We start from the raw sequence: 456382 nt of genomic DNA, 5'->3' as shown, positions 1-456382 counted from the left end.
TAGGACTTGCTGATCGTATGGTTGGCAGTTCGAATCCCCGCGGCGGGGTGAGCTCCCGTCTTTCAGTCCCAGCTCCTGCCCACCTAGCAGTTCGAAAGCACCCTTAAGTGCAAGTAGATAAATAGGTACCACTTTATAGCGGGAAGGTAAATGGCGTTTCCGTGTGCTGCGCTGGTGCTGGCTCGCCAGAGCAGCTTCGTCACGCTGGCCACGTGACCCGGAAGTGTCTTCGGACGGCGCCGGCTCACGGCCTCTTAAGTGAGATGGGCGCACAACCCTAGAGATGGGCGCACATGACTGGCCCGTACGGGCAGGGGTACCTTTACCTTTACCTAAAGAACACAGACGCAAGCTTGATTCCAGAGCGCAAGCAGGTATCCTTGTGGGGTACGCTTCTGGAGGCAAGGGATACAGAATTATGGACTTACACACTGGTAAGATAAATGTATACCATGCAGTGTACCGTATTTTTCGCCCCATAGGGCGCACCGGCCCATAGGACGCACCTAGTTTTTTGGGGGGGAAATAAAGAAAAAAAATTATCCCCCCCCCAGGTGCGGGGCTGGGGCGGGGGAAGCCCGAGCTTCCCCCGACCCCAGCCCCCAGAACAGGCTGCTAACCAACAGGGTAAAAAACAGCTTCTATCCGTGGGCTGTTAGGCTGCTGAATGAAAAGATAAGAACAGGGCAACTGACTTTCGGGTTTGGTGGGTGTGCGTCAGCAAACGAGGGGAATTAAGGCTAAGAGAGCTGAGTTGGGGGTGCTTGTGTAATCTCACTGTATACAAGTTGTACAAGTGGCAATAAAGTATTTCAATTTCAATTTCAAGGGGTTGGACTAGATGACCCTCAGGATCACTTCCAACGCCACAATTTTCTCTCACTCTCTCTGATAAAATATGTCAAGTGTTAGAAGACTATTTCAGCTCTGTCCCTTTCACAGAAACCCCTTTGAATAGAATCAGGGAGCAACTGCAGAAGTAATGCAGCCAAGGCCATAAACAAACCTAGCAGCAGAGTTCAGTATATCAATGCTCACAGGTCCTGACCGTAAGTAGTTACCCTCCCATGTGCTGCTTTTGGAAAAGATAAAATTGGCTTCATCAGCAGTTGGAGCAATGCCCGCTTTCCCAGAGGATGAATTATAAGAAAACTTTGATTGCATCTGTCTGATCTCAAGCTAATGAAAATTTGGTACCAGGAGGAACCGCTCGTTCCATTTGCATCAAGCGTTTTACGAATGGATGCCTAATATATCTAGAGGTTTTTATTTTGTTTTTTGTTTTAAATGCATCTATCTTTGCTCCATTCTGTGGTGTTGCTTCCCAAGATGCTCAAGCAGCCAAGCATTCAAAATTTTGTAGCCAAAGCAGACTCTCTCTCCCCCCACCAGGCCTATGGAATAATGACATTGGCTTCCTTGGTTCAACAGCCCCTGCCTCTGCAAGGCCAGGACCACCTTTAATTCAAACATGCATTTCTTAATATGATTACCATATATTTATATAGTGGGAAATACTATTATTGAGACACATCTCACACCAGGCCATTATCCAGCAGGGGAGCCCAACCCTCCAACAGAAGACTAACAAATGTGGTTAAGTGGTTAGAGTGTCAGACAGGACCTGGAACTCCAGGGTTCAAATCCTCACTCAGCAAGGAAGCTCACTGGGTGACCTTGTAGTCAGTCGCTGCCTTTCAGCCTAACCTACCTCACAGGGTGGTTGTGAAGATTCAGTGTGTGGGGGGGAGCTATGAACACCAATTTGAGCTCCTGGGAAAAAAGGTGGGATATAAAATATGGAAAATAAATAAATAAATTTACTTGGTTTTTCTTCTCCATATCTGGCCAAACTGGCAAGTCCCATAAAAATGGCAATAAAACAATTAAACAACAATGAAAGCAAAACAGCAAGGACAAAAGAGCCAGGATAAGCCAGGTAGCAAGGACAGAATAATAATAATAATAATAATAATAATAATAATAATAATAATAACAACGTATTAACAGTGATAATTATGGAAAAGATTTAGCCAACTTCCTTGCACTCCCTTTGATGTCAAAGTCTTTTAGCTGCCATTAAAAGAGCACTAAAGTGTGCTTCCTTTACCCTTTAAATTTTTTCCTTTGCAGTTCAGAAATATGACGGCGGGATCACTCCATCAGCTCTCTTATCGGTCATCAGACTTCATTTGAGCGCCTGAAGAACAGGAGGCTTCAAAGGCAGACCTTCAGCTGCTGTTGATCCTGCCTCGCTTGGTATAATGCTGCACTGCGTGCCCTGCAGAATCCCATTCAAAGCCCAGGGCTTGCTCTCCCTGCTTTGAAAGGAAGCCATGGTGCCTAAAGTCAATAACAGAATCTATCCGAATGTTGCCATTCTAGGACCTCTGTTCTCTAACATGATAGCAGGACATGCCTGCAATTGTCAGATGCCCCGATTATACAGTACTGTACATGCTTCTCATTGCTAATAATTTGCACCAGGAAGGGCTTGGAGCAGTTTCTTAATGCACAGACAGTGCCTTCTTTCACAGGTTTGGTGAGTGCATGGAGAGGTGCCTGAGCTGGATTTGGGGGCAGCAACTAGGTGGATTAGCTAGGCTTGGAGGGACTCTTGGCTCAAGGGGCAATTGCCAGAGGCTATCTGCTCCATCATTGGAGGAAACAAGCAATAAAAGCTCCCAGCTTGACTTGTAAGTCTGGCAACAGTGATTGGCATGTGGCCATTGATGTTTGTTTGATTTTCATCTGTGGGGAAATGTACTGCATCAGCACCTGATCAACAAACAATGTGCAAATATTGCCCCTTGTAGGACAATAAATCACATGGAGAACTTGAAGAGGAGCACACAGAGTCTGCCATCTGCAAGGGGACCCAAAGCTCCAGGGAGCTTGCTTCCCCACTCGCTGACAGAAAGAGCACTTGTAAAGACTTTGTAACTAAGCCTTAGTGCCTGAGTCGTCTATTTTTCATCCCCCTCCAAGTCCTTTTTCCTTTTGTGCCATGACTTTTAGCTTGTAAAACCTGAGGGCAGAGACCATTTAATGAGCATTGTAAACCACTCCAGAAGCCTTTTTCTCAGTTAATGAGAGGGGTTTATAAACACATCCAATAAATAAGTAAAATGATAATGTGTCAAATTCATGAAACTATGAAACTGAAAGAAGCTGTGTCACACTTGGTGTGCCTTTTGGTCCAGGCCTAGAACAAGGGAAGAGAACAGGGGTTGGGTCTGCTTTCACCATTCCCAGGAGCCAGTGTGGTGTAGTGGTTAAGAGCGGTAGATTCGTAATCTGGGGAACCGGGTTCGCGACTCCGCTCCTCCAACTGCAGCTGCTGGGTGACCTTGGGCCAGTCACACTTCTCTGAAGTCTCTCAGCCCCACTCACCTCACAGAGTGTTTGTTGTGGGGGAGGAAGGGAAAGGAGAATGTTAGCCACTTTGAGACTCCTTCGGGTAGTGATAAAGCGGGATATCAAATCCAAACTCTTCTTCTCTTCTTCCCACAGTCAACTGACTAGAGCCTCAGCCTCGGTGTATATAGGTTAGAGACGATCCTTCCTGGGTCTTAGCCTAATCCTGTGCCCATCACATCCGGGTGGGGATCCTTTTTTAATCTGAGAGCCACATCCCATCATGGGCACCACATCTCTATGGTGGGTGCAGGTCAGAGGCAAAGAGGGTGGAAATGCAAGTAGATTGTATGTCAGCAACTGACATGACTCATATCTTTGCACAGTAGGCAACATCCCATCCACAAAGAAACCAGAGGCTTACACACACCTCTGCATCGTCCATTGAGAGACATTCAGTTTAAGAATACATTTTTAAGGGACTCCTGGCTGAGTGGCTCCCTGAAGCGGCTGATCCTTCCAGCAGTCAGAGGCCCCCCTAAGGGGGCTTTCTAGCCTCTACTTGCTCTACCTGGTCAACTGTTCCAAGTCTCACATGTGCTCCTCTGTCCTGGGTTTCTTGCTGGTGTGGGGGGAGGGCCTTAGCTCAGTGGGTAGAGCACCTGTGTTGCATGCAGAGGTCTCATTCAATCCCCAGCATCTCCAGGTATCTAGCAACAACCATTTATTATTTATACCCCATCCTTCTGGCTGAGTTTCCCCGGCCACTCTGGGCAGCTTCCAACAAAAGATTAAAAATACATTAAAACATCAGTCATTAAAAACTTCCCTAAACAGGTAGATCTGGGAATGTCCTGTGTCTGAAGCCAATCTGTGTACATAATAGAAGGAAGTGTCCAATGTTGCACACAGAATCAGAAGGATCGGGGGGGGGGGGGTTGGCCCGGCTCTGCCAGTGCCACCCCAGTGCTGGAAAGGGCAGGTGCATATGCTCCACCTGTTGAGGGCTTACCCCCTGTGGCTCCACTCTGCAGAGTCAGTGAAAGGCAGGAGCAATGGGGAGGAGTCTTAGGGATTTATTTCTTCAGATTGTCTCCCTCAATTTCAAGGACAGGAAAGGGGGGGGGGACAGAGATGCTTCCCATCAGTTCCTTTCCCAAGACTATTAGTGAAATGAAGGGAACTGTCAGTAAGGTGGGCAAGAACCAGGGTTTTCAAGGGGATGATAAACTGGAACCACTGACATTGTCTCCTCCAAGCCTCAACTATTTCTCACAAAGGGAACTGTCCTTGGACCATCAAAAATGGAATTTTAACAGTTGCAGGAGAGGCAACTTCACTCACTCTGTTGGAGGCACAGGATACAATTCTTGTTTGGTAGCAGATGAAAAGCATATAATCCCAGAGATGACCTCTGCTTCACAGAGTCTCAGACAGGTTTCCTAAAAATAGAAAAGTGAGTTTGCTGAAATTTGGCAGTGTAGAATCAACGTCTACAGGTACCTTTCAGTCTGAGCAATGAAGAGAGCAGGTTTCCATTACTCATATGAGTGTCACAGAATTCTCTCTCTCTCTCTCTCTCTCTCTCTCTCTCTCTCTCTCTCTCTCTCGGGGGAGGACGACCCACAATCAACCTCAAACAGCCATGCAAAGTAGTGCTGATGGCAATATGGAAAAACACTGCAGCATTCATATGTGACTCCTCCAGGTGCCGATTATTGAGCATTCAACATGATTTGCTGGTGAAAAAGCTTATGCATAGTTAGACTATGTCTGCACTTCATTAAACCTCCAGTCTAACTTCATGGGCAAGTCCTATGTCAATGCACATTCATCATAATGTTCTTGCAAGGTGTTTATATATCTTGTCATTCATCATTCATCCATTCTGAACTTTCTAATGCATTTCCCCATCACTTTCCTAACAGCAAAAAGGCCAACAGAGCAATATAATGTGCTTTAATTATGCCAACCTATACTTTGGGTATGTCCTTGAATCCCTCCCACAAAACAAAAGGCAACCCAAGAGGCAGCCCTGACCTTCACTGGATAACATTGAAGCAATGGAGAGAAGAAGCCTCTCTCAGAGCCCAAGGGTGACACAAGGTGCTTAAAGCCCTCTGGGAACAGCCTCACAACACAAATTTGCATAGAATATAATTTACGTGTATAGATATGTGTGTTAAACGTAACAGAAAAGATAAATGTATTTACAGTACTAGGAGATTTTTAAAAATAAAGTAGTTCTTGGGGAAAAGGATGATGCTGGGCCATCCTGGACCATGCAATATATTTGACCCCAAACTTCAGACTGCCCAGGAGTTGGGAAGTCTCAGAATTATTTGTATCTGCAGCTGGTGCCCTCCAGACACTTTGGCTGGGGCTGATGGGACTTCTGGAAAGCAACAGGTTGCCAAAGGCTACACTGATTGCCTGTCCTCCTCTTCCCAGTCAGGCTTCTCACCCTTTTTCTGCTGGTCCTATAACTCCTGGGCCATCTTGCAGCCCATTAAACTGCATGGAACTCCCAGAAGTTCATTTCTAGCCCCCCACAAATTCTTTTGCAGAAGGAGCTCAAAGGATAACCTGGTTTGCTCCCTGGGCTCATGTGGCTTTTAAGGATACAGATCCTTCTGTAACTCTGCAGGTGGCGAGATTCCTGACTGCGGTTATCTCACACTCAAAAACCACCAAAAAGCAACAACAACATCAAAACTAATCGGACTGTTACGATGAGAGTGCATGTCGGATTTCGTCTTCAGTTTTCCTTTTTCTGTGAACCTTCCCTTGGAGCTCTCCTGGCCCCAAGCTGTCATTTGGCTCTGCTCAAGGACCCACCCTTGCATCGTGGTGTTCACCTTCTGTTGTCGGATATATCGGTTTTTATGTCTCTGTGTTTTTATGTTTGTACATACTTTATGGGCTAATAGCCGTAAATAAATAAATAAATAAATGGCTTGCTTTCTGCAGATGTGATGTTCCCTCGATGTTTATTCTAGAACATCACTTTGGCATCCAGGATTTTTTGCTGCACTTTCCAACCTGGAGATTAACTAGGAAGCAAAACCAGTCCTTAAAATGGGTGGGGTATGCAAGGAAGCAAGGCTTATATATATAGCAAAGAGCAAAGCAGGGAGGTAATGCACAATATGCCTGAGGGCTCCCTGAAGGAGAGAAATATTGTGTACTTCCCTACAAGACTGTTGTTGGTGATGCATGCTGGGGGTGCTGGTTATTGTGAGCGGGGGGGGGGCATTCCTTGCAACCTGGTGTTCCTAATGCAACATTGACCATCTCCATATATGAGTAAATAACACCATTCACTTACATGGGAGAAAATAAGGGTCTTTGGTTGGGATGCTAGCCTGGCTCCCTGCCTCATGGTTACTAACTTAACAACAACACACATGTAATTTTATTTCCTGAAGCAGGGTGGTGGAAGGGAGAACAGCACCACACAATACAATACAAATTAAGTGATAAAGAGAAATGAAGAAATAAGTATAGGAACAATAAGGGAATCCTCCCTGAAAACAGTCTTCAGTGTATCGGGAAAGGGCTTGTGGGATAGATAAAGCATCAGGAGGAGAGAGGATCACTAACTATTGGAAGAGTTTGGCTATGTATACCATGGAGGCTGCTCCACTAAGACTACATACATTTATATATTGATTTATATTTACATACATACACACACACACACACACACACACACACACTTTCAAGGGTTTCTGCCTGTCTCCCCCCCCCCCCAAGGACTGTCTCCTTCGGATGGACAGAAGTGCTGTCATCATCTTAAAAGGCTGAAATAATTTACAGTCCAAGGAGTCACTGGGTCTTACTTTTTGCATCCTGGGGATAAAAGGGCTCTTTGTCTTATTGAAATGAGATATTTTGGGGCTCTCAGTACAGCAATGATCCCTGTGGATGCTATTAGCCCGAATCAGCACTGTACTCTCTGCTCCTTAACCATAATAGATGAGAGGAAAGGCTGGCTTCCCAGGGTACCAAGTGGGTGATAACCATCCAAGAGCAGGTCTACTAATGAGCTGGCCAATCAGACATCAGCAAGAGCATCACTCTGAAACAAGAACGATAACCTCTGTAAGCCCAGAGAAGAGAGATTGGAGCCCACTAAAATGGCAGAGAGCAAATTGTTCCTCGTGTAGGAAAGAGCAGTTCTCTCTCTCTCTCTCCTTTCTGAGAGGGACTAGTCCAGGCACAATATTCTTTTTTTTTTTTTAATAATATTTATTGAGTTTTTTTCATAATATCTCCAATCATACAATTTTAAACATCACTTATTTTAACTTATCCGACCTCCCTCAACTCCTCTGACAATCATCCATACTTAATTTCTTATCTACACATTCCTTAATTATAATATTACTATTTTGATACATTTTCCATCCTCTTTTACATTTTTGCAATATTCCTTGTTTTTTTCACAAAGCTTCTTTGAAACACACTAGCGTTATATTTTCCTCACATACAATTTTCAAATAATCTCTAAATTTCCCCCAGTCCTCTAAAAACTCATGGTCTCTCTGAAATCTGATTTTCCCAGTTAGTTTATCAAGTTCTGCGAAATTTGTCAGTTTTTCTCTCCATTCTTCAATACTTGGAAGTTCTTTCTGCTTCCACCTTTGGGCCAGTAATGTTCTCGCAGCTGTTATTGCATATTGGAAGATTTTGCGATCCCTCCTCTTTATATCATTTCTAGTTATTCCCAACAAGAAGGTCTCTGGTTTCTTCACAAAGCTATATTTCAGCATTTTCTTTAACTCATTATAAACCAGTTCCCAGAATCCCTTCACTTTTTTGCACTCCCACCACATATGTATAAATGTACCCTCCTTCTCCCCGCATTTCCAACATTTATTACAGATTTTGTACATTTTTGCTAATTTAGCAGGGGTCATATACCATCTGTATACCATCTTCATGGTGTTTTCCTTCAACGTAGTGCATGCTGTAAACTTCAAGTTTTCATTCCATATTTTTTGCCAATCTTCCAAATCTATACTGTACCCTAAATCCCTGGCCCAATGGATCATTACTGCTTTAACTTCCTCATCCAACGTATACCATTCCAATAGAATTTTATACATTTTTGAAATTATCTTACAATCATTATTAACAATTTCTATTTGGAATTTCGAATCTTTTTCCTTATACCCTCTTTCTTTCATATCCTTTTTAAACATATTACTTATCTGATAGTAGTGCAGCCAGTCGGACACATGTTCTTTTACTTGTTCGTATGATTTTAATCTCCATTTCCCATCTTCTTTTACCACTAAATCTCCATAAGTAATCCAGTTACTTCTCATATTGATTTTCTTAACTCCCATAATCTCTAGTGGGGATAACCAGTGTGGGACTCCCATTTCCAATATGTTCTTATATCTGTCCCACACTTCCATTAATGATTTCCGGAAGATGTGGTTTTCAAACGATTTATAGCCCAATTTCTTCCCTTGCCATAGATGCGCGTGCCACCCAAATCTGGCATCAAAGCCTTCTAAATCCAATAGTTTGGTATTTTTAAGTTTTATCCATTCTTTTACCCAGCAAAGACATGACGCCTCATAATATAATTTTAGATCTGGCAGGGCAAAGCCTCCTCTTTCTTTTGCATCTGTTAACAATTTATATTTAATTCTCGGCTTTTTGCCCTGCCAGACATATCTTGAAATCATTCTTTGCCATTCCTCAAATATCTTTACTCCTTTTAATATTGGGATCATTTGAAATAAGAATAGCATCCTTGGGAGCACGTTCATCTTTACCATTGAGATTCTGCCCCAAAAAGATAATTTTAACCTCCCCCATCCCTCCAAATCTTTCTTAATTCGATTCCACACCGGAACATAATTATTTTGATACAAATCGATGTTCTTTGGTGTTATCCATATTCCCAGATATTTAACCTTTTTTACAGCTTCAATACCCACTTGTTGCTGCAGCACTTCAGTCATTGTTTGGTCCATATTTTTGATTATAATTTTAGTTTTTTTCCTATTTAACTTAAAGCCTGCCACCTCACCAAACTTTTCAATCTCCTCCAACACTTCAAGGGCACTATTCATCGGATCTTCCACCATTATTACCAAGTCGTCGGCAAAGGCCTTGACTTTATATTCATTTTGGCCTACTGCCACCCCCTTTATCCTTTCATTTTTCCTAATTGAATTCAGCAAAACCTCCAAGACCATTATGAACAGCAGGGGTGAAAGCGGACAGCCCTGTCTGGTACCTTTTGATATTTTAATTTCTTCTGTTATCACATTATTCACTATCAATTTCGCCTTTTGATCAGTATATATTGCCTTAATTCCATTCAAGAAATCATTCCCCAATTCCATATATTCCATGTTTTTCAACATAAAATCCCATGATACGTTGTCAAATGCCTTTTCGGCATCAACGAATATTAACATTGCCTGTCTTTCGTTCCTAGCTGTCAGATATTCTAAAGTATTTATTATATTCCTCACATTGTCTCTCATCTGTCTGCCAGGAAGAAAACCCGTTTGGTCCTCATGGATGATTTCTTGTAACACCTTTTTTAATCTCTTCGCCATTATTCCTGCAAAGATTTTATAATCCGTATTTAATAGGGAAATCGGTCTATAATTCTTTACTTGTGTTTGGTCCGCATCCTCTTTTGGAATAAAGGTTATAAATGCATCTTTCCAAGTCCCCGGAATCTCTCTCTCTTTTAGAATATTGTTCATTACTTCTTTTAATGGTGTTGTTAGGACTGTTCTCAACTCTTTATAGTACCTTGCTGTAAACCCATCTGGTCCTGGGGATTTCCCATTTTTCAATTCTGTTATTACCTCCTTAATTTCCTCATTATTAATCGGGGTATTCAGCCTTTCTGTTACCTCTGTTGGAATCTTTTGCACCTCTTTTCCTTTTAAATATCTTTCTATTTTCCTCATACTGTTCTTTTCTTTGTTCTTATACAACTGTCTATAAAAGTCCAAAAATCCTTTTCTAATACCCTTAGGGCTAGTTATCTCTTCTCCATCCACATTAATGTTATTTATTGTACTTTGTTCTTTCCTTTTCTTAATCTGCCAAGCAAGCCATTTTCCTGATTTATTTGCAAATTCAAAATTTTTTTGTCTAAATCTTTTGATGTTCCATTCCACTTCTTTGTTTATTATCATTGCAAACTGAGTTTGCAGAGCTTTAATGCTTTGTTTAATTCTTATATTATTTGGTTTTTTAATTAGTTTTTTCTCATTTTCCGTAATTTGTTTTAAGATCTCTGTCTTTGCTTTCTCTCTGTTCTTCTTTTTGAATGAATTTTTCTGTATAAAAAACCCCCTCATCACTGCCTTGCTTGCGTCCCATACTATACTCATCTTCGTTCCTTTATTACAGTTATCCACAAAGTAATCACTCACTTTCTTCTGTGCCTCTTGGATAAAATTTTGATCATCAAATAGGCCTTCATTTATTCTCCACCTAAATGATCTTTCTTCAAAGCCTTTAAGTTCTAATTTGATTGGGCTATGATCTGAGATTACTCTTGGTTCAATTTCCACTTGAGTAATTCTTGGAGTTAGTTCACTCGAAATCCAGACTTGATCAATTCTGGACATCGACTGATTTGGTTCTGAATAAAAGGTAAATTGTTTTTCCAGCGGGTGTTTCAGTCTCCAAATATCAATTAGGTTACAATCTTTAACCATTTCGAAAAATGTTTTAGGTAATTTACCTTCTTTTGTCCCACTGTCTCTCAGTCTGTCCATTTCTATTGACACTACCCCGTTCATATCACCCATCAAAATTATCTTTTGGTCTACATATTCCAACAGTTTTTCTTCCAAATTTTTATAAAAGTCCGTTTTGTTTCCATTAGGTGCATAGATCCCAACAATTATTAGTTTTTCACCTTGCCAGTTGATTTGGACAGCTATAATTCTTCCCTCCTCATCCTTAAATACTTGCTGAGCCTCAATTTTACTTTTTATATACAATATCACTCCTCTTTTCTTTTTTTTATCTGATGATATAAATTCATTTCCAAGTCTTTTATTAACCAAAATTCTCCTATGCCTTTTCGCCACGTGTGTCTCCTGCAAACAGATTATATCTAAATTTTTTTTCTTTAGAAATTGTTCCACCTTATTCCGTTTTTTTTTATCATTCAGTCCATTAATATTCCAGTTCCACAATTTTAACGCCATTTTATTTCCGAATAATCAAAAAAAAAATTTTTTTTTTCCTATAAAGTAGTTCTTTATAATCTTTCTTCTTCTTCCTCCTCTTCCTCTTCCTCTCCCTCCTCTTCCTCCTCTCCCTCTAGCCTTTCTCCCAATTTCTTCCTCTCCCCCAAATCCTTCACACCTTTAACCTCCACTCCTCCTACTGCTCCTTTAAGTTCTTCTTCTTCCTCTATTAACAATTCCTTATATTTCCTCTGAAATTTACCTATCTCTTCCGGGCTGGTCAATCTGTGTCTCTTGTTTTTGTAAGTGAAGGAGATCCCCTCCGGGAACTCCCATTTGAATTCTATATTATTCTTTTTAAGAATTTGCACCTGTGGCTTATAAGGGTCTCTTCGTTTTAGCAGTCTAATTGGAATGTCTTTAAAAATAATTATATAACTCCCATCTATCATTAGTCTTTTTTCTCTATTTTTTTGGAGTACCAAATTCCTCATATCTCTATCCTTAAAGGTTATCAGACAATCCCCAGGCAGTCTTCTTGCCTTAGTCGTTCTCACTTTCATTCTAAAAGCATTCTGTACCATGCCTGCTATCTCTTCTATTTGGTACTCCAACCATTGTGCCAATTCTGTTACTAATTTTTGTCTAATATTTTCACCTTGATTTTCTGGGACCCCTCTCATCCTTAAATTAATTTCCCGTTGTCTAAGTTCGTTCATAGAGATCGCATCCCACATTTCTTCTTGTGATTTATTAGTTTCTAAGAGGCCTACTCTAATTTTATCATCTTCACGTTTTAGTTCTTTCATTTCCAATTTTGTCTTTTTCATTCCCTCCTCTAATACATGAGTTCTTTTGGATACCTCTTTAATTTGGCCTTTCAATTCATTTACAGTTTCATCTATTTTCTTATCCATTTTCCCTATCTTTAAGTCTACTTGTTCTATTTTTGTTTCTAGATTCTTCTCACTTTGTCTAATTTCTGCAAACATTTTTAAGATTTCCGATCTGAAGTCTGATTCTTGCTTGGACCCCTTTCTTTCTACTGGAGTCCCCCCATTCCCACCTTTCTTTGGTGGGTAGGACATTTTCAATTAAATGTAAAAAGGTAATGATAATTATGATAATTCAATTCTATAAATCTTTACAAAACTCACAACCAATTCCACTAAATGATTTAAGGTAATACTCCAATAATTCCCTCTTGGTGTCACCAATTAGGTTAACCCACTATAAAGTAGTCCAACGTCCCACCAAGAAAAAAAAAGAAGAAAAAAAAAAAATAAAAGTCCCAAAATCAAAGTTCAGGACTTAGATCAGAGTTCAAATTATATTCCAGTCATAATATCCGAGGTTTGAAGCTGGGCCAGATCCGTCGGTAGTTAAGTCAATTCTTCCTACCTCAAAATAGTCTATTCCTTATGATATCTTTTGCAAAGAAGAAAAAAGATAAGAAAAGAGAGAAATATCTTTTTAATAGAACCACTCTTTTTCTTCTTTATCTTCTTGCCCTCAATTGGGCTAAATTCCACTGCGAATGAGATCAACAAGAGGGTCCCGAAGAAGTTCAAACATACCAACTTTCTTCCCTCATGTATTTAAGTCCAACTTTCAGAGACGTTAAGCCAGCCCAGAGAGATTAGCAAGTACTATCAAAATGAGTTGTAGTTTCTCTCCCGTCCACCAGGGGTCTACCAACCACAGAGTAATAAAGGACAGCACACAGAAAAGAGAAAAAAAAGAGGGGGAGAGGAGGGGATTTTCCAATTCCTTTCCTCAAAGAGGGAAATGCAGTATCCGCTGCAGTCCGTCTATTTAAATTGCTTAGTTCCACCTATTAATATTTCGGAGTTTCAAAGCTTCAGGGGGAGGGGGAGAGAGCACCGACGCCGTACCCTCCCTTCCCTCCCTCCTCTGAGACATGCAAAAACAGTAAGTAATGGCGTCCACGCCGTAACACAATGGAGTCTTCCGTTCCTCAGAGCTTTCAGGAGAGAGGCTGAATTCCTCCTCTTTTCCACTATCTCAATAGAGGGCTGGGTCGTATCAAATAGTATCCAAATGTTGCCTCTTTGCTCCCCCTCTACTTTCCTCTCTTGCCAGTTATTTTGTATCCTCTAAAGTAGTCTTAAAGAACGTAGAGCGGGGAGAAGAACTTTGACCGCTAGCGTCACTTACACTTTCCTCCGCTTTGTTTAGGTCTCTGCGTCCACGCTGATTTCAGATAAAAGTCGAGCTCTTTTTGACTTCCTCTTCTTCGAGTCTTTCCTTAAATGACATCCACTTTAATTTTATCCTTTTTAAGCTCGAATTTCTTTCTTTTGAGAATCCAGCGCTTCTCCTGCAGGCTCGGGGCTTCGCTTTTTCGGAGACAGCTATGGCTTCCCTCAGCCCGCTTCTCCCCCCGCTGTACTCTTCGCTCCGAAACGGAGTTACCTGACGGCCGGGAGGTCCGCTTTTTAGCTCCGCGGGAACCAGTGTATCTGAACGCCCACCAGATACTTTTCAGGGGACCACGGCGCCCTGTGGAACCCCTATTTTCTCCGAAAAGCTCGGGATTCTTCCCTAAGGAAAAAACCCCCGCCTAGCTCAGAGTCATGCTGAACCGGAAGCCCAGTCCAGGCACAATATTCATTTGTCTCCAGCTTTTGTTTTTGTTCTTAAACAGCTGCTTTTCTCAAACTCAATCCACCTTGGAACTAGCAAGGAAGCTTGATGCAAACAAGCTATTTCAGGTGCAAGCTCTGTGTAGGGCTCTGGGGCCACATTCACACCATGTGTTTAAAGTGCTAGGATGCCACTTGCAATAGTCACAGCTTCCCCAGTGCAGTCTGGGAGCTGTGGCTTACTAAGGGAGGTGAGACAAGCCCCTCCCCTTCCCCCTCACAGAACTACAGTTCTCAAAATTCCCTGTGAAAAGGGATTCACTGTTACCCCTCTGGGAACTGTAGCTCTGAAGTACTGCAGTTCTTAGCTACAAGTTCTCCTTATGGCCATCTGGGGTGGAAAGGTTCCAGGAGAGGAGAAGGATCTCTCAGCCGCATAGACAAGAGGGACCCTGCACACTCTGCCTTCCCTCTTCTGATGCAAGGCACTCCTCTCAGCACCACCAGATTACCATTGCATATGGGGGACAGCAGGGACAGCCGGGTGGCCCCTCCCACAGACCCCCGACCCTGGAGAGCCTGTTCAACTCAAAAGGTCTCACACATGATCTAGAACTCTACTCTTCCAGGGCTCTTCAGCACACAGAAAGAGTATTCCAGTGTCAGGCTACAGAGATGGGGGCATGTGGTGGGGGGAGCAGGAGACAGTGGGCAATATTTGCATGAGGAGAATAAGAGAGCCCTAGGCCACTGCATTAACACTAGGACATCTAACGAAGCTGAATGTTGGAAGATTCAGGGCAAACAAGAGAAAGTCCATCTTCATGCCGCACAGAGTTACTCTATGGAACTCACTCCGGCAGGATGGCTTTAAAAGAGGATTAGATACGTTCACAGAGGATAAAGCTACCAATGGCTACTAGCCGTGATGACTCTGCTCTGCATCCATGGCTGGAAGCAGTTGCACTTCTGAAGACCGGTTGCTGAAGCCTCAGGATGGGAGAGGGCTCTGGGGCCCAGGTCAGCTTGCAGCTTTCCCTCTGGGCATCTGCTTGGTCTTCCTGTAAGAGCAGGAAGCTGGATTAGATGGGTCTTTGGCCTGATCCAGCAGACTCTGCTTAGGTTCTTAGCAGGACTTAGTTTTGTTTGCATTCATCTTAGTTTGTTTCTGTTTACTTATGATTTTTTAAATTGTTACTCAAATCTCTGTTGTTAACCCTGAGTAACTGTCAAGGAAACCCACACTTAAAACAGCTTTATACCACCCTCAAGTTCCTAAACCTACACACAGTGCTGTAAGCACAGCAAATATGCTATTGACACAAGATACACGACCTAACTATCATCAGTTGCTTCACATCTGCCGCACCAGGAATATATTCATATTGTCTATGAGATCATACTTGGGCAAGATCCCAGCATGATTTATTCTAATGAAGTAAACATGGCATACTAAATTCACCAGCGTTTGGAGGTGAAACCTCCCCAAATACTACCAGTTTTGAGGACATCCATCCTGAAAACTAGACAGCACTTTTAGAAAAGGCCAATAATAATAATGGTTATTATGGGACAATGAATAAATTGTTCACTGTTCCCCAATGAAATAATTATTCTAATGTATTTGATGACAAATGCACATTGTTAACAAGCAACTCATTAACCACAACAATCTATCCAGTTCGGCTGAAATTACAGCCTAAGTTAATGGTTGAGAGCATGCATTTCACATAAAGAATCCTCCACAATATCTTTGCATCCTAACAAAAGCTGTAGTCCTCTCATTAATTGCACACCGATTAGCTATGGGGGGAGGGGGAAGAGAAAATATTTTAATTATAGACCAGGAGAGAAAAGTAGGAGAAGGCAGAAAACGAGACCCTTTTCCTAATAAAATCCATGTCGCTTACCATAATAGCTTCACTTCATACATGAATAAATGCTGAAGAATAGGCATCTTGCTTATAAATTGGTGCTGTGCTGAATCACCATAGAAAAATCCTGGTACAAAGCTTGCAAGGGCTAAACCAGGAGTAGAGAAATTCAATCCTGGAGTGCATGGGTGTAGCTGGGGGGGCAGGGGAGCAGCTGCCCCCCATAATCAATAAAAATTAATACAAAGCAATACAAATCTGAGGTTCTGCCCCACCCCCTAACCAAAGCTAGTTAACTTCACTGATGCTGTGTGGATTTTTCCTTACCTGCTCCTGACATCCACTTGTGGAATGCCCTCTCTAGTGCTGTTTCATTTTGGGACTTTCCTGTGGCTGTTACTGCAATCACCTTGAGACCCCCAAGGGAACCCCCAGAGGAGGAAGGCTCAGAGCCAGGGGATTGTGGTGAGACACTGAGGAGAGGTCAGAGGGAGATGACTGGGAGGATGTGTTGGATGCTGAAGGGGCAACACGATTTAGTGAGCAGGAAGAGCCGGTGACAGGGAGCAGGTCAGACTCCAAGGCTGAAGCAGAGGGGGCTGAAGAATCCTGGGAGTCTCCCTCTCCTGCTGTGACAAGCTCCCTCCCCAGCTCCAAGAACGCACAGAGAAATGAGGAGGGCAGAACAGAGACCAGAGGTGCACAGACACAACTTGAGACTGCTTGGGAAACATCCAGGAGAGGAGGAGCCCTAGAGAAGGTGGAGGCAGAGACCTTCAGTCCTGACAACTGCTCCTTAGGGGCAAGACCTGCAGGGAAGGGTTGCTGAGTTGTATGCTGTTTCCTTGAATAAAGAGTTAACTTTACTGACAATGGAGCCCTGCGCCTTTTGTCCTGACCTGCGTCTAATTCCAACCCTGACACAATGGTCAGCACCTTCCACTCATTCCAGTTTTCCCGCCTTTCATTGTATGGGCCTTTCCCTTCCCTTTTCTCTCTCCTGATGTCCATAAACACCCAGAGGGCACCAAAAGGCTGCTGTAACCATTGGACAACATTCTCTCTGGTATTGTCATTATCACTGGAAGACAAGAATTTTGAGGTCACTAATTGTTCCTTGTGGCCAGAGACATATGTCTAAGTGATGGACCAGAGCCTGTTGTTCAACCTCAGTTTCTCATCTGAGAAACAGCCAATTAATAACCTACCTAATAAGGTTGTCACAAGGATGAGAATGAAAAGCTACCTGTATTGAAATGCGAAGATGAAAGGGTTCTGTGGCTTGGAAATCTGAATGAAAATTAATATTCTGCTATTGAATTGTGAAATGTGCTGTAACACACACACACACACACACACACACACACACACACGTGAATGATCCAGTCCACTTAATTTTAATTAATCAGATTGGGGTTTTTACTCTATTTAGAGCATTACCCAATCCAGGCCTCTGTTAATTTGATGGCAAAACTGGGAAGGTGCCAAGAACATGTCTTGGAAAGTGTCTGTCTTGCAAAAAATAGACCTCCAGCCATGACCTCGCAAGCAATTGCATCATCCACATGTCCAAAAGCTACTTCTGTTCATCAAGATGTAGAATCGCCCGGGCGGCAGCAACCAGCACTATGCCACTGCCTTCATTGTATAGTACGGCTTTTGGCACTTAATGAATTCTTTTTCTTTAGGCCAGTTTACCCAGATATGCAAAATTGGCATTTTTTGTTTGTTGATTTATTTTATAATGTGCATTTTTAACAGCTAATGTTATTTATTTTTTAATTATTTTACTTTAACGTGTTTTTCACTCAGGCTTTCATCAATACTTTAAATATGTGGCTAATTTTCTCTACACTGCATAGAGCTTCTTATGATCAGGGCTTTTTTCCAGCCAGAACTCACTGAAACTGAGTTCCGACACCTATTTGGTGTGTTTTGTCACCTCTTTGCAGTGTACCACCAGTGTAGTGGAGGTTTTGGGCTTCATGCTGCTCATGGCCTCGTGTTGGAGGCTGTGGGGTGTGTTGTAATGCAGAGAAGTGTCCCACCCCAAAAGCGCCCCCCCCAAAGTTCAACAATTTATGATTAAGTGGAAAACAAGCACCTCACGCTGAATGTGAGTGACTGGTTCAAGGTCACTCCGTGAGCACCATGCCTGAGCAGGAGAACTGATCCCTCATCTCCCAGGCCCTCCAGCCACTACACCACACTGCCTCTCTATCCCAGCTCAGAAGGTGTCTCTCCCCTGCCCCCCGCCACCCTGGGGTTTCTCCAGAAGAACCACCAAGAGGATTAGCAGGAGAAGCCAATGGTGGACTGGTTGTCTGTTTCCAGAACGACAATTTATGGGTAAAAACATTTAACTTTAATGAATGCCTTAGAAGTAAATTTTAGGCTTCTCTGTCCTGAGACCGCAGAGATAAACTGAGTGATTCTTTCCAAACAGCATGTTCCAAGCTAAGCAGCCCTCTTCTGGAAGTTAAGGGCAGATAAAGGCTACACAAAGTCTCTGTGTATCTCAAGCTCAAGAGAGGGCACAAGGAGAGCTTGTGGCAAAGCCCCAAAGCAGCTTGAGGTGGAAAGTCCAGATTGTACCTCAGAAATGTGCAAATTATTCTAATATAATTACTTTTTATATGTTATTTTCAATTATATTTATAAATTTTATGCATATTTCTCTCTCACATTTTTTTTACAACATTGGTTGGATGGAGAATTCTTCCATACTGAATTTTGGATAAGTGCAAATTTTGAAGGATGACTGTGTTTTAGTTCTCACTTTGTTTCAGAAAGCGCAGATTTAGTAAATTTAGATTTATATACAAACTGAATCAGTTTTCTCCTCTATCCTTACTCATAGTGGGGTCTATTGTGCAGGAGCCTTTCCAAGATTAAAAACACGAAAAGAGCCCTGCTGGATCAGGCCCAAACGCCACCTAGTCCAGCATCCTCTTCTCGCAGAAGCCAACAAGAAGCCCCCCAAGCCTCACTGCTCACCACAACCTCCCAGAGCACCCAAGACGAGTCTTGGCCTACATCTCCTTGAAAATCCACAACACATGAGAGGTGGTTTGCAAGCACACCGTCAAACAGGCCCCCATTTCATTGGATGCAGGATCTGAAGAAAGGATACAAAGAGCATGTCTCTGTGAGGAAGGCTTGTCACGGCTGATATAGCTGCCTTTCCCCCTATTGATGGGGGCCTGCCTGCACCATGTTGTGGTTGTGTGTCATTTTGTGCTCTTTTAGATGGGGCTGCCATTGTGCCAGACACCCCCACCCCAGCAACCCCTGCTCCTTCATCTGAAATGCTGCCTTGAGTTTATTTTAATTCTCCTCCAGTGAATTAAAACTGCATCTATGTTTATCTTAACATAGTTGCAGTTTTAATTCACTGGAGGAGCTTCTTTTTCCAGAAAACTTTGCCCACTTCTAATGCTTCAATTAGTTCATGCTAGTTTTTTGCCAAGCTAAGAGCAGACTTTCCCTGTCAGAAGACAGCAGAAGGTGGAACATCCTGTGCCTACTGAGAAACTGCTAAAGCGGAAAACGAGGAAGAACAGCAGGCACATTTCAGGGAACACCACCCATCCCCTCAACCTTGAACCAACACCAAGAAGAACAGCTGGATTTCCACCTGATTCATGTTGTGTCATCTGGGGCTTTTCTGTCTGAAGAAAGCATGGATCTCTGCCTTTGCTTCCTTTTGCTCCAGGCAGGGAAATGTAGCAATCTGGAGGTGACGGAAGATGGCACAGAGTTTCCAGCATCACACAGCAAACTGAGAAGCATCTTCAACAAGGAGAAGAAAATAGGGGGAGCCAAGAGCAAAGGTTGCATGGAAACTCACAGCACATGATGCTAAATGCGTTACTGGCAAGCAAACCACAAGGATTTGTTTGATTAATAGTTGCGGGGGTGGGGGGTGGGTAGTGGATTCATTGAAAAAAATCTGGTAACCTTATTATAACCACCCTGCTGATCTCCCTCAGTGACAGAGCAGCGCCTCATGGCGAAAACAGAAGTAGAATTCGCTACTCTATGTGGAATGGGTGTATGCTGGGCCATTTTGTCCTTTGCCTCAGGCAGCACAATGCCTGGGGTTGGTCTTGCAGCTTCTGAAGGGTTAAACTTTCCTCCCCACTACAGTCCTGGTGGAAAGGGAGTTAAGAATAGGAGACACTCAATATCCTTTTCTCAAAGTGGTCAGCCACATGTCTCTGCAAAGCCCACAAGCACAACATGAGTGCAGCGGGACTCTATGGAATAATAAAATATTGTTATAAATTTGGGATGGGGGCCTCCCTAAACCCTAGAATTCAATAAATGGTAGGATTTTGATTATTTGGGATGTGAAGGGAGAAATACAAGCTGCAGAGGAATCCCTGGGCTAGCTTAAGGCCATTTACCTGGCCAAGCGAGGGCCATTCAGAAACAGCACAAGGCCACTGAGAGCCACTGGCAATGCAAGAGAACTGTCCTTCCCCTTTGCCCTGAGGTGGGACAGAGACTGGGGGTTTGGCAGGAACAGGGAGTTTTTAGCAGGGTGTTCTGGGAAGAAGGAAGAAGAAAGAATGGGACAACAACAACAACAACAACAACAACAACAACAACATATTTATACCCAACAACAACAACAACAACATATTTATACCCAACAACAACAACAACAACAACATATTTATACCCAACAACAACAACAACAACATATTTATACCCAGCCCAGCTGGCTGGGTTTCCCCAGACACTCTGGATGGCTCCCAACAGAATATTAATAATAAAAAAGCAACATCAAACATTAAAAACTTCCCTAAACAGGGCTGCCTTCAGATGTCTTCTTAAAGATAGTTGTTTATTTCCTTGACATCCGGTGGGAGGGCATCCCACAGGGTGGGCGCCACTACCGAGAAGGCCCTCTGCCTGGTTCCCTGTAACCTCACTTCTTGCAGTGAGGGAACCGCCAGAAGGCCCTCGGAGCTGGACCTCAGTGTCCGGGCTGAGCGATGGGGGTGGAGACGCTCCTTCAGGGATACTGGGCCGAGGCCGTTTAGGGCTTTACAGGTCAGCACCAACACTTTGAATTGTGCTTGGAAATGTACTGGGAGCCAAGGTAGGCCTTTCAGGACCGGTGTGATGTGGTCTCAGCGGCCATTCCCAATCACCAGTCTAGCTGCCACATTCTGGATTAGTTGTAGTTTCTGGGTCACCTTCAAAGGTAGCCCCACATAGAGCGCATTGCAGTAATCCAAGTGAGAGATAACTAGAGCATGCACCACTCTGGCGAGACAGTCTGCTGGCAGGTAGGGTCTCATCCTGCGTACCAGATGGAGCTGGTAGACAGCTGGCCTGGACACACAATTGACCTGCACCTCCATGGACAGCTGAGAGTTCAAAATGACTCCCAGGCTGCACACCTGGTCCTTCATAGATGCCCCATTCAGGACCAGGGAATCCTCCAAACCTGCCCATCCCCTGTCCCCCAAAACAGTACTCCTGTCTTGTCAGGATTCAACCTCAATCTGTTAGCCGCGATCCATCCTCCAACCGCCTCCAGGCACCCACACAGGACCTTCACCGCCTTCACTGGTTCTGATTTGAAAGAGAGGTAGAGCTGGGTATCATCTGCAAACCCCCTGATGATCTCTCCCAGCGGCTTCATATAGATGTTTAAAAGTTTGGGGGAGAGGACGGAACCCTGAGGGATCCATCTGTCATGGATTCTACTCAATACTGATCCAGAGCAGAACTCCAATGTATAGTTAGCAGAGTAAAAACTTAAACACGTTGCGGGATTCTCAAACAATAGACCAGAGGCAATTGTATTTCATCTAGCAGAGCTTTACTGCTACTGAAGGCAAATGAGCATAATGGTCACAAATGCAATACATTCAGGATTGGCCCTGTCTGTAAGAAGTCCAGTTGCAACAGACTTAAACTTACAAGAACTTATAACAAGACTAAAACTTAACGATATATACAGAACACCACGCCAGAAGGAAAGAGAGACCGAAAGAGAGTGTGAAACCCAGGCTCCTTCTGGCCTCACTATTATAGTCAGCATGACCTTGACAGAAAGAGATAATGGCACCAGTTTTGTCGTGCAGCGGTAAATTAATCAACGCAGAGTCTTCATAAACAGAATAAAACTTTTACATGGGAAAATAAAGTTGTTCATAAACAGCATAGTTAAAGAGCATACACAGAGTGCTCATAGTAGCTATCTGACTCTTCACAGAGGCACAGTCTTAGTGATTTACTAGAGTCCTGGAGCTACTCTGTCTGCAACAACACAACACACACACTGGCTGACACGCTAACACACACAGGCTCAGAGTCACTGAGGCCCACAGAGAGGCTGGCTATTTTTATAGGGAGAATGAAACTGGTATTGTCATAATGAGGCTATTATTGGATTGTAATTGAAAACTAAGAAAATTGTGATCATGGTATCTCCCCTGCCAGGTAAGTAGAGGAGGCATAAGGTTCACCCGCATGTTATAATTTGAGAGAAAATGTAATGAAAATGGTGTACTAATAGTATCTGACCCCGGCCAAACTGGCCAAGATGTACAAGAAAAGCTCTGACATTTGCTGGAGATGCAAAAAAGGGGTTGGTACCTTTATGCACATGTGGTAGGACTTTGTGACAATAAGAGAATTTTGGGATATAATATACAATGAACTCAAAAAGATCTTTAAATTCTCGTTTCAAAAAAACCCTGAAGCTTCTTTGTTAGGCCAGGGGTCAGCAAACCTTTTCAGCAGAGGGCTGGTCCACTGTCCCTCAGACCTTGTGGGGGACTGGACTATATTCACCACCAGCACAGGTGCCTTCTTGCAAAAAGGGAGCCAGACTCCCAAGTCCCCCAGAGACCCCTTTGACCATATTCACCCCTGACCTTTACACACTCAGAAAAAGGAAGGAAAAACTAGGGCCGTGGGAGGGGAAAGAAGTGCACGTGTCATCTCACAGACAAGGACTTCTTTAAAGCTGCTGCAACATGGGACTGCACAGCTCCTTCTGCAAAAAGTAGATGAGGGCGAGAGAGGGGCCAGGTGAAGATTGAGGGACACGTGGGTAGGTGCTTTTAAAAAAGCCCCAGGAGAGAGATCCCCCCCCTTCTGCTTGCACGCAAGTAGGAGTTGGGATCGGGGCTGCTCCGACAGGCAGCGTGAAGCCTCCCTTCCCAGCTGAGGGATCCCAAGCTGAGAAGCAACGTGCGGATCCCCACCTCCTGCTCCTTCCCCTTTCGGAGGAGAGAGAGAGACAGCAACGGCTAGCGTGGCGCTAGGGAGGTGCTGCCTGCCATGTCTCCTGCAACGGAAAGGGTCTTGGGCTCCTTTGGCGCCCGCCTGCCGAAGGCCCTCCCCGCCCCGAGAGGCTGCATCGCCACATGGAGCCGCCTGAGCCGAAACCATCGTGCCCCCCGCTGCTCGTTCCCTCTGCAGCAGTGGCGTAGCGTGGGTTGTCAGCACCCGGGGCAAGGCAAGTAATTTGCGCCCCCTAACCCGTAGATTTTAGCACTCGAGTGCGAGCGCGCCCCCCAGATGTTGCGGCCGGTGCGGCCGACCCCCCCCTGCACCCCCACGCTACGCCACTGGGGCTGGGGGCGAGCGAAGGAGCCAAGGACCCCCCCAAAGGCTCAGCAGGAATTTATTAAATTTATTATTTGCGGAGCCCCCGTGGGCCGAGGCAGCCGAAGCCCCCTCCCCTCGGGCGCCTCCCCGCCCCCTCCTCTCCTTGGGCTGTAGGTGGAGCCCGCGCTCTGAGGCGCTCCAGATCCGGGCTTGGCGAGTGCCTCTCCTCCTCCCGGCCGGGTCCGGGGGCTTCCAGCCGCGCTCCGTCCTCGGCCCCCCCCCGCGGCTGAGACTTGCGCTGAGAGCTGGAGCCAGCGGTGCCCCCTTCCGCCGGGAGACCCTCGCCCGCCTGCCGGCTTCCTCTCGGAGGGTTTTGGGGAGGGCAGGGCGCGTCGAGGCCCCTCAGAGCTCTCCTCCCTTCCAGTCGGCAGAAGCAGCCGCTGCCTGTGGCTGGGCCGAGGGGATGGCGGCGGCGGCGGGGTGCGGAGGCTGCCCGTGCCCGGCCAGGCGTCAGTGGCGGCGTCGGCGCTGCTGCAGCGGCTGCTCCTCCTGCGAGCAGTGAGTGGAGCGCAGCCGCAGTGGCGGCTGGGGGCGCGCGCGCGCTAGGGCGCAAGGCTGGCGGTGGCGGCAGGGAGCCTGGCGGAGGAAGGAACTTGTCCCTTCCCTCTGGACTCGCGCCCCCCCAGATGTTGCGCCCGGTGCGGCCGGCACCCCTGGCACCCCCCACGCTACGCCACTGCTCTGCAGTGCCTGTCAATGGCCGGGAGCCAGCGGGAGCCTGGTGGGCCTGATCCCGCCCTGGGGCTGTAGTTTGCCGACCCGTGTTAGGCATTATGTCCACTGATACACAAAAAAATCACAGAACCCTCTTTATGTACGCAACCACAGCAGCGAGGATTTTAATAGCAAAAAACTGGAAAGGTGATGTAATCCCCACAAAAACTGATTGATAAGCAAAGATGATAGAATATTCAGAACCTGCAAGGATGACTGGGAGAATAAGAGGAAATTCTAACTAGAAATTTAGTAAAGATTGGACAATGTTTAAAAAATATCTTAAGAAGTACTGTAATAACACAAATCTCCTGACAGATTTGGATTGAATATTGAGGTTTAAGGAAACTATAAAGTAAATCCCCCCTGATAATTAACTGAAAAGAATTATAAAAATGAAGTGCGTATAGACTAGTAAGGTATAAAAAGCACAATGAGGTGAATTGGAAGTTAAAGGGTATGTATTGTCAAATGAGGTGGTGTTAGTCAGTGACTGTGGTCTGTTTATGTTGTTTTTTGTTGTGTTTATGTTCTATGTAAATTGTTTTGTAATAAAAAATGTATAAAAAAGAAAACTAATGAAAATTATTTGTTTTTTAAAACACACCCTTAATATGTCAGTCAAAAGCCACAGTTCCACAACGCAACAGGTACTGCTGTATGAAAGGAACATCAGACAACAGGACAGGGACAGAGGTCCTGGTATTACAATCAGGAAAACCACGGCAATATTCCCCACAGCCAAAGGCCCCCTAGCTTGGGCGGCTGGTCCTCTCACCTGCGGAAGGCCTGCTCCGATTGCCAGTGGCTCTCCATCACCTGCAGCCTGGTCTCAGCAGCTGCTTCTGGAAACTGAACCAGGGACCTTCTGAGTGCAGGGCAGGTACTGCACCACCTAAAGGAGGACGCTGCCCTGTGCTCTGTGGTTCCTCCCTGCAACCCCCCCCCCCGACTGTTTTCTGACCCCTTTTGATTTACAAGTTGTGGAAATTTCTCACCCAGAGCTGCCAAGAAGCATTTCTTCTCCCCTAGGACAGCTCTTGGGGCAGCCACCACATCTCTGCAAGCTCTTTCAGATGAGCTGCAGCAAATCGAGACCTTCCCAGCCAGGGAGACCGCACAGATGGTAACAGGAGTGGGACATTAGTCAGCTCCAAAAAAATGGGGTGGGAGACAGAAGCAATGTTTTCTCCAACTCAAAATGTACACAGTATTCTTTGTATTATTCTTTTAACTAAAATTAATCACAAATAACACATGCAAAATTCTTGGAGGGGTTTGTGTGCAGGGAGAGGATTTTTTTTTATTAACCTGCCTCATCTGGAGCAGTAAGTGGTGTGGAGAAGCGCACGGCTCCAGTGTCCCCTTGTGGATCTAGCTTGTTAAATGCACACAGTGATCTCTGTGCTAAATGCAGACACATCTGTGTGGCAGGCTGGTCCATCATGGGGAAAGGTCTGCCCTCTACCTGGTTCAAATTAACCACTCAAACTACTAATTTTCTCACTCCTTGTACAAGCTCATGCTCCCTTGCTGATGGGGAAGCTGTTTTCTGGGAAAGCAAGTGGCTGTGCTGGGGCTCCAGTGTCAGACTTGGACCTGGGAGAAATCAGGTTTCAAATCCCCACTCCGTCTTGGACAGTCACTCCAGTCACTGTCTCTGTGTCAGCCTAATCTACGGCACAGGGTTGTAAGGGAGATATGGGGAAGAAGAGGATAATTGTGAGCCACTTGGAGGAAAAGAAAGATACAAATGTAACCATGAAAAAGGAATATTTATTTATTTTATATCGTGCCCTTCCTTGCAAAGGAGCTAGGTCAGCAAACAATGTGATAAAACATTTTTTAATTTTATTTTTTTAAACAAACAATTCCAGTCCAGGTGCAGACTGGGAAAGACCCCAACTTAAAACATTTAGAAGGAGAGGAAGTTTTTCAGCAGGTGCCAAAAAGACAACAGAGGTGGCACCTGCCTAATTGAAGGGGAGATTTCTTAGACTAGGCGCCACAACACTAAATATCAGGAAATCCACTCAGCACAATCCAGATAAGGCGGTGTCTGCAAGAGGCCTCACCTGCACAGCGCAGGCGAAGATGATTTTTTAGGCATCCTGGTCCCCTGGCTCTACAGGGCTTTATTCCTCAAAGGTAAAAAAGGTAAAGGTAAAGGACCCCTGGATGGTTAAGTCCAGTCAAAGGCGACTATGGGGTGCAGCGCTCATCTTGCTTTCAGGCCGAGGGAGCTGACATTTGTCCGCAGACAGCTTCCCAGGTCACGTGGCCAGCAGGACTAAACGGCTTCTTGTGCAACGAAACACTGTGATGAGTGCCAGAGCGCATGGAAATGCCATTTACCTTCCCGGCACAACAGTATCTATTTATCTACTTGCACTGGCATAAAAAGTGCATCGTATGCATGGATCAGAACACAACACAGCTAACGAAACATGGTAGGAGATACTTTAGGATAAACTGTCAAGACATAATGAGGTATGAAAATGGCTCTTAGGACCTATGGTGACGTAATTTCATGGCGTCACTCAAAAACCTCCACAACATCATTCCTACAATTGTTCAGCAGATAAGAAACACTGGAAGAGTCAGTGTGATAAATCCCCACCTTCAACAAGGGGGTCAAATACTTATATATTTTTGCATAAAATGGGCAATAAAACAGTGGGAACATCTTCATCTTGGCCTGGTAGCTAATTGGTCGTGCCCTGTGAGGGGATGCCGCAGCAGTCACTTCTGGGGCTGAGCCGCTTGGCGTTACTCTGTTGTCCGGAGCAGCGGCCGTAGGCGACACCCGGTACTGGAGGAGGGGGTGGCTGATGCTGCAGTGACGGTGGCGGCAGAGGGACCCAGCGGTGCGGTGCGGCAGCGACATCGCTTGCCTGCTTGGCATGACTCAGTTAGGGATTCCGCAGCAGCAAAATCCAGAAGCCGAGAAGGGGGTTATTGATGCGGTGGCCCCCTTCTCGCTGGATCCCTCTGCGCCACTGCTGCAGCATCAGCCACCCCCTCCTCCGGTACTGGGTGTCGCCAGTGGTCGGCGCAGCTGGCGCTGAGTAAAAGAAGCCCAGGTCCGGTGGCAAGCGAGCAGCCAATGGAAGTGTGGCACTCAAAACGGAAGTGCACCCCCCAAATGGAATATATTCGGGTTCCCAAAAACGTTCGAAAACCAGAACACTCATTTCCGGTTTTGAAGCGTTTGGGTTCCAAATAGTTTGTGAACTAAGCTGTTCAAAAACCGAGGTACCACTGTATAGGGTGTGCCAAACTCCCCGGAGGAAAGGCGGGGTCATCTTCATCTGCTTTTCCTTCGCTCATGATCACTGCCTCTCACCCATCTTGCCACCATCTCTCCCCTCCCCTCTCGGTCCCTTGTGGTTGCCTAGAGACCACAATAGCTGAGAGATGTTCGAAAAGGTCAGACACACACTGCATTAAGGGGGGCAAAGCCCACACAGCAGGAGAACAAATACATACAAAAGGCAGCTATAACCTTTTGACACAAATAAGCACAGATCAGGTAAAGGCTGGAAGGAGTTTGTTTTGTTAGCAATGTTGAAGGGGGTGGAAATAAAAAAAGGCACAAGAATTATACCAACTTCCGTAGGCTCTTCAGCATATAAATCTTGACCTTTTCCATTAGAGGCAGAGATGTGTGCTCTGATATATGATCACAGTCCCTCCCCTAGTGGCTGTAAGGCTGGATAACTGCAGATGACGATCACTGCAAATGCACGGTAGCAACCTTCAGAAGCGGGCTGAATCAGCTAGCAGCTTATCATGCACCAGGAGGCAAAAATAACTTGTGCACCTTGTTTAGCTTCTCTCCCTGCTTAGAAGCCCTAGATGGCCAAGGAAGGTTGCAAGAGTCTTGCTTTGTCTCTGTGCAGGATGAAAGAAGTTAAAATATTCAGCCACTCAGCATGCTCCCTTCTAACAGAATGGTACCAGATGCACCGCCAGTTGTGAGGATGAGTAGAGCCACGTCTGCCCCTCAAGCTCCTTGGAGGGAAGGTGGAATATAAATGTAATAAATAAAGACTAAGAGTTGTCAGCCAATTAAATTCTACTCAGCAGGGGTGCTAACTTGAATGAAATATTGTGGGGGCCAGGTGAGCCCCACCCCACATAATCACACACACCATTTGAATGACAATGCCCATCAAGTTTGCAGGCGCACAGCCCCCTCAAATATTTTATTGCAGGGGCTGAAGCCCTCACGGCCCCTAGAAGTTGGCACCTATGCTACTCATTGTAGACCCCTTGAAATTAACAGGCCTAAGTTACTCATGTCTATTCCTTCCAGAGGCTCAACTTTTGATAGACCTAATACAGGCTTAGGAAAACTTGGCCCTCCAGATGTGTTTGGACTGCAACTCCCATGATCCCTAGCTAACAGGACCAGTGGTCAGGGATGATGGGAGTTGTAGTCCTAAAACATATGGAGAGCCGAGTTTGCCTATGTCTGGCCTAATGCTTAACCAAACCTTTACAGATTGGTGATAGCTGCGGGTTTCATGGGTTGGAGTCTTCTGCCATCAATTTTAAGGTGCTACAGGAGACTCTTTTTTTTGATATAACGTATTTCGTTGTAACTTATAACTGGGGTTTATATGCAACTTATAACTAAAGAGGATGATGTGTGGAAAGCCTAACTTATTTTTTTCTTTTACATGCAAACAGGTTTTGGAGTCGATATGTGAGGCACAGTCTGCCAGACTCTCCCAATAACATCTTTTCTGGTGTCCATGTACAGGACACCATGCTCCACAGAACACGATCCATGAGAGAGAGATTTCCAGTCAACCACAGGCGCATGCAGCTTGACTAAACAAGCAGCATATGCCCTGGAATTTGACAAATTAGTGCATAATTAACATTAAATTATGAAGAAACGGAGGAAATGAGGAAGTAAGCTGCTTGCTACACGTTGCAGTCTTGCACACTTGGTCTCCTTGAAATGCCTTTGGCTTTAGTCCCACAAAAGCATCTGCCATAGCTCACTGACCGCTGCCAGTCAGTGCAATGACATCGATCTAAATGGACCAAGAAACTGACTCTGCAGAATTTCACTGGTCCATTTCACTGGTCCATTAGATCACTGGTCCATTTAACTCAATATTCTCTAAACTGACTGGCAGCACCTCTCCAAATTCTACAAGCGCCTGTTCTTCAGGTTCCCTACTTGAAATATCAGGTATCTTAGGTAGCCAGTCTAGCACAGAAAGTTGCCTTATACCTAGCTTAGTGAGGAAAAGGGACAATAATGGAGGGGGGGCATACAAAAGGCTGATAGAATTATTAATGGTATGGGAACAGTTCTTACTTCCTGTCATTGCAGGACTTATGCTCACTACATAAACCAGAGGGATCCTGCATGCAGCCTTTTTTGTCGGATCGTGGCAACTTTTGACACCCACCTGCAGCCTTCCCAAAGCCATGTCAGGAGGCGCTGGGCTTTGGGAAGAAGAAGAAGAAGAAGAAGAAGAAGAAGAAGAAGAAGAAGAAGAAGAAGAAGAAGAAGAAGAAGAAGAGTAGTAGTAGTAGTAGTAGTAGTAGTAGTTTGGATTTGATATCCGCTTTATCACTACCCGAAGGAGTCTCAAAGCGGCTAACATTCTCCTTTCCCTTCCTCCCCCACAACAAACACTCTGTGAGGTGAGTGAGGCTGAGAGACTTCAGAGAAGTGTGACTGGCCCAAGGTCACCCAGCAGCTGCAGGTGGAGCAGCGGAGATGCGAACCTGGTTCACCAGATTACGAGTCCACCACTCTTAACCATTACACCACACTGGCTCTCAGTGTGGGAAGGAACATGATGGCTCTGACAGGGTCTGAGAGTTATTTTGCCACCTTCCCAAAGCCCAGTTAGTGCTTTCCCAGCTTTGGAAAAGAGGCGGGAGGGCTCTAGGACCATGCCACAGTCTGACACCTCCTTCTCAAAGCCCAGTGCCTCGCTTGGGCTGCTTTGGGAAAGCAGCGCAAGAGTGTGTGTCAAATTTTGGCCTTGCTCCCCCCACCCCATGTGACAAGGCACTGGGCGGTCCACAAGTTCCATGTCAAAGCACTCTTGCAGCCCAATAGGCATGGGAAGTTGGACTCTATGTTGCCTACTTCACACTTCACATGCAGATCACAAGGTGCGGCAATGATTTGTTTACAGTAGCACTAAAAGGGAAACATGGACTAGATTTCCCAAACACCTGAAGGGCACCAGGGGGCACTAGGCACCACACCATGGGGGGTGGCACTTACCGTGAGGCCTGCAGCGCGCCCAAGCCACGCATCTCTCCTGGGAGTGATTAGGTGCCTGCAGACGCTGCAGGCAACGTGGGGCTGGCATCTGCCCGCTGCCTCACCCTCAGTTGCCCTACAGCTGAGGAGGTGCTGGTGGGCGGATTCTGTGGAGGCTTTGTGCTGCTAAAAACGCAACGTGGGCCTGCAGGGTGCTGGAGCAGAACAGGGCTTGGGCACGGGGATTCTGGTGTGCCCTGCCCTATCCCACCCCATGGGCGCCGCGTGCTGCCCTGGGCACCCAAGTGGCTGGCTATGCCGCTGGCTCCAACTCCCACCCCCCCGACCAATGACAGTGTTTTCTGGGGCTGATAGCAGCTAGAGTCTAGCAACATCTGGAGGTGACCAGGTTAGAGAAGGCAGATTTTGACAAATTTAAAGATAAGCAGGGCTCCATTGTTCACGGTCACCTCAATGTCTTCTGTTGAGAGCTGTTGATGCCACATTCCCAGACCAGCAGGAACATCTGGGAGAACTGTGAACTGAAGATCTGGCCCTGGAATTTTTCCTGTCAAGACCTGCAGCATTGGATAACAGCCCAGGCTGGCTTGACATTGTCAACACCACGTGGTAAAGCCCCGGCAGATCATTTAGAGTCAGGTCACTCCTCTTGCTTCAGGGTTTTTGCCAAGATCAGCCAAATATACAGTTTTCTCCAATGCCTGAACCTCCAGGACTCTCTAGCAGCTCTCTGGCCCTGCTCTGTGCTCTCCCTCTAGGGAGTTTGCCTGCCTGGAACATGTCCTTGACTGTGACACCACCTCCAGCTTGCCTGGACGGAGGATGCAGTGTGGCCCCCAGCAGGTCAACCAGGATAGAACGTGGCCCTCTGCCAGAAAAAGACTTCTCTCTTCTGAATGAGATACATTTCATGACATCTGCCACTGAGAAGCAGTCATTTACCCTTCATAATCTGATTTTGTTATTAACCGTCCCAGACTGGGAAAAAGAAGGTAGATGGGTCTTCCATCATCACATTTCTGTACTTTTTATTATTCTAATAGTTTGCATTGATGGTTTCATTGTATATATTTGTTATATTTGTGCAAGGGAGGGCCTTAATTTGCTTAGAGAAGTAATGCAGAAATTCTCAGGTAAATATATTTCAAATATTTAAAATAAACACAAAAATTAAGTTTATCGTGTGAATTAATACACATCCATTTCCATGTACAAGTTGCCTTTTAACCACTGCTGATATCCATCTTCAAAGGGATGAATGGGAAACCTTGTTCACTCACCAAACTCTCTTTTAGCTCTTTGCTAGTCTTAACTGCTTAGGAATGCAAACAAACTAGCTTGTTTTTTCCACCCTTGTTAAAAAGGTATTTCTGGAAAAGAAAAAATATATAGCACCATACACACAAGATTTCAGCAGCCTGCACAATTTTTGTGGTGCAGCTCTTATCCCATACTGCTGTGCGGTAGATGCACTGTAAACACCCATCTTCTAGGTCTGTTACATCATAATGTTCAATCTTTGGGAAGGAGTACATTTTCTTTTAAGATGTATACTGCTACACGTTTCTTTAGGACACAACCAGGTGGTTTATTTAAATGTAGGATCAATCCTACTGATATCCTGCGGATCCAGAATGCACTCACTTTTCAGACACACCATTGCTCCTTATGTGAAGATTTCAAGTATCACAATAAATGTCTGAACAAACCAGGCTTGGTCTAATCACCACTAAATGGTTGAAAATTTGGGCAAAGTGGAAAAGTCCAAACTATTTGGTAGTCAGACAGCAATGTTATTTAAATCAAATCCTCTCACTTTGGTTTAATTAACACCATGGTTTCCAGGATCATGAACACCCTAAAGACTTATGTACATTCTGAGTTTTCCCTTAACCTTACCTTTGCTGGCATGCCCAAATAAATATGGTTAATTACCAAAATCATGGTCTGCAAAGTTCTTCAAACTCACAGTGTGAAGGTTAGCTCCAAGAATAGATTGCCCAATTTGAAACTGAATGACAAATTCTGGTTAGGGGAACCCAGAAATGGAGGAAGGAAATTGGAACGCAAGTGCGCTGATTGGGAGTGAGACTCTGCAAACCTACAACACATTCCTGATCCACCAAACATCTCAAACTAGCTGTTCATTTATTTTTAAAAAAGTTAAGTGGGGTAACTTAGCAGCTTTTCATAGAAGTTTCATGGTATGTTTTCTTTTTTAAAAAAATACAGCAAGTCAATTTTGACTGCCTTACAGCAGAAAATATTTGTAAGAAATGTTGCTATGTCCTCAAAGCCTCCTGCTCACACCCAGTCCCTGAAAACACAGACGTCTATGTAGTAAAGACACACACACATAGGTTGCTGCTGTTCTGAGGATCACTGTTGCAAAGATCACGATATCCGATACACTGTGATATTGGCACCCTGAGATATAGTGTCACTAGGATCTCTTGATGTCACAGTACAGTGGTACCTCTGGTTACATACGCTTCAGGTTACAGATTCCGCTAACCCAAAAATAGTACCTCAGGTTAAGAACTTTGCTTCAGGATGAGAACAGAAATCATGCTTTGGTGGCGCAGCAGCAGCAGGAGACCCCATTAGCTAAAGTGGTGCTTCAGGTTAAGAACAGTTTCAGGTTAAGAACGGACCTCTGGAACGAATTAAGTACTTAACCTGAGGTACCACTGTATTTTCCAGGCTCGAGTTTTCAACATTAGAAGTCTCATTTCATGTTTTCATGAGAGAACGTAAGCTTACCTTGTGGTGAATTTTCCTGCACTCCTTTCCTATTGACTAAGGGAAAGTCTGACATCACACATCTCCATGCTTCCAGTAGCTCCCCTTCCGTAGTTACAACCAACATGGGCACTTTTAGCATCGCGTTCCTCTCTATCAAAATTCTCAGCAGAGGAGACCCTTTCTCCTGTTGGCCTTGGTTTCCTCCGCTGCTGCTCCATCGCAGTGATCAAACCAAATCCTGATTTACAACATCTTGGAAATCCATTATGCCTACATTTGCAATGCAATACCAATTTTTAGCTCTTTTTAAAATGCTTTGGAGCAAAAGCTGGCACCCGAAGAAAGACTAGTCAAATGGCAACGAGGGTTCACCCCTTTTGGAACACTGACTTCTCATGGTGATCATCTGTCATTGACTACAATATACACATATATTCACTTTTTATTCATTTTCCTTTACACAATCAGATGATACCTGGAGTCCCAATAACCACAGCAATACAAAAACCAACTGAGATGGACAGCAATGAATGGTCATTTTTTTCAGCTTTACACCCCTGAGGGTAGGTTTACCACAGTCTGATTGTGCGTATAAGTCTTTATGTCAGCCACATGTTCTAAAGGCACTAGGTACAGGTTTCTCCTTTGTAGATTTATTAGTAAATGTTTTAATCAGTGATGAGTCTGCAGCCAAAGTATCTTTCTTCTTTTAATGTTTGGTAAGCTCTGTCCCTCAGTTACATATTTTGGTAGTGGGTTGCTGAAAGTATGGCACTTAAAATGTATTTCATATTTACACGACTTCACCTTCTTGAAGAATGAACTGCCTTGTTCATGCATCCATTTACTAAACACCAGTGCAATCCCAAGGGAGACAGTATTGTGTCTGCTATCCTTTGCACTTTTACATGCTGGGTAGAAGTCAGTATTTGCCCTATTATTGCAGAGCGGTCCACTGCAGAAATAACTCATAGTCCTGCTCAAGAGTTCTGACATAGCTGTTGGTGGGCCTATTCTGAACCCTGAAATGGACCAGTCACTCCAACAGCCCAACAAGACAAAATCCCTGGTATGATCCATGAACTCTTGTCCCCGTAAGTTATATCACTTAGATATGGCACTTATGTTCTAGCATTTTGTCCAATACCCCAAAGGCAAACTACGTGATCAGCAGAATCAGATCATGCAGTTCTTTCATTAGACTTCGCATTAAGGACTGCATGTTTGGACTTGCTTTCATAAAAAAACTTCCCCCTCATAGAAAAAAAGTGCAATGTCATGAAGAAGTTTCATTAAAAATGGCAGCAGTCAAATATGAAATAACCCCCAATGTTCTGAAGGTACGTCTAGCCAGAGTGTACCACTTGATTCTACTGATCATATAAACTTGGCTTGCCCCAGAAAGGGGACGGATACTAACCTGTACTGCAACACCACATTAAAAAGGAAAGGCAGCTGGCTGCTGCAAAGGAAACCAGTGTGTGCGCGCACCAAGTACTGCTTAGGATGCAGAATCCCGACAAAAGTAATTGACTGGTAAATGTTGTGAACTCCCAGAAAAGTAAGTGCTTCTCTAGGCATGGCAGCCGGCATTACCTTTGGAGTTTCCTGTCATCCTCTTATATCAGAGTTCTGTATATATTTGCCCACAGCTGACAAATCAGAAACACATGCACAAAGACCAGCTTCTCCTTGTGATATTTCCTCTTTAAACAAACAAACAAACAAACAAACAAACAAACAAACAAATGATATAGATAGATGATAGATAGATAGATGATATAGTGCAATGTCTGGATAGAGCAGGGAGGGAAACTGCAAAAGGACTACCTATTGGGTAGAGCAAGTTATCTCTTACTTGGAAAACATGTTTCACTTACCTAATTGCTTCTGTTTCTTCACTTAAAAAAAACACTTTTCACTTCTTAGTAGAAGAATAAAATTTGTAATTTTAGATAGACATGACAGTGTGCAAACATGCTTGGATTAAGGGGATTTTTAATGTGATAAATATAAGAAGTCTCATTGCTAGATACATCTTTTTTTAAAAAACCAACAACAAAAAAACACTATTTTTTAGGAGAGCCTTAACAACTCAGTCAGGTTCATTCCAACTGTGCATGAAGCCTTGTACTCTAATATGTCTTGAACTGAATAAAACTGTATCCATGACGCAAGGCAAAAGTTTAGTGAATCAGGACCTCCAAATCTTCAGGTGTGCACATGCATGCATTTCAGACAGAAACAAGAAGATTCTAGAATTCTATTATTTTAAAAACAGTTTTTATTCTGTATACTTAAGAAATGTGTAATTTTTAATAACGGCAAAGAAAGAAAAAATCAGCCACACCTGAATAGCTAAATAACTGATTAACAGAATGCAGTGGAATATTATCTAAACAGAGATAGTGCTGATGTGCCATAATAAATTGTCTATTAGTAAAAAAATACATTTCAGGGCACATAGTACAGCATCCTTATCACAAATTACAGTAGGGATACTTTTATTCTCCAAGAATGTAATCAAACTATAGACTTCTGAGTTAGTCTTTAAATGCAGCACTTAAAAAGGTAAGAACTTTGTGCATTTTCTTTTTTTAAAAAGTCCTTGTTTTCACGTACTGTAGAAATGCTGCTTTATTGCTGCAAGATGTCAAAGTTCAAGGCTCAAAAGGTATGAGAATACAAAGATATTAAGAAACGTTTGTTTTGTATTTTTATATATATTTATATATATAAAAAAGGTAAAGCTTATAAAAGTTAATTTACAAACCAAGAACAAAAGTGGTCTGCACGAGTTATATACAAGCAATCTATAACATCTATAAATTTTCAAAATGCATAGCAGAAAACATACCATCATGTTCTTCAGGTTTCCCCTCTGGTTGATCCACACAAAAACAAGTGTGCCTAGTTCTCTCCCTCTCTCTTTCTCTAAACCAGCAAGTTCACAAAATGAATTAATTTTTCAACCCCTCTCAATATGTATTAATCTAAGTAAGCACAGAAGCCATACAAACTTAGTAGTACGGAGAACTACGATGACAGCTAAGACTAGTAAAAACATGAGGGTAAGGCTGCTGGTTAACGTGTCTGTCGTAGATGTGGTTAATTTACAGATCCACAGAGGCAAATGAACCATAGTCATACCACATGCGCTCTTTCCCCATAACAAAAGGAAAAAAAAGTGTGTTTCATGTACAATCAAAGTAGACGTGCATGTAACTCTCCCTTCTCAACAGAGGGGGGATTTTCTATATTGTGCTGGCCAATTTTTTAATTTCCACTTTGTGGGCAAAATGCATCAAAAAAGTTGCTTGTTTTTTAAAAAAGAAAAAGAGTCTTTGCATATTCTGAACACACATATTAAAGTGTTTTGTTTATATGAAAAAGAGAGAGAGGGGAAAAAAAGCTTTAGAAAGAAAAAAGACCTAATTCAGTAGTGGAACGCTAACTAAATGCCATCTGAAAGTAATAATGATTTGCATTGCTTCAGTGGTAGTTCAGTGAGTTTTAGCTATGATGCCTTAGAAGTGTCCAGTTAAGGAAAGCCAGAGGGAACCCATAAGAACCTTGCCTTGGTCCCTGGCTGATCTGCCCTGCTGCTTAATAGCATAAACCCTGACCATGGTTCAGGAACATACTCATTATCCATTGTTAGTCAAAGCAAAGATTGCTTAACACTAAGATAACTCTTAATACTTGAAAAAAGATTGGTTCAGTTTCTAGGCAAGGTGTTTTTGTTTTGCTTTGCTTTTAAAATCTTGGTTTGGTCTGCTAACGTAAGGGTTAGAAGTGATCTATCAGAACCGAAACACAATTTGCTCCAACAAGATAGTTTGGATCCCCAGGAAGAGACTTGTTCTGCCAGGTTTTGGGGTCACCTGTGGGAGGAAAACAATGTAGTAGTTTAGTATCCATCATCAAAAGGTGGAACATCTTGGATAACAATACCTCTAAAGCTAACCAGAATATGTTTTGATGTATAGATCGCCTCGTGTTTTATACAGGAACCCACACTTTTAATTTAGCTGCTATAAAGGTTTTCTTAATTAGGAACATCTCCAAGGAATTATGCCCACGGTAGATGGCCATTAATGTAAGTTCCTGTTCTGAACTCACCCTGCAGACCCACATAGTATGATTTTTTTCTCTCCTGGTAGCCAGAAAGAGCTTTGTTAAGGCATAGAGGCTGAGAATCTAATAATAAGATTGATTCATAAACAGAATGGTGAAAGGAGGATTTTGGATGACTATCAAACCCTGAGACTTCCATGTCACAAACTATGGGATTCAAGGGCAACCAGGCTACATGAACCAAGTCCACCATGTGAATACTCTTGAAGCATACCCAAAGCACTGGTTTTGGACTTCAGCACCTGCAGGGGAAGCTTTTGGACAACCTAGCTACACCTTAAATTTCATCATAGGGCAAACACAAAAAATTCCAACAACTGTCATGGGGGGCAGGGAGAAACTGTCTCAAGTCCACTGTGAAGCAGGCTAGCTATAGGCAAACTGCTCTGCCATGGTGCAATAGCTCAGCCTTCCCCAAACAGTTGCCTTCATATAGGCTTTAGGCCACAACTCCCATCACCTCTGGCCACTGGGCCATGCTGGCTGGGGAGGATGGGAGCTGGAGGGTCACAGGTTCCTCCTCCTGGCTTCCTGTCCCTTTAAGGCTGCCTGTGCAGTCTTCAACATAGGTGACCTCATTTAGGGGTTGCAAGTACAGCACTAATTTAAAAAGCGAACTTCTCTTGCCGGGGGGGGGGCAGAGGAGGTAAGGTTTATTGCAAATCTGAGGTCGGTAAAGGAGGCATCTTATGGTGCAGTGGCCCATGGGCCACGTTGAACTGTACACTCCAAGTCTACGCCTGCAGTCCTTGTGTGTGTTTACATGAAAGTAGACCCCACTGAACAAAGCAGGAACTACTTCTGGGCAAAGAGGAACAGGGTACATGAAGTTATCATTCCACTTTAATAAACTAGAATCCTGAGAAAATTAATTCAACTTTTCCTTAATTACCACATCATTCCATGTGGAGGTATTATTGATCACCTGTAGTTCAATACAATCGCTGTGTGAAATTTTGTGGGTGGAGACTGCTTTTTTAATCAATATATGCGCATCAAGACACACTCTCACAGTGAAGCTCTTGCGATCTTTTGGTATTAAACAAGGCTAGATATTAATACTCCAGATCACATATATAAGTTATGCAGACCTACAGAAGACAAATAAGTCCCACAGTTCTGTTGAGTAACCCATGGAAACGAACATGATGCACACAATGACCAATGTGCTGGAAGGGAGACAACACCTGATGTGGAGCCTAGAGAAGTATGATTCGCTGAGAATTTGTTGGCATACTCAATGACCTGGTTTGCATTTTAAGTTATGCCAGCCAGTGGAGTTGTCCCAGTTACCACAATGGCATTTCATTAATACAAAAATAAAAATTCAGTCCTTTTAAATATAAACAACACACTTCAAGTGGAATGTCTTTGGGAGAAACTGTTATGTGTAAGCTAGATTTAAAACTGTCAGTAAAGAAGACCTTTTCTTTGTTGTAATACAGAAATATGGTCCAACCTTCCCACCTGCCCTTCAGATGATGCAGAGCTCTGCTGGCTGGCTTGGGCTGATGGGAGTTGTAGACTGGATCACCTGGAGGGCACCAGGTTGGGGAAGGCTGGTATAGCCTGACAGGTGATAAACTATATTCACATAATTTGTTTACTACATACAGTGAAACCATAGTCTGAAAATGCAAAAGCCAAAATTTTGTGCCGGCGACTTGGAAAAATGTGAGGCTAGTTTGTGGCAGTGTTACAGTAAGGCTCAACCTAAAACAGCTTAATATACTAAGTACTCAGGAATTAATTTTTTGTGCTCTGGCCCATTTAAATTGGGAGTTAGCTGCCCCCTCTACTCCATGAAATGAGATGAAACAAGGTCACATATTTTAGCATAATGTGCCAGTACGTTTGATTTTTTTTTTTGTAAAAAATGTGTTGCAGAAGAGGTTAGTATGTATAATCAAATGTTCTTTTCAAAGGACAGAAAATGGAAAACATGTTAGGAAAAGCTTAAGAGAAAGAAAGAGCGAGAAAGAGATCCCATAACCAATTAAGTTTTTTTGTTTTGTTTTTAGAAAAAGAGAGAAAACAAGTATTTATTTAAGACACAGTATGGCTTACACATCAGAAGACAGAGTTGGCCAATTGTGAAGTTTGTCTCAAGGAGCAAGATTACTGATATAACACCACATTTAACTATGTTAGCTGCAAGGGATGTATAGCTCCGATACAGACAGAAAGAGGTGACCCCCTTAACACACACACACCTACTGAATGAGCACACACAAATAAGACTCTAACTTGGAAAGGAAGAAGATCTTTAGCACAATAACAGAGGTTACTTGGAAGAACCAACATATTCCCCTCTTTCTTTTCATTTCAAGTAAATTCATGATAAGGTTCATCTGTTACAAAATAATGACTGAAAAGCACGGTTTGAAGGAATTATATGGATTATAAATGGCAAAACTTTGGATCCTTATTACTTGAAACTGTCCATTTTTAGCACTTTCTGCTTTTGCTTACACAGTTAAACAGCTGCATGCAACACATGCATAGCATACCAGCAATAGTCAACCGGCCAAGATTTCTCTAGGTAACTGGATCCCCCCCCCCCATCAGAGAAGCGTCTGATGTCCTAACTTTTTTTTTTGGCGCATTGACACAGTGGCATTGAAAAGGATAGATACATCAGTGACAAATATGAATACATTTTTAAATACTGTACACATAAGTACATTGCTTTTATATACCATATACAGATATGTATACATTTAAGGGTGTCAAAGAGGTTATTTGTTATGTGGCTGAGAACGCCCCCCCTTAAGACATTTTTTTGTCTAATATGCAGAAGACACTCATTTTTCACTCACGGCTGTGACTTTGCAGCCACTTCACGAAATTTTATCTTTGTCACTAGGCTTTAAAACCAGCAATGCTTCCCCCGCCCTTCAGTGAAGGGGGCAGCTGTCATAGCTATGGGGAAAGGGGCAGTGCAGGGATATATCCATGTGTCTCAACCATAGGGTGGGGTGGGGGGAAATAGAGGACCACCTCTCCATAACATTTCAGAATTTAGAAGAGAGCACAAATTTGTGTGGAGAGCCCAAATGTGTTGGAACTGAGCTTGCATGGGCTTCTTCTGCAAAGAGAGGCTCCCGTCCCTTGGAAAGGTCAAATTTATACATAAGCAGCTGTTGCATTAGGAAGCTTATTCAAAATATTAATGCTTCAAGTTCAGTATACTGGGACGGCTACAGCATTCTATGGTCAATAAAGGAAAAAAGATGTGAATATGTGGTTACAAAGCCCAATCAGAATTCCTTAGGCAATTTACCCAATAAATAAAGGAAAGTGTGACTTTCTCATCTTAAGAGTGTTTTGCAGCAGTATTAGTCCTTGAGAGAGAGAGAAAGGAGGACAGGAAGAGATAGAAAGACAGGAAGAGTGTGAGAGATAGGAAACAAGGTAGATAATTGTACTACTGAATGGACCAATGACAATAGTATAGTATTATATTATCTACCTTGCCATTCTGGTTTATCAATCATGATTTTCTGCAATGATTTTGCATCATGAGTTAAGTGTGAGAAAGACACTTGTAATGAAAATGAAATGGAGAGCTGACACAAATACAGTGATTTAGTAATATCTTTATATTACACAGTGTCACCTTCAGTCAGGCGAGTTTTAAATTATACGATAGCACCCAAAAGCCCCAAAAGGACAGAGGGAGGACAGCATACCCGACGAGGAGTCGGAGGATTTTAGAGCAAAAGACCAACCATCAGGGGTCATAGACGCACAATGTGGCAAGCGCAGCTCCACAGGCTTCAGGAATTTTAGTCCATGGGGCCCACACATGACCAAAGGGCTGAGCAGCGTTTCACCTGTGGTAAACAGACAAAGAGGACAAGTTTTGCAAGAGATAACACTTCTTGTACTTAATGCTATCTGCACCAGAGGTGTGAACTGTGGCCCTCCAGATACTCTTGGGATCACCTCCTGGCCTCCCTGAGTGGCCATGACAGGTGGAGCTGGTGAGAGTCACCCAACAGCACCTGAAGCTTTAAGGGAAGACTGCTTGAGAATATAGCATAACGGCAGACTGCAAAGGATGGCAACCTTTCTCGAGGGGAATTCTTTGCTGAAGTAAGCTCAAAGAGGTGATGAGGGAAGCTCCAGGCAGAGTGCCCACTTGCACACTTCTAAGTCACGCAGTAACCCCACAACTTGCACGCACTGAACTTGTGCACATTTAGCTTTATGCACTTGGCAAACAAACAGACAAACAAAGGGGGCAGAAAGGGGGCGGGCAGCTGGGAAAAAATACTTTGTCAATCCTACCCGCCATTCAACCCAATGTATTTTGACTAGACACAATTTGGGCTGTAGGCATAATCCCTGGAAAGTAACCTCTGCATAAGTTGCAGGGTTATGGCACTGCAGCATATCTAGGAGGCAAGTTCCCCCGTCACATTCCGCCTTGACATTAGAGACAAACACGTTGAACACACACAGTATGTTGGTTTGGACATAGCTTGGACATTACAAGGATGAGTTTATGTGAGACTTGAGCTTGCATGCTCCCCACCCCTCAAGTGCAGCTGCAAGGATGAATTCAGAAACTCAAATATATGACCAAGTGACTTTAATTCAGTGCTACATTGGATACAACCCAAAACATACGTATGTCAGGTGCATTTTACCCAAAATGCACATTTTGGAACTTGTGAATCCATACCTATATCACCAAAGTCAGAGAAGTATGAAAAATGAAAAATGGTCGCACTCTGATCTGCCTGTTAGTTTAGGAAGTTTGAACCAATTTGTTTAAAATCGGACGCTTGTGATTCCCCCTCCCTTGACCTTCCCTTCACTCTTCTGCTAGCATCATAGAGTTGGAAAGGAGCGCCAAGGGTCCCTCGCCCAGCCCCCTGCAGTGCAGGAATCACAGCTAAAGCATCCCCAGGAAACCTCTGTGTAAAAACCCCAAATGAAGGAGAGCCCATCATCTTCCAAGTTAGTTGTTTTGCCTGCTAAGTTGGAAGTCAAGTTGTTTGACATTTTCTGAGTTTTCTGAGAGGATCTTCACTACTAGCAAAAAAGGAAAGGGCAAAGCCCTGTCTCCACTCCGAAATGTTCCTTCTGAGTCCTCACTCCCACCACCAGAGAAAGCGGAAGGGGGGGTGTCTTCCCATGGGGTTTCCAGCTGTCCTCCTGGATCCTGAGAAAGAACTACTTTCCATTTTCCCTTCCTCCTCTTAAAAAACCAACAGATTGGCAGAATCTTTTTTTGCATGGGTAACGTGGAACTGAAAAAGGCACTGAAGAAAATGTGAATATTATGAAGGCGCTCACCTTTCTCTTTGTCTAAAGGAGGGAGGATACTGTTATCTCGGCAGACCTTGAAATAGATCTCTTGCTCTATCCCCTCTGGAATGGCTCCTTGTGGTATAATAATGCTAACGCCAGTCTCTATGGAGCTGAGCACGCCACCATTGCTGTTAAAAACTCCTCTTGCTGTGGCTACTACAGTGTGTCCATCCTCTTCATCGTCATCTTCCAAAGCAGAAGGACTAAAATCAGAGATAGAGAATTATTTCTGCTGTCACGAAGGAGAGAGGTGACATTGCATTTGTAACTTCAGGGCTAGAGGAAACAATGGTGCTTCTTTTGAGCCTGCCCTGCCAGCCTCCCCTTCTTCCAACCAGCTCATTCTAAGAGCAGCCATTATTAGGACGCATGAACCAGCTCCACCATTCCTCCTCCTCCATGAGGAAATGACTTTATTGATCAGCTGGTTAGAGCAAGCACAGGAACAAGCAGAAGAGTTTAGAATCATACTATGCAATATACTACAGAAGCTGGGGATTTTTTTATTATTTAAATTTGTAAACTATAACGGGGGGGGGGGGAGAAGGGCAGAATTTGCATGCAAAAACAAAAAAGCACTAAAATAATATGTAACATTAAATCCAGCTGGAGAAGACAAAAGAATTGCAATATTTTCCATGTAAGTAGGCTAAGGAGTTCTCGTAGAAACTTGCCAAATGAAAGAAGGAAGAGTTAACATCCTTGTTTCCCTTGCTTGCCAATCACTAGTAATCCAAGAAAATATAAATAGCCTATGTCTGCCTAAATGTACTTTCAGACAATCCACACCTTGAATAAACAGGAGGGCCCATATGGCCATAGGATTCTTCCTTTTTAAATAAAATTAAATCATGCCACACTGCAAAAAATGGTATGTATGTCATCTAGCTACTTCCTCCAGGATCTCAAGTAGTGCATCTTTTGCAGGTCTACTGCTTGAAAAGATTTCAAATACAGATGCTGGGTGTGGGTGTGTCTTATTTATTTATATGTTTGTTTAATAAAATGTATATACCACTTGATTGTAAGGAGGGGAAAAACACCTCAAAGCAGTTTTCAAAAAGAATGAAACAATAAGATAATCAAAACCCAGCTGCTTAAAAGATTAAAAAATGAAATCAACCATAAGCTAAAAAGAGATTGAAACACATGTCAGCACCCTACATATCTGGGCAGGCTTGCCTAGAGAAAAATGGTTTCAGCAGGTGCCAAAAAGAATACAATGCAGTCGCCCGCCTGAGGTCAGCAGGCAGGGAGTTCCGCAGTGTGGGTGCTGCCACACTCCAAGATTGACTTCTAGAAATGTGGAACAAGTATTATGTGGCAACTGCAGCAGTGACAGTTCTGCAGGTCGAATAGAACTGTAGAGATGGAAGGGACACCAAGAGTCATCTTGTCCCGCCCCTTGCAATGCAGGAATCTCAGCTGAAGCTTCCCTGACAGAGGGCCATCCAAACATATTGTGTAAGGAGATCTCACAGGTAAACTGGATTAAACAGGACTCAATGTGTGTGGTCTACAAAGGGGCTATACTCCCTCCCCAAGGGTTGTGAAGTTTTACGAAAGCTTAATTTACAACTGGCAAAGTGCAGCGATTCTCTCAGCTGTCAAATTTACCCAAGCTTCACTGTTTTAAGTGGAGGCATTGAGGCAAACCCTTTTGCAAAGCACACACAGTCCCATGGAGAATACTATGACTTACCTGACGGGAATGGCTTTAGGCACAGCGTTGATGTTATTTGGTTGATATTTGAGTTTGTCGGCCTGGACAGAGAACGTCTCCATTGTGTTGTCAAACTCGGACTGGGGTTGAGCCGAGCTGTGTGCTTTTAAAACTGGCTGGGGAGAATTTTGAGATTTGGATGGCAACTCCAGCTTATGCAGATTCTCGTCTGGCAGGAGGTTATGGTTAAACTTTGGGCTTTCAAACTTGCGTTCAAACGGCCGGGCAGCACTTGTGTAAGGTTTTGTTGTGAAGCGATTATAAGCAGGGGTGACCGTCTTTGGGATCTGCTCTGTCCCATTCACTGGGCCTTTGTCAGGGAAACTTTTCTGAGGGTAGTAAGTGGACTGCACGGTGTCTTCTCGGCTGGCAGACCGGAAAGCAGCTGGCTTGCTCTGAGGCGGAGGCGGCTCGGGCTTGGACAGGGTGGAATTCTGAAAGTCTGATACAGAGTTGACTGCAACAAAACATGTTAAAAGAATTAAACACATGGCATGCCAAGGTAACATTTTTAGGTTTGCAAAATATTTCACAGACACGGCTGCATTCTGTGAGTGTACAAAGAAGAAAAAGCAGCTGTTACTGGGTGGTTGCAATTCATTTAAGAATCTCAGCTTTCATCTAAAAAGAGGTCTTTAGTCCTTATGCACTCAAAAGCATATGAATAGTTCCTGCTCAGTTCTCTGAAATTAGAAGCATGGTTGACTGCAGATGTCTAGTAGTCAGGAGCAAGGCTTCAGTTCTTCACCTATGCCTGACAGCAATCCCCGCCCCAATCACTGACTGCCCCAAATAAACCATGAGTAGTAAAAATTGTAGAATTATTCCACAAGAGGCATTATGTCAGTCGGCATAGTTTTCATTGCCCAGGGAAAGAATTTAATATACTTATGAGAGGAATTCTTCTTACTATCCACAAGTTTGGAGTGCTGTGCATTTATTCAGCCTTTGTTTAGTCTTATATATTTGAAAAGGGAAACTATTAAACATTTTCTTTTTTAAGTGTCTAGTAGTCAGTAAAAGATTCATTAACACAACTTCCATACAGTAATGCAACCCCTCCCCAAAAGAAACAGCAAACATGAGAAATGCACTGGCAACATCCAACATCTTGCAATGGACACCCACTCCAAATCTGCTTGGGGCAGGATCCCTTGATTGTCTACAGTTGATCTGGAGGATACGTGGGGAGCTGCAGAAGACATGCTGTTCTTCTGAAGAGAAGCCACCGTTGGATGTCACCCCATAAAACCAGCCGTGAGAATAGGAAACTCAGATCAAATCAGATCAAGGCCATTCGTAGCCAGCTAAATCTCAAAGGCCATGTAGCCAGTTTAAATCACACATGGCCACATCATATTTTACCAGAGAGCCCCCCACCCCACCCCTGTCGACTCAGAACACATTAGTGGTGCTTTTCCTAGTTGTGCTTTGTTTATTGGGGTTTTCTTAAACTACGGCTGTTTAGTAGCATTCGTATGACCTGAATTATTGTTCCCTTCGTAAACTAAGTTTCCCCAAACATTTCAATAAATCAAGCCTTGAGGCTCCTCTCCTACCTTCCGCAAGTGTGGACCTGGGCTGCAGAGACACAATGGGGTTATTCACAGGCTGCGGCTGGGTGTACTGCCCGGGGGGTGCAGGGGGAGGGGCTGTCACTTGAGGAACTGGCTCATAGCGCTTTTCGCCAACAGCCCTGTCCAGAGGCTCCACGTCTACTGGCTTCCCCCTGTTGGGATGAAAAGAGAAATAAGTCAGCTACAGGGTTCTCTGTTGCTGCTTTGCCTTCCAAATGATGTTTGTGGCTATTCCTTACAGAGACTTTTGAGAACAGTTTTTCTGGGTGAATTTCTATGGGAAGGCTGGGGTGCTGACCTTGTGCCCCTCCACGTGATGCTGGACTACAATTCCTATCAACCCCAGTTAGCACAGCCAATTGTGAAATTGGGTGGGTGGGCGTTCTAGTCCAGCAACATCTGGAGGACCACAGGCTCCCCATTGCTGCCTTAAAGCAAAGCAATCAGTCGACCATAATCCTGAATTCCTTCTGTTCTTCCAAGATAGAGATAAAACCACTAGGAAGAGGTTACTCTTCTCTTCTTTGTCCATCTGTTCAGGTACAGGTCTGCTGAATGTCTAAGTGATGACAGAAGAAAAGATTTGCTCTTTCCTCCAAAGGTGACAGAGAGAAGCAACACAAGTCATGTAAGATGAAAAATAGGTCATGTCAGATGAATCTCTCTTTTTCTTATGGAAGCTTGGATGATCAGGGGAATGTTGTGGACAGTGTATTTTGATTTCAGTAAGACTTTTGACAAGTCCTCCATAATATTCTTGCAGGTTAAACGAGGTGATTGTTAGGTGGATTTGCAGCTAGTTGGTGGACCAAACCCAAAGAAGTTCCTCGTCATCTTGGGGGGGAAATGACAAGTGGAGTGCTGCAGGGCTCTGTCCTGGGCCCACAGTTGTTTGAGGTCTGTATAAACTTGTGGACCACAAACTAAACATGAGTCAACATTGTGATGCAGCATCCAAAAAAGCGAATGCTACTCTAGGCTGCATCCACAGAAGCCTAGTGTCCAGATCAAGGGAAGTAATAGAACCATTCTATTCTGCCCTGGTCAGACCACACCTGGAGCACGGTGTCCAGTTCAGGGAACCACAAGTTACAAGAAAGTTTCTGGGTTTCAAGAAAGGAGATTCCAACTAAGCATAGGAAGAACTTTCTGACAGTAGAAGCAGTTTGATGGTGGAACCCTAATCCTTGGGAGGTGGTGCACTCTCCTTCACTGGATGCTTTAGTTGAGAATCCTGCATTGCAGGAGGGTGGACTAGATGACCCTTGGGATCCCTTCCAACTGTACAATTCAATGATATTCTGTTGCACCTCTTGCTACAGCTGACAAGTGCATGAAGCATCATCTAGAAGCATCATTGCCACTGCAGAGAAGACCCAGCCACTGTACTCAGTTCCCAATAACTTCCAGACTGAATTATTGCAATGTCTTCCGTTGCAACGCTGCCCCTGAAGACAACGCAGAAACTTTAGCTGGCCCAAAATGCAGGGGTTCCATTTAGAGCTCATATAACCCATTTTAAAACAGCTGCACTGGGCCCAAATCAAGACGCTTGCATTAGTGTTTAAAGCCCTAAATGACTCAGGCCTCAAATATCTGAAAGACCTCCTCCTCCTCTACAGAACTTCCTGGGTTCAGGGATCAGCAAAGTGGCTCTCTTGGTCATTCCTCTGTTCTCAGAGGTGTGCAGTGGGGATGGGGTGGCCTGGGAGAGAGCATGTGGCCCCTAACTTGTGGAATTCCCTCCCCACAGAGGCTTGTCAGGCACTTCATTTTATTTCTGATGGGTGCTGTGAAGACATACCTCTTTATTCTGCCTTTTAACACTTGAGGTGTATATTTTTTGGAGTATATTTTTAGAACCAACCTTATTTCTGTGCCTGAGAGTTGTTTTAATTCTTTTTTTAAAAAAAATATTGTTTTTTAATATTGTGACTTGCCCTGGGACCTTAGGGTGAAGGGTTGGCAATCAATCAATCAATCAATCAATCAATCAATGCCCAGGAAAATAGTTCTCAGGCTGGGACCAGACTAACTGGGGGGCAAACTGCACAAATCTCGGAGGCTGTGTTAAGTAAGCTATCCTGCAACTGTGGAAGGACATGCCTGCCTGCTCTTCTGTTAGTGGTTAACAAAAATGCACCTATGTATCTTTGAGTGTAAGACTGAAGTTTGCCTTCAGCTTCAACCAAGACCAGCCCCATCACTCCAAAACAGCTCTATCCCAGCTACAAGCAGACCAGCATTAGAGGGATGCAATCTCTTCTCCTGAAGCTTTCTTTCTACAAGAAGAGGATCAAGTACATGGTTATCTCTAGTTAACAAGGCATGCTTTTAATATGGTGGAACATTTAAAGGCTGGCCTCCCCCCACCTGCGTCCTGCAGTGGCATCATGTATTCTATCACCATGTGCCATTGTACTTGCAGCTCTCCAGTCAGTGAAATAGCAGGAAATGAAGCAGGGGAAGATGGGCAACTCTTCAAAGCCAGCAGGAGTGGGGAATGGCAGCTGTGTCCCCGTCCCCGTGACCCACAACCATCCCTCTTTACCACCATAGCGGCTTTGAGCTTGTCTGCAGTACTGTGCACAATGAGCATGATATTGCTTGTGGTTCTGCTCCCAGTGCAGCAGATGGCGCCATGACAGAAAAAGTGAAGCATGGAAGGTGAACTAGGAAGCAAGCAGCAGTGAGATCTGGGGGGGTGAGGGCAGGGGAAGGCATACAAGCAAAGTGCAACCTGGACTCCAGGTTAAAACTGCAAAGTCACTTTCACCAACACTCTAAAGCCTTATGCAAATGCTAACTGATGATTTAGATCCAGTCTTTATTTGAACCTAGAAGCCCCAAGAAAGGGGTGAACCCATGCTTCAGGATGCAATGAACCTGGCCCATTTTTGCATGATAGATGGAAAGACTTGGCCCACTTCATGTTGCCATCTTCCATTTCTGAAAGAACCTCGTTTGAAAAGCAAAAAATGGCTGCCTTGTCATTTTGGCTTCTGACTTAGCTCTGTGGTTTATTTTTAATAGTGCACACACCCACACCCGTACACAGTGTTCACTTGAAAAGAAATGCCCATATAAGCATATTTATATATGTCTATATCCCACATTTGCCCCCCCCCCAGCCCTGCCAAGAGAGCAACTCCCCATCCCCTGGAAACCCTCCTCTCTGATGGGTTAACAAAGCTATACAGTATTTCTATTAGAATCTGCAGATATCAGAGGGGGAACCTTTGAAATGATAACAGAAGTGCAAAAGGCTTACTTTGAAGGGTAGTTTGTGTAATTCAGCTGATTATGGAGATGACCTGGTTTAGCAGGCTCAGCCAGGTGGCCAGCAGGGACCTGTGCAGCAGCCGGCTTGTTTTCGTAACTCCGACGGTCGAAATAGGAGAGCTGCTTGCGGTAGTACTCCTCCTCCTCTTCCTCCTCCTCCTCCTCCTCAGGGTGGTAGTGGTTTGCCCGAACGATGTCCTCAGGGGGCTTTGCTTGAGGTCTTTGTGGTTCTGGTGCCCTAAACAGAAATATTTTAAAAAGTAAATGCTTAAGAAATTTTTGTCACTCATTAAAAAGGAAGAAGGTTCTAGAACAGTGATTCCCTAAGCAGGCAGTGGGATTATCTAAGGGGTGGCAAGAGGCAATGGTGGGGCCACTGGGAGGTGTAAATCATATTCAGACTTTGAGAAGAAGCTGGTACCACTGGTTAAAGTTCATTAATGTTGTTGAATTAATTAAACTAGTTTTTAATTGGATTTTGAACAAATGTGCAATTACTGTTTTGAATTTTATTGTGTTATTTTATCCTTAGTGGATCAAGGCACAGGAGAGCAAAAGGGGGAATAATGCTGAAAAGAGAGTTTGGGCAAGAAGACCACAGCCCTGTTTCACGCTGCTTTTTATAGAGAAGGCATTTGAGGATGAACTGTGGACGGTGGAAGGTGCCACTCAGGTTCTTGTGAAAGGACACAATCATCTTGTGGAGCAGTGTGAAGAGTTCTTTACAGCTGATGAGGTCAAAGGCCTTTGTCAGGTCTATGAAGTCGAATGATGTCGATTGTTGACCCTGGAGCTCTAAAAATAAGCCTTGTCAGCGAGTGACTGTAATCTGCTGAGAATGACACGGGTGAAGGCTTTCCCTACAGTACTCAACAGGGAAATTCCACAGTAGTAGTTAAAGTCATGGCGGTCATCTTTGCTCTTGTAGAAGGTCACAATGCCGGAGTCGTGCATGCCTTGTGCCATGGCTCCTGCTTCCCAGCACTGCAAGAGGAGGCCATGGAGGTGTGTCATGAGGGAGGAATCGAGGCCAATTTTCAGAGCTTCTGTTGAGATTCCATCCTGTCCTGGGGATTTACCACACAGCTTGGAGCTGATGGTGTTCTTCAGCTCGTCATGGCAGGGAGGGACATCCAACTCTTGCAAGGCAGGCACTTTGGGCACTGTCAACTGCTGGGTCAGCAACCAAGTTTTCCCACGTGTACAGTTCTTGACAGTGCTCAGCACAAGCGGACGCCTTCATCTACCCCACCTGCAGTATGTATGTCTCTCCCAGATCAGTCTCTCCATCCAGCCACAGCAGGCGCTGTAACTCTCCAATGGCTTGACTTCCTACCTGAAGATGCACTCCACCATGGTCTCCCAAGACAGAAGGATGCCATCCAAGTGGTTTATGCAAACCACTATTCTGAACGATACTTTTTATGGGGGGGGGGTGCACTGGGGATGAGTTCATGGCACCAAGGTGACAGTGGCCTGAAAGGGTTTGGGAAACACTGGTGTAAACTGAGCTGCTACTAACAGATGTGGATTCTATACAAAGTTAAAAATTGGGCCGTCACCTAATTGAAGAAGCCTCAGTTGAAGTGTACTTAAGCCAATGAACAGACTGATTAAATCTGCACACATCTTCATGAGAGGGGGCACAATGGCTCTAAAGAGGGGAGGGGCATTTGCACTGAGCCCAGGAGAGACAATGATACAGTTTGGCTCCCTGGCAATGCCCAGGTGGACTGGAGGAGAGTGGGGAAGGAAAACAGGGGTGTGTGTGTGCAAGCAGGGAAGGTCTGCTTCCACTTTATAAGCACTAGAAAACGCTAGAGGATGTAGTGTGTGTGAGAGAGACTGGGGGGGGGAGAGAGGGAGGGAGGGAGGGAGGGAGGGAGAGAGAGAGAGAGAGAGAGAGAGAGAGAGAGAGAGAGAGAGAGATAGATGGGATGACTTACAGGACAGCAGAAGATTGAAGTTATGTAGCAGCTGGAGAAGAAAGAAGACTCCAGGAACAGCTAGCTGGTTTGCAGGGCTGGGCAGTCCCCAACCCTCCCTTATGATGAACTGGAGCTCTGAGGTCCAAGGGCAGAGAGACCAGAAGCAGCCCCAAGCCCCACCCTCTGACCTGAGGGGGAGCTCAGAAAACCCAGAATAGTCATGGTCTTGTGCAGAATCCCACAGCATATTTTCTTCTTTTTTAGATGACACACACATCATTTATTAATTTATTTTATATCATTTTCTACATCACTCAATGCCCAGAAAGGCTTCTAAGCCGTTTGTGGGCTTGTGAGAACAGCCCTCCATTTTAAGCTGCATCTCTGTGCTTACCTGTAAGCTGGCTTGTCATGCTCATATTGATTTTGAGAGACTGGTTTCGGACCACTCATTGGGGCGATATTAGGTTTAGGTGCAAGCTCTGGAGGTTGCTGAAAAGCACACACACATAAAGACCAAATTAGAACAACTGAAAAAAAAGATAAAATGCTAACACTCTAGTACTATCATATACAAAAGGCATCCTCAGGATAGATTCATATAAAAAGGAGCTTGACACAGCTAAAGTTTAACCATTTTAAGGTACTGATGCTTAGTTCAGTCCATTTCCATTCCATGCTTGTTTCATACACTTGAGTCTGCTCCTGCATTCTGTGGCAATTTTTCAACACACACACACACACACACACACACACACACACACACACACACATTTAAATTGTACACATTTTGTACTTTTCTCAGAAAACACACATTTTCATGCATTTCCTCATTTTTTAATTCAGAGATGTGTGCAGTCTGATTATTAACTGTGTTCTGATTCGCATAGAAGCCTGGAAACTGATAGTTGGGTCAGTTTGCTTTAAAATGCAAATTCTGGATTCAGGGGGAATGATTTTAGCACTGAAGGTCCAGCATCCTCTTCTCACAATGGCCAGCCAGATGCAGACAGGACCCAAGTGCAAAAGCACTCCCTGCGGGCCCCTGCCGTTTCCAACAACCGGCATTCAGAAGCATTGCTGCCTCCAGCTGTGGCCGCAGGGCATAGACATCATGGTGGCTAGCAGCTTCTGATAGCCCTCTGCTCCATGAATTTCTCTAATCCTCTAGGTTGGTCACTATCACTGCCTACTGTGGGAGCAAGTTCCATAGCTTAACTATGCGCTTTGTGAAAAAGTGTTTTCCTTTATCAGTCCTGAATCTTCCAACATTTGTGGACGAGTTCTAATGTTATGGGGGGGGGGAATCTGTCCACTTTCTCCATGCCATCCACAATTTTACAAACTTCTATGCTGTCATATTTTACTTGCTACTTGACATTATGCTACTGACAGTTTTATTTTCAGTTCCTTTCCTAATGATCTCCAGCATGGAAATTGCCTTTGTCATCACTGCCACACATTAGACCTCTGTAATTCTCACAAGAATTCTGTAAATTAGACCAGAGTTATTGCTCTGGGAACTTTTGTGGTAGCAGCACAGTGTTGACATTCTTCAAATAGGTTAAAAAAAGTCATTAAAGCTGAAAACAGATTATTGATCCCATTTCTAGATCACCCACTACAGTGGCCTTGTTTGTTTATCACAGAAAACTATCGCTGATGATCTACCGTGAACACACCTAAGAAGGCAGCTTCTGATACACGGCTGCTGGTCCAGCACGAAAGGAATGTGTGCCAGCAGGTGGAATTGCCAGTGGGCCCCTTGCTGGGTTGTGGGCCCTCAGCAGATTCCCAACCACACCAGCTGCTGATGCCAGCCTATACTCCTGCTAAAAGCATCAGGTAGCAGGTGACAGCAAAGACTTCTGTCTGAGAACCTAGACAGTCAACGCCACCCACAATAGACAAGTGATAGGCTAGAATGATGGACCATTCTCACTTCGTAAAAGCATCATGGCAGCAACACCATTCATTTCCTGGTATCCATCAGTTCCTAAAGGTTAGGTGTGGCTAAAATGCTTCAAAGTGAGTGTGCAGTCTATTAAAGTAACCCCACAATGTCCTAACTGTGGACAACAACCATTCAGTGTCCCAGGAAAAGGGTAACACTAGGTCCCAGAAGGCCCCAAGACTGTGAAATTGACAGATCTGGAGAAGGAGGAATCCTTCATCCATGAGGTAAGTGTCCCATCTCCATTAAAGATTCAGCTCATGCCAACTAAGTCTTGTGCAAGGACCACAGACGATTGACAACAGTTGCTAAAACAAGCCCACTGAGCATTTACCTTGACTACTGGAACATCATTGGAGTCCTTAATTTTTTCCAGTGATGACGATCTTTTGTTTTCAAACATTTTAACCCTTGTCAGCACTGATTGCGGCTTCATGGCTGGGTCATCTTCTTCCTCAGCTGGTTCGGTAGGCAGTGGTTTACTGTTGGCAGGCAGAACTTCCGATTTACTTTGCAATGGGAGGGGAGGGTGTGCACCCGCAGTGCTGTGAGGAGGCTCGTACTGTCCCACTTTTGCGCTGAAGCCTTGCGGGGGGCCTTGCTCAAAGCCTCTGGGCTGGGGCTCAAAGTAATGCTTGGGCTCAGGGGATCTGGGCACTGCTGGGGGGAAGGCTTGAGTCTCTGTTTTGTATCTTCCGTGAACCTCATACGCAGCAGTGGGTTGCTCTTCATACCTCAGCTGAGTGGCGTTGAAGTTTTTGGCTGCGTGCTCGTAGCGGGGCCTGCTGTCGTAAGCCAGGGGAGGCGGCTCTTCAAAGCGAGGTTGTGCTGGAAAGTAGCAGCTGTGTTCTGTGCTCTCTTCTATGTTCTGCCGGGGATCAAACTCTCTGGGAGGTTGGTTGCTGTAAGGTGGTCGGGGCTGATAGGGCTGGTTCTCATCGTAATAGGTCCAATGGTCATCATAGGGAGGGACACGCTCCTCGTAATGAAGACGAGGGTCGTAGCCTCGGGGAAACTGGTCCACGTAGTTTGAGGAGTCATACCTGTAGGCCAGTGACTCATAATCTCTGCTAGCTTGCTTCTCTGTGTACTGGGCCTGAGGGTCATAGGTCAGATTGGAGTCCTTCTCCTGCCTCTGGGCTGGCTGCTTCAAGACATAGTTCGGCCGAGGGGCTTCCTCATTGCTGAACGGGTCCTTCCGGTACATCTGTAGAAAGAGAGTGGTTTGCTTCAGGTGCACGAGCAACTGAGACCATGAAGACTAACAAGTCGAAGGAAACCTACAATCACAGCTTACCCATTTTAACTAGTACCCTAATCATAACTGATTAACTGCATGAGCTTTAATTAATGGATTAAGTAAAAAAAAAAGAAAAAAGCACACTTCATTTTTAGATGCAGCACACATCTGGGCTGCAACATGCATAACCTTGGAAGAGGCAATTCCCCTTCTCTTTTTCCATACAGAGGAGGAATTGAATTTTAAGAAGCCACTTGCAAGTTTTGGCTTTGGTAAAAATCTGCCTAAGTATTCGCAAAAATAAGTAAAAGGAAGTTGCCTGATTTAATCAGCAGCATTAGCTTAGCTGCCCAAAGACTATTTGATTAATCTAGCCCAGGGGTGGGGAACCTCAGTTGCTCTATCTGGCCCTTGGGAGTCTGCCCAGGTCACACACCTCGCCATCCCTGCTCTGTGCCCTTTTGCCTGGCTGCAATGTAGCCTTTGACTGTGAGAAGGCCTCTGGCTTGCCTGGACGGAGGTGGACAGGTGTAAACTTGACATTCAGGTGTGGCTCAAAAGTGTCATCTGTTGCCCTGCCCACTTTTACCTCTGGCTCTGCCCCCCCCCCGGGATGCTGCCCCTGGAGGGATAATGGTTCTCCTCCCCTCTCAGCTGGACAGGGTCAGGAGTCCAAATGCTATCCAGCCCAAACCTTGGCACCAGCACCCCAATTTAATGCACTCATTAACGCTGCTGGTGTCTGCAAAGCTTCCCCCAACTTTGTGTTTCAATTCATTTGACTTTGGGCCTTGGTTCAACTTCCTGCCCAACATCTGGGTGCCACAGTTCACCATTCCCATCTCAGGGTCCACACTTATGACGAGACTTTATTCTTGAATTACTCATTTTGGGAACTGTTTGAGGATCTTTGGCTTATCCTGACATATCCAGCCAATAAAAATGCAAAAACCCGAACAGTTTCCATTTAGTATACAGGAAGGCCATAAAGAACAAAACACAGGTAGATTTGGAAGACAGAATCATGTTTCTCTGAAACTAATGCAATGAACAAGAGAAGGTTTAAGCCACACACAAATGAAGTAAAAGTAAGCTTTGGAATGAAGTGGGCTTGCGACATCTTCTGATTTATGCATTCATTTTCCAGCAGAAATGAGAAAGGCAACTTGAACTCATGCAACAAAGCAAAACCAAGAGTTAGATTTTTATTTTTATTAAAAAGAAGCAGCAGAGAAGCTCTTTTTCAGGCTGCACAAACGCTCAGTGGGAGGGAAATCACAAAGGGGCACCTTTAGTAAGGGTGGGGACGGGGACAAAGCAAGAATGATCATGTGCAGAGTGAATCCGTGCAACATGACAGCACAGGCAGGAGGTACCTTTGTTGGATCTATATGCGGCGATAAGGACGGCGGCTCTTGTTCTCTGAGCATTATGTGAGGTGCCTCAGTGCCAGGTGTTCTGAGGGGGCCAGCTTGTGGTTGGTAAGAGTTGTAAGAAGCCATGCCAGGCTCCTCCAGCCTGACATTAGTGAGACTTATACTGGGGTTAACAGCAGAAGTTGATGAGGCTGAAGGGTTTGTTTCTGGCGACGGGGAAAGGTAAGGGGCTGCAGGTGAGGCTTCTGCTTTCTGTGAAGTGTTTAAAATACAGTTTTTGGTAAAGTGGACATATTTTCCATTCAAAAATCATATTAGCCACAACCACCCAACATATTTAATTGCAAAAAATCAAGTTGTACACCAGGACTGAACTGTTCTTCAGTACGACCTTAGGGTCCTCAATGTTGCTGAACTCCAGCTCCCATCAGCCCAAGCCAGCATGGTCAATGGCTAGGGGATGTGCTGGGTGTAATCCAACTACATCTGGAAAAACATTTTGGGGACAGCTGCTTCCATAAAGCTAAACCTCCTCTTTGGAGTACACGACTATACCAAAGTTTATATAACCCACATCCTATTTAGCTAGCCAGAGAGAAAAACAGGGCATCTTGTAAAATTAACAGCAGATTGACAAAAGATGACAGCATTGGCTCAAAATTTTAGGGGTCCCTTGGGTAAGATGTTATCAGTGGCACCTCTCTCCAAGTGTGCTCACCTCCTTGTTGCCACCATCACAATGGGAACCACTGTCCCACTTGCCATTGTTACATTTGCTTACTTCCTCTGGACCCAATCCATGCCACACCCCAGAAGGTGAAAGCAAGGCAAGGAGAAGAAGCTGCTGTTCCTTGTTACTCTCATCACTGTTCAAGTCAAGGCTGGGGAATTTGTGCTACAACCAGATCTGTAGTTCCACAACTCCTATCAGTCCCCAGCACTTGCCAAGCTGACTGGAGCTGATGGGAGGTTCAGTCAAACCATGTCCAAAGGGCCCATTTCTTATTCCTTAATTGAGCCACTTCAGTGGCCTCCACCTGCAAGTGCATGGCATCTGCGTCCCAGCACCTCTCTGGAGTCCGACCACATTGGGAGGGCGCCATGTTGTCTACTCCTTTGAATCATTCTAGAGGCCTCTAGCTAAGAGATAAAATTCATTTGGAATTCATATAAGGCTAAAGTGGATTCATTTTTAGATTGCTCATGCCCAACTCTTGAACAGGCACCATGGTTATTTTTAAACTGAATTTCCATCTTTTTCCAAATAATTTCCTTTTTGATGGGGAGAGGTGGGAAACAATCTCATGTTCTTCTAAAAGTGCTGATCATTTTATTACTATTCTTTATCTTTTCTTTTAAAAATTATTCTCCAATAAACCAACCAACCAACCAACCAACCAACCTGAAACAACAGGAACCCACTCTCAGAGACATGAACCTTGCAATATCATACTTCCCATCCTGTGGTGAAATTGTGTGCACTATACAGTCATACCAGCCAAATAATTCTATAATGTTTCCCTGCAGTACCAGTTACTGAAAAGGTGTATCATTTTCATTTCCTTTGCTATTTTTATTTTTGGGGTTAGCGTCTCTGCTAATACTAGTTGCCAGACTTTCTTGTACCATGAAGCCAGCATGGGAGTCATGTTCTTTAAAAGTGCTGATCCTTTTATTTATTTATTTTTAAAAGGCAACTGAAGAGCATGTGCCCCCCTCAACAACAGAAATGCCAACTAGGTGAATCCAGTGTTCAAATGGTAGAGACCCACAGGGCTTGCAAAACGAAATGATAGCTATTCAATGCACCATTTAGAAGGCAATGCTCCTAAACACTCAATGCACACAAACAAACAAATGGACTGAGAAGGAGAAGTAAGTGGCTAAGGTAGAGTAAAAACCAAAAAGCTATGAAGACCAACTGGGACCACATTTTACGCATCCAAGGTAGACAATTGCTGGGCTTTGTATGTAATCTTATTGCTTAAAACCTGCAGGCAAGTATTTCTTCCTTACCGGTTGAGCAGCACTTGTTTTAAACCCAGGAGACTCTATCCGGTGGTTTGGTTGTGGTTGAGCTTGAGCGGCAGCATAAGGAACGTATGCCTGACTATCATGATGCACCCCTGATGTATCTTCTCTTACGGGTTCAGAGGACCGCGTAATGGCTGATTCAGGAGGAGTCCCGACATCATCGTTGAGTGTCTCGTCCAGCTCCTGGTCCGTGTAGGCCCCGCCTTCTGTGTCTGTGTCCTCGTAGTCAGAGGTGTGTCTGCTGTCTGTGCTGTACATGGAGTACTCACTGCCTGGAGCCGACAGGTAGGACAGGCGATCGTCGTGGAGGTCGAGGTCGTCGCTAGTAGCACCATCTGCCTGTGTCAAACACATGAGGGTTGGGTGTTTACATGGCCGGGGGGGAGGGGGGAGGAAGAGTTGCTGTTCTAAATTCTAACACCATGTCTTTCTGTGCAGAATGAAGATTAACTCGCCTGCACCTGAATCTTAGAGAAAGAGATTTCAAAGGTTACAGACCACTAGGAGGGACCTCAGCTCAGCGGTGCAGTGCACAGGCTTCACATGCAAAAGGCCTTGGGCTCGATCCCTGGTGCCTCCAAGAAGGGCTGGGGGAAACCTGCCTGAATCCCTGGAGAGCTGCCGCTGTCAGTCAGAGATGACAATGCTGAGCAAGGAGGAGGAGTGGCTTGACCTTAGCACAAGGCAGTCCCTACGATCCTACCAGGATGTGTTGCCTTATGGTTTGTTTTTTTATGAAGATATTTCCATGATCTAAAATATCAGCTGACAGGATTTGGGCCACAGATAAGGACAGGTAATGGGGGGGGGGGCTAATGACACCTCACACCTCCTCCTCCATCCTGTACACTGGTGCAGTGAAGGCAGAGCAAGGAGGTAAGTTTCCCCTAACCCAGATTCCTAGAATCCCCTCAGCCAGTTGCCAAGTATCAGCTGCCACCATGGAAAGCAACTGAGAACCCACATTCGCTGTCCTGGTGGTTACAGTCACTGACTCTTAAGTCTCATCTTGGCTTTCCTGTGTCCCACCCTCCACCTCACCTCTCCTGCTCAAGGTGTCACGTGCCGGGGATGGGATCTTGGCCAGTTGTAATTAATGAGCCATTGTTCTGGGCAAGACTTAAGCATGCGTAATCTAATTAAAGCTTATTCTTCTCTTTTCTTCCTTTCCTTTGCTCTGAACAACAAAAGATGCAAGCGTCATCCATCACCCTGGACACAACAAGGCTGGTTCTCAATGCTAGTTCTCAGCACCTTTCCTTGTAAAGCTCAGAGTTCAAAAAAACTTAGAATGTTAAGGATTATGTGTTGCTCAAGTTTACTTTGTTTGTGTCCCTTATTTTGCAGGGTCAACACACTGTCTGAACTCAAAACCCCCAAAGTAGTCCTAACACAGGGAATGAAATTAAAAGTAAACCAATACTGGAATGACAAATCACCCCAGCTATACTCGAAGCAATTGGATTGCAAATTAGCTATTACTTCTCATGACAGATCTTTGAATTGCAATGAATTGCTGCCCTGAAAATGTCAGTTCAATATATATTAACAGTCACCCAAAAAAAGAAAAAAAGAAAAGAAAAGAAGAAAACCTTACATAATACACAGAAACTAGTGAAATGCCTGTCAGCACTAGAAAGGCACTGGGTAAGCATGTAGGCAGTTTAGGGATTCTATGCTGCAGTGGATGCTACGCCATACTAGGACAAACATTTGGGGTAGAAAAGGGTTTGTACAGAGTAAGGAGCTGCAAGGGGATCAATGGAGATGAGCACAGACACATTCTGCACTCTCCCAGGGGTCCCCTTCACAGAGGCGATCCCTTGTCCCTCAATTATTTACTCTTGCCTCTCTGAGAAGGCATAATTCAACCACTTGCAAGAGCTGAATTGTAGGAATCTGCAAACATCATTTGCTTCTTTTTCTAAGGTTCAGAGGAAGTGCCAGTCCTTAGGTAGCCAAAATGGCGCCATCCACACACAAGAGAAGCACCAACAGGCGTGAATAATTTCCTCTTTCAACAAGCCTTCTAAGTGGATAATGTTATTCAGGTTTGTATATGCATTGGATTTGAAACTGATTTTATGCATGAAATTATTGTTGGGTTAAAAAAATTGTTTTATATGAAGTTTTTTGTATTTAGATTGCTTCTGTATCTGCAATTGCTTTAATACATGTTTTATTACACTATAAATTGCTTTGAGATGCCTCACTAGAAGAAATTGATGAATCCATGCCAAAGACGTAGCTGAGAATAAGATACTGCCCATATTATTCCAATACAAACCTTCCCATAACTTATTCAAAATTATCAACCCCAAATGAAAAGGCAGACAGGTCCATTTAAATGTCACCACTACACCGCAACAGCTTAGAAAACAAAAATAAAAATAGATTCCATACCTTTCCTTCTGAAACCCACACCAGCTGATTCTGCTGCTGCTGAATCGCTTCCTTAAGAGCTCCATACCAGCCATCGTTCATCGAATTCAAGTTAATAGTAGCTAAAAATAAGAATACAGAGTTTGAATGAGGTTTTGTCAAAACAACACCAAAACTATGGAAAATGGCACTGTGTCTGAGGCAGTAATGTCTTTGAATACCAGCTGCTGGGAATTGCAGGTGGGCAGAGTGCTTTTGTGCTGTCTGGCTTCCTAAGGGCATCTAGTTGGCCACTGTAAGATGGTGCTGGACTAGACAGGCCATTGGCACACAGAACCTGAAGACAAGAGCACTTCCCTCTCCTGTGGCTTCCAACAACTTGTACAGTGGAACTTTGGGTTGCAGATGTAATCCGTGACGGAGGCACGTCCACAACCCGCAGTGTTCGTAACCTGCAGCGCTGCGTCTGCGCACGCGTGTGATGCGATTTAGCGCTTCTGCGCATGCGGCGAAACCTGGCGAAACCTTTCCGGTACTTCCGGATTTCCCGTGGTCTGCAACCTAAAAACATGTAACCCGAAGCATTTGTAACCCGAGGTACCACTGTACACAGAAGCATTACAGCCTCTGGCTGTCGGGACAGAATACAGCCATCATGGCTAGTAACCATTATCCTCCATGAATTTGTCCAATCCTCTATTAAATTCTGTTGTAAGCACATAGTGAAACAAAAAACAATGCATTGTTTCATTCATTCCCTCCCCAGCCTTCTTCTCCGGCCTGGTGCACTCACCTGTGAAGAGGTGGTGGTTGTTTTTCCGTAGCTTGTGGGCCCTCTCATATAACTTTCTGGCACTTTTCCGGGATTCTGGGCAGAGCCTCATCCTCATAGTTTTTACGCCCTGCTTTGAATCAGGGTTCAAGAACACCACAATGGGATACCACTGTGCATAATTCAGGCGGTCCACTGCATTTGGAGTGACATCTAATAAGGCGTGCTTGTCCTGAGAAACAGAAAAGATTGAACAAAGCCATCAGACAACCCAGGAAAACAAGGGCTCTTGATCTGTTCTCTAAAGCCTGCTAAAAGTGTGCATCATTAGGTTTCAAACTTGCCACCTTTAATCTAACTGATTCCACAAAAATCAATTATTTTAAATTATTTTCACATCTGCAGCTGTATTCAAGAGCAGGAAAATCAGAGGCAGGTAGAAGAGTCAATTACCAGGAAAGGGGAGGCAGGGGGAAGAGTGAAGCTGGACACCTTGAAGATTAATTCTGCAGTCAACAGAGAATACAAAGGCAGATATGGGAGGTCTGAAAATGTAAGGATTGTTGAGAAAGGTTGAACAGAACAATAAAACAGCAGAATGATTTTAAGCTTTGTGTCCATCTTCTTGTTTGAGCCTAACCATCATTATAGATCTTTAAAATTTAGAGCTCTCTAAGACAAACACTAAGATGCGGGTTACTTTTTTCCAAATTGCTGTGTGAAATTCAATTCTATCTGAAGCATAATTTATTAAGCAGGTCAAGATTTAGTGTTGTAGGTCCTCAAAAATCTATACCACGCTTATCCTGCATATATAGCAAGTGGACAGAAGAGGGGTTTTCTTTAACATTTAGCACAAGTGGCAGTTTAGTTCTTTCTGCAGAGAGGATTAGCTAGTCAATGAACATGCAAGCACACATGAGTAAAAAGCACTTTGGAAGTAGACCATTTGCTGAACCTGGAATGTTACATACCACTGGCATTTTTCTTTTTTGAAATTTACAAAGAACTACATTTGAACCTCATATGAAGGTCAGAGAACACCAAAAAGGAAGCAAGCAAGCGGGAAGCTGAGGTGCCAAATCCAAAGCTCAGCCAGGGGTTGCTGTAGCAAACTGGGAGGTCCAGGGTGCGGAAAGAGGAGGCTGATGGGAACTGTGGTCCAACGCACCGGGAGAGCACCAGGCTGGGGAAGGGGGCAGGACAATTGCACAGGACCTGGCCATGCAATTCTTGCCAGGATCTGGGGAGATGGGCACGTGGCAAGGATCTGTACAACGATCCCCACCACACGGTTGTGTGTGGCATTTCATCCTAGCATCATCATGGGTGAAACCACAGAAACACAGCTTTCACACTGCAGCAGCAATGTCTAAATTACACCTTGCCATGCCATGTCTTGCATTTCCCATACTTTCAGTAATTTGTGGCTAATGTGTTCCTTAAAACGGTTTTATCATCTTCTGCGTTCCTGCATGAAAGGCACTACAATACCTGTTGACCCAACAAGAAACATACAAATGAGCATTTACTCACTTACTCTGTCAATTATCTGTTTGATTGTGTGCAGACGAATAATGCCCGAACTACGCTGGTCTGTACCAGCATCCCTTGGTTCACTTTCTGTTAAAGAGAAAACAGTTAATCAACAGCTGTGGGTCAGTTACATGTAACATTTTTACTGCCTGTAACAAGATTATGAAATTTCTTCTTTGAAAATCTTCTATAAGCTTTCAAACATCATTTTCCAAAGTCACTTCTTTCATGGTAAGGGCAGAACAGTATTGCTTATGCATTCTGGGGTGCTGAGCGTAGGGCTGGGCAATATCAGCTTTTCAACATCAGGGTGTATTGCCAGCCAAACTTCATGGTTTGGCGATATACCACAATGTTGAAAAAACAAGATTCAGTGGCCTCTGCCCGCGGGACACTGGGTAAAACTGCCCCAGCTCTCACCTCAAGAGCTGAGGCAGTTTCACTGAGGCTTATGGACTGGGACAATGCAGCTTGTTTGTGTCGCTCAGCTGGGAGGAGGGAATGCCCCCCCCAGCTGAGACAGTCCTGGTACTCTTGCTGCTCAGCAGGAGCACTGGGGCTGCTTTGGGCTGCTCAGCTGGGGGAGGGAACCCATGAATGGGTGCAGCACCGGGGCTCCTTTACCTGCTCACTGCAGGGAGCCGCAACCACACTCCCCTCAGCTGAGCAGTTTCACGGAGCCCCCACCACACCGCCGGCTTTAACCGCTTGACTGAGGCAAGGGCAGCTGCACACTCCTCAATCGAGCAGTTTGAAGATGCAGAGGGAGGAACAAGCTGTATCGGCACCTCACCAATACAGCTTTTTTCTCCCTCTGCGCAGTATGAGGGCAAAGTGGGATGTCAGCTTCTCTCAGTGATATATCGCTGGTGAAACCACCACTGCTCGAGTCCCTCTATTGACTCCCTCCAGCAGACTCTGCTAGTAGAGGGACTCAGGAGTGGTGGCGGATTAACCAGCAATATAGCACTGAGAGAAGCCGACATCACGGTCTGTTCCTCATACTGGTCCTGGGCAATATGATGATATATCTCCCAGGCCTAGCTGAATGTGCAAGAAAACTATGGGAAACACACCAGCTTTACTTTGAACCACACAAATACACCACTCATCTTCTTGCGGAGACAGCTTGGGCTGCTGATTAACAGCTTGGTGGTGGAACACATGCTTTGTGTGCAGAAGGCCCTGTGTTCTTTCCCCAGCACCAGTACTTAAAAAGGAACAGGTATGGGGAAACACCTCTGTCAGAGAACCTAGTGCTGTTGGCTAGAGTAGACCAGGTGTGGGGAGCTATGCCTCTCCTGACACTTTTGGACTCTAACTCCCATCCACCCCAGTCCACATGACAAATGGCCTGGGATGATGGGAGTTGAAGTCCAGCAACATCTGCAGAGCTGTTAGTTCTCTGGTAGTCAGCAGCAGGCAAGACTGTGAATGGTCTGACACAATAAAGCAGCATTGTTTTCCAATGTCAGAGCATTTACAACAACTAGATATTCATGTGTGTTATATTTTAAAATTATTTTCTGCCACATAAATGAGGAAGCCACTGATAATACAGACACCTCATTTAACCTGCTTGGGTGTTTCATCACCATTTAAATATTGGCATAAGAGAGTGCAAACTTCTCATCTATGCTCTCAAGTCATTGTCTCCTCATATAGTGTGTGCCACAAGGGTTGCATAATGCACTCCATGCTGAAATATGAGGGGCTCCATCAGCAGGGGCCTCCCACCTGTTTAAGCAAGCACTGTCCTGAACTGACCTTGTGATTTTATTTTAAAAGGTTTTTTAACTGTTCCAATAGTTATGCTTTTAAATGGCTTTATTGTATATTTTAATTAAGAATGCTTAATCCCCCATGGATTTGCTACTGCTTATTTTAATTATGTATTGATTTTAAAGTAATTAATGGCTTAGAAGCCATTTTGGCATATAAGTGGTAAACAGGTAAACAAATCAATCCTCTCTAATCCCAGGAATTGTTTTAAAACTTTGGTCTGCACCTGTAAGCAGGAGGGGGTTTAGCTGGGAAAGCAGGACATAGAAGACAGGCAAGGTGCTTACTTGCAATCTGATAAATATCTGGTTCTTCTCTTGCCAGTTTCTCCCGCGCAACATCGGCAATTGGTCCAAAGATTGTTACAGGCCTGAGAAATCCAGCTGGAATTAAAGGGAAATCATAGTAAGTCTTCTTTAAACAAACAAACAAACAAAAAACTACCAAGACATTCTTTGATGGCTTTGAGTGGGGATGGCTGTTTTTCATGCCAAGGGCTGCACTGACCCATGGCTAAACCTGTGCAAGACATGGCAAAGTGGGTGTGGCGGAAACACAAAAGTGGGTCTGGACAATTTTTTTTTCTTTCAAAAGGCACATACTGGGGAGATCGGGGGAGGGGCAATAACAGATTCACGGCAGGGGAGTATTGGGAGCAGTCAGTCATCTTTTAAATAATAATAACTGCCAGTAATGTCAATCTTAGTGTGCTATGAGTTCTGACATTTTAAGATGAAAGTGTTTACTTTTACAAAAAACACTAGTTGGCAGAAGAAGTGCTAGAAGTCAGCTGCTGTTTAATAACCAAAGTTATTTAATGTTAAGTGCCAATTAATGATGAAACAAGCTCTAGTTGATTACTGTAATCTTATGTGACCAAGTCCACCCAACCAAGCAGCCTTTTGTTTGGAAAGTGTCCCCTCTACCTGGGTCAGCCAATTATCCTGTTTCTTGCAAGGGCGTTAAGAGGCTGTTTCCCCACTTTTCAACCTAAAGCCCTCTCTTGGCCTCAGCAGAGTTTGCTCAGGGCATGCATGTGCTTGAATTCCTGCCATGGCTGCTACTGGGGCAGGTGAAACCAATCAACCATTCCCAGCAAGGGCAATATAACAAGGCACCCAGGTGTTACACTGTCAGCACACATATGCCAACGTTATGAGCTGAAGAGAATTAGGTAGTGGGCAAAACAGGCAAGCTTTTCTCTCAAAGCTTACCAAAGAAAGGTCACACATTCAGAGCTGGTCCCATTCAGAGCCAAGGGGAATTTGTCCATTACTGAGGTATGAACCACCAAACCTTCACAGTACACTTTTATAGGGAAAAGATGCAAGGCAGTGTCACAGAACAGGAGAAAAAAGGTTTGCCCTTCTGGGTTAGGAGTTTGAAACAATGGGTTGAAACAAAAACACCAGAAGGGCAAGCCATTTCTTTGGAAGATTGGAAAGGAAACATCACAGGCATTTGTTAGGTTGGGGACTGGCCTAGGGAATAAAAGTGTTTACTTGAGCAAGCTGAGGTCTGGGATGAATGCAATCAGTCAGTGGAAATACTCTAAACCCACTCCTACACAACTAATCCCTTCTATTGTCCACATCTTCCAACTTTTCACTTCTGTCTGGCAAACAACCCCAGCTGTTGGCTAAGGAGGGAACAGCAGCTCTAATGCTTGCTTTCATATTCCCTCCAAACTTTTGTATCATGTCCATTAGATTAAGAGTCCTGTAGGTAGAAACTTATCTTTTAATGTGTGTACATTGCTTAGAAACTTTCAGGATCTTTAGAACTGCAGTTGTAATCATCATCATCTCTTCATGCTCTCTCCAACTGCTCCTTCACCCTTATGTTAATGTTCCATATGCCAAGCCATTTCCTTTCCTTTCCCCTCCTTCCAAACACAAACCCTGAACAATGTTAATCACAGTAACATTTCCATTTCCTTTGAACCCCCACCTTCTCGAAGAACAACTCTCTCGTATGCAGGGAACTTGGTCTGAACTGGCTGGGCAGAAAGGTCCTCTCTGCTTTTCCTGAGGTTTCTTTTCGAGCTACGTAGACCCCGAAACCTCCAGAAATCTGCACGGTCCCCACCAGCTGTCTTTGGAAGGGTGTACTGCACGCTAGCCAGTTGCTCAGCTCTGTGTGGAAGAAACAAGGACAATGAACAATGACACTGGGGGGAAACAGCAGCCTCACTTAGCTCCTAGACCTGAGTTTCCAAGGCTTTTCTGTGCATGTGCCAATTCACATACCAACTTTGGTTCCAGGCAAAGCAAAATGGTTAAATCCAAAAAGGATTCTGCTGTTTGCCCTATAGGTTGAAAGAGCTGCATACATCTCCAGCATCTCCAATGCTTCATTTTCACACATTCAAAATACGGTTATGATTATCAAGGGCAAATCTGTACCTTGCATATGTACTCTGAATTGCAGCTCTGGGAGCTTGAAGTTTGCAAATTGATGTTCTAAAGCAAAACTCTTAAATTAACTAGTCTGAAGTTTCAGCAATTCCATCCAAGAAGTTCAGCACAATGCAGGTTTACAAAAGCTTAGCTGTTTAGCCAAATAAACGCTTCTCCAAGAGCTAATCTGAAATACCTGTTTTTGTTGGGTATAATGCCTCTTTCCACCTCTTTGTGATTCTTGCCAATCCGAATAGCCAGCCAGGATCCAAGCTTGCCATTGTATAATGTATCCACCACTCGAAACACCTCTCCTTTGTTGAAGCTAAGCCCGTAGGGAGACTCCTTCTCGTATTCAAAATGAGTTCTTATATAAAATGAATCTCCTACATCTGACTCCACAATGCGCCGATAAACTGCAAGAATGGAATAAAAGCACAAACTTAATGCTTTATAGCACTTACAGAAAACTATTATTGAATTGAAACAATAGATTTGAGAATAAGCTGAATTCTGTAGGTCAGAGTGGTGAACCTGTGGTTCCCCAAGTTGTTGCTAGCCTACATTTCCCATAATCCTTGACCACTGGTCATGCTGTCCAAGGCTGACGGGAGCCACAGGATCCCCATCCCTACTGCAGATGGTTAAAAAACCTGAAAATGGCAAAAGGCATGATGGTTTTCAGCACTATCAGAATGTACTCGAGAACTAATTTGTATTGCAGTACCAGCATGTACCCATGGTCAGGGATGAACAAAGATCCCAAGTAAACATGCTTGGAACTCTTGAGACACTTCAATGCCAGGCGCACTGAATTGGGAGCACAACAAAGCTAATTTCTCGGGTGTGTTGCAATGTACCAATTCATTAAGCTACAGGAATAAGCTGACAGGACTGAATTTTATTTATTTGCAAAAATGTCTATACCATTAGCATTAAGAAAAAATAATGTGTTGAACAGCATAAAATTAATAATGAAGTTATAAAACAAAATACACCACAAATCAGGATCAGAAATACTCCAGTGCAAAATCAGAAAGCTAGACTCCCCATTTTGAAGGAACTCAGGTGTAGATTATACTTAAACGTTCAGGTCTGCCAAGTGCATTATGGGGTTTATTAAGTAATGGGCTCGACCTCTACCATTTCCCATTCACACAAAGCAGATCCCACAAGCCTGAAGTGTGCACACACCTGGTATAGGCAAGGAATGTTGTAGCTTGGTTCTGTTTTGCTGCTGCCTACTACCTTGGACTAATTAATGCCAATGACTCAGACAACAGTATTAGATTGCAGATACTGTAGCCTTTAAAAGAAGTGACCTGGATAAGGAAGCCCCACGGCTGCCAATCCAAGGCGTTGGGGACAGCTCTCTTTTGATTATTATCCAAGAGAGTCTATCAAAATAGTTTTTGTCCTTTCATTAAAAGGCAGTTACTTACCATCCTTTTTCTTCTGTGCCAAAATTGTTACCTCTTCCCCTTTAGGGAGGTCAAGCAGAAACAGTACTGCTTCCTCTCTGATGATATTTGTGAAGTCTACGTTATTTACCTGGTGCAAAGCAACAGTTCAAAAAGTTACTACGCAGTTGACAGAACCCAAGTGTGCATCTAGACATTCTCTCTAGTTGCATTACTATGTTTGTATCTCGTAGCAGATGTGCCATGAACTTTATAGTCTCTTTCTCCTAAGCAAATCGTGTTGAGAACTCTCCACAACCAAACCTTAAGACCATCTTTGGATGCCCTGCTCTGGGTACCTTTTTGGTAGTGGCATATTCCCTAGAAAGGCCTGCCTGGTACCTGCTTTGGGGTATTTTGGCACTAGGTGAAGAACTTTTGATGAATCCAGGCCTTTAAACTACTATGCCAGAAGCGGTTTAGTCATGCTGACCGCATATCCTGGAAAACTGTCTGTGGACAAACGCCGGCTCCCTCAGCCTGAAGCACCGCATCCCATAGCTGCCTTTGATTGGACTTAACTGTCCAGGGGTCCTTTACCTTTACATTTCAGAAACCTAGTTTTATAAATTGTTTGCTACCTCCATGCAAGGATTATTTATTTTTTATTGTTTTTTTATTCTGTTTATAATTCATTACTATTTTCCTGCAAGCCACCCAGGGAATGTTTATTGATGGGATGCTATATAAATCTATATCATCATCACCTTAATATTCAAGATTGCCACCTACCCTGAGAATCTGATCTCCTTCTTCCAAGCCTTCTTTGGCAGCAGGGCTATCCTCTAGAACACCAGCTACGAATATCCCGACATCATTGCCACCAGCCAGCCGCAAGCCCACACTGTCTCCTTTTTTGAATTTCACAAGCTTCATGCTTGGCCTGCACGGATTAGGAAATATTGTTTAATAACTGTCTCTTGCCAGCCCATCCCTCACCACAAAACCTTTACATTTCCAGTTTCTTTATGTACTCTGAAATGCTGTCAAAAGCCCTTCTATCCTAGCACCACCCATTTTCAGGCATCCTTTATGTTTGCTCCTGTTTCAGGCAGTTATAAAATTAGGCCATGTAACTTTCCAGGTGCAAAATGGAAACAGGCCACAGATTATGCTATTTTAAAAGACAGCTCATGATTACTTACTAGGAAAGTGGGAGCTGTTTTGTTCTAGAGTACCTGGGAATCTGGTCTTGCCCAACCCTCTCCACTGAATGCCAGCTGCCTCCTTAAATCAGGATCCTGGGCCAACAATGGGTGCTTAAAATGTGGTGTGGAAAAAGAACGGCCATTTTACTTCCATTTCTCCCAAGAGGAACATAGGAAGCTGTCTTAAACAGAGTGAGACTCTTGGTCCTTCCAGCTTCCTACGGTGCACTGCCTGCGAATGCTTCTCTCGGGTTTCAGACAGAGGACGTTCCTAGGCCTATCTGACGATGCTGGGGACTGAACGTGGGACTTTCTGCATGCAAAGCTGGTGCTCTGCCACAGAGCTGTGATCCTTCTCCATCTTAGGTTTGCTTCACTTGCATGTTAACAGCTTGCTCACTGACCTGGCTTTGACACCATCATTGAGTGATGGTTTAGTGAGCAAGGGAGGGCTTGTCAGAAGTGCATAGGTCCTCTGTACACATTTATGTTTTGGATACCTACACCTAAGCATGCAATGTGAACAAGATAAAACACTTGCATCATACAGGTATGCTCAATAAAGCCAGGATGGATTTCAGCTTCCTACAGAGTGTGATTTAGTGGAAGAACCAGCCTTGCTTCTACATAATGCGTGGAGTGACCATTAAAGGAAATCATGGCAACTGTAGCTAAGGGGGGAAGGGGGTCCTCCAGTATTGGAAGCACAAAAACTTCCTGATGAAACTGTAGGTTGAACACACTGGCTCAGCAAACTGCAGCCACTAGGCCAGGTGCTGTTGGACTACAGCTCCCATCACCCCTGATCCCCGGGTCCTGCTAGCTAGGGATGATGGGAGTTGTAGTCCAAAAACAGCTGGGAACCCAAGTTTGAGAAACACTGTGCTAGGTGAGCCTGTGGCCCTCCATATTTTGCTGGACCACAACTTCTATCACTCCTCACCACTGGCCAAGCTGTTTGGAACTAACAGGAGCTGGAATCCAAGGCTACCTGCAGAACCACAGATCCCCCCACCAGGCTGATCCGTCAGGGGGCAGATACACTGCCCATGCTGATCTGGTGAAAGACAAGGAAAAGCAAGAGTTCCATTACCGAAGCATTCCATCTTCATGGGTTGAGTTTGGAAGAGGGCCATCGGATGGACTAACGGGTAAATCCACATCTGGCTGACCCGCCTGTGCATAGACTGGTTTTGGTTCTGTTTAGAAAGCACAAAAGAAGATTGAACAAAATGCATTTTAAAAGCACACACAAATACAGGTATGACTTAGCTTGCTCCTTTGCAAAATTCATTCAGATCCAATCTCAGGAAGAACAGGGGACAATACAGTGCTTTTAAGTCCTCAGTTTGATCCTTTATAATTTTACCAAGATTTAACACATCTTTATTTCTGCCTCTAAGCTGTGCCTAAGGCAACGGTGGGGAGCCTCCAGACTGTCAGCCAAATAAGGCCTGCCAAACTTCTACACCCATCTGCCTTGTACCTGACATCAGAGATGTATCATTAGATGTGAGGCCGGCAAAGATACAGCTCCTTGCCAAAAGCAGGGGTCCAAAACATCTGGAGAGCATCAAACTGGCAAATGCTGTTCTACACAATTATGTATTTAAGAGGACAGACTGGGAAGTAATACATTTATTTTTATAATGTACTAGAATTTTTAATTTATAATGTACAGTATTTAATGTGGTTGCATAAAAAGCTCCGCAGATAGTATATGCTTCAAAATACAAGAGCTAAACTTCTACTTGGAGAGCATTCAATAAATTGGAGGGTACAATATGACTTGCAGCCTTTTGCTTTATTAAAATAATTTAACATGACTATAGAAATTAATATTATGGTAATCATTTTAAAAAATGATAGAAAAATGTAATTACATAGATGCCCGTGTTTAATTTTCATTAGTTGTTCGTGTTTAATTTACTGTTCAAAACTGATCTTCTACATTTAAAAAACAAACTTATACAAATTCAGATATTTTACATCCCTTTCATGGAGTGAGCTTAACTTGAAAGCCTAGGACAGATATTCTGTTGAGATTCAATGTGAAGCTCGGCATTCAAACAGCGCTAGAATGTTTCTCTATCATGGTGTAGGAGCAGCTGCAGAGGACGAACGTCTGCCCAGGACCAACACCCACGATTTGCTAGCCATAGGGAAATGTCACCACCTAAGATTAGTTAACTCATAAGCAGAATTATACTTGTGTTAAAGGATGCCTTAAACCCAAGATAGCAGGGAACCAGGTAAATATATTTCAGGAGTGCACAGAGCCATGCGACAAGGTATAGCAAAAAGCGATCCACTTCAAGCGGCATCATGCAGGAGAGAGATGAGTTAAGAATTGTCTGAACTGTACAATGAGATGTTTTTAAGTGCTGGGGGCAGGGAAGCAGTGGCACTGGAACTATAGGTTTTAAACATGAGGAATTAATATTTTTTTTCAAATGGGGTAAGCCCAACTTGAGTTGCAGCTAATTAGACTAGAAGAAATAAAATCCGACTTTATATTTGAAGTCATGAGCACTTTTTAGAGGGCAGGCAGCAGCCTAGGAGGGCCTTCTCAGCGGTGAAACTCCCTCCTCGCAGTGGTGTGCCTGGCCTCTTCATTACGCAGCTTCTGGAGAATGAGGAAGACACACTTCTTTACCTGGCCTATGGACACTTGAGGTGTATGTTTTTAGGACCCACTTTTTATTGTTTTAAATTGTTTTAAACTGTTTTGTAATGTTGTGTTTTAATCTTGTGACCTGTCCTGGGGACCTTAGGAAAAGGATGGGAAGTAAATAAATAAATAAATAAAATCCTCAACTGCTGCAGTACGGTAGTATAGCTATACATACCAGGGGTTGCAACACTTAATAAATCAAACTGATCTATTTTTACAACTGTTGATCAACTAAAAGCATGACCTGATTGATCAAGCAGATTTTTTTTTAAAGTGTGTATACTTAAAAACCTGTACATGATAAAGACCATCTTAGAAGAGGCATAGGATGCTACTGCCTTATAGCAATCCAGACAGTTGGTCCATCAGACTGAACATTCCCAGCCCTAACCTGGAGACTGAAGCTGGGATGTTCTGCATGCAAAGCAGATGTTCTACCATGAGGTGCAGCCCTTCACCCTTTCTCTACCCCATGAAGGAATGCCTCAAAGATGCAGGTCATCTAAAAATGCTCAGTATGTTTTTGCTTCAGAATGATTGCTTAACCTCACATGCAGACTGAATTGGTTTAAAACACAGGGGACTGAAGAAATCCTAGTCAATTTAACCAGACAGTAGCCTTAATACTTGCCAGGAAGTGGCGGAGTCTGCTTATCATTTCTCTCCGTTACAGATTCTTCCAGTGATTTGGAAATTGTGGGTTCCTCTACATTTTTCACAGGTGTGGAGACTGCTCCTGGCTTTGCTATTCTTTCATCCTCTCTACTTCGGAGACTAAATCAAGAAAAAACAAAACTTCATTTAAAAATCTTCAACAGTAATTCCACCAAGGAAATCTTCAACAGTAATTCCACCAAGGAAATCTAGGAAATCTAGAGAATCAAGTAGTTGTAGATAAAAATAGTATGCAGGTGACATTGCTCTGAGGATTTTCTGTGGAAATGTCTAGCACAGATTAGGCAAGATCCTCAGAGATGTAGGCACTAATTGCTACAGACCTCCTCACTTTTTATGTGGCAAACCTGTTTCACTCCAAATGTTTCTGGGATCTAATTCCCAACAGCCCCAGACAGCATGGTCAGTGGGTCAGGGATGGTGGAAATTGTTGTTCGGCGGCATCTGGAGCTCCCCCTCCCCCCACCCCCCACCCAGGTTCCCCCCTGCTGGGTTAAGGAGACAGTGTCAAGGGGCTGGGAAATGGCTCCTGTGAGAGAAGCTGGAGTTCTGCAGGCTCAAATTCCCACTCAGCCACAAAGCTCACTGGGTGACCCTGGAGCAGGCTTGTCTCTCAAGTCCAGCTTACCTCACAGGATTGGGTTAGGGAAAATGGGAGAAACCCTGTTCTCCTTCGGAGGATATACAGAACAAACCATTTTTAGAAAGTCACACAGATTTACCTCCCACCCCCGCCAAACCTAACTTAGATATAATGAATAACTAAATAAGAGAAAACAATACTTGTTTTGATTTGCTAATACAATTGTCCCCCACCATAAATGACTAGCAAATTTCCTGAAAGGAGAGACGAAGTGCTTTCTTTGCCACCATACAATCAATCTGCTACAGCTAGATGGCACCGCTGCCTCAATATCCACACTGCAAACAGCAATGGCTGGATGGCCATGCCTGAAGTCAAGCACAGCTTCTGTAAACACAGCAGTTTTTTAGAAGAGGAACAGAGCTGCCACCAAGTTATGCCAGATGGGTGGGGTATAAATAATAAACTGTACTATTATTATTATTATTATTATTATTATTATTATTATTATTATCCTCATCCACGGTGGGGAGGCATTCAAATACTAAGCACCAATTATTTGATTTGACGTTTAAAGAACCCAAAGACTATGCGACAATGTTATTAATACTGTATACACATCGAAGAAAAGGCACTTCATGCAGGAACGCCTTGCAATTTTGAAAACAAATGCTAAATGCTTAACAGCTAGAAGAAGTGACGTTTATAGGCAAAATCCATTATAATAAACACAAGGAAATACAAAAACCACAGCACAATGTTGTGGTCACTTCCTCTTCCACAGTTTGCTGTTAAACATACTGGGGTCCCAGCATGGTTCTTTGCTCAAACCCTACATTGCTACTGCTCTTGAAGCAGGGACACACATAGCATAACAACATCATTACAAAAGTAAGCTTACTTTTGTAATGATGTTGTCATGCTATGTGTGTCCCTGCTTCAACAGCAGGGGTGACACACACGTCATCTACCCCAGGGCTGCATTTCTGAACGGTCCTCATTCTTTTTGCTGCATGTGGTTCCACTGGAGAAACTGCACAAAGAATTATTGAAGCTACTGAAATCTGAAAGGAGGACCCAGCATCTGATGCCTCTTTTGACTCCCAACTCCCTCTCCAACCCAACCATCTAATTTTTGGACTTCAGCTTGCTTTACTCAAAACACACAAAGCTGCCTTACAGATGAATCCCACAACTAGTCTACCAAGCTCAGCATTTATTCACTTTTTTTTTTGTTTCTTAAGCATATACCACAATGGAACCCGAGGTTCCCAGGAGGTCTCCTATCCAAGCATTGAGCAGACTCAGACCTGTTTAGCTTCAGCAAAGTGGTAGTCTCTAGTTCCTTCAGATAAATCTTCTGATTTGTGGTGGATCTAAAAGAAAGGAGGTTGGGTGTCTTTCCAGCCCTGCTTAAAATACTATCTTGGCTGTTGGAAGTAGGGAGGTGAACCTGGCTGCTTGAAAATGGGGGAAGCTACAGCCCTCTCCCATGGGCAAGCCAATCCTTTAATCTAGAACATTTGTCTTCAGTTTGTGTGCTAGAACCCACACAAACCTAAAAAGTGAGTCATGCCAATGGGTTCACTGAATTTGCTTGCTTGTTTCAGCTGATGCAATGGAGGCCTGGGCTCCCTTATCTTTAATGCAGAAGAATGGTTGAAGACCACTAACTGAAAAGGGACCCAGAGCATCTCTCAGGTGGTGAGATTTGGTCTACTGACTGTAGGCTGCCAAACCTTACTCTGCAACCATGCACTCTTCCAGGTTTGGCTGGGTTGCTTGCTTCCCAGGTGAAAGTGTGATGGCTGCTGTCCTTAAGCTGTGCAACTAAGTGACTTCTTAAAATATTGAAGCATGAAGTACTGCTTTGTCTAACAGTACTTTATCGACCTCAGCCTCTTCTCTTCCACCCACCTCTTCACAGCCTCGTAATTATTTGATGTTATTTATGTGAATGACATTTGGGAAGTCATGACTTCACAGTCCATTTGCTTTCATACCTTCAATCTGACAATGTCACAGAGAGGAAGTGCATGGCAGGACTGCCGGAAAGCAGGCGCCCAGACACCAACAGTAAGAATCTTCCACAAAGGAATGAATGGGAAGCAGCTGACAGTTCCTGTACATCACTGGCAGCTCCATGCATCCAACTGCAAACCATGGTTTGGCTATTTGTGCCTGAACTTGGGGCTCACTCTTTCCCCCTCAGCCACTGCACACTTCCAGTTCTCTCCCTCATTTCCTTGCTCTCACGTAAACCATAATTTTGTTGTGACAGGAAAGCAAAGCAAAATATAGTCTGTACCCCAGTTCAGATGTTAATGACTAACTGTGATGTGCACAAACAAAGGAAGTGAAGGAGGGAAATGAGATGTTTGGCTGCACCCATTCGTGAACACTGTGCCTCTTAGAAACATACGTTGGGGCTGGAAAGTTCATTTTTTAATACCCCACCATGCATATGCTTTGAAAATTTCTTTTTTCCTTTAATGTCATGGTTTTTATGGCCTTTGGCTACAACAGTAAGAATGACTGAGGTAAATTAAGGAACAAGATGGTAGACTCTTGCAGGTAAGCAGTACTAGAATAGTGGTTCAATTCCTTCCCAAATGCACTGGACAAGGAAGCCCCAAATCAGAAAGGCAAGGTATAGCTTTCAACAAGGAAAATAAAGATGCAGTCAAAGTCCCCCCCCCCAACGTAAGAATGGCAGCTCATCCCAATTTTTTGAACTTTCTAGTAAGCATTCAGCTTCCCCAGTTTTTAAGATACATGAAGTGTCTTGACACTCTTATTGTTCCTAGGTGACAGAATGCTGTTAAAAATTACAGCTGCATTTCCCATGAGTCATCAAAGGTGTTATTTCGCTGTGTATGTGTTCTGCCAGTATTGCTTTTACTTCTAACATCTGTGCTGTGTCAGGAAGGGTTTTTTATATATAAAAAGGATGCTTAATGCTGCAGCATTTTAAAATAACCTTCAGTCACAAAAAGTGAAGTCAGCTTCATGTTTGTTTCATCAGTGGCAGCTCATTTCTTAACAAATTTCCGTCCTGCCAATCAAATGTACACAATTCAGACACACAACACTCCCCCTTTAATCCTTGTATGCTCCCAGTGTCACAAGAATGTGAATGGCATCTGAGCCCTGTCCACAGGAACACTTTCTGCCTCTTTCATAAGTCTGTGTGAAACCTCACAGGTGCCTTTTGGGACTGGTGGGCAAAAGCTCTTTTACTGCAGGAGATGGTTTCCAAAAAATGGTTCTGGCACAGATGATAATTCTGAACACCCACAAGAACTGCCTTTCCCAAGACAAGCCATCTAGCCCAGCTTCGTGTCTCCAGCAGTGGAGAGCTAGATGCCAATTTCTAATAAAGCACCTAAATAGAGCAAAAAGCTGAAAGGAATCAAGACAGATGAAGAGACTTAAAAATATTTCAGTTTTATAGCTCACCTTCTGAAATGGATAGCAACTCAAATATCAAATAAAAAAATACTGAACAATCCTGAACACAGAATTTTTACAGCACAAAAACACAGCTCTGCAATAGCAGCAATTACCAATAAACCATGGTTATCAGTATCTCTACAAATGAGTCTCAGATCAAGTCTAAAAAGCTATCTCTAGATGCCTGTCTCAGGCCTTTGAAGGTAAGAGTCCATTAAAGCCAGAAGACAGGAAGAGGACAAGGCTGAGGCTTACAAACAGCACCCAGGGACTTCCCCCACTGCCCGCTCATTTATTAGAATATTTGTAAAGTTGTATCATTAAAAATGTCAGTGCTGTTTGAAGCAATAAAAAATAAAACCATAGAAATTTAAAAAGAGACATCAATTAACCATTGTGGAATGATGTATTCTTAATTGCTGGCACAGGCCTGGCAGAATAGAAATCTTTTCAGCAGGCACTTAAAAAGGGCGGCATTAGAATACAACAGCCGCTTGTTAAACACATAATAAATGTCACAGCAAAGTGATGTTGTAACACCACCAACCAAGTGTGAGCTAAGCAGACTGCCTCGGATAGGGAGTTTCATAACCTTGGCATTGCTACCCTCTTGTGCTTTAAAACCAGGTGATTCTCTCCTGATGGTGGAGCAAGGAGATGGCAGTGACCATTTTAAGAGCATCCAATTGATGTGCAATCGTGGATGCAGGGGTCCTTTGGGACCCAGAAGAAGGTGCAACAGGGGCAGGGCATAACAGGGTGGGGCACGCTTACAGGCGCTCCGCCGACGCATGTGGGAGCCAGGAAAGGGGAGTTGGCCCTTAACTGTAGAGCCTGTGGCCCTCCAGATGCTATCAGACTTCAACTCCCACAATTCCTACTTGCCATGTTGGCGGGGGTGACATCTGGAGGCCACAGGCTCCCCATCCCTGCCACAGAAGACTTTAAAAGTATCGCCTAGCACCTAGAACTGGGTCCAGATACGAATCGCAAAAGAAATGGGTGGGAAATGAATCTGCAATATTATAATATGAAATACTCGCCAAATGGCCATTTCCACCTTTAATCTGGGGAATGGTTTGTATTAGGCCCCCCCAAGCAAGCACATGTGTTTGAGTGTACAAGTCAAAACAGAAATTGTATACAAGCACAAACCTGAAATCTCCTCCCTCTCAGGCTACATACAGAAGCGTCATTACTCACTCCTGTCTCGCTTGGGCAAACCAGAGCAAGTCAGACACAAACAAACAATGCAAAATTCAGGCAGTTTAACATTTTGTAGGTAGGTTATGCCTGCGGCGTCAAGCCTTTGGATTCCATTAATTGCTGCACCATGCAACTACATAGCTGGCCTGCCATGCACCTAAATACTGCACACATATTCCCAAGCGTCTAGTCTACTATTTTGTTTAACAAGTCGATTTAAAATAGTACAAGGCTACCATCACCTGCCATTGCTGGGCTGCTGTGGAGAATGTCTGGAATGGTCTGAAGGCTCTGACCTCTGGTCAGGAGATCGTGAACGACTGCGGCGGGGCCTGTCATGTGATCGGTTGGAATGATCGGATGCCAGCGACTGAATTTCTGAAATGTCTGTTAAATAAAAGTTGTTTTTTCCATGAAATGATTTATAAAAAATGATGACATGACCTGCCCAAAATGGATATAAGGTTTTGCAGAACTTATTATATGAAGTGTATTGGACCATCTACACCCCCCCCCAATCACTTGTACTGGCTAAATTTGCATATAATGCTAAGCCATGGTGTGGGCGTGTTTAACCATGGTTTCAACAAACCACAAGTTGCCTCACAGGCTTCCTTCTTCAAAGCTTTGTCTGCTTGCCAGCTGCTCTTGCCTGGTGCTTCTGTAGCTTGGCAAGCATCTGGTGTGGGATGGCCAGGGATACTATAGTTAAGCGAGACTGTTGCGTTAGAACGTAAATGCTAAACTGTAGTTAAAGTAAGTGACCACTCATAAGCCAACAACAAACCATGGCTTCACATTGTGGTTTGTTTGGCAGAAATCAGGCAATGGTTCGTCTGCTGGGCTGTGTTCAGATGTTCAAACAAGCCACTTGTTGGTGAAACAAACCATGGCTTTGCATTATGTGTGAACTATAATTCTACTTGTGCAATATTGAGAAACCACTGATATATATATTTTAAAGGCATGCAATTCTAATGACCAATGTTTGTACCAGCTCAAAAATCCACCCCATCTCCCTTGTCTAAATACACACTCCGAGTCTTACTACATTTAACATTTTACATCTTTGTGGAACTGGAATATAACAACAACCCTGTTTCTACCTTTAAAGACAAGCAGATCCATACTCACCATCTCTTTCTGAAGCATTGACTGAGTGAATACTATCAGAAAGATCTGGGACATTCAGCAAAGTTGCTCGTTCATCCCTTTGAACCACCATCTTCAACTTGCCCTTTGACCTTTCTATTAGGGTCTTGGCATCTGTCAATGACATATTTTCTGTGACTGTTCCGTTTATCTGCAACAGAGCAAAAGGACTACTGATAGGAACCGAACAGAAAGTCAGCAGTTTCGCCTTGATGGCAACTTTGAAGACTAGAGGGAAAGGAAGGAAGAGACAAGACAGACAGACAAAAGCCTGATTGCTCACTCTGGCTGTGGTGGCATTTGACCAAATCATACTCAGAACAGACCCTTAGAAATAAATGAACTTAAGTTCACTGATGGGTATGCACTGATGGGGCACCAGCCAAAGGGTAGAAAACTACACACCTGGTTTATGGAAATCACAATCACGCTTTGAAGCTTAACATAATCATTGCATTTGAGCACCTTAAAACACCTATAGAAGGAATTACTGTAATTGCGTGACTCGACACCAAAGGAATGGGAGCACCCACCCCAGTGCCATAATTATGTCAATGGGATTGAGAGATTTGTCAATGATTTACACTGAATAGTCAGCAAGGGACTAATATCCTCTGGCCAAGATGATTTAGCTCCTCAAGCTCTTGTCCAAAGCAAGGTTGCCTACAGGCAGTTCAGTCTTCCACATGTGGAACATCCCTACAAGGGCTTGGCAAATGGTACCCAACACTAGCCTTTTGCTGCCATGACTTGGCAGACAATGACATTTTGCTATATACCAGCTTTTGCCAAATGGGAAACCTCCAGGTGTTTTGGACTACAACTCCCATTGACCCCAGCCAGCACAGCTGTGCTAGTTGCAGGTTGATATACAGGAGCTTACATTCACCCTCTTTTTAATCTTCTGCTCCAGTGAATCAGGATTGGTCCCTTTAAAACCATCAAGTCACCAGGAAACCAGTTGTGTAAAAGTGTTCTCTCCTTCATCAAACAAAAAGAAAACGAAAGGGGGGGGGCACATTTACTGTACCTTCAGTACGACGTCACCTTCCTGAATATTGCCATCTCTTGCTGCCAGACTGTCTTGGGATATTTCTTTCACAAATATGTGGCTGGCTAAGCGCAATCCATATTCTGTTTCGAATAAAAAGAAAATAAATGCATACCTGTTGTTAACAAGCATTTTCAGGGTCCACCACCACTGCTCCCATAAATTCAATCTTTCTTGGCCCCAAGAATTCCCAAACGGTTTGCTGGGACACACAGAGAGCGTTGCCAGGAAATAAGAAACAGTAAGTATGGCCTAATGTTTTCAAGTCAGCAGGCTGGAAGTGGTGACTCCTCTGTGCTGGAAGCGGGGTGGGGAAAGTCCTTCACAACACTGATTCCCTTCTCCTGCCCTGTGCCAACATACGGGAAGAGTCAAGGATGCACTGGGGTTTCCTGATGCAGCCCACACTACAGCTAAACGGTGGGGACCCCATAAGCATTGCTATGGCTCAAAAAGCATAAGCCCATCCCTGACCTTAACTAAAAGCATGACTACCTGAGCTTTTCTGCAGGTGGCTTGTTTAGCCCATTAATGTTTTCTCAGACTGGCAGAGGTTCTCCAGGGTTTCAGGCACAGAAGCAGTGGCATGCAGTGACATTTTTCAATGCAAAAGGGGGTTGGACTAGATGACCCTTGTGGTCCTTTCCAACTGTATGTTTCTAAGAATCTCCATGCATACCTTGCAATTGGTACTGTGGGGATAGCAAAACTGGCCTGCCTTACAAGGCTGCTGCACCTGAGGCCCTTCATACACGCAGTGTTGTGCTCTTTTTCATTCAGAAAGGCTCTCCCCATAAATGTGAACTCTCTAGTGGGCTTTCAGCTCCTTAAAATCCATTCAGGCTTTTCCAGCCGTTGATAAAAGGCCTTCCCCCCCTCAGCTTTCACCCCTCAATGTGTGTGTTTGCGCGTGCACAACCGCGCCACTGCTTTTCTTCAAGTATTTATTTGACTGCCATTAGAATGTAATGTTTGTATTCAAAGAATGTCTTCCTTTGTTAAAAAGTGGGGGAGGATTTAAGCAACCTTTACATTCCCAGTGGCTACAGACACAAAGAGCTCCTTGGGGACACCAAAGAGCAATTGCCTGTCAACCTTCTCAATAAATGTAAAAACCTGGATGCTGGAGCCTTGCTGCCTCCTTTTGGGAAGGGGGCAGGAAGGCTCTTGGACCCCGAAGGAGCATTTCGCCTCCCCCCAAGGTGCTCGGCCTGAGATGGGCTGGGAGCACTAACCCTAACCTGCCTGCCTCACCTGCAGAGCACACAAGCTGGTGAGTACCCCATGCCCCCACCAGGTTACCTCGTCTTTGGGGAGGAATAAGGAGGAAGGGGGGAGGATAAAGCGCCTCCGCAGCTGACAGACATGCACACTTTGCCATCCTTTTCACAGCGCCCATTGCTAAACAGGTCTCCTATGCTCCACCTGCCCTCTTGGATCCACCAAGTTGTGCCACACCTCAGCAGCGCATGTAGACAGAAGCATTTCCTCAACCAACTCTCTCCAACCAACTTTCTAACTTAAGTATACCATGCACAGTCTGGGAGTCATTTTGGATCCACAGCTGTCCATGGAGGCACAGGTCAATTCTGTGTCCAGGGCAGCTGTCTACCAGCTCCATCTGGTACGCAGGCTGAGACCCAACCTGCCTGCGCACTGTCTTGCCAGAATGGTGCATGCTCTGGTGATCTCCCAACTGGGACTACTGCCATGCGCTCTGTGTGGGGCTACCTTTGAAGGTGATTCGGAAACTACAACTAATCCGTAATGTATCTGCCAGACTGGTGACTGGGAGTGGCCGCTGGGACCATGTAACACCGGTCCTGAAAGGCCTACATTGGCTCCCAGTACATTTCCAAGCACAATTCAAAGTGTTGATGCTGACTTTTAAAGCCCTAAATGGCCTCGGCCCAGTACAGTGGTACCTTCGGTTAAGTACTTAATTTGTTCCGGAGGTCCGTTCTTAACCTGAAACGGTTCTTAACCTGAAGCACCACTTTAGCTAATGGGGCCTCCTGCTGCCGCCGCGCCGCAGAAGCACAATTTCTGTTCTCATGCTGAAGCAAAGTTCTTAACCCGAGGTACTATTTCTGGGTTAGCGGAGTCTGTAACCTGAAGCGTATGTAACCTGAAGCGTATGTAACCCGAGGTACCACTGTATACTTGAAGGAGTATCTCCACCCCCATCATTCAGCCCAGACACTGAGGTCCAGCTCCCAGGGCCTTTTGGTGGTTCCCTCCCTGCGAGAAGTGAAGCTACAGGGAACCAGGCAGAGGGCCTTCTTGGTAGTGGCGCCTGCCCTGTGGAATGCCCTCCTATCAGATGTCAAGGAAATAAACAACTACCTGACTTTTAGAAGACAACTGAAGGCAGCCCTGTTTAGGGAAGTTTTTAATGTTTGATGTTTTAGCGTGTTTTTAATGTTCTGTTGGGAGCCGCCCAGAGTGGCTGGGGAAACCCAGCCAGATGGGCAGGCTATGAATAATAAATTTATTATTATTATTATTTAGAAAGGAGGGAGAGGGACTTGGTTGAAGAAACACTTCGCTCTATGCGTCTGCACATTGAGCTGTGAGGCTAGGCTACCAAATCTGCCCCTTTCCTCCCTGTGAGTCAGAAATCATTTCAGAGAAGACAGGCCCATCTCTCTAGGGCAGGGAACCTCCATGCTTTTTGGCTGCCTGTCTTCTCCACCCACCAGCACTCTTTGGGAAAAATGAATTGACCAGCCACCCAATTACCTCACCTGAACCAAGGGGGTTAGGTGTGTAAAAAAGGTACACACTTTAATACTCTAATTCCCCGCCAGGAACATTGGGGACTAGGCTAGTCCCACTAGTCCAATGAGCACGGAAAGGTCTTTCCTGTCACTTCTTCGCTGCTCCTTTTAACAGAGAGGTGATGGGGCTTGAACTGGGAGTTTCTGCGTGCTAAACAGGTGTTCCACCATTGAGCTATGATTCTTCTGTTCTGATAGTTCATGTAGGAAATATCTAACTCTTTGGTCATGTTTGCATGTAACAGTAAGCCAAACCATGGCTGACCATGAATGAGCAAGTGTGCTGGCACACAGAAGCAAAACAGCAGCCCCTTTGCCCCTTTCTCTGTCCTGCTGCCGCCGCCATGCCACCAAAAATGAAGCCATGGTTTGGCTTAGTGTCATGCATGAATCTGAGCTTGTGATTTGTCTCCCCCCATGCTCCACACACAGCAAACAATAAGCAGTAAGACAAGCAAAAGCCTGGTTGTTTGCGCTGAGACAAACAATGGGTCCAACTTCACACATAATGCTAAGTCAAAGCATGGCTTAGTTCTTGCAATCATAGCAGCAGCTCAGCTGGGAGAGAAACAAAGCATGTCACATGATTTTTTGCTTCATGAACCAGCATGCTTGCTTCTTCATGTTAATTCACTGTTATGTTCAAACGAGGCCTTTAAGTAGCACAAGTACCTCCAGTTTTAGCCAAGGAAACTATCGTTTGGGAGATACCATTATTACTATCATTGGTACATCCTTATCATGGCTTGTTCTCTCCCTGCTATGTTAGACCTAAGCTTACAGAGTTGTACATCATTTGGGAAGGGTTCACATGACTTGATGTCTGTGACACTACATTCATTTTTTAAAAGAGAAAAGGTTTAGAAAAATCTGAATGTTGCCAATACAGTGTTGTACGGAAGTTGTTACTGGAATGGTAGCATCCAGCTAGAAGGCAGGGAATATTGTTACCTAACTATGAAATACTTAAGTTTTGAATGGCTCTGGATCTCAAATTTGCATAATTAGTGCAGCACGCTCTGTAACTGGTATGCAAAACACTGCTGTGAGATTGACTCCCGGGTCATTAACAGGCAGTCTGCAGTTTTCTGTATAATTGAGGAATGGCTGTATAGCGAGATTGTGCAAATTCATTCTTGGGAGAAGCAGCAATCAGAATAACCAAATTGTTTGCCAGCAATTTAGCAAGCTAAATTAGCCTCACACTTTGTTCAGGTAAGCAAAACTCCCCAAACTTGCATTAAAAAGTTTAGATGGTAAATGGGGAAATGTGAAATAGAGGACAAATCTGTTCCTTCTTTCCTAGAAAGTTGTACATAGCAAGAACGATTGCTGTGTCAATCCCCAAGGAAAAGATGCTTCAAATTTTTGATGGGTACTTTTCATTGGGCCAGGTTAAGTAGCTTTCAGTTTGAAATTCTTCCTGCGGAAAGAGTACTGTGCAATCGGAAAGCTTGCTATCTTAACCCTAACCAAGACAAGATCCAAAAAGAACAGAACAGAGATGGCTTAATGTTATGGAGGTGTAAGATCCATAGAAACTTCCAAAACACTATACAGGAGATTAATCCCATAAAGCAAAAATAAACCTCCTTCTGTGGAAGCAGGCTCCCATGCCAACTTAAAACTCCCCAAGCCTTAGGAAGAAGGGAAGCCTGGAGAAGAGAAGACCAAGGGGTGATATGACAGCCACATGGAAGATGGGGCAAGATCGTTGGCAAGAATTGTTGTACAGTGGAAAGAATGACCTTGGAAGATGTGGACTCTCCTTCACTGGAGACTTTTAAAAAGAAAAGTTGGATGGCCATCTTTCAGGGATTCTTTAGCTGTGAGTCCTGCATTGCAGAGGGCTGGATTAGATGACCAGGGGAGGGGGGCAGTTCTCTTCCAACTCTACAATTCTATTGATTCTATGAAATGAAGCCCCAACCTCAAGTTGGAAGGTATGTGCATACATCAAACCAAAGAAAAATGGTTTCTGTTTCCAAACATCTTCCTGCAGATACTATGTGTACCCTTCTTTGCAGTGTAAACAGGTGGCTGCACCTCTGTTGATATAAAGGGGCTTCCATGGCCCATGAGCACAGTTCAGATTTCTACCAGCTCAACAATTGTGGGGAGACTTTCTCATCTTGCCTTGTAGCAGGACTAAACTCTGCCCTCATTTAGGACGGTCATCCTCCCCAATCTGCCTTCCTCAACCGTACCCAGATGTAGAAACTAAACTCTCCTATATATATGCCAGACTTGAACCATTTCTCTCCAGAATGGCTCTTTCAAGCTAGTGGTAAGTGGCACACAAGAGAGGAGGAAAGACAACTCCCTCTTACTTCCTCTCCCAGGAAGCCAAATGACTCTCAAAGTACAACATACACATTATGGCTGATTGGCCAGTTAAAAAAAAGTCTTTGGGGCAAATGGATAAATGGAAACATCCTATTTCCTTCTGATGCAGCCTTCCCTGACCTGCTGCCCTCCAGATGTTTTGGACCACAACTCCCATCAAGCACCAAAAGGATATGGCCATGCTGATGAGAGTTGTAGTTAAAAGACCTGGAGGGCACCAGGTTGGAGAAGACTAATCCAAACTATTAAAGAGCATACAAAGTTTAAAAACTTGTTTGGTTAAAACATGGCATGAGGTGCAAAGTCAGGGAACACTTTCTCTTTTGAGTCCTACTGCTGAGTCACAACATACCTTCATTCTTCCTGGATTTCACCAGTGTGACTTTTGTAGGTTTCGCGGGCTGGCTGGAAGCCACTGACCTCCTATCCGACCTCGGCGATAAACTTCTTTCCCTGCTTGCACTTCGGTCCCTCACCCAGCTCTTCTCGTGCCGCCGGCTCACACTTGAAGCTCCGCGGGAACTTCTGGGGTCGTGCGTATCCTCTTCATAGCTGTCCTCATCGTTTTCAGAGACTGGGTCTGGATCTGTCCGAGTTACCGGAATCTGAACTTTTTTCATTCTTCGGATGGTCTGTAACATACAACAGTAATCTTTCACTTTCTGATAAAATGCAAACTACCTACAACATAAATCTAGAAATTATAATGTTTTGGACATACACATTTTGCATGCACCCTTCAGAATTTATAGTTGTGCTCATGCTAGTAATTTTCCTTCTGGCTTACCACCATAGTAGATTTCATTCTTATCTAGTGGTGGCAAACTGTTAACTCTTTTTGTTTCTGGGGGGAATATTCAAGAAGAAAATATGTAGTAATTGTTGATTTCATTCCATTTTCTTACCCCACCTTTCTGCTCCCAAAATACACTCAAGGTGGCTTAGAAAAACATTAAAACTTAAACAGTGGGTCATATTCAAAGTAGACTCAGTGTAATAAATGAATTTACGTAACTTATGTCTATTGGTTTCAGTAGGTCTACTCAGAGCATGATTTAGATGGATATCACCCAGGAAAAATGGGAACCATGGTCAAGTAAACTTTATTATCAAAAAAGGCAATAAAACAGCAGACTACATTACAAAAGACTGGCAGACAAAAGGGTCACTTGCTTCCCAAAGGCCAACCCAGACTGCTTTGTCCCATCCATTCTGGGGAAGGAGCAGTAAGAGGCCAGAAGGTTATGTCCAGCAGAGTGATATCCCATCAAGTCAGAGTCGTGACTTTGCTGGGAAAACCCAGAATAGAGGTTTCCTGAATTCTGAGTAATACATGAGACCTCCCACACAGATATCTTTTAGTACACAAAGATTCCTGAAATCACAACAATAATAAACAACAACAATAATAGACTCTTTCCGAAGCCCTTACTTAATGCAAAGCATGAGTGCCTGTACAGAATAAGGAAATAGGATTCTCGGCCGAGAATTAAATTTAAGATATTAACAGATGCAAAAGAAAGAGGAGGCTTTGCCCTGCCAGACTTGAAGTTATACTATGAGGCTTCGTGTCTTTGCTGGTTGAAAGAATGGATAAAATTAGAGAACACAGAATTGTTGGATTTAGAGGGATATGACAACAGATTTGGGTGGCACGCTTATCTATGGTGTGATAAAATCAGAATGCATAAAGGTTTTGAAAGTCATATTTTTAGAGGAACGTTAATTGAAGTATGGAATAGGTATAAAAACCTATTAGAGCCTAAAACGCCAATGTGGTTATCCCCGCTGGAGATAATGAGTACGAAAAAAGTCAATATGACAGGAGATTGGATTACATATGAAAATTTAATAATTAAAGAAGGTGATAAATGGAATTTGAAACCATATGAAGAGGTTAAAGAAAAGGTGTATGATTGGCTGCATTATTTTCAAGTGAATGCAATGTTTAAAAAAGAGATGCGGGAGAAAGGTTTTTCAGGAAAAAAATCAAGGTTTTATCAAGAAATTTTGAATAGTGATGTAAAAACATTGTCAAAAATGTATAAACTATTACTTGAATGGCACACAAAGGATGAGGAAGTTAAAACGGTAATGATTCAATAGGCTAAAGATTTTGGTTATAATATACAATTTGAGGATTGGATAAGGTTATGGAAAGAGGGAATGAAATTCACCGCATGTACTACGATAAAAGAAAATGTGATGAAAATGTTATATAGATGGTATATAACTCCAGTGAAACTTGGAAAGATGTTTAAAGTTAGTAATAAATGTTGGAAATGTCAAGAGAAAGAAGGAACATTTTATCACATGTGGTGGGAATGTAAGAAAGTGAAAAGCTTTTGGGAAATGATTTATAACGAGATGAAAAAAATGCTGAGATATACTTTTGTAAAGAAACCAGAAGCATTGTTACTAGGCATATTAGGTAATGATGTTGAAAAGAAAGATGTGAAGTTATTTAGATATGCAGTTGCAGCTGCCAGAATTTTGATGGCCCAAAAATGGAAACAGGAAGAAATGCCAACGAGGGAGGAATGGAGAATGAAATTGATGGAATACGCAGAAATGGACAAACTAACATGTAAAATTCGAAACCAACGCGATCAGAGATTCACCGAGGACTGGAACAAATTTACAGAGTATATCAAAACTGTGTGTGATCAGGAAATAACGCTTGTTGGATTTCAGGAAGCTTTGTGAAGAGAATAGTAAGGAATGTCGCTTAAATGTAAAGATAAAATAAGGATTGTTAAAGTGCAACATAAATTTAAGGAATGTGAAAAGTTGTGAAAATTATGGAAATTGTCAGATAGGCTGACGGAAGTCTACAAGATGTATAAGTTAAATTGGATGTTAAATTGTAATTGGATTGGTTATTGGAAATTTGAATAAAAATTAATTATAAAAAAAAAAGAATAAGGAAATAGGATAGCCAACATTTTCATCAATATTTAGATGCCACATGGGAGCCAAAAGGTAACTCTCCAGATCCCTGCAATGTTACAGAGCACCGGAAGAAGAGGCAAAAGAAAACAGGGTGAGCTGGCATCCTGGGGAGGTGGGAGGCAGTGAAGAGCTGAAGTGCTCCTCTCCCACACACCAACCTCACTCTTCAAGTGTGTGACAAAAAAACACCGCAGTGTGGACTTCAGTCGTAAAGAAAAACATAGTTTCGTGGAAATACCCTCCTGATATTATTCCAAGGAAGCTGGTAAATGTGGGTTGAACAAGGTAACTGTTAGGTGGATTTGTAGCTGGCTGACTGACTGAACCCAAAGAGTACTCATTAAGAGTTCCTTGTCATCCTGGAAAAAGTGACAAGTGGGGTGCCACAAGGTTGTGTCCTGGGTCTGTTGTTGTTCAGTGTCTTTATAAACGACTTGGATGAAGGAATTGAGGGGATGCTCATCCAATTTGCAGATGACACCAAACTGGGAGGGGTAGCTAATGCTGCAGAAACAGAAACAGAATTCAAAATGTCCTTAACTGATTGGAGTACTGGGCACAAACTAACAAAATGAATTTCAATAGGGACAAATGTAAGGTCCTGCACTTAGGCAGGAAGAACCAGCTGCAAAAATATAGTATGAAGGACACCTGGCTTACTAGCAGTACATGTGAAAAGCATCTAAGGGGTCTTGGTGGACCACAAGTTGATGCAGTGTGATGCAGCGGGGGGGGGGGGCTAATGCTATTCTAGGCTGCATCAAGAGAAGTCTAGTGTCCAGATCAAGGGAAGTCACAGTCCCACTCTCTTCTGCCTTAGTCAGACCACACCTGGAATACTGTGTCCAATTCTGGGCACAGAATTCGAGGAGGGAGACCAAGGTGATCAAGGGTCTGCAAACTAAGCCTTATGAGGACAGCTTGAAGGAGCTGGGTGTGTTTAGCCTGGAAAAGAAGAGACTGTGAGGAGATATGATAGCCACCTGCAAATATCTCAAGGGCTGTCACAGGGAAGAGGGAACAAGCTTGTTTTCTCCTGCTCTGGAGGGTAGGACTGGAACCAATAGCTTCAAATCACAAGAAAGGAGAATCTGACTAAAGATCAGAAAAAAACTTTCTGACAGTAAGAGCGATTCAGCAGTGGAATGGTCTTCCTCGTGTGGTCATAGACTCTCCTTCCCTGGAGGTTTTTAAGCGGAGGATGGCCATCTGTCATAGGTGCTTTAGCAGTGATTCTTGCATTGCAGGGGGTGGACTAGATGACCCTTGGTGTCACTTCCAACTCTATGATTCTATAATTTTAATTACCCCTAAAAGGGAGGGAAGAGAATGCAGAGATAAACATGAATGAATATGTGGGTCGGTTAGTTACATATGCTTAAGCTTCGAATCAGCAGGGCATGGGAACCGTGAGACTGTGCTAAAGGCTTCATGGGCAAGATTGGTCTTGAGGAAGGTTTTGAAAGTAGTAAGAATGATGGTGTCACACAGGTGTTCTGGGAAGAATTAGGGCAGCTTCTCTCCCCCGCCCCGCAGCACCACACTGAACACTTAAGCCTGACAACTTTCAGTGCCTTACTCACCTTAGCCAGTGTGGCCAAGCATCAGGGATGAGGGGAATTGCAGTCTGGCACCAAAATCACTACCCATGGTCTAACGAAAAGCTTCACTTGCACCATTGTTTTTGAGAGACAATGGCATCTCTATAGAAGCCAGTTTCACAATGCTTTATGATTTGAAGATAGGTTCTTGAATGCTTCTTTTAAAAAAAGCATTCTAAATTCTGCAGCAGAACAGGGAGACCATCTAGGGGCTTGTAGAATCCTGCCCTGCTATAAAAGAATACTTTTAAAAATCAGAACTACTGTCTTATCCATATGCAAAAACATGCCAACTTAGTTTACTAGAAGATTGATCAGCTAAGGTTGCAATCCAATGCATATTTTAATGGGTCTTACTTCCAAGTAACTTAGCGTAGGTCTGTACTGCAAAATTTCTTTGACAGCCCCCTCTCCCTCTCTGATGGAGCTGTGGTAGGGCGATGCACTGTACTGTGCTGTGTGATTGTTTTTGTCTGGCTATAACCTGCATTTGATCTCCTAATAAACTTGATTGATGACTGATTGATATACCTTATCACAGTCGAACAAGGTGGCTGATAAGCTGTTTAAAAAACAGCACAAAGTTGTCTATGATCCCTAGATACATCCACGCACACCATCCTTACCACTGTCCTCAGTGAAGTTTTTCTCCACCCACCCAAAAAGGAAAGGGGGCATTCTCAGGTTCTGAGAAAGGGCAAAACATATAAAAGAATCCCATAATCTACAGACACTGCAACTTCATCAATATTTCAATGCTTGACAAGACTGCTGGAGTGGAAAGTGGCTTAGTCTCTCATAATGTGCTGTGTCAATAGGCATGCGATACAGACCTTTGTAGTATCGTTGGCAAGCCATCAAAACAAAACAAAAACCTGCTGCAGAGCAACACATTTGTCCTCAAAACTGAGGAATTCAACTTTCTTTCAGACTGAGAAAAGCACAAAGCTGTTTTTATGATCAAACGTAATTCTGAGGGTTAACAATATTCTTTGTGTACTCCAAAGTATAGTGTAGGAATGTGCATGGTGTTCTCTAAGTAACAACCAAGGATTTTTCAACTTCCATGAGGTTAAGCAGGGGAGGAAGGGGTAGCTTAGCCTACAGTTTATGATCATCTGCCTCAGACACTGCTTACATGAAAATTGTCAAGTGACCTAGTAAGCTAGATAAATATTCTGCATCATGCAGGTAAGACTTACAAGCAAAACAGGAGAGAGGGGAAATGATCCAAACATTGCCCAGAGCTACAGGTGACATTTGCAGAGATACATGCACAACCCCCTTTTACCCTCAGGCAACCCCACTCCTGTCTGCAAATATATAATCTGCCACATACTACCCAACACCTCTTACTAGCAGTAAGATTGTTTGGGTTTCAAGCTCAGGATATCTTTCAGGCTTATACTTAAACAAGTCACAAGAAGCAGCAAAGATACTATCAAGCTCAACCTACTGACTCAAGTCAGCCATCAGACTGCCAAATCACAAGTTGCTGTGAAAATTTGAATTGGGCAGACTTATAGCTAGTACTAACCTACCAACTACAGTCTGAAAACCCACTTCATCATGAAAAACCAAAAGGGGAGAGAAGGAAACCAGCGTGTGAGAAAATAAGAAGCAGCACACAAGCCCAAAGCATACTTTTGACCCTCCAAACCACTGTTTAGTGTAGGCCTTTTGACCCTTTGCTGCCTCTACCCCAGCAGAACACTTTAAGGTGGTCCATAGGCTACTGGCACCTGTATAGGTGGTTGGAGTCTACGACTAAGTCTGAAGGCCAAGAGACTTTCTGTTCTTTGCTTCCCAGGCACGTTGAGGATAATAGGTCTGTCCCTGTAGTGAGCTAGACACCATGACAGATGCAGCTCGAAATGAGGTTTTCAATGTCATGCTTTGTAGGATCAGTTTCAGTTTTTGCAGCCTGGTTACTCTGACAAAATGTTTGCTAGTCATGGGGAATGACTGGGTGGGTCCCAGGGGCAGTGACTGTGTCTTTGCATGAGGGGATGGTGCCTCTTGCCTTGAAGGAGGTGGGGGCAAGGTACCTGACAGGGTCACGGTGGCACAGTTGCAGGCCCTCTCAGAGGAAACAGATTATCCAGACCCATTGCAATCTGGGTTCAGCCCAGGCTCAGGATGGAATTGGCCTTGGTCGCCCTGATGGAGGATCTTACTGGAAGAGAGACCTTGCTGCTTCTACTTCTCATTAGCTTTTGAGATCACTGATGATTGTTATCCTCCAGGACAGCCTCTTGGAGATGCCTATCAGCTGCACCGTTCTGCAGAAGGTCCAGTCTGATCTCATGGGACGGGTGCAGAATTCAACGTAGCCTGAGGGTTTTCTCAGCCCCCTGGTTCTTGAGGTATGAGGTGAAACGGGTAACTATTCTGTCCCCAATGCTATTTAACTTCTGTCTGACACTGTTGGGAGTAGGCATAAGGAGGTTTGGAGTGAGGTAACGTCTGAACTGGGAATTGGGAGTTCAGGAATTGGAGTGAGGTAACGTCTGAACTGGGAATGGCTGTGTAGGCCCTTGACCAGTGCTTGGATCCAGTGGTGTTCTAACAAACTGAGTCTGAATCTGGGCTCTCTGACAGAGGCTCTGTGGATCTATGAAGTTGGTAAGTTGTCTGCCCTGAAGGAGCAGGTGCAAAGTCTATGGATGCTACGACATCCCACTGTGCCACTGGAGGCACAAGTGTTCTTCGTTACTAAAAGTGCTTTTCACCAGCTTTGACTAGCAGAGCAGCTATGGCCATTCCAGGATCGGGATGGCTTGACCACAGCAATCCATGCACCGGTAACCTCATTATTTGATTACTACAATGCGCTCTATGTGAGGAACAATGAGTGTGTTACGATTTTTCACACAATACAGCGTTGCAATTGTTTACCACAAGACAGACTGATCTATTGCTGATGACGGGTTGTTTTGCAGATTTAAGAAAAAGCTATCTATGCACTCTGTCTGAAAGAATAGCAGGAATCAATATAATTGCACCATGCAGTGGCAAATAGTATGCGCTGAGAATGAAGGAAAAAGCTGCTTGTTGAGGCATGAGAGGAAAGTAAAGCCATTCAATACCTAGGGCATGTGAAAAGCTAGGCACAATTCTGCCTTGCTACGAAGACAGACTAGGGAGAAGCAATGAATACTGGGAACCTGAGACTTTGGGGATGGGTACTGAGGCCTTGTCCTCAGTGCTTACAGTTCCTTCGGTGATCTATAGAAAAGGGGGACACTGAGGACAGGATACTGCAGCCTCGGTCAATCTAGTGTCCTCCACTAGATTGATATTTTGGACTACAGCTCATATCAGCCCCAGCATGCCAAGTTTCATCATGATCTAACAGTCTCTCTACATTTGAGTTTCTTCTCCTATAGCATCTCATATCCATCTTTGGATATATCCCTCTTCATGTTCTCTCCAAGGCTCTCTGTTGTTTGCTCACTGCATCCACACAAGCCCTGCTGTTCATTTTAGATTGCTCACCCATTGCACAGGTGGACATCCCCTTGGTCTTTTGAAATGGTATACTCTCCACAGTGCTTTACTCTATCAACTTGAATAGTGGTGGGGTTTTTTTGCCACATGCCCTGCTTATGTGTATTTTAACATTTTAGTTAAGAGTACAAAATGAATGAAACGCACAAATGAATGAAAATCTTAAACCTGATCAGGTTTCATCTGGGAACGGAGAAAGCTCTGCAGAGGAATTCTATGTGAACTCTGCATGTTCAGAATTCTGCAGAATACCTAGACATCCAAGATGGAGTTTGCTTGATTTGCACAACAACTCTAGCCCAGTGCTAGCTGTAGAGTACCCGGAGCACATCCCAATGGACTGCTTAGTTAAGCCTTAAGACATTTTTGCACATGTGCTATCCTGCTTGTCAATGCTGCCAAGGAGCAGGGTCACAGAGAGCCTTGTGTGGGCACAATTTAGACCTAGGCCTACTTTGCTCAGCAACATTGCCTGCAGACAATATTTCCTGGAATGCTAGCTCTGCAAAGCAAACACATTCCTTTCCTGTTTCCAGCTCCCCTGCCTGAATCATCAAAGCTCCACCTCCCTGCTTCAACTTTGAACCCGCAAGTGCTGATAAGCAGAGCAAACATGCAAACCTGTGCCAAAAGTTTTAGAAGGCACAGTGAGGTTTCTGCACTGCTGAACATTTTGTGCCTCTGTTCCCAATAATCATAAGTCATATAGGTAAAAGTAAGGGAAAGGACCCCTGGATGGTTAAGTCCAGTCGAATTAGACTATGGGGTGTGGCGCTCATCTCTGCTCTCAGGCCGAGGGAGCCAGTGTTTGTCCGTAGACAGCTTTTCCGAGTCATGTGGCCAGCATGACTAAATTGTTACTGGCACACAGAGGATGTGATGAGTGCCAGAGCACATGGAAACACTGTTTACCTTCCCACCACAACGGTATCTGCTTATCTACTCACAATGGTACGCTTTCAAACAGAGAGGTTGGCAGGAGCCGGGACAGAGAAGGGCTCACCCCCTCATGCTGATTCGAACTGCTGACCATATGATTGGCAAGCCCAAGAGGCTCAATGGTTTAGATCACAGTGCCACCCACGTCCCTTGAGAGCTATATTCTGTCTTTCCTGCAAGTAATGAATTAAAGGCAGCTTATAAAGCATGCTTGAACAATGCTGTTTTCAGTCTCAGCTGGGGTAGGTTCTTCCACCTGAGTAACAGCCAACAGACTGACTTAAGCCCACACCTGATATGGAGCAAGAAAATGAAAATCCCAACCCTCTGTTTCACACTATGTTCCCCAACTCATCCATTATGGAGACAGGCTGAGGAATGGGCCCAGACTGCCTCTTCCAAAGATTGGCCTTTCTCCCTCTTCCTTCACGGCATGAGAAGGAACAAGGAAAGCTTCCCAATTATCTCAACACAGAAGCTGTGTTTGGTGTAGGTAAAAGAGCAAGGCTAAATAGTATTAGCCCAGGGTTGCAGAGGAAGGGCAGGTCCCCACTTCCTACCATTACTCCCAAGCGTTTCCGTGCGCTCTGGCTTCCGTCACGGTGTTCTGTTGCACCAGAAGCGAGTTAGTTATGCTGGCCACATGACCCAGAAAACTGTCTGTGGACAAACACCGGCTCCCTCGCCCTGAATCGAGTTGAGCACCTTTGACTGGACTTAACTGTCCAGGGGTTATTTACCTTTACCATTTTACTCCCAAGTGTATTATTTAGCTGCTGTTCATTACTAGGCAGTAAATGCAGGAAGAAGTTCAGGGCTGCAATCAGTGGATACCATGGGAAGGCTCAGCATATCCCCTGTGGCCCCAGCTAGTAAGTAATCAAGTCTGCTTTAGGGTTTCATTTCCCCCCCCCCGCTAAAATGTCTAGAGCAGTTCAAGCACACATAACTGTTTGCTAAAAGACGTTAGCTATTTTACAAGTTTTGTGCTATTGTATGACAGATGTCACTGAACCCACCATCAAGGCTGCAATCATTTTGTTTGAGCAATTCTGGTATATGAATACTTTGCGCACACATCTAGGAGTATAGGATAAAGCAACAACTTACTATTTTGGCATTTTTACCACTTTTCCTCAGCTGCTGAACAGCAAAAGCATGCTCCACATTATCCATAGAAACACCATTGACCATTGCAACACGGTCATTCTCCCTGGAAAAAAAATAAAATAAGTAAGAAGCATGTTGGTAAAAGAGTAAAGAAATTGAGAAAGGGACACGACAAGGCTGCCCAATTTCCCCACTGCTCTTTATTTCGGTCCTGGAGGTTTTGCTAAATATGATAAGAAGGGACCAGCTGATTCATGGTATTCAGGTCGGAGCAAAACAATATAAACTTAAAGCCTTTGCAGATGATCTTGTATTGACATTACAAGAGCCAGTACCTAGTACCAAGAGGGCTTTAGAATTAATCCAGGAGTTTGGTCATGTGGCAGGCTTTAAGTTAAACAAGTTAAAAACTAAAGTTTTGGAGAAAAACTTGACACCGATGGAGAGAGAGAGAGGTTTCAGAAAGAGACAGATCTGACATCAGTAAAGAAGGTAAAATACTTGGGGGTGAATATGACTGCTAAGAATGCAAATTTATTTAAAGATAATTATGAGAAATGTTGGTCAGAAGTGAAGAAAGAGATTTGGTCGAATTTGAAGCTTTCCTTGCTGGGTCGGATTGCTGTCATTAAGATGAATGTATTGCCGAGAATGTTGTTTTTGTTTCAATCATTACAAATCATTGACAAGATGAACTGTTTCAAGAGGTGGCAAAGAGATATCTCTAGATTTGTCTGGCAGGGCAAAAAGCCCAGAATAAAATTTAAGATACTTACTGATGCTAAAGACAGAGGGGGGTTTGCCCTGCCGGACTTTAAACTTTATTATGAATCAGCAGCTTTTTGCTGGTTGAAGGAATGGCTACTTCTTGAGAACACTGACATCCTAGATCTTGAAGGTTATGATAATGTATTTGGGTGGCATGCATATTTGTGGTATGGCAAGGTTAAAGCGCATAAAGCATTCAAAAACCATATTGTCAGGAAAGCATTATTTAATGTCTGGACAAGATATAAAGATTTTTTGGAGAATAAAACCCCAAGGTGGTTATCACCTATGGAAGCGAAAGCTATGAAAAAACTTAATATGGAGGAAAAATGGCCAAAGTATTGTGAACTTTTGGAACAGGAAGGTGACAAGCTGAAATTGCAGAGTTATGAGAAGCTCAAAGGGAAGGTGCGAGACTGGTTACATTATTTTCAAATAAGAGAGGTTTATAATCAAGATAAAAAAATTGGTTTTCAGGTGGAAAAATCAAAGTTGGAAACAGAATTGTTAGAACCCAATGCTAAGATATTATCAAGAATGTATAATTTGCTGTTGAAATGGAGTACTGAGGAAGAAATGGTAAAATCTGCTATGATTAAATGGGGACAAGATATAGGACACAATATCATGTTTGCTGACTGGGAGCAGTTGTGGACCACTGGGATTAAATTTACGGCATGTAATGCCCTAAGAGAGAATATTATGAAAATGATGTATAGGTGGTACATGACCCCAGTCAAGCTTGCAAAAATATACCACTTGCCCGATAATAAATGTTGGAAATGTAAAGAAATTGAAGGTACATTCTTTCACCTTTGGTGGACGTGCCCGAGGATTAAGGCTTTCTGGGAGACGATTTATAATGAAATAAAAAAGGTACTTAAATATACTTTTGTGAAGAAACCAGAGGCCTTTCTCCTGGGCATAGTTGGCCAATTGGTGCCAAAGAAGGATAGAACTTTCTTTATGTATGCTACAGCAGCAGCAAGAATACTCATCGCAAAGCATTGGAAGACATAAGAATTACCCACCTTGGAAGAATGGCAGATGCAAGTAATTGACTATATGGAAATGGCTGAGATGACTGGCAGAATCCGAGATCAGGGAGAAGAGTTGGTGGAAGAAGATTGGAGGAAATTTAAAATTTATTTACAGAAGTACTGTAAAATGTATGAATGCTGATGACATTGAAATAAAATGAAGGGGTTCCAGTAACAAGAGATAAAAATTTGAAATTATAAATTTGGGAGGTAAAATATATAAGGACAAAGTAGTAGGATACGAATTTGCTGAACTGTTAAAAAGGGATATAAAAAAGGGAGGCGTGAGGAAGTCAGGAAAATAAGTTAATCAAAGATGAACAATTAGAAAAGAGTGATTTGTGTTTTTCCTATTCCATGTTTTGTGTGTTGATTGATTTTTCCTCCCTTGTTAGTTTAAATGTTTGTATTTTATGTATTGTGAAAGCTTGTATTGTTGTGTTTTATATTTTCCCTGTGTTTTTACTGTTCTATGTTTGGTTGTATCTCTTTATTGTTAAACTTAATAAAATATTATTATTTTAAAAAAAAGAGTAAAGAAAAAGCCTTGAAGAAAACAAGCAAAGCTTACTATTACTATGCTATATAGCCACTCCAACAGAGGTGCTTTGTGGATGCAGATCTTCTCTTCCACAAAGTTATCAGAATGTTTTGTTCGTAATATTCATCATGTGCGTCTACATTTCTGAAGTTCCTCTGCTGTATTTTTAAAAGTTGATGCCACCAGCTCTGAGACTACAGACACACTTCTCCATCCCATAAACACTGTTAAGAGGGAGGAAATGGGCCAGCTGCAAGAGGACTGCACACTGCCTCCTCCAACACTTGAACTTCTTTTGGGCCAATCACGACCCCTTTAAGCTCACACCAACATTAGCCACAGTCAATGGCAAACAGGGTTTCCTCAAACCTGTATTTGAGACTGGATGCAAAAACCAAGCTTAGGAGCAAATTGTGTTTGACGGGCACACCCATGCAGGCAATGGCAAACCATGGTGAAGTGAAGCAGGGGGAGGGATCGAGGATGCACAGAGAAGAGGGACAGGAAAAAGGTCACAATCCTGCCATACATTTAAATCACATTTGTACCACTTTATTTCAGTCATGCTCTCCCCCAAAGAATCTTGGGAACTGTAGTTTACCCACCACACAGCTAAAATTTGTTGGGAATCTGTGTACATGCAGCTACTCACACAGAGTCAATTAAGTTACAGATAGGTAGCCGTGTTGGTCTGCCATAGTCAAAACAAAAAAATTTTTTCCTTCCAGTAGCACCTTAAAGACCAACTAAGTTAGTTCTTGGTATGAGCTTTCGTGTGCATGCACACTTCTTCAGTCAATTAAGGTTTGGCAGACAGCCAGAAGGCAATCTGAAGGAGTAAGTCTGCCTGGTGATAACAGAGGCATGGAGACAGCTCCCTGATTGGTCAAGCTCTCTCAAGGGAGTGATAATTAATGGCCTACTAACTGTTAGTTCAGTGTTTGAGTTCAGAGTTCTGTGTCAGTGTAGGAGTTGTGAGTCGTGTCAGAGAGAGCTAGCAAGAGATCCATGTTCTGTTCCTGTAAATAGTCCACTGTATATAATAAACACCTAACTACAAGTTCCTGGTTCCTGCTTCGTCTATCCTGTCTGAAGCCAAGTCGCCAATTGCTTCCGTGGATTCTGTGTTTACTCTGCTAGGTCTGGCTAAGTTCTTGTAAATAGTTAGAAAGTTGCGAAACACCAAGTAGGTTTTACCAATAAAATTCCCAGCACCATTAAGCTACAACTCACTGGATTCTTTGTGGGAAGTCATAGGATTTAAGATTGCCGAAGAATTGATGCTTTTGAATTATGGTGCTGGAGAAGACTCTTGAGAGTCCCATGGACTGCAAGAAGATCAAACGCATCCATTCTTAATGAAATCAGCCCTGAGTGCTCCCTGGAAGGACAGATCGTGAAGCTGAGGCTCCAGTACTTTGGCCACCTCATGAGAAGAGAAGACTCCCTGGAGAAGACACTGATGCTGGGAAAGATGGAGGGCACAAGGAGAAGGGGGCGACAGAGGACGAGATGGTTGGACAGTGTTCTCGAAGCTACAAACATGAGTCTGTCCAAACTGCGGGAGGCAGTGAAAGACAGAGGTGCCTGGCGTGCTCTGGTCCATGGGGTCACGAAGAGTCGGACACGACTAAACGACTAAACAACAACAACAAATAGGATTTAAATTTATGGTGTATAACCTGATTGAAGGAAATACGATCCTCGAGTCAAGCCTATTTCTTCAACAATGGTTAAGGAGAGGAAGAATTAATTTTACAGCAACACTTACAGGAACAGAGGATAAGACGATAAGCAGGAATAAACCATCCCCATACAGCTCCACTCCCCAAAATTAACTTACTGTAGTAGTCCTTCTGCTGGGCCTCCTTTGAGCACATCGGATATAACGATAGATGTTTCTCCACTCTGGAAGTGAGGATTATCTCTTCCACCAGATATTGCAATACCAAACCCAAATCCAGGAGCCTATGACAAACCAGAAAGAAGCTTGGATTAGAGGTATCAACAAGTTCATGTAACAGATAACGTTTATACAATCTACAGTGGTACCTCGGGTTAAGTACTTAATTCATTCTGAAGGTCCGTTCTTAACCTGAAACTGTTCTTAACCTGAAGCACCACTTTAGCTAATAGGGCCTCCCGCTGCTGCAGCACCACCGGAGCATGATTTCTGTTCTCATCCCGAAGCAAAGTTCTTAACCCGAGGTACTATTTCTGGGTTAGCGGAGTCTGTAACCTGAAGCGTTTGTAACCCGAGGTGCCACTGTATTTCAAAATGCACGTATCAGGATTTTGAACAAAGCAACAACTTTATACCAAGCAAAACATCCTGAGGCTCTCAATTTTTTCAGTTCACAACCTGTTGCTCTCAGCCTTTCATTCTCTTCCTTCCTCTCAGAGACAGAAACCAGCCTATAATACATTCAATGTCACAGCATCCCCAAGACATGGATGCAAGACAGTGATAATCACAAATAGTTCCGTTCAGTTTGTAGAGGCTGTATTGTTTCTCTCTTTGACCTACCAGTTTCCTTTAACAATAAAGAGTCTCAAATCAACTTGACAAGAATAAAGTATGGCACATAAAAACAGTTTGAAATCAGAAAAGAATGAAAACACTTAACAGCACATAATGGATAACATGATCATCCAGTGATGTACTAATAAGGATCAAGTCCTACCCACCCCACTAAAAAGATGACCACCAGCATAGGAAGCTAGACTGGTAAACAGAAAGGTCTGGCACCTAAACACTGTTCAGCCCTCTTTAGGGAAGCTTTTAATGTTTAACAGACTATTGTATTTTAATATTTTGTTGGAAGCCGCCCAGAGTGGCTGGGGAAACCCAGCCAGATGGGCGGGGTATAAATAATAAATTATTATTATTATTATTATTATTATTATTATTATTATTATTATTATTATTATGTACCAAGTGAGTGAGTCTCCCTGAGGACGGCATTCCCCAGATGGGTGGGGTGGCACTACTGACAAGGCCCATTTTCATAAAGTCCCTTCCACAAGTCCCTTGGGGGAGGCACACAGAGAAGCCAGAACATTTAACTTGAAAACTAAGTGTATTTGATCTGGATTTGTCAAAGCAAAAGGTGTGGATGCTACTTTTTTCTATCAAAGAGAAGACCATTTGAAGGTCATAATACAGGGGTCTACTCTAATTCTCCCTGATCTTAAAAGCTTTAGTACTTCCCCTTGAATTCCAATTAATGAGATCTGACTACAGACCTGCTGGACACATGGTTTGGACCAAACAGGCAACAGGAATCTTCTGTAGGGAAGGTGTGGCCAATGAGGCTCCCTCCTTATGTTGTGTACTACAACTCCCATAATCTCTGGCCACTGGCTATGGTGAAGAGGCTGACTGGAGTTGGAGCCAGCAATATCACGAAAGGAGTTGCCATTTTAAACAAAGGGGCATGCAGGAAGAAGGTGCTCAACCCTCGCTTGTTTTCAAGTTGGATGTGAAAACACTTGATCTCATCCACCAGTATACGAAGGAGAGGCGGTTTAGAGCATCTTGCTGTAATAGCTAGAAGCAATCCTTCCCAACACTTCTGAACTAAGCCAATGCTTGCTATGATCCATGCATGCATAATCTAAAATGGATGGAAATGTGGGCTTTGGTTCCAAACTATTATTTACATCCACATGTAATTGATGGATTAGCTGAAATGCAATAGTTTCTTTTATAAGGTATCTTTAATTGGACATGCAACTCTTTAATTCTAACATGGTATACAAATATTAAGAATTGGTTTTAGTCCAAATGACTGTCCCAATTTAAAAATTAATTGCTCCCTGTGATGAGACCATCAGAACAGAAGCAGCTTCTCCAAGTGTTCCTTCCCTGAAAGCTTTTACAAGGCCACCTCATGTGCTTTATATTCCACCATAATTTAGAATGAACTCTAAACCCAGAGGAGCATGAAGACACAGCATTCCATCTTGCATGAATGCCTCTCTGTATGTTGCATAGTACTTCCTTTTCATGTTTCACAAGTGTAAGCTGCACCCTAGGAAAACAATATCAGGAATGAAAAGGAAGGTTGTCATCTGGTGGTTTTGCTAGGGGATGTCATAGAGCAAGCTTAACAATGACTTTAGTATTAGGATCCCAGAGGTTTTAAAAAATAAACCCCAAAAACCTCACAGAGGGAAACCTTTTTTTTTAAAAAAATGAGCATTTAGTCTACAATCCTAAGAATGCTGGAAGGGTTGTTCCAATAGACTGAAGAATACATATGGGACCCCCCTCTCAGACATCATGGAAGTCTCTGGCCCCGACCCCATCAAATGGAGGAAGCTTGGGGGGCTGCAGAGGAGGATGGGAAATAGCTCAGATCCAAAGCCATCTCAGCTGCCTGACCCATTCCCAAACTAGGCAGAGATTTACTCCAGATCAGGCAGTGGAGTAAAACTCTCCTCCTGATTTCTCACCCAGTATTCCCTAATTTTTCCAACCATTTTTTTCTCTTTGTAGAAAGGGGAGCTACAAAACAACCACCACCACCAGAGAACCTCATTTTCTCTGTCCTCACTTCTGCCCTGACAGCAAGACCCCAACAAGAGCTTAGGAGATAGCGCTTGAACCACCTTTAATAGAAATATTGTTTATACACACATAATCATTAAAGGTAATGCAAAGCATTCTTTAACCACCCACCCAAAGGCAAGAATCTTTCATGCAAGAGTCTCAGTGAAATATTTGGTTTTAATTTACTGGTGTTCCTATATTAAGACTATAAACTCAGTGTTCACATCAGACACAATATAGCTCTGAACACGAGGGACTGAAGATTGAGCTGAGTGGGTGGTCCTGGGGGGTACAACTGGAGGACTGCTTTCAGGGCCTGCTTGCCAGCCTTTTTGAAACATCTGGCTAGCAAACAGAAAACTAGACTCAATGAGCTCTATGGCATCATACCCAAGGGGCCTTCTTATGTTCCATATGCGACACAGTGTGCCTTATCTCCAAGTATTATAGTTTTCTCCAAATTTTCAAAGGAATATTTGATCAGGACTTGCCACAATTTCAGTCCAACTCACAGCCGGGCAAAAATCTCCACCAGCCAAGAAATATTACTCCTCCCATTCCTGGTAAAAATCTTAAAAATGATGTCTGTTGCAACTTCTCCTGGGTTTTGCTAATCCAATTAGCAAAACAGATGCTTCTTCACACAAAACAAAATCCAGCCTTTAAGAAGTCCAGCCAACTTGAGACAAGAAGGAGATGAAGGAATACCTCTTATTATTTCAATTTCTGTTGGTGAAAGAAGGCTAACTTTCAAACTCTGGAAAGCTCTCTTTCAGTCAGGAATTAAGAGCATATGGTGCAGTCTTGCTCTCTGTGTGACTTTGGAAGGCCTCTCATTTAAAGCTTTATTCCCTAGATTGCAGTATACGTCTCACTGCACCAGCGCACTGGCGCAACAAATCAACCTGAGATTGTTAGGCAATCATACTGTGGTGACTGAATGAAAAAGTCATAAGAACATATAGAGTCAGTGCTCTTCTCACAGCGGCCGACCAGATGCCTGTGGGAAACCTACAAGTGGGCAACCTCCTGCAGTTTCCAGCAACTGGGATTTAGAAGCATCACTGCAACCATCCAGGCCATCCCTGCCTCCTGTGGAAGTGAGTTCAATAGTTTAAGTATGCACTTTCCTTTCTTTTATCTGTCCAAGATAAGGTAAGCTGGATACCTTCATCTGCTCCAGCTGCAATAAAACGCACGTCTCCCATTTTGGTCTCTACAGCCACAGCAGACACTGCTAACTCTCCGACGGTAGTATTCAATGGTCTCTCAAGACAGATGGATGCCAACACACACACAGTTTCTTTTTGTGTGTTCAATGACGGGACACACAAAATTGGCTTGAATTGTTTTATCTAATCCTATTATATTTCAATCCACAATCTATGGAAGTCAATGATTGTCAAGATAGGACCATGCATTTTTAATGCACAGCAAGACAGGAAGCTGTTGGAGCACTCAGTCATCAAGGATAGGATAAGGAATGCTGAGACCTGTATCATAACTGAGTCAATATACTAGAATTTCCAGTGTTATGACAGCATTAAACTGTGGTTTGTGGTGCCATGATGTAATCCAACTAGACTGGTGTTTAAACTGCTCTTAAATATGTGTTGTGTGTCATACATTTTGAAAGTGGCCAATCGTGCACCAACTTGTGCAGCTACAATTCATCTCTGAACAACATACACATAACTAGTCCACGGCTACTGCCCCCCCCCATAATACAAACACACACACTCCTTCTTCTCTTTAGTGGGAAATTTAAAAAGAAGCATAATAAAGCTTCAAGAGGAATGTGGCTTTTTCATATTCTCCAAGAGATTCCAAACTGAAAAGAGTCCACAGCAGCTTATCTAATTTTACATTCCTGGGCCAGAGTTGGAGGGTGCTTAACTTAAAGGGACTTTTTTTTGTCCTGTTCATCCTATGCTACAGGCTTTACCCCTCCTGCAACCTGGGAAAAGCAGGGTGGGGGGGCTACTTTGGAGGGATGTATTTTTTTATATGTTGTCAGGAACAGCCAAGGTGGAAAAATATGTGGCACATGTGGATGAGGTGGGAGAAAAGGGGGCTGGGAAGGGTGCTCTTTTCTAGCTGCTGAATTCCTTGAAACCCGTTTCTTGTTCACGGAACTTCCTGTTTTTAGACCTGTGCACACAATGTCACTATAGCAGCATCTTTTGCTATCCTTTGCCAAACCAAATGATTTTGAGACACAATGGCATTCTTCAATCTGCATAAAATTAGGCAAGTGTGCATGAGCTGTTTTTATATTCTGTCAGTCATGAAGAGATTCAGCGGAGATGAATGTTCTTCCAACCTCTGGATATCTTGCTCAGCCACCCTTTGGACTTGCGTCAGCACTGACCATGCACAAGTCCACACCCTCCCATTAGAAACGCAACTGTCCCCCTCTTAACCAGCCTTTCATCACCTGGCAAGGCTATTTCGTTCCGTCAGGCATTTGAGGAGGAGTGAGCCAAGAATTATTTTTGTGAGTCATGATTTTGAATTGTAAGATATATTAGTTTTATGGTGGGTCTTTTTTAATTTATATGCTGCGCTATTGCATTTATTTCTTGCTAATCACCACCTTTGGGATGGAGAGTGGTTTAGAAATAAAATGAATGGATGTATCTTTTCGATCTTAGGACTAGAAACTTATTTTGTCTCGTCAGCCATACAGAAAAGCTGGGGCATAAATTTATTCCTATACACCTAAAAATCTAAGGCTTTAGTCACACGCTGCTTTAGATAGTCCTATCCGTAGAAACACCAACTGCAGAGTGAGGAAGCAGCCCTGGTAGCACGGTCCCCCGGGGGAGCTCTGTAATTGGGGGGGGGAGATGCTTCACTTTGTGAAATGCCTCCTCCCAGCTAAACACAGTTGCAGGAAGGTTTAACGGGGGCGGGCGGGTTGGGGGGGTGGAGCAGTTTAGCAAGCAGCTCCGTGAAGCGCTTCCTGACCTCCTTTCCAAGGGGGTGGCCTTGGAGTGTTGTGAAGGAATGGGCGAGGTGGTGGGTTAGAGCACTTGGCCAAGGGGCTAGTGGACAGGGAGGGTTGGCAAGCAGGGCCAGCAGCCCCCAGTTATTAAATAAAATGCTACAATGCTATTGTCCTTCCTGGGATCCCAAGCCGCAAAACTGGCTGCAGGAAAAGGGCCTACAACAGGGATGCATACATCTACACTCCCTTCTGATTTGTGTCCCTTTACCAGCACTGCTTGGTCCAGCAGTTGAAGCAAAGTTGGCTGGCTGTTGACACCTCCTATTGCCTTCTCATTCTATGAGGAAAGCATGGAGCTTTGTTCTGTCCTACTACTTAACTGTCTTCCCCCAGTCATCTAGACTTCTTGGCCACTTGTACTTCCTTCGGAAGCTAATACCATTTCTATTTAAATATTTGGCCCCCTGGCCCCTTTATCTGTGCTCAGAACCTCTGTAACCAGATCCAGCTTCCTCCCAGGAAAACCTCAGTCTTGCTCTCTTTCTGTACAATGTTGGGGGTTTGTATTGGGTCCCGAGCCATCAAATTCTACTTAGCACTGAGAACAACAGTAAATGAATAAAAAAGTTCAATAAGAACTGAAGCCTTTAAGAAGTCCAGTGTTCTTTCTGAAGCTCAATATTATGTCCAATGATGCTTTCTGGGCATTTCTGCAGAACCTGGACATGAGAAAGCCTTTTACTGCGGCAGATGACTGGTCCACCTAGGTCAGTATCGCTTACACTGACTGAGAAAAACTGCTGTTTTAGGCAGGGCCTTTCTCAGCTCCCCTGGAGATGCTGGACCTTCTGCTTTCAAAGGATATGCTCTACTTCTGGAAATGCGAAGGATCTGCTCACTGTTGGATAGCTGAAGTTAAAGTAGGGAAGGGGATCCAGCCCCCTCTTGTCCAAACAAGAGGCAAGCTAGCAGCCCCTAACCCTGGAGTGCTGCTACAGAAAGGTGGTCAAGAGACTATAAATAAACTATTATAAGTAGTTGACAATCACACTAATTTCAAACAACGGAATATGACACAACTAGTTTCCTTTCTTTTTCCTTCCGGACATCTGGATTTTTGCTATTGTTTTCAAGAGCTGACAGTATCCTGAGTTATGAACACAGATCTATAATTGCAGAAACTTACCCTGTGAAGCGTCACTGTGTGTTGTTCCCATATAGCTGTTTCTTCCATTGTTGTGCTCTGATTAAAAGGGAAGGAAAAAGTAATCAAGATTACTTTCTTGCCGTTGCTAACAATCCAAGTACAAGTGTAGTCTTACAAGATGCAGACAGAGATGACTTTACAGCCAGCCAAATATTTCCTCTCTCCGTTCTTGTTTTCTTTACTAACTAACCTGAGGAAGATTTCTGGAGAACTTGAAAGTTTGCACACTATTTTGTGATACCTTGGTTGCACTAATAAAGACAGTGTACTAATAAGGACTTTAAAATGTCCATGTGTTTTCAAAATGGCTTTGGGTCTTTGTAACAGTGAATAAAATGAAGGCAGACAGATAACATTTTTGTTTTGTTTTTGAATTAAATTCACATAGTTGATCAGTGGAACATCCTGTGTTTAACTGGAATACATGGACAGTTGTCAACTCTTCCTATCAAACTCTTCCTATCAATTCCTCTATTTTCAGCATGAATAACTACAAAATTAACGTGTCGTGCTTTGTCTAGCTCAGCCACTCTTAATTTTTAATGTTTTACAAAGAAGTCTTACAATACAGAAAACCCAGATAGTCAATCCTCTTTTAAAAAAATACTTATTGATATAATTGAGAACCCATATTCAGGGAACACAAAGTGATAAATTTCTTCTAGTCCCCATTATCACATGCCTTCAGTTTTTCTTTAACATTATTTCCTTATGCACTGATATAATGCATCCCCTATAGTGGCAAATACTAGTGGGTTCCATTTCTCTGCCCACCATTTAACTGTGCTTAAAACACACTTTCAAAACACTTCACAGAAATATGGCTATCACAAGCCACATAAATGAAAACTGTGTCAAGCAAGTGCTTCTAATGAAATCTCTGGCATCTTACACTAACCATCCAAAGAGATAAACATGCAACATCCACATTCTCCCGGATTATTTCAGTAAGAATTTAAGACTGATGGTATTAGGGCTCCTGTTTTAAGAAAGCCCCTTGAGCTCTTCTCCCACCCTACCCACCAGAGCAGCAGAAAAAAGAATGAAGAGATAAATAATTTGCAATCAAATAAACAAGCTGAACCAATCTAGCTTCCCCTCCTCCGTAAACCATAATTAAAATTCTGAAAAGGGTGAAAATGTACAAATTATCGGAGAACAGCTCAAACTACTTTCAACACAATATGCAGAATGCACAAGACTTTTAAGAGTCAATAAACATATGAAATGTTTGTTATAGTATCAGCACTCTCTCCATTTCACTGAACATTGCAAATGAATAAAACTGGTTTGTGCCAGACACCCAGATACAGCTACCTATCATTTAAGCATCTCCCCGCTTCCCGGCCACAAAAATACCGTGGTGCTTTGTTGAGAGAAATATTATTTGGCACACATTTTACACTAGGCATGGATTATGACATGCTGAGCTACTGTACTATATAGGAAGGTCACGTTTAACTGACTCTGCAGTTCTGTGCATGCTAATCTTCTCTCACGTGAATTCCAGCATAGCGGAACAAAATAGGTTTCTATGTCAGACAGCCAGACTAAAGAGTATTGATAGGAGCAAATTTTAAAAACTGGATTACCAAAAAAGAAAGAGCACAGCTTTTGGTTTTGCTTTAAATGTAAGTGGTGTTGTCTTTAGAAAGCACAGTCTTCAAGATGAAACATTAATGGTCATAATGGGCCAAAAAAGAGGGACAGGCAGAACTCACACCAAGCTGTGTTGCTGCAAGACCTATCATTCATGAGAAGTGGCTTGGGCTTTCAGTCTAGACCTTTTACAAGGAAACCCCCCAAACAGGACACTTTGTGACATGAAGAGTCCAGCGGCCATTGACAGGTCAGCTACAAAGCCTTTGTTAAACCCAAAGTAAAATCCTAGATGGAATGACTGAATTGAATGAAGACACATTTATTATTTTTATACTAATGCTACAGTTCTTTTCTACATCCAACCTGCACTAAGACAGGTTTCATATAAAGATCAAATTCTGTTCAAAAATGCCCCTTCCCAAGGGCAGAGGTCTTTCCCAAGAGGAAAAAGGAGCTGTTTTCACAGGGATGGCGGCAGGGTTGGCACACCTCGGCACCTGCCAAGCGCCACACTCTGGTGGAGCCCACTGCCACTCTCTGGAACTTGTCTCCTTCCTCCTCTGGGGTCTTCCTGTCTGTTCACCTGTTCTCCCAACCCTAAAAACAACTGCAAGAGCGAGGAGATGGAAAACCATCACCTGCTTGCCCTATGATTTCCCTCTGGACACAGAAAAGGAGTGGGGCAGTAAGGCCTTGCCCAAGGGCCCTCCAAGAACTGAAGCCAGTGTTGCTATTTTGCCAGAATTGTTATTTTGCTTAAATAGAAAGATCCAAATGCTTGCAGTTAAACAGATTTCCCTTGTAAGAGTATATAAATACTCAAAGGGGGTATCAGAATACTTCTTCTGAAAATCAAATATTCTACCTGGTGTGAAACCAGTAGATTTCAGAATAAATTTTTATTTTTTATTCCTTGACCCACAACCAATGAAACTACTACCACCCACCCACACCCAAGTACACTTTAGTACATGCACAGGATAGAATCCTAAGCCTGTTCCCAGCCTTTCCACTGGAATTAGTTATTTGTTCCCTCTGCTTCTTTGGGTGTCCTCATTCTGCCAGTTTAAAAAGTTTAGCCCTGGCAAAAACAAGCCACAGACTAAATACTACCCCCTTCAACATTTGCATTTTTAAAAAAGGAATTCAAGCTTGAGTTATCCCAATTCTGTCCGGGCATCGTCACTAACTGATGCAGTTGTTTTGTTAAATAGATTTCTCCAATATTATCAGGTTAAAAGTGACTCCTGCCTGCAGAAACCATAATCTTGGAAGACATAAATCCATTGGAAAGTTAGTTGAAAAGTTTGTAAACAAACCACATTCCATTCTTATCAGATTGTGGGAACATAGCCAAAGATATATAATGATATTTAAGCGAAGTACTGCTTTTCTGGAACTCTGTTTAAATATTTACTGGAGGTAGGGGGCAAAAATCCAACTTTGCTCCAGTTTTTACACCTGATTTTTATTTGAATAGTGAAGAAGTGCCAATTCAATACTCTGTACAATTTTGCTTTGTTGCTACTACTGGCAACTACTGATTAAAAAAACCCCTGTACATTTTGAGAACTGTTTAAGATATTGCCTGTTAACAGAGAGACAACAGCATCAAGAGAAGCGTTTCCTCCCAATCGTGTTTCTGTATCTGAGTTAGCAAAATGGTCCTTTCAGGGAACATGCACAGCTGTGGACTCAGGAAAGTAATCCTGGGAATGACTGGCTGGTTTACGGGGCCCTTATTATGTTATGTGGGAGAAAAACAATTAATTTCTTTTTTCCTGTCCAGTATTATCTACTCCTGCCTCCAAACCAAAGGCAGGCTGGAATTTTAAATGCCTTGCTTCTTGTAAGTCACAACATATGTCAGACTCAAAAGAGCACATATTTAAAACAAAACAGAAAATGCAAGCCGGAACAGAAATTAGTGACTAAACTGCTTTATTATTCACAAAGAAGTCCAGAACCCAATATCTGGCTGGTTATTACAAAATTGTAAAATCCAGCCTTCTTATCTGCACGTACCCATTCCCTTGGGCAAGATCTGAGCAAAGGAGTCAAAGGCGAGCACAGACCCATCTGATGGCCCAAGCTCACTTCGCAGGACAGGGAAGAAGCATGACCAACCCAGGACCACACCCAGGACCCAGGACAAAGGCAGGGAAAGAGGTGAACATCAGCCCCTGATGATGCAACTTTTTCTTCAGCAACTCTTGAATATTTGAAAGCATCTAATATCTAATATACTGCATCTAAGCATCTAAGCATCTAATATGCTGCACAAAGCATTCTAATCATTTCAACAAAGGAATTGATGGCAGGTCGTCAGGTGTATATTACGTGAGTTTCATTTTGAATGACATAATATGCAAACTTAATTTATACAAGCTATGCAATGCCTAATTTGCATTCTCCTTAATATGCATATTACTCTGTCTTTGACTTTATTGAGTACCGTATTTTTTGCCCTATAGGACGCACTTTTTCCCCTCCAAAAATGAAGGGGAAATGTGTGTGCGTCCTATGGGGCGAATGCAGCGCGCCATCCCGCTGTCCCCCAACCTGGTTTGGAGGCTGGCAGCGGGGAGAAGCCTGCTTCTCCCCGCCGCCAGCCCCGCAAACTCGGGGGACAGCTGGGAGGCGCAGCACGCCTTCCCGCTATCCCCCGACCTGGTTTGAAGGCTGGCAGCGGGGAGAAGCGTGCTTGTCCCTGCCGCCAGCCCCACAAGCTCGGGGGACAGCAAGCAGGCGCAGCGCGCCCAGGCTTAGCTTCGTGCAGCTCTCCGCAAGCCGTGGGAGCCCGGCGCTGGGCTCCCACGCCTTGCGGAGAGCTGCCTGTTCTGGGGGCTGGGGAAGCTCGGGCTTCCCCCGCCCCAGCCCCGCGCCTGGGGGGGGGATAATTTTTTCCCCTTTATTTCCCCCCCCCAAAAAAATTAGGTGCGTCCTATGGGCCGGTGCGTCCTATAGGGCGAAAAATACGGTATATGTCAAGCTCAGAACAGCCCAGTGCTTAATAATTATCCTTAATAATCTCTAGCTATGATGCGTTAGGAAAAGTGGAAACGAGAGCCTCCTGTTCAAGCCTGCCCCCTACAAGAGGCAATTTCTTCTCTGTTAGTTACTTAAGTTTTGGAACTTTTATATCACCAGGGAGGGGGGAAACATTCCCCTCATGCAACTGGTGATGAAGAGGAGAAAATCTGAACACAAAATAGATGCTCTCAAGAGTCCTACTGGGTTTTCTGATCTCACAACATGAGGAAGCAAATATTTCACATTTATACAACTTCACAATTTGTATCTAGGGTGTCTGAACATCAACAGAAATTTTGAAGACTGTGACATGTACTTTATTCAGGGCAACCTTTGAGAGTTCTTCCAAAGCTGGATCAATATATGACTGCTTTCCTTTGGACCACACCAGCAAGGCTGACAGAGGGGTCTTGTTGTCTGGGCAGCCCAGGACCTCCATAACAACTGCCCAGGCTTGCACTCTGGAGAGGTCACTTCTGTGCTGCTAATGCAACAAAAATAATGCAGGAGGCAGCAGTTATGAGTTACAGGTCTCTGCAGCCAAAGCAGGTGCTGTGATTCTCCAGCAGTTTGACTTCACCTCTGGAGTTATACTCCATTGTCTCTCAGACAGATGGATGCCAACAACCAAGACACTGAAGTAGCATTTCAGCACCAGCCTAAGAGTCATGGGTGACAAGGCCACATGCAGGCAAGGGGGGAGGCTGCAGTGAGAAAGCGGAACACTCCCACCTATCATTACTTCTTCTGGGTCGAGCAGTGAAACCCGGTGGGCTGCCACAAGCCCATCCCCGCAACCAGCATGGAAGTGTGGCAGGCTTTTGCAACAGGGTTGGAGCCCTCTTATCATTCCTCAGCAGGCTAGTAAATTCTGTGGGCTTACTGACCCACCAAATTTCTCCACAGCGACTTGTTTTTAAATGTGATGTATAAAGAATACTTATCAAGATGATCCAGTAATCCCTGATTCTTCCTAAGAAAAAAAAAAAAGATCTTGCCTACTTTATATTTAACCATGTTTGTTCACAGTTATGAATAGTAGCGTTGTTAGTAAGCTGAGGATGGGGTCGGAATATGTTATCCAAAAATGCAGCTGCTTTGTGTTGCCCAAGGAAAATAGAATCAGTATTTTTGTAATGTAGCACGTAGCTCAGCCACCTGCTGGTATACTCAGAAGAAGAACTAATGAACCCATTTTATGGGCAACATACACATTGGCCAAATGAAAAGTCCTTGACTCCCACACCCCAATACACCTCTGGATCAGGGCCAACAAGCCTTAACACCTAGAGCTCTGATTTCCATGCACTTACAGTTATGGGAAAAAGAAAGTGCACCCTCTTTGAATTCTGTGGTTTTACATATGAAGACATAATAACAACCATCTGTTCCTTAGGTAAAATTAGGTAAATACAACCTCAGATGAACAACAACACATGATATGTTACACCATGTCAATATTTATTTAACAGAAATAAAGCCAAAATGGAAAAACCATGTGTGAAAAACTAAGCACACCTTATGATTCTATTGCTTGTATAACCAGCTTTTGCAGCAATAACATGAAAAAAATATTTCTGTAGGACTTTATGCATCTCTCACATCGTTGTGGAAGAATTTTGGCTCATTCTTTAAGTTTTGCTTCACTTCATTGAGGTTTGCTGGCATTTGTTTATGCACAACTCTATTAAGATCCCGTACAGTATTTAAATTGGGTTGAGGTCTGGACTTTGACTGGGCCATGACAACACCTTGATTCTGTTCTTTTTCTGTTGTAGATTTGCTGGAGTGCTTGGGGTCCTTGTCCTGTTGTTGTTAAAAAAAACTGGGGTTTTGGCCAAACTTCAGCTGTTGGGCAGATGGCCACACATTTGACTGTAGAATAGTTTGGTATACACAGGAGTTCACGGGCGATTCAATGATTGCAAGGTTCCCAGGTCCTGTGGCTCCACTACCATGCTTGACACTTGGTATGAAATGCTTGTTCTGATGTGCTGTGTTTCGTTTTCACCAAATATGGCACTGTGCATTATGGCCAAATATCTCCACTTTGCTATCATCTGCCCAAAGACGTCGTTCCAGAAATCTTGTGGTTTGTTCAGATGCAACTTTGCAAACCTAAGCCATGCTGCCATATTCTTTTTAGAGAGAAGAGGCTTTCTCCTGAAAACCCTTCCAAACAAGCCATACTTCTTCAGTCTTTTTCTAATTGTACTGTCATTAACTTTAACATTTAACATGCTAACTGAGGCCTGAGGAGTCTGAGATGTAACTCTTGGGTTTTTGTTTTGGGGTTTTTTGCAGTTTCTCTGAGTATTGCACAGTCTGACCTTGGGGTGAATTTGCTGGGGTGTCCACTCCTGAGAAGATTGGCAACTGTCTTGAATGTTTTCCACTTTTGAATAATATTTCTCACTGTAGAATGATGGGCATAAAATTGGTTGGAGATGACCTTAGAACCCTTCCCAGTTTCATGGGCAGCAGCACTTCCTTCTCTAAGAGCACTGTGTCATCTTTCCTCTTTGGCACTGAGTTAAAACACATCTGAATGATACAGACCAGCATACTGCTAAAACCTTTGACTTTTATAGAGGTGGGCACACTTGCTGCTGATGATCATCATCAAACCTTTTATTGGCATCACATACAAACATCCACAGCAAATCAGTACAAAATTACTGCCTTCCCAGTGACACAAAACATTTGTCAAATGAAAGAGGCAAGGCAGTCTAACATTACATCTCTAGGTCTCCAGGGAGATCAGACGTCTGCAATGTGTTTCGACGACAAAAAACCAGATAAAGATATTTAGACACTACCTTGGTGATCTCCTGATTATTCCCCAATAATAGAAAATGTATGACCTCTAACTCTAGTTTCCATTTGGAACTGTGGGCAGAGATAGAATCATAGAATCATAGAATCATAGAGTTGGAAGAGACCACAAGGGCCATCGAGTCCAACCCCCTGCCAAGCAGGAAACACCATCAGAGCACTCCTGACATATGGTTGTCAAGCCTCTGCTTAAAGACCTCCAAAGAAGGAGACTCCACCACACTCCTTGGCAGCAAATTCCACTGTCAAACAGCTCTTACTGTCAGGAAGTTCTTCCTAATGTTTAGGTGGAATCTTCTTTCTTGTAGTTTGGATCCATTGCTCCGTGTCCGCTTCTCTGGAGCAGCAGAAAACAACCTTTCTCCCTCCTCTATGTGACATCCTTTTATATATTTGAACATGGCTATCATATCACCCCTTAACCTCCTCTTCTCCAGGCTAAACATGCCCAGCTCCCTTAGCCGTTCCTCATAAGGCATCGTTTCCAGGCCTTTGACCATTTTGGTTGCCCTCCTCTGGACACGTTCCAGTTTGTCAATGTCCTTCTTGAACTGTGGTGCCCAGAACTGGACACAGTACTCCAGGTGAGGTCTGACCAGAGCAGAATACAGTGGCACTATTACTTCCCTTGATCTAGATGCTATACTCCTATTGATGCAGCCCAGAATTGCATTGGCTTTTTTAGCTGCCGCATCACACTGTTGGCTCATGTCAAGTTTGTGGTCAACCAAGACTCCTAGATCCTTTTCACATGTAGTGCTCTCAAGCCAGGTGTCACCCATCTTGTATTTGTGCCTCTCATTTTTTTTGCCCAAGTGCAATACTTTACATTTCTCCCTGTTAAAATTCATCTTGTTTGTTTTGGCCCAGTTCTCTAATCTGTCAAGGTCGTTTTGAAGTGTGATCCTGTCCTCTGGGGTGTTAGCCACCCCTCCCAGTTTGGTGTCATCTGCAAATTTGATCAGGATGCCCTTGAGTCCATCATCCAAGTCCTTGATAAAGATGTTGAATAAGACCGGGCCCAAGACAGAACCCTGTGGCACCCCACTAGTCACTCTTCTCCAGGATGAAGAGGAACCATTGATGAGCACCCTTTGGGTTCGGTCAGTCAGCCAGTTACAAATCCACTGAGTGGTAGCATAGTCAAGACCGCATTTTACCAGCTTCTTTACAAGAATATCATGGGGCACCTTGTCAAATGCCTTGCTGAAATCAAGGTAGGCTACATCCACTGCGTTCCCTTCATCTACCAGGCTTGTAATTCTGTCAAAAAACGAGATCAGGTTAGTCTGACATGACTTATTTTTCAGAAATCCATGCTGACTATTGGTGATCACAGCATTCCTTTCTAGGTGCTCACAGACTGTTTGCTTAATGATCTGCTCCAGAATCTTCCCTGGTATCGATGTCAGACTGACTGGGCGGTAATTATTTGGGTCCTCTCTTTTCCCCTTTTTGAAAATAGGGACAACATTTGCCCTCCTCCAGTCTGCCGGGACTTCGCCTGTTCTCCAGGAATTCTCAAAGATGACTGCCAGTGGTTCTGAAATCAAATCTGCCAGTTCTTTTAATACTCTTGGATGCAGTTCATCTGGCCCTGGAGACTTGAATACATCTAGACTAGCCAAGTATTCTTGTACTATCTCCTTAGTTATTCTGGGCTGTGTTTCCTCTGCTGAATCATTTGCTCCAAATTCTTCAGGTCGGGCATTGTTTTCTTTATCGGAGAAGACTGAGGCAAAGAAGGCATTGAGGAGTTCAGCCCTTTCTGTGTCCCCTGTTTGCATTTCACCATCTTCTCCTCTGAGTGACCCCACTGTTTCTTTGTTCTTCCTTTTGCTACGAACATACCCATAAAAGCCTTTTTTGTTGCTTTTAACCTCTCTAGCAAGCCTGAGTTCATTCTGTGCTTTAGCTTTTCTGACTTTGTGTCTACACGTGCTGGCTATTTGTTTGAATTCCTCTTTGGTGGTTTCCCCCCTTTTCCATTTTTTGTACACATCCTTTTTTAATCTTAACTCAGTTAAAAGTTCTTTAGATAGCCACCCTGGCTTCTTTAGGCACCTTCCATGTTTCCGTCTCATTGGTATTGCCTGAAGTTGTGCTTTTACTATCTCCCTCTTAACAAACTCCCAGCCATCATGAACTCCCTTTCCTTTTAGTATTACTGTCCATGGGATCTCACCAAGCACTTCCCTAAGTTTTATGAAGTCGGCTTTCTTAAAGTCGAGAAATTGAGTCCTAGTATGCTTGGCTGCTCCTTTCCGCTGTATAGTAAACTTCAGAAGAGCATGATCACTCGCGCCTAATGATCCTTCCACTTTTACCCCACTAACCAGGTCATCAACATTGGTTAGGACCAGATCTAAAATGGCTGTTCCTCTTGTTGCTTCTCCCACTTTCTGGACAATGAAGTTGTCTGCAAGGCCAGTGAGGAATCTGTTTGACCTTATGCTCTTGGCTGAGTTTGACATCCAACAAATATCCGGGTAATTGAAGTCCCCCATTACTACTATCTCCCTTCCTTTTGCATGCTTGGCCATCTGTTCCAGGAAGGCATCATCTATGTCCTCCGTTTGGCTTGGGGATCTATAGTAAACTCCCACAATGAGGTCACTGTTATTCTTCTCTCCCTTAATTTTGACCCAAATGCTCTCACTTTGGCTTTGAGGTTCTAAATCTTGGATCTCTTCACAGGTATACACATCCCTGACATATAACGCCACTCCTCCTCCTTTCTTGTCTGGTCTGTTTCTCTGAAATAGATTGTATCCCTCCATTATTACATTCCAATCGTGGGACTTATCCCACCAGGTTTCAGTGATTCCTATTATGTCATATTTAGTTTGCTGTACCAAGAGCTCAAGCTCATCTTGTTTATTTCCCATGCTTTGCGCATTAGTGTACAGACATTGAAGTCCATTAATCATTCCCCCGTGTCTCTTATTTAAGGATTTTTTCCTCCCACCACTAGGTCTGCGTGCTGTTTGCTCCATTCGGTCTATGACATTTGGATGATCATCTTCATCAATTGATAGACTCCTACCTTCAGGAGCACTGTCTCCCTCCCCCACATTAGTCAGTTTAAAGCCCTCCTGATGAGGTTTCTGAGATTTTTTGCAAAAACATTCCTCCCAACCGTTGTGAGGTGCAGCCCATCGCTTGCCAGAAGTCCATCTTCAAGAAACTGCATTCCGTGATCTAAGAATCCAAACCGTTCCTGTTTACACCATTTGCGAAGCCAGTTGTTCACTTCCACTATTTTTCCCTCTCTCCCTGGGCCACGTCGTTCAACTGGGAGGACAGATGAGATGACAATTTGTGCATTTAATTGCTTCAATTTCCTGCCCAGAGCCTCGTAATCTCTTTTGATCTTCTGGAGGCTATTGCTTGCAGTGTCATTGGTTCCCACATGAACCAAGAGGAAGGGGTATTTGTCAGTGGGTTTTATGATTCCTTGCAGTCGTTCAGTTACATCTTGGATCTTAGCCCCGGGGAGACAGCACACTTCCCAAGACATCTTGTCAGGCCCACAGATCACTGCTTCTGTTCCCCTCAGTAGGGAATCCCCTATCACCACTACACGCCTCCTCTTAGGTCTGGTCGGGGTTCTTCCGTGAGCTGTCCGTTCCAAGGTCGCCTGCACATTCCCTGAGGACTGACTTTGCTGCTCGTCTTCTTATACCTGATCGACTGTAATGAGGGAGAGATCCTCAAATGGAGTCTGCTCTTCGTCTTCCATGCTAGGGGAAAGGACCTCAAAGCGATTGCGTATTTCTAAACAATCAGAGCGAACCCTGGGCCTCCTACTTCTTTGAGTCACGTTTCTCCATATATCTGGCTCCTGTGTTGGTGAACTAGCCTCCTCAGGGGAGTCCCCTGTCTCCTCCTTGGTGGAGACGGTGTGCTCTGTTGCTTCCAAGAAGAGCTCCAGCTCTCTAATTCTTTGGAGCGTAGCTACACGTTCCTCCAGTTGCTGGACTTTGTCTTTTAAGAGGGCAATCAACATGCAATTGCTGCAGGTAAAGCTGCCTGCAACCTTTGGCAAGATGGCAAACATTGTGCAGGAACCACAGGCGACTGCAGCTGTTCCCTCACCCTCCATCTTGAGAAGGTGTCGTTGGGGGTGACTACAGCGGTCCTCCATCATAAAAAGTGTGAAGACAGGACAAATAAATCCCCCCAAATAAACCTATATCTCCCCCAACAAACGTTTGAGACTAGCTCCCCTAAATCTAAAAGATGGATCAAACTGTGCGTGCCGCTAGGCTCCTCCCACAGCTAATCACCTACCTCAACAGAAGCCCTGCCCCCTCTGACCTTTGCACAGAGAAAGCAGCTAATCAGCCACAAGAAACTCACACAAGAAAACCCTTTTTGTTCCTTCTTCAGCCGCTGCCCTACAAGCTCTGACAAGCTCCTCCCACAGCTAATCCCCTACCTCAACAGAAGCCCTGCCCCCTCTGACCTTTGCACAGAGAAAGCAGCTAATCAGCCACAAGAAACTCACACAAGAAAACCCTTTTTGTTCCTTCTTCAGCTGCTGCCCTACAAGCTCTGACAAGCTCCTCCCACAGCTAATCACCTACCTCAACAGAAGATCAACATATAGTTTACATTTAAGAACCATATGTGTAAGAGTTTCCACCTGATGGTCTTCACATGGGCAAATTCTTCTCCTTCTACCATTCCCGAGAACCTTCTCCATAGGAGGTTTGAAGGATCTGAATTAAAATGCCCTTCTTTCTTGAGGATTAAGCAAAAATTCAAGATAATTGTGGTTAATTTCATGTGCCCAAGAAAGTTGAAAGTTAAGAGGGGAACATGTTTTCTCTGCTGCTGCTGTTAGTTCCTGGCGTTCAATGTCCCACAACCTAAGTTTTTATTGTAGCCTTGGCAGATGGTGGGGACATTGATCGCAAAGATTCCACTGACAGCCCAAGTTGCTGTACCTTTATGTTAAACCGTTGTAGCCCTGGGGAAAGAAAGGGATCTAGCAAAACTTCACTAGGGAGAGGATCTCTATCTGTTGTGAGGCAGATGTTTAACCAGCATGTGAGAAATCTCGCCCAGGCTATGGTCTCTACCTTGTGTTGACCTCCCTCTAGACACAAGGCTGCATAGGGTACACAACGTGGGACAGCAAAAATCTTAAAATGGAAAGCTGCCTGCACTTGTTCTACCAGCTGGGTAAACCCTGGCAGCCAGACTGGAATTCCGTAGAGCAACTGAGCTATAACTTTGGTGTAGAAGACCTTGAGGGCAGAGGGGATATATGAATTACCTCTTGTTATAAAGAAACTCATTGTGGCCTGCATAGACATCTTACAGGCATTCACCACTCTTGCACGGTGCAAGGACCATAGAAGCCTATGATGGAATGTGATTCCCAGGTAGCTGAATTTGAATACCTGCTGGATGGGTTTCCCACCAAATACCCAGCTATAGCTTTTGCGTGAATTTTGCTTTTATCAAAGTTCATGCACAATTTCGTTCTGGACAGATAGTCAATACAGGAATTTAACAAACGTTTTAGGCGAATTCTTGTCTGTGAAAGCAAAATCATATCTGCGTATAGAAGGATGGGAATGCTTGATGCATTGAGTTTTGGGCTGTGGGCATCCACCTGTTTTAGTAAAGAAGTGAGGTCGTTAAGAAAAAGATTAAAAAGAGAGGGAGTGAGTAAACAGCCCTGCTTTACACCTCTGTTTATAATGACAGGATCTGTCATTATATTCCCTGGTGTTGTTCTTATGCGACAGGTGTTCTTTGCGTAAAGCTTTTTGATCAAGTAAAGTAATCTAGGTTCTAGGCCCATTGTCTCCAATTTGGACCATAACAGCCCCCTGTTGACAGTGTCAAAAGCAGCCTTGATATCAAGGAAGGCACATAAAGACATTCTTTATGAAGTCACGTGTACTTAATGGTTAAATGAGATAACACCAAACAGTTGCATAAAGCAGATTTCCCTGGCCTGAACCCTGCCTGCTCTGGACCTATGGTAAAATTCCCAGAGCCTTCCCAATCAGTTAGCCCATTGAGCCACGTCAGGGCCCTGGTGGTGGTCAGCTTGGCAAGTCACAGAGCAGCCAGATTAATTACTGGATCCTGGGATCTACATTCCCAAAAACAGAAGTCTGGAAGAACAGAGGTATCCAAGATCTCCCATGCTTTTGCATACACCTCCCACCCTTGGCCCAGGCGGGCATTAAAGTCTCCAGTGAAGATAATAGGTAGGTCAGGGCAGATGAAGTCCAGATTCTCGAGCACATGTGCAATAAATTCCCATTGTAGGTTCTTGGCTGTAACAGTAGGAGTGGGAGGAATATACACATTGATCAGTAACAGTTCCTGGCACACTAGCTCTATCTTTGTTACCAGTACAGTGGTACCTCGGGTTAAATACTTAATTCGTTCTGAAGGTCCGTTCTTAACCTGAAACTGTTCTTAACCTGAAGACCACTTTAGCTAATGGGGCCTCCCGCTGCTGCTGCTGCGCCGCCGGAGCACAATTTCTGTCCTCATCCTGAAGCAAAGTTCTTAACCTGAGGTACAATTTCTGGGTTAGTGGAGTCTGTAACCTGAAGCGTATGTAACACGAGGTACCACTGTAATTTACAGCTAGCATTTGTTGACAGGATGTGTTTACTTTTTATATGGGGAGCCACCAGGGTTAACAGTCCACCCGAAGGCCTACCTTTCTTGTGGCTTTTGGTTGCTGGAATTGAAAAGGCATTAAAACCTGCAAGTTCAATGTGACGTAATGAACAGGTTTCTTGTAAACAAACTATATCATATGCCCTTATCAACTTTGTAAAGTCAGGGAGACACAGCTTAGAAGACCACCTTGCCACATTCCACAATAACAACTTCAAAGAGGAATGTTGCACCAGGTTCCCAGCCATGGCATAAGGTCAATCTAGGTGCATGTCAGAAGGCTGGCTATCACTTGGAGCCCCAGACGGTTCCTGGTGTATTTCCTCCACTACCTCTGGGGCGCCAGTTGTTAGTCCGTTGACCCTGGTGTCATCACTTCTTGAACTTGCAACTGTCATCTCCTTGATCGTACTCGAGTTAGCGATTTGATGGGTGAGTTCATTCGAACTTGGAACGCTGTTAGAATTATAGTCCCCTGTAGTTTCTCCTAGAGACAGTGTTATCTGAATTGCTGAGATCATTGGGGGGGGGGGGCTTCGTCGAAGACAATTAGATCTATCTCTGACTTTCTGTGTGTCACGTTACCCTTGGGAGGAGCGTCATTTGTCGTTGGCTGAACAGATTCCAGCCGGGGTAAAGAGTGGTGAAATTCAGGATCTGCCAGAGATCTAATGGAGTGTCCTATCTTTGACTTATCTAGATTGGGCTGGCGTTCTTTATGTGTTTGGCCTATTTGCTCTGAGGTTTTCCTCTCCAAGGGAGTATTACGGCTGGGTTCACCATGCGTATCCATCTTTGACAGCCCTTCCGAATGAATTGTGGCCCTATGAAAAAAGCCCTTCGGCAGAGAGAGCGTTGGTTTCTTGGGGTCGGTCCGGCTATGCGGCAAGTTTGGCAGTAGTTGTTTTCGTTCTGTGTCTTTAAAAACGCACCTCAAATCAATATTATAGTCCTGTAAGAGGGCCCTATATTTCAGGAGCTTTTCAGGAGTAGCTGAGTCGGAAAATGTCAGCATGAGTCTAGTGTGCTGGGGGCCCGTTATTATGTCCTGATATGTAAAACCACAGAATTCAAAGAGGGTGCACTTTCTTTTCCCCATCACTGCATGTTGTCCTTCACTTTCACATGACTGTAAGGCAGCCACGTGGAATCGTTTCCAGCCTGAGGGCTGCATTCTCTTCTGGGCAGCCTTCCAGGGGTCACATGCCAGCAGTGGGCCAAACAAGGGGAGAACGTAGGTGGAGCAAGGAAACACAAATTTTACCTTTTGCACAGTAGGCTGGTTAGCAGGCAGGCAAGCAGCACTATCAAGAGTTCAAGGAATATTCCATCCAGGCAAAAACACTCAAGGAGAGTTGGTGGGGCCTGGGGAAAGATCTGAGGAGAGCCAGATACAGATGCCTGGAGGGCCACATTTGGCCCACACACCCAAGGTTCCCACTGTTGCCCTTGGTGAATCCAGAAGCCGAAATGACCGAAATGACTCCCAAGCAGATGCCCAGGGGCCCTTGCAACATATTGGCATCAAGCAATCAACAAGTTGTCTAGAAAACAGAACTTCTGAATCCCAGTCAAGACTAGTGCTGACGTGCACAGACTCCCAACATGCTTACAGAGACTCCCCTGGCTTGCAAAGGGTCCCCTTCCTCATCTGAAATTAGGCTTGAAACAGCATTCAGTTGTAGCCACTATAATAGTTGGTAGTGTGTGCTTGGTTGTGGCTTGTGTGTGGTGCTCACAACTGTTTCTCTGGTTTGCAAATGTGCCCACAGACCAGAAAAGGTCCCTGCTGAAGCAGATAGTGCTGGGTTAGATGGACAAATAAGATGGTCTAAGGCAGCTTCCAAGATAAAAACCAACCGGGACCAGCAAACTGCATTTCATCAAAATATTTCTACCACTGCTGTCTTCTTACTTGGAACTGCTCTCAGGAAACTGAAGTGTTCCAAGAAACACTATTCAAAAGGCATCACCACTCTCTAGTGTGAAATGTTTGAGATGCAACCCCAAGTTGCACACCGAATCCCACTGCTTAAGAGTTGGTTTTGGACTCTCCCAACCATTTTCAAGATGTGCACATTTGAGAGGTATCCCAGGCACAACGTTTCTTCCCTGTCTTTGCTTACAGCCACTGATGTTTATGTTCTTTTTCTCATGATGATTTGTATTTATGTTACTTGATTGTCAATTCCACAGTCAAGTTATATATTTTTAGGGTAGCTGTATATAAACTTCACAAGGATTTCATGAAGTACAGACGTTTCAGATTTCTAACCCTTAACCTGTAAGCCATGTCATACCCTCAATCTTCCTTTGTTCTGTAGACTTCATACATTTTTAGATGTGACAAGCATTCCGCAAAGGCTCCAGGATGTTTCCTGCATGATAAGCAGCCAAGTCTAAATCTCCCCCCCTTTTTTTAAAAGATCAGAATGAGAGGGGCTTATCCTCTGGGATATTCTGAAGCAGTCATCCAAAAGGGGTACAACATTTGTTGCCAGATGACTTATGTAATTTGAGTATGAAGCAGAGCATTAAAGCAGCAAGCAATTTGTGTGACATCACACAAAATGAAAAAGCAAAATTTACCCAGCCAGTAAGATATTTAACTTTCACCGCTACAAACAATTCCTTTGACAAGAAAATGTACGTGGGCAATTGTCTGCTCCCTCTCCTTTAAAAAAAAAAAAAAAGGAGAGAGAAACTAACATGAATAGCTATTTACAATATTTTTACCACAGGGGTTCCACATCTGAAAATTTTAAAAAAACTGTCATGAGCATTACAAAATACCCTTTTCGTAAGAGATACTCAGAATCCCATTGCCAAAAAAGCAGACAAAAAACCCACAACTTTCTTAAAACAAATAAAATACACCCCCCCAAAAAAAACCAGGAAGCCCACGCCCAAAAAAAGGAATCCCACCCAAACAGATTAAAAAAACAACTGAGTGGGCAGTGGGCCTTGGCAGGAGGATGTCTGAGGCCACTGCAGTGCCCAAGGGACCATGTGGGAAGCCACAGGCTGCCACCTTAAACACATTTATTATGGAGCAAGCTCAGCAGAGCACATGTTACTTCTGTGCAAACTTATATGACATTGCACTGTGAAACACCCTATATAACTTAAAATAACAGCACCCACATAGAAGACTATTGTTCAGTAGTTGAGCACATATCTGGAAATGCCAGGGACTGAACCTGAGATGTCCTGCATCTATACGCTTCTGTCTGAGACCCTGGAGAGAAGGACTAGGGCACAGGACCAAACTAGGTGGACCAACAGTGTAACTCTGTAACTTTGTGCCAGTGTAATTTTGTATGTTAATATGTATACATTTATGTTATAATGAAAGTTGCCAGTCTCCGAATCTCTGCGAATCCAACACCACCCTTACCACTTAACACCTTTTAGGAAGGATACTTGAGGGTTTGTGTTGAGATTGATTGGTGCAGATAAGGGTTTCTGTAGTTCTTCACCCCTCAGGTGTGCCTGACTGTCACACCTAGAGACAAACTGTTTTGCCTGGGATGACCCAACATAGAACTCTATTTTAATTCCAGAAAGAACCCCACTGCCCTGGAAACACAGGCTACTTACTCTAAACTGAGAAGCACCTGATTCTACTCCCTGTGGATTCTACTCGCTGTGGATTCTACTCTACTTGGCCTGTGAATACCAAGAGATCCACGTATTCAAGTTTTATCCTATGTCCTTAAGTTTTGCCTGGTGTCCCTTGCTCTCTCCTGCTTGCCCACTATGGCATGTTATCTAATCTGGATGGGATGGGCTATTCTAGCTTTCCCCAACCTGGAGCCTCCCAAATACAGATGGACTACAATTCCTACCAGCCCCAGCTAGCATGGTTGGGGATGACAGCAGTTAAATTCCAAAACAGTGGGGAACATCAGGCTGGGGAAGACTGAGCTAGTCTATGGGAAACTGTCCTTGTGGGATACCATCAGCAGGTTGGGACCACAAGACCTTCTGATGCCTCAAGATACACAATCTCAACTTCTGTAAGGTGCTCAGTTCCTTTAGCTGCTGCTACACCAAGGTGACGGGGGGGGGGGAGAGCTCCTTGCAAAATTGTTCTTCACCTTTCCTCCACCTTAGCTGGCAACCAGTCAAAAAGCATTTCCAGAACTGGAAATGTGACTAAAACATGAGAGAAAGGACACCTTGCCTACGCAAGCTGCGTTCATATGAATCACAGAGGTTCATATGAACCAATGAAGGAAGAGGTGGGGAACAGAGAAACCTTGGGAGGGGCAGAGAGGGCCCCACCCAATAGGCTAACATTCCCATTAACAGTTGAAAATTGGAACGGCAGGACTTCACTTAAAGAGGAATCGATACTGCTGTGCTCTCACTTGACAACTTATTTCCCAAATCAGTAAGATCATGGGTAGGTAGACCTTAGGCTTGGAGGCAGAGGCAGATCCAAAATGATGGTTTATCTACTCCACTCTGTAAACCATATGACAGCATAACTAGCACATACAGCCAAGTTATTGCATGCCAGAAATGATCTCTCATTCCTTCCACAAAAATATCCTCCTAGTCGCTCACCCTGCAACCCCACTTCTTTCATTTTAGCCGTCTTATTTGGGAGGGGCTGCTATTGTTATACAGTGGTACCTTGGTTCTCAAACTTAATCTGTTCCAGAAGTCCGTTCCAAAACCAAGGCACGCTTTCCCATAGAAAATAATGCAAAATAGATTAATCTTTTCCAGACTTTAAAAACAACCCCTAAAACAGCAATTTAACATGAATCTTACTATCTAACGAGACCATTGATCCATAAAATGAAAGCAATAAACAATCTACTGCAGTCACAACCAATCAATCAGTAGCTGAACTGGGTTCCACACAGTCACAAACAAAAAAGAGCCGCATAAACAAAAACTCAAAATAAATAGCAAAAACAGACAGACCTCTGCATAACACGCAAAACGGAAGTGTGACACTCAAATCGAAAGCATAACATTCAAAACAGAGCACGTTCGGCTTCTGAAAATTTTTTGCAAACTGGAATACTTACTTCAAGGTTTGCAGTGTTTGGGTTCCAAGTTGTTTGAGTACCAAGGCGTTTGAGAACCAAGGTACCACTGCAGTTAAAAACTGGGAGTCAAAAACGCCTTGCTTTTTGCTAGCAGACTACTAGACCAGTTAAAATCAATTTGTAGAGAAGCTACAAACTGAGACCATTTTTAAAAAACAATAAAAATAATAACATTTTGAAATGTTTTGAAAACTACTTCAAGGTTTTGATGCCCTACAAAACTGGAAGCGCCCCTATCCTCATGAAACCCACAAGCATTCCAAAACATTAACCCACCCCTGCTTACAGCTGATAGAATTTTGCCACTATCAGAGGATCATAAAACCTAGCAAACAGAGCAGAAGTCATGAAAGTCTTGTAAGTTTCTTCCGCACTCTTGACATTTTAAATCCCAGAAACAAGAGGCTTTACAGCAGGTGGTTCCCTTTTCTTTTCTGGATGAAACTAACACATTTGTAATACCTTACTAATATTTTTAAAGTAACACCACCCCGGCATCAAGCTTAGTCACCTGGCAGCACCAGCCACAAGGTTCTGTACACATCCCGGGTGGAAAATAATTCATCACTTTAAGATGGGCAAATATTACCTTAGGCATCCAGGGGCACATTCTGGATTAAGATTTCAGCAAGTTGCTCATCACCCCTTTGGAATGCACATCCCGCTAAGCTGGAAGGTTATCAGACCATAAATAATACAGGCTGCTACACTGCTCTTGACTGAAATGCATACGTTGCTTTTTGATAGTACACATTTTACGAAGTTAAGCAGGATGTTTTCAAATTCAGTTCACTAATAAAGGGTTTTAAAAGCTTTAAAGAAAACTGTGTAGGCTAACAATTAGAAATCTAAGTTTTCTACACTCAGAAAGAAACGTACACCAAGACCCACTGCTTGCTGCGACTGTGCGTGCGCGGGTCGCTATTCACCACTTCTGCGCATGCGTGAGCAGCGAAACCCGGGAGTAAAGCGTTCCGTTACTTCCGGGTCACCGCAGAGTGCAACCCAAAAGCGCTCAACCTGAAGCAACTTCAACCCGAGGTATGACTGTATATCCAATTGAAACATATGTTGGAAAAGCAGTTTGGCTCTGACGCTATAGAAGCATTAGAAACACCCATGCTGTTACAAGATTTAATCTCTGCAACAAAAACAAAAAATCATACACTTGCACTATATAAAACTTTACTTAACAGGAAGAAATACGATTTAGAATATGAAAGACAAAAATGGAGTAAAGAGGTAGGAGTACAGATAACAAATGATATATGGGAGACAAGTATCAAATCAATAGAAAAAGCCTGTATGGATTTAAGACTTATTCAACAGAAAATAGTATTTAGAATCCACTGGACTCCAGCAAGATTATATCAGAAGGAAATAACAAGTGTAGATAATTGTTGGAGATGTGGGAGTAAAAATGCGAACTTAATACATATGTTGATTAACTGACCGACGATCAGACCATTGTGGAGCGAGGTGAGGATATTTATAGTAAAAGTAATAAAAAGAAATTGTTATTTAAGGGAACTGAATTTAATTCTAAATTATATTCCGGAAACTTGGAAGATCTCAAGGGGTCAAAAAAAGTAGTTGTATTGCACTATATTAGAAGCAACAAAACTTGTTTTGATGAATTGAAAGTGTCTCAAAAAGATTCCACTGAGCATATGGAGTGATAATATGTACAGATTAGCTACATATGAAAGAATTGCTTGTTGATGCAAAATAAGAATGGATAAATACAAAGAAATTTGGAACGAATATCTAAGTGACAAGGCAGATAACAGTGGGAAATTGGGGGGGGGGGAGTGGTGATAAACAAGGAGTAGGCATAGGGATATTACTGTATCTAAATTTGTGTTGTCAATTTGTGTTATTATTGTTGTTATGGTTGTTTGTTGTACATGTCTTTTTAGTTTGATGTTTGTACTGATAGGAAAAAGTGAATAAAAAAAATAATGAATGGACTAAAATTAGATTCCATGTTATATTGGGAATTGTATCAATAAAAAACCTCCATAAACACCTGTTGGGGTTGAAAGTAGTTCAGAATTTGATGAAAATTCACCACCACAGGCTTTAGCATTTAATTCATTGGAGGAAAGTGGTGACATGAAAGCCCTCCTCACTTTTGCGCATCTACTCCCGTGATCTGCACATAAAATTAATCATTTTGTTCATATGTGCAGTGAATCAGGGGCCAGGGAGGAAATGGTTCCACTCCTCCAGCCTCACATCAAGTTTTGACAGAGGAGCAAAGTGTGCAATGGAGGCAAGAAAGTTCTGAGTAGAGGGGAGGTGGAGGAGGGGGTGTGATACAAGCCCCTTTTTCCTCATGCATGAGGGGACATGGCAGCACCTTTCTGCCCTTAGATGTGACAACCATTATGGAATGTTCTGACAGCATCCATTTTGTGTTATGCCATGCCCCCATGGCATCCATTTTGTGACACTCAACACACTGAATCTGTCTACTGACCCAAAAATGTTGGCAATCCTGCATTAAAAGAAACCAAAGCAACATGCCACAGTAACTTATAACATATCAATTTTCCACAGTGAGACAGACCACTCTGCCCCCAAAGCATCTATTCCAGCTGAAAGTGAGTCTCCGGGGTCTCATGCAGGAATATTGTCCAGCCTTCCAGGGTGGATAAAAATCAATGTTTTTTAAAAGGATTTTTAAAAATTGATTTTTTTGATTTAAATTGGATTTTTTTATTTGAACAGATTTTTAAAAATAAAATGCTTTTGGAGGAAAAATCTTTCTAAAGATAGTTTTCTATTTAAGTTACATTATAGTCCAAGGGCTATTCATCAGGAAATAAGGATTTGTTTTTAATTATGTAGCATAAGGCATTATATGCAATGTTTAAATTTTTTGATAAATGAATTCCATTAATCCATGCTCTTCCAGAGGTTTCTGTAAGATTATTTGGGGCAGTTTTTCTAATGAGAATATATTATCACAGGTTTTTGTTTTCAAAAAGTTTTCAAAAGTGTGAATTTGTGTCTGAAGAGATAACATGCCTTTTCTTCACAGGAAAAATGTTATAAAATAAACATACAGGGCTGAGGAAAAAACCTTAATCCCATTGTTCCTTTGCAAATTTATATACACAGAATCAACCCCATACCTCTTAAACAATAAGTTCCAAGAGGTTCAATGAACAGATTGTTTGGAGTGGAATAGATCTGCACAAGTAGTTAAGTGTGAAGCAGTAAAAATGAAAGTGCAACCTTGTGAGCAGAATACTCCACAAGTCATAGAATCATAGAATCATAGAGTTGGAAGAGACCACAAGGGCCATCGAGTCCAACCCCCTGCCAAGCAGGAAACACCATCAGAGCACTCCTGACATATGGTTGTCAAGCCTCTGCTTAAAGACCTCCAAAGAAGGAGACTCCACCACGCTCCTTGGCAGCAAATTCCACTGTCAAACAGCTCTTACTGTCAGGAAGTTCTTCCTAATGTTGAGGTGGAATCTTCTTTCTTGTAGTTTGGATCCATTGCTCCGTGTCCGCTTCTCTGGAGCAGCAGAAAACAACCTTTCTCCCTCCTCTATGTGACATCCTTTTATATATTTGAACATGGCTATCATATCACCCCTTAACCTCCTCTTCTCCAGGCTAAACATGCCCAGCTCCCTTAGCCGTTCCTCATAAGGCATCGTTTCCAGGCCTTTGACCATTTTGGTTGCCCTCCTCTGGACACGTTCCAGTTTGTCAGTGTCCTAGTCTTGGGATCTTTGTGGAGTAATTGTGCAACTCAGACTTGAGGCAAGTGCTGAAGGCTCTTCAGGACTAGCAACCTCTTCCCAATCCCACTAGGTTCCAACAACTGCACTAACACTTAACTGTGCAGAATAGGCACCTGAATGTAGACGCAAATCCATTGGGGTGGTGGAAGAAATAGTAACAGTGATCTGTAAGTCCTTGGCAAGGCCTTGAAGTGCTTGCCAGTCAACTAATAAGAGTTCACTGGTTCCAGGCTCTTCTTCCCAGGGCTCGCCTGACATTGTCCAAGCAATAAAGTCTCTAACCAAATCAGTTAACAAACATGGATATATATGCTAGAATGTTTTTGGTTTAGTTGAATAAATTGTCTAAATTGTTATTAAGGAAACATTTATTTATTTTTCTCCTTCCAATAAAGTACAGCAGAAATGTTGTCCAAATATAAACAGGTAACTTATTAAACCTCACAATAATTTCATAATTATCTGTCTATGTACAGTATTTCTAATAATATAACCAAATCAGTAATCTTTGATATAACTGTAAAAACTACTCTGATAATTTATTATTCCAGAAATGAAACCTTCATCTGGTTGTAAATATTAAGATTATACCAGCAAGAATGAGTCTTTCTGTAAAAAAATGATTTAAATCATTAAATCGATTTGATTTAAATCAAATCCACCCTGCAGTCTTCCTACAAAGGTACCTCTGGTTACAACCTTAATTTGTTCCGGAGGTCCGTTCTTAACCTGAAACTGTTCTTAACCTGAAGCACCACTTTAGCTAATGGGGCCTCCCACCCCCTCCCCGCCACCGCTGCACGATTTCTGTTCTCATCCTGGGTCAAAGTTCTTAACCCAAGGTACTACTTCCGGGTTAGCGGAGTCTGTAACCCGAGGTGTTTGTAACCCGAGGTACCACTGTATTAGAAATTTAATATTTCCAGAAATTTTAAAGCCATGGGGAAAGCCTGTTTTCTCCTAGTGAAAAGTGGAAATTTATGGGGAAACTGAAACATACAACTCCCTCATCAAACCTAAAATTATGTTATTGCTCTCAACACCACAACGCCTTGCTTATAACTTAGTACAATTTATATTCTATCAATTAATGAAATTTGCAGAAGAATAATCCCCTAACTCAGATAGGCCAATCTGCTTAAAGGCCTTTTCTTCATGTGCTTCCTCCACAAGAGGCTTGGAGTGTGGCAACAAGAGAATGGGCCTTTTCTGCAGTGGCTCCCCACTTCTGCAAGGTTTTCTCCAGGGAGAATCACCTGGCGCTTTCATTACGTATCTAGCTGCCAGGCAACAACATTCCTCTTCTCCCAGCTCTTTGTTGAATTAGCCAATCTAAGGCCTTTTAAACTGGGGAGGGGGCGTTGTTTTTGTTTGTTACTATGCCGTGCATTTTTCTGTTATTGTAAATTACCCTGTGCTCCTCAGATGAAGAGCAGTATATAAAATAAAATAAATTAATTAAAATCTCTCACTGGCGACCAAGTGACGATGCGTGTTTGCCAGGATGGTGCCTGACATCTCCACCATCTAGAGGTGCATGCTTGGGGATCCTGGATATTAACTGTTTTCACACACTAACAACACATCCTGTAGAATTCTATCCATCTGCACAATCAGAACGAATTTCAAGAACCAAAAAATCATATTGAAAAATACAACTTTCGAGTTGTCTGGCCCCAAAATGGCAACTAGGCCTTCCATTTTGCAACTATAACCCTGGTTTAAGGAGCCATTTGGCACCTAGTTTATATATCTGAGATTCTAACACTGGACTGGAGCCTGAAAAGAATAAATGCCTTAAGTTCTGTAGCAAAGTGTCTGAGAACACTTGAGGGCAGAAACAAAGGAGGTTAACCACATGGGAGGGGCCAGGCCAAAAAGACAACAGAGGCAGGATACTTGCTTATAGTAGTGTCAAACTAGATCAAATGCCATGGGAAGGAATAAAGCAGCAGCAGCAGCAGCAACAACAACAACAACAACAATTTATTTATACCCCACCCATCTGGCTGGGTTTCCCCAGCTACTCTGGGCGGCTTCCAACAGAACACTAAAATACAATAACCTATTAAACATTAAAAGCTTCCCTAAACAGGGCTGCCTTCAGATGTCTTCAAATAGTTTGGTAGTTATTTTTCTCTTTGACATCTGGTTGGAGGGCGTTCCACAGGGCGGGTGCCACTACCAAAAGGCCCTCTGCCTGGTTTTTCTGTAACTTGGCTTCTCGTAGCAAGGGAACCGCCAGAAGGCCCTTGGCGCTGGACCTCAGTGTCCAGGCAGAACAATGGAGGTGGAGACGCTCCTTCAGGTATACTGGACCGAGGCCGTTTAGGGCTTTAAAGGTCAACATCAACACTTTGAATTGTGCTTGGAAATGTACTGGGATCCAGTGTAGGTCTTTCAAGATGGCCACTCCCAGTCACCAGTCTAGCTGCCGCATTCTGCATTAGTTGTAGTTTCCGGGTCATCTTCAAAGGTAGCCCCACATAGAGCACATTGCAATAGTCCAAGCGAGAGATAACTAGAGCATGCACCACTCTGGCGAGACAGTCCGTGGGCAGTAGGGTCTCAACCTGCGTACCAGATGGAGCTGGTAGACAGCTGCCCTGGTCACAGAATTGACCTGCACCTCCATGGACAGCTGTGAGTCCAAAATGACTCCCAGGCTACGCACCTGGTCCTTCAGGGGCCCAGTTACCCCATTCAGGACCAGGGAGTCCTCCACACCCGCCTGCCTCCTGTCTCCCCAGAACAGTACTTCTGTCTTGTCAGGATTCAATCTCAATCTGTTAGCCACCATCTATCCTCCAACCGCCTCCAGACACTCACACAGGACCTTCACCACCTTCACTGGTTCTGATTTGAAAGAGAGGTAGAGCTTGGTATCATCCACATACTGAAGAATACCCAGCCCAAACCCCCTGATGATCTCTCCCAGCGGCTGCATGTAGATGTTGAAAAGCACGGGGGAGAGGACAGAACCCTGAGGCACCCCACAAGTGAGAGCCCAGGGGTCTGAACACTCATCCCCCACCACCACTTTCTGAACACGGCCCAGGAGGAAGGAGCAGAACCACTGTATAACAGTGCCCCCAGCTCCCAGCCCCTCTAGATGGTCCAGAAGGATGTTATGGTTGATGGTGTCAAAAGCTGCTGAGAGATCCAGCAGAACTAGGAAACAGCTCTCACCTTTGTCCCTAGCCCGCCGGAGATCATTGACCAGTGCGACCAAGGCAGTTTCAGTCCCATGAAGAGGCCTAAATCCTGACTGGAAGGGATCCAAATGGTCCGCTTCTTCCAGGCGTGGCTGGAGTTGTTCAGCAACCACTCGCTCAATCACCTTGCCCAAGAATGGAAGATTTGAGATTGGGCGATAGTTGGCCATATTGGCAGCATCTAAAGATGTTTTTTTAAGAAGCAGTTTGATAACCACGTCTTTCAGCAGGTCTGGGAAGGCTCCCTCACAGAGAGAAGCATATAATTCACAATGAAACAAAAGACCTGCATGCTCTTCTCATGAAAAAGGAATCACACTATGTGCAGAAATGCAGCATGCAACTAGGTATTGCAAATGTCTACAGTACACAAGGGAATTAATACAGGAGATCTGTCTAGTTTTCATAGCACAGATTGAGTAAAACCTTGCCTTAAAAAGCATTCACTCATTCCAAAGAGGGGTTTATTTCAGTGTTTCCCAAAGTTTAAAATTATTCCACTGGAAATGGTGGAGGGGAAATCCTCATTAGCCACCTCCACCTCGCCAGGCGTTCACATCTCTGTTATGCAGTATCTTTTTTCAACTGAAGATGAAATGGCTTGAACTTGGGACTGAACGCATGTGAAGTTGATGCACCATTTTGTTTTTCAGTACAGTACATAGGCACCTGTCACTCACATGACATCATGTGATGTCAGGTGTGGACCTGGTAAAGATGCAAAGGAATTAAGAGGAGCCTCAGAGTGCCCTGCTGATTGTTCCTTTGTTACAACAGCATGCATTCGTTGCTGTTTAAATTTGCCACATAATGCAAACCACTCTCTGCTTCAGCAGACATCACAGGACAGCAAGTAACCGACTGATAGGTGGTCCCACACATCTGCCCAATGTAGCCTGCAAAGAGTTGGCCAAAACTGGATCAAGCCCTCGGCCAAAACAGAGAATTTCAACACACACAGAGAGAGATCGGAAGGCTGCACTGGCCTGTGTGGTGTTGGGAGATGCTGCAGGGACCCATGTGCCTAGTGCATGGTCACACCAGCCTAGCAGAAGGCTGTGCCAGCCTGTGCAGCATTTGGAGCATGTGTGATGTCACATGTATACACCGGGCCCCTTCAATCTTGGGGGCAACCTGGCATCTGTGGCACCAAATGAAGTGAAATGCAAAATAACCGTCATGTGCATTTGAAGTGCCAGGGCAAGACTGTAGATCAGGGGTCGGCAACCTAAGGCCTGTGGGCTGGATGTGGCCCAATTGCCTTCTAAATCTGGCCCACGGACGGTCCCGGAATCAGCGTGTTTTTACATGAGTAGAATGTGTCCTTTTATTTAAAATGAATCTCTGGGTTATTTGTGGGGCATAGGAATTCGCTCATTTCCCCCCCTCCAATATAGTCTGGCCCACCACATGGTCTGAGGGACGGTGCACCAGCCCACGGCTGAAAAAGGTTGCTGACCCCTGCTGTAGATGGCCATTCTTAATGTTAAAAAAAAACTACATTGGACAAGAAGCCCAGATTTTACAATGTGGGCCAATTTAAATATTTTCCAAGTTGGTCTGCATGATACTGAATGGGAGTCCGCAGTAACCTTTCAATTTTGAAACACAGAGTACAGTGGTACCTCGGAACTCGAACGGCTGCATTCTTGAAGCTTTCAGTTCCTGAACGCCAAAAGTGCATGCTCCGGTTTTTGAATGTTTTTTGGAACACGAATGCTTCCACTGTGCTAAAACCTAGCTGTTGGCCAATCAGAAGCCATGCCTCAGAAGTCAAATGTTTTGGAAGTCGAACAGTCTTCCGGAAAGGACTACATTCAAGTTCTGAGGTACCACTGTATTTGTTTTGTTGACTGAAGGCCAAGAAATGTACACCTAATGCAGTCTGACTAATATCTGACTGGGATTTCACAGCCATGGTAACAGATGCTTTGAGACAGTTATTACTCAAAATTGACCCAGAAAACAAAGTTACTTGCAGTAAGAAGGAGGAATCTTGGGTTTCTTGCCTCTAGTAAGTCTGTAATGTGATGATCCCATTATACATCTTTTTAAAATGATTGTGCATTTATAGCAAAGCCAGTGACAAAATATTTTCTCCAAAGATGCATCCACCAAAGGCATTTAGTGTTACAGAGATGCATTTTACTTGTGTGCAAGAGGCAGATGAATTGATAGAGCTCACCACTGAAAAATCAGTTGTGTGAAAGGCACAACCAACTAGATGCAGTTACTTAAATTTAGCCCCAAATCTGTTTTAGTTTGCTACCATTTACCTCCACTGAATTGCAACTTATCCACTTTTGTCTCATGTTTTCTGAGAGAAGCTTATGGCTCCAGCAAGGGAGTCAGCAGTAATTTGTGCTTCACAAAATACTGCATAAAAGCTACAGAATAGGGGTATGAAAGACAGCTAGAGAGATAAAGAGAAGGAAAATATCTGGGTTTTTTGTGGGTGGGAGAGAGAGAGAGAGAGAGAGAGAGAGAGAGAGAAGAAAATGAGCCACAAAATTAGTTTATTGAAAGTCACTTTTTAACTACCACATACTGTAAAACTTTGCAGAGATTAGAAGTTCTTCCATCATTGGGTAGTTTGTCAAAACCCATCTTGCTTCAAAATTCTTGTTTTTCAAACTGTGTGACTGTATCACCTACCGCATTGGTCTTCAGCTGGTGGGCCATGGCCGGGGGCAGGAGCAGGAGCACCATGCAAATACATGGCTAAATGTTAAGAAATGAGTCCACAAAGGTATGTTGGGTTAAAAGTGGGTCCTGGGTCTGAAAAGCTTGGTGACACCTGACCTACAGGACATTTGCCCAACGTACAAGTCCTAGGTTCTTGAATCATAAATTCCTGTGGTTTACCTAATGTGACTTGCAAATAAATCTCTAGCTTTGTCTTACAAGCTTTTTATGAAATCTGAACAAAATTAAAAACATGAGTGTCATATAGCAAGGGGGGGGGTTGTTTCCCAAATTGCTTCAGATAAGCCCCATCTTTCTATGCAAAGCAAAAACTGTAATCCAGTTATAAAACTCTGACCAGAGTGTCCTCACAAGAAACAGAGAAAGCTCCTTACACCAGATGGGACCATTGGGTCCACTTAGCTCACTGCAGCCTATACCAGAAGTGGAGACCTTTCACTGGATGGCGGGCTGGCCTCTTATCTCCCCAACCCTGGGGGGCAAAATATGACATGTGAGCAGGGCCATCCACATGTCAGTCATCTGATGTCATAGTGATGCCAGGTGATACCAAGCTTAGGAGTCTAAGCTGTCGGGACTTTGAAGTGCAGCACTGGATTGTTTGCAAAAGGGCTTTCAAGCAGCCTCACATTGCACTCTAGGCTGTATATGCATGTTCCCAGCAAGGGAAAAGGTGTAAGTAGCAAGACTGAGCAGGACTGAACCACTCACCAGAATTTTTCTCTACAACCATTAAAGAGGAATGGCAGAACAGTTCCAAACCAAACGTGCTTTCTTTATTTCTTGATTCAGAAAATGCAACTGTATTTCTTTTTGTGAAATGCATAAATAAGAATTAAAAAATGTCCTCTTACTGGTGCAGCAATAAAACTGCTAGCACATTTGCAAAAGCTACGCAGGGTGTGGTATGGTTTCAAATTGGATGGAGGACCGTGTGTTGAGATTCCAGCATTGCAGGTGGTTGGGCTAGATTATGTCAGGAGTGCTCTGATGGTGTTTCCTGCTTGGCAGGGGGTTGGACTCGATGGCCCTTGTGGTCTCTTCCAACTCTTCTATGATTCTATGATTCTATCCTCAGGGTCCCTTCCAATTCTATGAAATATATATATATACGAATTAGTTCCACCTGTGACTTCAAGCCTTGCATTACTGATATGTCACTGCGTTTTCTAAAACGGCTATGTTGACAGAAATTTTATGTGCTATTTTCAAATTCTTTGTTATTATCACAAGCCACTGGGGGCTGAGATTTGTTACTGGAAAAGTAGAATACAAATTTCAAACCAACCAGCTCCACCTTTACACCCATGTGTAGGTAATTTAGAAATCTAATAGAATATTATTCAGTATCATGGTCAGTACATGCCCAGAACATGTTTGTTCCTGGATGCAGCATCCTGGGATGAGGACTCCACCACCAGACCCAGTACATGATGCAGGTTTAAAGAAGAGTAAAAGCATTGCATATGAAACAATACAACATGGGTTCACACATAATGCCAAGCTACTGTTTGGTGCTGCACAAGTCAACCTTCAGTCCATACTTTGCCTCCATCTCCTAAACCAGGTAGGGGGAACCTATGGCCCTTTGAGTGCTATTGGACTCTATCTTCCATCAATCCCAGCCAATATGGCCAATGGTCAGGTGTGCTAAGTATTAGGAATCCAGAAATATTGCAAGGGTCTTAAGTTCCCTACATATTCCAAAATTTCCTTCCTAGCTTCCTGTTCAGTGGAGACCATAGTTTGTCATTGCAGCAGAAACATGATTTGTGCTTGTCTTGATATTCAGAATTGGATACTATGGTCTGACATCAACTTGGAAACTTGGTTGGCTTTGGTACTGTTACAACGAAAGCCTCAATAGTCATTTCACAACCTTCTGCACACAATATTACTGAAACAAATGATTTTTTTCTTTAAGTACAATTCTAAATAACTTGTGTAATAACAGAAGCCAAAACTATAATCCGTACTCTCATATATGATAATTAGGATAATCAACCAACTAAAGCTTTGTATTACTCAATTCTCAATCCTTTCAGAGAGTTTTAGGCACGACAAATTCCTGGTGGATTGTAATTTCACAATAAAATGGGATTCTCTCTTTGGAAAAACTCCAGGGCTTTTTTCCCTTAACTGCTTAATTAATTAGCTAGCAGGCTGGAATGGGTTCATTTTAACTTTCTGAAGCCATCTTAATCAAGTTAAGTAAGTAAAAACTGTAATTCATTATGTTAGCATTAAAATACTAAAGACTGTAGCCAAGAGCTTCCAAGTTACCACTGATTCTGCCTAATCAGCCTCTTCTCCTTTTCTCTGGTGGGCTGGGGACAAAAATATGCCATTTTTGCAAAAGCTACATTAAGCAACATCTGTGTGCCAAACACCTCCATTTTAACAATGCTGAATCCTTTCCAATACCCATCTACTAAACATGGAGAAACTGGGTTTCTCCTCTCTGGTTTGAGCCTGTGTCTCAGTGTGCACAGCACTCATACTCTCTCACCGCCCCCCAAAAACCACCTGTTCTAATGTGCAGGCCCTTCCAGCTGTCATCATGATGGGCATTTTGTCCTAACATTACATCAGAAAAATGCATACAGTAGTGTGGATGAGGGCAGTAAATATGACACACAGGGGCTGTATCCTATGGTGCATAGGATACATGTGCATGCACTATGATAGTCAAACTCACAGATAGACTCACTGAAATTAAAAGACAAAGATCTATAATATCTAGAAACCAGCCCATCCGGTCCTGGAGATTTGCCCAATTGGATATTTTGAATGGCACCTTCTACTTCCTGTTCAGATATTTTATAGTTCAACATTAATTTACTTTCTTGGGAGATTTTCTGTAATCCATTTATTTTCAAAAATCGGTCTATGTCCATTTCTTTCTGTGGCCCTTGTGAATATAATTGTTTAAAGTACTTCTGGAAACAATTTCTAATCTCGATTGGGTTATGTATGTTCTTTCCTTCCACTTCTAAATTTGTAATAGTATTTAGTTTTTGTCTTTTTTTCATTTGCCAAGCCAACAGTTTCCCACATTTATTGGCTGATTCAAATGTCTTTTGTCTCATTTGTTTAATTTTCCATTCTATTTCCTGATTCATCATTTCCATATATTGTACTTGATATAATTTTATTTCTCTCAAAATCTCCTGCGACTTTGGTTTTGCCCTCAATTTCTATTTTCTCCAAAATTTTATCTTTCTTCTCATTTTGACTTCTCTTCTTTATTGCATTCTGTTGTATCAGAAACCCTCTCATGACAGCTTTGCTTGCGTCCCAGATTACTCTTTTTTCTACATTAGTGTTCATATTTATTTCATTATAGTCTCTCAAAGTTTTTTGGGCCTTTTTATACACTTCTTCATCTCCAAATAAGGTGTCATTCATCCTCCATCTGAAGGAGCCAGTTGATATTTGCTTCATCTCCATCCTTAGAGCGTTATGGTCGGAGCAAGTTTTTGGGCAGATTTCCACTTTCTTTATCTTTGGTGCCATTCCTCTAGTTACCCATATTTGGTCAATTCTAGTCCATGTCATCTTGGCTTCAGAAAAGAAGGTTCCCTCTCTTCCCAAGGGGTTCTTTGTTCTCCAAATGTCCACTAAGTCCATATTGTCTGTCATCTCAAAAAAGGTTTTTGGTAGTCTACCATCCTTGGTAACTACCTGCCTTTGTGCCTTGTCCATGTTTGTAGATACTACTCCATTCATGTCCCCCATCAAAATCAGATTATAATCCAAATAGTCCAATAAGATCTCATGCAACTTTTTAAAGAATTCAGATTTCCCCTCATTCGGTGCATAAATTCCTACAATCAGAAATTTCTCTCCTTGAACTTGAATTTCAATTGCCAGGATTGTTCATCTTTAAAGATTAATTTCGGTAATAGTCTCTCCTTTGCATATATCACAACTCCTCTTTTTTTGACTTTATCAGATGAAATGAACTCCTGTCCCAATCTCTTGTTAATAAGTAGTTTCCTGTGTAACCTTGTTACATGCGTTTCTTGTAGACAAATCAAGTCCAATTGTTCCTTTTTTAGTAGGTGAAAAACACTTTTTCTCTTCTGAGGAGAGTTAAGGCCGTTACAATTCCAACTTAAAAGTTGCAGAGCCATGGTGGGGTTACTTCGCTTTACCTCCAACTGCACCGAGTGTCTGTTCTTGTTCTGTCAGTGGTGCCTCTTTCTCTGGGCCGTGTAATCCAAAGGATAGGTTTGCTATATCTAGTATTCCTTTTTCCAGTGCTCTTGGCTCTTCTCCGGATTCCGCTTCTTTCTGTAGATCTTCTTCGTGGTCTTTCAAAAAGCTGTCTTTGTCGTTAACTGATCTTATTTTTATCTTTCTTCCTTTATATTTAAAGGATAGGCCTTGGGGAAATTCCCACCTAAAGAGAATTCTATTTCTTCTCAACAGGGCAACTAGGTCACCGTAGTTAAGCCTTAAGTCCAAAAGATGTTTTGGAATATCCTTAAATATCTCCACTCTTGAGTCATCAATTTCCAAATCCTTTGATAGTGCAGATTCAAAATTTTATCTCTCTCCTCTTTTGTTCGAAAAGTAATCAAGCAGTCCCTCACCTTGTTCCTCCTTTGTCCTCTTCCAAGTCTAAATGCACTCACTATCTGTGCCATTGGGCCAAATGGTGGGCCAATTGGTGCCAAAGAAAGATAGAAATTTCTTTATGTACGCAACAACAGCGGCAAGAATTCTCATCGCAAAGTATTGGAAGACACAAGAGCTACCCACCCTGGAAGAGTGGCAGATGAAGTTGATAGAGTATATGGAACTGGCGGAAATGACTGGCAGAATCCGAGACCTGGGAGAAGAGTTGGTGGAAGAAGACTGGAAGAAATTCAAAGACTATCTTCAGAAATATTATAAAATTAATGAATGCTAAAATTGTGCTTGGATTGGCAATAAGTGGTAATTAGTGATAAAAGTTAATAAGATTATGCAAAAAAAAAAATAGGTATTGATATGCTTGAAAATATGGATATAGTATATGTTATGGTATAAAGTTTAACATTTGAAAAAGGGTAAGAATTTGCTGAACTAAATATTTGAATGGGAATACAAAAGGGGGGAGGCGTGAGGAGGTCAAGAACATAAGCATATGAAATTGAGGTTATTTGAAAAATGGATTGGTTTTAACTTTTCTATGTTTAAATTTAATTTTTCTTAATTAGTTGTGCTTTCTTTTTGTATTTTTGGTGTTTCTTTCTTTTTTTTTGTAATCTAGGGTTTTTTATTCTGTGAATTTTTATCTTTCTTTTCTGTAAAACTCCAATAAAAATCTTTATAAAAAAAAAAAAATAAATGCACTCACTATCTTAAATTCTTCCTTCCCCAAGTCCTGTTGCCAAAAATCTGTAAATTCCTGTGTAAGAAAGTCCGCCAGATTATCTTTCTCACGTTCTGGTACAGCCCTGATTCTTAAATTCTTTTGTTTCTCTTTCAATTCGATCATGGACAGTGTCAAACCGTGGTCCTCCAATTGCTTGTATACTGGTGGTATCTTCTCTTGAGTAGCAGTTGCAATATCTTTTGCTTCTTCAGCTATCTTTCTGGTTGAAGCAGATTCCTGTAATAATTTTTCAATAGACTGTGTATTGGTAGTCACCTTCTGTCCCAAATTGTTAATGCTTGTAGTATTCAGGTCAATTTTAACTCATGCTTCAGCTACTTGTTTATTTGTCTCAGCTACCTGCTTGGCTAAATTTTCCAAGGATTCATTAATTTTTCCAAGTGCATGTGCCAAAACGTCTTTGGACGACATAACTTTTGGTTTGACCTGTGGAGGAGCAGCCCCTGATATTCCAGATGCTCCAGATGTTGTAGCCCTTCGCTGCTGCACAGTGTCTGTCCGATAGTGTCTGCCAGACCTAGTAGTTTTTTCCTGCGCCAGCTCTAACTTTCCTCTTCCATCTGCCATAACACTCTCATGGAAATCCAAGGTCAATCCCACGGTTTGAGAGTTTGTTTTGGAAAGGAATTTTCCTATAACCCAGTTGTTATTGTAGCAATGTCAAGCCTCCTCTAGGGGGACACAGTAACAGCCAGAACTTGCAACTTTTAAAAAACACATATAGTCCTTATAAGTCCCCCAATTCACTTAAAAACAACAGTTTCAGTCCACTTAAAAAGTTACTTTAAAACCAGGAGAAGTCCAGAAACACTGTATCTCTTTTTGCAGAGCTAGGTCAAAAATCCTCTGCTTACCGATAAGCTTTCCACTGAGCGGCCTTCCTTGTCTAGGGGCAGTCCGTTCCCAGGTTTTAGGCAGCGGATTTTAGCTTCCTTTTCCTCTTGTTTTTGCAGGTAAATAAACCTCAAACTTTCCCCCCTCCTCTCCTGCAATCTGGAGGGGAGACCACTTTCCTGATGTTAGGATTTAAATCTCTTTCAAAGACGTCTTTCTGAGTTTCCGCTTTACAGTCTCTTTGCTTTGATCTATTTACAAGAAGGGAAGGCAGACTTCCTGTTTATCCCTTCCCGGTTCGGTGTCGAATTAGCTTATTCTTACTCCTTTTAAGTCCAATTTAATCCTACTCACGGGTAGTTGCTTTAAAATCCAATTGTCCCAGGAAAAAGTCAGCGCTCTCCGATCACGGCTGTGCGGCTTCACTCCGCGGAAGAAGCAGTCGACTCTCAGCACCGCGCCGCTCGCCCCGTCCCGCTCTGGAGCCCTTAAAAGGGTCCCTTCGCCGATTGGGGGGCGCAAATGGTGCCCGCCAAGTCCCCACGTTCACAGGCTTCCCCCGCCTGTGATTTTTAAAGGCCCCCCGCTTTGCCGCAGCGGTAAGACCCGATCCCGCGGAGCTGGTCCCTCCGAAACTCAGAGGGAGTCCGCCATTAATCGATGGCGCTGACCCGGAAGTCCTATTTCCTAGAAGAGGAAGGTACATACCTCCTCCAAATTCTGCTCCCCACCCTGTTTTTTTAGTCACACTAATGTAGGAGTGGGGAACCTCAGGTCCAAGGGTCAAATGTGGCTCTCCACATCTCTCTACCTGGCTCCCATGTCCCCTCCCCAATCCCCCCCCCAGGCCCTGCTCCATGGCACCCTCAAGTGCTTTCCCCTAGCTGGAATGTGCCTTTGAATTGCAGAAACGCCTCTTGCTTGCCAGGATGGATATATCCATCTGTGTTCATGCCTGTGTCTGCACACAAACGGAATATAGTTGACACATCTGCTGCTCCGCCCCACTCTTGCCTCTGGCTGCACCCTCCACTGGCATGTGGCTCTCTAGATGAAAAAGCATCTCCCACCCCAATGGTAATGAACTTTTTATGTAGTTAAGGAAAACAAGATGACTGTTAGCAAGAAGGAAGTAGAGGAATGCTGCTTGTACACTCTAGGTATCCAAAAGGTAACTTCTGTTGAGCCCAGAGCTTATGAAGAGACAATAAATTCTGACAGCTTCACAGAGGTGCTTATAAGGGAGAAGAGAGGAGCATCAAGCACTCCATTGACCCTGTGATAACTCTTGTTCATTAATACGGATCTTGGTTTTTTGTTTTGCTTTCTCTTGGATGTACATCTTTGAGAAGAGAAAAGTGAGCTTGGAGGGTGGGGGTTATAATCATTTCCAAGCTCTTGTTTATAAACAAAACACTTCTACAGAAAAAGATGGACGTACAGGTGAAACTCAAAAAATCAGAATATCATGGAAAAGTTCATTTATTTCAGTGAAACTAATATATGAGATAAAAGGTGAAACTAATATATGAGATAGACTCATGACGTGCAAAGCGAGATATGTCAAGCCTTTATTTGTTGTAATTGTGATGATCATGGTGTACAGCTGATGAAAACCCCAAATTAACAATCTCAGAAAATTAGAATATTAAATGAAATCAGCAAAACAAGAATTGCAAATAGAGCAATATTGGACCTCCGAGAAGTAGAAGCATGCATATATACTCAGTACTTGGTTTGGGCCCCTTTTGCATCAATTACTGCCTCAATGCGGCGTGGCATGGATGCTATCAGCCTGTGGCACTGCTGAGGTGTTATGGAAGACCAGGATGCTTCAATGGCAACCTTCAGCTCTTCTGCATTGCTCGGCCTCATGTCTCTCATCTTTCTCTTGGCGATGCCCCATAGATTCTCCATAGGGTTCAGGTCAGGCGAGTTTGCTGGCCAATCAAGCACAGTAATCCCATGGGCATTGAACCAGGTTTTGGTACTTTTGGCAGTGTGGGCAGGTGCCAAGTCCTGCTGGAAAATGAAGTCAGCATCCCCATAAAGCTCGTCTGTGAAAGAAAGCATGAAGTGCTCCAAATTCTCCTGGTAGACGGCTGCGTTGACCCTGGATGAAGCACAGTGGACCAACACCAGCTGATGACATGGCTCCCCAAATCAACACAGACTGTGGAAACTTCACACTGGACTTCAAGCATCTGGCATTGTGTGCCTCCCCATTCTTCCTCCAGACTCTGGGTCCTTGGTTTCCAAATGAGATGCAAAAGTTGATCTCATCAGAAAAGAGGACTTGGGATCACTGAGCAACAGGCGAGTTCTTTTTTTCTTTAGCCCAGGTAAGACGCTTCTGACGTTGTTTCTTGTTCAGAAGCGGCTTGACAAGAGGAATGCGACATTTGAAGGCCATCTCCAGGATCCGTCTGTGTGTGGTAGCTCTTGATGCCCTAACTCCAGCCTCAGTACACTCCTTGTGAAAGTCCCCAACATGTTTGAATGGCCTTTTCCTGACAATTCTCTCCAGGCTGTGGTCATCCCTGCTGCTTGTGCACCTTTTTCTTCACCCTTTCCCCTTCCGCATAACTTTCCATTAATGTGCTTCGATACAGCACTTTGGGAACATCCAACTTCTTCTGCGATTACCTTTTGAGGCTTTCTCTCCTTATGGAGGGTCTCAATGATGGCTTTCGGCACAACTGTCAGGTCTGCAGCCTTCCCCATGATTGTGCTTCTTACTGAACCAGAGAGACCATTTAAAGGCTCAGGAACCCATTGCAGGTGTTATGGATTGAATAGCTACTGCACCTTTTCACAATATTCTAATTTTCTGAGATTGTTAATTTGGGGTTTTCATCAGCTGTACGCCATAATCATCACAATTATAACAAATAAAGGCTTGACAGATCTCGCTTTGCATGTCATGAGTCTATCTCATATATTAGTTTCACCTTTTAAGTTGAATTACTGAAATAAATGAACTTTTCCACGATATTCTAATTTTTTGAGTTTCACTTGTATGTTTTTAGTTCAGTGGAAAAGAAGTCCAAAGAGACATAAGAGCAATTAGGATCCAGCCAAAACTGTTCCCTGGAATAAATGTTCTCAAAGCAGGTACTGGGTATCAACCTCTCTGCGAATCCAAGACGCAGCTGCTTTTATATATAATACGTAACTCAGCCACCAGAACATACATACTTGATACTTACTCTTCTGGAGATTTTCGCAATATTGTTTTAAGGACTTTAAAAAAATTATATGTCTATATAAATTTACCCCACCTTTCAACATTTTATAAATACAAGGTTATAGCTTCAGAAGGCAGCTAAAACATAGAAAATTGCAAATGATCAAAACATTAACATAAACCGATTGCTAAAAAAGAGCTCTATAAAATGGTGGATGGAATAAAAACATCTTTAAGGCTATCCAAAGACCTAACAGAGACCATCTGCATCTCAGTGAGGTCAGTCCAGAAATGCAGAGCCATCACAGAACAGGGCCTGTCCTTAATATAACCCGTCTTGTTTTTATATTTTGCTGGAAGCCGCTCGGAGTGGCTAGGGAAACCCAGCCAGGTGGGCGAGGTATAAATATTATTATTATTATTATTATTATTATTATTATTATTATTATTATTATTAAACCTGCTGTTCTCACTGTTCCCCAAATCTTAAGGCCTGGGCAGATCCATATGGGTGCAGGCAGTCCTTCAGATAGTCCAGTCGCAAAGCATGAAAAGCTTCAAAGGACAGTATCAGCACCTTAAATTAGTTCCAGAAATGAATAGGCAGCAAGTATAACTGGGATGGAGCAGAGGCAATGTGATCCAAACGCCTAGCTTTCACAAGCATTCTACCTGCTGCAATTAAAGTTTCCAAATAATCTTTAAGGGCACACTCACATAGAGTGCATTCAAGTAATCTAGCCAGGATATAACGCTTCACCAAGACAGACAGTTATGTAAAGGACTGCACAGTATACATCTATTCTGCTTCTTTTTTCACAGATCAGCAGGGTTAGATTCCAAATAAAGCTGGCTGGAAAAGATGAGGAACATAATTTGGGCAACACGGGGAAAACCAAGTGGTGGTGTTTTTAAAAAAGCAAGGAATGAGTGTATAGAGCTAATTTATTAATAATGAGATGTACACATGTCGAAGGTTGAGTATTTACTTTCTTCTCAGTGCATCCACACAACTGGAATGTAACCAGTGATGTCTGAAGTTTCTGTTTCAAAAGTTTGTTAGAAATGATGGATTGATGCCAGTTGCAAATAAATATTAGGTAATCTTGGCAATTTCAACATTTTAGCTTTGTTTACTATATACAAGTAAAACTAAATTATATCACTCTATAGGGCACCAGAAAATATTCCAATGCAAGGTGAAAATTTTCTGATGCAAATTACTCTAATTTACTGGACACCCACACCATTGAATGTAACCCCTTACAGTAGTACCTCGGGCTAAGAACTTAATTCGTTCCGGAGGTCCGTTCTTAACCTGAAACTGTTCTTAACCTGAAGCACCACTTTAGCTAATGGGGCCTCCCGCTGCCGCCACACCGCCAGCACACGCTTTCTGTTCTCATCCTGGGGCAATAACTTGAAGCGTCTGTAACCCAAGGTACCACCCAAGGTCACATTGACTGCCCCACCCACCTTTGCCTCTGGTATAACTTGCCCCCAGCATGCCTGCCTCCCCAAAGTCTGCCCACAAGGGAATACGGCCCTCAAGCTAAACTAAAGTTCCCCGCCTCTGCTATATACTTTTCAAAAGAACTGCACAACTCTTTGGGCCAGTATTGTGGATATATGGGGCAACTAAGGATGTTATGAGTATTGTGGCTATCCTTCCACTTTTAACTACTGACTTGAACTTGGGAAAGGGTAGAGAAAAAATTACTATAGATTTGCAACTCATCCGAAGCTTAGAAAGAGTGTTATCTAATAGCATTAATGGGGATCCCATAAAATTCTGTGATGTAACTGCTCTAGAGCCTCTACCTCTGCAACCAGCAGAACATAGCAGCTATTTTCACTCAACTTGCCTTGCAAGTTCCTCCTTGCTCTAAATTTTAATCCTCTAAACCCTGGACTCAGAAAAAGCAATTTGTGTTCAATGCTACAGTACCCGTTTTTAACTTTAGTATACTACAATCATTTTTTAAAAATAGCCCCAAAGAATATATCCCTACAGAAGGTGGTATTTTCACAACTAAATTGATCCTTCAAGGCTATGGTGATTATACCGCGAGACAAATTCACACTCCTGCACACAGTAAGAATCTTAATATATTTCACGTTGCTATACACAAATTATTTGCTCTCCTTGTTGCCATGGAAGCATCAGCAGCTGTCATTAATCCCTTCTTCCAAAATTAACTAAAGAATCTGCCCCCCCCCCCGCCAATTTGAGAAGCAGATTCCTCAGTGGACAATCTGGATGTGCGTTTTAGCTGCATTCTCTCAGCCTTTTTATTGCACCTGCTGCAGCAAGTAGCTCTGGCCCCACATTCCTTCCCTCAGAAGATTAAATCTGCATGGCAGCACATTGCCATTACATGGGGCTGAGCCAAGCAGCAAAACCCATTTTAAATACATCAGCCTCTTAGCCCAGGAAGCTCATTACTAGCTGCAGACACAAAGACAGGAGCACGTGATGGGGGGCAGCAAGGAACCCCAGCGTTTCCTCTGGTGCTGGCTCTGTTTCTTCCACCAAGGATGGTAAATACAACCAAGCACACCACATTTAATAAAACAATTAGAAAGACCTAATATTTGAAAAAATAAAGCTCATGCCCACCACATTTCACCCGACTACTCCCAGGGAAGAAGCTTATACAAGAATGTAGAGATCCAGTGGAGACCGAACTCTGGCTCCATGCAAAGCATTGCTAACAAATCTGGAGTCAACCAATCTGAGAACACACACTCCTTCTCTTTTCCCTACATGCATCTCCAGCACAAACTGGCCCTTCCCTCCCCTTGCTCATCTTAAACAATGTTTACTGTGCAATCTGTAATAAGCCTGCTCAGAAGTAATTCATAAGCACACAAGAGCAGTTCTGTTGGATCAGGCCAACATACAGAGTCAACATCCAGAGACTCTGGACTCCCCAAGTCCAACATCCAGAGACACTCCTTCAGGTATACTGGGCCAAGGCCGTTTAGGGCTTTAAAGGTCAGCACCAACATTTTGAATTGTGCTCAGAAATGTACTGGGAGCCAGCAAATATCCTTTAGACTCCCTCACAGAGGAAGCATTCACTACCCTGTGGAACCCATTGCCCAGCCTGGCTCAGCTCACGTTTATGAGCTAGGATGGGCAAGGAGCCAGGTGGTCGGTTTCACTTCTCCCGGCAGCCTGTCCAGATCCTCAGAGGTAACAGATTGGAATGGATCCTATATAACTTGACTAGAAAGAACTCTAGTGCTCTCCCGCCCCGATTGCTACCACAGTGGAGTCTACCTCTTTCCAAATCTGAGCAACTTTATCTACAAAAAAGTTTGCAAAATCATTGCAGGAGATCTTGGGGTCTTCACCATGTCCCAGTGGTGAAGGTGGTTCTGTTAAAGAGTTTCCTGGTGCTGTTTTCTGCAGATGTAACCTTTGCCATCACTATCACCACTTGGTAGGCTCAACATTGACCTGTGTTTGGTCTGATTCAGAATGTGTTTTCCGCCACCAGCACTCTAGCCGTCTCAGCGACTGTTTCATTGCCCTCAGCTCCAGGGAAAACCATGGGGCTGTCCGGAATCCAAGCAACCAGAGGGCGCTTCGGAGCCAGACAGTCAACAGCCCTGCATTCCAGAAGGCCAACAGGGAATCAACTGAGAGGCCATCAACATGGGATAAACCATTCCCTACCATTCTCTAGAGACCATTTGGATCCAGTAAGTGGCAGGGGTGGACCATCCAACTCAGTCCCACCTTCCTGCGGAGGAAAAGGGTTGAGGAGAAGTCTAGTTGCACCAGAAAGTTAACCGCTCATGGCACTTCTTTTATTTCACTGGAACTTAGTGTCAGATCACCCACGTCCATAGAGGTGAACACCAAGTCTAAGGCATGTCCATGGTTATAGGTCAGGCCAAACTTATTCAGGCTATTTTTTCCATGAAGTCCCAAACGGCCCCTTGTAAGGTTGTGTTGGTATGGACAACCAGACTAGGTATCTCCAGGAGAACATCCGCCACAACCTGAAACAGTTCGGGCAGGAAATTCTTGGTGCAGTGGGGAGGTTGGTACACCCATAGGAATCCTGTACTGTTCCTATTGCCCAACTTCCAGAACACGCACTCAGAAAACTGGGTCTCCCCAATAGGACCTGTATATAACAGAAACCTGGCAGACAAGCAGCAGCAATGACAGGCCCATCTGCCATGTCCAACCAAGTCTCTGTTACACATGCCAGGTCAATTCCTCCATCCACGATCAAGTCATGGATGGTAGTGGTCTAGTGAATCATTGACCTGGCATTGCGCAGCAGCACCTTAAGGTCATATGGGTCACCTTTGTTGATACCAATATCATTCTGGTTAGGACCAGAACCGGAGGCAGGGATAGTCTTCAAGCAATGACTAAACCTGCCTACTTGGCAATGACACAGTCTGGTCATTGTGTAACTCCTCCTCCTACCCGTGACCACTGATATCAGGTGTCCCAGTGCATCCCCCCCTAGTGGAACCTGCCCTAGCCGTTCTGTTGGCTGAGGCCCACTCTCAGGCAGCCCTGCCCTCCCCTCCCCCTTAGAACAGAATAACTATTATAAAAAGTAAGCTAAAAATACAAACTCACAGCAAACTCACAGAGCGGAGGGCTGCATATCCATAACCATATCCATACAAATGCCTGCTCAATGGGTGGCTCAGCAAGCCGGGTGAAGCGTGCCCTAACCACCAAATTTTTCCCTCTTGCCATGGGTCCTAATCCTAAAGTATGGTGTGAATCCAGTTAAGACTTCTTTCTTCCTGGGTGCACATGCAAGAAACTCTTTCAGCAGGTATAGCCACTTTTCGGTATGCAGGGAGGCCATTCACAGTTTTGCTTCTTAGAAGGTTCAACTCAGGCACGTTTTGAGTTCTTGCAAGTGAAGGCAATTTATTTTGCCCACAGGGATCAAAGGATAACATAAAAATACCTATGAATAAGAATTGTAGGCTCTAATCATAGTCAATTTGTTATTCCAAAGCAAACAAGTCATATTATTCTCTTCTCATATTTGATCATGCAAAATATCCCATCCCATGTTACCTCTTTTCCTAGGAATTCAGCCTCATTGACCGTTCACAGCCATCAGATGAATGGAAGATTGTAGTTTATACCTTCTAAGATAAACAAGAATCATTTCCCCCTCACATCAAAAAGAGGAAGCACCCTTACTATTTTTTCAAAGCCTTCTTCAGGAAAAAAAAATACAGAGAGTGGGAATATTTCACCAAAGCTACATTCTAAGTTGACATCTTTTATTTTCATACGAGCGTAAGAAGAATCTGCTGAATCAGGCAAATGCCATCCCGTCAAGTATTCTGTTCTCACAACAGCCAATGAGATGCCTATGGAAATGCAGCAAATAGGATCTGAATGCACAGCACTCTCCCCACTTGCCTTCCCATCAGAGGCCCACTCTCTGGACAGTTTATCTAATCCTCTTTTAAAGGCATCCAAATCGGTGGCCATCACTACTTCCAGAGGGAAACATCTGCCTACACACAGTGTGAAGAAACCATTTCTTTTGTATGTTCTGAAATCTTGTAGCGTTCAGCTTCACGGGACGACCCTGAATTCTAGCGTTTAAATTCCAGCTCCTAACAGCAATTTGGTCATCTTAAGCTTGTTCAGAATTTCATATCTTTTTCTGTCTACACGCCTTTCTCTTTGAGGAAGAGCCACGGCTCAGAGGTAGAGCACCTGCTTCGCATGCAGAAGGTCCCAAATTCAATCCTGGGCATCTTCAGGGAGATCTGGGAGAGAACTCTCCCTGAAACCCTGGAGAGCTTTTGCCAGTCAGTATAGATAATTTTGAGCTAGATGAAACATTGGCCATACTCATAAGTATAGATGAACCATTGGTCTTACTCATAATTATATGTGTTATACGCAGGTGGCGCTCTGTGGGTTAAACCACAGAGCCCAGGGCTTGCCGATCAGAAGGTCGGTGGTTCGAATCCCCATGACGGGGTGAGCTCCTGTTGCTCGGTCCCTGCTCCTGCCAACCTAGCAGTTCAAAAGCACGAAGTGCAAGTCGATAAATAGGTACCGCTCTGGCGGGAAGATAAACGGTGTTTCCATGCGCTGCTCTGGTTTGCCAGAAGTGGCTTAGTCATGCTGGCCACATGACCCAGAAGCTGTATGCCGGCTCCCTCGGCCACTAAAGCGAGATGAGCGCCACAACCCCAGAGTCAGCCACGACTGGACCTAATGGTCAGGGGCCCCTTTACCTTTACCTATACGTAGGGCTACCTCTGAAGATGGTTCAGAAACTTCAGCTGGTGCAGAATTTGGTGGCCAGTTGCCCACCGGGGCAAGACAGTTTGAGCATATTACACCAATCCTAGCCCAACTGCACTGGCTGCCAGTTAGTTTCTGGGCCCAATTCCAAGTGCTGGTTTAGTTCTATACAACTCTAAATGGCTTAAGACTACAATACCTCAAGAACTACCTCTCTCCATTATGAACCAACTCAGACCCCGAGATCATTCTCTGAGGCGCTTCTTCATGTGCCTCCTCCATGTCAGGTCCGGAGGCTGGCAACGCAACTTTCTGCAGTGGCTCCCTGTTTGTGGAGGCTCCGTTGGCCCCTGCATTATGCACCTTTAGGCACCAGGCAAAAATGTTCCTTTTTAACCAGGCCTTCAGTTGATTTACATCCGATGCCCTTTTAAAATGTGTTGTGGAAGGGGGGGGGGTTATTGGGCTGTCTTTTATTGTGCATTTTCTATTTTTTATATTGTGATTTTATGTGGTGAACCGCCCTAAGATCTATGGGTAAAGATAATAATAAAATAAAATAAAAATACTCATTATCAGGGAATGTCCTATGGACTCTTATGTTCCTCTCCATCACAAATAGTTTTATATTAAACTACTCAGCACCAATTCCTGCTCCCAGAGTGTGTGGTTACACAGTTTAAAATGGGTGGCAGCACAGGCAAAACAGACAATTGGTGCAGCAGCCACTGCTCTACAAATTGCATTTATTTGCAGCCATAGCTCTTAGTTTTACAATATGCAGCATTTATAGCTCAAGGGATACAGATTCAGCAACTGCTGCAATTCTTGAACAGCAAAAGATCTCCAGAGGGTTTAATTGTACAAAACTCCCCAACACATATATTATGCTGCCCCACTTGAACGTAATTAAATTGTGCCTCAAAATCTAGGGCTGCAATCTTTAGCCAGTTTAAGAGCATCCAGATTAACCAAGCAGATTTTTGTTTTACAATTGTAAGATAAAAAAATTTCATGCAAGAATCATATTTGACAGCATCTCTTAAAAGGCATCCTGCCTTGCCTTTTACATAGTAGGAACACCTCTCCCAAGACAGCAATACATGCAGACATGTTTTACAAAATATGCTTTCCCCAACCCAGAACTATCCTTTCATGCACATTTGTCTACATTTACCTAATTACCGCATTTTTTGCACCATAACACTCACTTTTTTCCTCCTAGAAAGTAAGGAGAAATGTCTGTGCGTGTTATGGAGCGAATGCCTACGGATGGCGGGGGGATCTGCTGCAGTCGTGAGCAGAGGATCCATGGTTCCCCTTCCTTCCCTCCTCCGTGGCTTGCTTTGAAACAGCAAAGCGGGAGAAGAGCCACTGAGTGGGGAGGAGAGAGGGACAGAGAGGCTGCTTGCTTTAAAGGAGCAAAGCGGGAGAGGAGAGGAGCCTCCTCTTCTGCATTATTAGCAGCATCCTTCTCCACCCACCCCACGCGTGCTCCTTGTCCCTTGAGTGCTTTTCCTTCCCTCCCCACTTAAAACGTGGTTACAAAGCATGGATCCACATGGATCCTCAGGATTTTTGCATTGGGCTACCCCAAACTCACCGTCAGATCACATGTCTGTGGCCACAGCATGAACCACAAAAATCATACATCCGCTGTTTCGTTTAGAATATTTTTTTTCTTGTTTTCCTCCTCTAAAAACTATGTGCGTGTTATGGTTGGGTGCGTGTTATAGAGCGAAAAATACGGTAACCCATTTCCTCACTCAACTACAATTTCCGTAATCATTACGTGAGTGAATTCCTGATGTTAAGAATTTTAGCCACACTAGGCTAAAACCTAGTTTGCACTCTCTGCTCTGTAAACAGGGAGAGCAAATTGGTATGATGGGAGACTGGGGCGGGGGTGTGTGGAATTTGCCTGTTGAAGCATTGCTTGGAAACACCCTTTTGTTGGTTTTTGTTTTGCTTTGCTTTTGCTGGGAAGGGAATTGAATGAAAGATAAGCCTGGCCACTGATATGTAATCAGCCAACTCTCCTGCAGAAGAGGAACTGAAGGCTGATGGAAAGGGGGGCGTTCTCCACAATGTGTTGGAGCAACTGTATTATTGAGGACACCGTGGAAGGACAAGGTGGTGGCTAGCGCATCAACACACACAAGTTCTGCTGCTGCCATCACCTGCAGTGACAGCCTACACAAAAACTGTGATCCTCCCACAAGGAACTGTCAGAGAGTATCTGGAAATGTATACACTGCTTTTTATATAAAAGAAGCTCAGAGCAGCTGACAAAAAGGTTCATAAAGCACATTACACAAAGTAAAATCAAAGGCGCTAAATAATCTTTTGCACAAAATAGAACCACAAGAAGATAAAACAATTCAGTGAAACCTGGAGCGTGTTTGGAGGCATCTACACCCATTGGAGAAGAAACTTAAACAGTTTTCCAATGAGAATTTCTGGCTCAGTGACACAACCTTCTGAGCACAGGGCGGCGGCAGCAGCAGCAGCAGCAATATAAAGAGACAGCCTATGTCCTACCAGAAAGCAATCACTCTGTGTGGTAGACAAATACTTCAAATTCCTAAGCAAGTTTACAGCTGGCCAGGTCTTGGCAAATTAGCTGTTATTCTTGCATTCTGCCATTCAGTACACTCATTTCTAAACACAATGTTGAGATGTGACCCCATCCAATTAGCAAGGGGGAACGACCCTATGGGAAGAAATGTTACATTGCAGAATGTAAGTGAGTTGTGTTGATTTCCTTAGAAAATTCAGTAGTGTGGGGAGAAGGAAACCAATCAGGTGGGTTTGTGAAAAGCTATAGATGAGGAATAACTTTACAATAATGTTTTTGGGTCAAAAAAAACAAAAACTGAGTAATTGCAAACATTTTAGTGCTTTAAAATTTCCACTTAACACTGTACTGCAAGATCTTGCTTTAATCACAGCAACCAGCAAATCTTACTAAGATTAGTTAGATCTAAAGTCTATTATTGCAGCCCCAAAAATCTATTACCGCTTGAAAACAAAATCTGCCCACATTCAGTAAATATGAACAGATGGAGTTGGGATTATGTTTTTAAAACACCATTGCACAAATAAAAGAAATTCCTCAAAAATGCAATTAGCAAAATTTGATTACAAATTTGATTACAAATTAAAAGTATTTGATTTTAGCCTATCATCTATGCAGTAAGATAGAGAGGTTTCCCCTCCACATACAATCTATTCATCTCATCCAATGTCTCAACGGAGTCCATCTACTACAATTGCTGCAAAGAAAACCTTTGTAATTATGCTTCATACTTCAAGGCAAGCAAAGCTTTTTTAGGCCAACCCACACCTTATGCAAAGCAATTGAGAACAATATAAAATCTTTCAGAATCCACCTATATATTGTTTTACTAGAAAGCGCTTGCCATACACCCCCCCCAAAAAAAATTACATAAGACTAGCAACATATGACCATAACCAGACAATGCTCATTTATTGTTTTACTTCCTTGAATGAACCTATGTAATCTGTCACTATTTTAGTGAGTGTCAAATATCTCCTCCTCCATTATCCAAGAAGTAGCCTCAAGCTTTCAGAAGCAACCCATGCTCAAAGCCAGAAGAAACACCAAGATTCTTGGTGCCCAGGAAGCTGTTCTATTTTCTCAGTCTAACTCTCTATTTTAAGCCAGGGGCACAGAACCTGTGGTTCTCTAGATCAGACTTTAGCAACCTGCTTCCGTCTAGAAGAATTTGGACTCAAACCTCCATTGGCCCCAGGCAGCATGGTCAATTGAGGTGGGAGCCAAAGTCCAGCATTATTGGGAGAGTAAAGGCAAACAAACCTCCTCCCTCTGAAACATTATACAGTCATACCTTGGGTTACAGCCCCTTCAGGTTGCGTTTTTTTGGGTTACGGTAAAGTAAAGGTAAAGGTACCCCTGCCCGTACGGGCCAGCCGTGTCCAACTCTGGGGTTGTGTGCTCATCTTGCTCAAGAGGCCGTGAGCCGGTGCCGTCCGAAGACCTTTCCGGATCACGTGGCCAGCGTGACGAAGCTGCAGCTGGCGAGCCAGCACCAGCGCAGCACACGGAAACGCCGTTTACCTTCCCGCTAGAAAGCGGTCCCTATTTATCTACTTGCACTTAAGAGTGCTTTCGAACTGCTAGGTGGGCAGGAGCTGGGACTGAACGACAGGAGCTCACCCCGCCGCGGGGATTCGAACCGCCGACCATGCAATCAGCAAGTCCTAGGCACTGAGGTTTTACCCACAGCACCACCCGCGTCCCTTTTGGGGACCCTTTTTTTGGGTTACAGACCACCAAAACCTGGAAGTACTGGAACAGGTTACTTCCGGGTTTCAGCAGTTGCGCATGCGCAGAAGCGCTAAATCGCGCTTTGCAAATGCGCAGACGTGCCAAATTGCAACCCGCGCGTGCACAGACGCACCGCTGCGGGTTGCGAACATGCATCCCGAACGGATCAAGTTCGCAACCCAAGCGTCCACTGTATCTGCATAAACACAAACCAGGATTGCCTTTGTAAATAAAGAGTTCAAAAACAGGGTTTGAAATTGATTTTTGAACTTTGGTTAGAAGGGAATCTTTAGTGCTGATGCAGATGTAACATGCTGACAGCAAACTAGGCTGGGCATAGCATGTTACATCTGCATCAGCGAGAAACAAGTCCAGAAAGGAGAGAAGGTTGCATTTGCAACTTTTTGGTTTTGAAATAAGGCAAGTAAGAGGTGACATGATTGAAGTTTATAAAATTACACATGACATGGGGAATGTGGATAGATAAAAGTTTTTCTCCCTCTCTCATAACATTAGAACTCGTGGACATCCACTGAAGCTGAATGCTGGAAGATTCAGGACAGATAAAAGGAAGGATTTCTTCACACAGCGCATACTTAAACTATGGAACTCCCTTACACAGGAGGCAGGTTGCCAATTTGGACGGCTCTGAAAAAGGGCTGGACAAATTCATGGAGAAGTCTATCTTCAATGGCTCTGCTCTGCTTCCACGGCCAGAGGCAGCAATGCTTCTGAATACCAGTTGCTGGAGGGGAGAGGGCTCTTGCGCTCGAATCCTGCTTTCAAGTTTCCCACAGGCATCTAGTTGGCTACTGTGAGAACAGGTTGCTGGACAAGATGGGTCAGTGGCCTGATCCAGCAGGCTCCTCTTGTGTTCTTAGGAAATGAGGCTTGACAACCATATGTCAGGAGTGCTCTGATGGTGTTTCCTGCTTGGCAGGGGGTTGGACTCGATGGCCCTTGTGGTCTCTTCCAACTCTATGATTCTATGATTCTATGATGCATCTGCACCAATCCACATTACCTCTCAAAACCACCAAATCGTTAACTACTAGCCACACTGGTGAAAAACTACTGTGCAACTGCCACCACTCAGTTGATGACCTTTATTTCCAGTCTGGGAGGTGGGGGGGGGGAGAGAAAGAGACCTGGGGATCCATCAGCAGTCAGGAGAACAAAGCTGGCATCTATGAGCATTTCTTATTTATCTCAAGACAGCTGTCCTGGTGTATAGTTAAGCTTTCTTTATGTATTATATCAAAAGTACAATGTCTTCAGAACAGCCGAAGGCTTGCATGAGCATTAAAACTTTTGAACAACTGAGGATGTGATACACAGAGAGAACTGCAACATGAAGTCAAGCACATAAGCAAAAAAGCAAAAAAGCACATAAGCAAAAAAGCAGGGGCTGATGGGATTTGTAGTGCAACAGCAAATGGAGGGCACCTGGTTAGTGAAAGCTGGCGTTCTGACTATAAATGGGTTTTGTCTCTTACCAGCTGGCAGGTCTTTGCTACAGCATCCCCTCCGCAGAAAAAAAGAAGGTATTTCAATAAATAGATAGCAGAAACACTGATTCAGCTGCAACACTTACTAAAAGAACCAGCACTTTGATCTATGCAGCATCCATCTCCGCGAGGGAAGGAGCAGGAGGAGCCTACAAGCAGCAATTGTTTTTCTGTTAAAACAGTCTAGTTAATATGCAGCTGAAACACAGTGGAATAAACAAGGTGGAGGCAGGGGAAAGGCAAGGCAAAATCCCAATTGGCACAACTGCATCCGGGCTCCAGGAACATTTGGAAATTGTTCGGCAGAAAATTCAGGAATGAGAAGACAGATTTACAGTGAAAAAGAGAGACTTGCTGAATTTCATGTCATAACCTTTTAGCTTGACATATATTTGCCAGGCCAAAATGGATACTTTAACAGATGGATTAAGTATGACCATACCATAAATGCTTTATCTCCCATTTCTTTTACGCTTGTAGCTTGGCTGCAATTTTTTTCCCTATCTTGCAGTCTCACTGCAGCTTAACTTTATTCCATTTACCATTTTCATAATCCAGTATTTTATGAAATCATCAATTTGCTTAATGCTTGAACTCCCTCAAATCCTGTAACCTCAAATCAGCTCTTTTGGTGCAATTATATCAGAGCTTTCTTAATCGCACTTCACTCAGCTATTCAAAAGCCACACTTGGTTAATTAAACTCTCCTTCCTGGCAGTTGCTTGCCCAAGTCCACCTACCCAGCGAGTTCCATATCACTGAGTTTCACCCACTGAAGTATTTACATGGCCCACAAAAAACACTTTCCTGGTAAATGGGCCCTTAAGGGCTGATTAAGCCAGTTCTTAGCAAGTGACACCCCCGTCCCACTAATCCACCAGCACTTCCATCCAGCTTAAGCACTGGCCTTATTACGTCTTGGAGGCAGTTACTCACAGCCTCAGAACCCCACTTGCAAAGTGAGAGTTTGAACATGATGATCCTGCTGGTCATGTCACAGAGTTCTTCAAAGAGCATAGGAAAAAGAAGTAGAACTAGTGCAATACATTGGATCCCATTAACTGGCACCAATTCCAGACTTGCTGTCAGCAACTACCAGCAACATGACTGTCCACAGCCAAGGCCCACCCTCTGAGCTTAAATGGAAGAAAGAGAATCGTAAAAAGGATTGTGTGACACCCAGAAAGCTCAACACAGTCTAGAGAGGTGTATTATTGGGTTCACACATATTTATTCTTTGCAGTACAGTGGTACCTCGGGTTAAGAACTTAATTTGTTCCAGAGGTCCGTTCTTAACCTGAAACTGTTCTTAACCTGAAGCACCACTTTAGCTAATGGGGCCTCCCACTGCTGCTGCACCGCCACCACACAATTTCTGTTCTCATCCTGAAGCAAAGTTCTTAACTTGAGGTACTATTTCTGGGTTAGCGGAGTCTGTAACCTGAAGCGTATGTAACCTGAAGTGCCTGTAACCCGAGGTACCACTGTACTTTTAACCTGCTTTTCAAACAGACTGCCAAAGCAGTGAACAAATTTAAATTCACAAAACAAGTGAGATTACAAAAGTGAATAAGGGCAGGATAAAAAAGTCAAGAACCAGCATAAAAGGAAAGGATGTGAATTATAAAAGCAGCTTGGGTTGTTGTTTTTGCTCAGAGTCGGGGGCTCCTGCCAGTCATGGAAGCTGTGAAGGCCTATTATCCAGTGCCCCCCAAAAATATACTCTTTTGACCTCTTCCATGCAGAGCCGTAGCGAGGTGATTTTGCACCCCTGCCAGAACCGTCCAGATTGCACCACCTAGCCACGAACAAATTACCGTATTTTTCACTCCATAAGACGCACCTAGATTTTAGAGGGGGAATGCAAGAAAAAAAAATTATTTGAAGGGAGCGCTGAGCAGAGCCTGTATGCATCCCAGGCTCTGCTCAATGCTCCCTTTCACGAGCCGTGTGGAGCGTGTGCGGCGCTTGCAGGCTTTTCCCCCAAGCATGGCTCTTTAAAGGGAGCGTGGCTCTTGGGGGCTTTTACAGGAGGTGGGGGAAGGGACTGAGGGGCTAAGCCAGAAGCTAGAACACCGAGAGGGAGCGCTGCGCAGCGGTCCCTCTCGCTGTTCTGGCTTCTGGGATAGCTGCGCAGCCTGCATTCTCTCTATAAGACCCCCACACATTTGCCCTTACCTTTTAGGAGGGAAAAAGTGCGTCTTATAGAGCGAAAAATATGGTAGCTCTTCTTTCTGCCTCTCCTCCAACCCCTCCCCTACACCCATTCAATTCCTCATGCACTTCACCTTGTAATGAATTCTTTTTTGTAATGAATTCTGATTGAAGGAGGCCAAAACAGAGCACAGACACCAAGATAGGGAAGGCTGACCTAGATGATGGTATATAGGCATCTCCCCACTTATGCGCGGGTTACGTTCCAGGCCCCTGCATGCACAAGTGAAGTCGCCTAAAGTGGGGAGCACCCCACTTTAATAGGGAGGAGGGCATGGGAGCCAACTCCTTGGGGCCAAGGTTCCTTGGCCCCCACTAAAATATTTGAGGCCCCCCCCCGTTAATGGGCATTGCCATTCAAATAGTGTGTGTGCGCTCCGTCTCGATTATACTAGGCAGTGCTTACCTGCCCCCCCCATATATTTTATTCAAGTTGGCACCCTTGAGGGAGGGTGTGGGCAGTGAGGTGGGCTGGGCAGCATCAGGGGCCGAGGCTGGTGGACCTTCCTGGCCACAACCCCAAGTGAGGTCCAGGAGAGGCAGAGGCGGCGCCTCATGGCCAGATGGGATGGGGCGCTGGGGCACGCGCAGGCTCCCCAGCCCGGCACCCGGCTGCCAGGAGGGTCAAGGGGCCCAGCCAGGAGCAGCTGCCGCCCAGCGCACCCTCTTCTCTGCCCTGCCTGGGCTGCGGACAGGGAGCGCTGGAGGGCACAGGGCGCCTGGCGGAGGGTCTCGACAGCTGATTTTGTGCTCCCCCTCACGTGCACCTCTGGCAGGGGCCCACCTCACCACTCCCTAGCTACAGCCCTGCTTCCATGCATGGCATTCTCTAAGAACAAAGCTAACATAAGCCATTGTGCTACAAAATCAAGGCTTCCCTCTAAATATCCTAGGTCGACATTCCCTGCCTGGCAAAGACACACACAAAACCCTCAAAGCACCACTGATCATCCCCCAACACTTTCAGAAATATTTCTAGGCTATCAGTTCAGCAACTTTTCTTTTCTTTCGTATTGGGGGTGGGGAGTGAATGAGCTGTTCTCTCTCAGGAGTGTTAGTTACTTTTCTTAGTTGGACTGGTGACAATGCTTGGATCTACTTGCCTTAAATTAGCTTGCACATCAGGCTGTTTGAGTCTTTTGTACTCCGTTTTTTCTTTTTAAGGTTTGTATTATCAAATGCTTCCTGAAGTCTCATTTAGAAAGCTAATTTAGTCAAAAGGCATTCTTGACCCAGTCTCTCTGTGTGTGCTATGAAGATGCCGGTTGAAATGCCAAACAGATAAGCCAAGTATTTAAAAGCACTGTGATGTTAACATTTTTGCTTCCATGGTAAATGTTTCAGAGCAGAAACACAATTACAGTCGATCCCTACCATTTTGTTAAATCCATTTTACAACAGGTCATAGCCAAACAGGATACACTAGCGGGGGTGTCCAAACTATTTTCAAAGAGGGCCAGATTTGATGAAGTGAAGGGCTGTGAGGGCCAACCAAAGTTGTTGAGCTTTTTTAATACATTTACCCCAAAGTTGATCACTTTGGACATGCCTGCAAAGGGAAAACAGCAGGCTCTTTCTACCAAGGTCTTTCCTTCAAACAATCTCCTCCCATCTCCATTTGCCGTGGAATTGGTGTTTTGTGGGCACATCAATGAGAACAGGGGTGGAGAACTTTTTTGCAGCCTGAGAAATGACATTTCCTCATGGCGGACCTTCTGGTGTCTTCAAGCCAGTGGTGGGCAGGGCAAGAGATGCAATTCTACCTTTGTACAGAACAGCCACACAGATGTCATGGAGTTCCTTCCCACACCCCAATCTACCCAGGTCTCTCTATCCAGGCCAGCAAGAGGCACTCTCTCACAAAGATCCAAAACACCTTCTAGCCAGGCAAAAGCAGAGTCAGTGAGGGGTATAGCTGGGTACCAGAGAGAGGCCCTTTGACCCCTTGACAGGCGTTCCCTACACAACCTAGAAGAATCACATTGACCTATATAGCCTTCTATGTCCCAGGACCCCAATATAGGTGACTCTCAACTTATGCAGGGGTTATGTTCCAGGGATCGTGTGTAAAGCCAAATTCACATATAGTCAAAACAATGAAAGGTGGGATGGCCAAAGTCATTTTCCCCAGACCCCACCCCCTTTTTATTTTTTTGACAAACACATAAAGCTCAGTTACCTGCACCTCAACGACGACTTCTCCCCATATGAATTGTCTATGGCCCTGCCATTGTCACCTGGGACCCTTCTCCATGTGCCCCTCCATGGGAGATCTGGAAGGAGGCAGCACTAGGACGGGTCTTTCAGCGCCAGGCAAAAAAACTTTTCCACCAGGCCTTTGCTTGTTAAATTTCTGTGGCCTCTTTTAAATCCTGCCTTTTGAAAATATGAATATGTTTTGCATTTTTCTGTGTTCTGTTTCATGCTGGTTTAATGTACATTTTACTTAATTATTGTTTCCAGTCACTTTGAGTTACTTTGGTTTAAAAAGTGTCTCATAAGTTTGACTTTTATTCCCAATACCTATGCTTATGTTGTTTTGAGCATCATGGACATGATCCTTTCAACTAAAGAAAGCAACAACTGCATGAGGTAAGGCAAAGGGACTGGCTGGACAGCAATGGCCACCTGGCTCCACACTATTTACCCATAGCCTTGCATTTAGCAACTCACCTAGTAACCCTCTTCACAGGTTAGCAGAAACCTTTGCAGGCTGTTAACTTGATTTACGGCACACTCAAGCCATGTCTACCTACTCCAACTACTGCATACAAATGATTCATTGTTTGCCTGCTTTAAAAATGTAGCCATGCTGTTCTCGGGAAGCAAAACATCCTGCATCTTATCTCTCCCTGCCACCCCCCTATTTCCACAAGCAAGAGAAATGGCCATGTACCTCGCCCACAACTTCTGCAGCTTTGCCCCATTGTCCTTTCACATCATGGAAAAATAAGCATTTGAGGCAACATAGTGTGCTCTGCTCAAGGCTTTGTACACCAGATGCTTACATTGTTTCTGTTTCCTAACAACTGATTTCAAACTGGAGGGGGCGGAATTGCATCACATCCCACCTCCCTGCAGCGAATGGTGATCATGGTCAAAATGCTGCTAGCTACATGGCGAAGCGTACCTGGGAAGAAATGGAGCTGCAGTTCTGCAGCCCTGCTCAGCTGGAAGCAGTATCATTTCCGGGTCTGTAATTACTGCAGGCTGGGGGGGGGATTACAGAAGGGGAAAGGGTTACAAGAGCAAAGCAGCACACTGAGGACTAGACTCCAATGAAACTGACAGGATGGAAGGAGCCAGGAGAAGAGGGGGGAGGGGGAGAGTTCCCTCAAAAATAATTAGGGAAGAATCTTGATGGTCAAGGTTTCCTTGAACCAGACAGAACACACAATCATCCTTAAAAGAAATGTCCTCCACTATCAGGATGATTTTTAGAAGGAACAGCACACCAAATGCTCGCTGCAAAGTAGGAAGAAAAACAGGATGCTCACGTGCCTTTTGCACAGACTTCACATCTACTATAGGAAACAGCCATAAGACTTGGGTTTTCGGTTTGGTTCCCTCCATACTTATGCTCTGGCACTGAGTCAGATCACTTACTTGAAGACTTACTTCAGAGTAGACACATATAGGGTCACACTGAAGGTTCCATCAAGTTTAATGAGACTTATTCTCAGGTACAGCAGCCTTCAGCTACCAGGTGCCCAAAGCAAACTCCCTCAAATAAAGATGGGAGTGAGGTAATGATACGGAAGGGGGGGGGGCATGTCTTCTTCACCTTCTTCTTCGCTACAATATATCCATTTATTTCCAATTGTCAATGTCAAAAGGAACTAGAATCTATAAAATTCATAGAAAATCAACATGCCAATTTGCTCAATTTCTCTAGGACTCCATGACACCTTCCCTGTCCTCCATAATCCCTCAAGCAAGGTGTCAAGACCCTAATCCTGTCAAATCACTCTGCCAAGCCTTTCCTCTGGGCAATGCCAGGTAGCAGACTTTACATACTTGGACTATTGTCTTCTCATCACCGGTACTCAGGAAGTGCTTATCTGCACATATCTCCAGCTCTGCATATTCCCCCTCCCTCCTCTGTATGTTAATCCGGTGTAACCCAACCTCTCTTTAATGTATTCATGATGTAATCTGTGTAACCCAACCTCTCTTTAATGTATTCATGATGTAACTGGGATGTATTTTGCACTGTATTCTGGGACATGGAGTTTCAAAAGTTTCAAAAGTTCATGTCACCCCTTTCTCGCTGTTCAATCTCGCCTTGAACCTGTTGCGCAATAAACTTGGATCTTCTGCAGCTTGCTCCTGTCTCCGGCTGAGCTCAATTTTCCTCCGCAGGGACCCGCGGACTTAGTCCGACGAGGTGGGTGGCAGAGCAGCCTCGCACCCAGATTTTACCGTAACTGATGGCGCCCCACATGGGGCTTTGCGGTTCTCCTGTGTTGCTGACCGGGGGCCCTGAAATCTTCAGCCGGCACCGGGCCATTTTGCCTGCGAAGATCCTTTGGACCCCCGGCCATCTTCCGGGCGGTAATTGAAAGCCCCAAGAGTTCAGCCGGGGAGCAAAGAGGGATCCAGCCGGCTTATTCATCGATCCCGGGATCATTGTAGAAGACGCGTGAGTATAAGGAAAAAGGAAAAATCCAGTGCACTGGTGGGAAAGGGGTGGAAGTCTCCTGGCAACTGAATTCTCTGCCCTCCTCTCTATCGCTCCTTCTTACCTTTCTCTTGGTCTGGTTAGTGAGAGAGACCGTGGACCGCCGCTCGACCCAAAAGGGGGGTTCTGAGCTCTATCTCTTTCTCTTGAAAACCCTCCAGCCAGCCGCACCAATTGGGAGCCCGAAAGTAAGACGGAGAGAGCTGACTTGAAAGACAGCCGACTCTCCGCAACGGGCATCTCAGTTGAAAGCAAGGGGTTGGAGCTCTCTTTCCGAACTTCCCTAGCGCCCGGCAAGGGGGCAGGAAGGGGTCTGGCTTTCTGTCTCAATCCCAGCCGCACTGGTCGGTGCCACGTAACACGTGTATCGTGCGTGAGCCCGCTTCCAAAAGCAAGGGGGATTTTCGGTTCAAAACTCTATCCAAGGATCACCCGATCTGGCACCGCACGGCGCGGGCGTTCAGTAGGGCCCCTTTTCCTGAGATTGTGACGATAGGTAGGAGGTTGCCAGGAGGGATAGCCCAGGAGGAATTGGGCAGGATTTGGCAGAGTGGAAAGGAACCCCAAGTTTTGGAATAGGAAATAAGGAAAGGAACGAGAGGTAACCGGATAGCTAGACCTCAATAAACCACTAGGAAGTTGCCAAGCAACAAGGAAAAGGAAAACCCTAAATAGCCCCCTGTACAAGTTACCCAAATCCTAATCAACCCCTCTCTTTCTCCCTTCTCTATCCCAGACACCCCAAAAAAGAAAAAACAACAAAAAAGCAACAGCAGCAACGCATGCATATATAAAAGGGGTACCCAGTCAACCAAGCGTTGTGAGCCCTGTCAGTCTGATTAACTGGTGGTGTTTGAAGAGGCAAGGAGGCTCATAAAACCATGTGGGACCTTCCTACTAATTTCACTTAACGAAGCCAAAGGAAGTGGCCCAACTCCTTGCAATAACCAACTAAAGGATGAGAATATATATGTTTACATGTTGTCTGTTATGTGTGTTGTCTGTTAATACATATATGAGAATATGTATGTTTACATGTTGTCTGTTATGTGTGTTGTCTGTTCCTTCTGTCTCTGACAGACTGCCTTTCTTAAGTGTGCATAGTTTAAACTACAAGCTTGCTTCAAAATTTTAAATCTAAGGAAGCCATGCTGGACCTTATCAATCTTAAAACAGGACAAAAAAACAAAAAAACAAAAACAAAATGAGAATAAAGGGTGCAAATGTTTGTTATTTGAGAGAGGCTCCAAAGAGTCTTCCTCCGAGTAGCTTAAGTGAGGTGTATGATTTTAAGTTGATGGTAGATAATGTTATGTTGCAACCTTTGAGTTTGTGAGTCTACATCCGTGTTCCAGTCTTTTTTTCCAGTATTCTGAAATGTGCTGTGAAGAAACTAATGTTTCTGCTGCAAAAGCCTAGTTGAGCCAACTGCTCTCTCAAGCTAAAATGCAGTGTATGTATTTCATTAAGCACATGCCTATGAAAACAGGTGTTCCTTCTAAGAAAATTATTAATAAAAGGTAGAAGCTTTGATAGACAACAATTGTCTATCTATAGAGTCCAGTCCTGATATCAGTCTCTAAGATCAGCCAGGGTTTCCTGGCTTCTGACTGGAAAATGCCTCCCCCCGCCCCTTCTTACTTCCGTGCCAAGTTAATTTACTCCCGAGTAAGCTTCCTTCAACAAGGGAGGGGGGCACATTCTTTGCTAAAAGTACCCGACATCTCACTTTCCTATGTATCGTTATTTCAAAAAAATCTTAATTAGGCGTACTATTCCTATGCAAGTTCAGAAACATTATTAACTTTTGTATCCCTTTTAAATCAAATCCAGGACTGTTTTTATTATTTGTGAGTGGTTATATCAACTGAAATAACCCTATGCTTACAAAATATTCTCTCCCAGATTCTCTTCCTATCTTATCTTAGGAAAACTGTTCTTCCTTTAAGATCATTTTCTAGGGACTTGCACTCTTTAGTCTAAGGAAGTAAACTCTCACTCAAACTAGCTTCAAGATCTGCTAAAAGGGTTCTGTATAAAGCTGGGTACTTTTATTTTCCTCTTCCTTAGTACATGATAGGAGCATTGATTGTGGTCTCTTCCCCAGTTGTGCCTGTGTACATAAGTATGTGTGTGTCTCTCTGGTAGTACAAATCTTGCTATGAACCCTGGGTCCCTTTCAACTTTCCCAATTTGCGGCTGTGTGGAGGGCCATGTGTCTGCAAGCATGTGATGAGTTGAAATTCAGCCCAGATTTGCTCTTTGGTTTTTTTTAAAGGTGAGAGGTGAAAGCCGTGATGTTTTGAAGCAGAACTGGTGAGGTCACGCATTTGAGTGATTACAGTGTGGTAATGCTGAAATGAATGAGAATATTAAGATCTTATGAATTATGACTCTGGCCATTTTTCCCATATATAAGGGCGCGACAGATTCCGCGAATGACCAGACTGATGTTAGCCCTTTCCTGTACATAAAGGAAGCACTCAGCTTTGCTTGGGCTGCAATTACTAACTTTGGTGAATACTTGAATTGCTGAGGGGTTTTTTTGGGTTTTTTTGTTTGTTTTAAAATCTAACCCTATTTTAAAATCTACTCCTTACCCTTCCCTTCCTTTATTCTAATTTAGCCAAAAGATGCAACAATTTCAATGGTGTAAAAGGTTTGCTGAAATATGAACTCTGCACATGCACAGAGGTTAGGTCAGCTTAAAAAAAAGAGAGAAAGAGAGAGAGAGAGGAAGGAGGGGGGGAGAGAGGAGGTTTGGAGAGCATGGGCTGCAGGGAGAAACTCATCCAAATTCCCTTATGTAAAACTTGGAACCATTGAGGGAAATCACCCTTAATTTGTCCTTTGCTCCAGGGGCTACGTAAGACAAAAGGGTTAAGCACTGGACCATTAAAAGTCAAGAGGCTACCAAGTTCCAATCTAACATTCAAAAATTGTTTTCACAGTTTTCTCACTGAGTTTGTCTCTTATCTGGTTTTGTTTTCTGGGTAGTATATACCTAGGCATTATAAGAACAGCATTCCTGACAGAGATCTTCACAGGAAATAAAAAATTCCCTTTCAAACAGGATACGAGAACCCTAAGAGAATTTCGACCCACATAAGCAAAATGTTTAATAACTTGCCAATTGTGTTCAAATTAACAAAGGTTTTGTCCCTTCGTTTCTTCCAGTCAAACTAAGTGAAGGAAATTAAATGTGAATGATTATAATATTTAAATGGATAAAATGCTTAACTATGAGTTTGTATTTACAGCCTCCAAGAAGAAAATTTTAGAATATTCTCTCCTTTCTTGACTATTATCTTCCTCCTTAACAAACAAACAAACAACAACAACTAATTATGTCTTCAGATCCCACCCCCACCCCCTGCAGGCCTATTTCCAAAGGATGTTTTGCGGGAGACCAAAGTATTAAGACCATCTCCTCACCAGCCAAGCAGCCTGCCAATGCCTCACAGTGGCCACAACAATTTCTTCCCATAAAAGACTTGAGAAACTAATTGAATTTTGAAGGAAATGCCCTTGTGTCCAAGTTTGGAAATACATATAAATGCAGCAAGAATTGTCTCAAGATCACATTATTGCCTCAAGATATGGTGTAGAATTAAGAAGTTGTATGTTTTGTGTATTATGTGTTATTATGTAGGAATGCTGAAATGTGTCTGATAGTGTGTTATGTCCACAAAGGGGGGACAAAACTTCTGTGTGTTATTGTTTCTGTATAATGTAGGGTACATAACTATGAACAACAGAAGGATATGGCTTACACCCCAAGTTTTTTCATGGAGGATTCTCATATATTACATGCTTTCCGATAGAGCAGGCTATATTTAGATTAAGTCAACTGATGATCATATTTCCTTGTCCCACCTGGCACTCTGCAGAGTGCCAACCTTCCCTACCCATTTATTTATGTATTTAATATTTTTCTATACACAAAGTTCCCAGAAAGAAATTACTTTTTACTATTTCTTTCTTTCTGTTCCAGAAAACTATTTCAAATCTCTTCTATGACTTCTCTGTATCTCTTGCAGATTCAGTACTGTCTTTAAGTAGCAATTGTTCTGTATTTATTAATCTTGGTTTTCCCGAATAGCTGCGAAATTAATCTAACCACAACCAAGTATTATTCTTGGAACCATATTTTATCAGGTAGTTTTGAAGCAACACTCTTTATTATTATTTGAGATGTTTTGATTAGAATGCCAAATGAAAATGGGTGTAGATCATGTCCCAAATTTTATTTATTTATTTGAGGACACGACTACCATATGTGGAATAAGGTTCCTTCACTTTCCTTACATCTCCAACATATTATTATTATTATTGATAACAAGAAACGTGTATATGCCTTGATGTAGCAGGAATGGTCCCTAATAAATTGACTCATTTGGACAAGTGCCCTTTTTAAGTATGGTTTTGTTTTAACATATTGGTTTTGAAAAGCTGAGAACCATGGGGCAAGATAAATTCAAACTGGACTCTGTTTGAATTGGGCAAGTGTATCCAGGCTGCAATTAGCTTTTGGTCCTTTAAGAGCAAGTGAGCAACTTTCCATGAGTGCAAGACCAGAGCCTGCAATAATAAAACTCCATAGAAAGGCCAAGGCAAAGACATCTCTCTCATGATATGTCCAAACCTGTGCCAGCTATGGTGAGTGCCAGGCGACATGGTTAAATGAAAGCCCTGAGGGGATTCAACAGGATGTGTTGCTGTATCACTATGTCGGTGTGAGACCACAGAAGAGCTAGCTTCGCACCTGAGAACACAAAAACGGTGGAGCTAAAAAAAACCAAACTGCATTTTTTTTCAGTCAGTAGTGGACCTTCCTGCTAAATGTAAAGCATAGACCACTACTGAACAAAATACAACAGATGTTCTTTTATGTGATATCCTATATCCAGCTATCTGCACTACTATACTTGCAAATGACCTTAAGAGGCATGGCTTGCAAGTCCCCTTCAGGTTTGCACAAACCCACACATCTGGTACAGTGGATACCAAGTTATTATTTAGTGCATATCTATATAACATACACGTACATTGTATTGGTCCATGTTGCTCCCTCCTTTGCTGCCCTGCTCAACCCACCTCCTTTTCCATTAGAGCGTATTCCCACTCACAGGGCACCCCTACCTTCACCGAGATTTAGGGTGCGGAGAAAAGATTTGCAAGTTCTTACAGAACTTTAATGCAAATCTATCTCCGAAAGGGGGGCTGATACGGAGGGGGGGCCATGTTTTCTTCACCTTCTTCTTCGCTACAATATATCCATTTATTTCCAATTGTCAATGTCAAAAGGGACTAGAATCTATAAAATTCATAGAAAATCAACGTGCCAATTTGCTCAATTTCTCTAGGACTCCATGACACCTTCCCTGTCCTCCATAATCCCTCAAGCAAGGTGTCAAGACCCTAATCCTGTCAAATCACTCTGCCAAGCCTTTCCTCTGGGCAATGCCAGGTAGCAGACTTTACATACTTGGACTATTGTCTTCTCATCACCGGTACTCAGGAAGTGCTTATCTGCGCATATCTCCAGCTCTGCATATTCCCCCTCCCTCCTCTGTATGTTAATCCGGTGTAACCCAACATCTCTCTAATGTATTCATGATGTAACTGGGATGTATTTTGCACTGTATTCTGGGACATGGAGGGAAGTTTCAAAAGTTCATGTCACCCCTTTCTCGCTGTTCAATCTCGCCTTGAACCTGTTGCGCAATGAACTTGGATCTTCTGCAGCTTGCTCCTGTCTCCGGCTGAGCTCAATTTTCCTCCGCAGGGACCCGCGGACTTAGTCCGACGAGCTGGGTGGCAGAGCAGCCTCGCACCCAGATTTTACCGTAACAGGTAACATGACCAGATTTTGTGTGCTTTAAAATTTAGGACACTCCCTGTCAGTAATAGGCCTGGGTGATATATCAATATATCGCCCAGGACCGGTATGAGGAGTAGACGGCAATGTTGGCTTCACTCAGCAGTATATTGCTGGTGAAACCGCCACCGCTACAGAACCCCTCTGTTAGTGACTTCCTCCAGTGAGCCTTGCTAGCAGAGGGACTCAGGAGCGGTGGCAGTTTCACCAGTGCTATATTGCCGACTGAAACCGCCATCTCACTCTGCCCTCATACTGCGCAGAGGGAGAACAAAGCTGCACTGGTGAGGCGCAAATACAGCTTGTTCTTCCCTCTGCATCTTTAAACTGCTCGGCTGATGAGGGCGCAGTTGCTACTCCACTCTGCCAAGTAGTTAAGGCATGGGTAGGCAAACTAAGGCCTAGGGGTCAGATCCATCCCAATCCGGACGGATCTGGCCCAAAGTCGTTCATTTCCCCCCCTTCAAAATCTAGTCCGACCCCCCACAAGGTCTGACAGGCCCCCTGATGAAAAAGTTTGCTGACCCTTGAGTGAAGGGATCCCCGAGCCTGGCGATGGCTCCCGCGCAAGCGAGGAGGGAGGCTGTGCAAGGGATGGGGAGCCCTCCAGCTGAGCCATACGAAGAAGCTGCCTTGTCCCAGCCTGCTAGGCACTGGGGTAAAACGGCCTCTGCTCCCGCAGTGAGAGCTGCAGCAATTTCACCCGGTGCCTCACAGGCTGAGGCCCACGCAGCTTGTTTTTTCTACATCGTGGTATATTGCCAGACCACAACATTTGGCTGGTGATATACTGCCGGTGATATAAAGTGAAAGGAAACCCTCAACCAGTGGATCAAAGTAACAATACGTCAGAAACAAAACTAGAATTTTATTAAAACAAACTCAATGAGGGTTAAAGTCTAATGGTTTGCTCTGAGGAAGCACAACACTTTGTTTTGGTCAAAATCACTTTACAGACGTAATTAAGAACTTTACTTTAAAATTCCACTGTTTCTCATTAAATTGATTCCTCCTAGAATGGCTGTATGTTCTATTAAGCCAGCAAAACATTTCCAGCCAGCTTCTAGGACCATTTCCTTTCCCTCAGGGAAATAATGTGGGGTGCTCTACCTAGAAAACCCCAAACCACGCAGCTAATCCCTAGCCAAGCCTTATCTGGCTGTTTAACTGCCAGGCTCTCTCTTTTAAATCTACCCTCCCCTCCAGATTGGCTATTGATTCTCCAGGAGGCTGGACCAAGCTCTGTCCATCTGTTGCAGAGCCATCCAGATTATTTGAACTACAACTCTCATCAGTCCCAGCCTACACTACGCCTACGCATCAAAAGAGCACTAGGCTGGCAAAAGCTGCTGCAGAGAATTTCCGTCTAAAATGCCCAGAAACTGTCCAGAACCAACAGTCTTTTGGTTGAGTCTAAACACACACAATGCCTACTTTTCTAATAGTTTCAGAGGTGAGTTACTTTTGTCCCAGGGCATTCCTTTACACAGAAATGCAAGATTCAATTCAGTGTGCCTCATAAAGGGTCATGGAACCAGTTTTCATGATAATATTTAGTAGTATGTGAATAGCCCTTTCAAGTACTGAAAGGACACAGAATCATAGAGCTGGAAGGGACCCTGATGATCCAACCCCCTGGAATGCAGAAATATGCAGCTGTCCCATACGGGGATTGAACCTGCAACCTGGACATTATCAGCACCACACTCTAACCAACATTTTCTCCTTGTAATTTTTACAAGAACCCTGTACAGTCAGTCAGTATTATTGTCCCCCAACTGCAGATGAAGATGAGAGCGATTTATCTAAAAGCCATCTAACAAGGTCTTAGCAGAGGCGAGATTCAAACTGGAGACTTCCTGGTTTGCAGTCCAGTCACATAATTGCTGTGCTAGACCAGCTTCCATACGATCTTTGTTTACATGCTTGCATTACATTCCAATTTAATCTCTTCTTTTTTAAAAGTGTGATTTAACAAGTACATTTCTTAAGTCAAAGTAAAATGCACATCTTATTTATGTTTTATCCTTGACTTGTACCCGCTCCAATCTGTAGCCACTTCTCGAAAAGTAATTCTTAGGCCTGCTTTCCTCTGCTGTTATCCAATGATTGTGTTCTGCTTGGGGGCAGGGATAAGAACTTGCATCCCTCTAAGTGATTTCGGACTCTCTCCGATCCCATCAGCATTTGCCACTGGTCAGGGGTGGTGGGAGTTGCAGTCCTAAGTCATCTGGAAGGACATAAAATCTGGAAGGCATGAAATATTAAAGCTGGCTAGCTTATTCAATTTCACCTCAATCACTTATCTTGTGTGTGAAAGCAGACAGTTCATTGTGAAGCTGGCCTCATTCATCATGCAGAAACACGGAAAAATGAAAGGAACAGTAGCTTTGTTCAGCAGTGGAAGAACCCATTGGCCTCATGTCTCTGTCTCCATCACCTTCCATGTGTCAGGAAGGCAAACTGTGCAGTGCTGGGACACTGTGCTTGCGCAGGAGCCGCGTGTGACTGAGATCCCTGCTGCTTCTGGGTTCTAAACCATGTGGGGAGGCTACATGACCACAGAACATCAAATGTGGACCAATGTCAGGGCTGGAGTTGAGCATAGGTCAGCAGCAAAAATTATAAATTACTTGAGGCAAGTGAATGAAGTTAACTCTTTATCCAAGCACAGCTCCAGTCAAGTGGTCTCAGCAACTCTTTCTGGGAGGTCTTGCCCTAGTGAAGCACTTGCAAGGACTGAAGATCCCTGTCTTTCCAGTGTCCGCTAGGACTCCTCCTCTCCAGGATCTTTCCCACACAGTCTCAGGCTGCGTCTGTGCACAACCACCTGCTGGTCAGCCCATTTCATTTCTCTGCGGGTCCTAAGAGACCAGGGAGCAGAGGAGCTGGTCGCAGCGGGAGGGGGAGACTCCCTGATGGTCTGAAGCAGGGGTCGGCCAGTTCACTCCAGTGGAGATCCTCTGTGGCCCAGATTGTGCACGCGCATGAGTGCGCATGCCTGCGATTTCCGGCATCTGCACAGATGCGATTTTCAGTGCCATGGAAGTGAGTCCCCACGCCATGCTGTGCCAGTTTAGAGCAGCTCATGGGGACTCGCCGAGCGGGCAGCTCGGTTCGGGGGCGGCTCATGGGCTGGTTAAACGACCCCCGTGGGCCGCTTGTGGCCCATGGACCTTAGGTTGCCAACCCCTGGTGAAGCAAACCACTATTCCCTTAGTCTTTCCCTTGCAATCTGAGGTCTAATTTACACAGCTGTAAAGATTACCAAGATAAATGCATGTGAAGGCTAAAAAAATGCTGAACCTTTCCATTTGTACGGTATCCTAGATCTGAAGGTAAGTCCAAAGGTTTTTGTCCTTTTCCACCTTAACTTTTTCCCTGCATGCATAGGTAATTTCCCTTTCTGCTCAATCCCCACAGGGTTGGGGGAGGGAATACATCTGTTCACAGTGGATTAGTAACCAGCATCCTATTAGAAATTCTCCAATCAACTTGAGAAACATGCTATTTGAAAACCAATATATTATTAACACCTCTCTAAAAATAAAAAATGTGATTGGTGTTTTGAAACCAAGGGAAAGAAGAAAAGTCTGGCAAGTGCTCTTCAATGTCCACTACAGAGTGGTTTCTGCAAACTCCACTGACTCATGAATTTAGTTTTCCCAGTCATATGACCTGCTCGGCAGACATTCCAGCAAGGCTTTGGTCACATGGGCAGCTGAAGCCAGCCTCAGACAATGGGTCACAATCCCTCCCCCAGCTAACCACCCTGCCCCCTGCAAAAGAACTCTGAGTGATAAAAAGCTGGGCGTTATCAGCTGTAGGGGTCAACAGCTGCAGTTTTCTCTAAGGCTCTCCAGTGCTTTGACTGCAACCACAGGTACAGGCAGGCACCGGTGAAACAAAAGCAGCATTCCTCTGTGACTGCCAACAAGTTAAAGGATATTCAACTGCTTAAAAATCAACCCTAAAATATCAATTAACTTTTTTCCTTGATGCATCTATCATGCTGTACTACTTCAGCAAAGGTGCTTTGAGACCCTGAAGCTAAAAGTCACTTAGATGAAAAATGTGTCCCTGAGAACAGGATGCTGGACTACCTGGTCAACTGGCTCCTTTTATGTTATGTTCAGTACCACAGTACCAAACAAATATCTCAATACTCCTAAGAAAAAGACAAAACACTCAGCTTATCTGTAACTCAAAGTGCAGCAAACCAACATGGCAATCCTAACCAAGCTCACTCAGAAATCAATCCAAGTTAAGCGGGTGGTGCAAACTAGGGCGGCACATCAGATTTGGCTGAATCCCAGGTTGATTCAACTGGATGTGGGGGCTTTGGCTGTGTCAGGTGGAGGCAGCCCCAGATCAGGGCAGGCCTCCTGAAGCATTCTTGGGCTGCCAGGGGACAGGGCATCAGGCAGGAAGGAGGGGCTTTGGCTGTATGCACCTACTCTGAAGTAGGACACACGTGTGCAGGCAAACAGAGCAGGACTGAACCATTCGCTCATCAGCTGGAGCACAGGATTCAATCCTGCAGGTGGCACTGATCTGCTTCACCAGCGTGTTCCTTGCAGAGAACACACTGGAAAAGCAGACCTCAGCAGGACTGACCCCCGCCCCCCGCTTTCTGTAATGTGGGGGGGGTCAGCATCTTCTCCTGACCATATGCTTAATTAGGATTTTTAAAACCCTAATTAAACATTACCTCGTCTCTTAAACTGATTCAGGGCCAGATCCTGGCCAGTGTTCCATGGCCTTAGATCAAACTATATGCACCATAAATGTGCATTGCTCTGGGGCTGTGGAACACCCAACCAGGATGTTGGGATACTTTTCTGCTGCCTCCTATTTAAAAAAGTATCAGGACTGCAGAACTGGGGAGGGAAGGTTTAAACCCTCCTCCTTCAGCTGTACTCCCAATTAAAACCATCTCCCTTACTTTGCTATCCCTTAGTCTTTTCTTTGTTTGGTGGAGGAGCATCCAAAGGAGAGGAGGGAGGGAAAGATTAAATCTCCCCACCCCACACAGAGTGAACCTGATGAAAAATCACCCATTTCATTAAAAACACACACCTTGATGCAGCTTCTAATGACATAATTAGAGTCATGTGTAGTGACACGTGAAACTGTTTAGAACTGCAACTGCAATCAGATTGATCTTTTGAACTTAAATTAATCAAAATATACTATCCTGCTTTCTTCAAGCCTCCATAACACCTGGGAATCAACCCAGCCTGGCTGTACTAGAACTTCCGTCCTCAACCCGGTGCCCTCCATATGTTACAGAACCATAGAACTGTAGAGTTGAAAGTGGCCACAATGGTCATCTAGACCAACCCCTTGCAATGCAGGAACCTTTTGTCCAGCATGGGGCTCGAACCCATAGCACTGAGACTGAGAGTCTCTGGTTCTACTGGCTGAGCTCTCAGCCCCATCAGCCCCCAGGCCCAACAGTCAGGAATGGGGCAAGGTGGGAGGCCAACAACATCTGACTGTGGGAGGCTACACTAGAGTCACAGGACCAAATTCAAGCTGAGCAAGGCTCATTACAGAAAACAATTAGAGGTCTAGTAAGACTGCTGCACAGCAAAACTCTAATAATAATAATAAACAAACAAATCATCCCACCTTTCCCCCAGACCAGGACTCAAGGTGGCTCAAGGAAACCTCTCTTAGGAAGCCCTTTTCAGGCAAGCAGGGAAGCCTGTAATCATAATGTTTTGAGTTTTTCTGGTAATATACAACCAACAACAGTATTTCAGAACAGTAGTAAGTACATATTGGTTGGAAGTCACCCATCTTACTATGCCTTGAGTGCTGTGCCTCAAATGAGCCTCATTTCTCTCTTTCAAGCCAGAGGGGACACGAATGACTAAGGCCATATCCTTACAAGCTGTTGTTTCTTCTTCTTCTTCTTCTTGTTTTTAGGTTACGTAACATTTTTGAAGCCTTGGGAATGCTCACCGCAGCTTACAAACATACCCTTAAGAGAGGCCTGGAGCCAGTTTTAGAAGTCAAGAGGACTAGATAATGACTAGCGCTTAGGACTTTTTAGTTGAGAGAAAAGGCGAGTAAGAGGCGACATAATAGAAGTTTATGCGTGGCATGGAGAAAGTGGATGGAGAAAGGTTTTTCTCCCTTGCTCACAATACTCAGGGATATCCCATGACATTGAATGTAGATGATTCAGGACAAATAAGCAAAGGAAGGCTATCAATGGCTGCTGGCCAGGATAGCTATCCTCTGCCTCCACAGTCAGAGAGGCAGCAATGCTTATCAATACCAGTTGTGGGAAACCACCGGAGGGGAGAGTGTTCTTGTTTTCAGGTCCCACTTCTGAGTTTCCCACAGACATCTGGGTGGTCCCTGTGAGAAGAGGAAGCTGGACTAGACGGGCCATTGGCTTCATCCATCAGTTCTTCTTATGTTTAAGATGTGCGCTTGGCCTCTGCAGTCTCCATGATTTGATCATATTTCTGTCACCATCTTTGCCATCTCAGATACACAAACATTTCACTGTCCCTTCAACATCCAGCTCTCCATAGTATTCCACTGATACCAGAGTCCAACAAAACCCTGCATGGAAGTTTGAAAGGGGGGAATACATAATGCCATCTTATTTCACAAGCCTTCTTGCTTATTCCTCACTTAGCAGACTTCCCTTGTGCCAAAACGAACATGATATTAACCCCCATTCACCAAAAAGCAAAACAGTCTATCTTCATTCTCATTAGAAGCCACACTAGGGAAAGTATTTTAGAAGTGCAAGGTGTATGTTTTGTATCTTACACCAACTCAAAAGAAATCTAAAACTAGACTGAGCAACTGACATTTAAAAAATATTCATCTTGACCTCTTTCTAAAGAATTAAAACCCTTTCTACCTTTTCACTATACTATTTTTTGAATTGTATATATTGACCATCATTTCCCTCAAAAGGCAGACTTTTTTTGGATATGTGGGGGGGGGGACCCTGAATCTACAGTGACAAAAGCTAAGATCTTGGTCTTCAATTAAATGCCCCATAAAAAGCAATAATCTATTACCTTAAGCTACTCTAAACACAATAATGATGATTAGTAGAAACAGTCAGCATCACAAAACACTTAGTGTGGCTGCACTTCAAAATAAAAAAATGTAGCCCGATATATCCCACAAACTCTAAACATTTATTGGCCCACTAGGATGAGAACCTACAATGCCTATTAGTGAAGATAGTCATAAGTAACCAGACTGCAATTATGTTTTCTTGCAACAGATGTGGGAATCCTATGGCCCTCTGTATGTTGTTGAACTTCCATCAACCCCAGCCAGCATTGCCAAATGTCAGTCTAAAAAATAAGACACAAAGATTTCTCACCCAGTACAGTCCAAACTCACAGGTCTAACGTGTACACTAGGGCTGTTTGGTGATCACCATTCTCCATTTAGGTCAACCACTGTCCAAACCAGCCGAGTTTGGAACCAACCCAGTGGGCATGCACACCACCCTTCTTCATTCCTCCTTTCAGGACAGAAGTGAGTGAATTACTAGGAACTCTTCAACGAACTATAGTTTCCTGTTATATCCGAACTGGGAAACTAATATTATGCTAACTTCAAACTATACCTTCTTATTCTGGCTCATTTCAAAGCTATTAGGCATAGCTTCCCAGGTCAGACAAAACAATAAACTATAGCTAATGGAAAAGAGTCTTGTCTGCTTGCTGCCTTGCTCAAATAAAGGAGTTGTGCACACACCCACAATATTCACACATACAGTGGTGCCTCGGGTTACAGACGCTTCAGGTTACAGACTCTGCTAACCCAGAAATAGTACCTCGGGTTAAGAACTTTGCTTCAGGATGAGAACAGAAATCGTGTGGCGGTGGCACAGTGACAGCGGGAGGCCCCATTAGCTAAAGTGATACCTCAGGTTCAGAACAGTTTCAGGTTAAGAACGGACCTCCAGAACGAATTAAGTTCTTAACCCAAGTACCACTGTATCTGATTTTATTAAACAGAGATATGATCATCTGAACCCAGCCATTGTGCAGGAATACACTCAATGTCCTAAAATGACAACTGTCTCCAAGTGCAGCCCTCAGGATGATTGCTCAGCAGTGTCACAGAGTTCAATTTTGCAACCTTATCATGCATAACCACCAAAAAATGTTCACCCCAACTCTTACTGCAAATCACATTTTGATTGGGGGCAGGGGGAGAAGGAGGAAAATGGATTATTACTAGTCTTCCTCCCATATATCTTATTAAAAACATGTTACTCTCTACACTGGTGTCAATTTCTGTCCAATTACAGAAGGATGTGTGTGGGAATTTTAAAATAAGCTTTAGGGGTGGCATGGCAATGTGTATGCAATAAAATTGCTTTGTTTTGCCACACACTCAGCTCAAAGAGAAACTGGCAAGACAGTGGGAAGGCGTACATGACAGTCCTGTAATTCCTTTGTTAAGTGATATCGTTTATACAAACCTACTAAAAATAGGACCCTGGGTTAGCAGATTATTCTGTTTATTTTTTGAACATATTTCACCATACTACCCAAAGCTGTTTATGAAGAAATTCAGAGTTGAATGTTCACATAACAGGAATGGCAACAAATGACACCATATGGAACCATGACAGGAAACAAGACTGTCGGTGGTCAACAATGTAATTTGTTTTCTTGTGGATTCCACTGGAAAGAGGCACTGGAATGTCTTTACGCAGGCGTAGCCAACGTCGTGCCCACCAGATGCTGAAATGTGTGTGAGTCACAACTCCTCCTACAGCCAAGCCTGTGAACATCAACTAGACAAAAAAAGATCCCAACCGATTCCTCCTAACAGGTTAATAAGTAGTAGTTTAAAAAGACTTACATAAGAATTAGACTATACCTTCTATAAAACATAGATAATTGATGACAGACAGAGAATTCTGTTTTCACTCCATCCCAAAAGCTATTTTTAATAGGACAGAGCCAACTACCACAATTCATGGTTCCTGATAAACCCGACTGGATATATACTTGTGGCCTTTGCAGTGCTTAACTCCACATCCCATTTTAGATAATATAAAGCAGCTTCAGTCAATTGAAATAAACCTAAAAACAACAACAACTCAGGTCTATTTAATGCATTCATGGGCATGGGACAGAGATAGAAATTTGCAGGGCGCCAGGTGCATTTTGCACCTAAAGATTCTCCATTTGCAAGCACCTCAAAAAGTCTGGGTGCCATTTTTTGTGTGCCTGACTGACATTCAAGGATTACCAAATGTATGTGCTTTGAAGCTTCGAAGTATATGTTAAGGATAGACAATATGTTAAGGAATTTAACAATAAAGAGTAGAGTGTTTTGAAACATGAAGTATGGTACCAATATTTTTACTGTAAGCACCAAATTAAACATGGACAGTGGTACCTTGGGATGCGAACGGGATCCGTTCTAGAGCCCCGTTCGCATCCCGAACGGAACGCAAGACGCGACGGTGCGTCTGTGCATGCGTGGGTCGCATTTCACCGCTTCCACGCATGTGTGTGACGTCATTTTGAGCGTATGCGCATGCTCCGTTACTTCCAGGTTGCCTCAAGAGCGCAACTCGAACGCGCTCAACCCGAAGAACATTCAACTCGAGGTATGACTGTATTAAGAATTTCTGCATAAAATGTGATATTAACAATGTGTCACTTACGTGAATTGCATATTAATTCACAACCCAGGTCCCAGAAGCCATTTGGCTCCTAGCTTTTCTATCCCAGTTTCTAACACTGGTATGGGACAATTGGCACACAAGACAATATAAATTACTTTAAAGTAAACAGGCATATTCAAAGTTATCTTTCAATGGCATATAATAAAAGTTTAAACCATGGGCAGGTGTCCAACAGGCCAGCTGATGATGGGGGGAGAGATTATAGGGGGCCTTTATTACGTTTAGTATTTCTTGTCCTTAAACTCAAGGCAGACAACATATTCAACATGCCTGTTTGATGGGACATGTGCAGTTTTCAGGCAATGCACTTCCTATTCCTACTCTAGTTACATACACTCTTAGAAATGAACAAGAGATCCACCGTTTGTCCTAAAGTGTCCCATTTTAAGTGTTATTTAGTATGCTGAAGTCTTACTGAGCTAGCAGCATAAACTACACTATAGCTAATAATAATAAAAACCACCTGAACTGTATTTTCAGTATTCAAGATGCAAAACTTCTATTTTAAGATGGGGATGACAGATTTATTCCAAGGTTGCCACTGCACAAGAATCTAAATATACTGCTTAACTTTCTGGATGCAGAAAAGCCAACAGAAAAACTTCCAACTCCTCCCTTGTAAGAAGAATGAAGCAAGTATTAATTACTGGATCTCCATGCCTACTCCAATGCCTGCATCATCCCTTTTGAATTCTAAAATATTCACGTGGCGTCATCACCAGGCCCAGCAAAAACCCTTCAATAAGGATGCAGAGGTTTTCCTGGCAGTAGAGCATTAAGCAGATAATGGAAGTCAGCACTTATACAAAGAAACTTCTCATTTGACAAAGAATCCAGATTAATATATTGACCAACTTACCCAAGATATATAAGACAAGAAAGCATTGTGTGGTGAGAAGCTATGCAATTGTTAAAATGTCATTTACTGCAGGAAGGGAAGGGAAGACCACATATCCCAAGATTTCAGTTACCTCCCTCTATGTACAGAGCCTTGGTTGAAACTGTTACCTTTGAACATTTTAAAGTGATTAGAAAAGATTAGTAAAGGCCTTTTCATAGTATTGTTTCATTGTGGAAGGTACACACAGCTGTTAGATATTAAACGGATCTAAATAACTTTCTTCTCAACTTGTGCAGGAGGGTGAAGGAGAAAATCCAGTATTCCATCCCCAGGTATGTGAAAACTGGAAACTGCATTTTACCAGTACCCAAACTGTAACCTGCTAATCACAGAGAAAATGCAATTACCTGTCCACCAATGCTGTTATTATCACTTTGGGTGCTATCTGGAATGTGCCTGAGAAGTATCATAGGAATCTACTCAATACTTCCCCATTCTTGTTAAAAGCCCTTCAAAGTTTTCCCCACTTTTACTATTCCATATTCATTGCAAGTAAACATAGCAGCAGTAAGACTACCAAAGCAACAAGCAAAACAAAATAAAATCACCCCTCATACAATTAATTTGTTTTAACTTCTTCTGAAAGCAAAGTGTTCTAAAGCTACTCCACTGTTCATGTATCTTTTTAAAAGGGGGGGGGGGTACATACTCTCATGGAAGGCATCAAAGGCTACCCAGCCCCAGCCCTGTCGTAAAGCAACACCACAATCTATCAGTGGGAACAGAGCAAGTTTGACATGACTTTTGTTCATCATTCTTTAAAATTTGTGCTATGTGTTTACATCCTTAAGTTCACACTGCACAACCATTAGACGGAATTGCATTATCTCTGGCTATGATGCTTTGAAGCAAGCAGTTCAAATCTCCTGTTCATATGCACATTTGAGTTTTAAAAACAAAAATCAGGAAAAGGGGAAAAAACATTCCTTACTACTAAGAACAAGGAGCAACACAAAAGGCCTAAACAGACCATTGCACTCCCTGCCATATTTACATGGCAATGCAACAGCGACACAGGCACTCTCACAAGGCAAAGATAACACAAATGAAAGCAGTATTCACTTTTATCACCGAGGTATAACCAGCATTCTAAGGGAAGCAATTTTGGAAAAGCTGAAAAGTATTTCAGATTCCTTGGCATCATAGTTATCTTTAAGTATCTGGTTTTCTCCCCCTTCTCCACCCCCTTCCTGCATTTTGCTAGAACAAAGTAATAAATGTGCCATTTCCAAAAGAAAATGTATGAATCGGATTCATATGCCTCAGCCTTGGTCAACCTGATGTGCAGGACAACAATCTCCATCCGCTATGAGGTCTGGAGATAATGCAAATTATAGTTCAAAACATCTGGAGGACCCCAGGTTAATCAAGGCAGATATAGCTCACCTGACATAACCTAAGAATGAACATGTTTTGGAGACTGAGAAGAAAAATACTCTAATGCAGGTTATAATATTTTTTCAAAGTGCCAAGATAATGCCAAAAAATGAAATTTAAAAACTACTATAAACTTTTTGGTGCTTCTCTGAGTCACAAACTTTGCAAGCTCAATAAAGCGAGACTTAAGTTAAAAATGAAACTGTACCCAATACCTATTGGAGAATGAGTATTCATGAATGCCACCAGAAACTGATTCTACTGCCAAGAATCTGTGCCAAGCGTCAACGCCACTGCATTAGTGCAGTATCAGAGGCGCACAGTTCAGGTGCAAGCGCATACCAAGAGATGACATCAGACAGAAACTACACAGTTTCACTTGAGAGCAAAGCCTTCCAGAGAACTATCGAGCAATATTCCTTAACGCAGCCAACATAAAACAACCAATGTACTGTCTCCAAAAGAACCAAGAACTGTTTATAATTCTAGAGTAGGAAGGGGAAGCTTTATTCTACCTTTTTTAAAACAAAAAAGTTTCCAGTCTAAGGTTTCATGCATAAGGAGAAACTTGTTGAGCATTTCAACTCCACCTCCTTCCCCTAGGAGTAAAACAGCACAGCTGACTGACTGACTGACTCACTCACTCACTCCTGCAGAGTTGAGGGAGGTCAGAGTACTACATGCACCTGTACCATATAATACACCTACAGAGCAGGTGGAGCTTTTCTTGGGCTCCCAACACCACCCAAACATATTTGCACAATGTCAGCAGCAGCTGATTCAAAGGGAGTTGCTGAGAAATCCTGTATTTCAGGAATTGTGAAACCTGCTGTTTCACGAATTCCTGATGTGAAATTCCTAAGAAAGGACACGTCCTTTGGAGTACAAAAAACATCACACACACCATGTGCTAAAAAAACAAACCAACCCAGCCCAATTCCATTCACACCCCAGATTAAAGCACAGAAACAACATGCGATTCAGATGAGAGTTGAAATCTCCCAAAGCAAACGTTTTCCGCTGCATTTTTTACAAGGCTAAACTGCAACCCCACAGCTAGGCACTTCCCAATCTGTATTTTAAAAGCACACAGGAAGCAAGTTTCCACCCTGAGACACCTCACTTTAAAAGCTGGCTGCTTGACAAATTGCAGGGCAGAACCCACCCCACCTTCTCGGTAGAATGTCGAAAGCAGAGCGCAAGGAGAGTAAGGGAATTAAGTCTTGCTGAACCAAGAGGGGCTTACTTCTGCGTAAAAAATGTGCTCAGGATAAGGCTGTAATGGGAAGTCCATTTATTTAGGGCAGAGGTCTCACTGAACCCAGTTACGACTTACTCCTGAGTAAGGAGACTTAGAATCTTCTCTTGGGTCCCCTTTGAAAGCATCTGTAGACCTTAACTTTTAAAACTTGCCCTCCAAGAGGAGAAACCATCCACTCTTTGGCCACCCACTCCAAAAGGAACTAATCTAGAGTTTGGTGGTATCCTGAGCACACCAGCCAGCCCTTCACCCAACAGGTGTTTGGGGGGGGGAAGGGGGGAGTTTGAGAAAAAGAAGAATTGTGCGAACCTAAAAAGAGGAGCTCCATTAACTTCAGACACACACAACCAAGCCAGACCCTCCCCAAACGTTCACAGAGCTTGGTGTTTACTGATTTAAAAATCATTTTGCACTGAGTCCAAGTCTGTAAGAGTGGGGCATTTAAACAACAACAAACAGACTTCCGAGCCAAGAGCGGCGGGGAGATGGGGCCGGAGTCTTGTGTTTTCCCCACTCCTCTTCAATCCCCTTTCAGTCCAATAAGGCTACAGTGGGGCGGGAGGGGGGAGGCCGGGGGAACCAGGCGCGCGGGGGCGCCTCGCCACGAAGGCGAAGGGGCGCGCGCCCCGAGGCAGGCTGCAGGCCCCCCCCCCGGCAGCCCCTCGTTCCCCTTCCCGGGCCGGCGGGGGCAGAGAGGAGGGAGGCTGGCTCCGGAGCCCGCCCCCCCCCCAGCCGAGGCGGCTTTCGCTTACCTTGGTGGAAGCAGCAGCAGCAGCAGCAGCTGCGGCTCGGGCAGACATCTTGTTTCCTTCCGTCCCCGAGGAGGGCAGGGAAGAGCGGGCGGCGGCGGCGGCGAGGAGGGAGGGGCGACGGGGCGCGCTGCCTCCGCCTCCCGCCCGCCAGGGAGTCCCGGGGCGGCCGCTCGCTCTCGCTCCCGCGCTCTGCCTCCGCCTCCTCACGCCGCGGCGGCCCCGGCCAGCATCGCCCGCCGCCGGCCAGCCGAGTTGCCTGCGAGTCCGGCCCCGAGCAGAGCGGCGCCTGGCCCGGCGAGGGTCTGGGGGGGGGGGCGCTGCTGCTTCCGCGGCTTCCTTGGGCCGGAGCGGCGAGGCGCCTCTGTCCTCGGCGGCGGCAGCTACACGCCCGCCCGCCCGGCCGCCCGCTTCCCTCGCTCGCTCCCTCCCCCTGACATGTCTGCCTGGCTGCTGGGAGTGTCCATCTCTCTCCTCCCGGAGGGGGGGGGCGCAGAGGAGCCTGGCTTGCGCGGGTGCGCAGACCCGGGGGAATGCGGAGGGAGAGGGGAGAATCAATAGGGATGGAATCGCGGGGCTCCGCAAGGGGCCGGGAAGCGCGGCAGCTGAGGAGGCGCCAGGACTTTTCCCATCGCCATCATTTTGCTTTCTTCCTCCTTTCCCTCCGCTCCGGATAAATGTGCCGGGTGTTTAAATAGAAGAAGACAGGCGCTTTGCAAGAAAGTTGCTTGGCTTCCCTCCGAGCAAAAGGAGCAGGGATTTGCAAGCCCCCCCCCCCCCCCGCTGCTTCCCAGCGCTTTGGTTCGGACCCGGGCGGCGACTGGGGCACCGACTTTCCCGGCGCGGACGAGCCTATCAGCGGCGCTCCCGCTGCTGCCGGGCAGAGGACCGGACGGGAGGCTGGAGCGGGTTGCAGAGCGACCCAAACGCGGCAGGAGGAGGGAGAGGGTTTGCCGAGAGAGCGGCCGCCAGTTTGGAAAGGCTGTGAACTCTTGTTCTTCTCCCAGGCCCAGCGTGCTTTCTTTTCTTGTTTTCAGTATTCTGTTTTGCAATCGGAATAACCATTCCCAGAGCCGCGTTTGAGCAGTGCGATCCTATACTGAGTAGTCCTGTACAGTAAATTCCACGAGTTCAGTTGGGCTTGCTCCCAGGTAAGGGTGTAAAATTGCCACACACGGTCTCTTGCAGCAAACAAAACAAAACAAAACAAAACAAAACCAGCTAAGAGAATTGTGGTACCTTAACGTCTTAACAGGTTTCTTGTTGCCAAAGCTTTTGGTATCAACATCAGAACTGCTTCCCAAAATGCAAGTGGGAAACTTAAATTTTCTGCTTTTTAGCCAAAAGAAAACCAAGGCCCAATTTAGCACAGATGAGGAATCACAGGCCATATATTTGCAGTTTTGATCACTGGTGGCTGCAGCACTTAACTTGGGAGAAAATCTCATTAGCATCTTCATTATTTTCTGCATTTATACCACACCTAACAAGGAAATATCCAAGGCAGCTTAAGATCAGAAACAAAACTCAGCACAATAAAAACCAAAATGTCAATAGAACCAATCAGTAAACATTCTTTTAAAAAGGATAAAAGGCAGTGGCAGCATAAAGCAACTTAAGGACAGCACTCTGCAAAGGTTTGTTGAAAGAAAACAGTTTCTTCTAAAGTCAATAAGGCATCAGTGCCTGAGGTCTAGTGGCATAGCCTCAATCCAGTGTGCAGTTTCCGAGGAGCACGTCCCATTGAACTCATCTTAGCAACCTTTTGAATACTCACACGTAGGCTCACAGCCACACTTCTTACCATGGTGGCACAAGAGAACCCAACCTGGCTCATGCCTAATTAATATAAAACTTTCAATTGGTGCTAATAATAATGATAATCCCCAGCCACTCTGGGCGGATTCCTTCATACACAAAAACGTAATAAAATATTAAACATTAAAAACTTCCCCATATAGGGAAGCAAGAAAGGCAAGTGTGGATCCTGCAAAAGGCCTTTGAGGAAAGCAAGGCCTCAGAGCCCTTCTAAAAGTGAGGAGGGACAGAAGTAAATAGGAGGGAGGTGATCAAGGGATCCCCGCAGCGGAGATGCAAAGTGCCAGTCACTGCAGTTCCAATAACAATTCTTTTTTTAAAAAAAAATACACACTTTTTTGCAAAAGTTTTTTCAAAAGTTAGAATACAGCTTTGTCCACTGCCATAACACCACAGAACGATCACTCCAATCCTCAATCCCACATTACTGCCATGCTGACTCGCCAAATACCCTACCACTGATCTGGTTTACTAGACATTTTCAATCAATGTATCCCCTCCACAAACACATGATGATGACATTAAAATACCCTGTTCTTCATTAAAGGAGAAAAAAAGGAAACCAATTCTTGAGCACAGGGCTTACATCACTTGGGGCCTTGAAAATGAGCAATGTGATCTTAAATTCAAATGCGTTGCTCTGCAATAGTCAGCTAGAGCAAAGATGCAGGATGGGCATAATTTGATCACTCGTGGAGGCCTAGAACTGTATGGAGCTGCAGTGCTGCATTCTGAGCAAGCCATGAGCACCGCCAGAAGCGTGCACAGCAAAGATTTACAACAGCCTTTGCCAACCTGTGCTGGAAGGGGGGGTGATGGGAGTTGTAGATGGAGGGCACCAGACTGGCAAAGGCTGGTTTGCAGAAATCAAGCCTTGTGGTCCACCAGATCACCACAGTAAAGTCAGCTTCGAGCAAATGTGTGTGTAGTTTTCCATGCTGAATGTAAAGTAGAGGTAATGATTATTTGGGTTCCTGCAAAGGCAGGAGAACTCTGTCCCTGCTGCTTTGTTTATCAGTGTGAAATGATAACATGAGCAGATAATTTTGGAGGCACAATACAGGCAAGGTTAAGCACACTTCAATCCCATGCCTTAAGTCTCAGGAGTGAGAGAAGTGAGGTCTACATGCCAAGAGGAGGGGAGGAGAGACGGAGAACCCTCCTGACTAGCGCACACAAAAATTTATCACCTGCCAAATGCAAAAAAAAAATACAATGGTACCTTGAGTTACAAACGCCTCAGGTTACAAACGCTTCAGGTTACAATCTCCACTAACCTGGAAGAGTTACCTCAAGTTTAGAACTTTGTCCCAGGATGAGGACGGAAATCGTGTGCCAGCGGCGCGGTGGCAGCAAGAGGCCCCATTAGCAAAAGAACGCCTCTAGTTAAGAACAGTTTCAGGTTAAGAATGGACCTCTGGAATGAATGAAGTTCATAACTAGAGGTACCACTGTAGAGGTGGTGAATCGCCAACAATAGGCACCAGGAAAGTGGAGTTGGAGCACGTGTGTGTCCATTTCCTGCACCTGCCGCCAGCATGCCTGATACTTCCCCGGGCTGAATTTCTTGTGACTTTAGTCCCCTCCACACCTTTTTCACGTGAAGGAAGCTTCACATATGGAAGAGGCAGTGTGGCCACATGTGAGCCCCTGAATTGTCCGTAAACATTTGAATGTGGGAAGTCCAAGCACACAGAACATTTCCACCTGGTGTGGAGCCCTGAACAATTGGAGTTCATTTTCATCCTTTTAAGGCTTTTATGCCGGGCCCTTTGGTTGAAAAGGCAGCTTACAAAAAATGCTAAAACTGTCCCTGCCCTCAAACTCAAAATCTAAAAAGATGTGACACAGGAGGAACAAGGAATGGGAGGGAGGAGGAGAAAGCAAGCACCAGTTCTTAAAGTTACAGTTCTTATAATACAATTAGATAGTTCTGCCCATGTGGATTCTGGCTGCCAAGTAGAACAATGGCGATTCACTACCATTAGAGGTGAGCCTGTTTGTCTTGACCTTGATAAAGAGCAGTTCCTCCCCAGAAGCCTTTGTCCCTCCAGATCAGATCCAGGAGCATAGTAGGGGACAGTGTCCAGGCCAGGGGGATGGAGCAGCTCTTGCTGCACAGTCCTTCCTTCAGGCTGCTGACTTGATGGCAATCACAGGAGGAAGCGCCTTCTTCCCCTGCCAAATTCAGTTGCTGTGCTGGCTGCTCAACACATGGACATCAGGGGCAGCAAACCTCTACTGCTCCTCCCAGGCATGGAGCCCTCTGCCCATATGCAAAGTGTGTAGATGGCACCAGTCTCTAGTTTCCAGCTGCATTCTTGGCTGTGAACACTTTTAACTATTTCCTGCATTGCAAAAAGTTGGTCTAGATGAGCCTTGTGGTGCCTTCCAACTCTACAATACTTTGATTCCACTCAGCTTTCAAGGACAGTTGCTTAAAGTTGATACTAGAGCTTAATTTGGAAAATGAGGGACTCTACTCTGCGCTTCTTAATCTTACCAGGAATGGGTTTATTGCAGCTTGGATTCTAGGACCCCTTGTTTGTATCTGAAACAGAATCTGGTCTCAACACTGCCAAGATTCAGCTCAGACAAAGCTCTTATTAAACGGCAGAGCTGAGCCTTGGGTAACGCTACAAAATAAGAACAAGAAGCAGTGCTCTCTTTTTTGAAATCCAGGCATTCCATTTACAGTTTAAGCACCAGGGGACTGTCTTGTTGTGCCTTATTTTATCAAACACTGCAAAGGACTGGTCTAAAACATTGTCATGCCTGCGGTGGAGGAAAATCCAAATGGCACCCCTTCTCGCCAAGTGGCATGGAGTACAACCCATCTGGGATTTCTCTGCGTGTGTTGTTGAAATGAATTAGCTGCTCCAGAATCCAGGGGCATGCACAGGAGAAATGTGCAGTAGCTGGTGCCCCACAGGGCCCCTTGTGACAAAGCTGCCCCTGACCAGCATTTTAAAGCAAGAGGGGTACCTGCAGACCTCCAAATGGCGTGGGACTCTCAACTCCACCAGCCTCAGCCGGCATGGCCAGTAATGCAGGATAGTGGGAGTTGGTCCAGCAATGGCTGGAGGGCCACACATTTCTCACCTGAGCAGGAGATTGGACAGGATACACCATCTTCAGCCTTGGGTCCCTCCTGGTGTCATTAGACTGCAACCATCCAAGACCATTGGCTAAGCTGGTTGGGGATACAGGAATTTCTGTTGCTGTTGGCTTCCATCTGTCTTGAGAGACAATGGAGTGTACCTCCAGGAAGTCAGAATGTTACATTAGCAGTACCAAAGTAACTTCACTGGGGCGCATGGCTGAGCAGTGTGTAGGGAGGTTCTGGGCTGCACAGATGGCAAGACTGATGTGGTCCAAAGGAAAGCAGAGCAAGACTTTTGGCACCAGCTTGGCTGCAGAACTTGCTGGAAGGAGGTGTACAAGGTGGCTCTTAAGGAGTCTCTACCCAGGATTTGTGTAGGGTTTACTCTTTAGCCTTTTCTTTTCCTGAAGATCAGATGGACTACCTTCCTGGGCTGACAAGCCCCATCTGCCCCTCATTTCCCTCTACAGCACTTGCAGAAACTGCCTTCTTGACTGTTGGACCCACTATTGGCGCCATCCACTCAATCCACCAGAGCCTATCTTCACATGCACAGGAAGTCCGTAACTCACCAATGGTTTAAGACTCATTGGCTACCCTTACCTGGTTCAGCCGGCCAGTTAACGCTGTTCCCGGGGTGTGTCTGCTGTCACATGCTGACAGCTCGTAGGAGCCACAGGGGAGAGCTGAATGCAGGGTAGGGACCAAAAGTGGACAAACTACCCCAGAAGGTGCTACCCTTCCCCTAACACCCCATACAACCCATACAACAGGAGTTGTAGTTCAACAATATCTGGGGACCCAAGGTTGAAGAACTCCAGTCTAATAATCTCCAATAATCCTCACTCTATGAAATCCCTATGAGTCTATAAAAAAAATGCTTTCTTTCAGAATGCCACAGGATTCTGAACTCACTGTTGCTTTTCTGTAGCTTTCATCTTCCAACCCTGATGGAATGGACAGGAAGGAAAAGGCTGGGATCACCACAGGAAACCAGCCTCTGAACTGAGAAAATGCAGTAGGTAGTTTGCTAGAAACCTCTTGTTTTCCCAGACCGTTCTCTACCTAAAAAGAATATCTGCTCTGTTTAAAAACTCAGCACAGAGTCTCTTTTCTGGTAAATGAGTATTTTGTTCCTGCTTTTGACTCTGGAAGAAATGTTTATTGGGCATGACATAAAGCAAAAATAGAATGTACCAGTTTTCCTTTTATTCCCCATCCCCAAGTAGCTCACTCACACTGAATACACTGAAACTGTTTGACTGTTCTATCATTGTGAAATTAAACACTCTATTCCATTCTTTGCTTTTAAAAATAAGTCGATAGATAAACAAACAAACAAACAAACAAATGCAAAACATAAAACGGTATTTATTCTAAAGGCAGACTAATGCACCAGTTTTGTTTCTTATCTAAGGCACCTCACTGACCCTTCTCCACAATTTTTTAACTTGGGCACATATTTTGTATGCCCCTCGATATACCGCAATGCCCTCTCTCCCCACTTCCCACTGCAATAGTGTTATGGCCTGTACAACACCCACACTACTGTATTAAGAAACGATTCCCATTGCTCAAGAAAGTGCAACCCAGTCATACTGAGTTTCCCAGGATTATGTTCCAGTTGCCATATTTGATATGGCAACCTTACAAAGAGAGGAAGTTGACATCACACAGAGAACTTTTGTTGAGGATAAGCAGGCTGTGGAAGCTTCCATGGCTGTTATGTGAACAGTATAGGTTCCAGGTTTGGGGGGGAGGGATATGCTCTTGGGGGGACTCTCTGAGTGTGCCCCACACCACATTCTCCTCTTCAATGCAGCTGCCCATGTGCTTGCTTCTTTCTACCTTTGCGCATATTGGCACCACCTCCAAGACAGGAGGAGCATAAGACATGTGAATGAGCAGGCAAAAGCATGTTCCACTCCTCATTGCATGCAATGGATGGTGACTTAAAGCATTAAGCACTGTTGTTGCATCCAAACACAGCAAACAGTGGCTTGTTGAGTTCAGCTGGTTAGTTAGCTGGGATGTCAACCTCCAATCCTGGTCTGATCTTCTTGTTTGCTGACAAACTGAGCTTTGATATCCTGGTTTCTTTACAAGCAGAAGTACTCTTTCTCTTGTGGGGCAAGGAGAAGTGGGAAGCTCATGCAGAACCAATCAGGCAACAGCAAACCACAGTTTGTTGTTACATCTGAACAGGGCCACAGCAGTGCTAGATTACCCAAAAGACAATGCAAGCATGTGCTTAGGACAGCGGCAAATGGGGTGTAAAAAAGTGAGAAATTTGGGGGGGAAATTGGCATTTGATTTTTTTTTTTTTAATGGAAGTAGTCAACCTTCTTAGAATTCCTTACATCCCACACCCTTCCCCCATATTTCTGTTCTCTTTTTATTACTTATCCATTATCCCCAGCTAATGTAGATTGAAATAATGTAATGAAATCAGATTCTGTCATGTGTTGTACATGGCATACATACATGTACATTTCAGCATACAGGCAAACTTTGTGTCACCATAATCTTTTCAGTGCTTAGGACCTTTAAAAGTCTTAATCCAGCCCTGGGCCACAGACATGGAAGAGCCCTAGAGCCTTCACTTGCACACACATACTCATCTTCTAAAAGTGTATAACTAAAGCATCAGAACCAAAGGAAACACAGCAGCTGGGAAAGGGCTGGCATCTTTGTCGATTCTTTCAGCTGCTCTGGGATGGAGGAAATCCCATTATAGCTTCATTGTTTTATTTTTTTCTTGCAGATGCAGCAGGAATACAATTTAATATTTAAAGCACTGTTAATATTAATGGCGGCTATCACCATTTTAACCAACTGTTAGGATGAAGGTTGTTTATCGGAGTGAGTGGGAGGGGAGCTGCTCTGCATGCAGAAGAGTTGGAGGGGACTGCCCAGCATCTCCAGTCCAAAGGTTCTTCTCCAGCAGTATGGCTGGGAAAGAAGTCCCCACCACACACATCTTGAGAACCCAAATAAATTCACAGCATCAGCATCATCAGTATCATTCTGTCTTTTTCCCCAGCAGGGACTCAAGATGGCTTATAGCTAAAGTATAAACAGCATGAGCAATATGACACAAGATAGTCATTCATGATGGAAAGGACATGTCATGTGTGCACATGGTTCTAATTCAGCAATGAGAACCTAAGAACTTGGCTGCTGGATCAGACTAAAGGCCTATCAAGTCCAGCATTCAGTCCTCACGGTGACCAACCAGATACAGCAAGTCCATAGGACACAGTCTCATGCCCCTCCTGCTGTTTGCCCCTTAGCAACTGGTATTCACCAGTATAATGCCTCTGGTCCTGGAGATCTTACCATACTGGGGAGGACTGCAAACTGGTAACGGACTGTCCTCCATAAAGCATGACACAGACACCCTATCTTGGTACCTGCCAATCTGATTCGAAAGAATGACAGGCCAGAGAGCAGGGATGTGGCTGATCTTAGAGGTGGGTAGCATTCTGTGATATTGTACGCAAGTGCTCCTTCAGATGGCCTGAGCCTGGACCATTGGGTGGCTTTCCAGCCATGATAAACCCCCTTTTCAAAATGCAAAGGGCCTTTTCAAATTTAGTTAAATGGTTAGAACTAATCTGGATGATGCAAGTGGCCCCAACTCCAACATGATCTGTTAATTACACCTTGGGTTGTTTTTATCTAGTAACTAAATAAATTGCTCCTAGAAAACTATAAGCACTTGTCCTATAAGCACTTGTCTCTTGTTATTTTTAAAAAAAGAAATATGCCTTTTAGATAAAGAAGAAATGGGACATCTCATTTTTTCTTGCAAGAGCACAGCAATCAAAATGGCTGCTGCAAGTTTTCATGCGATTTCAGGCTGCACTTTTTTCAGGCATGGCACCCAAAAACATTTGTTTGGGGCATTGTGCCTCAAAAGCATGCTTTTGGGGGGCCACAATCTTGTGCGGGTCACATGACTCGCACAGGAGTGTGGATCTGGAAGATGGCATCCTGGATTTGGACCACGTCATGTTGGAAGTTATGCCTTTGTTGATGCTTTGCTCTGTGCTGGACACCGAAGCTGGGAGCTTGGGGTTTCCCTGGAAGCCTAATGGAGAAGCAAGAACTTTTTGGGGTGGTAATGCTGCGAGCCCCTCCATCCTATGCTCAGGTTGTATATCCATGAAAATAAACCATATATCTGTAAGACACCGTCATTCCTAAGAAATCCTGATTAAGCGCAGGAACCCCTCATTGCTCAGAAACTGACTGCATGGCTTAGATAGATTAGAGGCACCATATTTCAAAAAGTGAAAATCCGGACACAAAAGTTGCTTTTAGGGCGGGCAAAGTTATTGAGCTGAGCTTCCATGGGGAGGGGGGCAGGTACCAAAGATCTCAAAAAAAGAAAGAAAAAGTTTTTGAGCTATTTTTAAGGTAATTTGCAAAAATCTGCACTTCCAGGATGGGTTGACATAGGTCTGGATTTTCCCGGACATTTAAGCGATTTCTGCCCACACACTGTTTCCGATGGCCAAGTCCCACTGATGTCCAGGAAATTCCAGACGTATGGCAACCCTTTACTTTTCACAAGGAAGGAAACCGTTGTTCCTTCCACAAAGGTTTCTGCCTTCACAAGCTCATGGGTGCACAGTGTTTTGTTTGCTAAAAGTACCATTTGTAAGTACAAATTCACCTGGAAAATTTTAAGGCAGAGAGAGAGTTGTTTATTTATTCATACCCTGCCCTTCCTCACGAGCCTGAGGCTAACAACCTTCATAAATAAATAAATGCAAGAAAGGAAATAAAGAAATAATTATTATGAAGGACAATCAGTAGGATCCAAATGAAAAATTAATGCCTACACCAACCAGACCAAAGGACGTGTGATGCCAGCTCCAGGCTTGGGGGGCTCTTGGGCAGCTCACCCTCCTTGGCCTCCCCCCACAAGGCAACCTCCTCCCCACCATCGTTATCGTCTGCACCCAGGGTTCCTCTTCTGCTACCATTTCTGTCTCCGACAGTTGAGGCAGAGCCTAGCCACCAGGGTTGGAGCCATCAGTAGCCCTCTTCTCCCTGAATTTGTCCATTCCTCTTGTAAAGCTATCCCAGCTGGTGGCTATCACTGCCTCCTGTGGGAGGGAGTTCCGCAGTTTAACTCTACACTGCATGAAGAAGTCTTTTCCTTTAACTGTCCTGAATATTCCTACATTCAGCTTCATTGGATGCCCACGAGTTCTAGTGTGGAGAGGAAGAAAAACTTTTCTGTTCCACTCTCTCCTTAATGTTATAAACTTCCATCATGTCACCTCTAACTCAAATTGAAAAGTCCCAAATGCTGCAACCTTTCCTCCTTCCTCCTCATCTTTCACTGGTTTCACGGGCTTGGATGGGGCAGAAAAGGGTGGCCAGAACAATCAAGGGGATGATTGGTTGTTCTGGCCACCCTTTTGTCCCCCATCCAAGAGGAGGAGGGAGGAGGAGGAGCTTCCACTTGCCTCGCTGGCGGCTGCTGTGGGTGAGGCAGTGGCAAGGAGAGGGGCTACTCAAGGGCCCCACCAAACCTGGAGCTGGCACTCGCTATGATCTCAGGCAGCAGGCAAGCCATCATTATGGGGCCAGGTGAATCAACAGTCTCTTGATATAAGGGAGCATCACACAATCGCAGTTCAAATATCGGCATAGCCAGGAGGTCAGAGCAATACAGGGAAAAGCAACCATCCAATGTTGTTGCACAGAGTTGATTCTGAGTTAGGTTGCTATGCATCGTTTGTTAAACTACGGAACAAAGCGCACATCCAGCGCTCTTTTTGAAAAGGCAGCAGCCTATTCCCTGGATCCAGGCATTCTGAACCCCTTGGCGCTCCCTTCTTTCTGTTAAGGATTGCGTGCACCTTCGTCTTGTAGGCACTGCAGAAGAAGGTACAATCTGCTGAGTGGGCAAAACGTGTGTACTCTTCCAAGAACCTTCTCTCTCTCTTTCATTGGAAAGAATTGCTGGGGCAGAGCCATCACCCAAAGGCTTCGTTTCGCTCTGTCTTAATAATGTCTCCAGCATCCTCCTGCATCAGAGCCAATCTTTCTCTCGCTGTATTTATATTCGATATATATATATCAGAACGATGGATGGGAGGCGGGGAGTGAATGATGGAAAAATATCGTTTGGCTGCATGGCACCCCGCTCCTGCTGCAGAACAGTTTTAGATTATTTTTATCCTATTTCTGCACAGCTCCTCTTGACTTTCTGGGAGTGACTAAAGAAAGACTGAGAAACAGACTGTATGCATCGCCTTCAGGAGCGGCTGTGTTTCAGGTGGATCTGTCCCGTTCTTGTCCAAATATACACCCTACAGTGGCAAGAGACTCTCAGCTTGGATTGTCTGCCAGTTGCCTCTACCCCCAAACTATTAGTAGCACAAATGATGATATACAGCTTTGAGAGTGTAGATTATCTCGTATTATTTTCAGAGTCACATCCCCTCCAACCACTAGGTACTGCTACAAAATCTGGCTTCAGTTTCCACTTTTACCAAAAAGCGATCTCTGTATTTGCTAATGTAAAGCAAACGTACTGTATTTTTTCTTCTGCTGCTTTCTGGCTAACCACAGGCCCCTGTGTTTAGCTTAAGGCATGCAAGAAATCTAGGCAACAGCTGGGCTTTGTTTTTAAAAATGGAGATTCTGCTAGAATCCTAGCAGAGAGCAGAGAGTAGGGTCCAGCTGCACCCCAGCTTAATGTGGATTATGTACCGCTTGTTCATCCTTGAATTCCAAACTTTCTCTCTGCTAAATCTGGAGTTTCCCTAGGCTCAGAAAATCCAAAAGGGGCAACTGCTTCACTTTAAAAGCACTCATACCAGCTTTCTGTAGACACTTCTGTCTAGTTTTTTGTTTTTGTTTTTATGTGGGCATTTTTGATGTGAAGCAGCTTCTAAAGAGGCAAGGTTGCCTGAAACAGCAAATGGGTGAAAAACAGGGAGAATAATAGAATAGTAGAGTTGGAAGGGACCCCAAGGGCCATCTAGTCCAACCCCCTGCAATCCAGGGATCTCAGCTAAAGCATCTATGGCCATCCAACCTCTGCTTAAAAACCTCCAAGAAAGGGGAGTCCATAACCTCCAGAGGGAGACCGTTCCAGGTTCCCAGGAGACATGAAAATTCTGAGTTAAAATCACATCCAAATATATGTGGCCTGCCAGGGGACAAACTGATTTTGTACTCATTTTTGTACTTTTATTCTATTTTTCCTCATTGCACACACAATTTCATCCCTTACTTAGTGTAAGATTTGTACTAATACAGAGTTCTGGAGAACATGAAATCTGTCCACTGTTTGGTTGTTCCTAATCAACAGACTGCCCAACTGCGGATTTGAGAACTTTTCTTCCTCTCATAGACAAACATGTTTACTTTTGCCTTTCTTGGTCTCACAATGATCCTTACAAGAGCCCTGTGAGGTAGATCAGCACTATCCAGAGCCATCAGAGCAAATCAGGATTTCCTTCTACCCTTGAACCTTTTGTCTAGGCCCCAAAGCTCTTTATTGATTCACTCAGGGAGTGAAACGGAAGAAAAGCTTAATCAGCACCAACAAACTTTGGATGGTGGAGCTGTGAACACGAAAGACTGCAAGCTTTGGCACTGGGTGGCAGGAATAGTGTTGACCTATCCTGGACAATAGAGTGTCATCTCCATTGTTCAACTGTTTGATGATCCAGGGGCAAATCTGACACCCCTGAAGCTGGCTGGATACACAATTAAATCCTGCAGGTCAGTTTCTAGCACCAAGTATGTCAAGAATGCAAGTCAAAAGATTAAGCGGCTTGCGCTGGATGGAGCACATGAACGTATCCAAGCATTTCTCGTCTACCTGCTTGTCTTTGGCTTGCAAACAGTGTAATCTGTATCCCTGCCCATGTATCTCCCCTGTTTTTGTATCTCCCCACAACACCCCACGCCCTTGACTGCCGCTGAGGGAAACAGTCTTAAAGACATTTCAATCCTGGATCCTCCTGGTCAGACTAGAAAGGTTTGTTTCGGAAGTATTGCAAATTGAACCTTGACCAGGATTTACACAACTTTTGGGAAACTTATTCAGCTACTGACTTGTTAACAAGGTATTATATGCCTGTATTATATGCCTCAACCCAGGACTCCATGGGCTCTAACAACACCTTCTTGGTGCAGGGAAGTCCAACAATCTCAGCCATCTGATCAAAACCAGGGGTGGCCAGTTCCATGTTGCCGTCTTGAGGCGAAACAGGAAAGTGTCCCTCACTGCTGCCCCGTGGCCAAGGCCTCGCTTACCAGGGCTGTGTGGCGACCTTCAACAAAATCTCGTGAGATCTCACAAGATCTTGCCAGAAGTCGCCACACAATCCTGGCGGCAGCAGCAGCAGCAGCAGGGGCGGGCACAGCGTTTGTGGCACCAGTGCCCCCTGGGATTCTGCCACCCAAGGTGGCTGCTTCAGTCCACCTCATGGGCAGGCCAAACCCAATGAAAACTGTGCAGCAAAACTGGTGGTTGTCATGAGCTCTCAAAGCAAAAAAAGGTTGGCGGTTTTGTGATAGGCCCTAGTTCACAGGAGCAGCCAGGACATGTGTAACTCACATGTTAAGACAAGAGTTTAGCAAAGCCCTTAGCACACACACACCCTCAATTCGAGTGGCCTTTCTGATTCAGCAGCCCAGCCGCTCCCCAGAACCACAAGCCACTTCTTAAGCTCTGTAGAGTTTAAGACAAAGTTGGGAAGAAGAGGAAGTGGGAAGAAGGAACAAGGAAGAAAAAGAAGGGGGCTAATAAACCGGAAATGACATTGATGTCCTGGGTGTCCCAAAGTGCTTCTGGATCACTACTTCAGACAGCAGGGTGTAGATAATTGTACTAGTTACACTTGTTTATCAGCTACAGTGCTTTGGGGTAATAAATATATAGAAACTGCTCCTTTAAAAAATGAACAGAGCTGGCAAACGCCTCTTAAGTCCAGGATGTGATTTTTCATGCTCCAGATCAAAATAGGCTGTATGCTTCCAAAACGACCATGTCAAGAACATGCAGAGCACTTCAATGTTTCAAATCCAGGCAGATAAAGCTGTGTGTGTCTGTTTTGCTAGGGTGTGGTTTTTCCTGCTGCCAGACTGTTTTGAAATTTCTCTTCGCTTTCTTTAGTGTACCACAGTCCAGAAACCTCAAATCCAGAAAGAAAGAAGATTCCACCTAAACATTAGGAAGAACTTCCTGACAGTAAGAGCTGTTTGACAGTGGAATTTGCTGCCAAGGAGTGTGGTGGAGTCTCCTTCTTTGGAGGTCTTTAAGCAGAGGCTTGACAACCATATGTCAGGAGTGCTCTGATGGTGTTTCCTGCTTGGCAGGGGGTTGGACTCGATGGCCCTTGTGGTCTCTTCCAACTCTATGATTCTATGATTCTATTCTATGATTCAGAGCTATTTCTTGAGAGGGACATGGCTATAAGGCAGTTTCCATTAAAGAAAAATTCAAATGGCTCTTTCTCCAACAAATTCATCAGAAAGAGCAGTCGGTGGCCATAAAAAGAATAAAGCCTTGCTGTTAAAGAGGAATTGGGAACACAAAAAATATCCAAAGGTTAAGATCTTACTCTTGTCATTATAAAGCGGGGATGGGGAGCCTTTTTTCAGCCCAAGGGCCACGTTCCATCATGAAGAAGCTTCCAGGGGCCATGTGGCAATGGTGGGTGGGGCAACTGATGCGACGCTCACCTTTAAGCAGGTTATCTACCAGCCACATAAACATCAATAGATTTTTCTACACACAAACCTGCCTCCCTCCCATCAAGCAAGAGGCATTATCACAATTCCAGACCACATTCCAGCACTGAAGGAGGGTTTGTAACAGGGCTGGGGAAGGGCGACTGCTTCTGGTGCCTGGTTTCCAAACTTTGGCACAGTTCAGACACTTGTCTGGCTTCCTTTCTTCTGTATATCTTTTTAAAAATCTATTTATTTAATAAGATTTAAATAGCGCTTGATTGTAAAAAAAAGAAGAAGGTCAAAGCAGTTTACAAAAAGAAAATGATTATCAGTAAAAACAGTTAAATATTCAAAACATTTTTTTGGGGGGGGATCATTAAACTCTGCTTTCATGGTCTGCATTCCTACTAAAATTCAAGTTCAAATGAGCTTATCTTCAGGGTTTCTGTCCTCCCTCAGCTTGCTTAAGATGCCTGTGTGATGTTGGGCAGGCAGGCAGCCCAGTCAAACTCCCCGCCCGATTATGTCTCCTGGAGAGGCCCTGAGTAGTGTGTGCCTCCACTTCTGCCCTGTAAATTGAGATGTCGATTTAGCAAGTGTGTCAACTGGGACCCAAGAACCTGAATATGCTGCTTTTGGAACCCAGCAGATGACAGACCATCCAGTCTGGATGTACACATCCAAAGTATGTACACATTACCTGCTTAAAACACAGTGAGGTCATTTTTCCATACTGTGTTTAAAGTCGATGCCTTCCCATGTTGCCAGCTCTTTGTCCCTGGTTTCCCATTCATCCCCGCCCTCCCCAAATCACCTTCCACAGGACTGACTCCCAGTCTAAGTGAATGCACCACAGAGTTGGAGTTTAAACTCCTTCCTAGCATTTGATGCACTCTTGGGTGGAAAGGGAGGTGGGCGGGGAAGGAAGCTGTGTGTGCATTCTGGGCTCTGACCCCTTTAGCCAGCCTCCAGGATCCTGCAGGGAGATGGTTCACCGCTTTGATTCACCCCAGTGTTGCATACCCTCCAAGTGTCCCTCTTTTCCAGGGACAGTCCTGCAATTATGAAAGCCTTCTGGTTTGTTCCTGGAATGCCCCTGTTTCCCCCACCAGGCCCAATGCTGCTGCCGAGCTCAGGGAGGAGGATGAGCAAGGACAGTGGCAGCTGCAGCAGCTGTGAGGGAGCATCCCCTTGCCTCTCCATGGCCACCGCTGCCGTCCTCCTCCTCGCTTGGGCACTCGGAGTGGCTGCTGGAGAGCAGGTGAGGAAGAGGAGGGGCTGCCATTGCAGAAGCCCAGCCTCGTGTGATGCGCCAGCTCTGAGGGGCAGGCAGAGGGCAGGGCTGCCCTGTGTGGGAAGAAGTGGGGAGCGGAGAGGAGCTCAAGGAGTCTTGATTTTTGTGCATCCACGTCTAACCTTGCCCCTTTCTAAAATTTATTTATTTATTTATTGGTGTTTTCTGTTTGTTTGTTTGTTTGTTTGTTTGTTTGTTTGTTTGTTTTGATAAATCTACCAAAGGAGAGAATGAAATAAAATAAAGAAAATTGGGATTAAGGGTTTTCCTAGGATGGTGGAGGGTGTCTGTGTCCCATTGGTGTGGGGCTGGTGTCACTCGCCCTTCTTCTGATAGGAAATGCTCGGGGGGGGGGTTGAGGAAGATCAGTTGGGGGAGAGGGAGAAAAATTTCATCTGAGGAATGTTAGAAGGTATGGTGTTGCCACTTAAAAAAACCCAAGTAAATGAGAGGAAACCGATCTCTTGCTTGCAGAGACTCAGTCCTGGCCCGCTTACTAGGGAGTCGGTCTCCTCTGAACCCAGTGGCACCTACTTCTGAAGAGACACGGTTAAAATGGCAACCTTAGTTCTGAGCCAACAGGATTAGGGAACATGGCAAGTGGCAGGGTGGGTGGAAAGTGGGGTGCTCCTCCACAATACATGCCCTGCCCCACATCAACCCCCCCAGCAAATGTTTCCACTCTAAAGCCTATGAGATAACCTAGTTGGTGGAGCAGGGCTATGGCTTCAAGCCCCACACCGGGCAATAAGGGGTTGGACTAGAGGACCTCCACGGTCCCTTCCAGCTCTACAGTTCTATGATTTTATGCACATGGGATTCACCACACAATGTAAAATAAGTTGGAGTGAAGCAGACCTGGGGAAACCACATCAAAACACAGTGTTTCAGAAGAAACTACAAGATACCTGGGGATTGTGGGTAACGTGTACAAAGATTCAAAGAATGGGGTGAGAACACACTGATGGCAGAGTAAGTGGCAATACGTAGATCCCTATAGAAACTTGCGTCTACAAAACATGATGCTGAGTATCTAGTGATATTGCTTTCATTTGAATTATTAAGCAGAGAATTGGAAACCAGGCCACTAACACCTGATGGTCATTCTAGCCTCTTCTTATCCATTTTCAGAGAGGGCATAAGAGAACACGAAGGCTCTACATTTCTTTAAATATAACATCTAGGGTTAGGTGAAAACAGTGGTGCAGCTGGGGCTTTGGCCGCCAGGGGCCACCACTGGGTTTGCTGCCCCTCTCGCTGTTCCTCATCCAGGAGCCCCTCTGGCTTGCCAGCCTGGCATTTGCCGCCCAGTGTGGGCTTCCCCAGCTGGTATCGGTGGGATTACTCTAGAGTCACAGCAGCAGCACCAACCAAGGCTGTCTTATTGGTGGTGTGCGGGTGGCAAAGGAGCTTTTCTCGCCCCGTGGCTCTGCAGAAATGCTATGGGCCTCCCCAGCGCAAATGGGAGCCCAACCATTGTCTTACCCCACTTATGCCCACTCAATAGCTTTGCAGGTGCCACATAATACATGCTTCACATATGAAGGAAATTGGCCTTTCAGTGACTGCTCCTATACTTTGCAACTCCATGCCTATTGACATCAGGCAAGCACCTTCGGGAAACCTGCTAAAAACATCGTTGTTTAGGCAACCCCAGATATGTAGAATGTTTACATGTGTTTTATCTGCTTTTAGCTCATGGTTGATCTTAATCACTTTGTGAGTGTTTTAAATAGCTGTCTTTGACTGTCTTTATTATTTTATGGTTTTATTCTTTTTGTGGGGTGTATCAGGTATTAGGGGAGGGATAGTGCCTCTGGTGGGGGACATATCGTGTTCGTTCTGGGATAGTTTGTCCACCTTTGGTGCCCCCTGCACTCTCACCTGTGACTCCTAGACTCTTAATATTAGGCTTGTGGGTTCAGGCCCCACGTTGAGGAAAAAGATTCCTGCATTGTAGGGGGTTGGACTAGATGACCCTCGACGTCCCTTCCAACTCTAAAGTTCTATGATACTATGCCAAAATAGGAAAGAAAGCTTCTGCATTGCCCCCCATTGCCCTCCCATAGAGGTTATCACTTCTCCACAAGATGCTCCACTTGTTAAACATCTCCCTGCTTTGGTACTTTGCACACTGAGAAGAACCAGTGTTGTCAGTTGGCATGTTTTTTTCCTTCAAGAGTCAGCTAAACTGTTACTTCATGTGTGAAATTGTTTATGAGGAGCAAGTGCTAGAAAAGACAGTGAGATGTTTTCTGATATGCAGAAGTCTTTCTCTCTCGTTTTTCTTTCTGTGAGAGCTCCTTCTGAATCTTAGGAAAGCTGCAAACACACCCTTGGAGCTCCTTCAGGTTTCAGACTTGGGTTCCCTTTGGGGCTCCTGAGGGGAAAAGCCAGACGGCCACTCACTTCCTCCCCCCACTAACCCATCTGGACATTCTTATGTGGTGGTCTTGCTGTATTGAGGAGGAGCCACGCAAGAGTGCAAAGCAGGGGTTGCCAGCCTTTTGGGACCGGCGGGCACACTTTGAATTTTGAGAGAGTGCTGGAGGCACCAGTCGCAAAATGGCTGCCATGGAGGGGGCATAACATATCATGAAGTCAGAGAGACCAGCAGCCCCAACAGTCTAACGCTCACCAGCTATGACCTGCTGGTCCTAAAAATTGAAGCACACTCTTCTAATCTGACAGAACCCAATGGAATGTGTGTATATATTCATTTTATACTTGCAAAAATAATGTACATTGAGTTACATAAGGAACAAGGGGAAATGAACAGTAAACCTCCTCCCTTTTACCCAATCTGAATAATAATAATAATAATAATAATAATAATAATAATAATAATAATAATTTATTTATTATTTGTACCTCACACATCTGGCTGGGTTTCCCTGACCACTCTGGGCAGCTTCCAACAAAGATTAAAGGTAAAGGTAAAGGGACCCCTGACCATTAGGTCCAGTCGTGACCGACTCTGGGGTTGCGGCGTTCATCTCGCTTTATTGGCCAAGGGAGCCGGCGTTTGTCCACAGACAGTTCCAAGTCATGTGGCCAGCATGACTAAGCCGCTTCTGGCGAACCAGAACAACACACGGAAACGCCGTTTACCTTCCCGCTGGAGCGGTACCTATTTATCTACTTGCACTTTGACGTGCTTTCAAACTGCTAGGTTGGCAGGAGCTGGGACCAAGCAATGGGAGCTCATCCCGTCACGGGGATTCGAACCGCCGACCTTCTGATCAGCAAGTCCTAGGCTCAGTGGTTTAACCTACAGCGCCACCTGCGTCCCTCCAACAAAGATTAAAAATACATTAAAATGTCACACATTAAAAACTTCCCGAAACAGGGCTGCCTTCAGATGTTTTCTAAAAGTCTGGTAGTTTATCTCTTTTACATCTGATGGGAGCCGTTCCACAGGGCAGGTGCCACTACCGAGAAGGCCCTCTGCCTGGTTCCTTGTAGCTTTGCTTCTCGCAGTGAGGGAACTGCCAAAAGGCCCTTGGTGCTGGACCTCAGTGTCCAGGCAGAACAATGGGGGCGGAGACGCTCCTTCAGGTATACTGGGCCAAGGCCATTTAGGGCTTTAAAGGTCACTTTGAATTGTGCTCGGAAACGTACTGGGAGCCAATGTAGGTCTTTCAGGACCGGTGTTATATGGTCATATAACATATAATGGTCTTGGTGGCCGCTCCCAGTCACCAGTCTAGTTGTCGCATTCTGGATTAGTTTTAGTTTCCAGATCACCTTCAAAGGTAGAGTGCATTGCAGTAGTCCAAGCGGGAGATAACCAGAGCATGCACCACTCTGGCAAGACAGTCCGCTGGCAGGTAGGGTCTCAGCCTGCGTACCAGATGGAGCTAGTAGACAGCTGCCCTGGATTCAGAATACGTAGTGTCAGATCACCCACGTCACTAGAGGTGAACACCAGGTCTAAGGCATGTCCGTGACTATGAGTTGGGCCAAATTTATTCAGGGACAGCCCCATGGAGGCTATGCTTTCCACGAAGTCCCAAGCGGCCCCTTGTAAGGTTGTGTCGGCATGGATGTTAAAATCCCCTAGGACAACCAAACTAGCTGTCTCCAGGAGAACATCTGCCACGACCTGAAGCAGCTCAGGCAGGGAATCCTTGGTGCAGCAGGGAGATCAGTACACCAAAAGGAATCCTGTACTGCTCCTATTGCCCAGCTTTCAGAACATGGAACTTCAGAGAACTGGGTCTTTCAAGTAGGACGCCTGATGCAAGCTAGTGACTTCCTAAAAATCACTGCAACCCCCCCTCCCCGCCCACAAGGCCTGGGTTGCTGTGCGTAAGAGAAACCTGGAGGATAAGCAGCAGCTAAGACAGGCCCATCTGCTTCATCCAACAAAGTCTCTGTTACACATGCCAGGTCAAGTCCTCCATCCACGATCAAGTCATGGATGGCAGTGGTTTTATTCATCATTGACCTGGCATTGCACAGCAACACTTTCAGGTCATGTGGGTTTCCCTTGTTGATTCCAGTATCCATCCGGTCAAGACCAGACCCACAGGCAGGGATAGTCTTCAAACAACGACTAAACCTGCCTCCTCGGTAATGACATGGTCTGGTCTTAACATAATTCCTCCTCCTGCCCGTGATCACTGAGATCAGATGTCCCAGTGCATCCCCCCCTGTGGAACTTGCCCCAGCAATTCTGTTGGCTGGAGCCCACTCCCAGGCAGCCCTGATTCCGCCCCTTAAAAACAAAACGCAAACTATACAACAACCAATAAAACAACAACAACAACAAAACAGTTATACTAAAATTAATCCCCAACAAGATATCCATCCCACCCCCCACCCCCAACAAAGCAAAAAAAAGGGGGGGGGAGAAAAAACTTAAAATGCCACTGACTTCTTAAGTGTTATGTACTGAAGTTCTCACCCTGGGCTAGCAGGGGGATACTGTAGATAGTTTTCACTCAGGTCCACATATGCAAATAAGGGATCGAAAGTGACGTTCAGTGATTGGATAGTTACAGAAAATGGTTACTGTTGCGTTCTAGTGGAGCTCTGTATAAGCAGGCTGGCTGAAGCCTTCAGTTCAGTTCAGTTCTGTTCTGGCCTGTGAATAAACAAGAGCTGTTTGAAGAATCGCTGTGTCGTCTGATATGTTCACCCACAACTTAACACTGGCGACGAAGGTGGGATTGATGGACAACAGAGCACAGCCAGATGCGGCCACCCTCTGAGCGGAGCTGAATCAATGAGCTGAAACACCGAGTGAAATCACTGAACAGAACCAATTCAGAGCTGACCGTTCTGGCTAGAGCACTGTGTTCCATCCATCGCCTCCACATCGGCATCGGAACCATGGCTTCACTTGTGCCTCTACCGCCGTTTGCGCCAGCCTCTGAATCATGGGACTCCTACCTCGCTCGGATCGACTGCTACCTCCAAGCCAACGAGCTGACGGAAGTATCACAGGAGCGTAAGCGGGGCCTATTCCTCAGCCTCTGTGGGCCTGAGGTGTTTGAGACGGCCCATGCATTGGTTGCGCCTGTAGCAGTCCAGGCAACACCGTGGGACACGATTCAAGAGAAGCTCCGTAACCACTACGCGCCAAAGCCATCCAAGATTGCTGCCCGCCATATGTTCTACCACCGGAACCAGTCAGAGGGGGAGTCAATTAACAACTACACTGCCGCCCTCCGACAGGCTGCAATGCACTGCGAGTTCCGAGACTTAGACGATGCCCTGATGGATCGAATCGTCTGCGGGGTCTGGGATATCCGTCTGCAATGGCGCCTCCTCGCCAAACCAGACCTCACGCTGCAGAAAGCCATTGAGGAGGCCATGGCCTTGGAAGCTGCCCAGGAGATCTGCAAGGCCAGCAGCCCACGTCTTGCTAGGAAGCCAGTTCTAGTGCATCACGAAGAGGCCAGCAGTGATGAGGCATCCTCCAGTGAAGACAATGACGTGCACCAGACAAAGCGGGAGCGCAGAAAGTTCCAACAGAAGTCCAAGGGCCAATCGGAATGTGCCGGCTGCGGAGGCAACCATTCCCGTGCCAAGTGTCGATTCAGAGACGCCATCTGTCGGAAGTGTTCCAAAAGGGGCCACATCGCTAAGGTCTGCCGATCAGCTCCGTCTGACACCTCCTCCCCACATTTAAGGACATTTAAAAACACATTAGACACTTGGAACAGGGAAGCAATAGCAGAACAACCCCACACTTCCCCAAGAGTTTGTTCCAAATGAGTCCAGCCCCACTCTCTAGGCACTGCAGCAGGAGTCCTTTTGTAGCTGGGAGTGTGAGGGCCTGGGCCCCACCCCCTGGGCAAGTAGGAAAAGGCCTTGGAAGGGACCAGGCCCTGCAGTCCTCACCACAGCCAATGGTCTGTTCAGATCTAAACAACAACAACAACAACAACAACAACAACAACAACAACAACTTAATAATACAACTTAACTTAATTAACTTATAATAATGGTATAGTTCATAAAATCACAAAAGTGGAGGAAGTCCAAATGTTGCTGATGTCAATATATAAAGGAAGAGGTTGACACTGCTATAGATTGAGGAATGCGGCTGGTACAGTTTGTCCTGTAGAGACCTTGTGTGCTGGATAAATAGCCACCAGTCCACCATGGAAGTCCCTCGGCTTTTTTGCCCTCTGGCCATGCAAGATTTTTATATTATACCATTTTCATACATTCAATTGAGTATTTACCACATACTGAAAACCATAACAGGAAGCCCCTCCTTCCACAAATTAACATGGCACAAAACCCCTCTTCTTATACCTCCATGGAACAAGCAGGACACATGCACACCTCGTCCAAGCACACACCACAGCCTAGTCTCTTGGTTACCACAGAGCGCTTCTTCCAACGTCAGCTGGGGATGAGAGTGGGCAGTGCATGGAAAAGCCTCTGCAGGCGCATGTGCACCCACAGGTGCAACCTGGCAACTCATGCTGGACACAACACTGATGAGAGGATAGCTGATTGGCCAGTCGATGGAACAATGTGAGGTAAATTAAAGAATAAAATATTTGTGGAGGCCCAGCCCTCTGAAACATCTCTTTTACTAGCCTCTTCTATTCCTCTAGCTCAGGGGGGCACAACCTGTGGACTTCCAGATGTTGTTGGACTACACCTCCCATCATCCTGGATCACTGGCTATGCTGGCTGGGGCTGATGGGAGTTGTAGTCCAGAAACATCTGGAGGGCCGCAAGTTGTGCACTTCTGCTCTAGCCTCTAGCTATTCATTTCTCCCTACTTAGTGCCCTCCAAATGTTTTGGATCACAAGTCCCATCAGCCGCAGCTGGCACAGCCTTAGGTGAGATATAGTCTAAAACATCTGGAGGGCACAAGCTTGGAGAAGGCTGGTCTAGACAGCCCTCCCTGTCTAATACTTAGCATTCATACCGAGTTGCATAATGAAAACAAACTGTGGAATCTGCACAGCGCCAAGATTTCAACTCACTGAACTATTATGCTTTAGCAACAGTGATCTGCCCCTGAGCAGGGAGGAGAACATGGAAGGAGAAAGACAAATATTGTCTTTAGCCTTGTGGATTTGAGAGTCCCAATGTTACTGCAAATCCTTTGCCCCTCTCCCGAATGCATTCATTAGGAAAGACACGGCCAGGAGTCTTCAACAGAATAATATTTATTCCCACCAAACAGGAAAATGGCAGCATGTCAATGCATCTAGTAACCTACACCTCAATATTATTATCTATCTCTTGGGGTGAGTTGATGGGTGAAACTGCATAAACACCAATGAATATTCACATGTACCAGAAAGTGTGTAAAACTGTGAACACAGTGATTAATCTGCATTTTTTGCACATTGGCTGGCAATATAGATCATCAACAATGGGTGTCACAGACAGTGAATTGACCGAAGGTTATCCAGTACACCATTTGCCAAACCACAGGAGTAAACAAAGAGGCATTTAGTACTGTTGCAAGTACCCCAAACTCTGAGCTGTATATATGCAACTTGAGCATAGGATAGAGGGGCTCACAGATCTTGCTTCTCCATTAGGTTTCCAGGGGAGCCCCAAGTTGAGCACCCCTCTCTATCTGCAGCTTCTGGCATTGGCTCAGCTCTCAGACACCATTCTCTCTTACCCAGCCCTTCCTTGGCTGGTTGGTCTCTATCCTAGGACGACAAGGCATCCAGCAGGTGAAGTGGGCAAATGCCCCCCATTGGTCTCCATGGCAGCAGAACAACCTCTTTGAATATGTTAATTCACAGTACTTAACTGGTCAGCCAAAGCCATTTTCTCAACCAAGGCTTGTCTAGCAGCCTCTTCTACTAGAGAAGTGGCCTTGGAAGGGACCTCGGGTATCATCCAGACTGACCCCACCTCTCCAAACTCCTAACAGCATCCTATCACGGGTGTATGTGTACATTTCCCAGTGAACTCACGATTATTGTGATTATGATTATTATTCTGATTATGATAAATTTATTTATATCCTGCCTTTTTCCTTGACAGGTCTCAAGGCAGCTCACAGTGGTACCTCGGGCTAAGAACTTAATTCGTTCCGGAGGTCCATTCTTAACCTGAAACTGTTCTTAACCTGAAGCACCACTTTAGCTAATGGGGCCTCCTGCTGCTGCCGCAGCACGATTTCTGTTCTCATCCTGAAGCAAAGTTCTTAACCCGAGGTACTATTTTTGGGTTAGCGGAGTCTGTAACCTGAAGTGTATGTAACCCGAGGTACCACTGTAAAAACAAGAATCGCTAAAACATAGAAAAAACAATAATTAATAAAACAATTAAACACAGATAGAATTAAATCTATATATACAGTGTTTAAAACTTACAAATAATTACGCTAAAACAGCACGGCACCAGCCCTTTCATTAAAAGCAGTCAGTTCCCAAAAGGATAACAAGGAGGGAGCCACCCTAGCCTCTCTCTAGGAAGGAAGTGCCAATGTCTGGGAGCAGCCACAGAGCAGCCACCCTCTCATGCGCCCCCCAAGTGTGCCTGTGGGGGTGTGGTACTGAGAGAAGGGCCTCCCCTGAAAACCTAAAAATCCAGGCAGGTTCTATTATGAGAATGAGAATAGAGTCTTTCAGATAGCTTGAACCTAAGCAATGTAACCAAAACTTAATTCCCTCCATTTCCAATATTCAGGCTGTGAGCGCCGTTGTTCTGTAGTCAGAACATCACCCCTCTCACACCAAAGAGAGGTATTGCCATATATTTAGTGGGGGGGGGGCTAAGGTGGGGGGGGGCGAGAACACCATGTTCCCAGTGGCCAAGAAAAGTTGAAAAGAGGAGAATGAAAAGCCAAGGGGAGCGGGAAGGAATCCTGAACTCCGCACTGCACAGTTCCATTTCCCCAGTCATTGGTGGCTATTTCCTCAATGAAAATGTTGAGTGTAGAATAAGAAATGGAGGGGAAATGACACCTTTCACTGCGGATGGGATCCAAAACAGTTTGCATCAGGCCGTAAATGTTATTAGGCTAATGCAGCAAGCATTCTGTTTGCACAGGACTCTTACTTGGGCATTTTCATTCTGTGCAGATATGAAGCCTCCTCATCTACCTTACAAACAGTCCTACTCAGTCCTGCAATCCTACTCAGATGCAGACTACTGCATGATTGGGTATTGCTTGTGTTTCCAGGGCTAATAGAATGTGGTCTGATTAAATTAGGCTTGCCTCTTTTGCCAAAAATGTTGATGCTGCTCCACCAGAGTTACGATATTCAGGTACCACACCTGCATAGGGCATTTGCATTATGAGATGAGGGCATCAAGTCTTAACTTCATGCATCATCATATAGATCAGGGGTCAGCAAACGTTTTCAGCAGGGGGCCAGTCCACTGTCCCTCAGACCATGTGGGGGGCCGGACTATATTTTTGGGGGGGGGGGGGAGAATGAATTCCTGTGCCCCACAAATAACCCGGAGATGCATTTTAAATAAAAGCACACATTTTACTCATGTAAAAACATGCTGATTCCCAGACCGTCCGCGGGCCGGATTGAGAAGCGGATTGGGCTTAGGTTGCCTCCCCCTGACATAGATCAATCGTTCCCAAACTCCCCCTCCCCTAGACCATTTGAAACTGCTGAGAGTCTTGTGGACCACTTAATTATTTTTCTGCTTGCAGTAGCAATTGTAATGAGCTGTGCTAGATGCTTTTAATTTTACTTTTATTGCTTGTTTGATTTCTTATGGTATTTTATTGTATTCCATAGAATTCAAATTGTAATGCAGTAAAATGCAATATATAAGAAATACAAGAAGCAATAAAAGTACAATTAAAAATCAATATGTATATTTCATGCAAAAGATGTGCTGTCTCCTGTCTTCAACCACAAATCCACAAACACACTGCAGACCACCTGAATGGAGTTCAGGGAGCACAGTTTGGAAGTCCTTGATCTACAAATGTAAAGGCTGCAATCCTACTGCACTCAACAGAAGCAGGGCTTAGTAGACAGGATTGTATAGGCGTGTGCTGTGAACAGCCGACCACTTATGTGCTCTTTGTTCCTATGGCAATTTCAAGCCTGTGCAGTAGATTAGGCTAACCCAGGGGGTGGGGTTACCAACCTGGTGCCCATGGGCACCATGGCACCCACAGTGGCCCCAGACTCTCAGCTTTCCTTTCTTTTTTTAAACTAAGACTCTAGCCCCAGTCCAACTAGCTCATATTGTGAGTTACTGTTCTCCCACTTATGCAGGTGGGATTGTAAGGAACGTGTTGGGGGTGTAACTCTGCATACAAGTTCTGGAAGCAGGTAGTAACAGAAATTAATGACTAGCAGCTTGGACCATGTTGTGTCTTTTATCCATTTTTGATGGTGCTGATCTTTTTTGTCAACAATTAATTCTCTATCTGCTGGTCACTCCTTGTTTAATGATCTCTCAGGGATAGAAGGGTGCACCTTGATATTTGTTATATAAATATGAACTTTTTATTCCACCATGGAATATATTTTACCCTATTTTCCCCTAGCTCTAATATTTTTACTTGTATTTTTATTCTCCTTGCCTTTATGACCATTTTTATGATGTATTTTAGTCTGTTGTTTTCTTTATTGCATTTGCAAATTAATTTTTTTAATTCTCACTGATCTTAGACTAACACTCTAGCCACTAGACCACCCTTAATGCATGTAATATTATTATATATGAAGAAAAAACAAGCAGCATGAAACACAGTTTCTTCAAAAAATTTCTTCTTTTGCTCAGCTTATACAGCATACCTTAGTGAAACTGCACATGCCCCTAATATGTTGCAAACTTTGCCTTTGCTTGCTTGCTTGGAGAGGAGCTACAGTCTTGCAAGAAGGTCTGCTTTGATCCAACAGATCATGTTTTGCAACACTTCTCTGGACATAATGGACTGACTCCTTGCCACTGTGTTTTGGCTTCATCAAGGGAGCTCACCCAGCAGGTTTCTTATCTTCTTTTCAAGGCATATCTTTTCTCTTCTTGATTGCCAAAAGCCCCTCCCCTCCCCCCAAAAAAACTTCAAAGGAGAAGCAAACATGTTTAGAGTGTTTTAGCCAAAACTGACCCAAACAAAAGCTAACATCAAGGTAGTGGCAGATCAGATAAAGTTGCAGAGAAAACAGAACAAGGCAACCCAGACTTTGCCTCTCCAGAACTGGGAGAGTCTGATCAGTGCTGTAAATCTGCATCAGTGCAGGGAGCCTTTTTTCTCATCTTGTGATAGCTATTTATAGATCTGAGCAAGGAAACACAGAACACACACACAGGCTCATTGCATAACAGATTTTTAACATTATGATTAAGTCTTTCCCATTTCTCACTTTTCGGAACTTCTTTGTACAACAGATCCTGAGCTGACTCTGCCAGCACCAGCGACATGTGTACACGGCATACACAGCCAATTTATTATGAGTCAGGCCATCAATGCAGTATAACACTGGCTGGCAGCTGCTGTCCAGAGGTTCGGACAGGAACCTATCCCTGCCCTCCCTGGAGATGCGGGGTGGGGGGGGATTGGACCTGGGACCTTTTGCATGCAAAGGAGATGCTCTAGCGCTGAACTACAGCCTCTCCACCTGCAAAGGATTTTGCAGCTCCTACCCATACTTGCGCTATTGGGTTGGGGGTGTAGGTAGCCCTTCATGGAATCCATGAGCCTCAGATCCTGACCCCAACCAGGTTAAGCCCTCCCACTCAACTTCATTAGCCATGTTGGGCTGCTGTTCTTTCCTGGCCAATAACACACTATCTTCTTGTCTGCCTCCCTTGCTGCAAAAAAGCCCTAGCTCACTGGCAGAGCACCTGCTCTGTATGCAGAAGGTCTCTCCAGGTAGAGCTGAGAATGTTCCCTGTCTGAAACCGTGGAGACCCACGGCCAGTGAGTCCAGAGAGTCCTGAGCTATGACTCTCTCTGCTCCTTCTCTCTTCCAGTGGTTTTTTCCTTAAAAAAAAAAGTTTAGGGGTAATCTTGTTTTCCTACTCATATTGAAATACTGCACCTCAATGAAGCCAAACTTAGATTCACAAAATATTTAGGGGTATGCGTAGCCCTGCATCCCCCCAGAAAAAAGCACTGCATGTCTCCCTAAAACATCAGTTTTTCCATCCTCCCACTCTCCCTTTCACAGCAGATGCTGCCAGAGATGCTGGATCATTAAGTCTTTCCTACCTGCCAAAAATGACACCCATGGCAGCCCTGGGAATGTGGAAGTAAGAGACGGGTGGGTTTTGGGATACGGATCCAGAAAAACTATAGCAAATGGAAGAAGGATGAGGATCTATTTTGGACATTCAAACTCCACCTTCTCATCTGCAGTTTTCCAAGATTTGGCATAACATTATTTAGTTCTATTTTATTATGTTGTTTTTCATTTATATGACACCTTTCATCATGTTTCCCTGGGAGATTTACAATATCAGAACAATGCAAGATTGCCAGGATTAAAACAATATAATCAATGACATAAGCTTGAAAGACAACAAAATCTTAAGTGCCATCCTATGCATGGAAGGGGTTAGACTAGATGACCCTTGGAACCCTTCCAACTCTACAACTCTACAATTCTATGTCTACTCAGAGGTGAGTCCCACTGAACTCCCTCCAGGTAGAAGAAGCAAGTACAACCAACTAATCAAAATGTTTTAAATGGCCTTCTGTAACCTTGTGACCTCCAGATGTTTTGGACTATGACTTCCATCAGCCACAGTCAGTGCTGGTAAAAAAAAAGCTTTCAAAGGCCTTGGAGAATTACATAAAAATGCCTGGCAGCTTAGACTCCAGCCAAAACGTCACAAACTAACATGCTTTTGTCACATTGCTAAGGACTAGAATCTTTAAATAAAATAAAAATAGCCAAATAGTCAGTACACTGACATTTGTGGCAGCTTATGCTGTGCTCTGATATTTCTTGCACCAAGCATTATTTCCCTGTACTCATATCCTGCCCTTCCTCCCAATGGGAGCACACAGAGGCTAACACTGAACAACAACATTAAAAAACCCCATTAACATTGTAACTCCATATACAAAGCAGCAGCAGCAGCAGGAAGCCTGATTACTTTCCACAGGCCTATGCAAAGAAAACAGGTTTTTACTTTGAACCTAAATGAGGCCAGCATGGAGGACAACCAATGTCATTCAGGAGGGGGTTTCATAAGCCTTTGGGATGCAATTTCTTTTAACTGATTTTAATATTGTTTTTTTTTAAATATTACTTGTAAATTGTTGCAATCTGCCCTGAGACCTCTTGGTGAAGGACGGGTAAGAAATCTAGCAAATCTTTGTCCGGCCCCAGGGAGCACCACTGTGAATGTCCTGTCTCACGTCACTGCCTGCCCAGCAGAAGCCAAAGTCGAAACAAGGCTGTCCTGGTTCTCCCCGTATGGCCAGAACTGGAACTCGTGACTCCAGTTTAGCTTTTGTACACAAGGCAGTCACAGGTTGCAAAGTCAGTGGTTACACAAGAGATCAAAGGCATAGTTAAGCAAGAGCCAAGATGCTGAACCCCAAAGCCCCCTGCACCTTCCATTTGAAGGGCAGACACAGCATTTAGCAGGGCAACGGGCTGAAGTCCCCAGGCTAGGCAAGCAAATGGGCGCTCCTTCTAGTGAGATGGCTAGGTGAGATTGGTGCATGCCAGCACGGCATCTCCTTGCCCTAGGTGATGGAGGCAAGTTGGGCATCTGATTTACTCCCAGCTGCCTTCCTTGAAGGGGGAGACTGCTGTGCAATAGGAGAAGGCAGTGGATGTTGCTCCTGAACCGGAGAAGCTAGGAGTGGGTGTCTGGAAGGGAGGCAAGGGGAGGACAAGGAGGGATGCCTAGGGTCAGGCGTCTCTTGCAGTTTGGAATCCACACACCCCACTGAACTGGGACCTCCCTGGGGTCCTCCAGATCTAACTCTCCAAAGTCCTCCCACTTCTTCTCGAAGTCCAACCATCTCTTCCATGCTCCCCCCCCCCCCAGTACTCATGGCAGAAGCTCCCCAGCAGATCTTACTGGACAGGCAAGGCAATACTGGAGAAAGTGCACTTTCAGGTCCTGGGATGATGTACAAGAAAGGAGGCACAGGAGCCCCTCCACAACTGCACAGAGAACGCTTCCCTCTACCCTTTCTGTACACGAGTGGGTATGGGTGGCTTTAGTGAGTAATTTCTCCTTCAAGGCAGCTGCACAAATTTGACATATTTTCTGACTATCCATATTACTGAAGGTTGTTTACAGCTCTGAGCCAAAAGAGAGTAAAAGTGCTGCCACCCACAAGATCAAGCAATCCGAGAAGGCAATTTTTTTGATGGCTGCCGACAAAAAAAGAAAGGAAGAGCTGAGTGTCATGCACACACAGGCACACTTCCAGCACAAAAATCTCAGACAACATGTACACGGCTGCACAATACACAAGCACTGGAAAAGAAGGAACGTGCAAAAGGCTGACTGGTGGAGATGTTGTGCAGCCCACAACATCTACACCAGAAGGTTTTAAACAGGTGTTTGAGAAATGCAAGCAGGATAAAGCTATCAGTGGCTACAAGTCAGGATGGTCAGTGCCGGCCCTACCATTCCGCTGAGTGAAGCAGCTGCTGAGCAGGAGTTAGTGGACTCTGCTTTGTGTGCGATGCAGCCTACTCTGTGCTCCCCTAAGCCGGATGGCTGCTTCAATGAAAGGCATTCTCCTGCCACCAGTGTTGAAATAAGATTGAACTGCCAGCTTTGGCAAATGGAATAAAGGAAGGTGCCACCTGGTCCTGCGTCTCTGGCAGCAAACTATATTGAGCTGGCCCTGATTTCTATCTGTTACTAGTCACTAGGGGGCAAACAAGAGGGAAAGAGATCTATTGCCTATGGGCTTCTCAGAGGTATCTGTGGCTGGCTGCTGTAGGGAATGGCTGGGCTTTTTTCCCAGCTGGAACTCACCGGAACTGCGTTCCAGGACCTCTCAGCTAGGCGCTGGAAATGGGGGGAGAGACCTGTCCAGCCCCAGTAAAGCCCTGCTGCACCTCCAGCTCACAAGATATCATCTTTGGGCTCTGGGGTGGGTCTGCTGAGGGAGGTGCACCCCAACACCTTTCGATGTAGAAAAAAAGCATTGGGGAACGGGATGCTGATTGATGCTCTTATTCCAGATGTGTAACTGGTCCAATTGCTACACCTCCCTTACAACTCCAAGCTCCACCCTTCCTGACCTGGGGAAACAGACAGGAATTATAATAACATAACATAACATAGCATAACTTAGCATAAAACATAACATAACAACACATAACATAACAACACATAACAACACATAACAACACATAACATAACATAACATAAAACATAACATAACATAACATAACATAACAACACATAACATAACATAACATAACATAACATAACATAACATAACATAAAACATAACATAACAATAGTCTAATTGTTCAGAGCACAATTTATTCCCCCCCAGTGGTGTTTGTGTGTGTGCGTGTTTATACACACACATATATGTCCTCATATGAACATATTTCACCATTCAGAAGACTTGGGGAAAACATTGATTCAGCTGAGCAGCCCTGCAGCTGCACCAGTTCAAAGTCCTGTTGAGAAGAGAGAAACTTGCTGGGAGCAAACTGCCATAGCGCTGGCTGTTTTTCTCCTGGCCATGACAAGGACGGATCTGTTTTCTATTGACATGCCGCTTATAATGTGCTGTCATACGCAGACAGAATGTAAGGGGAGATTACGAGTTGTCTTAACCAGTAACATCAGCTTCTCGATGCATACCAATGTTTACGTGGCTACGCCTTATGTAACATGGAGAAGGGCCTACATGGGCAAAGGATCTCCGTCACCACGGTTTTGTCCTGTTGTCTGTCAATGTCAGAGGGAAGGAGGCAGCTGCCTGGGGCTGTGAACTTCCTCCCTTCATCAGGGATATTCCAGATATGCCTCTAATCCAGCCTTCGCCAACCTGGTGCCCCAGAACGGATGAAAGTTGTAGGACCAAGCCTCTAACTCAGGCATAGGCAAACTCGGCCCTCCAGATGTTTTGGGACTACAACTCCCATCAGCCCTAGCTAACAGGTCAGGGATGATGGGAGTTGTAGTCCCAAAACATCTGAAGGGCTGAGTTTGCAATGAAGAGACCTTGATTGTTAAACCTGTTATAAGAATTTTAAGGTTATATGGATATATAATAAATGTTCATAACTATATATAAACCACATGTCTGAAACCCCACAGAAAGAGTCCTGAAACCATTTTGTCCCTCCCAAATTGACCTCAAATATTTCTCTGCAAGGTCGAAGGAAAATGGAAAGGCCTCCCCCTTGTCTTTTCATTCACAAATCCTGTCTTAATGGTATGTCTGTGTATGAATAGGGCGAGCCTGTGACCTGGCTCAAGAACTAAGTATTTATCATTAAAAAGACTGGCCAGGCTCCCCAGGGTATCCAATCAAGTGAGCATTAATAGGTAACCTGCCAGACAGGAGATAAACAATGCACTCAGATTTCTGTGATGTAGGTATGATGTATCTGGGGGGTGGTCTTGGGCTACACCCCTTCTGTAATGTATATATGATGTTTCTGGGGGTGGTCTTGGACTCCAGGGTGGGGAATTTAAAATGTCTATATAAGGGCGCACACACCTTTGTTCTGGGTCCTCCTGCGTGTGAGGGGAGCACCCTGTTGCAACAGCTTTAATAAAGATCAGGCTTACTAGCTGCTTTGCTTCTCAATATTCTCTGGTTGGCCTCTGTTATTTTCTCCTACCAATAGGGAACCCACTTAAGGACTCTATACAGGCTCTTGGATAACCCATAAGGGAAATAGGGCAGATTTTGTTACAACAAACCAATCTGGGAATTGTAGTTGTGGGAAGGGATTAGGGGCTCAAGGTTGACCATCTCCCCAGCTAGAGTCCAACATGCTGAATGCTACACTACACTTTGCTAACTCCGTCTTTTATGCCTGTCAGCTGATTACAATTAATAGATCCTATGCTATCTATTGTTCTGTGTAGGATGTGCATTTTTACACACCCCACCCCACCCCCAATATTTAACTTCTGTTGCAAAATGATACAGCTTCTGCCTTCATCAGCTGCTCTGGTGAAAATCACATAAATTGAGACCCTTGATAACTTAGTTAGTAGAACTTGGTCAAAATATTCCTGCATGGCAGGGGGTTGAACTAGATGACCCTTGGGGTCCCTTTCAACTCTACAGTTGTATGACCCTATGATACAGATCAGCTTTATCCAACCTGGTGCCCTCCAGATGTTATAACTCCTATTGTTCCTGATCAATGGCCAATATGGATGGGGCTGATGGAAGCTGGACTCCTAAATATCTGTAGGGCACCAGGGCAGGGAAGATCTCTCCTAATGGATCAACACAGCCACCTGCATTTTGGACTTCCTGGTAGGCATGGTTTGGGGGGCTGCCATGTCAAGCTCCTGAACTGCACTGCACTGCACCTTTGGTGACCAAGAAGTGCTTGAGCAGGAAGCCTTGACATGAGACCAAGGGCATGAGAAGTGTCTCCCTGCTTTTATCTGTGAAATGGTAGAGGCTGTGGACTGGGTGTGCTTCCTGTTGCGCTTTCAGGCCCCAAGAGAACTCTTTTCAGAGAAACATTGTGTGCTTGTTATTGCACAGATCACCTGATCTTAAAAATACAGAGCCTGCTGTTTTTATTTCCTTTTTAAAAAACATTCAGCAATGGAATTTGGGTGCTATGGTTTCAGGTGGAGCTAATGTTCTTGGCAGGAAAGAGAAGCCCCCTGGAGTCTGCTTCCCTAAATACATTCCAGCCGTTTTGATATATCAAAGCAGCAATATTATTCTATCCTAGCCTTGGGGCAGAGGGAGCGGGGGCACTTGGAGGATTACTGAGAGATGTTAAGCCAGGCCTGTGCAAGGGAATCAAAAGTGATCCATCTGCCATTTCCAACAGGACTCCAGCAGGCCGAGAAATGGGGGTGGGGGATTTCAGCCACTGGAAAAACAGCTTGTAGGCAACACTCCGCTTGATGGGTCCCAAGTTGTATGGACCTCTCTTAAGACAACCACGTTGGAGTTTCTGACAGCCAGTGGTAGTGTAATGGTTAGATCATTACTGTGAGATCAGGGTTCAAAACCCCGCTCACTGCGTGACCTTGGACCAGTCACTGCCTCTCAGGCTAACCCTCCTCACAGGGTTGTTGTGAGGAGTCAAGGAGGGGGGGGGAGGGACTTCCTTTTGCTGATCCCAAAGACGGGCTTCCCTTCCCACCCGAACTAGTGCACTTCTGATATTGGAGGTGGGCTGAATCAATGAATGGCTATTTAGGCCAGTGGCCATTATCTCTTGGCACTTCAATTTGCACTTCCAGGTTCCAACTGAAGGAGGAAATGTGAGTAGTAGTAAGAAATGCTAGGCAAGTATGGCGTGCCCCATAGAGCGACTCCTGTCTCCCCCCCCCCCCAATCCATGTCATTGCTCTACCCCACAAAAAGGGCTACCGCAACTTTAAGGCTGTTCTGCTCCTCTTCTCTTTTGTTAGCCTGATGGTTCCCTAGATCAGGGGGTGATATCTATGAGGTGTGATATCTATAAGACAAGGAACAAACACCAACTAGAAATTACTATAGGGCAATGTGATTTCATGAGGTTTCAGCAAGAGTGCTCCCCCATTTCAAAAATTCTCCAGCAGAGGCCAGGCATAAGTTTGGTTGAAAGGCAGCATTGTGCTCCCCTGGAACAAGGAAATTCCCTAAGGTATGAGAACCACCATATATAATTCATGGCAACCTCAAAATGTTTTTAAATCAGGCTTGATACAAAAATCCCCAAGGGCTCACTGTGGAACAGAGAGGTTCAACAGAGCAAGACAGCAGCCCAGACGCTAGAGTTGGAGCAGACATGTCCTCAAGCTTTTTGGTGTGTGCTGAAAGGTTGCACAGTCTCAAGGCAGTGGATGCGAATATAATAAAATGTATCACCAAGGGGGCCCTTTGGTGACGGGGCAGAGGGCATCCCTGCCTCAGACTGTGTGTAAGTCAGTCCTCACCTGTATAACTGATTCTACAGTGGCAACAAAAATAACAGGCCCCTGTGGCCCTTAAAGAAAAAACAAGCGCATGGTTCTATAGTGACTGGTTATCTACAATTCAGTGTGCATGTGTGGTGAAGTAGGCATAGAACAGGTGCAAAGTCAGGGCTGGTCCATGCAAAGCAAGTGGTGGAGAACCAGAAGCCAGGAGCCATAGAACAGAGCAGCAGCCGCAACCAAACCACAAGTCCGACTCCAAGACCCAGCCAGCAGGAAGTCTGAGAAGCCAGCTAAGAGCAAGCAGGCACAAAGAACAACCAAGGGCAGAGACGCATGCCAGAGGCTCAGGAAGACCCTTGCTGCTCCAGCGAGGCTCAGGTGGAAGAGGAAGCTCTCTTGCAATATGCCTTGGAAGCCGCCCAGAATGGCTGGGGCAAAGCAGTCTGTTGGGCAGGGTACAAATATAACAATAATAACAATAATACAGTGGTACCTCGGGTTACAGACACTTCAGGCTACAGACTCTGCTAACCCAGAAATAGTACCTCGGGTTAAGAACTTTGCTTCAGGATGAGAACAGAAATCGTGTGGCGGTGGCACAGTGACAGCGGGAGGCCCCATTAGCTAAAGTGGTACCTCAGGTTAAGAACAGTTTCAGGTTAAGAACAGATCTCCAGAATGAATTAAGAACTTAACCTAAGGTACCACTGTACTTACTGCTTGAGAGGAGCCAATGGATAGACCAGGCTTCCTCAGCCTCAGCCCCCCAGATGTTTTTGGCCTACAACTCCCATGATCCCTAGCTAGCAGGACCAGTGGTCAGGGTGATGGGAATTGTAGTCTCAAAACATCTGGAGGACCGAGGCTGAGGAAACCTGGGATAGACCAAAGGGGCCCATCTAGTCCAGCATCCTGTTCCCACAGTGGCCAAACAGATGCCCATTATGGGAAGCCCATACGCAGGACTCCCGGAGGGACTGAGGCACCCCCCCCACACTTTCTAGCTGTCAACTATAATAGGTTTTTGGTGCCTGCTGAAGATGATGGACCTCAGCCATGCGACTGTTAATTTACATGAACTGTTGAACCAAATTTGTATACTGATTTATTGCACACTGATGTTTTAGATTCTTGTATGTTGCTCTGAAATGTTCAAAGATTTTCACAAATAAAATAGAAGAAAAGAAACAGGGGAGATATAGGAATGAAAGCACAAAGCCTCCCTATCAAATTTTTGTTTGCTTCTGTATTAATTTAATTTATTGGTCACCCAAAGAGTAATGGATATCTGAGTGACAGCACAAAATCAAGCAGGTGGGGGGGGGAATCCCAATCCCAATAAAAGAAGAATAATGTAGGAACAAATAATGCAACTGTAAAAACAAACCACCATCCCAAAGCAGAGCTCTAAAGCGCAAAACATTGCAGCTACAATCAATTACCACAGAAAGCCAAAGTGATAAATTCAACCGAGCTAAATCAACCAGACTAAAGAAAACCCCACAGCGTAAGCACCTAGTTTGGCCCTTAAAATATTTGTGTTTGACATGTGAACACTGAGAAAATTGGAGGGAGTGGGAAGGCAAAGCCGATAAACGAGGCAAAGCCCCTCAAACAGATATGCAGAAAAATAGAAAATGGTTGTACTGTGTGATATTCCCAATCGTATTTCTTACATGCACAACCTAAATTCCGTATCTTATTGCAGCAATTCTCTTACGGCACAATGTGCCAAAATAAATGTATGGAGAGCTATAAAACTCTTTTCTGAGTATCAGTTTGAGACTTGGTTTGATGGACCCTTTCTTCGCTCCTCTTTTCCTGCTCACTCCTTCCCTTCCTAGGTGGGGAAAATCTGTATACACTGACCTGCTCCTCAAAATACAAACTTAAAGAGCTATATTTTAAGAATCCAGGAAAGGTACCCATTGGAAACCCATCCTCAACGTTTGCCATTTCAGGAGATAAGCCTTCCTTGTTTACATATAAATCTTCTCCCAAGGCCAGAAAGCAACATTCCTCTTTGATTAGATGAACCTCCCACATGCCCCATTATGAGGAATGTGTGTGGGAAGCCTGATTACTAAAACTGCCGCCCTGGCACTCTATATTGAATGAACGCTGGAGAGATGGGGAGGGGAAAACAAACAAACAAACAAACAAACAAACAAACAAACGACAAGCTCTCAGGCTGGCAAGTCAAATGTCATGGCTGAACTTAATACGTCAACATTCTTAGAAAGCGTTGTATCTTTTCACCCACATTGCCTCCTCCAGCAGGGAATTCTCTTCCTCCCTCTCTGCAACACAGCCATCATTGGGGATTTCTGGCTCAAAACCTACTTGGTTCCCACCAGCTAAAACAGGAGCAGCCTCTGCCTCCCCTGAAACTGAAAGCAGGTTTCGTGTGCAGCTCGATTTCACCCCAATATTAAACAAATACAGCAGACTCTGAAGTAGGGGGAGCTGAAGGAGTCAGGTCATGGGGGCAAGTCTCAGCCCTTTTTCTAACTGCCTTGGGTGTTTCTCAAAATACGTAATGTGAGATACTGAACTGGTTAGAATATTAATTTGCGGGGAATCAGTTCATTTACAATGACCTTATCTGGAGATAATTTTGTAGGTAATGAATGTGGATAATTGAAAGGGAATTAAATTCAATTGAAGTAGGATCCGCTGGAAAATCAAATGGGGGTAAATGAACTGGTTTGGTGTGATCTGGGACGGAGTTAACTGAAGAATGTATTTTGATGGGAATTAGTTATTTTGCCTTCTGTGACATTTAAATTCTGAATTTGCATCTGTACAAGTGCGAATGTTATATAAATTTCTGTCTATGAGCCTGTCCTCTGTATCTTTTAAGAACCTAGCAATACCCCTGCAAAGAAGATTCAACCCTGCCTGGAATGTCACTCAGCAAAGTGGAACCCCCATGCGCAGAGGCAGTCTACTTCTGAATGACAAGGGAAGGCTGTTACCTTCATGTTCTGCTTATGGGCTTCCAGGATGCATCTGGTAGGCCCAGGGCTTGCCCACACATTCGCCTTGGTGAGGTTGTTACCTCAGGAGGCAGGAAGAGGGGTAGCAGATCTGGGCCCTCAAGGAGCTTGCAGCTCACTGTCTCCTGTGTTCATCACCCATGGCCACCCCCTCTTCTCTCTGGCCTCCTTCTTTCCCCCCTGCTCCTTCAGTATACCAGGGCAAACACAGGCTGCCGCCATTTGCCTCCAGTGGAGGAAGAGATGGGAGCAGCGGCAGAGAAGGCGGCAGTGGCACGGCCCCCAATTTTCTGTCTTGCCTCAAGTGGCAAAATGTCTTGGGCCGGAACTGGGTAGCCATTGTGTGAAAAAAGCTGTTGGACTATGCAGACTTTGGGTCTGATTCACCAGGTCTCTTCTGATGTTCTTCTCTCCACATCTCCTGACATGAACCTGAGGAGCCAGGTTCAACCCCAGCATCTCCATTTGAAAATATTTCAGACAGCAGACGACAGAAAAAAGTCCTGCCTGATATCCACTGTCTGTCCAAGTGGGCCTGTGGCTTCCGGTTGGAGCTGGACTCCTCCAAATCCCATCAGCCCCAGCCAGCTTGCCCAATGGTCAGGGATGGTGGGAGTTGCAGCCCAAAACAACTGCAGGGCACCAGGCTGGGGAAGGCTTCAAAGAGCAAGTCAGATAATGAGAAAAATAATCAAGTGGCTGGATGCATCTTTCCTTTCTTTTGATGGGGTCCTACTTCACACTACCAGTTTAAATGATAAAAGTTCTTTGTAAGATTGTTTGCATTTCTAATTAAAAGCCAAAGGCTGCATCTCTTCTGGCTAAAGATCTTTTTTAAAAGCCCAGAGTTTTTAAAGAAATTGAGTCCATGCAGCCAGAAGGAAGCACCAGAGGTCAATTGAGTTTACTCCTAGGAAACTATGCATGGGATTTCACAGGGTTGATCAGGGATCTGGACCTAGGTTTCGGCAGCCTAATTTCAACATGCTCTTTGCCAGCTCACTGTACAATGGCTGTTGGCTGTTGGCTGATCCTAAATTACGAGGCTTTGGGGGGCGTATGTATGCAGAGGTCTGGAGGACCTCCAAACCAACCTAAATATATTTGCAGAAGCTTACAAAAAGCTTGGCCTATCGCTCAACATGCAAATAAACCAAAGTGCTGCACCAACAAGCACAAAACAACCCTTCTGCGGCGCTACAAATCCAACTCAATGCTGTAATGCTGGAAAGTGTCTGTCACTTCTCCTACCTGGGCAGTTATCTTTCCACAAGGGCCTAACATTGATGCCGAAATCTAACATCGCCTGAGCTCTGTGAGTGCAGCTTTCTCCCGATTGAAGGGCAGAGTGTTTGAGGACCGGGACATTTGCAGGGAAACCAAGATGCTTGTTTACAAAGCTATTTGTACAAAGCAACTTTACTGTATGCTTGTGAAACATGGACTACTTATAAACGCTATGGACTACTTATAAACACCTTGAAAGATTCCATCAAAGGTGTCTCAAAAAAATTCTACATATCACTTGGAAAGACAGGCGAACTAATGCCAGTATACTGGAAGAAGCAAATATCACCAGTGTTGAAGCAATGATTCTTCAACATCAAGTTTGTTGGACTGGTGATGGTGTTTGGATGCCTGATTATCATCTGTCAAAGCAACTACTCTATTCCGAACTTAAATATGGAAAGCGTAATGCTGGTGCTCAACAAAAGGGGTTTAAAGACTCTCTCAAATCTTGAAAAATGTAGGCTAAACACTGACAACTGGGAAACACTGGCCTGCGAGCGCTCCAGTTGGAAAACAGCCTTTATCAAAGGTGTCATGGACTTTGAAGACACTTGAACTCAGGACGAAAGGGAGAAATGTGCTAAGAGGAAGGCACGCTTGGCAAACCCTCACCATGATCAACTCCCGCTTGAAAACCTATGACCCCCCCACTGTGGAAGGACGTGTGGATCCAGAATTGGCCTCCACAGTCACTTACGGACTCACTGTTAAGACCGTGTACATGGAAGACAATCTTACTCGGCTACGACGGATCGCCAAAGAAGAAGAAAAAGATGTATGCAGAGACACAAAACACATAAGGGATCAACACAAGAGACCACCTGCAGTCATTAAGAAACACCCACTTTCTTTTCACCCAGGCATCACTTTTCAAGGCAGAAAAGTGATTCAGAATAGAAACTCACCTCAATTCAATCTTTTCCCTCCTCCTCCTCCTCCTCCTCCTCCTCCTCCTCCTCCTCCTAAAAAAAGGCTATTCCTGGCAATAACTTTGACTCAAAAGATCACCTTTCTCTCTCTGCCCCCCCCTCTGCCCAATAACAAGACATTGGTCCAATAAAAGACCTTCTCTCAACTTAATTGGTCTGTGCTTTTTTGTTCTGCAGGAGCAAAACAACTGTATCTCCTTGATCTAATCACAAGTGAGTCAGAAGTTAGGATGTCTGATTTTGGGGGGGGGCAGGTGAAAAGTCAAGCATACAGTGTAGTTGAGAGGGGAAGCTAAGGATGCTCGCTCCTGAAGCTGGACCAAAACAAGGTAGTGTCAGGATTGAAGAACCTACATCTCATAATCTGCCACTGTCCGAAGAACAAATGCCAGCAGAAGTTGGAGACTGGGGGAGGAAGAGAATGATATGCAGGTTGTCAGAGAAACAAGCAGACAGGAATTAGGTGAAGGTTCAAGCACGACCCCATGATCTTGTGGGAGCAGAGGTCAATGACATTCTGATTGGTGTATTGCAGACTCCATTGCTTAAGGGTGAGGATGCCAGAGACTGGCAAGGCCATTGGGGCCAAGGTCTGTGGGCCTCTCACGGGAGAGGAAGGACAGTTACCTGTGCAGTATAAGGCTGTCAGGGACATGTTTTGTGAGAAGGAAGCCGATAGGTTACCCCCGCACAGGCCTGATGATTGCAAGATTGACTTACTACCAGGGACCCAGCTACCCACCACTCGTCTGTACTCCCTGTCTGAGGCGGAGTTGACTGCGTTAAGAGAGTTTTTGGACAAAAATCTAGAACGCGGTTTCATTTGCCCGTTGAAGGCTCCAGGAGGTGCACCTGTGTTGCTCGTGAAAAAGAAAGACTCAGCAGAACTGAGGCTTTGCAATGACTACAGGCTTCTGAACAAGGTGATGATACCCAACCAATACCCCCTCCCACGCATAGGGGATCTGGTTGAGAGATTGAGGTCAGCAAAGGTCTTTACCAAGCTGCACTTGAGGGGCGGCATACAACCTGATATAGGTGTGAGAGGGTGAGGAGTGGAAGACTACCTTCTGAACCAGATACGGCAGCTTTGAGTCATGCTGTTTGGACTACAGTTGGGCACTGCGACATTCCAGGCATTCATCAATCACATGTTGGCAGGATTGCTAGACTCTACGGTACTGTGTTATCTTGATGATCTCTTGATATACTCAGACAACCCTGAGGAGCACGCAGAACATGTGAAGGAAGTGCTACAGCAGCTGAGAGAGAACCAGCTCTGTGCCAAGTTGGAGAAGTGTCAGTTTCACTTGACTGAGGTGGAGTTCCTGGGCTACCACATCACACTGGAGGGAGTACACATGGATCCCACCAAGGTGCAGGCTCTGGTGTCGTGGCAAGAGCCCAGAACCAGGAAAGATGTACAAAGGTTCTTCGGATTTGCGAACTACTACCGCAAGTTTATACCCAGGTACTCTGGATTAACAGCACCACTAACGTACTGTTTGAAGGGCAAAAGGCCTTTCTGGTGGGCAGAAGAAGCTCAGAGAGCTTCCAAGAGGCTCAAGACCATGTTCGCATCAGAAGAGCATTTGGCTCATCCAGACCCACACCAGCCAATGGTAGTCGAGACAGACGCCTCGGATAAGGCTCTGGAAGCGGTGTTGTTCCAAGCAGATGAGAACGGGAACTTGAGGCCGTGCACGTTCCACTCTCGCAGGCTAAATCTGTCAGAACAGAACTACACCATTTGGGAACGGGAACTGCTGGCCATTAAGGATGCTCTGCAAACATGGCACCATTTCCTAGAGGGGGCACGGCAAGAAGTGGAAGTGCGCACTGTTCATAAGAATCTGGAATACTGGCAGACGGCAAGGCACCTTGACCAGGGTGTGATGGCCTGGGAATCCGATTCAGAGGCTGAACCGGAGGAATCCCAGCCTGCACAGGAGACCCCGCCTCCAGGGCCGGCTGAACTGGGGCAGGGCCTTGATTCTGAAGCGCCTGCACCTGTGCCGGATCCTCAGGAGCAGGCACCAGGTGAATCCACTCTGGGTCCAGAGGTGGTTGAGGACTCAGTGCCCACAGGTGAGTCTCCCCCTGGGCCCAGTAACCCTTCAGCCTCTTCTGAACTGCAGAGGTGAAGGGCAGAGAGGCGAAGGGAACTGGTTTCTCCCAGGAGGAGTGCTCGCCTTAAGGCCAGGAGAGGTGGGTCTCCTGGGGGCCGGGACCACCCCTGGCCTCAGAGAAGATAAAGGCCAGTCAGCCCGGTCCCAGGTTGAGGGAGCAACGTCGTTGAGTACCTGTTCCTGCCCGGACCCAGACCTGACCCTCCAGTGTTCCTGTCCCCGCCCGGCTTCCTGCTTCGGACCTCGCCCCGCTCCTTGTGAACTGTTTCCAGGCTAGTGACTCAGGACCAGACTTTGACTACGCCAACGGTAACCTTCCCCCCGGGACCAGCACACAGCGGCAGATAAGGTGGGCACCATTCTTTGCCAGGTTTGACTTTCGAGTACAGTACATATCGGGGTTGCAGAACCAAAGGGCGGATGCCCTGTCCAGGAAGCCGGAGTATCAGGAGGCAGAGACGGCACCAGTACAGAGACATATCCTCAAGCTGGAACAGCTACAACTCGCTGCAGTTACAGCGGCGGAGATGTCCGAATTCCGGGAGCAGATGGCAGAGGATGAGTTTGCTAGGAAGAAGAGAGAGGCGATACAGGGGGGAGAGAGCGACGCAGAAGGCTTCACAGAAAGAGAAGGATTGCTGTGGGAAGTGCTGTACGTCCCAGAAGGGGAGCTTCACGCCAAAGTCCTGAGGCAATGCCATGGCAGCCCTACGACGGGACATTTCAGACAATTTAAGACAGGACAGTGATCGACACAGAAATTTTGGTGGCCCAAAATGCAGGCAGAAATCAAGGACTATGTCAAGGCATGCGAGGTTTGTCAGTGAGCAAAGAAGCCCTGGGAATCACCAGCAGGGTTGCTTCAACCACTTCCCACTCCCCAAGGGCCAAGGGAAGCAATAGGGATGGACTTTATTACCGACCTACTGGAGTCATGGAAACAGACCGTTATATGGGTAGTGGGAGACCTGTTCTCTAAGATGACGCACTTCGTGCCCTGCAAGAAACTGCCTTCGACACAGGAGATGGCTCAACTCTTCGTAGAGCACGTGTTCAAGCTGCATGGGTTGCCATGAAAAGTCATATCGGATAGGGGAACGCATTTTACCTCCCAGTTCTGGAGGAAACTGATGCAACTACTGAAGGTAGAAGTATGTCTTTCGTCTGCTAGGCACCCGCAGACGAACAGAGAGTCAGAGAGAACGAACGCCACCTTACAACAGTACCTACGCTGCTACATGAATTATCAGCAAGATGACTGGGTGGAGAAGTTGGCACTTGCCGAGTTTGCCTACAACAATGCGGTACACTCACAACAGACCCCATTCTTTGCCTGTCAAGGGTGACACCCACGAGGGTTTCCAGGGCAGGAAGACAACCTTGCAGTGCCAGCCGCAGAACAGTTTGCAGAGGAAATGGCTGTGCTACAACAGTTTGTTGAGAGACCACCTAGAAAGAGCAAAGGCACAATACAAGAGGGATGCTGATAAGCAGCACAGATAAACTGGCAAGGAGATAAGGGTGGGGGTCCAAGTGTGGTTGTGCACAAAAGACTTGCCTAGTAAAGGGAAGTGTCGTAAGCTGGATCCCCAGAGAGTGGGACCATTCGAAGTGCTGGAACAAATCAACCCTGTGTCGTTCAAGCTCTGACTACCCACATCCATGGAGATACACCCAGTGTTCCACAGGTCCTTGTTATCCCCTGTGATGCCAGTGCACCGGTACCAACCAACGAAGGAGCCACCTCCCCCTCCAATCCTGGTGGAGGGGAGCCTGAATACAAGGTGGTGTAATTGCTGGACTCTCGCTGGAGGGGGAAGGGACTGCAGTACCTAGTGTCCTGGAAGGGGTATGGGGAAGAGGAGAATTCTTGGGAGGATTCCGGGAACATACATGCCCCGAGGTTGCAGAGATAATTTCACAGCAGTTACCCCAGTAAACCCAAACCCAGAGGGTGGGTGGAGGAGTATGAGGATGAGGGTGAAGATGAAGAGAGTGAGGCAGAATGGGGAATGGAAACAGAGGAGAATCCACAGGGGAGCACTTACTGGGAAGAGAGTGAAGGGGAATGGTGGGGAGGTCCCCATAGCACCCCTTATGGGGAGGAGGAAGAGCAGGGGGAGCCGGAGGAGACCCCTAGAGGAGGGAATGATGTCAGGATTGAAGAACCCACATCTCATAATCTGCCACTGTCCGAAGAGCAAATGCCAGCAGAAGTTGGAGGCAGAGGGGAGGAAGAGAATGATATGCAGGTTGCCAGAGAAACAAGCAGACAGGAATTAGGTGAAGGTTCAAGCGACAGAGTGAGAGAGACACAGTAACAGCCTGTCAGAGAGAGAGCCTGAACCAATAAGCTACAGACTTCACCAGAGAGGTGGGTTACAAGATAGAGAGAGGGAGAAGCAGTGCAGAAAGAGGATGTATTTCCGTTGTTTTTTCCATAGGAAGAGAAAGGGAAACCAGGCCCCAGTTGAGTCATCGTAGGCTGTGATGGAGGCTGCTCGGGCTGTTCTGTTTATTCTTGGCAATAAACCATCCTTTTTAATTAGCTGGACTTGTGTGTTTTACGTGCTGCTGACAGGCAGCAAGGAATTTGCCGATTTCTCACTCAAGTCTTTGCACCTATTGAGGACTTCCAAGCTTGAGATGAGAACCTTAAGAGATACAGCTGTGTCCTGCCTCCTATGCTGGCCAATTAGATGATTCCAGGAAGCCCAAAGAGAAGGGTGTGAAGGAAACAGCCTGCCCCCCAGTCTTGCTCCCCAGGAACAAGTTTTCAGCAATATACGGCCTCTGCGCCTGGAGGATCACTTCAGACCCTGCCTAGTTTTCAAACAAAATGGAACGTTGCTAAAGATGACAGGCATAAAAAACCTATATAAATAACATTCCCCATTAAGATGAAAAAGTTTGCACCAAACCCCCAAACTGTAGTGGCCCATTCAAGAACAGCCATTGCAAAACTAAAACATGAAAGTTAAAGGGGGGAGGGTATTAGCCAAAGCCCCTTTTAAGCACCCACTTTTTGACCAATTGCCTAAAGTGATGCAGGGATGCAGCCTGGCCAGGATGGCTCTGTTCTACCTCCACTGCCAGAGGCACCCAACGCTTCTGAATACCTGTTGTTGGGAAGTGCAGGTGGGGAGAGGGCTCTTGCACAGAGGGCCAGCTTGCAGGCTTCCCACAGGCATCTGACTGGCCGCAGTGAGAACGGGATGCTGGCCTGATCCAGCAGATTCTTCTTACCTTCTTCTGTTCAGTTATGATTCAGGACTTTGTGGGAAAGGCAACCTGGTATATATCCACTCAGATTAGGTCTTTAAACACATGCCCCTTAGCAATAACTGCCTCAGTCCCTTGGTTCTAATATCCTCTCTCCATTTCTGAGCTGCTCTTATCCTAGTTTGTCAGCTGAATATATTACTTCCTTTTTTAGGGACTGTTTGTACAACCAGGCATGGAGAACAAAGGTAGCCCTTCCCCTCCAGCTAACTGCATTGAAATGATAATGTAAAAGTCCAGTGACTTTCCAAGGCAGGCTGCCTTCCTATCTCTGCAACAGAATGGAAATGTACTCGGGTCAGGAGGGTCAAAATCTCCCCCTTTCCTGGACCTGCCCCATGTGTCAAAGCAGAACCGATTTACAATTGTTCCAGCTTTCACCACGGGTTTTGCTCCTAAGATACAACAGTTCAGATCAGGAAATAACTTGCCAAATCCAAGAAGACACTTAATGCAGAAAAATAATCATGTTGCTGCTTCTACTAGCTGCTCCCTGAGAGAGCAGATACTCGCAAACAAAACGACAAGGGTTCATATGCTGGGGACACGGTGGCACATGCTGAGCGTGGCTGGGGCTGACTGAGGGGGGGAAGTGGGATTTTCAGAAACTGTCCAAATCTGACATTTTTCTGCATGCAAAGGATCACGGGAAGTTTCCTAACTGATTCAGACCAATGGTCTCTCTAGTTCAGTATTGTCCACAATGACGGGCAGCAGCTCTCCAGAGTTCCAGACCCCGAGATAAGAACATAAGAAGAGCCTGCTGGATCTGGCTGGTTGTTCTCAAAAGGATGCGAAGCCCATAAGCAGGATCCAAGCACAACAGCTGGGGATGCTGGAGGACTGAGCCTGGGAACTTCTGCACGCAAGGCAGATGCTTTGCCGCTGAGCTAAAGCCCTTCCACAAAGGCTAGGATATTACAACTTAGAACCCCTCCACTAGTTCTCACTAGAATTTTTTTCTTGCATGGGACCAGAGACAATGCAGGGCCAGCTCAAAACATTTTGCTGTCTGATAAGAAGGGAAACATGGCTCCCACTCTCTTTCCATGGACAGAAGCTGCCCAGCCTGGCAGGTGAATCTAACTTCTACATGGAGGTAAGACAGCATATTCCACAGGCTGCCTTATGGGGCACAGGGCAGGTGACACAACACCCCCACACTGCTGACCTCAAACAGCTCCCCACTGCTCCCCACTTGCAGGATCTGCTGACAGAGGCAGTTACCTTGTAACATGGTAGGGTTGGCCCTGAGAGGAGAGAAAGATGTGCTCTCATTCTAGCAGATTTGATTACAAAGCCACTGCTTCTGGCTGCATTCTTGCATACTGCATTTGAAAGCATGTGCGTTCCTTCCAAACATAGTAAAAATGTCGAGCCCAGGAACATGGAGAATATGAGCTCACCCAGTGAAAAGGTGGAAGAGAAACACTGGACATCGGGCAAGACTTCATAACGATTGTGGAGGTGACTGGCAGCAAGTGGAAACCTGTTGCAGATCCTGAATTGTTGGGATGATGTGGTGCAGTAAGTGGGTAATGAGCAAACAGAGACCCAGGTGTGGAAAGGCCTCCAGAACATTGGACAGCTCCTTGAGAAATAGATGTGGCTCCAGTAAAAGCTCATTTGGTTATGGACATCCCAGTGTAGACCTAAGGAATGACTGAGACCTGCCCACAACTGAGATGGATGTAAAGGGGTGGCATTCTCCCCGATAGTTGTCTTTTATCCCTAAACGGAAAAGGCCCCCAAATGCTCTTGCATTTCCTCCTAGGAAAGGTGCTCCTTCTGAGGAAAGATCACCCGGTTCAGAACCAGCAACACCAGCTGCCATCCTGCTGCCTCTAGCAACTAGCTGAATCTGAGTTGGCTGAAACTTCATATGCTTCTTCATACAGCACTTCTAACCTGTCCTCTGCCTGACAAAATGAAAACCCTTGGATCCACACTTCATGTGACTTGCCCCCCTCAAATATAGATCCTGTCAACTTGCATTATGCACGGATAACACAAATATTAAAGACGTACCCTCTAGTAAGAAAGCTTACACAGCTTTTTCAACGTGACTGAAATACATAAGAGATTGCCAAGACACCAGGGGAAACTTCAAAACAACCAAAAATTAAGCCGGAAAAAGGGCTGAGAGCAGGGGATAGACAACCTCAGGCCTCTCTATCTGGCCCTGGCCTCTCCCAGGCCATGCACCCCACTTGAGTGTTTTTGCCTGACTGGAATGTGCCCTTGAATTTCTGATAATGATTCTTAACTTGCTTGGATCAAAGACCTAGAGAGGAGTGAGAGTGTTTGCAGAAACTAGCCAGCTGTACAAACATAAGATTTCCCTTCATTGCTTCACCTCCTTTTGCCTCTGGCCCCACCCAGCACAGTCAAGTGGCCCCTGGAAGGTTGACCAGAACAAAATGTGTCCCTCAGACTGAAAAAGGTCCTCCACTCTTGGGACAGTGTAACATATTTAGAGTGAGGAGACCAGGTTCAAATTCCTATTCAGCCATGAAGCCTGCCTTACAAAACGGAGGCTGCAGGAAGACCATAAAGATGGGAAGAGCCCAGCGTCAGCCGACGGAGGCCTGGACTCAAGGGCATTGCTAGACACAGCCTCTAGGAGAGAAATCTGCATAACGTGTGCAAATTTATGTGTAAAGATACAAATTTAGGCCAACCGTCAGATTTTATTTGACTTATTGTATTTCTATGCCTCTTTTCATTCAAAAGAATCTCAAAGCGGCTTACTAACAATAAATAACAATAACATAATAGAACATACAGTATAAATCATGTAAAATAATTAACAAATCATCAATAAAACAATTATAATCTATAAATCACTACAGTATGAACAAAACAGCAACTAAAACAGCATTGGGCAAAGGGTATGCAAAAATATATCCAAAGAAAATAAAACTTCTTCCTAGGACAGCTAAGATAGGGACAGTTATTTGTTATCATGCAATGATGCCTCCTCTGGGGTTCGCAGGTGGTCACCTATGCAGGAAGTGACCAGACCAAGTCTTGCTGAGCTTCAGCAAGGTGGTGGCCTCATCTGCTTTCAGTTCATACCTTGGGACCATGTCCACATGGGACTCCCATACTTTAACTGCATCTTTGCCACGCAACATCCCTCTAAGAAATTAGCAACACATTGAACCACACCAAGTGGGAAGCTCTGTCCCAGGGTAAGATGAAGAGGGATGGACAACATCAAAGGGCCAACAGCCAAGGCCACAGAAGGATGAAACTGAGACACAGACCCTGACGCCAAGAGCCCTACAGCGCAGGAACCCCTAAGGACCACTTTCCCACCACAAGGGCCAATCCCTCCCTGCCCACCAGACTCTATAAAACCTCAGCCTCATAACTTGTACCTCAGTTATGCCACCTGCCTAACTCATGCTCCTTGGCTGCTGTTCTCACCCTTGTCCACTGCCTGGTTTTAACTATGCATGCCTTTGGGCCCTCAACCCTCCCTTCCTTCCCTGGAACCTGCCTGCTGCCTGTTTGGGACCACATGGAGCACGGCCCTTGCAGAGGCCTGAAAAGGCAAGGTGGTGTCTGCAGGGATGGTGGTGGCCAAGTCAGAGATGGATGCTCCCTTCTCCACCTAGCAGCAAGCCTTTCCAGAAGACTTTATGCATGAGTCCCTCAATAAAAGTGCTCCGCAGAACCTGCTCAACTATTTCAAGAGGTTTTTCCCACCTTAATTTTCATAGCACACAACGATGAAATTGCAATGTATATTTTACTGGCTTTAACTATATCTTTGATAATATTGAAACTAATATGTATTTGCGCCCTGCTGAGCACACTGCTGTGGCATGCCCACAAAATCACATATGTGCTCTTCTTGTGGCCAAAACCACAGTGAACAGCACAGCAGAAGCTGATGCAAAAGCAGTCAAACTTTTAAAAAGCAACAAACAGCAACACTTTGGGTTGTTTTAGCAAGGAAAAGGGGAGGGGGGGACTCCACACAAATCAGAAACCCTGTCGGAGATCACTTGCAGGCATTTTCTATTTTCTGCCTTCTCCCAGGCTCCAGAGATACTCGGAACATCTTGCATTAATTCTTCAAGTCACCAAAAAATGCACAAGAACCCATGATCCTCGCTGAATGCCCACAGCTTCTGCTAACAGCTATGTGGAGTCAGCTAAAAATAACTGCCTTGATTTTAAACAGGCTTAAAAAGATGCAGCAATAAATACAACACTTGCACATTGACTGAAAGAAGAGGGACGGGAGGGGAGGGAGCGTCATCAAAGAATAATATAACACACAATTTAAAGGTTAGCCTTAAGCATAGTATCAGAAAATCGGATGACTCGCTGGGAGGAAAAGGGGGAAGGAAGGAAAGGAAGATATAAAACCTTACCGGAAAGATTAATAATTCTTAAAGCAACTGAAGGCTGGGACAACACATCACTTCTCTCTTGGCAATGCAAAGAGTCTTTGTTCCCCAGAGATTTACGGTCCAGCCCGGCTGGCCGGCCAAAGGACTTCTGCGGGCCTTGCTTCTTTGGCTCTGGAGGGGGCAGCCACCCACAGGCTTTCCGGGCCCCACTGTGGCTCCCCTAATGGCTGCCCATGGTGGCTGGCCCAGGCCCCAGGCCCCGCGAGGCCTCCGCCCCCCTCGGCCCCTCCTGGCTGCAGATAATAGGGAGACTGTGGGACCGTCCAGACTGAGGATAATTCCACAGAGGGTAATGGGACTTATCAGCACCAATGCCATTTACAGCTTGGCCTTAATCCGAAACGTCTACAACGCCGAGGCAAGTGACAGTTAAACAATTAAGGAGTCAATTGGCTAACCTAGTTTACCTCAGTCAGAGGCTTCCTAATGGGGCTGGTTCAGGAGCCCAGTTGCCCATGATCCCAAATCCTGGAAAGTCATGGCATCCAAGAAGAACCTTGCTCCCTTCCCCACCAGAAGTTGGATCAAGGCGCGCTTTGCTCTTGCCCCTGCTTCCCAAAAAGTTCATTTTCAGCAGCAGGGTGGGTATCCCCTGGACCAGGGGCCAAATGCAGGCAGCAGGACTGTCCCTAGAACATGCCTCTCCCCTGCCAGGTCATACCTCCCGCTCACTGGCGGAGGAAGAGGAGTGCGGGGGGAGCATAGCTGTCAACGTTTCCCTTTTTAAAAGGGAAATTCCCTTATTGTGAATAGGATTCCTTGCAAGAAAAGGGAAAGGTTGACAGCTATGGTGGGGGAGGGCATCGCCCCCTGCCCATGCTGGGCGCCATGCCCCCGCAGGCAGCGTGCCCCGCCCCCAGGATGCGTGCCAGCCCTGCCCCCGCCTGCTCTCTGCCCCCCGGTGCTGGCGCATGAAGCTCCGCCACTGCTCCCGCTGGCTCTGCTCCATGTCCTCAAATACTTTTGCCTGGCTGACATGTGTCTCTGAACTGTGATAATGTGTCCTGCTTGCCTGGAAAGAGGCAAGAGAAGTGTGTGTGTAAACCTCTGTCTTTTGCATGGATGGTAGTCCATTTTGCAAAGGCAAGAGCCACATCCATTACTCCACCCACTTTGGTCTCTGCCCACTGCTGGACACTGCCCCCAGAAGGCTCCCTGTGACAGATGGAGGCCCCCGATTTACAGCCTGTGCCTCAGAGAAGCTACATCCCTTGTTCTGCATTAGTTCAGGTCCTGAGTGTGCCTCTTGCTAGGAAGCAGCAGCAGCGGGCAGCCTCTGTCAGGGCTGAGCCATCAGGAGTCGTCACGGGGGAGCCTGGCCAGGGTTCAGGCCAAGAGACCACGCCAAGAAGCAACAAGCGAACAGCCAGGAGAGGCCATTGACAGGAGGGCTGGGCAATAGATTCATATATCGTTCAACACCGGTTTGAAGTTCACATCGTGATAATTGTTTCATAATATTTGAACTGGCAATATATTGCAAATCACAATGTGTGTAAGGGCTAGGCGATATCTGGTTTTCAACATCACAATAACTCAACAGCTAAACATCACGGTAACTCACCAGCTAAATGTTGCAATGTTATCAGCAGCTAAACCTCACAATATCACCAGCTGAACATTGCAATCTAACACAATGTTTCAATATTGCAATATTGAAAATCAGCTATCGCCCAACCCTAAATGACATATGTGCTGGTTGCAGCTGATAGGTAGTCGAAAAGTTTTGGAGGGGTCCAGCTTGGCCAAGGCTGGTCTAAGAAAGACTTTATCACGGGAGTCCGATGATTCCAAAAGCTGACTCATGGCCCATTTCACTAGTGCTTGGAGGGGCAAAGCAACACACAAACCCCACACCTGGTCAAGAGAAGCACAGGAGGAGCCTTCAATAGAAAGCCCACACTAGCCTGGGATATTGGACATCCACTCCCTCAATACTGCAGGAGCAGCGGAGCCAGGTCTGCAAAGCCAAAGGAAACCTTTATGTTGAGAAACCAGAGTAAGATTAATGGGATGTCAACCCCCGACAAAGATGCTATCTATTAGCAAATGCAGCAGAACTTCAGCAAGTCCATGATTTATTATATCTGTGATCAGCAGACCAGAACCCTTTGTGGGAATTTGGGGTTTCTGTTGCACAAGAATTTCTGCCTGTGTTTTTGCATATCCGTATGATTTCCTCAAAGTTCTGGATCATTCTCTGCCTTTGCCAGTGGGGTAATACTCAAATCAAGCAGCAAAGCAGACAAATTTCAAGTTCCAATAGCAAGAGATGGGGACTTTGCTCAGTGAGCAGAGAAGAACCAGAGAGGGGTTGATTCAATGAAAAAGAAAACCAGGAGCTTTGCTTAGAGACAAACCTCTTAATTACAGCTTTCATTTCTCTTTAGACTCACAGGCCTAATTATTTCTGTCCTCCAGAAAATAACAGCAGCAACAACAACATAGGGAAATATGGTACTTCGTGGTTATTCTTCTTCATCAAAGTCACTTTATTAAAAAGCCATTTCTTTTTTTGTTAATTATCATCCAGCGGCAAGGAAATCAATGGCTTCCACAAGCCATTAATGAATGCAGCAACTGATGCTGGAAACAGGAGAGGCACTGAGGCATCTGATCAAGGCCTGTATTTTCTGATCAAGGCCTGTATTTTAAAAATGAGCTTAAAGATGTTTTAATGCCAGGCAGAAGACCAGCTGTCTAAAAGACTGGCATATGTTTATCCTCCTGGACAAAGGCCCCCCTGATTTATTTATAGTAGGAGCCAAAATTCTCAAAGTTGTAAAAAGGGAATTACAGGCTGAGCGCAAAGGTTACTACGTTACTGACCCTACAGAATACAATCAAGCTGCAAAAGCACTAATTAAGAGTTGGTAAATAGTAGGATTCATTGTTTAACAAAATATAATACCATGTGTCTCCCATTAGAGACTTTAGCCACATTTTCATAAGGTTAAAGGGCAAGAGCTAATGGGAAAAGCAGCTGGCCAGGAAAGGGGGGTTGTAAACTGAAGAAGTTTTTACTTTGAAAAGGCCTTTGCTTCTAAAAATCTATATATGTTATGTATGAAATATATTGGCTTAAATGTAATTATGCAAAGGATTTAGAAAGTAAGAAATGTTAGATTCTTATGTTAGATTCTTATTTCATAGAATCATAGAATCATAGAGTTGGAAGAGACCACAAGGGCCATCGAGTCCAACCCCCTGCCAAGCAGGAAACACCATCAGAGCACTCCTGACATATGGTTGTCAAGCCTCTGCTTAAAGACCTCCAAAGAAGGAGATCTTTCATTGATGGTGTGTGAGAATGTGAACCCAAGATCTCTGACCTCTGTTTAAGATAAAAATTTAAAACCATTAGCCATCTGTTTTGGAGGGCAAAAGGGCAAGAAGGGCAAGAGGTGATCTGGTAATTAAGGTGCCTTGTTGAGGCAAATGTAAGTTATATGGCTACTTGTTTGCCATTTATAGATAGAAGGAAATATAGCTCTTTGTCTCCCATAAAAGGTAATAGGAAATGGGTGTATCTTTTATGATTGGTTCTAGCAAACAGCCAATAGAAATTTCAACCAGGCTGATTGGACAGAGGCAGCCAAAGGAGGAGCAAGGAGGCTGGGCTGAGGAAATATAAGTGCTGACCATCAGGGCTGGAAAGGCAGAGCTTTGGTAACCATATACCACTGTGTCTCTCATTTATTTGTCTGACAAATAAATTATTATTTTAATTTCTCTATTGCTGCGTTGAATATTTCATTCCAGCTAAGCGTTAACCACAAGCAGGGTGCTACAGCACCATGGTACTCCAGGAGATTCTCTTGCACTCCAGCTGTTCCTGTTTACCAAGGACAACCCCTATTTGCTCATCCTTTCCTCAATACACCTTTATTTTGTCCCTATCCCCCCTCCCCTTTTTTTGGGGTTGCCTTATTAAAAAAACTGAATTCTGCTTCTCCCTGCATCTCTGTTCATTAACTTACTAGATCTCTAGGCCACCTTATTACAAAAGTGCTCCAGTGGGCAGCGGGTGAAGCCAGAGTCAATGGCAGGTGGAGCCAAAGACTTACCCAGGCTGCTCTGCTCCTATTGTCACCATGGCTGTCTCAGACCTCTGTTCTGAAGCCTGTACAGTGGTACTTGGGTTACAGACGCTTCAGGTTACAGACTCCGCTAACCCAGAAATAGTACCTCGGGTTAAGAACTTTGCTTCAGGATGAGAACAGAAATTGTGCTCTGGCGGCGCGGCGGCAGCACGAGGCCCCATTAGCAAAAGTGTTGCTTCAGGTTAAGAACAGTTTCAGGTTAAGAACGGACCTCCAGAACGAAATAAGTTCTTAACCCGAGGTACCACTGTACAGGTCTACTCAGAAGTAAGTCCCACTGGATTGAAGAGGTTACAACCTAAGAAGTTTTCCTAACCTGCATTTTTAAAAAGTAGGGTTGCCACACACCTGGAATTTCCCAGACATAGCTGGGATTTGACCATCAGAAACAGTGTCTGGACAGAAATTGCTTAAATGTCTGGGAAGATCCAGACATATGGCAACCCATGTTGGAAGTGTCGATTTTGGCGAATTTCCTTAAAAATGGCTCAAAAACTAATAATAATAATCATTTTATTATTTATACCCTGCCCATCTAGCTGGGTTTCCCCAGCCACTCTGGGCAGCTTACAGAATATATAAAACTTAATAAAGAATCAAACATTTAAAACTTCCTGATACAGGGCTGTTTTCAGATGTCTTCTAAAAGTTGAACAGTTCTTTATCTCCTTGACATCTGAAGGAAGCAACACCACATACATGTACAGTTATCAAATAAAATATTGCTCGCGGAGGGAAGCTCTTGCAAATGCCAGTGGAAATGAGGAAAGGAACAAGAAGCAAAGAGCTGTAATGGGAGTTTGGAGCAGCTTCCAGGTGCACTAGGTGCATAAAATGAAGTGGGGACCACATGCAGCCTCAAGACTGCAGGTTGCTCACCTGTGGTGCAAATGCATAAAGGTGCCTTCTACTGTGCACCCAAAAATGCTGCTCACCTTAAGAATTAATCCTGCTGATTTCAGCTGACTCTGCACTTCTGGCTTTCTGCCATAGAAATAAGCATTAGAAACTCTAAATGAATTCATGTCAGCAGCTGGCCCACAGTGAGAAAATTTGGCACTATACCTATTAATAGAGACAAGAAATCCTTTTTAAGGGTTTCCCAATAGCAATGGTGGTGCTGAACCAGGAAGCCAAAAAAGAAAATATCTCATGCAAGCCCTTGCTCTTGCAGGGCTTTGGCACGCCCTGAACATCTGGACTACAAATGACCAACGCTCAGATTCAGAGCACCAATTGCTCACAACACACAATAGTTCTGGCATGGCTCCAGATTCTTTAAGATTACTGCTCTTCCCAGTCTGCACAAGATCCATTGTGCGTCTCTCCCTCTCCTTGTGCTCCCCCTGCACCCACAGGCGAAATTAGGATATGATTGCCTGGTAAATTTATCTCACAGTGCAATCCTGTGCATAGCTACTCAAAAGTAAACTCCATTAAATTCAGCAGAGTTTTATGCCCAGATAAACATGTACAGAATTGTACCCTAAGTTGCTGAATTGTGTGAGTTGTATCAGGATTCATGAATTTGTAACCTTACCATGCTACCAAATTTATTACCGATCAAGTTTTGAGTGGACCATCAGGTGCATGAAGTGTTCTCCTGAGTTCCAGGATACAAACAGTGGGTTTTGAGGGTGGGGGAGTAATTGTAAACATTGAGGTTAGAGGGAAATCAAATGTCCAAGAGAACAGACTGATCATTATTCCCTTTAGGAAATAAAAATGGGAAAGCCTCTTTTAAGGAGCTTGCCATACACCACAAATGCTCTGAGGTGGGTTTGACACACTATAGAACACACCAAGCAAAGAGTCCAGTTTGGGAGGGACCTGTGGCTCTAGAACATGGGTAGGCAAACTAAGGCCCGGGGGCCGGCCCGGCCCAATTGCCTTCTAAATCCAGCCCACGGACAGTCCAGGAATCAGCATGTTTTTAATTAAGTAGAATGTGTCCTTTTATTTAAAATGTATCTCTGGGTTATTTGCGGGGCATAGGAATTCGGTCACCCCCCCCCAAATATAGCCTGCCCCCCCACAAGGTCTGAGGGACAGTAGACCGGCCCCCTGCTGAAAAAGTTTGCTGACCCCTGCTCTAGAAGAACCAGGGATCCAGATCAGAACCACAGAGTTCTTCCAACTCTTGCATCACCCAGAGTGGCTGGGGCAACCGAGGCTGATGGGTGGAATGCAAGTCGTCGTCGTCGTTATCATCCTCCTCCTCTCAACTCCAACGTCCAAAATACAAATCCCAGCAAGGCAGCCTCATTCACTGGGCTTCCAAAGACCAGTCAGTCTGGAGCTGCTTCCGGTTGCTATTGTTTTTGCTGGTGTTGACAGAAGTAAAATGGGAGGAAGTCAAAGTAGAAAGAGAAGATACATGCACAGATCTCTAGCTATGGCCAGCTGTGGTCCCTCTTGGCTGGATAATAATGGACAGGCTAAGTGGGAGGAAGTGGGCCCAGCCGGGAAAGCTTTTGACTGGAGATGTGTGATGGAACAAAAGTCTGCTTCATGGTGTGCTTCACTCACCTCCGAAACTACTAATGCCAAAGACCACCCTGACAAATGGTCTGGCCACCTGGATTCAGCTCTGGGGGGTGTGTGGGTGTGGGTGTGTTCTAGCACACTTCATAAAGAATCACAGAATGGTAGATAGAGTTGGAAGGGTCCCAAGGGTCATCTAGTCCAACCCCCTGCAATGTAGGAATCACAGCAAAAGCATCCATGAAAAAGAGAAAAAGATATCATTTATGGCCTTTCCATTTACCTAAATGACTGGAGACATAGCAGAGCAGGGATGGGGAGCCTGTGCCCACCACTCCCCAATTTTGTTGGACTGCAGCTCCCAGAATCGTGATGATCAGCCATGCTAGCAGAGGCTGCAGGGAGCCAGAGCCCAGCCACATCTGGGGGTCCACTTGTTCCTCACCCACGTATTTAAAGCCCTGTGTGGAGAAAGCAGGCAGGGAGATGTTTCTCTCCCTCTCCTTACCTCTCCCTCAGGTAATGCTAGCACTCAGGGCTGATCCAATGAACCCTCATCTACTCATGTAAAAACCCTCAGGACAGATAAAAGAAAGCAACACAGTGCAAAATTGATTCACAGGATTTTCTGACACAGGGTATGTTGATAGTTGCTAACTTGGGTGGATTTAAAAAGGGTATTAGCTGATTGGAAAGATTTGTTACATGTTCAGTGGCACTGTGGCTGTGCACACTTTCCTGGGAGTAAGACCCATTGAACTAAATGGGGCTTACTTCTGAGAAGGCATGCAGAGGATTGCACTTTCTGTTGCAGCAACAAGAGGTGAGGACCATTGCCTTCATGTGCTGCTTCAGCCCGGCTCCCAGAGGCACCTGGCAGGCCACTGTGAGGAGCAGGATGCTGACTAGATGGGTATTTGGCCCAATGCTGTGTGGAGCCAGTGTGGTGTAGTGGTCAGAGTGCTGGACTAGGACCCGTGAAACCAGGGTTCAAATCCCCACTCAGCTATGAAGCTCACTGGGTGACTTTGGCCAGTCATTGCCTCTCATCCTCAATGTTGTGGGGATTAAATGAGGAGGGGGAGAAGCCGGTATACCACATTGAGCTCCGTGGAGAAGAAAAGTGGGATACAAATAACAGGAATGAAATTAAATCTAGTGGGACTCTTCTTATTTTTATAGCATAAGTTTAGAGTTTAGACTTGCAATCTTTTGGATACCTCCAATAATAATAAAAATAAATAAATAAATAAATAAATAAATAAATAAATAAATAAATCCTATGGAACTTGACAGGATTTGTTTCTGAGGAAACTTGCTATGGATGAAGCAATCTATACTTGTGGAAGAGCAAGTGTCTCTGAGAATCATAGAGCCCAAGAGTCAACTAGTCCAACCGCCTGCACTGCAGGGATCCTGGAGGAGACCCTCCTTTTGCCTGACCTAGTACACAAAGGGGGAAGAGGAAATCACAGCCCATATGGTCAAATAATAAAACTTGGCAGTTATATATCATGCTCAAAGGACTTCAGGCATCACCAGCACCACATCCATTTCTTACCATTTTCTAGATCAGTACTATGTTGGGGGCACTGGGTTGTCTGACACTGATGGGGGGGGGAGGAATCTAAGAGGGGTCCAGATGGGCAGGGACACCTTGCCTGAGGAGTCCATGTGCCAAGCTCAGACCAAAACCTATAGCTGCATCTTTACATGTGTGTGCACAGGAACATAGGAAGTTGCATTATACCAACTCAGACCATTAGTCCATCTAACTTAGTATTGACCACACTGACTGGCAGCAGCTCTTCAGAGTTTCAGGCAGGGGTCTCTCCCAGTCCTAACTGGGGATGCCAGGGACTGAACCAGAGACCTTCTGCGTGCAAGGCAGATGCTCTGTTGCTGAGCTGTGGCCCGTCCCCAGCTATGGTGGTGGAAGGCTATCCTCTAATGTCATTTGAAATTATTGTTGCAGTTATTCTGGCACAATAACAGCTTTAATAAGAGTACGGCAGTGCGGCACCATAAAACATGGAGTGCGGGCCATTTGATTAAGATGAACTGCCCTTATCTGTGTGAGAGAGAAGCTTGGATCACGAGGAACAGCTAGGCTGGTTGAGTTGAAGAGGATTTTGAGCAGGTTGCATGAAGAACTGCAACCTTGGAGGGAGAAAGGGAGAGAGAAGGAAAAGTCAAACTAACCAGTAGTTGCTCTTTACAGTGAATCCAGCCAACTCTTTTTACTGGTCCAAATCAGCACTGGACTTTTAGTTTTCTACACAGCAGGCCTGGTTGGCGCAAGTGGACTGTAAGATGTGGGTGGAGGTGGGACTGTCCCATTTTTTGAATGTATTCTTCCATCAACAGAAATTTCAGCAAAGTAGGGAACATACTCACCTAGTCACTCTTTCTCCCCGATAGGCTAGCTTTTATTTGTAGGGAGGGTTTAAAGCAAAACAACCCAAACAAAACTTTGACTGACCAAATCCAAAGAGTGCTCAGTCCTCTGCCGCTCGGAAAAAGGCAGAGCAGAACGGATCACTCTGATCAAAGCAATCCTTCCAAAGCTGGCAGGAGCAAGAGGGGAGAGTGCCAGGACTAGGAACACCCCCAGAAAGCCTCACAAAGGTCTGTGAGGTGTCGAGAGGTCTGGCGGAAGTGATGTTCTCCTGCTTTTTGCCCAAAAACCCAAGCAGAAGGGGGAGGGGGAGGGAGAAGTGGTTGAGAGCGCTCCTGGCTAAAGTGGCTCCGCTGGCTGAAGTCACAGGTTGCCACTGAAATCAGAGTATTTTCCGAATAACATTTGGAGCTGGATGGGCAGTAAGCTGCTTTTAAAATCTATTTTGTTCTAATTAAATAATTTGGCGAAACCGGAAACTAAAAAGGGAGTCAACCTCCTTTTTCTGGCAGACAGCCTACTGCATGGGGAAGATTATTTAAAAGCACTGACCTTGATCTTAAACAGGGGTCAGCAAACTTTTTTAGCAGGGGGCCAGTTCACTGTCCCTCAGACCTTGTGGCGGACTGGACTACACACGCACGCACACACATACACTCTTATATATATATATATATCTGGAGGTGAAAATTCACTTAAATAAACCCAGGCCATTGTAAGAAGGCTCCAATTTGCTCTATGAAGAACGTTGCACTCTAAGTTCGCCAATTGCTGCTTAAGTCCCTGCTTGAAACAGAAGCAATTTGACTATGGTGTAAAGCCTTTCCTGCTTACCTACAGGGAGGGCAATGATGGGGGTATGGGCAAAAAAGGGAAACGGCCAAAGGCTGCCCAATAGCACCCATTCCCAAACAAAGGGAAGGCTGTGATTGATAACGCAAAAGCGCTCAAATCCCCATTGCAGCAGCTCAAAGCTGCAATGCTGAATGCACAAACTTTCCCACTCACTCCGCCTGCTCCCCAGCAGGCCGAAGGGACTCAGTCCCGGAGAGCAGTGTTGCTTCAGAGGTATCATCCATAATGGGAAATTTTCATAAGGAAATGCTGGCTCAAATGCAATTACAATTGGATAGTTGTAAGCAAGATATAAGGGGGGATTTGGGGGAAAAATGCAAAAACAGATAAATTAGATACTATGGAAATAATGGTAAAAAATTTAGAATCCAGAACTCAAAAAAACAGAAAAAGCTGCCCAGAGTTACAGGAAGAACAGGACGTTATAAAGGCAGACATGAGAGGTTTATCGGATAGGCAGGATCAATTTGATTTACAGCTTGCTCTGCTTGAGATGAGACAAAAATCCAACGTCCTTAGAATAAGAGATATGCCAGAGAAGGAGGGGGGACAGGATTTGACGACATATATAGCCAAGACGCTTGCTGATTGGATGGGGGAGAGTCAGGAATTTCTAGAGGAATCAATAGAAAGTTGTTACCAAATTCACTCCAAAAGGTCAAGAGACACAAAGCAAGCTGGAGACTGTTTGGTAACATTTACTTCTAAGAAAGGTGCGATCCTTCAGAAAAGCTATGAAAGCAGTCTCCAGGTTGAGGGAACTCAGGGGACCATGTATAAAGAAATCCCTTCAATTATAAGACAACGATGCCAGAGATTCGCTTTATAAAAAATGGTCTGAATAAAGCCAACATAAGATTCAGATGGAAATTTCCGGAAGGACTTTCCTTTAAATTTAAAGATAAAAAACATAGATTGGCAAATGAAGACCAAGCACAGGAATTCTGGTGCAAATATGGCAAGGACTTTGAATTTGACAACCCATTTCCAGGACCAGGCCCTTTGGGCTCACCAGGACAGGGAGATAAATTACCAATGGGAGCAGAAGGAGGGGAAGGCAGAGCAACAGGTGGGGATACAGATATTTTAAATAATCAGGAAAAAGGAGAAGCTTAAACAACTTTTAGGTCAAAGCAAGTAAGAAAACAGAATGGCAAACCTGTTATTAAGTTGGACTGTAAATGGCTTAAATAGTAAAACAAAAAGAAATAAAATACATCATATACTTCTCAAGCAAAATTTAGACATAGCGTGTCTCCAAGAAGCACACATAGCAAAAAAACCCACCAAAGTCCTTAGTAACAAAAAGTTTGGAATTGAATTTATAATAGCAGATAAATAAATAAAAACGTGGAGTGGTCTTCTACATTAAATCAAAATTGGAGCCCAAACAAATATTAAAGGATGATCAAGGGAGAGTTATAGTGATACAGATTGTGGTGCAAGGCGGAAAAAAAATTATTGATAGGAATTTATGCCCCAAATTTTATTTTATATATATATATATATATATATATATATATATATATATATATATATATATTAGAGTATGACCTAATGGATCTTGCAGGTCAGAAAATGATTTTGATGGGCGATTTGAATGGAGTGCCAAGAATAATATCAGACCATAACCTTGTGTTTTTAGAAATGCAAAATGAAATTCAATCCACCTTCAGGTGGAGATTAAATGAGGATTTGTGAGAAGATCAATTTTTTTTAGAAAAAGCACAAAAAATCTTGGAAGATTATTTTGAATTAAATCTTAATAAAGGTACCAAAACACTGGTAGTATGGGATGCCAGCAAAGCAGTCATGAGAGGTCTATTCATTCAACAAAATACACATAGAAGGAAACAGAGAGAAAAGAGAGATACTAGAGGCATTAATGAAAAATGAAAAAAGTTAATAGATAAACCAGATAAAGAGTCCATAAAGAAAGCAATAAAACTATTACAAACACAATATTCAGTGATTATTAATCAAGAAATAGAGTAGAAAATAAAAAGAATGAAACAAAAACATTTTGAATATGCAAACAAACCAGGGAAATTATTAGCATGGCAGTTAAATAAAAGTGAGCAAAAAACCATCATAAATAAAATCAAAGTAAATGAAAAAATTATAGACAACCCGAAGGAACTTAGGAAAGGAAGAGGAAAAAAGCAAAGAGATAGACCAATATTTGAAGGCTAGTAACCTGCCAAGGATAACAGAAGAGAAATTAGCAGTTTTAAATGCCCATATAACACCATAGGAAATATTAGATGCAATTAAGTTGGAAAAAACAGGGAAATCGTCAGGACCAGATGGATTACCATCAAAATATTGCAAGAAACTAAATAACCAATTGGTGAGTCCATTACAGGAGATAATGAATGAAACCTTAACTTCAGGGAAAGTCCCAGAGACATGGAAAGAAGCATATATAACTTCAATTCCAAAACAAGAGGCCGATGTGTTAGCAGTTCATAGAATCATAGAATCATAGAGTTGGAAGAGACCACAAGGGCCATCGAGTCCAACCCCCTGCCAAGCAGGAAACTTGGTTAATAATTATAAACCAATTTCATTATTAAATAATGATTATAAATTATTTGCTAACATAATGGCCAACAGAATGAAATCAGTATTGAAAGATTACATACATCAGAACCAGGTGGGATTCCTCCCAGGCAGACAAATGAAGGATAATATTAGAAATATTATTGACATTATAGAGTATCTGGAAATGAGAAATGAAAAACAAGCAGCATTGATGTTTATAGATGCTGAAAAAGCCTTTGACAATGTGTCTTGGGAATTTATGGTGGGGGGGACTCTGCAAGAAATAAATTTCGGAGATAAATTTAAGAAAGGAATTCAAGCCATATATTCAGACAAAAAATGCAAAATTAATTGTTAATCAGGTGGTAACAGAGGAATGTAGAATACAAAAAGGTACAAGACAAGGATGTCCGTTATCACTTTTATTATTTATATTGGTATTAGAAGTCCTGGCGAGAAATATCAGGGCAGATGAAAATATTAAACGAATAAAAATAGGGCAAAAGTCATATAAATTGAAAGCCTATGCAGATGATCTGGTAATTATGGTAGAAGATCCTAAAGACTCTCTCCCAAAAGTAATAGAAAAAATTCAGGAGTTTGGGAAAGTTGCAGGATTTAAACTAAATAAAAACAAGACCAAATAGTTAAAAATTTGAAAGAAGTGGATAAAACTCAAATTACAGAAACAGAAACCCATAAAAAGTTAAATATTTAGGAATTATGAAAAATGCTGGAATGAGTTAAAAAGGAATCTAGAAATACGGGGAAGAATGAATCTCCCCTTAATATGAAGAATTGCAGCAATCAAGATGAATGTATTGCCAAAAATGTTGTTTATTCCAAACAATACAGTTTGGTGACGCAGTTTCCTTTAAGAAATGGCAAAAAGATATATTTAAATTTATCTGGAAAGGGAAGAACCCAAGAATAAAATATAAAATATTAACAGATGTGAAGGATAGAGGAGGCTTCTCTCTTCCAGATTTAAAATTGTATTATGAGGCAAGCTGCATTACTTGGATCCGGGATTGGGTCAAATTAGAAAATACTGATTTATTAGATCTGGAAGGACATGATAATAGGTTTGGTTGGCATGCATATTTATGGTATAACAAAGGAAAGATACATAAATGATTTCATAATAATATAATTAGGAAAGCATTGATAAAAGTATGGGGAAAATATAAAAATCTATTAGAGCAAAAAAAAACCCAGGTGGGTGGCCCCAACAGAGGCAATGTCAACCAAAAGAAAAAATATGGAGGCAAAATGGCTGACATACAGAGATTTATTGACAGACAGAGAAGGGAAATTAAGACTTAAAGATCATGATGAAATAAAAGACTCGGTCTATGTTTGGCTGCAACATCGACAATTAAACGAGATTTTTAAGGAAGATAATAAGAAAGGATTTAGCTATACCATATCTAGATTCCAGAGAGAAATAATAGAAGAGAATAGTAAATTACTAAAGAAAACTTACAGCTTATTGTTAGAATGGGAGAAAAAAGATGAGGAGGTGAAATCAGTAATGATTAAATGGGCACAAGATATAGGACATAATATACAAATGGAAGATTGGGAAAGATTACGGAAAAGTAATTTAAAATTTACGGATTGTATATTGCTGAAAGAGAATTACATGAAAATGATGTACAGATGGTATATTATACTGGTGAAAATGGCAAAAATGTATAGAACAAGTTCCAATAAGTGCTGGAAATGTAAAGAAAAGGAAGGTACCTTTTTTCATATGTGGTGGAATTGTAAAATAATCAGAAATTACTGGGATATGATTTATAATGAAATGAAAAAAATGTTCAAGATAACCTTTGTTAAAAGACCAGAAGAATCTATTTATTTATGCGACAACAGCAGCCAGAATTCTATTAGCTCAAAGATGGAAAAGCGATGAAATACCAACGAAAGAACAATGGCAAGAAAAGTTGATGGAATACGCGGAAATGGCAAAGTTAACTGAGAGACTCAAAGATAAGGACAACAATGACTTCAAAAAATATTGGGAATCTTTTATGATGTACAGTATATACAGAAACAATGCATTGAAATGAACTCACTTGCAGGATTCGAGTAATACACTTACAATGAACAAATATAAACTATAAAAATGAGGTTAAAATGTTAAGAACTGATTGATAAGGTACAACTTTAATTTTAGTACGTAAAGCATATAAAATTATAAGCAGAAGAAATAAATATGCTATAAACCAGAAAGGGAAGTTGGGGGAAGCTGGGGAGGGGGGTTAACTGAAAATGGAAAATGTAATTTGAATTTTTGATTATACTAAAACTTGTTGTAAAATCTTAATAAAAATAATTTAAAACAAAAACAAAGAGTGCTCAGTAATGGTTTCTTATACTCCTGGAAAAAATTGGCAAGTGCGGTTGCACAGTTCTATCCTGGGTCCGTTGTTGTTCAGTGTCTTTATAAATGACTTGGATGAAGGAATTGAGGGGATGCTCATCACATTTGCAGATGACATCACACTTGGAGGGGTAGCTAATGCAACAAAAGACAGAATCGGGATTCAAGAAGATCTTAAGAGTTTGGAGAACTGGGCCCAAACTAACAAGATGAATTTCAGTAGGGACAAATGTCAGGTTCTATACTTAGACAGGAAGAATCAGATGCACAAGTATCTAGGGGCCTTGGTAGACCACAAGCTGAACATGAATCAACAATGTGATGCAGCAGCAGCAAAAATAAAAAATAAAATAAAAATGTAATGCTATTCAAGGCTGCATCCGCAGAAGTGTAGTGTCCAGATCAAGAGAAGTAATAGTCCCACTCTCTTCTGCCTTGGTCAGACCACACCTGGAATACTGTGTCCAATTGTGGGCACCACAATTTAAGAAGGATATTGACAAGCCAGAACGTGTGCAGAGAAGGGCAACCAAGATGATCAAGCGTCTGGAAACCAAGCCTTACATAACAAGAGCCACACAGCACTTGCTTTCCTCAGTGCAGATTAGGCTGCTCTGTTCTTGGGGGTCATCCTCTTCTGTGACCAAGAGAACATGAACTGTCCCACCTGGGGGAATCCTCTTAATATTGCCCGCCAACCCAGGGTTGCCCTCTCACTTCCTGCTCTTTTTGCCTTTGCTGCTGCTACGCAACACTTTTCTTGGAGTGTTTCCTCTACAGCTGCCTGACACCTTACTCAGCCTGATTGCCCTCAAATGAGCCATCCTCCAAAGCCATTCCAGCAGTTATTTACTGCTCTCGCTGGGCTCATATTCAAGAAACACGCATCCCATTAAGCAGCAGAGGCAACAAGTGCATTGAATGTGATTTCACTCTTGGATTGGAGTTATTGCTGCTCCAGGTGGAATGAGAAGGGCAGCCCGAGGAATCAGATGCTCTGCAGAATTCTCTCTCTCTCTCTCTCTCTCTCTCTCTCTCTCTCTCTCTCTCTCTCTCTGTGTGTGTGTGTGTGTGTGCCTGCACACACTCTCTCTCTCTAACATTGTATGATGACTCCAACTTTGGATCGGCCATTCCATTCCGTACCCATTTAGAAGGAGCTGAAATGGAAAGGAATCAGCACTGCTTTAATGGCTTGGCTCACATCAGACTCATTTGTTAAAAAAATAAAAGCAGGAGGTTCCAGAGATGGAAAAGGACAAAGCTAAGATGGCAAAATCTCAGTTTGGGACTTTTGCCTTGATGGACAAAATTCACAATCATATTTTGTCATTTGTTCAAAAGCTCTAAGGGGATGCAAATAGGCAGAACTTGGAACAAAAAGATGAATTTTGACTACACCACCATTTACAGCCAACACCCTCCCTGTCCATGACATATTTGCCTTTGGCCAGGTCTCCAAATCTCTCCTAAGATCTCTTACAAGGGAAGTGAAATTTAATTGTCATAGTTTGGTCCAAAATTTTGAAATGCAAACACCCAAACAAATTCAATACTATTATATATAAACATAACCTGGTGTTGAGAGCATACTCTTCAAGTGTGAACAAGAGAGAGCCTCCTAATAAATAGAGTAGAACATTTTTTTTATTTAGTCAAAAACAAATATACAGCAACAGCATGAAAATCCTGAAAGTTTCCCTCTGTATTTACTAATTAAAACCCACGTTTAATTTAAACTAAGAGGCTTACTTCATCAGGGTTGCTGTAAACTTTACTGAGGGAAAACATTAAGCATTATTCATATTAATTTATAAAGGTGTCAAGGGTTATGTTCACCTTTGTCTTTTGCTATAATTTGTTTTTAAAATGGCATGTAACCTCTACCTGGGTATAAGATACTTCCTGGTAAGGTAATAGCTGGAATTATTTGCAGCTTAATGGTATTTTATTTCTTGACATTTGATCCTGTTTTTAATCAATAGCACTCAAGGCATGCCACTTGGACGTTTTTCTTACTTATATTCATCTAGCAATGTAATTTGTATGAAGAGAGCTCTACACACTCCAAAGCCTGAATATGTAGCCAAAGCAGCTGAAGATTTATATACATTTCTTCTGAAGCTGCTGAATGGCAAAACCTGTCAGATCGAGCCTCCTCCTGTGTAAACAGGGCAGAACAGCTCCCGTAACAAATTGCCCCAGCGCATGCCGCAGAGACTTGGGCTGTATTTCTTTATCGGTCCTTGTTCAGTCTTGTTCCACTGCGCAGAACCTCTGCAGCAAGTGCGAGGGAGCACTCAGCAATGGAACATCAGGGCCCCCATTCCAGGGGCAAGTGTGCGCGGCAGGGAGCGTGGCCAGGTTGAAGCGCCCCATTGCCCATGTCATTGATAGGAGGGTGACATGGATATTTTCGTTAGTAGTATTAGCATTAGCATTGTTGTTACTATTATTGTTCAATTTGATTTCTTACCTGCTCTTCACCTGAGCTCCCAGGGTGGGTTTCAGCAATTTTAAGACACAATATTAAAAACAAATAAAATAGAGGAAAGTTCACTCGATGGCTACAAGCCACAATGGCTATGCTCTGCCTGGCCACTGTGAGAACAGGATGCTGGACTAGATGGAACTTTGGCCTGATCCAGCAAGCTCTTCTGATGTTCTTAACAGGGGGTGCTTTGAAATGCATTATGAAGACCTTAGAAAAGCAATGACAAACCTAGACAGCATCTTAAAAAGCAGAGACCTCACCTTGCCAACAAAGGTCCATATACCGTAGTTAAAGCTATGGTTTTCCCAGTAGTGATGTATGGAAGTGAAAGCTGGACCATAAAGAAGGCTGATCGCCAAAGAATGGATGCTTTTGAATTATGGTGCTGGAGGAGACTCTTGAGAGTCCCATGGACTGCAAGAAGATCAGACCTCTCCATTCTGAAGGAAATCAGCCCTGAGTGCTCACTGGAAGGACAGATCCTGAAGCTGAGGCTCCAATACTTTGGCCACCTCATGAGAAGAGAAGACTCCCTGGAAAAGACCCTGATGTTGGGAAAGATGGAGGGCACAAGGAGAAGGGGACGACAGAGGACGAGATGGTTGGACAGTGTTCTCGAAGCTACCAGCATAAGTTTGACCAAACTGCGGGAGGCAGTGGAAGACAGGAGTGCCTGGCGTGCTCTGGTCCAGGGGGTCACGAAGAGGCGGACACGACTAAACAACTAAACAACAAGAACATTCTTAGTCAAGCCTTTTCAGAATCACTCCAGCTTCACTTTTCCAGCACTGCAGCATTTATCCCTCATGCTCACACCCAACCTTCTCAGGTAGTCTTGACCTGTCACCACCCTGCCTTCTTCTTTTGCCCTTTCAGTGTGGACTGCAAGCTGTCTAGGGAGCGGCTGTGTGTGTTTGTTCTGCATACTGTTGACACTGAATATATTGCGTAAGAGGAGCCCAGCTGGATCACACCAAAGGTGCACCTGGTTCAATGTCATATTTAGGTTGGTCACTCACACACTGCCAAAAAGGGGGAAATATGTCACCCCCCGAAAAATGTGGGCATAAATTTTGCATACATCTCACCATAGTGGGAAAGACTGAGCAGGTGACCTCTGTGCCCTCCAGCCTGCCATCCAGGAGCTTGGGGTTAGTGAGGTAACTTCCAAGCGCCCTGCTCTTACCTCTGGTGACTCTTTGTCTTCAGACCATTCAGCTCTTCAAATAGTGGACAGTCCTCTGTACGCAGGACATATTGCCACCCTAGTCATATTAACCAAAGTGAGTGGTGGGGAGAGATCAAGTCTTGACAATGCCAAGCAAGGCAATACAATGTGTTATTATTACTGCAATGTGTTAGACGTGGGGCTGCCCTTGAAGGCGGTTTGGAAACCGCAGTTGGGGCAGAATTCAGCAGCCAGGTTGCTCAGTGGGGCAAGGCAGTCTGAGCACACAGCACCGATCCTGGCTTGACCGCACTGGCTACTAAGTACCGTATTTTTTGTTCTATAGGACGCACCCAACCATAGAACACACCTTGTTTTAGAGGGGGAGAACAAGAAAAAAAAAATCTCCCCCTCTCTGCCCAGCGCCCCTTCAGCGAAGCGGCAGGAGGCGCTGCGCAGAGAGGGGGAGAATTCCCCCCCTTGTTCTCCCCCTCTAAAACAAGGTGCCGTTCAAGGTCACTCTCTAGGCTTCAGTGAAGGCAACCCAAAGCCTCCGGAGTGCTGCAGGAGTTCCCGCTGCACTCTGGAGGCTTCAAGTTCCTTTCGACCTGCTCTTTGGGGCTGGCAGGGGGAAGCAGAGGCTTGACAACCATATGTCAGGAGTGCTCTGATGGTGTTTCCTGCTTGGCAGGGGGTTGGACTCGATGGCCCTAGTGGTCTCTTCCAACTCTATGATTCTATGATTCTATGCTCCCCGAGCTTGTGGGGCTGGCGGTGGGGGGAAGCACTGCTTTCCCCCACCGCCAGCCCCAAAGAGCAGGTCGGGGAGCAACGGAAAGGTGCGCAGCCTTCCCACTGCTCCGTGAGCTTCTTGGGGCTGCCGGGGAAGCCCGGGTCCCCCCCCCCCAGCCCCAAATAGGAAAGAAGCCAAGCCAGCGAGCGGGACACATCCCACTCACTGTCTTGGCTTCTGCCATAGCTGCGCGCAACCACTCCAGCCGGGAGAGGCTGAACGGGGCTATGGCTTCTTTAGCCCCGCATAACCTCTCTGGCAGGGAGAGGCTGCGCGCGGCTATGGCAATACCCCCACCTCCTGCAAAAGCCCACAGGAGCCGTGCATCCTTTAAGGAGCGTGCGGCTCCTGTGGGCTTTTCTACAAGGAGGGAGAAGGGACTGACTGGCCGCGTCAGTCCCTTCTCCCTCCTGAGGAAAAGCCCGCAAGAGCCGCGTGGAGCTTGTGTGCGGCTTTTGGGGGCTTTTCCTGCCTGCCTCCCCCCCTGCATTCGCTCCATAGGACACATACACATTTCCCCTTCATTTTTTGAGGGGGAAAAGTGTGTCCTATAGAGCTAAAAATATGGTAGTTCCCAGGCCCAGTTCAATGTGCTGGACAGTTAAGTCCGGTCAAAGGCGACTATGGGGTGTGGCGCTCATCTTGCTTCAGGCCAAGGGAACCGGCATTTGTCTGCAAACAGCTTTCAAAGTCATGAGGCCAGCATGTCTAAACTGCTTCTGGAGCAAAATAAAAATAAGCAGAGACTCGTGGTCCTGTTTTCATCTTTAGTTATAGACTAGTCATTTGTGATCCAAAATACACGGGGGCATCTGCTGAATATTTGCCTCTGCCCCCTCTGTAGATTTCGTTGTGCTGCCTTGCTGATTACAGGAGCTCCAAAGTGCTGCCTTTATCCTTGTGTTAGAATGATGGCACGCATGTTGATTGCAAAGCGTTTGATTGGTTTTTGTCCCCTGGAAGAAATAATGACCTGATCAGCTGCACTTCTTCTGTTAGCAAAGGCCAAGACGGTTCCTGTTGATGCTGCAACAGATCTGCATTCACAGGCCTCCGCCACCCGAGACCAAATCACAATTCTTGAATCTTTTCCAAACCACTTGGCATTTTGCTAAAATACACAAGGCCATGTTTTCCTGTGCTGCTCTGCCACTCCTTGATACTTCTCGGCTTTCCAAATATTTGCCTGTTTTTTTGTCAGCGTTTTCACCCATTTTCTGCAGGGGGAATCTTAGTTATATTTTCTTGATATAGATTAGAAACCTGGAATCAATTGGGCGCTTTGGGTTTTATTTGTTTTAAGTGACACATAGTACCTTTAAAATCTCTTTCAGGTGCAGTTGAACCCAGCCTTGTAACCGGCACTCACTCCAGCTCCTCCGAGTACTGCTCCCATTTGTGACCATGCCATGCTTTTCATGTATTCCTTTGTACACGCTTTACTCTTCAACATGCTCCCAGGAAAACTTACAAGTAAAATTTTTGTCAAATGAAAGCAAACATTAAAACTGGAACACTGATACACCACAGTGGCCCGGTTCACATTCAGCATTAAAATAAACTGTGGTTTTATGCGGAAATACACTTTGATCCTCCCTCCCTTCTAACTTCAAGTGAGGCACGAAACAAGCCAAGAACCCAAACTCATTCCTGCAACTTGACATATTTGATTGCAAGGGTATTAGCAAAATGTGTCTCTGTGTGTTTATACACAGGACTGTGTAACCACCAGACATCAAGGCCATTAATTAACTACCTGTTGCAAAAGATCCTGAACCACCCACTAATAACCATGTTTTACCCCTTTTATCTTCACAGTGTTCTGTTAAAGATCAAAGGTAAGTTAGGCTAAGAGATGGTGACTGGTCCACTGAGCTTGTGTGTGTGTAGGGATTTGAACTTGGTTCTTCCTGGTCTAAGGTTTCAATCCTTTACCCAGGAACTCAGTTGAGCTTTCAGTTGAGTTAGACACGTACAAGACTGCACTGTAAGTCCAGTATCCTAACCACTGTGCCATCCTGGCTTCCATTATACAAGCAACACCAGCTAATAAAGTATGTACAGCTTTGAAAATGCTCCCTTTAAATGTCCACACCATCTGCGTGGTGCAGGATTTTAAGTAAATGAACAAAGAGAATCATGTCACTCTAATCAATATCTCAATAGCCAAACTTTTGGTAAAGTATTTAGTTGCCCAAGAAGGTTGGACTGTGCAGTGTTTTCACACATTAGGTATCATACTTGATGCTATTCATAGCTGGTCAATATTTTCATCAAAATGCTAATTTCAGCAGTTGTTTGTATGTCAGTTGTTAAAACTAGCTGGCACAGGGTCACATGCCCCCCTGGGCCAAAATGTGTTTTCTCTCACATGTTAGAAGGATACGATTTATCCAGAGTATGTTAGATTGATCTTAATCAGTTTTAATGTGCTGACAACCCAGTAGTTTCCTTAGGGTCAACAACAGTTTCCATTTGGAAATGCTTCATGGGCTCCATGGAAAGGAAGAGCATTTGGAAACTGCTGTCTGAAAATGTGGAAAACACCCCCCCCCCTTCTGAGAATTTTATAAATATGTTTAGCAGGTGGAGAGGAGCTGGAAGTTCTTCCGTGCTGACCCCAAGGGACCGCATTCAGTTCACTGGATCAGCACAGCATGAAGTGAAAACTCTCTAAATAGCTCTTGATGAACATTTAGCTATGAACGCAGAAGCCGGGCTTACAGGATGCACAGAACTGTGTAAATAACAGAATGTTGGAAGGGAAATCTAGAGGAAACCTAACCTAACCCCTTGCTTGGTGCAACTTCAGCATCTCTCTAGCTAAGATACATGAAACTAGAGGCTGATCTTGTACTTTGGGTGGCAAACAATGGTCTGGGGTGTCTGAACACAATTAAACTAAATTTTACTCATAGTAGACCTGTTGAAATTAATGGACCCAACTTAATCATGTTCATTGATTTCAGCTGCTCCGCCCTGAGTAAAACTTAGTTGCATACTACTCCATGTTTACTCTGCAAAGCGGCAGCGGGGAGAGCAACTTTTAGGGAGAGAAGCATTAGTGGGGTGGTGGATACGCTTAACTTTTTCCCTATGCCCATCTCTACCTTTTCTCAGCTTTTTCTTTATACTTGAGAACAAGAAATTTAGTAAGATTTTTATAAAACAACAACAACAACAACAACGAAAAACAGAAATGTAAGAGAAGGTTGATGACTAAAATTAGATCCATAACTAATTTTGGAAAGGATGTGTGTGGTGGGGTAAAAACTAGTGGGAAGAAAAAGGCTTCTAATAATTAACATTTGTTACAGTCCTTGGCTTCTACGGAAATCCAGCATTTTGTCATCCAACGTATCCAGAGATATGTTTCTGGAACTGTTTCTTGAGGGAGGCAGGAGGCAACTGCATTACCTTTTTATATGTGACTAGGCATTAATTGCCTCTTTTATTTGCTACAAATACAAAACCCAGAGCAAATACCAACCAAGCTGCTAGGGAGGTTTAAGCTGATCAGGTGTTCAAAGGCTGTCTCTGTGGCGATTAGGGAGACTGGCCTCTGCCATTTGGGTGGTCCAATTAGGGAGGTGGTGGCTGTGAGCTAGATGGCAGATGGCAGCCGTCCCAGACAATTAAAATAGGTGAAGAGGGAATGAGCTTCTTCTTGGATCAGCAGAAATAAACGAGAAGGAAAGAGGGGGAAAGCCCACATCAGAAAGGAGAGCTGAACCACCTTATTCGTCTTTGGAAAGCTTAGGGAGCAGCAATCCACAAGCAAGTCTCTTACTGAGAGAGACTCTGGGGCTGCTTTGGAGAATCATAAAATCATAGAATCTTAGAGTTGGAAGAGACCTCAATGGTCATCTAGTCCAACCCCCTGCAATACAGGAATCTCAGCTAAAGCACCCAAGACAGATGGTCACCCAAACTCTGCTTTAAAACCTCCAAAGAAGGAGAGTCCACCACTTTCTGAGGGAGACTGTTCCACTGTTGAACAGCTCTTACTGTCAGAAAGCTTTTCCTGATGTTGAGTTAGAATCTCTTTTCTTATAACCTGAAGCCATTGGTTCAAGTCCTACCTTCCAGAGCAGGAGAAAACAAGCTTGTTCCCTCTCCCATGTGACAGCCCTTGAGATGACGTGCATCCATTGTTATGTTGCAGTCCAGTGCTGAGGGGTGCATCCAGGTGCCCCCAATTTCAAAATCTGGGGAAGTCCCAGTTCAGCACCTCCTCGCTTGAACCTGCAAGATGTTTTAGGCTGTGCTAGTTCACATTTCTTTTAAACAGTCTTCCCAAAACTTAGGCTATACCTACTAAATGCTACTTAGAGCAGACCCTGGAAATTAATGGACATGGTTAACTTGGGTTTACTGAGGATGCAGCTAAGGTCCTTAGATGCAGCTAGACTGTAGTATTATTGTCCTCCTTTAACCCTAAGAGTCCAAGATGGGTCACAACAATTAAAATACAGTATTAAAAACAGTTGAGAATTGCAGAAATAAGATAGGTTGTGAAAACATACATCTCAGGTGCCAAAAGGCCTGGGTAAAGAGGTGTGTCTTCAGCATCTGCCAAAATCTGTGCAATGAAGGTACCAGACGCTCCTCTATGGGGTGTGAGTTCCACAACTTAGGGGCTCCCTCAAAGAACCCCACCACTCCTGGCCAGCATGGCCAATGCTCGGGGATGATGGGGGCTGCAGTTCAACAACATCTGGAATGTAATAATGGAGGGATACAATCTATTTCAGAGAAACAGACCAGACAAGAAAGGAGGAGGAGTGGCGTTATATGTCAGGGATGTGTATACCTGTGAAGAGATCCAAGATTTAGAACCTCAAAGCCAAAGTGAGAGCATTTGGGTCAAAATTAAGGGAGAGAAGAATAACAGTGACCTCATTGTGGGAGTTTACTATAGATCCCCAAGCCAAACGGAGGACATAGATGATGCCTTCCTGGAACAGATGGCCAAGCATGCAAAAGGAAGGGAGATAGTAGTAATGGGGGACTTCAATTACCCGGATATTTGTTGGATGTCAAACTCAGCCAAGAGCATAAGGTCAAACAGATTTCTCACTGGCCTTGCAGACAACTTCATTGTCCAGAAAGTGGGAGAAGCAACAAGAGGAACAGCCATTTTAGATCTGGTCCTAACCAATGTTGATGACCTGGTTAGTGGGGTAGAAGTGGAAGGATCATTAGGCGCGAGTGATCATGCTCGTCTGAAGTTTACTATACAGCGGAAAGGAGCAGCCAAGCATACTAGGACTCAATTTCTCGACTTTAAGAAAGCCGACTTCATAAAACTTAGGGAAGTGCTGGGTGAGATCCCATGGACAGTAATACTAAAAGGAAAGGGAGTTCATGATGGCTGGGAGTTTGTTAAGAGGGAGATAGTAAAAGCACAACTTCAGGCAATACCAATGAGACGGAAACATGGAAGGTGCCTAAAGAAGCCAGGGTGGCTATCTAAAGAACTTTTAACTGAGTTAAGATTAAAAAAGGATGTGTACAAAAAATGGAAAAGGGGGGAAACCACCAAAGAGGAATTCAAACAAATAGCCAGCACGTGTAGACACAAAGTCAGAAAAGCTAAAGCACAGAATGAACTCAGGCTTGCTAGAGAGGTTAAAAGCAACAAAAAAGGCTTTTATGGGTATGTTCGTAGCAAAAGGAAGAACAAAGAAACAGTGGGGTCACTCAGAGGAGAAGATGGTGAAATGCAAACAGGGGACACAGAAAGGGCTGAACTCCTCAATGCCTTCTTTGCCTCAGTCTTCTCTGATAAAGAAAACAATGCCCGACCTGAAGAATTTGGAGCAAATGATTCAGCAGAGAAAACACAGCCCAGAATAACTAAGGAGATAGTACAAGAATACTTGGCTAGTCTAGATGTATTCAAGTCTCCAGGGCCAGATGAACTGCATCCAAGAGTATTAAAAGAACTGGCAGATGTGATCTCAGAACCACTGGCAGTCATCTTTGAGAATTCCTGGAGAACAGGCGAAGTCCCGGCAGACTGGAGGAGGGCAAATGTTGTCCCTATTTTCAAAAAGGGGAAAAGAGAGGACCCAAATAATTACCGCCCAGTCAGTCTGACATCAATACCAGGGAAGATTCTGGAGCAGATCATTAAGCAAACAGTCTGTGAGCACCTAGAAAGGAATGCTGTGATCACCAATAGTCAGCATCGATTTCTGAAAAATAAGTCATGTCAGACTAACCTGATCTCGTTTTTTGACAGAATTACAAGCCTGGTAGATGAAGGGAACGCAGTGGATGTAGCCTACCTTGATTTCAGCAAGGCATTTGACAAGGTGCCCCATGATATTCTTGTAAAGAAGCTGGTAAAATGCGGTCTTGACTATGCTACCACTCAGTGGATTTGTAACTGGCTGACTGACCGAACCCAAAGGGTGCTCATCAATGGTTCCTCTTCATCCTGGAGAAGAGTGACTAGTGGGGTGCCACAGGGTTCTGTCTTGGGCCCGGTCTTATTCAACATCTTTATCAAGGACTTGGATGATGGACTCAAGGGCATCCTGATCAAATTTGCAGATGACACCAAACTGGGAGGGGTGGCTAACACCCCAGAGGACAGGATCACACTTCAAAATGACCTTGACAGATTAGAGAACTGGGCCAAAACAAACAAGATGAATTTTAACAGGGCAAAAAAAATGAGAGGCACAAATACAAGATGGGTGACACCTGGCTTGAGAGCACTACATGTGAAAAGGATCTAGGAGTCTTGGTTGACCACAAACTTGACATGAGCCAACAGTGTGACGCGGCAGCTAAAGAAGCCAATGCAATTCTGGGCTGCATCAATAGGAGTATAGCATCTAGATCAAGGGAAGTAATAGTGCCACTGTATTCTGCTCTGGTCAGACCTCACCTGGAGTACTGTGTCCAGTTCTGTGCACCACAGTTCAAGAAGGACACTGACAAACTGGAATGTGTCCAGAGGAGGGCAACCAAAATGGTCAAAGGCCTGGAAACGATGCCTTATGAGGAACGGCTAAGGGAGCTGGGCATGTTTAGTCTGGAGAAGAGGAGGTTAAGGGGTGATATGATAGCCATGTTCAAATATATAAAAGGATGTCACATAGAGGAGGGAGAAAGGTTGTTTTCTGCTGCTCCAGAGAAGCGGACACGGAGCAATGGATCCAAACTACAAGAAAGAAGATTCCACCTAAACATTAGGAAGAACTTCCTGACAGTAAGAGCTGTTTGACAGTGGAATTTGCTGCCAAGGAGTGTGGTGGAGTCTCCTTCTTTGGAGATCTTTAAGCAGAGGCTCTGATGGTGTTTCCTGCTTGGCAGGGGGTTGGACTCGATGGCCCTTGTGGTCTCTTCCAACTCTATGATTCTATGATTCTGTGATTCTAACATCTGTGGCTCAAGGTTTGGGAAGGCTAACCAAGGGTAGCTGGATACCTAAAAAGGGCCCACCCCTTCAGGCCATTAGCTGTGGTTGCTGGGCGTGCAGGAAAGGGTGGTGCTCCCTGCCGCGGGAGCAAATATTTTATGGGGGGGGGGGCGAAGGGACCTTGGTCCCTAGGAGTTGGCTCCTATGCTCTTTACATGTCTGCACAGAAGTGGATCCTTCTGAATTCTAGTAAGAACATGAGAAGAACCTGCTGGATCAGGCCAATGGTCCATCTAGGCAGCATTTGTTCTCACAGTGGCCAAGCACAGTTCTACAGGACTTATTCCCAGGTAAGGAGGAAGAGGATTGCAACCTCTTTCTCTGCTCTGGCTGTCCGGCATATATAGAGGTGTGAGAGGGATGGCTATTCTTTTCAGGGGTTTAGGGTGCAGCTTGGCCTTCCCTGAGTGCTCTGCATCTGCTCAATGGGAGTGAAGCAAAGGAGACATGGCAAGGACACAGATCAGCTGCAAAGGGGTCAGGGCTTCTCTCCCCCTCCCTTCCCTGATTGCATGCCTGACTTCCCATCTCACTATTCACCTGATTTGTCATGTCACAGCCGATGCAGGAATCACAGGGGAGTGCCGGTCACCATGCAGTCAGCAAATCTCAGTGCCAGCCTCTGGGGTGCTGGGACAGCATTGCCCCGCTGTGCCTTATCACTGTGGTGTCGGTTTGCCTACAGCTCCAGTGGCCTAGCTAGGGCCGCTTGCTGCTGCAAATGACACACACGGACTCTCTAGCAGCAAGAGCAAGTAGTGCATTTGGATGGGACAGGGATCTGGGCCTACACCTTCCTCATTTCCCTTAAGGTTGCCTCTCCCCAGACCCTCGTTTCTTAAAAACGGAAATGGCACACATCTAAATCATTCACCTCCCACAAATTATTCTGCTGACTGTTTGCAGGGGGCAGGTGGATAACATGTTGGGATTCTTATCACTGCAGCGGGACTTGTGGCAAATCTGTCTGTGGCTATCAGTATGGCAGTAGTCTTCAGACATACAAGCTGGAGATGGAGAGTGTCACAAATGGGAGGTTTGTTGCCTGTGGGACTACAAATATTGATTTCGAGCTCTAAACATCTTTTGGAAGCCCACAAAATTTATTAACAATATTATACTGTATATTCAGGGTCCTTGAATATATTTACAAAGCCCTGAACAACTTAGGTCCAGGGTACCTCAGGATCCCCTGAACCCTTATATCACTGGTCATTCCCAAAGTTAGTGAGGTTCATTTGTCATCAAGGAACCAAGCCTTTTGTGTCATCACTCCAGTCTTGTGAAACGCTCTGCCACTAGAGTTTCAGCAGGCACTTTCTGTCACTGCGGAGGAAGAGGAGTGCGGGGAGAGTGCACCACCCCTGGCAGCGCGATCCCAGTGGGCTGCCATCGCGGCTGCCTCTCCCCACCCGCCCTGGGCGCCATGCCCCCAGGACGCGCACCAGCCCTGCCCCTGCCTGCTCTCCACCCCCCGGTGCTGGAGCATGAAGCTCCACCACTGCTTTCTGTGCCAACTATTAAATGCCTCCTGGAAACTTCTATTCCATCAGGTTTAGGCAGGCATATCTTCACAATTGTTGAGGTCTGAGTTTAAGTTTTTTCTCTGTGTTTTTTATTGTGTCATTGTGTAGACATGTAAACAACTCTGATTTTTTAAAATGAATACCTGTATTTAAATATTGTTAATAAATAAATAAACTATGATTTTTATTGCATTTCTAATACTTTTAATATTCTTTTGAGAGCCACCCAGAGTGGCTGGGGCAACCCAGTCAGATGAGCAGAATATTATTATTATTATTATTATTATTATTATTATTATTATTATTATTATTATTTCAAGCTGTGTACATCCAACGAACAGGAAAGAGCTCAGTTACAAAACACAGGAGCAGTACAGAGGCTGTATTTTCCAAATAATAGAGCAGTTAATGTAGAAAAATAAAAGCAGCAAAACACACCATGAAAGCTAAATTTTGAGATTTGGTAAAGACAGTTTTGTGTATTTGAATTTGACATATAGGAAATGAAATCCGATTATATGATTATTAATGGAAAGTACCGTAATTTCCTTCATGTTCTATGGTTCCCTTCCCAGAAGCCTTGATCCATTGCACTGTATAGCTATACCTAACTAAATAATAAAATAACATCTGCATAAATGTGTGAAAGTTGGGCAATACATTCTGACTGTGGCAAAGTTATAAAATGTTGGTGTGTGACCTGCCATATACATTAATTCCTTCTCTATTGCTAGTCTGTAATACTCTGAATTATAGTTACAGAAAGAAAGGGAGAAAGCCAGGGCTGTGAGATTCTTCAGGGATCTCTTCATGATCCCTGAATATCATCGGCATTCACCGTGTTAAAGCTCTTCCATAGAGCCTCTATTTCAACAGTCCGTTTGGAAGGAAAAACTTCAAAGCACCAGTCATTATAACAATGATAATCCTCCGTGTGGGAATGTGGAAAAGTGACTCTGCCGCTTTTCGCCACGTCTGATCTATTTAAGCAGAAATTCTGCCATCTGGAGGATTTTCCCCAAAATGTCCTTTGCAGAAAAGCTCCTTGAAATGTGATGTGCCTGCCTGCTCCAGCACATCTTTAAAAGGTGAAGGCCACTGCAATTTCAGGGCTAGACACCAGATAATTTCTTCTGACAGGGTTCTTGCCTACATTTATCCCTCGTGTCACATTTGCAAAGAGGGTGAGGATCTGTGCCGCAGCAAATCCCCCTTTATCATCCTTCACAAATTGCAATATAATAATAACAGCTGTAAGTCTCAAGTGGTCTAAACTCTCCCGGGTTTTATGAGCTGGGAGGACAGCGCTGAGGGATTTACACCCTTTAGCAGGGATCATATTAAATGCTTCTTGCCCGTGTTTGCTTTTTATACAGCAAACTTCATACTAGTTATTAAGACAAAAGTAGCATTAGCATTTTAATGGCCCCCATCTTGCCATTTCACGGTGGCTTCTGTTCCTCCTCCCTGCCAATCACCACATTACCTCCATTGCTCAAGTCTTGGGACCAAGCCTGGGTGCTTCCAGGGGATTGGTGCCTCTTGGGCAAGCAAGGTTTTCCCCCGGTGTCCTCATGATGACACCTCTGGCATCAAAATAACAGGCCCCTATTCTGGCACCCTCTAATTGAATCTGAAAACACCCTTTATGGGGGGAATCTGATAAAAAACTGTTACCAATGACCAATGACCAGCACTTTTTTAAAAAGAAAAAGAGGTACCGGTACTTACCATGAAGTTGTTGCAGTACGTTTCCAAGCACAATTCAAAGTGTTGGTGCTGACCTTGAAAGCCCTAAACGGCCTCAGTCCAGTATCCCTGAAGGAGCATCTCCACCCACATCGTTCTGCCTGGACACTGAGGTCCAGCGCATGGGCCTTCTGGCGGTTCCCTCACTGTGAGAAGCCAAGTTACAGGGAACCAGACAGATGGCCTTCTCGGTATTGGCACCCGCCCTGTGGAATGCCCTCCCAGCAGATGTCAAAGAGAAGAACAACTACCTGACATTTAGAAGACATCTGAAGGCAGCCCTCTTTAGGGAAGCTTTTAATGTTTAATAGACTATTGAATTTTAATATTCTGTTGGAAGCCGCCCAGAGTGGCTGGGGAAACCTAGCCAGATGGGCAGGGTATAAATAATAATAAATTATTATTATTATTATTATTATTATTATTATTATTATTATACATTTGGGGGGGAAATTGCCAGTACTGTGTACCCTTGAGTACTCCCAGAAAAAAAGAACGGCAAAGACCCGTTTGCAAATTCAGCCCCCTTTCCCCCAGTTTGCACATTATGGCAAGCCATTGTTGACAGTTGGTCATGCTTTTCGAAGCTACCTTCCCTGCTCCTGCTCCCCGGCTCAGCATGACCTCTGAGCCAGGGGTAATGGCTTATTTTGCTCCAAACAAACCACCAGCAGTAAGCCAAGAGCAAGCTTTGCCTACCAAATGTCGAGAGGGAAGCAAACCTTGGTCCTTGGTTCAGGTCAGGGGCGGTGCATCCCATTTTCCATTGCTGGCAGAGGCGGGAGGGCAGGTGGGGCACCTATTATTATTATTAGTATTAGTATTTGAATTTATATACTGCCCTATACCCGGAGGTCTCAGGGCGGTTCACAGAAAAGACTGGGGGTGCCACTTCAGGGTATTTTGAAACATTGTAAGCCACCTTGAAGCCCAACTTGGGATAAAGACAGGTGATAAATATATTAAATAAAATAAATATGATGATGATTATTAATAATACATTCCCATCTAGTTCTGTTCCAGGTCAGCCAATATGATGACCTCCAAATGCTTTGGCCTCAGCCAGCAAGGCCATTCGCCGTGGATTAGGGGAGCTGGAAGAGCAACACCTGAAATAAAGAAAATAATAAAAGGCTCTGAAAATATTGGGCAGAGGTCCCTTCCTCATTGTTTCTGCTGCCTGGAATCCTTTTGCCCGAAGATGCTACGAGGAATTGGACTTGGGTCCTTCTGCATATAAAGCATTAATTGAATTACACTCTCTCCCAGGGCTTTTTTCCAGCTGGAACTCAGTTCCGGCGCCTCTCAGGTGGGCAACGTTGCCCTTCCAAGAGAACGAGGGAGGTGTTCATGGCGAGTTCCGGCACCTCTTTTTTCTAGAAAAATAGCACTGCTTTCTCCTAAGAAGCATTGGTCCATCTCCTCTACAGGCAGCAGCTTTGTGGGATCTCAGGCAGGAATTCTGTTTCCACCACCTGCTACCTCTTCCTTTCAACTGGAAATGCCAACAGCTGGACCTGGGATGCTCCGGCATGCAAAGTACCTGCCTTGCCAAGGAGCTTTAGCCATTCTCCTCATGCATCGCCAGACTTTACAGAAACCAAATTTAGAATGCCAAAGACTACTGCATGCAGTGTGTCACCTTTTTTTAACTTCAGAAGGAGAAGGAAGCTGAGAAGTGCTCTAGGATCATTTCAAAAGCTCCAGACCTCCTTTTGAAACAAAATCTAATGTGTCATCTTGTGAAGAATCTCCATGGGCTGGAAGATTGCAGGCTGGAAGCTGAGCTGCTCCTTCACCCAGAAGAGAACCAAGATGACTTTCTGAGGCCAGAGAGAGACGCACGTAGGAAAGGCAGGGGAGGCTTTGGGGAGGGGGCAGTCCTACGAGGTGCATCCTTGTTCCTGCACCAACCCATGTGCCTTGCTCTGGTGTCGAAAGTGAGAACGAAGGACTGGGAAAGGGACAAAAAGAAGACTCTTTGATTCACGATTACTTTTTCCAATGCACCGTACACAAAATTAGATGGCAGGATTATCTGATTAAAAGCTAGCTTCTTTACTGTTTCAAGGCTTCCCCTCCTTCACACAGGTGCATGAACCAACCCACCCCTCCTCTCTTTTTCTCTTTTGTACTTTGAGATTGGGTTGAGGGGCTTTCTGACATACAAAAGCCAGTCAATCAATACCACGAGGAGCCTTGAACTGAGAAAGGGAAAGTTGTCTTGCAGAGCTGTTGTGCTGATAAAACTGGTGAGAGGGAAGGAGAGCAGGCTTAGAGGAGGGTGAGATAGTTCATTAATTTATTATTGATTGCATTTGTATCCCTCAAGGTGGAGCACATAGGCAGCAACTGACCCAAGGTCACGCAGGGAGCTGAATGGGGAATTGAATCTTGGTCTCCCATGTCCTAATCTGACACTCTAACCACTGCACCACCCTGCCTCCTCTGCAGTATGACTGGTGCAAGGTCCAGCTAGTCAGACAAATGGGGGAAAGGGTGTCACTAAGCCATAAGAGTGCATATGTGTCACACAAGTATTGGGGGCTCTTCTGCAGCCTCTGAATTACATTTGTCTCCAGTCTAAGTATCTGGAAGAAGATTCAGGACATGTTTTAGTAATACATTATGAAGCCTTTAAACATGTTTAATTTTAAACAACACCGGCTGTAAAATTAAGAATGGCTTAGTATACTTGGAATTAAAGGAGACTCCTATGCCAAATCCCTTTCCCCAAAAAGTCACCCCAAAGCAAGAATGAAATTACTCTTCCCAGGAAAGCTATATAATAATTACCATTATTTGTGCTGCATGCAGACTTCAACCCCATCATTACAGAAATAGCAGGTGGTTTGGAGCTAAACAGATGTTTATATGTTAAGGTGGCTGGGAGAAAATCACAGAACACAGACGTGTGACTGGTGTGAAGAACAAAAGATGGGGAATGACAGAGCTCAATTTGGTGTGTTTTGTGCTTTCTTGGTCATTTGTGCGTGTGCCAGAGCCATCATCTTCTTTTCCTGCATGAGAGGATGACAGAAATTATGAACTTTCTTATCAAACTGCAAGCCAGACAGCCAAAGACATGAATCCAAGCTGGGCTTGTCATTTTACTGCTGGAATGGTTGCATGTGCTCATGTGCTTGAGTGCTGGGGGCACCAGCTGGGGAACCCCCAAGGGAACCCCCAGAGGAGGAAGGCTCCGAGCCAGGGGTTTGGTGAGGAGAGGTCAGAGGGAGACAATTGGGAGGAGGTGCTGAATACCGAAGGGACAACAGGGTTTAGTGAGCAGGAGGAACCCATGACAGGAGCAGTTCAGACTCTGATGCAGATATTAATGAATATAATATACAAAAATGCATTAAATGAAATTGAAATGTGTATAGAAATGTGTGCACACTGATGAGTTCTACAGATTTTTAAAATCATAATCATAATCACAAACTGATCCAGAAATAAGGTAAACTTAACCTAAGAATGGAAATAATAAGAAATTAGGAGTAACCAAAATTGGCAAATTCACCCATCAAATCAAATTGAACCACCATTGCAGGGGGTTGGATGAAATAACCCTTGGGGACCCTTCTGACTCTACGATTCTATGATTCTATGAAAAACCAGAAAGTGTGAATTTCAAAGTATAGCTGCCTTTCTGTTCATGTATTGTTCCAGTATGAATTGTGGACCGAACTGAATTCTCCCTCCCCATTAATCAAAAGCTGGACAGGCTTGTCCTAATCAGTTCAGAGGAGGTCACCTCCATGTTCTATACTCTAAAGATCAGGAACATTGAAAGAATTTCCTCAGAAATTTGACGTGGATTAAAATCTGGAGCCTTATTACATATACATGGAAGACAGGGAGATCCTTTGAAATTGTGCTTGGAAGGCTGTTTTTAAAAGAACGAAAAGAAAATGTCTCCCTTGAGAAGAGAAGTCTTGCTTCCAAAGGGTTCATACAAGTCATACAGTATCGTTCTGCAGTCACTTGTGAAACACACACACAAAATTCTCTAATAATTAAAGCAAAAAATGTAGTGTTGAAAATAAAATGTTATTTGGCCAACAGAGAATTGTCTCATATCAAGGGAAAGGAACTGCTGATCAGAATTCAATGAGACCCCACCAGAGGAACGATTGCCATTGCTGAATAGGTGTAGACTGTTTCTCAAAAATGGTTTCTCACATAGACTTCCCACTTCACCCAGACCCCAGGAAGACCTCTAAGAAAGAACCAAGATGCCCTATTGAGAACCCTGCTACAACTAAGGGCCTGGAAGAATGTGCAAGAAGGTGGTGTGTCTCATGAAGTCTTGACTTTAACCTCCCCCAAGCCCAACTCCTCTGACTGAGCCCTGATTCTCTCTCTTTGACAGCCAAGTGAGCAGTCTCTATTGCCAGGATTGTAAGTGATGACCCAGCAGGGGCCTAGGAAGAGAGGAGCTGGATGTGAGCTCTTCTGCCCAGCTCCCACATCCCCTAAGGCTCTTTCACCCAACTGCAGTGGCAGGTATTGCTCACAGACATTGTATTGTTTTTCTCTTGGATAAATGAAAATTAAACACACAAAATCAAGCTGTACGTGGCTACAGTCTGTGTTCAGCTTGGCAGGTTGTAGATTTTCCAGGTTTTGAGAGACATGGTTTGCTGCTCACCACTGCCAAAGCCTTAGCCAAGATCTGGGCATTTATGTTGAGCTGAGTTAAATCGATGAAGCCATCCGCTGAGATCAAAACAGCCGGATTCCCCTATCGATCAAATGCGCTTAACTACTTACATAGGCTTTTTGCCATCTAAAAAAAGTAGTCAAGCACAAAGAATGGTTTAAAATTTATTGCTGTGCTGGTTGCTGAGAGAGGCCTTTAATTTAATCCATCAGGATAAGAAGCTGAAACATGGATGAAAAGAGGGTTTTCATTAGAAGTATTGTTATACTTGCGGTAGCCTCAGTTCAGCTTGGTCAATTTATCATGCAACTGCCTCAGTCAAAATTCATTGTTCTGCATTGTTAAAATAGGCAAAATTAATGCAAAACAAAACAAAAACTCCACTGTAACAAGATGCAGAGTGGAGGTAAATGAAGTAGTAACAAAAAGTTTGATCCCTTCTAGTGCAATTTCTATGCATGTTCATTGTGTTCAATGGGACAGGGCCAGTTCTAGCCATTGTTCAATAGGACCATGTTCTTACACCCCTAATTTGCAATATGGGTGAGGAGAGAATTGGGGAGGTAACTCTGGTAAGGAAACCATAGAAGTTCTGAATTGCTGTCTTCCTGAAGACTCAATTTTACCACACGTTACAATATATATATATATATATATATATATATATATATATATATATATATTAAAGATATTTATTGAGATTTTACAAAAACATAAGTTTACAAAATAGAAAAAGGTCATATAAAAAGAAAAAGATACAAAAAAGAGAACATAGAAAAATACATAAAAAAGAAAAAAGAAGAATAAAAATACAAAAGACAAAAGACAAATAGCTAAAAAAGAATTAAAAACAAATCCGTTTTTTGTAACTTTAAACTCATTAGCTTATTTCCTTGGCCTCCTCACACCTCCCCTTTTTGTATTCCCATTTAAATAATCAAATCAGCAAATCCTTACCCTCTTTCATTTATCTTAACTCTATATCTTAACATATTATAACTCTATATTTTCATCCATTATCAATTCATTTTTGCATATTCTTATTAACTTTGTTGCTAATGCCACTTATTTTCAATCCAACATCATTTTAACATTCATTAATTTTACAGTGTTTCTGAAGATAGTCTTTAAATTTCTTCCAGTCTTCTTCCACCAACTCTTCTCCCAGGTCTCGGACGTTACAATTTATAAATGGTGTTTTAATCTTAAAGATTTAAAAATATGTTCATACAGTCTACAGACTGTTCTATTTTCATTCACTCATCACACATTATGCTTCTGCAATTCGTTCAAGTCCTTTTGAATCAAACTTTAACTGCTGAAAATACTTTTATCAAAAATTGACTTGTGTATGTGTATATGGATATCTGCATCTAATGCTTCTGTACATGTTTACATTGATGTGTGTATATTTCTTTCTGTACCTTTTCTTCTTGAAGAGTTTTTAAAGTTTCAGCAAAACATTATTACTATTACAATCTATATTTTTATTATCAGGTTGAATCCAACATCTTATCTTACATAAAAACACATATTAAGAAATAACTCCATGGGAGATGATGCCTAAAAAACAATAGCTTTGGAGGCAATTGGACAAGACTGGATTTGAAGAGACCAGAAAGACCATACCCTGAGTAGGTGACAGTTCAAGGGACGCTGCAAAAATGATTTTACACTACAAAACACTGCAAACAATTGTAAAACGTTGGCACTGGAACTGGAATAGCAAGAAACAGCTTTTTGTTTTTGTTTTAATGCTATAAAAAGGGACTTTGAAAAAACAACTCCATATATGAAATTATTGACTTGCAAGTTCTGTTTCCAAAGGGGCAGAGTTATGTCTTGACATATCATAATGAAATCCTATGTCTGACTACTCTGAAGGCAACCCTGAAGGGCTCTTTGGGGCATATTCTGTGTGCTTTAAACTCAGTTGGTGGAGTACTACAAAATGTGGGGCTTTCACTGCAAAATGCTGCAAAACTGTTGCCAAACTTTGGCATTGATTCAGAGTGAATCAGACAATGTTGGGTTTTGGGGTGATACCTATGACCCTAGGTTTAAGCAGCAATGGCTCAGCTTTTGGGGTGCTACAAAATGTGGGGCTTTCGCTGCAAAACTCTGCAAAACAACTGCAAAACTTTTGCACAGGTTTGGAGAAGATCCCAATTTTGGGGGTTCATAGTTAATGGGGCCCATCATTATTATATACGATTAAGAGGTGATATGATTGATAGCTCTCTTCAAATATTCGAAGGGCTACCACATAGATGATGGAGCAAATTTGCTTTCTCTTGTTTCTGACGGTAGGACCTGACCCAACAGGTTCAAATTACAAAAAATGGATTTAGAAAGCGCATCCTGACAGTAGACACTCTTCAATGGTGGGAGATATTCCCACGGCAGGTGGCAGACTCTCTTTCACGGCAGGTTTCCAAGCAATGCTGCCTCTCAGGGATGCTGTAACAGTGCGCTTCTTGCACTGGCAGGCGGCTGGACTAGATGAGGTCCCTTTCCAACTCTCTTATTGCAGAACAGTCTTATTTTAAGTCTTATTTTATGTGATCCAGAAAAGCTGAAGTGGCACAAACAAGTCTCAGAACACCCTCTTCAGGGCCAGAAGGGAATTACAGAAGTGCCGCACCAGACCAGTGGCAGGAGCCCTCCCTCAGGAGGATTCAGCAGCGGCCAAGTCATTCCCTCCCCATGGCAGGTGGGGAGAGGTGTTGATGGAAACTGAGCCAAACAGGCCTAGTGAGAAATAAGGGGAAGGTACCAGCAAGCTCAGGGAGACCTCAGGAGGTTGTTGTGATGATTAAAGTGGGCAAGGAGAGAGAACCATGTTCTGCAAAGACCACCTAAGGAGGCACCCCCTGCCCCCTCCACCAGATAGTCCAATGAGGACTGAGCATACTCAGCAGCCGCAGAATGATGAGTGTCCGCTGGAAAAGCAACATGGGAACTGGGAGCACAGAACAGCATATCCCAGACAGGGCCGCCAGCTTGTGGCAGCCGAGCTGTTTTGGGCCCCCACAATATCCTTTGGGAGAGGGCTGGGGGCTCCCAATGTTGAGGGGCCAGAGGAGGCTGAGGGCGGAGCTGAGGGTGGAGCATGACTTCAGTGGCTGGCGGCTCCTCCACCTGTCATGGAAAGAGGCTGAGCGCGAGAGAGGAGCTTCCGGCCATGGAAGCGCACCGCGTTCAGCCTCCTCCTGACACCTCATGTGCGATGCCGGCCCCTTCAATCTTTGGCGTAAGTTGGCAGCTCTGATCCTGGAGGTGGGCATAGCTGGCTGGCTTCCTAGCACCCTGAGCAGGAGCAACATTTTGTAAAGCTTGGCAGCTTGGTAATAGTTCCTTTCTTGTTCAATGGAACAGGATTTTGTCCCTGCTACACTTCCTGCTGCCGCTTCATCATGGCCCAGGCTTACAGCTTCAACAGCTGCCTGCCTGGACCTGGAGCTGCAACATCTCCTCCAAGCAGAGGCTTCTGCCCATGGCCTTGTGCTAACCATGAGAAGCCACAGGTCTCCTGGGGATCCATGCAGCTCTACCTCTTCTTTGTTTTGCTCCACCTGCTCTGCTGTGATTAGTCTGTTTCTTGGTTTTATTTTATTTATGTCTCTGCCTTGGGTATTTATTTGTTTTGTTTTAAAGTCTATCTTTAGTTGTTTTGTGTCTTGCCTTTAAGCCTATGGACAGTGGTCAGCGATGATGAGAATCCAACAACATCTGGGGTGTGATCAAACTATGGACTCATTTTAAACCTCCTTGGCTGGCTGTAAATGGCTGGCTAAAGCAGAAACTGGGACTAGAAACATCACTGCAAAACAGTCAGGGCCAGGCCAAAGGCTACATTCAAATACCATAGGTCAAATTCCCCACAAACTGTGCTTTGAGGGATCAGGGACAAGTCCTGTGATTTCTCCTCTCCTTGTGCACAAGGCTTGAAACATATTATTACTTCCTGGCTTGAATGCACCATATTTGCTCCAAACTTGAAATATCATTGCAAGCTATGACCTGCAATCCTGGTTTGAAGAGCTCATTCAAATCATAGTTTGACAATTCAGTCATAAGAGTTTGGTCAAACTAGGAAGTAAAGTATTATGCTACTTGTGAGAGGGGAGCACAGAAGCATGGTGTGTGGTCTGGAGAAGCCTTCTGCTACCAGGTACCAGGGACGCGGGTGGCGCTGTGGTCTAAACCACTGAGCCTCTTGAGCTTGCCGATCAGAAGGTCAGTCGTTCAAATCTGCGCATGGGGTGAGCTCCCGTTGCTCTGTCCCAGCCAACCTAGTTCGAAAGCATACCCCCATGAGCATACCCCTGTGGCAGGAAAGTAAACTGCATTTCTGTGTGCTCTAGCACTTGTCATGGTGTCCCGTTGCACCAGAAGTGGTTTAGTCATGCTGGCCACATGACCCAGAAAGCTGTCTGCGGACAAACACCAGCTCCCTCGGCCTGAAAGCGGAGATGAGCACTGCACCCCATAGTCATCTTTGACTGGACTTAACCGTCCACGAGTCCTTAACAGATGCCCTTCAAACATTTTGGACTGCAATTCCCGTACTGGCTGAGGACAATGGAAGCTGTACACTTGAAACATTAGGAGGTCACCTGGTTGAAAAGGGTGGTTTGGAGGATTGAGAAATGTGATGTCTGAAATGTGGCCAAAGGGCTAGATTCAGTGAAGTAGCTCTGTCTCCCACCTCCAACAGCCGGCAGGAAGAGGGGAAGTCATTTCATTCAGCAAGCAGAAACAGTTGCACTGACAGGATGCTCATTTTGATGTTAAATGAGTGAGGTTTTTTGTTTTTTAAGTCCTACAGTTTCAATGAGCAAGCTACGCTCCCTCCGCGGGACTGAGCCCAACATCCTTCTCCCTGTTCTTGGAATGAACGGCTCAAGCTGATCTTCATTGCATTTTTGTGGTGTTCCTTTTTCAGGGAATGCCAAAAAAGCCCATCCTTTGAACAGCAGTCTCTCTCTCTCAGCACGCTTCTTTAATCAATATACCCACTGGTAATCAAAGTGCTCTCCCAAATTAGTGAAATAATTAGCTGTTGGCCAAACACCAAGTTGTGTGGAACTACAGTGAAAACCAAAGCAGGGGGCAAGAGGGGAACCCAATCACTGCCAATCAGATAATAATTTTGGTATCTCATTTTATGGCTCTGTTCAGCTCAAGAAACAAGGCCACAAAGAAGTTCAAAATGCCATGGAGTCTCTTGAGAACTTTTCAGGTACCACCCCTACCACCAACCATCTGAAAGCAAAGCCTGCTTTAGAACCAGGGTTCTAAGTCTTGCAGGGAGCAGGGACAGCTGGTGCCCACTGGTATGGTGGAAGGCAGAGAGACAATGACAGGCGGAGCCATCCAATTCTAGCCCCCACCTCCATGCGAAGTTCTGCAAAGGTGGCTCTGACAGTGAGGTGAAAGAAGCAGAAAGGCAGTGGAACCCCCTGGACAGGTTGTAAGTACTTGTTTCTTGAGCTGATCCTATCTGCTATGCACCCAGTAGATCACTGTGCTCTGCAAGAGAGTCTTTCCTACAAGTTCCAAAGATCTCAGAAGTCCACCTGGAGCAGTAACCTGGAGAAGTAACCTGGAGCAGGGTTTTTAGTGTGGCTGTCCCTGTTCTGTGGAATAGCATCCCTTTTGAGATACGAGAAGTGCTCACTATCTGCACTTTCTGGAAAAGGCTGAAGATGCATTTTGTTTCAATAGGCTTTCCCAGATGGATAAATGAGTGTCCACTTGTTAGGGTTTGAATCTTATTTTAAATATATTGGCTGGGGTTTTAAAAAAATTGTTCTTATGTGTAAATTGCTTTGAGACAGCGAGGTCAGGGACTGGCTAGATGAGGAGGAGTGCTGGAAACCACCTGACCAAGAGCCCTCCAGGAAAGCACAGGAGAAGATTTAGAGCCAGGATCTTGGTGGTGGACAACCGGATACACCCCAGAGGAGGGGAAGAGCTGGGATGTACTGGAGACCGGAAGTGTGGAGGATGAGGAAAGAGGAAAACAAGTAGGTGCCCCAGCACAGAGCAAAGACAGGAGTCAGGCAGTCTGTCAATAGTCTGCCAACCCCCCCCCCAAAAAAAACCAAGGCATTTGCTTCACATAACAGGGCAAAAAGCATTCTACAAATATGCTTTCAATGGCTTCCTCTCCCATTAGAGCTTTTTAATCAGATGTGACAGGGCCAGTGGCACTGAAGAAAGCCAAGCAGCCTCTGGCCAAGTCACAGCAGAGCGCAAGACAGAGTCACAGGAGCTCACCTGCTGGGGCTGAACAGCTGGGAAGCTAATGAAGGGTGGAGCCCCCAAGTCCCCACATCTGGAAGGAACTGACAGGAGAACAGAGAACAGCCAGAGAAGGGAAAGGGAAGGGGAGCAAGTCTCAGAGCAGAGCAGAAGGCTCAGAAGGCTCAACAGTACCATCCATACATGCCACCAAGGCCCAATAAGAGCCAACACGAAAGGCTTGTTTTTATATAATCAAGCATCCCATCAACTCTCTGACAGATTCTGCTTTGGCTACACAGCTGAGGGTTCATTTTGCACAACACTATCCTTGTTCCAACAATATTTTTCACCCTTAAATACCATTGCTCACTTTTATTGAATGGCACTGGTTTTACCCCTGTGTAAGTCTCTTACTAGTATTATATTATAAAAAATGTCCATTGTTCTCATTTTCAGCAACTCTGGAGAAGAAATGTGCTTTGAAAATATTTGCTTCCAGCACTCTCCCAAAGACCACTTTCTTCTAGGCCACACCCACTGCCTCCCACCTGGCCACACAGGTAGAGAGAACACTATTCACACATGGCCAGCCTGGTGCATGTCCTCTCTGTTCATTAACTTCAGCAAGGAAGGCAAATGGGAAAAGGGGAGAATGTGTGTGTGTGTGTGTGTGTGAGAGAGAGAGAGAGAGAGAGAGAGAGAGAGAGAGAGAGAGAGAGAGAATGGGGTATATGTGTGGTTTGGCCCCACCCACTTTGTACCACTTTCCCCCCACCACAGTCAATGCTGAAATGTTGTCTGCTTTACTCTCTATAAATTAAATTTTCCTTCATATAACATCAGACTAGAGCCTGGCCAAAGTCAACATTTCTGATTCTTTTTGAATCTATGTTACTTTCTTTTTATTTAACACCTTTTAAACCCTGGTGATAATTTCACAATTTGAAGAAAGGATGTTACAGTTTAGAATTTAACACTCGCCTTTTAATTAACATGCAGCAACTCAAACTGGGTGTAACAAAGACACTCCAAGGGGGTCTTCCAGCAGAACCACAGAAGTTCCAAAATAGCTATATTTAGAGCAAATATCAACTTGATTCCTTTGAGCAAACCTCTGAAGGGTTCTTTTCAAACAGCATCAATGGATTCTGCCCCTCTCTGGAAGCCCCCTTTGAACAAGGCACTCTGTTATTCTTAAACAAACTAAATGATTTGCTATGTACTCATTAAGTTAATATCAGGGTTACTGCTTTGAAGCTTTGTTAAGCACAGGAAGGAATGATCTGGTATTATGTGGATTACTAATAGATACTGTCATTGTAATTCTCCCAAGTTTGTCCACCCCCTTAAGCACCACATGCCCAACACCTGCCCAAAACCTTTTCCAGCCCGCCAGGACTGTCACTGCAATGTCTGAATGAAGACTGCAAGGCAACCAAGAGGAACCACACTTCTGTTAGTAGATCCGGTTAGACAACTGAGGATCTTTTCCAAAGGACAAATTCTGAGGTAAATGGTTTAATCCACCGACCAGACCAGACCCCCACCCAAGCCTTTATTTTTTGCCCCCAAAACACCCACTCATCTGCAGCAGGAGCAAAAAGGCGACTTTGCAAGTAGAGATTGCCAGGAGGGGGGGTGAACTCAGGAAGCAAGAAGGAAACGCCAGAGCAGATCAGAAGGCTTCTTCCTCTTTCCCGAATGCTCAGAGATGCTCCTGACTGCTCCCTGTAGAGCACAGTTTCTACTCAAAGACAGGAAAGGAATTAGACAAATTAACAGAGGAGACGCCTATCAGCAGCTATGATGCTTGCTATATACTGTGCTACCAGAAGCAAATATGCGCCTCTGAATTACAGGCAGCAGAGTGCTGTTGCCCTTAAGCCCTGCTTCTGGGTCTTTGCTCCTGAGTTACATTCTTCTGAACTTTCCCTCTATAGCAGGTGTGACCATTGGCCCTCCAAATTGGGCTGAACTACAAATCCCAGCAGCCTCAGCAAGCCTGGTCCACGGGCAGGGATGATTTGAGCTGCAGTTGAGCAACATCTGGAGGGCCAAAGATTCCCCACAGCTGCTCTCTGGTATGGCTGTGTGGCTCTTGAGACTCAAAGCACAAATAAGAAGTGAAGGGTGGGAATCTCAATTCATGGTATTCTTTAGGTCCGCATTGCAAAAAGTTATTTAAAACAAAATTACTGCATGATTTATGATAGTTAATGGAAGGTAAATACTTCTGACGTGAGTTAAATTTGACAGTCCATCTATATTTCATGAGCTTCCATGCAATCTATCACCCTTTGAGAAATTGCTTCTTTGTCCTGTATCATAGATTCTCGGTTTTCCATCTTTGCCAAGCTGGATGAAGGCGCAGCATGTCTGAGAATATAGGTCTGCAGAGTTTGCAAAATGGAGAAAAGAGCCAGGAGCTGAAAATCTCTCTTGCAGCCCCATCTAGGCAGAGGAGGTACCCTGAAATCAAAGGACTTGCACAGGTCCAAGCTGTTACTTAACCATTACAACAAACCAGTCCTTTCTATAGTACAATTATTTCCATATTTGTATTTGTTTGTTTTCTTTCCTTATAATAGTTATATTTTGCTTTTCTTTTTATGTATTTATTTAAACAAATAAATAAATAAATAAATAACTAGAAATAAAAATGTGCATCCCTGAGACCATTCCATTATAACTATCCAACCTCCCAAAATTTCAACACCTCTTGCGAAGGTCTGACCCCTTTCCATTTTAACTACAAATTCTACAAATACCTTCCATATCTCCTCAAAATCATTTCTCCTGCATATTCCCCGTCTTACCTTAACAGTACATGTTAATTTACCATTAATAACTATATCCCACACCTCTTTATACCATTCTTTCATTCTCTATTCACCTTGCCCCTTCCACTTCCTAGCTATAATAAATTAGCCACTTCCTCATCTGTCAATAAATTTGTGAGCAAATCCTTTATAGCCTGTGAACCCTCCACCCCATAAATTGATCACAATGCTACCTCTGTACTTTTGGTCAGCTTTAACTCAGTGGTTTTTGTTATCTCCTTAAACACCCTTTCCCAAAAAGTTTGTATGTACAGTGGTACCTCGGGTTAAGAACTTAATTTGTTCCGGAGGTCCGTTCTTAACCTGAAACTGTTCTTAACCTGAAGCACCACTTTCGCTAATGGGGCCTCCTGCTGCCGCTGCGCCGCTGCTGCACGATTTCTGTTCTCATCCTGAAGCAAAGTTCTTAACCTGAGGTACTATTTCTGGGTTAGCGGAGTCTGTAAGCTGAAGCGTCTGTAACCCGAGGTACCACTGTAGTTACACATGTGAACATAAGTTCCAGTTTCCTGGCATCACCTCCTTGTTTATTTGATTTAGTCTTACTGGTGTTAAGTACCATTTTCATCCTAACTTGTAGTAATGTTCTTTTATCCTGTTAGACAACATTTTCAGAGTGTGTTTCTCCCATATTTCTCCCCAGCTTTATCTGCTCTGCTGTCTCCTTTTCCCATACCTCTTTTAACTGATCTTGTTGACCCTCCATTTCTACTAATATTTTATAAATTTCACTGGTTTCCCCTTTTATAACTATATTTTCTTCAGCTCCCCTTTTTATAATCATTTTTTCAAATTTTGTATACTCTTTGCATTTCTTGTTTTCCCTTAACCACTTCATTGTCCGTTGCTCCAGTTGTATACAGTTAAACCAAGTTATTTCACTTCCTGTTAGAGCTTCTCTTACTTGTTCTTTGCTTCTTATTCTCTCCACCCAATCCTTTTTTAAGTATTTTCTTCTCTTTTGCTTCTTTTTCAATTTCCTTCTTTAAATCACCACCAGAGTTAGTGGGGAATTTACTGGTATCAATTTTCCTTTATATTTCACTCATATCTCAATGATGCTTCTTAATAACGGATTTTCAATATTCTGCCACAATTGCCTATTTGGTTTGATAAAAAATATATTCACTAACTTCTCTCTCATTTCCTGTGTACCACTCTCTAACCATTCTAACTCTCCTTGTTCTGTTATCCCGTCTATAATATATCTTAACTTATTTGCTATATAATATAACTTTATGTTGGGAAGACACACCTATTTTCTGGGGTTCATACCACCTTCTTTTATTAATTCTGGGTTTCTTATCCCCATATATGTGTCTTACTTTTCCATCACTGACAGTTAACATGCAAGGCAGTTGTATTACGATCAACATAAAAATGTAAAAACACATTTTTTAAAAAACAAACAAACCACAAATGCATACACTCACACAATGAGTGTCAAACCCGTGAATGCTGACATCTTTCACATGTTCTAGACAACTTGTCAAGTTACACAAGGGCTTTGGCCAGAAACCCTGAATGCTCACATATATCTGGACATAAAATCCACAGTTCTCCAACAAGTGGTACCATCTGGATTACCTTAAAAGTGCTTGTCTGAAGTGACAACTTGGAACTGCTAACCTTATTTATCTTGGCAAAAAAATGTAGATTGTATCAGTGTAGAGCTAAGTTAAAGTTTTGTACTAGTGGAACATTGGTGCCCAAGAGAATGCATAAGCCGGATGCTGCTCTTGCACAAGAGATTTCATGATCTGTAGCGCAATGTGTTTGCGCTAAAGCAAGTGTAGTGTTAGAGCTCTCTGCTGCACAACTTTAAAAGAAGAGGAGGAGTTTGGATTTGATATCCTGCTTTATCACTACCCTAAGGAGTCTCAAAGTGGTAACATTCTCCTTTCCCTTCCTCCCCACAACAAACACTCTGTGTGGTGAGTGGGGCTGAGAGACTTCAAAGAAGTGTGACTAGCCCAAGGTCACCCAGCAGCTGCATGTGGAGGAGCGGAGACGTGAACCTGGTTCACCAGATTATGAGACTCAACTCTTAACCACTACACCACGCTGGCTCATCTGCTAGTGCAAGAACTCTTCCATTGTGGAAATCATTGCAGCTACCAAAGATAGTATAATGGTGTATGAACTAATGCATTTTTGATAAAAATGCATGTATTATAAAGCATATGAATGGATAATGGGGGAGGGTTTTATATCCAGCTGGATACTCATTTCAATGTTAATGTTCAACTGTACGTTTTATTTTCACTTCTGTAATGCCATTGTTCTTTTCTGCATAACAATAAAGTCATTAAACAAGTGAACAAACATACATGCACACAATAAAACAGCCGATCGTTAAAAAGAATTTTACACAAAACATAAATCCACCACAATAAAAGTCTTTGCCTGTTATCTAAGTGGAGCAGGGAGGCAGCCATCCATCCATCCATCCAACCAACCAGTCAGAAATCTCCCAGATCAAGGTGCTGTGGAGTACAGACACCCATATAAAGAAGGGCTTCTCCAGCACACCCACCAGCCAAGCCCCTTTCCATCCTGGGACAGAGAGCAGAGCCTTCCCCTATGGGCTGGTCATGCCAAAGGAGAGGGCTGTCATATTCTTTTTCTAAGCTTCAGTAGAGAGTGCCCACTCTTATGTAGACAGCATAGCAGCACCCCCATACCAAAGGTACTGGCAGACGTGAGGGAATGCTGAGGTTTGCAAAAGTAAAAAAAATATTTAGGGGGAAACCTCTAAAAGTAGGAAGGAACCCCAAAACTGTCTTGTAAGAAGAACTCAAGCGCATGTTGAGAGTGGAAAAAGCTGACAGCTGGGTGGGAGGGGGAATGGGAATCTACAGTGACCAGAAAACCTATGGGGTGCCATAGAAACAATGGTGTGTATGCTGTGTGTGGTTTTACCCATAACAATATTTTCAGCAACAGATGCAACAGTTCAATGAGTTGCATGTTAGATAACGGGGGGGGGGGGTTGAGTTCTGTTATCTCAAAATTTTCCCAGAAGTTTTCTTAACTTGAATAGACAATTGTGGTTATATTGAACTAATAGATTTAGTCATTGATGTTCATCTCCTTGGCAAGGAGTGCCTGCCGGTTCAGAAATAGCAAGATAAGTCTGTTCAGTCATCCTGTCCTTCTGGATACTGCTGGTGGATATTTCCCCCTGCTGTGCCAGGATTCATTCATGCCTTTTGGAGATGAGATACCAAGGCCATCTTCATTGCCTGCATCACTAATTAGTCATGATTTTGATTGTTTCTGGGTCATAGTTCACAGAGGAATATGGTGGCCCTGTGAGCAGTACAACAGCCACTAGGCTTCCCAGGAGTGCCATCAGCTAGTCTGGATAGGGCAAAACACCACAGGAAATATGCTATGGGGAGCAATCTTGCATTGGCCGAGGATGAGCTGGATGACCTAATCGGTTTCCCCCCATCAATGACATGTGCAAGTCAATGAATTTTATAACAGTTGACAGTATCTCAAAGTTTGATAGGCATTTCCCTCTAGAAGGACAAAGATCAGGAACAATCAACATCAACTCAAAAAAGAGCATGAGAGCTGCGTTCATGACACTGGGCGGCAGTGGCAAGATGCAGGAAAGCACATCCCACTTGGAGAGAAAGCACTCGCTACTTCTCTCTTCCTAGATGCTGAGAACCACAAAGGAAACAGAACTTGCTGAATTTGTTATAGCAGTTAACCAGATGAACAATCACTGCTCATTTCTCCTCCATCCTTCCTGATCCAAGTGGAACAATCCCTGTCCTCTCTAAACTAGTGATGAGGAACCTCCAAATACTGCTGGTCTACAACTCTCACCACACCTGGTTGTTGGTCATGCTGGCTGGAGCTAGCAGGAGTTGGAGTTCCACAATGTCTGAAGGGCACCAAGTTCCCCATCCTTGCTCTTAACAACTGCTAATGCCACATCACAATTGTGAGTGACTAAATCAGGATCCAGTTTTGGAGTTTGTATTCTCCAGCCCAGGATCCCAGAAGTCATGAAGTGCAGGAGAGGGAAGCCACTGCTTCTTTGGTCAGGCAAGAGGGGGAGGGGGAGGGGATCTGAAAAAGCCAGTTTCAAAACAAAACTTTATTCTTTATAATATATGTGGGGTTTTTTTAATTTTCTTCCAGTTTTCGCAATATGTGTGGTTGGGAATAACATGTCAACCATTGAAAAAGCTAGCTGGACTAGACATCAACTTCTCAAACCATTGTGTCACACTGCTGCTATCAAAACAAAATGAAAAACTGAAGGTGTCAGACATTCTGGAGCATTACTCAGTTTGTGAATACAGAATGGAGCATCTTTCTCCAGGCCTCTTCTAGATCATGTCTTTCCTGTACACTATTAGCATTATTATTGTGTGCATAACTGGAAAGATTAGCTCAGTGAATTATTGAACTCTGCCTCCTATATCTTTGTCACTCTCCAAAGAATGATTGAGTCAGCAGAATATGCAGTTTTTTCTTATGGTTAATTTGGCCTCAAAGTCATGAAAAATCCTTGTAGTGTTTCCCAGACATCTCACAAAAGCAACTTTCACTTTGATTGAACCAGAAGTCCCATGGGCCATATTTGGGACCACGGCTAGTGATCAGGCAGGGACTGTGTGGCTTCAGACCAAGGAGCCCTTCTCAAGCTCAGAAGATAGTAAAGGTGCACAACACCAACCTTTGTAACTGGATGACAGTATGAAGCCTCTGGATTAGCTAGAAAGCACAGCGCCTGTCTGGCAACACAGGTCTCCGAATCACTAAAACCTGCCCAAGAAGAATTATGAAATCCCAGATCAAAGCCCCTGATGCCCCTGGAAGATGTGGGGCAGGAAGACTGGTACAGAGTCCTTACCTTCTTGTCTGGTTATTGCTGGTATAAAATATTGGTGTTTTCTGCAATTCTTTGTGCTATGTTGCTGCTTTGGAAACTTTGCCAGGCACAAATCCTTGGTGTTGCTGGCAAAATCAGAAATCCAAACCATACAGCAGCAGGAGAATTTTTCAGCCCTGCTCCTCTGCTGGTAGATTATGACCCACAAAGGAGCCAAGCCCTGACTTCAGATGGGATGGCATCTTTCTTCACCCCTATTCTACTTGCACAACCGACCACAGGACACAGAGGAGATTACAGAAACTCAACCTTGACTTATTTGGTATGTATCATTTTTTTATCATTGGCATCACAAGAGTCACTTGGGAGAGATGTGGGTGACCATATTTCACTTGGATCCTGGTCGATTTAAGTGAAGCCCAAGCCAGCTGGCAAAACCTGGGACCACTGTTGGCTGGGCTTGTTGAAGCCTCTCCTTCAGGAGGGCAAGGTAAGGCGCTGAATAAGTGGAAAAACCGTCAGCTGCACAAGAAGCCAACCTCAGCAGATTTCCTCTAAATGCTTTGGGCACCCTAAATAAATAAATAAAGCCCAAACTAATCCCATTTACAGTATTAAAGGATTTAAGGAAAAGCCATTTTAAAAGCATCAAGATAGCATTAATAATGATGTCAGAACACGGCGTGGCAATACTAGTGACACTATAATCTTCATTACAATCTATTATTATTATTATTATTATTATTATTATTATTATTATTGCTGCTTTTGTGCCTTGTGGAGTGGCGGGGGGTGTCGTTGGCTTTCCTGTCTGAGCTTTTAAGTCAGCAATCCCCAAACCAGTTGTTTCGGAGCAGCCGTCATGGAGCCAGGAGGATGCCTCCAATATCCAGGCGCTTGAAACTTGAAGCCAAGATGGAGAGAGCTCTATTTCCCCCCCTTTAATAGTTCACATTCAGAATTTTTAAAATGACACTCAAATGGTAGAATACTTCACATAACAGAGGGTCCTTCTCAAACAAATTGGAAATTATTTTTTTAAAAAACTACTTTTTAGGAACTTAAAAAAAAAATCATTCTTGTTTCATGAATGTTTTGTCCATGCACCCTCTCTCGTTTGCACGGCAAAATAGTTTGCTACTTCAGACAAAAGGGCAATTTGTTGTTTGCCTCCAGCCAGGAGAAGAGGCAAGTAAATAATTGGAAAAAATAGGGAGAGATTGGAAGGATGATCAAAAAAACCCAAACCCAGAAAATACATTTTTACACACACACTGGACAAACTTTCAAGCTGGACCATGTGCAGAGGGAGGACAACCAAGATGACCAAGGGTCTGGAAAGCAAACCTTATGAGGAACAATTGAGGGTCTGTTGGGTCTGTTTAGCCTGGAAAAGAGGAGACTGAGAGGAGAGAGGGTAGCCATTGTCAGATAGCCGAAGGCTGTCACATTTGGGTGTGCTGAAATTTTCAAATTCCAAAAATGAGGGGTGCTGAAAAGTTGTAACATGACTTGGGAGTTCAAAAGACATTTTGGTTAAATTAATATAATTGAGTTTTGCTTGGTAAATAAAATGTTTGTAAAATTGCATAGAAATCATTAAAAACGATTGCCAAGTACTTGCAGTTATATTATATTTTACTAGTTTTATTTATTTATTATTTAGCATTTCCTGAAGGTAAAAGTAAAATTGTTTGGTTTCCTGAAAGCAGTTTATGTGCTTCTTCATTAAGCATAGACACAGCAAGCTAAATGTTGTCCAATCACAAACATAATTGCAGATTTGAATTCCTCAAACTCCAAAACATATTTTTTAAGACCCCTCACTGAAGAATTTTGCAAAAATTAAGTATCATCCACTGAAATGAAATGCCCTACTGCCACACAGATGATGGGGGAAGCTTGTTTTCAGCTGCTCCGGAGGGTAGAACATGAACCAGTGAATTCAAATGACAGGAAAGGAGATTCTGACTAAAGATCAGGAAGAATTTTCTGATGGGAAGAGCTATTCAACAGTGGTGGACTCTCCTTCATTGGCGATTTTAAACAGAAGTTAGGGGTTCTGTAGCTGAGATTCCTGCATTTCAGGGAAGGAGGTTGGATTACATGACCCTTCGGGTCCCTTCCAATCCCACAATTCTATTCTTCTATGAATGGATATCTCTAAATGTAGGACTTGGGAGTTGGTGGTATGTTGTGACTCATACACTGAAACCACACAATTTATCTGTAAAATAGGGCATTTATTTATTTTCAACATATTTTTATTAAAGATTTATTGGTTTACAAAAGTATGTGCAACATCTCTTTTTCCAAGGTACATTTTCTACAGATCAGTTTCATTTGTTGAGACATTAGTGTTACATTAGGAAGAAAAGGGGGAAAGAGGTGGGGGAACGGTAAGTGGGGTGGGGTCAGGTGGCGATGTTTCTGTTTTACTTAATGAATGTGCGGGGTTTTGTGTCAGCGTCGCTTGTGCAGGTTCTCTTTACTATTCACTTGTGTTCCTTTAGTGGTGAGAGAGGTTGGGGCTGGCTAAAATAGGGCATTTTATGCAAAACTGTCAAATGCTGAAAGGAATCAATAAAATGCAACAAAACTTAGAAAACCTTAAAGGGCTGTATGTAGAACTGCACAGATAAGTGCTTTCTCTGCAGTGTTAGGTGAGTCCAATAACACCCTATTCTTTTAAATAACATTTGCTATATTATCCCACGTAATGTATGAATCAGCATTCTGGTTCAACATAAAAGAGATTAAGTTGTATTTTTAGCAGCCTGGTCATGAAAACTGTAATTTATTTATTGATCTTTATACATGAGACTGAACGTGAGAGAGAGCAGATTTGTCACTTAAACAAATGGAGGTGGGAATATTACATCTTCTGGGGTTTTTTGGTTGTTTTTTTCAAAAAGAAAATCTGCTTTTATAGGTCACTCAATTTCAAGGCCTCTGTTGTTTACAAGCACGCTGGTAACTTGTTTGCTTAAAAACAAGCCCTGGGGAAAAACTTAGCCCCTTCCACCTATTTCAGATTTATTTATTTTTACTTTGAATATTCTGTTCCATGCCCAAGTCGCTCACAGACATTCTCCCACTTCCTTTCTCCCTCCATTCTTCCCTCCTGGTTCCCAAACCTGATTTGCAGGGCAAAATAAGCCATAGTTTGCTGCTTCAGACAAAATGGAAACCTTTGGTTTGCCTCAAACCAGGAGAAGAGGATAGGACTCACCATGGGAAAGAGGAGGGAGAGAGAAAGGAGAAGCTGAGGGTTCAGGAGTCTCGCTCAGGTATTGTTTGGTGATGCATCTGAACCAGCTCAGTCCCTTGGGATCCTACCTTCATGGTTCTTCAGCGATTAGCTTGGAAGAAAAGTGCGCTTGAACTGATGAAGTGGGTGGTGCAGGGGGACATCCCATGTCTGAATACACAAGGTCATGGCTCTTGATCACAGGGCACCTCAGATACAGGTTTTAGGGTCTAAACATCCCCTACCCTCTGCTACCACTTTCAAATCCTTCATTCCCTCAGAGGATCGTGTTAGTTTCCCTTCCCAGAGATCTGATTTTTCACTCCTTGTCAGATGGCAGCTTTCCCAGCCAGGCCAGGGAGCTGTCCAGCAGCGGCAGCTGTCTCTGCTCTTAACAGCTGGGCAGGAAAGGAGCTCTCCAGAAGTGAGACCAGGAACAGGTCTACAGAGGCCATTGCACCAGTGACTTCTAGGCAGCAAGAGAAGCCTTAAGTCACTTGCTTGTGGTTGGGGAACCTGTGACCCTTCAGATGTTGCTGGACTACAACTCCACTCGTCCCTCACTACTGGACATGGCATTGAAATCGTAGTTTGAAAAATCAGGAAGGCTCCAGACTGGAAAAGGCTGGTCTAACTATTCAGACTGTCTGTCCAATCCAATGATTCTGACCTCCTCCCAAAATAGGATCCTTAGCTGATATGCTTTTTTCTTACCAAGCAAAATCCTCATTGGAATCTCTTCTCCCCTAGTTTCTGCACACAGGTGCTGACCTTTCATCTCCACCTGCTGTGCCCATCAGTTGCGAGCACTCATTGGGAATTGTAGGGCAGAAGGCAGGAAGACTGACAGTAGGTGGCGCCAGAGCCAATGACGGGCAGAGCCAATTCCAGTTTTGTCCCCATCTTCCTGCTGCTGAGCAGCACTGAAACCAAAGCAGAGAAAGGAAGCCTCCACTGCCCGTGGCCTTTGGCACATGGACCCCCAGCAAGCCATCTGGGGTCACTGCTTCTCACACGCAAATCATTCACATGTTCCACCTTTTTTGCAATACAGAGCTAGCAAGGGGGAAATGCAAAGACTAGTTATGATCTGAGAAGTTTTACTATTAAGTTCTATAATGAAGGAGTATAGCTCAGTCCCACTCTTATTTTGCCAAGAGCATCTCTGAAGATGCCTGAGCTGCTTCGTGACACAAACGCCCTGCCATTGAATCCGTGTGACCCTTGGCTAGAAAAGGGCGAGCCGCCTCTTAGAGCTAGATGGGTGCTAGCTCTTATATAATTATATATATATATATACACTTTCCATTTTTAGCCACCATGAAACATTTTATACACTTTTAATTTTTCATATCATTTTGCATATTAGTGCCACATAGTGGCTGTTGCCTATATTATCGTTGATATGCACTTGCATTGGAACAGTTATAACACCTGTCATTAATCAAAATGTTTTACTGATATGTTAATTGATATGTTTTAATGATTGACACTTTGCTTTATGATGACTTTAAAATGTTACATTGTTCACTTAATCAAAGTGTTTTGATTGATATTGTAATGAAGTATTGATCTGCATTTTTCTTTTGTTGTGAGCTGCTGTGAGCATATTTATATGGAAACGCGGCATACAAATTTAAATAATAATAAATAATGGGCTTGAACTGAATAAAATGGATGGTGAACTGGGATACGCCAGGTCCAGCGTTCAAAACTCCCATTGTCCTAGGCACGTTTTGAGACAGGGAATTTCATTAGAGCAAGCAGTTTCTGAGATCTGGGTGCAATACTGTGCCTAAGATTCCAGATTAAAACTGCCAATGCTGGCGCTGAGGGCATGGGAGGAGAATTCCTCCCCGCTGGACTTCCAAGAGATCACTGCAGCATCAGGCAAGCTGATAGATTCCACCTCTCAGCTGGCCTTACAGAAAGGCAGTGTGTTGCTCTCTGTGGCCTTGGATTGGCTTAAATAGGTTTGGTTTAAGTAGTGCATGTTAAAGTGTTATCTACCTCATCAAAACAAACGTTGGAGTAGGATCGCTGAAAGACATTGAAGTCTTAGGTTTGTGAACTGGACACTCAAGGTGGGTGTTTCTGCCATCAGTTGTATAGGCCTGTAATATGTGTTAATTGTGGTGCCAAAAATATATATTTATATGAAGGAAGGGGGGTGTAGGGAGAATCCAGAGCTTGTCTGCAGAGTGGAAGGAAAGGAGGACCTTTTTCTGCCTCCCCACTTCTAGCCACTCACTAAAGACTGGAGAAGGGACCCTCTTTAAAATATTAAGGGGGGTGGGCAGGTGAAACATGGCTTTGTTTTTTGCAGTCTTCAGATGAGGACTAGACCATGTGAGAAACAAACATAAGATTTTAGCTGCAGTTCATTCATTTTCAGCTTTGTATCCTTGCTATAAAAAAGCATGCCTAGACATTCTGTTTGTGGCGCCCATAACCCAGGCTTAAGGTGCCATTTAGCTCCTAGCTTTCATATCTCAGTTTCTAATACTGGATAGGTCTGGATGCAAACAAAAATTCCAAACTGGAAATTGTATAAAAGCTTACACTGATATAGAGTAGAAATGGACAGGAGGGGATTACTACTTTTTAAAACAAACACTGTATGTAATATTTTTATTGTATTGCTTATTTACTTGTTAACTTGATAGCCTCCCCACAACCACAAAACAACCCACAAAACAAAGGCAGCAATTAAAATACAATATATAACAGTAGAAACCTATGAAAAACCTATGAAGAATGAAACAAACACAATTCAAACACTAGTTTTCCAAACTACAAGGGTCAGACTGAAGGGGGAAAGCCATTTAATTATTTGATTATTATGTCATAATAATTTAAAAGGCCCAGGAAAAGACTCAAAGCAAAGATAAAAACTTGGATGGGAAACTTCTTATGAAATAGAGGCTGCCATAGAGCCATCTCCCTTCAATAAAAATATCCCCTAGTTCAGCAGCCCATTATGGGATGCATGGCATAAGCCACACAGGCTGCTGTTTGTTTCATTTGCCTGTTTTTTCCACGGCTGATTTTAATTACAGCTACAGCAGCCCCTGTGGGTTGGGGATCATGCACTGGCAAAGAAGAAGAAGGGGGGAAAGGAGGTGATTCTTCAGGGCACATTCTAAATTTAAATAGCATCCTACTGAGAGATTAGAAACAGACATAAGGTTGTCATCACATGCCTTCAAGAAAAGTTAATACGAAAAACGGCCTTAAAACACAAATCAAAAGAAGAGCCCTGTGCTGCAATGGCAAAGGAGTGAAACTCATAATTCTGGAAGCAGCAAAGCATAATACATGGGTAGACAAACTAAGGTCCGGGGGCCAGATCTGGCCCAATCACCTTCTAAATCCGGCCTGCGCATGGTCTGGGAATCAGTGTATTTTTACATGAGTAGAATGTGCCCTTTTATTTAAAATGTACCTCTGGGTTATTTGTGGGGCATAGGAATTTGTTCAAACCCCCCCCCCCATATAGTCTGGCTCCCCACATGGTCTGAAGGACAGTGGACCGGCCCACAGCTGAAAAAGGTTGCTGACCCCTGTCATAATACATGCAGGGGCACCTGCATCCTGGGTGAGGTTCCACAGTTCCTGACTGCAGCAGAACAATTAGCACAAGTGAGAATGACAGAGTTCTTTCATTAACTGGGCAACAATCACAAAAGTAGCCTTGCTCTTGCACTCCTTAATTAAGATTGTAGTGGTCACTTTTGCACAAAGGGGTCCTTCTGGAGCCACATAAACAAACCCATTGCATGCACTATAGGATTGCTCTGAATGTGAGCTATGGGTTTTGTTTTGTTTTTAATATTGTTATAGGTTTGGGTTCCTTCCTGAGCATAGGATGGAGGGAGTCACAATTTTTACACTCTAGTAAAACTTGCTTTTCCATTTGGGTTCCAGGCAAACTCATAAGTCCAGAACAAATTAAGACATGCTTCTGTGAGTCTCCAGCTTCCAGCATCTGCAAAAACTCACACAACTCACCTACACAGCCTCCCTTGGCTGGTTGTTCTCCATCTAAGGATGTTGTGGCGTACTGCCAGGTGAGGTGAGAAAGGGCCCACCCACTTGTCCCTATGGATATGGTAAATAGCAGTACTTTACTGCTGCACGGTAACAACATGTTGCAATGTGATTCTCTTCCACGAAGACTGAAAGACAGTTAAAAGGGCTCCAGCCATCAAAAGGAATGGAGATGAAAGGCAGTGGAGTGATCTGCCACATTGGAACCCCAGCTCAAGAACCCGCCTTATCACTGCAAGACTTCAGGAGCATCAGCAGTGATGGGCTTGTGCCCGGCCTCTCGTGGCCTCTGACAACATGTGGTTTGGGCAGAAACAGATACAGAAGCTGAGAGTTTTTCACTTGAGTTTAGCTGGACTTCAGGCAGTCAGGGAAGGATCACAGGGCATGTGGTCTGAGCAGTTGTTTTCTCTGGGAATCAGATGTGGGGTCTGTAGTTGTGTTCCCTATGTAGGAATGATTTCCCCTCCCCAGATCCTCCATTTCCACATTTGTCAAAAAAAGAGATATTACAAAGATACTGGACGTCTCCAGGGTTCTCTCGCCTAAAGCAACCTGACCCTGAAATGCCTCACTGCTTGGGGAAGCGGGTTGCTGTTGCCATTTGCTAACCAACGTAACTTCCCTGTGAGCCCTTGCTGAGGAGAAGAGGAGCATTGTGGGTGGAAATCTACAAGGGAAGAATGTTAGGCCTATGTGCTAGCCTATGAGAGCTCCCATATTCTAACCAAGAGCTCTGTGAAAACCTAAAGCTTACCACACTCTGAGCAGCCAAGGGCCCAATAAAACTCATCACGTCTCTATCTGTCACTTCCCAGCAACAGGAAAGCAAATTGGAGCAGAAGTCTCCAGCAAGAGACCAAAGCCCTTAATTAAATCAGATTCATAAGCACAATCAGCGGCAGATGGTGCTGAAAATAGTTTGCGCAGGTTTATCATTTACAATAACATTTTTGTACATGCAGTTGTCAAGGTAAAAAGCTCGTCTTTCTCCCTTTCTAACAGTAAAATGCTATTTTTAGGCTTTTAGAATGTACCACTGAATCCTAATTAACAGCAAAGTACCAAACACTTGTAGTTAAAACTTACAGATAATTAAAATTTGCAGATTAAGAGGGAAAGTGAGCATGTCTCTTGTCGTTTAAGGTTTTTTTAAACCTTTTAATTCTGAGCCACTTTCTGCTTGGCTTTGATCTTATTTATGTATCTCTTCCCAAAGGACTGGAGGCCAATGTTTCTCACTGCTAAGATGCTGAAACACACAATTCTATGCATTAGGTTAGATTGATTTTTATTAAATGAACCCTGATTTTCAGGGCTGTTCTTTCCCTTGCCTATGAACAGACACACACAAAATCAGTTCCCTTCCCCAAGATCTCCACTGTGCCCATATCACTCACTTCTCCTTCAGATCCTCTGCATGCCAAGGAGGAGGTCTTGCGCTCTCTCTCTGAACTTTGCCATATCAGTTTCTGCTCCCTTGACCAGCTGATGCGAAGGAAGGGCCGTGGCTCCATGGCAGAGCAGCTGCTTTGAATGCAGAAGGTCCCAGGTTCAAGTCACAGTGGGACTGAGAAAGTTCCCTTCCTGAAACCCCAGAGAGCTGCTGCCAGTCAGGGCAGACAATGCTGGCTAGATGGACCAACGGTCTGAGTTGGTGTAAGGCAGCTTCTATATGAAGCTGGATGAAATGTGTGGACCAGCAGTAAAGATTAGGATAAGCAAAGAGGGGAAGGATTTGCTGAACTGACAAATTAAACTGGAATACAAAAAGGGAGGATAGAGGAGGTCCGGAAATTAAGTAAATGAAAGAATGTAATGGAAAGATGGAACTGTTTTTTATTTGTATTTTTCTTTTTCTTTTTTCATTTTGTAAAACTTTAATAAATATTTTATAAAAAAAGAAAAGAAATGTGTGGACCAGCAGACTATTAGGCGATGCTCTAGTAGAACCTTTCTCTGACCCGGCGTTCTCTAGATGTTTGGGGCTACAAAGCTGGGCTGGCTGGGAAGAGGCTGATGGAAATCCAAAACATGTGGAGGGCACCAAGTTGGGGAAGGCTGCCTATGGGCCTCAGACATGCTTGAGGACACCTTCAGCCTGAATTTTAAGAAGTGCTTTAGATGGTTTAAATGTTTTTAGATGTTTTTTTAAAAAATAAAGAAGTACTTAAAAATTGATTTTAAACTGTACTGTTTAAACATTTTGCTGCTGGGGGTTCTTTGGGAGGAATGGTGGGATAATTTTTTTAGTGATAATGATAGTAATGATAATAATATGTTTTATTATTTGTACCCCACCCATCTGACTGGGTTTCCTCAGTCACTCTGGGCAGCTCCAAATAGAATATTAAACACAATAAAACATCAAACATTAAAAACTTCCCTAAACAGGGCTGCCTTCAGATGTCTTATAAAAGTCAGATAGTTGTTTATTTCCTTGACATCTGATGGGAGGGCATTCCACAGGGCAGGCACCACCACCCAGAAGGGCCTCTGCCTGGTTCCCTGTAGCTTCACTTCTCGCAGTGAGGAAACTGCCAGAAGGCCCTCGGAGCTGGACCTCAGTGTCCGGGCTGAACGATGGGGGTGGAGATGCTCCTTCAGGTATACTGGGCTGAGGCCGTTTAGGGCTTTCAAGGTCAGCACCAACACTTTGAATTGTGCTGGGAAACGTGCTGGGAGCCAAAATAGGTCTTTCAGGACCTGTGTTATGTGGTCCTGGCGGCCACCCCCAGTCACCAGTCTAGCTGCCACATTCTGCATTAGTTGTAGTTTCTGGGTCTGTAGTTTCAAAGGTAGCCCCACGTAGAGCGCATTGCAGTAGTCCAAGCGGGAGATAACTAGAGCATGCACCACTCTGGCAAGAAAGTCTGCGGGCAGGTAGGGTTGCAGCCTCTGTACCTAGACACAGAATTGATCTGCACTTCCATGGACAGCTGTGAGTCCAAAATGAGCCCAAGGCTGCACACCTGGTGTTTCAGGGGCAAGGTAACCTCATTCAGAACCTCATTCAGAACCCCACACCTGCCTGCCTCCTGTCCCCCAGAAACAGTACTTCTGTCTTGCTGGGTTTCAACCTTAATCCATTGACCACCATCCAACCTCCAACTGCCTCCAGACACTTAAACAAGACATTCACTGCCTTCACTGGTTCCAATTGAAATGAAAGATAGATCTAGGCATCACCGGTTGATAACGGTGCGTCCGTGTTCGATCAACTTTGCTGAAGCCTCCCCAGGTTTTGGTCGTCCTCTCCCCAAAAAAGCTCAACAACTGTTTGCACTTGAAAACAGACTAACTGAATTCACACATTCCAAAATGTTACATGAACCAAAAACCAGCCATTCTTTGAAATTCACACTTCTCCAAATTTTGCAGTTCTGTTTTCCAGTCAGGTAATGTATATACCAGGATAAAGTGTGCATATAAATGCAGACATTTATTAAAATAATACACAAATGTGCATTACATGAGGGGAAATTGCTTTGCAAAATGTATACAACAGGAAAATTTGCATGCAAAAACTTGTATACTGGGAGAAACTTGCACTAAAATGCCAGTGTTTTTTCATTTTAGTTTTTTTAAAATCTGATGTGGAAATGTGGAGAATTGAACTGGAAACTGGAAAAATGAAAAACTGAGAAAAACTGAAATTGACATATTAACTAACTAAAAATCAGATTGATTATATTCTCTGCAGCCAAAGATGGAGAAGCTCTATACAGTCAGCAAAAACAAGACCTGGAGCTGACTGTGGCTCAGATCATCAGCTTCTTATAGCAAAATTCAAGCTTAAACTGAAGAAAGTAGGAAAAACCACTGGGCCGGTAAGATACAATCTAAGTCAAATCCCTTATGAATACACAGTGGAAGTGAGGAACAGGTTTAAGGATTTAGATTTGGTGGACAGAGTGCCTGAAGAACTATGGATGGAGGCTCGTAACATTGTACAGGAGGCAGCAACGAAAATCATCCCAATGAAAAGGAAATGCAAGAAAGCAAAGTGGCTGTCCAATGAGGCCTTACAAATAGCGGGGGAGAGAAGGCAAGCAAAATGCGAGGGAGATAGTGAAAGATACAGGAAATTGAATGCAGATTTCCAAAGAATAGCAAGGAGAGACAAGAAGGCCTTCTTAAACGAGCAATGCAAACAAATAGAGGAAAACAACAGAATGGGAAGAACCAGAGATCTGTTCAAGAAAATTGGAGATATGAAAGGAACATTTCGTACAAAGATTACCATAATAAAGGACAAAAGTGGTAAGGACCTAACAGAAGCAGAAGACATCAAGAAGAGGTGGCAAGAATACACAGAGGAATTATACCAGAAAGATATGGATGTCTCGTGCACCCCAGGTAGTGTGGTTGCTGACCTTGAGCCAGACATCCTGGAAAGTGAAGCCAAATGGGCCTTAGAAAGCACTGCAAATAACAAGGCCAGTGGAAGTGATGGTATTCCAGCTGAACTATTTAAAATTTTAAAAGATGATGCTGTTAAGGTGCTACACTCAATATGCCAACAAATTTGGAAAACTCAGCAGTGGCCAGAAGATTGGAGAAGATCAGTCTACATCCCAATCCCAAAGAAGGGCAGTGCCAAAGAATGTTCCAACTACCGCACAATTGCACTCATTTCACACGCTAGCAAGGTTGTGCTTAAAATTCTACAAGGAAGGCTCAAGCAGTATGTGGATCAAGAACTCCCAGAAGTGCAAGCTGGATTTAGAAGAGGCAGAGGAATCAGAGACCAAATTGGAAACATGCGCTGGATTATGGAGAAAGCTAGAGAGTTCCAGAAAGACATCTACTTCTGCTTCATTGACTATGCAAAAGCCTTTGACTGTGTCGACCACAGCAAACTATGGCAAGTTCTTAAAGAAATGGGAGTGCCTGATCACCTCATCTGTCTCCTGAGAAATCTCTATGTGGGACAAGAAGCTACAGTTAGAACTGGATATGGAACAACTGATTGGTTCAAAATTGGGAAAGGAGTACGACAAGGCTGTATTTTATCTCTCTGCTTATTTAATTTATATGCAGAATACATCATGCGAAAGGCTGGGCTGGATGAATCCCAAGCTGCAATTAAGATTGCCGGAAGAAATATCAACAACCTCAGATATGTAGATGACACAACCTTGATGGCAGAAAGTGAGGAGGAATTAAAGAACCTTTTAATGAGGGTGAAAGAGGAGAGCGCAAAATATGGTCTGAAGCTCAACATCAAAAAAACGAAGATCATGGCCACTGGTCCCATCACCTGGCAAATAGAAGGGGAAGAAATGGAGGCAGTGAGAGATTTTACTTTCTTGGGCTCCATGATCACTGCAGATGGTGACAGCAGCCACGAAATTAAAAGACGCCTGCTTCTTGGGAGAAGGGCAATGACAGGCCTAGATAGCATCTTGAGAAGTAGAGACGTCACCTTGACAACAAAGGTCCGTTAAAGCCATGGTTTTCCCAGTAGTGATGTATGGAAGTGAGAGCTGGACCATAAAGAAGGCTGATCGCCGAAGAATTGATGCTTTTGAATTATGGTGCTGGAGAAGACTCTTGAGAGTCCCATGGACTGCAAGAAGATCAAACGCATCCATTCTTAAGGAAATCAGCCCTGAGTGCTCACTGGAAGGACAGATCGTGAAGCTGAGGCTCCAGTACTTTGGCCACCTCATGAGAAGAGAAGACTCCCTGGAGAAGACACTGATGCTGGGAAAGATGGAGGGCACAAGGAGAAGGGGGCAACAGAGGATGAGATGGTTGGATAGTGTTTTCGAGGTTACCAGCATGAGTTTGACCAAACTGCGGGAGGTAGTGGAGGACAGAGGTGCCTGGCGTGCTCTGGTCCATGGGGTCACGAAGAGTCGGACACGACTAAACGACTAAACAACAACAACAAAACTAACTAAACTCAATGTATGAAACTATGAGGCACCAAAATTGATAAATTCACCCATCCCTAATAACACAATTATCTGTCACTCTAAAGAACAGGTGTTAGCTGCAGCTAGGATTTCAATAGCCCAGCAATGGAAAACCTTGGGAAAAAGTCTACATTTATCTGTAAGAACTTATAGACTTTGGCTGCTGAAGGAAAAATAACAGCTAAACTGTGTGTCTCCAAAGTGATGAAGGATCCAGAATGCTTTTATGTCATCTGCTGGGGTTTTATTTCCCACGTGTTGGACTTAGATGCTCAACATTCACCATCCATCCACACAAGCTTGGGAAATATTTCTTTCTCTTGTTATTTATTGTTTGCTTGCTTTGTATATGGAACACCCTGCTATTGCACATTTCAGTTGTACGTAATGGCTATTATGTGACAATAATAATTTTTTAAAGGAGGTCAACCAAGATGGCCAAGAGCCTGGAAACCAAGACTTATGAGGAGTGGTTGAAGGAGCTGGGTATGTTTAGCCTGGGAAAGAGAGGAGATATGATAGCTACCTGCAAATATCTGTCACATGGAAGATGGAGCAAGCTTGTTTTCTCCCACTCTGGAGGGTAGGACTCGAATCAATGGCTTCAAGTTGCAAGAAAGGAGACTAAACATACGGAAAAACTTTCTGACAGGAAGAGCGGTTCAACAGTGGAACAGTCACCCTTGGGAGGTGGTGGATGCTCCTTCATGGGAGGTTTTTAAGCAGAGGGTGGGTGGCCATCTGCCATGGGTGCTTTAACTGAGATTCCTGGATCGCAGGGAGTTGGACTAGATGCCCCTTGGGTCCCTTACAGCTCTACAATTCTATGATCCTTCACCCAGTAAGCTTCCTGGCAGAGTGGGGATTTGAACGTGGGATCCTCCAGTCCACCAGACCACACTTGGTTGAGGACCCTAACACATGAGTAAGCACTGTATGAGGGTCAGAAATAATGGGCCATATTTACAGGTTTAGATTCTAAAGGTGAAGAGAGAGACACATTGAGGAGGAAATGAATGGTTAGGAAAAGGGAAGGAACTTCTCTTGGGTTGAGGCAGGGTGAGCAGAGGTGCCTTAAGAAGAGAGCTGGATGTCAGGTGGAAGGATGCTCCACTGACAGGGAGCTGGAAAAGAGAGAGGTACCAGAAAATGATGACCACCCCTGGGGAACAGGACCACTAGCATGTGTGTGGCTGTTGAGAAGAAAGGTGGGAAAGGAGACAGTCTCTTTGCAGACTAGAAGGATTTCAAATACAGAAGCAGTCCTAGGGATGCTCTACATGTTAAGTTTTCTAGCCCTAGAGATTAACACCAAACGTCTGCTCCACCCCACAAAAAACTCCTAGAACAAAATCTCACATTCCTCAGGTAAAGGACACCAGGAGACATCAAGCAAACAAGGTGTTAACCACTATCAAGATAACAACACACAGCCTCAACCTAACTAGAATAGGCGGCAAAACAGGGTCACCATTGCCATTGCAAAACTCTTTCACAGCACAGAGCTTAATGACACAGCTCTGAAGCACAGTCACATTTTAGGAACAACCCAGGGATGAGGCCAATATATAAACTCACAGCAAAAAAGAAAGAAGTCCATGATGTCAAATACAATTGTTCAAGCTGATGGTTTGTGTTACATAAAGTTGCTGGCACACAGGTAGCACTTTTGATGTGCTGCACATCGCACTTCCTATCCCGCCCGCCCTGCTTTCCACTCTCTGTTCACCCTTTGCTCTGACAGGCAAGCTCTGAGAGAGAAGGAGCACCACTGAGCTGGATACAACGGCGAAACTGAGCTTTCTGAGTCCTTTGTGCCAAAGAAGTGGGGGGGGGGCACACCATGTATCTTAGAGGAAAATTTCATGAGAACATTAACCCCAGACAAATAGGGTTCTTAAAAATATTGCAATCTTTTGGTACAGCAAGGTGCTTCAAATATTTCATCAGAGGCAGATCACCACACAAGGAGCAAGGGTTTGCAGAGGCATGCATCACACACAAGCAGAGTTCGAAATGTGCCAGGTGTATTTTGCACCTGGTCATTGGCCACTTGCGACCGAGTGAAAATGCCCGTTTGCCAGGATGGTGCCTGACGTCTCCACCATCTGGAGGTGCCTGCCTGCGGATCCTTGGATCTTGCCTGTATTCACACACTAACAACACATCCTGTAGAATTCTGTCTGTCATATTTTATCTGCACAATCAGAATGAATTTCAGGAACCAAAAAGTCATATTGAAAATGTGTTTGGATGAAAAATGGCAACTAGGCATTCCATTTTGCCATCTGTAACCCTGGTTTAAGGAGCCATTTGGCGCCTTGCATATGTATGTCTGAGTTTCTAACATTGCACACAAGTACACAACAGGGAATCTGGAGTAGTAGTGAGCAAGGCATTTCTATTGATCTAACACAGTGCTCTGCTCCCAAATTTTAATGGAACTGCTTCAAAGTACCTCGGGTTACAGCCGCTTCAGGTTGTGCTTTTTCGGGTTGCGGACCACCGAAACCCGGAAGTACTGGAACAGGTTACTTCTGGGTTTCAGTGGTTGCACATGCGCAGAAGCACTAAATTGCAACCCGCGCCTGCACAGACGCGGGTTGCGAACACTGCAGGTTGCGAACGTGCATCCCGCATGGATCACGTTTGCAACCCGAGCGTCCACTGTAGTCACTTTGCTTTAACCTATGGAAACACATTTTCACTCAGTTAGAAGGTGGTTAGGGTTAGGGTTGTCGCACCCAAAGCACAGCTCTTCAAAATTCAGCATACATAAGCCTAGTTGAAAGATCCGGTTTCAAGACGGGTAAGACAGACTGTGTTTTGCAGCCAAACCGACAACACAGAAAGGTAACTCGAATATCATAGACCTATTTGCCCCACATACCACTTCACACACAACTTCAAAGGGCACATAGCACTAAATATTCAGGTGAGCCAAGAAGCAGAGTGACAGATTCACCTGACACCTCCCACTCCTACTAATCCCCTCAATGGCCAGCAACTAAGACATGTGCCCACACCTGCCAGTACCAGGAAACTGAAGAGTATACATGGGGCGTGGGAGAGAAAGACATATTGGGTGGGGAGATGGAGTGGGTTTCCATCACCACAAAAAAGTTGGACTCAAAAGGAATCAAGTGATTGGCTGTTTGCTTCCCTTGGATCAAGCCAAGTCCCCAAATTTTATGGTGCAAGTTTTCCTGGAGTGGAGGAAGACAAGCATAATGTTCCCTTCCCCTCTCCACATTGGGTGTGTGTGTGTGTGTGTGTGTGTCCTTGGGATATGTGTACAAATGTGGCATGTGAATGTGTGCAAGTGCTTCTGTGTGTGAGTTGGGCATGCCTGCGTTTTGGGGGGAAAGTGCACATGCACATGAATGCACGTCTGCTTGGGGGTGGAAATGTTGAGGTGGGTTTCCATGATGTCTGGCAAATGCAGCATGTCTGCCTGTAGAAACCCTCCTTTTTCCTTGGTCCATGAACATCCAGGCAGGATCAGTTTGGTTATCCTCCTCTCCTACCTGATAACAACAACAACAACAGTTTGATTTTAAGCAATTTGCAAGCCCTGAGATTCTGTATTCCTTCTCATCTGTCACAAGCGATCCGTTTTTTTACAGCACAAATTCAATTCACCTGAGTTTGAACCACATCTGCAGCTTTCATCACCTTTTCATTGTATGCAAATTAAAGTTCTTCTTCATCCAAGGTGCCTGATTCAAATCTCAGAAGAGACAAGGTGGGGAGCGAACTCCTATCTTTGGGTCCACCTAAAAGGAGCCTTGTACATCACCAGGAAGGAGCAAAAATTGTCCAAGAGAAATGAAAATCAGATCCAATGCCTCCTCACTTATCTACATTTAAGTGTTTCTTTCCTGGCTCCCTTTAAACTTTAGTGTCTTCTACATGGATAGTTCACATACGATTCTCAGGCCTTTGGATTCCAGTTCAGTATTGAAATAGACTGTCTTTACCCCTGGACAACCTCTTACCACTGAGATTGAGGACCAAACTACATGTTACGTTTGTGTGTGTGTGTGTGTGTGTGTGTGTGTTAGCATGCACATAATTTTGCAGCTGAAAATTGCCCCTGATGACATATAGTTTGGCCCTTGCCTGCTCTTGTATCATCCTAGTTTGTTCTGTGGAATATACTAGACAAGATGAGGGATATCTGAGATTGGAACCCCCATCTGAAAGAAAATGAGTCAAATAGGGTCAGAAAGAGGTTTGGATCAAGACTGTTGAAATGGGTGAAAGTTTTTTTGTTTTTGTTTTAACCTGTTGCCCCTGTTTTCCCAGTGAAAATTGTGTTTCCCCTAAGCTGCTCTTTGCCTTCCGTAGGATTTTCCCACTTTCTGGGCCATTACCTAAACTTGTATCTGAATGATGTATTCCAGAGGTCTTTGGTCCCTGAGTCAGTTGCTGGGGTTAAACCTAGAGCATGAAGAGCCTCCTGGATCAGGCCCATGGCCCACATGGTCCAGCAGCCTGTTCCCACAGTGGTCAGCCAGGGATGCCCCAAGCAGCACGCTCCCCTCCTGCTATTTAGAAACATTACTGCCTGATAGTGGAGGTAGAAAGTGGCCATCCTGGCTAGTAGCCACTGCTAGGCTTCTCCTCCATGAATTTGTCCCATCCTTAGATAAAGCCATCACAGCCCCCAAAGGGAGCAAGTTCCAGAGTTCAGCTACATGCTGCCTGAAGAAGTCATTTCTTTTATCTGTCCTGCATCTTCCAACATTTACCTTTTTTGGATGTCTACGAGTTCAAGTATTAGGAGCAAAGAAGAAAAAACTCTCTCTATTCACTTTCTCTACCCCATACATAATATAATACATTTTATTTTATTCATTACATTTCTACACCACACTTCATCCAAGGATCACAGGTCACCTCTTACTTGCCTCTAAACTGAAAAGGAAGCCCCATTTTCACACCTAGAAAACTTCAGCAGAGAAAAATAACAAATATATATTTGCTGCTAACTTTGGCTATGTGATGTTAAGCATGTGCATTCCAAATCAAAACAAAGTTTTCTGATGAAATTGACTGCAACGATAGCCAACAGGCATTATTAAAATATTTGTGACCAAACTGAGTATTTTTCTGCTGAGTATAATGTCTAGGCATGTCACTGTAACCTAAAGGGTTGTTAATTTTTGCTAATTAACAACCACAAAGTTTCAGAAAAAGCCTGCTATCTCTTTCTTTCAATGCTTGTGAAGAGCATTGAAGCAAATGTTATTTCAGTTATAACGGTCACTGTGTTTCATAGGAACCAAAACATATTTTGCAAATTGTGTATCAGTAAGCAATTATACAGCATTGTCCAAAGATGTCAGAGAACTCCAACTCAGATGGGGAGCTCCGCCTGAGCAGGTGCTTTTTTGCCTCAGTGGAGCAAGAAGCAACATCCTGCATGCAGCTATGGCACAGGAGGAGCCAATAGTGCTTCTAGATTTCATCACTTCAGATCGCTGCAAGGAGGTACCCAATGAGTGAATGCTTTTATATGTAAATGTATGTATGCCAGTCATATATTTTTCTCCCACAGAGCAGCAATCAGTCATGTGGCTCCCCCTTCCTGAAGTCTAGAGTGGTACAGTCCAGAAACAGTTTCAGCTTCTCATCCGCTGTTTGCATGAACCTAGAGAGGTCTGCTCTGGGAGGCTGGGACTTTTCACAGGCACATTCACCAAGCGTAATGCACAACCAGCCACTGATTTAACCATATGGATAGATATATGCTGTGAATGAATGAAAAGGAGGTGAAAACCTTTTTCATATTGTCTGATTAAGGGGAGATTCTCAGGAACACCAAGCAAAAGGAAGGTAGGACAAATCATGTACTTACATTGAACTCACAGAAATCAAGGCTATCGAGGCTTTTGCTTCTATGTATTCTCCCTTTTATTCTTCTTAGAGAAGGCTTTCCTTGGCTTATACTACAATTAGAGCCAGTGGGATTTTCAGAGGATGGCGTTACCCTGTTGGAGAGAAATGACAGCATTTTTAAAAGGAAGAAACCCTGTTCTGAACACCACACAGGCCTAAATCCTTTGTCCTCATACCCTGTACTAACCAAGCCTAGGTACATTTTCTGAACTTGTTTTCTGCTGCTGCTAAGCAGAACCTTTTTCTGTCCAATGACCACCCTTTGTCATGGGCAGCCTTCCAGGGTCTGCAGAACAGAGGTGGCCACTGCCAGAGGCCAAAGTAGGTGTGGTCAGAAGCAAAAGCAGGCAGAGCAGTGAGTTGGACTTCCATCTTTGGGCAGTGGGCTCTATTTCAGCCAGGCAAAACCAGGGTGTTCCTATGTCTAGTCCTGTTACATGGGATCAATTCCAATCTGTTACCTCCAAGAATGTGGACAGGCTGCTTGGACAAGTGAAACCGACCACCTGTCTCCTTGATCCTTGCCCATCCTGGCTGATAAAAGCGAGCCGGGAAGGGCTGGGCGATGGGCTCTGCGGGGTGGTGAATGCTTCCCTCTGTGAGGGAGCCTTCCCAGACCCGCTGAAAGAGGCGGTCATTAAACCGCTTCTTAAAAAAACATCTTTAGACCCAGCCAATTTGGCCAACTATCGCCCAGTCTCAAATTTACCATTCTTGGGCAAGGTGATTGAGCGGGTGGTTGCCAAACAACTCCAAGCACGCCTGGAGGATGCGGACCATTTGGATCCCTTCCAGTTGGGATTCAGGCCTCTTCATGGGACTGAAACTGCCTTGGTCGCGCTGGTTGATGATCTCCGGCGGGCTAGGGACAAAGGTGAGAGCTGTTTCCTAGTTCTGCTGGATCTCTCAGCGGCCTTTGATACAATCAACCATAACATCCTTCTGGACCGTCTAGAGGGGCTGGGAGCTGGGGGCACTGTTATACAGTGGTTCCGCTCCTTCCTCCTGGGCCGTGTTCAGAAAGTGGTGGGGGGGGATGAGTGTTCAGACCCCATGGCTCTCACTTGTGGGGTGCCTCAGGGTTCTGTCCTCTCCCCCGTGCTTTTTAATATCTATATGAAGCCACTGGGAGAGATCATCAGGGGGTTTGGGCTGGGTGTTCATCAATATGCAGATGATACCTAGCTCTACCTCTCCTTTAAATCAGAACCAGTGAAGGCGGTGAAGGTCCTGTGTGAGTGCCTGGAGGCTGTTGGAGGATGGATGGCGGCTAACAGATTGAGGTTGAATCCTGACAAGACAAAAGTACTGTTTTTGGGGGACAGGGGGCGGGCGGGTGTGGGGGATTCCCTGGTCCTGAATGGGGTAACTGTGCCCCTGAAGGACCAGGTGCGCAGCCTGGGAGTCATTTTGGACTCACAGCTGTCCATGGAGGCACAGGTTACTTCTGTGTCCAGGGCAGCTGTCTACCAGCTCCATCTGGTACGCAGGCTAAGACCCTACCTGCCTGCGGACTGTCTTGCCAGAGTGGTGCATGCTCTAGTTATCTCCCGCTTGGACTACTGCAATGCGCTCTACGTGGGGCTACCTTTGAAGGTGACCCGGAAACTGCAATTAATCCAGAATGCGGCAGCTAGACTGGTGACTGGGAGTGGCCGCCGGGACCACATAACACCGGTTCTGAGAGATCTGCATTGGCTCCCAGTACGTTTCCGAGCACAATTCAAAGTGTTGGTGCTGACCTTTAAAGCCCTAAACGGCCTCGGTCCTGCATACCTGAAGGAGCGTCTCCACTCCCTTCATTCAGCCCGGACACTGAGATCCAGCGCCGAGGGCCTTCTGGCGGTTCCCTCATTGCGAGAAGTAAGGTTACAGGGAACCAGGCAGAGGGCCTTCTTGGTGGTGGTGCCCTCCCTGTGGAACACCCTCCCACCAGATGTCAAAGTAATAAACAACTATTTTACTTTTAAAAGACAACTGAAGGCGGCCCTCTTTAGGGAAGTTTTTAATGTCTGATGCTGTACTGTTTTTAATATTCAGTTGGAAGCCGCCCAGAGTGGCTGGGGAAACCCAGCCAGATGGGCGGGGTATAAATAATAAATAAATTATTGTTGTTATTATTATTATTATTATTATTATTATTATTATTATTATTATTATTATTATTCTACTACACACAAACACAGGCACCTTTCTCCATCCTTCATCCAGACAAGCAGCAGATGCTATCACAGCTCAAGGACACATTTCAGCTTGCAAAAGGAGTCAAGGAGGGTGCGCAGCAGGCCAGTGAGGGTATGGCCTGAGGGCAGTTCGGAGGGCCAGAGGGAGAGGCCTTGGGGCTGCATTCCACCTTCAGGTCAGAGGTTCCCCAATCCAGTTCCCAAGGGCACAGCCCAGACTGATGGGTCCAAAATACAAGTGGGATTTTGACTGAATGTCAGGAGGAACCCAGAGAGGATGAGCTATTTGACTGTGGAGCAGGATGCTTCAGAAGATGGTGCACTTCTTCATCGGAGGTTTTAAGCAGAGCCTAGACTGCCACCTACGAGGGGTGCTGGAGCAGCTGATTTGGCCTATCACAAAAATAAAAGCAGACTCTTTCCATTGTCTCAGTTTCCGTCCCCGTCCTCTGTTTTCCCCATGTCAAATTATGGAGTATAATTGTCCTGTCCTCTTATACTTTATAAAGTACTCTGCACATTGATGTTACTATATAACAAACGACAAGTTACCACAGGAATGAATAAATAAGCAAGGAAGGAAGTGCGCCATTTTGACTATCCCTGAAACCCGACCAGGGAGCACCTGGGCCTCGGAAGACAGCCAGGGCTCCAGAAGGCAGGACCAAGACTAATGCAATGAAGCAGATTTTGGCCAAACATTAGGAGGAACTTCCACAGTGCCTGGGGAAGAGGAAGGCTTTCCTTTGCTGGAGCTAGCCTAAATAGAACCATCTATCACAAATGCTGTCATTTCCAGATACTTGCACAGAGCAGGAGGCTGGACAATATGACCTCCAAGGTTCCTTCCAACTCTGCCAATTCTGTGATTCTGTAATGGCAGGTTGATATGAGAGCAAGCATTCATTCAGGGACCACTGTTTGTAGGGCTTCAAAGGTAAGCACTGTCACCCATTTTATCAGCATGCAAAAGACTCTAAAGTACAGACCACTCTTTTATGTGCAAAGCAAACCTGGGGATCCTCTCAGCTTCAAGAACCGGAACCCTTTGGTAACAAGACAAGGACTTTAATCTGTTTTTAAATAGCAACGTGGATAAGGTTTACCTATGCTTCAGCATCAGTAACAGCCACAGGAATAATGCTTAACCTTTCTATAGCATGCTGCAAGTACTTTGTGTGCATTATCGTACAACAACCCTGTAAAGCTGGCTTAGCTGGACTATCCCTGCCATAATTATGCTGCAACTCAACCACAGAGCTTATGCTTTCATGCAGAAGGTCCCAGATTCAATCCCCAAACTCTCCAGCTAAAACAATCAGAGGGTGACTCCACCATGGGAGCAGGGTCAGGGCAGAGGAGTGCTAGAGTCCTGTGTAGTCAAGTTGTGTGGGATCAGTTCCAATCTGTTACCTCTGAGGATGTGGACAGGCTACTTGGACGAGTGAAACCAACCACCTGTCTCCTTGATCCTTGGGGCACTGTCATACAGTGGTTCTGCTCCTTCCTCCTGGGCCGTGTCTAGAATTGGTGGTGGGGGATGAGTGTTCAGACCCCATGGCTCTCACTTGTGGGGTGCCTCAGGGTTCCGTCCTCTCCCACATGCTTTTTAACATCTACACGAAGCCACTGGGAGAGATCATCAGGGGGTTTGGGCTGGGTGTTCATCAGTATGAGGATGATACTCAGCTCTACCTCTCTTTTAAATCAGAACCAGTGAAGGCAGTGAAGGTCCTGTGTGTCTGGAGACGGCTGGAGGATGGCTGGTGGCTAACAGATTGAGGTTGAATCCTGAAAAGACAGAAATACTGTTTTTGAGGGAGGGGGTGGGCAGGTGTGGGGGACTCCCTAGTCCTGAATGGGACAACTGTGCCCCTGAAGGACCAAGTGTGCAGCCTGGTAGTCATTTTGGACTCACAGTTGTCCATGGAGGCACAGGTCAATTCTGTGTCCAGGGCAGCTGTCTACCAGCTCCATCTGGTACACTGGCTGAGACCCTACCTGCCTGTGCACTGTCTCGCCAGAGTGGTGCATGCTCTAGTTATCTCCCGCTTGGACTACTGCAATGCGCTCTATGTGGGGCTACCTTTGAAGGTGACCCTGAAACTACAACTAATCCAGAATGCAGCAGCTAGACTGGTGACTCGGAGCGGCCGCTTAGACCACATAACACCGGTTCTGAGAGATCTGCATTGGCTCCCAGTACGTTTCCGAGCACAATTCAAAGTGTTGGTACTGACCTTTAAAGCCCTAAACGGCCTCGGTCCTGCATACCTGAAGGAGCGTCTCCACCCCCAGCATTCAGCCCGGACACTGAGGTCCAGCTCCGAGGGCCTTCTGGCAGTTTCCTCACTGCGAGAAGTGAAGCTACAGGGAACCAGGCAGAGGGCCTTCTCAGTAGTGGCGCCCGTCCTGTGGAATGCCCTCCCGTCAGATGTCAAGGAAATAAACAACTACCTGACTTTTAGAAGACATCTGAAGGCAGCCCTTCCCTGTTTAGGGAAGTTTTTAATGTTTGATGTTTTATCACATTTTTAATATTCTGTTGGGTACCACCCAGAGTGGCTGGGGAGGCCCAGCCAGATGGGTGGCGTATAAAATAATAATAAATAATAATAATAATAATAATAATAATAATAATAATAATAATAATAATAATAATTATAGCTGGTAAGGCCAAAGCCCTTTCTGTGACTGATTCCACAGAGACCGACTGCCAGAGACAGCAGACAAGAGATTAGAGAGGATGATTTAATATAAGGCAATTTCATAAGTTTCAATGAAGGCTTTTGACTCTCAAAGAGAATTAGAAAAAATCATGGACAACAGGGTTATGAATGGCTAGTAGCCATGACAGCTGCATGCTACTCCTAAATACCAGTTGCTGGGAATCAGCAGTGGGGAGATGACTCAGGTCCAGTTTGTAGGCTTCCTGCATGTATCTAGTTAGCTACTGTGAGAACAGGATGCTGGCCTAGACAAGCCTTTGGTCTGATCCAGCACGGCTCTTCTGGCATCCTGATTTTTGCCTGGGTGGCTTCACCAAACCTATACGAGGTTCCATTCAGCACTGAATGGATCATTTTGCATGGGCATTCATCAACAAACATGTATTGCAGAAGCCAAGATTTACTGCCTCTTTGAGCCAAACAATTTTAATGCCATCTTGAGAGGAATTAATTCGGTGTTTTATTTTTATTTTTTTAGAAAAATCTTAACCTCTTCTTGCCTTCATTGGAGGAAATTTATAAATGAGCAAATTATTCCATTTTTAGATTTGTGTTAACCTTCTGATTGCAGTGAGATTGCTGCAGCAAGATAGCAAAAGCCACATTAATAATTATGTTGTGTGGGCAAAAACAAATAAACTAAACTTCATTTTTAATCAATTTTTAGACCTGATTTCTAAGCACTTGTTTCATACACAAGTTGAGTGGGAGGAAGGGACAGAGCTGTATTCATGTACTTATTTTGCTATATTTATATTCTGCCTTCCTTCCATTATAGAACTCAAGGTGGCCCACTTGGGGTTCCCAGACTCAGACCAGACCCAGACCTGCACAGCTTCAGCAAGGTGGTGGCCTCCTCCTATATACCCTGGAATCTCTTTCTAGTTCCACATGGTCAGAAACCTCATGAGAACTCAAAGTTCCCTCTTCGTGTATAAACAGCAAATCGGTGCAACCTCATGGCCACGCTGCCTACGAACCTTTGGCAAGAGAAAAGGAAATGACTGAGATACCTGCCGACCTCTTTTACACTTGCCTCTTCTCTAACTATTATTAGCCACTGCTGGAGACACTCCACCTGTCTTCTACTGGTCTGACCTGTATATGAAAGTTACCTTCCTAATGCCATCATTTGCCTTACAAGGCCATATTAATGGGGGAAAGGGGGTGGGGGTGAGCCAAAGGGGAAGCTATTCTCCAAGTGCCCAAAATGTTTTATTGTTGCTCTACTGGAAACAAGAAATGCCTTCCTAAGGGGTAATCCTCAAATCAGCACCCTGCAACAATGTACTGCTGTAACTCTCTCCTTTGCCAAATGCATATTAATAGGCATTCAATGTTCTGCTGCTGCCAAGCAACATTTTGCTGAGCACTGAGGTTAAGGGCAAGTTGGGTAAAAACCCTTTAAACAAACAAGCAAGCAAACCTTCTGACCCTACATTTAGTTCAAGAGCTAAAAGATGACTCACAAGCCTTTTTGTGCTCTACTAGGACATCTAAGGCCATGTCAGGTCATTCCATGTTCAGCCAGAGTCACCTAGAGGTCTCCAGATGCCATCTTGCACAAGAACTGGACCATAAGAACATAAAGCGAGTTCCATTAGATCTGATACCCTTTCCCACAGTGGCCACCAGATGCTTCGGGGAAGACCACAAGCAGGACACAAGGGTAGTTCTCTCCCACTGCCCTCTAGCAACTGGTAGTCTGATACACTTTGCCTCTGGATCCTGGAAGAATTTGTCTCACCTGTTAAAAACATTTAAGCCAGCGGTCTTCCCTACATCTTGCAACTATAATAATAATAATAATAATTTATTATTTATACCCCGCCCATCTGGCTGGGCCTCCCCATGAATTTCATAGGTTAATTGTATACTAGTGCCAGATGCTATGCTTTACGAACCAACTTAGGATCATAAGAAGAGCCAGCTGGATCAGCATCAGTGGCCAACAAGATGTCTGTGGCATCTAAAATCAGGACCTCTCCTTTGGCTTCCAGCAACTGGTATTCAGAAGCATTACTGCCTCTGACCGTGGAGGCAAAGCCGAGCCATCATGGCTAGTTGCCATTCATAGCCTTATCCTCCAACTCATGGTTTTAGAAAAGCCATAAAAAACCCTCTTCTTCATTAACATCTCCTGCCCCTGTGACAATTACAAGCTATTGTACACAATGTAAAGCTGCCACCCTCCTTATTTAAGTGAAACACTCAATACTTTCCCAAGGCTTCTTACAAATCAACTATTGACAAACCGGTTAACCTAACAGCAAAATGATAATGTAAGATACAACATTAGACAAATCAGATGTTCAAAAGCAAACAAACAATCTTTGACATTGACGATTTGCGATGAACATCTCAAAAATACCTGTTTTCAGAACAGGCAATTAACAGATCCTGCAATGAGGAGGAAATGAGAGCAATCACATCTCACAATAACTTTGCTCATAAAGGTATGGAAAAGAAGAAGCTGTTTTCTATTGGATTCACACTATACTAAGCAAAGTTGTTAATATACACTTTTAAATTGCAGTGTACAATTAAGCTGCTTCTGCTGTTTGGGAAGTTGCTTCTCTCTGGAGATCTGATCCGAGACAGTGGATTTGGCTACAGGAGCAGAATTGAAATTTCAAATACCTGGAAAGCTGCCGAACATCTTGCTCCCAGAGTTTCAGCTCATGTGCCCTCTCCCTCTGTCAACTGTGCCATCACAGGTCTCCTCAGGATCCACCTTGCCCAAAGGGGAGGACAAATTAACTTTCAAAAAGCTTCCCCCCCCCTTGTAGTTTTGCCTTTGTTGCTTTATCACAGCCAAGAGTTAACATGGTGGGTTTGGTGCTTGCAGCAAGAGTACTTCTATCATTTCTCAGACACAGCTACTGAGAGTTTGTTACTCAGCTCTGAGCTCAGTGCTTTTGCTTTGCTTCATCTCCCTGATTGTCTCCCCACTGCCGCCATCCAGCATGCTCTCCCAAATAACATCACATCAAATGCCAGGTCTTTTTAATGCTAAAGCAAAAGTGATGAGGTCAGTAGGACTCAGCTGAACATGATCAGTGCATCTCACCAACGTGCACAAGGAGGAGGAGAAGCTGATCCCTTTCCAGCTGATTGACCAAAGAACCGTTTCCGTATTTATAGTCATTCATTTTAATTACTATGGAGAGAACAATGTGATGTTCATTAAAATAATGACTAACAACACAGGTTAGAGAGAAGTGGTGGGTCTGCAAACATTTCCAGTGTAGACTATGATGATATATTGACTCAGGGGTCAGTAGCAAAATAATCTTTCTGCAAATACAACAGGTACTGAAATCTATCAGGGCACAAGCTTTCGTGGACTAGAGTCATCAGATGCATAAAGTTTTATCCTTATTTTTCTGGGGTGCTCTCTTTCAGTGGCTGCTTTTTCACTATGCCAGATCCTGCTGCACTTTAGTTCACATCAGCAAGACACATGCATCCATCAGGGAGCGACAGAGCTAAATCAGAGACGAACCAGGTGCCTGGAATGGGACTTTGCCCTGGTCTGCTTGTCAGCAAACATCTCTTTTTCAACTTCTCATATTCCCAAAGTGGACAATAGCACAGGCAATACTATTCATTCATGGGTTTTTGCCAAAAGAGGTTTACAATCCTCTTGGCATAAGTGTGAAAGACCTAAAGAGAGAGAGCATTTAGATTCTATGCATGAAACTTCTCTTAGCTAACAGCAATTTTAACATATTCAATAGGAGTTAAGCTCCACAAAATCAAAGGGATAATCAGGCACTTTCCAAACTGTTCAGTAACAGAAGTAACGCTCCATCCTGTCCTCCTCTTTCTACATGTCAGGGATGGGGAGCGCCCGTGTCTCTACAGATGTTGCTGGACTCTCCCATCATCTCCAGCCAATATGGCCAATGGTCAAGCAGGATGAGAGTCCAGCAACACCTGTAGGACTCCCCAGGTCCCACACTCCTCTCTTATCTGCTTCTCCATTTTCTTTTTTAAAACAAAGCAATCAAAATTAGAATCCAGGCCCGCAGAACTTGAGTTCTGTGCCCATCCTAACCCTTTCTTCTGCCCCTCACCCTTCCAAGCTCTTCCTCAGCATGCAGCACTGTCTTTCTGACCGCATTTCCCAAGAGTTCCTGCCCGCAGCCTATACTAGGAGGCTGCCTTATGCCATGTCAGACTCCGCTAATGAAGCTGCCGCACAGCAAATCAGACCAAGAATATACCTAGTCCAATTTTGTCTGCTCTGATCAGTTGTAGCTCTCCAGATCTCAGCAGACAAAGAAGGGCGCTTCCAATCCATCTGCTGCTGGAACCTTCTCACTGAAGATGCCATTTTCATTTTGTGACATGTCTTTTTAGAATGTAAGTCTGAATGTAAGTCTATAAAACAGTAAAAACTACAACATTTATTAAAAGCAAAACAGCAATGCACAATTAAACACCATGTAAGGAATGGAAAGGCCCAGACCGTAAAACTTAAGTTATTTAAAAAGCCTGGATAAATAGAAATATCTTCACCGAACACTGAAAACACAGTGCCAGGAAAACCTGTCTGGGAAGGCTGTTCCATAATCAGGGAGCCACTACCCAAAAGGCCTTGTCCCTAGCTCACTTCATCTGGTGGTGTGAGCAGGAGAGACCTCAGTGGCTGTTAGCCATGCTGGACGCTCTGTCTTCAGAGGCAGAGAATGCAAGCTGCTTGCCAGGATGTCTGCAAGCAGGGCTTGAAGGTTAATTCTGCTGTTCGACCCCAGGAGATGGTATTCAGAAGTACTCATGTGTATATGTGCTTTGTAACCTGGAATGTAACCTGCTGCACAAAAAAAGTCACATTCTTTGCTCCACCTACTTTTGCCACTGACTTTGTCCACGCTGAAAAGCAGCACCAGGAACGTTGCCCATGACAGAATGTGGTCCTGGGCTGAATAAAGTTCCCCTCCCTGACCTAATCCTTCCTTCCCTGCCTCAGAAGCCAGATAGCCACCTATATGGGATCTTGTAGAAATTCATTTCCTGCATTGACAAGTGGTTGAATTGAATGACCTTTGAAGTCCCCTTCCAACTCTGTTATTCTCCGACTCTACTTTTAACTGAGTGAGATGTAAGATGTGCAGACCTGGTTTATACTATATTTTATGCCACATCACAACACATTTCAAACATGTGGAATGTGTTTCCATATATGTAGTCCTTGTGCTGGTAACCTTGAGGCTGGGTTACTGCAGTGCACTCTCTGTGGGGCTGCCCCTGGGCCTAGTTTGAAGCTCCAGCTGGTGCAGAAGGAGGCATCCGGCCAACTAAGTGTGACTCCCTATCTGCTACTGAGCCAGGTTCAAGGTTCTTGTTTGTTACAAAGCCCTGAACCACTCAGATCCTGGGGACCTCAGGGGTCACCTGAACCCTTCTATCTCAGCTCAGTCACGGAGATCATCTGCAGGAGTCTTGTTAGTCATTCCCCAAGTTGGTGAGGCTCATTTGGCTACAACAAGAACCCAAGCCTTCAGTGTCATCAGCCCAGTCCTGTGGAACAGCCTGCCACTAGAGATGGAGCAAGGGCCTTTTAAACTTTTAAGCCCACTGCGGGTTTTTCAATTCTTTCAGGTTTATACAGGCAATTAGGAAAACCCATTTCCATAACAATTACCTCATTTCTGATTTTAACATTTTGATATGGTTATTTTGTATGATTTTACATATAATTTTTGTAAACCGCTCTGGTACCTTTTTATGAATAGTGGTGTAAAAGAAAGGAAGAAGTAGAGGTAGTTGGTGGCTGGCAAAGAGAAGTGGAAACAGAATGAAAAAGGGCATGAGAGGGGGAGGAAGGTGCCCTACTCAATTGTGGCTTCAGTCCCAAACACTTTGTGCTCAAGCCCTGCCCACCTGCAGCATATGGACCCCAGGAAATTAATCCGAGGGAATGTGGCCCTTGACAGAAAAAAGATTGCCACCTCTGCCAAAGACAGTTGTACATTCTCCCTTGACACATATTATGAACTGCCCCACACAAAATTTGAGAAAACACAAGCATATGTGGACCAACATGGACCAACTCATCCTTCATAGAAATAGCATATGAGAATCATGAATGCCAAGAATTAATAGTTGGTAGTCAGTCAACTTGTTAAATATCAGAATTGCATCCACAAACAGCACTCCAGGACAAATTAATTCCCATTTTCTCTCACACATAGCCTACACATTGGCAGAAGTTATTCTGTATCACTTTGTCTACACATATTAATTTTATCTATTTACAGGATTATTATTATTTTTTTAAAAAAAACCTTCCCTCTTCAGCAGAAAACACTCAAAGCAGCTTCCTATTCATGTATATTCCTATATACATAAAAATGCAAGGCTGTTGTCATGCACCCCCCGATGGGAGCCTCATCAGAATCCTGGTTGTGCATGAAGTCAGGGTGGGGAACAAACAAGAAGGCAGGTTGCACCACAGCAGCAGCCATGGCATAGGCACTAGGGGGGAAAGACACTGAGGACAAAAGTCATGAGAGAGGTCTGAATGGACTGGGAAAGGAGGGCTGTTGTCTTTTAAAAAGGTGTTTTAACCAGGAAGGAGAAATGGCAGAGATGGGAACAAAACAGAAACTAACACCAAAAGCTAACACAACAGAACGCCTCCCAATTCCTTTTTTGCTGTATTGAAACCTTGTTTTAAGCCACCTCTTTTTCTCAGTGTCTCCCACCTTGGCTTGCTCTCCTCAAACCTCTGCTATTGTTTAAAACCAGGGGTTCCCTCACTGGCACTCCTTTCTTGCTACCCTGAAACTTCTCCCTCATCCATTTCTCAGCTGCCTCATACGAGAGAGAAGAAAGATACAGAGCCCTCAAATATTCCATAGACTCACATGATGTCTTGCATTGGGGTAATATGTCTTGTCTTCAGCATGTAGTTTCAGATTCAATTAGGTAATTTAGAATGGGTATTTTATTAACAAGAGAACACCCACCCACAACATTCATCAACTGGACTGAACCATCTCTGACTGAACAAGCTAAGTGACAGGCTTGCTCTCAAAATAGCACAGGGAGACAAGCCCCCAAAACTTGGGACCGGTGACTGAAGACCCAACATCTCAGGACAGCGAGTTCCACACCCTGGGCATTGCTACAAAGAAGGTCTTGTCCCTTGTTTCCACCCGCAACACCTCATCTGGTAGAGGGACATCTAGCAGAGCCTCTCCAACTGGCTGCAGGGGACAGGCAAGTCAGTGGGTTGTATCCCATGTTATTCCTACTCAGAGTACAGCCATTAGAATAATAGAACTGTAGAGTTGGAAGGGACCCCAAGGGTCATCTAGTCCAACCCCCTGCAATGCAGGAATCTCAGCTAAAGCATCCCTGATAGGTGGTCATCTGACCTCCACTTAAAAACCACCAAGGAAGGAAAGATCTATTAATAGATCTGACTAATTTAGGTTCTGCAATTTTAATGGGGCTACTCTGAGTAGAACTTAGTTGGCTACAACCCTACATAAACCCTACAAACCCTACATGCATAGGGTACCAATGTACGGTGTTTTTAACCCACTGAGCCTCTAAACCAACTTCCCCCAATCTGGTGTCCTCCAGGTGTTTTGGGCTTCCTCTCCCATCATCCCTGACTATGGGCTCTGTTAGCTTGGCAGGGCCGATGGCAGTCCAACATTTGGGGAGCACCAGCTTGGGAAAGGCTGCTCTATAATTTGAAGCAATACATGGAATAAACCCTTAGGAACCCAGAGCCTGACACCAAGTCAGACCCACGTAGCTCAGGGTGGCCTCCACTGACAGGGAGCAACTCTGGGATTCCTTCCAGCCTTGCCTGGGCAGGCCTGACCATTGAGCTACAGTTCTTCCCTGTGGTGCTGCTAAATATTTAAACACCTAAGCTAATGTTATTGGAATTTGTACCAGGACGTATGGCAACTTCTATGGGGCTGGCAACTGTCAAAGTCAGCGTGGGGCCAGCCTCTACCCTTTCCTTTTGAATTTACACTGGTTGGCAGGTTGGCTGGAAGATCTCATCACAGTAGAATTTAGTCACTTAGTGGCCTCTCTGCTAGACTGGTGCCAAGCAGGAGATCTGGATGACTGTCCCTGAGAATCGATCTCAAGACCACCCCATTCATTTTCTTAATAACTCTAAATGGCTTCTGTACAGCCCACTGTTTTGACACTTGGAGCCCTAGAAATTGAATTAGCCCCTAGAAATTAAATTCTCCAACACTGTGTGATGATGAAACACGAGAAACAAACAAAAACAAGCCATATAGTAATGAAGCTGTGCTTTTAATGTTCCATAGGACAAGACCTTTTATTGTGGAAGAAATTAGAGTGGCAGATGTTCCATGAAGGAAGCAAACAGTCGCCACTACCTTTGCATTTTTTCATTCAGTGGATTCAGGTGGATTATCTCCCCCAGCAAAAGATAAGAGTATTTTAAACCGTTTTTATTAAACGGTCTATTTTGCTTGCAGTAACTGTATGTAACATATATCACAGACGTTATTGACCTGAGAGCAAACCAGAATACGTAAAACCTGATTTTCATTCTTTTTTTCAAAGCATGATACTTGAATTCATAAAAGCTGAAATATCTAATTAAAAATCAGATTGACTCATTTTCTTTCACATGCAGTGCATTGTATGTTTGTAAAAGGGTTGTGACCTGCACTTCCAATGTAACATAGCCAAATGTATACTTTTCTTATTACTAAGTAGGCAGAAAACATTTCTTAGGTCAGTTTTTATTCATTTATTATTTTGTAATTTTCTCAACAGCACCTTCATCCAAACTATGGACTCCAGGATGGTGTACATGAAAATCACACATCATTCTAATACTAACAAAATATTTTTTAAAATAATAATAATAGCAACATAATAAAATTTATTTAACCAGAGACTAGAATTTTTATGCTGATGAATTCTTACCCTTCGGCAAAAACACAGCTAATCTTTTTTTAAAGAACATCTGCTTACTTTTGGATTTTATGTTGTACTGTCATTCAGGTTAAGGATGCTCTTATAAAACATAGTCATGTAAAAGGATGTTAAAGCCACAAGGCAAACATAATGACAGAAAGAACTTAAGCATGTCCTGCAGCCTAACAACAAATTTGTCTATAAGGGTCCATTAGACTTCACACTCACAGAGCAACCTTGTTTTGATCCTTCATAACAATCATTGAGAAACTTATGTACAATACACTCATGCCTGATAGCTGGGAGCTGTAAATGATTTTTCCCCAACTTCTACAGCAAGGTTGTACAATGATCTGAGAGTACTTAGAAGAGAGCACACAAAACAGTATAAAAATAGAACCTATTTAATGCTCAGTTTTGTTCCTGACAAATAATGTTTTATCATTAGCATCTGTATACACCTCAATGACTCACATGCACTATCAGCAAAATGAAGAGAGATGATTCTGCTGAGAGTGAGCTAAATTATCATTTTATGTGTCCCAGACAAATGAGAACATGGCCATAGGAACCCCTGCAAACAACTGGTTTTTAAATAAAAGTTTCAACTCTTCTTTACTGTAACATAATAGGCTTGGCAATGATTTTTTAAGTTAAGTTATGGTAAGTTAAGTTGATATGCTATATGAAGTTCTTTAGAAAAGGCATACAAGGTGTTTGCATATTCCTTAAATATTATGATATTTATATTGTGATCCTGAAACCAGCTAAATTGGTTCTAAGCAGGTAAAAAAAAGTTTGTAAAAAATATCTGCCAGAGGGAATAAAGGGCAAGCCTTGGGACAGAATGAGCAACGTGCATTTCACATATAGTCAAGGCAGTATTCCTTACTCACTACGAGGCTTCAGATGAGCAGAGTAGTAACCACTGTTTTCTCTTTCTCATGTCATATATTCTGCTAATCTATCTGAATGGAGAGAGAATCAATCATATCAAGTGCAGGAAACAGGAGCAGACTATTAGCTGGTGGTTCTAAGATGCTCCAGCTACCTTCTGTGCCATCAGCACTTTTCCCCTCTGACATTTTACACTCTCTCGCTGCGACCGAGGGTCAGGAGGAGAGCAAGTTACTGCTCAGATGTGGCTTTTTAAGCTTGTGTACATGACTGGACCTTCAAATATGTTAATACAATTTAAGCAATATGATGTCTCTTGTTGGCCAGAGACAGGCAGGGCAAGAGAGAGAAAGATGCATCCATTATGTATCTACATTTCATTTTGCACATCAAAAAGAAAATCACATATACAAAAGATGAAGAATTGCATATGAGAAGTAAATGGATTTTGGTTCTGCCATTCCCCTCCCCCATGGAAACTTGTAGTGCTATATTGTTAAACCAAATAGTTGAGGCAATTCTGCTATGCTCTGTCCCCCCCCCCCATGTCAGCCTATTCAGTTTGATTTTAGATTTTATTCTCCTTCAGGTTTTTCCTTCTAAAAACTACCCATGTCCTATTGCTTGAAATCAAACTGATCCTTCACAAGTCACCAGTTATTGCAATGCATCTTTGCACCCTACTCACCCACAGTACATAATCACAATATGACAGTCTACCCCCTCAACATGCCGTGTGTGCGTGTGCACAGAGAGGAGCTGAGCAAAAGCCATTGAAGGAAACAGAGAAAAGCACACATGCACTATATAATTCTGAATCAAGCAGCTAAGGTCAAATTCTCACAATGCATTACACACACACTCTCACACATCCCACCCGCTCCAGTAACTATCATAAGCACCAATTATTTGGCAAGGATAAAACACACTTTATTCATCTAGGGTTTTTTAAAAAATCAAAATGCTGTTACCAAGCAGATCAAAGACTATGTTCCATGTTCTGAAATCCATAAAGGCCCTCCCTTATCACTCCCCCTCTATCTCTCTGGAAGAGCATCCATGATCTCAGATCAAATTTAACCAACATCCTCAGTTAAAAAAGAAATAGATTGGGAGCTTGATAGTGCAAAGCATGACACTTTTGAACTCTAAAACAGCTTCCAATTGGTTATGGCAATGAAGCCTCTGTTCCTCCAGCCCCCCACCCCCACCCCGCACACACACACGGAGGGGCGAGGAAACTGGCCGGCTTTTGCGAAAAGAAAAGAAAAAAGAAAACTACTAAGCACAGCATCAAGGTCTGACTCTGCGGGGAAGGGGGCTGTTTTGCCGCAAATAATTCATGGAAACCCCCCCTGGCGCGCTGGTGTCTTTCCAGCATCCAGATGACAGAGAGGGAGGATTTCACTGCAAAGAAACCGGGCGATTCTGCCGATTTGCCACGGTTCGCCTTTTAATTAATGCAGCACTCCTGGCCCCGCGGAGCCGAGCTGCGTGGCCGTGGAAGAGCTTCCTTCGCCCGGGTCGCGCGCGTGGGCCCCGAAGCCCAGCGGGGCAGGCGCCCCATCCCGGCCGGCGCAGCGCCCAGAACCCGCAGCGCGGCGCCCGCTACTCACCAGAGCTTCCTCTTTAAGGGCATGAGGCTGCCCCGGTTGGAGGCGGTCACCCCGATGGCCATCTGCAAGACAGTCAGGTATTTCTGATACTTCATTTTGCCGTCGCCCCCCCGGTCCCTGCTGCGTCCCCGCCGCCGCCACCGACAGAGTCTCTCCAGCCGCTGCATGCAATCATCAAATTTTTATTTCCAGGCATCTGCCGTCCCTGCGTCGCGCTTCTTCCCTCCTCCGCCTCCTCCTCCTGCTCCTGCCGCGCTCCCTCGCTCCCTCGCGCTCCCGCTCGCTCGCGCCGGGCAGCCCCCCCCCCGCCCCCGCCTCCTCCTGCAGCTCCCTCTCCTCCCGCTCGCGCTCGCCTCTTCCTTTCTCCTCCTCCTTCTGCCGCCTCGCTCGCTCTTTCTTTCTTTCTCTCTCTCGCTCTCCCTCGGCTGACAGGAGCTCCTCTTTCTCCTCCTCCTCCTCCTCCTCGCCCCTTCACTCTTGCCCACCTTTGCGATCCCTGCTCCTGTTCCGCCCCCCCCTCCGGGTTCATTCACACGTGCGTACAAATCGCGTCATGATTAGCCCGATTGCACGTGGGAATGGGCCAACCCAGCTACAACACACACACACAAACTCAAAGAAAGGAAGAAAATACTGGTGTGGTCTCCAGTGCAACGCTTTGGGATCATTTAAGGGGCAGAAGTGCCGATTCACACACATAGGCACTAAATGCCTTCATAAGGTGGTTTAGTAATGGTTTTGCATGTGAACAGGCCGTTGGAGTGCATCTCTCTCTCTCTCTCTCTCTCTCTCTCTCTCTCTCTCTCACACACACACACACACACACACACACACACACACACGTGTGCAAGTACAAAGAGGGAGATGGCATTAATATCTCCTCCAGTGTGATGCTTTGGAGCTTTTTGGGTGCCAGCAGTGGAAAGGCTGATTCACACATGCAATGCTCCATAATTGCACCATATACAGTTCAACCCTGAACACCATTTCGAAGAAGTAGGTCGGAGTTCAAAGAGGCTTGCTTGTTCGTGAATAAGTTTAAAGTTGCAAAATGAGGGATTATTTGCATTTGTGAACAGGCCACTCACATGGTCATCAATCCATTGTTGTGATTATTTGCACATGTGAATGGGCCGTCTCAGATTCACCACCATCAACACTAAACTTTTATATCACTGAATGTCAACACAATGCGTTGAGGCATTTCAGCAATAACATATTGAAGGGGCTCCTTACAGATCTGCAGTGCAATCCTAGGCACGGTTATTCAGAAGTACAGTGGTACCTCGAGTTAAGATCTTAATTCATTCTGGAGGTCTGCTCTTAATCTGAAACTGTTCTTAGCCTGAAGCACCACTTTAGCTAATGGGGCCTCCTGCTGCCGCCGCACGATTTCTGTTCTCATCCTGAAGCAAAGTTCTTAACCCGAGGTACTATTTCTGGGTTAGCGGAGTCTGTAACCTGAAGCGCCTGTAACCTGACGTGTCTGTAACCCAAGGCACCACTACTGTGTGGATGTGTTTAAAGTATGGTTGTAGATGAATGAATCAGTGGCCCCTAACCCTGAGGGCCATTCTCCACCTCCATTACTGAATACCAGTCACTGGGAACTGCAGGAGGGGCAAGCGCTCTTGTCCTCAGGTCCTGCTTGCAGGTTTCCTATGGGCATCTAGGTGGACCCTGCAAGTACAGAACACTCCACTGGTCTTGTCCAGCAGGCTCTTCTTACATTCTTACATTTGTGTGTTGATGTGGGAAAAGCCCCTTAGAATCATGGAATCATAGAATGGTAGAATTGGAAAGGACTCCAAGGGTCATCTAGTCCAACCCCCAGCAATGCAGGAATCTCAGCTAAAGCATCCATGACAAATTACCATCCAATCTCTGTTTAAAAACTTCCAAGGAAGGAGAGTCCACCCCCTCCTGCAAGAGACTGTTCCACTGCAGAACAGCTCTAATCGTCAAAAAGTTTTTCTGAATGTTTAGTGAGAATCTCCTTTCTTGTAACTTGAAGCCATTGGTTCGAGTTCTCCCTTCCAGAGCAGGAGAAAACAAGCTTGTTCCCTCTTCCCTGTGACAGCCCTTGAGATATTTGCAGGTGGCTATCATATCTCCTCACAGTCTCTTCTTTTCCAGGCTAAACACACCCAGCTCCTTCAAGCTGTCCTCATAAGGCTTTGTTTGCAGACCCTTGATCATCTTGGTCTCCCTCCTCGAATTCTGTGCCCAGAATTGGACACAGTATTCCAGGTGTGGTCTGACTAAGGCAGAAGAGAGTGGGACTGTGACTTCCCTTGATCTGGACACTAGACTTCTCTTGATGCAGCCTAGAATAGCATTAGCCCCCCCCCCCGCTGCATCACACTGCATCAACTTGTGGTCCACCAAGACCCCTTAGATGCTTTTCACATGTACTGCTAGTAAGCCAGGTGTCCTTCATACTATATTTTTACAGCTGGTTCTTCCTGCCTAAGTGCAGAACCTTACATTTGTCCCTATTGAAATTCATTTTGTTAGCTTGCGCCCAGTTCTCCAATCAGTTAAGGACATTTTGAATTCTGTTTCTGTTTCTGCGGCATTAGCTATCCCTTCCAGTTTGGTGTCATCTGCAAATTTGATGAGCATCCTCTCAATTCCTTCATCCAAGTTGTTTATAAAGACGTTGAACAACAACGGGTCCAGGACACAACCCTGTGGCACCCCACTTGCCACTTTTTTCCAGGATGATAAGGAACCATTTTTGGGTTTGGTCAGTCAACCAGCTACAAATCCACCTAAATCTACCTTGTTCATCCCACATTTTTCAGCTTCCTTGTGAGAATATCATGGGGGACTTTGTCAAAAGCCTTGCTGATCCATGAAGTTTGTAATTCTGTCAAAAAATAAATCAGATTGGTTTGGCATGACTTGTTTTAGAGAAACCCAGGCTGGGTCTTAGTAATCACAGCATCCTTTTCTAAGTGCTCACAGAACGACTGTTGAATTATCTGTTCTAGGACCTTTGCTGGTATCGATGTCAAGCTCACCGGTCTGTAGTTACCTGGGTCTTCTTTCCCCCCCTTTTTGAAGATGGAGACAACATTTCCCTGCCTCCAGTCTGTAGGGACCTCACCTGTTTCTTCCCAGGTAATTAAGGCTGTGGTCTTAGTGGTTCTTTGTACACGTGAATGAGCAGATACAGGTAAACCACTACACAGAGAGAGAGGGAGAGAGCGCACACACTTTTGTATCGGCTCCCATCACCTCCAACACAACTGGGGACTTGTTCAGACATTTTAGCTGCAGATCACTAATACATGCTCATTGTTCAATTAGAGCATCACCAATGGATGACAAGCATGCTTGAATGGGCCACTGTTGCAGATGCAGACCCTGGTGGAATTTTCCTATCGTGTCCAATGCTATTTAACAGAATCTAGTTACACAGCTGCCAGTCAAAGAGTGTGCAATAAGCAGGTGAAAGTCATATACAGTGGTACCTCGGGTTAAGTACTTAATTCGTTCCGGAGGTCCGTTCTTAACCTGAAACTGTTCTTAACCTGAAGCACCACTTAAGCTAATGGGGCCTCCTGCTGCTGCCGCGCCGCCACTGCACGATTTCTGTTCTCATCCTGAAGCAAAGTTCTTAACCCAAGGTACTATTTCTGGGTTAGCGGAGTCTGTAACCTGAAGCGTCTGTAACCTGACGTGTCTGTAACCCAAGGTACCACTGTATGTGGGAACCATCTCAGAGCCTGGAGCAAGTTATGTGAGACTATCATGAGACCTCAAGGACAATATCCTAATATTTATAAATAAAACAAATCTTTTTAAAAATGTTACTAGCCCACAACACCAATAATAATAACTCCAACAGAAATGTGCCTGAAACAACCAACATTTGTATTACATATGTATGTTTATTTTTTGATTGCATTCAGTTTTGTTGTTTTTCTTTTTTTCTTTGTTTCTTTTTTCTTTCTATCTTTTGTTATTGTGTGTTAGTGAACTGTATGATCTTGTTTAAATAAACAAAAATATTCTGTAAAAAGTAGGAGAAGGGATTCTAAGGGGTTCTGTGCTCAAATTACAGGGAAACTAAGGAGGCAGCAGCATGATTTTGTTAAGAGTCCAGAGGTGAGGTTTATGGGTTTTACTAAAGGTTCCTATATCTATATACATATCTATACACATCCAAACACACATGTACTCATACACATCAACTCATGAAGGCTTCTTCAAACACCCCAACCCCTAATTCAAGAATGGTTCCTGTTCAGAGAAACTCCCTTTTAAAAAAATATTCTTGTCCTCTTTTTTCCCTCCATAACTCAAACTGGTCTCCTGCATTGCTTTTGCATTTGTAGCATCTCCCTCTGCCCTCCAAAACCAATTGCTGACATAGGCTGTGTACACACCATATATTTAAAGCACATTTAAGACACACAACTCCCAAAGAATCATGGGGACTGTAATTTAGCCCCTCAGAGCTACAATTCCTAACACCCTCCATAAACTACAGTTCCCAATATTCCGTGGGGGTGCTCTAAATCTATGGTGTGTACACAGGACCCCCCACAAACATACAGAGTAGAATCCTATGCATGTTTAGTCAGATTAAAATCACAGATCACCTTCTTGCTTCTGAAAATGTTTTCTTAATTGTCTGCATAAGCCTAGGGTTGCCATCCATCCCTAAAAAAACATGATTGTCCTTTTTTGGAGAAAAGTTTGGACTTCAAACAGGATGCCTTTTTTCATGTATTCGAGTTCCTCCTGCTGCTGCTGCTTTTCAAAACTGTGTGGGCAGAGGGTGGGTCTGGTGGAGGAGGACAGCAAGAGCCTGAGCGGGTGTGCGGGTGTGTGGGTGTGTGACTCAGGTTCAATCTTCATTCGGCCATGAAAGTCTTAATGAATAACCTTAGGCCAGTCGCTATAGCTCTCAGCCTAACCATTTTCATAGGGTTGTTGTATGGATAAAGTGTGGGAGAGGACCACATACTTTAAGGTCCTTAGAGAAAAGGGGGTATAAAAATGCAATAATACAGTCTAACATACCCCCCCCACACACATCTGTACATGGATAGCAGGAGCTCTAGGCATAAATTTAGGGCTAGCCCAAGATACTTTGCTGCCCAAGGCGGAATATCAAAGAGTGTCCCGCTCCCCAAGTCAAAGTATATAACACCCAAGACTGGCCAAGTGATTTTTGTCACCTGAAACTGAGGCCACATTCACAACATACACTTAAAGCACTATGATATCACTTTAAACAGCCTTGGCTTCCCACAAATAGGTCTGGGAATAATAGTGTGTTAAGGGAGCTGAGAGTTCCTAGGAGACCCCCCCCCCATTCCACTCCCAGAGCCACAGTAACCAGAGTTCCCTGGGAAGAGGGATTGATCATTCTGTACAGCATGAGACTCTTGGTCTCAGGGCTGTGGGTTCCAGCCCCATGGTGGGCGAAAGATTCCTGCATTGCAGGGGGCTGGACTAGATTTCCCCAGGGTCCCTTCCAACTCTATCATTCTATGATCTATGATTCTGCAACCTGTAGCTCTGGGAGGGGAAGGGGAATCTCCAGACCCCTCTCAGCACCCTTAACAAACTATAGCTCCCCGGATTCTTCGGAGGAAGCCATGACTGTATAAAGTGGCACCACAGGGCGTTTCATGTATCGTGTGAATGTGGCCAGAAAATCTCACCCTGGAGTAGAACATAGTAAAAATAACCCGCTGCTTGCTGCTTTTTCATTAAGCCCCAAATTGGCTGCCTTATGCAGCTGCCTGACTCTGCCTCAGGCCAGCCGTGTTTTCATGCAGGCATTTAACTCTTACCTTCAACTCACTGCCCATCCACACAACCCACACACACTGTTCAGAAACAAAGCTCTCCTCTCACTGCCCCCCCCCCGGTGGTCACATAAAGGCTACCCAAGGGCTGCTTGTTTTCTACACACACCTTTCCCCACAGATCTCAGCATGACCTTGGTCTGAACCTTACACACGCAGGTCCTTTCAGGAGAGTCCCTTCCAGCAGCTTTCTCCTATGTGCCCAGGATTTCTCTCTCCTCTGCTCTCTAAAGCACACAGGCACACAGAGACACACACAGCTCTGTCATTGCTTCCCTAGGAGCTGGTCCTCCATGCGTCCTCTTCTTGCCCTGCGCCTGCCTGGAGCTCCTCCAGCTCTGCTCCCCACCCCCACCCCAGCCCCCCTCCCTCTAACTTTCCAAGTCCCCACTACCCTTACAGCTGCTGCCCCCCCCATTACCTGGGACCTGTTCTCCTTTGCCCCCACTCAGCAGGGGGCTGCTGGGCTCTTCCCTTGGCCCCGTCCCATGAGGCTGGGGCTCTCGTGCTGCTGCTGCTGCTAGCGAAGAGCCATGCTGCAGCTCTGCCCCACAGCCGTGCCAGGAACCAGAGGGAGCAGCTGCCTTTGCCACTGCCATCCTTTGAGGCCTGGCGCTGCCCTCTCCCCTCTGGGTCTCTGTCCTCAGCACTCCAAATCTCATTAGCGCTGAGAATAGCCCCATATTATTGTAATCCTTCCACTGCCACTACGATCACCTGTGCTTTGCAGCTACAACCTGAATGTGGAACCAAACAAGACTTCGGCGTATGTAGCTCTCCCAGCTACGTGAACGGGTCTCTGCCATGGGTGGCTACTTTTAAAATTCATTTGCTGTTGTCGTCATTATACATTGCCTTGAGACATATGTGTGGGAGGCATTTCATAAATAACACATCATAATCATCCGTCTGTCAATCTATTCCTTTTATTATGGTTAGTGACCAGTACTCAAAGCAAGGAGCTGTGTGGAAGTGTATAAAATGTTACTGAACAAAGCAAAACAGAGAACCATAGTGATACAGTTAATGAATATTGGACTGTAGAACGCCAGCCACAGCAAGCAAAATTGTAAGTTTGCTACCATTAGTTCCCAGCGAGTTTTACATGTGGAACCTCAGTATTTAGCCACCCTTGAAGAGGTGGGTGCATTCTGATCTGAGTGAAAAGGCTTCTTCTTTTCTGAAGATTCACTGCTTCAGAAAAAAAAGGTTAAAACTAGCCCATGAAAGCTTCCCTTTTAAGCTGCAAAAGGATGCACTCTGCTGAACTCACAAATGTGAAGAAGGAAGACTAATATCTAATAAATATCTCCACTCCTAGCATCTATACACATCCCTAGTGAGTGTGTCAGCCACCTCCTGGGATTGTTCTGGCTGTGGATTTCCTGCATTGAGCAGGGCGTTAGGCTATATGGTCTCCCAAAACTCCACCAACTACAGTATATGATTCAATGTGTTCAGTTATTTTCTGTCCACACCAAGCTCTTGGTGTGTGGCTGCTGTCGCATGATGACAGCTCCTAGGAGCTACAGGGGAGAGCTGAGTGCAGGGAAGGAACCAAAGGTAGCAAACTACCCCAGAAGGAGCAGGACGTGTCCCCCACCAGACGTGTCCCCCACGCTTCCCCTAACACTCCATACATCCCAGGAAAGGCTTCAATGGGCTGGCTAAACCAGGGGAGGGGAGCTGATGGGTCTCAAACCCTCAGTGAGTTAGGGGCTTCCCCTGCATGTGAAGACAGGCTCCAGCAGTTTGAGTCGACAAGACCAATGGTGGGCCCAATGGTCAGGAAGGCAGTTTCTGCACGTGCTGTAGAGGGAAGTGAGGGACAGATGGGGCTTGTCAACCTGGGAAGGGAGCTCTTTGAGGAGGAGAAAAACTCTGACCCTGAACTTCTGCTGCCTTGCAGGATATCTTCGGGAGAAGAAAAAGCTAAGGAGTAAACCCTACACAAATCCGGAGTGGGGTCCCTAAGATGTTTGGATGGTGCCTTGTACACCTCCTTCCAGCAACTTCTGCAGCCAAGCTGGTGCCCAACGTCTTGCTCTGCTTTCCTTTGGACCACATCAGTGAGGCCAAGAGGAGGCCAAGAGGTCCTGTCATTTGGGCAGCCCAGGACCTCCATATATGCTGCCCTGGCTTGCGCCCCAGGGAGATCACTTTGGTGCTACAAAGCAGTGATTCAGCTTCACCCCTGGAGGCACACTCCATTGTCTCTTCAGACTGACGGATACCAACAACAATATTGTTTGTATCAGCAATATTGCATACTGAATTCTAATGGAAAGGTGATTCACACCCCATGATGGCATATACTAATTGAGGGGGAGAGTGCCATTGCTTATACAAATGAAAGGACACAACACAACACAACACAACACAACACAACACAACACACATACAGAGAGAGGGGGGGTATTGGCATGGTTTGCAGGAGTGCAAGAAGAAAACAAAAAGGTTTGGAGTGGGAATCCCTCAAAAACTACCCCATGAGAACTGGGTGTGCTCAGCGGTCATGGAACGGCAAGAGATGGAAAACTGAAGGGAGGGAGAATGGAAGGAATCTTCCACACAGCAACATTTTGTTGTAGATTTTACTAGTTTTCTATAATACCTAGAGTGTGGTTTTTGATGCCATTTGAACACAGAGAAAAAAGAACCACTTCCAAATCCTATTTGCAGGTCACTGATAGGCCAGATTCTGGTTTTGCATGCTTGATTCATCTTGAAAAACCTTGTAAATTGTAAGGAAAAGCACTTCCATTAAAAACAGTAGACTGTTAAGAGTCCCACAGTTAATCAGATTAAAGTTACAATGAACATTAATGTAATAGGATTTGTTATAATCAGGAGCAAGAGAGGAATTGCCTTAATATTAGCAAAAGATGGCTGAGGGTATGATCTCTTGGAAACTCCTAGGGAGGAACAAGAGATGAACAAGAGCCATGCTGTTCTTACTACATGAAGCACAAACTATTTTTAAAAAAAACATTTGGCGCATTTATTTATTTATTATTTTTGGATCAGTAGACACATTTGCAATTTTGAGAAAGCGTCATGGGAGCCTTTAGCAAGACTGCTCCCACAGGCCATAGCACAAAACCAAAAAATGGTTGCCACACCTAATAGAAGAAAAAGAGGCAATGCCACAGAATGGACTGGTTTTGCCCCCCTCCCCTGCCCCACCATCAATGTGGGGAGAAGCATCAACATCAGCCCCCACCTACTCACAGAAGGAAGTTCTTCCCTGTTCAGAACAGATAGGAGGGTGACTGTCCAATCCTGGCATCCAATTAAATGCAGAGATTTTTAAGGTGGCATGGATAAAGGAGCAGCGTGTTTGAGTATATAGTTCTGCAGAGTGGAGAAAAGTCTGGAGGTTAAAATCTCTCCTGCAGCCCCAGCTAGGCAGAGCCCCCCCCCCCCGAAATCAATGTGCTTGCATAGGAGCAAGCTGTTACTGAACCGTTGTGATGAGCCAGTTATTTTCATCGTAAAAATTTTTTTTTGTATTTGTATTTCTTTCCTTTCCTTAAAATATTTATATCCTGCTTTTCCATCATTGACAGTTAATATGCCAGACAATTATGTATATTACAATCAGCACAATTTTCAAACACCTTAAAATAAATAATGCCTGATCCTGCACTGCTCCTTGGAGTCTTCCTATTTTGAACCCACTCCTCCGTCTCTCCCTTCCCCACAGTACTCTGCATCTAGGTCCTTTGGCAAGACTCCCTCTGCAGCAGCCCCTTTCCTTAATAAATCCACCTCTTCCCTACAGCAAGTCTGGAAGGCTCTCCTTAGTGGTCCCCCTGCGTGGGTGGGGATGCGCTCCCTTGGCAGACATGCAGCTGTGGCAACCCATGACGCCAGCCTGTTTCTTTTCCCACTCCCAGATCCTAGAACCTCACTGTCTAGAGCTAGATCCTAGCTGAGACCTGGCAGACTGGCTTGGAACCTTCTCCAGACCCTCCAAGTGCCCCTATTTTTCAGGGACAGTCCCAGATTAACAGAAGCCATCCTGTTTTCTGATTTGATCCCAGAATGTCCCACTTTTCCTTAGGACAACCCTATTTTCATCAGGGAAATGTTGGAGGCTATGGAGTTATGCGACCCCTGAGGGCAGCCCTCTATAGGGAAGTTTTTAAATGTTTAATATTTTATTATGTTCTTATATATTGTATGTTGGAAGCCACCCAGAGGGGCTGGGGCAACCTAGTCAGTTGGGCAGGGTATATTATTATTATTATTATTATTATTATTATTATTATTATTATTTAGGACATTTCAATTTTCAATGGAGAAATGTTGGAGGGTATGCCTTCTCTCAGCAACATTTTACACAGACTGAGAAAACTCAGCAGACCACGTACCTGACAATGGCACAGGATTGGCTTACAGTGGACAGGTGGATTCTGGCCTGATGTGTCCATATTCCCTGGGGGTGCAAAGAACTGGTGCCTGACATTGTAGACTGCATGACACACAGCACAATCACATGATCTGAGTATGAATAAATGAGAAATATTATCCCATTGGTGGTTGTTTTGATTGGTTTTATTGATGACCTACCCATCTGTTTTGTTTTTTTGCATTTTACTTGGTATGTTATTGTTGGACACCTTGAGCAATATTTGGTGGAATGGCTGGGTACAAATTTAATGAATTGGTCAATCAATTAAAAATGCAAATCAAAAATTACAAGAGATATGTGAAGTATTTGCTGGTGCTCAATGAACCTTGCAAGGTTCTCAAAATGTTTTTTTCTCCTTGAACAGAATTTAACTTCACTTTTTAACTTTTCTATTCTTTTTTCTCTTCTAATCCACACTACATACACTTAACACCTTTATACTCTTTCTGTCTCTCTGAATCTCATTAGCAAACTTTATTCTAGTAATCAGATTTTTAAAACTTTTGATCCCTGTTGGCATTTATTGGGGGCAGGGAGAAAATCCAAACATTTATTTTCTACATTTTAATTTGGATGCTATGTATATGTGTGTGAGAGTTGTGTGGGGTTTTATTAAGGAGACCTTGAAGTTTCCCATTAGCTCTTCACATTCTTGCCATTAAAGACAACATTTCTGTCTCCAGCCATTCAGAACTTGGCTGCAATCCAGTGTATGGTTATGCATGTTTATTTCCTAGTGAAATCAATGGAACTTATGTGCATTCAGTTGTGTAGCAGATTGTAGCCTTTTGGATGCAACCACAGTGAGCCCGCTGAGGAGCAGAGGGCAGAGACAGCACAGGGAATCATGCTTTGCTTATTTACAAGGCCAAAGCAGGTCAATTCTCCAGCATTTCCCATTTAAAAGGTAGCAAGGCAAAGAGACCTGTTCTGTCGTACACCTCAGAGAATTACTGTCAGCCAAAGCAGCCTATACTGGGCTAAAGCAGGGAAGGAGAACCGCACACACACACCAAGCCAAATGCCATGTGGGGGGAGTAGTGGGGGGTCTGCATACTGGCAGTGGTCAGAGCTAAAACATCCCATTCACAGACATGCTCACACACATCAGAAATACCACAACACAGTGGCATAGCACAGGTTGCAGGCGCCCAAGGCAGGGCAAGTGCTTGTGCCCTCCCAGTAGACTAGGCAGCTGGTATGGAGGCGCGCAATGGGGGAGCGCACATGAAGGGTGAACAGAGCCTGCCTTCCACAGGCTCCTCCCCCACTGCCTCCATCCACCTGCCAAGACAGTAGAAGCGAAACCCCTTTATTGATCTATTGCCTGGAAGTGAGTTTTACAAAGAAGCAGAGCATTAGAATCTGGGTGCAGCTGGTTTTTGAAAATATTATTCAATTTTCTTTAAAAGCAGAGGGGGACAGATAAAGAAGAGATCCTTTTCCCAGAGGAGTCTGTGAATTATGAATGTGGATATAGTTTATAGGGGAACAGCAAAGAGAACTTAGAACTGAGCATGGATTTTTATGGCGGGGAGCAAATGCAGAGATGTCAAAATGGAGGATGAAAACAAAAATGTAGCCATAGCCAGCTGCTGCCAACTTGATTGCAGGTTTATCAGACTGGCAGCCAGGAAAGGAAGCAAGCAAACTGATTTATTCACCTATTGTTATTAGTTAATGCAACAGCCTACAATTTCTCTACAGCAGCAAATGTCTCTGTGCCAATCTTTTTTAAAAAAAAAATAATCTGCAGCACTGGCATTCAAAAATGTTTTCAGTATTTGTGGCAGAAATAGTTCGGGCTTCAGAAACCACCTTCTTATGATCACATGTGATCTTGGTTAACAGACAGCAGTGCTTGATGACAGGGGTGCCAACTTGAATAAAATATTTGGGGGGCAAGTATGCCCCAGCCCTCATAACTGATCACATGACACAGCACACAGATATCATCTGAATGCCCGTAAACTTGGGGGCAGCCCCCTCAAGTATTTCATTGGCAGGGCCAAAGGGACCTTGGCCCCTAGAAGTTAGCTCAAATGCTTGATGATAGCTTTTGGGGTGCTTGCCCAGTCGTCCTCACCAGAATTTCTGCCTGGATTGTGGCAGTGAACTTTTTAACCAAGGGTGATCATGAACTGCCAGCTCATCTGCTGGGTCCAGCCCCCAAACCTATTTAAATGACCTGCCAAGGACCTTCCGAGATTTTGCCACCACCAGCAGAATGATCTGCAGTAGGAATTACATCAAGGCAGAGAGGTCGAAATCCTCCCACCCAGTCCAGTGCCAGGAGGGCAGAAGCTGTGGACATGTGTCTCCTTGGTTCTCCTTCCAGTCGGGAGCGGAGAGATCTTCCAGAAAAATGAGACTCCCAGACCAGTTAGGAAGGGTGTGGTTGACCCCCTGGCTCTGCTGTGCTATTTGAAGTACCTCAGGAGTGGGCTTGTCAAAAGTATTAAGCTGTGACACCTATGGAAGAACTAAATTAAGGAACAGAAGGGGACCCTCAGAAACCACAGGCACTGAAGCCTGTGGACCTGGTGACTTGGCGGGCACCATTTGCGCCCCCCCGACCCGCGAAGGAGCCTTTTTAAAGGCTCCGGAACGGGGGACGGAGAGCGGTGCGGTGCTGTGAGTCGACTGCTTCCCCTGCTGAGTGAAGCCGCATGCCATGGACGGAGAGCGCTGACTTCTTTCTCTGAACATTTGGATTAAAAGTAACAACCCGTGAGTAATACGGAAATTGGACTTAAAAGGGAAATTTTGGGGGGGAATTAGGCACGACCGGGTAAGGTGTAAAGAGGAAGTCCGCCTACCCGCCTTGTAAACATCGTAAAGCAAGGATTTTATAACTAAGGTTGTGAGAATACCTTTCTTTCTTGTGGATAAAAGCAATTAACTCCACGTTTTGGCAATTTAAGTGATTGTGCTGGAGGATAAGAGCTAACATTGAGAACGGAATTCACCCCTCCCCCAAGACCCGGGAGCGATCGGTGAGAGAGCCTGCGGAAGAGACATAAAGACTTTGACAGCTGTCAAACTAGCTGTCAAAGTTGGGAAAAAAGGAGAACTTTGTTTCTGTTGTCTTTGCTGGTTATATTCGTTACAATTTGGTAACAAATTGTTAAAAATAAGAAGAAAAGGCTAACTTGACTTTTGGGTTGGAACTGGAAGATACTAAGAAACTAGAATCCCTCTAGAGGGGGTTTAGGACATTACAAAAATGGCTGTAAGTGGAAAAACACTGGCTGAACTGGAGAGGACTTTTTTTCTCTTGGGAAAGTTGCAGGAACAGAGTGATGTTTTGGCTACAAATGTTTCAATACTGAATGGAACAGTAAATAAAGTTGCTGAGCCTGGGAGGGACTCAAGTTTTTGCAGCTGAACAGGAAAGTTTTGCAGTTGACTTAAAAATTTTTGCAGCTGAACAAGAAAAGAAATTTGAGAAATTTGAGAAATCTGAGAATGTGATGAAAGAGGAACATGATGATTTGAAGGAAAAAGAAGGAGGAGCTATAACGCCACAGATAATTGAGGAGAGCCAGAGGCCGGTTAAGATGGATATAAAGGAAAATAAGATCAGGATGATGAAAATTTGGTTTGAATTGAAGAATGGAGAATGGAGAGATCTCCCTATGTGGAGATCTGAAGACCTATGGAATACAAACCTGGCTAAAGTGGAAACTGGAGCTTCTGGGACATTTGGACTTAAGAGAAGTAAGAAACAAGATTTTGGCTCCATTTTTAAATATGGAGGCCTGGCTGGAAGAAACATGGACCTTATTGGGACAGAGCTCCTTCGAGATTCGGAGGACTATCAAAAAAAACCGGTAGAGAGGAATTGAGAGAGAATTGAGAGCCTCAGACGTGAGGTCGCCAGGCTGACTGCAGATGGACTGATGGACTTTTGTTGGGGTTCGAAACTGGGAAAGGGGGTGGTGGGGCTTTGGGAATCCAAAGGGTGTATAACTATATTCTGTTTTATTTAATTTGGTTTTGCCACTAACATAAAAATGGGGATTTCGGGGAAGGGAATTGGGGCCGACCTTAGAAAAAGACTTTTAAGAATAAGTATTGACGTATAAAGATTGAGGTTTATAAGTTAAAATTGGTTAATTAAAATGATGGGGCGAACCGTAGAAAAAGATTTTTAAGAATAAGTATTGATGTATAAAGATTGAGGTTTATATGTTAAAATTGGTTAACTAAAATGAACTAGAGAAAATAAGGTAAAGTTTGGGGACAAGAACTTGCTGAGCTAAAAATTGGAACTGGAATACAAGAAGGGGAGGTGCGGGGAAGTCAAGGAAATTAGTCATTGACAGTAAGAAATGTAAATTTTATGTGTTTTCATTTGTTTCTTTTTATGTTTTTTCTTTAATTTTTGAAAATTCCAATAAATATTTAAATATATATATATATATAGGGAGGGGGATCCACCTCAATTGGTAGTAGTGGTGCGATCCGCTACACCCCAGAAATAAAAAGGGCTAGAAGTTCACTTTCGTTTTTAAAAGAGGACTGAAAGTTGAGGGAATGGCCCTAGAATCACAGTGAGAGGACTTGGTCCTGATGTAGTCCTGGTCTTGTAGCCATCTTCCACTAGGAATGGGGTGGAAATTCAACTCAGTTCACATTCAAAGGCAAACTTACTGACTTCACACTTTCTGAACACAAGCATCTTTCAAACTTTACACTTTTCAAATTTTGGAGGGCTCTTCTCCGGACAAGTAATACAAAAATTCATATTCTATAGTGTGCATATAAATGCATATGTTTATGAAAGTAACATTCAAAAGGCATTATATTGAGGGGGAATTGCTTTGCAAAAATGTGTTTTAATAAGAAAAAATGCATTAAAATATACGTATATATTGAGAGAAATTTTCAGTAACATATTAGTGAATTTTCATGAGGACTTTTCTTTTGCTCACAAACTGATGTGGAAATGTGGAGAACACAATAAGACTGCAAAACAGAAAATGACTTATTAGCACAGAAAATGACTTACTAGCTCAACCTACATGCCACAGGCACACTCCTGCTCTCACTTGGAAATTATTGTGTTTGTGTTAGTGTAATGAACACAAACCCTATGTGATCTTGTCCAGCTCTCAGAAGGGATGAAGAGGTGCATTGTGTTGGGGTTGGGTTGGCGCCAGGTTTGAGGGAGCTGGTGATGAATTACTCGTTGGTGGGGATGGAGGTCACGAGAGAATCCTGCTGACTCTGTTTCTACTTGCCCTGGCGCTGTGGGATCTTTTTTCTGTCTTGGGTTTGGTGGTCCCCTGATCACCAGCATCCACCTTAGAGCCAAGAACCTGTTCTGGCTCCTTAGCTGGCAACACTGTGCTTCTCACTCCATGTCCTGGTCACTGCGAGACGGCAGTGGGGTCATGACAGCAAAAAGGGAAAACATCTTTTGACTTAGGAAGGACTACAAGGAGAGAGGGAGGGAAAGAACTCTCTGTATTTAGAACATTCCCTTGATCTCCAGGAAGGTATGTCCCTGGCTGGAAGGATTAGTGTGACCATCACATAAGAAATCCTTGGCTAATTCTGAGGCACTGCAGCAGCTACAAAGGCTTCTCAGTGCAAACTGAGATTAGGGCAAGAGGTTAAATTATTTCAAACTCACAGGATCCTGCTGATCCCAGTGCCAGATGTCAAAGCCTGGACACAGTTACCTACTCAACACATTGCACAAGATCCCCACATTACCGTCTTGTCAATAAAATTGGGAGGGAGGAGAGTTAAATTAAAACACACACTTGACACACACACATTTAGTTTTAAACTGGTTCTCTTCTGCTTTTTATCTTGCTTTAATAAGCAGTGGCCACACCATTATAACAGAAAAGCCTTGAGAGTCTCTAAGGCTTTTTGAGCCATCCATGAAAATTCGTGCGAGAGCAGAGAACAGGAGGTGTGCATTGCAACCAGAGATGAAGCATGTCACACAAACACACAAAAGCATAAATCTTTTATCCTGGGCAGTGGATCTTCTCTCCCTCCTATACACGTAAAAAAATAAAGGCAAGTTGCTTACAGGATAGCTGAGTATGCTACAAAGGGCAGAGCTAGTGAGATGCCAACCATCTATTACCTTAATTTGCTCAAAAGCCTAAATCTGCATATGAAAACCTATGCAAATAAATTACATATGGAGAAAAAGTTTTGTGCTGAAGGCCTGTGTCTAGGATCTTGTAAGTGCTGAGCAACACATCTGCAAACACACATAGCAGCCCTACAGAAGCCATTGCAGAGACAGGCGGCAGCAGCACCCACACAAAGGGAACAGCTCCTGTTTCTCCACCTAATGGCTTTTGCTACTGCAGCTTGACAACGCTAGCAATGGAAATTATTCTTTCAGGATGAAGGCTCCACCAGGTAAGCTTCAATTTGCCAGACATGCATGTGCTATTTAACTTGCCCTTAATTTGGTGCTGGATTAAAATAGGTACTTTGAAACTTGGTAATGTTAGGAATAAACTCTGGATTTTCACCAAAAAAGCAAAAGGGAGACCTTTGTAATAACCTTGAATTTTTGGCATATTCTGAATTGCCAAAAGGAGAATTTAAGGCCTGTTTTGAACAGATGCACACACAGACACACACACACACAGAGAGAGAAAGAAAGAAAGAAAGAAAGAAAGAAAGAAAGAAAGAAAGAAAGAAAGAAAGAGAGGGGGTACACAAATGCCATCAGTACCTGGGGGGAAATGTTTAAACTGTTACAACTCAGGCAACTTTCATCAGAATGTTCTGAAATCTATCATCTTATACCCTTCTTCAGACAGATTAACCATGCCAAATTTCAAGCTACCAGGACAAAAATGTCCATGAATGTATGATGAAGAAAAATCTCAGGCTATGTAAGAATAAAGGTACCCCTGCCTGTACGGGCCAGTCGTGTCCGACTCTAGGGTTGTGCGCCCATCTCACTTAAGAGGCCGGGGGCCAGCGCTGTCCGGAGACACTTCCGGGTCACGTGGCCAGCGTGACAAAGCTGCTCTGGCGAGCCGGCACCAGCGCAGCACACGGAAATGCCGTTTACCTTCCCGCTATAAAGCGGTACCTATTTATCTACTTGCACTTAAGAGTGCTTTCGAACTGCTAGGTGGGCAGGAGCTGGGACCGAAAGATGGGAGCTCACCCGCCGCAGGGATTCGAACTGCCGACCATACGATCGGCAAGCCCTAGGCACTGAGGTTTTACCCACAGCACCACCCGCGTCTGAATACACTGTAAGAATACAGTGCTGTAAAAGCCAGCTGCCTTAACTATACAGCTGGTCACAAGGCTGTGCAATTTGCACCGTAAACCTATATTGGTTTTATTTCAGTTCACCTGTCATGGGTTCCCGAAAAACTTCTGAGAACTGTAGCTGGGTGAGGATGCCGAGAAGAGATCAGCATCCACCTCCACAGAAACTACAGTTTCCAGGGTTCCCTGCTGTGAAGGAAAGACTATCAAATTAAATCCATTCTACTTTGAGGTGCAATAACATAGCAAAGGTTTGCTGGCCACAGAGATGGCAGGAACTACATTGTGAATTAATAATGGCTGAATGGCTTGAAGCCGGGAGACTCTGGCACAACAGTGTAAGGGCTATTTCTGGCAGCTAACAAAAGGAGATGACCCTTTCTCAGAGTGAGTTCCACACTGCCTCTGGATTAAAATGTGAAAATCTCCCAGCTCCTTTGCTGATTTCCAGGGCAGCTTAGTCATGCCAAAGATACCACAGGATCAATGAAGCCCAAAGAAAAAGGAAACATCAGGCCTCCGGAGCAGAACACAGGTTGCTGGGGGTGTTCCAGTGATGAGGGGAATTGTGCTTGGAGATAAGATGGCCAAAGCAAGCTCAATGTGTCAGTCCTCTCCAGGGACACTGCTTAGTCCTTTAAAAGGCTCTGGGTAGATACAGATTTGCATAACAGTTTCATATGCTGATTTATACTTGTAGGTGCAAATTTAGGATGACTTGCAAGGGAATGCCACTTCATAAGCAAAGTTAGTTTAAAAAAATAAAAGCAGTGGAAGAAGGGGCAAAAGAACAGGGGCTCAGGCCCCCTGGGCCATCCCTATAATACCCTTCAGCCCTCTCTCGATTGAAGAAAACTTCTTTATGCCACTAAATTGTGTTCTTTAATCTTTCATTTCCAGATCCACTGACTTCCTGAAACCAGCAAACCAGCACTTCTAATTTCTAGCAGAATTTTTACCATTTTGCAAAGAGAGAGCTTACCTAATTCTGAGTGTGTCCCTGTAAACAAACAAACAAAAACTGATCTCCTTTACATGTCCAGCCTTGTTCAGTACATGCCCAAAGCCAAATGTTCCAAACATACAGGCTCATCTTCCCTTTTCATCGAGGCCAAAGGGCTGAGGGCACAGACAGCAGCACCTCATCTCAAAGGCCGAGCGAGCATCCCCTCGACAAGGTTTGGATTGCTGTCCCCAAGGGAGCTATATTACACAAATAATTACCCAGAGATCAGAGACGAGACATGCAGAAGGGAGAGATCAGCAGTTTCTTCTTTGCAAAACAGTTTTGAGGATGCAGAGACTTTGGAAAAGTTGTTTGATGAATGACTTAAGGGGAAGCTGATTTGGTTCACAAACGGGCACTCGCTTCAGTGTGCAGCACCCCCAGCACTAACTTTGGTCAAACTTTAAGGTCATATCAGGACGTTGCCCAATACATCTTTTGTAGCTATAGAGAGGAATAGTTTCAGTGAGACATGACTCCATAGGGCAGGGGTGGGCTAGGCATTTTTTTTCTGTTGAGGGACACATTTTAAAATGCCAGAAGTCATGTCTGTGGCTGCCTGGTCTTGAAGAGAGGTTCAAGCAGAGTCATTCTGGGGGAGGGGGGGTTCAGGTCAAGGGTTTGGTAGTTTTTGTTTGCCATGGTTTGATCCATGTTTGACCACCCATCTCAATGTTCGCAGACATTTGTTTCCTTCCACTCATTTGCTCACCTTGTATCTTGGCTTGCTTTGTCAGCTCTCACGTCAAGGGTCACACAGAACTCTAAACTTGTCTTCAAACATTTTAAGGACGATTTTAAGGAGTGTGCTCTAGCCAACAGAATGGCTGGGGCAGGTTCCTCCGGGGGGGGTGTGTGTGTGGATGCACTGGGACATCTGCTCTCAGTGATCACGGGAAGAAGGAGGAGTTACGCTAAGACCAGACTATGTCATTACCGAGGAGGCAGGTTTAGTCGTTGTTTGAAGACTATCCCTGTCTCCGGGTCTTGACCGGAAGGAAACAAGAATCAAGAAGGGAGACCCACATGACCTGAAGGTGCTGCTGTGCAATGCCAGGTCAGTGATTCATAAGACGGCTGTCATCCACAACATTAAGATAAATTCAACAGAGTAATTTTTTTTTTATGTATGTAAAAGTGGAAAACTGATTTGAATGGTTATAGTAAAATATGCAGGAATGTATGATACATAAAATGAACCATGGAAGGAGAAGAAGGGAAGTCATTGGATATTTTAAAGTTTGTAAAATGTTTAGTTTGAAATGTAAAATTGAAAACTTAATAAAAAATATTTTTTTAAAAAAAAAAAGCCTTGCAAAAGCAACACAAGCTTCTTCAGCTTTGATGTGTTCCTGTATCCTTGGGTTGTACTTTGGGTCCAGTCTCCTATTTTGCCCATCAATCCCAACCTGCTCTCTGGCCCTGACTTCTGTCTTCATCTCAAATTTAATCCCCTGGTGCAATTACTGGTTCCCAGTTCATGGCTCCTCTTGGGTGGCTTACACCAGGATGCATTTACACTTAGCCTCTCAGACAACAGGTTTTTTTATTTTAAAAAAATCCAACAGCAGTACAATATTTCTCTTGTGTGCTCTGCAGTACCAGTGCAGTGGAAAATAAACAACTACTGTTATTTTAGTGTGCCTTCACCTCCTGACATGAAGTATTTTACTTCTGGAGGAGTAAAATACTGGTGCTGAAATGGAAGGTATTTGTAGGTATGAATATACCCAGAGAATTCTCAGCATCCTCACCAAACTACAATTCCCATGATGTGGGATGAAGGAGGAACCATGATATAATCTTGTAATACATTTAACATGTAGTGTAGAATTGCTATGGAAATTGAATGATTATTCATGTCAGCCATTTATATTTGCATTTAGCAGAAGCTAAAGTTTTAAAAAGCTTACTTCACTGTTTGCTTTTAATTCCATGCTCAGGTTCCAGCTTTTTATTTGGTGTTTACAGCTGTCCAAAGCAGGGAAATTTGAGTAGCCGCTATCTGACATGTTACCTCCGCACTGTATGAACATATTGTGATTTCTGCAGCACTGAGTCAGCATTCTGATGATTTAGCATTTATATTCCCGACAGCTGTTTATTCCTTTCAATGTAATTCCAGAGATAGATGTCCAGAAGGGATTTACTGCCCCAGATCTATCAGAAAACATATTTAAGATATTTGGTGGTATTTAAATCATAATAAAAGCTATTATTCAGTAACGTTGGGGTAAAAGGGGGAAGGGTCAATATTGACTATTATCTTGAAGACTCAAAAGTTGATTTTAAAATCCACAAAACTAAGGTCTTTTTTACGTCAGATCCTTAAAATGGCACTCCCTGGGTGCACTGCACCTGTGGAGATAAGCTGAAATCTAATCTGATATGTTTGTTTTGAAAAGGGGGATTGCACAAACGAGTGGGAAACTAACAAAATGGATGACAGTCAGAGTTATGGAATGGCTTCCTTATGATGAAAAGAATAGGCACCACTGAACACAATGGGACTTCTTCAGAGTAAAAAAGAACAAATAGGAGATGGCGAGTCAGTGCCAAGATGGCCCTTGCCACCCACCATCAAAGGTTCTTTTTACATATTCAACCTGAAGGAGAACAGCCATGTGTTCTGAAGAAAGCACTGCAGCTGGACTCTCTGCAGACATTATCATGAATGTGGAAAAGGCTGGGGTGGAGAATATCTCTGCACAGCTACTCTCCGACTTGGTGTTTACACCAGAATGAGACTCTGAAAGGGTCATTTTGAAAGGGTTAACAATAGGCTGCAGACCTATAAACAGGAACTATAGCTGAGTGGTAAAAGTACCATGAATTTTGTCTTCAGCAATGGCTGGCTTGGCTTTGTCAGAAGCTTAGAGGCAAGGAGGGGCCGTCGCTCAGCTGTAGCACACTTGCTTTGCAGGCAGGGATGCCAGCTTTATAGCTGAAATATACTCAGAGTCGCAAAGTGATTTCATGCTCTTTATTCAGCTCATAGTGGTGAGGAGGAATGAATGAAAGTCCCCTCAAAGTATCTGCTTTATATACATTATTTACACAATGGGCTGCACATGATTGGCTAATTCCGGAATTCTACTGTAAGCCAGTCAGGTTGTGCATTCACTTCTATCTGGAGCATGATTGGGTGGTTCCTGCCAACCAATCATACTGCTGCATTGTTCTAGGACCAATCAGACTGCTGCATTTTGGATCCTATTGTTCTAGGACCAATCAGACTGCTGCAGTTTGGATCCTATTCAACTCAGTACATAACAATAGCTAAGCCCCCAGCAGCTCGTCTAAAGGACCCTGATGCAGGTAGTGGGCAGTACCTCTGCCAGAGACCCTGAAGAGCTGCTGGCAGAGAGAGAGAACGGTCCTGGGCCAGATGCGCAAATAGTGTGATCTGATACAATGCAGCTCCTAGGTTCCTAATCTTGCGAACTGCCTCTCTCTCCACCTGCTGCTCCCTTGTGCACAAATCCCTCCCCCACGTTTCTCTGTATCTGTTAACCAAGGTTTACTGTTACGAACCATCATTATGATTAAAGCTAACATGGGTCCACTACTCTATCACCATTTGAAACAAAGGTAGAATGCTTATTCCTGAAGCTAGGTTCAGCTGTGAAGGTGTCTTTCTGCAGTTCAATGCATGCATCTGGAAACTGTTTGTGGTCTCCATTTCAAGACAAGAAAGAAGACACTCGTACAGTACATGGTTCCCCCCCCCCCAAGTGTAACATGTATGCAGCCAGAGTAGATAAAACAGAAACCCTGCATGTAAGCCTGCTCTGCAGATTTTATTCTTATTAATATTTAATCAGTAATTTCATCTTTCCCCCCTCCCTGAAAGCTCAGTGTAAGGTCATTGCCCAGTTCTATGCAGAAGTGAACCAAAGCCTGGCCGCCATAAGCTTCCAATATTTGTATAGGCTGAGTACCTTCCAAATGCTGGACTACAACTTCCATCTTGCCTGGGGCTGATGGGAGTTGGAGCCCAGTAACATTTGGAGGGCACCAGATTGGGGAAGGCTGGTGCCAGCAGAGGGACCATTATCTAACACCTCATGGAAAAACCTAACAAACGTAACTTGCAGAAGAATAGAATGCAACCTGCAAAGTTTTTTTTAAAAAATGCAAGGAAAAGTGCCAAATATTCGCTGCAGAATCATATACCAAAAATATCTTGAGGAAGTGCAAAAGCAGCTGACATCTTACTCTAGGTATTCTTGGTACTTCCACTTTACTAAATTGACACCTAGTGAGCCAGGGGAGTTCTTTGGGTCAGCTTGCGACACGGGGGGAGAGAAAAGCTGCTCATTGGCAAACAAGCATTAGCTATAGGCGCCGAGGCAAGCAAAGCTTTCAAATGTTGACTCAGCTCTCTTGTTCCAGCCCACCAGACGGGATCCAGTTCATGCACTGTTTCTGCAATGTGCTTGCTGTTAACATGCATTTGATTTTGTGCATTGCTACCGTAATATTTTATTTTCATGATGAAATAAGAATGCAGGTCAGCCATCCAGCGCACAACTCTTGTCGTCAGCTAGAACAAAGGCCTACTATGAATTTACCTAAATCCCCTTTAAAACATCCCCGTTGCTGGCAAGTACTGCAACCTGTGAGAGCAGATTCCATAGTTTAACTATGCACTTGTGAAGGAGATGCTTTTTGATGTGCCCTGCCTTTTCTCTTCCAACATGCAGCTTCATGGGATGGCCACAGTTCTAGGATTATGAGAGAGGAATTAACCTTTCTCCATGTCCACTTTTGCCACATCATACATGTTCTTGTACACCCATATTGCGTCCTCCCCATACCTAAAAAGTCCCAAATGTTGTAACCTTTCTTCACAAGAGCATTGCTCCAGCCTCTTGATCATTTCCGTTGGCCTTTTCTGAACCTTTCCCAACTCTACAATACAGTGGTACCTCGGGTTAAGAACTTAATTCGTTCCAGACGTCCGTTCTTAACCTGAAACACCACTTTAGCTAATGGGGCCTCCCACTGCTGCCACGCCGCCGGAGCACGATTTCTGTTCTCATCCTGAAGCAAAGTTCTTAACCTGAGGTACTATTTCTGGGTTAGTGGAGTCTGTAACCTGAAGTGTCTGTAACCTGAAGCATCTGCAACCTGAGGTACCACTGTACCCTTTTTGAGGAAAGGCAACCAAAACTGTACATACTATTCCATACATGGTCACACCACAGATTTGTATAAAGGCATTATGATATTGGCAGTTTTATTTTTAATCCCCCTTTAATAATGATTCCTAACATGGAATTCACCTTTTTTCTCAGCTAGGTCAATATCTTCAGCGAGATAACCCATCAGTCTCATGCCTGAATAGTAACCACCCGTTCCGATTTCATTTCCATATATATGTGAAATTAGGATTTGTTTCCCAATGCACAACATTACACTTGCTTGCATTATATTTGCCATTTTACTGCCCATTCACCCAGTTTGGAGAAATCCTTTTGGAACTCCTCACAATTTCTACTTGTTTTAACCACTCTGAACAATTTGGTATCATCAGCAAACTTAGCTGCTTCACTGCTCACCCCATCTCTAGATCATCTATGAAAAAGTTAATAATCACAGAGAAAGAAGGCACATTTTACCACATGTGGTGGACATGCAAAAAAAGGGGGGGGTATATTGGGAAATTATTTATAATGAGTTTAAAATTACCTTTGTAAAAAACATGTTTAAAATTACCTAAAACCCTGAAGCTTTCTTACTAGGTATTTTAGGTCCAGAAATACCTAATGATCAGAAGAGACTATTTATGTATGCTACAACAGCTGCACAGATGCTGCTTGCCCACAGAGGGAAGGACAATCTACCTACAAAAGAAGAATGGCAGATAAAGATGATGGACTATGCCGAACTGGCGAAAATGACCCAGAAAACCAGAGATCAAGAGGACAATAAATTTAACAAAGAATGGGGAAATTTTCTAAGTTATTTGAAAGAACTCTGTAAACAACTGAAAACATTGGCAGGATTTTGAAAACACTTGCAATGAAGCGAGAACTATGATAAGAAAATGAGTTTTAAGAAAATATGGAGAATAAGATACGATGCCGTTTGAAAAGAATATCTGGGGAAACCATGGGGGGGGGGGAGTTCCAGGATTCTGAGAATCCTGTTTTAAATAATTATGATTTATGTATGATGGTAAATGTTAAAAGTGAAAATGAATTTAAAAAGTGTTAAAAAAGAAGTTAAAAATCTCAGGTCCTAATACTTATCCTTGGGGACTCCACTTTCCACATCCTTCCATTGGGAGAATTGTCCATTTATTCCTGCCCTCTGCTCTCTGTTCTTAACCAGATACTGATCCATAAGAGGCCTTTCTATCTCCTTCCATGAGTGCTAAGCTTACTACTCAGACGTCCTTGGTGAGGTTGTATCAAAAGCGTTTTGAAAGTCTGAGTATACAATATCAACTGGATGACCTTTATGTATAATCTTGTAGAGAAATTTCAGAGAACTCCAAAGGTTAGGGAGACGGGTTGTACCCTAGTAAAAGCCATGCCAGTTAAGCTTCAGCAAGTCTTGTTCTTACGAACATAAAGGTGGGGCCAGAACATACCAACACCCACACCCCTATCCTAACACTCCACCAAGCCAGTAATGTTGTTAATAATACTGACAACATTGTTTATAGACCTTATATGATTACACCCCAACACAAGCTTCAGAAAGGCGCTTGACACTGTCTCACTGACCCACCCTTATCGCAAGTGACAGAAGGGACGGCCTATTTTTAAACAAGCCCCCCCCCCCCGGCCAGCTGAGACCAGGACTAACTGGCTAGGAACCAAATGGTCCATGTTACCCCAAACAAATACCTATATAGGCTACTTTCTGTAATCTATCCCCCATTCCTCAGCCCAGTTCTAACTCTAATCCCCTTCTTCCTCCACCCATCACACTTCAACTGAAGCACATGGAAAGATATTACCAAGTGGTGCCTCCCACGAGGGGCTTGTTTTTCAAATCAGAAGCACAGAGGCAGGCAGGGAAGCTGCAGATTTCAGAAGAAATGATTATTGGAAAGAAAACACAAACAAAGACACCTCACAAGATTACCAAGGTAAGACCAACCTGGCACCCATCAAAATTACAAATAAATTATAAAGAGGCCTGCAAATGAGGCAGAAAAACAGAAGTCTCTGTTGTGGAGGAAGAAAACGTCTGAGAAATTAAAGGACAGGTTTGATACCACAGTGATTTGGGCTATAGCAGTGGTGGCGAACCTGTGGCACGCGTGCCAGGGAGGCACTCAGAGGCCTCTCTGTGGGCACACGTGCTGTCTCCCCAGCAGGGCTGTAGCCAGGGGGTGAAACTGGCACTCCAGCACTGCAGGAGGCTCCTGGCCGCTTCCAGCATGGTGCCAGCACTGCTAGGGCACCGTTTTCACCCTCAGGGCTGCGCCGGGGGGGGGGAATAAGAGGCGGGCTTGTGCCAGGAAACTGCCACTCCGCCCAAAGCCTGCACCTCTGCTACTCAAGTCCACCTGCCACCACAGCCAACCCTGACGGCCGCCTCTGGGCTGGCTCCACCTCCCCACCATGATGCCTGGTTGTGCCTGACCCGCCTTCTCTGCTCTCGGGCGCATTGAGAGCCCTGGTAACCCTGGTGGGCGAGCGAGGGGCTGAGCAGGCATCAACTTTTGATGCGCCAGGGCCTCCCACCAGTCTGCTGTTCCTACTCGGGAGTAAGCCGCCTTGAGTTCAGCAAGGTTAGACAAACTATCAGCATGCGTACAACAGCAAAAAATCACATTAATTGTTCAAAAGCATGCCAAATGCAAACTTTTACCTTTCAGTAAAAAGTTGTTTGTTTCATTGAAACCTCTATTGTTGTGTTTTTCTTTTAAGACAAAAGATGTTAATGTATGAGTTGCTTTTTCTAAACTAAAATGTCAGTATTCAGGTTTAATTGCCACGTTGGCACTTTGCAATAAATAAGTGGGTTTTGGGTTGCAGTTTGGGCACTCGGTCTCTAAAAGTTTCGCCATCACTGGGCTATGGGGATGGGCACTCTGTGAATGCATTTGAAATTAGTATATATGATAATGGAAGCAAGATGTGGTTCCTTCATAGGCTGAGTTACAGTCCAGGATGGCATCTGGGGGTTGTGCCAAAGGTTTAATGAACAGTGAATTTTGAGGAGCAATTTGAAGGAAGATGTGGCACCACGTAGGTATTCTGAGAAGCAGCTCAGAGATGACTCACATGTGTAAAACAGGGGCCATTATGCATCACACACCACAGGTAAAGGTAAAGGGACCCCTGACCATTAGGTCCAGTCGTGGCCAACTCTGGGGTTGCGGCGCTCATCTCGCTTTACTGGCTGAGGGAGCCGGCATACAGCTTCATGTGGCCAGCATGACTAAGCTGCTTCTGGAAAACCAAAGCAGCGCACAGAAAGGCCGTTTACCTTTTCACCGGAGCGGTACCTATTTATCTACTTGCACTTTGATGTGCTTTCGAACTGCTAGGTTGGCAGGAGCAGGGACCGAGCAACGGGAGCTCACCCCGTTGCGGGGATTCGAACCACCGACCTTCTAATCGGCAAGTCCTAAGCTCTGTGGTTTAACCCACAGCGCCACCCGCGTCCCACAGCATTTAACCCACAGCGCCACACACCACAGGCAGACCTTTTATTTCACTCTAGCCCAGGCACAGACAACCTTCAGCCCTCCAGAAGTTTTGGCCTACAACTCCCATGATCTCTAGCTAACTGGACCAGTGGTCAGGGATGATGGGAATTGTAGTTCAAAACATCTGGAGGGCCGAAGGTTGCCTATGCCTGCTCTAGCCACTAGGCCTCATGTCTCTTGTATCTCTGTTAAATCTAGGGTTCATTTTGGTCATCACTTTGCTGACAGCTGCTGGGCATTCCGCAAAAGTACAGAGCAACTGAGGCCCCAGCCAGGCATCCACCGTCTTAATTTGCTCAGAGATTTCAATCTGTAGCTATAAATATAGATTAGCGTATGATTCCTCCCCTCACCCTGCAATTCAGCCCAGGGGCCTTGTGCTCAGAGCCTTTTCAGCGTCTGCATTTACACTGTCGTTGCTGGCAGCCCTTTTTCCCCTCAGCCCCCCTCTCCTGGCATGGCTTGAACCTTGACATTCACCATCTGTGACAAACGGTAGACAAAGGAAAGTCTACCAGGAGAAGATGGCAACAGGGAGGCCGGGTGGTGAAAATTTATTTAGGTCACTTTTGAATAGCATGGCATTTCTGATGCAAACCAGTGCTGGGTCTGCTTAAGAAATGTTACATTTCTCTTGAGAACTGACAGGTATTAGCATTCAGTTAAGCGTGTTAAATCTTCACCACTAAAGCACAGGCATCCGCAGGGACACACACACACCTGGCTTTTCAAATGAACTAGTTATATATTCTACTTCTTTTGCCCTCTGGCTTTGTTAAAGCCCAATAAGAATGAACTAATTTAGAACATAAACACTTCTCTCCCCCCTCCCCTCATCTGACACCCCACTTACATGTAACGCCTAGAGAGGAGTATGTGCAGGGGAAAGCAGGGTTAATGCATCCTGTTTAAAAAGATTAAAAACATTATGTTTAAAAGGATTATATAGCATTTCAAAATTTAATACCTTGCATAATCTGTTTGTGGATTTGGAGATCTTGGATTTATTTGTTTGCATAGCTCTTTACAAGAGGGCAGGCCCCTGCCCTGAGGAGTTTACAATCTCAAATTCAGCATGGGGTGGAGTGAGGGACAGAGGGGGGGAGCCAGGGAAAAGCCAGCCCTAATAGACTCCGGTCCCCAGTTCTGGGAAGACCACCTCCTTCCCTGACGACTTCCTCTCAGTGTTGAGATTGGCAGAGGGGAGGCTCCTAGTTGTCCCACTGCCCTCAGAAACTCCGGGGTGGAGATGCCCCGGAGAAAACATGTGCTCAGCCCTAATTTGCAGAACTTGCTCCCGGCAGAGCTGCTTCCAACATCTTTATTGTACAGTTTCTGCAAATGCTGCAGATGCACCTCTTTACACTGGCTTTTAACACCCAAAAGGTATATTTTCAGGACCCACCTTAGTTCTGTGATTGTAAGGTGTTTTAATCTTGACATTGTATTCTAATTGGTGTAACCCAGCCTGGGACTTCCGCTTGAAGGGTGCTATAACAACAACAAAAATCACAAAAACTATAGGTGATTGTTTCAGTTATGGATGCTCAGGGCAAGTTGCAATTGGGCATGGGAATCAGGGGGAATGGGCATAAATCTACCTCCTCACTGTAGTCCATTCTTTGGGGGATTTTGAAAGAATGTTGTGGACACTACCCCACCTGGTAGGTCCCACCCATCCCTGACAAACAGAGAGAAAGTAGGCACTCAGACATAGCCCTTGTTCTTCCAAGGGGCTTGTGTAAAAGTTAGATCCAGTGTGAAATCTTTAATTTGGGTTATTTTACATGGAGCCCCCCCTCTAAAATAATGGATTAAATTAGACAATTCGGATGTATTGTATTTAGAGGGAGTAGAGACGAGATTTGGATGGCATGCCTATCTAATAGATGAAAAAGTCAAAGTACATAAAGGCTTCCTAGGGCATATAGTCAGAAAGTCTATATACAAAATATGGGAGAAATATGAAAGACTCCTAGAACCGAAAACTCCTTGGTGGGCATCGCCGGCAGAAATTGTCACAGTGAAAAAATTAAATATGAAAAAATTGTCCTACTTATAAAACTGTATTAAAGGAAGAAAACGGAGAATTGGAATTAAAGGATTATACAGAAATTAAAGCTCATATTAGTGATTGGTTCCAATATATTCACATTAAGTATAGATTAGCGAAAGACAAAAAGATAGGATTTGAAAAATAAATATCAAAAAAATAAATATTTAACACAAGAAAAAAAATATATATCTAGGTTATATAATCTGATTTTAGAGTGGGAAACTAAGGATGAACTGGTTAAAGCATCCATGATTAAATGGGCGCAAGATATTAGGGAAAATATTATGCTCGAACAATGGGAAAAATTGTGGAAAGAAGATATGAAATTCACTATGTGTTATTTATTGAAAGAAAATTACCTTAAAATACAACATTGATGGTATTTAACACCTGAAAGAATAGCAAAAATGAATTAAAATTGTAGCGATGTCTGCTGGCGATGCAACACTGAAAAAGGTACTATGATGCATATATGGTGGAATTGTTTAAAAATCAAACAATTTTGGGAAAGAATACACAATGAAATGAAAAAAAATGTTTAGATATTCATTTAGGAAAACATCAGAAGGTTTTCTATTGGGAATAGTACCAGGAAGTCTAAAGAAAGAAGACAAGACATTATATTTATACGCAACAGTAGCCACAAGGCTATTGGTTGCAAAAAATTGGAAAAGTGGTATTATACCGACAAAAACAGAGTGGCTTGCCAAATTATTGGAGTATTACAATATATCCAAAACAATGGGAGAAATTGGAAGGATATTAAAAGAGAAAATAGACAAGGACTGGAAGGTGTTTAAAGGATACTTGCAAAATTATATTGAAAAATCAGAACTCCTATTAGAATAAACAAGTTCCGATATAAATACTGAAATACTAAATAAGGTGGATAACAATGTGAAACAGAAAAAGAAGCAGAAAATTGGTTTAAAAGTATGTGAAAGAAAGTAATAGAAGTGGAAATAGATTGCAATTGAGTAGATTGGAAGTTTATCACAAGGGTGGGGTGAGGGGTGAGGGATGGTGGTGGGAAAAGGAAGTACTTATGGGATTGAGTGGGGATATGTCTGAATATCAGTGGCGTAGCGTGGGTTGTCAGCACCCGGGGCAAGGCAAGTAATTTGTGCCCCCTAACCCGTGGATTTGCGCCCCCTAACCCTAACCCCCAGATGTTGCGCCCGGTGCGGGCGGGGCCCCCTGCACTCCCCACGCTACGCCACTGCTGAATATTCTTAAGGATTGTATGAAATGTATGTTTGTATATTCATAACATGTATGTATTAATATTGAATTATTTTAATAATAACATTATTTTTTTTAAAAAAATACATGGAGCCCCCCAAACCACCATCAAATTCAAGCTCCCAGTGATTGCCTATATAGTGAAAATCACACAAACACGATACAAGGCACATGTCCTCATAGATCTTCATGATTTCTATGTAAGATTTTTTAAAACTAAGGTTATAAAAAATCAGAGACTACATCTGGAAACATAGAGGCATTGCTGGTTTTGATAGTGGTTTGGAGAGGTTCTCTTGTAAAAATTAGGAGGACCCATAATGATTCCTGCCCCGGCTCCATGTTTATGCACTACTGGGAAGCAGCAGATTCATGATGTTTACAGATCTGTCAGTGTGGCAGTGGGTGCAAGTGTGCAGGAGGACAGGGAACCTGGTTAAAAGCATGCAATATCTATTTGCATTCACCAAAGAGTCGGAATTATTGCTTCCAAGCTGGTTCGTCATTTCTGCTTTAGAGGTTTTATGATGGTGTATTTTACTACCTTCCTTTTTGCTGTTTTAACTATTTATTACTTGCACATTTATCACTTATATCTACATTGGCTGCATTTAAGGTGCTGGTGTTAACCTGGAAAGACCTCTGTGTGTGGCCACCTGCCCAAGTCCTCAGAGGGAGGCTCTTTTCAATGCCTCATCACCAGAGGAGATATACTGGGTAATGGTATAAATGGTGCCTTCTCTGTGGTGGTGCCATGACTGTGAAATGCCATCCAACTGGAGGCACTTTTTGGCATTTCAGTTCCAGCAAAAGACCTATCTGTTTGCCTTGGTACTTCTGAGATGGTAGCTGCCACCGCAAATGGAGGTTAAGGGATGCTCCATCAGTGTTTTTATGACTGATCAGTGCAGTATGTTTCTTCTCAACCACTCTTTATTGCTTGGAATTGTTTTAAATTGTGTTGTAACAGGCCACAATCACACAATTATCACATGAGAGACAGTGTAGTGTAGTGGTTAGAGTGTCATATTAATACCTAGGAGACCAGGGCTCAAATTCCTGCTTGACCATGAATCTCACTGGGTGACCTTGGGCCAATCTCAGCCTAAGCTAGTGCACCAGGATTAAATGGGGAGGGGGGGGGAGAACCATGTAGGCCACCTTGAACTCCTTAGAGAAAAGAATGGGATACAAATGTAACAAATAAAAATAAATAAAGGGTCTGTGGGTGGGTGTGGGAGTGGTAAAGAAAATAATATTGCTAGACACCTTGGAAAGGCTTTCTCTTGAAAAGTGGTATAAAAATGAATTAAATGATTTTTTAGGATCCACCTTATTTCTGTGATTGTAAGTTGTTTTAAACCATTTTTAATACTGTGTTTTAATCTTGTAACCTGGTCTGGGACCTGAGGTTGAAGGATGGGAAAGAAAGAAAGAAAGAAAGAAAGAAAGAAAGAAAGAAAGAAAGGAAGGCTACAGTATTAAACACACTTACATGGGCATGAGCCCAGTTGAATTCAGGGGACACTATAAGGTATAATTAAGCTATCCCTTTCTAAAAATTGTTGTTAAATACAATTACAGTAGTTGAAAACAATATTTAAAGAAAACTTTTTTAAATGTGGGAAGACAGTATGAAATAGCAGCAGTTTTGTGTATCCATGGCATATAGAAGGAAACCCGAAAGGATAGGATGAGTCTTCCTTTCAGGAGAGATCCAGGGAAGAATACACATCCTGATAGGATTACCAGCTCCTCCCTCCTCTTTGCCTCTGTAGTGCTGAGCATCATCTTGGCACAGCTGTTCAAGGTAGCAAACAGAGACAAATGCCTTCCTCTTTCAGTGATTCACCTTGACCTAACCATGGGTGAAACCAGAAGCCAGCGCCTTCCCCAGAGCAACATCCATACTGGGTAATGCAAGGACAGCCTTCGTTGTTGCTGCAAGTGCATCACGTGTCTCAGGCTATGAAAGGAAACTACTACACTCCAGATCAGTGTTACAGCCATCAGTCATTGCATATTTACGGAGCTAAAATGAAGATGCAAATTTCCCCCCAGAAACCACTTACAGGCTTGCCAGCTGCTGATCTTAACTGCTGACTTTGCACTAGGAACCACACAGCATTTAAACCCCCAAATAACAGGACAGATCAGGGATGTTGGTAATTGTGCAATGTTTGCTCTGGCAGAAGAGATGGGTCATATAGAGATGGAGTTGTTTAGAGAAAGGCAGAAAATGTATTTTATTAGCTTTTGGCAAGGAAGAGGCTTTTCTACCTTCTTCCATTCTGAATGACATTGGCTTGGAATATTATCTGTGGGGTGGGGAGATACCCCACACGAGGGATCTTGACGAGGAACAGACCGCAAGGATATCCTCATAGAAATACATCCATGCATTCTGAACAGAAAGACAAGGCTTGACTTTTTTCTTTTCTTTTTTTGCAAGTACTCCTGCCCCCGTTGTTTGCTTTGTTGTTGTTGTTTAGTTGTGTCCGACTCTTCGTGACCCCATGGACCAGAGAACACCAGGCACCTCTGTCCTCCACTGCCTCGGAGTGCAAATTAGAGGTACACCTAATGTATGTGTCCAAGTTGCATAGCAGAGAATAAAAAAAAGTTTTTTTGCAGAAAACAAATGTTAACAGGGCTGGATTACGACCTTTAGAGGCCCTAAGCACTTAAATGATTTCGGTGCCCCCATATATATCTAATTCAACTTATTAACAATAATAAACCACAATAAATAAAACCTACAGTAAGATGGAAAATAATGTTTATTTTTGCATACTTCCACTTTATTTATATTTTAAACTTTTTCTGTGACTTTTTCTAATTGCAAAGTGCTTGATCAGATCCTCAAAACTAATCTTATGTAATGCATTTGCTTCTACACATAGTAGAGATGAGGCATCCAGCCTTCCTTGCTGCATAGTTGTTCTGTTGGGATTTTTAATATATTTCAAATGAGAAAATGAATGTTCAGCTGAGCAATTTGTGACCATTGATGTTAAAAATCTGCCAATGGAAAATTTATGTGGTGCCCCCCTTCCCTTGATCCAGCCCTGAGTGTTGAAGATATGCTTTGAATGACTATTACAGTATCCAAGTTACTTAATTCTATTAATATAGTACCATCTAGTGGTCAAATCATCAAACAAAACTGATACCACTCTTGATTGTTGTTTAGTCGTTTAGTCGTGTCTGACTCTTCGTGACCCCCTGGACCAGAGCACGCCAGGGACTCCTGTCTTCCACTGCCTCCCACAGTTTGGTCAGACTCATGTTTGTAGCTTCGAGAACACTGTCCAACCATCTTGTCCTCTGTCGCCCCCTTCTCCTTGTGCCCTCAATCTTTCCCAACATCAGGGTCTTTTCCAGGGAGTCTTCTCTTCTCATGAGGTGGCCAAAGTATTGGAGCCTCAGCTTCAGGATCTGTCCTTCCAGTGAGCACTCAGGGCTGATTTCCTTAAGAATGGATACGTTTGATCTTCTTGCAGTCCATGGGACTCTCAAGAGTCTCATAGAATCATAGAATCATAGAGTTGGAACAGACCACAAGGGCCATCGAGTCCAACCCCCTGCCAAGCAGGAAACACCATCAGAGCACTCCTGACATATGGTTGTCAAGCCTCTGCTTAAAGACCTCCAAAGAAGGAGACTCCACCACACTCCTTGGCAGCAAATTCCACTGTCGAACAGCTCTTACTGTCAGGAAGTTCTTCCTAATGTTTAGGTGGAATCTTCTTTCTTGTAGTTTGGATCCATTGCTCCGTGTCCGCTTCTCTGGAGCAGCAGAAAACAACCTTTCTCCCTCCTCTATGTGACATCCTTTTATATATTTGAACATGGCTATCATATCACCCCTTAACCTCCTCTTCTCCAGGCTAAACATGCCCAGCTCCCTTAGCCGTTCCTCATAAGGCATCGTTTCCAGGCCTTTGACCATTTTGGTTGCCCTCTTCTGGACACGTTCCAGTTTGTCAGTGTCCTTCTTGAACTCTGCCCAGAACTGGACACAGTACTCCAGGTGAGGTCTGACCATAGCAGAATACAGTGGCACTATTACTTCCCTTGATCTAGATGCTATACTCCTATTGATGCAGCCCAGAAATGCATTGGCTTCTTTAGCTGCCGCGTCACACTGTTGGCTCATGTCAAGTTTGTGGTCAACCAAGACTCCTAGATCGTTTTCACATGTACTGCTCTCAAGCCAGGTGTCACCCATCTTGTATTTGTGCCTCTCATTTTTTTTGCCCAAGTGCAATACTTTACATTTCTCCCTGTTAAAATTCACCTTGTTTGTTTTGGCCCAGTTCTCTAATCTGTCAAGGTCGTTTTGAAGTGTGATCCTGTCCTCTGGGGTGTTAGCCACCCCTCCCAGTTTGGTGTCATCTGCAAATTTGATCAGGATGCCCTTGAGTCCATCATCCAAGTCGTTGATAAAGATGTTGAATAAGACCGGGCCCAAGACAGAACCCTGTGGCACCCCACTAGTCACTCTAGAAAGGATGGAGAAAATTAAAGGATCGCATTCCTAGCCATGAAAATTCTAACTTACATAAAGAAAGCTATATTACGTGGAAAATGTCAAGTAGAGCTGCTCTGTGTGGTTCTGCAGTTGACAATTATGTTGTTGACCAGCTCAAGGCTGAAAGTACTAAATGGAAGAAAATACTTCAATGCATCCTTGACATTATCCTGTTTTTCTCTCCCTTTCCTTGATTCTTCTGAATGACTTGGTGATAGTCATAATGGTAACTTTTTGGGTTTAGTTGAGCTCCTCAGTAAATACGATTCATTATTAGAGGAACATGTTGCACAAGTACAAAATGCACAGAAGAATGGTGTAAGACTCCAAGTACACTACCTATCAAGTAGAATTCAAAATGAGTTTATTGAAATTTGTGGATCATTCGTCCAGAGGAGTATCATTCAAGAAATACAAGAAGCTAAGTATTTTGCGATGGCTGTTGATGTAACCCCTGATTGCTCTCACCAAGAACAGTTATCATTCATCAGCAGATATGTGAGGAGGGAAGCTAAAAGTTTTAAAATTGAAGAGCGCTTTCTTGGTTTTCATGAATTTTCCATAAAGACTGGAGAAGAAAGAAAAAGCCAAGAAAGCATTTTTAAATGTAAATACTTAAAATAATCCTTTTCCCTATGTATTTTAAAAAAGCACTATTGTATATCTATATTTTCCATTTTGTCTTTATATGCAGATACAGTTCAAGCCTTGAAATAAAATTATTTGTCAGCATAACTTTTGTGAAAATTATTTTTATACTTTCTTATTTATAAGACTTCAGTTATCCCCAGGGTAAAAAAAAGGAGGGCACATTATCTATCTGGCCCGGGCCTCTGCCTGGCTCTGCAAGGCCCATATATATTTCAACAATCTCAAAGTTTGCGAGTCCGTAGCACAGATTTTCCTTCAGTTTTAACAGAGGTTAAGACCCTAAAGGAATAAATTGAGTTCACAAAAGTACTTAAATGGAAAAGTGATGTGATGAAAATTATCAATGTCAAAAACTAACAAACTATTTTGTAATGACAAGTTTGTCTACACCTACAGTTGAAACAAGTCAAGCAAACACCATTGAAACCAGTGATAGAGCTCCCACAGTTTGTGCACTTTCTAGCAATATTCAACTCACTGTTAATACTTTTGATACAGATGATGATCACAGTGGTCAACATGAAAGTTTTGTGGAACGAGCAGAGACAGAGCAGAAACATGAATCTGGAAGCAAATTCAGTGATTTCAAAGAATGCAGTGACCTCGGACACTGGCCCAAAATAGTTGATAACAGTTCCATACAGAATTGTTTAATGCAGCTCCTGACAACACTCTCCAAGGCATGGATTATGATGCTGCCTGATCTGCCACTTTGCACAATCTCTACCACTAAAGCTGCAAGAGAGCGCATGCATGCAAACAGATTTGGGGCAGGTATTCTTTTGGGGTGGCCGTGTGGCACACTCTGAATCTACCTGCAGGATGAAGCAGGCAGTGTTCACTTCGGTGAGCATCCCCGTTCAACATCTTGTGACATCCCTACTGGCAAGGGAGTCGCTAATTGGGAGATAATCTACCATGCAAGGGGAAGTTACACTGAACCCTTATGTGGAGCCTCTGTTTGTGCAGGAGGGGGTCATTCACCCACAAGACTAGCCTTGGTTCAAAGCAAGAGGAAGAAGAGCAATGTGGCAGGCTTGCTGCTCTCTGTCAGGAAGGGAATAATCAAATGCAGAATTATGTAAACTGCATTAGGTTACTATGGCAATTGGTAACTCATGAGCATATCTCACGCTTAAAAAAGAAACTATCCCTGCTCCCTCCAACATTCTTCATCTTTGTTTTTAACCACCACACAGTTTCCTACTTCTATTGCTTGGATTCAGTCTTCAAAGTATTTTTTTGAAAAGCTTTATTACATACCTTACAACATTTCACAGGTGAACATAAGGCTCATGGGTGGCCCATCCCATTTTGCCACCTGAGGTGAAACTTGCCGGTGCCATCTCCCCACCACGACTGCCTCGCTTACTAAGGTCACACAGCTATAATGGTCACTCTGAGTGAGTTCTGCGAGATGCTGTGGAACTCCCATGAGATGGCAGCCCGGCCGCACAAACCTGACAGCAGTGGCATGGGCGGGTGAGGTGCCCAGGATTCCGCAGCCCGAGGCTTCACTCTTGGGCTGGCTGGCCCTGATAACAGTACACTTGTGACACTCTTAGCCTCAAATCAAAGATTATTGCCCAAACTCCCTGTTATGCATTGCTGACAAGTGGGGTTGGACTAGCTGGCTTTCAGGGACCCTTCCAACTCCATGGGCTGCATTCAACGCTCTCCGTCTTCTAGCGCAAGGGCTCTTGTTGTGCAACAAAGGGATCCAATGCAAGAGCTGCACTAGCGGAAAGTAGCTGCGCAACAGATTGCACAATCTATTATGCAACAAAATTACCACCAACCTGCTTGAGCATTCTCTTGCACTACTCTTGCTCTGCCAGCCCCAAACATTTCCCCAGTGGAACAACTATGCTGCTAAGTAATTCTAACTCAGTGCTACGTTGGATCCAACCTGAAGATTCTATCAACTGTTCAAAATGAGCCTCCACATCTCCAAAAAAAAGGGGGGAGGGGAGTAATAGACCCAAGATGGTAAGTTATTTTTCACCAATGAAGACCAGAATATCAGTTGTTTCCCTCATAAAAATAGACAGTTAGAGACAAGTTATTAGCAGTTACTTGCTTTTTTTTCAAATAAGGTTGCAATTTCATCAAGATTTCCTCATATTTTTATTGATGCCATAGTCACCTTATAGTTATATTTATAGACAAGATTGGTAGCTTCCAATTGGTTGCCTGGTTGGCAGGAGAAACAGTTACCTTGGTTTTCCTCACTGTTTAAATTTATGCAGGCCTGTTGGGGTGGCATATGTGCTTGGCTCTGAGTTACATTTTCTTCAAAAGACATTTTTTTATATTTTTGTAAATGGCTACATGTTATTGAAGATATCATTCCATCTGGAGTTTCTCATTTTATAAGTAGATATGTGAAAGCTTTTCTTAACAGATGAAGCAAATATGATTGATTTCACCCACTCTGACAACTGTATAGTATGACCTACGGTAAGTCCACTGCCCACTTCACCATAGCTGACTTTACCTCCTCGTCCTTTACCGACCATTCTAGTAAAATTTTGTAAATTTTTGATAGAGTTTTCTGGTCATTGTATATCAGGTCTTTCTCAAATCTTGAAAGCTCTTTACTGAATCCCTTCTTTTTATCTTGTTTAAATAGATCAAATATTTGATGGTACTCTAGCCAGCCTGTCACTTTATTTTTTTATCTCATCAAAAAAATTAAGTTTTAATTTATTATCTTCGTCCCAGAGAATTTCTTTATATGTTACCCAATCGTTCCTCATGTTAACCTTTTATACAGTCATGGCCTCCGTTGGTGACAACCACCATGGTGTTTTTTGCTCCAAAATACCCTTTTTTTTTTACCCAGACTGCATAAACCCTTGCTTTCTCATAACAGAGATAGGCGTGCCAGCCAAAACTGTTGTTGAAGTCCTCTAGATCTAATATACAGTGGTACCTCGGGTTACAGATGCTTCAGGTTACAGATGCTTCAGGTTACGGACTCCGCTAACCTAAAAATAGTACCTCGGGTTAAGAACTTTGCTTCAGGATGAGAACAGAAATCACGCTCTGGTGGTGCAGCGGCAGCAGGAGGCCCCATTAGCTAAAGTGGTACCTCAGGTTAAGAACGGTTTCAGGTTAAGAACGGACCTCTGGAACGAATTAAGTTCTTAACCCAAGGTACCACTGTATCTGTGTTTTTTAAGATCAGCCACTCCTTGATCCAACATAGACATGCAGCCTCATAATACAGCTCAAGATTTGGCAGGGCAAAGCCTCCTCATTCTCTGCTATCCGTCAGGAGTTTATAACTAATTCTAGGTCTTTTGCCCTGCCAAATAAATTTTCTTATGTCCTTCTGCCAGGTTTTAAAATGTCTTGTGCTTCCTACTACTGGAATGGCTTGGGGGGGGACAGTATTTTGGGCAACACATTCATTTTTATTGTGGAGATCCTATCCCAGAATGATAATTTTAACCTGTCCCATATTTCCAAATTTCTTTTTATCTCTTTCCAGATTGGTATATAGTTATCTTTGTACAAATTTATATTTTTAGCTGTTATCCATATACCAAAATATTTGATTTTCTTGCTAATCGTAAGGCCTGTAAACTATTGTAATTCTCTTTTATCCTCTTCTTTCATGTTTTTGACTAACATTTTGGTTTTATGTTTATTTAATTTGAAGCCTGCAACTGACCCAAATTCATTAATCTTCATAACTGTTGGCACACTTTCTCTTGGGTTCTTCGTCGCTATTATCAAGTCGTCACCGAATGCTTTTACAGGATCCATTCCATAGGCCCGTCCGCAAGCCAAAAATGACACATGTTGAAGTGCCACGCCTGCGTACGCACGCGGCACAATTTAGCACTTCTGTGCATGTGCAAGCGGCGAACCCGGAAGTAACCCGTCCCGGTACTTCCAGGTTTGCCACAGATGTTTGCCGAAGCAGACGCAGAACGAGGTTTGACTGTATTTAATTTGGTTCTTTGCTGCACGTTTATTGCATTTATGCCTTGCAGAAACTTTTTCTTGCTCCGATAATTTTTAAGGTTTTCTTCCTAAATCCCCAAGAAACATTATCGAAGGCCTTTTCTGCATCGATGAACAGCAGTGCCGCCTGTTTATCATTTCTTGCTTCTAGATACTCTAAGATATCTGTCACATATGGCTGCCTGGGAGAAATCCTGCTTGATCATCATGGATATGGTTCTTCAGAGTCGATTTCAGTCTTCTTGCTAAGATGTCTGCAAAGATTTTATAATCATTGTTAAGTAATGAGATGGGTCTGTAATTTTTAACAACTGTTGACTCTGTTCCCTTTGGAAAAAGGAGATCTTATCGACAAAGAAAGATTGGCTGATTAAATTGATGGAGTACGCTGAGATGGATAAGGTGACAGGGCAGATAAGAGATCAAACAAAACAAAAATTCAAAAATGATTGGAATATACTTAAACAATATCTGAAAGACCATTACAGTCATACCTCGGGTTAAGTACTTAATTCGTTCCAGAGGTCCGTTCTTAACCTGAAACTGTTCTTAACCTGAAGCACCACTTTAGCTAATGGGGCCTCCTGCTGCTGCCGCGCCGCCGGAGCACAATTTCTGTTCTCATCCTGAAGCAAAGTTCTTAACCCGAGGGACTATTTCTGGGTTAGCGGAATCTATAACCTGAAGTGTATGTAACCTGAAGCATATGTAACCTGAGGTACCACTGTATGGAGAATGGTCTGGTTTAGAATAACTCTTGTAAGGAAAAACATAAAAATATAGTGGAAAAATAGGTTACCAAATATATAGATTTGTTATGAGGGGCATTCAGCTAAGTAAAATAGAGGACCCAAGTAAGAAAGGGAGGGAAGTCAAGTGTAAATGGAGTACAAATGAATCAAATGAATAAGAATATATATTTTGTTTTCTTTATTATGTTTTAGAATCACATGTTTAGTTACAGAAGAATTGAAATGTTACAACGTGATTTCATGAATGTTTGTCAAAAGAAACCAATAAAGATGAATTGCGAAGCAGGTACTGTATGATTGAATTCTGAAGCTATGCTTACAATTAATTATATAAGGATTGAGTCGTCCTGGGATATGCTTTAACCTAGCCTTGCAAATAAAACCTACAAAGTTACTAGCCTTCAAGGTTTTCCGTAAAATATAGATGAAGGAGACAAACCAACCCTCTCTTAGTCTAGAAAAGCTGGCTTGCATGGTTACTGGAAGAAAAGTTTACTCACAGGTGGTCACTGGGATAGTTTAAATTTACAAGCTTGCTTTAATAATTATTTTTGGAATGTCCCATCCCCCAGCTAAAAATTTGGAAACACACAATTAAATTGATAAGCTGTAGCTTTGGGTCAGGCAAAACAAAGTATACACAATACAAGACCTGGAAATGGTCATGGGTTTAGGAAGCTTCAAAACAAGACCAGAAAAAAATCAGCTATGTGTTACGCAGATTGCTGGTTTATATTCAGGTCAGCTGGGTGCTGTATTATCAATAGGAGGGAAATAATAGCTATTGGTGTCTGGCGTTATGGCTTCAGACCACGAATTCTTAGAAGCAAAGTCTTATGATGATGGCAATCCCAAGGAGGAAATGGATCTACTCCCCGGTCCATCCCATGTGGAGACACAGTCACTGGAGTCTGTTTATCCTCCCATAAACCCCCACAGAGACACTTCTGTCACCAGACTTGGATGATGGAACACACCCTCCTCAGAGGATCAGGACAGCACTGCAGAGGTATTCCCACAGCCTGAAACTGCAGTGCTTAGAAGAATCCAAAGGTGGGGGGCACACTGGACACCGTAGGGGAATGCAATGAGACCAGGATGCCGCTGAGACAACTTCTATGTTCTGCCTTAACTACAGGGTCATGGTCCTGCAATCCACACCTAGGTCCCTCTCCAATGTGCTGCCCGACCCACTTCCTTCAGCTATCCATAGTGGTGGGCATTTCAGTGGATCAGGATATTCTGATATTTGGAAATCTCTCTGAGTTTTTGAGGGGGGCAGTTTGGAATGGTGTTTGGAAGTGGCATCACTCCAGCTTAGGGAGTGCAGTCTGAGGATGGTATTACCCAAATTACTCTCTGGGAGACCTTCTGCCTGTAGTAGACAAGTCTCTTTGCCTCCACTTGTGTTCTATTTCTTTATTTGTAAATAAAACAAATATTGCAAAGATAGCCCAAGGCTCCAAGGGCATCTCAAAAGGAAACTGAACCCAGTAGCACTACCCCTGGAACATCTCACTGTTTGGAAAAGTGGGGAATGCCTAACAATATTGTTTCATCAGTTTTGCATCCCCCATTTTAACCGTCAAAGTACTTGTGAATTTTAACAAGCCTCTTGCAAATGGGCAAGTGGTGGAAGGAGCTTGTCTCCCTACACAAATCTCTGAACCAGGGCCAATAGACAAAAGAAGGACACCAAGATTGTGTACCCTCCAATTAAACCCCTATGCAATGGAAACACAAACTCAACTGAAAAGCAAGGTTGGATCACAGCCTAATGTATGTTGTGGTAGCTTAATTTAATTTATTTATTTTAGTGCTACTAAGCATTCCCACCGTACATCAGTTTGACAGTTGACTCCCAATTTATCCATTTCTTTTCTTTTAAAGAAAGCATTTGGGCATTTTATAATTAGTTTGCTTCTGTAAGTGACCTTACATTGTGATATAATAAGCACAGCCCTGTAGATTGAATATGTCTTCATCTCAGCTGCACACAACATGAAGAACAAGAAATTAAACACAGTGAGCAAAAAGTTAGAATTTCAACAACAGAGACTGTTCAGATCAGTTACTGGTTGGAGATACTGTTCTTTATACACACAAGTCACTACATTTTGCCTAGCACACTATATAATTTCTTTTTTAAAACAATGGTTTATAGGATGGCTGTCTACAGTGGCAAAAAAGAGAATAGATTTTTATTTATTTTAAAAATACAATATAAAAATTGAATATTTATGTGTATAGATGCAAAATTGCCAAATTCAATTATTTCTTTTTTTAAATCACCAACTAAAGCATGAAAATAATCCTGGCTTGAGTAGAGACTCAAAAATAGAGTACTTGAATATAGTCATACATTGGGTTGTGAACGTGATCCGTGCAGGAGGCACGTTAGCAACCCGCAGCGTTCGCAGCCTGAAGTGCTGCATCTGCGCACACGTGTGTCGCGATTCGGTGCTTCTGTGCATGTGCGTGATGTCATTTTGTGTTTCTGCACATGCGTGAGTGCTGAAACCCAGAAGTAACCCGTTCCAGTACTTCCATGTTTGGCACGGTCCACAACCCGAAAACACACAACCCGCAACGTTCGTAACCCGAGGTATGACTGTATATGAACATCCACAAATCCACCTTGAAACAGAAGGGAATTCACAGGTCGGTCAAGGGAGGGATGGGTAACCTGTGGCACTCCAGGCAGCAGCTACCCAGGACTATCACGTTTGGTCGTTGGCTACAGTGACTGGGGCTGATGGGAGGCAAAAGTGGACAATGTAGTGGGGCTGCATTGCTCACCTGACCTGCATCTGGCCGAACTGCTGTTGCATCCTGGGATGGAGACGGGGAAGGACATGGTGGTGAGGTGGGCACAGTGCAAATGTATTGGCAGGAGCAATGGATTGGCTCCGCTGGTGGGTTTGCACTGCGCCAGCCTCTCTGCTGTCACGCCCCTCGCCTTCTGCAGTTCAGGATACTACACAGACTCAGTCAGACAGAGGTTAGGTGAGCAACACAGCCTCACTATGCCGCCCCCTGCAGTCTGGAGGCTCAGACAGCACCATCCCTGACTTAGTGTAAATGATTTACTGGGGATCTGGGCCCTAAGGGTGTATGTGTGGGTGTGGGTGGGTGTGCTTGTAATGACATTCAGTCATTCCCCTTTTTCACCATCCTCAAGGACCTCAAAGCATATTACAATCAATAGCAGTGTGGACCTCAAAGCATATTACAATCAATAGCATATTACAAGATCAAATCAATCACGTAAAATAAAACATTCATAATGAACTGAAACAGCAACCAGAGACTAATAATCATTTAAACAGGGAATCAGTTAGATCTCAGCGGTGTGTTTATAAAGAGATGTCTTCTCAGTGGTGCAGACCTCATGGGTAGAGAGACAAGCCTTCTGGTGCATTGGGTTGGCACCATCACAAGGAAGGCCTTGTCCTGTGCTCCCAACCAACCAACTATTCAAAGCTACCCCCAGCCCCCACCCCCACGGGCCTGACCTGCTTTTTCAAGGTTACAGATCGTGCACCAGCCAAAGCTGTTGAAGGACATTTCTGGACATAGTGGCAACCTGGCCCTCTAGAAGCGATACAGCTGTCTCTTAGATCCAGTATCTTGGCATAATGCACACACACACATGATGCACACAGGCATGCACACAACACAAGGCTGCTTTTCCCACATCTTCCTCTACTTAGACATATTGTAGGGAGGAAAAGAGTAAGAAACTACTCCTATCCAATGAATATTCAGGGGTCAGCAAGAAAGCATTCTGTGATTGACTAAAGCAGAACAAAATGAAACAAGTGTAGAACTTTTTACCTGTGTTTGTCAAAGGAAAAAATTATGTGATCCTCAGGCAAAGGGTTTCCTTCCTGGTCACTGGCTTCGCTGGGTCCATGAATGTCCATATCTGGCACTGTCCTCAGTTTTGTATTATTGAAATATGTGCCTGTGAAACTCCTGGTCAGCACACCTGGATTAGAACAAAGAGTTTCCTTTGATTACTGGTGCTGGATTCAAAGTCACTCTAGTTCAATGGAAAACCAGTCATGTAGATTTGTTATGGCAGATTTGTTAGACAATTATGCAGTTTTTCACACACTTTTCAGCTCTGTTCGAGTCCCAAAACAGAGTACAATTAAAAATGTTTAACAATACCAATAACAAGCAGAGAAGTGCAATGAGAAACAAAGAGCTGTCTAGCCCTATATTGTCTCCTCTGACACCAGTTATCCAGGGTCTCAGGTAGACAGAGGCAGAGAAATACAGAGGCGCTTCCCACATTCTACTACCTGATATTTTTACCTGGAGATGTCATGGGATGATCCTGGATTCTCCTGCATGCAAAGCAGCACACCAACACTAAGCTATGGCCTATGGAATAACCATCCAACACTGGGGGGGTGTCTCTCTCCTGCCATCATAAACACAGAGATAAACACAGAAACAGCTGAGGGGCAGAGGATGATGCACTCCTAAGGGGTGTGTGTGAAGAAATAACATGTTAGGAGAGATAAGGACACCCAGAGAGATGTAAGGCGCTGGGATTGGGGGACCTCATTTGTAGCAGTGTAGAATATATCCAAAGGGACGCGGGTGGCGCTGTGGGTAAAAGCCTCAGTGCCTAGGGCTTGCCGATCGAAAGGTCGGCAGTTCGAATCCCCGTGGTGGGGTGCGCTCCCGCTGCTCGGTCCCAGTGCCTGCCAACCTAGCAGTTTGAAAGCACCCTTAAGTGCAAGTAGATAAATAGGGACCGCTTACCAGCGGGAAGGTAAACGGCGTTTCCGTGTGCGGCTCTGGCTCGCCAGAGCAGCGATGTCACGCTGGCCACGTGACCCGGAAGTGTCTCAGGACAGCGCTGGCCCCCGGCCTCTTGAGTGAGATGGGCGCACAACCCCAGAGTCTGTCAAGACTGGCCCGTACGGGCAGGGGTACCTTTACCTTTACCTTTACCTTTAGAATATATCCAACACTGTAGAAGTGCCCCGTTTACCTGCATGCAGGTTCCACTGATGTGGTTATCAATGGCTATTTGAAATGATGACTGTATATTATCTCCCGTATTGGACACAGTATGCCTCTGAATACCATTATCTGGAACACAAGCAGGAGTGCTGTTGTCCTCCTGCGCTGCTTGTGGGCTTTCCAGAGGCATCTGGCTGAGCACTGTGGGAATGGGACGCTGGTCCAGGCACAGTAAGTGTCCAAAGTAAACTTCCTCTGAGCAGCTCCACCCTGGAACTTCTCACTGCTCAGGGAAGTGAAGAGTTCACAACAATATTTTTATCTAGATGCCCTCACAAAAAAGTGCCTTCATTCAAAGGTTGGACAAAATTTAGAAAGCAAAATGGCAATGGTGAGGAAATAGTGAATGAAGGATAGAAACATGATCTGCAAACTATTCTAGCGTTGCTCTAGAGGCTCCCCACCCCCATTTACTCCTTAATGTGATTCCCTACTCTGTCCCCAGGGGCAACATGGAACATACTGTATCAGCACCTGTGAGAATTCACTTGGATATTTGGAAAACACAATTTCTTGCATTTGCATCCTTGTCAGCATCATAAAACTGTCCAGTAAATCATAAGAAGGAAACAGAGAGAGATGCATAGTGGTCTGTTCATAGATAAATTATGGTAAACGGCCCGTCACCTTATTGCATAATTGGATTTGCAACTGTCAGTTTTAAAGGTAATTAAGTTTACAAGTGTGAAATAATGGCAGAGCAAGCAGTGGCTATTTCAGAAGTGAAGTTAATGTTGGTGTGTTATTTTTTAATCAGCACACCTTGGTGTGCATTTGGTTACTGAAATGTAGCTGTTACTATAGAAAGCCTTTCGGGTCAGTTAAGTTTCTGTTTGAGATGTGTGAAATCAATACAATAAACTCACAGGCTATGTACGATTTTGGGATAAATCAGCCTCCCAACCCCAAGCAATATGAGTGCCATGAAACCAAAATCCACATGTCCCCAGCCTGCTTGAGCTAAAATAGGCTGCACTCGTAGCACACTTAGAAGTAGACCACTGAATACAATGGGACATGCTTCTGAGTAAAGATGCACAGGAGAAACTGATTCAGTTTCCCTGATGAAAATGGGATTAAGACTCAGTCGAATGCAGCAATACAGTTATTCCGATTTAGGTGTTGTGGGTTGACCTGCAAAATCTCTTTATGATATGTAATAGAGCTGTCCCTGATGCTATGTTGCATTTACTTGTAGCTGGCAGCCTGCTTTTAGCAGTTGTTCTTCCACTGTCTGCTGATCATTCCCTTTTTCAGTAATAGCTGTCAGGATGGCTTCATGTAATGACTCAACCAAGGATAGTTTCATGTACTGATCCTATGACTCAAAGCCGGTGTGGCATAGCAGTTAGGGTATCCGACTAGGAATGGGGAGACCATGGTTTAAATCCCCATTCAGCCGTGAGTGACCTTGGGCCAGTCAATAGCTCTCACTCAGCCTAACCTGCCTCACAGGGCTGTTGTGAAGGTTAAATGAGGAGGGGTAGGACCATGTAAGCCTCCTTGAGCTCATTGAAGCCAAAGGTGAGATATAAACGCAATAAATAAATAAAATGTGGTAGAACCTATCATGAATGTAACTTGACTATCCATCTGTCTACCTGTCTCATAGGCAATATTACACTGCAAATTACACTCACTTAAACATATAGAACAAAGTGGCCACTATATAATCAGATTAATCATTGATTTTTTCTTTTCCTTTTTTAATTTGAGAAAGTTTCTCATCAACTGATGGGTTATTCAGCATCAGTGATCATCTCAATTTAATTAGAATAAAATGGAGAATGGAAGAATGGTGCATGCCCTCTTCAGCTTCTTGGATAAAAGGTGGGATATAAATGTAATAATAAATAGGTAAATCATTTAAGAATTTCTATTCTTAATTCTATTTCTTCTATTTCTATTACAAACACTGCTTTATATTACATCTATATCACATTCTCTTTCTGCATCTCAGTTTTATCTCTTCTCCTGGATTTCCCTTTAACGATGCGCTATAAAGGGAGCAAACGCCTAGCACCAGAGAAAGTAGCCTCTAATTATAGACTATTAGGGTGGAAAGATTTGAGGGCACTGCCAATAACACACTTGGAACATTTCAGAGCAGGACCTATGACCTTACCTTGATAGTCAAGGAGAATGGAAAGGAGCAACTGGGGGCAGACCTCCTCCAGCACGGAACAGAAAGTGGACAAGGCGCCGGGGCCCTTGCAAGTCAGTTTCTCAAAAAGATACGCAGCTTGCTTCTCACAGCACTCCTGGGACAAAATGTCTTTGTACTCCTCCAAGGAAAAAACTCTCTCATAAACCAGATATGGCAGCACTTTCTGCACATCCAGCTCTGCTTTGATTCTCTCCCTGTGGTTGCTTAGGATATCAGCAAGCCAACGGTTCTTCTCTCTGCTATCTTTTTTTGTCAGTTTTGTACAGTTATAAAACCAAGAGCGAGCCGACCATCCAAACATGTTTGCATTTAAGCTAAAAATAAATGCAGATATTCCAACTCCGCCTGGGCTGTGCAGTCTTTAGCAGGCGATGGCCGCATAATGCAAGGATAGAGGGAGTGCAAGGGTGTATTGCCTGCCTATGGTTATTGCAATTCAGCTGGAATAGAAAAGGCCTATGTCGAAATTATAAGAGGGAGGGGGGAAAGCCCACGCCCAGGGCTTTCAGTCCCCTAAGAGGATTACTTTACACTAATTATCCCTTTACAAGCGTTAATAAGCATCTCTGCAACCATAGTGAAGGAGATAGGAAAATAGCTGGGCTAATGTTACTTTTTAATTCTGTAACCAATCTTTAAAAGACCCTCTTTTTAAGATGAAAAGGATGTTTTTTCCAAGAAGACAAAATATCAGATGAATCACCAAAATGGTGTTAAGACCAGAGGATGTGTCTTCAGGGTTATAGCAAGTTTGACCCTGGGAGGACTGCCACCCAAATCACAGTATGATTGATTGGTGATTGCTCCTTTTAAGTAGTATTTCATAGGAAATATGTTCTATGCAACACATTTATGAACAGAAAGACCTATGGTAAGAATTTGTTTTCTCCCTGAAGCCTGATATTCGTAGCTTTCATCACTGAGCATGGCTATCATGTGTGCTGGTTACTAGGTCAACTCCCATAATAAAATAAAATACAAAAAAACTCTCATAAATAGTGTCTACTTAATGAATTAGGATTAAGAGAGATTCTTACAGCTCCAATGTAGGTGTGCTGCCAGCAGTAATTATTCACTGTGGATCATGCTTGTATAACATCCCCTCTTAACGTGTAAATTCCTGCAATCTGCAGCAGTGTTGTTTTGTTTTTTGATCTGCTTGCTTTCTCCAGGATTTCTGAGACATTCATGCTGCCTCTATTGCCCAGGGCAGCTCCCTTCCTCAATCATCATCAGACTGTCACCTTCAGCCCCCAGCACAAGATATACTTTCACATATATTTCTGCCATTTCCCACTGCATATGCTGTTACTATCACATTTATAATTTGCAGAGATACAGCCTGCAGCAGACTTCAGCAACCTGCTGTCCTCCAGAAATTTGAGGCTACAACTCCCATCAGCACCAGCACACTCTGGAGGGCAGCAGGTTGGTGAAGACTGGCCTACAGGTTCCCATGTCTTCTGATCTTGCTTGGAACGTCATGTCAGGGTGCTGGGATAGCTCTGTCCCTTGGAAACAGAGTCTAATGTGAACAGAATGATCTCAGTGCATATAACTGTTGGGATGTGTGAAGACATGATGTATAAAGGTTTGTATTTGGAATGAAAATAAAATGTTCTGTGACCTCTTTGACAGAGCCATGAGGCCTTGTCATGTTACAATATTTATATTTTATTTCTAAAAATATTTATACTGCTATTCGTGATAAAAAAATAAATCAGAGCAGTTTACAACAATTGTACAGAAAACCAGAAAACCAAAAAGACGAAAAGGTTAAAATCAGAAATCAGCTAATTACAGTATTATGGAAAGATGTGTACTTAATTGCCTGCATAGGCCTGGTGTTTAAAAGTTGGCACAGAAAGTGCATGCTGAATTGGCAGTGTTCCACAATACTGGGCTAATGACACCAAAGGCTCATTTTCTTGTTGTCAAATAAGCCTCGCCAACTCAAAGGACTACCAACAATGCTCCTGCAGGTGATCTCAGCCGTTGAGCGAATGAGGTCCCAGAGGTTCCCTGAGCCTAAGTTGCTCAGGGCTTTGTAAATGAGTACAAGCCTAGCCTACATAGCAGTCATTCATGGTGACAGGCTCTGACAAGGGGAGAGGGAGAGGGAGAGAGACTGACTGATGCTTAAGATTTCCTTAGGTGGGGCCTGGACCAGGAAAATGCAGTGCGATTGGTCTGGATGGCAGCAGACTCTGGCTGAAGGTTCAGCTGGTGCCTTCTGTTTCAGCTTTTAAATGCCTGCTGAAAACTAAGCAGGGCATCCAGAGGGGAATGATATCAATCATATGCTCCCTACTTTTGCAGTTACAATTTTTGCCCCAGGATTCACTTAAATTGGAAAAGGAGTCAGTTCTTGAGGAACATCTTAGTGCCTCTCCATGCACAAAGATCTGGTCCACCCAACCCTTTAGACTGGTTTCTGTCAGCATAAGGGAGAACTCTTTAAATGTTACTAATTGGTGGTATATTATCCCGGTATGTGTGGCTCACGTTACAAGATCATGTGGGGCTGCAAGGAGTGAGGATCTGATTGGCAGATGTGGAGTTGTGCCAAAGTTCATAAATTTTGGAAATCAGAGAAATCAGTACACTTAATAGGTAAAAATGTGATCTTCAGTCTATTTTTTTATAAAGGTAATGTGGATCTTATACATAAACAGTTGATTTTTACAGTATCTCCTGGCAGTGCTCAATTACTGATTGTTTAGGGCTGGGATGAGACTTCATGCTATTCCCTAGACAACTGGTTCAAGAAAGGTATGTTCATTGCTATTGCTGAGAAACTATGGGCTGGTGTTATTTTTAAAAAACCCAAACGTTCAAGAATTCCGCCATCTTGTGCTTGGTGGCTGCTATTACATGCCTCTATATGGACCAAAGTTGTTTGTTTGCTTCATAGAACTCTGCCAACCTTCCAATTAATTATTATTATTATTATTTATTCAATTTATATACCACCCTTTATCAAGAGATCTCAGGGTGGTGTACAACATTAAAAACACATCACATAACATCAGTGATAAGCATACTGACAAATAGCCTAATTGTAAAATAATCATCTTAACAGTCCACTGTCCCATACTTTTGCAGGCCACAGATTATTTAATGGCCATAGGCCTGGGTAAAGAGGAATGGTTTTGCCTGGCGCCTAAAGACATGTAATGATGGCGCCAGGTGAGCCTCTCTGGGGAGAGCGTTCCACAATCGGGGAAAAGGCCCGTCCTCATGTTGCCGCCATCTGAACGTCTCAGCGGGGGAGACATAGAGAAGGGCCTCCGAGGACAAGCGCAGGTCCGGGTCGGTCTGTTTGGGGAGAGGCGGCTCTTAAGGCATGGAGGTCCTCAGCCCCGTAAGGCAGCCCTTTGAATTGGGCCCAGAAGCAGCTGGGCAGGACTGGTGTGATGGTGCTCCAATCGTCTTGTTCTGGTGAGCAATCTGGCCAGCTGAAGTTTCCAGACCCTCCATAGGTCCCTATTTTCCAGGGACAGTTCCAGATTTACAGACATCATCCCAGTTTCTGATTTGAACCCGGAATGTTCCACTTTTCCTTAGGATGTCCCTGTGGTCATGGGAGAAACAGGTATCAGCCTCAAATAATGAATGTATTCTTTAATATTAATAGTCCTATGTATTAGAATTGCCCAACGAACTCCCATCTCTCTCTATTTTTCGTCCGGAATTTATTAACCCCACGTGTCTGAATTATACATTTCGAGAGGGAGGACGAAGCCGCCGCCCCTTTCTCCCCTCTCCTCCTCCCTGCGAGGCCGGAGCGCGGAGCGGGCGAGGGCGATGGCGGCGCCCGCCTGGGCCGAGGGCGTCGCGTCCCGCCTGGCGCGGCAGGAGCAGGAGGTCCGCTGCTTGGCGGCCGAGATCGCGCGCCTGAAGGAGCCGGAGCGCTGGCCCGGCGTGGGCGGCCTGGCCGGGCCTCCGCTGCCGGAGGCGAGCCCGGGGCTGCAGGCGCTGCGGGCCGAGAACGAGAAGCTCCGCTACCGCCTGGGGCACCTGCGGCGGAGCCTCGGAGCAGAGCTGGCCCGCGCCGGGACCAGGCCTCCGCCGGAGCCCCGGCCAGAGCCGCCTCGGGCGGCCGCGCAGGTGGGTGAGGAGAAGGCGGCCTGGCGGGGGGCGGGCAGGGGCCTCGCCTGCCAGTCCGAGCCCGGCCGCCGCTCCGGGAGAGAGCGGAGCCCCGTTCGGGTCAAGCGCTCCCTTCGGAGGACCTGCCGGGAAGGGGCCCCCCGGTCACCTGGCGCCCCCCGGCGAGGCCGGCGTCTCGGCGGGGGCATCGGGGAGAGGAGGGCGGCCTCGCGGCGCTTCCCTGCTGCTGCTTCAGCTGGAGCGGCGGGCAGCTTTGGGAAGGGGCAGCGCACCTGCTTCCAAGGGAAGGGCGTGCAAAGCTGCAATCCCATACCAACAGTGACAGGATTATTGCTACAAAAGTGGGGTGCCACCCCCCCTCTGCCGAGCCGCGGCAAGATTCCTGGGGGTTCCGGGCGCTCCCTGGGGGTCTGCAGTCCTTTGGAGAATTGAGACACTGCGGAGTCTGTCATGGCTTTAAGAATGATGGTTTATTCCCCTATTTACACCTTTGGTGTGCATGGAGGGAGTCCCGATCTTACAGCATGGTCCTCTCAAGAAGGGCTTGACCCCACAGCAGGGCAGCCCTGGAGACCAAGGCCTCGCTCCCAGTCTGCCTGCAGCCAGCCTGCCCAAGATGGATCCCACTCTTTATTCCTCCTTCTTCCCAGAACACTTTGCTCAAAACCTCTCTTTTCCTGTCATCTCCAACACACCTTGGCAACTTCTATCTCCCCAGGTCATCTTGTCATGTTAACAGATTTTCTCTTTGCTAGGCCAGCCCAGGGTTTCCTTGTCTGGCAGTGTTCTGCAGCTTGTACTTTCATCCACATCCCAAATAATCAGAATCCTACCATTTATTAATTTCTAGGGTTTAGGCCCCCCCAAAAAAAACTATAACATTATATACATATCCACCCCCACCCCCTTCATCTTCCCCAGCTGCAATAACATGTCTCTTCCATATTGATCTCTACAGGCACAGCAGGCCCTGTAACGGTTAATGACTGATCTGAAGTACAGTACAGTGGTATCTCGCAAGACGAAATTAATTTGTTCTGCGAGTCTTTTCGTCTTGCGAATTTTTCATCTTGCGAAGCACGGTCAAGTCGCAACTGCACCTCTTCAAGCGGTTTTAAGAAAAAGGAAACAAACTTGCAAGACGTTTTCGTCTTGCGAAGCAAGCCCATAGGGAAATTCGTCTTGCGAAGCAACTCAAAAAACGAAAAACTCTTTCGTCTTGCGAGTTTTTCGTCTTCCGAGGCATTCGTCTTGCGAGGTACCACTGTATCTCTAGAATACATGGTACTTTAGTAATGTAATTGGCATTACAGTTCAGAGCTTTGAGCTTTGGAAATTAATTTCCTTGACTCCCTCTCTGTCTTTGTGTTTTTAATTACTAATTCTGACCACTTTTTTTGCTTTGACTTTAATTCTGGCATTTGGATTGGCAAAAATTTTTTATATAATGTAGTTCTACCTTTTCTTTACTTAGGATCCTCCCAATGCAAACCTTGCTGTTCACCAGAGTAAACATAAAAGGGAGAAGAAGGAAAGTCAAGCTGCTGATGGATGTAGAAGTGAGGTATGTGAACTTTTTAGGGTGTCCAGGTAGCCACTCTTGGTATTGTCTCTGTCTCTGTGGTGCCTGACTAGATGAGACAGTGGGGATCCTTGACCTTAACTTTCCTCTTGTTAGCTCATGAGGCTCTAATCTCAGGTTGTGTGTTCAAGCACCAAGTTGGGCAAAAGGATTCTGACACTGCAGAGGGTTGGATGCAATGGTCCTTGTGGTTCTTTCCAGTTCTACAATTTTAGGATTCAAGAATAACTGCTGGGTGGGTAGAAGTCATCAGGAAAACAGTGCTGGGTGGAAAGGATCAAACCCTCTTCCCCAGTCTTGGATCTTTTGCTTGGAGTAGTTTCCGTGCACAGCCTGAGGTGGTTGCAACCCAGGCACAGGTATACCACTACAATACAAATTGTGATTTCAAGAGGTGGACTATGATTATCTGCAGATTCCCAGTTTTCAGTAAGTAGTCTTGAAGATGAGCAGCAATAAATGGCATTTGCTCTATTCTGTGGAACTTAACCCTAAAACATATGAGCTTTATGAACATCCAGTGCTGTCCAATATAAGGACCAGCTAGCTAAAAAGGAAGGCATGAGTTACCACTTAGCTAGGATGAGAGTTATAGGAGATTCTATATCATGGTCCGGAGGAGCTACACGTATAGGAGGATGGGAGCTGCATGTACGGCTGGAGCTCACATTTGTATTTTTGCCTTTGCCATTTCCATTTGACAGGGAACAATATAAGCCACTTTTAGACTAAATAATGACTTTCCTTTTCAACTACAGCAGTTTGAAAATGTCATTTGGAAATGTCAAATGAAGTCCAAGCTGTTCACGATTCTGACCCATGTGTTTACAGCTGCTATTGATACAGTCTAGAAAAGGTGTGAAAGAGATTGGTGGTGGGAATTTGCAGTGAATGGGAGCTTCCATGCAACTGTGCAGCTCCCATTGGAACTTCCCTGTATAGGGAAGTTATTAATGATTGATGTTTTAGTTTGTTTTTATAGTTTGCTGGAAGCCGCCCAGAGTAACTGGTGCAACCCAGTCAGATGGGTGACATATAGATATTATTAATAATATTAATATTAATATTTCACATGCGTTCTCCATGCCCTATTTGTGTTGAAGGCCTGCACTGACATTCTGCCCTGCACACTTTTTAACAGCTACAGCAGGAACCAAGCTTCATCAAAGAAAGGCTGAAGTTATATGAAGCACTGAAGAAAGAGCACGATGCTCTCCTTGATTCCAGAGCATCCCGCCAAAGCAGACCTATCAAAATCACTCTTGTTGATGGGAGGAAGATGGAGGGGGAATCCTGGAAAACAACTCCACATCAGCTAGCTCTACGAATTAGGTAATTTCCCTTGCAGACAGGGTTTTTGTCATCCTCAGATGGCGCAGTGGGTCAGTGGGTCTGGCTGTTAACCAGAAGGATAGTGTTTTGAGCCCACCCGGGGGGGGGCAGGATTCCTGTGTTGCAGGGGGTTGGATTAATGACTATTTTATGTGTGCATGTACACACAGAAAAAAGCAGGTAGAGAGAAATATATAATAGCTGTGATTAGAGAGGGGGAAGTGCTAAAAATACTTTGTGTGCAAGTTAAAGCTTAAACTATCTTTTTTGCACATCTATTTTATGTACAATTAAGCTTTAGCATCTGTACCTTTCTCTCTGACCTACCATCAAGCCCATCTCTCAGCAACTATAGAATTAAAAGTTTGATGGCCTCAAAAGGAGGACATCTCTGGCAGGTTTTTTAGAGGTAACATTTTTAGCATGCCTTTGCTCTCTTTAGTCGTGGACTTGCTGATAATGCCATCATAGCCAAAGTGAATGGGGAACTGTGGGATTTAGATCGGCCGATGGAAAGAGACTCTTCCTTGGAGCTGCTCACCTTTGATAGTGAAGAAGCTCAAGCTGTACGTAAACTTTTTTTTTATCTCTCTCTTTGTAAAATAATTTGAAAACAAAAGTCCTGATCCAGCAAAGGAAATCCTTGTACAGGCAGGGCTTTTTTTCAGCTGGAACGAGGTGGGTGCCATTGCAGGCCAGCACCCCACCCCGGCTTTCCCACTGGCTGCCTGGCAATGGCACCAACTTCAGTAAAATATTGGGGGAGGCTGCCCCGCACTAGCATGTCGCCAGGAGGATGGGCGATGGGAGGGAAGCCAGAGTCAGTCAAGGCTACACCACCTTCCTCCCTCACCTGGTGCTTTTGAGACCCAGGCAGCCGAGCTTCAGAGGCAATGCTGCCCAGACGGGGGCCGGCACTGAGAGGCTGAGCTGGGGCTTGCCAGGGGACAACAGCAGGCACAGTCCGCATACTGCCCGCTCCTCTCCTCACCCAAATGCCAGCAGCCAGTGGCAGCCAGGTCCCCTCTGTGGAATTTAGTATGGTGATGGCACATAGCAGCAGTGTGGAAATAGAGAAGGGATGATGTAAGTAAAAGGTTATATATTGTAGACTAGGATGTGAGCCAGCCTTATCTAACCATGTATAGGTGATCATGTATGGCATGGATCAGGTAGATCAGGACCAACTAATAGAGCTCTGAGTGACGTGCAGCTGATTGGAGTTTTTGATCCCTAATATTTTAGCAAGTAAAATTGAAACTAACCAAAAAATAATAATCTGCTGTGATAATTTTCTATCTCAACCTTGTTGTTCTTTACCTACAACACATGAATGCTAAGAGATTGCTTTTGATCAGATATTTTTGCTAGCTAATTCTGTGTTTGAACCCCTGATCTGAAGCAACTCAGATATACAAATCTACATGTTGTCCCAGTAGTTGGCTCAAGGTGGCAAGTAGGTGATTGGCTCTACTCTGTGAGTCAACATTTTTCATCTGGCTCTGGTTGATGGACCTTAGGGTTCAACATGGGGGAACAGATTGTGAAATCTGCCCATCTCTGATGGGCAGGCAGAGGTTTCATATTGGAAAACGTAAATATTTGATTGTGTGTTGCTCAGCTCTAATCTATCTGTGAGGGGAATAGGGAACTTACTAATAATTAATTGCCTCATGATCTATTTTTTATCTTTGCATGCAGGTTTATTGGCATTCTAGTGCTCACGTTCTTGGAGAAGCAATGGAAAATTATTATGGTGGATGCTTGTGCTATGGACCTCCCATTGAGAATGGTTTTTATTATGACATGTACATTGAAAACAGGTATTGTTTTGTCAACAAGTGTTGGCATTTTGAAGTTGGTATAGCACAATTGAAGTGTAAACTTGGGTTTTAATGTAACCTCTTCCTTAAAACTATGTTAGAATATTTACTATCTTCACCATAGCATCGGTACTCAGTAGCAGTAATGTGTTCTGCAAAGGAAGTGTTTGTGCCTGTATTTCCTTTCACCAGTGGAAATGTAGAGGCAAAATATGACTGTTCTTAATGAAAGAACCATTGGTTATAGAATTTCATACTCCAAAGCAGGCTGAACCCAATATTTTTATATAGCAAATCTTAGACAATATTAGCTTTACTTAGCAAAATCAAGTGGTACAGATGTGGAGAGTATCAGTTGAGGCTGGAGGCGGGATGTTGGAATAGTTGCATACTCTGTCCAACCATGTGGCACCATTTTTAAAAAGGAAAAGGAAAGGGTCCAGCTTATACTCTTTGCTGACATGCTATTTTTCCCTATGTGTTGGGAGCTATTTTTTTATTTTCAGGGAAAATTGATGCATGCAAAATCTCCCCACCTGCAGGCTCAGATGATAGCCCAGGCAAAGCTTTGCCACTTGAATGTCTTGATTGCATACATTTTAAAATGTATTTTATTTATTAAAATCCTTATACCTTGCTTTTCCAACAATAGTATCCAAGGTGGTTTACAATGATCAAAGGCACTCCAGAACAAAAATACAACATACCACAGTAATGTGTGCAGAGCAAAGCTAAGCGAGCTAAATGGTCATACAGATGTGGAAATAAACAAATTTTTTCCTGGTTTCTAAACATCAACCTTGCCACTGTCCCCAAAATCCAAGATGATTAAATCAATATTAAAAGTCTATATTGCTCATTAAAATGTTTGCCCTTTAAATGCATCATTATTTATATATTTAAATGTATAGAAACTAAGGCTGCCACCTTAACCCCAGTTATCTGGGAGGAAGCCCCATTGCATTCAGTAGTACTTACTTCTGAGTAGACATGGTTATGAGGCATCTGATCAAGGCCTGTATTTTAAAATGAGCTTAAATATTTGCAAATGTTTGTATGTTTCATGCCAGGCAGAAAGCAGCTGGCTAAGTACTTTGGCAGTTGTTTATCCTCCTGAAAAGGCCCCCCCCCCTGATTTATAGCAGTAACAGGAGACAAGTTTCTCAAAGTTGTAAAAGGGAATTACAGGCTGGGAGGAAAGGTTATACTGACCCTACATATTACAGAATACAATCAAGCTGCAAAAACACTAAGAGTTGGTAAATAGTAAGATTTATTGTTTAACAGAAAATAATACCATGTGCCTCCCATCAGACTCTAGCCATATTTTCCTAAAGTTAAAGGGCAAGAGCTAATGGGAAAAGCAGCTGGCTGGGAAAGGGGGGGTGTAAACTGAAGAGGCTTCTTTGAAGCTGTTTTTACTGAGTTCCTCTTTACTTTGCAAAGGCCTTTTCTTCTAAAAAACTATCTGTCAGGGAACTGCCATCTGAGGCGCAGGAGGTGAAAGGGCTCACGGAGGGTGAGAGAGACCATTCAGCTGAGGAGGGAACCAGCAGGGGGAGAAGTGGAGTTCCAAGGGAAAGTGAGTCGGAGGGAGGGCTCAGAGACACTTCAAGCGAGAACAGTGGGGAGGTTTCAGGACCTCCTATAGGGACACCCACTCCTCGCCGGAAACTGTCACGCCGAGAGTCCAGAAGACGCGTTTCCGTTAAGGAGCTTTTATGCTGGAAGAAGTTCCGTAAACGCCCACTGTCCGATCCAACGAGCGACTGATGGAGCCATGCTTAAGGAGCTCCGTCACAGACAGAGGTTTGTGGACTTAGCCAAACTCTGAGGGACTAGGATTTTACGCACAAGCAGCTCACCATCCCATCACACTATCTATGTTATGTATGAGATTTGTTGGCTTAATGTAATTATGCAAAGGATTTAGAAAGTAAGAAATGTTAGATTCTTGTGTTAGATTCTTACTTCATTGATGGTGTGTGAGAATGTGAACCCAAGATCTCTGTTTAGATAGAATGTAATACCATGAGCCATCTGTTTTAGCCATTTGTTTTGGAATGCAGGGGCAACAGGTGATCTGGTAATTAAGGTGCCTTGTTGGGGCAAATGTAAGATATATGGCTACTTGTCTGCCATTTATGGATAGAAGGAAATATAGCTCTTTGTCTCCCATAAAAGGTAATAGGAAATGGGTGTATATTTTATGATTGGTTCTAGCAAACAGCCAATAGGAATTTCAACCAGGCTGATTGGACAGAGGCAGCCAAAGGAGGAGCAAGGGGGCTGGGTTGAGGAAATATAAGTGCTGACCATCAGGGCTGGAGTGGGCAGAGCTTTGGTAACCATATACCACTGTGTCTCTCATTTATTTGTCTGACAAATAAATTATTATTTTAATTTCTCTATTGCTGCGTTGAATATTTCATTCCAGCTAAGCGTTAACCACAAGCAGGGTGCTACAGTTAGGGCTGTGCTGCATGTTTATAATTTAAAGGAACTTTAGTCATAAATAAGACCATCTTCTTTAAACTGCCATACAATGGTGAAAAAAAGAACTGCATAGGATTTTCAGCTTGTAATGGAGGATGATAAACTTTCATGCTGCTCTACATGCTCTTTCACTTTAAGGTCATTGGCCTTTCTTTTTTCTAGAGGTGTATCTAGTACAGAATTTCCAACCCTGGAGAATCTGTGTAAAAACATCATAAAAGAGAAGCAGCCTTTTGAAAGGCTAGAAGTTCGCAAAGAAATCCTGCTGGATATGTTTAAGGTAAGTCTCTGGGTTTGCTAATGTTCAAAATCATCCACTGCAAACGTTGCTCTGAACTTTGGAATCTGAAGACTAGTACTTGCTCATGCTGGCTGTTTCCACAGCATGTAAATGCAGATACTCCCTCAAAACCATTGACTTTCCACAGTCAGGGGTGCAAGGGAGACAGCAGGCAGGAAAGGGGAAAATATTTTCAATGCTGCTTTTCTCCTTTCTTAACAGATAGGGAACCTGGGGCTCTTCTTCCAGCATTGTTGGACTTCTAGCTTACATAACCCCCCTCCTCCAAGCATAGTCAGTGGGCAGAGATGGTGGGAGTTTGAGCCCAACAACTTATGGAGGGCCACAGGTTCCCCATCCCACTCTAGGGATAATAGTGTTTTCTTCTCAGTTGTCTGTTTCCTCTTCCCTGCCCAACAGGCTGCAAACCATTTTTTATGCTCCTTGCTCCGCATATCAGGTACGTGCCCACAGTACTCTTCCCTAGCCCTGTCCTACAAAGTCTCTTTTTTCCCTGAAATGTTGCTTGGGGCAGGAAAAGAAAGTCACCGTGAGTGGCCGTGTGCAGCTTAAGCCTGTAGTTATTTCAGAGCAGCAGCTTCTGTTAGCAGTTCTTGGTTTGAGAAGCAGGAGACTGCTTTAGCCTGCAGTTACTTTGGCCCTGGTGACCTCGCCATCTTCTTTAAATTGTGATGAAATTGTGTCCTGAAAGAAGCTGTGCTTAATATAGCTAATATGCAGCCAAACCATCTCTTCCCTGTCTAGCTCCCCCTGCATGTTTCGTAACATACTCTCTGGCTGGTAGGAATGTCAATCTTCCCAGGCTACGTCTGAAGAAAGGACTCAAGAAGTTCTTAGCAAGGCATCCAGAAATCTTGCAAGGGCTGCACAATAAGGCGGCTGCTGTGCCCATTTTAAATAAGAATGTAGGAGGGACCGTACTGTAGAGGCAGAAGGTCCTAGGCTCAATCTCTGACATTTTCAATTACAAAAGGATATGGAGTAACTGTGTATGTGAAAGGTATATGTGAAACGGAAACTAGTAGCCATTCCTTATCTGCACAGTGCAATGTAAAGAATCTAGAAGCAGGTGGCTTCAGGGTCAGAAGCATGAAGCTCTGCACAGTGTCTCTTTGGGCCTAGATACAGAGACTGAGATAAAGAGCTGAGTTTGTTCATTTCTCTCGCTCTTCTCTTTTCCCTGCTGGGAGGGGGAGAACCATCTCCAGATGCAGACCGTCCTAGCAGCATGCTAGTGACTGATTTATGGGCCAATGATGTACAGAACCATTAAGCTGTAAACGGGCAATAAACCTTACTGCCTGAACCATGGGCATGAAGTGAGTTTATTGCATCAGTGATTGTCTCCGCAAAAGGCTTGACAACTTGCAGAGTGGAGCACGCAGAGGAACTTGCAGGACACCTTGTGAGTTTGAGAAGATGCTCACAAAGATTCAACAGTAACACCCTGGAGTTTCTGCTTGTCAGAATAGGAAGTGAGGTAGGCCAGTGGTCTGCCAGAATAAGGCAGCCCAGACTGCAACTCCCATCATGCCTGACCATTGGCCACACTCAGTAGAGGTGATCAGAGTTGTAGTCTGTGACATCTCCAGGGCACCAGGTTGCAGAAGGCTAGTATATGGCTTCATGCTTGTTCAAGAAAATTCAAATTCTCATTTTGTTTCCTCCCTTACCTTTTTGCTTCTCTTCTGCATAGTATAACCAGTTTAAATGCCGAATTTTGAATGACAAGGTTGACACACCAACAACTACAGTGTACAGGTAAAAGGATGCGCAGTTTTGACTCAAACTTTCAAATGTGCTATTTTTTTAAATACTTAGGAAGAAGGCATTTGTAAGATGTATGTAATTTTAAATTTTGAGAGAAAATTATATGCTCAAATTTAGAAAAAAATATACTGTATATATAATGAGAACATAGTTGCTTTATTATTATTGCTTATAACATACATCATGGAGGAGGGAACAAGCTTGTTTTCTCCTGATCTGGAGGGTATTACCGTACCCAAACCAGTGGCTTCAAGTTACATGTAAGGTGATTCCAACTAAACATCAGGGAAAACTTTCTGATAGTAAGAGCTGTTTGGCAGTGGAACAGTCTCCCTCAGGGGGTTGTGGACTCCCCTTCCTTGGAGGTTTTTAAGCAGAATGGCCATCTGACATGGATGCTTTGACTCAGATTCCCACATTGCAGGGGGTTGGACTAGATGGCCCCCAAGGTCCCTTCCAACTCTACAATTCTATGATGCTTCTTTGATCACACCATCAGTGTACATGGTGCATTATGGTAAGCAAAAGGCAGGTTGCTGCTGCACAGATCTGACAGGCTAAACTCTACAAAAGGAGGTTCAAGTGAGGCAAGGATCAGTATAGTGGTACCTCGGGTTACGTATGCTTCAGGTTACATACACTTCAGGTTACAGACTCCGCTAACCCAGAAATAGTACCTCGGGTTAAGAACTTTGCTTCAGGTTAAGAACAGTTTCAGGTTAAGAACGGACTTCTGGAACGAATTAAGTACTTAACCTGAGGTACCACTGTAAATGCAGTTTCGTGAAGTTCTTTTGTTTCAATTAAACATATAATCTGTAGTATACAATATACACATACAGGTTCATACATCACGCTAAAGGGAAGCATAACAAAGATTCATTATGATCCCTACGTCAACAGTTTGTGCAATGCAATCAGAAATGGAAGCTATGGTTTGAGGTGGATTTTGTAGACAGTGGTTTTGAGCTGTATTTTGGAATGTCTGAATTGAAAAGCTGTAGTTATAAGCTGTTGCTCCACCTTAGAAGCTGCTGCACCATGGAGAGGGGCACACCTGAGAACAAGCACTGCAAGGATGCAAAACAAAAGCAAACAAGCAGCCACAAAGCCTGGTTCCCAGTTACATTTTTGGAAGCACAAACCATGGCTTGGTGTGATGCCTCAGGTTCATTTTAAGTGCAAGAAGTTCAGATTAACACAACTGCATGTGTGACAAAGTTCAGAGTGGATTGCCTTTTGATTGGCTATAGACTTAAATGAACTGGGAACCTGATTTTTTCTAATTGCATCTTAACCTTTATAATCTTCTAATAGGTGTGGTCCGCTGATTGACTTGTGCAGAGGCCCTCATGTGAGGCATACTGGAAAAATTAAGGCCTTAAAGATTTTTAAGGTAAGCAAGCCCTTTAAAGATTAGGATTTTCAAGAGTGAAACACCCTTATAGCAGGGAGTAAGCTCCCTTGTGTTGAAATGGGGTTGCTTTGTAGTAAACTTGGACTGTACATCAAAAAATATGGAATGCAGTTTGTATGGTACTGTGTGACGGTCCCCTCATCTTCCAAAGGCTGTTGTATTGCTTGGCTGTTTAAACACTTTTTTCTATTTCAGAACAAACAAATAATATTGCCTCAGCTTTGCAATCCCTATAACTACAGTGGTACCTCGGGTTAGAGACGCTTCAGGTTACAGATGCTTCAGGTTACAGACTCCGCTAACCCAGAAATAGTACCTCGGGTTAAGAACTTTGCTTCAGGATGAGAACAGAAATTGAACGGTGGTGGCACAGCCCCATTAGCTAAAGTGGTGCCTCAGGTTAAGAACAGTTTCAGGTTAAGAATGGACCTCCAGAACAAATTAAGTTCTTTTTTTATATAATAATTTTTATTAAGTTTTCCATTTTAACAATCCAATCAGATCACATGAAATATTCCAAATTATACAAATACATATCATAAAGTCCAAATATTTTGCCAAATTATAATTTTTTTGTTGGGGCTTCCCGTGCTTCAAGTTCAGTGGGGTCCAACCATATTATGTTTTTACTGCCTTGAGTTTCCAATAGTCCTTTGTTTAAATCCTCCTGTTGTTATCCTCCTCCTTTCATGGCCTCTGAGTTATTTCCACAGGCGAGTTGAAGTGAACGATAATATACTTCTGTGTGAACTTTCTATGACTCTCCTTTTTTTTTTTTTTGCAGCTGGTAAGTCTGTTATTTGCAGTATGTCCTCACACGCTGATGTTTATGCTAAATCAATCCAAAAGTCGTTCTCTGGTGGCAGATGCCATCTTCTCTTAGTTCCGATGAAATAAAATCTAGGTGTTTGCTCGTTAATTTTCTCAGACTGGCTGCATCAAACATTAGTCTTTCCAGGGGAGGTTTGCCAAATCGGACTTAAAGTAAAGATATAACAACAAATTAAGAGCTCGCCTCCCCCTATGACGATTTATCTCTGCAATACAGTCTATCCCATAATGGCGGATCCCAATTAAATAGTGCGTCACAGGAGAGTCTATTATCTTCTTCCGAATATTTCAAAGAACAAAGGCTTTAATTAGTATTGTTAATTCCACACAGTTTATATTTTCCAGTCTCACTTGCTATAAGTAATATAGATGGTTCTTCGGGGGGGGGGGGTTGTTAGGTATTATCATAGTAGAAAAAGAAAAAGTTTTATCCCCCCTCCTTTCCATTCCATTCCAACATACCGGCTTAGATCTTATTCTTTGATGTTATCTTTCTTCCTCTCCATCACTCTTGGCTCCTCAGTGGCTGGCTTAATTGGCAGATTAATTACCCTTTCTTCACCCGAAGCATGTCCAAGATCTTAAATCAAATTTTTTATCTTAAGAAATGGAACTGGGAGCGCTCACGAAGACAGCGTCCAGGAGATCCGAACTCCCTCGAGGGCTTTCCATCCAGTGCCCCCAACCCCTCCTTCTTTACGAACTCGGGGGTGGTTTGTGGGCATCCGTGGATGAGACTGCATCTTCCCTTCCACCGGGAAGAATTTGGGATTACTCCCATTTCAGCCTCTAAATTGCCTCGTAGGAGCTGGAGAGATGGTATTGTCAGCCATCTTTTGCGGCGCCCCTAGCGGAGCCCCACGAATTAAGTTCTTAACCCAAGGTACCACTGTATATTAAACATTGTTTTTTTGAGGTGGGGACTTTTCGTATTGATAGAATTGAATGTGGTGGTTGATGTGTAAACCACTGAATTGTTATTTTCAAAATACTTCTGTTGAGTTTTTTAAGGAAAATAGAAAGAAACAAGATACAGGGTCAAAGAGAAACGGGGGGGGGGGGGAGAAGCAAATAATAACCAGTACCTTCACAAACAGGAGGGGGGAAACTTGCAGTGTATATTTGTTTAAACGGTTGGTCATAGCAGAGTTATGATATATATACATTTATCATTATGTTTGCTGGCTTGTTACGAAAAACAAATATAAGAACCCCACTTTCTGTTCTTGGAATCACAAGATCCATATCTTGGCATATGCCAAAGGAACCATCTGGCCATGAGCTTCCTAATTTGTATATGAAATAAAATGATACCATTTGGCAAAAGAAAAGTTATTTGTAATTGGTCCTCTGGGTACTTTTAGTTTAATGAGAAATCTTTTTGAGGAGGACTGTCTGCCATACTTTTGTAAACCAGTATTCTAAAGTAGGCAAACCAAATGTCTTCCAAAATTTTGCGAAAGCTGCCTGTGTAGTGTTAATAAATGTAAAGTAAGCTCTTTACTTTGTAAATCTGCTTCCTTCTCTTTGATTCAATAATATAAATAAGGCGATGGAGTTACTGTCTGGTTTGTAATTAAAGAAATGGTCACTGAAGAATTTACACCAAAATTCTGCAACCTTAGGGCAGTCCCGCCACATGTCTCTATAAAGGTAAAGGGACCCCTGACCATTAGGTCCAGTCATGACCGACTCTGGGGTTGCGCGCTCATCTCGCTCTATAGGCCGAGGGAGCCAGCATATAGCTTCCGGGTTTGTGGCCAGCATGACTAAGCCGCTTCTGGCGAACCAGAGCAGCACACGGAAATGCCGTTTACCTTCCATCTGGAGGGGTACCTATTTATCTACTTGCACTTTGACGTGCTTTTGAACTGCTAGGTTGGCAGGAGCAGGGACTGAGCAATGGGAGCTCACCCCGTCGTGGGGATTCGAACCGCCGACCTTCTGATCGGCAAGTCCTAGGCTCTGTGATTTAACCCACAGCGCCACCCGCGTCCCACATGTCTCTTTAGTGCCAGTAATTTAACACCCCTCCAGCACATGGGTGAGCTGCTGGCCACACAAGGTAAATGAAAGCTGCCTAGGCATAAAGTACCAGCCATGAACTGGCTTCAGTGAGATTTCTCTTGTTTGAGCAGACAGACTTAGAAGGTGATTTAAGCCAAAATTCTTTCCACCACTCCTCTTCCACTGGAGTATCTCAGTTGAGTTCTCACCAGAGTCTCTGATTCTGAGCAGACTGAAATGAAATATTTATTAACATTTTATGTAATAAAGAAATCAAACCTTTTAAATGATTATTTCTAACCCTAAAAGCTTCAAGTGACAAATTTCTCTGTAAACCTTTACCTAGTGTCTGCTGCAGAGGGTTTCTTCTAGGTATTCTTGTAACCTTTGGGACATCTGTCACCTCAGTAGGTGGGAGCCACTAATTTATTTGGGCAGATGGGATCCCTGGTGACTTGGTCGCTCCTAGCGCTTCTTTGAGCTTCCCTGCAGAAAAGGTGGGTTTGGAGGGAGAGGGGGTGCATCTCACAGGAGCTTTCAGAGGAAGTTCCAGGCATATGGGGGCAGCAGGAGACCTAAAGGAATGAATATCACTGTCAGACTGTATTCAGTGGGGTTTAAGCAGAAGTAAATAATGCACAGGATTGCAGGCTTAGTTTCATAAAGAATTACTGGGCAATCTGAGATGGTTTATTTCCTACAAATGGCTCAGATTACATTTTTTTCTTGCAATGTACTTACATTTGGGGTAACTCTTTCAACAACAGAATTCCTCCACTTATTGGGAGGGAAAGGCTGACATGGAAACACTGCAGAGAATTTATGGAATATCTTTTCCGGAAAACAAAATGATGAAAGAGTGGGAGAAGGTCCAGGAGGAAGCCAAAAATCGTGATCACAGGAAAATTGGCAAAGTATGGTTTGTATGCATTCTCTTGGCTTTGAAACATTTTTTATCTAAGACTAACATATTTATTGCAGCAGAAGCCTTTGTGGACTAGTTTCTTTGTCAGATGCAATACATATGGAACAAATGCAGCAATAAATATTGGTTTTTAATGTGACATATGAGTCCTTTTATTGTTTTGGCTCCCTAGAAGTGTTAAAAGTGTACACTGCAGAACAGTTGCCGTGTTTTCAGGAGTGGGGGTTGACTCAAGACTGAAACTCAGGACTATTGCAACTCTAGGTGTGCTGTCATTTAAGAACAACAATGGGCAGTCCAGCATTGTGCAGCTGTGTTCAAGTGTGAAGCAGCTTTCTGACATGAGGGTTAAAAGAGAAGCAAGGTGGAGGAACGTTTTTGGCTCTCTTATCCAGATCTGTCTTGAGGGCCAAATTTGACCCCCTATGCAATATATATTGAAGTCTTGAAGTAGGGATTTCAAAGCACCTTGCAAGGTGCTGCTGAAAGGGAAAGTTTTTGACAGCAGAGAGTGGAAATCCACCTCCATGCCAGCTTGATTTCACTGTAGAAAAATAAGTCAGTTGAATGACATGTTTGCATTGCATGGCTGCACAGAATAATGATTATTTGTTGTCTTCTTTTTGTTAAATAATTTTTTATTCTTTTTCACAATTTAATTCCACATTAACATTAGTAAAAAAGAACATTTTTACCCCCCAATCCCCATGTACAGCAGTATCTTTTCAAAACCTTTTTTTCCGAGATTCCAGGAATCTCTGGACTTCCCTCCACCCCCTCTTCTGGTTCTTTATATAAACAAAATTCTCTTACATTTCCATATCCATTTATCCAATTTTCTAATAATTACCCGTAGTTAATCAAAACTTACTAACACTTCAAATCATTTACACAGATGTTATTTAAGCGTCTAGAGTTTCATTTAAACCAACTTTCCGCATTCCACATCTGTGTTTAACTATTATTTTTTCTTCTAATTTTATCCCCATATCTACTAATTGCAAGCGTTTAATCAAAGCCTGGTAATGTACCAATATCTACAATATTTTGCACATAAACAATAACTTTTTCCAAGACCATTTCCCATTCTTTTTCCTAACTTTGGCGTACTTAAATTTCATCAGAAAACATCTGTCAGTTGAGGCAGGTTCCAGCTCGCCTTCCCTCCAAACTTCAAACAGTCTCAGAGGTTGTACTTTCACCAAGGCCTCCTCAAGGGTTTTCTGCCTAAACCACAAAACTTCCAAATCTACCCTGTTCTTTTGGACTTCATAGCAGTCATCTTTTCCCAGTGTTCAGGCTTCCTTTCCAACTTTGCCTAGGAATATCCCCTTCCTCAATTCTCCCTGTCCAAGACTCTATTGTTTCAGTCGGTTCTGTCACCCTTTTAATGATTTGATCCATTCAGGTTGTAAACTCCTCTGTTATTTTAGCCATAATTTCCCTCATCTCTTTCATGAAATCTTTTTCCAATTCAGATTGAGGTTTATCCCCCGGGTCCTGTACTTGGGCCCTTCTATTCAGACTCAACTCTGACTGTTTAATCACTGTCATATTTTTGTCTTTCTGTTGTTCTCAAAACATCCAGTTTTCACCACCACCTTATCAGTTTCAAGGCCATTCAGTGTAAGTTCCCAATAAACAGTTTCTGTGCTTTCCCACTACCCCCCTTCTTTAGACCCGTTTATACACATATGCAATTTAACATGAAAACTAAATTTAAAGTTGATATTCATATATAACAAATATCTACCTTAAAGAAGAGACTGAAACAATATATCCATAAGAATTACCACTTAATTGTCCAGGAGAGAGAGTACTAAACTCAGTATCCAATTTTCTAAAATGTCTCAGGGTAGAATGTAGAGTTGCAGCACTTGAAGATCCTTATAAATAGGCATATCAACCTCCCTTTCCAGATTTTTTTCTCCTTAAAATTCCAATTTATATACAGGAAACTGAGTTCAGTGCTCTGTAAATCCCTCCAGCCAAGATATGTCTATCTTATATTCCCCCAACAGAGTACTTTAATTGTCTTAATTCAAATTTCCTCTGCTGAGTTCAGTTTTAACGGCAGCTGCCGTTCAAAATGCAGTTTCCCTTTTTATACTCCAGTATCGATAACAAGCCAAGAAGAGTGGATTTCAGTTGCCTTAACCTTTCCCCCCTTGCAACTGAGGAAAAGCTTTGGAAGGGCTGCGTAAGGGCTCTCAGGTGTTGTCAGAGTCCTGGCACTACCTTCCCTTTTCCATACACAAATACCAAGTCTCTAAAATCCCGTAGCAATGTCAAACAATAAAGAATGGGTTTCAGTTGCTTTGAATTCTCCCATCAGCAGGCCCACACCGTAAATATCAAATAAGATAAAGTTTTCCACTTGCCATTTTTTCCATGTACAGTTAATTACCCAGAAGATGAAGAACAGACTTCCTTTTTAATCCTTCGTCTGGCACCGAATTAAGCTTAATTAATTTCAATAGTGAATCTTCTTACATTTCCATCAGTTTGAATGTTGGTTATGGAAAATCTCTGCTGGTGGCCGAAGCGTTAAGGCTTCGCTCCCGCGGAGATGCATTGCTGCCATGGCTGCACGACCCTCTCAAGACTTTTTGTGGGGGTACGCCTCGCCTTGGCGTTTCCCCCTGACTCTCCATGGGGCTCAGATCTGTCAGAGCGATCAGATCTGTGCTCCATTCGCCATCTTGCAGAGACCAGAAGCCTCATTTCTGTCTTCTTTTAACTTCTGATGTTTGATTGTGCGGATACAGGAACAAGAACTCTTCTTCTTCCATGAACTGAGTCCAGGAAGTTGTTTCTTTCTGCCCAGAGGTGCCTTTATTTATAATATACTCATGGATTTTATCAAAGTAAGTGACATTTACTAATTTGAAATTGTTATAAAATATTTTTTTTCCTGCAGAGAAATGGACATTGGTTGCTACTTATTTATTTAATTATATGGTTGTTATGGCCTGGATCTTTATTTAACCCAAACAGTGTTGCCCACCTGGAAGAAGCAAATACGAGCTGACTTGAGTCTTTCAGAAGTACAAAACAACCTATAGGAGAAAAGGAACCCTAAAGAGGGGGAGGGACTCCAAAGAACAGCCCAGTGAGGCCTGAGCAGGCTCAGAGGCTACAAGATACTGGCTGGCTGCTGGAGTGCAGAATGGAGTATTCTAGAAAGTGGCATGGCTGATGGGCTGGAGCCCAGAGCAGGAACTCTACAAACCGTGACATTTTGTAGGTGGTGCCACTGAAGAGCAGTGGTAGGGATTAGAGTGGCCCAGCTTTAAATTCCCACTCTGCCATGAAGCTTAGTGCGCAATACTGGCTCAGTCACCATCTGTTCACCTAACCTTCCTCACAGGGTTACTGTGAGGATGAAATTTGGAGTGTGTGTACACCACCCTCTCAACACTTTTTGAGGAAGGGTAGGATAAAAGTGTTATAAATTCCAAGCAGGTATGAGCTTTGAGTGTAGAAGTATCGACATGCTTATTAAATGGTCTGATCAGCAAGGCTATTCCTGTTTGCAAGTGTAGAATAAATTAAGGTGACAAGGATGTACCTCTTTGCCAGGCATTTGATGTGGTTTTTAGTACCATTTTAGTTTTTCATTTAGTTTTTTAGTAGCGTTTTTAGTACTGTACTTTAAATTGTGACCTGACTTGGGACCTTAGGGTGAAGGCTGGGAATAAATCAAATCATTAATAATGCAAATACTTTAAAGAGCAAGAATTGGTTTGTGTGTGTTTGCCTACTGCTTATTAAGAATTTGGTTTCCTTGTGCAGGAAGAATATCACCGGCGTAACTTCACAGAGGTTGTGTCTCCTAATATCTACAACAGTAAACTGTGGCAGGCTTCTGGCCACTGGCAGCACTACAGTGACAACATGTTTTCTTTTGAGGCTGAGAAGGAAATGTTTGCCCTTAAGCCAATGAACTGCCCTGGACACTGGTTTGTGGTTCTTTTCATTATTACTCCCAATTATTTTGAACTATTGGAAATTTATTTTAGTTTGGATTAAATAAAAATAAGTCGTAATGGGGGGACATGTGCATTCAAGAGCAGGGGGGAGGCCCCTCCAAGTCTCTCTGGCCTTTGGGACTCTTCCTCAGGCCACAGCCCTTCCTCAGCCACATCTGCTACAGGCCCTGCTTCACACCCTGCTTGAGTGTTTTTTCCTGCCTGGATTGGGCCCTTGAACTCTAATAAACACTTTGGCTCCCCGTAGGATAGGTGTGTGTGTGCACACACATGCGCAGGAACTACTGTGCAAATGTAACTTTTACATATTACTCTGGCCACACCCACCACTGTTATGTGGCCCCCAGAAGGGGATGTGACCCCCTTGGGCTGAAAATACTCTCCACCTCTGTTCAAGAAGATCTCTTGCTGGGCCAAACTTCTATGAGGGTGTGCCTTCTCTCTCTCCTGGCCCCTGTGCCCTCTTGCTTTCTTCTGTCTCCTTGCTAGCTGTCCCCCTTTCTAATTCCCCCACATTACACCCAGATCACCCTACACCCCCCCTTTCTGCTTGGCTGAGTGTACTTCAAGACAGGCTGTGGGTGAGGCTCCAGCTCTCCAGCATCTTGGTTTTTTAGAGGGCCAATTTCAACAAACCAGATGTGCTAGTGGAAACCAGTACCAGGATTCCCACTAGCACAACAGGGCTCCCCCCTCCCCCCCCCGTACCTGCTACAGACTGGCTGGATGCAGAGGGGTGGTGGGAGGTGCCAGCAGGGGAACCCCCAAGGGAAGAAGGTTCAGAGCCCGGAAAGGGGTGGTGGGACAGTGATGGGTGGTCAGAGGAAGGAGACTGGGAGGAGGTGTTAGAAGCAGAAGAGGTAACAAGGCTTAGTGAGTGGGGGGGGGGGAGTTTGTGAGAAGAAGTCCAGAATCAGAGGCAGAAGCTGAAGCTGAAGCTGGAGAGGAGGGAGGCCAAGAGGCAGAGAGGAGTCAGGCTGGTGAAGAGGCACGGGTGTCTCTCCCTTCTGCTACGACCAGCTCCTCTCCCCCCTAGTCTCCAAGAACCAGGAGAGGCATGAAGAGGGTTGCAGAGAAGTTAGCTTCACGTAGGCACCGTCTTAGATTACTTGGGGGACAGAGGGGACAGGCAGCTGTGGGGAGGCAGGGACCTTCAGTCTCAGCAATTGCTGCATGGGGGTAAGACCTGCCAGACTTGAATTGCTGTGCGCATTAGGCCTGACACTCCTAGGCAGATCCTGTTTTTCCTAATAGTTAACTCCAACTGGCTCAATGTGATTTACTGCTGGCTCCCTCTAGTCAGTACCCCTGCTTCTCCCCAGATTTGCTGTGGAGTAGTGTTTGTAACTCCCCTTGTTGTAGGCATGTTTTGTGATGGACTTTCATTAATGCAAGCAGTTTCTGGGCTCTGGGTGCAGTATTCAACTTAAGATTTCAGATTAAAACCACCACTGCTGGAAGAAAAGGAGGACCTTTTTCTGCCTCCCCATTTCCAGCCACTGTCTGAAGACTGAAGAAGAAGGGACCCTCATAAGAATATAAGGGGGGTGGGCATAGGAAGTTTGGCTTTTTTTTGCAGTCTTCAGATGAGGACTAGGCTATGTAATAAATGAACATAGGTTTTTAGCTGCAGTTCATTCATTTTCAGCTTTGTATTCTTGTTATAAAAAAGCACACCTTGATACTCCACTGTGGGGCCCATAACCTAGGTTTAAGGTGCCATTTAGCTCCTAGCTTTCATATCTCTGTTTCTAGCACTGCTCTGGAGGGTTGGAAGAACCACCAAACCCCAGTGTACAGAGGGAGGAGAGGCAAACTTGTTTCATCTGGCTAGCAGATATGCTCCTGCTGACGGAACAATCCTGTTAGAGTGACATTGAATTCCACCCAGATAATGCAAGTGGGGCCCAGAGCCATTCTTTGGGTAATGGACGGCAGCAGGCTGCCAGAAGGTCACCAACCCTTTACTTGGAAGTATCAGCATATCAACATATTCACTTCTGTATTAGAACAGAAATAGCGGCGGTGGACTTTTCTTCAGAGCGGCCGTGTTGTTACAGGGGTTGACCTTTCACTGGTGTGCCTTCCTCTCCCCCGCCCCCGCCCCCCCAGTATTGCTCTGCAATGGAGAAAACATACATGCCTGCAAGGTTTAATGACAGGTGGGCGCAGGATTTAGGCAGGGAAAATGGCACGGGGGAAGCATTTTTTAAAAAATCCCACCAAACCTCTCCCTTCACCACTAGGTCAATCAAATCTGGAGTCTGTTACTCTTGCTTTACACACAAAAAGTCTTCTAGTGGATTGTTTGGTTTAGCAACTGTAATAAAAAAATTAAAAATGTCAGGAGAACTGACTGCATATCTCCATATCATAGGTATTTTGACCCTATGGCATGAAACCCACTGGGTGACCCTGAGACAATCACCATCTCTTGGCTTGTCCTTCTCACAAGATTATTGTGAGGATAAAATGTGGGAAAACCCATCTGCACAAAGGGCAGGACACAAAGGAGGCATGTGAATAAATAGGTCAAGTAACCATGCTTGGATCTAATAACTATTTCACGTCTCTAGCTTGATGTTTGCCCACCGTCCCCGGTCCTGGAGGGAGATGCCTTTAAGACTTGCTGACTTTGGAGTTCTTCACCGAAATGAGCTTTCAGGGACCCTAAGCGGGTTGACTCGGGTCAGGCGCTTCCAACAGGACGACGCCCATATCTTTTGCACAATGGAGCAGGTAGTGCACTTACGTTGGGGTTGCCACAGTCGAGGGATGCCTTCACTGTTTTTTTAATGATAAAAGAGTTCATGATAAACTAGTCCCTGTGTGGTCTGAGCGCTAAATAGACGGCAGCTGTTGTGAAAGGGCTTCCTAACCTAACCAAACCAAACCAAACTTGTGCATGTTCTTGCTTGTTAGCATGAGAAGGGACTAAATCCACAGACTTTTATTGCTGATAGGTAGACATTCAGACCATAGAACTACAATTAGCAGAGATGGCTCTGTGTGATGTCATTTCCCCTCCTTTGCTAGAGAAGAAGGAGTACGTAGTACTCCCTGTTCCTCCCCTTCTCTTCCTTTGACCAATGATAGATGCAGACATGCCTCAGCTCATTCCAGCTCTAAAGCTGGTTATGCACTTACCCAAAGCTAGCTGGTTATACTGTAAATAAAAGTGCCTGCATAGTTTTAACTGCTGCCTTTGCTGTAAACCAGTGCATACAAAGTAAGTAAATAATATTTTAAAACTACTTTTACAAGTTGTAGCATGTTACATTCTTAAGCAGGGTAAGAAGGGGGAACCCTCCTTACTTCATAGCTGGACTTGCTCAAATCAAGGTTTTTCAGCCTAATTCCTATGCTTTTAATTTTGCTGCCAAGGATGGGATTTTAAAACTCTGTTCAGCCCACATATGTGGGCACCTGGAGGGATAAATTGCAATTACTACATCGTCTTCTACCCATTAAATCCCATCCCACACACATCTCCACTGTAAATTTATTTGCATTTTAAATTTCAGATTGAAGAAGAGATGAAAGGCTGCTTGAACTTCTTGCAGTCTGTATATGCTGTCTTTGGTTTTACCTTCCAACTACATCTTTCCACAAGGCCCGTCAACTTTCTAGGGGAAAAGGAGATCTGGGACCAGGCAGAGAGGGTAATTTAATTCTGCCACTCTAAAAAGAGAACACAACAACTTTGACTTGAATAACCACTTCCTTCCCTCAGGTGTTAAGATCAGCGGGGGGTGGGGGGTGTTCTTGGTAGTCCTACCACCCTCACAATTTGGGAGGCCAGCAGCCTGAGAGAGGGTATTCTTTGTGGCAGCCCCTAAGTTGTCCTTCACCTTCACCACAGGCATGTGTGGCACCTTTATTATGCAGTTTCCATTGTATGCTGAAGACGTCTCTCCCTCTATGTATTTATGAATATCTGATGGATGCATGATCATGGTGACTCGGAAATGGCCAGAAAGGGGGGCAGAAACAGGGGTGAGGGACATAACCCCTGCACAAATTGGTCAATCCCCCCCTCTCTCTCTCTCTCTCTCTGTGTGTGTGTGTGTGTGTGTGTGTGTGTGAATGAATGACCGACTAATTTGTTTTGAACTGTTAAATTGCTTTAACCTGCCTTGGGACCATATGGTAAAGGACAAGTAAGAAATAAGAAGTAGAAGTGGAAGCAGTCATAGCAATAGTTCTTCTATTTCTGGCATTTAAACTAGCAAGGAAGAGCATGAGGGCACATGGATCGGAGGATGGTTAGATGTTCTAAGCATTGGTGTGCCATGGGGGCTAAGCTGTAAGAAGTCTAACTTCAGGTGAGCCGCAGTCAGTACTATCCGCTTCCCATCTGCAATAGGGGGATAATAATACTAATTTATTTTGGAGGATCGTTGTAAGGAATACAACAAGATAATGTAAATGAAGAACTGCTCTTCTGGTTTATTCTTAGCAACTCCAGAACAGCCTGGATGACTTGGGGGAGCCCTGGAAGCTAAATCTGGGAGACGGAGCATTTTATGGTCCCAAGGTTAGTAAATATTCATGCTTTTGTACTCATGCTCTTACTGAAGCCTGCAGGTGGAGGATAAATGGCAAAGCCCAAACTATAATTTTGCCATTGTCGTCCTTTGCAGATTGATATTAACATCAGGGATGCTATTGGTCGGTACCATCAGTGTGCTACTATCCAGCTTGACTTCCAGCTACCTATCAGATTTAATCTTACTTATGTGGGGTAAGTTTTCATAAGAGTCTTTTAGGACTTGAGCTGATCTGCTTAAATATGTAGAGCCTAAAACAAGGAAACAAGGCATCAGAGGAGGCTGTAAATGGACTTGGAGGTACTAGGTGACAAGCTGAAGAAATGCTTAGATGTCTGGAGCATTGGTGTGGCATAGTAACTGAGCACAGTAAGGGCTCATCCACACTTCCATTTGTCTCACTTATTTCCCCCAGGAAAACCCATGGTTTAGCACTGAATCATGTTTTCCAGAGGTTGCTGTTTGTTCTGATTTATCACCAAAGTGTGGGTTTTCTGGGGGAAAGTGATGGGGTCGAGGCCCATGGTTAGAAAGCACAGGACAAGGGCCTGTGTGGACGAGCCCAAAGTCTGATTTGAGGTGAGCCACATCAGCACTGACTACCACATGTGCTATAAGGAGATAAAATTGCTCTCTTATTTCAGAGGATTATTGTAAGGATTGCAACAATCTGAAGTACGTAAATAAAGACCTGTGAATACCTTAAAGCAATATCATATGTAATAACAGTAAACTAAATTATCTGAGTGCCAATCCTTATTTAGCCAAAACAGAACTAATCATGAACAAGGGAAGAGTTTTCAGCACGCTCAGGAGAGCCTCAAGGTTTTCAGAATAGATTGGTGATGCAAAGTATTGTATGATCTGTCAGTGGGATGCAACTTGTTGAAATGGCACTCTTCCCAACTCTTTCCTTGTGAGAAGTTGCAGTTCAGTAATGTAATGTAATTAGAAGCCATGCCTTTTAATGCGCTAGAATTAACTCTGGTAAAAGAGGGGTGAAACCAGATTCAAATCAAGATAAGCTTGTATTAAATTTTTCCACTTTTTAACTTCCATTCTTTCACAGAAAAGATGGAGATGACAAGAAGAGGCCAGTGATAATCCATAGAGCTATTTTGGGCTCAGTGGAGCGAATGATTGCCATTCTGACGGAAAACTATGGTGGAAAATGGTGCGTAGCAGTAACTGGAAGCAGTTTTGAAAGTTGCAGAGAGTAGAAAGCACCCTGTGGTCTTGAACACAAAGTTTAATTTCCGCAGAAATACCGTTTTTAGAACAATTTCATCTTGTCACAATGTGGCCTTTGCTACCCTGGTGCCCTCCAGATGCTTTGGACTAAAGCTCCCTCCCTTCCTGGAGTTGGTGGGAGTTGTAGTCTAACCCCCCCCCCCCAAGTGCCCGCTGGGGAAGGCTTCCCTGCTGGATGATAGAGCAGAAGCTCCTGAGCAGCATTTCAGCTACTCCAAACATAAAACAGTAAGGCCCATGTTCCTATGGTGTTAGCCAGCAGTAAAACATCCATCTGTGTGAGCATCCCCCCCCCCCCCGAGAAATGCTTTAGTCACAGTGGATGTTTGCACACCAGCAGCACACTCTGCCAGAACACTGGCTGCTGGCAAGCGAGTGCTGCATGAGCATGGGTTCGCATAGAGGGTAAGCATTTTTATGCAAGATGGTTGGGGGTGTATAGACTACTTGCACAAGTAATTACTTACCTGTGATCTGCATTTTATATAAATTGAGTCTGAGAAACACACTACAAAGTTTGTAGTGCAAACATGAGCACATGGCACAATACGAACTTAACGTTTCCATAATGCAAAGTATGTCTGCCTGTATGTGTGTGACGTATAAGCAACTGTGATTAACGCTGTGTGGAAGAAAAGTTTATAATAGCTGCATATTCACTGAGGTTCTTATTTTGGCCAGGCCCTTTTGGCTTTCTCCTCGGCAGGTCATGGTAGTTCCTGTCGGTCACACCTGTGAAGAATATGCTCAACAGGTAAGAGTAGAAGTGTCAACTGCACAACACCTGAAGTTTTTTGGTTTTGTTCAGGTATAACATAGGAAGCTGCCTTGTATTTAATCAAACCATTAGTCCATCTAGCTCAGGATTCTCTACACTGGCTGGCAGCAGCTCTCCAGCCTTTCAGGCCTTCGTCTCTCCCAGTCTTATCTGGAGTGTAGTTATAAAATCCTGAATTGCCGTAATTTTCAGCCGAGTTGTACCCTTTTTAAAAGTTGGTTCAGATCTGCAAGAGTGTTCACTCTGCTAAACTTTAATGACATTTCCGAAGACCTGAATATGGCTTGGGAATCTTTGCTGCTACTATTTTTATCCCTCCTACTGTTTCCAGCCTCTCTGCTGTGCAATTGTACTTTGTTTTCTAGATGTATTTTGTTGTTGTTTTTGTTTTAAATAGAATTTTTAAAAGTATATTATGTAAAGGAGATAATTGTTCACTGTTGTGATGTTTAGAACTTCAGGAATAGAGGCTGCATGTATACAACCCTTGGCATTCTTCTGCCTTGAACTCTGTGGAATTTCCTTCTAGCAGAGCATGTGCTTTGCTTGCAGAAGGCCCCCGGTTAAATCAGCAGCATCACTGTGTAGCTCTGGGAAAGACCCTTGTCTGTAGAGCTGTTGTTACTCTGGGTAGACAACACTGAGCTAGGTGGGTCAGTGGCCTGAGTCAGCATAAGCCTGTAAGTAATGTTACTTAGACCTAAGCGTGTTACCCAGCAGCTGTTTTTAAACTGTGTTGCAAGGAACTCTGGGATTCTTTGGGGGCTGATGACCCTTCTGCACTGAGATGTTTGATCATAATGGCCAAGCTTCCCAGAAGGTCAGCTTCTTTGCCTTTAGAGAGTTTCCCTGCCAACGAACCACCACAGGGAGGCTTCTCAAATGTACTCTCACTAGACCTAGGCCAATGATGTGGCCCAACATAACATGGTTGGTGCCCTATTTGAATGGAGAGGGCCCATTTAGAACACATCCCCCAGAAATATACCTTGCAACTCAGGGGTTTTTGTGGCAGACACGCAGATGTTTCTCAGTGTACAGATTGCCATGAAAAGGCTTTTCTAGCCTTGGAGCTTTGAAAAGTCTGCTTCTCAAGATATGTCAGAATATGTCATTTGGCACAGAAATGTTACCAAATTGTAAAATTTAACACATTTTTACATTGTCTTTTTTTTTTAAGATTTGCAGTGACTTTTTTGCAGCTGGATTCATGGCTGATGTTGATCTAGATCAAAGCTGCACCTTAAACAAGAAGATAAGAAACGCACAACTGGCTCAGTATAATTTTATTTTTGGTATCTATGACTTTGCGTTCATCATTCTTGCCTCCCACCTTACTTAGAATGAAAAACCCAATATGGTTGACACAAGTAGAGAATGTTGTTCTTGTTGGGTAGAGGGGAAAGTTCTGTCCCTCATTTACTGCCAGTTTCAGGGTAGCTTGCCCTAGTTTGGATAACATACTAAGTCTTAATAGGTTCAGGGGCTATTTAGCTCTTCTCTGACTTCATTGGGCTACTTAATAGTTTATTTAATAATAATAATAATTTTTTATTTATACCCTGCCCTCCCCAGCCAAGGCAGGGCTCAGAGCGGCTTACAAGCAATAATAAAAACAAGATGAATGATTACAACTTAAAAACAAAAATAAAATACAACATTAAAATAATGGAACATTAAAATATTAAAATGTAGCCTCGTCGCAGGAGGAGAAGGAAAAGAAAAAAGAAAGAGAGGGAGGGAGGGAATCAAATTGGCTCCAAGCCAAAGGCCAGGCGGAACAACTCTGTCTTACAGGCCCTGCGGAAAGAAATCAGATCCTGCAGGGCCCTGGTCGCATGAGGCAGAGCGTTCCACCAGGCCGGAGCCAGAGTTGAAAAGGCCCTGGCTCTGGTTGAGGCCAATCTAACTTCCTTAGGGCCTGGGACCACTAGGGTGTTGTTATTTATAGACCTTGAAGCTCTCCGTGGGGCATACCAGGAGAGGCGGTCCCGTAGGTACGAGGGTCCTAGGCCGTGAAGGGCTTTAAAGGTCAAAAGCAGCACCTTAAATCTGACCCTGTACTCTACCGGGAGCCAGTGCAGCTTGAAAAGCACTGGGTGAATATGCTCCCATGGCAGAGACCCCGTGAGGAGCCTCGCTGCAGCATTCTGCACCCGCTAAGAGTTTCTGGGACAGCTTCAAGGGCAGCCCCTCGTAGAGCGAATTACAGTAGTCAAGCCTGGAGATGACCGTCGCATGGATCACTGTGGCCAGGTCGGGGCGGGAAAGGTAAGGGACCAACTGCTTGATGGAAAAATGTCGCCTTGGCTGTTGCTGTAACTTGCACCTCCATGGAAAGGGAGGCGTCAAGGATTACACCCAAACTCTTAACGGAAGGCAATGGCACTAATTGGGCCCCCGCAAGAGAAGGGAGTTGGTCCCTCATCCCCATGCCATCCCGACCTAGCCATAGGACCTCTGTCTTCGAAGGATTTAGTTTCAATCGGCTGCCACGAAACCATCCAGCCACAGCTTCCAAGCATCTGGTCAGTGTGTTCGGGGCCGAGTCGGTGTGGCCATCCATCAGCAGATAGAGCTGAGTGTCATCAGCATATTGGTGACAGCCCAGCCCAAAGCTCCGGATAATCTGGGCAAGGGGGCGCATAAAGATGTTAAAAAGCATCGGGGAGAGAATTGCGCCCTGCGGCACTCCACACACCAAGGAGTGGCGCGACGACATTTCCCTCCCTAGTGCCACCCTCTGTCCCCGACCAGAGATAAAAGAGCACAGCCAGTTATTTGCAAGGTGCGCTTCTAAACATATAAGAGCAAAGCACATAGCCTAGGGAAAAACTGCACTAACAAATGCTTCTTGAATCTGAATGTTTTCTTGTGAATTTAGCTTTTCTTTTTTTGGTCAGAGATTTTAATTAAAGCACAGAAACATGTAAATTTGTAGGAAAACAGTGGCTTTGCTAATTTTTTCTCCAAAGTAAGTACTGGCCAGTAGAAACCACTATTGGCTGTAAGTTCTCTGAGTTTAGTAGATTGATATAAGAACTTGCTAGGCATTTGTTGAGCTCCAGTGGTGATATAGAATGTTCGTAACAATTGAACCATTCAGCAGTGTAACAATCTGTCAGTGCACAAGGCCTTTGTGGATTGGCGAGAGTAGAAAAGGGAAACCATAGAATCATCACAATAGAAGGCAGCACACAATGTGTGTATAAATTATATATGTTTGAGAGAGAAGTACATGAATGGATAGTTCATGTGAGTAAATAAATTATAGGCACAGGATATATTCTGAAAAAGTACATCTGTGGATTTTCATGGGCCTCATAAATCTTCATGTGAGCCACAGCACTGCTCAGAAATTACCCTACTGAATCCAGTAGGACATCTTATTGAGTGTGTAGCATTGTCGCAGTACAAGGCATTGTGGCTGTGTGCCAAGTAACATTGCTCTGCGTTGTTTCTTGCAGTGGTTGGAGAAAAGGAGAAAACTAATAATGCTGTGAATGTGCGAACAAGAGACAACAGGGTCCATGGAGAAGTTTCAGTCGCATCTGCCATTGAAAAGCTAAAGGCGTTGAAAGCATCACACACTTTACATGCAGAAGAGGAATTCTAGTTATTGCTAATGGAGAGTGTACTGAAAGGTGAAATATTGGCTCTATCATAAACGTGTTCACCTTGAATTTAGCTCCACTATGCTTGGTGGGCTTTACTTCCTGGCAAGTACATTTAGGACTGCAGCCCTCCATCAAGGCAGTAGTTTGATGCTATAGTACATCATGACATTCAGAAAACTAAACATGTAGGTGATGCAGGTTCTTTTGAAACAATTTCCAGATGGGTAGCAAAGTTAACCAAGAGGTTTGTGTTACCTTAGAGACTTCGGGTTGTGTTCAGGGTTAGTCTTACAGGAAGAAAGAATCATGTGATGGGAGCAGGCAAAGACAACTTCAGAGCCTTCTCCACAGTTTACATTTTATATTATTTGTTTTAGTGCTTTAAAATTGTAAACTGACAAAAAGACAGTATATAAATGCTGTAAATACTCAGAGTAGATGCATTGAAAATAATGGACAAACTAACAGGCCAATTAATTTCAAGGGGTCTCCTCTGAATATAATTTAGTTGAATGCATCCCTAACAATTTTATTTATTTATTTATTTATTATGGCACAAGTTGAACCATAACTCAACACCTGTTACTCAAGTTTTCAGCTTCATGCATCTGCAGACGTTGATGGTAGTCCATGAAAGTTTATAGTCTAATAAATTTGTTATTCTTTAAGGTGACACAAAACTCCTTGAAGCTGTTGTATAAACTGTAAAAAAGAAGAAGAAGAAGCATTATTAGATACCACAGGCATCTTGCTTTAAAAAAACACTTCAAAATTACACAGCAAATCTCCCTTTCATAGAATGAAAGTCCTTGGGAGGTTCATACAGAAGTTCTGTTACTGCTACTGCTTTCTGAGGAGAGTTAACATATCCTCAAAATGCAACTTTTTGTGAGCTAGTGTGCAAGTTATTTTGAGCCTGTCTGAGCAATCTTATTTGTGGCAACCTCACCTGTTCATATTAGATTGTCTCATCAATATGTTGGAGTTGTCTTTATGTTTAGAGGTCATGTTGCAAAACAATAGTGTCTGGGTTGAAAGGAAAGGAGTCCATGATGAATCAGTCAAGTGAAGAGTGACTCCAAAGCGTGGAACTCGAATAGCCTTTCACTGGTGTCAAGTTCTACATTGTGCCGAGAACTGGCTTATATGTAAGGTTATGCTACAGTTCTGTGTAGCACAAATGGGAGATCTCCATATTTACGTAGCATTGTCGCTTTGCGGGCACAATCCATCAGGAAGTCCTGCTGGAGCCTCATTGAAACGGAACAGGTTGTTTGGTCCATGTCATTGGGTGTGCACCTTCCTGATGGATTGAGCCTTATAACATGTTCTTATTTTTTAAAAAGCAAACTCCTGACAAATTAGAGTTGCTTCCCCCACTTTAGAGCAATGAATAAGCCCACATAGAAGCTTTTGAATAAAATTACATTATAATCAGCATGAGTTGCCTCTTTTTTCTATAAATAATTTTCTTATTTGAAATAATGCATTCAAGTCAGAATTATCACTATTGTACCTTAAAGTATACATTATTATTATTATTATTATTATTATTATTATTATTATTATTATTAAAATGTGCAGTGTTCCTGCATAGAGAAAGCTACAATACTGATTTGATATGTCAGTGCCTTGCACAGGGGCAAAAGGAAAACCAGCACTTCATGCTTCATATTTGAGAAAATGATAATCATGATTGCTCCAACATCTTTTAAAATATGGACGTGTTTGTTTGCTTGGCTTTTAAAAAATGGTGGCACTTTACAAAGACACAATTCCTCTAGACAAATGATTGAAGTGTTTCTTTATGTGTAGCCCCTGAACCAGTGTGGGCTGGCCTTAACTTTGATGCCTGGAGTGAAAAACCTAATTAACTGAAGTTTGTACTATTATGCATAGTACAAAAAAGCAGTTAGGGCCTTCTGCTCCCCTCAGTGCTTGAACTCCTCGAGGTTTTCAATTAGTGGACAGTGTCCAGAAAGACAACAGTACTATTTCAGTACTATTTCACAGTACTATTTCACACAACATGGCCAGTTACTTACTGAATCTGCTGCATCAAGATGTGGTAAACTTCCTAATTTAAATGGCTTTAGAGGATCAGACAAAACATGGGAAGAGGAGTTCCCATGCTTGCTAGTCATGTTGGCTTAAATGGAATTCAAAGTTCAAATCAGTACACTTGGGAGCAAGAGGAGGTGAAGTGCCTGTTTCCTAGATTTTTGTCCTGTTTCTCAAGCAGTTGTCTTCCCCAAGTGGCTCATGGTTTTTTTAAAAAAGGGTCCTGCTTGAATCAGGTCTGACTTTCAAACTAAAAGGACAATACGCACAAGGGGAGAGGAAAGGTAGAGGAGGTGGGGTATCAGTTCCACAGGCCCAGGACAAAGTGGGGAGCTATAAGGGGATGTTTATGTTCAGTTCTGGACAGGCCAATCTCCCCTTGATGCTGCCCTTGCTTGAAAAGGCAATTAATTGGCGACTTGTTTCTTTTACCAACGGATGGGGCCAGGCTGGTCTCTCCCTCCCTTGTTGATGTTCTCCACAGACTAAGGGAGCAGCCCGGCCTGTGCCAGAGCCACCTTCCATTCCCCACAGTCCCTGCTGCCTTCCAACGCCTCCTTGGGGGGCTTCCTTCCTGCCCTCCCCGTCTGTCTCACAGGGTCCCTGCAGGGCAAGGAGGAGGAAGGGGTGGGGGAGAGTGGTGGTGGCTCCGTTTGTGGGATGCGCTCCTCCATCATTGTAGGCGCAAGGCAACAGCTTTCCTCTCTATCAAGGCCTTTGTCCTTCTCCTGCCTTTGAGACGCAGACGGGAGGTTTTTAAGGGATTTCTCCCCTGCTCCTAAGAGGACTGTAAATGATAACTGGGTGCCTGGATGTGTAGAGCATCTCTCAGTCTCAGAGTCATGGGTTGGAGCCCCACGTTGGGCATTGCATGGGGTCGGACTAGATGACCCCAGGGGTCTCTTCCAACTCTCCAGTCCTTGGATTCTCTCCTCCTGGTCTCGCCCTCGGGCGCCCAATGCTAAGACAGGCCACGCTGCTCCCGGCCTCGTGGTGGCAGCAGAGAGCACGGCCCGGCCTGCCCCGCGGGCTCTTGGGGTTCGCGCCTGCGTAGAGCGCAGCGGAGGCGGGACGTGCCGGCGGGGGCGGAGCCGAGCGGAGTCCCCGGATGAGGCCAAGATGGCGGCGGCGGTGGCGGCGCTGGAGAAGCTGTGCCGCGTCGCCCTCTTCCTCTCGCAGCTCTACGTCCTCTCCGGGCGGGGTGAGTGCCAGGCCGCGCCGCTTCGTAGACCCACCAATTCACGCCGAAGAGGCGCTGGGGTGGCGGGGCCCTTGCACTCTGCACGCGCTCAGCCTCTTTCAGCCTCGTGCCTGGTGCTGTGTCATTCTCTCGAAACCTTAAGAAAACAGGTCTCTGCCCCAACAGGCTTACACTATAGAATTGGCATTGGGGTGGAGAAACAACCAAGAAAGGAGAGCGAACTGAAGTAGGGGGGAGTAATGTTTTTATTTTGTTAATATATATTTGGGTTTTGTTACTTCAGGATATGGGGCAGACACAGCCTTTCTTGTGTTTAAGTATTACCTGGTCGCCATAGGTGACCAGGAATTGCATGCAGGGAGTGAGGGGGCTAATTTACAAAGCTAGATTAAAGGGTATGCCTCTGAATACCCGTTGCTGGGAACTGCGGTTGGGGAGAATGCTGTGCTCAGATCCTGTTTCCAGGCTTCCCATAGGCATCTGGTTCACCACTCCGAGAACAGGATGCTGGACCAGATGGGTCTTTCTTGTGCTCCGTCAGGGCTCTTCTTACCTTATTCCCGAATCTGGTTATGAGGACCTGCAAACCTATTACATTCAAGTCAGTCTTTGGGGCTTCTCACTGCTATCCTTTGCTGTGATTGGCAGTGTTGCTTTAGGACAGGGATAGGCAACCTAGGCCTTCTCAATCCGACCTGCGGATGGTCCAGGAATCAGCGTGTTTTTACATGAGTAGAATGTGTGCTTTTATTTAAAATGCATCTCTGGGTTATCCGTAGGGCATAGGAATTTGTTCATTATTTTTTTTGCCCAAAATATAGTCCCCCCCCCCCCAATGTCTGAGGAATGCCACAAGGTCTTACCCAGTCTTGCTACTGTAGGACTTTTTTAAACAAGTAATGTCCAACACAGACAAACGTCTCAGTTGTTGCGCAGTGCATCATTAAGAGGCCTTGAAAGATCTGAGACACCTGTTGTCAAAGGTGCAAATACCAGGCAGTGTTTATTCTCTCTCTTCTCCGCAACTCAGCACCTTAATTCAAAGTAGTGATGGTGTTGTGTAATTTAACTTACCAGCTCATGGGTCTGAACTACCCACACTTTTAAAATGCAAATTGAAATAAGTGTGGAAAGCTCACAGTGCTACTCCTTGGACTGGAGGTCCTGGGTTAGGGTGAGGAAGATGAGAAATACATTCTGAGGGACAGCACTATTACAGAGTAATAGTTCCCTGGGCAGAGAAAGTCACTCAGTACAGCGTTGGCAACTAGCCTCTAGAGGAGGAGTGTACTGAGCAATTCAAGCCACTTTATCTTACCAGCACCACTTTCTTTTGAACACACAAGGGATTTGAACCCAAGCCTGATGCTCTGGACCACACTGTTGCTTCCAAGTCGTAACTAAACATGCTTTGAATCCTGTTAGTATTTTGTGTTTCTTTCCCCCCATCCCACCCCCAGGATCACTGAGCTTAGAACACTCTCATCCACAAGCTCAGCTGGCAAAGGTTGCAATAGTACCTACAAGCACACACATTCCAGTGTCTAAAGTATCAGGTATGTATTTTTTTTTCCATTCCGTCTTGTACTTCTTAGAATGAAAATGTATGTCTTTGTAAACCTTACTCTGCACAGATCTTTAGAGGTTTGTGAGATATATTTGCCTACAGAACAGCTTATTTCTGAAGGACTCTCCATCCCACTTCCTCCATGTAAACCCCCCCTAATTTCTAGAAACAAATTCTCAATTGTAAGAAATAGCTAGGAAATTAGGGCTTTACATTTGCTAATGAGAGAAGACACACCGTTCTGTTATATCTTGATCCTTAAGATCATAGTATTTTGCAACTCAGAGTCTCTCTTGTGAACACTGCCCCAAGCTGCCACAAACAATCTGTTCTACATGGGCGTGTTCCACTTGTGCATACTATATAATGTGGCCCTTAATGGGAGGAAAATGGACTGTTTGGTCCCCTGTACAGGAAACAAAAACATAAGAAGAGCCCTGCTGGATCTGATCAAGGGTTCATCTAGTCCAGCATCCTGTTTCCCGCAGTGGCCAACCAGATGCCTCTGGGACGCCCACAAGGAGGGCAGGAACCACTCCTGTTGTTGTTTCCCGAAAGCACTTACTCGGAGGCATTTCTAACACTAGAAGCAAAAGCTTTTTCTGTGGATAAAGCCCATTGAGTGGCTCAAGGAAACAAAAATAATTTTCTTGAACTTAAAAATGAAGGAGGTCTTTCATTTGGAAACAAAACAATTGTACCCTGCAGATAAAGAAGCTGTTGATTATCTCCTACTAAGAGCCAAAGAACACTAATGAAACTGAATGGTGTTGCCACCAATTGAGCAAAGGAACCAGCATGAATTATTGTGAGCAGGTCTGAATAAATACTCATGCATGTGATTACAAATACTATTACCATATGGCATTGATAAATGCCAGAGTACTTTCTCTTTTCACTTTCCCTTGTGTGAGTCCATCCCTCTCCATGGATGCAGCTCCTATTTGTGTAGTAGCTATGGTACTTAAATACGCTTCGTGTTTCAAAATGATGATCCAGTAATATTTCTCAATGCTTACCTGACTTTTTTGTTTGTTTGAGTATTAATATACTCAATTCTATATAGCCTGTGAGTCAGTCACTTGCCTTTTCATTTGAATGTGACTCATAACTTTCCCCATAGAAATGTATCTGAATTGTGAAAAATGCTGGGGTTATGCAAAAGGTCCCCAGTTCTGTGCCCATCAGAGAGCCAGTGTGGTGTAGTGGTTAAGAGCAGTAGTCTCATAATCTGGGGAACCGGGTTCGCGTCTCCGCTCCTCCACATGCAGCTGCTGGGTAACCTTGGGCTAGTCACACTTCTTTGAAGTCTCTCAGCCCCACTCACCTCACAGAGTGTTTGTTGTGGGGGAGGAAGGGAAAGGAGAATGTTAGCCGCTTTGAGACACCTTAAAGGGAGTGAAAGGCGGGATATCAAATCCAAACTCTTCTTCTTCTTCTTCATGCAAGGCTGGGAAAGACACCTGTCACTGTAGACCCTCCAGATATTGCTGGAGTACAGCTCTCAGCAACCCTGACCATTAGGCTTGCTGGTTGGGACTAATCAGGATTGGATTCCAACCATATTTAGAAGGCCACAGGGCATTCTAGTGTAGACAATACTGAGCTAAATGGTCTAAAGTTCTGGCTCAGTTTAAGACAGTCATATCTTCCTAATCCTAAAAATAACTTACATATAAGGGAGACCCATTAAATTCTTTGGTCCTTATAGTGGATCTTACTCCTGGGTAAACATGCATAGGCTGCACATTACTAAAATAGGTGAAATGTAAATGGAGCAGGTTAGGAAAAAGTAGTTGCTTAGGCATTCGTGTTCAGCAACCTAGGAATTTCAGATATTTTGTTCCCTAGCTTTTTTGTGGGGAATACTGAAACTTTTGTTCTCACCAGATTTTAATTCTTCAGAAGCCACAGCGACCCCATCGTATATGACCCAATGCCCTAGTAATGGACTGTGCAGCCGACTGCCTCCAGGATGTATGGACTGTGAAACAAATTGCTCCTGTATCTATGGCAAAACTGCTGTTTTTGAATGTAAAGCCAGATCCCAGGTCCACTGTGTTGTAAGTAGAATGCTTGTTCATTTGTAATATGAACATGAATCTTGCGGAAATACTACACCTTACTTGTTTGAAGGAGAATAATTACTTTGTAAAATATGTAATTGAATAGATACCTTATTCAGGAGATGCTGGATATAGATGAAAGGGATATTCTGTTGGGCCTAGACATTTGCTTTCTATCTGAAAGGGGGAAGATTCAATTCTGTACTTTAATTACAGAGACCTCAGCTTGTGGTTAGCAGTAGTATTGTTGTTTGATCTCTGGAAGGGAAGATGGAGCTTCCTCTGTGCTGCTGTTTTCATCCATAGCGATCTTTTTGTGAGTGACTTTACCCCTTTGTGTCCTGCCTTTAACCCCAGCCCCAAAACAGGGCTTTCTTCCTCCCTAAAAATAGCTCAACAACTTTGAGCTGAACCTCAAAAAAACGGGGGTAGTTTTTAATTCTGAAAGTAGATCGCAGCTTTTGGAGAGTTGGCCACCCCTGGTCTAAACCAATTGGGAGGTCCTTGGTGCATGACCTACAATGGTCCAGCTGCCACAGTCTAGAAATGGCCAAAGCTGTTAGAAGGCACACCTAGCCACTAAGGTCACCTGGGACCTTAGTGACAGATGGATCCAGGAGACCCCCGGACAACAAGCCCACTCCTTCAGAGGAAGTACATTCTCCACCCAAAGCAGGCAATTGACCAATTACACGGACTCAATAAGTGTTCACAAATTGTGCATTGGTCTTGTCAAGATTCAGACTCAGTCTTTTGACTGCTATCCAGCCCACCACTGCACCCAGGCACTGACCCAGGGCTTGCACAGCCTCTGCTGATTCAGATGTTACGGCGAAAGAGAGCTGGGTTTATCAGTGTACTGATGACACCTTGCTCCATATCTCCCAATGGCTTCATATAGATGTTAAATAGCATTGGGGACTACATAGTGCACTGTGGCACCTCACAGCTCAAGAGCTTAGGGGCTGAGAAACACTATTAAATACTGTCTGCTGGAACTGTCCCTGAAGAGGAGACCAGAGCAATGCCCCTGATACTCATTTCTTTCAGAGAGTATAGGCAGATGCCATGCTCCCTTGTATCAGAAGCAGGTGAGAGATCAAGCAGAAGCAGCCAGGTCCTTCCCTCAATAAGGGTCGTCCATTAGGGCACCCAAGGTAGAGTCAGTCACTAACCCAGATTGGAATGAGCCTAGACAATCAGTTTCCTCAAATAATGCATGCAGCTACACCAGTTGAGGGTGAACCTTCATGCACCTGTTGAAGTCTAATCCAGGAAAGCTTATGCTTCAGTATATTCCCACAGGACTTTTCTTTTTTGGCACATATGTGTTTGACTTTGTGCTTGCTTAATTTAGTAAAAGTATCTAGAACTTAGGTGCTCTCAGCTTCCAAAAAATCAAGTGTATTTGGTGATTCTGTCACACTCCAATAAGTGCTCTCTGGTTAACCTGTGTATTATTTCTGGAAGGGTGAGTTAAGATTTCTGATTCTCATGCAGGATGAGAAAAACAATCGCCCAGAAACTTTCACAATCAACATGACTTGCCAGCTTTGCTGGCAGCTCCCTCCATCAGATTATGTCTGTTCCAATCCTACAAACTGCAAAACGGTCTCTTGTCCACGAGAACGATATAGTGCCAATTGCACAGTGCGGGATCATATTCATTGTCTGGGTAAGCAACACCTTAGTGTGGGTGTTTGACGTGGTGGGGAGAAGAAAGGCGTCTTTCTGAACAATATTATTCACTACTTCCAGAGCATCTTGTTCAGACCAAGTTATTGTTACGGGCAGTGGCTGATAATTTTGCAGTAGGAATATACAAAGAAAAAGTTTGGGATCTTAGGTTATGACTAAGCTGTGTGGTATCCAGCTTATTAAATGAAGTAATATACATTGGTCTAGGCATAGATGTTCTAACCATCCATGCCCACCACTTTGGAGCAAGAGGGTATTGTAATGCAAATCACCAATCCCATTTTTCCTGGTAAAGGTTTTCTCTCTCACACCCCAGGGGGTTCCTATTGGCCCACAATTATAGTAATATGATACCATGATGGTCATTTGGTGTTAGACAGTGTAGTAACTGTCTACCTTCCTAAAAGTTTCTGGTTATTAGATGATTGCTGGACCTTACTGCAGTAAATAATCACAATCAACTTGTGCAGACACTAGGCAGAGGGGAAAGCCTTGCAGGGTATCAGTTATGTGTGTTGGCATCTAATTTAGTGGTAAGTAGCTGTTGAGTGTAAGTAGCTTCCGTGCGCTGCTCTGGTTTGCCAGAAGCGGCTTAGTCATGCTGGCTACATGAACCGGAAGCTGTATGCCGGCTACCTCGACCAGTAAAGCGAGATGAACGCCGCAACTCCAGAGTTGGTCACGACTGGACCTAATGGTCAGGGGTCCCTTTACCTTTACCTAGCTGTTGAAAATGATGGGTGAGCCACCTCAACATGAAAAGGATTCTGATCCGGGATCTTGTCCTTATGACCAAAATTGATCAGTTATGAAAGTATCTCTTTGACCACACTTGAAGTTCAACAAGAGATAAGATCTCTAAAAGGCTCCTGAGTAAGATGGTGTCCCTGAAGAATTCTATAAAACTCTAACAGATGTTTTGGGGGCAAAAATACCAGACTTGGGAGAAATGCAAAAAATAATACTAATGTGTAAAGGGGAAAGATGCAACACTGATAACAGATCAGCCTATATCACTCTTAAATCAGGGCTGAAAAGTATTTGTCACAGTTTTTGCAATAAGATCAATTAAGATAATTTCAAAGCACACACTGCCAACCTAACAGGATTCATTATGCAGCACTATTCCTGTTTGTGGTCTTGGCTTTATGATTTCAATGTCTGCTTATTTTAAGGTAACCGTACTTTCCCCAAGATGCTTTATTGTAACTGGACAGGAGGCTATAAATGGTCAACTGCCTTGGCTTTAAGGTAGGAATAGGATTACCTGCTTTCTAAATTTCTAAATAAAATACTTTCTTTTTTGGACTTGATGTTTGGTTAAGCTGGTCAAGGGAGCCTGGTTACTTTATTTTGTCTTCAGGCAGTTCTGAAGCATGCTGCCTGTCCTGAGTCTTGAAAGCAGAATGGGATTCTACCAGTATTTTGTGTTAAACTGTAAAAATAAGTGCAAAGTTTTCATTTTAAAAAAAATTATATCACTAGTAGGCTCATTTAAAATAGATGATTTTTTAAGTCAGTGTTAATTGACTTCATTATGCTATTTGTCAGGTACAAATAATTTAAATGCTTTGCTGCCGGTATCAGTAATGGATGTCTGGATTTAGACAGCTTCTCAGACATAATTGTGTTGTATTTGCAGCATCACACTTGGCGGTTTTGGAGCTGATCGTTTCTACTTGGGCCAGTGGAGAGAAGGTCTGGGCAAACTTTTCAGCTTTGGAGGCCTGGGAATCTGGACTCTCATAGATGTACTGCTCATAGGCGTTGGTTACGTGGGCCCTGCTGACGGCTCACTTTACATCTAACCATCAATGCAAGAAACGTCAGATGGATTGCACTTGGAAACACACAAACCGGACTTTAAAAATACACCTAGGAGAACTTGTTCCATATTTCACATATATTTAATGTACAGCATCTGTACTTAGACTGCCTTTAACTTAAGGTGAAATAAATGAATGGATCATTGGATGATGGGGCTTTTTCTGGAGTTTGTTTCCTTTTGGCTTTTTAAATGCACTTAATTTTTTTCTATGAAAAAAGGTGTTTTAAGTTGTGCAGTTCTGTTTCTTGGACAGATGTAAACTAATTCACTACATGTCTAGCAAGCTCCCTTTTTACCATCAATTTTTATTAAATGTTTTCAACATAAAATACAATAAAAGCCAAACTAAAGAGGAGAGAAATAAGAAAAAAGGAAGAAAATAAAGAAGAGGAAGAAAAGGAGAGAAAGTATCTTTCTGCTACCCCCTGAGTAAATCCATTGAGCAGCAGATTTTAAATTTTTATTACATGTGTTTATCTTCTGCATTCAGTTGTTTTTTATTTCCGAGAACGGTACATGCAGTGTATGTGTTAATTTAACTTGATACTTTGGCTCCTGCAGGACTGAATGTTACATTGTTATTGCTAGATAACCTTAGAAGTTGAGTCTTCTAATATAATGACTGTAATAAAATTTTCTTTCACCACACATATTTCCTTTAATGCTTTTCCTTTTCCTAATGGGCTCACTTCCGTGTACGGCACCTTTTTTACCATTGGACCCATTGGTCTCATCTGCTCAATCCGCCATTTGTATAGTGGAGGGGCATGCACCTGGACTTAAGCTGTACAGTGAAGCCTTTTATTTATGGCCCACCAGACGCCTGCCCCAATTGATTGGCCACAGCAATGCTGATCAAAGGTAGGGCCACTTCTGCTTCTTTGTCCTCAGATATAAAACTTGGGAGGACCCAAAGTTAACATTCAGACTCCCTTACAGTGGTACCTCGGGTTAAGAACTTAATTCGTTCCGGAGGTCTGTTCTTAACCTGAAACTGTTCTTAACCTGAAGCACCACTTTAGCTAATGGGGCCTTCCGCTGCTGCTGCGCCGTCAGAGCACGATTTCTGTTCTCATCCTGAAGCAAAGTTCTTAACTGTGGAATTTATGGCGCTTAAATGCAGACCTATATACATCCCCCGAGAATTTACAGCAGTACTGATAACTATAGTATACATTGCACCTGATGCGAACACCAAAGAGGCAATGGGTCTTCTGCATGATGCCATTAGCAGGCAACAAGGCAAGTATCCCGAGGCTGCATTTCTTGTATGCGGGGCTTTTAACCAGGCAGATTTGAAAGTGGTCCTACCTAAATTCTATCAACACATAAAGTGTGCAACCAGGGGAGAAAAGACTCTGGACAGGCTGTATACAAATGTCAGACAGGCCTATAAGGCCGAACCATTGGCACATCTAGGCCAATCTGATCATGCGTCCCTGCTCCTGACTCCTGAATATATTCCATTGAGGAAACGGACTCCAGCTATAAAGAGGGATATTACAACATGGCCAGCTGAAGCATCCCAACAACTACAAGACTGTTTTCATGACACCGATTGGGAGGTATTCGCCCAACAGGATGTAGAGACTCATATTGAGCAAGTGTTGGACTATATTAGGTTCTGCACTGACAATGTAACACAGAGGCGCCGGATAAAGATCTACCCAAACAGGAAGCCCTGGATGACAAGGGAGGTCCAGGGGTTGCTAAAGGCAAGAAATACTGCTTTCAGAAGTGGAAATAAGTCGCTGTACAGCTTAGCTAGAGCGGATCTAAAGAGAGGTATCCGTGTAGCAAAGGAGGCATATAGACAGCGGCTGGAGAATCATCTACAAAGTAACAACACCAGGCAGGTGTGGCAAGGTGTACAAGAATTAACAGGGTATAAATCCAAGGATTCCCTGGCAGACGAGGGAGGGGCATCCCTCGCAGAGGATTTGAATGCCTTTTTTGCCCATTTTGAAGTAACATCTGCAGCAACACCTGCTGAGGCTTTACCACCACCACCACCACTCCCTGGGAAGGCTTTGCCATCATCACCACCATCACCATCATCAGTACAAAGGAATGTAGCAGTCTCTGTGGAAAAAGAAGAGATGAGGAAGGTGTTGAAGGGAATCAACCCAAGGAAGGCCACAGGGCCAGATGGGGTAGCTGGAAGGGTATTGAGAGACTGTGCAGATCAACTAGCAGGAGTTTTCACTGGGATTTTAAATCGATCCCTAGCCCAGGCTATTGTTCCATCCTGCCTAAAGTCCTCTATTATCGTTCCAATAGCAAAAAAACCTAACCCGGAAGATCTGAATGACTTTCGTCCAGTAGCACTCACACCTATAATCATGAAGTGCTTTGAAAAGCTGGTACGAAATTATGTCATTGCCTGCCTACCAGAGGGACTGGACACATTCCAATTTGCTTATAAAACTAAAAGATCGACAGAGGACGCTGTGGCGATTGCCCTCCATGCCGTCCTTGCACATTTGGAGCAGCGGGGGGGTTATGCCAGACTGCTTTTTTTAGATTTCAGCTCGGCATTTAATACCATTCTACCACAACGTCTGATGTCTAAACTGGAAGATCTGGGGCTTCCGTTATCACTTTGTGGGTGGATACTGGACTTTTTGTCAGACCGCCCCCAGAGGGTTCGGTTGGGCCCTTATACCTCTAATATGCTTAAGACTAACACAGGAACACCACAGGGATGCGTACTCAGTCCGCTCCTTTATATTCTCTACATGTACGACTGTGTCGCTACTCACCCTAGTAATAGGGTTGTCAAATTTGCAGATGACACAACCGTGATTGGGCTCATCCCTGAAAGGGAGGGCGAAACGGATTATAGAGATGAGGTGGAGCGGCTGACAGAGTGGTGCAGAGCTAACAACTTGCTCATAAATACAAGGAAGACAAAGGAGCTTGTGGACTTCAGGAGACAGAAGAGCAATGTCCAGCCACTTTTGATTGATGGGGTCTGTGTGGAGAGGGTAACAATGTTCAGATTTTTGGGCATTGAATTACAAGAGGATCTGTCCTGGAGTGTCAACACAAGGGGGCTTGTGAAGAAGGCGCAGCAGAGACTGTACTTTTTGAGAATTCTAAGGAAAAACCATCTTCCGCAGAAACTGCTGCTTGCCTTCTATCACTGTGCCATTGAGAGCGTGCTCACTTATGGCTTATGTGTGTAGTACGGAAGCTGTACTACCCAGGACAGGATGGGGTTGTGCAGAGTTGTTAAGGCAGCAGAGAGCATTGTTGGCTGCCCACTCTCCACCTTAGAGCAGATTTATGCCACAAGGTGCCATAGGAAGGCACTGGACATAGTAAAAGATCCATCGCATCCTGGTCACTGTCTCTTCGAGCTCCTGCCGTCGGGACGGAGATACAGGACGATGAAGACAAGAACGAGCCGTCTTAAGCACAGCTTCTTCTCCAGAGCGATCTCGGCCCTGAATGGGAAGCCTGGACTTTGAAAGTCATCTAATCTTCCTTGCTGTACTATACTGTATTGCTTAATTAGTGTTTTTATGGAGCAGTCAAGTAATTTCGTTGTCCCCGAGAGGGGGCAATGACAATAAAGATATTATTATTATTATTATTATTATTATTATTATTATTAACCTGAGGTACTATTTCTGGGTTAGCGGAGTCTGTAACCTGAAGCGTATGTAACCCAAGGTACCACTGTATCCTATAAGAATAAGAATCGGTGGGGCAAAAACCTTCTAAGGCTGATGGGAGAATGGGACGGAAGACTCCCATGTCTTTCCCAACTGCACTTGCAGCTCTGTTCTCCCAGCCATTAGGGGCTCCCTCGGCCTGAAAACTGAGTGGGCCCCACACCCCAATATCACCCCAGGCCTTAGCTCTCCCGGAGTCTTACCTTTACCTCTCCCAGCCATTGCTGAGGACAGAGACTGCAGGTCTTTTCTCCTCTCATGCTGAGAACCAAAGCAGCAGCCCTGCCTGGCAACCTGTAAAGCCACATGGATTCTCAGTTTTTGTGTGCAGTGGTGCTGCAGCAAACCTCTGGCCTTGGTCTTTCTGGTGTAATGATGCACGGGGGGGGGGGGCTGTAAAAAACCCACAGCATCTGTGGGACTGACCCATATTTTGGTGCCGTAGTCGCACAGCAAAGCGGATATGTGACCTGACAGTCACTTTGCAAAAGAATGCAAGTGCAAGAGGTTCCTTTGCAGAATGGTTGCTTCTAGGATCCGGCTCCTTTGGCGAGCCTGCCTTGGATGGCACCGCGGGCTGCTCCCGCCTCCGAGGAGGCGCCGTGGGACTGGGCGTCGCGGGGCCGGGAGGCGGCGCTGCTGCCCGGCGCCCGGACGAGGGCGGCCTCCTCCTGGGCGGGCCCCGCGAGGGCAGCCCGGCAGAGGCGCCGCGATGGCGGCGGAGCCCCCGGGAGCGCGCGGCTTCTACCGGGAGCTGCCCAAAGTGGTGAGGCCGGGGCGGGAGAGGGGCGCCGGGGCCCAGGCTTCCCCACACGGCCAGGGGCCTGCGGAGAGCTCCGCCCGGCCCCGGGGAGCGGCAGCTAAGCGGCGCGAGAGCCGGGCGGCGTGGCGGGGAGGGAGAGGCCGGAGCTCCTGGGGGGGGAGGCGCGGGAGAAGGCGGCATGCCGAGAAAGAACGGGCAAGGCCGAAGAGCCGCCTGCCGCCTTCCAGAGAGCATCTGGGTAGCGCGCCTGTCTGGCGGGCCAAGGGTCCCGGGTCCGGGGCGGGTCTCCCGCCTGAAAGGAGCTGTGGCGAGTCCGTGTTCCCAATCCCTTCGCTGAGCCGGGTGGTGTAAGACAGCTTCTTACACTTGCTAGCCCGACCATCACGGCATGCAGTTAATTCTGTAAGTGAATGGTTTGTTCTGTAAAAAAGAATTATTTTTGTCTTTCATGAACCTATTGCCAGTCAGTTCCGACGGATTTATATGTCCCACTGAGGAATTTCTTCCTGTGAAGCATCTTGAAGCTATCAACTGTTGTTGATCCAACCACTTCTACTTCTTGTGGCCCCCAGAAGGCTGTCAAGAGGAGAATGCGGCCCTAAAAAAAGTCCCCTGCTCTTGTGTTGTGTAGGCGGCCAGAAATAAGAACTGACAGCTTAAGGTTAAGGAAGAGAGGGAACTGGGAGGGGGAAAGGGGGTGTTTTTAAAACGTTTCTAATGAAATTTGGGGAGCGTTGAGCACGTATTTGCTTCTGAATTAGGAGCTGCATGCCCACCTGAATGGCTCCATCAGTTCTGCTACCATGAAGAAATTGATGGCCCAGAAACCAGACCTTCAGGTTCCTCATGGAATGACCATGATTGACAAGGGCAAGAGAAGAAGCCTGGAAGAGTGAGTATGTCTCAAGTCTGAGCCTTAAAGGAAGGGCCCTTGCTGGAACGTATTAGGTGAAGCATCTGCCTGGCTGCCTCCTCCCACAACATATCCCAATCCCACCCTCTGCACCCGTTGGTCAGATGGATGTGTGCTGCTCTTTAGATGCAAGGAGAAATCCCTGTACTGCAACTTCGGCCTTGTGCATGGTTGAATGTGTTAGCATCAGCAGCTGACCTTCAGATGAAGCACAGACCTGATGCTGCATCCTCACCCCCTAATTCCCAACCAAACTCTTTGTTTGGCACTCCTGTTCCTCCTGCGCTGCATAATTAACTCCTCCATATGCTCTTAATTGGCAGCGTCAGGCTGCAGCAGAGGAGGGATGAGGACCTCTGCATCAGCATCCAAGGGACCAGCCCTTTTGATGCCTCTCTTCCTTGAATGCTTTCATCCCAGCTGGTCTTTAGAACAACTTGTAAGAGCTTGAACTTTAGGTTTGTTTCTTTCCTCTTCCCTCCCTATCCATTTTTCTTTTGTGCTGAGTCTTTTTAGGTTATAATGCTGAGGACAAGTTGTCTTCCTTTTTATATTTTATATTTATTTATATTTATATCATTTATATATTTAATATTCCTTTTATGTGTACATTCAATTCAGAGGTGCATGCGTGTGGGAAGGGATGCATGATAAATGCAGAAATCTATTTGAAACAAAGGTGATCTCTGGAAACGAGTTCAAAAAGCTGATTTTGGGGGAGTGTGCCACTTTTCCCTTTGTTTTGATGAATGCCTATTCATTGCAATTCTCTTTTCTTTCTTTAGGTGTTTTCAGATGTTCCAGATCATCCATCAGATTACCAATAGGACTGAAGACATATTAATGGTAAGCTAACTCAAACTTAATTTTAATGTGTGTTCTCATAGCATGGAGCTTCCTGCAGCCAATGGGAAGCCGGCTAGCATCGCAGAAGGTGGTCCCTGCTCTGCTCCGTGCTGGTTTAGCGTGGCGTACAGGAGCCAACTGAGCGGGTGGGGGGGATCCATGGGCCAGTTAAATGATCCCCATGGGCCGCTTGTGGCCTATGGGCCTTAGGTTGCCAACCCCTGGTGTGGTGCTTCGAGTGTTGGACCAGGGATCAAATGTCTACTCAGCCATGAAGCCTGGTGTGTGACCTTTGGCCAGTTGCTGCCTCTCAGCCTTGCGTAGCACAGGGGTGTTGGGGGGATGAAATGGGGTGGGGAGAACTAGCCCGACCACCGTGAGCTCTTTGGAGGAAAGAAGGTGGAATAGAAATGCAGTAAGTAAATACAAAGAATAGAATAGAATCAGTCTTTTGCTGATGATGAAAAGGAATCAATCACTGGCCAAGCTCGGGGTTGTTTTTTGTTTTTTATTCTGGGTGTATTACTTACATATATCTCTGCTTTTCTTCCACCCTTCCCTTTAAGGAGCTCGGAGTGGGGCACACAGCCATCTCTTGCCCTTCCCAGCTCAGACGTTCTCCTTGGAGCAGAGCAGGTTTAGACTCAGTGATCATCACTGGCCAAAGATCACCCAGTGAGCTTACTGGCTGAACAGGATTTGAGGATGACTTGTGTGTGCTGTTTTGAGACTGATGGACAGCTGGTCATTGCAAAGAACTGAAGAAACAGAAAAATATTAGCATGTAAGGTGTGGTTAAATAAGGTTTGGCAGCTGGAGCAATTATTAAAAATTGGTGAAGTGGTAGGTAGCTGAATTCCAATCATTAATAAAAAGAATTCTTAATGGATGGAGTCTTTTTAGAGGCGCGGAGATGAATACAAACTCATGTCTTACTATTTCACAATTCACATTACAGTATTTTTGAAGTGTTAGGGTTGTAAATGAAGCATAACTTTTATATCCTAGTTACAGATAGGTAGCCGTGTTGGTCTGCCATAGTCAAAACAAAAAAAATTTTTCCTTCCAGTAGCACCTTAAAGACCAACTAAGTTAGTTCTTGGTATGAGCTCATGCGGCTCAATGTGGTGCCTTCCATAGTTCCAGTTACAGATAGGTAGCCGTGTTGGTCTGCCATAGTCAAAACAAAAAATTTTTTTCCTTCCAGTAGCACCTTAAAGACCAACTAAGTTAGTTCTTGGTATGAGCTCATGCGGCTCAATGTGGTGCCTTCCATAGTTTCAAACCTCTCTTGTACCTGCGATACATTGACGATATTTTTATCATCTGGACACATGGTCAACAGACCCTGGACACCTTCCACCAGAAATTCAATGATTTTCACCCCACAATCAACCTAACAATGAATCAATCTATGCAAGAAATACATTTTTTGGACACTACTATAAAAATACAGGATGGGCGCATAGACACCACCTTATACCGTAAACCAACTGACCAACAAACATATCTACATGCCTCTAGCTACCATCCCAAACATACCAAACAGTCCATTGTATATAGCCAGGCACTACGTTACAGCCGTATCTGTTCCAATTCTACAGACAGAGACTCTCAACTAAGAGATCTACAGCAAACCTTTTTGGAACTAAAATACCCAGCAGATGAAGTTAGACAACAGATCAACAGAGCCAGACAGATACCCAGAGAGAACTTGCTGCAAGACAGACCCAAAAAAGAAAATAACAGAACACCTCTAGTCATCACATACAGCTCCCAAGTTAAAACAGTACAACGCATCATCAGAGATCTACAACCTCTCCTGGACAATGATAGTTCTCTTTCTCAAGCTCTGGGAGGAAGACCTTTCATTGCCTACAGACAGCCACCCAATCTTAAACAACTCCTAACCCACAATAATACTACAACCAGACGTAACACGGACACTGGCACCAGAGCCTGCAATAAACCCAGATGCCAACTTTGCTGCCACATACACCCGGACAACACCATTACTGGCCCCAACAACATCACACGTACCATCTCGGGACTATTTAATTGCTCATCGTCTAACATTGTATATGCCATCAAATGCCAACAGTGTCCTTCAGCTCTCTATATTGGACAAACAAGCCAAACCTTACGCCAAAGAATAAACGGACATAAATCGGACATCAAGAATCACAAGACAGAGAAACCAGTAGGAGAACACTTCAATCTCTCAGGACATTCTATACAAGATCTCAAAGTAGCTGTTTTACTACAAAGGAATTTCAGAAATAGACTGGAAAGAGAAGCTGCTGAATTGCAACTCATTACCAAACTTAAAACCATGGAGAGACCTGGTCTGAACAAAGACATTGGATTCTTATCTCATTATACATGACAAAGCCATTTTTCACCTTCTCACCCCTTGCTTTTTCCTGTCAACAGGCTCATCACAGCTATCTGCCAATCACCCATTCCCACCACCCTTCTGAGTAATACCCCTCCCCACCTTCTCACTATATAGAAGGATCTGGCAACTTCTTTTTCAGTGTATCTGAAGAAGTGTGCATGCACACGAAAGCTCATACCAAGAACTAACTTAGTTGGTCTTTAAGGTGCTACTGGAAGGAAAAAAAATTTTTTTTTAATATCCTAGATTTTGCATATATTTATATTTCATGATGATATAAGAATTATTTCTGAAAAATAGAACCAGGTATGTGAGTGAATTTGAGATTTGAAATGATGGCAGTGTGCTTTGTGGATATCCTTTAGGTTCAAAATACCGCTATAATTTCAGGTAATGAAAGATGTTGTCCAGGAATTTGCTGCTGATGGAGTCAAGTACCTAGAGCTAAGGAGCACGCCCAGAGATGAGCCGGCCACGGGTGACAATTTCCCTTTCAATTTATAATTGCCTGCTCTTTGCCACTAAGCACCCCTGCCCCCAAGTTCTCCTCCTAGAAGAAATGCTCTCCCCTCGCCAGGATTTGGGGAGAGTGGAACATCCAAATACCTCACAACAGCCACTCCCTTCCAAGATGGGGCATTGCTTTTCACAGACATACATTCAGTGAAACAATTTATTTTTCACTTTACAGAAAACATACTCAAGGTTGCTTGCATTTTTAAAAAAAACACTCAGCAAAACTACAAATAAAATAAATTATTACAGAACATCAGTTGAAAAAGGCAGCTGTGTGAGGGAGAAGTGCTCCCCCCCCCTTCTTGAGCAAGGCATGTTCTCCCCCCCCCACCAGCTGAGGTCAGGGGGGAGCACTTCTTGCTTCAGCTCACTTCAAGCTCCAGGTCTTGCCTTGAAGACCCTCCCTTACCCGCTCGACAGCTGACATCATAAGGCGGGGGGGGGAGCCCTTGGGGGCCAAAGGGGAGACCAGGGCTGGTGGAGGTTCCCCACCTAGATTCCTCCTCTAGGGTGAAAAGCAGTCCATAACTATTGGGAATAGATTTTATTTATTTCATTTCATTTCCCTTTTTAATTGGGATAGACCAGCTTTCTACATTGCTATACACAAGGCAGCTTACAAGCTGAAGAAACGAGACTATACGAGAGCACACATCTTAATAACTAAATGGCATGGAGAAGTTTTTGGTGCAGTGGGCCGGACTGGACTGGGCTGGGTATGAATAGCCTCATCTCATGCCCTTTCCTGGAACCTCCTGGCTTTCAGGATGGAGCTAAAGCCCCGCCATTTTTTGACCCCAGTGGCTTTCTGCAGTAGTGCAACCCTGGCTTGGCAAATGTCTGCACTTGAGTGCTGTGAAATGAAAGCCGGGGGGGGGGGGCGGTCAGTTGTGACCTGACCTTTAGTGATATATGGATTGGGGTATGACTGAGGTCACGGCATACCAGGAAACAAAACCCTAGGGTTTTGTGTATGTGTGTGTGTGTCAAAAACACTTTATACCTTCTGTTTGAAAGGAATGCAGATCTTCTCTTCATAGGTATGACCAAAAGGACCTATGTGGAAGCTGTACTTGAGGGTGTAAGACAATGCAAGGAAGATGGCTTGGATATAGATGTTAGGTAAGTTTGCAAGCAATACACGGGTGGCGCTGTGGTCTAAACCACAGAGCCTTGGACTTGCCAATTGGAAGGTCAGCAGTTCGAATCCCCGTGACAGGGTGAGCTCCCATTGCTTGGTCCCTGCTCCTGCCCACCTAGCAGTTCAAAAGCACGTCAAGTGCAAGTAGATAAATAGCTACCACTCCAGCGTTTCCGTGCGCTGCTCTGGTTCGCCAGAAGCGGCTTAGTCATTCTGGTGACATGACCCGGAAGCTGTCTGCAGACAAACGCCGTCTCCCTCAGCCTATAGAACGAGATGAGTGCGCATCCTCAGAGTCGTCCGCGACTGGACCTAACGGTCAGGGGTACCTTTACCTTTACTTAAGTTTGTTAGCCAGACTCCTTTTGTTTTAAATGCCACTGATTCTAGTGCTGAATCTCCAGCAAAGGATTCCCCAAGCTTATCTGGTGTTTGCCCTGTCTCCCTGGCCTTTTCTGTGAGAGGAGCTAATTGCATTCACTTGAGCAGGAAAAGAAGTTGGCTGCCGCTGTACAGTTTTCAACCTGGACCAGTCCCTACATCACAGTCCTCATTTGTGAGCTAATGGTTGTTACTTCTGCAATAATATGGCTATCTATATTCTAGGTTTCTGTTATCTGTGGATAGAAGAGGAGGACAAACAGCTGCCAAGGAAACAGTCAAACTGGCCGAAGATTTCCTGCTTTCCACAGATGGAGTGGTGGTAGGCTTGGACCTCAGTGGAAACCCTTCAGTAAGCTTCCTTTAAAAAGAAGAAAGAAAAACCTCTGCCATCACCCAAACTATCATATGTTTCTATCATGATTCAAGCCAGCATTCGTCAACCTGCTTTAAACCATGAGTGTTGTGACCTGCCTTGGGACCTTCGGGTGAATGGCGGGAAATAAACAAATAAGTGGATGCTGGGACTGTGCTGGCTCAAGCTGAGCAGAGTAGTAATGCAAAACAGCTGGAGGGCACCAGGTTGGTAGAGGCTGTGTTAAGACTTCTGTTCACCTGTATCTTAAGAACCTAAGAAGAGCCTGCAGGATCAGGCCAATGGCCCATTTAGCCCAGCATCCTGTTCTCACAGTGGCCAACCAGGTGCCTGTGCCAAACCTGCAAGCAGGATTTGAGCACAAGACTCGCCTCCAGGAACTGGCATTCAGAAGCATTGCTGCCTCTTGGCTGTGGAGGCAGAGCAGAGCCCTCGTGGCCAGGAGCCCTCCAGAGCCCCCTCCTCCTCCATGAATTTGTCCAACCCCTTTTTTAAAGCCACCCAAGTTCCATAGTTTAGGGACGCGGGTGGCGCTGTGGGTTAAACCACAGAGCCTAGGACTTGCTGATCAGAAGGTCGGCGGTTCATAGAATAATAGAATCATAGAGTTGGAAGAGACCACAAGGGCCATCGAGTCCAACCCCCTGCCAAGCAGGAAACACCATCAGAGCACTCCTGACATATGGTTGTCAAGCCACTGCTTAAAGACCTCCAAAGAAGGAGACTCCACCACACTCCTTGGCAGCAAATTCCACTGTCAAACAGCTCTTACTGTCAGGAAGTTCTTCCTAATGTTTAGGTGGAATCTTCTTTCTTGTAGTTTGGATCCATTGCTCCGTGTCCACTTCTCTGGAGCAGCAGAAAACAACCTTTCTCCCTCCTCTATGTGACATCCTTTTATATATTTGAACATGGCTATCATATCACCCCTTAGCCTCCTCTTCTCCAGGCTAAACATGCCCAGCTCCCTTAGCCGTTCCTCATAAGGCATCGTTTCCAGGCCTTTGACCATTTTGGTTGCCCTCCTCTGGACACGTTCCAGTTTGTCAGTGTCCTTCTTGAACTGTGGTGCCCAGAACTGGACACAGTACTCCAGGTGAGGTCTGACCAGAGCAGAATACAGTGGCACTATGACTTCCCTTGATCTAGATGCTATACTCCTATTGATGCAGCCCAGAATTGCATTGGCTTTTTTAGCTGCCGCGTCACACTGTTGGCTCATGTCAAGTTTGTGGTCAACCAAGACTCCTAGATCCTTTTCACATGTAGTGCTCTCAAGCCAGGTGTCACCCATCTTGTATTTGTGCCTCTCATTTTTTTGCCCAAGTGCAATACTTTACATTTCTCCCTGTTAAAATTCATCTTGTTTGTTTTGGCCCAGTTCTCTAATCTGTCAAGGTTGTTTTGAAGTGTGATCCTGTCCTCTGGGGTGTTAGCCACCCCTCCCAGTTTGGTGTCATCTGCAAATTTGATCAGGATGCCCTTGAGTCCATCATCCAAGTCGTTGATAAAGATGTTGAATAAGACCGGGCCCAAGACAGAACCCTGTGGCACCCCACTAGTCACTCTTCTCCAGGATGAAGAGGAACCATTGATGAGCACCCTTTGGGTTCAGTCAGTCAGCCAGTTACAAATCCACTGAGTGGTAGCATAGTCAAGATCGCATTTTACCAGCTTCTTTACAAGAATATCATGGGGCACCTTGTCAAATGCCTTGCTGAAATCAAGGTAGGCTACATCCACTGCATTCCCTTCATCTACCAGGCTTGTAATTCTGTCAAAAAACGAGATCAGGTTAGTCTGACATGACTTATTTTTCAGAAATCCATGCTGACTATTGGTGATCACAGCATTCCTTTCTAGGTGCTCACAGACTGTTTGCTTAATGATCTGCTCCAGAATCTTCCCTGGTATTGATGTCAGACTGACTGGGCGGTAATTATTTGGGTCCTCTCTTTTCCCCTTTTTGAAAATAGGGACAACATTTGCCCTCCTCCAGTCTGCCGGGACTTTGCCTGTTTTCCAGGAATTCTCAAAGATAACTGCCAGTGGTTCTGAAATCACATCTGCCAGTTCTTTTAATACTCTTGGATGCAGTTCATCTGGCCCTGGAGACTTGAATACATCTCGACTAGCCAAGTATTCTTGTACTATCTCCTTAGTTATTCTGGGGTGTGTTTCCTCTGCTGAATCATTTGCTCCAAATTCTTCAGGTCGGGCATTGTTTTCTTTATCGGAGAAGACTGAGGCAAAGAAGGCATTGAGGAGTTCAGCCCTTTCTGTGTCCCCTGTTTGCATTTCACCATCTTCTCCTCTGAGTGACCCCACTGCTTCTTTGTTCTTCCTTTTGCTACGAACATACCCATAAAAGCCTTTTTTGTTGCTTTTAACCTCTCTAGCAAGCCTGAGTTCATTCTGTGCTTTAGCTTTTCTGACTTTGTGTCTACACGTGCTGGCTATTTGTTTGAATTCCTCTTTGGTGGTTTCCCCCCTTTTCCATTTTTTGTACGCATCCTTTTTTAATCTTAACTCAGTTAAAAGTTCTTTAGATAGCCATCCTGGCTTCTTTAGGCACCTTCCATGTTTCCGTCTCAATGGTATTGCCTGAAGTTGTGCTTTTACTATCTCCCTCTTAACAAACTCCCAGCCATCATGAACTCCCTTTCCTTTTAGTATTACTCTCCATGGGATCTCACCCAGCACTTCCCTAAGTTTTATGAAGTCGGCTTTCTTAAAGTCAAGAAATTGAGTCCTAGTATGCTTGGCTGCTCCTTTCCGCTGTGTAGTAAACTTCAGAAGAGCATGATCACTCGTGCCTAATGATCCTTCCACTTCTATCCCACTAACCAGGTCATCAACATTGGTTAGGACCAGATCTAAAATGGCTGTTCCTCTTGTTGCTTCTCCCACTTTCTGGACAATGAAGTTGTCTGCAAGGCCAGTGAGGAATCTGTTTGACCTTATGCTCTTGGCTGAGTTTGACATCCAACAAATATCCGGGTAATTGAAGTCCCCCATTACTACTATCTCCCTTCCTTTTGCATGCTTGGCCATCTGTTCCAGGAAGGCATCATCTATGTCCTCCGTTTGGCTTGGGGATCTATAGTAAACTCCCACAATGAGGTCACTGTTATTCTTCTCTCCCTTAATTTTGACCCAAATGCTCTCACTTTGGCTTTGAGGTTCTAAATCTTGGATCTCTTCACAGGTATACACATCCCTGACATATAACGCCACTCCTCCTCCTTTCTTGTCTGGTCTGTTTCTCTGAAATAGATTGTATCCCTCCATTATATTCCAATCGTGGGACTTATCCCACCAGGTTTCAGTGATGCCTATTATGTCATATTTAGTTTGCTGTACCAAGAGCTCAAGCTCATCTTGTTTATTTCCCATGCTTTGTGCATTAGTGTACAGACATTGAAGTCCATTAATCATTCCCCCGTGTCTCTTATTTAAGGATGTTTTCCTCCCACCACTAGGTCTGCGTGCTGTTTGCTCCATTTGGTCTATGACATTTGGATGATCATCTTCATCAATTGATAGACTCCTACCTTCAGGAGCACTGTCTCCCTCCCCCACATTAGTCAGTTTAAAGCCCTCCTGATGAGGTTTCTGAGATTTTTTGCAAAAACATTCCTCCCAACCGTTGTGAGGTGCAGCCCATCGCTTGCCAGAAGTCCATCTTCAAGAAACTGCATTCCGTGATCTAAGAATCCAAACCGTTCCTGTTTACACCATTTGCGAAGCCAGTTGTTCACTTCCACTATTTTTCCCTCTCTCCCTGGGCCACGTCGTTCAACTGGGAGGACAGATGAGATGACAATTTGTGCATTTAATTGCTTCAATTTCCTGCACAGAGCCTCGTAATCTCTTTTGATCTTCTGGAGGCTATTGCTTGCAGTGTCATTGGTTCCCACATGAACCAAGAGGAAGGGGTATTTGTCAGTGGGTTTTATGATTCCTTGCAGTCGTTCAGTTACATCTTGGATCTTAGCCCCGGGGAGACAGCACACTTCCCAAGACATCTTGTCAGGCCCACAGATCACTGCTTCTGTTCCCCTCAGTAGGGAATCCCCTATCACCACTACACGCCTCCTCTTAGGTCTGGTGGGGGTTCTTCCGTGAGCTGTCCGTTCCAAGGTCGCCTGCACATTCCCTGAGGGCTGACTTTGCTGCTCGTCTTCATATACCTGATCGACTGTAATGAGGGAGAGATCCTCAAATGGAGTCTGCTCTTCGTCTTCCATGCTAGGGGAGAGGACCTCAAAGCGATTGCATATTTCTAAACAATCAGAGCGAACCCTGGGCCTCCTACTTCTTTGAGTCACGTTTCTCCATATATCTGGCTCCTGTGTTGGTGAACTAGCCTCCCCACAACGGGTTCGAATCCCCACAATGGGGTGAGCTCCCGTTGCTCAGTCCCAGTTCCTGCCAACCTAGCAGTTCGAAAGCATGTCATGTGCAAGTAGATAAATAGGTACCGCTCCGTCGGGAAGGTAAATGGCGTTCGCCAGAAGCGGCTTAGTCATGCTGGCCACATGACACAGAAGCTGTATGCCGGCTCCCTCGGCCAATAAAGCAAGTTGAGCGCTGCAACCCCAGAGTCAGCCGCGACTGGACCTAATGGTCAGGGGCCCCTTTAGCTTTAATTTCCATAGTTCAACTCTGTGCTGCTTGAAGAGGTGCTTTGTCCTGAATCCTCCCAACATTCTGGCTGCCCACGAGTTCTAGCCTTACGAAGGGGGGGGGGACTTTTCTCTCTCCACATTCTCCACGACTTGCATAATTATGTAAACTTCTTTCCTAAGCTATATTTTTGCTTTACCTTCAAGGCAGGTCATGGCAAGGACTTTCTGGAGCCTCTCTTAGAAGCGAAAAAAGCCGGGCTGAAGCTGGCGTTGCATCTTTCGGAGGTAACATTCTACTGCCGGGACTTGCTCACTGAGCAGCTTCTCAGGCTAAATGTGGCACCAGGATTTGTTTATTTTAAGTGATGTGTGTAGGGTTCCCTGCGTCACCTGGAAGGCAGGTTGTCTTTGCCATCAGCGCAGCACTGGCAGGCCACCATGGTGCAAAGCTGCAGTGTGACAGTCCCGCCTGTGTAGGGGCCACTTGTTCAGTTTGCACTGGCCACATGGGAACTGTGCATGGGCAATAAATAAATTAGTAGTACCTGTAAGTGGCTTACTACAAGGCTTACAATCTAAAAAAACACAACACGCAAGGGGAAAGGGACAGGGAGGGAAGAGGAAAATCAATGCGGAGGCACCAGTTTCTAAATAGCAGTTCCTGTATTGACCAGCCGGCCTGGTTCAGGGAACGAGGACCCTGATGCAGTTAGCCCTGCTTCCTGTCTCTCCCACTGGGACAGTCTGAGGCAGGGGTCAGCAAACTTTTTCAGCAGGGGGCCGGTCCACTGTCCCTCAGACCTTGAGGGGGTGGACTATATTGGGGGGGGGTGAACGAATTCCTATGCCACACAAATAACCCAGAGATGCATTTTAAATAAAAGCACACATTCTATTCATGTAAAAACATGCTGATTCCCAGACCGTCCACATGCCGGATTTAGAAGGCTATTGGGCCGGATCTGGTCCCCAGGCCTTAGTTTGCCTACCCGTGGTCTGAGGATGTGGCTGCCCCCAGGTGACAGTGGAGGGGAGAGGAGGAGGCAGTGGAGGGATCCTTGATCTTTCCCCAAACCTTTATATTTCCTCCTTCAAGCTGGCAGCTTGAAACGGCAGGCTGGAGTACCTGTCTGTGGGTATATCATCTACTTCTTGTTTGAATAAATTTTATTAGAATTTAAAAAGAGAGATACAAAGTTTATTATCACATATCTTTTTTATCCAGACTAAAACATTACTTTAGATAAAAACACAGATACAAAAGAAAGGAAGAGAGAACAAAAAAATTAAAGTTAAGAAACTAAGGAACTTACAATTCTTCATCGGTCAGCAAACTATATAAACATTATTCAACTCATCCACTCCAATATAATCCCCAGCATGACTACTTTCTATAAACCAACATTATCTTCAGCCTTCAAACCAAAATGCCATTATTTCATGCAAAAGGTCTATGAGAGCTTTCCAATCTTTAATAACTTAACAGTGACTTTTCTCTGATTAAGCATGTCAATTTTGCCCTCTCAGCTAAGTCTAATAATTTTAATAACCATTCCTCCATTGTTGGTAATGATTAATCTTTCAATCTTCGTGTATATAAGTTTCACTGTCCTAATCATATATTGGAACAATGTTCCATAGTCTTTTTTTCCCTTTTTCTTTTTTGTATATCCATAAGTCCCAGCAGGAAGATGTTCTGGGTTCAATTGAAAGTTAGCCTTCAAAATTCTCCGTATCATTGTTTATGTGTATCTAAAGTTATTGGCTTTTTCACTTGTCCACCAAGCATGATAGACTGTCCCTTCATGTTCTTTACATTTCCAACAAGTATTGGGGATATTTTATACATTCTAAATAGTTTCTCAGGTGTTAAATATCAATGGTACATCGTTTTATTAAAGTTTCCTTTTATAACACAGTGTATATTTTAACCCTTTAGTCCACACATTTTCCCACTGTTCCATTTGTATGTTATACCCACAATTTCTCACCCATTTGATCATGCCTACTTTAATTTGTTCTTCTTGCATTTGAAATTTCGACAATAATTTATACATTTTCGCAATCATGTTCATCAGCTGTACACAACTGATTTCATAATTTGTCTTTTTTGTTGTTGTTGTTCTATACCTCCAGTTAGGCATTCCTCCCCTCCCTTTTTCAAGCTGCAGTTTTTGTTCCTACTCCCCCCCCCCTTTATCATTTCCCTGCTGATATTTCTGTGTTCAAAGGGAGATGGTGAGGGACAAATGGAACTTAGCAGAATAGGCTAACCAAGAGGTCTGGTGTACCTTCAACTGAGAGGTGATGGATCCTAATTGATATTAGAGAGGGACAAACAATTATTTGCATTCAGTGTGCGATTGCATTTAATATGTCTAGGCTTTTTTTAATAGTAGTGATGGATGCAATATTGATCAGGATTGGGACCAGAGCACGTAGCTTTCCCTGCCTCCCCTATAAATAGCTGTGAATAATGCAGTGAAATAGAAGAATACATGTAGAGCTTCACATGGAAAGGCACCTCATCCCTCTGGAAAATAAGGGATATCCATCTTTATGGTGTTTTGATTTTTACAGACTTGTTAGAATTTCTCTTTTGCCAAAACTCTGGAATGTATTGACTGATGTCTCTGTACCCATCTCTGCTTAAACATTTCACATGTTTTCTGTGATGATTTTGTTGTACACTTGATTTTGTGTTTTAATAAAACAAACATTTATATACTACATACTGTTTCCAAAAAACCTGCAATAGATCTTATGGGGCTCTTGTTTTGGTTGGTTGGTCTGGTTATTTCAGCTCACAGAACTTGAAAAGGTGCGCAGTGGGTGACCAAATGCATTGAGGGGATGAATGTGAGCGCGGGGGCATCACAGCAGAGGCCCATCCGATTATGCACAGTGGGCAGAAGGGCAACACAGTGGGGGTTTTCTTCCTTCCTCGTGAAGGAAGAAACCCAAAGCGGGTCCTCCAGCAAAGCTGAATGGTGGGTTCAGGACGGTCAAAAGACAGTGCATAGTTAATCTGTGTGTCTTCTCTCAGATCCCAAACCAGGAAGAGGAGACCAGGCTTCTTCTGGGCCTGCCACCTGACAGAATTGGACACGGTACATTTCTTCATTCTTCATCATTGGCCTCAGGGGATCTTGTGCAGCTGGTTCGGCAAAATCGCACACCCCTAGGTAAGGAAAGGCATTGAAGGAAAGATGGAGGGTCCCTGGGATTCACTTTCCTTTGCCATTTCGCCCTTGGTTGGCAGAGCTCAACTGAGGTTACCAAGACAACTGTGGCTGCAGCAGCATTTTTTCAGGCCCGGTGGAGGCCAGTCCCTGGTCAAGGGGGGGAGGAAGGTGGCTAGTGCTGATCACCGTTAGTCCTCTTCTTCCTTCTTCACAACGTCCACATCAAACATTCTGTTTCTAGCTTCACAAGGGGATTTGGGGGCACTTCCACTGGGAAAAGACTTTCTTTAATGCAGGACCAGTTTCCATGTGGAAGCCCCCTCAAGCCAGTGCTTCCTCCCAGGAGGTCTGAGGTGGGCTGTGCCACATGCCACTACTGACACCATCTCATGTTGAGTCCGCAGACACAACCAGAGCAACGCCAAGGCTTTCACACTAGGGTCTGCGTCTTTGTCTTCACTGCTATACTTCCACTGGAATGAGGCTTTGCTCATGCGAGGTGACCACATCCGCTTTAGGGCAAGTGCTTTGGCTGGCCTTCCCATGCTTGCTCTCCCCGTTTGACCCCTTCTGAACCAGACTTCTCTCGTCTTCCTCAGAACTCTGCCTGACGTCAAACCTCAAAAGCCGGACGGTGCCTTCTAGCGACCAACACCACTTCGGATTCTGGTACAACCTGGGTCATCCCATCGTGCTTTGCGTAAGGCACTCTGTGTTATCCAGACACACAAATATGTCAGGGTGGAGAACCTCTTCAAAAACAATAGGGCAAGCATGTCCAAAGTCTGTTTTAATCTGCCTGCCGGTCGGTTTAATCTGGCCCCTGTGGCAGTTTATTTCCTGGGGTAAAAAAACCTCAACAACTTCAATCCTAAAAAAAGCTCAAGGCCCTTCACTTCATCAAATCTGGCCCTCTTTGAAAAAAAGTTTGGACACCACTGCATAGGGAGGAGCCCCCCCCCCCATTGACATGTTGTAATAGCCTTGCCAGATCAGGAGGAGCCATCTGTTGCAGCATTCTGATTTCCCACAATAGCCAATCAAATGATATTTATTTATTACACTGATAGCCCACTTTCCCTCTCCAATAAGCTCAAGGTGGCGTCCTCATTTTTACTCCGCACAACAACCCTGTGAGTTAGGCTAGGCTGAAAGGCCCAAGATCACCCAGTGCGCTTCATGGCCGAGCGGGGATTCGAACCCTGGTCTCCCAGGTCCTAGCCCAAGACTCCAACCTTTACACCATGCTACCTCCAGGAAGTCCATGAACAGCCTTCCCTCTACTCTGTATCCAGCAAGCAGCATTCCCAGGTCTGCTGCCCCTGGGCATGGACGTTCTGCTTTCCCTCGTGGTGGATGGCTGCTGGTTGAGCCACCTCATCATGGCCTTTCTGACACCTCCCACACCCCACGCCCTTTGGCCTCACAAGCCACAGCCCTCAGCAGGGACATCAGGAACAGAAAGTTTATATAAAAAGTATTTTTGGAAGGCAGTCTACATTGTTGGCTAGGAAAATATTCTGTGATGCAGTCCTTTAAGTGCCCAAAGCCTATAAAATTAACCCTTTTACCATTTTCTTTTACTGCCAGACGGACGACAAGGGGGTTTTCGCGACTGACCTGAGCCAGGAGTACCAGCTGCTTGCGGACACATTCCAACTGTCCAAAGCACAGATCTGGGAAATCTCCTACAATGCCATCAACTGCATTTTTGCTTCCAGTCATACAAAGACGAAACTGAAGGAGCAGTGGCATCAACTGAAAGCATCTGTGCTTGAATAGCCATATCAGACCACCAACAACTATGGCACTCACGCTGCATGCGCAGAGTGTTTTCTTTTTTAAAAAACGTATTTTTTATTAAAGATTTAATGGTTTACAAAAGTATGTGCAACATCTCTTTTTCCAAGTTACATTTTCTACAGATCAGTTTCATTTGTTGAGACATTAGTGTTACATTAGGAAGACAAGGGGGAAAGAGGTGGGGGAACGGTAAGTGGGGTGGGGTCAGGTGGCGATGTTTCTGTTTTACTTAATGTATGTGCGGGGTTTTGTGTCAGCGTCGCTTGTGCAGGTAATAATAATAATAATAATAATAATAATAATAATAATAATTTATTATTTATACCCCGCCCATCTGGCTGGGTTTCCCCAGCCACTCTGGGCGGCTTCCAACAGAACACTAAAATACAATAACCTATTAAACATTAAAAGCTTCCCTAAACAGGGCTGCCTTCAGATGTCTTCTAACAGTTTGGTAGTTACCGTATTTTTTGCTCTATAAGACTCACTTTTTCCCTCCTAAAAACTAAGGTGAAATGTGTGTGCGTCTTATGGAGCGAATGCAGGCTGCGCACCTATCCCAGAAGCCAGAACAGCAAGAGGGATTGCTGCTTTCACTGCGCAGCGATCCCTCTTGCTGTTCTGGCTTCTGAGATCCATTATATTTTTTTTCTTGTTTTCCTCCTCCAAAAACTAGGTGCGTCTTGTAGTCTGGTGCGTCTTATAGAGCGAAAAATACGGTATTTTTCTCTTTGACATCTGGTGGGAGGGCGTTCCACAGGGAGGGTGCCACCACCAAGAAGGCCCTCTGCCTGGTTCCCTGTAACTTGGCTTCTCGTAGCGAGGGAACCACCAGAAGGCCCTCGGCGCTAGAACTCAGTGTCTGGGCAAAATGATGGAGGTGGAGACGCTCCTTCAGGTATATTGGACCGAGGCCGTTTAGGACTTTAAAGGTCAACATCAACACTTTGAATTGTGCTCGGAAATGTACTGGGATCCAGTGTAGGTCTTTCAAGACGGCCACTCCCAGTCACCAGTCTAGCTGCCGCATTCTGGATTAGTTGTAGTTTCTGGGTCACCTTCAAAGGTAGCCCCACGTAGAGCGCATTGCAGTAGTCCAAGCGAGAGATAACCAGAGCATGCAACACTTTGGCGAGACAGTCCGCAGACAGGTAGGGTCTCAGCCTGCTTACCAGATGGAGCTGGTAGACAGCTGCCCTGGACACAGAATTGACCTGCACCTCCATGGACAGCTGTGAGTCCAAAATGACTCCCAGGCTGTGCACCTGGTCCTTCAGGGGCCCAGTTACCCCATTCAGGACCAGGGAGTCCTCCACACCCGCCCGCCTCCTGTCCCCCAAAAACTACTTCTGTCTTGTCAGGATTCAACCTCAATCTGTTAGCCACCATCCATCCTCCAACCGCCTCCAGACACTCACACAGGACCTTCACCACCTTCACTGGTTCTAATTTGAAAGATAGGTAGAGCTGGGTATCATCTGCATACTGATGAACATCCAGCCCAAACCCCCTGATGATCTCTCCCAGCAGCTGCATGTAGATGTTGAAAAACAGGGCAGGAGGATGGAACTCCGAGGCACCGCACAAGTGGGAGCCCAGGGGTCTGAACACTCACTCATCCCCCACCACCATTTTCTGAACACGGCCTAGGAGGAAGGAGCAGAACCACTGTATGACAGTGCCCCCAGCTCCCAGCCCCTCAAGATGGTCCAGAAGGGTGTTATGGTTGATGGTGTCAAAAGCTGCTGAGAGATCCAGCAGAACTAGGAAACAGCTCTCACCTTTGTCTCTAGCCCGCCGGAGATCATTGACCAGTGTGACCAAGGCAGTTTCAGTCCCATGATGAGGCCTGAATCCCGACTGGAAGGGATCCAAATGGTCCGCTTCTTCCAGGCGTGCCTGGAGTTGTTCAGCAACCACTCGCTCAATCACCTTGCCCAAGAATGGAAAATTTGAGACTGGGCGATAGTTGGCCATCATGGCTGCATCTAAAGATGGTTTTTTAAGAAGCAGTTTGATAGCCGCTTCTTTCAGCAGGTCTGGGAAGGCTCCCTCACATAGGGAAGCATTCACCACCCCACAAAGCCCATCACCCAGCTTTTCCCAGCTAGCTTTTATAAGCCAGGATGGGCAAGGATCAAGGAGACAGGTGGTTGGTTTCACTCGTCCAAGCAGCCTGTCCACATCCTCGGAGGTAACAGATTGGAATTGATCCCACATAACTTGACTAGACAGGACTCTAGCACTCTCCCGCCCTGACTCTGCTCCTACGATGGAGTCTCTCTCTTCCCGAATCTGAGCGACTTTATCTGCAAAAAACTTTGCAAAATCCTTGCAGGAGATCTTGTGGCCCGTACTGGGCCCCGATGTAGCAAGTGGTTCCGCTAAATTGCGAACCACCTGAAAAAGTCTCCTGCTGCTGTTTTCCGCAGGTGCAACAGAGGCGGTGAAGAAAGTCTTCTTCGCCATCGCTACCGCCACTTGGTAGGCTCAACATTGAGCTCTAACCCGTGTCCGGTCAGCTTCAGAATGAGTTACCCGCCACCGGCGCTCTAGCCATCTCAACGATTGTTTCATTCACCCTCTTTACTATTCACTTGTGTTCCTTTGGTGGTGAGAGGTTGGGGTTGGCCTAGGGTGTGGTTGTTTGTGGTTGGCTGTGGTGGTCGTTGTTTCCATGTGTGAGTGGGGTGGCTGGGTGTTTTTGGATCAGGTTAGCCATATTGATTCATATGCTATTGGTGGATTCTTGTCATTGTCTTGTTGGGCTGTATATGTGATAAAAGGGAGCCACACCGGGGTGAAGGCGTCTTCTTCTATTTGTCCCCGTGTCAGTTTCAGTTTATTGGGTAGTTTTTCTCGTAAGGCTGTTTCCCATATTATTTGGTACCATTGGTCCATGCTTACTCCTGACAGGTTTCTCCAGTGTCTGGTTATGATGTTTCTGGCTGCTGAGAGTAGGTGGGTGATGAGTTCTTTGTGATGTGAGTGGGAATTATTGTCTTGGAAGATGTTTAGTAGGGCCAGTTCTGGGGTGATTTCTAATACTTGCTTGGTTATTTTACATATTTCTCGTATGGTTGTTGTCCAGAATAGTTGGATTTTGGGGCATTCCACCACATGTGGAGGTATGTGCCTGTGGAGGTGCACTCTCTCCAGCATTTTGATGAGGTTCCTGGGTGTAATTTCCTAATTTCCTCGGTGTTAGGTACTACCTGTGAGTTTCAGAGTGAGTTCTTTCCTTTTCGTTGATATGGATTTAAAGAGAGGTTTAGACCACATTCTGGTCCACTGAGTGGGGTTAATCTCATAGCCTATGTCGTCTTCCCATTGTTTTTTGATTACGTCTAGGGGGTTTGTGGGATTTTGGAGTTGTATTTTGTATACTGCGGATACCATCCCTTTGCCGTTTCCCTTTGTCGTTAGGAGGAGGTTTTCGAAGGTTGTCAGGGGCCTAGTTGCTGCTGATTTTACTACTGGATTGTTTACAAGGGCATGTAATTGGTGGTGTGTCAGCCAGGGCATTTGGGTGTCTTCTAGTTTGTCTTGTATTTCTTGTGTTGATAAGGGTTTGTTATTTTGATAGAAGTCTGTTAGGCGATATAAGCCTTTGGTTTGCCAGGTTTTTATCTGGAGGTTTTGTGCTGTGTGATGGAATAATGGGTGGTGTGCCAAGGGAATTAGTGGGGCTGGGGCTGGGGACAGTTTACCTTTCCATGCTTTAAGCATGGTCTGTGTGCACCTGTTTAGTGTTGTGGGAATTTTCCTCCGTTTGGGAGGAATGGGTATGCTGTGGTGCAGGTATTTTCAATTGTGTCCCTCTCCAGGTGTATTCATTGTTTTGTCTCATCTTCTAGTATATATCGGATTATGTGACGTACTTGGTTGGCATTATAACATGCTTCTATGTTGGGGATTTCCCATCGTCCTTCTGAGGAGGGGAGGTGCAGGTATTTGGGGCTTATTCTTGGTTTTTTGTGTGAGAAAATAAATATGTGTAGTTTTTTCTGCCATTTACGGAGTTGGGCTGGGGGAATCCAGGTTGGGAGGGTTTGGAATAGGTAGGTTAGTTTTGGGAGGGTGATCGTTTTGATCATGGCTATTTTGTCTGAGAGAGTGAAGTTCATGTTGTTCCATCTCTTTAGGTCTTTGTTAATTTGTCGCCACAAGGGGTTGTAGTTATGGAGCTATAATTTATTGAGGTTTCTGGTTATTTGTACCCCTAGATATCTGAACTTGGTGTGACAAAGTTTTACCTTGGTGACGTTAGCGCAGGCATAGGCCCTCCAGATGTTTTGGGACTACAACTCCCATCATCCCTGACCATGGGTCCTGTCAGCTAGGGATGATGGGAGTTGTAGTCCCAAAACATCTGGAAGGCCAAGTTTGACTATGCCTGCATTAGCGAGTTCTTTTTGGATGTGAGGAGGGGTGCTGAAGCACATAGCTTCCAACTTTGCAAAATTCACCTTTTGGCCCGACACCGTTGCAAATGTAATGAGTTCTCTGATTAGGGAGGTTGCTGTGTTTATGGGGTCTGGTGTTGGCACCATTAGGTCATGTGCAAAGAGTGCAGAGTGTTTTCTGAGTCAGTTTATACATTCAGAAGGATTAGCTGGTGAAGCCGGTCTGTATGCAGCTCATGTCTTTGAATGGCCCAGATGTTAAAGCTCCCTGCCTGTAGAAAATGAATGTGTCAGGGGAAAAGTTGATATGCTAGTTTTGCATGACTGGAAAATTTAGCAGACCTTATCCTGGGATGGAATGTTCTTAAAGCAGGCAGAGGGTGGGTGAGGTTCCTTTCTGTTCTCTGCTATAGGGAGGGCAATGAGATCAGACGCATGTTAAAAGTGTGAGCTGCCTCTGTCAGGTTGGAGATTTGTTATTTCTAGAGTGTCCCCACCCCCACCCCTCTTCTGAGATTATTGTGCAAAATCCCAGTCCCAGATGCTAAAGAAGAGAAGTGTCAGCAAAGAGAGACGTCTAAGAGGCGCTTAAGCAGGTGGCATTAAAATGCAGGATAAGAATACCCGTTGTGTAACAGTGAGGCCCAAACGAAATAATGGGAGCTGTGAATGGCCATTTTAAAGGCTGCAGTGGAAGCAGCCAGATTGATATGCAGATGGAAGGACCACCTTTGCCCTTTGTGGAGAGAAATAAATTCATGGCATCCCACTCCCCTGGTGGCCCCTCCCTCCTAGAGCCATCGTTTTCTGTCGAAAGGGTGGAGGAGGAGAAGCAGCAACAGCTTTTTCTAAACAGAGAGGTTGTCTTTTCCATCCTATTGTAACCTTTTGCTTTTGTAAACTCAGCTTGTTGTAATAACCTTATGAGTGACATCTCCCTGAAAAGTGAATGAGTAAATGCCAGAGCAGAGAATATTCCAAAGAGCAAAGGCCCATTCAGGAATGCTTAAGAGGGCTGCGTTTACGGTAAACATTGATCCACTCTTGTCAAAGGACTGCTCTTGCTCTGGTTTGTTTTCATTTTACCGCTTGCAGGTTCAAGCTTAACCCCAGCAAAACATTCTCATTTGGTGCTGGCAAGTTTAATAAAAGCACAAAGAGCTTAGAAGCCGTCTAGGTCTTTTCTTTCTTCCTTATCTTGCTTTCTTGCCTTTTAACTGGTCCAGAGCCAGAGTCGGTCACACACTACAAAATACCAAAGAGAGTTGCAAATTGTATGAAATAATTCGCAGCCAAAGCCCCAAGAGAAGATGGGCATCTTGCCTTCCCAGGTGGCAGATGTAGCAGGTGGAGCATCTCACAGTGCAAGGTATCCCTGGACAAAAGCTAGGGAGGCTTCTTACCTGACTTCATCCTTCCAGCAGAGGGTTGCAGGTGCCCAGAAAGGGATACTGCTCCCAGCCCACTGTTGCCTCTCTGGAAATAGCCATCAGCACTGCCAGTAGGCACTCAAGCAGCTTTTATAAAGTCTTTGTTCAAGCTTAAAATTGGGGCAAGGAGGGCATACTGAGGACGTATGCAGCTGCCAGTTTCCTTGCCTTGACTTAGGTCTGCAAGCTTTGCAAGGGTGTCATGCTAGATGGGGCCTTAGAAGTCATCTACTCCAACACCCTTGCAATAGTATTCCTAACAGCTTTTACTGATAAAATTTGCTTTCCAGATCCTTGTCCACCTTCTCAGGGACATCTCCCCCCCCCGCCCCCCACCATTCAGTCCTGAATGAAAGTAACCAAACAGCAGGGAACGGAGATAGACCTATCTCTATCTCAGACTCTGGAAAGCTGCTGCCAGTCAGAGTCAATAATACTGGGCTATGCAGCCAAAATAGCCTGATTTCATATAAGGCAGCCCCCTCTTTTCCTATGAAATATATCACATTTCATTATTTGTTTTTCACACTTCTATCCCACCTGCCTGCAAGGAACTCAAGATGGTGCACATGTGGCTTATATCACTCTTTATCCTTGCAACAACCCTGTCAGGGGAGCTCATGACTTGCCCAAAGTCACCTAAGAAGAGCCTGCTGCCCAAGGGCCAACCAGATGCCTGGGGGAAACCCGCAAGCGAGGTCTGAGCACAAGAGCCTCCTCTTCTCTTGTGCTCTCCAGTGACTGATTCTCAGAAGCATTGCTGCCTCTGGCTGTGGAGGCAAAGCATAGCCTTCATGTGCTTGAACCCAGGCCTCCCTAGTCCAAGCTAGTCATGATCCTTCATGCAGAGGAAGTCCTGTGACCACATTCGCACAGGCGGAGGCATTGCTTGAGTGTTGGGCATGCATGTGTGAACTGGCCCAAACCCACTCCAAGAACCTGCAGGTGGCATTCAGCTAATCCTACTCAAAGTAGCTCTGCTGAAATTAATAAAACCAAGCCAGTCACATCTTGAAGGGGGCTGTTTTGTGCAGGCAGAGCTAGCATTGAAAACCACACGCTGTGTCATCTGAAAGAAAGAAAAGAAGGAGAGAAAGGAGGGAGAGACCCAGGCACTGACCAAAGGGTTTGCCAGCTGCTCTCCAGGGCTTGACGGAGTTGACAACATTGACATAATTGATCCACTTTTGTTCCCACGTAAGGCCAGGTCCTGAAGAAAGGAAAGTGATGAGTTTAGCATAGTTTCCCATGTATGGAAGAAAAAATATTCTTCTTAGGAATGAGTTGAGGGTGCTGCACTCTGATCGTCATAATACATGCCCCCCAATCTCCAAACAACAAGAGACTCCAAGGGTTCCAAGCGCTTTACTTGGGGTTCACTTTCCTTGGAATGAAGGTCAAGAAAGACCACAGTGTCTTTAGGATAGATGGTTTTATTTATCCCTATGTGCAGCCTGAGCACAGGATGGAGGGGCTCGCACAGTCAGCACCTGAGGACATTAGTCGCAGCTTTGGGTCCCGCACAGAGCAGTACAGAAATGACTGCCTTATACAAGTGAGACCCAGGGGCACCACTGCCCATCAGGACAGGGGCCTGCTTTCCAGGATTTCAAGCAGGGGACTCTCACAACCCTCTCTGGAGATGCCAGGGTTGGAACCTGGGACCGTCTACTTGGCTGCAGCTCTTCCTCCAAAGCAGTTAATCTCTCTTGCTGGATGTGGTGGAAACTGCGGTCAGAACCTGGGGAGACCTGTTACCTTGCCATTTGCCTGCCTCTACTCATGCACTGCCTGCATACTTGTCAACAATGCAAATATCACGCTGGCAACGCAAGCTGGTGCCAAAGGCATTGTTCTGCTTTCCTTGGGATCACATCATCAAGGCCAAGAGGGGATCTTGTCGTCTGGGCAGCCCAGAACCTCCCTACACACTGCTCAGGCTTGCGCCCCAGGGAGGTCACTAATGCTGCTAATGCAGCAGCATGACTTCACCCCCGGAGGTGCACTCCTTTGTCTCTTGAGACAGACAGATGCCAACAACAATTGGCTGCAGGTCAGTGGGAGAATGCCCTGTGTGCAGAAGGCTTCGGGTTCAATCCCTGGCCTCCCTGGGCTTGGAAAGACTCCATGTCTGAAAACTAGGAGAGCAGAATCAAGTATCTTTTATTACATTGGTCTTCAGACTCAGCAGCACAAAGTGAGAGAACAAAATTTAAGCTAACAGAATTCACATAAACTTGCATCATTAAAAATCACTACTCTTTAAAATGAGTAATTAAATCAGTAATTAGGGTTTTAAAAAACAGAACATATTCCTATTAGAGCATAATAAACATACATTACTTTGTTTAGCACAAAACACTATGAACTTATATCAAGGTGCATTATCCTGTTTTCAAATCTCCAGGGCAATTTGTAGCGGAGAGTGAACTGTGTTTCCAGTTTCAATCCAAACAAACATGCCTCAAGTACAAGATGTTTGCAGAAACCTTGGCAAGGAGTTCGTGGGAATCGTATGCTATGGCTTTTGGGTGGCAACAAGGGATGAAGGCACCTTCAAGACATCAGCTTAACCCTAATAAGGCTTTTACCTGTAGCCTCACTCAGATCAATGATCATGGCTCCCCGGTGTTTAATGCATTCTCTCATGAATCCACGGTAGTCTACAATCTTCAAGGAGACAATAAAATAAAATTAGGAATATAGGAAGCTCCCTTGTACCAAGTTGGCCCATCTGCCCATCTCCCCATCTAGCTCACTAAGGTCTACACTGGCTGGCAGCAGCAGCAGCTCTCCAGGGTTTCAGGCAGGACTCTCTCCCGGCCTCCATGGTAATGCCAGGGATTGAACCAGGAACCTTCCGCATGCAGGGTGGGCGGAAGCTCTGCCACTGAGCCACGGGCCTCCCCCAACTGCATTACCAACATGCTTTCCCCACACTCCTTCAGTAATAATCGTTTGTGTTGTTCTTTTTAACATGTAATTAATTTTCAAAAAATGCACTGCTGTGTTCATCATAATCACCTCCATTATGGAGAGGGTCTATAGCTACGTCAGTGGTAACAATTGACTTTGCACATAGAAGGTGTCAGGGTCAGTCCCTGCCAGCATCACCACCTAAATAGCTTCCCATTTCTGGAGAGCCACTGCCAGTCAGAGTAGACAATACTGTACTGGGGTGGGTGGATCAATGGCAGCTTTATATACAAGCTTACTTTGAGGAAAACAGAATAAATTATCAGTACTTGTTGGGGTGAGAGAGAGAGAAAGAGCGAGAGAACAAACCAAGCTTATAAAAGATATCCAAGTTGATTACGCATCTTCAGGAAAACACACATTGAAGTTTGCAGTTATGCCAAGAGGTTCCTACATTGGAAGCTTGTCTTGCAAATTGGGTCCCGGCTGAGTCAGGAAAAACATTTCAAAGCCATTAGACTTGTAGACACAAGGAGACAGTCTCAGCTGTTCAAATAAATTGCAAATGGGGCACAGGGCAGGGACAGTCCTTTAAACATTCAGAGCCCCAAACCATAGAGCTGGCCATGTCAAGTGCAGTACAGGGGTTGTGTTCTGGGTTATCGTATGTGTCACCAGTTCCATGTAAGCCCATTCCGCCCCCTTCTGGGGCCAAAAGAGCTGTGTGCATCAGCAGTTTCGCGTGTTTTGGTTGAGAGCAAGATGGTCATTCCCTGTATATGGCAGAGGGAAATAATAATTTCAGCCATGGGCAATGTGCACTTTTGGTCGCCCAACTCAGCCAGGAAACAGATTGTCTCCCAAACACTCTTCAAGGGCAGCCCTACATTGAGCTCATAATGCAGTTGTCTAGGCTTGGAGCTACACCAAGGCCAAGACAACAAACAAATAGGGGGAGGGGAATCCATACTTACAGGACTAGGAACGTAGAGGCAGGCGGGCCTGTGGATGCCATATTCTGGGGCGATGGCATAGGGAGGCAGGTAAGCTCTGTGAAAAAGGCATGACAGAGGACAAGCAGGGCTTAGCTTTCCTGTTCTTTTCTGACAAATGAATCCTACACCTACTACAATAGAAATCCAGAAAGGCTGTGCCCACCCAGCAGGGCAGTTTCCTCCACCTGCAGAGCCACCCACAGTAGAAGAACCTGCTGCGGCGCTCCGAACAACGGGCGGGCTGTTCCCCAGACTCAACCCTCAGGCCCCGAACTCTTGGCCTGGTGCCCCTGAGAGCCCAGAGCCCGGGTGTCCTGCACCTCTAGCACCTATGGGTAAGACGGCCCTGAGCCTCAGCCAGCATGGCCAGTGGTCAGCAGGGATGGGAGCTGTCATCCTGCAACATCTGGATGACCCTGGCAGGTCCCCCACCCTGCTTTAGAGATCCTCTATCACAGTCCCAGAAGCAGGGAGGTCCTCAGTGTGAAGGCACCTCATCTGAGCAGATGACACTTACCTGTAGGGGAAAGCCATATTGTGTTCATCCCAGCACTTGGCTGGCCATAGGTCTGATTATTATTATTATTAATAATACCACTATTACCCTACATACGTATTACCCATGATCTCACAATGGCTCCTGCCTGAAGCTGATTGGCCATTGTGCTGTGTGGCTTCACTGCCAGGCTGGACCCATGGGGTACCAAGACTTATTAGGAGGCTGGAGCAGAAGAAAAGCTGTTTATTCACAAGCAGCAGAACACAGAAGCCTGTGGGGCCAGACCTCACTATCTGCCCCCCCCCAGACCTTCCCTAAGCCCCCCTCCAGGCCACCCCCCTGGCCAGCCCTGCCTCTCCCTTGCCTGGATGGAGAGGTGGGCACAGGAAAAGCTCAGACGTAGCTGGAATGCAACTGGCCTTACCAATGGCTAAGAGCTGCATCTGTTGTTTTGCCCACTGTTGCCTCTGGCCCTGCTGCTCCTGGCATGTGGCCCCCAGAAGGCTTCCCATGAGGGAAGGTGGTCCTGGGCTGAAAAGGGCTCCCCTCCCTTGCTCTAGAATCAGAATGGGAAGGCATCTCAAAGGTCGCCTGCTCATGAGGTGAGGCCGTTGCTGCAGGTGGCTGGCAGATCCAGCCTTTGTGGAGAGCCTCCTCTGCTTGCTGGCTTCTCTGCTGTGCGCTGATGGCAGCGGGCAGTGCTATTTTTCTAGAAAAAGAGGTGCCAGAATTCACCATGAACACCCTCCCTTGTTCTCTTAGAATGGCAATGGCACCCACCAGAGAGGTGCCAGAACTGAGTTCCGAATCCAGTGTGTTCCGGCTGGAAAAAAACCATTGGCAGTGGATTCATGGCAGTAGAGGAGTTGGTGGTGGCAGGTGCACAATAAGAGCAGCGGGGGCAGCATTTTCTGCTTTGCCTCTAGCAGCAAAACTTCCTTGGCTGGCCCTGCCATCCATTCCGTAGTGGGGCAGGGTAGTTGTTTTTCCTCCATGGTGTCAGGGAGTGGACTGAGGAGGAATGGTGGGAGCCCCACCCCCTTCTCCTGAATCTTCCCAAGGGCAGGAGGACAGTATTGATGCAGAACAGTGGTTTGCAGAAGGGCATAGTCTAGAGGGGGAAAGCTGGGAAATAGTGGGTGAGGAGCAGCTAGAAGAGGAAACACCAGGAGAGAGACAGCTGGCAGATTCAGTGTCCTTGGACAGCATTCCTGACCCCCCCTTCGCCTAAGACTAGACGGGCTTTGAGAGTGATAGAACAAAAAGCGCAACAGCAGCAAGCTCAGATTACCCGATGTAGGAGTGGCATAGATTAATGGAGACGGGGGGGGGTGATTTTAGGGAGATATGCATTCCTTTGTCTCCTGCTGTGATTATTAAAGAAACTCTGATAAGAACGCTCCTTTTGTTTGATCTTACAATCACTGCCACCGGGGAAGGGATCTAATTCCCCAAAGTCTGACGCATAAGCATCTCACGTCCTGCAGTCTGCCACATCACTTTCCCCAACTGTATTTCCCATTAACCTTTAGATTCCTCAGAACAAAATCTTATCAAGGATCATGAACAGCTTACCTGAATAAAAACAACCCCACTGTTGCTGGTTTCTCTCTGAAATACACAACCATGCCCACTCAGAGGCATTCTCAGATTATGCAGGTGGGCGATGTCTAGGTCCAAATAACCGGGTGACCCCACACAAACTAATGGCCTACCCTAGAATGTGCCACAGTGATCCAATAACTTCCCCCACCTCCAACCTAGATGAATGTAGCAAATTTTGGTTCAAGTGTTTACAGATTCCCTCAGAATTTGTGTAAATATTTTCCATCATAGCAGGGCCCCAAAATTCACTTCATATTAGTTTCGCTGAACCCAGTATTCTTTGCAACACTCAAGGGTCCTGCGGAGCAGGAGAAGACAAAGCAAGCCCATGTCTGAAAACAGTTTTATACATTCCACAATCCAATCCACACCTGCTTGGCTTTAAGCCTGATGAGCCAGGAGATAAAACATTTTTTTATGTTTGTGGCTTTTTATTCATACCAATACACTTTTTGTCTAAAAAAACACTCAGAATTGTCTTTTTGACAGTCAACGCTAGCAATATATCAGAAACTCCAGAGTTCCTTTCAAAGATTACATACAAGAGAGGCTTCGACATACTGTTAAAATAATGGGTACAACTCTGACCATTGCACACACTAAAATATATTTGCACTTTGCAAAATAAAAAGGTTTCCCCCCCCTAAAATGTTTGGTTATTCCTGGTATAAAAAAGAGAAGTAAAATGCAGCATAGCTGAGATTTCAGCCAAAATAAAATAAAATGAAGACAACATATAGATTTAAGTGCGAATATAAACATACAAAGCTACACAGATAGAAAAGCTTTTTTTTAAAAAAAGGAAAATACTACAGCAATGCAAGTCCTTGAGCAGGACAACACTGGAACAGTCCATCAGTTCAATGCACCACACGAAGCGTCTTCGTTCTTTGTGGGCCTGTTCCTTTCGTGGCAGTTATAGAATCCCTTCGTACCATCAGGGCCCCTGGGCAGACGCAGAACACCAACGGGTAACCCAACTGCAGTCAGTATTTTGGGACTCTGCATTGGGCTGCCTACAGGACTTTTCTCTTGTGTCAGAGTCTGAGCTTGCCGCCGCCTCTGGACCCACGGACTGCTGGAAGGAGTAACACTACTGTCTGATGAATAATCCATGCATCTCCTTGATGTCTCAGGGCTGGTGCTCAGGCTAAGCCTTCCTTCTCCAGCAAGTGGGGACATCCTGGACACTTTACGCAGTGCAGAAGGGCTGCTCCAAGGGCTGGATCTTGGAGACACGTTTGGGCTAAGATGATTGTTCTGGTAGGCAGAAAGACTCAATTTGTTGGAAGAGTTGTTTCTGCGCCCAGACATGGGTGATGCTGGGTTGCTCTCAGGCTCGGAGGAGCTGTTGGCTGAAGATTCGTCACCAATGAACTGAAGTTCTTCAACCCTCTTGTTCACTGAACGCGTTTTGCTGAGAGCCTTGCTGGAGTCTTCTTCACGGTTCTTGTCTTTGAGGACCTTCTTTTTTGGAGGCTTCATTCCAATGAGGATAACCTTCATGGCAGTTTCGTTGTCCCTGATGCACATAGACTCGTGAGCTTTGATAGCAGCATCTACCTCTTCAAACTCGATGATCGCACATTCTTTGGTTCCCACTTGGCTGTATCGGCTGCTGAATCTCTTGATATCTGGTGGAAGATCCCGACCAGGCTTGAGGATGCGAACCGACGAAATGACACCAAACCTGACAAAGGCTTTGAGGAGATGCTCCATTATCTTCTCTTGAACACATCCATTCTCTTGTCCTCTATCTGGAGGATGGAGATCAGAAACCAAGCAGATGTCATAGACAAGCAGCATCTTGCTTGGGAGATTCTCGCTAGGGAAGACGGGAACAGGAGTGTTACGACGGACCTTCCTGTTGTCTTCATTCAGCTCCAAAACATCAGAATATTTCAGGGCATAAGATGTGGTTCTCCAGTCACGGGTCAAGTGTTTTACCTGTAAGGGAAAGGTAGCTCATTGAGAAAAGGCAAAAACATTCCTCTTCTCCCAGGCCTTTGGCTACTTGAACTATCTATGGTCTTTTAAACTGTTGAGGGTATTGTTTTCGTTTCTTTCTATGTTATGTCTTTTGTGGTTTTATATTGTAAACAGCCCTGTGATCCTCAGGTCAAGGGTACTATAGAAATTCAAACAAACAAATAAACAAAACACCAGAATAGTATGACATAGCCATGAGTGAATGGGAGAAGCTTTCATTCACTTGCATAATTTGCCATTAGCCTGGCAGACCAAGGGACACAGGCACACACAACCCACTTCAGGCTGCTGGAGGGAGCAGCAGGACACTCAGTGGCTCTGTGCTGGGCCAGCTGCATATCCTGCAAGACAGCCAGGACTGCATTCTTGCATTGTAGGGGGTTGGGTTAGATGACCCTTGGGGTCCCTTCCAACTCTATGATTCTATGACTGCCTCCTGCAGCTTTAGGCTGCCTGCATGGCCCATGCAATTGAAAGACAGCAAAGCTTTCTTATCATGGAAATGCCCTCTGGTATCCAAGTTCTGGGCTGACACACAAAGGAAAAGGGACAGGAAGGGAAAACCATATGCATATAGGAGCATAGCCTGAATGGACTCTGCTGGCCCCTCTGGTTGAAGCAACACTTTGCAGCCACCATGCAACAAAGCTCACCTTTTTGAAAGATGTCAGGAGCTTGACACTGACGTATCCCATCTTGTTCCTCCGAACATGCTTCAGGAGAAAGGCATCTTTTTCAAGGTTTTCATCTGAGAAGTAATACTCAATCTGGGCCACTAGCTTCACGATCAGCTCCTGCTCCGGAGGTTTCCAGTTGTGGCCAAAGTCATCCCCGTCATTCTCACCACCACTAGGAAGAGAGAGAAAAGAAGACGATATTGCTCAACACACCTTGATGTCTTATTACAATTTTACACCTGCATTTCTGCTTCTTCCAAGGGAAATATTGCTGCAAGCTGGAATCATTCTTGCAAGGCTACTTTCAGAAGAGAGTCCTTCTGACCTACAGAAGCATTTCTTCTAATGGAATCACCTGAATAGGAAACTAAAATGATGGTTTCATGTGGCACTTAATATGCAGCTATGCAACAATGGACCTACTATGATGTTTCCTCAGAATTAAGCCTTGTTCAAGCAATGTTCTGAGAAATGTTAATTATTATTTTCCCATTTGTAGCTTCTATTTGCTGTTGCTTCCTGTTTAGTGTGACAGTGCTGTTACCGATTAATTGCTCCTTCGCCTGTCGGTTCCTGATCCAGATTAATTACTGGTTTTGTTTTTCTTTATCTTTACTGCGATATACTGTCTTTTTGCTATTCCAAAATAACTATTTCACAATAAAAAAATAAAAAATAAAAGTGGCAGGAGAGCCGCCATCATGACTCTCCTGCAGGGAACTAGAAGTGACGGATTTTGCACTTCTAAACCTTTGTACTTCTAAAAGCCACAAGCGGAAGCTTCTAATTCAAAGGCAATGCTAGCACTGAAAAGCTTCAATAGCACTTTGCTATTCTACACCCGTTTGAGTGGCGCTGCAACCATATTTTAAAATTAAAAGAAGAAAACAAGGCGCCATGAATCAGGCCCAAAGGAAAACAAAATCAATGAAATGTAATGGGTTGCCAAGAATAAAGTCTGTAAGAATCAAGTACGGTATGCAGAACATTAATGAACAGTAGCAATTCTAGATGGTAACCAAAGTCTTATGAGGTTGTCCGTTTTCATTCACGTGTCACAATGTGACAGAGCATGTGAAATCCATGTATTAGAGGGAGAACTGGACATGATTGCCAGCCCTGGGAATGATGACGTACTGGTAATAATAATAAAATCTGTGCACTTCACAAGGTTGACAAGCTTGTTTGACTTACTGATGTCAGGCCCAGAAAAACACATTTTTACTTTGCAGAAATCCAAAGCCATGAAACACTAAATCCTGCAACTTATGTAGAACAATTTAAGGCACCAATTACCAATCCTATATAAGAACCCAATAAGAGCCCTAGGACTGGATTAGACCACAGGCCCATCTGTTCTCACAGTGAACAAGCCTCTCCCTTTGGAGAGCCCACAGGCAGGATTTAAGAGGACCAGCCCTCTCCCCTCTTGTGCCCCTAAGCAGGCACAAGACTGGAGGGGGCATACGGCCATCGTGGCTATTTCTGTGGCTATTTATATACCTTTTAATCAACAAAAGTCTCTAAGTGCTTTACATAAAACAATATGAAATATTCCAAAGAAAATACTGATAAAATCCCCAGATACATGGAAGTGTGCTTTTAAAACAGGAGACATGTAGGTGTCTCCTCCCATATATATAAAGAGAGGGAGAGAGACAGAGAGAGGGTGCTCAAAGTCAACCATTTAAAAACAAATACATATATATATATATATATATATATATATATATGAGAATGAATTACATGTCTGGGTAGGCTTGCCCAAACATAAAAGTTTTTAAGCAGGCATCAGAAACAGTGCAGAGAAAGCCCCTTCCTAATATTAACAGTACCCACTGACAGCCTTATCAATCACTACATCTTCTGCAAACAAAAACCACATGTTTTAGTCACCTCTCTCTAGTCCCCAAGGGCAGTAAAAGCTACTTTGTTAAGTGATGGAATTATGCCAGGTCTTGATAAATGGATGGCCCACCAGAGATGTGATTCATCAAGTGCTGTTGTCTTACAAGTGTCACTTGGTCTGGAAAAAAAGAGAGCAAAGATGCTGAATACTGCTCTCCCCCATCCCAATTTTAAAACATAGATTGTGTTTTTCGAATATATCACACTGAAGAGTGCAATATACTCTTGTGCCTCAGCAGCTTTGGAGAGGCAAAGAACATAGGATTAGCCTTGACGTGTGCCTGTGTTTGGATTGTCTGATGACTCACAGGCAGATGAGTCACAATCTAATGTGGTTGTTTTTCTGGCTCCTTGATCATTTCTTTTTTGGATTTCGCCGTCTCCATAATTTTGCACCCCTCCTCTTCCCTTACCACCCCCCACTGGATATTTCAAATGCAGATTGCTAGGCTCTGTGGAGGCATTGGGGGTTCTCCTTCTCCACCTGCTGCACTGCTCACATACACACATGGATTCAATAGCAGATGCATTCCTGCCATTTCAAAAGGGAGGCTCCATCAGCCACACTGGGCAGAAGCAAAATGCAGAGGGGCTTGGGTTGCCTGAGCCCTTGTATCCCAGCTCTACGATGGAGATCTTCTGGAGGTTGTCCCCCATGTTACAGAGGCCCAGCTGGCTTCAACTAGAAGCTGGACATTTGGTGGCACTGGTCCCTTCCAACTGAGATTCAGAACAGGAATCCTCGCTTTTGATTCTGGAGACCCATAACTGATAATAACTGTCCAAACTAGGTTATCTTGGAATACTGCTATGTATACCCTCTAGAAAGATGGGGAGCACTTGGATCAAAACACATTAATAATACCTGAGATGCTATTGAAACATTTTCATCAATTTGAATAATATGGCAACACATGTCCAAAAAAATAATTTGACCTTTTCTCCCCCACTAAAATGACTTTGTGGGGAGAGCAGACTCTAAAAATAGGGAAATAAATGGGGATATGGAAGAGCTGAATAAATTCGGCCATATTAACATTAGGCCAATTGATAGACGAGAAGGATGAATTTTATGTATAGTCCTTGTTAAGAGTTATGTTAAGGGTAATATGAATTACCCTTAAATGCTCAATGGCAATATGTTCAGATAAAGGATTGGCTAACTACCACTTATGGACCAGTAGCTTAAAACAGCTGATTAACTCTTATGTAACAAATACACCCCACTATCACCTTATACAAATGTTTTTTAGCAGCAAACCAGTTTGAAATACAGATATTAAGGGAGGAAGTGTAAGAAAGAACTTGAAGTCTCAATCTCAACCAAGCAATGGGAAACTGTATTCTCTAACAGGGGTGTCTCTAGACCTTAAACTAAGACTCATACAACAAAAAAATAATATTTAGAATTTACTGGATTCCATTACATTTGTTCATGAAAGTGTTATCTAAGACATTGAGCTGCTGGAGATGTAACAAGGACAATGCTTCTTTAAAATATATGTTCTTACAATGTTCTACATTGGCAGAGGGTAATAGAAAGGATTAATGTGACTGTGTGGAAAACTCTTAGATTTGCAGAAGAAAATATCATTTTGAATTATATACCAAATACATGGAACCTAACAAAGGGACAATATGAATGGACTCTGCACCCTTACTATGGCAAAAATACAGGTATTGATGAACTGGAAGAAAAAAATGAGGTTCCCTTCAACGAATGGAAAAAAAAATATGTACAGTATAAACTTGCAACACATGAACAAGTTGCGTACAAACATATACTTGCCATGGACAAATTTAATGATATTTGGAAATCATTTTTATACACTGTATTAGGTTAGGTTTAGGATAAGTGAAATAACGATCTTGTAATGTTTATGTTTTCTTCTTCTTTTCCTCTTTTGTCTTTTTAAAAATTCTTTTTATTCTTTTATCTTTTTTACACGGGTGTATCTTAACAATTGTTATTTTTTCATGTCTTGTATTACCTTGTGCACTTATAATTTTATACTGGGTGCAACTATTCTTTTTATTTTTCATATATGTATAACCTGCCCAATCCAGTGAAGAAACAGCTGAGTGAGCTGTTACGCCTGCACTTCAAAAGAATGGAAACCTTTAATGCCATGGACTCTCAAGGCCTGCTTCACTGCCTTGTTTCTTAAAGAGGTGCCATTAGCATAACCGCCCCCACATTTCAGGAGGGCAAATCGGGGCACCCCCCTCCATTGCCCCCCTCCAGCTGCCGGCTCCTTCACCCACTTGCTCCTTCACTGCCGCTGCCACCCCACCGCCACCCTTCCTTCCCCCACACCTTCACCTGCAACCTCCTACTCTGTGGCCTCCTCTTCCTCCTCCAAGGCCTTGACCAAAGTTGCGTCAACTGGCACCCAAGGGAGAAGCTGCTACCCTCCAGCCCTCCTCACTCTGGTGTGAGCCAACTGACTCACACCACAGGGCAGGACAAAAAAACGCCTGTCTTTGGGTCCCACATGCTGGTGTGGCCAGAGCACAGGAGTCAAAATGGGACATCCAGGATTGGGCGGCTTCTGTCCATCTGGGATGTCCCACCTAAAACGGGACACTTGTGCGCTATGCACTAGGAAGTTGCCTCTTGCCAGTTTAGACTGTTTTTCTAGCCAGGGATTTTCCACTCTGATTGACAGCTGACTTTCCTGGGGGTGAGGAAGAAACAGCCCTCTCTCATCACCAGCTGCCTGGCCCTTTCAAGTTGCGGAGCTTCTTGAGATTGAACCAGAAGGTGTCTGGCGCTCTGCCATTGAGTCACTAGGATTCCTTCTCAACTTTTGTTTAAAGGGTTTGAGACAATTTTGTTTGCCTCAGCCAATGAGAGAGAAACACACACACACTTCAACTTTATATCAGTAGTTGCGTACTCATTTCTAAAACAGCCAAAATATAATTTGGGAATTAACAGCTGCATTTTGCAAATGACAGCTCTGCAAGGGTGGCAGCCGGAAGGGAAAGCAACACCTTGACTTGGTAAAGGAGGTTAGAAACAGCTGTTATTTTACTTTTCAAGAGAGGGAAGTGCAGACCACACGTGTATAACACTTCCCTGCTCAACTGGGCTGGAAACACTGGTGTCATGTCCTTCTCCAAAGCACATGTAAAAGTTGCAAGCATTTCCTTTTTCCTTCCAAGAGTGGAAAGAAACACAGGAGGGTCTTAAGGGATCAGGGTAAAAGAGCAGGAAAAATGTTCTCTAGTTGTCGTTCCTTTCAACAGTGGAATTTTTAATGTGTGTATGGCTTTTTTTCAGCAGGAACTCGCATTCATTGTGAGTTCTGGCACCTTTTCTTCTAGATATAGATATAGATATAGATAGTGACGTGAGTGGCGCTGTGGTCTAAACCACTGAGCCTCTTGGGCTTGCCGATCGGAAGGTTGGTAGTTCGAATCCCTGTGACAGAGTGAGCTCCCTTTGCTCTCTCCCAGCTCCTGCCAACCTAGCAGTTTGAAAGCACACCAGTGCAAGTAGATAAATAGGTACTGCTGGGGCGGAAAGGTAAATGGTGTTTCCGTGTGCTCTGGCACTTGACACAGTGTTCTGTTGAGCCAAAAGAGGTTTAGTCCTGCTGACCACACGACCTGGAAAGCTTTCTGTGGAAAAACACCGGCTCCCTTGGCCTGAAAGCGAGATGAGAGCCACAACCCCATAGTCGCCCTTGACTGGTCTTAACCATCCAGGGGCCCTTTACCTTAGATATAGATATAGATATAGATGATATAGATATATAGATGTTGTTGTTTTATAGTTTGCTGATTATTCACTAATTTGTGGTTGTAATTTAGCTAACATGACCCACTCTGGGACCTTAGGGTGAAGAGTGGGTAAGAAATACCAAAAATAAAATAAGTTAATGAAATCCCATTAGCATCCAGGTTCACAAAGTTACCACGATGGTACCCAAGCCTAGTTTCTACACACATGCAACATACACCAGTATAGCTTATTTACTGAATTAAGCAGAATTCAGGATAGAAAATGTTGCGTGTAGTTTCCTGCAGGCACTAAGGTGGTCATGGGGTGGTGAGGTCGATGGGGCATCCAGTCTCACCCTGTTAGCATGCTATTTTTGCACTTGCCAGAAACGAGGAAGCATATAGAGGGTATGTGTGTACGGAGAGTCTAAGACAGGCCATAATCTCCTTAGTACCCCTGAAAATCTCTTTGTTCTGAGTCATACTTTCCAACAAGGAGATGGTACTGCTTCAGGTCAACCCTCTGCATGTCTACTCAGAAGTAAGCCCCTTGCAGTCCAAGTGCATCAAGGACTTCCACCCAGCAAGGGAATACTGTCACAGGGGAAGAGCACCTATTTCTTACAAATGCAGAGAGCTGTCTGCAAGTCAGCATAGTGTAGCAAAAAGCCACCTTAAAAAAGGGAAATTCTTCTGCTGGTGTCTGCATTGGGCAGGGGTCGTGTTTAGGGTTTTTTATTGATATAAAATTTTTGTATGTGTAAATTGTTGGATTTGTTTGTGTGTTTTGCTGATGTTTTATTTATTCCTTATGACTACTTTTGTTATGTTGTAATTACATATATATTTTTCATGCTGAAAGCCACCTTGAACATGGTTTGAACTATGGAAAAGGAGGGACTCCCTTGGGTGGGAGAGCCACTGTGTGGAGGCACCTCTTTATTTTCTAACCAAACATGATTTGGATGCTGGTGGGACAAGAATGAGAGAGACCCTTTCTTCTGGCACCCCCTCACAACAATTCGGTAGCCTACCAGAAAGTTTTTCAGGTCACACACACCATTTTGATTTGGGTTACGGCTATCAGTTAGTTAGCAAGCCCAGGTGGGACTTCTGGATGTGCTTCCTACTTACTGAGCAAAAGCTATTCTGCTTCGGACCCCAGAGTCCTGGTTACTGGGTAAACATTATCCAGAGTTCATTTAGATCTCTCCCTGTCCCTCCCCCCACAATGCTACACACCCTCTAAATGTATGCATTATTGAAACCTATTCAAAAGTCAAGTGAAACCAGTAGTAGGGGAAAAAGGGAGAGACAGGCACAGAATGCTGCAGAGCTACTATTCTACGCCACTGCTATGGGGGATGCCCAGCGTCAGCTCATTAAGATAGCGGCAATCCAAGATTATGCCTAGGATCTTCCAGATCCATTTATTTCTAGGTGACTCCTTGCAAGCAGCCAGTAGTGCGTCACAGTCCAGAGGGAGACTTCAACAAGCCAATCACACTAATTAACAGCAGCTTCCTAACAGGCCGTCCTGCCCTATTTCACTAATCTCTGAGTGATGCAGCCACCCTAATCTTTTTTCCTCCACCATGAAAACAACCACCTGCCCACTGCTCCAGAGTCTTGATGGAAACAGGTGCCCAGCAGGTCACTCGTTCATATGCGTGCGTGCCTGCGTAAGACTGCAACACACACCCATACATCCAGCACAGCCAAAACACCCCCATTCTCCAAGTGTCATTTGGAGATAGCAAGCAGAGACTCATACACTCCCTTAAATGAAAGTCATAGCCACATTGATGTGAGTTTCAGTTAAAGAACCCATGGTCTGAAGTGGATTTGTAAAGTGTAGTCCAGTGCAATCTCCAGTTAAAGGGTGTGGAAGGTGACAGGTCTTGGTGTCCCCAGTGGTGCAGTTAGGTGATTTTAGAATTTGAACTTAATGGTTTCAGTCTCTCTCCCTCCCCCCCTCCCCCCCTCCAAAATGTGATAAGCTGGTCCTACTGCCCTTGGGAGTCCTCCTGCTCATTTGGACAGGTGGGGCACTGTGCATCTGCCCCCAAGTCCTGCCCTGGCACCACTGCCCATCCCTCTCTTGCACAGGAGAATCATAAATTCACTTCTCAAGATTAATGACCCTGAACTGAATTTGCAATAGAATTAGAAGTGGTTGTGTCTGCTGTTTGTTATGTACTTTAGATCACCTTGTTATGACACAATTTCCCTAAATCTGTGACTTTCCTTTCTTGATTCATTCATCTTACTGTATTTCTTCCATAACATTTCATCAAGGAAGCTACTTTCTCTTAGGAAAAGGTTTCTGTGTTCACTGTTCCAAGCGGTGGTGCTGGCTATTAGCTTAGATAGCTTTAAAAGTGAATCAGGCAAATTCAGGGAGGAGTGGAACCTGCACATCTAGCAAGGGAAGATAAAGTGCTAGGAAGTAACAGAGGGGTTCACTCTGGGGCCCGATTATGGGCTTCCTAGAGGCATTTGGTTTGGCACCATGGTAAGCAGGATGCTGGGCTAGACTAGATGGGCCACAGGGTTCCTGGTCCAGAGGGGTTCCTGGAAGCAAAGCCTTACAAGGAATGGGTATATCTAAGCTGGAGAAGAGAACATTAAGGGCACAGAGGATAAGCTGACTTCAAACATCTGACTTCAAACATCTGTTATGTGGACAATACAGATATGTTCAGTGTATGGGAAAGGCAGGGAACCAAATCTGGGCTCAACATGAGGCACAGCATCTCAGTGATGATGTTTGACAGTGGGGCAAACTCCCTTCACTAGAGGTATTTAATCCCCCCCCCCCAATTTTTAAAATTAATTTTCCAAATTTATAAGAAACATAAAAGAAAAACATTACAATATAAAAAAGACAAATGAACAAACATATATCCTAACTGTTAACATCCCACTTTAATTATCATTATTGGATGACTTCCTCAAGTCTCCCTAGCTGAGTTTCCATATAACTCATTGCAGCAGTTTTCCAATATCTAATTTCGAATAAAATTAACTTATTCAAATAACATCTGTCTCTCTCTTCATAGTGTTCTCTATCCATAATGTTACACAATTTAACATATTTAACTCCTAGGCCAATTTGGTACTTACAAATAATCCTACTTATGTTATCTTAGAATATCTAACCAGATCGTTCACTGGAGGTATTTAAGCAGAGGCGGGAGGTCCATCTGTCAGGGAGGCTGTAACTGTGGATCCTGCATTGAGCAGCTGGTAGGACTAAAGGACCTCCAAGCCCCGCCCCCCTCACGTTCTTCATGAAAGCAGAAACTTTATGGGTGGTGGAGAAAAACCCATTTGGCACATCCTTAGCTGGCGGCATTAACCGCCCCCCCCCCGGAGGACAACATCGGTAATAAGGCTGGCGAAGGTGCAGCCCTCCAGATGTTGCTGAATATCAACCCTCCTCAGCGGAGAGTTCAAGCCCCGCACCATCTGGAGGGGCCACCGGCTGCCCACCCCGAACTTGTAAGCGCTTCCGAAGGTGGCGTGCTGACACCCTCCCAGCGCACCAGGGAGCAGAGCCAGACGGATTTCGCGGGATGGAAAAGTAACGGAGGTCACCTCCTTCTGCTCATCCGCTCCCCCTCGGGGGCATCAGATTACAGCGCAGCGCAGCTCCCCCCCCCCCGCCAGTGCCAGGTCAGCAGGAGATCCCTTCCTCTCCCCTGGGGCGGGGTGGGGGGAACCTCGTCTCCCAGGCTCCCGGCCAAAGGCGACTTTGCAGCATCGCATGGGCTGGACAGGGCGAGCGCCGCTTGGTGCAACATCCGGCTCCAGTTGCGCGCAGCTTCCTGCAGGATTTGGGAGCCTCTTGGGTCGCGTCACGCGGCGCCTGCGTCAGCTACTGCGCTAGGATCCCCTTGAGGATACGGGGCACCCGTCCGCTCCTTGCCGGGGGGAGAAGCTAGCCCGCGTGCCCCTTGGCAGGGGAGCCTCTGCGTTGTTTATGGAAGGGGGTGTTTTAACAGCATCTATAGCAGGAGAGAATATGGAGCAATAGCAAAACATCATGCAAGGAGGGGGCAAGGGAAGGCGGGCCCGACGGGGGGGGGCGCGGGGAGGAGGATGTTATTCTCTCTTCCAGATGCTGCAACACTCTGAGGCTGTGCACACATGGCCTGCTTAAAACGCGAGGTCGTACTTTTCCTCAGTTCGAATCAAAGCTGCTTTGGGAAGGAAACACATCAAAGCAGAGCACCAGGGTGCATAAGGATTGTGGCAAAAGCTACGTGCGCACCGCTTCCCCAACTGCATGCAGAGTCAACGGAACTGTGGGGGCGGCCCTCTGCCCACCACCCCTGACAATTGGTCAGGCTGGGTGGGATGTCAATGGAAGGGGGAGTCCCGCAACATCTCGACAGTCACGGATTCCCCATCGCTGACAGAACGGGTTCTGAACTAAGGGCTGAGATTCTGTTCCTTCCTTGGTGGTGGAAGGCAGGTGGCAGCAGTTTTGCCAAGGTGAACAGTTCCAATGTTGGCTAAACAGTTGTTTTCTGCACAGCAGAGGGAAGGGAATGCTGGGAGTTCCCAGACTGCGCAATTGGAGAGGGGCAAATGTGAGGGGACAGGATAGGGAGGAATTGGGGTAGAAACGTTTTCACGGAAAGGGCGCCCCCATGCCCAAAGGGCAGCTATAAGGAGGACTGGGTTTTGGTTTTTTTATGGACCTCATTCTCTTCACATCTTGGCAGAGCCAAACTGGATGTGATACCAAATGCATCTTTAGCAATCACGGTGGAGTTTGTCGGAGAAGGGCACAGTTCAGCGACAGAGCCCATGCTCTCCATGCAGGAGGTCTCGGGTTGAAGCCCCTAAGTAAGGAGCTAGGGGGACTTGGTTTAATAAGACAGTTTCCTATGGTCATGGATAGATACCGTAGATAGATAGATAGATGATAGATAGATAGATAGATAGATAGATAGATAGATAGATAGACAGACAGACAGTAGCAGGTGAGCAAATTTTGACACTTCGAGTTGGGGGTGGGGGGTTCATGGAAGGGGAGGAAAGACTTAAGCCTGCTCTCTTGATATTCTGTGGAGCTGATGGAGTACCACACACACACGCACACACACCTGCCACCATTTTTTTAAAAGAATCCTGATACCACTCAGCATCGCATCTCTTTGGTCCAAAGATACAAAAAATAGAAATGTCTTCTTTGTGCATTGAATTAGTGCTAGTTACTGTGTGGATGGAATATGAGCTGAAGTGCATTATAGCAAATGCAGTCACAGACACCCGGCCACGCGTGCCTAAAAGGGTGACTGCGCACGTTACCTGGTCACTCTGAGCTGGATCCAAACTGCCTCCTTGTAGCTAACACAGGTCTGGAGGCTTAGCCAGCGGCTCCACCGATTCACCCGCCTGCTCTCCGGGGCGAGCTCCCCTCCATCATAGATGGAAACCGCTGAACTTCCTATGGAAGCTCGTGGGGGAAAAACTTCTATCTTTCTTTGCCTCCTCGCCCACTTTCTGTAAAGGAGAGTTTCCCCTTGCCATCGGGCTTTTTCTTTTGCAAAAGCCCATCACAAGGGCTGACACCTCTCCATTCCCCAAATGCAGAAATCCTAGACTTCGAGTCCTACCTCCCCAGCAGGAGCGGGAGACTTCGCGGGTGGATTGTCAGCCTTGTTCACTATTGCGGACTAATAGCGCCGTTTGGATCATCCACCAAATACCGCGAGTCAAGCCTCGCTAAACGGCTTCACGAAAGAAGAAGAAAAGAACCGCGTTTCTCTAGCCCAGCCAAACCCCACCTCTGCCCGGGGCTGGAGGGGGAAAGACCGGGAGCAGGTTTAGGAGCGGACTCCCGCCTGGCACCACATGCCACTCGCTCTGCAGTTGCCAAATAGCAGCCTTGAAGCGAGGGACACCGCCAGGCGCTGCCCGGGGACCTTTTCAGCTCCGGGACGCGCAGCTCACTTCCAGCCCCGCTGAATGCGGAGTCAACACGGGCCAAGCCAGCCCCGAAGCGGGAGATGGATGGCGAAGGGCGCCCAGGAAGCCAGGCCCGGGCAAGCGGGGCTCCCCCGCCCGGCGCCCCGTCCCTACCTGGACCTCCCGCCGCCGAAGCCGCCGTCCCGCCCGGCCTCGTCGTCGCTGCAGCTGCCGCTGCCCGCGGGCTCGAGACTCAGGCGCGCGTCCTCGTCCTCGCCGTCGAGCCGGGCATCAGGCGCCGCGGCCACGCGGATCTCCACGGGGCCGGCGCCCCCGGCCCGCCGCCCGCCCGCCTCCGCCATGCCGCGCCCGGAGCCTCCGCCTGCCGCGTCCCCCTCCGCCTCCTCGCCGCCGCCGGAGGAGCCGCCCTCCAGCCGCCGCTGCCCGCCTCCTCCAGCCGCGCAAAGCCGGGCGCGTCCGAGGCAGCCGCGCTGGCCTGGAGCCCAGGGCTCTCCCCGCTCCTCGGGTTTAATCCCCGCCACAACCCGGCGGGGCCGGGACTGGAGCCAGGTCCCCTAGGCAGCTTCAGGGCCAAGTGGAGAGGCGACTCCTGGTCTCTCTCACGTCCGAGTCTAACCCCTACACCACACCGGGCTGACCAGGGATGGAACTAGCAATGG

At 44.4% G+C, this 456382-nt stretch overlaps 5 protein-coding genes across 27 annotated transcripts; 3 read left to right on the top strand and 2 right to left on the bottom strand.

Moving 5' to 3' along the window:
* Nucleotides 1–35649: 35649 nt before the first annotated feature.
* On the bottom strand, nucleotides 35650–366106 carry TJP1 (tight junction protein 1). 9 transcript variants are annotated; one of them, XM_053365517.1, is made up of 30 exons: nucleotides 365749–366106; nucleotides 362418–362571; nucleotides 301771–301903; nucleotides 106513–106569; nucleotides 99665–99789; nucleotides 95473–95575; nucleotides 85713–85992; nucleotides 80214–80317; nucleotides 79166–79334; nucleotides 78274–78418; nucleotides 72746–72888; nucleotides 70534–70639; nucleotides 69025–69175; nucleotides 68275–68383; nucleotides 67029–67248; nucleotides 66384–66568; nucleotides 64721–64816; nucleotides 62656–62738; nucleotides 61137–61347; nucleotides 60365–60465; nucleotides 57944–58300; nucleotides 55928–56179; nucleotides 53646–54518; nucleotides 51752–51849; nucleotides 49419–49667; nucleotides 46130–46299; nucleotides 44550–45027; nucleotides 42833–43050; nucleotides 41218–41361; nucleotides 35650–37272 (listed from the first exon to the last, which is right to left on the bottom strand). In XM_053365517.1, the coding sequence occupies exons 1-30, from the start codon at nucleotides 366089–366091 to the stop codon at nucleotides 37178–37180; spliced, it is 5952 nt and encodes a 1983-aa protein (XP_053221492.1). In that variant the 5' UTR covers nucleotides 366092–366106; the 3' UTR covers nucleotides 35650–37177. The 9 variants fall into 9 exon arrangements, with proteins under 9 accessions (XP_053221492.1, XP_053221493.1, XP_053221494.1 ...); XM_053365518.1 differs by having other exon boundaries at nucleotides 41257–41361; XM_053365519.1 differs by having other exon boundaries at nucleotides 41278–41361.
* Nucleotides 366107–369588: 3482 nt separating this feature from the next.
* On the top strand, nucleotides 369589–400010 carry TARS3 (threonyl-tRNA synthetase 3). Of its 2 annotated transcripts, none has more exons than XM_053363971.1 (19): nucleotides 369589–369900; nucleotides 371375–371464; nucleotides 372624–372814; nucleotides 373257–373380; nucleotides 374516–374637; nucleotides 377296–377413; nucleotides 379131–379195; nucleotides 380522–380600; nucleotides 384227–384373; nucleotides 387153–387251; nucleotides 388180–388346; nucleotides 390953–391115; nucleotides 391901–392038; nucleotides 392836–392913; nucleotides 393020–393120; nucleotides 393996–394100; nucleotides 394859–394931; nucleotides 396136–396250; nucleotides 398423–400010. In XM_053363971.1, exons 1-19 carry the CDS (start codon nucleotides 369598–369600, stop codon nucleotides 398569–398571), a joined length of 2427 nt encoding a protein of 808 aa, XP_053219946.1. In that variant the 5' UTR covers nucleotides 369589–369597; the 3' UTR covers nucleotides 398572–400010. The 2 variants fall into 2 exon arrangements, with proteins under 2 accessions (XP_053219946.1, XP_053219947.1); XM_053363972.1 differs by lacking the exon at nucleotides 369589–369900 and adding an exon at nucleotides 371170–371184.
* Nucleotides 400011–401722: 1712 nt separating this feature from the next.
* TM2D3 (TM2 domain containing 3) lies at nucleotides 401723–409641 on the top strand. Of its 3 annotated transcripts, none has more exons than XM_053363974.1 (6): nucleotides 401723–401834; nucleotides 403295–403390; nucleotides 405307–405464; nucleotides 406968–407142; nucleotides 408341–408416; nucleotides 408808–409641. In XM_053363974.1, the coding sequence occupies exons 1-6, from the start codon at nucleotides 401753–401755 to the stop codon at nucleotides 408971–408973; spliced, it is 753 nt and encodes a 250-aa protein (XP_053219949.1). In that variant the 5' UTR covers nucleotides 401723–401752; the 3' UTR covers nucleotides 408974–409641. The 3 variants fall into 3 exon arrangements, with proteins under 3 accessions (XP_053219949.1, XP_053219948.1, XP_053219950.1); XM_053363973.1 differs by having other exon boundaries at nucleotides 405292–405464; XM_053363975.1 differs by lacking the exon at nucleotides 408341–408416 and having other exon boundaries at nucleotides 405292–405464.
* A 3690-nt stretch (nucleotides 409642–413331) lies between these two features.
* ADAL (adenosine deaminase like) lies at nucleotides 413332–429705 on the top strand. Of its 8 annotated transcripts, none has more exons than XM_053364860.1 (11): nucleotides 413332–413350; nucleotides 413382–413439; nucleotides 414198–414328; nucleotides 415135–415195; nucleotides 417984–418071; nucleotides 419150–419231; nucleotides 419857–419953; nucleotides 424843–424923; nucleotides 427685–427823; nucleotides 428423–428523; nucleotides 429414–429705. In XM_053364860.1, exons 2-11 carry the CDS (start codon nucleotides 413386–413388, stop codon nucleotides 429603–429605), a joined length of 1026 nt encoding a protein of 341 aa, XP_053220835.1. In that variant the 5' UTR covers nucleotides 413332–413350; nucleotides 413382–413385; the 3' UTR covers nucleotides 429606–429705. The 8 variants fall into 8 exon arrangements, with proteins under 8 accessions (XP_053220835.1, XP_053220833.1, XP_053220834.1 ...); XM_053364858.1 differs by having other exon boundaries at nucleotides 413333–413350; nucleotides 419857–419983; nucleotides 429414–429704; XM_053364859.1 differs by lacking the exon at nucleotides 413332–413350 and having other exon boundaries at nucleotides 414201–414328; nucleotides 419857–419983; nucleotides 429414–429704.
* A 12168-nt stretch (nucleotides 429706–441873) lies between these two features.
* On the bottom strand, nucleotides 441874–455996 carry LARP6 (La ribonucleoprotein 6, translational regulator). Of its 5 annotated transcripts, none has more exons than XM_053364403.1 (3): nucleotides 455877–455996; nucleotides 444120–444315; nucleotides 441874–443424 (listed from the first exon to the last, which is right to left on the bottom strand). In XM_053364403.1, exons 2-3 carry the CDS (start codon nucleotides 444159–444161, stop codon nucleotides 442333–442335), a joined length of 1134 nt encoding a protein of 377 aa, XP_053220378.1. In that variant the 5' UTR covers nucleotides 444162–444315; nucleotides 455877–455996; the 3' UTR covers nucleotides 441874–442332. The 5 variants fall into 5 exon arrangements, with proteins under 5 accessions (XP_053220378.1, XP_053220376.1, XP_053220377.1 ...); XM_053364401.1 differs by lacking the exon at nucleotides 455877–455996 and adding an exon at nucleotides 455411–455537; XM_053364402.1 differs by lacking the exon at nucleotides 455877–455996 and adding an exon at nucleotides 455103–455298.
* Nucleotides 455997–456382: the final 386 nt, after the last annotated feature.

This window comes from Podarcis raffonei, chromosome 14 (assembly GCF_027172205.1).
Source record: "Podarcis raffonei isolate rPodRaf1 chromosome 14, rPodRaf1.pri, whole genome shotgun sequence".
Taxonomy (NCBI): Eukaryota; Metazoa; Chordata; class Lepidosauria; order Squamata; family Lacertidae; genus Podarcis; species Podarcis raffonei.
This window is presented reverse-complemented; position numbering and strand designations above follow the sequence as displayed.

Excerpts from the sequence above, each read along its gene's own strand:
- TJP1 (XM_053365517.1), bottom strand. The coding sequence starts at position 366,091 with ATGTTTGGATGGTCGGCTCGCTCTTGGTTTTATAACTGTACAAAACTG. Across the intron at positions 85,993-95,472 it reads GTGGTAAAAATGCCAAAATA|ACCATCCGAAGAATGAAAAA; the intron begins GTAAGTTGTTGC and ends TGTATGTTACAG. Across the intron at positions 66,569-67,028 it reads ATTATACCCAACAAAAACAG|AGCTGAGCAACTGGCTAGCG; the intron begins GTATTTCAGATT and ends TCTTCCACACAG.
- TARS3 (XM_053363971.1), top strand. The coding sequence starts at position 369,598 with ATGGCGGCGCCCGCCTGGGCCGAGGGCGTCGCGTCCCGCCTGGCGCGG. Across the intron at positions 379,196-380,521 it reads CCAACAACTACAGTGTACAG|GTGTGGTCCGCTGATTGACT; the intron begins GTAAAAGGATGC and ends ATCTTCTAATAG. Across the intron at positions 380,601-384,226 it reads AGGCCTTAAAGATTTTTAAG|AATTCCTCCACTTATTGGGA; the intron begins GTAAGCAAGCCC and ends TTTCAACAACAG.
- TM2D3 (XM_053363973.1), top strand. The coding sequence starts at position 401,753 with ATGGCGGCGGCGGTGGCGGCGCTGGAGAAGCTGTGCCGCGTCGCCCTC. Across the intron at positions 403,391-405,291 it reads TCCAGTGTCTAAAGTATCAG|ATTTTAATTCTTCAGAAGCC; the intron begins GTATGTATTTTT and ends TGTTCTCACCAG. Across the intron at positions 407,143-408,340 it reads GGATCATATTCATTGTCTGG|GTAACCGTACTTTCCCCAAG; the intron begins GTAAGCAACACC and ends GCTTATTTTAAG.
- ADAL (XM_053364858.1), top strand. The coding sequence starts at position 413,386 with ATGGCGGCGGAGCCCCCGGGAGCGCGCGGCTTCTACCGGGAGCTGCCC. Across the intron at positions 413,440-414,197 it reads ACCGGGAGCTGCCCAAAGTG|GAGCTGCATGCCCACCTGAA; the intron begins GTGAGGCCGGGG and ends CTTCTGAATTAG. Across the intron at positions 427,824-428,422 it reads GCAAAATCGCACACCCCTAG|AACTCTGCCTGACGTCAAAC; the intron begins GTAAGGAAAGGC and ends CGTCTTCCTCAG.
- LARP6 (XM_053364399.1), bottom strand. Across the intron at positions 443,425-444,119 it reads TCCTGACATCTTTCAAAAAG|GTAAAACACTTGACCCGTGA; the intron begins GTGAGCTTTGTT and ends TTTCCCTTACAG.